The sequence below is a fragment of the Gopherus flavomarginatus genome, chromosome 1, assembly GCF_025201925.1.
Source record: "Gopherus flavomarginatus isolate rGopFla2 chromosome 1, rGopFla2.mat.asm, whole genome shotgun sequence".
Taxonomy (NCBI): domain Eukaryota; kingdom Metazoa; phylum Chordata; order Testudines; family Testudinidae; genus Gopherus; species Gopherus flavomarginatus.
In genome coordinates this window covers 213,510,133-214,086,848 of record NC_066617.1, presented here as the reverse complement: position 1 = coordinate 214,086,848, position 576,716 = coordinate 213,510,133, and the positions used below count along the sequence as shown (strand labels likewise).

Genomic DNA, 576,716 nt, shown 5'->3' with positions numbered 1-576,716 from the left:
TATTCGGGCCTGTCTGCAAAGGCCTATACTTTAAAAATTTAGGTGTATTCTTATCACTTAGCTAGTTACAGAGGTACAAAAGAAAGAATCAAAATCACTGTCTGCCAGTGTAAGGGCCTTCTCTTACTGTGACAGTCTGAGGCCTGGTTCTTAAGCTAAGGCTTTCAGCTAAGCAGCAGAGGCAGCCATAAACTGGGAAGTGTATGGTCACATCCTCACATTCCAAACTAGTCACATTGAAATAAGGTGCTATTGGGCTGTTAGGAATACAATCCTGTCCTGATATTCCTATCACCTCCAGAGAAAGGGAGGAGCCTAGAAGATGTGAAAGGAAACTTAGTTTGATAGCATCCTGTCTGGCAAGAACTCACTTAACAATAGCTGTGATGTGAAATTCTCATTTCTGTATTGTTCTATCCCTGTAGTCTCCACTTCTCTATTGTTTGTCTGTATAATCTGTGTCTGGTTCTGTGATTGTTTCTGTCTGCTGTATAATTAATTTTGTTGGATGTAAACCAATTAAGGTGATGGGATATAATCGGTGAAATAACCATGTTACAGTATGTTAGGTTTGTATCAGAGGGGTAGCCGTGTTAGTCTGGATCTGTAAAAGCAGCAAAGAGTCCTGTGGCTCCTTATAGACTAACAGACATATTGGAGCATGAGCTTTCGTGGGTGAATACCCACTTCATCAGATGCATGTTAGGACTGGTTAGTTAAATTTCAGTAAAATGATTGGTTAAGGTATAGCTAAGCAAAACTCAAGTTTTACTATATAGTTTGTAATCAATCAGGAAGTAAGGGCGGGAATGGGAACAAGGGATGGGAACAGGAACAGGGACACAGGCAAGGCTCTGTGATGCCAAAGCTGGGAAGCGGGACACTAAGGAAGGAAATTGGAATCATGCTTGCTGGAAGCTCACCCCAATAAACATCGAATTGTTTGCACCTTCAGACTTTGGGCATTGTTGCTCTCTGTTCATGCAAAAAGGACCAGGGAAGTAAGAGGGTGAAGGAATAAGCCCCCTAACATAGGACATGACAGCAGAGTCCCTGTGGCGGGAAGACTGATGCTTACCAGCAACCACCAATCAGTTCCTTGTCACAGACCCTACTACTTGCCCACCACTTCGACATGCCACGTCCGTGGTCTCTTCTTAACTGATTCTGAACTGGGCAAGGCCTATGTGCAGCCATCCAACACCATTGGCGTCTTTGAGACAATCCACGCTGCAGCTGCGGCACAGATCAAACAATAATACATATTGTCGAGGAGTGCCCATTAACCAAATTCTGCAGTGAGAGCTCCACTTTGGCCACTAAGAATGCTATTGCTTGGCTCGGCAAATATGCAAATGCTTAATAAATAAATAAAAGACCCTAAAATAAAAAAAATATTTTTTATTTTTTCTTCATTTTTCAGAGGCAAAATGGAAAAAGGGGAGAAGAGGAGGAGGAAAAGGAACAGGGGGAGAGAAAAGGGGGGAAATGACCCCCAAACAGTTTTTGTTTTGAAATTTAAAAAAACATAAATTGTAGAAAAATTAAAAGTTAAATTAAAAAAAGTTTTGAACAAAAAAATGTGGACCAGCTCTAAGTACAAGAACCATAAAAATCCCTGTTTAAGAATGGTGGGTCTAAAAGGAGCAATAAACCATAGCGGAAAAATTAGTACTTGGGAAACAGATAGTGATTAGAACAGAAATTATCTTATTTTCTTGTTCTACATACTGTATAAAATAAACACAGCTGCACAAAAAACCACCCTCAGGGCTGCTCTATGATTACACAAGAGAGAAAGATCCTGATGTGAAGTTAGATTTAATTCCACCAATCCTACTTCAGAATGTGTGTTCTGTAACTAGCTTCAGGATCAAAACATCTAAGAGCATCAAAGCAGAAGATGCAATTGAAGTTCAGGGCTCTATCCAGCAAGAAGTAGGCTTTGTGGCTGCTGGCCAATAAGAAGTTCTGCATACCAATCTCTACACATAGAGTGCTTTCCCTTTGGCAGTCTTACACAGCAGCCCAAAATTGCTGCCGTTTTTGTGACAGAGTCAAAGCTCTGACAGATGCACTAAAGTTTTGCCGTTGCAGGCAGGACCGGCGCTAGGGTTTCTCCTGCCCTAGGCACACGGCCATTTCGCCGCCCCCCACACTGATCCCGCGGCTCCAGTAGAGCTAACGCAGTCATTCCTGTGGAGGGTCCGCTGGTCCGCGGCTCCGGTGGAGCTGCTGCAGTGGTGCCTTCAGGCGGTCTACCAGAGCCGCGCGAGCAGCTGACTGTCCGCAGGCATGACTGCGGCAGCTCCACCAGAGCCGCACACCAGCAGACCCTCCACAGGCATGCCTGTGGCAGGTCAACCGGAGCCGCCTGCCGCCCCCCCTGGCAAAATGCTGCCCCCCGAATAATCCTGGCGCCCTAGGCGATTGCCTAGGCGCCTAAATGGTAGCGTCAGCCCTGGTTGAAGGGGTGTATAATTGCCAGAGAGCAGATCTTCCTCCAGTCCTGTCCTGGAACACACCCTGCTCCTAGGACTCCTGGGGAGGTGATGCAGAGGCTCCTTGCATGGGGAGAGTGAGTTCTGGTGGTGGGGTGTTGGCAGGGGCGGCTCTAGGCATTTTGCCGCCCCAAGCACAGCAAGCAGGCTGCCTTCGGCATGCCTGCGGGAGGTCTGCTGAAGCCGCAGGACCAGCAGACCCTCTGCAGGCAAGCCTCCAAAGGCAGCCTGCCTTCCACCCTTGTGGCGACCGGCAAAGCGCCCCCAGTGGCTTGCCGCCCCAAGCACTCACTTGGCGTGCTGGTGCCTGGAGCCACCCCTAGGTGTTGGCACACAAGGTTGCATTTTTCCCTTTGGGGCCCTCTGCAACAGGCAAACTTATCTCCTGCATGAATCAGACTGCAGTGGAACTAGCAACTACAGGGTTTGCGCTGCTTGAAGATGTGTTTGTTTTTTCTTTTTTTGACTGGATCAGCTTCATGCCTAGCACCTAAAACAAATAGGAAGGATTGTCCCCTTGAAACCTCCATATGGATCTCTCCCTTCTTGCTCAGAAGGAAGGTCAGTCGTCTCTGTTCTACAATCCATCTCCAGGCGTCCACAGAGATCCATCTTTGGGGCTAGGATCCACATGGGGCTGGGAATGGGCTATGTTTAATGACACACTTCATTCCCCCGCTGGTCCTGAGGCCTTTCCAAGTTAAGAATAATATAACCTGGAGTGGATCCCCTGGGATCTGCATGATTTCTGAGTGGGCCCCTTGGCCTGGTTTGCAGTGGGGCAAATTCACCCCCCTGACAGGGCAATGCAAGGAGAGACGCATGGTGGAATGTTTGTAGAGATTTCCTCCCCCAGCACCCCTCCTATGAGTAGTATCATGACAGGGATGATCTGGCCCAATAGTTTCCTATTTAAACCAATTCAATAGCCACCTTCTTGATAGGGAGATCGTAGAGTTTAGGGCCAGAAGGAACCACCAGATCATCCAGTCTGACCTCCTGCATATCTTAGACCACTAAACACTACTCAGCCATCCGTATACCACCGCCAACAACTGAAATTAGACCACAGTATTACAACCCATGAGAATCTATGATGTTGTGTGCCATAGCGAATAGGAGAGATTGAGGTGCACCAATGCCTGAGGCCCCTGCAATGGCAGGGAACTGATTAAGTGAGACATATCCTGACGATTCTGGCTAGTGACCTGCACCACATGCTGCAGAGGAAGGTGAACCTCCACCCTCTCCCCACCCCAAGGTCACTGCCAATGTGACCTGGGGGGAAATTCCTTCCTGACCCCAATATGGTGATCAGTTAGACTCTGTGCATGTCAGCAAGAACCAGCCAAGCCAAGTCCCCATGGGAGAGAGAATTCTTAGTATCATCTTAGAGCAAAGGCCAGTCCAGTGTTCCATCCGTAGTCATGGCCATTTCTGATGCTTCAAAGGAATGAGACAAAAAAAAAACCCAAAACAACCCAGCACCAGAATACATTAGGGGAGAGAAGGAAGCCCTCCCTCACCCCACAGGTGACTGGCTTAGGCCCTGAAGCATGAGATCTTAGGAACATAAGGCATAAACCAGAAGGGACCTCCGGTACCACTAAGGAGGCAGTCAGGAACACATTTCATAAAAATGTAAGGACTTTGATAAATACTCTTAACGTACATGGCATTTTTTCTTTTTGGAATTCATTACCAGTGTGTACTGAGATCTAAATACACTACATCTCAGATCTAGTAGATTAAAAAATTAACTAACCGTGTAAAATATGATTTAATCTTCTGCATGAAAACTATCCTATCTTGTTTTGACCATTGGTTAAATATATGAAGAATTTGTATTACCTCACAGTCTGGACTATTCTAAGCAGGGCATTTATTTATGTGCTATAGACATACAACTTCAGTATTTCAATATTTTGTTTTTTGTTTATTATTATGCAGCTGACATCCTGAAATAGAATTAATTGTAATTCTACTTTGCACATATGACAGCAGGAGGAGGTTTATTCTTGCTTTTGTTTCTGTTTCTTTAAATATTATAATAAAGCAGCAGGTCTGCTGCAGTTAAGGTTGAGTGCCACTTTGTGTGTAAAGGTGGACTTTTCTAAGTGTTCTAAAATCTCTGTGCTGACTTGGATTGTCATGAAATTGGCTGTGCCTCATAGGGGTACTGGCTAGTGCTAGTGACCAAGTTTGGAGTCATCTGAGCAAAGGATTACCAAGTTACAGCCCCACAAAAACAGCATTTAAAAAATCATCTCCTTTTGTTCACATACCTAGGGGTCAAACTGTGGTTCTAATCTTCCTCAAACTGATCTCAGTCACTTGGGATTTATCTCAGCTAGTGCCTGGCACCCACTGGCCCTTTGGGGAAGCAATATTGAAGAAGTTATGAAGACTAAAATTTGTAATTCCAGGTTGGTGTATGTCAGACTGAAGCTCCTAATAGAAATGCAGATATGTAACAAACCTGGGGCTTTGTCGAAACAAGAATGTTTCCAGGCAGTATATCATCACTGGGTGGTTCCTGATTACACAGTGTGGTCACTGAACCTGAGCTGTATTGTGAGTTTGAGCTCTACCCATGGCAGTTTTCAGAGAATGTGTGTTGTGCATGTTTCCTGCTTTCTGCAGGGGCTCCCCTTGGAAGTTTTGCCCTGAGGCCAAAATTTCTGATAAAGAGTGATATTTTAAAGTTCTCTAAAATCCACATGCAGACTCCAATTTAATTTAGAAGTACTGACAAGGAAATTGGCATTAATTAAGTAGAGGGAATGTGAAAGATTCTAGGAAGCAGTTAGGATAATGTAGGATAATATAGTCATGTTTCCTGAACATTGGGACTGAGTGTGATCAAAGGAAACAAGTTTCTTGGTCATTTGGTCCAGGTGTTCCTAATACACAGCACCCCCTAATGTGAGCTGTTCATAACATTTTCAGATTACTATAACATTTTTGGTACAAACATAGGGAATATGGTGGGGGAGGCGGCTGTCAGAGCAATGAGGGGGAGTGTGTGTGTGTGTGTGTGGGAGTTGGACCAATGCATGACTGTGAGGGAATGGTGCAGGTAAGGGAGGGGAGAGGAAGGGGTGAAGGAGTGGGGAGAATATGGGAAGAGGTGTTTGGGGCTATGGCAAAGGTAGGGAGGTTTCAGAGGAGGGGGGTAAATGGGGATGGGTGGTAGGGGAGGGATTAGTAGAGGGGAGCAGGTTTGGGAGTTGGACCAAGGGGGATAGGAGTAGTAGGATGGACAGTTGGGAGAGGGAGCATTGGGGTGGATGGTGGACAGAATGTGGAAGAGATTAGATGCAAGGGGGGCTGTCAGCCCCATCTTTTCCCCTTCTGTTTGAAGTCATTGCCCCCTCCTCTGCACCCTTTTACCTGGCCAGATCATGCAATGGGGGGGAGGCAATGTCTCCCATTCACAGCCCTGTCTCTCAGAGCAATGATCACTGGCCATTATCTTTGAAAACTCGTTGTGATCAGGGGAGGTCCCAGATGATTGGAAAAAGGCAAATATAGTGTCCATCTTTAAAGAAGGGAAGAAGGAGAATCCAGGGAACTACAGACCAGTCAGCCTCATCTCAGTCCCCAGAAAAATCATGGAGCAGGTCCTCAAGGACTCCATTTTGAAGCACTTGGAGGAGTGGAAGGTGATCTGGAACAGTCAACATGGATTCACCGAGGGCAAGTCATGCCTGACCAACCTGCTTGCCTTCTATGATGAGATAAATGGCTCTGTGAATGAGGGAAGAGCAGTGGACGTGATATACCTTGGCTTTAGCAAAACTTTTGATAAGGTATCCCACAATATTCTTGCCAGAAAGTTAAAGAAGTAAGGATTGGATTAATGGACTATACGGTGGATAGAAAGCATGCTAGATCGTTGGGCTCAACAGGTAGTGATGAATGGCTCAATGTCTAGTTGGCAGTCAATATTAAGTAAGTGAAATGCCCCAGGGGTCGGTCCTGGGGCCAGTTTTATTCAACATCTTCATTAATGATCTGGATGATGGGATGAAGTGCCCCCTCAGCAAGTTCACAGTTGACACTAAGCAGGAGGCAGAGATGGATATACTGGAGGTTAGGGATAGGGTCCAGAGTGACCTAGACAAATTAGAAGATTGAGCCAAAAGAAATCTGGTAAGGTTCAACAAGGACAAGTGCAGAGCCCTTCACTTAGGACAGAAGAATCCCATACACTGCTACAGGCTGGGGCTGACTCAGTTTTGCAGAAAAGGACCTAGGGATTACAGTGGACAAGAAGCTGGGTATGAGTCAACAGTGTGCCTTTGTTGCTAAGAAGACTAAAGGCATATTGGTCTGCATTTGTAGGAGTACTGCAAGCAGATTGAGGGAAGTAATTATTCCCCTCTATTCGGCACTAGAGGCCACATCTGGAATATTGCATCTAGTTTTGGGCCCCCCCACTACAGAAAGGATGTGGATAAATTGGAGAGAGTCCAGTGCAGGGCAATGAAAATTATTAGGGGGCTGGGGCACATGACTTAGGAGGAGAGGTTGAGGGAACTGGGTTTGTTTAGTCTGCAGAAGAGTGAGGGTGGATTTAATAGCAGCCTTCAGCTGCCTAAAGGGGGGTTCCAAAGAAGATGGAACTCGGCTGTTCTCAGTGGTGGCAGATGACAAAACAAGAAGCAATGGTCTCAAGTTGCAATGGGGGAGGTCTAGGTTGGATATTAGGAAACACTATTTCACTATGAGGGTGGTGAAGCACTGGAATGGGTTACCTCGGAAGGTGGTGGAATCTCCTCCCTTAGAGGTTTTTAAGTCCTGGCTTGACAAAGCCCTGGCTGGGATGACTTAGTTGGGGTTGGTCCTGCTTTGAGCAGGGACTTGGACTAAATGACCTCCTGAGGTCTTTTCCAAACCTAATCTATGATTCTATGACCAGGATTTGGAAGGTAATGCACATAAAAAGAGAAGGGACAATGGGGCAGGAGAGAACCCCAGCCAGTCTCTCAGAGGGCAGAAACCCCCCACATGTGAGCCAGGATCTAGGTGCATTGCCCCTCTGATGGGCCCTAACACCCCATATGGTGCCTGGGGACGCCTGCCCCCCTATGGACGCTTTTAAGTACCTCTCCTTGCCCCCATATGCATGCAGAAATCTGAGGAGCTCTGCCACTCTGGAGGGTTCTTTGCCCTTCTTTTCACCCCCATCCCATGTGACCTGGGATCTGAGGGTCCCTGTTTGTCTAGGGGGCTCTGAACCACTCTCCCCCTCATGTGTGAGCCTGGATATTATACACCCAAGGAAGAGGAGATGACCACACGAATGAGTTGGATGGATCTATTTGATTTAAAGTTTAGTCATCTCCAAGGGGTGTGCTCATTTAGCTGAGAACATCTAATTGAGATAATGGTCCACGTCACACCTCTCAGAATCTCCTATGCTGCAGATGGATGTGTAGAGTCCCTTCTCCATACACTAGGCCCAGATCTGGGATGGGGACTGTGTATCTCCATTCTCCTTTCCCTTCCTGCCTCTAACTCGTACATACACTCCTCATAGTCCCACCACCCTTGTGTTCCTTCCCCCAGTGGGTCCCCACCAAGCTTATGAGGGGCATGAACTGGCAAGGAGTATGGTGCTGGTGTGCATGTGTGGTGCTTAGAGCAGGAAAGGCATGGGAGGTGGTCAGAGCATTGGGAATGATGGAGGACTTGGAACAGTAGTGGGAGAGTCTGAGCAGTGAGGTGGAAATGTGTGGGGGGGTATCTGAACAGTGCAGGGAAGTGTGGGCTGGGAAGAAGGGGGTCAGAGATGTATAGTGAGGAATGTTGGCATGGCTTCATCTGGTCCCCCAAAACACCCACATCCATGTCATCCCATGTCTGTCCCTCCATCTTCAAAACTGTCCCGATATAATCCTTCTAGTCTCTAAAGTGTTCCTGCGTCCTCTCCTCAGCTCTTCAGGCTGTGGGCTCTTGGCTTACACCTATCTCTCTGTGAGAGTGAGGGCTAAGAAGGGAGATTCAGGTTGTTCTGGAAAGGCAGAAAGATGGGGGATGAGATGATGGGACACGGTAATCATTGCCAAGGAGCCAGAGGCAGCGGAGGGGAGAATTGGACTGCGGTACATGGAGGTACTGAGAAAAAAAAATTTAAACCAAGGAAATCAAATTACCAAAAATGTTGTTAACACAAAGATAAGGTTACCTAGTGGTGCCTTGTGCCATTCCAGAATGTGTGTGTATCATCAGAGAAATGAGTTGCAGCTCCCTGATTTGGGGGCATGTTCTTTACTGACCATGGTTCACTTAAGTAGCCTGTGGTCTGCTCTATACTACATCAGTTGGATGCAAAGGAGCATCCACCAGTGGAGAACACCTGAAATGCAGACATGCCTCTTCCCATTCCCAATATGCCCCTTATGCCAGAGATTGTGGGGATGGAGGAGTGGCAAGGGAATTGGTTGTGTAGTCTCTATGGCCTTATCTAGACTAGAATAAAAGGTGTGATGTTAACACATGTTCGCTAACATGTTCTAGTTAATACACTTTAAAAGTCTAATATAAACAAGGTACACTGCCTTTAATACATGCTAAACTGGTCTACTTAAAGCTTAGGGGAGAGCCTAGGGATTTAACTCAACCAGCTTGATGTGCTCTACACTGCCTTGTTTACCCTAGCCTTTTCAAATGTGTTCGTCTAACATCAAATATTTTTTTCTGAGTGTAGACAAGGCCTGGGTCAGATGAGTGCTCTACTCCACCAGGGAACCCCTGATCTACAATAGCTCTCCTGCCCCTTTGCACTGCTAGAGCTGAGCTAAGAGACTGCAGCAGGGGAAAGAATCTGGGCTTGAATTTTTGTGCATGTTGTGTAAATACTGTACTGAATGCACTTGCTACTCTGTTTCTCTACCTTGTTTATATATTGTGACATAGTTCCTCCTCTACCTTGGTGGGTCCTGCACTTATTGGCAGATTTGCTCACCTCAGTGATCTTCCCCTCTTGTGGAACCCACAGTCTGGGTCAGCTCCTCCTGTGTCTGATCAGGAGTTGGGAGGTTTGGGGCGGGAACCCGGGTCTGCCTTCTACTCCGGGTTCCAGCCCAGGGCCCTGTGGATCGCAGCTGTCTATAGTGCCTCCTGTAACAGCTGCATGACAGCTACAACTCCCTGGGCTACATCCCCATGGCCTCCTCCAAACACCTGCTTTATCCTCACCACAGGACCTTCCTCCTGGTGTCTGATAATGCTTGTCCTCCTCAATCCTCCAGCAGTACACTCTCTCACTCTCAGCTCCTTGCCCTCTTGCTCCCAGCTCCTCACACACACTCCTTCTCTGGCTCCTCTCTGCCTGACTGGAGTGAGCTCCTTTTTAAACCCAGGTGCTCTGATTAGCCTGCCTTGATTGGCTGCAGGTGTTCTAATTAAAGTAGCTATCTCCACTGCCTTCTAGAAAGATCCAGGTGTCTTGATTAACCTGGAGCAACTGCCATTTGGTTACCAGGGTCCTAGGGATTTGTTTAGCCTGGGGCTAACATACCTGTTTCTCAGTACTTTACTGTAGCCATCTGGCCTTGCTTCATCACAATATATAAAACTATTTGTATCTTTTCATAAATAGGAGTTATTGGCATGCCCCAGAAATTTAGGCCATAGCCTCTAGCTGTGGAGTTACGTTGTGGATTTGGAGATCTTCTTTAGCTAATGAGTTGTCTTTATCCCTGCCAAATATCTAAACGGCCAGATTAACGTCAGTGCTATATCCAGTTTCACCCACACGAGGTTGTTGAGCAGAGTTCAGAAGATTTGTATCCAAGGAGAGCATGAACATTATTTTTACTAATTGTTAATAGTAACCAAGTCTGATTTATTATTATTTAGTGAGTGCTGTCAGAGTGTTTAGTGTTCTACAAACATTCCCTGCTTTGAGTTAATACCACTGGACAGGAACAGGCACTAGATGGAAATACATTACATGAAATATTTCTAGATGAAAAACTTTAAGGCAGAGTTAAGGTTGAGATTACATGGCATAAATTTACAGAAAACTGTTACTGAAACGTCATAGTTAAAAATAACTAAATGATTAAAAGTGAAGTAATTCTCATTTGAGGTTATTCTATTTCTCCACCTATCTTCACCCAACCTCCACGTACTGGCCAGAGAATATTATATTTTGCTATATTAAATTTAACTCTGCTTTTTTGAGTATATGAATGACACCATTATAGTCTTTTGTTGTATGATGCCAACTCACATCCTCCCTGCCAACTTCTACATGGAGTACGACCAGGTCTTCAGATCACATAGGTTGCATGGGATAGTGGTTATCACAGCAAATGTGTTTAAGATTAACAAGTTACATGAAGTTCTCTGGTTTTTATCTGGAAGCTGGGCCTCTGACTCATACTGGAAATAGAAAAGCTACACCTGGATCCCCCGCCCTATTGTGAGTGTGAAGAGAGTACAGTGGGGTCTCCAGCCCATAGTGGGTTTGTGGGGAGTGTTAAAGAAGTGTTAATGCTGCTGTCTTTGGCATGGCTATACTTGTGAATTAGAGCACATTAAAGCAGCTCCAGGTGCCCTAACTCATGACCCGTCCACCCTGGCAAGGCTCTTAGAGTGCCTGGACTCTACAGCTGGAGCGCTCCTGGTAATCCACCTCCATGAGAAGATTAACGCTTGGTGCGCCTTGGCTGAAACACCCCGGCATCAGTGTGAACAAGATGTTGAATTACTGTGCTCTGATCAGCCTCCAGAAATGTCCCATAATCCCATTACGTCAAGTGGCCACTCTTGCCATTGTTTTGGAATCACTGCAGGAATGCGGATATGCCCTTTTAAAGCTCCGTTTCTGACAGCCGGTATCTGCTCCAAGACAAAACAAGCCATTACTGTGGAATGCTGTGTGTGAGAGACAGAGGCGGAGGGTAGGAAGGTCTGAATTTACAAGACAACATGCTGACATGCTCTCAGCCCCCCCAAAACCCACTCTCTCTCCCCCCACATACACACAACACACTCCCTGTCACACTCCACCCCACCTCCCCCATTTGAAAATTATGTTGCAGCCACTTGCTTGCTGGGATAGCTCCACAATGCACTGCTCTCTTTGGCCGCTGCAAGAGCTGCTAATGTGGCCGCGCCAGTGTGCTTGCACGTGTCAGTGTGGACTGACTGCATCACTTTCCCTACTTTGCTCTTCGAAGGCTCGTTTAACTCAAAGCGCTCTACATCTGTAAGTATAGCCATGCCCTTTGGCTCCTACACGTAGAGTACAAACCAAGCTCTTTTGGACCATCTCCACACTAGGAAAATTAGGTGCTTTTTATAACGAAATAGCTAAATCTTGGTTTCAGAGTAGTAGCCGTGTTAGTCTGTATCCGCAAAAAGAACAGGAGTACTTGTGGCACCTTAGAGACTAACATATTTATTGTTGCATAAGCTTTCGTGGGCTACGGCTCACTTCATTGGAAGCATCCGATGAAGTGAGCTGTAGCCCACGAAAGCTTATGCTACAATAAATGTGTTAGTCTCTAAGGTCTCACAAGTACTCCTATTCTTTTTGCTAAATCTTAGTGTAGACAGGGTAAGTTGTAGTTTGTCCTAAATGTAGCTTATTGAAGTAAATCCTAAGGGAGCGAGAATTCTTTAATGAAGATCTTAATGAGTATAAAAATATATGACAGCACAGCTAGGCCAGTGAAGATTATAACTTTTGAGATACATCTTAAAAGTCAGAGATCACACAGAAATTACAATCTCTGCTGCCCTATTAATATATATATTTCATAGCTGTGTTGGTGGAACTCATAATGTTTACAGTACTGTATTAAAAAGAGGCCTACAGAAGTTAAAAGCTCTACTGGCACAGACAACAATCTTCATAGATCTAAACGAAGAGTCTAACAAAAATGGTAACCCCTGCCCGCATTTTATGCAGTCTAGGACTTGCTGGAGAGTCCAATATTAGCTATTTTGTCTTTAAAATGTTTTCCATTTCAAAACAGAAATTTGTCAAACCAGTTCATGCTGTAGTTCTCAGCAAGGATTAGCCCATAGGACTAGTTGGAACTCTTTTATTGTAAGTTATTTTTAGAGGGGCACTGTCAACTTGAAACCCCTCGAATTTTTAAAATGAGTTAGAAGGAGGGAACACACCTGCCCCTTAGTTCCCTGGCCAATGGGTGTAGTTTTGTGATCACCTTTTCCAGTTTTTTTCAGTGCTTTTCTTTCCCCTGTTACTGTGTGAAAGGATACACATAAACAATATGGAAACTGACTGTACTTGGGAAATGCTGAAACTGACTGTTTGAAAAATGCTGCCAAATGCTGAAAATAAACTAATTTAAAAAATCCAGAAAATATTTGTTCTCTAAATTCATTCAGTTCTAGTAATTCTAGGATGTGTTAACAAAAGTAGGTTAAAAAATTCAGACTGAGGAATGATTTTACGGGTGATGTCCCCATAAATTAGTATTTAATTTGAACAAATTCATAACTCACAAAAAGAAATCTTTTCTGAGCTTAAAATAAGAATAAGACATTTAAATCAAAAAGGAATTTTTACATAATTAAAAACAAGGTCAAAGCCAGGATTTAGCATGTTGTAGGAGGGTTGCATGATGTAATCTCTGTCCTCTTTGTGTAGTCATGATTAAGGGCCTGACCCAGTACCCTGAAATCTCTGGAGATAGTCCCATTGACTCCAGTAGGTATTGGATAATGGCTAAATGAGAAAAGGAGTTTTCACACCATTTCATACTAGAGATTATAATACATATTACACATGATGTACTGTTTCACTGCACTTATTAGAGCTGCAATATAAGTCTCTAAGCTTGCATTCATATAATCATTGAAGATTAGGGTTGGAAGAGACCTCAGGAGGTCATCTAGTCCAACCCCCTGCTCAGAGCAGGACCAACTAAATCATCCCAGACAGGGCTTTGTCAAGCCAGACCTTAAAAACATCTAAGGATGGAGATTCCACCACCTCCCTAGGTAACCCATTCCAGTGCTTCACCACCCTCCTAGCAAAAGTGTTTCCTAATATCCAACCTAGATCTCCCTCATTGCAACTTGAGACCATTGCTTCTTGTTCTGTCATCTGCCACCACCGAGAACGGCCTAGCTCCATCCTCTTTGGAACGCCCCTTCAGGTAGTTGAAGGCTGCTATCAAATCCCACCTCACTCTTCTCTTCTGAAGACTAAACAAGCCCAATTCTCTCAGCCTCTCCTCGTAAGTCATGTGACACAGCCCCCTGATCATTTTCGTTGCCCTCCATTGGACTCTCTTCAATTTATCCACATCCCTTCTGTAGTGGGGGGACCAAAACTGGATGCAATACTCCAGATGTGGCCTCACCAGTGCCAAACAGAGGGGAATAAACACTTCCCTCAATCTGCTGGCAATGCTCCTACTAATGCAGCCTAATATACCATTAGCCTTCTTGGCAACAAGGGCACACTGCTGACTCATATCCAGTTTCTCATCCACTGTAACCCCAGGTCCTTTTCTGCAGCACTGCTCCTTAGCCAGTTGATCCCCAGCCTGTAGCACTGCATGGGATTCTTCCGTCCTAAGTGCAGGACTCTGCAGTTGTCCTTGTTGAATCTCATCAGATTTCTTTTGGCCCAATCCTCCAATTTGTCTAGGTCACTCTGAACACTATCCCTACCCTCCAGTGTATCTACCTCGCCCCTCAGCTTAGTGTTATCTGTGAACTTGCTGAGGGTGCAATCCATCCCATCATCCAGATAATGAATAAAGATATTGAACAAAACTATTCCCAGGACCGACCCCTGGGGTACTCCGCTTGATATCAGCTGCCAACTAGACACAGGGCTGTTGATCACTATCCACTGAGCCCAACAATCTAGCCAGTTTAGTCCACCCTCCTGGCTTTCCTATCCCTGTTCTGACCCTTCATGCAGGCGCCCACAACTGGCTGCTGCAGCCTGGTGACTCTTAGACCTGGGCTACACTAGCAGGGGGGGTTCAAACTAAGATCCACAACTTCAGCTACGCTATTGGTGTAGCTGAAGTTGAAGTATCTTAGTTCGACTTACCTGGCCGTCCTCATGGCAGCGAGTCGACTGCTGTGGCTCCCGTCGACTCCACTTACTCCTCCTGACAAGGTGGAGTACGGGCGTCGATTTGGGGATCGATTTATCACGTCCAGATCAGATGCAATAAATCGATCTCCGATACGTCGATCCGAGGGGTAGTATAGATGTTACTCTGCAGGGGATCTCGTAAGTTAAGAGTGAAAATACCTTCAACCTGCCAACCCAATTAGCACAGCACTGAACTGTTAAAGAGCCATTCAAGGGATAATGAAGCCATTCAACAGGCATTTGCCAACCCCCGGATATATACTGTCAGTTTCTGAATTTACTGACAAAAACAGTTGTGCATGACTGTAATATTTACTCAGAACATGTTAGTCTACACAGGACCTTAGTTTAAAATTTGCTTTAAAAATATTTTAGTAGTGAGTTGGTGAAGATTATAAAATCACATCTGTAAAAAATCCCTGCATAGATTTTTAGATGGACAATCATCTTTAGCCTTAAATGCTTGGATCTTCCGACACATAGTTTTTAAAATAAATCCTTCAAAAGACCACCCTTATCTAAAATACACATTTTAATTTTAATTAGTATAGTAGAAAAATCTTGCTTCCAAACAGGGCCAGCTCCAGGCACCAGCATTCCAAGCAGGTGCTTGGGGCAGCAGTCTGCAAGGGGCAGCAGTCTGTGTATTTTTGCCCCCAAGCAGCACGCCGAATTGCCGCCGTGGATGGCTGGGGCAGTCCGTGTGCCGTTAGGGCGGCACGGGCATTTCCACGGTGGCGGCAATTCGGTGACAGCTTCTATGTTCAGCTGTCTGTGGTGGCACACCTTCTGTCTTCTGGCTGAAGACAAGCTGCCACCGAATTGCTGCCGCTGTGGAAATGCGCATGCCTTCTATGTTCAGCTGTCTGCAGTGGCGCAGCTTCTGTCTTCCGGTATCTTAGTAAGATATAAAATCCTTTGTTATGCTTCAAATCTTTAGAAACATATTTTTTAAAGTTGGTGAAATGTCATAAACATGTCTAGTGTTATGGAGATCACACACAGTAAATTAGTGTTCCCTTTTTCTAAAAGCAATGAACATTGTTATGAACATACTAAACCTCTGTGACTGATTAATTTAAAATAATGTCTCTGTTTCAGTGAGGTAAATATGTAGTAATCTGGGATTATTACTTTATGAAGGCTTAAAAGTACATTTAAAATATAAAATCAGCTTAGAAATACTGATTAAGAAAGTGTAAAACAGAGAAGAGCTGCATCATGTATTCCATAATGTTTAATGTTGTATTCAGCAAGACAGCTGACTCGCCCTTACTACAAAGTTTTTGCAAATAAATGTCTGACAAACTTCAGGGCATATATAAAACCCTGTGACTGACATTTTTTATTCCCAAATTTAGTGCTTTTAATTAGGTACCTTCTGAATGTCCATTTTGAGGAAGAGGGTACGGGGGTTTCTGTGGGGAACTGTGACTCTCCGCCACCGTGAGGCAGGCCGGGTGTCTCGCTATCCTTTGCTGCCTCGTCCCTTCCCTCCGCACCCGGGCTGCCCGAGCGTAGGGGCACCAATTTAATATTACTGCGTAGGGCCCCATAAATCCTAAGGATGGCCCTGTGTGGTGTAGTGCCCTCCCTACTTTCTGACAAACTACTGGTTGGAATAGCAGCACCAGTGAGGGGGTGTCTTGAACACCAGATCTGCATGCGCATGGTTCCTCTGTGGTTCTTCACCTGGCTGTCATCTTTCATGGCCTTCTGTGTCTACTGGAGCTGAACCAGCAGAGAGGTCCTCTCTACAGTAAATGGGGGAGTGCAGAAACTCTGCTGCCGGCCCCCTGTACATCCTCTATGCAGGGCTTACACAGTGTGGAGGCCTTGCACTGGCCTCTGCACAATGGGTGAATTTCACAGATAAGGCACATGAGCCCCTGAGCCTGCAGCTCACAACACATGGGTAGGCCCTACTCATGTATTGTAAATTGCAGGGTTGAGACTGAAGTTTTCACAAAAATGGTGTTCTCCACTGACCACTTTAGAAACACCTCCCACCACCTCCAGCTTCCCTGACACATGCTTTATAAATGAGACTGTTTCTTGAAAGGATATCCTAAGATTAAACCTGTGACACTGATCCTCTCCTGTCTCCTCTTTTCCCAGTTCCTCTCACTCTTGTCCAATTTTTGGGGGGTTACTGAATAAAGCATTGACTATAGTGCCTAATGGTTTTTTAAAAAAAGAAATCAAAAAACTTTCCCAGTATTTTGTAGTGGATTTATTTATGCAGAGTGAAGCTTTCCACCATGTATTTTGTAATGAATCTCTGACCCTTAATAGTATACTATTCTGCAGCAATAAAAATCAAATTAACAAACAGAGTTTAGAATGGAAACTATATTTCAGCTTTGATGGTGCACTAGACTTTTTTTGCTTTCACATTTTATTCTTGTATTATGTATAAAGACCATGTAATTAAAAAAGAGACTGAGGGATTCTACTGATTTTTAACCTTAAAAATAGCAGCAATATCAATGACGTCACTGTTTTTTGATGGAGAACTCTCTTGAGGACTAGAGAAAGAGAGTAGGAAAATGACATCACAATAGCCTGAAAACTAATCTGCAGCTTTTCCAGCCCTCTGCTGTGGGAGGGGATATGGACTTCTTCACAGAGACCCTGTCCACACTAAGACTTTCTAAATATCTCCCAGCATTGTTAACAATGCTTCAGCTCCACTGGTGCTAGTAACGTTGAAAGCACTAATGTGATGGGCTCTTGGCTGACACAAGCATTAACACTATGTCAATTAGTTCTGCTTAAAGCAGGACCAGATGGCACAGTGGTGAAAGCACCTAAGCTCTGTCTGTACAAGGTCACACAGCATTGCTTTTATTAGTAGACCTGCATTGGTGGTAGGGCACTAGTGGGAGATATCCTGGAAAAATGCAAGTGCAGGCAAAATCCAAGTGTGGAACTGAAGAGGATTTTCATTCTTGTAGAATTTAAAAGCTCTGCAAGGACTTAGCTTCAGGCTCCAGCCCTCTACAGCTCCTAAGTGAAGCTATAAACATTCCTATTGTCCCTGCTCACAAGGACCAAATCGGTTTCTTGCTATGTAATTCTTGCAGTAGTGCAGACAGGTTCACAGATTGATAGTTGTAATGTGGCAAAAGAAACTCTTGACCTGGTAGTTTTGCAACATCTCTTCCCGCAGGAAGAATCTTTAACAGGGCAGTGTGTAGTATTCTCTATAAAGAAGGTTTTATGGATAACTCCCTGATGACAAGGGTTCCAAATGGTCATATATCAGAGACCTTTAGGCTATTAAAAGACGACAATAGATTATTGTCAAATCTTCCCTTATGAAACCTTAACTATATCTCAAATCTGCAAAGGGACAAACCAACTATTATATCAATACAGATGCCTCCATTCACAGCATAATGGGTCTAAAGAAGTTATAGATGTGCTGTGGTGTCAAAATAAGTCTTTTTTAAGTATCACTGACATCAAATTTTCTTGGAGATGACTAAGCACCTCTTGATAAAAAGATTCAGACTATTAAGAGCGACATTTTCAAAAGATGGAAATTCTGTGAGCTGAAACCCATGGAGCTACAGGATTTCATTATCCTTAACTGTTAAAACAAATGGGTTTGAAATTGAGTTTTTGAAGACTGGTGACTTATGTGTGTCATAAACAGATAGTTAAGGGTTAATGTCTCTTTTACCTGTAAAGGATTAACGAACAGTGAACCTGCAACACCTGACCAGAGGACCAATCAGGAGACAAAATACTTTAAAATCTTGGTGGAGGGAAGCCTTTGTTTGTGTTTTTTGGGTTTTGCTTTGTTCTCTCTGGGTCCTGAAAGGGACCAGACGTGTAACCAGGTTTCTTGCCAGTCTCCCTGCTACAGTCTCTTATATATTCAAAATAGTGAGTATTAAGTAGAAAAGGCGGTTATAGTCTTTTGATTGTTTTCTGTATTTGCAAATGTGTATTTTGCTGGAAGTATTTTAAATTGTAATTTTGCTGGGGGGAGGCTTCTCTCTAGTGTCTATAAGCTGAAAGATCCTGTAACTTTTACCATCTAAATTACAGAGACAACTGTTACTTTTTTTCTTTCTTTTTATTAAAAGTTTTGCTTTTTAAGACCTGTTTGATTTTTTCCCCTTGTTGAGGCTCAAGGGAATTGAGTCTGTACTTACCAGGGAATTGGTGGGAGACAGGGAGAGAGAAGGAAGGGGGGAAAGATGGAATCCCTTTGTTTCAGATTCACGGAGCTTGAATCTGTCTCTCTCTGTCCAGGATAGCCCAGGGAGGGAAAGCCTGGGAGGGGGAGAGAAGGGGGAGAAAAATCCTGATTTCTCTGTGTTGTGATTCAAGGAGTTTGAATCACGGTGATCTCCTAGTGTACCCAGGGCGGGAAAGATCTTGGAGGAAGAAAGGAGGGGGAGGGGAAATGGTTTATTCCCCTTTGTTGTGAGACTCAAGGAATTTGGGTCTTGGGGTCCCCAGGGAAGGTTTTTGGGGGGACCAGAGTGCCCCAAAACACTATATTTTTGGGTGGTGGCAGCTTATCAGATCTAAGCTGGTAATTAAGCTTAGAGGAATCCATGCTGGTACCCCATCTTTTGGACTCTAAGGTTCAGATTGGGGAATTATACCATGACAATGTGAAATAAATTATTTGTCTCAGTTCTGTTGCTACTGCTCAGCTGTTCACATCACAAAACACCATCCCAGCTGCCACCACCTAGAATCCTCCATGCCAGGAGTTCTGTGTGTTCCCCCGATTCCCAGGATTCTATATTGCATCCTTTCCCTTTGTAACAATATGCAAGTGCCAGCAGACACTTTCAGCAGCATGCTGTTTCCTGGGGGAAACTGTTTGGAAGCAACACCTCCTAGGAAACTGTCTGAGAAGCCATGAGGCAGAAGAAGCCATGATGTAAGCAGCCACAATAAAGCTGGAGTTTGTAAATGAACCTTGTGTCAGAGTGAGATCTTAAAATGCAAATGATCGAGCATAACACATGGTGGCAGTGGTAATTAAATCTGAAACAGCAGGAGAGAACATTCAGTGCTTCACTGCAGAGGGCAGAATAGTTCTGTGAGTACACGGTTTGTCTTATGAGAAAAGGCTAATAACAGAAAATGGAGAGTCCGAACACTCCAGGGACATTAAATCTGCAAGCTAAGAATTTAGTTCAGCCAGGGAAGATCTGAAAAGAGGAATTTAACCTCTATGTAGTTATAGCTCTGGCAGATAGAGGATGCTGTGATAATAGAACTGCTTTATCACCGTATTGGAGAAAAAGGAAGAAAGATAAGTGAGACTTTGTGCATGGAAATTCCAGAACCTCAATGCACCTTAGAAGGAAAACAGGCTGTTTTGATATTCACTGAAACCCCAAGAAGCAGTTGCAGAGAGTATAGATGCGTACAGCATTGATTTAGAAGTGCTAGCAGCCAGTTCTAATATTGGAATTCTTAAAGATTCATTGATAAGAGACTGGACAGCATGTTGGATGAAACTTGCAAGTCTGAGAGCAGTTGCTGAGGGAAACTGACTTGATTTTGGGGAGAAGCTTAGAAATATGTAGGGCTGCAGAGCTATACAAAAGAGGATTAGAAGCCTGGAAAGGCAGGCAGCAGAAACTGCCCACACAGTGCATAAGAAAAATAAAAACCAGATACAACATCAGTAGATGACAACAGTACAGACAGATGCAAATGCTGTGGGAGAAAACATGTGAGATAGAACAAAAAGTGTCTGACTTATGAGAAAAAATGTCACATCTATGACAAATTTAATCATTTTGCAGCCATGTGTATGTCCTGAGGGGAAAAAAAACAAATCCAAGGCACGCAGAGTAACTGAAGAGAGCAACATTGAGTATGAAGACTGTAATGGGGCAACTACCCCACTGCAAAGTAAAAGGGATTAAGAGCAGCTGAGGGAGGCTGGCGAGGTAGTTGGCCCCAGTTGTGGCTGGTTTAATCAGGCCACAGCTGGCCTGGATAAAAGGGCTGTGGAGACAGGAGACAGAAGAGTCTCATTCTAGCCCTGGAGTGGGAAGGGTTAGCTACCTGAAAACAAGATATCTGAGGCTATGTCTTCACTACCGGCCGTATCGGTGGGTAGCAATCGATTTCTCGTGGATCAATATATCGCGTCTCATCTAGAAGCGATATATCGATCCTCGAACGAGCTCCTGTCGACTCCGGAAGTCCACCAACGCGAACGGCGGTAGCGGAGTCGACAGGGGGAGCCACGGACGTCGATCCCGCGCCGTGAGGACGGTAGGTAACTCGATCTAAGATACTTTGACTTCAGCTAGGCTATTCACGTAGCTGAAGTTGCGTATCTTAGATCCATTTCCCCCCCCTAGTGTAGACCAGCCCTGAGACAGAGCAGTGTTGGGGATGGGTAAGAGGAGTTGGGGAGCTCCAGCCTGGTAAAAGCCCAGGCTGCAGGCCTTGTTGAAGGCCTACAAAGGTACTGGGGCTGCAGAGATACACCCTGGGAATAGGCAAAGGCAGCAGGTCCTAACCCCCTTGCCGATGATGAGTGGCCATTACAGACTGCAGTCTGCCCCAGTGAGCAGGGGCTAGATAATGACTGGCAGTAGCCACTGAGACAAGATGGGTTTATAGGGTTGAGGGTTCCCCTGGGAGGGGAAACCCAGAATAATGGGGTACTGCTGGGGGCAGAACCCTGAGTAAAGGGGCACCGGGATCCGGGATGGACATGGGGACCTGAGGCTAGTGAGCCACTGGCCTGCAGAGGGTGCTCTGAGCTGCAATCAAGCTAATTCCCAGGACAACCAGCAGGAGGTGCTGCACCAGTGGGTCTCGCTTCGCTACAAGGACATTATGTGGGTGACTGAACAGTGAGTAAACACCGTGAAAGGAGACCCTAGTAAGCACCAGACACAGTTGTATGCTGCCATGTTACTTGGAAAGAAAGTGATATGATTTCAATTAGATTGTAGTGCAAATTGTAACATTATCCCAGTCAATCTGGTGAACGCAGACATATGATTGGAGGAGACTAACCAGCTGTTAACAATGTACAATCATACCACACTAAAGCCCATGGGAAAATGTAAAATTTAATTAGGAAATCCAAGGAACAAAAAGAAATACAGACTGGATTTTGTGGTCATAGATGATGAGACAGCAGTACCACTTCTGGGCTGCAAGGATGCTCAAGCCATGAACCTGATAAAAGTATAGTTCCAGAACATAATGAAAGTGGATAGCAGGGTGACTGAAGATTCCTTGGATGGTATTACCTGGGCCCAGAAGATGATATAGAGGGAGCAGACAAGTGTGTTTCAGGGAGATGGACAGTTAGATGCTTGTTATAAAGTAGAGACTGACACCAGTGTGAAGCCATTTAAATTGCCAAAAAGAAAAAAGTGCCCAGTGCATTACTACAGCCACTAAACGAGGAACTGCTGAGCCTATGAAGTCATACAGCCTGTAGAGAAGAACACAGACTGGATAAGCAGTCTCATGGTGGTAAGAAAACCATTTGGAAAACTGAAAATATGCAGAGACCCAAAGCCTTTAAATGAAGCTTTGAAATGGAACCGTTTTCCTCTGCTGACAATTGAGGATATATTACCAGTTCTGTCTAAAGTGAGACTTTTTACAGTACGCAATATAAAAAAGAGATTCTGGCATGTTGAACTGGATGAAGAATCACATTATTTACAGCCAACTCCATTTGGGAGATACCAATCAATGGTTAAAGATGCTAGTGGGAATCAGTCTGAGAGAGGGGTATTCCAGAACAGACTGACCCAAGCATTGGAGGACTTGATGGGAATCCAGACAATAGCAGACGATGTGCTGATAGTGGGAGAGGGTGACAATCCATAACAAACGCAATGAGTTCATGACTACAAATTACTACAATTTTTCCAGCGAAACATAGAAAAGAATATTAAATTGAACTTAGTAAGCTCAGGTTGATCATAACCAAGATGCCACAGACTGGACATATGTTGACCTCCTAAGGCCTGAAAGTAGACCCAGAGAAAGTGAGGGCATGTAGTGAGGCGGTGTGGCTCCCCTCCTCCTCAGGGAGGGTCGAGCCCCGTCAGACACCTAAGGGGGTGGGGCCACAGAGCAGTGAGCCCGCCCCTCAGAGGGTTAGGAGGCAACCCGGAAGTATAAAAGCCAGCCGTCAGCGCTCAGTTGAAGCCCAGCCGCCGTCGGGAGCAGACCTGCCAGAGGGTGCTCGTGACTTGAAAGCTGCTGAGGCCCAGGGCCATTGCCCTGACTGGCCGGAGCTTCCCTGCGCCTGCTACGACGAGGAGCTGCCGGAGCCGCCCCCGTCCCTGCTGTTACCCCGAGGAACCCCCGGAGCAGGCCTGGCTGGACTTCCCAGAGGTACTGCCGGACATACCGCCCAGCCCTGGCCGGGAGGGGCCCATGCTACTAGACTTCCCAGGGGCTGACGCCACAGATCAGGTAGACCCAGAGGGGGAGACTGGAAGTAGCCCAGGGGCAGCCGACTCCAGTCAGGCTGCAAGTGTACCTGAACCCATGTCAGTGTGTTGCAGTCAGGAACGCCACTGACCGTTAGCGGTGATAGCCGCTACTAGGGCACCGGGCTGGAACGCAGTGGAGTGGGTAGGCCTGCATTCGGTTGGCAAAATCCCCCTCTCCCCGGCCTAAGGAGGCCATCAAGTCCAGCGACTGACTGCTCGACCCTGAGCCACGAGGGTCTCAGCCTTTGTAACTGTGTGTTTGGTGCCCCGCCCGAACCAAGGGCTGGGCCCCCTTTAACTCTGCCGCTGCTCGGTCCTGCCCCAAAGGCCCCGAGCTGCCTGAACTACTGACTGCTCAACCCTGAGCCACGAGGGTCTGAGCCTCTTGTAACTGTGTGTTTGGTGCCCTGCCCGAACCAAGGGCCAGGGCCCCCTTTAACTGTGCCACTGCTCGGTCCTGCCCCAGAGGGCTCGAGCTGCCTGAACTGTTGACTGCTCGACCCTGAGCCACAAGGGTCTGAGCCTTTATAACTTTGTGTTTGTTGCCCCGCCCTATAGCAGAAGGCCGGGGCCCCAAGTGATTGTGCTGCGTCGCTCAGCCCTGAAGAAAGGGGCTGACATAGACGACGTGTATCGAGGCCGGTGTGGCTCCCCTCCTCCTCAGGGAGGGTCGAGCCCCGGCCGTGTGCCTTTACAGGGCCTTAGAGAAATACCAAAACCTAGCAGTGTTAGAAGAGTCAAAAATTTCCTGGCAATGCCAATTATTTAGTAAAGCTTTGCAACTATCTGTCTGAGAGCTGCAAAATCCTGAGACAGCTGACACATGAAGACACCTTATGGGAATGGACAGACCAATACAAGCAAGCATTCCAGAAAGTAAAAGAGATGAATGGGAAGGCTCTCATTTTGAAATATTACAATACAGAGAAACCCCTGATGCTGCAATGTGATACATCTGAGTTGGGTGTCAGGCTACCATGTTATAAGGAGGACAAACTGTTGTGATTACAAGCACAGCATTGTCTGTGACAGAGAAGGGCTATGCTCAAATTGAAAGAGAGTTGTTAGCCATACTCTTTGGAATGGAAAAAAAATCACCAACATACTTACAGTTGCACCATGGATATATGATCTGACCATACACCTCTCAAAAGCATTTGGAGAAAGCCATTACTCAGTGTAGCAAAGTGCTTACAGTAGATGATCTGTATGTTGTACATCTGCAGTTCTATCATCAAGTATTGCTCAGGCAGAGACTTGGTTTTGGTGCACATCTTAGGCCCACGCATACTTGCCAGAACCCAGTAAGAAAGGATCTGTAGAGACTGAGAGGGAGAAAATAAATATGGTACAGTACCTACCTATCTTGGAAGAACGGCTGAGAGATATAGAGAGAGGTACAGAGCAAGAGAGAATGCTGCAGACATTGAAACTCATGATCCCACAAGAATGGCCAGGGACAAAAGACCAAGTACTTAAAGAGGTAACACCATTCTTTCAGTAGAGAGACAAAATGTGTGTACAGATGATGTTATATTTCAGGGGAAAAGAGCAGTTATTTCAGCAGCTCTTAAGAATGAGACTGTGCACAAAGTTCATTCATCACAATCTGGGAATTGAAGGTTGCTTAAAGTGAGCCAGAGAGACTTTATACAGTAACTCCTCACGTAAAGTCGTCCCGGTTACCATTGTTTCGTTGCTGATCAATTAGAGAACATGCTTGTTTAAAATTGTGCAGTGCTCCCTTCTAACGTCGTTTGGCATCCGCATGCTTTGTCCAGTGCTTGCAGGAAGAGCAGCCCATTGCAGCTGCCTGGTCGGGACTTGGAACCAGGGTGGACCAGCAGCCCCCTTATCAGCTCCCTGCTCCCCTAAGTTCCCTGTGCAGCAGCTGCCCAGCAGGCTATCAATTGCAGCTGTCCCTCCCCCAACTGCCATGTGCTGCTCCTGCCCTCTGGCTTGGAGCTGCTCCCCGAGACTCCTGCTTGCTGTGCAGCGGGGGAGGGTAGGATGGGGGGGCTAATGTCAGGGTGTCCCCCCTGCTCCTGCACCCCGCTTACCCCATCTTCCATAGAGCAGGGGGGGACACACGACAGAGACAGCTTCCAGACAGCAGCAGTCTGGTCTCAGCTTCCTGATCTAATTAACAAGTGTACTTCTGACCCCACTCTCTCTCTCTCTCTCTCTCTCTCTCACACACACACACACACACACACACACACACACACACAGTGTGTATCTCTGTCTGCCCTCCCTCCTTTCCTGCTGCCTTATAGAGTGTGAGAGTTAAACCTCGAGGGCTCAGCCAATTGCTAGTTCATCATTTAGCAGTAAGGCATTCCCTGGTAAATATCCCACCCTCTGACTCCTCTACCTCAACCAAAGCAGCAAAGAATCCTGTGGCACCTTATAGACGTTTTGGAGCATGAGCTTTCGTGGGTGAATACCCACTTAGTCAGATGCATACATGTTAGTCTATAAGGTGCCACAGGATTCTTTGCTGCTTTTACAGATCCACACTAACACGGCTACCCCTCTGATACTTGATACCTCAACCAAGAGGGGTGGGGGGTGTGTGTGTGTGTGTGTGTGTGTGTGTGTGTGTGTGTGTGTGTGTGTGTGTGTGTGTGTGTGTGTGTGTGTGTGTGTGTGTGTGTGTGTGTGTGTGTGTGTGTGTGTGTGTGTGTGTGTGTGTGTGTGAGAGATAGTCTTTTGTCCGGTGAAAAAAGTGTCCCTGGAACCTAACCCTCTCATTTACATTAATTCTTATGGGGAAATTGGATTCGCTTAACATCATTTTGCTTAAAGTCGCATTTTTCAGGAACATAACTACAATGTTAAGTGAGGAGTTACTGTACTGGCCAGGAATGAATGAGCAATTACGGATATTCGTGAAAAAGTGTTATGTATACAGATCCTGGAAAGACTGTCAACCAAAAGAGATACTGTGGCAACAAAAAGTTCCAGAAAGACCACTGGTGAAGATGGGAGTGGATTTGTTTTACCTGTGGGAACAAAGAACATGATCATTGTAGACTATTTTTTCCAGTTTCTGGGAGATAGTCTATTTACCAAACACAGGATCCAGAACAGTCATACGGAAAAGAAAAGCACACTTTGCATGGAGTGGGATACCAGGTATTGTGTTTTCTGATAACAGACCACAGTTTATTTCAGAAGAGTTCCAGAAGTTCAGTAAGGACTGGAATTTTGATCACATAACATCTTCACCGGGGTATCCTCAAAGCAACAGCAAAGTAGATTCAGCAGTAAAAACTGCTAAAGTAACTGTTGGGAAAAGCAAAAACTGCAGATGCTGACCCATACTTAGCACTGCTAGATCAAAGGAATACTCCCTCACAAGGCCTAAATTGTAGCCGGCCCAAAGACTGATGAGCCAGAGAATGAAGATATTCTTGCTGACATGCAGAAGGTTGTTAGAGCTTAGGTACTGCGGTGCTTCCCTTGGCGACTATGGAGAAACCAACAGAAAAAAACAAGTGTTTTACTACAACAGATCTGGAGTCAGGTGACAAAGTGCATATACAACCATTAACAAAACAGGATAAGTTCTGGCACAAAGCTACAGTGGTGCAAGTAGGAAAACAGAGATTTCATCAAGTCCACATGGACAATGGAGAGAGAGTGAGGTGAAACTGTAGGCACCTTAAGAAAACAAAAGAAATCTCTAAGGACAATACAGACAACACCATAGTGTTCTACTGCAGGAGAATCCCGAGCCAGAGTTGTAGAAGAGGACAGTGTCAGGGACCTACCAAAGGAAAAACAGGAACTTTTGATAGAGACTCCAGCAACATCAAGTCTAGAGACTGTGGTTGACCAGATAGGAGGAAGGCAGCACCAGGGCAGTACCCGTGAATCACACTGTACTAGAGGAGGGCAGATTGTTAAAAGACCTGCTCATCTGAGGGATTTTGTGTGATGGATTTCTAAGTTGTACAGGTATATAGACAGACAAACTTGTAAGATGATGAATGCAGTAACTGCAAGAACAATCAGCATCAGAAATGAATATATTAGATTAGGTTATCCGTTATTGCTGGGGTGCTAGACGGTTTTCTTTTAAAGAGAAGAGATGTAACAATATGAAACTGCTAGCAGCCCCTTTCAGGCAGCATATTGTTTTCTGTGGGAAAATGTTTGGAAGCGACACCTCCTGGGGAACTGTCTGAGGGCTTGGCTATACTTGCAAGTTAGAGCGCATTAAAACAGCCCTGGGCACCCTAACTCCCGAGGTGTCCACACTAGGGGCACGCAGAGTGCCTGGACACTGCAGCTGGAGCACTCCTGGTAATACACCTCCACAAGAAGTATAAAGCTTGCTGCGCCCCAGCTGAAACACTCAGGCATCAGTGTGGACGAGGTGTTGCATTACTGTGCTGTGACTGGCATCTGGAAATGTCCCATAATCCCTTGAAATCAAGAGGCCACTCTTATTGTTTTGAAACTGGCTGCAGGCATGTGATTATCCCCCTTCAAAGCTCCGTTTCTGACAGCGAGCATGCTTATCTGCTCCAGGACAAAGCAAACCATTAGTGTGGAATGCTGCTTGTGTGGATGTGGGGGGGGACAGGGGTCTGCTGCTGTGTGAACTTATAAAGCATACTGACACACTCTCTGCCCCCCCAAAACACACTGTCTCTCCTCCCACATACACACAACACACTCCCTGTCACACTCCAACCCCTCCCATTTGAAAAGCACATTGCAGTCACTTGCACACTGGGATAACTACCACAATGCACTGCTCTTTGTGGCATTGCAAGAGCTGCTAATGTGGCCATGCCCGTGCGCTTATAGCTGGCAGTGTAAACACACGGCAGCGTTTTCCCTGCTGTGATCTCCGAAGGTTGGTTTAACTCCCAGTGCTCTATGTCTGCAAGTGTAGTGAAGCTATGAGGCTGAAGAAGCCATGTTATAAGCAGCCACAATAAAGCTGGAGTTTGTTAATTAAATTTGTGTCAGAGTGAGATCTCATATGGCAGATGATCCAGACATAACAAAGCATAAAATCACATCAGGAACTCTATATACTCCCTTCCATTGTTCCCCTCCCACTACAGCAGAGGCTTTGTGTGTCCCTGTGAAGGGGTCCACTCACTTCTGGTGCTTCCTTTTGGCCAGGCATGACATAGCAGCTCTCTCTCCACTGCAGATTTCCTGCTAGTTACTGCAGAAGTGAGGCAGCCACATGTCTCTTCCTGTGACCTGGCCCTCTGACCAGGTCACTTAAAAGTCTCTTCCGTTCCAGGGTTGTCTGAATAAAAAGCAGGGGGAATTAATGTAAATAAACCGAATTAATAAGAGACAAAGGGGAATTAATCCTGCTCAGGGTTGAGTCTGACCCTCACTTCCCTAAGGGAGGGCTTCAGGCAGTGGTTGTCTGGGAAGTTCCTGCCTTCAGTCAGTACTTTGCTCAGGGGCTGAGGGTTGACAGTCTGTCCTCTTCCCAGGTATGCCCACAAGTGAGCTGCTCTGCTCCCTTTTTAATCTTCTCCTCCAACCTGTGCATGCCTTGCAGGTCTGGCAGGCTGAGCCCAGAGCAGCTCCTTAACCTCTGGTTGTCGGGAGTTTGTATATCTGATCACACCACACTGTTATTTCTTGTTTCTGGCTCTGAGATAAGTCATTCAGGGTGTCAATATTTGAGATGGGGGTATTGTTACTGTAGAAGGTGGTAATGGCTGCCTCAGCTGGATTCTGTGATCAGCCTAGTTGAGGCTGATAGCTCTAACCAGCTGTCAGGGGCTCTCTGTGCCCCCAGTTCTTCCCATTTTCCTGATTTTCACCTAAATCAATAAAATTCTGCCCAATGATGCCTTGAATATTCCCTGAAATTTTGCAGTTGATTGGACATGGCATTCAAATGTTATCATGATTCAGATAAACAGAGAAATGCCTTTGAATTTAGTTTAAGGCCCCATAAGCTCAACCAATTATTCACACTGGAAGAACTTTAAAAAATAATGTTAATAATTCATGCTATTTATTTACTTTTTACATTGCACTTAAAACTATCAATTAAATCGAGTCAATTAAAAACCAAAATCAAATGTAGCTTCATGAACTACCCCTTCTTCTGACCATCTCTCCCCCCCTCCCCCCGGCTACTTTCTGTGGCTGGAAAATCATATTATCTTATTTTATTTTTTCCCTGTTGCTGTGTGAAAATCCCATAAAAATAACAGAGGAAACTGATGCTTATAATGCTGTGGACAGTTCCACATGGGTAGACCCCACGCACAGAGCAGCTTGCAGGACTGCAGCCTGAGCGACTGGCTATACATAAAGGGCTAGATTCACAAAGGTTCTTAAGTGTTGCAATATCTAACCCCGTAGGTGCTCTGCTGCCTGGTGGAATTCTCAGCCCTGACTGAGGCACCCAGGTTCTCCTTGCATTGTATGGCCACAGTTAGGCATCCAAGAAAGGAAGTCTCAGAAGCCAACAAACTTAGGCTATGTTAACCAGGAATTAAATGCAGAAGACAGGAGCAGGGCATAGGACCAAATCCTCAAAGACATTTAGATTCTTGACCAATAGACTGGAGAGAGGTTCCTTGTTCTGCTTGGGATTCTGAGCTGTGAATGCTCTCCTAGAGTAGAGAACCTAAACCTCCCCTTTCTTGTGAAAAAACAGCAAGACCAACAACAGCCCAGTGGCTAGGGTGCTCACCTGGAATGTGGGAGACACAGATTGAAATCCCAACACTGCTTGTTTGGAGCAGACACTTGAGCCCTGGTCTCTCACAGCTCAGGTGAAATGTCCAAACCAGCAGGCTACTAGGTATTCTGGGTGGGCTTCTCTCACTCGCTCCTATTGGAAATGTTCCATTTTGTATTTAATAAAAAATGATTACCTACCTTTCTGTAACTGTTGCTCTTTGAGTTGTGTTGCATGTGTCCATACCACTGTAGTTGCAAGCCTCATGCTCAGCTGTCAGATAATTCTTTTCCTCAACTGTACCCATCAGCATGGCTCAAGCACCCTCTGTCACCACACCCCTGTGTGTGGGTATAAAAGGGCAGAGCTGACCAGAACCCTTCTCACTTCCTTTGTACTGGATAGACTCCAACAGAGAGAGGAAAGAGGATGGATCATGGAATGGACATGTGCAACACATCTCAAAGAACAACAGTTATAGGAAGGTAGGTAACCAGTTTTTCTTGAGTCTTTGCATATGTCCATTGTACTGTTGGTGATTACAAGCAGACAAACATGGAGGTGGGCTCAGCGCTTACCTGAACACTAGGACAACCTGCCTGAAATTGGCATCGTCCCTAGACTGATGGGAACTGATATAATGAGAAGTAAAAGTGTGGACCGATGATCAAGTTGCTACTTCACAAATGTCTATGAGCAGTACGTGCACTAAGAAAGCTGTTGAAGATACCTGGACACAAGTAGAATTTGCTAGTACTCTAGCTGGCGGGATTATATTAGCCAATTAGTAGCATAAACAAATGCATGAAGAGATCCAGATAATCCAGATGAGATTATCTGAGTGGAAACCGGATGGCCCTTAGCTCTGTCCACAACAAACAACTGCATGGAGGATCTAAGTGACTTAGTATGCTCCAGGCAGAAACGTAAAGCTCTTTTCACATCCAGTGAATGAAGTCTCTCCGCATCTCCATATGCATGGAAGCCCAGTTAACAAGAAAATTAGAGATTACCATCATATGAAATTTTGTGTGAGGGCGAAAATAAACTTTATCCTTATGGAAGACTGTATAAGGAGATGCTAGGGCTCTCAACTCGCCCACCCTTCTGATTGAGGTAATGGCAAATAAAAATGCTACCTTCATAGAGGGGTGGAGCAGAGAACAAGTTGCAAGGGGTTCAAATGTGGTCCCATCAACTTTGCTAGAACCAAGTTCAGATTCCCAAGGAGGTATAGGATCTTGCACATGTGGGTACAATCTGACCAATCTATTTAGGAATCTGGTAATGACAGGTTTGGGGAAAAGGGAGCTATTATCCACTGAGGTATGGCAGGCTGAACTAGCTGCCAGATGTATTCTTAGAGTTAATTGCCAAACTCTGATGTTTCACACATAGGAGATAGTCCAATATGAGGTTCAAGGGTGCAGGGTGTAAGGATACACCTTTCTGACAGGACCAAATGGAGAAGCACTTCCATTTAGCCAGGATAGTGCCCCAGTTGAGGGTTTTCTACTATTCAGAAATACATTCTGAACATCCTTAGAACAGGATTTCTCCAAAGGTGTTAACCATGAAGCATCCATACTGTCAGGTTGAGGGCTCACAAGTTGGGATGGAGCAGGCAGCCGTGATTCTCAGAAATCATGTCTGGCTCCAGTGAGAGAGACAGCGGAGGTTTGACTGAGACGATCAGTAGGGTCAAATGCCAGTGTTCTTGGGGCCATGTCGGTGCTGTAAGGATGAGACGCACATGGTTTTGTTCGACTTTGAACAACACTCTGAGCAGACAGGGAATTGGATGGAAGCCTGGGGTGATACCCCCTGGGAACAAAGATGATGGCATTTTTGTTGGATTTTGTTGAAAACAGGTACACTCGGGAAGTTCCCCAAAGTTGGAAGATGGGTCTGGCAATGTCTGTGAGTAAAGACCACTGGTGGTATTCAGGAAAAGATCCTGGTCAGTTGATCCACCACCATGTTCTGCTTCCTTGGAAGGTAAGCAGCAATGCAAATTGCCTCCTGGTATAACTGGGCCAACTGTGCTCCTCCCTGTCTATGTAAAACATCGTCGCAGAGTTGTCTGTTAGAAATAACAAGTTCTTTCCTACTGTATGTGGGAGGAAAGCTGAATAGGCTAGTCATAAACCATTAGATCCTGAGACGACCAGAGACCTTGAGTCTGCAGGGACCCCATATGAGCCCCCAGTCCATGGCTGATGCATCTGTGACTAGAGTGAGGGTTGGTAGCAGGGGGATAAAGGGGATCCCCACACAGACTTTCAGAGGGTGCATCCACCAATCCATAGATGACAAAATGGACAAGGGAACCTAAACCACTTTGTCCAAATGATGACGACTTGGGACATACACCAACACTAGCCATGCATGCATATTAATAAGATGCAGCCTGGTGTGTTGAACCACATAGGTACAGTGCTGCCATGTGACCCAACAGACTGAAGCAGCTGCATGCCATGTTGAGATGATATGCTTTCAGTCGCAGCACCAAGCCTTGTAGTGTTTTGAATCTGGATTGTGGTAGCAAAGTCTTGGCCTTGGTGTTGGCCTTTGTGGAGGGAGTCTAAGACTGCTCCAATGAACTCTATCCTCTGTACCAGTTTTAGGACTGACTTGCTCCAATTTACTAGAAGATCCAGGATGTTGAATGTGGACAGGATGGTGGGTACACTGGATAACATCTGAACATCAGGCCAGTCTCTCATCAACCAGTAGTCCAGGGACAGGAACACACAAACTCCTGATTTTTGTAGATGTGCTGCCACCACTGCCAGGCACTTTGTGAACACCCGAGGAGCAGCTGAGAGACCGAATGTGAACTGATAGTGGACTAATCTGCCACAAATCTGAGAAACTTCAGAAGGTTGTGTTGTATTGTGACATGGAAGTAAGCATCTTTTAAGTTGAGGGCAGCATACCAGTCCCACTGTCAGGACCGGCGGTAGGGGTTTTAGCGCCCTAGGCGCACGGCAATTTTGCCGCCCCGTGTGCTGGTCCCGCGGCTCCGGTCGAGCTGCCGCAGTCGTGGCTGTGGACGGTCGGCTGCTCCGCGGCTCTGGTGGAGCTGCCGCAGTTGTGCCTGCGGGAGGTCCACCGGAGCCACGTGAGCAACCGACCGTCTGCAGGCATGACTGCGGCAGCTCCACCAGAGCCGCGGACCAGCAGACCCTCCACAGGCACGACTGCGGTAGGTCCACCGGAGCCGCCTGCCGCCCCCTCTGGCAAAACGCAGCCCACCAATAATCCTGGCGCCCTAGGCGATTGCCTAGGCCGCCTAAATAGAAGCGCCGGCCCTGCCCACTGTTCAAGAGTGGCAAAAACGAAAGCTAGGATAATCATGCAGAATTTTATTTTCTTCAGGAATTTGTTCAGCTCTCTTAGATCTAAAATAGGCCTGAGACCTCCTTTTGCTTTGGGGATAAGGAACTAGTGAGAATAGAAGCCTTTCTCCCAAGGCCCAGTGGGACTTCCTCTATGGCTTTATGGAGGAATAAAGCAGAAGAATGGTAAATACGTTGCTTAAAAAACAGAGAATGCTCCTTAAATAGTTGGTTATATGTCTGTGAAAGGGACTATGTACAATTCATTTAGGGGGTTGTTTGCTTGTACCCAAATCTGCTAGTTTAATCCTAGGAGAGGACTTCAAACTGTAGGGTTTCAACTTTAGGGAAAATTGAGGGAAGCCTGTTTATGAATTTGGAGGTAGGAGGTGGTTGCAAATCACATCTGAATAGGAGAGAAAGGATTTTGATGCACAGGTGTTATAGGAGAGTACAAATAACAGTAGTAGTCAACCTATGTTTATGGGTGATGTGGGAATCCTCTCCTGTGTTTGTAGAAGGGCCCCTGTGAAGTGGGTGATGTGGAGCTATGTGCCACGCCCCCTCCCTGCTCCAATGGCATCTGTAGGTAAGGGTGTATCTACATTGTGAAAGAACCTAGGTCAAGTTAGAGCACTTACTTGGGATGGAGGAGACCCAGGTTCATTTTCCCCTCTGCTTACTGGGATGAAAGGATTTGAAGAGGGGATCTCCAGTCCCTCCTCTTCGGAGTGTCCTAACCATAGGGCTATGACATATTCTGATGGGTCTCTGTGTGTGTCTTTCAGTCTCTCCTGTTGAAGCTGTTATGATACTTCTCAAGAGGTCAGAGACCCCAGCTCAAATCCCTTTTGTCCATCAGACAGAGAGGGGCTTTGAACCCAGGTCTCTGAGGCTGAGAGCTATAACCACTACCTAGACAAAAGGTTACAGGGGAGGCATCAACTGTTCTGGAGTCTTATATGGCCTAATGATCCAGTACATGTGCTCAGAGCTCACCTACCAGGTCAAGTCCTGCAGGCAAGATAGGGAGGGTAATACCTATTTTCACCTGGCTTGAGGTGCTTGCTGGGGCTTAAATGTGAGATAGGTGTTGCACACATGCCCAGCAGCAGAAACATAGTTGCCATGGGGACCTCAACACAGGGGTTCTCAAACTTATTTGATCACCCACCCGCGCTTCTTTGTCTGTAGTAGATTATGCCCTCCTCCTCCCCCGGGCACCCAACCAGCAGTTGCCACTCTCTGACCACCCAGCTCTAAAGGCAGAGCAGGGAGTGGTGGCTGCTGGCCAGATGTCTAGCTCCGAAGGTGCCGCCAGCACTGCCAGCAGCAGTGCAGAAATAAGGCTGGCAATCCCGTCCCACCCTTATTTCTCTGCTGCTGTTAGTGAGGGTGCTACCTTCAGAGCTGGGTGCCTGGGCAGCAGCCACTGCTCTCCAGCCACCTAACTCTGAACATGTGCAATTTTCCCTCCATAAAGCTTCTGATGTCCCCTTTCCCCCCATACATTCTGTGCCACCCAGTGTGAGGACCTCTTCTTTACAGCAAAAAGTTAGGGGCCATGGGATGTTACGCAGCAGCTGAGCAGCTTTTGAGGAACTTGGTAGTGCCAAACTTTTGGACTTAAGCGCCTAATTCCTTTTGTGGATCTGAGCCCTAGAGGCCATGATCAGTGCCCAGTTGTGTTAAGTCCTATACAAGTATGTAGTAAAAGTGCAATTCCTGGCCCAGATAACTTATAACTGAGAGCTCTGACCTACACGTGAGTAGTCTAACTGACCTTGATGGGACTACTCAAGTGACTGACATTACTAATATCTACAGGACCAGATCCAAGGTTTGTAATGATACAGCAGGTGGATGAAACATAAGTTTGTTTTACTGTTACTGCACTTTCTGCACACAATCATGCTCTTGCATAATAAACAAGAGGTAGTTGCTTGCCTGCCCAGCCAACAGTGTGTTGCAAACATCACAACACAGCTGAATCTTGAGAATAAGGTGGTAGCATTATGGATTTTGATGGGATCTGTGAGAACACTGCTTATTGCAGAATCTCAGGGTTGGAAGGAACCTCATGAGGTCATCTAGTCTAAACCCCTGTCAAAGCAGGACCAATCCCCTGGCAGATTTTTACCCCTGTTCCCTAAATAGCCCTTCAAAGATTGAACTCACAACCCTGGATTTAGCAGGCTGATGCTCAACCCACTGAGCTCTTCGCCCTTTGTGGCAGAATCAGGTGAGACAAGGCTACCATCACTGCCAAACCAAAATTCATAGCTGATATTGCTGCAAAGCAATAGATCCGACGGGTAGAGTGCTGTCTCAAAAAACAAATGGCGCATTTCAGTGTAGACCGTCAGTCTTGGTACCTGCTGGCACAGACTGGCTGGGGTAGGTGCGCCTGGAGCTGCAGCCGCTCTGGGACGCTAAAGGGGGAAATGGAGGCAACAAGAGCTGCCAGGTTCAGTGCCACGTGCTAGGCAGACGATGGCGGCAGCAGCAAAGAGGCAGGATACACAGCCAAGGCCGGAGCAGAGGCGGCTGCCCGGATCCCGCCGAGCCCAGGTGATTTGGGGACGGGGGGGGGGGGCCCAACGCTGGATCTTCCGGAACGGGAAGGAACAGTGACACTGGGGGCGGGAAGGGCAGGCCAGCCTGCGCCGTGCGGGGAGCGCCCACGAGGCACCAACCCGCGGGGAGGGGTCACCCCCCCGTTGCCTGGGCTCCCGCTCTAGGTCACACTCGGTCCGGGCGGATCACGCCGCGCCCCGGGTACACCAGCAGTTTCTCGCCCGCACCCACCGCTGCTCGCAGCGCTCGAGCCGGGGTCGGGCCGCGCCCCGCTAGACTCTGCGCAGCGCCGGCGGCGAAGCTCATAACATGGCGGCGGCCCGCGCAGGCCGCCCACGTGACCTAGATTCCGGCTCTTTCTGGAGAGAACGTTCCGTACCCGCGCGAAACAAAGACTGACTGATCGTTCTCGCGAGCTCTGAGTCGAGCGGAGGGGAGAGAGCAACAATATCTCGCGAGACTTCGGGAGCTTTTTCTCCTAGAATCCGGAGGTGGCTGGAGGCAACCAGGAGGAGATCTCGCGGTATCCTCCAGGAAAGCCGAGCGGCTTCACTTGCAGTCATAGAAGCCCATGGTAGGAGATCTCGCGCGACGCCTCTGGAGCCTCACCCGTCGAAAACCGAGGGGACGAGCCCACGGAGATCTCGCGATAGTCCTGGATTCCTCCCCTCCCTTAATACACAACTGCCGGTTCTCTCGCGAGATCCTTGCTGCACGGGTGGGGGAAGGGATCGAGCCGGGAGGGGGCGTAGTTTGCGTGCTGAAGTCAGCGCGCTGGCAGGGAGGGGGCGGGGATATATAAGGGCCGGGCCGAGCCGGGGGGGTTTCAGTTAGAGAAGCGAAACGATTCGAGGAGAACAAGCGGCAGCAGCGGCGAGTTCGAGACCCGGCGAATCCGACTCTCTAGACGCGGAGCGCGACCTCCCGAGACGATCTCTCGTTATGAGTCATGTGGCGGTGGAAAATGCCCTCAGTCTAGACCAGCAGGTGAGGGACCGCCGGGGCCGCGAGATAATCGATAGTGGCGGGGGGGGGGCAGCATCGCGTCACGATTGCCGTGAATCCGGCGGGCTGGATCAGTTCTCAATGAGGGTGCCGCGATTTTTTCCCCCGTGTAACCCCCTCGCCCGCCGGCTTTTTGCGCATTTAATTGTTGCGCAGTTTCCGTTGTTTTGCGACTAATCGCCGCGTTGGTCTCGATCGCAGGCCCCGGGCGAGGGGTGGATGTTTCTCCTGGCCGCCGGGCTGCGCGTGTCGCTGCGGCCTGGCGAGCAGGCCCCGAGCCCGGCTTTTGTGCGAGGCCCGGGACCCCTGGCGGCGGCTGCGAGGAACGGCTGCGGGGACAATGGCGGCCATTGTGCGTGTGACGGAGGCAGGCGGCGGGCTGGGCCGGGCCTTTGTCTCGCGCGCTCCGGGACGGGCGGGGGGAGACTCCTTTGTTCTCGCGCTCGCTCCTGCCTGCCCGGGCCGCAGTGACGCAGCTGAGCCGGAACGTAGCTTACACGCTGCCGGCGAGTGTCGCGGGCGGACCCGGCTTCGCGCTGCCTCGTGCCGGGCGGAGCCTCTGGCCGCCGCATCTAACGAGGCGCTAGGGGGAAGCCCGGTGTCCCGTATCCGTGGGGTGCGGTGGGCTGGGGACTCTGGCCACGTGCCTGAGCGGGGCAAGTAGCCTGGGGAGCTGAGTCCTGCCTCTTCGCGCCGCGCGCTCGCCCATTACCCCGAGCCTGGCCCTCGCTGGGCGTCGCTGTGACGGGGAACCCGCTCCCCTCCCCCCGGCATTTACCACTGCGGCAGCCATCTCAGTGCGGCGCTGCAGCAGGCGCTGCGGGCTGAGATTTCAGATGCTGTAGGGAGCAGCCGCTCCGCTAATCCAGCGGCCGGTCACGTGTTTCCTCGGAGCGGGGACCGGCTGTCTGACCTACTTCGATCGAGAGGAAATGCCAGGACAGCGGCTGCAGCGACTCCCCTCTCCCTGTCAATAATTATTAGCCTAAAATGGCAGGCTGTGTTAAGGATACAATTGAAACTTCGAATCGGACAGAAATCTGCGCTTGGTCACCTTCTCCCCCGACCCGTTCCCCAGAATTGGAATGACACTTGCTTGGCACAACAGTGGTGTCAGTAGGCAGCAAGTCTAAACACCATGCCTCTGAAACTAACAGCGCATATGCTGTGTACTTTGTTTTCATAGGAATGCAAAAATTAGCAAATTTTGTTTAAGTTGAGAGTTGAGCATTTGTTACCTAAATAGAAACATCCGCCCACCCCCTTATACAAGTTAGTGTTGACAGCAAGAACAGTGTGCACACGGAAGGTTTCTTCCGCTTAGGTTTTTGTATTTAAGTGTTGATGGCACACTGCCAAAAACCATCATCTTACACAATCATAGTTTCAGAGACCACTTGTAGACATGTTTGTGAGGCACTTCAGCCTTTACAAGAAAATCTTAGTCCTGTAATTCCCTAGAATTTTTTATAAATGGTAGTTGGTTTGTACAACTAGTAGGCTACCTAACCCCACTCCAAGTTGAATCTGGAGTTGTGCCAACTATTGGCAAGTGACAGCCTGCCTTGTAATCATAACAAGGTTTTGTTGTCTCTGTGTTAATATAGGTGAAATTGAAGCTACAAATACTGGCAGATTAATATCTAAATTAACATATGTAATGATGTACCATTATCGAAAGCTGCATACTCACTGAATATATTTGAATCTTTCAATTCAACTTACTGGCTTTTTATCATAAGAAAAACACCTTAAGGCCTAGATTTTTATGCCTTATAGTCACTTAGCAAGTGTTACTAAAGCAGTGGGTTCCTACCCCCATACTGCTTTTTTAGTAAAAGGAAGACAGGCGTCTTATGTGACTATACAAAAATCAAACTTTATTTGTCTGAAGACTGTTCTATACTCTTTCCACTTCTGGAACAATCATGCTTTTTAAAATTGTGTATTGGGAACCTTGATCATACTGCTTATAGGAAGCATCCTTGCACCATTTTTCTAAAGTGTTTCTATGGTCCAAAAGAAGATTTAGTAGCATAAGAGGGAAATGACTAGAGTTCTTGATTTGATTATCTTAACTATTGAAGTGCAAGTGCTGAGAGAGAGGTTCTGGTTACCAAGCAGCCATTGAATGTGGTGCACTTTCATTTGAGCATAAAAGCATTCAAAAATTGAATTGTCACTGGGCTGTGTCTAAGGCCATGCGTAATATGAGTCGATGGCAATGTGTTAATACAAACTACATGAATGCTATATTTTTTTTGTAGTTTGCTGGTCTAGACCTGAATTCCTCAGACTCTCAGAGTGGTGGAAGCACAGCAAGTAAGTGTATAATTTGATATACCTGTTCTCTTTTGGCTATATCCAGATATATAGCTGTTGCTTGTTTTGTACAGCTTTGGAAAAACACCACTCACTTCTGGGCCTTAATTTAAAAATGACTTAATGTAAGGGGGGGAAACTAAAGGGGTTGACTATTGGACGGGGTGGGGGGATGTATTGAATCAATGAGTAGAGTAGTATGGGTTAATACTCCTTCCCTGTTTAAAGGGAAAACTTATTCAGATCCTTCAGGATTTAACCTGATAGAAGCTGGTCTCCAAGTTTGAGACTAGTTCTGGTCTTCCCCACCAGGTAAGTCTTTGAAGCAGGCATTTAGTTAGAAGCTAAGCTGCATGAGGGGGCCCCTTCAACTCAGATTTAGTTGCCTATGCAAGACAAGAAACCGTCCCAGTAGGCATCTTTTCACAGTGGTTGAAGACATGAATTGCTTCTTCCGGCATATGGAAATCACATTTCTGGGAGGCTCTTTACTGCAGCACAGGACTGAGGCCCTCATATAGGTAGTGTCAGTTGGGGAATCTTCCTTTTGATTGTATGAATTTCAAATTTGATTCTTTTGTAAGATTTTCACTTGAAGCAAGGGTATCTTGGTGTAGTCTTCTGCTAGTGCTCTGAAAGGGGATAGTGGATTGTCTTCAGATATTTAGAGAGCTCAGCATCTCCTGAAAGTATCTGTATGGGACTGATGTTGCTCAAGTAGTGTTATAGGCAGTGCCGAAGCTGTGTGGCATCAATTTCTTTGCTCCTTAAAACTAGGAGTGCTATATAGAGAGCATCCTCGGGTGGTAAGTAGAGTATCTTACTATACTATACTGAAGCCCACCAAATAAACAATATTCCCTAAAGAGATGGAACAAGATGTCATTTCTGAAAGGTCACTATTGGGGAGGCCCAGCAAGAAGCATTTCAATGGATTTACTACGGAAAGTCCTCTAAAATGTTATTGTGTAAGGTCAGGACTTCCTGAAGTGTCGACATGCTAAAACTGAGCTCTACCCTTGGACTCAGAAGTTGAAAGTCAGAGGGTTTGGGTCAAATCTAGCTGGCCAAAATGGTGCTAAACTCCACTGATCAAGGAAAACTGGAGAACCAACCAGTTCTCTGCTATGGAGGCATAAAGCACATAGATGACTGAGGCCAAACAGCACTTTTGTGTTGAATAGAAGAGGTGGACAAACACTTTCTTGTGAAACAGTGTACAGCACGCATGTCTGTGTCCTAACTGCACTGTCTTGGGCTGCTCTTGAAGCCTCTAGAATTGAGGCAGGTTCTGTGGGCCTTAATTGGGATGGTGTATTTGCATGAAGAGTCCCTTAAGAGGCAGGTAGTTGAACCAGATCTTGCTCAGAATAAAGACACTTTTGGTGGAGAAGACAGATTTTTAACAGATGTTGCTACTTATACATTTGTATGTGGTTCTGTAACAAAACTAACTAGTGTTTTCTTTTTCTTTTTAGAAGGTCGATACATTCCTCCTCATTTACGAAATAGAGAACCTTCAAAACAGGGTATGTTTTTTGTTTTGTTAATGTGTTGGCATTACTTCATGCTAATATACAGTAAAGGACAACTGCAAGCACCAATCATGCTTGAATTATCTCATAGTAAGAGATGCATTTCAGATTTTTGACATTTTACACTACTTCAGAGTGTAAATGAGACTATACATACTGCTAGATTGTTCTTTACATAGTCATAAAAGTCCTTGGCTTTCATTGGCTGTTTAAGCTAGTGATACACTAAATTTGTCTTTGGCTGTAGTTGAACTGTCACTTGATTATATTGTGCAGGATGTGTCTACCAAGCCTGAGACTGTATCGGCTTCCAGGTTGCATAGGTCATAATCAAATGACAGTGTTGAAGCAAGATGGACTCTTAACCTTAAAAATAAATGATTGTTTTGTTGTGATCTGGGGTCAGCCATATCTGTTCTAATCACTCATTGGTGCTAGTGTGAGGATATCTTGAGTGCAGTGTGATAAACTAATTTTTGGAGATAACTTCACTCCTGTCACTTCTGAGGAAGTATACAGTCTGGATCCATTTTCCTATGGATAGGAGGCATGCCTCAATACCCTATACTGGAGATTGATAACATTCATACTGTTGCTGGCTGGCATTGAGTAGTAAAAATGATTCTGGTACACTTCAGTTAAGATTCTGTGTAATGTCTTTTTTTATAAAAAGAATAATCCATAGGCAGTAGCAGCAGTGCAATATAACCAGTACCCGTGTCCTTTTCCTATGGCCCAAAACTGCAAATGTGTTTCCTGCTGCTGTAGGGAAACATGTAATATATGAGAAACTGTGGTTTATATATGGGTTATGAGGGGGCTGCTTACTTTAGAATAAAATCATGAGTCTTACATCAGATAAAATGGAGCTGTCTGATCTTTACCTGGTCTATGAACAGTTCAGTTTGGGAGGGAGGGTAGAAATTACATCCCTGTCAATGTAATACATAGTAGGGGGAATCCTTAATTCCTTCCTTTTCCCTCTTAGTGAGTCTGAAAGAGGTAAGGCCTTCAGATAGCTCAGTGAGTGGTATTAGCACACTGTTGCAGGAGTGTGCGGACATGATATGCACTGAATGGGTGGAACAAACATGGCACAATCCCTTGTCAAAAATGACAGCCCAATAGTTAGAATTGGGCAGCTAAAACTACAGTACATGGCAATGGGTATTACTGAAAAGTGTCAATCAGCTGTTGCATTAATTAATTAATGCAACTTGCTAGTGGAAAGAAGACTGACTAGCTTGAATCAAATATTTTTCTAAATTTAGCATAACCACCACTGTAATCCAAGAAACTGCTTCTGTGTATTCGGTTACTCTTTAATTTTAAGAGTATGCCTTAAAATAGATTTTATTAAATCTTGACTAGTTAAAGCACATAAAGCATCTTAGAATTAATGTAACTTTAGCAATTTTTATCTACTTAATGAACTCTTAATTGAGATCCCTGTATTAATTCACTTAACATAAGATCTAGTCTAAAACACTAGTATTCCTGGGATAATGGCACCAGTTGATATTTGGAGATACTGAAATGGAAACTAATTTGACCTTTTCAACCTAGTACTTCTGGAGCCATTTAGCACAAACCATAAACTTTTATTCTGCTTGCAGGCACTTCTAAAAATTCAATATTAAAACTGTTGAGCAAAGCACTTGCTCATCTCCAGGTTTGTGGCTGTTGAAGCATACCCCTCCATACTATAACTAGCCTTATCTTAACATGAAAATACACCTTTTTTCCTTAGGTAGGTATTGCCTAAAGCAGCACAATGTCAGCCTGTTTTAGTTGAACATGCTGGAATGTATAGAGCCTTTGCAGCTTAAGAAGGGTCTGGGAAAAAAATTTAGTTCATGTTTAAATTGAAAATGTTGCATACAAATAATGGAATAATAAGTGATAGAATGGGCCAGACCTGTAGAGTGAAGTTCCAAACCTCACTGACTGCTCATCTACAGGAATGTGGAGCCAAAGTGCTGCTGCTATTTCCCCTTTCAATGCATGGTAACTCATTCTAAATCGCATTGGCATTGTTTATGGATGTTTTTCCTTTAGCCCACAACTTTCCAAATTTACCTATGGCATAGCCCTGAGATTATGGGGATGCCACTGCTTTAGCTTATTACAGATGGCGGGAAATGCTCTAGTCTGCCTCCAAGATTATTATAAAAAAAAAGTAGCTTCTATACCATATTTCTTTGGAGGAAGACTCTTCAGGATGCAGTTACTGATGGGAGAAGCCTGGTGCTGTGGATCCAAGGCCATGTTGTGGGGTAGAAGAGAGCTGCTTCTCTATTTCCCTTATTTCTAATGTGGGTATATATTTAATCCTTTTCTGAACTGCCTATGGAGACCATCTTGCTTCACTTGCAGTAGAACCCTTTGATTTACCCATTCCTTGAAAGGTAGAGTAGGCAGAGTGTTCAAGTAATTCTGAAGTGGAAGTGATTCAAATGCTTGCTGGCCCAAGATGATGATACTTAAGGACCAATGGTAAATCTTCCTTTAATAGGGTTTACATTTCACTAACTGGCTAAATCATTGTTCAGTCTTACTGGATGAAATGAGATGCTGTACTGTTCAGCTGACTCATGAATGTGCCAACCATTTTCTATATGGCATGATTGGGAGAAAACAAAATCCTTTAACTTGTAGAATTTTGTCTGTCCTCTAGGGAAATCTTTTTTCCCATTCTTTTGTAGCTATACTAGGCACTTAAATTTCATCTCTGTACATTTAGCTTCTCTATAATGCCTCTTTGATCATCAGGTTGATGGAACTGTGCCTGATTAGAGAGAGCATAGAATACATTTGGTCTTGAACTTTCTTTAAGCCTTTTGGTTTTGACTCTGCTATATCCCTGGAGTTTTCATGGCTCTCTTTATGACAGGAAATATCTGTAGCTACATGAAAAACTACTATTCCAATTCAGGGCCACCATCAAGAAGCTGTAAGTCAATATCAGTGCGCTGATGTATAACTATGCTATTCTATAGCATGAGTTGAAACTGGCTATACAGCAGTGACTCAATGAACTAACAAGCGATGTTTGAGTTTGCAATTTTTTCCGTTTTAAATTGGCAATTATCCTTTCTGACTGCATTTCAGCTGTTCTGGAGATATGTATACTAGCTGCTGCTTGGCTTAAAATGTTTTTATGTAACACTTTAAGGTAGTCAAATATAGCTTAGGTCTGTAGAATCTTATAGTGAGCTTATATTAAGAAAGTACATGTATCTGATATCCAAGCAAGCTTCCAAAACACAGCATTTCAATGCTGGCCATTTGTTCATGGGCTATAGTTAATAGTAAGTAACCTTTTATACCAACTCTAAAGCAGTAGAAAGACATGAGTATGGATGAATTCTTGCTTTTCAGTAGTACCATAGGGCTACACTGGTAAGAAATTGCACCCTTAGACTTATCCTTAGGGTAGTTGTGCTCTTAGCCAAATCAGCTGAGCCAGTAGCATTCTGCATTTAATCACCATGGATGGTGTAATCACCCCAGATGGATGAAGAATTGGTTTGAAAACAAGGTTGGTTGGGGTTTGTTGTCTTCCCCCTGCCCCCGCCTGGCCTGGCCTTTGACCACTATACCCTATTACAACTTCTAGCATAGCTTTCTCTAGAACTTTACTGCCAGACCACATTGCCTCAATAGACATGAGGGGATGAAAGGCTGCCCTTCCGCTTATGGTGAAAGCCTAGTAAAATGACTTTGGCAAAGATTACCAGTAAATGGCTATAAAGCCAAGGTCTTGACAAACACTTGCAGGATAAGTCAACTCGCATCATACTTTTATTTTAACAAACATTGCAGTTCTATTTGCACCATGGTTTAAGAGTTCTCCATATTTGGAAACAGATAAAAATGATCATGCATAATGAGTCTCAGTTAAAATTGACTTCCACTGGCTTATTTGAGTTGCACTTGCTCATGCAGAGGAAAGTGTGTGCAGTCTAACTTGAACACTTGCATGGGTATAAATGACACTTGGTAAAATCTTGTATGTTGCTTGCCATGTTTTATTTCATCAGTAGTGCAGTTCACAGTTAAAAATACTGTCTCCTAGTTGTTGCTAGTTAATGGCACAGTTTGTTCCTTAAGCTTGTAATCTGTTCTGTTTGCCTTCACAAATTTAAGATTACAGTTCACTCAGACTGAAGACTCACTCTAAATACTACTTTCTCTACTATGGTGTTGACTGCCTTGGTATAAATGTTTGTCTTTGAGTGGCTGCGTGCCTCCTTTACTAAGGCCTGGTTGAAACAAAGCTGTGCTACTTTAACTGAAAGCTGGACTGACTTTTAAAACGGGCACAGCTTTGTGTGCTGACACTAGATCTAAACCTTGCTGAAACTAATTCACTGTGCCTGTATCTTGCTGGGTCATTCACTATATGAAATGAGGATATCAATCTTCACCTCTTGGGATCTGTTCCTTTCTGTACCAGTGAAATCTTAACATAGCAATTGAGACCTCTCCAGAAATGCAGCCATTAACTCTCTGGACCCAGTCATTGATTCATTGCTAACCACATCTCTTCTGCTTTCTTAAAACCAGTTCTTACTATGACTTGTCTTCCAATACTGCATTGCTAGTAAGGCTTGCCTGACTAACAGGCTTTGCTTATGTGGCACAGTATACTACACAATAGTCCAAAATTCTTAGTTCATCCTGTGTAACTGTCTTCAAGTGAAAAACATACTAAAATCTGGCTTTCCTGACTCTTAAAGGAAGCCTGATGGCTTGGTTTATTCTAACCTGTTAACTAAGGAGCAGATAAAAGGTTGGAGAGGAGAATCTTAAATCTCCCTCAATTGCTATTTCAGTTACCTTCATATGAAGTACTAGAGCTATTCTCAACTACCCAGAGTTCTTGCAGTAGGCTCCATCAACTTATAGTATGGCAATAACCATAGCGCACAGGATACTCTTGATGTTTCAGTAACACTATCTGACCTATCTAACTAAACTAGCTTTCAGAGGAATCTTTTCAACAAACTCAGATTTGGTTTTGGCTGAGTTTGGAGTCTCTTCTCCATAAGAGTTAACAGTTTGTTCACAATGTTTATTTAGTAAACTAGAGAAACTGTTCTTGCCATGGATCCTTCCCAATAAAGTGGTCTGTAGCTCCAGTTAAGGATAGGGACCTAAAAGGATCCCCTGCCTTTGGAAGGATTCTGTATTGCTGCAGCTTTTTGCATTCTGGCACTAAAGGTTACACCACCTCTGGATTGGTGCTATGGAGCTTGCAAACTGCTCACTGGCATGAGTTACTTTTTTCCTTAATTGTTTCACTTTTTATTCTCTGCCAAAGATTCCCCCAACTGGGACTCTGGTCGCGGAGGTAATGGCTATATGAATGGCTATGACCGAGACAGCCGGATGAATGGCTATGATCGTGATCGCAATGGGTTTGGATCTAGAGGAGGATCTGGACATGACAACAGAGGTGGGCGAGGGGACTGTTAAACTCGTTCCTTTCAGCCAACAGCACTCCAGCAATTTGGTGTGGAGAGAAGACAACTACTCTATTGTAACAACTAGAGAACAGTTTTTCCTCCAGAAAGTTTCAGTTTGGTTTAAATTTGTAGCCTGTGAAACTGAGATAGCACATGAATGCTAGTGGCTTATGAAGTTGGACTTATTAGTGCACATGGTACTGGTTTAGTGCTGAGTTGCCCGTCTTCACCTACCAGGATTCAAGAAATGGGGCTTACAGGCCTTAACTGAAATTGGGGTGCCATTATGTTTGCTGCTATATTATACATGGATAGAAGGTCTGTTTTTGAAGAGTTTACACTGTAAACGGAGAATACGAAAGGTGGGAGTCTGCTACAGTCTAAAACGAGTAATGCAACCAAAGTGACTCGTCCAAGGTCATACAGGAAGTCTATACTTTAAGGAATAAAACGGATTTCCTGGTTCCCAGTCCAGTGCTGTAACTACAAACAAGTCTTCTTGCTCAGTTTGAGTAATCAAAACATCAGATTCTGAACTTTTGCCCTTGGAAAGCACCCACAAAATGAGTACTCTACCACTTTTTTTAGAGTTGCTTGTGTGTAAGGGATGCCTTAAAACAGGCACTCCCTTGCTAATAAAGGATTTTCATGTTAGACTGCAGGTTGGGTTGCCAAAATGCAAATATGGTCCTAAAACTTTTCCCAAATCAAAACCAATTCAAGTGTCAGTAAGTGCTTTTAGTCACTCTAAATTACATATAACTAAGGACAGAGTTAAAGTTTTTGTGATAACGACTCCATACATATGTAAATCTGTCTTTAGCATTTGTGGTCCCATCTTAGGTATCTCATTTTGAACCCTCCTGGTGTGGTTGTAGGAAAGGGGAGTTGTTTGGCTTAGTATTTCATTTCCCATCTCAAAACAGGTAAGCAAAGAAGGATAGGGACAGTCTATATTATGCAACATGTAGGGTCTCTTTTGAATGAGCCTTCGAGAGCAGGATAATCAATTTCAGAACTTCTGGATGCAAAAATACAATCTTACACAGATGTAGTGACCCTTCAGTTTTGGGTGGGAGCTGGGGAGCTTTGCCTGCTTTTCTTGTAGGGGTTGGAGAAACTTGTTCTTCTGTTCAGCAGCCAAAGGAGGCTGGAGCTCAGATTTATGAAGGGGGAGGGGGAGCAGCTTGATTCTCCAGCTTGAAAGTTAGACTTTTCACGGGTAGCAGTTTGCTATAGTTTCAGTTTTTAACCATGTAGGCTAACATAGCAATTGAGCCAGTCATTGGTGTCTTGTCATTATTTGGAGTACTATGAAATTCTAAGAAACAAGATACTATGGCTGGGGTATGGTGAAAAGTGGCTTCATTAAGTGCCCATGGACATTCCTTCCCAGAATATGATTAGACTAGTAAATTAGAGCTCAGTGTGCTTTAGATTGGGTTTTTTAATTGCAGCAGTTTGGGTGCAATTCAGGTTATGAGCACAACATGCTGAGACTATTTTATACTAAGTTGAGGTAGCCACATTTACTGACCCTCCAAGCCGCATATGACAGTCTCAGAAGTTAAAGAGCCAAGGATGCACCTGACAGGGCTCAGGGCTTCAGCCCTGCTCCTGCTACAGCCCCAAGCCTTGGCAGGTGCACCCCACAGGGCTGAAGCTCCAAGACCCACCCCCCCAATGGACAGAAGTCCCAATCCCCCCCACCCTGCTGCAAGGCAGAGGTCCTAAGCTTCCTCTCCCCCAGGTCTGGTAGGTGGAGAATTTGTGGGGGGGCGGGGGGGGGGGAGAAGGGGAAGTGTTCAAAGCTGCACTTTAATGGTAAGAGCCACATGTGGCTCACAAGCCAGTTTGGCTATCCTTGTACGAAGTCCTTGTTTTATGTAGTTAAGTAGTGTAGATTTAAATAACTGCATAGTTGGACTCTAAAATGTGAATCTATTGCTTGACCTGTCATTTCATAGAATATTGGAAAGTTGTACAGTACTAACTGCATGAGTATAGCTAGCCACGTGTCTGAAATCCATCTCCTGTTCTAATCACTCTAATAATAAAGTGTGGGGGTAGGGAGAATGCACTCTGTTGGAGTTTACCTTTTGGCTAGCTCCTAACCCATGTGCACCTTCATGGTGGCTTTAGATTGAACTGAGTCTTTTGCTTGTTAAAATTGGTTTGTTACCCTGAACAGAGACTTACTGACTCTTATGACTAGAAAAGTAACCCTTTTCTTTCCATGTCTAGGATTTGACAGTGGGTGGAATTCTGGTAGAGACAAGGATGCATACAGCAGCTTTGGTGCTCGGAGTGACCGTGGGGGAAAATCGAGCTTCTTTAGTGAACGTGGGAATGGGTCAAGAGGAGGAAGGTTAGTATCTTCTTGCTCCATGCAGTGCAAAACTAACTGTTACATCAGCACTAAAGTTTTATGGTAGAACTATGATCTTGCTTCACTCTAGCGTCAGTTCTCCATATGACGTGGAAACAGGGCTATTTAGTAATTTGGGGCAGCAGAATGAGAACCCTGCTTGGAAAACTAGTCTTTCAGAATAGGCAGTATTGTAAATAACTTAAAGCAGTGTTTCTCAACCTAGGGGTCATAAGCAGGGCTGGTATTAGTGGGTAAGAAGCAGGGCAGTTGCCTAGGGCCCCACAAAACTAAATTATGTGGTTTCAACCCCGTGAGGCATCTGATTCTGGGAGCCCCATGCTGCAGGGCAGCTGAAACACCAAGTTTAAGGTAGGGGGTTGCCGGCACAAAGGTTGAGAAACACTGAGTGAATTGGTTTGAGTCTTTGGACTAGCTAATGACCTTGGAGTTCTGTGGAATGGCAATAGGATGCTTGCATCACAGGTGAACACTTACTAGTTTATTGGGAGCAAGTGATTAATGTAAAATGACAAAATTGAAGATAGAATGCTCTCAACATTTTTTCCTCATCAAAAGTGTACTTGAGAACAAAATCTGAGTGAATTTAATAAAACAATTGGGTAAGACTCTTGCAGGTTCTCTCCCTTTATTTGGTCAGTTCTAAACACCTCATGTTTGTATGCACAAGTGTGGTGAGAATGACCTTTTTCGCCTCGTTAGTCCTGTATCCTGAATTTTCTCAAACATGGTTTACCAGGCCTAAAACTAAACACAACCCAGGTAAGGACTCTTTTCTACCTTTTATCCAAAGCCCATTTTACAAAGGGGGAGCATGCCTGTATAATGCAGTCATTGACATGACAAAGGGCCAAGTGTACTTGTTCAGAAAATTTCCATTTGTATTAACAATAAAATATAGGAGCAAGTAAAACTTGCCAGTTGTGAATTTTTACTATAAAGTAGTCAATGAATTAACATTGCTGCATGTGCCTCCCCTTTGTACAAAACTGTCACCTTTCTAGAATGGGTGTCCACTAAAACCTGTAATTCAAACACATGTAAAAGGGAGAATTCTGAATTGCCATTCTACAGGTAAATGTCAGTTTCTCTCAACTTAAAACTTCCTAAGTAACAGAATTTTTTTAAAATACTGTTAACTCCTATAACTAGTTAGCTTCCTATTTGGATTATTAGGCTTATCCATGCTCTAGTTTACAATTGAGCAGTTAATGTATGAAGCAGCACTGTTTTTCCCCTAAAACATTAGTCACTAACCGAACAAAGTATATGTAATGTACACCAGCTCAATGGGCAGGGCCCTGCTTTGTTGAATTTGATTCCAGATTTGGAATAAACACTTTATATTTTACCTAATGTGTGGAATTAATATGCAGTTAAACATAATGGGCCTCAGTTTGCATGTCAGACAACCACCCTTGTTGAGCTAGATTTTAAAATAGGTTTTTTGTTTAGATTTGAGGATCGTGGAAGAGGCGGTGACTATGATAGTATTGGCAGTCGTGGTGATAGGGGTGGCTTTGGCAGATTTGACCGTGGTGGAAATAGTCGCTGGTCTGAAAAGTCAGATGAAGATGACTGGTCAAAACCACTTCCACCAAGTGATCGTATGGAACAGTGAGTAACTTAACTTCATTTAGATATCTGCATGCTAATCAAATCTAGGTTAACTACTAGAATACGGATGTCTTCTATCATCTTCTTTCAGAGAGCTCTTCTCCGGAGGCAATACAGGCATTAACTTTGAGAAATATGATGACATTCCCGTTGAGGCAACAGGCAGCAACTGTCCTCCACATATTGAAAGTGTAAGCTTATTCATTTTTAATAACGAATCTAGATTTTCAGTTGCTGTATACCAAGTAAACTTACAAGAGAAACCTGATGAATCTGAGATTTGGTGCCTCTAATGCTTAAACTATGTCCAGCAACTTTTTTCTTCCTGATTATATAATGGATCCACCATACTTTAGTGAATCAGAAAGCATGACAGAACAGTTGGTAAGCAAACTATGAATGGTGAGATTCACTTGTTTGACAGCTTCCCTTATGTTACTTCAATAGCTACATCATAGGTGTGCAGCTGAAAAGATTTTACCCAGAGAGAAGCATATGTGTTGAACTGTCTTGTAAATTTTTGGTTTTTTTGTGTTAAACCTTTTGCAATGTGCTTATAGTAGATAAGGTTAAAGAAATGCACCTTGCACTTGGAGTAGAAGGTGGTGAGGTTTATGGCCCTCAGTTCCTCAGACTTCATTCTAATGTCTCTTCACCCATGGAGAAGACCTTGTTTCTTATGCAGACTTTTTTCTCATTGAGAATTCCATTGTGTACTCCTGAAGGAAATCTGCACTCAAATTCTATACACAATATTTTAAAATTATGCAAATTTTATTTGTCAAATAAAATGTGGAGGCTCCAGCAGGGCAGTGGGAGCACTTTGCAACTGTTCCTCCTTCCCCTCCCAACTCAGCGGTGGGGCTGCACCCAAACCTGACACAACACAAGGGCCTGCCCCTCCACACCAGGTATGGGCAAACAAGCTCAGCTCAGCAGGATCCTAGTGTGGGTGAGAGGGTTCTGGGTGTGGGCAGCTCAGTGGGGGATATGGATGCACAGGCTTATTGGGGGAGGTTCTGGATGCAGGGGCAATGGGATGCTGCACAGGGGGTGTCCAGGTGCTGGGGGTTGGTTGGGTGGCGGTATAGGTTCAGCTGTTTTGGGGATCTGGGTGTGGGATGCTTATTGGGGCAGTGCAGGGGGTGGTTTGGTGGGTGTGGAGCAGTGCTTCGTGCTGCTGGGTTGCTTTCTGAGGGCGTCTGACCCAGGGAAGTCTTGTCCTGGCCAACTGGGACAGAGCCTGGTGTAGGGTAGGAGCCACTGGCTGGAGTCTCTCTTCTCCCTCACACACCCACCACCCCCAGTTGATGATTTACCTTTCTGCTGCTGCTCCAGGTGCCCAAACAAATACCTGTGCTGCTTTGGAGGAGCACATGACTGATCTTGGGGCTTCCCTGTGCTTCCCAGTCAGTCTCTTTTCTGTGAGGATGTGAATTCTGTCAGTGAGCAGTGGTGCAGAACTCCACCAGGAGTACATTAACAACTTTGCTCCTCAGGCACAGTCTTAGTTGTAACTTTAGACTGTCTTTAGGTATCCTGGGCCTACACCAGGTGTTCTCAAACTTCATTGCACTGCAGTCTCCTTCTGACAACAGTTACTACATGACTGGGGAGGGGGTCAGAGCCTGAGTCCCAGCCAAGTCTAATGCTGGCCCTGGTTACCCTATTAAAATGCAGTGCAGACATTTTGGGCTCTTGACCCCCACCTTTTGCAAACTGCTGGCCCAGACCAAAGAGTGCTATGAGGATAAGGACAGACCTAGAACTTGATCCAAAATTTTATGGGAAGCCAACTTAGAGTGGACAGGTGTGATGTGCTCATAGTAGCGTGTGTTGCTGAGGTGATGAGCTGCTGTGTTTATACTAGCCAGAGTTTACAAAGTGAAGTGTTTTCATGCCCAGGTATAGTATATTGCTGTAGTCCAGCTGAGAGGTGACAAAGGCATGAATGACTGAGGCCAGGTCTTCACTGTGATGGGATAGTCTCTTGGCCAGCTGGAGATTATAAAAGCATTACTTGTGGCTATTGTGATGTGAAACAGTGTCCAAAGGAATCCAAGTGCACTCCTCAGACTGAACTGACCAGTTGTGAATGTGAACTTGAAATCTGTACCATGGTTGTGAACTCAATAGTTCTCTGCCCACCAGCATCACCTGTTTTACCAAGGTCAGCTTCATCCGAGCACTGGGCCATCTTGGTGGTGCTTGTGTTGTGTGCTGAAGGATAGGTAGTTGAGTCCATGTGATCTTACAGTTAACCTGTTAACTGTTGATACTGAAAACCAGAGAATTCGTCTTTGTGGAGCCCTGCAAGCAAAGGTTCTAGTGGTGCAGGTGCAGTTTCCATCACTTCTCTTTAGCTGGATGCCTCCAGAAAGGACTCAGGCCACTTTAGTGCATTACCCTGGACTCTTGCCACCTCTAGTTAGACAGCTGTATTGAATGCTACAAAGAGACCCATGAGAATGGGTGTCTGTCCTGTATCTGACTGAAAGTGGCACTAATTCTCTAAAGCTGTTTCAGTTCCATGTCCTGGCCTGAATCCAGATTGTGCTGGGTCTAGTGTCTTCAGTTGGATGAGCTTGTAGTTGACCTGTTGCTCATTTCTCTGAGCTTGCTCTGGAATGAGGGTTTTGACAGTAGGCAGTAGCTGGCTAGAATTGAAATATGCAGGTTGGGTTACTTTGTTGGTCAGAATATTGTATGTTTTTTGAAGGAGGAACAGAAGGTTCCTCCTCTGAATCAGCTGTTCATGACCCATTCACAAGCCAGGAAGGGCATGGGTTGGATTCATGAGTCTTTCCTTAGAACTCCTTTAGGGGATGTCCAGAAGTTACTGCTTGGGAGACTACTACAGTGAAGCAGCCATTGCGACACCTCAGGTTACTTATCTCTAGTAGCTCCTGTTACTGTACAGGTGCCATATTGAGCTTTGTGGCTGAGAAGGAATTGAAGTGGTGGCAGATCTGCTCCTCTCTAGATGCCTTTTGCATCAGGGCACAAGTATGTAAAGGTCACAGGTCTGGACCTGTGGGTACTGCTGACTGCACTCTCTGATCAAGAGTGCATGGGTGCAGGCATCCTGTAATGGACCACCCATAGGGACAAAACATCTCTAACTTCAGTTACTGTACAGATAAATTCTGCTCTGAAATAGGGCAGCAACAGGTGAACACTGCTTTCTGGATACTGCTTAAACACAGCTTTCTGGGTTTTTTGTCAGGCAACCTGCAGTGTAAATGCTTTGTCATAACAGATGACTTTGGTTGTTCTCAGCACGTGATGGCCTGCCATATGCCGTGATCAGGAGACCTGCTATGTAGTCAGTCCACAAGTGCTTTGAGACCACTAATACATTTTTTCTGTATCTGATTAGTGACTGTGTTTCTGGCATCTCTCTTTATGATGAACTGATTATGACTTGCAGGTTTCTCAGTTTAACACACTGGTTTATTGTGCAAGATTAAACTGAATTAAGGACCACTGCAGTACTTTAAAGACAGATTTCATGGGAAAGGAGTAGAGAAGGAACCTAGTGATGCTCTTCTGCTACTGGCTAATGGTTTTTTGGCAACTTGAAAGCCTGAAATGTTTTATTGGAGGATATCTTGGTCTATAGAATTGGTGCAAGAGCTTGCTCTTGCTTCAGTTGTAGGGATGAGGGGTGCATGCATGGGTGGGTTTTTTATAGGAGAGAATTTTTAGATGGGATGTCACATACGGAGACCACTAGTTCTGTGGTTTTATGCATAGGTCTCATTTGCTTGGAAGCCTGACTTCTGATATGAGCCTTCTACTTGGTATTAAACTTTTTATGCTGCTTATACATAAACAAAGAAGAACCAAATACATGGGGTTTTTTAATATTCAGGTTTAAAATCTGTTAAATTTTTTTGTGTACATGTACTGAGCAGATTAATCCTATGGATACATGAGTCACTTGAGCTGAGCTATATTTTTTTTTTCAGTGAGAAGGTTCTGAAGTCAATCCCCCACTAACTTCTCCCCTCCACCCCCTAATGTCTGTTACAGTTCAGTGACCTTGACATGGGAGAAATTATCATGGGCAACATTGAGCTCACTCGCTACACCCGTCCTACTCCCGTTCAGAAACATGCTATACCTATCATCAAGGACAAGAGAGATTTGATGGCCTGTGCCCAGACAGGTAGGTTTTTGACCTTGCACCTATAACAATACTGACTTTCCAGTTCAGCTTGAAATGGAGATGGGAATTGATCAAATCCTCAAGCTGCAGATGATAACTAATAGGAAAGGAAGCAACTGCTCATGACAGACAAACTTAGTGCTCCTGCGTTTCCTTCATACTGGGAACTATAGCTTGCTATCCTTAGAGCAAGAACAACACACTAGCACAAAATCTGGATTGACCAGTTATAGAGGTGAGGGTAACTTACTTGTCATGCCTCCTCTGTGGATGCTAGGTGCTTCTTAGGACTTAGAATACAGCATTTTTAGGGCTTTAGTACATACCTTAAGGCAGAATATGGTTGCTTCTGCCATTTCAGACAATTGCTGTATTTTTATAGTGTTCCTTTGGCCCAAGTGAGATCAATATTAACTCAATGTAGGGAAAGATGTGGGGATGGGGGTAAAATTGTCTGCCTTGACTCAGCCTTGAGTTCCTGGTTCTTCAAGTGTTTGCTCATGTTGTCCATTGTAGGTGTATGTGTGCTTGCCACAGGCACTTGTGCAAGAAGTTTTTTTTTCTCCCCCCCCTCAGTGGTATCCATAGGGGACCCGGCTCTGATGCCCGCTGGAGTGGCATGCATATGCATCGGTATAAGGCACATCACCTGCTCCCTCCACCTTCTATTCCTTCTTATTGCCAGTGACCATGCTGGAACATCTCCTTGCCTCTCTAAGCTTACTTGTCACAGCTAGGCACAGCTGAGAACTTCCTGTATATAGTTAGAAATTTTCATTGCCTTACTGTGGATTTAGTGTTTTACTCCCAATGATACTTAGCCTAAGGACAGAGCATGCCCTGGTCCCTGGGCTTCAAATGTGCCTGTTGCAAGAAACCCTTGCTAGTCAGTGATTACCATAGAAGCTGTTTGAAACGCTTAGGGGAAACCAACATTAGTGATGAGTGTCACACATGCAAGAACTTCAGACCACAGAACAAAAAGGAGTGAGATATTTGTCTCAGAGCACTCATTAGAGTCGGCCCTTACTCCAGCCTCAGAGCCAACCAGATTGGGTTCTGCTCCTAGCATTGCAGCTTCGTTGCAGAGCACACTGCTGACACCAGGCTCAGACCAGCACTAAGCCCCATCCCCTGCTACTGGCTAAAAAGCAAAGAGGCTGGGAGGGGATGTTCTCCTGTGTCCCATAAAGGGAAGGAGAAGGCTGGAGAAGAGCAAAGACCCATGAGGGCTGAGTTGTTAAGCCCACTTCAAGATCCGCCTTCCACCCCGGGGAGCCACAGAGGCACTCACACCTGACGCTGGTGTCCACACTGGAGGCCTTTCAGGCCATTAAGGCTATGGATGTGCCCTGTTTGAGCGGTAAACCGGCTTTGGGACCCTTCCAACAGTCCCCATCAGTGCTGCACCACTCCTTGCCACAGGGGCTGTCCCATCAGCGCTTGCTTGAGTGGCACCATCAGCTCACAGACACGAGTTGGCTTGCCTGTCAGAGTTCCTGGTCTGTTCCTGGGCTCAAGGCAATGATCGCCAGTGGTCTGGCATAGACCCACAAAGGCATGATACAATCCCCAGAGCCCTGGTGCCAGGAGCACCCAAGACACTCTCCCAGCACATGGCACCAATCCAGAGGATTGAGACACTGGTCCCCAGAGCTCTGTTGCTGGACCAACAGTACAGTTCATCACCAGCATGTCAGCAGTCTCCAGCAGGTCAGTCTACTCGCTCACATTCCCACTCCTACTCAACAGAAAAGCATCGCTCGCTAAACATCAGGCATCAATTGTCAGGGTACCAGCACCAAGATCACAGCACTGAGAGCCATTGCCCTCGTACAGGTCCTCTGCAGAGGTTTGGGACTAGAACTGTCAGGATTGGGGCAGACAGTTGGCCATGGCACTATCCTGGTCCCCAGACATGTATCCCCCTCCTCAGACTCCAACAGCAAAGAGATCCTGCCCATGGGCTTGGATCACCCATCAAGAGCACCTGCCTTCCCCTCTGGGGGCCATGCTGTCACTGGTGGCCAGGACCAGTGGCAAGCCCCCTGGCAACTCTGGAACCCCTAAGGATTCCATTGCAGGGGCATAGGCCAGCCTTGGGTATCAGACAAACTGTTAGCGATAGCTTGTCACCTGCCTCTGTTTCAGACATGCGAGTCAGAGCAGGCTCCTTGGGCTCAGCAGGGTTGGCAGACCTGTACCTGCCTCCTCCTCTTCACCTGATGAGGCAATAGCAGAGCCCTTTCACCCACTTTCCCCAGGACAATGCCAGGGCTCACTAGGAGCTCTTGAAGAGGGTCACCTTGAACATGGGGCTGGAAGTCAAGGAGTTGGCAGAGCCCTTGGACTCCTTGTTTGATGTACTGAATACAGCAGCTCCTGCCAGGGTGGTATTGCTGGTGCACAAGGGAGTGATGAAAATCACTAGGACCCTGTGGTAGACACCTTCCTTCCTGCCCCCACCTCCAAGTGAGCAGAGTAAAAATACCCTTAACAGGGACATAGTATCTTTATACCCACCCTGCCCCAAACTCACTGATTGTCAGCAGCTCATAGTGCAACAGACAGGGCCAACTGGGATCAGTGCCTAAGAACAAGGAGGTAAAGAGGCTCAATCTCCTTGGTAGAAAAACTTTTATGCTACATAGACTCCAGCTGAGTGGCCAACTACCAGGTCTTGCTTGGCTGCAGTGATCTAATAGCTGGCAATCCATGGCCAAGTTCTGACTCACTGCCAGAAGAACCCAGGAAGGGTTTCCTGGCTATCAGAGATGAGGGCAGTGGCCAGAGCAGCCCTACAAGTGGCCTCGGATGCAACACTCTCTGCCTAAAACATGTCCTCAGCTATTTCAATGAGGTGGTTGTCCTAGTTGCAGTCATTGGGCCTTTTAACACAGGTTCAACAGTTGATCCAGGACTTCCCGTTCAATGGTCTGGCACTGTTTTCAGAACAGACAAACAGTAAATTGCACAGCCTGAAAGACTTGAGGGTTACTTTGTGCACCATGGACCTATACATGCCTGTGCTGGTAAGGAAGTGGCTTAAGCAACAACTGACCGAGGTTGGCTTCCAAGCCTATGGGTCTGAGCCTTTCTGTAAAAAGGTCAAGAGCAATAAGCACCAGCAAGGCCGCCAGTCAGCATCCTATACGCACTTGAGCTCCATCCATGACCAACTGGGTGGTAAGCAGGCATTTTGAGGATGTGCTTCCAAGGTGACCTTCCAGCCTGTGGTGTGGATCCTGCTCCCCTGTTTTTCAACTGTCTCATGGAACTGGCAGTGGTCTTCTGCCCAGCTGCCAGACCTACTGTCACAGGATCATTGTTGGCATGCAGGAGCCAGTCTTATCTCTTTCCACCTCACAGCTTGGATGCCGCATGCACTCTAGTCAGGTACAGCAGGTTCTCTTGGAAAGCAGCCCTCCACCAGAGCAACTTACCTGGCAAAGTGGAAACACTTCTCTTGCTGGGCATCTGAGTGCAACATCTCCCTGACCCAGTCATTTCTACAGTTCATCTTGGATTTCTTGCTCCATTTAAAGCATGTGGGCCTTGCCTTTTCAGTCAAGGTGCACCTGGCAGCCATATTGGCTTTCCATCCTCGTGTCCAGGGTAAATCCTGTATTCTTGCATAAGATGTCAGTCAGGTTCCTGAAGGGCCCTTAATAGCTCTTTCCACCAATCCGTGACCCGGTCCCATCCCTTATGCTGATGCATATGTGCACCACACCAGAGCCAGTCATCTTACAGATACCATAGATGGATTGGTGGGGGACTTCCAGCACCAGTGCATGTGGTAAGCGCACACCTACAATGGAATGGACATGAGCAACACCTCTCAAACACATAACTCTTATCTCTTGCCTTGTTAACATCAGGAGCACAGTCTAGTTCAGCTAGGTTGCTTGGAATACTGTGTAAGGTGTTGCAGCTGATAGCATCAATACTTCCATCAAGTTTTTATTGTCACAATTAACCTTCCTATTTCTTAATAGGATCTGGGAAAACGGCTGCATTTCTTCTACCAATATTGAGTCAGATCTATACAGATGGTCCCGGTGATGCTCTGAGGGCTATGAAGGCAAGTTCTTAGATGTGCAGTCCCAGAAATGTTAAAACTAGCTCAGTCCGCGTGCAGGATTCTTTTCTTGCCTGCAATTCTTCTGTTAATATTTATTCTTTCTAGAGATGTCTGATTATAGTATTCATACTAACACGCAGTCTATTTCAGAGGCCTGTGCCCAATTTCTTACCCCCAGTAATTTAGAGGGCCGTTTCAGAGAGCCGCTCATTTGTTGCTTGTCTGCTCATTTACAGGCATCGTGGTTCTCTTGTGTGTGGTTTTTTTCTTTTGGCTCAGATATTACCATCTAATTAACAAATCCTGTCTTCAGACATTCATAACAAAAGAGGAAGACCTTAAAACAAAACTGCGTGAAGCCAAATTTCAATTCCGTTTAGGCCAGTGGAGGACCACAGAGCTGTTCTTGATGGTCTAGGGACTAAACTCTTCAGGACTAGTCAGATAATAGAAATGTGAAAGGATCTCTTGCAGTGTGGCTTCCAGAATGAAGGCTGAAAAACTATACTGGTAATAAGCATGTCTTGTAGCCACTGAAAAGTGGCTATTTCTAAGTAAAGTTGTTGTTGCACCATGGAGTAAGAAATTTTGTTTTCCTCCAATAAATGTCAGTATTGAATCCCTTCTGTAAGATTTAAAAATAAGTAATGTTTACAGGGAGTCTTGAAAATCTCTGTAGTTCTGTTCCCTAAAGACATATTGGCTTTGTGTTACCTAGCATACCTGATGATAGTGTAGCTGGGACACAAGTCTTCAGAACCAATGCCTAAAGCATGATTGAGACTTTCTGTAGTGGAAGACTTCCTGTACTTTTTAACAACTCATAGCAACAGGTCTTTTGGAATATAAATAGCCTTGATTGCAGGTAGTTGTCCAATTTAGAGCAAAGAAAGCTGTGGATGCTTTACTTGGTCTGTGATCCATGCTCAGCCACGAGTGCTGTGCTGGTGGCAAGAAAGTTTCAGAATTGTGGGAAAAGGATGTGCCCGGGGTTTGAAATGGCTTTAGTTTCAACTCTTCAAATTAGTATGTATGTATTATTCTAAATGTTCTGTCCTTCAGGAAAATGGAAGGTATGGACGCCGTAAGCAATACCCAATCTCTCTAGTCCTGGCTCCAACTAGAGAACTGGCAGTGCAGATCTATGAAGAAGCCAGAAAGGTATCTTTTTGGCAACTTGTCTGTATAATATCCTGAGCTTTTTAAAAAAACAGAAAATTAACTAGTTCTGTTCTTACAGTTTGCATATCGTTCCAAAGTTCGTCCTTGTGTTGTCTATGGTGGTGCTGACATTGGTCAACAGATACGTGACTTGGAACGTGGATGTCACTTGCTTGTGGCAACTCCAGGACGTCTGGTTGACATGATGGAGAGGGGGAAGATTGGATTGGACTTCTGCAAGTACGTGAAATAACTTTGGAATTTGACAATCTAACACGTCTATAGAATTTCTGACAAGATCCTGGGACTTAGCTGTTGGTTTTTAAACTGAAAAAACATATATATAAATGTAAACAGTAGTGATCCATATTATTTTCTCATATTGGACAGTCATTTAGGCAAGGCTTACCAGTTGAAAGTTGAATTTCACAATACAAATTCCATGTGCTTCTCAGGTTCTAAAACATGACAGTATTTGCATAACACCGTTCTCTTCCTTCTTCTCCCCCCCCCCCCCCCCCCCCCCCCCCCCAGTTTTCCTCTGGTCTGACACTCACATAATGGCTCTCAAGCAGCCTGCACCTATTTAGCAGTCTCCTACAAACTTGCTTCTTGTACTAATCTAGCATGCTGTGGATGAGACATTCTAAGCCAGTGTTTCTCAAATGTGGCCACCAGGGCCTTCTCTTGGGTCCACCACCTCCTCGGTAGTGATTGAGGGGATGGTTGCCTGGGGCTGCCAGGAGTTGGGTCCTACCCCTTTCTGCAGCCAGAAATGCTGTCGAAGCAGGCAGCTGGTGAGTTCTCCACCTTCCTGGAGGCTGTGGGGCTTGGGCTTCTGACTCCAGCCACGTGGTGGTGGGCAGCAGGTCCCAGGCTCACCACTCTTTCTTTCCTCTTCACCCTGGCTCCTGCTGCCTCCTTCAGCCACAGGGCAGCAAGCTCTGGCCCCAGCTGTACAGTGGCTGTGGGCACTGGCTCCAGGCTCACCACCTGCTGCCTAGCCCCTGCTGCCACCTCCATCCCTGGGCTCTGACCATGTAGCAGTGGAGACTATCGCTGGGCCCTAGCCACGGGGCTCTGGCCCCAGGCTCACCCATCACCCTTGGCCCCAGCTGCATCTTTTGGCTGTGTGACAGTGGGCTTCAGTCCTTGGCCAGAGGGTTTCAGGGTCTCCCCCACCCCCCTTTCCAAATTACAACTGGTCCCCACTGCCTTCCTACCCGCCTCTATCCACAGCTTAATTTTCCCCTAGCTTGCAAGGGTTGAGTAAATCTGCTGTGATAAATGTAAGTTCAATACTGTTTTTCATTGCTTCCTAGCTAGCTAGCAAGTCTGTTAATATTTCACAGCAGCAAACTTACAAATTTCAATATTTCACAGCAGCAGGCTTACTAGCTAGCAAATTTTTATTAAAAAGAAAAAGCCAGCAAAAGAAACAAAAGGTGAGAACATGCAAAGCACCTTATTCTTGGTTCTCGTCTCTTTAGGTCAGGTTAAAAAAAGACCACTGTACATTTTTATTACTGTTTGCAAAAAAAAAAAAAAACCCAAATCATTGTAATTTATGAAAGGTTTGGACATTTATGTGCATGTTTTTCCTCCTAAATTAGTATTTTTAGGAAAAATTGTCAGCGAGGAAGAGTTAGTTGGTGGCCGCACTCTAAGGCCACCAGAAAATTTGTTGAGAACCCTTGCTCTAAGCTGAAGTTCCTGTGGGAGTGATCATACTGTGTGCTCTGAGAATTTTGTTGTCAAACATTTGTAAAAGCGTGCCTTAATTTGTTAAATCTACTAGTTCTGTCATCTAAAACTACATATAGCTCATAAGTACTTCCCAACTAATGTCAGGTCATACAAGAGGTCATTGACTAATCTTGGCATACTTCATTAAATTGCCAATTTTTTTTAAAAAAGCCTGGTTTGTGTGTGGGGATTAAACTACCATATGTATTTGTTCGTTAGCCTGTTCATTTATAAGCCAACCCCCCCAAAATGAATAGGTAAAAATAGCAAAAACTGCATGATCCTTTCATAAGTGGACCCTGTATTTCAGGGGTTGGAAATCTTTGGCTCCTGGCCTGTTGCTCCTGGCAAGTTGGGACGTTTTGTTCTTTGCAGCATCTTCAGCACAGCCCTTCAGCTCCCAGTGGCTGTGGTTTGCCACTCCAGGCCAATGGGTAGTGGCGGCCAGCACATACCTCGGCCCATGCCACTTCCTGCTGCCCCCATTGACCTAGAGCTGCGAACCGTGGCCAGTGGGAGTTGCAATCAGCCAAACTTGCAGACATGACAGGTAAACAAACTGGCCCTGCCTGCCAGGGTACTTACCTTTGCAGGCTGCATGCCAAGGGTTCCTGATCCCTGTATTAGATATTCAATTCAATGATTCTGTAGAGTTTTTTTTTAAATCATCAAATTTTGGTGTAGACCCATTTATAAGCTGACCCCTGATCTTTGATGCTGTTTTTACCAGTATTATTCAGCCTATGAATGAGTATATATGGTAATTGAAAGGAAAAAATTTCCTCACTGTAAGCAATTTTGATCCTATTAATCTAATCCCAGATACCTGGTACTGGATGAAGCTGATCGCATGCTTGATATGGGGTTTGAGCCTCAAATTCGCCGTATTGTTGAACAAGATACTATGCCACCAAAGGGAGTTCGTCATACCATGATGTTCAGTGCTACTTTTCCCAAGGAAATCCAGGTATTGTCTAGCTTGATGCTTTTTTGACCTACAAGCTTAATGTAAGTACTTTTTGAACTCCCCCAGTCTTTGTGGGGGATAACAGTGGGGAATTTTTTTTGTCTACTGCCTAGATGCTTGCCCGTGACTTCCTGGATGAATATATCTTTCTGGCTGTTGGCAGAGTTGGCTCTACATCTGAGAACATCACACAGAAAGTAGTGTGGGTGGAAGAGTCAGACAAACGGTCATTTCTGCTTGACCTGCTAAATGCCACAGGTAAAGACTGTTTGGGAGAATTTCAACACAGCTCTAATGGCTCAGGTAATGAGAATCTATGTTAGGTGGAGGAAAAGCTGTTAGTCTTTTCCTCCGTTTTTCATATGTTGTGAATGTTTTGGCTTTGACTTAAAACAGTATGCATGCAAATAAACTACTTGGGTAATATAAACATCATGGGAGGGGGAATGGCCTTGGTACTCATCTCTCATTCAATGAAGTAATATAATAAATACACAGTTAAACTGGAGCAGAAGATAAGAAACTGCCTTTTACTGCTGTGGGGGGAGGGGAGGGCGCTAAATATTTTCAGATGTAGCATTGCTGGTGGCAAATCTGTGGTTTAACTTCTTGCATTAGGTAAAGATTCACTGACTCTGGTGTTCGTGGAGACTAAAAAGGGAGCTGACTCTCTGGAGGACTTTCTCTACCACGAAGGGTACGCTTGTACAAGCATTCATGGAGATCGCTCTCAGAGAGACCGAGAGGAAGCTCTACACCAGTTCCGTTCAGGCAGAAGCCCAATTCTGGTTGCCACAGCAGTAAGTCCCTAACTTCTTTTTTTCTTCCTATAAGATGTTTAGTTTATTTCACTTCATTCTTGTGAAGCTTTGCTAAGAGCTGACAGTTGAACTTCTTCACCATTAGGTTGCAGCAAGAGGATTGGACATTTCAAATGTGAAACATGTCATAAACTTTGACTTGCCAAGTGACATAGAAGAATATGTACATCGCATTGGTCGTACAGGCCGTGTGGGAAACCTTGGTAAGACTCTTCAGTGCATTGTCTACTAGAAGATGCTCTTCAAACGTAGTATTCCATTGGGTTATAAGTAACACTATATACCTTCTCTAACAGAGAGGAAACTTGAACTACAAAACAAAGCTAGCTTACTTCTAGTTTTGCAGCAGTAATCTTCATTTCAGTTTAATAAAACTGAGCAAAATTCCATGCAAGTCTTATTGCTTCAGTCTCTCTTCCATTGGTACCTTCACTGCCTATTTGACAAAACAGTGTGTTTAAAATAAACAAGTGCTGGGTCGTCATATATTTGTTATAGCAGTCTCAGATGTGGCAGAATGTGGGTAAAATGGAGTAGGAGACCTAATCTCCCCCAAGGAGTTCAGTCAGAAATTTAATTAACAAATTTTTTAACAAGCATCAGCGTGGAAGCACGTCCTCTGGAATGGTGGCCAAAGCATGAAGGAGCATACAAATGTTTAGCATATCTGGCATGTAAATACCTTGCAATGCTGGCTACAAAAGTGCCATGCAAATGCCTGTTACTTTCTGATGCCATTGTAAATAAGAGGGCAGCATTATCTCCTGTAAACGTAAGCAAACTTGTTCAGCCAATCAAGAGAAACAAGAAGTAGGACTGAGTGGACTTCTAGGCTCTAAAGTTTTACATTGTTTTGTTGGAGTGCAGTTGTGCAACAAAAAAACAATATGTAAATAGCACTTTCACAACAAATTACACTACAATACTTGTCTGTGGTGAATTGAAAAACTTTTGTTTTTACTGTGCAAATGTTTGTTTGTAGTAATATCAAGTGAGCACTGTACACTTATGCAGAATACAAACTGAAATCAATATATTTGTTGAAAAACCAATTTTTTAATTACACATTTAGATTGGTATTGTGTTAAATCAGTTTTAGTCGCACTGTTAACTTCAATTACATTTTAGTTAATTGCATATGTTAACTGATAAATTGACAGCCCTAGAAACCAGTATAGCAGAGTTCCAGTTGGCTTTTTTTTAGGGGAAAAAACGCTGCTAAATTCTTGCATGCAAGTGCTCATGGACCAACTGACATTTATGCATGTTCTGTTAAAACACAAACTAATACAAATGAGAAATAAGTGTCTGGAATGCAGTCAGGTTGTTGCTGCAAGGGCTAGTATAACACCATAATCTGGATTAAAAGTATACCAAATCCTGTAGGCTGGTTACCTAACATCAGGTTAATAAAGCAACTTGCCACAAGAGAAGGCTCACAGAGAGAGAGACACAGACACACCTTCATAGAGAGCAAAGTCCCAGGGAAGGAACAAACATTTGGATGTTTGCTGACTTAAGTCTGAGTAAATTCCGCATCTGCTAGGCATCTTCCTACCTGATAGCTCAATTACATAGTATTCTAAAGTGGTTTTTTGTATTGCCTGAGATGTCAATCCTCAAAGAGAAACTAGTAAGCTGGCATGCACTCTAAGCCTAGTGGTGTCTGAGAGATACTTACTTACTTACTTTTTATTAGGCAACTTCCTGTCCTAAGACTAATTTCAAGTATCTTTAAAGTTCAGTACAGGCCTGGCCTGTTCAATATAAAACCCACCAACTAACTTTCTTTTTGTTCTCCTGTTAAGACCCTTTCTGTGTAGCTCAGATGAACTTGGACTTGAAGCATCATACCAAGTTACCTAATGTTGAGAATCAATTTTTTTTTTAAGGCCTTGCCACCTCATTCTTCAATGAGAGGAACATAAACATCACCAAGGACTTGCTAGATCTCCTTGTTGAAGCTAAACAGGAAGTACCATCATGGTTGGAAAACATGGCTTATGAGCAGATTCATAAGGGTGGCAGCAGTCGTGGGCGTTCAAAGAGGTAACTTGACTAGGACTCTGACTACTTAAGGGCATAATCCTATTTTATGCCAGTTCCATGGTTGCAGATTCAGGTTCCTATTGTCTAAAACTTTGCTTTAATTGCACTTCAGATTAGAGAGTTAGCTAAATCTGTCTTCCATGTTGATATATTTTAGTACTGCTATCTCTGATTGCACTGTGGCACCTCTAAACTGCTCCAAGTTGTTCTTAACACTTGCCTTCCTTCATAGTAGAGTTGGAAATACAAATGAACTTTGAGAATTTGCTTTTCCATTAGAAATATTAAAGTTTTTCTTTAGTTTGCTTCAAACTGAGCCCCTCATAGGAAGCCACATCTTGTCATGTAAGTCCCCTCTATGCTAAAAGGTCCTATTCTGAAAGTCTCCCAAATCCAGTTAAAAGAGGATTGTTCCTAATCAGTTTAAGAGCTGGATGATTTTGGGATGAGGAACAAGTAAGACCAACTAGAAACAGTTGGAAAAGACTTACAAGATTTACTGTAAAGTGGGTTCTGACATTAAGCTGCTAAGCAGCTGAATTTTGTTTAGCAAGCTAGCCCCATTCACTAAATCAAAGTATTGTACTGAATCTTTAGTGTTCACCTATAAATTGCTTTTGCTTTATTTACATGTTAAAGGGAGCAGGATTATTTGTTTTGGAAAGGCAACAAAAGTGTGCTTTTCCACTTTGAATAGAACAGATGTGCTTTTATTTTTTTTTAAGCTGCCGTTATGCAGTATAAAGCAAAGTCTCAATCATATTGCATCAGCTGAGACTTTTTACTGCTGTATGTGATTTATTCTGTCCTATTAACCAATAAATTGCTGCTATGTGGACAAAAATATTTCTCATTGCAGTGCTATACTGTGGTTTCCAAGCCAGTAAACGGGCTGAAGATACTGTAGCCATCTTTGTAGATGGCTATAGATTAAGAGGGAGTGAACTCCTTCTTCATATAGGAAAAACAACTCTAGATGATGCAGCAGAATACATCAGCAGCATAATTAGTTTCTTCATATTACTTTAATACAAAACCAGTGACATTTCATAAGCAATGATATATAGGTATCAGTTTGTGGAGTGAATTATAATGGTATGTGTCACTAGTTCCTTAAATAGCTAGTACTGCTCTTCAGCTGTTTCCTCTACCCCAGTTGTGCAGGGATGGGTTGTACTGCATTGGACCTACAACTGAACTTGAGAAAAGCAACTCTTAATTATTGTAGGATTCTGCATTCTTGCAATTGGTTATGGTTTATTCAACTGAAAAGTAAGCCATGTAGACTGAACAGTAGCACCTCTTTCCTCAGCTTATTTCAAATGGAATGTTAACAGACTTGTGCTGTCCAACTAGCAATGAGGCTTGCAAGGAACAAACACTGGTGCTGAAACTAAGCAATAAGGGTACTGCTATATTCTGCAAATATTCATTTCAAACAGCTTTACAGAACTCTACCCTAGCTTTCAAAGCTGCATCTTAATTGCATTCTACTAGAATGCAGTAAGAACACACTGTGAATAATGCTTTTTTCTGTATAGCCGCTTCAGTGGAGGATTTGGTGCCAGAGATTATCGAACAAGTAGCGGTGGCAGCAGTAGTAGCTTTAGCAGTAGTCGACCAGGCAGCAGCCGCAGTGGTGGTGGCAGTAGCAGCAGCGGCCATGGAGGCAGCAGAGGATTTGGAGGTAATTATCTGTCTTGTAATCAAATACAAAGGAGGGAGCTGGTGGCAGCTTGAAAACAAGCTCTGAATCTTTTTAAGGAAAACTAGGTCTTATCGTAAAACAAATAAAGTAGCCAACTCTTAAATTGGTCTGTAAGGGCTGTGAATTGACTAATAGTCTGTTACACTGAACCAAACCGAACAATGCAAAGGAGGATTTAGCTGGCACAGTATCAGTTGTGGTACCCAAAATTATGGTAAGCAGGACATGCGTGCACACACACACACCAAAGCTTTCCTAATCTTATAATTGTAGCTTTACAATACCATGTATAATCAATGTCTTTTCTCCTCCTCCTCAAGATTTTCTCTCCTCCCCTCACACACACACTCTCTCTCCCTCTCAACAGAAAGAAAGATTCTGTCCAGGGAAGAAGAAAAAAAGGGGGTAGACTAGTGATTCTCAAACTGTTTTATACTGGTGAACCCTTTCACATTGCAAGCCTGAGTGCAACCCCCCCTTATAAATTAAACACTTTTTTTTAATAGCATTACAAATGTTTGATGCAAAGCTGGGTCTGGGTTGGGGGCCAACAGCTTGCAACCCCCAGAGGGGTCCCGAACCCCCTGGCATAGACTGTGGATGTAAGGGTTTTAGTAAGTTGATGTGGTTTTGTTTTTCTCTAATAGGTGGTGGCTATGGAGGCGGCTTCTACAATAGTGATGGATATGGAGGAAACTATAACTCCCAGGGGGTTGACTGGTGGGGCAACTGAATCTGCTTGCAGCAGATATCCTACCAAACAAGCTAATATGGAAACCACATGTAACTTAGCCAGACTATACCTTGTGTAGCTTCAAGAACTCGCAGTACATTACCAGCTGTGATTCTCCACTGAAATTTTTTTTAAGGGAGCTCAAGGTCACAGAAGAAACAAAAGGAACAAGCAGCCCTATTTTGAAGGTGAAGATTCCATTGCTGTAGTCAGGATTAACTCCCCTCCCAGCCATCCCCAACCCCAAACTGCATTTCTAATTTTGTGACTGAGGATCATTTGTTTGTTAATGTACTGTGCCTTTAACTTTAGACAACTTTTATTTTGATGTCCTGTTGGCTCAGTAATGCTCAAGATATCAATTGTTGACAAAATCCAAAATTACTGAACTTGAGCTAAAATCAAACCTTGGCACGCAGGTGTGATACAACTTAAACAGGAATCATCGATTCATCCATAATATTACAAAAACTTATACGGTAGCCTGCATTAGGGCTTTTGATACTTGCAGATTTGGAGAAAAAAAAACAAACAAACATCTTGAAGCATATCAATGGAATTCGTTTCTAATGTGGCAAAACTGTACTAAGTTAAAGTTCTGATTTGCTCACTCTATCCTGGATAGGTACTTAGAACCTGATAGTCTTTAATAAGCCATTCCAGTCATGATGAGATGATGTATGGGTACATGCATACATTAAAAGCACTGTTTTTGAAGTTAATGCAAGTAAATACAGCAATTCCTTTTTCAATGTTTAGGCAGATCATTAATGTGAGCTAGCCAAATGTGGGCAGAATATTACAGGGAACGTTTAAAGGTCTGATAACTTGAAATAGTTTTTAGGAGAATTCATCTATTTAGACTTTTTAAAAATGCCTGCCATATGAAATTGAAATGGTAGAATGGCTGACCACGACAGTGATCGGTCCTCCTCAAGGGCCTGACTGATTTTGGTCTAATAACGCATGCTAGTGTTGATGTTTTTTGGTCAAGAGGGTATGAACAGGAAGAATTATGCAGCAGGCTTTATTTTAATGCAGATTCACATTACTCTGTTCAAGCTGCGTTGAGATGTTAAACTGGCTTACTGTAGACTTTGTAAAATGGCTCCAGAAAAGTAACAAACAAACCTTGAGATCACAGAGGTTGGAAATGTACGTAACTGCACAAGGTTTCAATTCTGCTATTAAAGTGCAGTTTTAGTCAGTTTTAGTTGCATAGGTTTCCATTGTATTTATAGTCTGTTTATGCTAAATCTGGCCAAAGATAAGTATTGTCCACAAGTAAAATGCCTCTGCCACTTGGAATTTCTGTGCTAACTTTTGTGGCCAGAGCCATTATCAACTCTTAATCTACAGTGGCATAGGAAAATGGCAAAAATCTCCTAAAGTGCAATAGATTTTTTCAAGTGTATTGTGCCTTGTTCTAAAACTTTTATTAAGTAGGTGCACTTGACAGTATTGAGGTCATTTGTTATGGTGCTATTTCAATTAGTCTAGGTTTAGGCCCTTGTACATTTTGCCCATAACTTTTTACACAAAATACTTCTTTTATTGCACATTCAGAGAATTTTATATATGTCTTGTGTGCGTGTCCTTAACTTCCAATCTTATTTTGTCTCTTGGAGATTGAACGCAGCTTGTCTAAGGAGAAGGAACTAGATTCTAAAATTTATTTGGGACCATGGGAATGATAGCTGGGAAGAAAACTATTTGCACACGAGATTTCTAGATACTTTTTGCTGCTAGTTTTGTGTAATATTTATTGAACATTTTTGACAAATATTTATTTTTGTAAGCCTAAAAGTGATTCTTTGAAAGTTTAAAGAAACTTGACCAAAAGACAGTACAAAAACACTGGCACTTGAATGTTGAATGTCACCGTATGCGTGAAATTATATATTTCGGGGTAGTGTGAGCTTTTAATGTTTAAGTCATATTAAACTCTTAAGTCAAATTAAGCAGACCCGGCATTGGCAGTGTAGCCATAACTTTCTGATAGTAAAACAAAAATTGGCAACTTAAAATTAAACATGCCAAGGTTTTGATACACTTGTCTTAAGATATTAATGAAACACTTCTAAACACTGATGTGAAGTGTCCAGATTCTCAGATGTTTGTTTGCGTGAGTTTTGTTTAGTTGTGTGTGGTTTTTGTTTTTTATTTTTCAGTGAATGTCTGGCACATTGCAATCCTCAAACATGTGGTTATCTTTGTTGTATTGGCATAATCAGTGACTTGTGCATTTTAGCAAGTTTTATCAGCCAGCAATATTTTCAGTTCAGAAATAAGGATTAAAAATCATATGCGAAGAATGGGTTTAAACTTGCTGAATGTAAAAATTCAACTTCAAGTCACTGTAGGTTTAGTAATTGCTTATTGTATTAGTTTAGATGCTAGCACTGCATGTGCTGTGCATTACTCTTGATTTTATTAAAATAAAAAGTTGAACTGCACGGAGTCCACTCATTTTAAGCATCACTGTTTCATGTATCATGCCTGTAAACTGAATAATTTGGTGCAGTCTCTGATTTTGCAGCTTTGTAGCACATTAGAGGGCTGGCTGAGATCATGAACAGTCTGGCACCTGATGACACATTTATGCCAGTACATAATACAGTGACAGTTGTCCTGTATAGCTTCAGTTGAGATGGGCAGGTGCTGCCTCAGTTGTAATGAGATCTGTATTCTGCAGTAAGTAGCCATAGAAGGTGGGGTGTCGTTTTTGTGTCTCTTCTCCCCCCAATCCCTTACTTCACCCCCTGCATGCCAGGTGAAAGGGCTCTAAAAGTTTCTGATCTGGCCAGGGGACACACCTTGTGGCAATCTTCCTCAGTTTCAGTAAGTTGTCTTTTTTGAGGACCCCATCACAAACGAGTTTATGGTATGCAGTGGGTAGGAGAGGGGGTGGAACAGCAGAGTGGCTGGCTACTGACAGTAGTAGCTATTAAACTTTTAGAGTAGCCTAGAACTCAGAGGTGTGAAGAACGTTAGTCACATTAGGCTTCACCTCCCTGGGATTGCAAATTCCAAGCCTGGAGAGACTAGAGCATAGCAAAAAGTTAGGCTATTTTTCATGGTATTAAAAGTGTTGATTGATAAAAATCCAGGGCCTGAGTGTTCTTGGTAAATTGACTCTCAAATTTTCTGTAGTAAAAGGTACACTATGGAAATAGCCTGAATTTTCATTTTCAGAATGATTACACTAGCCAGATCCTGATGTATGAAAATATAAAGACCTCTTACACATGCAAAACTGGTGGGTTGAAAAGGAGAGAGCCTGAAGTGCACAGCTACTGTTCCTGTAGTAGCAATTACAGTGAAAAGTAAAAATTAAAATTAAAGCAGGAAAGTGAGTCTCATAGTAGAAATGTCTCAATGCATTGTGATAACAGCCACCTTATCCCTGCTCCCAAGAAGTCAGTGTGGCTTTTGCCTCTGACTTGAATGGGAGTAGAATCTGCTGCTGATTAGCCCACTAAGATTTGTAGTCATAATTTCTTAATGAACTTTACGGGGCAAAGCTGGTAAAATAGTGGAAAGTAATCCTAAGAATAAAAATCAAAGCTTACCAAAAGAGGCAAATATCTAAAGGGAATACTGGTGTGATGTAGAAGTTATTTTCAAAAGACCTCTCACAAATGTTTGAAGAATTAAGCACTAATCTCTAAAAATTGGCCATGACAATTGAGTGTCTAAGCTGGATTCATGGCACTCGTGCCAGCAAACCTGGCACTACCACTTCCAACAATGAGTAGAACAAGTACTGACACATTACACCATAAGCATAAGACTGAAAGGAGGGGATGAATGACAGAAAAGATTGATGCAAGAAACCTGGCTGGCAAAGCTCATTAGGCTCCCTCTGGTTCTGTTCTGAAAGCCTTTGTCATAGTCTACCTACATGCTTATGAAAAGCACTGTGAGGTGTTTGGTGCACACACAAACATGTTAGTTAAGTGTGTAGTTAAAAGCAGGTAATACCTCAAGCATGTCTTGAGACCCTCCTCCAGAGAGGGTGAGAGCCACTTACTGCCAGGGGAACCACTGTGTATGTATGTTCTACAATTGGGAGGGGCGCCTGCCAACTGAATGAAAAGCTGGCAGAGACAGAACAGGAACACAAGTGTTAAACACTGGGGCAGGACCCTATCTTGAAGTGCACATCAAGGGTCTGTGCTGGTATATTTAGGAGTGCAAAGAGACTGGCATCCTTCATCTTGGGAAGTGGTCCTCAAACTACCAGACGTCCCCCTTCCCCACCTCAGGGGAACCTGGACAAATGGGCAGCCTCCCCCTGCATGATGGGGGAGTGCTACCCAGTCCCACTCTGCCTACAGCTCTGCTCTTACTGTGGCTCAGCTGCCCAGCCCTGACTCCACTCCTCCCCTGAGGGGGCTATGGCCAGCATCCATTAGTGGGGGTGGGGGTCCAAGGAAAAATTAGTGTGCTGCTTATCTAGGATATTTAACAGCCAGCAGGTTTACTTCATGGAAAAGAAATCGCAGCCATTTCAACTGTTTCGGTTGAAAACAGTAATGAGAACTTTGGAAGAGATTAGACAGGAGCAAAACTAGTTTAGTGTCTAGTTTTTATATGTAACCACTTGCTTCTGATATGCACTAAACTTGAAGCTCTGTTCTTTTATAATAAACTCACTATAAATACAAGCAGTGGGGGGACAAAGGCGGTGTTCAACCAAGCTGTGTTCCAAGGAATAACTAATAAGCTGCAGTTACTCCTGGGGGAACCCAGACATCCAGGACCTGCTTAGCTCTCCATACCCAAACACCATGCTCTTGAGCCTCAACCCCTGCATCTGGAGCCCTCCTTTCCCCCCAAACCTCCTGACTCCATCCCCCCCACATCCCTGTACTCAGACCCCCCCCAACTAGCTGCACCCAGACCCATGCCCCACTGAGACTCCCACACCGAGAGCCCTCTGCTGAGCCCAACCACTTTCACCTAGAACCCCCCTGCAACAACCCTTTGTGCATCCAGATCCCCCCCACTGAGCTGCCTGTACTCAGACTGTCCCACACCTGGATTCCCCCCCGCCCCCCAAGCCCTTCCAGTAAAAAATATCTTCCTTCAAGTGCTTGCTCACTGCCGACCCACCGTGTGTTGCTAGGGTAAAAATTCTCCAAGGATCGTGCACACCTAATTGGAGTGGATATGAGCAACACATCTCGAAGAACAACAGTTACAAAGGTGAGTCACCATCTTTTACCTCACTTGTCCTGTATCTCTCTCATATAACTAACCTGGCCAGAGAGGCAGAGGGCTGGAAGCCAGTGCTTGTGTTGCCACAAGCCAGTGGTTTTGAAGGAGCTGATCCGCAGCTGGAACCAACAAGACTCCCCTCCACACCATCCATACACACTAAGGGCAGGTGGTGGTGAGGTGCCACGGAACCCTGGCTCCCCTGGGAAGTGGCACAGGGCATGTCAACCAGGGCTTGCTCCTGCCAGCCCACTCAGGCTTGGGGGGCTCTGCCTATGAGACTTTTTCATTACTATGTAGACTTCTGGGCTTGGCCTGGAGCCTGAGCTCTGGGACGTGCCTACTTCACAGGGTCCAGCCACTAAGCCTGACCCTCCATGTCTCAGTTTCTGACACCCTTCCAGTGCCACCAAGCTCTTCATTGCCCTTATTAAAACCTGAGGCAAAGTATTCATTTAGGTGTTGGGGCATACCTAGATTGTCTTTAATCACCACTCTGTCCTCAGTATTTAGCAATCCCACTTCTCTCCTTGTTTTCTTTTTATTTTTATGTCTAAAGAACTTTTTACTATTGGTTTTAATTCCATTTGCAAGGTCCAGCTCTGTCTGGCTTTCGGCAGTTATCTTTTTCCCTACAATTTCTGACATCTGGGAGGTAGCTTTCCTTGTTGATCCATCCCTTCTTCCATTCCTTGTAGATTTTCTGCTTTCTGTAATAGCCTGTTTGAAATGCTTGCTCATCTAGTGTGGGCTGCAATCCTTCCCCTTTGCTGGAGGGAGGCTTCCGATAGTGGCTGCCACTTAGACTTAAAGTAATTCCATGCCTCCTCCACATTCAGATCCTTGAGGTCTTCAGTCCAGTCGGTTTCTCTAATTCTCTTAATTTTTTTAAAGTTTGCCTTTTTGAAATCAAGGCAAATTTCAATAATCACAGATCTATTTTTCTTTATCCTTCCATTTAGTTTAAACTGAATTAACTCATGATCACTTGAACCAAAGAGTTTTTCTATAAGGTCCTCGCTACTTACAAATACTAAATACAAAATGGCACCCTCTCTTTGGTTTGGTGACTATTTGGTGAAGAAATCTGTTGGCTATCACATCCAGGAATATCTGGGCCCTACCATTATAAGTAGCATTTGTCCTCCAATCTGGATCTGGGAAAATTAAAGTCTCTCCTAATCACACAATTCCCAGTAGTATTTATTTCATTAAAAATATTAGAGGATCCCAATGGATCCTGGGGGTCTGTATCAGACCCCCAGCATTATCCCAGTGGAGCCTCTGCTGTCATCTTCTCCAAAGTGATTTTGACCCCAAACAGATTCCGTTTTATCCATTCTAATTTCTTTACCATCTACTTCATCATTAATATACAATGCTACTCCACCACCTTCACTATTATTTCTGTCTTTTCTGAACAGCACATACACTTCTTTACTTGTATTTCGGTCATCGCAACTATTCTACCATGTTTCTGTTATCCCTATAATATCCGGTTACACTTTCTGCACTGGTAGTTCTAGTTCCTCCACTTCATTACCCAAACTCCTTGCACTGCTGTATAGACATCATAGTAGTTCCTGCTTGGCATCACCCAGATTCCTTGCCAGATTAGGTAAGGTCATTTTACAGCCAGTATCACCTACCTGGCTGTTACCTTCAGTGGTACTGGCACAATCTTTCCTCTTGTTGTCCTTTCTCCTACCCTCTGTTGTTTCTTTCTCCATTGCTGTATCCTCTTTCATTTGATTTTTCTCCCACTCAGTGTTAGAATCAGGCAAGGAGTTTGCATGAACATCTGCCAACCATCTCCCCTAAATTCCTACTGTAAAGCTCTTTTAAGTAGTTCTGCCAATCTTCATCCCAGAAGTTTATTTCCTTCCCTCCTGAGGTGGAGTCCGTCCCATGAGAACTGTCCTCAAATACCTCCCAGTGATCGAACATCCCCAAACTCTCCTTACAGCACCACTGCATAATCCTCATAATCCTGTCTCTTCTCTCACCTTTGTTCTCCTCTAGGGACAAGCTGAATCCCACTGAAAAGCATATGGACCTCCATTTCTTTAAGCATCGTTCCCAGCCTGGCATAGTTTTCCTTGGTGCATCCCAGCAAGAATCTAGCAATATAATTTGTTCCCCCAAAAGGACAATCAAGTCATTTTATCACATTTGGCTGATGGTTCAGGAACTGCTCCTTCTTTTCAATCCTTTTTAAATAGTTTTACAATAGAATTACATAAGTCTTTTATATGTTTTAAAGTCTTAGGTATAAGATCATCTTCAGTTCTGGGATGGGACATCCTCAAACCAAGCAGCCAGGTTTTAATCACTGTGTCTCCTGCCTTTCGGTCTTCTTGGAGTCCACCAGGACTACAAGGCCGTAACATGTTGAAGGACACAGTCCATCGAGATGCTTGATTAGTTCAACCTTCATGCTGAAAGCTTCCAAAAAGAGCAAACAATATTGTTGTGGGAAACATTGGCAGCCAAGCCAGCAAGGTCTGAGCCTCTTAAAGGAGCTGAAAGAGTGCATAGACTCTCCTCTGCCCCTAATTCATCTAGCAATAAAAGCCAACATAATCTTTGAAAATCATGTCAACCATAGTTCTGGACTCCAAGAAAACCCCAGTTCTGAAGGAAGATCCAAACCCAGCAGATCCCAAACACAGAAGCAGAGGTGTCAATCCATTAGGCAGACATTCAGCTCAAGAGAAAACTGAGGAACCAACCATAGGGCCAGAAAGCATTGCTTAGATATGTCAGATCCCATTACATTGGATCCAAGCCTGCTGGATCAAAAGCAGTGATTTCCCTACACCATCGCCCCTTTGAATTTCCCCAACCCCCTCCCCGCAAGTTTTGTGAACTAGTTACATGCCAAATCTGGTGGCTGAACTTTGCGACTTTGTCCTCAACCACAACTATTTCACATTTGGGGACAATATATACCTTCAAGTCAGCGGTACTGCTATGGGTACCCACATGGCCCCACAGAATGCTAACATTTTTATGGCTGACTTAGAACAATACTTCCTTAGCTCTTGTCCCCTAGCGCCCCTACTCTACTTGCGCTACATTGATGACATCATCACCTGGACCCATGGAAAAGAAGCCCTTGAGGAATTCCACCATGATTTCAACAATTTCTATCCCACCATCAGCCTCAGCCTAGACCAATCCACACAAGCAGTCCATTTCCTTGACACTACTGTGCTAATAAGCAATGGTCACATAAACACCACCCTATACCGGAAACCTAGTGACCACTGTACTTACCTGCATGCCTCCAGCTTCCATCCAGGCCACACCACACGATCCATTGTCTACAGCCAAGCTCTAAGATACAACTGCATTTGCTCCAATCCCTCAGACAGAGAAACACCTACAAGATCTCTATCAAGCATTCTTAAAACTACAATACCCACCTGCTGAAGTGAAGAAACAGATTGACAGAGCCAGAAAAGTACCCAGAAGTCACCTACTACAAGACAGGTCCAACGTAGAAAATAACAGAATGCCACTAACCGTTACCTTCAGCCCCCAACTAAAACCTCTCCAGCGCATCATCAAAGATCTACAACCTATCCTGAAAGATGATCCCTCACTCTTACAGATCTTGGGAGACAGACCTGTCCTAGCTTACAGACAGCCCCTCAACCTCAAGCAAATACTCACCAGCAACCACAGACCAAAAACACTAACCCAGGAACAACAAAGCCTAACACTAACCTTTGCAACAAAGCCCGATGCCAACTCTGTCCACATATCTATTCATGTGACACCATACTAGGACCTAATCACATCAGTCACACCATCAGGGGCTCGTTCACCTGCACATCTACCAATGTGATATATGCCATCATGTGCCAGCAATGCTCCTCTGCCATATACATTGGCCAAACTGGACAGTCTATGCAAAAGAATAAATGGACACAAATCTCACATCAGGAATCATAACATTCAAAAGCCAGTAGGAGAACACTGGCCATTCAGTAAGCAGATTTAATGGTAGCAATTTTGCAACAGAAAAGCTTCAAAAACAGACTCCAACGATAAACTGCTGAACTTAAATTAATATGCAAACTAGATACAATCAATTTAGGCTTAAATAGAGTCTGGGAATGGTTGAGCCATTACACACATTTAATCTATTGCCCCATGTTAAGTATCCTTACACCTTGTTGTCAAACTGTCTGAAATGGGCCATCTTGATTATCACTACAAAAGTTTTTTTCTCCTGCTGACAATAGCTCATTTTAATTAATTAGCCTCTTAGAGTTGGTTGGGCAACTCCCACCTTTTCATGTTCTCTGTATGTGTGTGTGTGTGTGTGTGTGTGTGTGTGTGTGTGTGTGTGTGTGTATATATATATATATATATACACACACATCTTTTCACTGTATGTTCCATTCTATGCATCCCATGAAGTGGGCTGTAGCCCATGAAAGTTTATGCTCAAATAAATTTGTTAGTCTCTAAGATGCCACAAGTACTCCTGTTCTTTTTGTGGCTACAGACTAACATGGCTACTACTCTGAAACATGCCAATTTAGTGACTGTTTGGAAATTTGAATTGAAATTGAAACATTAATACACACTTTAAAAGCATCTATAGTGTATGATAAAATATGTATATCTGAAAAAGTATAATAGATTTGAAAAGTATGAACATAGACTAGCTTCCTTATACAGCTGTTGTTTTTTATGACAATGTCAATCCACTCATTTCAGTGATGTTGGCCAACCTAATAATTTCAAATGATGATTTGTAAGCTAGTGATGAGCTGGGGCTGGGGGGAAAGGCTTTAGGACCAGATTGTATTTACATTCACATCTAAGTTACCTAGGTATCCAGAAAACAGTGGTATTGCCCCAGTGATAGATTTTGGCTGTGGTTGGGTTGCAAATCACTTGAATGTGGGAGTGGGGGAGGGGAATGAAATGTTGTTGTTCTTATTGTATGAGTAAAGGGCAGTAGAACTGTACCTAGCCTGTGCAGATTGAGGGCATCGAGAGAGGGTGGGGACCTGACCCTCTCCACTGTTTAAAGACAGAGCTGATTAGGCTCCATAGACAGTCTTTTGGTCTAAGTGACCACTGCAGCTGAAATCACTGATAATCAGCTCTAAGTGCTTAGTCCTACTGTGGGGACAGTGTCCCTGTGGATACAGCATTTTTGTGTAAGAGACAGCCCAGACTGCACTAGCAGCGAGGTTCTCCCACTGAGAGCTCAGCTGAAATCACTGAGAGCTGGGTGGAACCTCAAGAGATCAACTTGCAGAGGTCACAGTGGCAGGTGGCAGCAGAAGGTGACTGTGCAGGGCCATTGGCAACAGAGTGGTGGAGTGAACGGTGGCACAACGAACAGCAGTGGCCAGAGCGAACAGTGAGCAGCTGGAGGAACGAGCAAGGTGCCTTCTTGCCCCCCACCTGGGAGGTGTACTCACATGAAAGCACCTCTGACCAAGGACAACACCACTGAGTGGTGTGCGGTGGAGGGAAAAGTGAGGGGCATGTTAAATAAACATTTGTTTGTTGGATTATGTTTTAGTGACTTTGCTCCAGAATGCTAGATTTGTGACTGGGAAGGGAAGCTTATATAAATGTTTCCTACTAGGCCAAGATTTTTAAAATGTGTTATTTGCCAAGGTTGTTATCTCACATCATTGCTATCTTGAGAGGTCATTATGTTGGGGAGTTTCTGTACTAAATATTTTTTTATTATTATAATTAATTTTTACATAAGAATGGTCATACTGGGTCAGACCAATGGTCCATATAGCCCAGTATCCTGTCTTCCAACAGTGGTCAAGGCCAGGTGCTTCAGAGGGAATGAACAGAACAGGTAATCATCAAGTGATCCATCCCCTGTTGCCCATTTCCAACTTCTGGCAAACAAGCTAGGGACATTCAGAGCATGGTGTTGCATCCCGCCTCATCCTGGCTCATAGCCACGGATGAACCCATTCTCCAGGAATTTATCTAGTTCTTTTTTTAATACTGTTATAGTTTTGGTCGTCACAGTATCCCCTGGCAAAGAGTTCCATGGGTTGACTTTATGTTGTGTGAAAAAGTACTTATAGACCTCTAGCATATCCTCCCTTAGTCGTCTCTTTTCTAAGCTGAAAATTTCCACTCATTTTAATTTCTCCTGGTTCATACCCCTAATCATTTTAGTTGCCCATCTCTGTACCTTTTCCATTTCCAATTAGCCCAACTTTCATGAGTCTTGTGCTCTTCCCATCCCAAAATTATTTATGATTTGTATTACTATAGCCTCTTGGTGCCCCAGTCATAGACCTTTGTGCTCAGTGCTGTACAGACACAAAATAAAAAGACGGTCCCTGCCCTAAAGAACTCACACCTATGTTGCTATTGCAGCCTGTATCTGGCTAACAGCTGCGCTGGTTCATTTGCCATCCATGGGCCACCATTCTAAATCCTTCCCGAATCACCTTTTAGCTGCCTGTCTTGCCATGGCGCCAGCCAACTGCCACATCCTTTTCTTATGCCAAATGACATTTTCTATCTCCTCACTTTGATGATTCAGCATTTCAGATGTAAACAGTTCACAGCACTCAAATGGAAATAATGCCAGATTTGTGTGGGCTGCACTGCAGGTAAATTTAGGTCCAGAGAGAGGAATGTCCCTTGTAATACGGGCTTCTTGAGAAGGATGCCTAGAAGTGTTATGTTAGTCTGCTATTTCTTTTTATACAATGCCAGCTTCCTCTAAATATCCCCTAAATAACCCTGGTTGACAAGCTGTAGTCTGACACTCTAGCATTCGATTGCTGAATTTCATGGATGGGGAAAAATAAATGAATGTTGCTTCATGATTCTTCTTGGTACTGCAGTATTAAGCTCCCTTAGGGAACCTGCACATTGGAAATTCAGAGATTAATTACATCTCCATTTTAATCCTTCCCTATAAATGGAATCATATCTGTGAGCTCCAGCTGGGACTGGTCTTAGCTCTCTACTCTCTTACCTAATGTGCGCCCAGACGTAAGCTTGCAAGATTGTTCACTGAGGGCACTTTGCCTTGGATCCATCTCCTAGTTTCTGAATGTGTTTGGAATTGGAGAAAGCAACTCTAAAATATTCCAAGTGACAGCTGTGAAATTGCACTCAGTTCTGGGGACCAGGTGAAAGAATACACAACAATTGCTCTTTCTAGGATGCTGGAGTCAACATTGGAAGGAGGAGGGGGCAGAAACTCAAGTCCTGTCACCTCTACTGTAACTGCATCCCTTTGCATATTCATATCAGAGCAAGGAAAGTGCAGCCCTTCCTTAGTCAAAGAACTGTGTGCTGCACATGAAATAAAATGACAGCATGACTGAAAAATGTTACCCTCTATGTACAGTGCTAAAATGGAACATTCTGCGTTTATGTAAAACAGCACAGTGATATTTCTAGGTTGTAAATCTTAGATTGGGTGGGACTCTCAATTCTCAAGAGCCAAACAGGGATAGGCCCCAAATATAACCTCCTTTTTATACCTGTTTGCAAAAAATCTATGCCATTCCCATGTATCTCAAAACAAATGTTTATTCATTCCTCTTAATAAAAATCAGTGCCAACTGACCAAACATACTTATGATAAACCCTACAGCTACTAATGAGTGGCTGTGCATGTTGTAAAGAGAAATGAAAGTTAAGAAGCAGATTCCAAAGAACTTCCAGGCAGTTATAAATAAAGAGATGCTGAGGTCAAAGCTGTGCTAAACTATTTAACCATTTATAGCAAAATAGATTTCATTCTAGGGTAGTTGAGACCTAAAGTTGCATCTAGTCTCCTTTTGAGATCTTTGGTGGTAACTTTCAGTTATTCTATCAGATGGGAACTGTGCACCAATGAGAGTACAAAGTATTCCAGGCTTGCTGAGACATTAAAGATGACAAGGAAGGGGGAACATTTGGTTCTCGCCTTTTTGCTTTGTTTATGATGTATACAGAAGGCACAAAAAGTTTTCTTTCACCCCCACCCTCAAATAAGGCAAGTCAAATCTGCTCTCCCCTGACTTTGCTGAGGTAGCCTTTGGAGACATCGATTTAGCATGGGAGAGGTCTCAGATGTGAGCATAAAATTTCTTGGCATTAATCAAAGAGACAGGAGTGTTGGATTCTTAAAGATGTATTTTCTCCTGTTTTTCTTAGACATTTGCATTAAGTAGGTTTTAACAACAACAAAAGTGTTTTAAATGGCCTGAAGAAAAATAATTTATCTCCATTAAGCAGGTTGCACACTCACAGTATCCTTGATTGCCAGCAGCCTCATGGTTCTCCACAGATGCTTTCAGGAAAAACAGGGTCAAGAGGACCTGAATTTCTCAGGTAAAAATGAACAGGAAAAATGCTTTGAAAAAGGAAATTTTTCCAGACATCATCTCACCTCATAAAGAAGCAAAAAAAGCACACATCCAATTTTTTTTCTTTATGCATCACCTTTAAATTACATTCAGTACAAGTCACCAATGGTAACAGAAAAACCAAGTGCAGATCTGCACTACAGTTTAAGTCAAGCTAATTTGTTTTGCTCTGAGGTGTGAAACAGACACTCCATTTCCCCAAGCAACACAAGCTACAGCGACCTAAGTGCTGTCCACACTGGTGCTATGTCATCATGAGGCGCTTTCTTGCCAACGCAGTTTCTGCCTCTCATGGAAGTGGAGTAATTATGCTAATGGCCGAGCACCCTCCCATTGGCAGAGAGCATCTTCATCAGATGTGCTGCAGCCGAGCAGTGCTTCTAGTGTAGACCTGCCCAGAGACTCACTATGGTGAGAGGAAGGAGCAACAGTAAATGTGTCTGACAGGCATGCTATGAAGGTATCCATGAGTTAGCTGAAGCTGCAATACAAGGAGGTGTGAATTAAAAGAATGGGCCAGGGCCCACCTCATGTGCGCGCGTGCACGCACGCACACACACACAAAGGAGTCCTGTGGCACCTTAAAGACTAAGATTAATTTGGGCATAAGCTTTTGTCAGGAAAAACCCCACTTCTTCAGATGCATGGCTTATATAACGATACATGAAGAGAAGGGAGTACCTCACAAGTGGAGAACCAGTGTTGACAGGGCCAATTCAATCAGGGTGGATCAGACTGGACTCCTTGTCGTTTTTGTGGATACAGACTAACACGGCTACCCCCTGACACTTGACACACACACACTAATCCAGCATAGGACAAGTCTTTGTTTTGTTATGTTAATGGCTCCAGCACCCTTACACTCATCATCAGGCAGTTTCAACATTTCCTTTTTGTTTGTTTGTTCAGTAAACGTGTTACTCATACATGTAACTCGGTGCTGTACACATTGCTGATTCACCTGACGGGGCTTTCCTTTCCAATGCCAGAGCTATTTCATAGGGATCTAGTTTCTGAACAAGGCCACAGGGATATGTTGCTGTTATTAATCAGCAAGGACACAAATAGCTCTTACTTGCTTTGCAGCTAAATCAAGCATATGGTACATTAACATGCACCTACAATCTTCATTTCCAGCATATTCACTTATCCTTGGTGCATTCCTAACTGATTTAGCCTCTGTCAATCAGGAAAAAGAAAAAACCAAGAAAACAAAGTAGCTGCAACAGAAAGCTCATGCAGACTGCGGGTGCAGCTTATTTAGTACATACCATAAAAACGAAACAAGCCCCCCCAACCTAATTAAAAGAACATTATTGAAGTCAAGCACTCAAAAATTATGTGCATGCATTATGATGATGGGTCAGATTCTCAGCTGGTGTAAATTGCCATAGTGCTGTTGATGTAAATGGCACTTCTCCAGTTCACATCCGTCAAAGATCTGGTGCAGACATTTTAATTACATAATCATATACTGTTGTTTCCCTAGACCCTCTAAGTGCACAAGCTGGAGGATACTCAGGGAATGAATGAGGGCTGTGCAATGAAACTAAAAATAAAGGAGTACTGGGCAGTTTTAACATAGAGATCGTTGTGATGTATTGCAGTTATAAGATGCCCATCTCTGCTGTAGCTGGGTGGCAGTGAAACCTCAGTGAAAACAAATGTACACACAGTTTTCTTTTACAGCCTGAGGAGATCTCTGCCAGTTTCCCGAGTAACTAGAGAAAAGATACAGTAAAATTTAAAAAAAAACACACAAAAAAACCCAAACAAACCAATTTTTACTTTGAACCTAGTGCATTCTGGGACCAGACTCAGGCTGTTTACAGAAATGACCCCTTCTAGGTTATGGGACTGAATGATGGGGAATAAAGCGGTTGAAAATTACAGCGAGGTTGGAGGTTTAGTACAGGAAGACAACAATAATAATTCAGTTTAAGAAGCTGGGACTAGGGAACATCATGGGCTGAGCTGTGGCCTTATTTGGCTTTAAAGAATTACGAGTTGATCTTTCTCTGTGATTCGGCATTATTGTTACTGCATGTGTGTCTACTAACAGAATTCTAGCCGCATACGACCCAGTGCATTCCAAGGGAGAAGAGCTTGCTCTGTAACTGGAACTCTACAACTCAAACTGACGTTCAGCTGTTTTTCAGTTACCGCTAAGTATAAGGTGCAGAGTTCCTTGTGGATCATGGGTTTTGATAAAGCTTAGCTGAGCCTTGCCAGGAAAATGATAAGCTCTGAAATAGGTTACAAATGAGCAGCAGTGAGTTTAATTAATTAAAAAATGATTAAAGCTCTGTTTTTTTAGTTTGGTTTCCTTAGCGCCCATCCCAGTTTAAATAGAAGCAGTTTGCTCATTAACTTGGTACAGGTGTGACTGCACCATTCAGCCCCACCCATATCTGACGCACTTTAGTTCACTTTCAGAGCCACACCCAGTACAGGTGCAACAAATTAGTCACTACCCTGAAATGCAAATACTTTTTGTTTGTGGTTTTCCATTCAAGGATCTTGCTTTGGGTGTTCTTTGCACTTGTAATGGCAAAAGAAAACAAACCTGTATCAGAATTGCAGGAGGTCAGCTCAGGCTCCCATTCAGCTCAAATGGAACTGACAAACAGGCTTAAATGGAACTGGAATCCAAAGCTAAATAAGACTGTTGTCTGGTTCCAAAAAACTAAATCCAAAGGCCTAATGTGGAGGGTGGATTAGCCCACATCTACTTACTGTGGGGCCATCTGGTGCTAGCCACTGTCAGAGACTGCAGAGACCCTGGATCTGAGCAAGTATGGCAACTCCTGCGTGCTACTAAACAAGGACAGAAGGAGGGCCTTTTAATTAGGCTGTGACACCATTCGTGCTTAGGAAACTTCTTTACACAGCTTGTTATTTCCTGTTCTACCAGATTTTTGTTGATTACATTTTATTGCAGCTCTTTTTTTTTTTTAATTGTTTTTTTTTTTTGGTCAGGGGTAACAAACATGCGGGAAGAGTGAAGTATGCAGATCTCAGACTACAGCCTCTGGGGAGAGAAACCACCACCATAAGCTACTATTAACTGGCTCTTCCTCTTTTGCTTCCAAAGGAGAAGAAAATAAATCAGCATGTTAATGTGGACAGAAGAAAATGTCTGGGATTTTCTTACTGAGAACACATGTCCCACCATTTCAGTAACAGCCTCTATTGACACCTATCATTCTCCGATAGTTAATTGAACCAAATCCCATTGGAGTCAGTCACTTTTCCAAATTCTTGACAGTTTAATTTATCCCCTCTAATTACTGAAAGCAATTAGTGCACATGAGAGACTAATTGCTCACAATTTTCCATTTTGTAATAACCAATAACCACATTTTAAGTCTCTAGTTAAGCTTTATTGACTTAATCTCACTTTTGTACAAATGTAAAAAACCCTAAGAATACAGCCATGACTGAGGATTTCTTTTTGTATGGATAGCAGAGAGTTTAACGCTGCACTTCATGCACAGAGATCAGAATGGAGTGGCATTCAGGAGAGCTGGGTTTAGTTCCTGGTTCTATCACAGACTTCCTATGTGATCTCAATACCCTCACGCCTTTCAGGGAATTGTGGGAGTTTGGAGCCAAATTCCCATAAATCCCTTGGTTCCTTCTCTATTTTTCATGCCATTTTCAAGCTTACTGCCAAAAACATGGAAGCAGCACAGAGCAGCAATGCTCTCTTGTTTATTTGAAGGACAGGGCAGGTGACTCTTTGAGCCTAGCATTCAGACACAGGGTACCGAGGATCAGAGGCAGATTACCAATTTGTGGGGCCCTGGGCCAGAACAAATGGGGGCCCCTCCCCACTCCTTCCACCTGCAGTCTCTTCCCACCCCTGCTCCTGCTAGGGAAATGGGGTCGGGGCACTGGGACTTGCCCCACTCCACCCGCCTGGCATTCCTGCAAGGGAGCAGGGAAGCCCCCGCACCCTGACCCTACTACCCTCCGGGAACGCCAGGTGGGTGGAGCGGGTTGGGGCCCCTGGACACAGGCTGCATTGGCCCAGTGGCTTATCTGCCGCTGCTGCGGATGGACGGACAGTGAATAAAGTGACCAGGCAGCTACTTCAGGTATTCATTGACTGGTTGCATGTGGTTGTTTTGGGCCTGCACCCAACCAAGCACCAAGTGGTGGGGCTAGATCATGATGCAAAGCTGGGATGGCCTAGCAGTGTCTTCAAAGCCCTCAATGGGAGGGCACGTTCCTCAAGTCTTGTGCTGAGCTGTCCACCCAGCCCTGCAGCACACAGGCCCCAGCATGATGAGAATTGCCCTCCCGGGTGGTGACTGCCATCTGAAAGCTTGCAACCCCAGTTTGCTATTGCATGGCGGGCATTTAGTGTGGTGTGTTGGGAAATCTCCAGTGAGGGCAGTGTCAGCTCGCCCCACTTACCACACACTGGGACGGTCCCGGTTTCCCACAGTGGCTTAAAGTATGCTAAAATCAAACAAGTTGAAACATGCTCGTTGCTAAAGCATAGCTGGTGCTAGTATTTTCCTAACTACTGTAGAGAGGGAGATTTTTCTCTCCAGACCGTGCTAACCAAACTGTGCAATAGAAAACCATGTAACAGATGTTGCAACAGCATGCCCTATCTTTAGGGACCATTGTATTAAATTTATGAATGTTTTACGTAAGACTGTGTTTTACCTCATGGGAGAGGGTTACCATAGCTTCTCCAAGAACTGAAAACAGTAGGGGGGGATCTGATTAAGATGAGTTGCTAAGACTGTAAACAACTCCAGAGATACATCACCCCTGCTGGTTTGCATCTACTCTTTCAAACTAGATTTTCCAGAGACCAAAAGACAAAGAAAGAACTTGGGGTAGATAAAGGCTGCAGTAGTTAATGGTGTCTAGAATTTTAGCTGTGTATCCGTTCCTGAGGTGACATGTACCCAGTCAATATGAGGATAGACCTGACTGGGCACTCCTGGAGTGGACCACAGGTGACAACTCCCACCACATGGACTAAAACATAGTTTATTAATATGGTTATAGCATGGTTTGCAAGGAACCAGACCAGAACCATGCCGCTGATAATGTGGTTTTAATCACTCAAACTAGCTGCTGCTAGGCTTGGAAACCAGTCCAGCTCTTATGCAAGAGGGTAAACATTAACTGTCATCAGATGGAGGTCTTGTTTCTTCTGGAGGTTGTTAAATAAAATGGCACAAACAATTGTTGCTCCTGGACTAATATGGCCTCCCATGTGTGGCAGGAAATGTAAGGTCTTGTCTACATTCAAAAGTTGTACAACTTCAGCTGGACGAGCATAATTAAACCAGTACGCTCCCCACTCATTATGGCAGCAGTTTAAATGGGCTTATGCCAGTATAGGTTATATACCCATATAAAGAGGGGAATAAGCTCGATCAGTGGTTCCCAAACTGGAGTTTGCAAAACGGGGGGTTCTTGAGAAAAAATTCCCTAATGGCAGACAGAGCTGTCCCTAGGGACTCTGGGCAGCACGGGGCCAGCAGCCTGGAGCTAGGGTGACTAGATGTCCCAATTTTATAGGGACAGTCCCAATATTTGGGGCTTTCTCTTATATAGGTGCCTATTACCCCGCACCTCCTGTCCTGATTTTTCACACTTGCTGTCTGGTCAACCTACCTGGAGCCCCTGGACTTCCAAGAACTAAGCAGATCAAAGCAAGCAATCTGTCACACTGAGGAGATTCAAACTTCAAGCCTCCTTATAAGAAATGGAAAGGGAGGTAGATATTTTTTGCTGCTTTTTAAATTAAATAGGCAGCTAGTCTTGTTTTTTAAATTATTATGAAGAACAAATTTAAGCTTTGTTGTAACGTGCATTGTCTGCCTGGACTGCTCAAGACCTGAATTCTTGTGTAGGAGGAACTCTTTGAGTTGGCTTCTTAAACACCTTCCTGCTGTTTCCCATCTGATACTCCTTGATGAAACATAGAAGCCTTGTCTTATAACAGGCTTATTCAAAGTGATACAAGCTATGAAAGTGAGATCTTGGAATAGTGTTGCCATTTTCATAATGTAATAATGTAATGTAATGATAAATAATAATTATTAATAAATAGTGTGTAATAAGCATATCACAAAAACAAATTTTATATTTCCAAGATCACTGCTTTTATAATTTATTACTCAGGTAAAGGAGAAAATCCCTGGAAATCATTTTTAAGAGGGAGTTTGCGAGACTTGATATTTTAGTGAAAGAGGATGAGGCCCTCTTCTAGCAGTTTCTCCTCCCTTGGTGTTCACACCTCAACAGCTAGAAGAGGGCCTCATCCTCTCTGATTGAACTAACCTCGTTATCTCCAGACTGATTCTGGCCTGCATATTTATACCTGCCTCTGGAAATTTCCATTACATGCGTCCGACGAAGTGGGTATTCACCCACGAAAGGTTATGCTCCAATACGTCTGTTAGTCTATAAGGTGCCACAGGACTCTTTGTCGCTTTTTACAGATCCAGACTAACACAGCCACCCCTCTGATACTATTACTTATAGAGCACTGTTTTATACCATGAAATTTTTCCAGTACAGTATTTCTTATTTATTTTTTAATGCTCAATAGCGCACAGAAGCGCCAATCAAGACTGGAGCCCCATGTACAGACATATATGAACACACAGCCCCAAACTGGCTTTACAGAGGTCAGTGGGATAAGAATGGCATGATCCCCATTTTCTGGATATACAGGGCGACACCAAGAAGTTAAGGTCTAGTCTACAAATTAGATCTACCTATCTCCATTGCTCAGGGCTGTGAGAAAGTTTGCAGCCTGAGCGCTGTAGTTAGGTTGAATTAACCCCTATGTAGATGCTACCAGGTTGATAGAACATTTTTTCCATCAACCTAGCTACCCCCTTTTAGAGAGGAGGATTAACTACATCGACAGAACTCCCCCCTACTCCATCTATGTAGGAAGTATCTGTACTCCGGCGCTATGGTACCATAGCTGTGCCACTCTAGTTTAAACGTACCCTTAGTATTTTGCCCACTGCAAAGGAGCAAGAGAATGGCAGTGAAGGGAATAAAGCAAACGTCTCTTGATTACACACGCAGTACAGGTCAGCCAGGAGCAGTGAAAGCTTCCTAAACGTGGGGGGGGCACCAGCGCTTGAACTGTGGCCCTGCCCCAACATCAACCCTTGTCCCCGGGCCCCTGCCCCCATGCCACACCTTTTTCCCAAGCCCCCACCCTCACAGCACCCCATCCCCTGAGCCCCTGTCCCCGGCTCACTCCTCTCTGTCCCCTCTCCCCCCGCCCCAGTCTCAGCACTTTAAAAAGTGGTGGGGCCATGGCCCCGACCCAGGGGTGAAAGAAACTCCAGTCACTTACTGGTACGGGGCTGAGACAGGATCTGGCCCCGGAAGGGGCGGGGCCTCAAGCAGAAGGGGTGGGGCTGGGAGGGGTCAGCACCCCCAGCCAGTCCTTCCAGGCCACCTGGCCCTCGCCGCCCGGGGCTCCAGTGAGGCCCTTTTAAATCACTGGCCCCGGGGCAGCTGTTCCCTTTGCCCCCCTGCTCCCATCAGTGGCTGGGGACAGGGGCAAAAGGGGCAGGGATGTTAAAGTGCTGCAGGATCCTTTGCTGCAGCAGCGTTTTAACGTTGCTTCCCCCTCTGCCAGTATGGACCCTACCAGCAGGGCCACCAATGGGAGAGGCAAAAGGGGCAGGGACATTAAAGCGCTGCCGTGGCAGCTGTGGGCTGCATACGGGCTGGTGTGGGTTCTTACCGGTATGCCGTACCAGCACGTACCAGCTCACTTTCACCCCTACCTCGACCTCTCCTGTTCCAGCACCCTTGAGGACAACTTCTAGCAGAACCATGCCTTGGAACATACACATTTAACATAGCAGGGATTTTTCAACAGAAGCTTCCCAGTGATTTGTCTGATTTCATTATAAATTGCCTGTGTACAATTATTACAGCAGCTTTACAAGGATTAATAGCCTCAGTACCAACTAAGCTAGGAAATGCCTAGTCGTTGTGAAGTGTTGCTGAATGTGTTTGCATATTGCTAGATAATAAATTAAACATAACCATTTTGTCCCAAACAAGAAGGCCTAAGAATGCAGAATATGGAGAGTAATTAGGCAAAAAGCCACTCTGCCTATTACACAGGAATTTAAGAATGTCCCTGAAGACTCCAAAGGAGGCCTGGACAAAGTAACTTTATCCAGCAAGTTGAGTATTGTTTCTAATAAAGCTTTCTTGAACTCATCAGGAATTGGGACCCTCAGCACCAACATTGCCTCTTTCTCAGAAGGCTCCAACATTTCCTCCATCTTGAAGATGGAGCCGTAGTGCTGAAGCACTGTGCTGCAAGCGGCGAGCATTCTAGGCTACTTCTTTCCCAGAATGCTCTCTGCTTTCCTGAAAAGAATAGTTCAGAGAATATTTCAGCCAGGGAACAGCTGTTTTAAAAATATGACATACAGAGTCTACATAGGGTGACCAGGTTGTTGACTGTCGGGTTAGATGCGCCACGCAGCGGGGCTGACAGGCTCCCTACTAGCCTCCACACCATGCGGCTCCTGGGAAGCAGCGGCATGTCCCCCCTCCGGCTCCTATGCATAGGGGTAGTTAGGAGGCTCTGCACGCTAACCCCTCCCCAAGCTCCACCCCTGCAGCTCCCATTGGCTGGGAGTCACGGCCAAAGGGAGCTGCGGGGGTGCCTGCAGACAGGGTAGCGTGCAGAGACGCCTGGCTGTGCCTCCATGTAGGTGCTAGAGTGGGGACATGCCGCTATTTCCCGGGAGCTGCTTGAGGTAAGCATGGCCTGGAGTCTGCACCCCAACCTCCTCCCTGGCCCCAAACCCAGCCCCAATCTCCCTCCCGCCCTCCAAATCCCTTGATTCCAGCCCAGAGCACTCTCCTGCACCCAAACCCCCTCATCCCCAGCCCCACTCTAGAGCCTGCACCCCCAGCCGGAGCCCTCACACCCCCTGCACCTAACCCCCTGTCCTAGCCTGGAGTCCCCTCCTGCACCCCAAACCCTTCATCCCCAGCCTCACCCCAGAGCCTGCACCCCCAGCTGGAGCCCTCGTGCCCCCCCTTCACCCCAACCCCCAGCCCAGTGAAAGTGAGTGAGGGTGGGGGAGAGTGAGCGACAGAGGGAGAGAGGCGGGAGCGAACAGTGGGTGGGGCCTCAGAGAACGGGCAGGGGTGTTTGATTTTGTGCTATTAGAAAGTTGGCGACCCTCAGACTACACTGGCTGGCTATCAAGGGGTTCTGAGGATGGATGGAGATGCTGATTCTTTTAGATCTGTTGGGTGCCTTTGACACAATGGAGGATAAAGAGGTGCTGGCCAACTTGGCCAGCCTAGGGAGGTAGATGGAGTTGTTATGGAGTGAGCCCATTCCTTTCTTTCTCATACATCCTAGAAGACAGCAGCAGCTAATTACTCATCTGCAGGGTGCACCAGGGTTCCATTCTATGACTGTGGATAGTGGGGCTGTTGAAGTCGGGGGTTGCACTGCTTTCATTATACAGATAAACCCATCTCTATGGGTCAGCTCTTCAACTGCATCATAGCAGCTTTAAGCTGCCTATACACCCTCCCTCAACCCTGTTGAGCCAAGTACACAAGCCCTGATCTCTGGCATAAAGTAAAACAGCTGCCCACTGTTCCTCAGGGGCTGGGCTGGCAGTCAAGGGTCACTCAAGCAAAGAGATGCTTTGGCAACATCTGCTTTCCCCAGCCACACACTTCTTTGCTGAGGCCACTGGGGGGGTGTCAGGGGAGCCACTATGGTAATTCTGTGCTCCTGTATGATTTCCTTATATAGAGGGAATCATTCCCTGGCCAGCTGAGTCAGGTTTTAGGCAGCTTTGCATCTAGGGTGACCAGACGTCCTGATTTTAGAGGGACAGTCCTGATTTTTGTGTCTTTTTCTTATATAGGCTGCTATTACCCCCCACCCCCGTCTCGATTTTTCACATTTGCTGTCTGGTCACCCTATTTGCATCACCAGAGTCTTGCAGCTGCCTTTACTGGGCTCAGGGTCTGGCCCTCTATTTCTAGCGCATCCAACACGGCTGGTGCAGGAAATGTTCTCTGACTAGTTACTTTCAATTTTACATTGATACAAAAACAATAGACTAAAGCTTGCCCAGTGTCCAGCAGAGGCTGAGGCCTGAGTGAGAACTAGCCCATGGAGACCCGTTCCGAATAAGACTGAGGTGGGGCTTTGAAGCTGGGGGAGAAGTTTTGAAGAAATGCCAGAGATGAGATCAGTTTCCTTGACGGGGGTTGGCTGAGTAACTTGTTACTCACATGAGGCCTGGTGTGTTCTCCAGCTGCTTCTGCATGTCCTGTTAGCAGCAGCTGCTAAGAGTCTGTTTGTGATTTTCTTTTGGGGGCACCCCAGGCCTTTTCCTCTTGGAGGTTAGATTAGTTGTGTGAACCACAGAGGGATACACCTTAAATCTATTTGGAAATTGCAACTGAATGCACTTACTTTTTGTACCAAGGGCCATTTCAAATTGGGAGCCTATTACCCCTATGCAGCATGCTCTGCATTAGCTACAAATTGATTTCCAGGTGAAATTTAAGGTTAGTTTGGCCTAAATGATTTGAGTCCTTACAACTTTGAGATACCAGGGCAGCTATAATCAGTTGAGCCGCCAAGCTAACAGCTAATGGCTTTTAAATGGGAGGGGCTTGGTGTGACATTTCCCCCTCGCCCCCCTTTCATCTGACAAAATTGGTGACCTTCAATGAAAGATGCAGGCCTCACTTATTTTCCCAGATTTTCCTGGGGGGGAACCGGGTTGGGTGCTAAATTGGAGTTTGGAAGGCAGATGTTTATTTGGAGTGTATGTGTGGTGCATGTGCAGTACTGTACATAATGTCCTGGGTAGGTCATTTCCTGGCTTTAAATAAATAGTTTAATAGCTCAACATGCCAAATAAACTTCATACATGCATTTTTGAAACATCTCCTTTAGGTTTGTAAAAACATTGCCCAAGGTTGCAGCCGCCATCTGTTCTGCTCATTTGAAACTTTGCAGTTCCCAAGCAAGAGCTCCCAAAAAGTGTGTCTTTCTCTCAATCCGAATTGCATACCAGCCTCTGTACCGCAGCGCTATTGTCCACATAAATGCAGGTGTGGACCCAGGCCACGATGCACTGAACCACATCCAGGTGCCCAGATAAGGGTTAGCAAGATGGCTGTGTCATATTTCCTTTGAACAGCACACCACAGGGGTTATATGCACAGCAACAAGTCAGATGAAGTTTACAAAAATACCTCTCCAGATACCTCTGTCTAATAGAAACTAAGAGTCAAAATATATTAGCTCTAGTTGCTGACAGGAAGGGCTATGAAACTGAACACTTTCCAAGTGGGCAGTAAGAGGCTTAGGCCTCATTTACATTTAAAAATTAGATTGACTGAGCTACATTGCTCAGGGCTGTGAAAAAATTCCACACATTGCATGCCGTAATTAGGTCAACCTATCCCTGGTGTGGATGCAGATAGGCTGATGGAAGAATTCTTCCATCCACCTACTGACTGCTTCTTGGAGAGGCGGATTAACTACATCTATGGGAACAAACCTTCTATCAACATTACAGTGCTACATAGGAACAGTTCCACTGCAGTAACTACACTGCTGTAATGTAGATAGACTGTCAGATAATCTTAGTGCACAGCTGCATGGTCTCTGGGTACCACAAACCTTATGAATGCTATTACTTGTAAAGAGACAAGGTGGGTGAGGTAATAGCTTTATTGGACCAACTTCTACACTGCTACAGCAACACTGCATACAGTGCTTGTAAAGGGCAGCAGGGCCAAATTCTGCTCTCAAGAGTCTGGGTGTAAAATTTAAACCAACTGAAGTCAGTGGAGTTACTCTGCATTTTCATGGCTTCAACAGAGAACAGAATTTGGCTGAAGGTGTCTTAGGGTACATCCACACTACCTGCTGGATTGGCAGGTAGCGATCAATCCCTGATAGATCGATCGCTACCCACTGATCCGGCAGATAGCGATCGATCTATCAGGGATCGATATATTGCGTCTCATCTAGACACAATAAATCGATCCCCACCGCACTTCCTGTTGACTCCGGAACTCCACCAGGGCGAGAGGCGGAAGTGGAGTGGACAGGGGAGTCGTGGCCATCGATCCAGCGCCGTGAGTACGGGAGGTAAGTCAAAATAAGATACGTCGACTTCAGCTATGCTATTCTCTTAGGGTATTAAATTCCATTAAAGTAATTCCATTATTTTCAAAGGTAGGTTTAAAATAAATTGAAAGAGGTTTTTAACTGCAGCAATTAGTGCTGTCAAGTGACAACTTAAAATCCATTCTGCCCCTACTGACAGACATAATGATATGCAAAGAAACCCATAACTGTCATGGGACTCATTGCTAATCAGAACACCCACACAAGAAAGAGCCATATTTAGAAGCAATCTTGATGTGGATTCTGGTGGGGCTTGAGCTGGAAGTATCACTTTCCCATCGTCAGCTTTTGAGCAATATCAATAGTTCTTCTTCGAGTGATTGCTCACATCCATTCCAGTTAGGTGTGTGCGCGCCGCGCGTGCACGCTCGTCGGAAACTTTTTACTCTAGCAACTCCAGTGGGCCGGCAGGTCGCCCCTAGAGTGGCGCCGCCATGGCACCCGATATATACCCCTGCCGGCCCACCCGCTCCTCAGTTCCTTCTTACCGCCGTGTCGGTCGTTGGAACTGTGGAGCGCGGCATTGCTGTCCTCCACGTCCCTAGCTCTCCTTGTTCTACCGTTGTTAGTTAGTGGTTAAGTATAGTTAGTTATATAGTTTATAGTGTAAATAATATTGTACATAGTTGTTAGCCGGTTTGGGCCGTAGCCCTTCCCGGCACCCGGCACCGGGCTCATGCCTGGTTCGCCGGGCTTTAAGCAATGTGCGGCCTGTAAGAAGCCTATGCCGACCAGCGACCCTCACGACGCGTGTCTAAAGTGCCTGGGGGAATCGCACAGGTCGGACAAGTGCCGCATTTGCAAGGCTTTTAAGCCCAGAACAAAGAAGGAGAGAGACCAGAGACTTAGGACTCTCCTAATGGAAGCGGCACTTGACCCAGCAGCTTCGCAGACCGTGATCTCTACACTGGAACCGGATCGCACCGGCACCGGAAAGACTCCCCGGCACCGACCTTCCCCGGCACCGGGTGCAGAAACAAGACCATCGAAGTCTGCAACTCCAGCCAGGCAGACTCGAGTGGAGCGCCCGGCATCGACATCTGCCGCGGCGCTACCGGCACCGTCGACTCCGGGCCCGGTGGGTCCGTCGAGTCCGGTCCCACCGAGCTCCCCCATAAGATCTGGGGTTGAGCTATTGGTCCCATCCACTCCAGAGACCTTCGCCTCGGCACGGGACCTCATTGCCCTGACTGAGTCAACTCAGTCGCCACCCCCGGTACCTCCGGTGCGGGTAGCGTCCAGGGGCAAACCCATGATGACGGCGCCGTCTCGGGACTCACGCTCGCGATCGAGGTCCCGACACCACGGTCGCTCGAGATCCCGCCGCCGCTCGCAGTCCCGGCACCGCTCCCCTCGGCGGTACCGGTCGTACTCGCAGCACCGATCGGCCTCCAGACGGTCATGGTCTGGTTCCAGCAGCCGATACCGACACTGGGACTCTAGGAGCCAGTCTCGCCGTCGTTCAGCGCACCGGTCGACCTCCCGGCACCGAGCTGGTGGCAGGTCCCGGTCCCGGTCGACCTCCCGGCACCGCGTCGGTGGCAGGTCCCGGTCCCGATCCCGGCACCGAAACAGCGGCCGGTACCGGTCCAGATCCCGGCACCGAGACAGAACCCGGTCCCGGTGCCGGTATGACTCCCGGTACCGGTCCCCGGCACCGAGAACATCTTCGGTGCCGGACCGCGGAGACTCTTACCAGCCGCGGTCGGCCCCTCTATGGCCTTCCAGACAGCCGTCGGTGTCATCACAGGCGGACAGCGTATATGCGCTGGGCACCGACAGACAAGCGGCTCTCTTCCAGGACTCTCCGCAACAGGACCAGGGTCCGCAGCAGTGGGGGTTCTGGACACTCTGGGCGTACCATCAAGCCCAGGGCCCCCAACAGCTTCCTCCTAGGCCTGCAACGGCAGAGCACAGGGTGCCGGAGGCGTCGTTGTCCCGCCCCCCTCCCTCCCCGGACGGGGAGGAAGGATCGAAGCAACAAGACCCTGGTCTTCCTCCTGAGCCAGAGGCGAGGGCTGAGGCGGACCCCCCGCTGGACACTTTCTTGCCAGGGGTCTCCTCATCCTCCTCTCCTGACGAAGCGGTGGCTGGCACTTCCTCCAATAGCCCTCCTCCGCTAGATCTCAGGGCACATCAGGACCTCCTCAGGCGCGTAGCACAGAATCTGAGCCTGCAAGCCGAGGAGGTCTCTGAGATCGAGGACCCCGTCGTCAGCATCCTCTCCTCCAATGCTCCCACCAGGGTCGCCCTCCCCTTCATTAGGACGATCCAGGCCAACGCCAATACAATCTGGCAGTCACCGGCCTCCATCCCCCCTACGGCGAGGGGCGTCGAAAGGAAGTACATGGCCCCCTCCAAGGGCTATGAGTACCTCCACATTCACCCGACACCATGTTCCCTGGTGGTGCAGTCGGTGAACGAGAGGGAGCGTCACAGACAGGAAGCCCCAGCCCCCAAATCCAAGGAGGCCAGGCGTATGGACCTCCTCGGCCGCAAGGTCTATTCGGCTGGGGCCCTTCAGCTCAGGGTTTCCAATCAGCAAGCCCTTCTTAGCCGCTACGCTTTTAACTCGTGGGTGGCAGCGGACAAGTTTAAAGAGCTGCTGCCACAAGAGGCTCGTCAAGAATTCGCGGCGATTCTTGACGAGGGCAAGAAGGTTGCACGAACCTCGTTGCAGGCCTCCTTGGACGCTGCAGACTCGGCTGCCCGTACCCTCGCCTCGGGGGTAACGATGCGCCTCATCTCCTGGCTTCAGGTTTCTGGCCTTCCACCGGAGCTCCAATACACCATCCAGGACCTCCCGTTCGAAAGCCAGGGCCTGTTCTCAGAAAAGACAGACCCCAGACTGAAAAGTCTTAAGGACAATCGGGTCATTATGCGCTCCCTTGGGATGCACACGCCTGGGACGCAGCGCAGACCCTTCCAGCAGCAACAACAGCAGCAGCGTCGGCCATACCCCCAGTTCCGCCAGCGGCAGGACCTTAATAGGCGCCGCGGCAGGAATGGAAGGCGCAGACAGTCGGGGAACCAAGGGGGGCAGAATCAAAGCTCCTCCAAGCCCCCGCCTGGGCCCAAACCTTCGTTTTGAAGGTGCGCCCGAGGGCGCAGTACCAGTTTCCCCCACGGATCCTTCCCCCCCGTTTTCCAACCGCCTTTCGTTTTTCCTCCAGGCGTGGACCCAAATAACATCCGATCGCTGGGTCTTACGCACGGTGCAGACGGGATACCGCCTGCAGTTTGTATCATTTCCTCCCTCCCGCCCCCCTTCCTCGTCCCTCTTCAGGGACCCCTCTCACGAGCAATTCCTTCGGCAGGAGGTACAGACGCTCCTCAACAAAGGAGCTATAGAGGCGGTTCCGGAAAACGAGAAAGGCAAGGGGTTTTATTCCCGCTACTTTCTGATCCCCAAGGCCAAGGGAGGCCTCAGGCCTATCCTCGACCTGCGAGAGCTCAACAAGTACCTAGCGAAGTTGAAGTTCCGCATGGTATCCCTGGGGACCATTGTTCCATCCCTGGATCCTGGAGACTGGTATGCCGCCCTCGACATGCAGGACGCTTATTTTCATATTGCCATATGGCCACACCACAGACGATTCCTTTGATTCGTGGTGGGCCGCCTTCACTACCAATTTGCAGTCCTCCCATTTGGCCTTTCTACAGCTCCGAGGGTATTCACAAAATGCATGGCCGCCGTTGTGGCACATCTTCGGCACAGTCGTATCCACGTGTTCCCTTACCTAGACGATTGGTTATTTTGGGGCACGTCGGAGCTACAGGTTTGCAGCCACGTCCGCAGGATCACCGGCCTGTTTGCTACCTTGGGCCTCATGATCAACGTGGACAAGTCCACCCTGCTCCCCTCGCAGAGGGTGGAGTTCATTGGGGCTGTCCTGGACTCCACCGTGGCCAGGGCCCTTCTGCCGTTGCCAAGGTTCCAGGCGTTGTCGGCGATCGTTCAGCGCTTGCGGGCAGCCCCCTTGACATCGATATGGACATGTCTAACCCTGTTAGGCCATATGGCAGCATGCACATTTGTGACCGGATACGCTCGGCTCCGCATGAGGCCCCTCCAGTCGTGGCTCATCGCACATTACCGGCCGGCAAGGCAACCACTAGACATGCTGATCACAATCCCCCAGGGGGTGTTGGATTCTCTCAGCTGGTGGCTAGACCAGTCCGTAGTGTGTGCGGGGCTCCCATTCCACCCGCCCCAGCCCTCGGTGTCCCTAACGACGGATGCCTCAGATCTCGGCTGGGGGGCCCACCTGGGAACCCTGAGAACGCAGGGCCTGTGGTCCCCACAGGAGGTGAAGCTGCACATCAACATGCGGGAGTTGAGAGCGGTCCGCCTTGCTTGTCAAACGTTCTGTCACCAGCTTCAGGGTTGTTGTGTCGCGGTATTTACCGACAACACGATGACCATGTACTATATCAACAAGCAGGGCGGCACCAGATCCTCTCCCCTATGTCACGAGGCGATGCGACTCTGGGACTTTTGTATAGCCCACTCCATTGACCTCACGGCTTCCTTCCTCCCCGGAGTACGGAACACGCTGGCGGACCGCCTGAGCAGATCCTTCCTCTCGCACGAGTGGTCCCTTCGCCCGGACGTCGCCCTCTCGATCTTCCAGAGGTGGGGTTGTCCCCGTGTGGACCTCTTCGCGTCCAGGGGGAACAGGAAATGCCAGGCGTTCTGCTCCTTTCAGGGCCGGGAACCCAGGTCTATAGCGGACGCCTTCCTTATTCCGTGGACGACCCACTTGTTCTACGCGTTCCCCCTGTTCCCGCTGGTCCACAGGGTCCTTCTGAAGGTGCGCAGGGACAGGGCCCGCGTGATCATGATAGCCCCGGCGTGGCCCAGACAGCATTGGTACCCCATGTTGCTGGACCTGGCCATAGCCGACCCAGTTCCCCTGCCCCTTCACCCGGACCTGATCACCCAGGACCACGGAACTCTCTGTCACCCGGACCTCCAGTCGCTGCACCTAGCAGCGTGGCTCCTGCGTGGCTGAGCAGTTCTGAGTTGCGCTGCTCCACCCCGGTACGTGAGGTACTCTTGGGCAGCAGGAAGCCTTCCACTAGAGCGACATACTCGGCCAAGTGGAAGTGTTTCTCCTGTTGGTGCGTGGAGAAAGGTCTCCTCCCGATGGAAGTTTCGGTGGCCAATATTTTGGATTATATTTGGTCCCTCAAACAACAGGGCCTGGCGATATCGTCCCTGCGGGTCCACCTGGCGGTTATCTCCACCTTTCACCCAGGTGGGGATGGCCGCTCCGTTTTCTCTCACCCGACGGTGACTAGATTCCTGAAGGGGCTGAAAAGTCTATACCCTAACGTCCGACTCCCTGCCCCGACCTGGGATCTTAACCTGGTGTTGTCTCGGCTCATGGGGCCCCCCTTCGAGCCGTTAGCTACTTGCTCCCTACTCTATCTTTCTTGGAAGACTGCCTTTCTAGTAGCTGTTACCTCAGCTAGACGGGTGTCGGAACTCCGGGCTCTCACGGTAGACCCCCCGTATACAGTCTTCCATAAAGATAAGGTGCAGCTGAGGCCACACCCTGCCTTTCTCCCCAAGGTGGTCTCAGCCTTCCACGTCAACCAAGAGATATTCCTCCCGGTTTTTTTCCCGAAACCTCATTCTTCAGGCAGGGAGCAACAACTCCACTCGCTTGATGTCCGTAGGGCTCTCGCGTTCTATGTGGAGAGGACCAAACCGTTCCGCAAATCCCCCCAGCTTTTCGTGGCAGTAGCGGACCGCATGAAGGGGCTTCCCATTTCCTCGCAGAGGTTATCCTCATTGGTAACATCCTGTATCAGGACCTGCTATGAGCTGGCCCACGTTCCTACGGGCCGTGTGACTGCGCATTCTACCAGGGCGCAGGCGTCGTCGCTGGCTTTCCTCGCCCGTGTGCCCATCCAGGAAATCTGTCGGGCAGCGACCTGGTCATCGGTCCACACCTTTGCTTCCCACTATGCCCTGGTCCAGCAGTCAAGAGAGGACGCGGCCTTCGGATCTGCAGTGCTCCATGCCGCGACTTCTCACTCCGACCCCACCGCCTAGGTATGGCTTGGGATTCACCTAACTGGAATGGATGTGAGCAATCACTCGAAGAAGAAAAGACGGTTACTCACCTTTGTAACTGTTGTTCTTCGAGATGTGTTGCTCACATCCATTCCACACCTGCCCTCCTTCCCCACTGTCGGAGTAGCCGGCAAGAAGGAACTGAGGAGCGGGTGGGCCGGCAGGGGTATATATCGGGTGCCATGGCGGCGCCACTCTAGGGGGCGACCTGCCGGCCCACTGGAGTTGCTAGGGTAAAAAGTTTCCGACGAGCGTGCACGCACGGTGCGCACACACCTAACTGGAATGGATGTGAGCAACACATCTCGAAGAACAACAGTTACAAAGGTGAGTAACCGTCTTTTACTTCACCAATGCTGCACTGAAGGAGTTAAACAGATTCCTCACCCGATTGAGTAACCTACTAAATTCTCTAGATTCTTGCTGAGAGGATCACAAATACTGAAGTAAGCAGATTTTTTTTCAATAGAGAAACCAGGCCAAATTCTGACCTTAGCTGCACCCAGGCATCAGACTTCAGTGGACTTTCAGGAGGTAAAACGAGGCAGCAGGACGATTCCTGGCAAAGGGACCTGGTGGCCAAAAATGCACTCACTCAGCACAGCGATAATTTGTGTAAGGCTAAGCACATGTTCAGCTCAACAGCAGCCACAATGGACCTTCCCACACCTACTCTAGCAATATTGCCAACCCCAAACACTACTAAATCGTGAGTCAGAACCCGCCCCCCCATCATGGGATTGCCTTAAAAATCATGAGCTTATACAAATAATTTTTTTAATTGCTTTCTGGTTTTGAACCTTTAGAGTTCACATTTTCCAGCTTTTCTTTTCTTTGCAGCCATGAGCGCTAGGCACTTCCACTAAAAAATAAAATTAAAAAAATATATATATCTGAGATTCTCACATAGTCCTATGATTCCAGGAGCTGGGACAACCAGAAAACCCCTAAATATCACACAAGTTGGCAACCTGGTATGTGAACCACAAAACTACAGCAATTGGTTTGGCCACAGAGCTTGATGCTCACAAATGGGCAGACTGGCCCAGTAACATCACAGCTAGCTCCAGTGATGAGCTGCTAAAATCTTAACAACTGGTTCCCTATAAAAAGTTCTGATTTAAGGGATGTGCCACAGTATGTATTTTTTGTACCAATAGGGTTACTGTACGTCCGTATTTTCCCGGGAGGAATTTTTAAATTTTAAAAATTCTGCCCAGACAGCAATTTAAGAACCAAAAAGCCTGACATCTCTGGGAAAATACAGATGTATGTTAACCCTACCTAAAGTTCTTTTTTAAAAAGATGGGCCTGAACTAGAAATGAGCTCCATTTCACATGTGTGGGTCCCCGCCACTCCCGTGGGGTGTGCTAGGGTGACCAGATGTCCCAATTTTATAGGGACAGTCTTGATTTTGGGGTCTTTTTTTTATATAGGCTCCTATTACTCCCCCACCCTCTGTCCTGATTTTTCACACTTGCTGTCTGGTCAACCTAGGGTGTGCACATGTGGGTCCCAGCTGCTCCCTGTCCCCCCTCATTGAAGCAAGTGTGCAGGGTTACTGCCCTGGGAACTGCAGGGCACCAGTGGACATGGGACTGGCTGCAGATAGGGGCGTAGGGCAGGGCTAGCTGGAGGCAGGGAGTGTGGCATGGGCTGGCTGCGACAGGGGCTGCCTGTGGGCAGGGGGTGCAGACAGCTGCTGGCTGTGGGCAGGGGGCGTGGGCAGGGGGCGCTGGCAGGGGCTGTGGGAAGGGGGTGCGGGCAGGGGGTGCAGGCGGGGGGGGCGCGGGCAGGGGGCGCGGGCGGGGGTTGAGGAGAGCGGCTGGGAGCAGCCCAGGACCAGCAGAGCAGCCAGGAACCCACCAGGCAGCAGCCGGAGCCCCAGGGCCAGAGGTCCGAGGAGCAGCAGCAACAGGGCCAGGAGGCAGCCCACATGGCTCCCGCAGCGCAGCGCCCCCGGTGGCCGGGAGGAGGAATTACACGCTTCCCAGCCGAAACCCATCAAAGCTTCCCTCGCAGGGAAGCCAGTTAACAAGCGGTTCTAAAACCGCTTCTGAACTGAACAACCGGTTCGTGCGAACTGGTGTGAACGGCTCCAGCTCACCCCTGGCTAGCTCCATGCAGAGGAACGTGGCCTGGTCATTTGGAAGTTGCTCACTTCACAGTCAGTCCAGTGCACGCCACAGGAAGGTACCAAGCCACATGTGTTGTAATAGAGTCAGATGGGCTTCACGGTGTGAACTAATAACTTTGTGCTTAGCCAAACCGTCAAAACCAGGGGTGGCCAACCTGAGCCTGAGAAGGAGCCAGAATTTACCAATGTACATTGCCAAAGAGCCACAGTAATATATCAGCAACCCCATATTAGCCCCCCTACTCCCAGCGCCTGCCACCCACTGGCAGCCTGGCTGATCAGCACCTCCACCTCTCTCCCTGTACCTCCCAATCAGCTGTTTTGTGGCGTGCAGGGGACTCTGGGGGAGCAAGGGCAAAGCAGACTCAGAGGAGGGGGCAGGAAGGAATAGAGCCGGGGCAGGGCCTGTGGCCGAGCCAGGAGTTGGGCAGTGAGCATCCCCCGGCACATTGGAAAGTTGGAGTCTGTAGCTCCAGCCCCGGAGTCAGAGCCACATATTAACTTCTGAAGAACCACATGTGGCTCCGGAGCCACAGGTTGGCCACTCTGATTGAAACAATGTGTTTACTCTGAAGCCTAATGCCCCATTAGAGGTCAGCACTGTTAACTATGTCACTGCTGATTGTTTTAGTAGAAACATGCAGCTTAAATGCTCATCTAGTGTGGTTGGACGCTGGGGTGTATACTAGAATATTCCCTACCAGTTTAAAGAATAACCCTCTGATGCCAGTAGTGATGCTTCCAGTGCCAACCTTTCTCTCTCTGACTCTCACTGCCTGAGCTGACTGAATTACTCACCCCTTGTCTAAGAAAGTGCAGGGAGGGGCAAGAAACCTGTGGCTGTTTGTCTACCCTATTCCTTCTAGAGGAAAAGGGAAGTGGGGCCAAATGTCACCTGAGTGCCTCCTCTAGAAGTGTATTACCAGCTTTCCTGATTTCACTTGAATTTTAGCCCTGAGTCACAGGCCTCACTGATACACCTTTGTCTGGGGGACCCGGAGCCGCTCTTTTGGCTTTTCTGCAGAACACAGAAACTGCCCCTCCTCCTCCCAGCTCTCACTGCCCCGTCCCTGTTCCCTTATCCTGTACTTCCTTACAGCAGCTGCAGCACACAGGGAACAGCAGCAAATGAGACAGGCTGCAGGCCCCTACCATCAACAGCAGTGGGTGCTGCCATGAAAGGAGGAGGGTGCAGGGAAGTCATAGCACAGTGGCTCTCAGACTTTATCACTGGCGACCCCTTTCACATAGCAAGTCTGAATGCGACCCCTTCCCCTTATAAATTAAACCCACTTTTTAATATATTTAATACCATTATAAATGCTGGAGGCAAACCAAGGTTTGGGGTGGAGGCTGACAGTTCGCAACCCCCCATGTAATAACCTCGTGACCCCCTGAGGGACCCCCAGTGTGAGAACCCCTGTCGTAGCATCTGGAAGAGAGAGCAAACTCAAAGGGAGGGCTTGGTGTAGATCAGGGGTCTCAAGCTCAAATGACCATGAGGGCCACATGAGGACTAGTACATTGGCCCGAGGGCCACATCAGTGATACCTCCCCCTGCCGCCCTTGGCCCCATCCCTACTCCACCCCTTCCATGAGGACCCACCCCTGCCCTGCCCCTTCCCACTCCTTCTCCTTCCCCAAATCCCTGCCTCTGCCCCACTCTTCTCTGCCTCCTCCCCTGAGTGTGTGTCTCCTCGCTCCTCCCCCCTCCCTCCTGGAAAGTGCTAAGCACCACCAAACAGCTGTTTGGCAGCGGGGAGCACCTGGAGGTAGGCAGAGGTGCGAGGATGCGGTATGCTGGCAGGAGATGGGGCAGAGGGTGAGGGGAGCTTGGCAGGCCGCAGCAAATAACTCCGCAGGCCGCATGCAGCCCATGGGCCGCATGTTTTGAGACCCCTGGTCTAGAGACAGAGGAAGAAAGTACAGTGCAGTGAGCAAGGAGTTGAGACAGATGGAAGATATGGCGGGGTGGGCACAAAAAGGAGAAAATGGCAGGGAAGTTAGGCCAGGATCTCAGTGTAAGGAGGGTTGAGGAGAGGAGATGCCAACTGAAGATACCAGGGGACATGCTGGCTTTTCTCCTCCACCCCCCAGCCAACAATCGCTCGTGAACCACTGGGCCATTCCCTGTGTTAAAAGGAAGTGGGAGACAGCATGTACAGGAGGAGGACTGATGGGAGCAGTGTTATGCTTAAGTTCAGATGAAACCTCATTGCATCTGGTAGGCGTAACAGCCACCCTTCATTCAGGATAAATGTAACAAGTAATAAGATAGCGGAAACAATAGGAGCCACCGTCCAAAGCCCAGGCCACACGAAAGGCTGGTTAGGACTCTGAGCTATAGGTGCAGAGGGGTTTCAGTGTGGGCTGACGGCAAATGCAAGTGGGTGGCTATTGTCTGATGGAGCTATTGTCTCTGTGTGAGAGAGAGGCAGCAGCAGACAGGGAAGCACTTGAGAGTGTGACCTTGAAAAAGCCAAGAGTAGGGGAGCTTTTGGGTAGAGTGTTGGCTGAAAAGGGGCTTGGATCTGTGAGCAAGCAACCTGTCTGCTGCTGTTTGATTTATCCGGCATTCAGGGGAGCAAGACTTTGTACCTTCTTTGTTAATACACAGTATTGCACCAAAGAGATATCTGACTCTATCGTCACCTCCTCCTCCTAACAGAAACAACCCACAAGTCCCTGAATGTTGGCTAACTGCTCAAGCCAAAAGGGGTCATGGCAGCATAGGTATGTGCTGCTATATTGGGTCAGCAAAAGGATAGCAAGAATATTCTGACCACACGCTCTGTTCAGAGGCCCCTGAGTTTTGTTATTCATATAAATGTAACAATGTTAACCATTGTATACACACAGGCCTGTGGAGTTTGTGGGACTAGCAGCTCCCCAGTCCCAGTAAACCTGGGGATTTGTCCCACAGGGGGAAAAAATCAAACTTGGCAAGTGGGAATTTGTTGCATGGGCTTCTGGGGTGGTGGCTGTGCCAGCTTATCAAATCTCACTGGGGCCGTCCGTCCATATAATGCAAGACCAAGGCAGCTGCGGGACTTTCAGAGGTTCTTTCGGTGCCCCTTTCTGAGTGGCCAGGCCATTGAAACTCCTCTAAACCACCTGAGTATCAGGAGCTCTTGTGACATCACTAACTCAGCTCTTAAGAGACTTCCCAGCCCCAGAAAAGGGAAAAAAACGTTCAAAACCAAGGGTAGAAAATACTTGTACATTTTGTTTTTAATTAAAACTTGAAAATATTGGATTGTCTCTGAAAGTCTTGTAAAAAATTGGTTGGTTTGCTTCAAGACAGCATGTATTATTCTCCTTTGAGGCTGACATTTTCATACCAACCGATTTGCAAACCAAGTCACATCTACAACCTCTGTACACACCCTACACCTGAGTTGAAGACAACCAGAGTTGTATTCCTGTGTGTTCAGACCAAGTTGCAGCTGGACTGTTTCATTCTGTGCCTAATCTCTGGGGAGTAGAAGAACATGGTTATCACTTTTGGTGAAATCCTGGTTGGTTTCCCCAGGACTTGATCCCTTTAATCATCTCACTCCTCTGTCCACACAGCTGGCCAAAGGCTTCAGTAACTCACCCCACACCACAGAAAGTCATATATCAAATTGTAACTGACCCCTCCACCCTCCAGGGATCTCAGTGTCATGAGACACAGCACCCTTATGGATCTCATATATGTCAGCTAGGAGACAAACAGGATAGCTGCTTCAGCTTCAGTGTTAGGCCCAACATACAGTATTGCCAACTCCAAGTGTTCAGACATCATGAGTGAGGCTCAAAATATCATGAGATTGTCTTAGCAACCCCAAGGCTTTAAAAATAATAGAATGTGGGTTCTTTTTACTTGCCTTCTGGTTTGGGGCCGTTAGTGGCCATGTTTTCAAGCTTTTCTCCAGACCCATGGGTGCAAGACCCTTCTCTTTAAAATGAAAGCTGAGAGTCTCCCATATTCATGTGACTTCAGGATTTCAGGCTTTAAGAAAAGCACCAACTATGGGGAGAGCTGGCAACACTGGTAGGCCCTGCCACAATGTGTACAGCAATTGTGGATGCTGAACACCTGAAAATTTAGCTCTGTGCTCTTTTTAAAATCTGAACCCAAAAGGTTTTCACTCACCTAGTCTCACTGGCCAGGAGCGTATGTGGGTGTTTGTCTGCTCCCTGCCAACCCACAATGCTCAGGGTTGCCTCCTGCTCAGCAGATTCATCACAAGATGGATGATCACATCCTTTCCTTCTTCAGCATCACCCACAAGAGAGCTCCCTGCAGTGCCCCGAGTTCAGACCGAGTTAGGCTGAGAACAGTTTGCTAGCTCTGTGTTGTGTGGATTAAAAATATCCAGCAATTTTTAATTAAGTCTTTGACACAGGAATTTCCTACCATGATGTTCAAAATGCTACTGTGGGCTCTTCTAAGCTTGAGGGGGCCATCAAAATGAAAAAAAAAATTACACACTGTTGCTTGAGTATGATTGAGGCAACATGGGACAGGTTACCATTTCAATCTTTCAGTTGCCCTGATATATAAAGGAACCAAACTCAAATTAACTGGCTCCAGTTGCAGTTCATTTATTGAAAAGTGAAATTAACTAACTGGAAAAGAAGGCAAAGGGTTTCCCCTCCCACCCCCCAGGCATTGTTAACAAGTGATTCCAGCCTCTCTCATTTTACTCTAACACACCCTAAAGAAACCATCATTATTCTGTCAAAAGAGGCTTTAAATATTGCCTCACGTCCTGCACAAGACAGTATTGCCACGTACAGATCCTGCCCTGGCAATTCCACACACAAACATCAGCCTGGCAAGCAGAACACATTCTTAGATGAAAGGGGCTGTTTTCTCCCAGGAGTAATATATACTATGCATCTCCGCTGGGTCCTCTTTCCCTCTCCTCCAGGTTTCATTGGAGCCTTTGTTATCAGTGCAAAATATACATGAGGCTTGAATGAGATTCTCATTCATGCCTATGTAATTTAGAGGCAACTTCCATTCAGGTCAGTGGAGCTGTACTTTTGAACAAGTGATGAGAAATCAGAATTGGGCCTGTGGTTTGGACTGGAGCATATCATTGGGAGGCTTTTAAGCTGAGGGTTCTGTGTTGGTCCGGTTAGTTCAGCCATTGCTATTTCGATTAGTTGAAATCATAGGCCTATGCTTGCCCAAAAATATAATTACATTTCCCTCCCTCCCTCTCCCGTTATGTAATAGGCACCAGCATAATGGCTTTGTTCTAGATTCCTAGTAATGCTATTTTGATGGCAGAGAGCCAGTTCTTTTTTTGTGGGATGGTGGTGGTGGGGAGAATGCAGCAGATTGGTTTGTCAGCAATCCGTTTTTTGCTTTGGAGTTTTAAAGGACAGACACATTCTTCCAACTCCACTAATCCTCCTCTGATACAGAGGATTTTCCTACCATTAAATGATAGCTTTGGAGGGGAAAAAATGCCAACTCTTCAGAGATGGACCAGTAGAACTAATGACAGGGTCCAGAGAAGGATGAAGCCATTGCTCCGTTAGGTAAGTGATGTAACTATGAATAAATGAATTCTTTTGTTAGGGGTTCATTATGGCAGTTCATTGCTGGTTCAATAACACTGCTGTGTAAAAGCATCTGTAGATTTGATTAAGTGATCATTCTCTAGCAGCCTAATGCTTTTTCCTTATTCCCATCCATCTAGGCACATTTCAGTCGTTCACCTCATGTTAAAAACTTGGTCAAGCCCTTGCTGAAAAGCCCTGTGAAGAATAGTACAAAACTGAAATGTGCACTGAAAAGGTCAGTGGCAAAAATAAATAAAAGGAAGAAATCAATGTGTTGATTTGAAGCTTAGGGGAAAGAGTCAGTTTAGAAAAACCTTTCCCTATGAATTTCATTCTTCCTTTCTAGACGCAGACACTATAATGGGATGATGATATGTGTAAATGACTGTGGACAGAAACTATCTCGGATCCTTCCATCTACTTTTAGATCACAGAATTTTACTTGCCAGATCTGAAATGCCACAAGTGAATAATCAAGGTGATGTTTGTCATCATTTTAAATGGTGAGTAGTATTTTTATTTTGTGAAAGCCAATTGTAGTTTCTAAGATTAGACCAATCACATTGTATGTTTTAGGCTAACTCTATATCATTTCAAACATTGTCTGCTTGTGCTGCTGAAAATCCAATGCAGATATCTTGTAGGTCTTCTCATTCATTTGTGCAAATATTGAAGTCATTTAAAAAAATGCAGCAGTTGAATTGAGAAAAAAATACCACTTCCCCCCCCCAGTCTCAATCACAGAGCCATTTTGCTGATATTCTGAAACTGGCAATATTTTTTCATTCTTTTATATTACACATATTTAATTAAACCAATATTACCACAAATTCTCTGTCTGAATTGACAGATGGTAAAAGTTCCAGCCAGTATAGCTGCCTGAACTGTACTGAACGTAGCCCAAGAAGCAAATGTGCTTTTTTGGGGAAAAAAATGTTTTGAACAAACAGAGTTTTTTCTGTTTCCAGCTGAGATTTTAAACACATTCATCATTTTTTTAATGATTTGTGTAATGGCAGCATAAATGTGTCAGTGCTTTGAATACGGATCTGCTGTCAAAAGATACTAGAAATGGGATCAAGGTGCAAATTCAGAATGGCAAGTCGGTTTGGATTTTGAACCCTCAGGATTTGGTGGTGTTCAGATGAAGGATTTTAGCAGGACCTTAACGCTAAAAAAAATACTGTAAATATTCTGATACTGAGGGGTTCTGCATTTTTTATTTCTATTTTTTTTGCTTGGAGGACATTGTTTTCTAAGGTGGGATTAATGGATTCAGTATTTTATGCAGACTAGAGAGATTTATTTGTAAATAGACAACCTAGGTGTTTGTGTTGTGAAAATCTGCTAGCGGTAGATCCATATTCAGCAGAGCAACAAAAAAAATTGCTCATTACTAGAATCTCATCAGACTAGGATATGACTTGGCTTGACCTGAACTCAGCTGTTTTCTTCAGCAAGTCAAGGAATTAGAAAGTAAATTGGGAGTCAGGAGAGCTGGGTTCTGCACTGAACTTGGCCGCTGACTTATTGCATGATTTTGGACATGTCACTTAGTCTCTCTCTGCCTAAATTTACACATCTTTGTATGGAAATAATTAATTTAAAATGGCTGCTGTGTAACTGTGACTGAAATTTGTAAATCTTCCATCAGCCTTTACAATGACTTGCATAGGAAAGTTTTCTCTAGGTTTGGACTTTTTTTCCTCTTCATAACTTACAAAGAATCTGAAAAATGTTTTTTTAAACAATATTATGCTTGTTTTTTACCTTGGAATTATCAGAAAAATCAAATCAGGTCTTGTCTTGTTTCACTGGAGGAACTGTAATGGAAGGGATTTGGGTGCTGAATTAGGAAAGGACTTCCTTTATCTAAAATGTTAATTAGTTATTGCAGTTAAATGCATGTTAAGAAAAAAAAACAAATTTTTTTTTAAACAATCTGAATAAAATCCCTCCTCCCTTTCAATTGTTCTACATTCATTGACTTGATTCTTGTAGTGTCACCATTTTGCTAGTTCTCCAGTCACCACACAGCCTCCAGGGTAATTTCTACAGTAAAAAACAATCAGATTTTTTTTGGGGGGAGGGAGATGCACCCTGCTCCCATGTTCAGGCCTTCTTTATACAACATAAGGCTCCAGTCCTCCAGAGACCCATGTGGGCAGACCCCTATGCCTTTATGGAATCCCATTGACTTTAAAGGGTTCTGTCAGACAGTTTGCTTTGCAGGATCGGGCCGGCCTGAAGGAGGATTAAAAAAAGGCACAAACCCAATTTTAAAAAATTTCTGCGCAGGTCACCTTGAAAAGGGATGGAAATGCTCAGAACACTCAGAAAAGCTTCAAACAACAATTTGATTTGTATATGAAAGCCAAAGAGGCTAGTCACGTAGAAGATAGAGAGCTGCTGAAGCTTAACCTTTCACAGCAAAATCACCACAAACAAGTGGTTGCACCATTAGTCCCTGGGGAGAGCAAATCTGGCCAGGCACCATTTAGTCTTGCAGCTTGCCTTTGAGGAACAGGCGGTCTCACCAGTGAATGCCCCTTCTGCTACACAAGGGCCCAGCGTGAAACTCGTGAGGCTGGCAGTGCGGTGAGAGAGTTTGTTAGCAATGAGGAGGACACCTGGTTATTTTTTTTTTAAAGTAGCAGTGATATGAGAACTGATAAACTGCAACAGAAAAATCACTCAGCAGGTGATGCCTTGCCAATGACAATGTCACGGGCTTGTGGATGCTCTTTTTCATTCCCGTTGAACAGGAGGTGGGACACACCTTAGGAGAGCAAGTACAAAATGAGATCTGTTTTCAGTTCTCTCCCTAAAGATTGTATTTCTCAGACCTCCAGCTGTGTAGGCTTTCCCTTCACACACAGCCCCATGTGTCACTGCTTACACTGCCTCAGGTTCCTGTTCCTCTTGTTTGAGTGGAACCAGGAAGTTTTTATCTTCCTCATCACTGTACATCCATTTGCTTGATCCTAACTACACAGCCAGAAAGCCATGGCAGCCACACATTTGCAAGGCAGCCAGGGTGTTAGGAAATAGTAACCAATGGGTAGAGCAAAGCAGGTGCGTTATTGGAGGCTTAGAGCATCACCTTTAATATGAAACATCCAGACTGAGGAAAAAAGTGTTTCAAAGATATTCCTTGAACCTCCCTTTCCCTCATGCTTCTCCACCAAATCCAGAGCAGGAATGGCTTTTTAAATACTACACTTTAGAATAAGGAGAACTATTAGCAGTTAAAAGTAAAGCACCTACCCGGGCCACTAGTGGAATAAATATCAAAACGAATGGGCTTATCACAGGAAAAAGAGGCAAAACCCATAGACACTGCAATGCCTCAGACAACTAAGCACTTTCTCTAGCTGGCAAACCTGCTTGCAATGCTCCCAAACAAACAAGCAGGGGTGGCTCCAGGCCCAGGATGCCATGCGCGTACTTGGGGCGGCAAGCCGCGAGGTGCACTCTGCCGGTCGCTGGTGGAGCCGTGGGACCAGCGGACCCTTCGCAGGCACGCCTGCGGGAGGTCCACCGGAGCCGCGGGACTGGCGACCGGCAGAGCGCCCCCCGCGGCATGCTGCCGTGCTTGGGGTGGCGAAATGTCTAGAGCTGCCCCTGCAAACAAGCCAATCCTCCGCTCAGCTGATAGACCTGCTAACCCCCAGAGCATCCCAGGCTCAGTCCCAGAGGGAGAACCTACACATTAATTATGGTGGGAGAACCTACACATTAATTCACTGAGAAGGAAGTGACAGAAGGTGGAAACATTCCTAAAATAATTTAGTAGAGATAAATTCAACAGGATTATATAGAAACTGACAGAATTTGAGAGAGATTAAATCCATTATAGAATTCCACAGGAATACATTAGAAGCAAGAGGAAGACTAAGGACAGGGTAGGCCCACTGCTCAATGAGGAGAGGGAAACAGTAACGGGAGACTTGGAAATGGCAGAGATGCTTAATGACTTCTTTGTTTCAGTCTTCACTGAGAAGTCTGAAGGAATGTCTAGTATAGTGAACGCTTACGGGAAGAGGGTAGGTTTAGAAGAGAAAATAAGAAAAGAGCAAGTAAAAAATCACTTAGAAAAGTTAGATGCCTGCAAGTCACCAGGGCCTGATGAAATGCATCCTAGAATACTCAAGGAGTTAATAGAAGAGGTATCTGAGCCTCTAGCTATTATCTTTGGGAAATCATGGGAGACGAGGGAGATTCCAGAAGACTGGAAGGGGGCAAATATAGTGCCCATCTATAAAAAGGGAAATAAAAACAACCCAGGAAACTACAGACCAGTTAGTTTAACTTCTGTGCCAGGGAAGATAATGGAGCAGGTAATCAAAGAAATCATCTGCAAACACTTGGAAGGTGGTAAGGTGATAGGGAATAGCCAGCATGGATTTGTAAAGAACAAATCGTGTCAAACTAATCTGATAGCGTTCTTTGATAGGATAACGAGCCTTGTGGATAAGGGAGAAGCGGTGGATGTGATATACCTAGACTTTAGTAAGGCATTTGATACAGTCTTGCATGATATTCTTATAGATAAACTAGGAAAGTACAATTTAGATGGGGCTACTATAAGGTGGGTGCATAACTGGCTGGATAACCGTACTCAGAGAGTAGTTGTTAATGGCTCCCAATCCTGCTGGAAAGGTATAACAAGTGGGGTTCCGCAGGGGTCTGTTTTGGGACCGGTTCTGTTCAATATCTTCATCAACGATTTAGATGTTGGCATAGAAAGTACGCTTATTAAGTTTGCGGACGATACCAAACTGGGAGGGATTGCAACTGCTTTGGAGGACAGGGTCAAAATTCAAAATGATCTGGACAAATTGGAGAAATGGTCTGAGGTAAACAGGATGAAGTTCAATAAAGATAAATGCCAAGTGCTCCACCTAGGAAGGAACAATCAGTTTCACACATACAGAATGGGAAGAGACTGTCTAGGAAGGAGTATGGCAGAAAGAGATCTAGGGGTCATAGTAGACCACAAGCTTAATATGAGTCAACAGTGTGATACTGTTGCAAAAAAAGCAAACGTGATTCTGGGATGCATTAACAGGTGTGTTGTAAACAAGACACGAGAAGTCATTCTTCCGCTTTACTCTGCGCTGGTTAGGCCTCAACTGGAGTAGTGTGTCCAGTTCTGGGCACCGCATTACAAGAAAGATGTGGAGAAATTGGAGAGGGTCCAGAGAAGAGCAACAAGAATGATTAAAGGTCTTGAGAACATGACCTATGAAGGAAGGCTGAAGGAATTGGGTTTGTTTAGTCTGGAAAAAAGAAAACTGAGAGGGGATATGATAGCAGTTTTCAGGTATCTAAAAGGGTGTCATCAGGAGGAGGGAGAAAACTTGTTCACCTTAGCCTCCAATGATAGAACAAGAAGCAATGGGCTTAAACTGCAGCAAGGGAGATTTAGGTTGGACATTAGGAAAAAATTCCTAACTGTCAGGGTAGTTAAACACTGGAATAGATTGCCTAGGGAAGTTGTGGAATCTCCATCTCTGGAGATATTTAAGAGTAGGTTAGATAAATGTCTATTAGGGATGGTCTAGACAGTATTTGGTCCTGCCATGAGGGCAGGGGACTGGACTCGATGACCTCTTGAGGTCCCTTCCAGTCCTAGAGTCTATGAGTCTATGAGGAGGGTTTCAAAACCCAAGGGTAAAATAACCCTTCTCGAGTCAATTCTGGAGGATTCTTCCATGAGAGTTCCTGGCTCTCCTTTAGTGAAACTGTATTTTAATGGGTTATTGTTAGCAATCTGGCTAGATCTGTGGCATAAATAAGTCTTCTGGTCATAACTAACATTTACTAACTGCTCCTGTTTTTCTCTCTCTCCTCCACCTCGTTATCTGTGTGGCAATTGTACTGTTCCCACCACCAGTCATTCTTTGTATCCCCCACATCCATGCTGTGTGGGCCTGCGTACGTTCCTGCCCTGCCAACTGCGTGTGCACGCAGGAGCGGAGCTGTTCCGTCCTGTGTGACCGTGCTGGCCTTCTGCAGATCCCCAGCAACTTCCCCTGTGAAGCCTCTTCTATCAACCTGGATAAAAACAGTATTAAATTCGTTTCAGAGAGGGCCTTTGGGACCCTGCCTTCCCTCAAATCTCTCTCACTCCAGCACAACAACATCTCCTTCATCACTCCCGGGGCTTTCAAAGGGCTACCCAGGTTGACTGAGCTTAAAATGGCTCACAACGAATACATCCGCTACCTGCACACTCGCACTTTTACTGCCCTCAAAAGGCTTGTCAGACTAGACCTAGCTGACTGCAACCTTTTCAATATCCCAGACAGGATTTTCATAGAGCTCCCTGCCCTTCAGGAGCTCTTCTGCTTCCAGAACAATTTCCGAAGGATCCCTGGGGCCATACGAGGTATGGAGAATTTGACCCATGTTTACTTGGAGCGAAACAAGATAGAAGCTGTAGCCTATAATTCTCTGCAGGGCCTGACCAGGCTGAAGTATCTTAACCTCCAAGACAACAGAATAAATGTCATTCATGACCAAGCCTTTCAAGATTGTCAGAAAATGGAGTATCTCTACTTGAATGACAACTTACTCAATGACCTCCCAGAAAACTCCTTTGACGGGCTGAGGCACCTGAAAATGCTCAATCTTGGTGGGAACTTTCTCAGGAACGTGTCCAACACCTGGTTCCGGGACCTAGTTGAATTGGAGGTTCTGTACTTGGACCGAAACAGGGTCAACTACATTGAAGAAGGCGCATTTGAAAACCTAACCAGCCTAGTCTCTTTGCATTTGAACAGTAACAACCTAACCACCCTACCTTTTTCTGTCTTCCAGCCAGTCTATTTCCTGGGAAGGCTCTATCTTTTCCGGAACCCCTGGGAGTGTGACTGCAGGCTCGAATGGCTGAAAGAGTGGATGGAGAATTACAGACTTGTCAGGGATATTCTTTGTGTCTCCCCCTCCTCAGTAGCCGGTATTGACTTGGCGGATGTGCTGTTCGACAGATCACCTGAAGGTTATTGTCTTGACCCAGTGGAGTTAAATGTCACATCCTACAGCCCAACCCTGTCTGAAGAGCCTCACTCCACCACAGAGAGCAAGTTTAGCAGCCTTATCTCCAAGCTCTTGCTCCAAGAGGGCCTTCCCGAGGAGGTGGCAAACACCACTGAAGCATTAACCAACACCACCCTGTTGGACAGGCTAGGTGATGAGGTTTCCTCAGGGGTGGGGGAATATGCTATCTCCTGCTCTTTCCACCTTCTGGCACTCATTACAGCTCAAGCAGTGATGGTTCTGCAGAGTAAATAACCCAAGGGCTGCCTCAAGCACGTTGCTATGTAAGAATTGAGTTTCTGTAGAAATGTAATCATTAGAGAGGAGCTGATATTGCAGAGTTCAGATACTGATCTGGCTCCGAATTTCCCGGCAATACAGGGGGTGTTTGGGTCCAGGAGTTTGGAATGGGCACATCTTTGGAAGTAACTAATCACCCGGAGGCAGGGATTTTATCTTTTTTGTGTTCATGAAACTCCATGTACATTGACAGAGCATTATGAGACAGCAGCAATAATAAGGAGAATGAGCAAACAATTGTCTCTGGGATGGCAGCTTTCCTCTGCTAGATGTGAACTGAAAGGGCTCCTTATTGAAGACAGCGCTGCAGCATTTATTCATTTAGGGCCAATTTTGATTCCCTGGACGTCTCTGGAAAAACTCCCATTGATTTTCATGGGCGCAGAGATTGGGCTCTAAAAGATGAGCCTCACCCATAGATCCTGAGACACATAATGAACCTGAGCTTCTGCTCATGATGTTTTATGCTGATTTAACTCCATTTACTTCAGTGGAGTTACTTCTGATTTACACCAAGGCGGAAGGAGAATCAGATCTATTATATTCAACCTGCACGCCTGCTGCACTATGTAGTGTGCACAATGCCAAGAGGAGCGGGGAAAAGTGAGCAGGTCGGTAGCCCTGTGTTAAGGTCTGTGGCTTATCAGTCACATTGGAAATTGCATTTGGGAAGAGCAAGCCATTTTGACTGTGCCTACATTTTTCTCATTCTCCCACTGCTGCTCTAAATATGACCCGTCTATGGACTGGTGCCAAACCCTGCGATCGCCCTGACACAGTTTAGGAAGGCAGCAAGACGGTTCCTGGTATCAAAAAGGTTGAGAAATTGATCTAGCACCTGTATGGCTTCAGTGGTGCTAGGAAGAGTGAGCACGCTCATGTAGAGAGAGCAGCAATATTTTTACTTGTTATCTAACCCTCCTCAGAGCAGATTTAGATGACACAGTGGCAAACCCACCAGTGGCCTGTCTATATTAGCCCTCCCACCTAGTACCAGTGCAGCTGTGCTGGTGATAGACCAACAGAGGGGCACCTGAAGAAATGTGTGTTTAGAGCAGGCTTCCCTGACTTGGTAATTTCTTTGGGGCCTGTATGTGGGTATACAAACACAAAGCAACCTCCTCACTTGCTGGGAAGGAAAAAACTAAAAGGAAAATAGACAAGAGACTTTGGGGAATAAATGGCTGAATGATGGTGGGTAATACAGGACTTCACCACACAAAGGCTAATTTTAGCAGTTTCTCTGTGCTTAAATCTGTGACTGGCTATTACCGGGAAGAACTGGGGAAACAAAGTTTTAAAAAGGGCTTAAAAATATGACTGATTCTGCATGTAAGTCACACAGGCCAACCACAATAGCTTCCACTAGGCCATTATTTAACATGGCAGGAGTTGTTAGTGGTGGTATCCTCAAGGAATGTGACCAGTCACCATTCTGAGTTAAACAATTCCACTCCTCGTTTCTGCCTAGCCCCTCACAACAGAAAGGAGGCAGCAATGGATGTGGTTTAATTAGACCACAATTTTATTCACTTAAAATATCTGGCAGTAAATTGTACAGTGCAGGTCACCATGCTTTCCTTAATCATTTCAAAATAATCTCCCACCCGGTCCCAGCTATCCCAGTGCTGGACCCTGCTGCCATCTCCTTGTATAAGGTAAAAGAGGACTCAGCAAAGTGGGGTTGGTTCCCTGCTGTTCCAGACACAGGAGCCCAGTACTGTCCTTCCTCAGCTCCCTTAAAGAGAGCTAGAGAAAGGAAGTGTGCGTGTGAGGGGGGACAGGGTGGGTCAGCTCTCTGCTGTACCAGACATAGGAGCTCCAACCCCCAGCCCCTTCCTCAGAATCCTTAAGGGGTCCTTTCTTTCAGATCTTTTTTCAATCTGTTTTAGCAGGTGACTGTACCCTTCCATAACACGTATGCGCACTGGACACCTGCCACAAGTTTTACTTATTAAAGTTTGATATTATGACTTAACCCTCCTACCCCACCATACTGGGTCCCAGACCTGCTGTAGGAAAGGTGGGAAAAAAACCACCCTGCCTTGGCCACTCTGGCAATAAGGGAAAGATTCCTGCCCAGCCCCTGGTGAAGAAAGGGGACTAGCATTATGCCCACAACAGGCCATGAGGAAACCCAGTCCTTTGCAAGTTTCATGGGAGGGGAGATGGGAGAAATCATGGCCATTTAGCTCATGCAAAATGACTGTTCAGCTCATGAACTTCCAGGACAGTTGGTTTCTAAAAGCAGAAGGATCCTCCTCCGTAAAGCATACCAGCCAAAACAGGAGTCTCTCATGGCTTAATCATAAACTCTATTGGTTCTGGTATTACTTATCCCACCTTTTCAAAGAAAAACAACTGCATGACAATTAACAGCTAGCAATTTCTGGGGGAGTGGTAAATATTCCCAAATTAAATCATGTTAGTGGAGGTAAACTCCGGATCTGTCTGTAGTTGTATTAAATTTTTTCCCAGGGAGCATGCCAGATGGTTTCATAAATGCCTGTTTGACCTGTTTGGTGCACTAAATTCAATGACTTTGGCTTTCCAGGCTATTTATGAATGCATTAATCTTCTTAAATGCTAAATTCATCTGTGGATTATAAATGGTTGTTTTTCAAAACAGTACCAGCCAAATGCTGTAGATTAAGTTGAAGATTTCTTTAAGGGAGCATTATTTCACCAAGTCACTGAAGGTTTATCAATAGAAATTTCACACAAGTTGCTAGTGCAGTGGGCACAGTGGTTATTTTTCATTTCCTACAGATAGATATTTGTTGTATGAACTGAATATTTTTATTTTCTGCTCCAAGATACACAAAAACTGAAGGGCATCTTATTGTGCAATTGTTACAGGGAAGCAGAATGTGGATTTCAAGTTAACTCTTGCTTCAAAGGTCTTTCTTTTTAATTCTGAAGAGGCCGGCTCAGCTCTGAAATTGAATCAACTCGAAGTTTATGATTCAGCTGTGACACCTGAAAGACAGTAATGCGGGATGAGGAACAAGCCACCGCATATGACATTTTACTGCTTGATGATAACATCTAGAAATTCAGAGTGCTGGGGCAGTGGTCTTAGTTCCTTACAGATTAAATGTCTCATATAGCCAAATAGTCTTACCATTCCCAGAAAGCTTTTTTTCTGCAATATTATAATAAATCTGTGGCTGCCTAAGAACTTTACAGCTGTCAATATGCCGTACCACATAACCACCCAACTTCACTGCACCACAGGGGCCAGAGCTTATCTTCTCCTGATTGAAAAGCCTACCTAAGCTAAGAGGCAATTGGCATGTTATTACCAGTATAGAGCATATGACAGTTGAGTTGTTCTCATTCTATTGAGAAGAGGCCATCGTATGTATATGTACACACACAGGCAAATTCATTAGCATGAAACAGTTTGATTCACACTGTTAATACACTTCCTTAATTCTGGCTGACTGACTTGGTGACTCCTCCCCAGCAAAGAAGTCTGGAAAACAAAGGGCTATGTTTTAATTAACCAATAGTTGCAACTGAAAGCCTGGAAGGAGATTTCTGTGCACCGTGGGAATTTTAAAGCATGTGTTGCACTATACATGACCTGTCTGTCTGTCTATCTTTCACCAAACTTCTTTCTAAGGCCCTATGATCTTAAATACAGAGTATTACACTGAGGCACCTAGTAACAGTAAGACTGTTTTTCAAATGATAACTTCTGTTGAGTAGGAGGCAAATTAAAAATAGAGTTTTGTCTTTGGTTTGAATAGTTTGACTGTGTTCTAGGGATGGGCTCAAGCTGCAAAATTTGGCTCTAGATGCATAGGTGCTGACGCACCCACTGGCTTGAAGTGGTTTCCATCATAAACAGGGTTTGCAGTTCAGTTCAATGGCTCTCAGCACCCCCGCTATACAAATTGTTCCAGCGTCCCTGGTTAGATGGCAAATGACCCCAGTGTTGGGTGTTGATGAGATCTGGGATGTTGGCTTGGGCCACTATAATGATAGATGCCATTTGCAAAATCTGGTTCTGGATTTCAGACATGTCCAACGTCAATATGGACATTGGGATCAAGCCCAGCTCTACTTTATTCTATACATTTCTGGAGAAAACTTCTCCAAGGAGATCCTTTCAAGGCCTCCACTGAGCCCAGATGTTCCTCTTCCTTGGTGCACATAGTCAAGGTGTACTGCTATCCTTAAAGCTGGCTACAAGAGGTATTTACATTCATGTCAGCTGAAAAGCATCAGACTCTCACAGTGAGGTATGCAGGCTCCTGCAAGATTTTTGGCAGCACAAGTGAGTGGCAAATTCAGTTTAATAAGTGAATAAATACTACTATATATTTTTTTGCTGATGTTCCTCTTTGTCTTTAATAGTAGCAGCCATTAAACTATGTGAGAGAAGGGGCTGAGTAGGGAAGAAAAGAGGAACTATGTTGATTATGGACACGAACCTTTGACCCCAGATTTCTATGGCATCTGGCCATGTCATTGTAACTTCCAGAAGCCTTCAGGAGACTTACACTAGAGAACCAGCTTGGCACATGTCAACCCCAGGATCAAGGGAGCACAAAAGCCACCTTGGCTTTTCACTTCCTAAGCTGTGTGGTGAACCTCTTGTTTATAAATGAGGACCCGTGCTGCAATATGTAGCTAAATCTAATCAGCTAACTAACTGTAGTGAAGTATTTGGATCCAATCTAAATGGCTAACATCATTCAAATTCTCACTGAGGTAAACAATGCAGCAGACCAATGCCTGTTCCTAGCCAGGGTTTTCTTCTTGTCTGTAGCAATTATATTTATTAGGTGCATGTAACTGTATGAAATACAGACTTATTAAAGAGTTGATACTAAGCTCCAACGCCAGCCTTACGTAAAGACTTTGCAATAACACAAACATTCCCATGAAGAAAAGTTTTAAACAAATAACCATGAAATCAGACTTGTGCAAATTTTCAAGCCCCAGTCTGAGAAAGAAGGAAGAGAGACAAAACTTGTATTTACAGTCCAACGTCATATAGAGGAGATGTCAGAGGGCATTACTTAAACCTTTTCCACTGCTTAAAAAATCCTGTTTCAGGAAGAATTCAGCAAGTGCTTTGCACCAGTCAGTGGTGATGGCTGTAATTTGTTTTCATGGCCTATGACTGGGGACTGAAATTTCCCTCCATGTAGCTCTTAAATCCCACTGAAACTTTATCTTGAATGCTTAATGCATATGTCCTGTGCAAGTCCTCTGGCAGACGGGAGAATTTAACTCCAAACACCCTGGCCACAGGGTAAGGACCAAACAGCAAAAATATTCTTTACTAGGCTTTGCCTTACCTTTCAGATTTACAGGGTTTCTCCATGCTTATTATTCTTGGGGTACCTGATAGTTTAAAATACTAGGGTTTTCTTTTCTTTTGGTATTTTATTCATTCATTTCTCCTTTACCTTACACACTTTACTTCTTCTTCTCCTTAATAGCCTAAAAATGACCACTCCATTACGTCTGACCTGTTGGCTTACATCTGACTGGATCACTAGACTGCTGAGAATATGCAGTAGGACACCACAGACACTTGCCCACATAATAGCATGCTGCTCAGTACTGACGGCCATGTTATAGTCTAGATGAGTTGACATTTTCATTATAAACCACAATTTGGGGGGTTTAATAGGTTGGCCTTTTGAAAAAGGGTCTTTCAGAAATTAGGTACTAATCTTACATGCTATAAACTCTTTTGGACAAAGACCACATCTACTATTGTGGCTGAACTGGTCAACATAGCCTTGATCCTGGATCAAGACCTCTGGGCACCATTAAATAAATAGCAATTAAGTGCTCAGTTTGGATATGATGCAACCAAAATGATTTCAGTAGATGCCCCCCCTTCTATTTTTTTTCTGTTTTAAGCAGTAAAAGCAGAGCTGATATAAGGCTTTAGATGCGTTTACACCCCACTAGCACTAGCGCACTAAGCTTTAAAAACAAATGTTGCAAGGATGTGATGTTAGAGCAGCAAGCATTTTCATATTCATGGACAAAAATCAAACAAGAGCCAACGGGATGTTTTCAAGACAGCAAGTGCAGAGCTTTGCTTTTTTGTGATGAAAAAATAATTTTCACAGGCACTAAAATGGGGCCCAGCCTTTGTCAGAAACGTCTCATGAGTAACCAGTTGTGACAGACCCAGACCAGTGAGGTACAGGAATCTGGTAGAGGGCAAATATACTGGCCACTGGATGAATAGTTTTTTGTTCCCTGAGTCTGAGTGACCAGAGCGGGGGCTGCACTAGAGCAATTAGGAACCTGCTAGAACCAATTAAGACAGGCAGGCTAATTAAGACACCTGGAGCCAATTAAGAACATACTAGAATCAATTATGGCAGGCAGACTAATCAGGAGCAGGTACAAGAGGTAATTATAACAGGACCACTTGGAAATAGTGACCATAATATAACAACATTTAACATCCCTGTGGTGGGAAGAACATCTCAACAGCCCAACACTGTGGCATTTAATTTCAAAAAGGAGAATTATGCAAAAATGAGGGAGTTAGTTAAACAGAAATTAAAAGGTACAGTGACTAAATGACTAAAGTGAAATCCCTGTAAGCTGCCTGAACGCTTTTTAAAGACACCATAATGGAGGCCCAACTTAAATGTACACCCCAAATAAAAAACACAGTAAAAGAACTAAAAAAGAGCCACCGTGGCTTAACAACCATGTAAAAGAAGCAGTGAGAGTTAAAAGGGCATCTTTTAAAAAGTTCTGAAAGAACTCAAATGTGAAGTTGCGGAACTATTAACTATGGTTTGTAAACTGTCCTTTAAATTGGCTTCTGTACTCAATGATTGGAAGATAGCTAATGTAACGCCAATATTTAAAAAGGGATCTAGAGGTGATCCCGGCAATTACAGACCAGTAAGTCTAATGTCAGTACCAGATAAATTAGCTGAAACAATAGTAAAGAATAAAATTGTCATACACATAGAAGAACATAAATTGTTGGGCAAAAGTCAAATTGTGTCTTACTAATAATCTATTAGAGCTCTTTGAAGGGGTCAACAAACGTGGACAAGGGGGATCCAGTGGACGTAGTGTACTTAGATTTCCAGAAAGCCTTTGACAAGGTCCCTCACCGAAGGCTCTTATGTAAATTAAGTTGTCATGGGATAAAAGGGAAGATCCTTTCATGGACTGAGAACTGGTTAAAAGACAGTGAACAAAGGATAGGAATAAATGTAAATTCTCCGAATGGAGAGGGTAACTAGTGCTGTTCCCTAAGGGTCAGTCCTAGGACCAATCCTATTCAACTTATTCATACATGATCTGGAGAAAGGGGTAAAAAGTGAGGTGGCAAAGTTTGCAGATGATATTAAACTGCTCAAGATAGTTAAGACCAAAGCAGACTGTGAAGAACTTAAAAAAGATCTCACAAAACTAAGTGATTGGGCAACAAAATGGCAAATTAAATTGAATGTGGATAAATGTAAAGTAATGCACATTGGGAAAAATAACCCCAACTATACATACAGTATGATGGGGGCTAATTTAGTTACAATGAATCAGGAAAGAGATCTTGGAGTCATCATGATAGTTTTCTGAAGACGTCCATGCAGTGTGCAGCGGCGATCAAAAAAGCAAACAGGATGTTAGGAATCATTAAAAAGGGTATAGAGAATAAGACGGAGAGTATCTTATTGCCCTTGTATAAATCCATGGTACGCCCACATCTTGAATACTGCGTACAGATGCGGTCTCCTCATCTCAAAAAAGCTATACTGGCATTAGAAAAGGTTCAGAGAAGGGCAACTAAAATGATTAGGGGTTTGGAACGGGTCCCATATGAGGAGAGATTAAAGAGGCTAGGACTTTTCAGCTTGGACAACAGGAGACTAAGGGGGGATATGATAGAGGTATATAAAATTATGAGTGATGTGGAGCAAGTAAATAAGGAAAAGTGATTTACTTGTTCCCACAATACAAGAACTAGGGGCCACCAAATGAAATTAATGGGCAGCAGGTTTATAACAAATAAAAGGAAGCTCTTCACATAGAGCACAGACAACTTGTGGAACTCCTTGCCTGAGGAGGTTGTGAAGGCTAGGACTATAACAGGGTTTAAAAGAGAACTGGATAAATTCATGGAGGTTAAGTCCATTAATGGCTGTTAGCCAGGATGAGTAAGGAATAGTGTCCCTAGCCTCTGTTTGTCAGAGGGTGGAGATGGATGGCAGGAGAGAGATCACTTGATCATTACCTGTTAGGTTCACTCCCTCTGTGACACCTGGCATTGGCCACTGTCAGAAGACAGGATACTGGGCTAGATGGACCTTTGGTCTGACCCAGTACGGCCGTTCTTATGTTCTTTTGATACCTGGTTTAAAAAGGACCTCTCATCACTTAGCGGAGGGCGAGCAAGGAGCAGAGAGCGAGAAGGCATGCTGCTGGAAGACTGAGGAGTACAAGCATGATCAGGCTTCAGGGGGAAGATCCTGTGGTGAGGATAAAGAAGGTGCTGGGGGGAGGACATGGGGAAGTAGCCCAGGCAGTTGTAGCTGTCACGCAGCTGACACATAGAAAGCTGCTATCCACATGGCCCTGGGCTGGAACTCAGTGTAGAGGGCGGGCCTGGGTTCCTCCCATCCCCCCAACTCCTGATCAGACACAGGAGGAGTTGACCTGGTCTGTGAGAAACACCAGAAGGGAAGGTCTAATTTGTAAATGGATCTGGCCTGTCCTCAACCCACTAGGTGGGACACAGAGACTGTGGGGATTGTTCTCTGTTCCCGCCATGCTGACCAGTGATGAGGTTAGCTGAGTGAACAGCAGGTTTGAGTCTCTAGCAGAAGTGGCCAAACTGAGGGCTGCCGTGAACCTCTGGGGTGAGCAAATTCGCCAAAAAGCGCAGGCCCACCAAGGCAGAGGAGGAACTTTGTCACACAATGTATTGGAAGGAGGATTATGCAGTTAATATGAAGACAAGTCTGAAAAGAGAACACTAGCAATACTAGAAAGAAAAACTCTGAAGTCGTTGTTACAACACGAGGAAGGCAAAATTGTTTTAAAAAACCTCAAAATTTATATCAATTCAAATTGAGACACACACCGATTATTGCAAGCAGACTGGTGTAGTGTTCCACACTTCCTTTAGACTGCTAGCTCTTCCGGGCAGGGACCATGTCTCCCTCTGTGTTTGTGCAGCACCTAATTCAATCCTGATCAGAGCCTCAAGATGTTACTGTTAGAGAAATAATATATAATATTCCCTATATCACCTCCCACCCTTCAGAATTTCACCCGGAGGCCAATCTTCAGGGTCATTCAGCTTAGCGGGCAATTTTAATCAGCAGAAGTATTATTTGTATTCCTGTAGCATCTAGTGGTCCCAATTGTGATCAGGGCCCCATTGTGCTAGGAGATGTACAAACACATAGTGAGGGACAGACCGTGACCCAAAAAGCTTAGATTTAAATAGACAAGACAGACAATAGATGAGAGAGGAAACAGCGGCACAGAAGGGTGATGTGACTTACCCAGGTTCACCACAGCAGGTCAGTGGGAGAGCCAAGTACAGAGCCCAGGTCTCCTGACCAGTGCTTTGTCAGCAGAACCACTGCACACTTTCTGTTCTCCACAGGCAGCCCAAGTTTCTGTTGTTTGGATTAATACCAATATATCAGACACACTTTATCAGTCCAACTCTGGCAGGGAGTGAATGTGAGACATCTCCACCAGACACTGCAGACTGTTTACGTAAGGTTCAGGGACTGTCAAACCATTAAAGGCAAGGAAATTCAGAGTTAAAGCAGGAGCCTAAACACTCCCTGGCTCTCTGGGTTGAGTCACAGAACACAACTATAATCACTAAGGTTGTGCCTTACCTAGGCAGATGCTTAATTTTATTTTAACTAATTTTTTTTTGGTGCAGTAATACCTTTACTTTTTTGCCAGGCCATTACACAATATTTGACAGATTATTACATATTTAGGGCCAGATCCTGAAAATCCTCACCTGCATTAATAGTCTTTACTTATGCAAGTAGTTCCTTCAATAGGGCTGCTCACATGAACCTGGATTTTCAGAAGCAGGCCATAAGATTGTAATTTCCTTGGGATAAGGACTTAATTCTTCTGTGTTTTGAGCAGAGCTAAGCATGATTTTGACATATAACAAATCACAACTAGTACACTTAGCTTCATTTGCTGGGATTGTCAGCAGCAAGAATAGAATGCATGGTGGCATGTGGAATATCTTCATTTATTACCATGTAACACTCTAATAAGTAGTGACGCCATGCACTAAATCCTTCAGGCCTGACTCATATCTGGAGTCCCACTGCAGCTTGTGTGTATCTGGTGAGAAGGATTTGATCCACTTGACAATTCTGAAAGATCCCGCCTGAGGTAAATCTAAGTACGCAAATTCCATGCAATGTCAAGATTTGTAAAGCACTCAAACTATGGCAAAAATGGGATGCACAGCTGGAATAAAAAACTATGAAAGGTGAATTACTGCACTTCCACAGAAGCCATTTTTCAAACTAGCAGCCTGAGCAATCAGAAAAATAAGTAAATAAAAATGTGAATAGGCACCAATACAAACACAGGATTAAGGGCCTGATCCAAAGCCTATTGAAGACAATGGGAGTCTTTCCATTTGCTTCAGTGGGTTAAGACCAGGCTGCCGTAGGTGTCTGCAAAAACAACATTAAAAAAAAAAATCACTGAGTTCACTGTGTAGCATACAATAATGTACAGGAGAGCTGGAACACTGCTGTTGTCCTTCAGAAATCAGCATAATTAAGGCTACATTAGTTTATATATTGTAAAAATAAAATTAACTATTCCAGAACAGAGGAACCCCCAGATTGTCACATCAGGTTGTGATTTGGCAGATGTATTAAAACCCTGCAGAAACGGAACTCAGCACTAAAAGGGTGACAGACACTCTTCTACAGCGGTAATGAACAAGGAACTATGATTTGGCAGCAGGAGAGGTAATGAGGATGATATCTCTCCTTTCTTCCTCCAGGTGAGTCCTAGGAAATACCCAGTGTGCTTGAATTAGACATCAGCTTACATCTGGAGTGGAAAGAGAAAAAAACAAAACAAAACAAAACAAAACAAAAACAAAACCACAACTTATTTACATACCATTTTAAGGATCATCTCATAACTGAATTATCTGTGAGCTAGCCGATTAGACAAACGCCCTTTCCATCTTTTATGCACTGTATTTATGAATTATTTTCTCCAACTCTGAAATGACAAAAGCCCATTTCTAAGGTTTCCAACAGCACAGAATCCTATGTTCAGTCTATAAATAATATAGAGTTTCTCTAATCTCCTCCATGCAAGGATAATTTCACAGAGTGCTTCATCGACTCATTTACTTATGCTTCACACACTTAGTCCTTACATCAGTTTTATACTTATTCTGGCAAGCGGGCAGAGGAACAGCCACAAGCTCAGGTATTCAAAGGCACATAAATAGATACACATTTAGGAGAAAAAGTTTACGAAGAATCTGAAGCTTTCAAAATCCTCCATAGTTCTGGTGGTAAAGGACAACCTCCACACACCAGTGTCATTGCACACTAACACACTGCTCTACTTCTTAAAGTGGATATGGTGCAATTTACAATATCCCCAACTCTCCCTCTTATCATGGAGACAATACTTCCAAAACCCTTTTTTTATAAAAAGGCAGTAATAGAGGGGGAAAAAGGATGGCAGCATTTTATGAAAAACAAATCCCAGAATCAGGTTTGCAACTGTGATGTTTCCACACCACAATTAGACAAACAGGATGTCCTGGTATTAGCATCAGGTAATTGTGCTACTTCAGTATGTCAATTTTTCCCCTCCCACACCCAAAAAACAATCCACACCTGTCTTAGTCACAGGTGAACTTTTAGAAGATAATTTAAAACACAAATCCCTAAAATTGTGTATCTTTTAAAAAAGTGTGGGCACTCCCTGTGGTGGCACCCCTGGCTCTAAGGGTGCATCTTCACTGCAAAAAACAAACAAAAAAAAAGGTGTGTTCTTAACTTGGGTTAAATAGCCTGTGGTGGCTAAAGTATTAAAATAGCAGTGAAGACACAGCAACTCAGCTTTTAGTTTGGGTTAACAGCTCAGGTTCAACCCCAGTCTCCCCTGTAAGCTTTAACTTGATCGGCTAACTAGAGTTAACAGCCGAGTTGCCGCATCTTCACTATTTTAACTTGAGTTAGTAAACATGGTTTAGCTCTCTTAAGAACACACCTTTTTTTTTTTCCAGTGCAGACATACTCAATTAGCTCCTGCCACACAGAGAACATGTCTTCCCCTCCCGCTTAAGAGACTCTCACCTCACTATCCTGGACTATTTAATTAAAAGCAGTACAAGTGAAGGCTACTTCAGTCTGAAGTTAAGTGAGTTAGACTTAAACACAAACCAGCTCCTTCATTTCCTTTGGCTTATCTCCTCTGCACAGGTGAGAAAATGAGTGATGGTTACTTGCCAGGGACATGTTAACTTTGCAACTGCCATACTTTGCTAATACCAAACACAAACCATTATGACAATGTTCCATGAGATGATGCACCTAGATCAATCTCTTGAACAATACTAACCATTGGTTCAAGGTGAATACACCCTCTGGACTCAGCTAGCGTATCTGGTGGATCTCATCTGACAAAGAACTTTTCATTCTATCTCATCTCCAAAAGAAAGACAACTTTAAAGAAAGAGGACATCACATTTAAGGGGTGCTGAGCACCTACACTCCCAGTGACTGCAGTTGGAATTGTGGCAGCTGAGCACTCATGGGGCCTGGAACAGTTTGTATAGTGGGGATGCTGAGACCCACCAAACCAAACTGTAAACCCTGAATATGATGGAAACCACTTCAAGCCAAGGGGTGCGACAGCACCTATATCAGCACTGCCAAAATACAGACCCTTACTGCCATGGCATTGGTTTCCCTATATCAGTGGCCAGTAATAGATATGGACAGGGAACAAAAATCTTATTTCTGTCTGCAACTAGAGGATTAAGAAAACTACATTTCATAAAACCAAGAAAAGGCTATTTGCGATTAATGCTAGTAACTCCCCAGCATGCCTGGCTGAGGTTACTGCTAAAAGAAACATCTTTCCACAGTAAGAACTAAAATTCTCTGTAATGTACAGGCTTGGGAAATGAGCTAGAAAAGCCTTTAACACCAAAGCTAGGTCATCAGAATTTACAAACTTCTTTCCTTGTCTCAGCACTCTACTCCTCTTACAAAGGATTGGAGTAGATGGCTGTATCCAATTCTTGTAAGAACAGAAAGCAAACATTGTTGCCAGGTGTACTAATAGTACTTAACTGAAGGCCAGAAGAAAAAATAGCAAGAATTATGTTTGTAACCTGCTTGGAATATTTCTATATAATATTGGGAAAAATATGCTCTCCCTTAGTTAATCTAATGTGCCCACTATCCTGGGGTCCTGGTGCTATTATGTGAAGCAACCCTCAGGGTATGTCTACACTACATGTCCCCATATCCTGGCTCACGCTCACTCATTAGCCAAGCCCACTACCGATTCCACACTGCAGAACCACACACATACAAGACCCATTATGCCTGCTTGGCTGGACCGAAGAAAATATTTTGTGAGCAGCAGAGTTGCAGTATATTTTACTTCAAATTCATCTTAATTCATTAGAAAGGTTTTGTAAGTTTCCTGCATCCTCTAGAAAAACTTGTATATCAGACATGTTACTACTTAGATCCAGGTTTTAACAGCCTTAAATAAGGGCATCTGGGCCTACTCTTAGTAGAGTAGAACAAGACCACAAAGTACTTGGACTGGATATTTTTATTACATTTTGAAAGGTCAACTTTATGTTCAGCAGCTTTTCCTAATATTCAGCTTCCAGTAAGGTGGTTTTCAGTTTTCTTTGAGCAAACAATGAAAAATAAATAAGTTATAGCCTGCATATTTAAGTATTTTTCCTCTTGTGATTTTTAGTAGCCATATTCAAGGTGAAAGTTGAGGACACGCCTTTCATTTTTAATAATGACAAAATATATCTGAGAAGCATTAAAATGGAGCAAATCTTTAAAATCACCTAGGTTAAAATATACTGCTAAATGTGCAAGGTCGCTACTGATCTCTGAAGTTAAGAGAATATGACAATGAATATTTCTTGACCAAAAAAACCAACCAATGTCCAAGGACTTAATCTAGAAGGAAAGGGAACAGGAGACGTCCTTCTGCTATTAAAAAGCTGCATGCGTATAGTTGCCACAACTTCCTAACTGGCTACTGCTACAATTCAATAATCTTTTCACCTTGAAACATAAAACAACAAGGGTTCTTTTTATGAAGGAAATGGAAATGTTAAAAAAAATTTAATAGAGAATCCTACAATTTCTAAGTCCACAGGCATGAGGCAGATGGAAGTTGCAGCATACTGGAAGGATCAAATTTACTTAACAAACTGTCTAATGCTAAGAACCCCAGTGCACAAGCGACTTAAAAAATTATAAAGACCTGGAGCGAAAGGAAGACTGGTACAACTCTCTTATTCCAGGGCCACGTCTGAGTCAGTCCCAGCATAATTTAGAGCAGCCTAATTTCTGCTTTAAGTTATGGTGCCTGGCTACATCCTCTAAGGGTATGTCTACTTTGCAAAAAAACCTGTGGGGCAGTGAAATTCAGGCTCATGCTACAGCCCTAAAAATAGCCACGTAGACATTCCTGCTAGGGCTGGGGCTCTGAGACTAGGGGGGAAGGGGTGGATTTCTTTCTCTGAATCCACCGCCACCCAGAGTTTTAGAGCTCAAGTGGGAACATTTACTTGGCTATTTTTAGTGTTGTAGCAGGAGCCCAAGTCTGTAAACTTCAGGCTCTGAGACTCACTGCTGCAGTTCCCTCCTGCCAACTGCCAGTGTAGACATAATGTCAGGGGCCATCCTCCAGCTGCGGATAGCTGAAACACAATGAGCTGGATCCCCTCACCATTAGTTCTATACCTGTTAGTCTTCCCCATACCAGGGAAACCCTCAGCTGGGGAGCTATGGCAGCCTTCTGCTCTGTCTGCCATGGGAGTGGCATAAATGGAGTAGACAAGGCATCTAGATCTGGCCCAGAATTCCTTAGAGGCAGGCTGATCTTGGTTAGACATATAGCATCAAGAAACAAATCTATCCAAAAGATCTGTTTACTGAGACAGAGACTACTGTATAGCATTACCTAAATGAGGGACTCCACTTTCCCCCCAAGTCAATTACATTAAATCACTGCTTATTAATAATATGTAAGGTAGCAGACATCTCTGTTTAGGAGGCTGGTTGTTCAGAATCTCCAAGTAATTCAAATTGACAGAATCAGAATGCCCTGCATAGTCAAATTTTCTTTCTGGTGGATTATGGACTAAGTAGCATCCAAGTTACCTTACAAAGACTTGTTTAACTTTACAAAAATTTAAGATTAAGTAGGTGTCAATGAAGTCAGAGATATAGATGCTTACCACAGATGACAGCTGTGTTTCTAAGAACAGGAATTCTTCCTTGCTGCATTTTGTTTAGTCTGCTCATCTTTGTGCTTGATCAGGAAAAGAGGTAGTTTGAGAGTGTACTGACCTAGCACTGAGCTGAGCTGTGGCTAGTGCCCCATATGACGAGCTGGTCTGCAAGAATGCCTGCTCAAATGCAACCATAATTACAATAGTACAGTACTAGTGGATGCTGACAATTGTTTCTGGATTTTCACTTATTACCAGGGTTACAGTCATTTTTTTCAACATTCTGGAAATGCTAAGGCCAGAGTGGATGAACAAGTTCCAACAATTTAATACACTTTTTGCTATCCCGTGTTAAACAATCGATGTCACGCTTTTGTTGGGGCTATACAGGTGAGGGTCCGTAAGAACCTTTTTATTAGCAGATTTCCAACAGCCTGTATACGAACATTACAAATATAACTAAGTCAAAGGACTCAATTACAAGATGTTTGTTTTGTGACCTGGTCATAACACAATTCTAGTGTATATTGTAGATGGGTCCTTTAACTGAGGTAAAGCCTTGGATCAAGTTTCCATCTACATTACAGACTGGAACTGTGTTGTGACTGGTTCACAGAATAGCCATGTTGCAACCTGGCTGATCTGGCTGTATCTCAAGTGTTGGTGGGTCCTAAGATACTCTGTGGCTGTCTAAGGACTTTACAAGGAGAAAAGAGCAGAAAGAGCATGGTCTGTGTTGCAGGGGGCAGGAGGAAGGACAATATCGACCTATGTGCTTTAAAAGCTTTTAGTCTCTTGAGAAGAGGTTTTACAGTCAGAACATACTGTGATTATACCCAGTGTTCCCAAGCAGTTGAAACAATCTGCACGTCAATCACATTTTAACTTTGAGGATAACTCTTTCATTGCCATGTTATAATTTAGCACACAAGCTAAAGTTCATGTTATACAATAAAACAGACAACTGAGTTCTTAAGAGAAATCAGACTCTGGATCATCATACGTCTGTCAGCTGTGACCAGGTAGATTATTATGTCATGAATTGTGGTGATGATGCTCAATTTAGCTCAGCTGCATTAAGAGGAAATGTAAATCACCTGTGCCAAGGGGCATGAGATGAGGAAACAGAAATCAGAGAGCTCTGAAGTGAATACATGGCCAAATTTGCTTTCTTGGGCTTTGCTCTAGTTCAGGAGTTGGCAACCTTTCAGAAGTGGTGTGCCGAGTTTTCATTTATTAACTCTAATTTAAGGTTTCGCATGCCAGCAATACAGTTTAACGTTTTTAGACGGTCTCTATAAGTCTATAAACTATTGTTGTATGTAAACAAGTTTTTTAAAATGTTTAAGAAACTTCATTTAAAATTAAATTAAAATGTAGAACTTATCAGTTTAGTGCTGTGGTTCTTAACCTGGGGTGCACGCACTCCCTGGGGCAGGGCCGGTGCAAGAATATTTTGTGCCCCAGGTGACCCTTCCATCTTGTGCCCCCCCGACACTTGCACATCGGTTCATTGAAGGGAAAATCCCAAAGAGCCTTTATAGATCCCAGGGGCCAGCCTACCCAGAGGCCAGCCGTGCCCAGGGGCTGCTCCTCAGACCAGGTTCCCCCCTCCCTGAACTCCCCTGGAGGGTGCACAGCCCCACTGCGAGTCCTCCCCTCCCCACCCAGGTGGCCCCTGCCCCAAGTCGACTCACTGGCTTTGCTGGGCTTAGGCTGCTGCAGCAGCCTGCCAGGGAGGAGCTGCCTTCCGGAGGCTCCGGAGAGCCGGAGCGTCCCGCTTGCAGTAGCAGTGAGCCCCAGCCATGGAGGAGCCGGTGTGGTGCGGGGGGAAGCAGCCCTGCAAAGGCGGCGGTGCTGCTAGCGGGGAGCAGCCACACCCCCGCGCCCCCCTCCTGCCCAGGCTGTGGCCCGGCGCCCCCCTGGGGGCTCCTGCAGGCTGCAGTGGATGTATGTGGGCACCAGTCCCATGCACCCCCCGGCTCCCCCCTCGCCTAGGATTACCATATTTCAACCATCAAAAAAGAGGGGACAGCTCTGCCCTAGCCCTGCCCCCATCCACTCCTTCCCACTTCCGCCAAACCCCGCGCTCCTTGTCCCGACTACCCCCTCCTGAGACCCCCCCCACCCTAACTGCCCCCCTAGGACCCTACCCCCTACCTGTCCCGACTGCCCCACCCTTATCCACACCCTGCCCCCTGACAGGACCCTGGAACTCCTGACCCATCCAACCCTCCCCCTGCTCCCTGCCTGCCCCCTGGGACTCCCCTTACCAGGCCCAGGCTGGTCAGACGCTGGCTCCACGTGGAAGCAAAACACGCTGCTGGGCTGCTGCGCGCACAGCCCCTCTCCCGCAGACTGCTGAGGCAGCGGGAGTAGGGGAGCTGCGGGAGGGGCAGCAGCGGCGGCTCACACTTCCAGGAGCCGCAGAACCCGAGCAAGGTGAGGGAGGAGCCTCCGGTTTGGGGTCCCAGATGCTGGCCCCGCTCAGCCTTCTGCTGGCCTGGGGTGCTGTTCACTCAGCCGGCAGCAGGCTGAGCGGGGCTGGCAGCTGCGTGCCAGGCAAACTTGGCTCACTTGGCACCTTTGGCACATGTGCCGTAGGTCACCGACCCAGCTTTAGTTCAGAAGTTGGTCAAGCTGTGTTTATGTACTCAGCAAAACCCCATGATAGACTTGTATTCACATCAGAGCCTTTGAGTAACAAACATGGTCACGAAAGGTTTCTTAAAAATCTGAGTGAGCTGACTGTTTTCAGAATAACTTGAAGAAATCTATGATGAAATGAAGGACCCAAAGGCATTTAATTGTTGAACACATAAAAGGAAGTATATTTAAAATAAAAAAAATTGGTCAGACTGTAGAGTCAGTTACCATTTTTAAGGAATTTACAGGGCTGTTGTAGATGAGTCTTTTGGAATAGCCAGTTTATCGCATTGCCTAAACTGGTTTCTTCATTGCACAGTATTTTCTCTTAAAATGTGTGCAGTTTTTAAACAATTACATACATATTAAAAATCAGCATTTCTTTGCTTAAACTTAATTAAAACGTTAATACTCTCAGACAACACAGATCTGAAATGGTGAAACCAGTAATTTCCCCCACCCACCTTACAACAAATTAAATTGAGACAAAATTACAAACACGTTTCACTACATGATTATTATTAATAAAAATCAGGTTTTTTTTATAAAGTTGCCCAAAATGCAAGGGATGTGCATAGGTTTACAACTTAGTCATAATAATATTTTATTTTATCCCCTTGGGTATGTTTTCCCATGAACGGAATGTATTTTGCTGTAGATTACAGGTTTTTTTTCAACACAGATACACCAACGGCATGAACGCTTGCGACTGTCCACATGCATTAAGAGTCAAGACCCAATTTCAAATCTCTAAAAGGTTTACAGAGTTCTTCAAAGAGACAGTATCACATTATCTGGATGTTACATAAAAGTACTTAAAAATACTAGTCTAGGGGAAAAAAAGCAAAGAAAGGCCTTTAAAATTCATGAATTTGTTTTGTAATCACTAGACTAATTATTTAAAATAAATAAAGGAAAGCAAGGTATCCCAATCCATAAAATCAGACTCTAAATAGTATGTAGTGTTCCACCCCCAAGTTAAGGTAACAGAATCATTTATTATTATTATTAAAATAGATTATAGAAAGCAGCATCTATTTTGTGCAGTTTTTAGGGGCCTTTGAAATAATAAGCTATGATTTCCAAAAATATAACATTCCAAAGGATTGAATAATACATATATTGAAACATACATTTTATTAAAGTTTAGGAGAACAGATTAAAAAAAGATACTGTCTCTTTAAATTAGTGTTTAATTTTTTTTCTCCTCCTATCTATTAGGACATGACAATAATTATAAATTTAGGTCACACTACATCTAGGTAGTCTCTAGGGGCCGAGATCTGTTGACACAAGGTCAGTAACAAAGAGGTTTTCCATGTATGATGTGGTTCCCAGTATTGATAAAATTCTTCAGTTATCTGGTGAAAGGTCTAATAGACCCAGGAGACTGGAACCCACTGTGATGCTGTACAAACAAGCTCAATGGCTTCCTCCAGATGCCTGATTGTTTCATCAATCTCATTGTTGATAATTGTTAGATCAAAGTAGTGTGCATATGTTCTCTGTAAGATTTCAGATTCCTTTTGCAGGCGCTGAAGAGATTCATCCTGCACAATGATTGGAAAAGAAAGCAAGAGAGATAAATTGGATTCTTTTGTTCAGTTTTCTGTTTGTTGATTACAGAGAAGGAAACAGCAAAAATAAAACCTAATCTAAGGATTCATGAATGACTTATGCCCCCTACATAATGTCAAATTCCATGCATGTTACAAGGAAGAAACTGTAACTTGCTTCTCCCTTGTAACTTTACACAAAATCACAATTCTCAACAGAGGTTACTCAAGACACATCAGGACACTTATCTAATTTGTGGGAAGGGTTAAACAGACAGGGGATAAGCATGAGGATTAAAAAAATAGAAGAAAGAACCAGTACAAACATGGAAAGAGTGCCAGTTCATGAATGAAAACATACCCAGTTCACAAATACAAGCTGTTTGGCATCTATCCAGACATCGATACTGGAAACACGAGAGGATGTGTTTTCAAGTATCATCTGTTTTCAGGCAATTTCTGTAATATCTATTACTACTCAGCATCAGTCTTCAAGTTTCACTTCCTTTTATTTTAATAAATATTTACTGTGGACAGTCTAAGGAAATTCTCACTCTATTGCTTTCTAATTTCTCTTTTACTATAACCCTCTTCTAACATCTTATGGTGTATCTGAGACTATTCTAATTCCAAACTCTACTGGTGCAATTCAAGCCCACCAAAAATAGCTGCACCAGTTTTACCACCGCCACCTCTTCTGGGAGTTGTGTCGGGAACCTGCCCTAAATTGAGACCAGGTTATCATATATGGCCTTTAGAATCATATTTTGTGGGTGCTCCTGCCATGCTCCTCCAAGGCCAGCACCGCTCACATTCTGGGATTCACTGATTGAGTCTGGGCTTCCAAATGGAGCAGGGTTGCAGGAGGCTTGTAGTATGGACGACTCACGCCCCGCCTCAACCTGGGGGGCCTGTTGCCTCGGTTCTGTGGTGAGAATGAACTATGGGAGTTTAATCTCTCTTCTCACAATCTCCTCAGGATACCAGAAGAACACCTGAAATGTCCCACAAGCCATTGCTTCTAGGAACTGTGGGATAGGTACCCAGGAGGCAGTGCAAATGAAATGTCATTGCACAGTGCAATATGGAAATGGGGCAAAACTACTCCCAAAACACTATGGCCAGTGTGGGCACACTGCATTGTTAATACCTACCCTGGTGTGATCCCACCAGTTCAGTTCTCTAGTGTACCAATAGATGCAGCCCAGCACTCCAGTGCTATAAAGCACAGAGCAGCGTTGAGTGGTTTTATTACTTGAAATTATTTGGGCCGCGATTTGATTTCCATAGTCTTCATATGAAGAGGTCAACTGGGTTCCCTTTCCTCAACTGACCAAGTATCTGGGATTGCACTGAATAAAAAAAAGATGTGGAAGCTGCACCTTTTGGGGCATGTGAAAAATCAGCATTCACTGGCAGGAAACTGGGATGAGGCACTTTTCCTTTCCTATACCATGAAACTAACCATTTCCTTGAGTACAGCTCTAAATCCTGACTGAATCGCTTCAGAAAAGCAGCAGCTTCCAACAACTGTACAATCCCCACTAGTCAACAGAAGGTGACACTCTCTCTCCATATTTGAACACTACATTCAAACATAAATATAGCCAAGTGCTCCACACACAAACGTGTACAGGGAATGTCCTTTTAAGGAGTATTATGCAGCCAAACAAGCACATGTGAAAAACAATATGTGCAGATTTGTCCTATGCTATTCTCAAGTCAATTACTGATAAAGAGAGACTTTAGATTGTGCTAAATACACCACTGGGACATCTACAATAATGCAGCAACCACAGCAAACTCCTCAGCTATCGTAAATTATCATAGCTCAGCTGACTTCAACAGAGCTTCAATGATTTCTACCAGCAGAGGATTTGATCTCTTTGTGTTTAAATTAATCTACAAAGTGAAAAATTATATTTGTATAAGTGCTACATTTTTAGCACTTTCAAGATATCTAATTAAAAAGGTACATTTTATGTCTGTAACCCCAATGTTTTAAAAACACACAGTACTGAACACTGTATATTTCAAATGAGTATAAACCTGAAGCCACTGCATTAATACTGTATGTTATAATATAAAAGGTTTTAGAACTTGGGACGTAAATGTAGGTTTTCACAATCAGTTTCATGCCTGTATCAGTAATACTCAGTAAATGTATGGATACAAACTTTTTAATCTACACTATTTTATAATGGTAAATTAGCAGAGAAAATAGAAATCTGCAGGGAATCTGTAAAACATGTGGGTATTTCCTTTCAAAAAAGGAAGACAGGAAAAGAACGAGAAGAGCAGTTCTCAAATCTTTACTTCTACTTGGCTCTCGTCCTAGATTTTGCAAAAACAAAGAGGGTATTTAGAAAATGTCTTTTAGATTATAGCCTTTAACTGTCACTGTTGCTCCTATATAATATTTTATAGACAACTAAGGAGATTGCATTTTGGGGGACCTACACTATTTACCCCCATGGAAATGCAAAATGTTACTTTTACCTACTACTAGGGGAATTTTGCACCAAAAAAAAAAAATTCTGCAGCAAATAATTAAAAATTTTACACGATATAAAATTCTGTAAAATGCTGCATATTTCATTTGTCAAAATAATGCAATATAATCACTTTGGCTTCAATTATTTTGGTAATTTATTTCAACTACAATATAATGGATGGAGAATTGGAGTGGAGAGCATTGGAGGAAATCCCCAAACCCCCATGCCTAACAGTAATGTAACTAGGTTTGACCCTTTATTTCTAGTTACAAGTCAACAGTTACATCATAGGCAACTGAACAGCAAATGAAGGCTGGGGAATCAAACTCACAATTTATATTGACTACTGACCATCTCCAGAAAGGTCAGTAGCAAACAGTTCATGGAGCACATTCTGATAGGAATTTCTTTCAGTCCAAAAATTTAGACCAGTTTTAATCACTGACGCACCAGAAGCATTTATAAGCCCATACTGTCCTTTACACCACTCTGGCAACGTAAAGGAGCTTTAAAACATTTACACCTGTTTTATACTCCTGAGGGAATTCACAAAGAGAATGGGAACAATTCACTAAGTAGGCAGGCTGCTACATTCTGCTCTGCCTGAGAGGACAGAGCCTGTCCCACACTTATCTCCTCAGAAACACCCCAAAACCCTGCCCCTCCATGCCAAGCGTGCTGCAATAGCAAGTGAGAGGGACAGAGTGTCTCTCTCCCTCTCACATGCACGACTCTACAGCCCCCACCCTCCCTTGGGTGGTGATTTACATCTCTACTGGCTGCTCTGGGTGCCTGAACCAACCTGCCTGCACTGTTGGAGAGGGGTGGATGACTGCTTTTGTGGCTTCCCTTTGCTTCCCCATCAGAAGTAATTTTTCTGTGGGGAAGCAAAGAAATCTGCAGGGAACATGAATTCTGCGCATGTGCACTGATGCAGAATTGCCAGAGTAGTACTTTTACTATTGTCCTTAAGAATGTAAGGTAAGTCTTTTACTTTACTGAATTAAGGATTGGCCTGAGCTGCAAAGTTCTGAAGTGGGTCCAAACTTCCTCAAAGTTTGGAGAGGAGGAGCCAGATCAAGGTTTTTTGTTTGGTCCCACCTCTAATTTGAATATACGACAGAATTATCACCTATCTGCATATTCCAGATTTACAGCATTATTTGTGCACGTCCTTTAAAAAAAACTGAATATCAGAATGCAAGATATATATCTAGCCACACTGGATAACAGCTTTGGCTAAATGTTTCTGATAAGGTGATTAGCAGTTAAAGGATTTATGTCACTTAGCATGTAAGTGACCATAATCAGGCTTCAAAGCTAACATCCCATTAAGACCTCTCTTTACATTGTGAAGATTAGCTTGGCAACCAGAAGGGATATCATTTTTTGTTTTAAAATTAAAATGTTAAAACTAGAGATCTGCTAGGACATTTGAAATCTCTAAATTTTGTATTTTCAATTGTGCCAGGCAGTAAGACATTTCAGGCCATGCATTTCTGGGGATTATTACATGTTTTGTGGTTGAAGATATCAAGCACTTGGTTTTGTGCCTCAAAAAACCAGGAGAACCATGCAATATTTACCCAGAAAGGCACTGTATTTTGTGTCTTTACTCAGTTACAGTGGGATCCCTGTAAACTGGAGATATTGTACATGCATTCTACTGTTGGTTAAAATGGCTCAACTGTGCATTGCAGGATAAGGCTGTTTGAAACGTGTCAGCCACCACGTCATAATGTGCATTTCCTAGAGTAGGAATAAAAGTCTCTGGGTTCACTTGGTTTTGAAGCGATCCTTTTTCTTTTTGCAAGTGAATGAGCTTCCGTTTGAATGAGCTTTAGCATATATGTTTGAGGTCTTTATTACTTCATACTTTTATTCTAATGGCAAAAGTAATGTTGAGTGAGAACAAGGATGTCTACGTTCTAAATCTAATTAAAATAATCAGGATTGCATCTTATCAGGTCCTAGCGGGTACTTACAGGCAATTTTCTGCACCATTTTGGCAGCTATATAAAATGAATACGAGTGCAGGAAAATGAAAAGAAAAGCAAAGATGACAATTCAAGAAAAAACATGAGGAAAAAAGACAGTTATTTACAGATGTTTGTGCATCAGGTGTTTGTAAAAATGAAACAAAGCAGGATAAAAAGGTCAAAAGGGCTATTCTTTATGCAAATAAATCTTTTGTAAAAGAAAAAATGAATGGGAAATATGAAGTATGCACATGAAAACCTAGGCTGCTAAGACACATCATACCACAATTTCTGTATATATTCCCTTCCCTCTCATGCAGCACAATAGATCCAGGTGAGTAGGACCCTACATTGCATTAATGTCCACTGTTATTACTTGTTTTTTAGAGTGAGTGTTAGCAGGACCAGTGCTAGTGTTTTTAGCGCCCTAGGCGCACGGGCATTTCGCCGCCCCGCACGCTGGTCCCGCGGCTCCGGTGGAGCTGCCGCAGCCGTGCCTGCGTGAGGTCCACCGGAGCTGCGGGAGCAGCGGACCGTCCGCAGGAATGCCTGCGGCAGCTCCACTGGAGCCACAGGACCAGGGGGCCCTCCACAGGAATGACTGCGGCAGGTCCACCGGAGCTGCCTGCCGCCCCCCTGACAAAATGCCGCCCCAATAATCCTGGTGCCCTAGGCGATTGCCTAGGCCGCCTAAATGGAAGTGCCAGCGCTGAGTGTTAGTGGCTCACAGACAGTGACAGTTTTAGCAAGTATTCAAAACATTAACGCATGACTCTGACTTTGCAATGGAGTCCACCTGGATGAATTATGCCACACAGATCGAATTGCAGGATCTGGGCCATAAAAAGTAAACAAAACTTAAAAGGAAATACAGCACAAGAGCATAATAATGAGACTAAATATCTGAACCCTAACCTTTCTTGGTTTAACTCCCCTATGTCTTCCATCTCAATGAGGAAAAACAAGCCCAATCTTGCACATGCCCACACTGTTGCTCAGTACATCTCAAACCAGCAATTTGCTTTCTCATATTAACCCTCCCAGTTCTCCCCCATCTCACATTCTGCAACATGAACTTCTGAATGGTCAAAAGAAAAGTACCACTGGTATTTCAGAGTGGGAGATTTGAAACAACACACTAGAGCAATCAGATAATTCTGTAATAACTTTGGATTTTTTTTAAATGCAAAAATAGTACTGAAGATCTTCAGGGGCTTTTGTGCATTTATAATGAGTTGCACGATAGTTCCAGCTAAAATAATCAGAAAAGTTGCATAACAATCCAGGACCGATTCTCACACTCTTGAGCCTTATTTATTTATTTATTTGTTTAAACAATTATGCACTCTGCTGTGCAAAAGAATATCTACCATTACAGGCGATGCAGCATTTTAATATTTGCTCACATAAATTTACAGTAAATGTTAACATCAGCAACATTTCAGAGAAATGATCACTACATCATTTTAACATAGCTAAAATCAGAATGTTCTGAGACATCTTCATCTCTGTGTTTGGGAAACTTAACAGTTAAAACAAAGTATCAGAGGGGTAGCCATGTTAGTCTGTATCCACAAAAACAATGAGGAGTCCAGTGGCACCTTAAAGACTAACATTTATTTGGGCATAAATCTGTTAGTCTTTAAGGTGCCACCAGACTCCTCATTACTTGAAACAAAGCCATTTGTCTTTCACTTTCCCCCCATAATTTTCTTGCCATTTTACTAATTATTTATGGTATTTGTGTTTGAACATCTTTATCCTTTCTGGCCCATCATTTATCTGCAAGAATCTGTAGTGAAGTCCTAATTCTATATTTGTGTTATCACACACATTATGTCTGGGGAAGCAGACTGTTGCTACAAACACAGAATTATCACTTCCCTGCAGGATCAAAGAGATGGAAGAGGGATTTGCTAAGAGAGAAAGTTCTTATTAAGATATAAATACAATTAACACCTTACTAGAAGAAAAAAAGGAAGGAGTTGGTTATAAATGTTTTGTTTGAGCTAAATCCTGAGGTCTTTATTTACATAAGCTCTCTTTGAAGATGAACACTTAACAATTTCTCACAAGCAGGTATCCCTTCCAGTTTCACAATTCCAAGTATCACAATGTTATTTGAATGTAATAGCCAGTTTCTGGTATATTGCTTTGGGATTTCTTTTCTCAAAGATGAAACTTAGCAACTTCCTCCTTCTACTTGGGGAGGAAAGAGTAAAGTAGTTTGAATGACTCAGAAACTGGAAATTCTTGGACAGCTGACCAATTAGCTGGCTCAATGGCCACAGCAAGGATTTTGGAAACAATTCTTTTAGGTAGGGAGGAAATAAAACTGAACAATACATTTTAAAAGGATATCAAATGATCAATACTAATCTATATATCAGCTGATGTTAAAGTTGTCACGTGAAGAGTTAAGAGTACTATGAAGTGCTTCCCTAGTAGTGACAGTGCATGGATCCTTGCAGCTCAAGTTTATATTTAAACGTAGGAAAAATCATCTGTTATTCAGTAAGATCATCTCAATCTTAACTTCAGTGGTGTTCGGACCCCACTATAAAATACAATTGGTCAGTTAAAATGTTGATCTTATTCACATACTGAATCACCCATTTAATTGTCTCCTGATAAAAACATTTACCTGTAATAAGCCTTACCTCATTAATGCCTGGGGTAATCGTAGGTGCAGCAATAAAAACAACAAAAGGGGCAAACTCTGCAGTTCTCAGGACCTTCAGTGCCTATGTAAAAAACATTAAATCCTTGAGAAGAGGAACAAATCAATCAACAGGATACAAGTTTAAATACACAAACAGAGGGAAGAACTAACAAGACTCTAGATCAGTTTTAAAATATAATCAAGAAATATTAAGAATTAAACACCCTGACTTACAGGTGTGCTTAAGTCTACAGTCACATTTACTCCACTAAGTCTTTGCAAGATTGGGGCCCAACCTGTAAGTTTACCATCCTAAAGAACTGCCAGGTTAAGTAGCCAAGATTTCAGATGCAGGGTATTTTTCCAACAGAAAAAACTAAAGATCAGTCTATATTTAAGCTGAAGAATTTGCATTAGCCAGAAAAACTTTTGCTCTGGTTATTCTCAATGGGTCAAAATGTAAATTGTACTTTATAGTAAATGCTGACTAAAATATACGAAAACATTTTCTGGTTGAGAATATTGTTCAACCTACAGATAAACATTTTTATTTTTGCTGAAGCAAAAATGTTCTGTTGTAGAAACTGTGAAGCTTTCAAAGCGTGAGGGTACTGAACATACTAATAATTCAATAACCATAAACTGAGACCAATGGCTCTGCTAGAGAGACCAAAAGCTACCTCTATGCAGAAAGATAATTGTAAAGACAATGGTTATGATTAACCTGACTCAAACAGTAATGATTTATAGGTGACATAGGTAGTTCCACAAATGAGGCCCTACTGCAGGGAGTCCCTCCTCCTGGCCTCTTCCAGACTGAAACTTGAGGTAGGTAGCAAGCAAACATAACCTAACTGATCTCAACTGTCGGGGCAGAATGTAGAGCGAAAGACACTTCTATTCCACTCCACAGCAGTATGAAGAGGCCCTTTGTTTTTTAACAAACAGCCAGCTGAGTTGATGTCCCTCTCTGCTGCTTGAAATCCACCTTCAGATATAATCAGTTGTGCATTGTTTCTACAGAAAAGAGGTCAACCTGCAAACATGGTTACATGAGTCAGGGAAGCTCACAGAACAGAGGATGCCTGAATTTGGAACACAGAAACAGGGTAATTAACTAGAACTGGGCTCATGGACAAGTACTACTATGACGCTAATGAATTAGGTGAGCTGCATTATACAATGTAGTCAGATATAGGGCCGGCTCCAGGCACCAGCGCAGGAAGCAAGTGCTTGGCACAGCCAACAGAAAGGGGCAGCACGTCCGGGTCTTCAGCAGCAATTCGGCGGCGGGTCCCTCCGTCCCTCTCGGAGGGAAGGACTGGCCGCCGAATTGCCACCGAAGAATGAAGCAGAGTGGTAGAGCTGCAGCCGATCACAGCTTTTTTTTTTTGGTTTCTTTTCGCCGCTTGGAGCGGCAAAAAAGCTGGAGCAGACCCTGGTCAGATATCTTATTTTTGTTCTGAAAGTCTCCACTTAGGTGAAACAAAATCCATCAACTGAACTGTCCAGAACCAAATCTATGATCTCCTGAATCCAGTCACAAAAGAAGAGAAGAGCCAACGTAGAGAAAACAGATAATATTGGTCACAACTTGTTAATTTTGCTCACAGGGGGATGAGCCCTGCAAACCAAAGCAGTGACTGGTGAAAAAGAATGCAGACAGTTCATAACCCAGGAAAAATAACTGTCAGGTTTGTTGTCTTCTGGGCTCAACTGCTCATATTTTTAATTGGTTTCTGCAAGTTATTTCAGGACTGGTCTCTTGTTTCCCTGTGTCCTTTAACCTGCTTGAATATGAATTCAAAGGCACCACAGCTAAAAGTAAAACATATAAATTCCTGGCCATCAACCGAAATTCATATCAATGTGGGGAGTTCCAAAGGAAATTAGTCAAAATGTTTCACTTAGGATTTTATATCCAGATTGCAACACTATGAATAAAGTACTCATATTCTTTGAGTTTGTGAATTTACCTACTCACTGATGCTATTATAACACACACAAAGACATTAATAAATATAGCTGTAGCCATTCTATAGGAAACACCTTCCTATGGTATCAGTGATTGACAGAGAATGCTATTTCTGGGATTGCTGACTCAGTAACAGCAGGAAAGTTGGGGGCAGTCAGGACAATGCAGAAAAAAATTCCCTCCTGTGTGTGGTATCAAAATGAAATCTAGGGCTGAGCATATTAATACATTACAGCTGGCCAGCAGACAATCAGCTGCTTCAGCGGACAGCTAAGTGCAGTGAGCAACCATGTAACAATAATTTCTCTTATTATATTAAAGTGTGCAGTAAGCAGATTTTCACAGCAGTACTGGTCCCTTGCGAAGCCAAATGGTGAGCTCATTTCTACTTATTACTTTTACCCTAATAATCAGTAGAAGATGATTTCATACACTGAAGTTCCTGTGTGGAACCATTGCTCCACATACTAAAAACTTTTCACATTAAATGTATGATGAATTATATGTCTTAAATTCTATGGTCAAAAAATGACCAGTGACAGAATGTAACAAAATAAAATTCAGGTGTCTCTGACAAGCTTTGCATTTTTATATATTTCCAATAAGTACCTGAGGCTCTACATCAAGTATTGCAATTAGTCCCTGCTCATGGATCTTCCGTATTGTTTCCAGTTTTGTCCCATACATTGCATCCTCATGGCTGCCATATTCCAAATATTCATTGTTGGATATATCCTGCATCATTTGGTCATGCGATACAAAGTAATAATTCTTTCCATTTTCTTCATCTTTCTTGGGAGGTCTGGTTGTGTCTGAAATGTCAAGGAATGCAAAAGGATACAATTTAAATGTGGATTTTTTGTTGTTCTATTAATAGTTATTCATGTAACAATCCATTCCCAAACTCTTCTAAATCTTGATTATTTCTGCATATTGTCAAAATTTTATTCACTTGCTCGACAAAGGCTTATGTTAACCATCAATTATTATTTTAAATGATTCTTTTAAACTTCAAAGGTGCAGGGAGAAGGGCATAAGGGGTGTGTGTGTGTGTGTGTGTGTGTGTGTGTGTGTGTCCCGTTTCTGTATAATTGCTACACAGAATGGTGTTTAGTTTGGTGGAAGACACTAGTAACTCAATTGACTTTGGAGCTTGTATCATGACTATGCGTAGGCTTCAGCCACAGGAAAGAGAAAGGGGTTTTGAAATCCTCCAAGTCTTCCTTGGTGAACAACCCCTCCTGATAGACACTTGCATATTCAACCCTCAGTGACTCTTGTCTGCCTTTAACTCCCTCCTAAAACCTTGATAAATTCTGCAAGAGGTCTACAGTGCACTCCTTCCTGCCTCTCCTGTCTCAATCTAATCTTGGGCTTCAAGGCATCATTCCGACTCTCCCCTTCTAAGGCCTTGGCCCCATCCTCCCAAAATTCCCTCATCACCTCTCATCCTCCCCCTCTTCCTCTCTCCTCTAATTCCCTTTCCTCAACCTTGTATCCTCTGGTACTATAGGTGGAGCTGATAGTACCAATGATAGTTAAGGCTGCCCAATATTTCCCATTATAACACTGTTTTCAATTGCTTATAACTTGTTGTTGCTGTTGTTGTTTTGTTTTTTTTAAACAAACACAACCATTTAGATCAGAAGCTCTCATATCTCCATGCTCTGGAACAGGGACATGAAATTTGGCGGGGTGGGGTCACCCTAATGTCAAGGATGTGTCTTTTGGTGTATTCAAGACAATTCACCCAAATATGGTTAAGTTAAAAGCATCACAGTTTCTTCCGAGCCTGTGTGAAGAGTTTGGTAGCTAGATTCTCCACTGAGCTTGCTCTAGCACAGGGCTGTAGAGTCTGTGCAGAACTTTCACTGTAATTGCTTCTCCCTGCTGCCAGGGGCTGTTGGGCAAAGGAATGTGGGAAGAGGAGAGTGATGCTGGTAAACTAGGTGCCAGCATTGCAAAGACTGTAGGTGTCAACCGAGCACTGAAATTCACAATTGGAAACCAGATCAGCTCACTCATATTTCAATATTGTTCAAAGTAGGTGTTAGACTTGTAAAGATGTCCGTAAGATGCTAAATACATTAATCTAACTTATAATGGCTGTATCCCATGCTATAAAGTAATATGCAAGTTTTGCTTTATAATTGTAAAAATGCCCGCTCTGAATTTGTGAACCTAGGCAGGAAGAGTGGTTCCTCTGCCCATCAGGAAGGACTATCAAAACTAAATGGGACAATATAGGACAAAAACTTTGTTGATTGCCCAATCCACCCATGAAGTTACATGCAGGAGCGATCACACTAATGGTCTGAGCTCTGGGGGGGAGGGCCTATAAACAACACCCTTACAAGAACTAGCTCTCTTTCTGCTGTTTGGACTTTCACAACGGCTGGAGCTAAGAAGTAAAAGCAGAGATCCCCAGGGTCAACCTGGGTTCACCCTAAAAGACATTCAGTGGAAAGATGAGAACATCTCTGTCACCTTTCAGAACCACAGACTGTAACTCATTTGTGCTTATATGTTGCCTGCCAGTGTTGTCTTTGGTGCGAGATCTAAGGTGCAAATTGATCTGGGGGTAAGTGACTGGTCTCTTGGGACTGGGAACAACCTGAATATGTTGTGATTTTTGATGTAAGTGACCATTTATCACTAACTTCAGTTTGCCTGGGTGGCAAGACAGACTGGAGTGTCCAAGAGTGACCCAATTGTAATACTTTTACAGTGATCCACAAGCTCACATTTGTTACTGGGTTGGTGAAATCTAATTACAGAACATACCACCAGTTGGGGTGCATCCAAGGAAGTGGGCTGTAGCCTAAGAAAGCTTATGCTGAAATAAATGTGTTAGTCTCTAAGACGCCACAAGTACTTCTGTTCTTTTTGCGGATACAGACTAACACGGCTGCTACTCTGAAACTTGTCCCGCTTTTTGACAGTGTGCCCTGAGGATGGCACTCATGGTTGTGAACCACTCGAGACAGCATGACAGAGGGATTTTTAGGAGTCATAAGCATATATATAGTAGTTTAAACCATGACCATGGATCAATTTGCCAGAGAGAGAGAGAGTGTGTGTGTGTATATATAGAAAAGGAAGGGACCTGGGATAGAGTCCTGAATGACATCAGGATGACTGCAGTGCAGAGAAAGAGGAGCTGCCCAGGGAGAGGCTTATTGAATAGTCAGAGAATTACAAGCACAAACAAAATCCCAAAAGCCACAGGTGGAGAGTGAGTGGTGGGAGAAGAATTAATTGACTGCTGAAAACAGCAGGGAGAGAGAGAAGCCCTGTAAAATTGGCAATGAGAGGGTCAGTCATTGGTGACCTTAGTAAAAATGGCTTCAGTGAAAAGGAGAGGGTGGAAGCCACAATGAAGGGGTTCTAAGAGGGAGTTTAGTGGGAAGCTGTTAAAGCAGTGGGAGTAACCAGCACAACCAAGGCGTTTGTGTGCAAGGAAGAACTCTTCTAAAACCCCTATGATTTTTCTGCATCCGCCAGCACAGACTGGTTCTAAAAATTAACACCCAGGGCTACATTAACTGTAAAAACAACGAACTCCCCATAACTACAACTCATCTAACCTTAATTATAAAACAAAAAGCTCACACGCTATAAATCTGTCTAGGTTCTTATGCCATAACCATCACTGTTGTGTCTGAGCACCCATGAAGGGGATCTGCTGGGTTCTGTGAGTGGAACCAGGGACAGTTAGCTGGTGAAAGTGTTTATGCCCCTGGTCTCACAATGCTAATTTGAGGCATAAATGTGTGCTCCCCACTTGTTAACTACACTGCAGAGGGTTCTGTGGCTCCTGCGGCAGGGCATGCAAATCCCATAGTGAGGATCTGTGGCAGCAAGGTCATGAAAGAGAATCAGGGATTTTGGTAACAATTTATTTGCAAACAGTAAAATGAATTGCACTTTGCTCTTATCCTCATCTCTGCATAATTCTACGGGAACTTAAAGTAACAGTCCTCAAGGGTGTACGTAGAGTAATGTGAAACTGAAATAAGGTAAATGTATAAAATCTTTAGTCAAAATCCAATTTACATTTCTTTTCATGGGAATTTTGTGACCTTAAGACCTTCTCCTGTCTTGACTGATCCAGACACATAAAACTAAAATACTTAAAAGATAATATATGTGAATAAAGTGACTGTTAGGTTTAAACCTTAAAATGCCAAACATTTGGGGGAAGGATCCCTCAATAAAATAGTATGAAAATGTTCCAAATGAAAGGGATGCTGTATATATTTAGGTGCAAGAAATGATGGTATTTTTCCATATCACACCCTCCTTCTGCCTCGCAGTATTATGATTCAACCACCCTTAACGTATTCTTAAGCTTTAACAGAGTACAATTACACATGCAATAATGAACTGGGCATATCATCATATAGATAATGCATATAATTTTGTGCCACATTTAACATTGCTACTTACGTGGAATAGGGTATGCAAATCTGTCTGGGTGTTTTGTGATGAGTGTATTTTTTATGTGTCTTCTTCCAACACCATGTGCACCTAATTCACAACACAAAGAGGAAATTTATATTCACCACCATTAAGAGATTCAAAACATACTGTTAAAATTACTGTTCTGTTTAGAATGATAAGGTATACTCAAAATTACCTAGTAAGACTAGTGTTTTCCTTTTGAATGCTGGCAGTTTTACTACTTCTTCATATGTGACGAGATCTAATTGATCAAATACTAAAACATAATATAAAATAGAAAGGTAAGAGAAAAACATGTATTAAGTGAGTTAAGAAATAGATTTTCATTTATGCCAAACTGTAATTTTAGTAACTCTATTAAATGTGCATTCCAAAACCACATTTCTAAAATATGTAAACTGACAATACTGAAATATATTTTAATTAGACATTTTATGGCTGCAAGTTTAATAAAAACATTCATTTTTAAGTCCACAAAAATGGTTAAAACATAACATTCAAAGCTATTGAAAGGCTCAGAACAGCTTACATGTCATTTCATACAGTATTCAGCAAATCATAAAAATTAGCTAAAATGGCATGCGATCACATTTTTTGCATGCCTAGGAAATTAGCAGTAGTAAATAAAGTATACAGACAGTGACCAACATGAATACAATATGAGAACATCTATTTACACTAAAGGTAGAGGCTACTTTTAGTAATCATGTTTTATCAGAGAATTATGAGCAATACACAAGCAAGTAGCTTGAATTCATGTTTTATGGTTTTCTCTTTAAATAACTACCATGTTACTTATAAGTAGAGTTCTCTTCAAACACATGCTACTTGTATTCACATGCTTTTGAAACTTTTGACACTGAATGAAGATTTGCAACAAAAAGTGTTGACATTTCTGCACAAGAAAGAACCTCCTCCATATTGAGGGCATATTTATTAAAAAAAAAATCTCATTTTAGTAAAATCTTAATTTAACTGCAATATATTTTCTGCAGTGCCTATCTGATCATTGTCAATTGCCAAGGTACAGTATGTGCATCAAATCAAGTTTTCCCCATTAAAATAAGCCTGTTCCTCCTTATAGCCAATAACAGAATATTTGTGGTAACACAATCATTTCAGTAAAATTCTAATAAAGGAATGAGGCAGGAGGCTGCTAATTATAAAGAAGAATGCTTTAATTTAGAGATTACTGATTGGCACAATCTTTATTATGAAAAAGAAGGGGGATCCATTCTAACAAGAATTACCATTATTACAATCCTGGGCTAAAAAAGGAAGGAAGGAAAGAAGTCTACTATATTATGGCTTTAATTAATCCCAGTAGTCATTGCAGTAATGTAGTTTGCAATTCAGATCCATTTAATGCACTTAGAAACCTCTGTACAACTACTTCAATACACTGTTGGTCACACTATAAACTGGTCAGTTTAGTTAGTTAAGACTTCTTAATTTAGAAAATATATGGATTTGCAAATTTGTTAGTCTGTCAGAAAACAGTCTGAATTCAATTCAAAGAAAAATATCTCCCTCAACGTTTCTCCAAATATTAAAATGTTCTTTTAGAGAAGGTTCTGACTATATTTTTCTTCACTCCAAGAACCTACAAAGATGGAATATACCTCTGCTGTAACTTGAATTCATTTAAATTAACTAACGAGTTTATTCAAGATTAGAAAGAGCTGTGTGTCTAATTTGTGCTTACCAGCTCTGCCACTTTAACTACCTAACCCTCAAATAACTCATCTCATTGGAAAAAATAATCTAGCCTTTATTCTTCCTGAACTGAAATACATATCAGCGACAAACACCACAAACTAATAACAAAAATGGTGCATATTAATGTTTTAACCACAAACTAGTAGCATGGAGAAGATATGCTTTAGTCTAAATGGGATTACCTAATGACTGTAGGGTTTCCATACACAAGTGGAAAATGATTTTTTGTATACAAGATATGAGGAATACAAGGACACATTTAAAAACAACTTTTCATGTTTCTGTGTAACTAGCTAATAAAGAAAAGGAGTTATTGAAAGGAAACAGTAAGAAGCAAATAAAGAGGCATTGTCACTTGACAGGTTACTTACATGCACAGAGGCCATTGGGAGTAAGACAGCATGAAAAATGTACAGGGGTCATTGAGATATGGCTTGTAATATATTAGTAAAATTAAAAGTATATGCACAAAATAAACTTTCCCATGCAATATTCTAAACACAAGGCAAATAAATAACATTAAGAAATGATAAACGCATTTTATAAAAGCTTGGCAGTATTCTCATAGTCATTATTTTATGCATACTGTGAAGCGTAATTTAAATTTGAGGAATGATATTTTACAAAGTCCTGCAATAGCATTTCTTTAAAAAAAAAAAATTCAAATACATTTAAATATCACTACAACGTATCTTCCAACACACCTGAAAATGGTAAGCGAATCTAAAAGACATACTATCAAGTAATGTTAACTTTGGTTAATTTAAAACAGACTTTTGAAAGATCTGGCATTCTACTGTACACTGTTTGAGGACTTGGCCCAAGACTTAAGAACTGATTAGGGACAAAAGTGAGTTGTGACAGCAATTATCTTTGCTGTGAAGGAGAAAATTCTGTCTTTTTGACTATAATAGGCAATTATACTATTTTCTACATGGCTTCACAAATTGTTTGATCTGCAAAGCAATCTAGTGAAAAGCACCACTGATATCCTGACAAATCACACCAAAATCTAAGCTATTTCTCTAAAATATTTAGCAAACCACACATTTTTAGTTGCATATAAGGCTGTTTTACCAACTACATTCCAGCACCTCCATAAAATAGTAGCACGGGAAAATACTCGGAATGGGTTGTTTAACTATTGATTAAGACTTAAAAAAAGGTGTATGTTAAAAATTTCCTGTGAATGCTCCTATAATAAAGAGGAGCAAATTCTACCTTTGGATGCTCTTGTGTGACTCCCTCTATGGAGTTTGAATTAGATTCCTCAGATTCAAACTAACTCTGCTGTTTTTTGTTCCTTGTAAGATCCAAAACAAGAAAGGGCCTATTTTCCAGTTCTGGGGCAGATGTTGCTAAAATCTTGTGAGAACAGCCAGTTTGTGACATCATGACTCAAAATGGTGGAAATCTCCAAACAACAGATGATCTTGTAAAATTTCTACCTTTTGAGATGAGAAATCTCACAGGATCATGACTGCCATTTGGGGCCCAAATCTTATAAGAACTGCTCATAAGATTCTGGCAACCACACATCCAAACCCTAATTTTTCACACACTATAACCTTATCTTGTTATGAAGATGAACAATGTATCCTTGGCCTATTGATACTAAGAGAATATGAGCTGGAACATAGGTTAAATACAAACTATTATAGCTCTACTCATTTTCACAAGGTTATATAAGCTCAGGAAATCAATCTAATTATGTACAAGAAAAAGAACACTGTAATATTTGAGAATAGCTCTATTCAGTACCACATTTACCAAACTTAATTATGTCTTATAGGTGTAGTATTATTTTAGTTAACCTCTTGCTGCCCTGCTATCTCCTGCATTAGACAATTAATTCCTCTAAATCAAAGACACGAAGATTGAATTAAGATTTTCCAAACAGACCCTAATTAGAACCCCCTAGTCCAATTACCCTGTTGCTTCTGAGCATATGTACCAAATGGTACTATGTCAAGGATACCATTTTTTCCCCTATGTTTGTTATGATGATCTTCTATTTTTATTTATAAATTTTGTGAGAAATATAGTGCTCTTGGAGGTGAGAGGCTAACAGCATTGGCCGTAGGTAGGAGTAATACAGGCAAGCAATATGCACGCCAGCACACCTCAATCGTAACCTGAAATATCCTTGCTATATCAAGTCACCGGGAAAGTCTGGCATGTATTCCTCATTCTCTCTAGTTTTCTTATTAATTTCTGTAAGATGGCTGCAACACTATTTTAATTAAATACAAATATTAAAACAGTAAGAGTAACTCAAACCAATAAGAGATGAAATTAAAAGATTTTCAACCTGTATTCTTCTCGTCTTTTAATGCTTAGATACAGTACAGCAAGAGTTTTGGAGCAAGTGAGCGATTTTATATTTAGTACCATATGTTCTACTGGAGGGCCAGTAGGACATCAGCTGTACTGACATGGCAATTGACATTACACTGTTACTAATCTTTTGAGAAAACTAAAAGCTTCCACTGACACCATAATGGGTTTTTTCTGCTTTGGACACCAGAGGGTCACAACTAGAAAAGCTGCAGTTAATGCAATACATAAAGACACTTCATTATAAAATGTTGGATATATGTATCCTGTGGTTCTGATATAATCCTTATAGCTCAAGTGACAAGAGTATCATAATGTATTACCATCATAGCTTTCAACATAAATAAAAATACAGTAAAAACAGATTAAACATATTGACTATTTTAATTTATTTTTTAATAGCAAAGTACGTCAAATCCACATAAAGAACTATTGGCTCTATCCAACTCCCACTGAAGTTAATGAGAGACTTGCTGGATCAGGCCCTATGAGTCTGCCAAATTTCCAGTTTTCAAAATTTTTCAGAGTCTACCAAAGACTTCATTCTTTTTATCATTCTAGATAGAATACAGTCCTCAGAACTCAGCAAACTGCAGGCATTAGGGGAATAACTTCAAAAGTTTGTCTAATTTCATCCAAATGCAATCATAGAATCATAGGGTGGAAGGGACTTCAGGAGGTCATCTAGTCCAATCCCCTGCTCAAAGCAGGACTAATCCCCAAGGTTATATATGTTTAAAGCTGAATCTACAGTATAACTTGAGAACACAGCAGAAGTTTTATGTTATTCTACTGTGAAACCACACTTTTTAACTTCATAGTGCCATTTATTCTTCTTTCAGCTGTAAAGCTTCAAGAAAACACCCTTTTGCAAACCATGTTTTAATCTACATAATCTATATTGACAAGAATGTCTGGATGCTGCTGCAGAGTCCTCTGTAGGCAGGAAGTATAGTATGGTATAAAACACTTTATACAGACTACTAAAGTTTTATCTTGTTGGCTTCCACAGTTCCTTGAAATAGTGAAACCAGAGCAGTACAATACTACTGTGGGATATGTTATGGTGAATTTATCTTGTTGCAGATTGCTTGGATTCAATCTTATTGGTTGAACTATAAGTTTAAATCCTGGACAGAGAATCAGTACAGAACTGCTGGTATAGCTACAGCTTTACTTAACTTTTCCTATATAACTCACTAGGTTCATGGCAGTGCCAGCTGGCCAACAACAAACGAGGTTTGGCTGGCAAAGCAATTTTTAACCCAGTCTCAAAGACCCTTGCTTCTCATACCTGCATTGTGCTTTGCCAAGTATTTGTCTTTGTACTGCTTCTTTTTCTTTCCAAACCAAGTACAGCTGGCCTGCTGCTCCTGTTTGGTCTTCTCCATGGCAATACAAGCTACTCGCCTGGCATGTGAAGGGGATGAAATAACTAATTAGCTCGTTGTTACGGACAACCTAGTACAGTATCCATTGATCACTGAAGTATTAACTCTGCTATTATAAATATGTATTTAAAAAGACATGTGATACTTCAAAAAGGCGGCTGTTTTAATTTACAGGTGTACAACAAGACTTCTCAAAACTTTCTTTTAATAAATTGAAGATGTTCAGTTGGAGATATTAATATTAATACATGTATTTTACAGGTGCATTGCTATAAGGACTGTTCTTAGAGCTCACAGCCCCTGAGAAAGAGCAGACTAAGATGGCTTTAAACCACATTTGTGTTCCCTGAAGCTAGGCTGCTTTAGGGTCTGGAGAGGCCCCTGGCATAATTCAGACAGGAGTGAAGACCTGGGTAAGTTACAGCAGTGTCCTGAAGCTGCTCTATAGACTCCAAAATCTCCACATTGATGCATGTTGCACCACCACTGATACATACCCCTCCCAACCCAGCATGCCTTCTATACCAGTGGTTCTCAACCAGGGGTACATGTATCCCTGGGGTATGCAAAGGCCTTCCCAGGGGTACATCAATTCAGCTAGATATTTGCCTAGTTTTACACCAGGCTACATAAAAAGCACTAGTGAGGTCAGTACAAACTAAAATTTCATACAGACAATGGATTGTTTACACTGCTCTATGTACCATCCACTGACATGTAAGTACAATATTTATATTTCAACTGATTTATTTTATAAGTATATGGTAAAAATATGAGACTAAGCAATTTGTCAGTAACTGTGTGCTGTGACACTTTTGTGTTTTATGTCTGATTTTGTAAGCACGTAGTTTTTAAGTGAAGTGATACTTGGGGTACGCAAGATAAATCAGACTTCTGAAAGGGGAACAGTAGTCTGGAAAGGTTGAGAACACTGCTCTATACCAAGATAAATATGAAAAGGATAAATTCATTTTTATAGAAAACCAAAAAAAATACCATTCTTGAAGCTCAGGAGAAGGAATGAGACCTGCAGTACCATTTTTGGAGTTCTCTAGTTTACCCTGCCACCAGTTGTGATCATCTTTGCTAATGATCTGGATAATGTCTCCAACTCTAAATCTGATGCCAGCTTCTTTGCAGGGAATGAGGTCGTCCTTTGCTGGATCATATTCAAATTGTGCTCTTACATATATCTATAAAACAGGAGTTCGTAAAAGACATTGCCATATTACCACTCACTGGTATTTAGTAGGTGAAAATTTGATCTGCACATCTAGCTACCACACACTGTATGCTTACAAGCAGAGGAAGAAACAATGATGAAAGCATAAGTGACAGTTGAAAACAATGGAGACAATGTGATGTTACCTGTAATACTTGTGACTTCTACATATTATAAAGTCTAGGAGTAACATCAAATGTTCTCATTCCGTGTGGACTCTTATCTACAAATCTTTAATACAGATGTTGGAATTGCTGAAAATTTAAAACTGAAATCTAAATCTGCATATTATTAGCAGTCATCTAAAATGACAGGTTGAAGGTTAGTACCACATTTCATGGCTTGAACTGTACTTCACCTTCAACAAAAGCTACGTACTACATTTTCAAGTTGGATGATATTTTAATGATTTTGATGGTAAGAAGTATTACTATATAATTATCAGTACTCCTTTAGACTAAACCAAATTCTCACTAGACATAATAAAAAACCCAGTGTAGTACCTATTAAATATATTTGCTTGGGTGGAATCTAGGTAATCTCTGTATAGTTTAAATTAGTGCAAATCCATTCTCAGTTGTATATACACTCATAGGTGCCAATGATAAGCAACTGCAGTTCTTTCAATACCAGTTTCTTATTTTGTGTGTCATCTTAGAACAATGGTACACCTCTACCTTTATATAACGCTGTCCTTGGGAGCCAAAAAATCTTACCGCGTTATAGGTGAAACCGCGTTATATTGAACTTGCTTCGATCCACCGAAGCGTGCAACCCCCACCCCCCCGGAGCACTGCTTTACCGCGTTATATCCGAATTCGTGTTATATCAGGTCGCATTATATCGAGGTAGAGGTATATTAAAATGAATAGTCTGAAAAGGGTATGCTTTCAGGAGCACAAATAGCAGAAATGAAGTTTTTAACTGTTCTGTTTTAAATAATATAATAAGGCTTTGCATTTATTGAGTGCCATGAATCAGAGGATCTCAAAGGTGTTAAATGTCCTGACCAAGGTCACATAAAACATCTGTGACAGAACTGACAATAGAAAACAGATATCCTAACTTCCAGAGTTACGTTAGTGTTAAAAGATCAGATGTGATGGTTTGGGAAATCGGTCAACGTACTTTAGGAATTCTGATTGATTTTATGAACTCTATGTATAACTAACCCTCAACATGTATTGAATCAGCTACTTGTTGACAGGAACCATGTCAAATACCATGCACTCTGACAAGAAGGACAATGAATATGCTAAAGAGACTGGCCAAGCAAAGGAAACTGGTGATCTCACGTTGTCTGCAGTGGGGGGCTGAAGCAATGGAATCCCCAGGAGAAAGGCAGAACAAAAGAAGAGGTATTAGAAGCGGCTGTTAAAAAGACACGTGCTCTCTCAGCTAGGGAGAACCTTTTGACTGTCATGAGTAATTGTCATAAGACAAAGAAAAAAAACCTGAAGGCTGAGCAGGGGGAAAGGAGCATCTTAAGACCCTGAAAGGATTGACCAAAACCCAAAAGAGTTCTTGGAGTAGTGAGGAAACTGGAGAGAGTGCTTTTGCATGCAAGGTTTGCTGTGGTTTGAAAGAAATGGATCCTCATATAACAGCAGTCGCTGCCACATTCCAGGTCTTTTATCAGTGGTCTCTGTGGAGAAGCTGGATATCAAGCTTATTATGAAGCTGTAGATCTACAGGATTATGATTATGCCAATTGTACCATATGGCAGTGAAACATGGGCACTGAGGAAGGCTGAAGAGTGATGATTGATGTTTTCACATCTGGTCGGCTTCAACAGCTGGTCCGTATTAAATGACAGGGCAGTCTTAGCAATGAGGATATTCGTGGCTGAACCCCGCAACCACCTCCATCAGCACTGGTTTAATTTTGGCAGATTTCTTGGTATGGACATATTATTGGGATGGAAGACCAATGAATTATCAAGTGTGTTTACTCAGGAATGCTGCTACATGGCTGACAATTATGTGGTCATTAAACATTTCAATGGCATGACAAGATTGCCAGTGATGGACACAGATGCACCATCAAGCTGGATCATCTTAAGGACCTAGCTAGAGATCAGTCTGGTTGACACTCAATGTGTAAGGAGGCTATGTCCCTTTGGGATTTGTAATGGTGGTGATGATGATTTGTTATGTGTGTATGGATCTGTAAATCTCTATGCTTTCCTTTGGAATAAAACACGTGTTTTTAAGAAGTTGCCCTCAAAAGCCTCTGGGTTGCTTGCTGAAACTGCCACATGTTCCTGAAGGGTTAAACTAAACCAGAGTACCTACGATGGTAGGGCTCTGGAAAAGATAATGGGGGGACCTGGGAAGGAAAGCAAAAGTCAGGTGAATACAGAGTCTTAAAGGGTGTTTCACAGAGCATCTGTACGACTGGACTCAGACTGCCTGGGACCTCTAGAGACAAAAGGAAACTGCAGGACTTCAAAAACAGGAAACAAAAGGAGAGTAACCCATTGCTCGAACAGGTCACCCTGCTGATTGAGCCTGATAAAAAAGACCTTTACATAATCTGTTCATCCTGGAACTCCTTGAATTTCATGGTTGTAATGATATTCCCATACAAATTATTCCCAAGTCTTTGCATCGCTAGAGTGAGGGGCTGAATCTCTAGTTCAGCCTCAGTGGAAGTTTTCCCTTCTTCAGAGGCAGACTGTGGAAAGCTTGGGCCTGCAAGAAGTCACTGATGAAGATGGAACTGGGGCCCCTTGTGCTATATGATTGTACAGCAGCTGAAACAAAGAAAAGTTCCTTGAAACTGCAGAGGAGAATCACTAGGAAGCATCTGCAGAACCCTTAACGGGGTTTCTTTGAATCTTCTAAGGAGGGAAAAGTCCTGCTTTGGCCTGTGAAACTATGCAAGATTGTTTTAGTTCAGGCCAAGATCATAAGGCTAAGAAGGGACTGAAAAATCCCTTGAGCTCCTTATGTTAAAAAAAATAATTAAATAATGGAGAGCCCCCTGGCTCTTCCGACCCAAGATGCACTTCTGAGGGAGAACCTGCACCAACGGGTGAGCGCCTTTTCCCTCTCTCCTGATGGTGAAGGATGGTTTCACATGTCACCTGTCTCCAATGCAGCCAGTGCCCTCTGCTCCCTCTACCTGTGCAAAAGCAAGGGCTGCTCTTAGTAGGCTAGATTCTGCCATACTTACTCACTCAGAGTACTGCCTTGCTCCATAAATAGCCAAGAAAGGTCCTATCCAAAGAGCCCAAAAGCAGAATCTGGCCTAAAGAAGACACCTGTCACTGAGGATAAAGTGCTGCTGGAGCCAAGCAAACATTGCAGTGTGTATTTCAAATAGAGGCATGCACATAATACACAAATTCAGGTATATAATTACCTGTGTTTGGATATTTACACACCGTCAAATATTTAACTAAACCAAGCTGCTTTGTAAGCACTACAGGAAAAATGAAGATGGACTGTAATTCAGTTTACAGAGATATGAGCTAAACATTATAAAAATCTTTGAAAAGAGATCAGAAACAAAAATAATCTCTTTCCCTTAAATTTCTTGTGAAATTTGCTCAACGTTTTCCAGAAGAAATCTGCACTCTGGAATGAAATGTAGTGCATGAAATTTTCAGTGTGCTGATTTTGGTAAAGCTAAAGTATGGGGTTGTAAATTAGCCTTATAAATGGGATGATAACTTCAGATTTAGTGGCTCTTCATAAAAGTAATCCTTAACATGTAGTAAACATTAATAACTAGTTATGAACTAATTAAAATACTAAACTTTTAAAGTTTTCTCAGAATGTTTTAAGTTATTTTAAGCTTCCTTTATTTGCCTTAGTTTGATCTAAATTCCTGGCACAGAATACAGCTGTACTTTATTCCGAAGTGAAAACCTGTGCAGGTTTCAAATTTGAACAGTGCTGTACATGTCTATTAATGTGTTCTTAATAATTAAAACAACCACACAGTCTGAAATTACAATGAACTTCCCAGTCTCTCTCACACATATAAATGGATGGAAAAAACATTACTGTGAATTAGACATAAATAATGAGTTAAAAACAAAACGGGATGCATTCTTCAAGCTTAAATGTTATAGTCCAGCACATACAGAATACAGAACGGAAAAAGGTAAGAAGGGGTTGGCTACTAGCAGCTAAGTTTAGAAAAGCTCCCATGGAGGATATCTATTCACCTGTCGTCCTTTTGGTTGTGTTGTTGATGGCAAGTCCTGCAGAACAAAGCCAACCCAGGAGAAGAAATTTTCATTTTACTTTTTTAGAGTATACAACACAATTTGTTAGTATAATTTGTTACATTACAGCAAAATGTTACATTGTACATAGGTATAAAACATAAACTCATTTCTTAGAAGTTCTTATTTCTTAAGGAATATCAAACCCAGGCTGTTTAGCAGCAAGCTGAAGAAAGCAGGTAAAAGTTTAAGCAGATAGAAAATGTGCTTTTTCTTAAATAAATGATTCAGCATCTTCAACACAAAAGCACCTGCAAGTGAAAGAGGCTTTCTATAAGAATGCCTTTTTCAACTTAATAAATACTTAAATTAGATGTGTTTCTAGAAAATAAGAAATAGTTACAATAAATATTACTAAATTTTATCTTAGAAAGATATTACATGTTAAATGGTGACCAATACTAAATTTATGAGTGTGTCTATTATGTTGCAAGTTCAGTATTTTTCACAGAAATGTATTGAAGTTCTCCAGCCACATAATTATCTTTCATTGTTATAATTAAAATACTTTACTTTTAAGCTAATCATTTCTAAACTGTAATTTACTTTTAATAGTTGATGGAATAGTTGCCCTGCTCTGGATTTTTCAGTTGATACACAATCCCATGAAGTAATGGCATTGTTGAAGTTATCCGAGTGTGCAGAACTGTGAGCGTCAGCAGCACTCTTACAGAAATCTTACATAAGGAACTTGCAGATACAGATGCTTTGTAATGTTTTGCCATATAAATCACAACAACGACAAATAATAAACAATACAAATTTCAACATCTATTTAGAAATATCTGAAATCAAGAAGACCTTTCTACCTGAATACATGCTGAACTGGAAGTACTTTGTGTTAAAGATGTGATGATACCAGCTTGGTTTGTAGTGCAGTTTAAAGCCACTTCCTTTTGCTTTCCATACCCAGGCAAGGCTCATATTTCACAAAGTATGTGCACGTACCACAACAGCAGAGGGCACACCAATTCCTTAACTCAGATAGCGGAAACAAATACACATTCCAGAGGTCTCTCAAAACTCCAAGGTTGGAAAAGCCCTGAAATACCTGCTGTGCAATTCTTCTTCTTTGAAACACTGCTTCAAAAGTTTAGAATGGAAATAATGCTTCCACTTTAAATCCTTGTTTAGTTTTGAGGAAACTAGGACCAGGGGATTGCTAAGAACATTTTAAGGAGGAGGGAACTGCCACGTTACACTTATTAATATTTCATTAATTTAATGTTAATGAGAAGAATATGTTGTTGAAAAAAAAACACCTTAAAAGGAGAAAATGGGGAGTTATATTTGTAGTAGCCTTGATTATATCAGCAGAACACAATTTTTCCACTGAACACATGTAACTAGAACAGTAATGGTAGATGAGCACCAACAAAATTTGTACACTTTCTCTGTCTGGAACTGGAGGTCTTACCGAAACAGAATTGTTAGTGCTGCTATGACCATTAGCTGGGGACTGTCTGGATGTAGAGGGGGAATCTCTCTGAAATAAGACACAAGGTTCATTAACACACAATACTATTAAATATATCTGTGTTCCTGTAAAAGAAGAGTTATAGCCACAGCTTTATAATAATTTCTTCAGCTGTTTCTTTGGAGAAAGTTTCCACACTATAAACTGCACAAATATCCTAAAATACTGAATAGTTTTTTTACAATTTGATATTTGGATTCATTTGCTTATTTATCCTATAAATTAAATATTACTACTACCTCAGGAGTCAGTTTTCTGAATTTCCCAATATTTGGGACCACCTCTTAAGCGTTGTCTCATCTGGCAATCAAAATGATCTGGCGCATCAGTAGCGATTTTTCACAAAAAAAATTTAATTATATGTTGAACAACAGCAGTCTTCAACATATAACTGATTTTGAACAAACTTTCTAGTTATTCAAGTGTGCTGATGTTGGGAATGATTTTTCCTGCTCCATGAAATGTCCTTATGCACACTGCATTCTGGAGGACCCCAGCTGGAGCCCAGAGCTGGCTGGTCCAGTGAGGTAACTGACTTTTTTTGTTTTGTTTTAAACTTTAGCATTTTTTTGTTTTTCTTTTGCATCTTATGCCATAGCTTTGTGAAGTTTCAAGTTATTTTTAATTTTATACTCTAATTGGTATAAAAATAAAAATTTGCCAAAATAAAAACATTTCTAATAAATAAATACATTCAGAATAAAATTCTGCCAAACTGCAGCTTTTAACACAGTCCCATATGACGTTCTCATAAGCAAACTAGGGAAATGTGGTCTAGATGAAATTACTATAAGGTGAGTGCATAACTAGTTGAAAGACCATACTCAAAGAGTAGTTATCAATGGTTTGCTGATAAAATGGGAGGATGCATTCAGAGGAGCCCCACAGGGGTCAGTCACAGGTCCAATACTATTCAATATTTTTATTAATGATTTGGATAATGGAGTGAGAGTATGCTAATAAAATTTTCAAATGACACCACACTGGAAGAGATTGCAAGTATTTTGGAGGGTGGAATTAGAATTCAAAACAACTTTGACAAATTGGAGAATTGGATTGAAATCAACAAGATGAATTTCAATAAAGACAAATGTGAAGTACTACATTTATGAAGAAAAAAACAAATGCACAACTAGAAAATGGGGAATAACTGGCTAGGTGGTAATACTACTGAAAAGGATCTGGAAGTGATAGAGGATCACAAATTAAATATCAGTCAACAATGTGATGCCATTGAGAAAAAAGCTAATATTTTGAGATGCATTAAAAGGTGTGTCATATGTAAGACACAGAGGTAACTGTCCTGTTCTACTCAGCACTGGGGAGGCCTCAGCTGGTGTAATGTGTCCAGTTCTGAGCAGACATATTAAGAAAGATGTGGACAAACTGGAGGGAATCTAGAGGAAAGCAACAACAGTGACAAAAGATTTAGAAAACTTGACCATGGGCATGTTTAGTCTTGGGAAAAAAAAAAAAAAAGACTGAAGGAGAACTGACAATATCTTCAAATATATTAAAGGATGTTATAAAGAGGACAGCTATCAATTGCTCTCCATGTCCACTGAAGGCAGGACAAGAAGTAATGGGCTTAATCTGAAGCAAGGGAGATTTAAGTTAGATACTGGGAAAAACTTTCTAACTATAGGGATAGTTAAGCTCTGGAACAGGATTTCAAGGGATGTTGTGGAACCCCCATCACTGGAGGTTTTTAAAGAACAAGTTAGATAAATACCTGCCAGGGATAGTCTAGGTTTACCTGGTTCTGTCTCAGCACAGGGAGCTGGATTAGATGACCTCTCAAGGTCCCTTCCAGCCCTGCATTTCTATTATTCTGTGATTCTATATAACAACAAAGCCACCACTTGCCTGAGCCTTGCAGGGTGGCTCTATGCTCCAGGGGAGTTCCATAGTGGTTGAGACATTATCTGCAAAGCGCATGTTGGGACATATTATGGAATGGGAAATGGGGATTTGTGATGATTTTGGGTGTTGAATGGGGGAAAAAAAGGGATAATTGCCAAACCTCCTGTTTACCCTTGCTATTTGGAACGCACAGTACTTTACAATATGAGCTCATCATCAAAGAAATCTCAAGTGCTAATTGGATACTTATTCAGTAAACAAAACAATTAATTCACACATTGTATAAAAAGCAAGAGTGCTGAATTGTAATGTTCCATGTCTAAAATTCTTTTAGGTATCTTCAGTTGTTAGCATCGTAATGTTACGGACAACAAAATGAGAAAAAACAGATTAATTTTTTTTTCAAATCCTTTGTGTATAGCTTATCAAATGACAGTGCATTTAACAAGTATATTAGAAGCCAGGACCCCACCTACACTGCTCATGAGACAACATTTTTCTGATTAGACTTCACCATTAACAACGTATTGACATATACAAGAAAGTTATATAACAGCACTCATAACTATCCCAAAATGCCAATGAATAGTTCAAATAACAGGCACTATTTATTGTTGTTGCCTGTACTATTTGATGTGCTGTATAAACTCAACATAGCATTCAGGACTTAGCTTTGACTCATTGGGTATGGTTTAAAATGAAATTCCATGAGTAGCCACCTAGAGGAGCTCCAGATCTGAAATAGCAGAGCCACAAGTTTGCTAGTCTTATCACTTTTAAGATCTTTTTATCTCAATAAAATCCACCATAAAACCCAAACAGCTCTGTATATTTCCATTAGATGGGTTTAGAGAAAATACATAGTCATTTGGCTGCCTTAGTCATTTACAGTACTTAATAGATTGGCAGAAACACGTCTATTGTTTTTTGCAAAAATCTTCAAGCGCAACAATTATCCAAGTGAGGCCAAATAAGCTACTTTGTCGATGTTTCAAGGAATTTTCTTCATTTTGCTTAATTTGGGTTTATTTTATTTATCTGCCTCTAAGTAACATTAGATAGTGCGTAAAAGATGCTTCTCCTTCCAAAAAGTTGCAATTTCCTTCCCCTACATACACAGCTTCCTTCCACTTACAGCAGATTTTTTCAGGTAGCAATAGATTATGACAATCACATGGAGGAGTCATTCATCCCCTCAGATGTGGTCATCTCCTGTTGGCTCTGCCTACCTCTCTGACTGTCTAGAATAGATGGAATATGGCTTAACTTGGGTACCTTTGATTTGGTTTGCTTGTCAAATGACTATTGGGCAAGGGGCAAACTTTTAGGAAGTGCTGGAAGCAGACACAGTCTATTTGTCTAACCTGGGCAAGAAAAAGTTCAGATGGAGGCAGAAGGCACCACATAGCTGCACAGGCTCTTGACGACTACTCCTCCCCAAGGAAGATTTCTTGGCCTACTGCAAAGGCCTGTGGACCTGAGGATATTCTGAGATCAGTCTCAGTGTAATGCTCCACTGACCAGCTTTTACTTCTGAGGAGCTTCAGAAGATCATGTCTTATCCTGACTTTCCTAGTAGCATTAGGCAGTCAACATTTCATGGGCTACGTCTGATTCCACGAAATCTATACAGTGCCCCCATAACAGCTTAATGGTTGGAAACTATCACAAACCCAAGCAAAATTTTAAAAAGAATGCCTTGAGTAAGTTTGGTACCCCTTTGAAAAGTGCCCTGCTCCCTAACATTGGGAACCAAGAATCACAATTAAGAACTAGTGTGATCTGCTTTTAGGCTCCTGATTGACAATTCCACAAATCAGAGAAGCCAAATAACAAAAATGCATCTGTAAACTCAGAGGTCATATCCTATGACTGGAGAATTGGTAATATACTTTCCATTTTTAAAAAAGGGAAAAAAACGTGATCTGGGAAACTACAGACCTGTTAGTTTGAACTCAATTGTAAGCAAGGTCTTGGAACAAACTTTGGAAGATAAATTAGTTAAGGACATAGAAATAAATGGGTAATTGGGATAAAATCCAACATGGTTTTATAAAAGGTAGATTGTGCCAGACCAACCTGATCTCCTTCTTTGAGAAGGAAACCAATTTGTTAACAAAGGAAATACACTAGATCTAATCTACCTGGATTTCAGTAAGGCATTTGATTCAGTTCTACATGAGAAATTACTAGTTAAATTGGAGAAGTTGGGGATTAATATAAGAATTGAAAGATGGATAAGGAATTGGTTAAGGGGGAGCCTGCAATGGGTCGTATTGAAAGGTGAACTGTCAGGCTGGAAGGAGGTTACTAGTGGAGTTCCTCAGGGATCGGTTTTGGGACCAATCTTATTTAATCTTTTTATTACTGACTTCAGCACAAAAAGTAGGAATGTGCTAATAAAGTTTGCGGATGACACAAAGCTGCTAACACAGAGAAGGACTGGGATATCATACAGGAAGATCTGGATGACCTTGTAAATTGGAGTAATAGTCAATAGAATGAAATTTAATAGTGAAAAGTGCAAAGTCATGCATTTAGGGATTAATAACAAGAATTTTGGTTATAAATTGGGGAAACATCAGTTGGAAGTAACAGAGGAGGAGAAGGACCTTGGAGTACTGATTGATCACAGGATGACTATGAGCTGCCAATGTGATAAAAAAAAAAAAAAAAGGCTAATGCGGTTTTAGGATGCACCAGGAAGTTTAGACTTGAAATTAGACGAAGGTTTCTAAACACTAGAGGAGTGAAGTTCTGGAACAGCCTTCCAAGGGGAGTAGTGGGGGCAAAAGACATATCTGGCTTCAAGACTAAGCTTGATAAGTTTATGGAGGGGAGGGTACGATGGGATAGCCTAATTTTGGCAATTAATTGATCTTTGATTATTAGCAGGTAAATAGGCCCAATGGTCTGTGATGGATGTCAAATGGGGTGAGATTTGAGTTACTACAGAGAATTCTTTCCTGGGTGCTGGCTGGTGAGTCTTGCCCACATGCTCAGGGTTTAACTGATCGCCATATTTGCGGTCGGGAAGGAATTTTCCCCCAGGGCAGATTGGCGAGGCCCTGGGGATTTTTCGCCTTCCTCTGTAGCATGGGGCACAGGGTTGCTGGAGGATTCTCTCTGCACCTTGAAGTCTTTAAACCACGATTTGAGGACTTCAATAACTTAGACATGGGTTAGGGGTTTGTTACAGGAGTGGGTGGGTGAGATTCTGTGGCCTGCATTGTGCAGGAGGTCAGACTAGATGACCATAGTGGTCCCTTCTGACCTTAAGTCTATGAATCTATGATTCATCTGGCTGCCATATTTGGGGTCAGGAAGAAATTTCCCCACAATCAGATTGGCAGAGACCCTCGATGTTTTTTGCCTTTCTCTGCTGCATGGGGCACAGGTCACTTGCAGATTTAAACTGGTGTAAATGGTAAAGCCTCTGTAACTTAAATCATGATTTGCGGACTCAGTAATTAAGGGTCTATTGCAGGAGTGGGGGGAGGAGATTCTGTAGCCTGCAACATGCAGGAGATCAGGCTAGATGATCATGTGGTCCCTTCTGGACTTAAAATCTATGAATCTAAGAAAAAGCTAAAGGGAATGATGGAAACTATGAACTTAGGGCTATCTTGATTTGCCCAACTACCAGGGGCATGCATCCAATTTTTAATGTCTAGGAAGTTTCTTCTGAAAGAAAAGATTCCAAACTAGGACAGCAAAATTGTGTATTGCATACAGCCTACTGGAAGCTACCAAACACAATGGACATCATCTTAGAATACCAGGACTGCTTAGAACTAGAAAAATTCAGATTCTGCCTGGTGATTAGCTCAAGGGGAGAATTATTTCTCATAGAAAGTGTTCAAGAATGTCAATCCTCTTGGGGGAGAGGAGGTAAACACAGGATGGAGCAGGTGTTCCAAGGAGGCCAGAATTAATGCATGTTTGGACTAGGTGCTTTCCACAGCCAAAATTAAGGCAGTACTACCTGAACCCGAGGACTTCCCAAACTTGTCCTGCTTAGGCCACCTAAACAAACACTACATTAAAGAGAGAAAGAAGTGAAGTGACACTTCTATGTCACCCCTAAGCCAAGCAAGAACAAACAAAAGGGCACATTGCTCCTGGATTTTGACTGACTCTTCAGCTCTACCTTCATCATTAGCTGAGACAATCCCACCACTTCCAAGTGTTGGCAGAGTTAAGGTGCTGGTTAGTGACTTATAAGCGAAGTGATCCTTCGGCAGCCACTATTAGTGCTATTTAATCAATTTCTTGTCACATCAGACCCTAGCAACAGCAGCCAGGTGATGGTTCTATTTTCACATCTGATAAGGCTAAACCCCACAATGTATGTTGAGATGAGTGTCTGAATCTACAAACATACTTCAATTCCAATCTGGTGCAAGGTGTCCTGTTTTCATGGATAAACCTAGAAAGATTTTTCTGTAACTGTAAAGGAAGGACTCCGGGAAGGCCTAGAGTTGCATGCATTAGAATGGCACCAAAAGGAAACACTTTCCAGAGGGAAGAAATGCTTCCTATTTAGTGTTTCTGAGTCCACTAAAAAGATTACCACACCATTCAATTTTTTTTAACGATTGCTTGTGTCTCACATAGACAGTTTCAAAGACTTAGAAGTTGCTCTTTTCAGAGAACATTTACTTGCAAATATATACTCTGTCAGCACTCTCTTGCATCTTAAACTGAAAATTATTCTTAAGGGTCTTGTATCAATGGAAAGTAAGAGTGTTTGACCAGGATATTGCTACAAATGTATAGTTCAAAGTAGTACTCTAGTCTAGGTGGCAAGTACAAGAAGTCTGACTAATAATTGTTTTCTCAATCCTTGTCCAGGTTGTTGCACTTCTAAAAATAATATTTGTTTGTTGATTTTTCAGGAGAAAATAAGAGATGTCTTTACTGAGGGACGATTTGTGTAATGAAGTGAGTCTTGCACTGTGTCCTGAAAAAGGCATGACTCAAACTCAGACTGATCTTTTGTCTTAAAATTTCCACAACACAAGTACTACTACCAAAAATGTTTCAATCAGCTGTCAGTCAATGTCCTTCCTTGGGGATGTGCGAGTGAAAGACCTCACTGAGAGGCTTAACTATTTGGACCAGGATCTTGAAGTAGATAAAGAATTAGACAGGGAGCCAAGACAGAAATGGAATGCCAATATGATATGCTCTCTTCTTGTCTTATTTTGGATGGGATACTACATACTGCATGAGCTGAAACTTCTGCATGGTATTCACAATCAACCATTGGCAGAGTGTGTTGCAGTAATCACTGTGGCTAGAGTCTGTGACCAAGAGGGAAGGGTGCAATTTCTTGGCTAGTGAAAGGAGGACAAAAAAATGTTTCTGGACACTGCACTAAATGAGTATCTGGGGGAGTCAGACTGTGTACCCACCTTGATAACTGGATGGCAGATGCCCTCAACAGATGATTAATAATTTACACAACAGTGATTATAGGAACAGTATAATATCAGCAAATGCTAAGCCAAGAAATAAAAATTCAATTTTTGAAGTTGTCTCTAATCCTCAAATACATGCCCAGCAAGATGGCAGATTGCCAGCCTACTGTTACTCTTGAAACCAATGTCTTTGCATTGGCTTCTATTTTCCCTGGAGTAATTAGAAGTAGGGAATCTGGCATGTTAGTCAGAGCTGCCTCGCAACCTAATCCAGTAACGTTAAATATGATTTCTCTGTCTTTGATTTTTCTTCAGTGTCTATTACCATAGTGAAAGAATGGAAATATCCCAAAATATCCTTCTGGGATATTAATGTCTCACTAAATAGTTTAGCCTTAATTGGTAACTCCTGTTGTAGGCATCAGGGATTTGACTTGTCTGTTAGTCCTGTTTTGGTCCTTCTAGGGCACCTCAACTAGTTCTTCTAAAAATTAATGAACCTTGGGTGAAGAAAAGTCTGAAGGAGTATGACAGCCTTCTGCCCAAGTAAAATAAAACCCAGATTCCAAACCTACTTCACTTTACCTTACCATGGATGAGCAAGCTTCAGGAGCCTGTGTCCCTCATGCCATGAGAAATGCATGAAGAGAGCTGCTAAGATTGGTGAAGCATATGCACTATGCGACACTCAGAGATCTGAACAAGCTTGGAATAAATCTCAGGTTGAGATTTTCAAAGCTGACCCACTGAAACTAACGTGACTTGTGAAGCTAAATCCCCTACCTACCTTTGAAAATCTCAACCAAATATAACAACATCCTGGATTAAATCTCATTATGAGTAACCACTGATTCAGAAGTGATTAACTATGGAGACTCTACACAATAAGAGGGTCAAACATATCAAAGGGATATGATATCTCTACAGATTGCTGATGGCTTAATGTTCAGGTAACAAGAACTCCATTAAACATTACTAAGGAGCCACAAATTAGGACAGATATAACTGGACAGATGCAAGTCTCAGGTACTCAAAGGTGGTACCTTCCAAATGTAGAAAAATAATGTGCCTTTATATCTAAAGTAATAGTAGCATATTATGTTTGATTTTAAGAACAGTTAATTCTGTTTGAGGATAATTAATGTGTAGAGAAAAATCTCACTCATATAATCAATGGTTTCGAGTTTTAAAAAATTTCAGCAGCACTAATTTTGTATTCCTCTAGCTGTAAAGCTAGACTACAGTACTGTGATGACTTTAATTGTCCATGCCTTGGAAGAAGAAAAACAGCAAATCTTAGAAACCGCCACAAAAATTACTAAAATAGCTTTTCTGTATATGACGTTACTATTTTAAGACCAGATTGTGACCGAACGGACCACTGTATTCACACCCTGTACACCACTGTAATAATCTTTATACAGAATAGGCATTGTGAGGTATTATTTAAAACTAATAGCTTGCTGGTCAATGATATCGTGGTGAAATATATGTAGTAACATTATATGTAAAGCGATGAACATAAATGGAGGTTACCTGCTGTAATTGGAGGTTCTTTGAGATATGTGGTCCCTATCTTTTTCCACATGTGGGTACACATGGTTGCCATGTGCTAGAGTTCAGAAATTCTTCCAAGCAGTGTCCGTTGACTTGCACACCTACAGTATCTTCCTGCATGCTTCTGTCCAGAGGTATAAGGGGCAGTGCAGGTTGACCCTCTTCCAGTTCCCCCTCTTACTGTAATGTAGTAGGGTCTGAAGCAGAGGTGAAGGAGGGCACGTGGTGGAAAACAGATAGGGGACCACGCATCTCGAAGAACCTCCAGCTACAGTAAGGAAACTCCAGGTCTTCTTCATGTGGGTGACTCACAAGCAGTATTCAGTCTGGAGGAGGGTGTGAGGAAGTGGACATCAGCCGTGCTTGCAGTACTACTGTTCCTATTGTTGCATCCACAGCTTCCACTTGAATCAGGGCGTAGTGTGCCATAAACGTGTGGACAGAATCTGATTCCTGATACACCAGTTCCATGGCCCAAATGCCTCCATGAAGAGAGGACGAGATCTCACTTCTCCCTGTTTGGTATGTAGACCACTGTGGTGATATTATCTGATAGTACCTGTACATGAAGTGAGTATATGAGATAGAGGAAGCCCTTGCAGACTAGGCAGACTGATCTGAGCTCCAGCAGGTTTATATGGAGACAGGCCTCCTGTGGGGTCTATGTACCCTGGGCTGTATGGCAGTCTAAATGAACACCTCATCCTGTGAGGAAGGCAGCCATCAAGATGGTGGCCCTTGTGGGAGGGCAGAAAGGAGTCCCCAACATGACTCTGTTTGGATTGGACCACCAAGCAAGGGAGCTGAGAACTGCAGAGGGAACAGTGATTCTGTGGTCAAGTGGAGCCAGGCTTGTAGGCACCGTAAGTGGAGCCTGGTGACGTGTGTCATGCAGGTACATGCAGCCATATGGTCTTAACAGCAAGAGGCACTAATGCACTGTAGTTTGAGGCTTGTGGATAATGCAAGAGAACGGGTGCTCATTGTGTAAAAGCTGTCTTCAGGGAGCAAAGCTCGTGCAGAGACAGAATCCAGCTGTGCCCCTATCAAATTTCTTGTCTTTGTGGGTGACAAAACAGACTAGTCTTCATTTACACACATACCTAAGGTTGCAAGGAGGTGCTGAAGAGATTGTATTGCTGAGATAGCTTCTTGGTGAGACTGTCCTACCAGGAACCAGTTGACCAGGTATGGGAGCACCATAAACCTCTGGCATCTCATCTGGGGTGCTACTGCTGTGAATACTTTTGTAAACACACTGGGTGCCATCACAAGCCTAAAGAGGACGTGGAACTGGTAGTGCTTCTGGCCAACTACGAACCACAAGAACTTCCTTTATGATATGTGAATATCCACATGGAAATACAAGTCCTTCATGCTGAAGGCTGTGAACCACACTCCCTCCTGCAGGGAGGAGATTACAGATGCTAGTGAAATCATCCTGAATTTCAATTTCCTGATAAAGACGTTGAGCTGTTGAAGGTCCAGGACAAGTCTTCACCTTCCCTGCCCTTTTTGGGGATTTGGAAGTATGGGGAGTAGAACCTGCTCCCTTAGAACTGAGATGGAATGCTCTCTATTGCACCCTTGTGTAATACCGAGTCTGCCTCCTGTTGAAGAATCAAGCCTGCCCCATGGAAAGAACAGCATTGCTTACACAGTGCTTATGCCAATCTGTAAGCCCAAATAGGAAGAATATCCTTCCCTAATAGCCATTTTCAATGTTTTAATTCCTTTCAGTTACACATGGAAAATAGCTTTGTGTGCAAAGAAGAGTTATATAAACTTGCAAAACCACAGCATCACCTTGCTAATTCAAAGAGTACTGAATTCCAATCCTGTTCTTCTTGAATAATGATACATTACCAATTCTGCACAGAAACATAATATTTAGCCACATGTTACTGTTACAGACATTTAATTATCACAAATTTACCTGAACAGATTTATACAGAAACAGGATCTTCAATTAACCCTTAACAGCCCAAATCAATCAATCCATACATTTTTCATGTTAAAACAGAGCAGAAATATTTATTCTAGCTCCTTAACTTCGGAACTCAAATAGACTTCCTGGAGAAAGTATTTTAAATCATGAATTTTAAAACAGGAGACCCCGTACTTCCATGTTAACTGAAGAGACACTCAAGAGGTTTTCCTTTTTCTTTTAACATCATAGGCTGTAAAGGGTTAGTTAAGGTGCTGATAAGATGAATATGAAGGCAGGGCTGAGTAGGTGGGTGGGACCTACTCCTGTTCCGTTATCTTTGTTGTAAAATTGGTGTGCGTGATCTAACAGCACAGGCAGAAACAATTTCCCAGAAAGCAATAACATTCAGCCATCAGCAGGCAGTTAGTTACAGGACTGCGAAAGGATGGGAATGGTTCATTAAATTCATTACCTCACAGGATGAAGACTGAGTCCGATAACTTGGCACAATCTTGAACGTGATGCTCCCCCGCATTTCCCTCTGGAGAAAGAAAATCATTTCTTTAAAAAACGAAATGTTGCAGCTAAAACACAAGAAACCACTCTAATATCTATCTGTAGGGAAACCAGCACAACCTTTCTGAGAGCAGCAGCAGTTCTTCCTAAAATAAACATTCAGAAATAAACTGGAAAGCTTTTAAAATATGTGGTTTCACTTAGAAACAAACACATTCAGACTGTCTCTTATTAACATAAAACCAAACATACGCCATTAGTGAATTAGCATGGTAGATCTTCAGAAGGCTAGAGATTACAGTTGTATTTTTAGATGAGAATTGAGTACACATCAGCAAGTTTTTTTTCATTTCCATTTCCCTCATCTTTTTTTTTGTGATTTACATTGTGCCTTTGTTGTAAAACAAATTAATTTTTCTTCCCATTCAATTTACATGTTACATACAGGAAAGGTTACTTACCTTTCAATAACTTGAGTTGTTCAAGACGTTTTGTCCCTATGGGTGCTCTATCGTAGGTGGAACGCATGCCTGTAAGCTCTTGTCCAGAGATTTGAATTATCAGTGTCCAAAGTTCTGCACATGCGCATTACATGACCTCCTGCTTGTAATGAGCAGGTGTAGACCTGTGGACCCACTGCAGCACCAGTCTACGGGGACCATGAAGGGTCCAGACAGAAGGCTAGTGTCCTCCGAATGTCTAAGGTGAGAAGGCTTGCCTCTTCTCGAGGAGTGAGGTTTGGGGAAGAATAGTGGCAGATGAATATTCTGATATGGAAGTCTGACAAATCTGCATGACTCTGTCACAGAAGATAGCGTAAAATGGGTCAGCTGAAAGCACTCCAACTTCTTCAACGTTTCTAGCTAAGGTGATGGCTACCAGGAAGGGGGTCTTACAGGAACAAACATGTGCCCAGAGATTTGAATGCAGAGTTTCTTCAGACATTGAGGACCAAGTTAAGGTTTCACAGAGGTGTGGTGTTCCAGATATGTGGGAACAGATTAGCTAAACCCTTGAGGAATGTAGCTGAGAGGCTCTGGATAGGTGAATTAAAGGCCATAATAGCTGCTAGGTGTCACCTTGACAAATCTCATAGATAGTTCTTGTTTTTTTAATTCAAACAAATAATCAAGGGTCCTTACAGGAAGAGCTTCAGAAATAGATATAGAGTGACAAGAACACCAGAAAAGGAAATGTTTCCAATTCTGCAAGTAAGTTTTACGAGTGAAGGATTTCCTACTATTCAGGAGTACAGATTGTGTATCTGCTGAACAGACTGACTCTAAAGCTGAGAAACACAGAGGAGCCAAGCCATAAGGTTCAGGGACAGAAGGCTGGTGGTGTCTCATGGTGCCAGAGTTCTGCATCAGGTGGTCTGATCTGAGAGGGAGGCATCAGGGTCTCTCTCTAGAAAGGTGATGTAGATTTGAATACCTCACTTGTCTGGACCAAGAAGGTGCAACCAAGATAATTCTCAAGACACTGATCAAACTACAACAGCAGCAGGCAAGAATCAATAGCACTGGAGGTAAGAACAGATGGAGAGAGTGAGGCCCTGGGACTAGTAGGACACCCGTGAAGGACTGTGGGTCTCAAATGTGGGCCCACGGGTCCCCAAGCAGTTCATAGACCATGATAGTCACCGGACAGCTCTGCAGAACCAGCCTGGGAGGGGTTTAGTGGAACTCTGGCCCACCAGCTCTGACCATTAGGCTTGACCACTCCTGTCCCAGTCCCTACAGGATCTACCAAAGAGTCACAGCTGAGTTTCCCCTTGCAAAGAGATCCACTAAGGAAAGGCCCCATACTTTCCAGATGTTCTGAAAGATTACACTGTTGAGCTCCCACCTGTGGTCCTGATGGAAATTTCTACTTAGAGCCTTTGGTACCATGTTCTGGAGGTCTGGTAGGAAAATCACAGAGATCTCTATGTGACAGGCAATGCACCAGTTCCACAATTTTAGGGATTCTGTGCATAAAGACTGGGATCTTGTCAATTTATATAGGACATTGCAGCTCTATTATCTACCATTACTCTGATATGATGACCCTAAATGTGTGGAGAAAGATGTTGCAGGCATAACAAACTGCCCTTAGCTCTAAAGCAACATTGCTTATGGACACCATTTGCCTTGTTTGTGGAACCTTGTAAGTAGCTCCCCAGCCTAGAGGGGAGATATCGATTGTGATGATTCATGTTGGTAGCCCGAACGAGAATGGGGTTCCCACACAGACCTTCATCGGGGGGTCTTTTCACCATCTGTGGGAGTCCAGCACCCAGGGTGGGGGTACAGAAACCCATTAGGTAAGGCTATAGTTGTTTGGTGCATATGAGATTTTGAGCCAGGCCCAAAGGCATCGAAGATGTAGTCCTGCGTGTGGTGTAGCGAATGACAGGACCAACATATGAGCTAGGAGCTGAAGTTGGCCAGGGACTTAGCTGTAGGGTAGTGACCAGATGGGATATAATGGAGATAGGTAGATAGACCCTAGCAATTTGAGAGTCCAGGGAAACTCCAATTAATTCTATCCTCTGGATGGGAGACAGTGCGGATTTTTCTAGGCTGATACAAAGACTCAGGGCATAAAGCAAGGTTAGAACCTTGTTCGTTGCCAATTGGACATCCAGAGTGGAGCACCCCTAGAGAAGCCAATCACCTAAATAGGGAAAGGCTGAAATACTGTCTTGATGTAGGTGAGCTGCACCTACTGAACCTTTGTAAAAATCCGTGAGAGCTGTGGAAAGTCAAAGGGAAAGACATGATATTGACAATGTTCTAAGCTAATGATGAAATGTAGAAAACGTCTGTGGAAAGAGTGCATTACAATGTGAAAAATGTGTGTCTTGAGGTTGAGGGCAGGAAACTAAACCCGTTGACTCAAAGAAGGATTATGATAACCATAGTCACCATCCAGAAGTGTTGTGAGAGAATATGGGTGTTCTTGACCTCAGGAGCCTGAATTGGCCTCCAATGCTATTTCTTTTGGGAACCAGAAAATATTTGGACTAGGATCCTCTTTCCACAAATTCTGGGGGGAGTGGCTCTATCGTTCTCATACTGAGGAGGGATTGGGCCTCCTGTTTTAAGAGATCGTAATGAGAGAGGTCCCTGAAGAGAGAGGAAGAAGGGATAGAGTATCCCATAGCCATAACCTGTAAAGTCAATTTGTCTGTGGTGATAAGTTCCCAGTTAGGTAGAAATTGTGATAGGCGGTCCCCAAAGGGGGGTGGAGTGGAGGACAGGCTTGCACAGTGGCTTCAGGGAAGGGCACTGTTCGTGTCCCATGACGAGGTTGCCATAATGGTCATTTGGAGGGTGTTGCAGGTAGGGAGATGGTCACCCTTTCTTGTGAGGCCCAGGCCTCCTTCTAGGAGATTCAGTAGGTCTGGAACAGGCCTGGTACTGTTGACGTTGGAATAGTTGGGATTGTTGTGCAGTCTGATTTGCTGAAACATCTCTTTGTTCCAGGTACATAGATCCCGAGATACCTCAGGGTTGCTCTCGCATCCTTGGGGGAACGCAATGAAGGGCTAGTATTGTTATTGAACAGCTTCAGCCCTTTGAAAGGGAGGTCTTCCACTTCTATTCTGGACTGGCCAGATGATTGGAGCCAGTATCCTTATCACATAACAACAGCTAAAGATGGTGAAACTGTAACAGCAGCAGCAAAGGCAGCTTGTAAAGAGATCTTGGCTATCAGTTGTCTTTCAGAAGTGAGGGCCTAGAATTGCTTCCTCTTGTCCTGTGGCAAATTGTTAATAAAATTAGTGAATTTCGCATAGAATAGTAAAATCATATTTGCCATCATGGCTTGATAATTTGCTTCTTGGAACTGAAGAGCAGCAGAAGAATAACTCTTCCTACCAAAGAAGCCTCTGTCAGAAGATGTGGATCTTGATCTAGTCTGGCATTTTCTCTCATTAACTGCATCCACCACCAGGGAGTCAGGATGGGAGAAGAAATATTCCAGCCCCTTGGCTGGTATACAATTTTTTTGGTCCATCCACTTACACGTAGGTTCAAAAGCAGCAGGTATATGCCATAAATTGTGGGCTGGAGATAAGAGCGCCTCACGAACAGGCAGTGCTATTGTGTTCTGTCGGGTGGTTTGAAGAATAACCACCATAGTGCTGGGACTCTTGTACCTCCTCTGTCGAGATCTGAAGAGCCCCTGTACATCTCTTCATTATGTCCTGAAATAACCTAATATTATCCACATACAAGAAAGGTGTTGGCACCACTGCCTTGTTAGGGGCAGAGGAGGATTTATGAGAAGAAGGTATCTCCTCCTCTGGAGGTGGCTGCAGTTCCTCCTCCTGATCTTCCTTCCGTACCAGAGAAGCACGCAGTATTGGTGACTGCAGCTGTGGTGTTGGTGGTTGTTGAGGCCTGTGGAACTTCCAGCCGTTCTCTTGTGGGCAGGAACCCTATAGAATTTGTCCACATAGGTAGTCCAGAGATTCCAGTAGATGCACTGGGGTTGTGGGTACGGAAGGGTTATACGTGTTTGGAGGGTTTGGGGTACCTTCTCGACTCTGGTGTGTCCTTGTCTAGGTACACCGCCTGAGGTGTCAAATAGTAAACCGAGTAGCCCTGTACTGAGATTTCAGAGTTGGAGATGTTATCCCAGAATACAAAGGAGGGGCTCTGGGCACTGGTGCTGGAGACATCAAAGGGTGAGGCATTACCAGAGGTGCTGGTGGACAGGTATCGGGTGACCTGCTGGGAGGGGAGGAGAGGAGCCTGGCTGGCATGGTAGTACTGGTATTAATGGGGAACTTCTCTTTGTACTTGCAAGAGGGGGGACTCCAGTCCCTCTGATGCAGATAAGCCCTTTTGTGACAAGAACCTTGAAGGTGACAGAGGGCTGTAGAAATGTACAGGGGTGGTACTGGGGCCCTCGCAGGAGATGCAAAATGATGCATCTATGAGGATGGTGCTGAAGTGGTTGTTGAGGTGATGTCTCTATGCTCTGGGTGCACACTATCTGAAGACGGCACTGGAGAAGATGGTGCTGGTGCCTTGGATTTCCTCAAGTCTTTAGGCTTCTAGCAGTCTTGATGCCTAGACGGTGCTGGAATAATTGGCTCTCTATGGTGCTTATTAGGAGACTTATCTTTCTGAGTTATCTGGTTTTGATGGTATCACAGCTCTGGTGCTGGTGCCTGTAGGATCCTTGGTGGTACTCATCCAGGAACATGGCATCTCCTCAGGTTCAGTTCCAAGAGGTAATTTACCTCTTTTCCTGGAGGTTTTGTTAGGAGAAGGAAGCTTTCTTTTCTTCAATCCTTTGTCTCTGAAGCAACCTCGATCGCCACTAAAGTAATGGGGGAGGAGAGGGGCACTCAGACCCTGGTTTTCAAGAGTGTTCCATAAGGAGAAGCTTCAATCTCATCTCTCCTTTAAATCCTGTGCAAACTTTGCACTTCAATGGGATATGAAAGTCTCTGAGACACTGAAGACAGATAGAAAGCCTGGTGTTCTGAGGGAAATACCTACTGCAGGTCTGGAAGGCTATGAATTCTGGGGCTTTTGTCATACTTCCAGAATAAGGCTGGTGCAAAGCCAAGGTTCTGAAATGGGAAGGGGGTGTTGTCTTGAACCCTTCTAAAATGTAATAAATTTGTGGAAATAAGGGGAAAAATAAACAAAATTTAAACTAAATATTAGAGAAAATAAAGAAGAAAAGAATAAAGTAAACAAGTAAAAGAACCAGTAATATCAGCTATGAAGCAGCAGTCATGCAGTTGCTCCATTTCAAATCGCAGCCAGTTGAGAAGGAACTGTAGTAGCAGCAGGTCCACTCCTTTCTATATGCCTTTGCTCTAAAGCACAAGGCTCTGTAATGTGTAGGCATGGACTCACGAACACTTCTAATTCAAATCTTCTGTCAAAAGGGTACATGGGTGTGTGCATCCTATGGTGAAGTACCCATATGAACATATGCTTGCAAAAGAAGAAATATTCCCAATTATTATAACAGATGCCTTTCACTCTGTTAAAGGTAGAAATAATAAGAAATACATCTTCAACAGGAACAAGATAAACGATATACTGAAAACTATGAAAAGCATAGTGAAAGTGTGTCAATCCCTTTTTTTTTACCTTGCCCAGTAATGAGACCAAAGAGTCACTTGATTAAATCAATGGGCAGGACAGATTAAAATATTATTTTACACTAATTAGCATCAAGCCTGTGAAGTTCACTATTGGAAAAGGTGTTGGGAGGCAAATACTGTGGCGAGATTTTAAAAAGTTTGGACAACTAATTACATCTGTACTTATGAAGACAAAGATAACAATAAAGATAACGAAATCTTATGTTTTACTGTATGCTGCTTACAACAGGGTTTTGAAATGATCATAATATAAATAATAAAGTCACACAAAGGAAGATTGTCATTGTCTTTGGCACTGTATGGAGGTAGACATGATTCCTGCTCCTGAAGAATTTGTAATCTTAGCTGACAGGTAACATATATGTGGTAGGTACTGAAAGAGATGGAGACAATCTAATAGACACAATTTTAAAATATGCCCTTTTCTTTGTGTTATATGGATTGTCTCCAGTAAGTATGTATGGATCTATGTCAAGTGCCTTTCAGCCACCTGCACCAGGGCCTATTTATTCAAACACTTGGGGATTACTTGGAGGCATCACAAAAGAGGATTTGAAGGAGAGGATAGTGGTCTGATGGATTAGTTCAGGGAGGGGGTTCCATGCACAAAGGACAGAGTGGAAGAAACCCTGGAGAAGTCTGTGGTTAATTGCTTAATTGATTAGATGATTTTTTTGGGGGGGGCAAGGGAGTTAGGATGGAGAAAGGGGTTGTGTTGGGGGATCAGGTAAGCTCCCAAGAAAGAAAGGACAAAGAAGAACACTGTGATTTAGAGAGGCTTTGTTAAAAGAAAAAAGGATTAATTTTGCTGTTTATTTAAAAAATATTAAACTAATGTCAACAAACTTTTAGGGACTTACAAGCATTTTTTGTAGTTGTTCCACTGTTTGGTTTGCTACACTGATTCCATTTATTTCTCGGATTTCATCCCCTACATGGAGTGTACCTGCAGAATTAACAAAACAAATAGTTAATGTGTACTTTATAATATAACTGTGAAACAATACCAAAACTCAAACAGAGATTGGCAGTACAAAGACATTAAAATAAAATGCTAAAATAAGAGTTTAGTGTCTAGCTGAAACCCACAAAGCGGTGGAACTCAGAGTGAACAATTCCACACTAGAAACCGTGATTTTTTAAATTGTTATTAAATATATTTTTCCCTTTTTTTACAGAGCATAACTGTACACATTTTTTACCATACAAAGTCTCATTGAAATCAATGGTGTGAATGTGCCGTCCATTCCAATGCAGCTTTGGATGCTAAGAAAAATGTGCATATTGTGAAAGATTATATAGTAAAATAATGTGGTTGCTAGTGGTTCTTATGTAACAAGGCCATCATTCTACCTGGGTAGTTCATTCACTATACATTTACTATATTACTTTTTGTTTTGTGAATTAACTAAATTCATTTGCCAAGTATCCTTTTCCAAATACTTTACCAAACACAATCAATTTTACTTGAAGAACCAACAGCTGGCAATCTATTTTTCAAAAAGAAGCCACTGTGGAAACAGATGTTGGCAATAAATCACCTAAACTACGAATGGTGTTTTTGTGGATTGCTAAATCTAAAATGACCATATTGATTGAAGAAAAAAATACATTCATCCTAATGATCTGAGTTTTAAATTTCATTTCATTTGAAATGGCAGAAATACTGAATTCCAAAACCATACACTTTATAACAGAAAGAGAGCCTGACTTAACTAGAGCTGTCCTAACAGGCACTATCATGAACTACAATGCCTGATTACCCTTTGGACTCTAGTCTGTGACACTGCTACACAGCCCTGTGGACCACTAAAGCTCCCAGAAGGCTACAGAACAGGATTACTCAAACTTTTAATCTGTTCAGGAGAAAGTCCTCCATCCCCCAGAAAATGTTTTAATCAATTCCACAGGAGCTTCCTATTGACAGCCAAAAAGGAGTAGGGACTCCAGTGCAATTCCGCTGTCCTGCCTTGTGGAACGTTAATCAGGATTCATCACAGTTAGCAGTTTACTGTATGTGAATGCAGCAGCTCTGTATTTGAATTTCAAATGAAAACAGCTCACAGTTGGCGTATCGATGACCTAACTCTGTAACAAAAAGTTATACAAGTTCAGCACTGGCAAACTTTCTCAGCCCTTCACACCTTCTACAAAAATATATTTGATTCCAAAATAATTAGAGCTTAGTACCATGCTGGAACTAAACTCTGCTTGCAGAGGCCTTCATTGTTATGGCACAATAATACACAATATCCCCTGGCATGCTATACTTTCTGAAACATCCAAACACAAATTATGATTGAATGAAAAATTGAAATAAATACAATAAATATGCTCATGAGGTTAGTCATTTTGAGAATACAGTTAAATACAATCCCTTCTTTTGAATGTTTTCCATTTATTTTACTCTGTGGCAGAAGCTAGTACTGACAATCCATAACTGGATGGTAGCAGCTGGTGTGTGTAGGAGGTGGGCAGCTGAGAGGGGATTTAAAGACTTCTGTCCTTTTGTCTTGGTGGAGAGTTGGGCTGGCTAATAGCTGGGAGAAAGGGGTCAGACTGGGTCACTGGAGAGAGATGGAGGTTTGAGCCTTTTATCATTTTGGGACAGCCTCTCCCCATTTTTCTGTTGGGAGGTGATATTCTTGGCATCTCCATGCGGTGCCTTCTCCCCAGCCTAATGACTCCCATACCATGGTGTACATCTGATCAACACTCCCTGTTCTGACTCCTCGTCTATTATCTGTATTGTATTTATTCAGACTTTGGAGTGTAGGCTCTTTTGGGTAGGGGCTTTTCTGTATTTTGTATTTTCTACTTTACCAATTGTATTTTATATTTTTCTGTATCTATGGCAATATATAAATAAATCTATGATAATAAAGAACAGGGTGCCCATGGGTTGGCAATCTCCTTCCTCTGCCTTCACCTGGCCCAAATTAGCACAGCATCAGCCAGTATGCGCTCTTGCTATGTATAGAAGTCTGAGACACCCCTCACCCTGCTGGACAGAACAGGGAACAGGTTCCTCTGAGGAAGCAAATTCTGCAGCTGGAGGAGAGTTCTGCAGCTGGCAAAGCTGGAGGCAGTCCATGTACATTACGGTAGTCTCTTTTCACCATGTAATCATATTCATGCTGTTATAACAGCATCATCTTTGCTCACAAAATGCTCTGTTAGTTGTCCTAGGGCATAGGTGTTTACAGATGTATGGTTTAACTATTTGTGGGAGCTCCAAATTAAGTCATTTTCTTACAGATACGAATAGGCAATCTGCAGTGACATGTCTTCTGCAGGAAGTCTGTGTCCTGGGGCAGCAGTAGCATAGGTGCCTAATTCCGATTTAAAATTAATACACCTGTTGACACAAATGTGCCAAAACAAAAACTTTAACGGCAGAAAACCTAGACATTTGGGTTTTGGATGCTTGAAGCTGCCAGGAAGTCTATCTGTAGCACAGCAGATGCAAGAAAAATGCAGTAACACCATTTGGAGTCTAAACATATTCTCCAGATGAGTAAAATCCACAAGTACTCGGCGCTAAAGCACTGATACGAAGGCAAAAGCTCAAACATAAATAAGCCTCTGTGCCAGAATTTAAAATACAATCTGTGCACTTATCCCAAAAGTGAACAATTCTTAAAGATTGAAACTGGGGTATTACCACCAGTTCACATGGAGCAAGGATGAAAGAGTCTTTGCACAGGTTGACCTTGCTTGGGAGAAACTGATTATGAAGGATCAAGAAAAAGGTGAGAGCACAAAAATTAGCTCACCTGCCACATTGCCAACTCATGAAGAAAAGAAAAACAGCATGCAGCCATTGAGTGCTACAGCAGGGAAATTAAGAGTGTATTGAATATATAAATTTTAGCATTTGGATGAATATTGAATATATGGAATGACATCCAGTTGAAGCTAATAAGCCACATAGGGGACAGAACATTAAGTGATACAATGACATGCATTATATTTGATCACTGATTGCAGGAGACTATTAGAAATAAAAACTACTTCGAATGTTTAGTCAGGCTCATAAAACAGAACAAAGAAGTTAGATTTTTTTTTGTTATATTTGGTTAACAATTTGCTATTGCTGTAATGCAAAATGAAAAATCTCCACTTTGAGATTACGTTTACTTTTAATTAAAAGCAGTTCTATGGGAACTACAGAACCAAATACCTAAATATAAGTTGTTCCTGAGAGGACAAAAGACTTTTTGGCAATTAAATTGTTTCTATGAAGAATTACACCTTTTATTTTAGAACCACCCATTAGTAAGCACTTGTATAATTTTTTTTTGTTCAAAGCACTGTAGACATTGCAAATCCCTTTAGAGGTGGGTAAACATTGTTTGTAATCTCTTTGATGTCTAGTAATCTTAAAAGTTTCTTGTAAGAATAGTAGGTAAGTAAAAGTTCAAAGGTGCTGTCCCTTTAAGAGAATACACAAGTCTATACAAATTCATACAGCATTTCAAAGATGCTATTTAACTTTTTTATTCTCCTTGAATTTTTGGGATCTGAATCCAACATATTAATTATTTCAGTGATTAATTTATGATTAATTAAAATGCCTCATACTGAGAAACACGGAGAGTCAGGAAGTCTTGAGTTCTAACTCCAGCTCTGCCACTTACTCATTTTGAGTAAGACACTTCAGCTTCCAACCTCTGCTTCCCCATCTTTAAAATGGGGGTAATTATACTTTGCTATTTTTCCAGTTTGTTTACTCTGACTTTTTGACAGTCCTCCGTATATTGTCAGTTTCCCTGTTTAGTTAGGAAGCTCTCTGTTCTTCCTCACATTAATAGAAGAAAAGAAACAATTTTTAAAAATAAGAAAATGTGATGGTAAACCCACAAAAACTGGTAAGGGGATTCAGGTGCTGGTGTATCATCTGAAACTACTGCCAACTTACATTTTAGTTGCTAAACTGGAAAACTCAAAGAAATTTTGAATAACTTAATAAAAAGTCAGCAGACCCCTGGAATACCAACCGAGGAAGCAACAAATATCTACAGTGGTAATCAGATTAAAACACTAATAGACAATTAAGAAAAATGAACGAGTAATGAAAATGCTAAAGCATTTGCTGCATTTTGCCTAAACTTATATGCAGAAAACTCAGAAAAGAGTAATAACATTTCAAGACTTCTGAATATACTCAGAAGCATTCCAAAGTTAAATAAATCACAAACAGAAAAGCTTAAATACTACCTGCAAATTCTAGATTCTGTACAATAATTTAAAAATATCAAGGCATCATCGTCTGATGGGTAGAGTGGCAAATTCTATAATACGTTAAAAAGAATCTATCCCTCCGATTTTGGAAGCAGCTGTAGCTATTATACAAAGTAATAACCATCTACTACATGGAGGATGACTACCATCTAAGTGATCCCAAAGGAAGTCAATGACAAAACAGCAACTGTGACTCTTATATGCCAAATCTCCTTTTCTACTCATTTTAAAAAGCTGACTAGATTCAAGCTGATGGTGTCCCATTAAGCAAATATACAAGTTCACACAAATTCAAATCTGCCACTTTTAAGAAAAGTTTGATCAGTGTCACAAAATGACAGTTTTCAAATTGCGAACTTCCCTAGAGACACAATTCATATCTGCAGGCTGCCAGAGTTAGTTCACTACTGAGTAGGTAACTCTTGGCTCAGTCATTAATTACTTTTGACATATATCTGGGCACACAGGATGGGAGTGGAACAGAGGAACAGGCACAGGTCTAAAGGTTTGGCAACAGCTCAGAGCAGTGAAAGCCAAACATAAAGGTACAAGCTGCACGGCTGAGAAAAGTTTTGGTTCCAGATTCACATTCCGAGACCTCAGCAGTCAAACTGCCAAGAGTCTCAGAAGCTCTGTGAAAATACATGGAGAAATGTGGAATTTCTGCTGAACAGAGAGAGACTTTTGATATACACCTCTATCTCAATATAACGTGACCTGATGTAACACGAATTTGGACATAATGCAGTAAAGCAGCGCTCGGGGCCGGGGGGGCACACTCTGGTGGCTCAAAGCAAGTTTGCTATAACGCGGTAAGATTTTTTGGCTCCCGAGGACAGTGTTGTATCGGGGTAGAGGTGTATGAAGAAAAAAATATTGTACTTACTCTGAGAATTTTAGAAAAGAATTAGATAAATACACTTTCCAAAATTACATACACTTTAGAACTGATATTCTGTAGAAGCAATTTGAGACGACCTGCATCATTACCTATCAAAGCAAAAATTAAACACTCATGGCCCCTTCCTGAAACTTGTTCCAGGTGAGCAGACCCTTGCACCTGAGTGGTGACCCAGTGAAGTTAATGGGACTCCATGCATATACAGGGATTCACTGGTGTGGAACAGTAAGTTTTAGGATCAGGGTCTCACTTGTTACACAAAATATATTTGATTATGGGAGTAATCCAATTTGAGAATAAAACCATTTACGTCCTAAGATTACCTTGCCTGTGAATCATTCCTCCATGCATAATTCTTGCAACAATGCAATGGTTCAGCTCATTCATTTTTAAAGTGATTCCCTAGTAAAAGAAATTGTTAAATCATTAAGAAAAAACATTCAGCAACCTGCTCCTTCAACTACTAAGAATGGACACTTCTGCTGCAAGCTTGAGATGAAGCTATGTTTTAGAGGGAAATCCTGGCCCTATCGAAATCAATGGGAGTTTTGCCATTGACTTCAAAGAGGCTAGAATTTCACCTTTAGTTTTGAATTTATACACTGTTGCTCTTCTGAGATCAAGTAACCACCATAAAACTTATTATGGAAACACTCCACATGCTGAACATACATACTGTTTCCTCTTTTGCTATTTTTCAAACCCCATCAAAAATCAAAGTATACCATTTGTTTTCCAGAGAGCTAATATTCTTTTTACAGGTCTTTCCATTTACTGTTTGAACTAATTTCAAAAACTGATCAAATTTGGTTATAACACAGATGCATTTTTAGCTATCAGTAAAGACAATGATTCTTTATAAGATGAATACATAGTCATTTAGTATGCAGGCTATTGCATAAAAGAATTGCATGGCCTGCTAAACCCAGGGTTGAGAGTTCAATCCTTGAGGGGGCCATTTAGGGATCTGGGGCAAAAATCTGTCTGGGAATTGGTCCTGCCTTGAGCAGGGGGTTGGACTATATGACCTCCTGAAGTCCCTTCCAACCCTGATATTCTATGATTCTATGATTTCAGTTAGAGGTGTGATTTGTTTTTATCAGAATACATATACCAGTACAGCATCTAACGTTTATGTAACTACACCAATACAGTTTATTTCATTTTCCATACGGGAATAAGCTATACTGGCATAAGCACTTTTCAACTGGTTTTACCGTGTCCACATAATGTTGGTTGTACCACACTTCAACTATACTCAGACAGTTAAAGCAGAACAACTTTTGTGTATAAAGGCTGTGGTTTGAAACTACTAAGATAGTTTGTCACCTCTTTCTCTTTACAGAGTTAAGAGAACAGTACTGTTGCCTACATACCATTGGTTCATCTGTGTTCTTCTGGAACTGTACCAGTCGGACTCTTGTTACGTTCTCCATATCCATGTCACCGTTGGCGCTCTCTGGAGAATCTCCGTTTAAGTATGGAGAGGTGGGTGGAGGCGTAACTCTCAAAGCTTCGTCACTGTAAACTTCATGTGCCACTACATCATGAGTTTGAAGTAAGGCCTACAGGAGGTTACAGAAGTAATCAGATTTCCATAATCTCTGGTGCGTTTTCTCATTCCTGACAGAAGGTTTAATATTTCCCCCAGAAGCTAGAGCATGCCCATGATATTACTTTCTTACATTTATATAAGGCCTTTTACCTTGAAGGATTCCTAAACACAATATTCATTTTATAAAACTACAATATGTGTGTGTAAATTTGGGTGCTTAAATTAGGCTCTTCACTCATCTACCTAAAGGTAAATGACTTCATTTTCAGAAGTCCTCAGCATCCAAAAGTCTCACTGAAATCGGTAGGAAGTGCAGGTGTTCAGCAAATTTTGAAATCAGCCTACTTTTATTTGGGCTTTTAGTTCCATGTGTGGGCACCTTACTTTAGGCACACAGTTCTGAAAAGCTTAGCCATACACATGTACAGGTATCACTTCTTCCAACACTGAAATGAAAGTGAGTTTTGGGATGGAAATAGGCAACTCTTGACTACAAACAGTAACACTATAAGACAATTACAATAGAAAGTGAATATGACCAATATATTCATTTGAAACTGAAAGAGAAAAATGCAAGGTATTTAGGATAATACTTCAAGATAGAATTTGGCCAAGACCCTTGAGTTTAGCACCTTGACTCCAAGTTTTTTCCATCTCTATTTTACATATATTCTGAGAACAACCCCTCCAACGTCTGGCACAGTGTCCTTTAACACTATGCTGAGAAACTAGTTCTATATTGACTCAGAGGGCAAGATGCATGGCCTTACTCAATTGCTAACATGACTACTTTCTTAAACACCATGTTTTTTTATTCCTCTCCCACAGAGAACTGGTGCAGCACAATCCCGTTTGGTTTGTGACATCTGATAAAAATCACCTTCAAGTACTAATTCATCAGTTTTTCTCTACATTTCCTGATATATTGTACAGTATCACATACAGTTGATTAAATTTATCAAAATGTACTTGATAAGCATATCAATTACCCTTCTAGTTATTTATAAAGGCAGCATCAAAGACAGTTAGAATATCTAACTGTGAAAAGTGTAATATGTTACCAGGAGATATAATCTAGATAAAATATAAAAATTTCTCAAGTACTTGAAGAACATTCAGTATCAGGTTTTTACATGCACGACATCCCTCTTCTCTCTCTTTTTCCCGTGGGGATCTCTCAGGGCAGTGGTCCTCAACCTTTTCCGGGTGGTGGGCGCCGGACAACGAGCCACTGAGGATTGTGCCTGGCGGACAAGCATCCGCTGAAATGCCCCGAGAAGCGACAACGTCAAGAGGTGTCGCTGCTGAAATGCCGCTGAAAATCAGCGGCATTTCAGCAGCGACGCCTCTTAGTGACATCACTTTTCAGTGGCATTTCGGCAGCGAAGCCTCTTGATGACGCTGCTCATCGGCGGCATTCAGTGGATGCTTGTCTGCTGGCCAGTATGCGGGCGTACATAGGTGCCCCGGCAGGCGCCATGGCGCCTACGGGCACCACGTTGGGGACCCTGGTTTCAGGGCCTCGAAGAGTCCCTCTATTTCACGTTTGCTTTTTTGACCTTACCAGTCTTTAAGAACCTGTATTATAAACAACCTTCTGTCAAAAGCCTGGACAGGATTTACAACTGAACCAATCAATGCTGCTCCTATATCATCCCAAAGGTTGTCGAAGATTGGAGAGAAGGATTACTTTCCCACAGGGCTTGTGCTGCCGGAATCAGGGTTGAAAAAGCAAGCCTGCTCCTTACAGTGTCTGGTACTCTATAGAACTCTGCATCAGACTGGCCACACTACTCTGTAGGTAAGCATGTAGTGCTACCACTGTAAAAATGTAGAGACCCATGACTTGCATGTTGAAAGACCTATGAATCACACAGCTTGAGTTTAGCATGTCTGATTTATTTTAAACAGATGAATGAGTCCCTGTGGCTGTTTAATTTTTGATTACAAAAGTTCATTTGAATATTCTGTATTTAAATAGGTTTTAGAAAGGGCATCCATGCGAAACTTGTTTCTCAGGAGTGACTCCAAGATTATAGATGGGATTTTATGGTTACCTACAAAATTCTGCACTTGTTTCTGAAAGGCCACACCACTTTTAACATGCACTATATACTATAAAAGAGGATTTATAAACTTTTAAGGCACCTTCCTTAATTTTAAAACTAATTTGGGGAATTTGGCTTTCTATGGAGCTGATGCTGTCCTGTTTAGAGTATCTCGAGAGATGGGGGTATGTAGCTCCTATCGCTCAAGATACTCAAAACAGGAAGATCCTAATTCTCAGATTTTTCTAACATTTCAAACCTACTGCCAGTCCAAACACTATTTTTAATTAAATATTTAATGGCATCTGTTTCTGTTATTAACTTTTTAAACTCTAACAATGGGCTCATACTTCCAGATATTTCGTCAGTGTCCATACCTGACGTGACTGTTCATTTTATCTAGATTTACAGAGATCTTGACTATACACAGAAGTTGAATCAATTTAACTAAAATTGGTTTTTAAATTGATTTAGTTAAACTGGTGCAAAGAGGGGTGTGGTTACTCTTAAGCTGCCTTGTATGTGACATATCTAGTTAGCTTAATTTGGTAACTGACAAGACCAGATTCTCTTTTTCATTTTTATCCCCACAAACTCCTTGACTGTGTGTCACAAGCAGCCCTGAATAGGAGCCAAAACGTATCTTATGTGCAAGTTGGCATTTGTTTTGTCTTTCTAGAGAGTGTTTTTGGGTGTATTCTTGACTTTGTGCATAGATGATCTTTAACAGAACAGTCTGCTATGGTTTCCTGAACCCAATTAGTAAAGGATTGCTTTCTATCCTCTGTTCTAAGGGTGAAATATTTGTTCAGGCATATCAACAAGTAGAGTCATCTCTCATCACATCTGATTGTGTCCGTTATATGCCCTGCCCCTAACAATGCCTTTTCTTAACAAGATTCCCAGTGATATATTTCTGTTTTATAAAGCAACATTAAACCAAAACATCATAACATAATTGTATCTGATTTGAACAATTAGCTTTTAATGACTGGATTAATACAACACTTGTGTGTAGGCAAAATAAATGATGATAAATATTTGCAAGGTTTGTTACTATATTTGATGATTTACATCTGTGCCTCCATAAACATACACAGATAATACAATTGTGAGAACACCTATTTCTGTATTGCACTAAACTGAATTTCACCGAAATATTTAATCTAAAGCATAGTTTCCCTTTAAACTACACAATTTCCTCTGTTATCGTTTATTGTTACAGTATGGTCATGTTTTCCTGGCTCTTTTCCCTTTGTGGACCATATGGGTCCCGAAAGAATTCTAAGTACTGTGGCAGAAGTTATAAATGCTGTTTCCCACTACATTTCTGTATCATTCACTGCAAGGAACAATGAAGGAAGATACATAGGATGCACTATAAATACCTAAATATATAAAATGCAAAACCCCCCTGTGCGAGAAAACATTTCAAATGTTGCCACATGAATAGATGCAAAAGAACAGTCCAGTTTGCAGATATCACCGCTGTTCACATTTACTGTTATAGTGGCACAAAGAAAATAATCTTTTTGAAATGACTCTCCAGCAGAACAGACACTTGCTAATCCCTGAAATGATTCCTAAACTAATCACTTCCTAGAAAGCATACATTTAAAACCAACATTTATCTGGTTATATTTTAAAAAATTTATATCCACATTTTAAGAAAATTCAAACAGGCTCCAATTATGCAGTAGCTGAATTATCTCATTTGTAATCATTGGGCAGGCAATGGTTAAACAAACATTTTAAAAACTCCCAGAATGAGAAATATGAAAGGCTAACTTTGAGCCTGAACTTCCTGCAAGTAATAATGTACCATACTTAAAAACACACTAATGCATATACAGTAAAAAATACAACCAGATAAATGTAAGCATTCTAGGAAGTGATTAGTTTAGGAACCATTTCAGAGATTAGCAAGTGTCTGTCCTGCTGGAGAGCCATTTCAAAGAAATTATTTTTGAGCAGACCCACAAGAGTCCCTTGGCAATGAACGTGGAAATGTATTTGAATGAGTTTTAGACAATTTTTTTGTTAACTTTTGACAAAAGTTGTATAAAGTAGCCATCTACAGCCAGCTGCCTCTGTATTAAGTACATGAAATGATTTTGCTTTCTTAGAAAAACAAAGAGAAAGTGATGTTCTGAAGTGCAGCAACTTCTGCCTGGGGACTTTTACTCTGCAGCAGTGGCTCTTGGTTGAAATAAAAGATTCTTTAAAATGAATGACCCACACAGAATGCTCAGTGTTAATAGTTAAGCATGAACATAAGTCTTTTCAGGATTGGGCCTTATTGAGCATTAAGTAAAAAAACTTTACTGCGTGACTGATTGCCAGAAGTTAGAAAAATATTTGGTTTAACCAGGGGCACTCATGTTCAGCACCATCTATGCTGTTTTCACTTGCCTCTGCTATCTTAGTTTTTGGTCTCTGTTAAAAATTATGGATTCTGGTATCACATTCCTCAGATAATGAAGCTTACAAGCCTAAACCTTACAACCTAAGTACACACTAGCTTAAGACATGTGATCCTACTGACTAAACCATGTGTCCTAACTCTCAGTGCATTAGACTGCAATGATATAGCAACTAGAATATATTTTATTTTACTAAGCTTTCTAACGGCATGCTGAAAATAGGCTGTCAGTATAACACATTGTACTGTTTTTTCTACTTACATTGCTTGCATACAGTGTTAATAATTAATATGTTGGCAAATATTTTGTTCTCTCACTCCACCATTACATAATGGAGTTTTCAAGTGTCAGTGAAGCATGGCAGGGTGTCAATTATACGTCAAATGATTTCCTTTATAAGGTCATTAGCCCCAAAATGATTCACTGGATTGTATTTTTTAGGATTAATAACTTGTCTCTGTTAATGTGTTTTAATATCATTAGTCAGAGAGTATACCATATTTGTTTACAGTAACTCTTTAAAATTCTCAGGAAATAGAGAATTATCTATAAATTAAAACCAAAAGGCAGGTACAAAAGCATAAAGCAGAGACTAAAATTACAGATTCTGGCTATCTAATTAATGAATTACATCTAGTTCAAACAATTTCTGCTCAGTACCCTGTGAGGTCTACTGACTAATGTCCACTGGGACACAGATGAGGTGCCTACGTGTTTAGCTCATTTATCTTGATGTCCTAAACTGCGGGAGAAGGATTCACATTTTTCACAAATAAAGAGTAAGTATTTCATTTTTGCAATGAAGATTTTTTACAGCTTCTTTTTGCTTAGAAATAACCACCCATCAATATAATTTAAACACTTTAAAAGGGAAATCAGTCTTTTATTCCACATCAAAAACATATTAAAAAGAATTGTTGCAAGAGTTTTCTGACAGCTGGTCTTAAAAAATGTCTATGAGCACTTTAGCTTAATTATTTTTTATATAAAAGTAGTTTTCTGATGCATAACACTTTGCCTGTCATTTGACTCAATATGAAAATCTTTAATAGATTATTATTTGGGGATTACTTTGAAAACGGTGTGCACATAAAAGCAGATCAGCTAGCCTTTCAAACTGCCATCTAATCACATACATTATTGACTTCTGTCTGCTTTTACTTCTGATGTCTTTGCAGTAAATCCAAGATACGTATTACATGGGGGAAAAAAAAGTTGAATCAGGATAAGCCACTTAGCAGAGAAGCTGGGCAATAGTCAGTACCATTCTTATTTTTACTGCTTCCTTCCCTTCCCACAATAAGCATGGCAGTCATAATGTCTCATTTTTTCTATTGTAAACAACCGTCTCTACTAAAGCAGAGCTGGTTTTGCTACCATTATCAGAGTGGGTATCGCCATCAGGCAAATGGCACACCAAGCAGCTGAGGTACAGAACTACTCTGATCTTCAAAGAATCCAGCTGGAATGCTACATGCTGTAACCTGTAGCCTTTGCAGGCTTCATCTGCCTATTAAATTAAGGTGGTTGCAATTTGCTTTATTTTATGAAAATCTGGTACTGTTTTCTGGTTGGCTTTGTGGTGGTGGTTTTTTTTGCAAAATGCCAATTCAGCCCTCAGCTGGGCAAAATCTTGGGAATGCCTTATATTCATTCTTTGAGTTAGAGACTTACACAGTGATTTCAGAGAGAGGTTTGGGTGCTCAGACCACTGAACGTAAGGCCATCACTGCCCCCAAAATAAAAACATGTGAAATATACCAGATAGTTTATCTTAGGTACAAAATGCCACATTTAGTGAACTGTACCACCCGTCTGACTCACCTCAATCTAGATTTAAATATAGGAAACATTCTAAAAGTGAATAAACACATTTTTGCCCAACACCGGTTTGGAAGAAAGGAGGATCCTCACCATGTCTTCCTGGGATCCACAGGTTCCTTTCTCCATTTTATATCCCAGTCAGCTCCCAAAACAAGTTCCTGGAACTGGGAATCTAACCTAGATTACTCACGTGGTAGTATGAAGGACAAACCACAGAGCTACTAGGCTGGGTGAAATAGTTTTAACAGGCTATTGAGCCAAAGAAAGTAACTGTTAATAACATTAACTGATTTTGTTTAAAAAAGGATTCCATCCTACCCTATTTTTGTAAGATTTCGTAATGAACAGTTCCATTGCTTTGTGACTGTGTCACAAAAGGTTCACTCAATGCTACTGATGTCTGTTAGATTTGAGTTACCTTTATTGTCAGTCTCTTTAGATTTTTCTTACTAGTTTCTCTTATATTTTCTTTTAAAAAACAAACATTTTAAGGAATAACACCCTTATCTGATGAGCTCAAACCTGCAAAATAGCTCTGTGTGCAAGCTGCAATTCTCATGACAAGCAGCAAACAAACAATGGTCCCTCAGTGTAGCAAGCATTATGCATCAGCCCCATAACAATATCAGCTGCTGTGCTAGCTTAGCATATTAGAAATGCTGATTAAATATATATCTGTGTGCAGTTAACTATACTTTTGTTTTGTTGCTTATAGGCTTTAGGTAGTATATTCTTGGCTGATGTTCCATGAGGAATGTGTTTAAGAACAGCCAAAGCAGTATTTGCTTACCATGAAATGAGGTTGTGTTAAAATACGTTTTAGCTCTTTTGCATCATTGTTCTCTGGGTAACATGAAATTTCTTCCAATACCTGCAAAACAAACAGCACAAATGTCAGTAAAGCTAACTGCTCTCTATTCTGTCACAAAAGTGTAAAAAGCATACTTTACTCAGGTTGGCCATAATCCCTGTAGCACCAACACAATCAATGGGTTATGACAGTAAAGGGTCTTTGAGAATGGGAACTTTTTTAAAAAAGAATAAAATATCACATATTGATGTCTCTCTTTGCTAATGAAAGAACAGATTTCAAGAAAGCAGTGTCTCTTCTCAAACTGAAAATATTCTTTAAAAGGTTATTATTGCAACTGCAAAAGTAAAGTGTTAACCAGCAACTATATAAGTCGCTCGTATCAACCTCTGTTTCCATGCCTGAATAGGGGCTAAGAAATATTAAAATAGAATTAAAAACATGTACAAAATCTTGAATTATCCAGATTAAAACACTGTTTCTGCAAATTAAATGGTTAAAAATATGAACCGTAGATGGTCCATCTGTTATACCACCACAAAACTCATGATTCTATAAAAAGAAAAGAGCATTTCATCTCATGACTAGGGCAAAAAAGGAAATGTATTTTTACTCAGTCCCTTACAGTCTGATATTTTTAATTTTATTCTCAACAGTCAGCTGTTTGGATGGCGGAAACAGAGCACTCTGCTTCTGGCAGCGGCTCCAGAGATTAATTGGTAGGAAATTCTGCAGAGCAATGTGGTTGGCACAAATACTCCCTCCCACCACTCAGGATAGGATCTCCTCCTCAAATCACTCTCTCTCATCTTTCCACAGAAAGGTAAACAGGGTGCATTTTTAAACTCCAGCATTCTGCTAAAGCTGCATTTTAGGTCTCATGGTTGAACGTGCAAGATATACAACTCAATTTTGTCACACGGGCATGAGCCAGTATACTTATTGTGGGCTGAATAAGTTATTCTGACTATTTGCACATTTTTACATGTGCTTTCACTTACTGGTGGATTGTAGGTTGCAGGGCTGTCTGTAGGAAAATGGCGCCCTGAGTGAACTCGTATTTTGGCACCCTTTGTTTCAGTTTGAGACCAGCAGCGTGGGGTGCACGGTGCAGCCCCAGAACCCAGCCGTGTGGGATGCAGCTCCTGGACCCAGAGCCCAGCCGGGCTGCACAGGGAGGAGTTTCTGAGCCTTGGGGCTCCCCTGGCCATGCCCCCACAACTGTCTAACAGGAGGAGAGCCTGAGGAAAGGGGAGACCCAAGGGCTGGCCTACTGGGTCTGCAGGGGCAAGCCCAGCTGCCTGTGCCTCTCCGCCAGGCTGGTGGCAATAGGTAGCCCTGCCCGCTCTCCTGGCCTGGCTGGCCAGGGGTTCCAGTCCCCTGGCTCGTCTGCACTCAAACCAGGCCGGACAGCTTGTGGCACTTGGACAGCAGCCCTGACCAATCGATTGCCCATGTTGCATATCCATAAGGCCGGCCCTGGTAGGTTGTAGTTACATGTATAAACCACACAGGACTTAAAAGGAGAATAGATTCCATACTCTCTAGAACCTTCTGAAATGCACATTTAAGTCTTATTTCCACACTTGAGTTGCTGCCTTAACTCTCTCAGTATGTTTATTTTTCTGTGCTAAAAACAGACGTGCGAACCATCCTGGAATTAACAATATTAAAGGAATTCAGACACTGATAAGCTTCCCATTCTTTTTTCTAAGTAATTGCAAAATGATTAATTTGGTGCCTGCAAAGGTTCTTTTAGTGCCTGATGAGGGATAATTTGCTTGTTTTTAAGGTATATAAGATCAAAATTGGTAAAACATATAATTTGGGAAAGAAATACTGAATTGTTTTCATGTGATATATTTTAAATTGCACAGAAGCCTTCATCCTGTGGTAATTATCTATTTAAAACATTAATATTGGGCTAAACTTTCAGCCTCAACTTTACAGCGTCTGCAAAATTGCAAGCGCAAATAAGTGCATGCAAAAGTTTACTCCTATAGTTATCTGTGTATGCCAGGGTTTCTCAAACAGGGGTCGCCGCTTGCTGGCGAGCCAGGCCAGGCCAAGTGTGTTTACCTGCCCCATCCGCAGGTCCGTCGGATCACAGATCCTACTGGCCATGGATTGCTGCTCCGGGCCAATGGAAGCTGCAGGAAGCTGCAGGCAGTAAGTCCCTTGGCCTGTGCCACTTCCAGAAGCTCCCTTTGGCCCGGAGCAGCGATCCGTGGCCAGTGGGAGCCGCGATCGGCTGGACCTGCGGACGGGGCAGGTAAACACACTGGCTTGGCCCGCCAGGGGCTTTCCCTACACAAGTGGCGACCTCTGTTTGAGAAATCCTGGTGTATGCAATTTAGAATACTTGACCATCTAAGAACTTAATTACACTTGCAGGTCAGTTATTTAAATATCCAGCTGACTGTAATTCTGCGCCAAAAAATAATTCACATAAAACTGCAGCAACAAACTGTACCAGAAAAAGGGAAGCCACCTTTTGAAAGTCTGTCCCTTTACAGTAAAATAGATCTGCCTTAATTCCTCCAATATCAATTATACTAACACTACAAAATCAAAAACCTAACACTTTATCTGGTATGGTATTTTATACGTACAATAATTTTTATAGTACTCATGAGTTATTTGACAGTTTCGATATTTAATATCAGCTATCATTACTACCTACCAGTTGATTCTTTAATCCTCATTCTAATCTAGACCTGGGTCAAAACACTTCTACTTTTTGTGCCTCAATTTCAATAGTGGAAACCTGCTGTATTATCAATCTATCTATACTGAGGTATGTGTTTGGATCCCACCAACATAGAATCTGAGCACCTCACAAACATTAATGGATTCATTCTCACAATACCCTTGTGAGTTAGGGAAATTATTATCCCCATTTTATAGACGGGGAACTGAGGCACAGAAAGATTAATTGGTTTGTCCAAAGTCATACAGGAAGTCTGTGGCAAAGCCAGGAACCGAATGCAGATCTCTTGAATCCCAGTCTAGCACCTTAACCCCAAGACTATTCTTCCTCCCTTAAGAAAGCAAGATGGGACACAGACCCTATGGGGAGTTGTCTGCTTCTTGGTATCTGAGAAAGCAAGAAAAGACCCTCTCTTCTTGCTCACAGAGGGACTGAAAAGGGAAAAGAAAACCATCGTTCTCAGCAACTAGAAGGAAAGAGCACTCTTCCTCCTGGCAGCTGGTGAAAGGAAGAGATTCGGTTTGGTAACAGAGAATGCAAGTAGACATTCTCCTACCCAGCAGATGGTGGATAGGGTGCAGTGGGCTGTAGGGGAGAGGAGATTCTCCTTGTTAGTAATTAGGAAAGATGATGATGGAAGACTTCCTCAGTCAAAAAAGCTAACAGAATGTTGGGAATCTTTACGAAAAGGATAGACAATAAGACAGAAAATATCATACTGTCTTTATATAAATCCATGGTATGCTCACATCTTGAATATTGTATGCAGATGTAGTCGCCCCATCTCAAAAAAAACATATACTAGAATTGGACAAGGTACAGAAAAGGACAACAAAAATGATTAGGGGTATGGAATAGCTTCCATATGAGGAGAGATTAATAAGACTGGGACTTTTCAGCTTGGAAAAGAGATGACTAAGGGGGGATATGATAGAGATTTATAAAATCATGACTGGTGTGGAGAAAATAAATAAGGACGTGTTATTTACTCCTTCTCATAACACACGAACTAAGGGTCATCACATGAAATTAATAAGCAGCAAGTTTAAAACAAACAAAAGGAAGTATTTCTTCACACATCTACCTTTGTGCAACTACTAGTAATTTCCCAACCCAGTCTGATTTTTGCACAGCATACTTTATTGCCCTCATGTATTGTTTGTGTAGGGGCATTTTTGCCAACCTGTATTGGTTTTGTAGGGAAATACTGAGAACCCAAAATGTGATCACTAAAGGTATTTGAAAGCTTTGAGACATGGCTAGAAAGGGCTAAACAGCTTGCAGATTCCACCTTTAAAGACATATTAGAAAAGTATATAAATGGTAATTAGGACTATTCCTTAGAAATAGTTAACCTAGTTATGTTAACTAGACTAGAGTTTTGAAATGCAATCCTGTATTGTTAGAGAATTGGAGGTAATACTAATTATATGCGTTTACTTGTATCTTGTTAGATGTTAACCACGTAAATAGACAGTTCCTGTGTATTATTTTAGCTATTGATTCAGAGGTCAAAAGGAAATATTAACATTTAGATGAAACTTAAGTGTGATAATATCATTGTCTATATTTCATTTTAAGGTTTGTGGTTAACTGTTTATAAACTGCTTAATGGATAATTACCTTATGCTGATGAATGCAACTACACCTCTACCCCAATATAACACTGTCCTTGGGAGCCAAAAAATCATACTGTGTTATAGGTGAAACCATGTTATATCGAACTTGCTTTGATCCGCCGGAATGCGCAACCCCCACACCCCCCGAGCGCTGCTTTATTGCGTTTTATCCGAATTCATGTTATATTGGGTAGCGTTATATCGGAGTAGAGGTGTAGTTACTTGAGTATGCATAAAGACCAGGTAGTTCTACTTCAAAGATGCTATTCTTCACCCAAGGAACACCTGCTGTGAAGAGGCTATCATAACCTAGCAGAAAACTGTATAAAGGACTCTTGGGACCTGATCCTTTCATCTTGGATCTGCCTGAGCTTTATTTCAGGGGAAGTTTGAGTCATAAGACTGAGATCTCCAGTCCCATCTGGATTGCCTTGGATATGAAACACTGGACTGAAACTATGGACTAATTCTAAGATCTCTTTGCAACTTCAAAGCTCACCATCTCTACTATGAAACTGATCTCAGAATTGTACTCATGTCTGTATGTATAATGATCTTTTGACCAATACTCTCACACTCATTTTTTTTAAAATAAATTTTATTTTAGTTAATAAGAATTTGATGTAAGTCTGTATTTGGGTAAGATCTGACATATTTATTACCCTGAGAGATAATGTGTCCGATCCTTTGGGATTGGTAGAACTTTTACATTTGACTTGGCTGTCTGGGAGGAAGCTCAAAGGATGGGTTGCTTTTAAGGGAACTGCGTTTTGGTTTCTCTGTAACCAGTAAGGTACTGCAGAAGCTGTTTAGTGCTGGCTTGGTAAATCTAAGTATTGGAACACTCACCAGTTTTGGGGATTGTCTTTCCCATTCTTTGCAGTTTTCCCTAATTGAGCAACCGCAGTGTGGCCCGCACCCCGGTCACAAAGGCATTCAGGTATAAAATGTGCTACAAGGCTCATAGACATTTGTTAGTGGACCGGTCTGCTCTCTCTAACAAAGGGAGAACCCCTGCGCCTGCACTGTACTGTATGGCCAGCACCCCCTACACAGGTGCACTCTGTCTGAACCCCTGCAGGAAACACGCTCACCACTTCTTCACTGCTGTAGGGAGGTTGAGTAATGCTCTCTACAGAGTTGGTAGGGGTGCCTCTTTGTGGGCCCTCTACCTCCTTTTCTCTACCTGTAGCTGCAAGCACAGTCTCCTCTGAGAGGCTCCTGGCCCGTAGTGGCTCTAGGAGCAGGTAACCTTCCAGACTCGGCTGTGCCACACTGATATTTCTTGGGGCAAGGAACCAGCAGCCTCCAATCTACTCCATAGGGTTCCAGAGAAGCACGAGTGTGGCTGGATAAGAGTGATTTGATGGAAGGTATATAAGACGGATGTGGGGAAGTGGGAGAAGGGATAGATTTAGATGGACAAAGACATAAAAGACCGGGTAAAATTGTGAGGGCTGCTCAGAAGGTTCGCTTGGGCTGTTAAAGTTTGCCAATCTGGTACAAAGACATGTTTCAATAAAAAGTAGTTAGGGAATCAGGAGAGAAACTTTCCGGGGAAATGTCAGTGTGACTTCAGTTATTACATATTGTGAGTCAAAATGTCTTTTCTCATTTGAATTTTAGCATTACTGTAAGCAATGTTTTTCAGCCATCATATGCTAAACAACTAAATGCTTATTTTTGACTGGCACTACAGATCACAATTCTGAATTTAGAATTTGCCCTAAGTTTAACAGGCATAAAAGTGAAGTAACTGTTTTTATTGGTTTTGGCCATTTTGAGTCATATGTCCTACTGCTCTGATCTGACTTCCCTCCTCCCCCCTTTTTGGCATTAAACTAACTTTCTCTTGCAGATGGATGCAGTAAAAAGCAAGCAAATCTGGATTAGATTAATAGACATTTCTAAAGAAAAGTGTTATTTGAGAAATTATAGAAGCTTCAAACTTTTGCTGCATTCAAACCCATCAAATATAAAATATATGCAAATAAGCACACTTGTCCAAGGACAAAGCTCCTCTTTTTTATATCCCTACTGACAAGTCAGAGATTATATGATGAGGCTTCATAATGAAAACATTCCTTACAGTCTGGGAAATGATACATTTACAAAGTATGCCATATAACCAAGGGTAAAAACATTTTCAGTCAGTCAACTTTAGGAGCCAGAGTAGAGCATCGGCACTGTATGATGATGAAAGAATTTTACATTAAACAAACAAAATAAAAGTCTGAAAGTCTAAAATGCATTTCAAAATCACTTACCTCTTTGGCTCTCTGTACAGCATCACTTGGAGGATTCCTGATTTGCGGTGAAGATTTTGTGTTAATTTTGTCATAAAGCTGAAATCAAAAGGAAATAGAATACTGCAATTGTGTGCTACTTTGTTAGTGTTCAACATAATTGAATCCAACAGCCTATATTCAATAACATGGTTAAAATATCTGTGCTAAACTACAAGCCCCTCAGTGTTTTATGTACAAGTTTAGCAAACAAACTATTTAAAAAAAAAAAAAATTTCCTGAAGACAGTGCCATCCATTCAAAATGTACAGGATATCATGGGAAAGTTTAGAGAGGTTGTGGGATTTTCTGTGCTTCTCATGCATTTTCAACAGGAGACTTTGGGAACCACAACACTTGTGCAAATATTTCTGTGAACTTTGAATAAGTGGCACTATAACTCATGATAAATCATACATTCTGTTAAATATTTTAAATTAATCCAGAATTCTCACTTTTTCCAACAAATCAAATGTCAAGTACTCCAAATATTATACAAATTTTAACTAAAGTTCATAGCATGAGACAATGCAACTTCAGACAGAAAAGCTTTTCAAATTAATTGCTACAGAAACCTAAGTCTTGGGAAAAGTGGAAAATTACTCCTTCCAGAAAGGAATGTTCACACAAAGGATTATCCTCTCTTTACCAGGATTTTCTATCAACAGCATCAATACCAGCATGTTTAAATATGAAATCAAAGGCCTTCACTTCTCATCTATTTTAGAAAATATTTTTGAAAAACATAAATAAATAAAATACAAAGACAAGAAAGAGCTGACTACCTATGTTCAGCCCTCCCAAAGTGTGCCTGGTTTAAGGGAATAATCATATATTTCAGAAATGAATAAGCCGTATATTTAATTCCTTCAACCTGAAGCATTCAGTATATTGTATTTGCTTTAAACATAGGTCCAGAGATCTTTTCTGAAAAATCCCCAGATCCATCAGATTACTACTATAGAATGTGACTTTGTAAATAGAAACAATCCAGCATATTTTAAATAGATTTTTAATGAAAGGTACCTTCTTATAAATATAGGAAAGTACTTTAATTTACAAACCTACAAAATACATGAAGTTGTGGTATTAGGCACAGGTGCTGGCTTCCTTCTTGCCCCAGGGGGTGTTCAATCACAGTTTCGCCCCAAGCCCTAACTCCACCCTACCTCTTCCCACCCCTGCTTTGCCCCCACCACCTCTCTTCCTGCCTAGTTCCACCCCCGCCCCCAAGCGTGCCCTGTTCCCACTCCTCTCCCTCCCCCACAGCACCTCCTGCATAGCTGATCTTATAGCCGTGGTATCTGGCTGCTCAAAATTAGCAGCCTCCCTCCTGTGGAAACTTTGCCTCACAGATATTACTGAGCACACAGCAAGGAGCTAGAACCCTGGGGATATTACTTTCAATGAGGTCTAGTGAGCAAATTGTGCCAGCAACTCTTTAAAGGCCAAAGACACATTCAACCACCATTCTGCACTTGTTGAGCCAATTGCTGAGCGATCCTTGCTGCTGTCCAGGTGTCTGACTTCATGAACCATGGGAGTAAGTGGTAGGCAGGGTCTCCCAGGATCACTATTGGCATTTCAACGTCACCAATGGTTATTTTGTGTTCCAGAAAGAAAGTCCCTGCTTGCAGCTTTCTGAACAGACAAGTGTTCTTAAAGATGTGTGTGTGCATGCCCCTTCCCGGACCATCCCACCTTGATGTTGGTAACACACCCCAATGATCCACCAGTGCTTGCAGCACCATTGAAAAGAATCCCTTTTTGTTTATGTATTCTTTGGCAAGGTGGTCTGGTGCCAAGATAGGGATATGTGTGCCATCTATCGCCCCACCGCAGTTAGGGAACCCCATTACGGCCAAACCATCCAGTATTTCCTGCACATTGCTCAGAGTCACTACCCTTCTGAGCAAAAGGCAATTAATGGCCCTGCTTGGATTGACCAGCTCCACATTGATTCCCCCACTGATCAGTAGCAATCTGGCACTGCAAGCTTCTCCACAGAGTTCACCACTCGCTTTTCCAGTGTCAGAGCAGGTCTCCTTTTAGTGCAGAGCCGGGGAGAGCTCCGCATACAGTTTCTGGCAAGCAGCCTTGAACATACAAAAGTTCTGCAGCCACTGGTCGTTGTCCCATAACTGGATAACAATGCGATCGCATCAGTCAGTGCCTGGTTCCTAGGACCAGAAATGGCACTGCACTGCATTCAGCTGCTGCACGACTGCCAACAGCAACTGGGAATTGTTTTGTTCTATGGTTTCCAGCAGGGCTGCTTGAAGGACATTGCCATGTTCCGTGCAGCAATTCCCCTCCTAGCTCTGGAAATACTGCAGGATAAGGCATGTGATATTTGTAATGCTCACAATAGTGCACAGCAGAGCAGGGGTCAACCTTCTTGGGATATGGCATATGTGTGGCTATGCTAGCCTTTCGAAAAAAAGGCGCAAAATATTATGGGTCCCAGCTGAAATCGGGGAGTGAGGGAGAAAACTGCACCATCGGACATTGAAACCATGTTCCCAGCCCCCCCGGGAGGCATTGCACGCCCTTCCCAAAGACTCCTGCGGCGAGTTGCACTGTGGTATAGCTGCTCACAGTGCACTGGTGTGGACAGGCACTACTGACTTAATTACTGTGGCGGCTGGATGTTGACTTAACTGATGTTGACTTAAGTTTGTAGTATAGACATGCCTCTAGTCTTTGCAGCCAAATAACATTCTTTGATCATAGTTTGTGTAATTCTATGCCTGTCACATACTTAACAGAAAATATATTTGAAAAAAGTTTTTAGAGTGTTAAAAAAATGTCTGGGTGCTATTTTGCCCATACTTTTTCCCTTTGTTTTTCAAGTGTGGCTCCCTTAATACCATGAGTTTGCTCTACAGACAGCTGAGTCAGAGAAAAAAGGTAAGCAATTTTTAGAGGTTTTAAAACCTAATATAGCTTTTTTAATGAATAAAAATGTCATGACTTAAAATTCTATTATCGGAAGGTTTTCCAGGTCTAGAACCAAGTGCTGTGCGCTCCACTGAAAAGCTGCAAAAACTCCCTTTGCCAGACTAATTTGATCAATATCTTTCTTTGATAATGTAAATAATTCTCTAGACAAGGGAAATGTTGTAGACTGAATATATCTGGACTTCAGTAAAGCATTTGATATAGTGCTACATGGGAAATTATTAGCAAGACTAGTTTCAGAGTAGCAGCCGTGTTAGTCTGTATCCGCAAAAAGAACAGAAGTACTTGTGGCACCTTAGAGACTAACAAATTTATTTGAGCATAAGCTTTCGTGGGCTGCAGCCCACTTCTATGGATGCATGGAATGGAACATATATTGAGGAGATATATATATACACATACAGAGAGCACGAAAAGGTGGGAGTTGTCTTACCAACTCTGAGAGGCCAATTAAGTAAGGAAAAAAAAACTTTTGAAGTGATAATCAAGATAGCCCAGTACAGACAGTTTGATAAGAAGTGTAAGATTAATTTATTCTCACACTTCTTATCAAACTGTCTGTACTGGGCTATCTTGATTATCACTTCAAAAGTTTTTTTTTCCTTACTTAATTGGCCTCTCAGAGTTAGTAAGACAACTCCCACCTTTTCGTGCTCTCTGTATGTGTATATATATCTCCTCAATATATGTTCCATTCCATGCATCTGAAAAAGTGGGCTGCAGCCCACGAAAGCTTATGCTCAAACAAATTTACTAGTAAGACTGCGAGTCTGTCATGGAGGTCACGGATTCTGTGATTTTCCGTGACCTTCGTGACTTCTGCAGCAGCCGGTGCTGGTTCAGGGGCTGCTCGAGCCCGTTTGGATGTGTGGGAGGGGGCTCAGGGATAGGGGCAGGGAGTGAGCACTTACCTCGGGGGCGGGAGGGAGGAGACTCCCCAGCTCCAATTGGCATAGGTGGAAAAGGGGCCACGGGGCTCGCACCCGCAGGCCCTGCTCCCACAGCTCCCATTGGCTGCGGTTCCCAGCCAATGGGAGCTGCGCCTACCAAGCCTGTGCTTCTGTCAGGAACAGTGGGAGCCTCCCTGGCTGGAACTGTGGGAACACATGGAACCTAGTAGGGAGCCTGTGAGCCCCACCAACTCCCCCCTCACCCCAGCACCAGCAACATGCCCCTTCCTCCTCCAAGCACCAGACAGGGTCCTGGGCCATGCCACCCCATGACTCCTCCCAAGTTTTAGTTAGGGGTATATAGTGAAAGTCATGGACAGGTCACAGAGACTTTTTGCTTACTGCAAGTGACCTGTCCTTGACTTTTACTAAAAATACCCATGACTAAAACATAGCCTTAATTATTAGTTACGATGGAGAATATGGGGATTAGTACAAGAATTGTAAGGTGGGTAAGGAACTGGCCAGATGGGAGAGGACAATGAGTAGTGCTGAAAGGGGAGCCATTGGGCTGGAGGGAGGTTACTAGTGGAGTTCCTCAGGAACTGATCTTATTTACTATTTTCAACAGTGACTCTGACACAAAAGAGTGTGCTAATTAAATTTGCTGATGACTGAAAGTTGGGAAGCACTGTCAACTTGGAGGAGGATCAGAATATCTTACAGGAAGAATTGGATGACCTTGAGTACTAGAGTAATAGAAATGGGATGAAATTTAATACACCTCTACCGCAATATAACACAAATTAAGATATAACGCGGAAAAGCAGCGCTCCGGGGGGGACGGGACTGCGCGCTCCAGTGGATCAAATCAAATTCGATACAACGTGGTTTCACCTAGAATGCGATAAGATTTTTTGGCTCCCGAGAACAGCGTTATATCAGGGTAGAGGTGTAGTACAAAGTGTAAAGTCATGCGTTTAGGGATTAATAAGAATTTCTGCTGTAAGATGGGGGGCTCTTTAGTTGGAAACAACAGCAGAGGAGAAAAACCTTGTGTATTAGCTGATCACAGGGTGAGTGAGTATGAAACACAACAATGCGGTATAGCTGCAAAAAAGACAAATGCAGTGCTAGGATGTATCAGGTATTTCCACTAGAGATAGGGAAGTATTAATGCCATTGTCCAAGACACCGGTAAGACCATTCCTGGATTACTGTGTCTGATTCTGGTCACCCATGTTCAAGAAAGATCAATTCAAATTTGGAACAGAGGCACAGAAGGGCTACTAAGATGATCAAGAGACTGGAGGGCCTAGCTTATGAGAAGAAAGTGAAAGAGATTGGTTTGTTTAGCCTAGCAAAATGAAAGCCGAGAGCAGGTATGACTGCTTTCTATAAATACATCACAGGGGCAAACTTCAGGGAAGGAGAAGAGATAGTTAAGCTAAATGACAATGTTGAAACAAGAACAAATGGGTATACACTGACCAGGAGTAAATTTAGATTAGAAATTAGAAGACTAAGTTTCTAACCATTAGAGGAGTGAGGATCAATAGGAGTAGCGTGGGCAAGAAACTTAACTGGTTTTAAGATGGTGCTTGATAAGTTTATAAGAGATCATATGACCTGGTTGCCTGTGATAGCAAAGAACTGGATTCAGTGAACCAGGAAGTCCCTCTGAGTCTATAAAAGCAGCAAAGAGTCCTGTGGCACCTTATAGGCTAACAGACGTTTTGAAGCATGAGCTTTTGTGGGTTAATATCCACTTCGTCGGATGCACTACATGCACGAAAGCTCATGCTCCAAAAAGTCTGTTAGTTTATAAGGTGCCACAGGACTCTTTGCTGCTTTTACAGATCCAGACTAACACAGCTACCCCTCTGATCTTTGAGTTTATGTTCTTAGTTACAAAGTTATAAAGATTTGCACAACTGTGTATATTTACATTTTGAGGGTAAAATAACTTGATAAGACCTGGTTGTTTTTCAGTTTTATTTAAATATATATTAACATATGTATAACATAATTTATATTTAACAGTGTAAGACAAACACCCACCCATCACCTAACTTCAGCTGTCCTTACTTATACATTTTAGATTTATCTCCAACAAAGATTAAACTAACGATTAGATATTTATGCAAGAGATTAGTAGTGGATGTGTTCCTGTTTTAGATGCACTAAAAGATTTGATGATAAAGCCACCGCTAAAATAAGGGCAAATAATGATATACATCTTTAAAAATATGAAATGAAGCAGCATTGGGAAAGGATGCTATTTTATTCCACAATAACCCTAACAGAAGAAGGCATCTGCTTCCTTTTTCTGCTTTTTAATTAGTAATTTGTTGGGGATGAAATCCACTCCATCTACATAAAGCGTGACCAATGGGATGTTATAAGGGTGGAGTACAAGAGTGTGTGAGATTTCTCAAATTCACAACAAACCATGGCTAGGGTGACAGGCTGCAACAAAGCCACAGCAGCTAATATTCCATCCACCTTATCATCTGGAACAAGATCTGCAGCACCTTCATGATATTTGCATGTGCTGTTGGATCAAGTGGATCAGTATGTACGATTTCATGGCTCTTGCTCTGGCCTACCCCTACCATGACCACTACAGCCTGGCCAATATCGGCTGGTGTGGTGATACATTCCATGGTGTGCAGTGTGCAATGATGCAGATAGCCTAGTGCTTTCACTCTGGATATACACAGACATTTAGATATGCTTCACTGCATTTCATTGTTACAGGTTTATTAATATTATTTTTGAAAATTAAAACTATAATAGTTTAATCAAAATGTAAGCATCACTGCTAGTTATTTTTATTCCTTAATTTTTAAATACCTTAATTTTTTTTAACATACGCTCTTCCCTTTTACATATCATATTACACACACAAAAGCATATACATGTAGACACTTCTACTTTCAGCTGTTATTTTTAGGACATGAAAAAAAGTAAGAGTGGTTCTGAAGGTGGTCTCTAAATTTTCACGTGGCAATGCACACTCAGATATTTGGAGGGTGGAATCAAATCCTTTATTTGTTTCAGATCTCTGACTTTCAACTCTAATAGCCAGACCACTAGATTTGGGCAGAAATTTGTTGCATTTATGAAATTACATGTGGTCAGAAAAACACATTAAGCCCCATCAACAATAACTATTTCATACTGGCCACAGAAATGGCTGAGAAGCTTTCAACCAGATAAGAACACGAGTCTGCAAGAGACAGCAGGGTCTACAGTATGCAGTAAAGCAGCAGGAGCCTGAGCCAGAGAGCATTAAAGTATTGCCCCATCCATATCTGAAAATATTTTCCAAGAAGCTTCCCACTACTGCATAAGGAAATGAGTAGACTAGCTACCCCTTTTATGAAGAGCTAATCAGAGTAATGCATTGCAGTAGCTTCTGCTTTACAGTCCATTATTATCTAGCACTCACAAGTTTAGGAAGTATTTGCCGAAATATCATTAAAAGTTAACCTGCAATAATATTTCAGTAATGGTGAGCACCGAGTATTACAATGCAGATTAACTTCTTATGATACTTTTCAAATATGTTTACTGTGAATCAGTGTGTTCCAGCATCCACTTCAATTGTGGATGTTCCCTAACTAGCTCTTCACAGAAACACTGGCTGGCCACCTACAACCCACCTTATACTTTAGAAATGTATGGTCAAATAATCTGCCTTCAAAAGGTACGTGGGCTAATGGTCATGAACAAGGATATTGCTTCCTTGATTTAAATATAAAGAAATTACCCTTACGTGAAGAGTTTTATAATTTGCAAACTGTACAGGAAAATCTCTGTAGACTACTTTTGTAACACACCTTATAGATGAACATTAATAAACTACTTCTTGACTTACTCACACTGGCACAGAAAAGACTGTTTGCAGCTGTGCTACAGGGGATTCATCCACAGGGGAAGGCAGGTGTTTCCACCACCACCTTCTCTTGGGGGTTCTGCAATGGTTCAAACTGTGCCACAGGCTCCATAGAAATATCACCACTGGAGGCTCCCCAGGGAATGTACTGAACCAGTGCATTCTTAGCTGCCTGATCATGACCCCTTCTTCAGCCAATGCCACCCACGTTTGAGGTGTGCTAATCACAGGTCTGGGCTCCCAGCAAAGGAGGAGTTACGGGTGCCCTTCCAGTGTGCTTTCCATCACTGGAACCTTTTGTTTTGGAATCTGCCAGGGAGCTTTTATATTACGTTTCACTAATTTTGCCTAGCTCTAGGGATGATATTTAACAAAACCCATGTATTCTAAACACTTCAAGACCTAATTGCATACAACATTTCAGCATTAGGCTTTTAAAACACGTTCAAGACTTAAAACCTAATGTTATTTAAAGAAGGTGGGTCCGGCACTGCATTTCTAGATTACTGCCATGTCTCATGGATGACTTCTCAGTTTGTTGAAGCACCTTTTTGGCAATGTTCACTTTAACAAACTCTCTCTAGCCTTGATTCTTCCCTGTTAAGTTTCTGATTTAGATAATTATCAGTTATTGACTAACAAACATTTTCCTTAAGAGTATCTATTCCCACCCCCCTATCTACTATAAAACTCTTTTTCTTCCAAGTTTGTAATAAATGTGATTATATTAACTGTGTCAGATTTTTAAAGAACATTTCTGTATGTACATACATATACACACTTTCAAAACACATCCCACTCATTCAGAATGGTGCACTCATTTTATACACATTACTCAATTCCTGCTACACACTATCTTCTTGCTCCTATTCTATATATCATATGCTGACAACAAAACATCTTGAAGTTGCAAAGAACTCCTTTTTCTCTTGGCAACAGAGTATGAACTCTTCCCACCTCTCAACTCTAGCTAATCTAAGTGGTCATGAATATGCAACTGAACTGGAGGTAGTTCTCTCTTATGGCAGCAACAGAGCTACCTGTCCTTGCGATGACAATCCCATTTACCCAATTTTTAAAACTTAGCCAAAAATATACAGTATCTATTTTGTCTTATTTTTATTTGTCCTTGTATAAAAATCAGGATCACAGAAGATCATAAAACAAATTGCACTAAAAACTGTTAAATTCTGCTAAAGCAGTAGCAAACCCTCTTTCACTGGATCATATTAATGTCAGTTACTTAGTGATCATAGCCACTAATGCAAAGGAATAGTACTGTTCTCTAACAGAGTAAGATCTTAAAGTTAACATTCAAGTAAGTAGAGGGCACAGTAAATTTCAAAGTACAGGGTACCTGTTAATACCTGGAGCATGCTACAAATCCTGAACGCCCCAATTGGGATTAACATTTAATTCTGAGAAATCCTAAGAGAATACAAAGGCATAAATAAATCAAACTATTCTGTATGCAAAATGTGGTTGAAGTGATACTGTCTGATCAAATTTAGCCCCAAATTTAGGTTCCGTAAAAATTATTATTTATTATTTGTATTGTGTGGCTGGCCTAAAGGCTCCACAGGTTGGGGGCTCATTTTGTTCTAGGTCCTTTATAAAACGTAACAGGCTTTCATAAAATTCAACACAACTAGAAAATGTTTCCATGAAATTATTGTTTATTAGAATTTAAACAGAGATATTTGCTTAAAAATGGAATAAATAAATAACTACACTATTTTGATAGTGCACGAGAACCTGACCATAAACAAAAGCCTTATTCATGATTACTGAGGGAAATTCAAAAAGCAAACATTGTAGTTGTATGAAAATTAGTTTAAAATAATATTACAACCAGAGAGGGGAGATACACAGCATCATCCTATTTCTGCCCACATTCCTCTCTCACTCTTGTTCCCCTGGATAGACCCAGACCACAAGGAGAGGCCTCTGCAGAGTGAAGGGGAAGAATGTGCCATGAAGGCATGCAAACCCCCTCCCCTCTGTTTCACACAAAAGTGAGGAGATTCACAGGCAGGTCCTTTTGAGGGTGGATCTTGGGGCATGATCTGGTCCATGATTTTGTTAATGTTCCTGAAACAAAATCCGACTGTGCACTTCCCCAATTTCCTTCAAAGGCTGTTGCAAGAGAAAAATCATATAAACCCAGAAGATTCTGGAAAAATAATAAGATTGACACTTTTTTCTGAAAGGCTGTGTAAAACCCCTTCAGCTGTTTTGGAGTTTACTAAAGATGATTCTTCCCTGCTCACCCCACACATACCAATGCCAATTTTGCTATTTTAAAAACTCAACTGCATGTTTATTTAAACAGGGCTACAGCAAAAATGACTGAAGACTGACATTTCATATAGGCACAGTCCCCACTGAGGAATTTTGCCTTTAATTGGTTGGAAAAAAAATCTGTTTTAATTTAGCAATAGATACTGGTTTGATAATTTGAAAACTGCCTACCGATCACAGGCAGTAGATGTTCTTATCACACAATTTACTAGGGGATGAGGTTTTGCTACTCTTTACATTAGTACTTTACTGCATGTACTACTCAATGTGAGTAAGGGTGATGGACGTGTTCCCTAAATTTATTCTTGGTTCAAAGGACTTACAAGCTCCATCGAAGTCAGTGGAGACTGAAAGGTGCACTAGTTGATTACCTTACTTTTTTCTCCATACAACCTATAATTTAACCTAGAGGTCAGCAACCTTTCAGAATTGGTGTGCCGAGTCTTCATTTATTCACTCTAATTTAAGGTTTCGTGTGCCAGGAATACATTTTAACGTTTTTAGAAGGTCTTTTTCTATAAGTCTATAATATATAATTAAACTATTGTTGTATGTAAAATAAAGAAGGTTTTTTAAAATGTTTAAGAAGCTTAATTTAAAATTAAACTAAAATGCAGAGGCCCCTGGACCGGTGGCCAGGATCCAGGCAGTGAGAGTGCCACTGGAAATTAGCTTGCATGCCGCCTTCGGCACCTGTGCCATAGGTTGCCTACCCCAATTTACCAATAATTAAAAGTCATAGGAAATTAAGTGAAAAAAACCTAGCAATAATGTAATATGACCAAGAATTAGTAAGTCAGGAAATTTTGAAAATAAAGGCAAAGTTAACTCAACCAAGTTGCACTTTTCCTATTCTTTTTTCCCTGGTTAAATGTTAAGAATACATTACTCTGTTATAAAATGTTCTGTCTACAACATATAGTGCACAATGCACAATATGGTTGTTTTAAAATGCCATGACAATTGCAATCTTAGGAATTCCCTAGATTTGAGTTCCTGACCTTACAATCCTAACGTTTAATATTGGGCTTCTGTATTTACCGTACAGAAAATCAAAATTTACAGGATTAATGAGTAGGCTCCCAAAAGGCTAGCAGTTGCAATCCATGCATTAGCAAAAAGCAGATATTTAAGGTAAACACAAAATAGTCATTATAGCAAGTTAACTGAAGGGTTAAGTTTCTTAAAAACGCAAGAATTATTTTAACAAATTGTGCCTCTTGGTGCACACAAATATAGTGAAGAAGGTACCCACAACAAATTAATCTGTCCATGTCTGATGACTAACTCTGTCTCCCAGAAGTTAAAGCTTCTGACGCTTGTCTGCATAAAAGGAGCTTGCTTCTGGGGGACAAGGACACAGTTCACTTTCCACTTTCAAGCTAACAGTCTGAAATGGGAAGTTTGAACCTATCACTTCAAATTTTCAAGGATTCCTTTTAACTAGTAAAAAAATTCCTTGCTCTACATAAAAGTTGTCATGTCATCTGGAGAAAACAAACAAACATTTTAGTATCTTGAAAAAATGAATATATGAATTTAGATTCACTGGCTGATCTAATCTATAATGGAGTCATTAACAAGGGCAGAACCAGCTATCCTATCTCTAATCTGTCCAGTCTGGTTATTGGAGGGATAATTAATGAGAAATATGAAATGAGATTCTGACAGAACTGTGGTGGACAGTTCTCATAGGGGCAGTTTTGGACAATGAAATGCTACCACTTCTAGAACTAGAAGGCTAAAGTTGAAGTGGTAATCTTGGCATTTTTTTTTCCCTTGTGACATTATAAAGCACATAAAACTGCAGAAACATATGACTGCAGAAGAATTACAGATATTGGACAAATTCCATTTTCTGTTATACCTGTGTAACTCTGCAGTTACATAGGTGAAATTAAGAGCATAATTTAACCATATACTCATATAAAATTGGTTATGTTTGTTGTTTGATCCAGACTGGGTGCAGCGTCCCACCCATATCTGTGCATGCTCCAATAAGGTACATATTAACCATAGATAAAAACTAAATGTTTATAAATTATATGTAGCGACAGACTAAATATTAAAACAGTAATACACAATATTACTCGGAAGGCCATTTCACAGTTTAGGACTTGGACAACAAGGCTTCTGCCAATTCGGAAGAATTATTTTAATAAAAAGATATGAAAAGGCCAACTCAAACCGAAACCATTCTTTAGGCCACAAATATCCCTGTGAAAACAGTTTGAAGTAGAAGAAAGACATGAGAAAGTAATCAACTGGAGGAGAACTTCATAGTAAAGCCAATTCTCTAGGCAGCATTTAAATTAAGTAACCAAAATGGAGAACAGGCCATTTTCTTTTAAAATTATTAGGGAACTGAAATTACTTCCACATGAACAACTTGTTTTCTCATGTTTTTTGAGCTTTAAGCTAGTAAGGATAGTTTAATACATTGTTTACAAATTGCTAGAACTTTCACAACTATGCTAGTCCTACAGTACAACAATATTATAAGAATTTTAACTTCATTCATAGAAGCAGAATTTTTAACAGTATTCCTTTACAACTGTCTGTCTTCTTGTAAGTTTTTGTTCTGTATTCATTCTTCAAAATAATATGAAAAAGAAAAAAAAATTAAACAATTTCTTTATGTAGGAATGAGGAAAAACTTTTTTCCCCCCAAGGCCCAGTGAAAGTTTTTAACTCGCAGACTTTGGTGTATCAAGATGACAGCAGACAGTATCTTTTAATTAGCAGCATCACAAACTTCTCTCAAGATGATCCATCCAGGAAGAACAGTGAGAAATCTCTTTAAGATGAACTTGGATCGCATTCTGAAATCAATATTACATTTCTGCAACATCCTAACTTATAAAAATCTTCCAGGACCTATTTCCTGATGCCAAATACCTGAGATCACATGGGGCTACAAAAAATACTTATCTAATTTACGTAGGAAAAAGTAGAAAATGACTGATTCTACTCTCTTCGGTTGGAGAAGAAGTTAATGTAAAAGCAGAAAAAAACACCTAAAGGCACATCTTATATATAACAGTGGGGACTGATTAAAACTACCCGCTACTCCCATACTGTCCCGCCATGCTGGAGGAAAGACAGGAGACAGTGAATGTGGTTTAATTAGGCCACAATTTTATTAACTTAAAAAATGTGGGGAAATCTGCCAATAAATTGTACAATGGAGGTCATGATCATTCTCTTATTTCACATAATCCCCAACCTGATCCCAGCTATCCTGTTGCTGGGATCTTGCTACCCACCCCACCTATAAGGTTTAAGAAGATTTAAAAGGATGGGGGTTGGCTCTCCCTGTACCAGGCGCAGAAGCTCTGAACCCTCTTCCCTTCTGAAACTCCCTTAAGGGATGGTTTCCTTTAAAACCTTTTCCAGTACATTTTATCCAATGACTGTACCCTTCCATAACAAGTAGATACACTTCTTTTTTCATATTGCTGATGTTGAGAAGCAAATACAATTTCACCTGAAGTTGATTGAGCCAGATGGCTACATCAAGAGTAGCAGAATTTATTTTACCGATGCCTCCTCCTTCATATTTATAAATTGGGCAGTAGGTGGTGATATGTTTGATGGCCTGTCGTGGGGATCCACGCTCGAATGCTGGGGAGTCATTGATTTTCTATTTGTGCTTTAGATGTCCATATCTACCATGGTTGGTTTGGATTCGGTTCAGAGTTGACCAAGATGTCCGTGGAAGATTGAACCCAGGAACTTTCTGTGTGGGATCTGGCACAAGGTGCTTATTTTTAAAGTCTTGTTAAGCCCAGTCTGCTTTCCAAGCCTCCTTCTGATCATTTAGCTTCATGCAATCAGGCTATGAATGTTCCCAGAAAGGCACACGGGGCTTACGATGTTGGCGGAGTGTGTGTGTGGGGGAGTGCTGTCGAGGTCTTGGTGGATAGGAAGACATCTGTTTACCTGGATTCGCTGAGCTTCGCAGAGTGTTGTGGCAGTTTGGTGAATCAGCGGGGGAATGATGTTGAACAGGTAACCACGGTGTTGGAGCTGACTTAAGGGGTCCAGTGATGCACTGCATCACTGTATTCAGCTGGGGGAGGGACAGCTCAGTGGCTTGAGCATTGGCCTGCTAAACCCAGGGTTGTGAGTTCAGTGCTTGAGGGCGTAATTTGGGAAACTGGGGTAAAGATCTGTCTGGGGATTGGTCCTGCTTTGAGCAGAGGGTTGGACTAGATGACCTCCTGAGGTGCCTTCCAACCCTGATATTCTATGACTAAGTTGTGTGTGGCTGCATCTGCTCCATACCAGTGCACAATATTCACACAGTAAAAATCTACTACTAATTTTACATACTAAGTTGTGATATTGTAATTTAATCACCCTGTGGGGAAAGTGAAAAAAACCCACATCATTTCAGCCAATCTTCCAGTGAAGGAAAAAGGGGCGACTAGAGTAATGCCCACAGTGGACGATGAAGGAACCCAGTCTTTTTTTCAGATTTCATAGGTGGGCAGGGGGGTGCTGCCAGCTTGATACTGGTTAAAGAGGGCTTCTTCAGGAGTGCATGAGATATAAATACCCCACTCATTCTTCCCATCAGTGGGAGGGGCCAACCTGGTCCAGCTAACCATTTCCTACTCCTACCTGTTTTGTTCGGGTAAACTTATCTCTTCCTCCCCCTCTACTAGTAGTTGCCCAGGGAGCCCTTAGAGAGGAGACAATCTCTCTTCTTCTGGCCAGCTGGACAATGATGAGCAGCATACAGTTGCGGTGAGCACACAGTAATGGAGTATGGTACAGGAGAAGTTTCAGATATAATATGTTTGTGGGTGGATGGTGATTTCCATCAGTTCTCTTTGTTCATCTCCACAACACAACCTGCCAGCTGAAGGCTCCTTATTGTTTTCAGATTTAGCAGAATGCTGATATGATAGTGAGGACTGCTATCACGATATCTGACCCAGTTGCAGTACCTGTTCACTCACTGTAAGAGGATTCTGCCTGGCTGCATTAAAACTACCAAAATTTAAAAAAATAAACGAAAAAGAAAAGGGAAATCTAGAGGGAAGTGCAAAAGATGAATTCTGTATCATGTTTTAATTAACCCAAACAAACTATTATGCTGAACTTAGGTTCTAAGCTATAGAACATGCTTCTGCAGTTTGAGACCTGGAATGAATTACTTATTATTTGACCATTTCCCTCTTTTGGTCAAGAACTCTGATCTTCAGCCCCCTGGCCGCTTCCTTGGAGATTACTTCTGTGAAGGCATCACTTTCCCCTTCTAATCCTGAGGTTGGAGCACTAATTGTGCGTCACAGTAACTGACAGCTGGCTCTTTATTCTCTTTATTTCTGTAAAAAGCAATTACTCCCTTTAAACCAGCCTTTTGTCTCACTGAGCAGTGCTCCTGCTTAGTCTATCATTTCAGCAGCCATGCTCTCATACTCCCATCCTGGTATGACTGTGCTGCATACTATAGCCGCACCATCGATTAGAGTCCCAGGCTTATTTTTTAGAACTCTACCTTCTGCTCCTCTATACAGATGGTAGGGGCCAATGCAGCTGATCAAAGCCTCCCAAGGAGTTTTGCGCTTTTTCGCTATGGTACATGTGTCAATTTGGGAGGGAGAGCATACCTTATATTCACATCTCTTGCACAGTGAAGTACTGTGTTCTTGCTACACCACAAAGCTGGTCATAAGCAAGGGATTTAATAGACAGAAGATACTCTGACTGAAATTTTTTTTTTTAAGTTAAAACATACATTTTACCCAACATAGGTGAAATTTTCTGCAAGAGACTCAACTCACAGTTAAAAAACATTGTTGGCTCTTGAAATAAGCTGAAGGTTATTAAGCCCTGCCCCAAAGCATCACAGTCATCTCCCAGATGATCTATCCAGGACGAGTAGTGAGAAATCTCTTTTAGCTGCACTTGAATTACATTCTGAAATCAGTATTACATTGTAAATTCATATGAAGGCTTTTTCAACTGTGTGAGAGAAGGTAAACAAGTTTTCATTTTGAAAACAGGTGGAAAAAGAATGGTTTAAAACAATTTATCAGAGACCACATACATCAACGGTGGCAGCAGATTTACAAATAATGTGTGCAACTTAAAATGCATACGCTATTTGCAAATGTACTGGAGCTTTTTCTGTACAAGACTTGGGAATATAAATTTGACATACATTTTAAATATAATTAATTGTTAAAGTGTTATACAATATATAAGAGTTGCAAAGAATAAAAACCAACAAATATGACCATCATAACACATTTAAAAAAAACAAGATTTCTACATAATTCCACCACAACATGCCTCTAGTGATTTCACGTAACTGTTTACACATCTACATTATCTTTTATGTAAGAAAAACTCCTCCGCTAGCATACACATTTCCACAAATTCATCATTAATCTTGTAAATTAGATGCTCATATGATGGAATTCTTGTTATTTTAAAGTACTTACATTTTATAGCTGGAGTGCATATACTCTCATACTTTTACAGGATTTTCTCTATGCACAGACAAGACCAGCTACAATTTATTTTTAGAAACCATTTGTACTCCCAAATATTTGAAATGTGTTATTTTTTAAACAGAACAATACAAGTGTTAAATGAATTCTTAGCTCAGAAATAGCAGAGGCAGAAGTACTGTTTATGTATTCAACAACCACTATTTGTGTACGAGAAAATGGCACACTGTTAATTAAATGAACTCTAAGGAGTTTCAACTTCCATTTTATACCTCTCCCTTTTTTCAGTTGTTCATAATCTTTTCACACACATTCCTTTGGAGCTGAAACCTGAAACGTTCCATAGGTTGGTCGCAGTCCAAAGGTGAACTTTTCTGGGGAGAGGAAGTTTAAGCAAACTGACTAAAAATTGATTTTCTTATTACAAACCACCCAAAACCAAACAAACAAAACAGAAACAGCTGCTCTGGCCTCTCTCTCTCGACCAGGTTACACACATGTAGTATTTTCTATTCCTTTCTCTCAAGTTTAATGTATTAATGTGTTGTCAGCGTATATCCTTGAATATATATATAGGATATGCAGTTTAGCCAAGTTTCCAAAACTACCCTAACATTTGAAACTTTCTGACTTGCAGTCTTGCTCTTATATCCTTAACTTGTATTCATGCCACATTTGTACATCAAAACACCCCACAAATACACTTATTTCTCTCAATTTCCTTCTATGTAGGTGTGATGGGGTATCTGAGCCTCACACTGGTGCCCTAAAGGTTAAAAAACAGCTCTGGGCCCAGCTGGCCTCACCTGCTAGGCTATCATAAACAGATTGTTAAGGGTTAATGTCTCTTCTACCTGTAAAGGGTTACAAGCAGGGAACTGGACACCTGACCAGAAGACCAATCAGAAGACAAGATACTTTTAAATTTGAGTGGAGGGAAGCTTTGTGTGTGTTCTTTGTCCGTTGTGTGTTCTTCTCTCGGAAGGTCTGAGAGAGACCAGACATTACTACAGGCTCTCTAAGTTTCTTTTCAAATAGTAAGTAAAAACAGGCGGTTTAGGCTTTTTGATTGTTTTACTCTATTTGCAATTGTGGACCTGGCTGGTTAACGTTTATATGTGTAGTTGCTGGGAATATTTTGATTTGTATTGGTACTGGGGGGAAAGTCTCTTTCTGGTGTCTGTAAGCTATAGGACCTTGTAATATTTACATCTTGACGTTACAGAGATAATTCTTTACTTTTTCCTTTCTTTTATTAAAAGATTTCTTTTTCTTAGAGAACCTGATTGATTTTTTTTTTCTGTTTCCCTTGTTTTATTCCAGGGTATTGGGATAACTCACCAGGGCGGGTGGGGGAGACGGGAGGGGGGAGAGATAGAATCTCTCTCTGTTTTCCTTGAATCGGTTTGCCTCTTTGTGGAAGGGAAGGGAGATGCTTCTCTGTATGGTGATTTAAGAGGTTGGATCAGTATCTCTCAGGATAGCCCAGGGAGGGAAATTCTGGGAGGGGGAAAGGTGGGTGAATGGTTTATTTCTCCTTGTTTTAAGAACCCAAGGGATCTGGGTTCTTGGGGTCCCCAGGGAAGGTTGGGGAGGTCAGAGTGCCCCAAAATACTATATTTTTGGGTGGTGGCAGTGCTATCAGATCTAAGCTGGTAATTAAGCTTAGAGGATTCAGGTGCTAGTATCTCATTTTCCGAACTCTAAGGTTCAGATCTGAGAGGGAATGCTGTGACATAGGCATGCTCACATTGGAGGCTGGGCTCAAAAGGGAGAAGCTCACCTCAGTCTAGGAGAACAGCCTAGGGAAACAGATGCGAGCTGCAAGCTCCTGCAGAGGAACTGACAGGACTCCATAAGGCTAAGACCAGGCCCCACTGGCAAATCACCATACAACCTTCACTCCTCAGATGCTAGGAATAATGGGCTGTGGCTGACAGATAGGGCCCTACCAAATTCATGGTTCATTTTGGTCAATTTCATGGTCAGAGGATTTAAAAAATCATACATTTCATGATTTCAGCTATTTAAATCTGAAATTTCACAGTGTTGTAATTGTAGGAATTCTGACCCAAAAAGGAGCTGTGTGTGTTTGTGTGTGGGGGTTGCAAGATTATCGTAGTGGGGGTTGTGGTACTGCTACCCTTACTTCTGCGCTGCTGACGGTGGTGGCGCTGCCTTCAGAGCTAGGCAGCTAGAGAGCAGCGGCTGCTGGCTGGGAGCCCAGCTCTGAAGGCGGCGCCACTGCCGGCAGCAGCAGCGCAGAAGTAAGGATGGCCTGGTATGGCATTGCCACCCTTACTTCTGCGCTGCTGCCTTCAGTCAACAGCCGCAACTCTCCGGACACCCAACTCTGAAGGCAGCAGCATAGAAGTAGGGATAGCATGGTATGGTATTGCTAACCTTACTTCTGCACTGCTGCTTGTGGGGCGCTCCCTTCAGAGCTGGGCACCTGGCCAACAGCCGCCATTCCCTGGCCGCCTAGCTCTGAAGGCAGCGCAGAAGTAAGGGTGGCAATGCCACAACCCCACTAAAATAACCTTGCAATCCCCCTTTAACTCTCTTTTGGGTCAGGACTCCCAATTTCAGAAACACTAGTCTCCCCCATGAAATATGTATAGCATAGGGTAAAAGCACACAAAAGACCAGATTTCACAGGATTTCATGGTCTGTGATGTGTTTGCCATGGCTGTGAATTTTGTAAGGCCCTACTGACAGAGGAAGACGCTCTGGAGCATGATCAGAAAGGACTCCTGGGGGAATGCAGAAGGAGACCAGTGGTGTGGATGGAGGAATCGAAGCTGGAGTAAGAATTGGCCATGGAACAGGCATAAGGGAACTGGCCCCTAGGCCACATATTTGAACTATTATACAAGGGTTCCTGGGTTGGAACATAGTGGAGCAGAGAGGGCCCAGGTTCCCCTACACCCAACTACTAACTCTCACCACTACATGTTACAGACAAAATCACTGCCACTACGCGATGCTGCCAGATTTGGACTTCAACTTCCCGAAAGTAGGACAAAAGTCATTGGTAGAGAGGAAGAGGTAGCAAGCCAGCTTATAAAATTCATTATTTTCTATTTCCTTTCTACTGTGAACTTACAACTTAATGAAAGGATACCTTAAAGAAGTGTGTGTGTGTGCGTGCGTGCGCACTCCAGATGGGGTTTAGCAAGTGCCATTAATACAAATGCTCTTGTGCCTCCAATTACACAAAAAGAGTGTATTAATGACTCACTTAAAACATGCCCTGTTTATGACATCTAACACAAACAACATTCAAAGTAGTGAAAGCAAATGCTGAACAAATGACTTTGAACCACACAAAGTGATTACATGGAGAATAAGAGTGTGGTTCCAATACAGAACATATAAGTTAATGTCAAGTTAATGAGAACAGATTCAAACATTGCCATTCAAGGTTAATCAGAATATACCAGTTTCTATTTTCTGTATTGTTTAGGAAATCCATTAGTAAAATGGTATTGAGGGATAGTCTCTCTCTGTTTCTTTTAAACTCAGGGATGAACATTAAAAACTCCTCTCTGGAAACAGAACTGATTGCCACCACTGTTTTCTACCAAAATGCACAATTTGGTAATAAGTATGCTCTGTTCAGAAAGTGTAATAATGTTGGTGATAAACGTAAGCAGTGTTAAAAGCATTTTTAAATGCATAAATAGATTATAAAGTAAGAATGATGAACGCTAAATGACTGCTGTTTTTGGAAGAGACTTTCAAATTTATTAGTGCTAACATCAGGCTGTGATTAGGGAAAAATAAACAAACAAAAAAACCTAACAGTAAAAGACCAAACATAGTCTTCAAAAGTATACATTTATCAAAGGAACTCTGTAAATGTGTGGTGTTAGTTTTCCTTTGAAATATTACCATTAACTACATAGAAGAAGAGATACAGGAGCAAGAACCCTTAAAATCAATGTACTTTATATATGTAATATTTATGCATAAAAATGAAAAAACTCTGAAAGCAATAAAATGGCTACAACTTACAGACCAACATCAAGTACACACAGATACTCAGTAACACTACAGTATATACATCAAGGCTATTCAATCTCTCACAAACTAATTTTTTATGTGATATACTAGCAAATAGGTTAATAAAGTTCCATTGAAGTTTATAGCATTTTTTTCTATCACAGATATAAGTACAGAAACATAACAACACTTACCTTAAAGTTTGCAGATATAACACAAACTTCTTAGGTAGGTAAGTAATAAACTTGCCTAGAACTATCTGGCTTAGGACAGACAGAAAGACACACATACACAGACAAAGCTAGCAGCACAGACTGGCCCCAGACACACAAAAGCTGGTATTGTTCTCTTGCTGAGTGAAAATTTCACTTGTAAATCGAACGACATCTGTATTCAGAATCACCCACAAAAGCTGTCCCTGAGAGGTGACCAAACTGCTTGACTCAACAACAGACAGATTTTACTGGTAGCCTTCTGTGCAGGCAGCTGTGTAATGGCAGCTTCTGGTTTTACCTTCTAGCAAACCTGCCTTCCTTTCAGCTAGCCATATAGATGGAACATGTTCTGCTAAGATCCTCCTCTAGGCAAAGCAATCATGCTCAAAGTATTCTTTAAAACAACTAATCATAGGGTAAAATCTGTGTCACACTGACGTAAAAAATAGCCATTCACGGATGTCTCCAAAATCAGTAACTAAATTCATGCTGTGCCAATACTGCTGACATACATAATGCGCAATGCTTTGTGGTATCTACCTCATGAAAGTCAATATAATACTTTAATCAAAGTATTTGATAAGGTATCTAAAATCTGCTGGTAGAAATAAAAACCTGTTCCACTACGTTAAATTGTGCCATGCTTTTTCATTAAATAACTTGTATTCTTTACTTATCTGTGTTATTTTTTTTTTTATTAATAATGCTACATTCATTATGACCTAAACTGGACATCAGAACCAGTCCATAAAGCTTTATATAGGCATAAAAATAGGAATATCTGCTTGAATTGGATGCAGGAATGTGCTGCATGATTCATTAGAATTTTTAACATCACATTTCCAAAAGAGAGGAAAGGACATGTTTCCCCGTGTAATACAAGTGACACTGTCCAATCTAAAACCACTCTTATTCTTTAAAAAAAAAAAATCAAGTATTAAATGTGATTGTATTTTTGTATGTTTCCCAAAATGGTTGTTTCCCTCTCTTTATTATAAACACATCTAATACTTTTGTAATGAATCATTTGGGTTTTTTGGAATTATCAAACTATTTCTGAAGAAATTAGTTTTGATTCTGTATGATTACTGACAACCATAAAAGAGGAACTATTTTGAAAGACCCTTCCAGGAGATGCTCTGCAGAACTGGGCCCAAAATGAGTGCAGGATCCTGATCTTTACATAAAGAGAACTGTTCCCTAGCAGGGACAAAAACTACATTAAAAAATACATCCAGTAGCTTTCCTGTTTTACACTTGTCATTTACTATCTGCAGGAAACAAGAGCTGAATTAGACACTTTGTCACATGCATCTAAATTGGTCACTACCAAGAACATCAATTTAAGAATTTTTTCCCTCTGAACTGTACACAAAAGTTTAGACACAAAAACTTAACTGGAATAGATCTATGTTGCTGTGGCACAGCAAATGTTGCACACACTGTTTAAATTTGTATTTGATATTTTAGCTCACAAATGATATATACATGTCAGAGTTCCACAGATATTTACTTTGCAATGAAAAAAAAGTTGGATTTCCACTCTCCACATTAGTGCTTCTGTTTATATCATAACATACCAGTCTATAGTTTATGTTCTGAACTTATAAAACTATTGGAGAAAAAGTAATAATATTAAAAATACACACAAGTATGCTACCATAATTAGACTTGTTGGTGATCTTTAAAGAGTAGGTGATCCAACAAAGAGTATGTACAGTATACAGTTTAGGTTCTAGGAAAAAATGACCATAATCAAAAGGCTACAGTTACAGTTCAGACATCTCAGTTCTTAGATACATATTTTATGTTGCACAGATTATCCTGTAAATTAAAAGGAATAAAAAGGCATTTTTGTTTTTGAACTCCTTCACCACTGGAATAAGCTGAAACAGATGAGTTTCTCAACACTGCAAGAAAAGCTTTTTCTTAATATAGCTTTTAAAATAGACATATATAAATGAACTCAAAACAGTGAAATAACAGAACATACACTTTTTCGCTGTCCTGCCCATGAGTAACTTTATAAAGAAAGAATCCCGCTTGATGTGTAAACTAAACTAGGAAAACTAAACGGGAAGGGATAATTTTCATCCCTTTGTATAGAGATCCTTCCTCCCTTTTGCCTTTAGAGAAGATTTGGTTTAGAAGTCAGGAAAGAGATTCCAATAGATAAATCACATGCTTAGTCTAAAAATAAGAACAACTCTTGAGAAAGAGGAGGAACATGTGAACAAATTTAACATATGGAAAAAGGCCAAGAAGTGGGAAGCACAGTTTTTCATGCAACTGACATTTTGATTTGACAGTAAAAACTCCAAGATAATGGGTCAGAGAGTTTGTTCTGGTAGTCTCACTGACCCAAACTGTTCCAAGGAGAACAAACTCTTCGTCACAGACTGTCACTGAAACATAGAACATGACGTTCCCAGAGGCAAAATGACATCATATCAATGTGTATAAACTGCCTAACCTGCCTTACTGAAATAAAAATCTTACTTAATTGTTTAAAAAAGATTTTGTTCTGTGTTGCATCAAGATTTTAAACTTTAATTAAAACTTTTGTTTTGTATGACTTGTATCACCATGTCTCCCCAAGATTCAGTAATGGGCGAGGGCATTTTCTCCTGTATTCAACATATTCTAATAAAATATTAAACATCCTTTGGCCCGCGCTGCTTCCCGTAGCCCCCATTGGCCTGGGATGGCAAACCGTGGCCAGTGGGAGCCATGATCAGCCGAATCTGCCGACGCGGCAGGTAAACAAACTGGCCTGGCCCATCAGGGTGCTTATCCTGGCGAGCTGCATGCCAGAGGTTGCCGAGCCCTGTTTTAATGTATCCTTCATACGTCAGAGAAAAGTGGTTCATGAAAAAGCATGTTTTCACCAGAAAAATCAAGAACCAGGGGGAAATGTTGAATGTTTTGTAAGTGCTTTGCATACAATGGCTGAAAACTGTGATTACGGGAATGCAAAACACGAAAATATCAGAGATAGAGTGGTTATTGGGTTAACAGATAAAAGCCTTTCACAGCAACTACTAATGAAAAGAGATGTTACCCTAGCCGCCATAGCTTTACAGGTAGCAAAGCTGTCATAATTAGTCGAACCACAGAACAAAAGACAGGAGCAACTTGAAAAACCTGAAGCTACCCTAGAAGCTATAAACAGACACTTGAGTATTAAAAGTTGGGGACAAACTCCAGCCTACATGCACAAGTTTTGGAAAAAGTCATATCTATAGAGATGATGCACATCCAGCCAGAGGTGCATGGTGTAATAAATGCTTGAAATATGGATGTTTCGTGGCTGTTCACGGCACAAAAACAGTCAGGGAGTTGAATAATACTACAAAGAATCCAGAACCATTGTTTCTCTGATCTATCACTTGCAATGACATAGAGCCTGCCTGGAGAGTGAAACTGAATATTCATGGCAAGACTACTGACTTTAAAATTGACTCAGGAGCTGACATTTCACAGTCATGCCAGAAGAGACTTTCAATCACTTTCAACCCCTCCCAGAGTTAAAGTCACCTGACACAGGTCTGACTAGCCCTGGAGGTATTCTGAACTGCACAGACCAGTTCACCACAGAAATAGCTTACAAAGATTAAAACTATGCATTCAGAGTGCATGTGTTCAAAGGATCAACGACCAACAATCTTTTCAGCCACAGTGTGGCAACCATGATGGGCCTAATGAGAAAGGAGAAAGAACCTGAAGGAGGATTTGATTATACTGAACTTTTGAAAGGAGATCCAGTATAGATCAACTTAAAAGACAATGGCTGATCATGACATGTACAAGCACTTCTATCAGACACACACTGGAAAAGATAGTTGCAAATGTATATGAATACAGAGGACATCACTACCTGGTCATTGTGGACTATTTTTCCAAGTATACAGAAACAACATACTTTAAAGACATAATATGTTGCCCACTTTGATATTCCAGAACAATTAATGATGGACAATGAACCACAATTCACTGCAGCAAAATTTAACTCATTCCGAATGTTACCCATCAGTGAATGGAGAGGCTGAGAGAGCTGTACAGACAGCCAAGGAAATCCTACAGCAGGAAGATGCATTCCTTGCTCTTCTGACGTAAAAATCAACACCAATAGCAGCTACTTGATATAGTTCAGCATAGTCCCTGATGAGAAGACAACTGAGAACTACTGTTTCAACTTTTAAACAGAATCTATCTCCAAAGTGGCCCAATGTGAAGAGAGTAGTCAAATCAGATAAAAAGGCAAAAAGAGCCTATAAACACTATTGCAACAGATAACACTCAATCAGAGAACTGCCAGCTCTTGACACTGGTGACCATGTTCATGTCAAACTGGATGGAGAAAAAGGAGGGACAACTTCAGCTGTTGTAAAGAAAAAGACTTCGCTGCCCAGATCATATGTGATCGAGACCAACAGTGGAGAGTTCAACAGAAACTGCTGACATTTACAATTTGTTCCTCAGAAAAAACAATCAGCAGAAAAAAAATCTACAGATGGTGGTTGCAGAACAAGACAATGACCCAGAGATTCCAAACTGACCACAGCTAGTTGTTGCAACTAATGGATAGCCAGGTGACCCAAGTTGCTACATGTTAGAGTTGTGTAATTAGAAAGCCAGTATGATTCAGAGACCTTTGAGAGACTGATTCATATTGAACCTCAAAGACAGCGTGATAGCATAAATATTGTAAATGGTAGGAATGTAGAGCTTAAAGGAGGAGGTGTAATGGAACGCTAAACTGTATTACCTTGTTCAGCCACTACATGGCACTGTATAAAATATCTTAGTTAAACGAACCTCAGCCATACCAGGCAGAGCATTAAAGGATCTTATGATGAACACACCTGGCATGTATAAGCAAGTCCGTATCTGGTACAGAAGAACATGAGACCTGACATCCAATGACCTGCAGAAGTTTCATTTAAAGTATTGAGGCTACCACCTGGCTTGTGCAAGCAATTCTGATCTTCTTATGCATGAAAAGGTTTTTGCTCCACTTCCTCATCTGTTAGGGAATCATTGTCCTAAGCAAATATTGAGACTCTGGTAAAAAGGTCTCAGAATACATCACTTTAAAAAGGAGTATAAATCTGCATAATTCAAATTTTGAATACAAAACGGAAGTCAGATATCAACAAAAGAGCCACATTCTGTGAATCAGAATATTTGTAACACTATACCCATTTATTCAATGTGTAAACTCACAAACCAAGTCATTAATCACGCATGCAAAAATCGCATTTTTAAAACTCACACTATGCAGTATGATAAACTATATTAGTTGTATTTTAATATCAAGCTTTCCTTGAGTGATTGCTTACATTTACCACTCACTAAATTCATATATTTTCTTATTTGTAACAAAGTCAAAAGTAAGTAGGATACACAAAAAAGCAAATACTACACAGTGAATTTAAAATTCTATAAAAAATGAAGAGAAATATTTAGCTATTAAAGAATAAAACATATTCAAATTTCTACTGTAAAAATACTTACATCTAGTAGTGTGTGAAGATGCTGATCCTGAAAAACACTGTGTAGAAAATCTAAATCTTTTTCACTGCAGTCTGTAAGTGCGTGAATTTCCTCCAGGCTGTCCAGCACCTGTGAGACTGCTCCTGCAGGCAAACAAGCAGAAAATAAACCAATAGAGCAAAGACTCATGGCAAACTGACCTTTGGAACAGGAATCTTTCACTTCATTCACTGTGACTATCTAAAATAGGATTTTAAAAAGGCTAGAACCTTTATTGAAGAACACACTGAATGAACTAAATGTTATTTAACAGTAGAGTATACATCTTCATTTATTCACAAGCAACAGTTTAAGAGAGCTTTAAGAATGTCTTTGTATTTTTAAAAATCAGATAACAATAGGGATGGATGTTTAGGTGAATTACCAGAATGCTCACACTGCATTTGCTTCGTCTTATAATCTACAGTTTGTCTTGAATTTTTCTATAATTAGCTGAAAATATCTTAAGATTTGACACTTTATCCAGCTGTTCATCTAGAAAAAAAGTGTATGAACATAAACTGTGAACCAGGAAATAGGAACAGCTGAATAATCACTGGTAAATTTCTAAATCCCAATCACTTGCATTCTCATTCTATATATGCTGCTTGCTTTTATCGTCTTATTTGCCAACGTACAGTAGTGAACATAGAGAATATGTAAAAAGTCTGAATTTTTAATATGTATATTCAATTAAAAAAGGGTCGTCTTAAAAATTTCTCTTCTTCAGTAATGTTAAAAATAAATTAGTCCAGCTTTTTTTCCCTAAAAATATCCTTGAAAAACTGGGATCATTCATAGTAGTCTTTTGCATGTTCTAATATCAGAATTTCTGGCTCAATGGACAAAGAGTGGCAAAAGTAAAGGTATAAGGAACCTCATATATCACAGTAAGTGCAATTCTTAACATAAGATTTTTCCTTACAGTTTTCCATGCAAGAGAATAGTGAGAGGATTACACTGTTCACTTTTTTAAATAAATGGAAGATATTACTTTGTAGGGTTTCCAGTAATGGCTTATCAACAATCTCTTGGATGTCTGAAAGTTCCAGACCTCCTTACCCTGTCCAACAATACTTGCATCCTCCATCCATCCATCTTTCTGAACAACTGGTTTTTTGCTTCTTTATTTATATTTATTTATTTTGGGGGGAGAAGGGGGAAATCCACAACCCCCAAGGATTTCTCCCCCACAATAAATCTGGAAAGTGAGTGATTAAAGATGTGCAGATGGCTTCTCTGACACCTCGAATCACTGCATGTGTTCTATTCTACTTAGGCTTTTAAACTATGCCATGCTACTGAATATGTGCTCCCCCCACACTTGCCTGCAAAAGAGTTGAGGCAGTAGAGCAGCATGGTTGCAGGCATCAAAAAACTATTTCTGCATCTTCTACATCAGAGAAAATGGTGGGTTTACCACAAAAAGATGTATCTATAAACATGGCTAAATCTCTATATAGTTTGGAAATTGGGGCTCAATCTCTTTATAGTTTGGAAATTGGGTCAGAAGTCTTATGACATTCAAGATCTCTCATTAGAATACCTGGTTTCACAAGAGCCAGAAATACTGTGAAAGCAGCACCTCTCATAATATTTCCACTTTTCCCCAAAACTAGAAAATGGCGAGATGAACAAAAATTAGAAGCATACAAAGTTAACTCGGCTTTATCAGACCCTAAAAAATGATTGAGGTTTGAGAGAGTTATTGAGGAACTGTAACGGGGTCTACAAATCCCATACTGAGCATAGACAGTCTCCTGTTCACAAGCAAGCAGCTTGATCACACCCCTATGCAGCTGCTACAGCTGCCAATCACAGAGCTGCAGCCAACAGAAGAAACAAGGCCTGCTATAAAGGGGAGAGTACAGATAAGGAAAGGGAGACAGAAGGGCCTGGGATAACAAGGTTGTGACAGCCTTATACTATGCTGCCTCCAGGAGACCAAAGGGTGACTACAAGCCCAAAAAGTGAAGGGCTGATAGGGTTAATTAGAGATGAGAGTCCAGGAACTGACTTGACAGAGCAAACTAAGGAGGGCCAGTCAGGAGAAACTGAGGCCCATCAAGAGACCACCCCAAAAGGCGGTGAAAGGAAGGTTCAGATGGATTTTTATTTTATCTGAATTAGTTCACCCATCCTTAGAGTCAGTCTGTCGTTTTACCATATGGAAAGCACCCTTAAACATTTTAAAACAATTGTTATCAAGGTGGTGAAGCAGGACCCAGCACATGTATCCCAAGGCCTATTTACACTAGGAAAATAAGGACTCTTACCACTCCACTAGCGCAGCTCCACCGGTAGTAGAAACAGCACAGGGGTAGTGCAGACAGGGTTCAGGTATTTTCACCATCATTTTATCTAACCAGTTATATCTGGCTTTTTGGAGAAGGTTAAGATTATGTTCCTGGAGATAATGAGTGGAAAGGAACTTTCTGTAGTTGATTCACTGGGAGGCTGAGTTGAGTTAATTTTAGTTTGTGTTTGAATGTTTATTTTTTTTAACCCTGCTGGCTTATTATGCTATTGTAAGATGTAATTATCAGGGGACCTAAATCTTTTTATAGATCTGTTTTTACTATTACTTAAATTTAAAGGAATAAATAAAACAGATAAATATCGCTTGAACCTGAATCCTATTTACAATACAATTTCCATAATTACTACATCCAGTGGAGTTACACTAGTGAAGTACAGGGTCCAGTTTTCCTAGTGTAGATGTAACCTGAGTGCTACAGCTATCCTCCATCAACAACCTTGGATCTACACTGTCACTAGAGCGCTGTAGGAACAGGAATTTCTGTCATGTGGAAAATGTCTCATGTCTGAAATTCTTGTCATTCAGAATAAGAACAAAAGTTGGACATGTGCAATTTTCCATGGAAGGGTCTGTAATGGGGCATACAAGCCTCTACCCAAGGCAGGATGGGGTTAATGGGCTACAGAAGGCCAGTTAGCCCCAATTAAAACACCCGTAGCAGGAAGCAGGCCTCCAGGAAGGAGCTTAAAAAGAAAAGCCCTGCTCATTTGGAAGGGGCAAGCAAAGAGAGCAGATGGAAAGTGCTGTGGAAGAAAAGGCAAGGTAGACCCAGGGACTGGGGAAGACTTATGCTAGCAGAGCTACCAAAGGAATTTAGTTTACGTTGCTTTACACTCATATTGGACTTTGAACGCCCTGGAAAGGGTAGAACTGTCAGAGACCTAGCCTGAAGGCTGAGTCTTTGTAATCCAGAAGGCAGAGGGTAGGCAGAGCAGGACCAGCTGGGAAACTGCAGCAAGTGCTTGCTGTACCACACAATGCCAGAACGGGGTGCTCTGGTAAAGACATGCAGTAACACATGGTGGCGAATGCAAGTAGTTCATCAGCCCCTGAAATTGAGGGGGAATTAAAGCTTGCGAGTACTGACTGACACTCTTCCCAACCTGGGTAACTGGGAAAGATGTAGGAGGTGGTACCACTGGTAACTGCAGCAGCAACAGACAGCCAGGCTACAGTGGCTGCAGGAACAGCACAAAAAGACACAGATGCTGCTCCTGCAACTGATGGAGAGCCTGCAGAAACAACAAGAGGTACAATTTACCACTCAACAGCCGTTGCAGGAGGCCCACTTCCAGCAACAAGAGTGGTTGCAGAAGCAGCTTGGCCAAATTGCTCCGGGGGCTTTGGCTGGTACTGGAGAGAGTAGCTTGGGCAAAGTGGTCCCTCGCCTGTCAACAATGGTGGGGCCAGAGCCTGACCAGGAGGATCTTTCTCTGTACCTTTGAACAAGTGGCCAGGGCAGTGGGCTGGGGAACGTCTACCTGGAAGGCCCCAAGAGCACCATTTTGGATGTGTGAGATGCAAGCAGCCTACTGCATGGTGACTGACAAACAGGCAGGCTCCTATCCTGTGGTAAAGGCTGTTCTCTTGGATAGATGGAGACTGACAATGGAAGTGTACCAACTTGTTTCTGGGTTGAACCATTCCTGCAGAGAGCACAACCAAGGGTGCTGGCTCAGAGGTCATGGGCATAATCATCATGCAGCGAAATCCCAGAGACCTGTTCCACAGGGAAAATTGTGGACCAAGTGGTCCTAGGACAGTTCTTGAAGGTTCTATCCATGGGAACCCAAACTAGGTAAGGAAATTCTAGCTTCCCTCAGCAGGTGTGGCCCCCAAGTGTGAAGAAATCTCTTTTGAGTCTAAAGGAATCAAGTGGCCTGAACAGTATGGAAGACTAGGAGTGGCCCCTGGGGGAAATCAGAAGAGGAGATATCCCAATCTGGGGAATTGCAGGGTAGACCTCAATGGGAGAAGATCCCTGAGTAGCCCAAAATGGGTAGATGCATAGGAGCTACCAAGGCCTCAGTCACTCCTACAATCTAGCAGAAGCACATCTGGGTGTAGTCAAGGAAGTCGAGTGGTGTGCTTCAGATGCTCATGCATAGGAATATCAGACAAGAATGTGATTACCTGGGATGTTTTTACAGGCATGTTTGTGCCCTTAGGTCCTCGCTGAAGGGCAATGGGACTCAGCAATATGTGGTACCAGTTTGGTTGCAGGCATGTCTGTGGAATATCTCATGAACTCAGCCACATTCTTGTTTGCGGAAAATGGAGTTTTGGTAAAGAGGATGGACTAGCATCTGCTCACACATGTTGCTTGTGGCACATTGTGAGACAAATGTCTACTACCACCCATGGCAGAGGTTGAGCTTGCAGTACAGGGCTGGAGAGGTTAGCTATGTATCGGGGTAGAAAAGGATCTTCCCTGGCTTGTGAGCTTTGGAAGTGACTGGCAAGGTTTCCCAACCCTGATGTAGAGAAAAGTAGCACCCAATCTGGCAAAGGGGGAAGGTGACATGAATCTAGAGCAACAGCTTAGAAAATCAGTGGCCCATCGGAAGAGGAGTGGAGGAAGTGGGAAGTACAAGTTGAGACAGCTGATACGGGTAGAGAGAAAACCGTTCATCATCTTAAAAATGTACAGAAACAGGTGAAAGATTATCAACATGAGCTGGTGTACACAAGCACCTCCCAGTAGAAGATCACTACACAGATGACAAAACTGAAACAAGAGTTAGCACAATCTAGAGTCTAGACCGGGGTGGGCAAACTACGGCCCGCAAACTCCCATTGGGGAGCAGGGTTGGGGGTGAGAACATAAGGCTCAGCCCCGCTCCAGCCGGGGCGCTGGGTCGGGGCCGGACCACAAGGCTCATCCCTGCTTCCGCTCTCCAAACCCTTCGATCCCAGCCCAAAGCACCCTCCTGCAGCCCAAACCTCTCATCCCCAGCCCCACCTCAGAGCCCACAACCCCAGCCAGAACCTGCACTCCTTCCCGCACACCTGTCCCAGCCCTGATCCCTCTCCTGCCCTCTGAACCCCTCAGTCCCAGGCTACAGCACCCTCCTACACCCCAAACTCCTCATCCTCAGTCCCACCCCAGATCCCACACCTCCAACTAGAGCCCTCACCCCCTCCTGCATCCCGACCCCAATTTTGTGAGCACTCAGACTCATAGACTTTAAGGTCAAAAGGGACCAATATGGTCATCTAGTCTGACCTCCTGCACAATGTAGGCCACAGAATCTCACCCATCCACTCCTGTAACAAACCCCTAACCTACGTCTGAGTTACTGAAGTCCTCAACTTGTGGTTTGAAGACCTCAAGCTGCAGAAAATCCTCCAGCAAGTGACCCCTGCCCCATGCTGCTTAGGAAGGCAAAAAACCTCCAGGGCCTCTGCCAATCTGCCCTGGAGGAAAATTCCTTCCCAACCCCAAATATGGCAATCAGTTAAATCCTGAGCATGTGGGCAAGACTCACCAGCCAGCACCCAAGAAAGAATTCTTTGTAGTTAACTCAGATCCCATCTAACATTCCATCACAGACTACTGGGCATACTTACCTGCTGATAATCAAAGATCAATTGCCAAATTAATTGCCAAAATTAGGCTATCCCATCATACCCTCCCCTCCATAAATTTATCAAGCTTAGTCTTAAAGCTAGATATGTCTTTTGCCCCCACTACTCCCCTTGGAAGGCTGTTCCAGAACTTCACTCCCCTAATGGTTAGAAACCGTCTTCTAATTTCAAGTCTAAACTTCCTAGTGTCCAGTTTATATCCATTTGTTCTTGTGTCCACATTGGTACTAAGCTTAAATAATTCCTCTCCCTCCCTAATATTTATCCCTCTGATATATTTATAAAGAGCATTCATATCCCCCATCAATCTTCTTTTGGTTAGGCTAAACAAGCCAAGCTCTTTGAGTCTCCTTTCATAAGGCAGGTTTTCCATTCCTTGGATCATCCTAGCAGCCCGTCTCTGAACCTGTTCCAATTTGAATTCATCCTTCTTAAACATAGGAGACCAGAACTGCACACAGTATTCCAGATGAGGTCTCGCCAGTGCCTTGCATAACTGTACTAACACCTCCTTATCTTTGCTGGAAATACCTCGCCTGACGCATCCTAAAACTGCATTAGCTTTTTTAAACGGCCATATCGCATTGGCGGCACATAGTCATCCTGTGATCAACCAATACTCTGAGGTCCTTCTCCTCCTCTGTTACTTCCAGCTGATGTGTCCCCAATCTATGGCCCACCATACAATTTCTATTCCCCAATGTGGCCCTCCAGCCAAAAAGTTTGCCCATCCCTGGTCTAGGCGGAGCATGGGAAACAGTACTGCCTGATGCTGGAGCAAGAATTAGCCAGGCTCCTGGCAGGGAAGAATGCCAAAGAGTGGAATCTTATGACAGAGACTGAACAGTGTACAGTACCTCACGCAGAAGCAGGAGCAATGTGGGTCACTACAGCCCCTCATAACCAGGCAAGAGCCTATGTGGGTGGCCAGGGTGAAAGTAGTGTTCCCTTTTGGAAGGAGAGTCAGCGGACAGACCCTCTGCAAGAACAACTCATGGCCACAGAACACGCTCTACAAGCAACCCTGAGAGAAAAAAAACAGCTGACTGTGGAACATCAGACAACTCACGGAGTGGTCATCTGCCCATGATGGTTAATTAACCTGACGGAGATTTGGAGACTGAGCGTGGAAATCTCAGAACCCCAGGGAAAGAAACCTATACAGCCTGTTAGGTACACTCTTAAGAGGGTGGGTGTGGAACAGGGCACACAAGCCTCCATGGAAGCAAGAAGGGGTTAATGGACTACTGAAGGCCCTATTAGCTCAACTTAAGGTTGGGGAGGAACAGGGAGGAGCTTAAAAAGCAAAGCCCTGCTCAGCTGAAGAAAGCAGCAAGTGAGAGTACACGTGGAGCACTCATTGTGGGAGACACGGTTGGCTAGGGCCAGGTGCTGAGGAAGACTGGTGTCCAGCAGATCTTCCAGAAGATTTTATGTTGCTCGATACTTGTTTTGGACTTTGAATGCCATGGAAGAAGTAGAACTGTAAGAGACCTAGCCCTCAGGCCAAGTCTCTATAACCCAGAAGATGTTGGAGCATGGACAGAGCAGCACAAGACTGTCGCAGCCCTAGGCCTCTATTCTAACATGGTGTCTGTATGGGCAATTGTCGGTCATCCAGAGGTCACACTGGTACCGCGTGCAACACCGTGGTGCTGTGTGCTATCTTAAGGTGCTGCGTGCAACATTATAGTGCCATGTGTATTTTCCTGCTCTTTTTGCCTGGTCACCTAGGGGTCAGACTAGTTCTGTGTGCATAATACCGGCGTGCCGTGAGCAAAGGGATCCAATCTGACCAATCGTAGTTCAGTTCAAACGGTCAGATTAGGGTTGTGTGCAAAATAATGCTAGTGTGCCATGTGCAGATTCTATCTATGTAAAGGGCACCAGCTCGGGACCTGGAAGGTGAAGGAGCTAGGGACCAATCAGATTTTGACAAGTGTAAAAGAGCCTCTGAATAAAACTATGCCTCGTGCCAGAATCTGCAGGAGTATCCACATACTGACTGAAGGACCTGATCAACCCTTCAGCCAGGGGACTCCTCTGGATATAGCCAGCTCGGGACGTGACATTTATTTTTCAAAGTTATCTTCTATGGATTCGATATGCTTCTGGTGTCTGTACTGCTGGTCAGCTGCGCCTGGAATACAGTACTTGCTTTCTAATTTTTCTGTGAATACTCTGTGCTTTGCTTAGTTTCTTCTGCAGAACTGTATATATATTGTTGTTATTTGGTGTAAAATTGTTCATACGCAGTATATGAGAGCTAAATTGTTGTAATAATTGCTATTAGAGTAAGTTGGTATATTTTGTAGTGTTTGGTTAATGTGCACAGTTCATTTAATTTAGTGTATTAATTTTATTTTTTAAAAGAGCAGATAATTTTGAAGTATTTAGTTCCTTGTTAATGAATGTAAATAGATTGCTTCAAGGGGGTGGGATAGCTCAGTGGTTTGAGCATTGGCCTGCTAAACCCAGGGTTGTGAGTTCAATCCTTGAGGGGGTCATTTAGGGATCTGGGGCAAAAACATGTCTGGGGATTGGTCCTGCTTTGAGCAGGGAGTTGGACTAGATGACCTCCTGAGGTCTCTTCCAACCCTGATATTCTGTGGTCAAGCAGACTAGGCAATGCCAATTTGTCTGAGGGTGTCACCCAGATGCACAGCACAAGTTTTAAAAGTTGTGTGAATGTTTTGTTCTAATAGTACTGTTAGTTGCTAAAAGTGCTCCTCCCCAGCCCAAGTTGTGATTTTCTCCCTGTTAATAAACGGCCACGTGGTGTTTTGAAGTTTCAATTTGTCTGGTTTTAATTTTCCTCTCTCAATTAAAAAATTCACCAAACCCGCATTAGGGACGGACAAAGACCTTGTGGAAAATTAATGCAAGTGGTTGCTGCACCAGACAGGGAATGAAGGGGTGCTTTGGTAAGGACATGTAGCAACATGGACCTTTTCAAAAAACATCTGTTGGGAATTTTTTGAAAATTTCTGTCTCAGCTCCCTGGCAGCCTACAGGTGGCTGTCCAGGAGCCTAAGGAGATGGGTGGGCAAGCTGGCAGGAAAGGAGGTAGGCAGGCTAGGAATTAGGTCTCTAATAAGTGAGCAAGTATTCAGAAGGCCCTTGAGGAATCCCAATACTGACTAATGCCATTCTTGCCACAAGGGTGGCAGAGTCATATGGGGAGGGTTGGCAGGCCTTTCAGCCATGTCAACCTTGGTCCCAGGAAGAAAGGTTTTTTGCTTGAAGATGATGAGAACGTACAGCCTGGTGATGGAGAGGCTAGACCTCCCCATAGGCAGTGCTGAGGAACACCATACTCTCGGTAGCAGGATCTGTATCAGTACTGACAGCTGTCTTGTTACCGGTGGTCATGTTTTCCTGGTGGCTTATCTTCAGTTATAGGTATCGATGCCAAGGAGTGCATCGCCGGAGTCAATGAAGGCTCACCAGCCCTCAATGTCATGGGGGGCTTGGTGGCTCGGTCCCCTGTGGCTTTAGGTGGTCTGTCTTTATGGGTAGGGTACTGAAATGTGCCTGGTGTGTCTGCCTCTTTGTTTGGAGCAGGCCATTTGGTGTCAGACTTCAATGTCAGAGGTGTCTGGTGGCATTGGTATGGTCTGATTTGGTGCCGGGGTATCAGTGCTGATGTTCGTGTTTGTGCCAGGTCTTTCCTTGGCATCATCTTCTCTGCACTTGTCTTCAGAATTGCTTGTCTGTGAGATGATGTGCTGGATGAGCCTGGCTTTTCTGCTACCTGGACCATGGAGCTCGTCTCCACAGGATCTGAAGGTATCTTTACAGATTGATCCAAGAAATGAAGATTCCACTATGTGTCTTGCAATTTGTGGGTTCTCATGGAGAATGAAAGGCACACTTAACATCTACTCAGTATGTGGGATTCTCCTAAGTAGAAGAGCTGTGCTGTATCCATCTTTCAATGGAATTAGCCCATTGCAGGACAGGCAGGGCTTGAAACCCAAAGGTTTTGAAGCTGCCATTTTGAGAAATCCCGTGTGTGCGCGCACGCTGTACTGGGGGTCTCAGTGTCAATCTTCAGTACAGATGCATTGATATTGTTCACGGTAGGTGCATGTCCAAGAACCAGAAGACTTCTGAGGGTTTAAAGAAATTTAGCCAAAGCTAAGACCTAGTGCGTCAGACGTGCCAGCTTGTGCCCCCTCTGCCCTTTATGCCCTCGTACAGGAGCATGAGTTGGCACAGAATTCATGAGTGGCCCCAACAGTCATGGCTATTAAAAAAAATTTGATCTCATACACAAGATGCACATGCACCTAAAGTAGGATCCACATTGATGCATACTTGAAGAAAAAATGATTAACATTTATTTGAATTATTTGATTAACATTTATTTTACCAACTTTTCTGTTAAATAGCGAGAGGATAAACATTTTACTATAGAAAAGTGAGTAGTGTTTTCTTCATTAACCCATTTATTTATTTCACCTTTTACATCCAGTTCAGCAATATATTTAAGCACATGCTTAAGTCAATCCCTACTTAGTAAAACACTTAAACACATGCTTAACGTTAAATAAAAAAAAACAAACCATGGGCAGGAGTTGTAGGCCAAGCTGGATGAGCAAGCAACTCAGAGAGGGAATTAGAAAAAAGCAGAAAGCTTACAGGGAGTGGAAGAAAGGCGGGATTAGCAAGGGAAGCTACCTTGATGAGGTCAGAACATGTAGGGATAAAGTGAGGAAGGCTAAAAGCTGCATTGAACTGGACCTTGCAAAGGGAATCAAAACCAATAGTAAAAGGTTCTACAGCCACATAAATAAGAAGAAAACAAAGAAAGAAGAAGTGGGGCCGCTATACACTGAGGATGGAATGGAGGTTAAGGATAACCTACGCATGGCCCAATATCTAAATAAGTACTTTGCCTCAGTTTTTAATAAAACTAGTAAGGAGTTTAGTGATGATGGAGGGATGATAAACGGGAATGTGGATATAGAGGTGGATATCACCGCAACTGAGGTAGAGGCCAGACTTGAACAGCTTAATGGGACAAAATCGGAGGGCCCGGACAATCTCCATCCGAGGATATTAAAGGAACTGGCGTTTGAAATTGCGAGCCCGTTAGCGAGAATTTTTAAGCAATCGATAAACTCGGGGGTTGTGCCGTATGACTGGAGGATTGCTAACATAGTTCCTATTTTTAAGAAAGGGAATAAAAGTGATCCGAGTAATTATAGGCCTGTTAGCTTGACGTCTGTAGTATGTAAGGTCTTGGAAAAAATTTTAAGGGAGAAAGTAGTTAAGGACATAGAGGTCAATGGTAATTGGGACGAATTGCAACATGGATTTACTAAAGGTAGATCGTGCCAAACCAATCTGATCTCCTTCTTTGAGAAGGTGACGGATTACTTAGATAAAGGAAATGCGGTAGATCTAATTTACCTCGATTTCAGTAAGGCGTTTGACACGGTTCCACATGGGGAACTGTTAGTTAAATTGGAAAAGATGGGGATGAATATGAAAGTTGTAAGGTGGATAAGGAACTGGTTAAAGGGGAGACTCCAGCGGGTCGTATTGAAGGGTGAACTGTCAGGCTGGAAGGAGGTCACTAGTGGAGTCCCTCAAGGATCGGTTTTGGGACCGATCTTATTTAACCTTTTTATTACTGACCTTGGCACAAAGAGCGGGAATGTGCTAATAAAGTTTGCGGATGACACAAAGCTGGGGGGTATTGCTAACACGGAGAAGGACAGGGATACTATTCAGGAAGATCTGGACCACCTTGTAAACTGGAGTAATAGTAATAGGATGAAAGACAATAGTGAAAAGTGCAAGGTCATGCACTTAGGGATTAATAATAAGAATTTTAGATATACGTTGGGGACGCATCAGTTGGAAGCGACAGAGGAGGAGAAGGACCTTGGGGTATTGGTTGATAGCAGGATGACTATGAGCCGCCAATGTGATACGGCTGTTAAAAAAGCAAATGCGATTTTAGGATGTATCAGGCGAGGTATTTCCAGCAAGGATAAGGAGGTGTTAGTACCGTTATATAAGGCGCTGGTGAGACCCCATCTGGAATATTGTGTGCAGTTCTGGTGTCCCATGTTCAAGAAGGATGAATTCAAACTGGAACAGATCCAGAGACGGGCTACTAGGATGATCTGAGGAATGGAAAACCTGCCTTATGAAAGGAGACTCAAAGAGCTTGGCTTGTTTAGCCTGGCCAAAAGAAGGCTGCGGGGGGATATGCTTGCTCTATATAAATATATCAGGGGGGTTAATGTTAGGGAGGGAGAGGAATTATTTAAGTTTAGTACTAATGTAGGCACGAGGACGAATGGATATAAACTGGACACTAGGAAGTTTAGACTTGAAATTAGACGAAGGTTTCTAACCATTAGGGGAGTGAAGTTCTGGAACAGCCTTCCGAGGGAAGTAGTGGGGGCAAAAGACTTTTCTGGCTTTAAGACTAAGCTTGATAAGTATATGGAGGGGATGTTATGATAGGATAGTTTAATCTGGGCAATTGATCTTGGATTATCACCAGATAAGTCTGCTCAATGGTCTGTGGGGAGATGTTGGATGGGATGGGAACTGAGTTACTGCAGAGAATTCCTTCTTGGGTGCTGGCTGGTGAGTTTTGCCCACATGCTCAGGGTTTAGCTGATCGCCATATTTGGGGTCGGGAAGGAATTTTCCTCCAGGGCGGATTGGCAGGGGCCCTGGAGGTTTTTCGCCTTCCCCTGCAGCGTGGGGCATGGGTCGCTTGCTGGTGGATTCTCTGCAGCTTGAGGTCTTCAAACCAATTTTGAGGATTTCAATAACTCAGTCCTGGGTTAGGGGTTGTTATAAAAGTGGATGGGTAGGGTTCTGTGGCCTGCCTTGTGCAGGAGGTCAGACTAGATGATCATATTGGTCCCTTCTGACCTATGAGTCTATGAGTCTACTCTATGAGTCTATAAGTTTAATTGAATTCCACATTCTTAAGTGATTTGCTGGATTTGGGCCTGAATGGGGTAGGCAGAGAAGGATATGCCATACTTGTACTTCTGCTGCTAGAAGAGGATATAAATATTTTAATAAAGAGGGTGATAACGAGAACATTGATTTCTATTCATCCAGGTCAGGAACTCTACTTCCAACAATTTTATTTAAAAAAGTAGACCCTTCCAACCATGCACTTGGGTGGTATCCTTATGATAACTGTGACACTCTGCCCCATATTCATCATAGTGGTATGATATGATTATGACATAATTATGATGCATTTTGTGCAAATGTGTCACGTGAAATGTCTATGGAAAAGTTATGATTTGTGAATATGATTATCCTATTTGTATGAATGTATCATTGGTGTATTTGGAGTTATGAATATTGACTAAGTATTTCTATATCTAATGCATTTACTCCCTGGTAACACTCAAAGATTCATTTGCATTCAGGCTAGTTGGCACATCAGGAATGGCCTACTCAAGTAGAATGACCAATCAGCAAAGGCAGTGGGCCATGGAAGACTTGTCCTCACTTGGCAACGCTTCAGCCAGCCTATGAATAATGGCTGCTATGACTCAGCGACGCATGCAAGGGCATGTGAAAAGACCACATGATACTGAACTTCCTTTTGGTACCTGTATTTTTCCACAAACTGGGCTGGGAACCCAGCTTAGAACAAAGGGGTTCCCGCCATATGGAAAAACTATAAAAGAAGGAAGTGATATCACCAAGGGCCTCACTTTCTCCACAACTCAATACCTGAAGATACCTTGGAGGAATAAAGACTTTGAACTGGGGAACTGCTGGTCCCAGGCAGGAAAGAAGGAAACCCTGCCTGTATATGAAACATCAACAAACTGCTTGCACTATCTAACTGGGTGCAACACTGATTCAAATCCTGTGTGGTATATTAGGCTTAGATTGCATTTTTGTTTATTTGCTAAATAATCTACACCTCTACCTCGATATAACGCTGTCCTCGGGAGCCAAAAAATCTGACCGCGTTGTAGGTGAAACCGTCTTATATTGAACTTGCTTTGATCGACTGGAGTGCGCAGCCCTGCCCGCCTGGAGCACTGCTTTACCATGTTATATCCAAATTCATGTTATATCTGGTCGCATTACATTGGGGTAGAGGTGTACTTTGTTCTGTTTACTATCACTTAAAATCATTTAAATCTATCTTTCTGTAGTTAATAAACTTGTTTTATGTTTTATCTTAACCAGTGTGTTTTTGAGTGAAGTGTTAGGAAATCTTATCTCTGTTAACACAGGTGAATTCATACTTCCCCATATCGGGTGGGGGGGAGGGAGGGAGTGGATTAATTGAGCTTGCGTTGTACAGATCCCTGTGCAGTGCAAGACAGTATAATTCTGGGTTTATACTCCAGTCGGGGTGCAAGGCTGGAGAGCTGGGAAATTGGCTGGTGCCTCCATTGTTGGTTCATGAGTAGCTTAAATAAAGCATTCAGATGACTCAGCTGGGTGTGTGGAGCCACCTGCTGTCATACTGGGTGATAATAGGGCCCAGAGGGGCTGGTTATGTGTCATGTGTCACCAGCAGAGCAGAGGGAGAAGCCAATCCACCTGAATAGCTGGGGGCACAGCAGTTCCAACAGCTTCCAGGCTTCACCTCGGGGTACAGCCTGTCACATTAACCTGTAAAGTCTTGATCCTACCAATGGAACTTGATGGGCAAAACCTAGCACCTGTATGGAGCACGACTGACTTCAAAATCTTCAGTGGGGTTGTGAGCGCAGGGGTAAGCCAATACAATTCCCTTGCAGGACTGGAGACACAAAATGTCTTTTGCAGTCAGAATGCTGCACCAATGTTCCACCTTAAAACAGCCTTCTATATTTGTTGGTCATCAAGTTTATTGTTTTACACTGCTCTATTAAAGTACTTTTCTCATTTACTAGTTTACGCACTTAAAAGCATCTAAATTGAGTTGCAATTCTTTACTATTTGAAGAAATCCAAATTTGGTATTAGCAGAGGAAATTTGACATTTTCTATTGTTCAAATAATTCACTTATTTCTGAATATAAGGGGTTTCAAAACCTAATGCTTGCACTAACCCACTGCTAATTGTTACTAGTTGGAATATTTTTTTCTTTGAAAAAGAAAAAAGTACTTTTTGCCTCTTTTGTTATAATTCTATCCTGATTCTACCTATGGATAGTAAGTCTACAAAAACTTAACTTCCTATAAGTTTGATTTTTCAAAAGCTTTCAGCTATTTCTCCCATCACTTTTACAGCTTATTCACATGGTATCGTTTGTCCTTTACCCTACTTGTGAAAAGGAATTTCAATTGTAACTTGGTCATTGATTTCTTCATAGTTGTTTCTGTGTATTTCCTACATATTACATAATTATATACAAAAAGCTAATGGAATGAGAAATATTTAAAGTACAGAAACAATCACACACGGGTAACTTAGGCTCCCACAACCATAACTCTGTCCCCTTGCATTACAATGGGTACTTTCATTATTCATTTATGTAACATATATGAATATAGTGCTACAAAATAATATATATAAAAGCCTCGAATTATGGAAAAGCATGTAGTTTAAATATACACAAATACACATATCCTAGACCCCAGCATGCAGCCCGAGTGCCTGGGCTGTACATCATAGGCAGAAGAAAAAGTCCTTCAAACTTAACAATGAAGTCATAGTGGAAATACTGACCCTAACGCTGCCTCTAAAGAGTCACTTTTCTTAAAGCCAATACTTTTCTGTTGCTCTGGCAAGTCTCAACCCTTGCGTATTTCAGATTTAATGATATTGTGACCAAATACAAGGCCTGAAAGAAGCAATACAAATCCCAGAGGGAAGCTAATCCCAGAGTCCTCAGGTAGGGGAAGCAGGGGAGAAACTTGGTGGTGAACTGGGGTGGGGAGTAAAGAGGGAGGCAGACATAGGAGTCTAACCTAGAGTTCACACCAGAACTGGAGGAGAAGACTGTCCAAGTAACTTTTGGCCTAAGAATCTTTTTGGCCATTTAAAAATACAAGCGCTTCCAGGGGCTTAGAGGACCCTGGACCGCTGCTGAAAGTTGCTCTCACTCCCACACTGAAATCTGAAATAGCACCTGTGTGCTGCTGTGGAGTGAGCCCAGGGCAGGCTTTGCAAAAACCACACAGGGCCTCCCTCCTACCACTGGAAGGCAGGGTCCCGACTTCCCCACCCTTCTGGGTCTATTTACTGGATCACAACATGTCATCAAAGTTTAAAAATTGGTTCTGAGTCAAAAAGGTTTGGGACTTTTGGACTGGACTAAACGATTTATCTAATGGTCCCTTCTGGCCTTAAAATTGACGGAAAAAAATCAGTTCTACTGATGCACAAGCAGGAACAGAATCCAGCTCTTTGTCTCTTACCTATGCTGACTCTGCAGGGCTAACAAATAAAAAGCAGTATCAACATACTCTTCTAATTAAAGGCAGTCGATAGATTGGCAAGTGCTAAGAGGATCCATCCCCAATCCACTTACACTGCTACACCCCTTTGAACTAAGAGAAAGCTAGCTGGGGGACAGCTGAGTCCTCATCTGGATTTTCAGCATCACTATCTTCTCCTCTTCTTCATTGTAAGCCTGGCCCCTGAAATTCACAGGAGTTCAGAAAGACAGTGTGGAGCATCAGCTCACTATGTGGCACTATGAGGGATCTTCATTCTACAGCAGCTGTGTGTGTAAGTGTACAGAGTGACTCTACGGTAGGCACATTGTGGCCAGGGGATGAGGTATCATGAATGTGTATTACACAGCACATAGTTGTGCAGATGCTGTTGAGATGGTGTCACAGAATGAAATGACAAGTTCAGCGTGGGGAGAGACCTAAAGGGGTAGACAGAGGGCGAATGTATGTGAAGAATATTACATGGGGAGTGTAGACAAAAAGTTGAAAAGGTGGAGAGGTGAGAAATAAGGGGTGTTGAGAAGCAGCATGGGGTTGAAATTAAGAAAGGGGATGAAAAATAATGATGACAGGTGGAAACAAGGGGAGCAGCAGGCAGAGAGGGAAAAGTGAATGAGGAAGAGAAAACACATGTTGGGGAAGATGGAGAGAACTCAGGAAGGGAAAGAGAAAGATGAGCATGGACAATTTAAGGAAAGAGATGAGGGAGGAAATGAAGGAAAAGGAGAAGAAAATAGGTAGCAGTAGGAATACAGGAAGAGCTGAGTATAAAAATAGAAAGGAGGAGAAAGAAATTTAATGATCATAGGAACACAGAAATGAGAGAGGAGAAGGGAGAAAAGAAATGGATAAAGAAACATGAAGAAAGTAATTAAAGCAACAAAAAGAAAAAAAATTATCTTAAAGATATAAAAATATATTAATTTAAAAAAATCTTTGGCTCTCCTCCGCTCTGTGAGACCCATGCAGGGCCTCTCCACTAAGTCTTGCTAGCCTTTTTTTTTTTTAAACTTAAATCTGCCCCTAGATGATGACTCACCCACGGATAGCATGAGACACAGAGGAAGTCAATATGTTGGGTAAGAAGGTGCAACATTTTACACAATTACTTTTCACAGCAGAGCCACACATGAACAAGCAGCACAGCCACAAGCAGCAAAGTTATTTATAAAATGTTAATTTAACTATTTTAACCAAGTCCCTCCTACCACATCCCCTGTATGAAGCCATGCCTCTTTCCTCCTGTTGCAACCACAAATGAGCAACCCCATTCTGGCTGCTGGGAGGGCAGCCTTGCTCTCACTCCTGTTAGCTTGCTAGAGGGAAGGCCACTCTCCCAGCTGTTTGGCTGCTGGGGGAGGGATCTCTACCAGCCTTCCCACTCAAAATATGTGGTGATGGTGAGGTACCAAGAGATTTCTTCTCTTCCTTCCTGCATTGTGTGTGGGTGGTGCTTGGAAGCTAACAGAGGTCTGGGAACTCTGAAGTAGTGTGACAGGTCAGTTCAGGGGGAAAAAAATCCACAATGAGAGTGGGCTTCGAGAAACTGGAACATAAGACCATGATCTAAATCTGGTTAGGTGGCAAAAATAATTGATGACCCCAAAATTATAATACTGTGCCAACATTTTTAACTGCAATTTGAGATTTGGAATTGGTTCTCTCTGAATTTGCTGCGGTTTGGGTTGAAACCACTCTCTCAGTGACTCAGAGGAACTAGAACTTCACTCCCTCATCCTTGCTAAACTTATTTGTTCTGACCAGTATCATCTATTTTCAGGTTCTGGAGGCACTTGGGTTTCAGCCTCTCTCAAAGCATGCAGTTAATTCCTAACACAAAAAACCCTCCCTGTTGTTTGATATGATTTTTTAAACATATATGGCATATAGCCAGATTAGTTTTATACATATACACAAATGTATCTACATATACTACATAACACACCAACATAAAACAAAACAAAAAATTCTATCATGCAAAGTTAGTAAAAAATGTCATTTAAAAATATATGTCCAGTACTATAAAAAAATAACTGCTATTCAGGGAAAAATCCAGTATTCCCTGATAATTTGGGAATCAAGCTACAAAAGTTAGTCCTTTTCTTAACAACACTCGCCGGCATTTTTATTTAGGTTGTAAACTAGAGTTTAGATTTTATAATATTATAAATACTAAAAACAAAGAATACTAACAATTTTTAATACTGCCTCTAAATTAGTATATCACATTTTACTGAAATAAATTTTAATATTGATTGCTCAGCTTTGAAAAGTTATGGACAGAGTTACTACCATATGCATGGGCTGTTCTAATTTTCTTCTGCAGGCAGTATTAAAACTGAAGCATGACTAGCTAAGGAGAAAAAACCTGAGTTTTAAACATGCACAGCCACACACAATGTGATAAGAATAAACAGAATGATAAGCCTTAGAGGAAAAAAAAGGGATACCTACTTTCTGCTGCTAGAAGTCCTAGTAGGAAGGCAGCATTTGGACAAACAACAACAGTATGAAGATTTCAGAACAAGCAAGTTATAAAGCTGCAACTAGGCACACTAATTTAGCCACAAATAGTATGAACAAACTCAAGACTTTTTTTTTTTTTTAAACTTTGTATGTGAGACAAATGGCACTTGAAAAAAAAACATTTGGGATTGGGGCAGATAGCACATTTGCACACTGTCAAGCATCTGAAACTCCTATATTCGGATACTGGCTGAAAATGAAAATCCTAACCGACATTTATACTGTATGGGACATCAGAAAAAAGATCAAGTAAAATTCTCAATGAGTGGAGAACTGTTACACTTTCTCCTTCAATTTCTAGGATTTCCTTCCTCTTTCAAAACTTTTTATGGTACACAGAAGCAAGTAACGCAAGAAAAGACAGTCAGACTTTGTAATTGTATTAATATTATATTTACTACTATCACTTGAATTTTTCAAACATTGATGATTAAAAAATTGTTAACTAAAGAATCTGAAGAATTGGTTATGATGATTTAGCATTGCTAACTATATTATACTGTACCTGGTAATGACGGAGACACTAGTATTTGAGCTGCAGACTAAGACCTTAGTCTAGAAACACTTATGCAATGAATAGTTCCATAGAGGTCCATGGGACTACTCAAGTGCATAAAATTACTCACATGCATGTTTGCAGCACTGGAGCCTAAATTTAACCATTTATCCTTCTCTCTCACAGAGACAGGCTGGAAGGTTTGTCTTTCTTTCTTTTTTCCTTTCAGTTTTAATTATCAAGAATTTAATCATTAGGAGTTAATATTGCTAAATTTCTATAATTTACTATGACATAATAGATTCTAAAAGAACAAATATTTACCCACAATAATCTTGAGGCAAAAGTCATTTTCAAATTGCATTTATAAATAGAAGCCTACATGAAGCCATTGTCATGCCATTTACCCGAAGGATCCAAAAACACTGATGTGGTGTTAAAATGTCAGCTTTTATGTTCTGTGAGAAACTGCTGCTTGTATTAAGTTAAACATTTACCACAGACCTCAGAAAGCAAATAGATACTCAGGAAATACTGTGATAAGCTGTACAGTGCAAGCTGAACATGTACACGTGGTCAATCACCCTTTTAGATACATGCTGCTGTACCTTCTTTGTGGTTTAAAAGCAACATTTGTAAATTGTCTTGCAAGAAAATCCAGAACTATTTGAAATGGACAAAAAGCTAATAATGAAATGTGAAGTCATTAGCGTCTCTCTCTCACCAACAGAAGTTAGTTCAATTAAAGATATTACCTCACCTGCCCTGTCTCTCTAATATCCTGGGGCCAACACAACTGCAAACAGAGTATGAAGTCACTGTGAAATGACAAATGACCCTCACAATGCATGAGCACTACAACTGAATAGCTCAAATGTGTATTTATAAATCCTCCACAATAAGAGATAAAGTATGCTTTTCTTTAAAAATCAATTACCTGATTTTCAAAGTTGGTGAGCACCCATTGATTTCAGTGGGTTTTGCAGTTGCTCAACAGTTCTGAAAGTCAGGCTATAAAAAGGTGTTTGGAAGTGAAAAAGTTACAGTTGACAATGTTAATCTTTATGGGTTTTTCTATTTATTGGCTAAGCACATGGGCTTATTGTGGGACATAAACCCTGAAATTTTGAATTCAGGTAAAAAACTTAAGTATCCAGCATCAGCAAAATCTCTTTCCAGTTCAGCTTCCAAAGCTAACAGTTATTCAAGCAATTCCATGACCTTTCTATGGTCTGCCACCTAGTAGATGACTGAGGAAGTTAACTCAGCAGAAATGAACTGCTTCTTTTGACAGCAACATTATGTGAAAAGAAAAACAAGGTTTTAATGTTTGTTAGTGCAAGAGTCTTTTATTTTTGGAACACAGACTCTCACATAACATCTTGTAGGTGCCAAGTATTTGAAATATATGTGATCTTTAACTTTGAATAAGAAATAGTCATAAAATGTCTTATTTTAAAACTTGCTTTATTTCTAGTAGGACTTACCGAATGTAAATATTCACTGTTAAGGAGGCATTTTAATTTAACATGTATCCCAGAAAAATCCATAAAGCCACTATTTTATTATTCGCCTTCAAATTCGTCAAGACTCACTTCTGCAGTTTTATCTACAGAACACTATAAGCTGATAACAGCTAGGCAAGTGGCAAGCTGCAGATAACCTACAAAGCTGCATGACTTTTGTATTGTTGTTTCATGCTCTCTCTTCTGCACCTCCTCCCTGTATGTTTGGTTCATCCACCTGTTGCATCTTGTCATTAGAGGAGACATGCTGATGAAGGAGATAACAAGTCATCCCAAACAGGACAGGACATTAGGGAAATGATTATGTATTGACCAGTGGGCTGGCTGGACCAAGACCCAGTGCAACTTCCAGTAAGCAGGAAAGAAAGGGAGATTTAAAGTGGGGGGAAATAAGCCATATAAAATTATCAGCGTCTCCCTTTTCATTTCTGTTTGATTCACTTACATGTTTTGCCGCTGATCACTGGACAGCACCCAGGATATCTAGCATCTACTGGAGAATTGCCTATTTGCTGAATACAGTGCCCTAAACTCTGAGGCTGTTACTCCATCAGGATAGGCTGGAGGTTCAAAGTGCTCCCCCACCTGTGTAGTAGGGCCCACCTTTCACGGAAGGGAGAGCAGTGTGACAGATTGACGTGGATGAAGAATGGAGCTGAAATAGGGTGATCAATTTTTCAAACAGCAAAAGTGGGACACATGCAGGGGCCCTGCTCCCTGGCTCCACCTCTTCACTCTGAGGCCCTGGCCAGGCCAGAAGCCAGAGCCCCCCAAGGTCACTGTGGGGAGCCCCAGACCCTTCACCTGCTCTGGATGGGGTGCTGGGGTGCCTGAGAGAAGCCCCAAGCCCGTGTCCCCACCCCCGAGGGTACACTGCCCCAGGCAGATGGAGGGACAGGAGCTCCCCATAGTGGCCCAGTCTCCCCAGAGAGCTCTTACTACTGCCCAGCTCCAGTCCCCTGCCCCTTCTGGCAGAACAGGCTGGCACTGCTCCTAAGCCTCGGGAAAGCGTGGAATGGTACCACAGGGAATCCAAGACAAATGCCGTCCCAGAATCATTCAGCCTACTCCATCATTTATTTTTAACGACAAACTTCTCAAATCGTGGGATTTTATCAAAGAGGTAAACAAACAGGCAAATGGCATTTTAAATACTAAATCTTCAACTTGGAGTTTCTTATCTGAAATCCCATTATTGCAAAATGCAAAGGCATAACCATTTAGGCTGGGAATTACAGAGGAGCCCAAGGGAGTTAGATGTTCAGCAGGGCTGGCTTTAGGCACTGTGGGGCCTGATTCGAAAGAGCTGCCTCTGAAGACAGCAGCGGGACTTTGGTGGTAGCTCAACTGGCTGCCGGTGCCTTCGGCAGCACGTTGGCAGAGGGTCCTTAAGGACGTTGTGGGGCCCTCTTAGGGGCATGGGGCCCGATTCGGGGGAATCGGAGGAATCGCCCTAAAGCCAGCCCTGATGTCCACCTCCCACTGAAATTCAGTGGAAGTTGGGTGCTGTCATAGAGAAGCCCTGCTTGGAACACCCTCAGGATACACATGACAGACATGCCTGCTCAGTTTCCTTCCTTCAGAGTGCCCAGAAGTAGTTCAACTAGTTGTGGGGCTCATTTATTGCAAGAGTTCCACACACGGAAAACAAAAGTCCCACAACCATAGTCCAGATTCCCCCCATCATAGTCCAGAGAGTACATGCAACATACCACCCCAGCATCTATCACCAGGTCCTGGCTCTTCAGCACAGTCCTCTCTTGCCTTTGTACCAGGACAGCCTCCCCAGCACTTCCAAGCGGAATGCAGCCTTGCTGTTCCCAGCAGGAACTCCACAGCCTCTCTACTAGGAGCATCCTTGCCAGGGGAGCATCCCTTATTCCCCAAAGGCCCTCTCAGTTCCTGTGGGTCCAGCTCTCGGAACCCGGAGACGTCAGTGGGTAAAAGCTCCTCCACTGCTCCCATGCCTTCAGAACTCTCCAGCCCTCAGCTCTGGCTCTCCAGGTTCGAGCTGGAAGGCAATTTCCCCTGCTTCTCCTGCCTTCAGCCCTGGCTCTCTGGCTTGCGGATGAGAAGTCAGCAAATCGATCTTTGCTGCTCTCCTGCCTTCAAGTCTTCTCCTAGGAACCACTTTCTACTTCTTTCTGGGACTCTTCCAATCCCCTGGTCTCAGGCAACTCTCACCTGCCCCTGACTAACCCAGTCTGCTCATCGGGTTGCTCACACCCTCTTAAAAACAGGAGCACCTGCTTTGGCCTTCGGGAGCTAGACCTACTTCATTTACTGGGGCTAGCCACCCTGTGACAGGTGCTTAATTCCTTTAGGATCTTTTGAAAAATCCCATCTTTAAGAACTGGTGTAGTCTTTACAAGCAGGCTTCAAAGATTTGACAACACAGCAAATATATAATTGAAGCACCTTTTTGAAGGAAGAGAGGGAGATCAAGTTCTTTATCTGGCCGAGTTATTTCAGAAAGCTGAAAGTTGCACTATGGTTCTTTTCCTGAAAGCCTCAGGATTTTTTTCTAAGTTAATTATCTGAGTGAGAAGCTCTCTGAACTAAAGCATTTAAATTAGTCTGTCAGGCATCAATACAAATATCCCCTGGGAGCAGTTTCTCAACCTTTGGGTTGCAACCTCCAAGGAGATCAACAACTGTTGTCTTGGAGCAGGAGCCTGTTCCAGCTTCCTCCCAGAGGAACTCCAACTACTGCACCAGTTACTCCAGAAATTAATAAGAGGTTCCAAAGGATCCAGCACAAAAGGCTGAGCACATATGTAACTATCTGGCTGCATGGTTCCTGGAAGAAAAAAAGTTGAGAACCTGTGCTTATTACATTATTTGCAACCCCAAACCCAAATGAGGAAGACACACATCCTGTTGATGCAAGCCTGAATCTGAAATGAGGAACCTTGCTATTGCTGTAACAGAAAAATTGCAGACGTGTGTGACCTACTTCTGTGACCATGACTGAGGAAGCAAAAAGTATCTTTTAAAACACTCCAAATAATCCTAACTGATGTTCAATCAAACACACTGGAAAGATCTCTCTATAAAATGGTACATCAGATCCCCTTTTGTACAATACATAAAATGTTCAAATCTGAGTACCTAGAGTGCCCACGTCCATATTTAGGCAGCTAAATAAGTGGTGTGAAGTTCCTACTGACTTCACTGAAAGCTGTGAGTGGTAAAAACATCTGACAATCAACCTTTTTATTTGAGCATGTACATCTGAATATTCCAACTCTATGTAAATAAAATTAAATAATATTTAAAAAATTTACTTTTCCACTATTTTTTCTCTGCCATAGTTAACATTTGCAAGCCCCTTCCACCTCCTTCCTTATAGAAATATTAGGACAGAGAGAGAATGAGAACTTACCCTTCCCCAGCAATCCAAAATACATAATTAATTCCCTGAGACATTTTCTAGTATAGTAAGTTTCAGGCTGTCACATTGACACATGCTGCAATGTTTGAATTGCAACCATTATTTATTTCTTAAGAAAACTTGTTCAGATGATAATTTACAAAAAGCAGAAGTAATTCTATTGGTCTCATGTTTTCTACAGCGTATTTATACAAAACCTAAATTCTGGAACATCTTTGACATGTCAATAACCCTGTAACAGGAGATTTAAAAAAAAAATTCAGTTCCAGAAAAGGAGACCAACAAGCTCCTAATATACAAAGATACAATGAAAAACATTCGCAGGGAAGAAGAACCCTAATCCCACTAAGGGTACAGGGCATAATTTGAAAAAACTCTCAGACTCAAGTCATGTAAATAGACAGATATGATGTTATGCCAGCCTTTGTAACGAAACACTGTCAGGTTGAATACAGATCCAGGAAGATCTATATCATTCTGAAGAAGCATTCTCTGGACACTCCCTTGTAGAAGCACTATAAAAGAACAGCACTAAAATGCTCACACAAACTCTAATGTACATGCTGCTCTATGACAGTATGGGAAATCAGCAAACAATATAGGACTAAAGCCCGTAAAGGTTTAAAACTCAATGTGAAAGGTAAATATGCTTTCAGTGAAATTACCTGAGGAGGTAGGGTCTTCAGAGAAGTCTGGCAGCTCTTCAGGGGGATCCCCATAGAAGGAATTGAATTTGTGGCTAGATACTGCTGCTAGTACTGCCCCCTAAATAAACAACACAAAGTCTCAGTCATAAGCAGTAGGTCAACAAAACATGTTTACAAACACTGTGGCTCAGTCAGGCCTGAAGGTCCCAAGCCCTTCCAGACTATTCTTCTTGTTGGAGTTATGAGAGACTTCATGCACTCCATCTATGACCTGACTGCTGCAGTGAAACAAATCTCATAGGACAGCCAGCTATGCACTATTCCAAAGGACTGGATATGGCAACCTGCCTCTCTGTGATGGATATGGCACAAGTGCAGCATTTATTTTTAAATTATTGGGCTGCTGCTGCTTCCCCATAGTCCTCAGATTGAAGAGCAGTGGAGAAAAAGACAAAATGCCCGAAAGCACAGCTTTCACTAGTGCACAAGTAGAGAACAATGAAAACCAAAGCCCCCCGATGTAACAAGAACTGCAAGCCCTAGTTGACAAAGATAATGTCACCCTCCAATGGAGCTGGTTTACATTTTTTTTTTTTTAAAGAGCCTGAATGGACAGATCTAGTCTTGAAGGATCAGAAGAGAAGAAAGGATGTTCAGAAAAACAGTACATTGGATGAGTTGATGAGGAAAGCAGGCAAGCCTGCCGGCAAGGCAATGACAGTCACCCTCAGGAACTCATTCACTTTACATGGGCAAAAAGGAACTGGCAGCTAGAGCATTAAGAGTCAACTATATTCCACCGCAGAAGCAGGTTTAGAACTTTGAGAAGTTTCTGCCTTCATCATAAGCAGGAGAACAAACCTTAAGACTAGGCTCTTCCACAACTGTATCTTTGGAATGTGTTAAATGCTCTCTCTCAGTTTCATCTTATTCACCCCACACAATCAATAGTTATTTGGGTATGCTACTGTCTAGCAATGGAGGACCCTTTTCAGCCAACTCTACTTTTAATCTACAAATTAGCAGGCAAGGAGTATAGTCTAGCATACAGTGGGCTGCATCATTCCTTCTGATACTACATGTGTGTTCTTCACCAGGAAATTTTTTTTACTGACACTGACTAGCCTCCACCCACAAACTTTAAAAAAGCTTATCACTTAAGTATGTCAGAACATTATACAGAAATACTGTACACACTGGCCTTAAAATAACAGTCAGCACCAGAGAGAATGAGCTATGATGATGATAAAATAGCCCTTGTTTATTTTCTACTCCCTAAAATGCCTTGCCGTGTTTAGACTGAAATAAATTAGGCACCTTACTGTCTTATTTGGAAAAAGAAAACATTTAATAGTTTTTGGAGTGTTCCACTCAAATCACATGGTAACCTACTGCTCATGTGTCACTGAGGTTACCAGTATGTTTCTTAATTATGTGAGATCTCTCTCTCTCTCTCTCTCTCACACACACACACACACACACACACTAATTTCAGTAAACAAATTACTTTAATATAATTGTGGTCCAGATATATGTAGTTTACTGCTCAAAGTAGCAGTCATATTTAAATGTATAGGCATTTATTTTTTGGACTCCTTACACTACTTAGAAATGCTGGTACACATGAAATAAAAATCAGGCTTTTAAAATAGGTTGACCTCATTATGTGGACATGTTAACAACTAACAGAATTATTAATATCAAGGGATGACCAATGAAGAATCAACACATAACACATTATTAACACATAACATAGAACTGTGAAGTTGTACACTGCGAGAAAGAGAAAAAGGATGCATTCCTGCTTCTTTTATCTTTTTTGGTTTGCAATTGTGATTCACAGGTATTGCTCAAGAAAGCAAAGCCAGCTGACAGTTTTCTTAAATTGGTGGCATTTTGCATTATGCGTTTAGAAACCTTCCAACAGCTTAAGAAAACATGAGGCCTTTTATGTAGTTATTACTTGAAATATTACTGATAAAAATATTGCTTCATCTAAGACAGTTATAGTGGAAAATTTAAAAACAGTTTAAAGTGAATTAAGCAGGAAACCTGTGGTTTGTAGTTCTGTATGTTTATGAAAGTTAAAGATCTGATCCTTAACTAAATCAAGGAAGCAGGGCAGAGCTTGGCTGTGGAAATGAGAAACATTAGTTTACCCTATTTATTTTTGGAACGCCCACTGTGTCAAAGGAGAATTGCAATATTCTTGGACTTCAGCTCTAAAATGCCAAAAGGTAACATTAAAGATTCACAGACAGCGAAGACTCATTTTTGTTTAAAGTGGATCTCGTGCAGTAACAAGTATGAACATAGCTGTCGTCCCAAAACCACATCGATACCACAGTTTTTTACTTACTGTCAAGTGATACTAATGAAGGACTAATTTTTGTTTTAAGTCATGTTTTTAGTGTCTGATTGGTTTCAGTGGTGCTAAATGACTCTGATCAACTAACCTCTGATATAAAAAAAATCCCAGAAGCTCTCATAGAATGCAGAAGATATTTTAATTTATGCAATGAGGCCTAAAACTGTACAACCTAAACTTGTAAAAAAACTAAAATACAGTCATTGTCCCAGAAGAAGGGCCAGATACTGCCTTTAAAGCACAAGGTGTGCTGAGGAAAGAGCTGAACTCCAGCATCCCAGGTAGCGCTCTCAGTGGCAATGTGCCTCAGGGAGCAACCTGGTATATATGAGGGAATTTGTTGCTGTTTTACCCATTAAGAGACTGTAGTGTACATTCCTCTTTGAGGTTAGTCAGCTGTAGTGATCGCTACTCCCATTTGGAGTGGCTTGGAGGTCATAAAAGGGAGAAGTCTCTGTGCTCAGGAGAGCTTAGGGCCTGCAACTGTGACTGGTGTCTGCATGGGGGAAAGGGAAGGTATTTTTAAGCTTCCATACGTTCTTGCGCACCTGCACATAGGCAGTCATAGAATGACCCTATGTATAAAGCATTAAAAAAAAACCAAAACAAAAAACACCACACCTGGGGGGAATTACGTAGGTGAAGGGAATTTGGCAGATTTTCTATTCAGATAGATGGTTAAGACAGGTAAAGACTTTGGAGTATATACAGATTTGGAACAATATACCAGAACAATTTTATTTGAAATAAGTGCAGAAGAAGAGACAAAGAATAAATTCCTGAGCTCTTTGGTTGGCAAGGTAGTTCTGATAAAAATGATAATTCTAAGATGCAGACATGCTCTATATGTTTGCGAGTCTCGCATAATGTCCCCAATAGTCTGGACAAAAGATCAAATACCATGGTATATAAACCAGTATATAAGGAAAAAATAACCAGGGATAGACAGTGGTATTAAGCCACATCAATGATAGTACGGAAAAGTGCCACCCTAATACACATCTCCCAAATGCATCAAGTTGAGACAAGTACAGTGGCTCTGTGAGCACAGAGTAAACAAAGCAGCTGCTATCATAGCCTCTTTTCTCCTTACTCTGTTTGGGCAGGCAAGCATCTCTAGAGATCGCAGCCTGAAGCATTCTTTACATTGAGCACACGGATTGCTGCTGTGCTGCTCTGAACAGGGGTGCAGGGAGTGGGAAAGAAACCTCTGAATTCTCCCACTTGTGCAGGGTTGGGCACGATCTGGTCCCTAGAGAGAAAATTAACACTTTAATGGATCAATACAGGAAGACAGTACAGCTGTCCCAGTTTTTTTTAACAACTCCTTGAATTCTGAAATAAGCAGTGGTTCCAATTATTGTTTCTGCTTACAAAGGTTACAGTACATTATATAGTAACCAAATAACTGTAAAACTAACATTTTCAGTTAGATGTGCTGAAATTCTGACGAAATTCAGAAAACAACACTCGAATCTCTCTGGTAGTTGACTCAGACATATCGATATGAAGATATGATAATCTCAGACCCCCCCCCCCCCGGTAGTCGTTATGTGAGGAATTTCAAAGTTAGAAAAAATAATGAAATACTAAGAGTATCTGATCCAGTGTTAGAAGGACAATTTTTTGTTTGCTCATTACAGGAAAATAGGGTCCAACATACAAGTTTTACAGTGTTTCAGGTGTGGGGTGCATTGCAATGAACAATTAGTACTTTCAGAACACCACCTGAAGAACAGTAGCATGGATAAAGTAAAGTGGCAGGGAAAAGGTTGGTATAGTATAATATGGTATTGAATGTACATAAACACAAGATGTTAAGAGTGGAGAATTGCTTATAAAGTAAAGATTGAAGTCTTTGTGTAGACCATAAAAATAGATTGTTTTAAAAAATCTTACCTAAATTCTTTAACTAATGCAATTTTAAATAGGACTTTGTACCTCATGTAGGCAAGTTGTATTAAATAATGTGTTATCTGACCATAGTTAAACATAGGGGGAAGCTGCTAACTTGTTCAGAAGCATGAGGATTATTCCAATCCTACATGTTAAACATGGTTAGAATTATGCAAAACTTCCATGAGGCAATCTGATTTTGCATTTTGTTACAAACCCTACAATTGGCAAAGATTTGCCAAAAGCATGCCCGAATCTTTTGATGAACCTAGACCAAGTTTCAGGTAAAATCCCTCCAGAGAGGCCATGAATTTATGATTCTGAGTGGAAACCACACAATGTTTCAGCTGGATCTCAACATTCTTTTCCCTATAGTTGGAAACTGCTCCTATATATATACACATATAACTAAAGGCTGATGGAACATTCTTAAGAATACCCCTTTGCAAAGAGCTATAACCTACTCCACCCCCGAAAAGCAAATAAAATCATAATTGTCCTTTATGAACATCTTACGATGGCCCTTCATATATGATGAGTGGTGAAGCCAGTGGAATGTTTATCCTTTGTTGATATAACTGATTACAATATAGATGATACTAAGCAGTAGGAATTAAATTATGCTGCAGCACAGGAGTGACTCAAAAACGTACAAACTGGCCATTCTTTAAAGAAGCAAAAACAGGCTGCAAGAATATTTTTCACATTTTAGAAATTATATTTAGAACCCGTTAAGAAAAAACCAGTAGTCTCCCTCCCACCAAGTCACACAAAAGACACACTTTCTCCAATTGCGAAGAATAAAGAACAGATAGTTGCAGACTTTGGCTCAGTAAATAAGTGCTCCACTCCAAATGCTTATAGTCAAAACCTCAAAGGATGTATTCTAGAAATGTCTGCAGTATGCTAGTCTGATGCCAAGTGTATGCACCACAGGAACAGCAATTATAGTGGGGATCTAATATAGACAGCAGTATTAGGGGCGATGGAGGGGGAATGTTGCTAGGTTACCATAACCACACAGAGTGGAAACAATGCAATCTTCTAGCAATAAAAAAGACAGTTACCTGTTCCGTAACTGGTGTTCTTCGAGATGCGTTGCTCATGTCTATTCCACAGTAGGTGTGCATACTCGCCACATGCACTGGTGCCAGAAGTTTTTCCATTAGCAGTACCCGTGGGGTGAAGCACCGCTGCAACCCCTGGTGTGGTGCCTCTATATCGTGCTATAAGGGGGAGCCGCACGCTCCCCCCAGCCTTGGTTCCTTCTTGCCAGATAACTCCGAGAGAGGGGAAGAAGGGCAGGATGTGGAATAGACACGAGCAACACATTTCGAAGAACACGAGTTATGGAAAAGGTAACTGTCTTTTCTTCTTGAGTGCTTGCTCGTGTATTCCACAAGTGATTTCAAGCAATATCTGTTGGAGATGGGTAGGAGTTCATGAGTTCCTGGGACGCAGCACCGCTCTGCCGAACCTGGCATCATCCCTACTTTGGGAGATGATCACATAATGCGCAGTAAACGTGTGAACTGAAGACCAAGTGGCAGCCCTACAGATGTCCTGGATAGGGACATGGGCTACATAGGCAGCTGACGAGGCCTGAGCTCTCGTTGAGTGCGCCTCGATGATCGGTGGTGGGGGAACCCCTGCTAGATCATAGCATGTGCGTATGCACGCAGTGATCCAGCAAGAAAGGCACTGGGTGGAAATAGGCTGCCCCTTTATACGACTGGCCAAGGCAATGAAGAGTTGCGAGGATTTCCAGAACGGTTTAGTCTGAATCAGGTAGAAGGCCAGAGCCCTATGCACATCGAGTCTGTGGAGACAGCGTTCCTCATTGGAGGAATGGGGCCTGGGACAGAGAACAGGAAGAAAGATGTCCTGTTCCATATGGAAGGTGGAGACCACCTTCGGGAGGAATGCAGGGTGTCGGCGAAGTTGGACCTTATCCTTGTGGAAGACTGTATATGGAGGTTCCGAGGTCAAGGCGCTGAGCTCGGAGACGTGTCGGGCCCACATGATTGCTACAAGGAAGGCTACCTTCCATGAGAGGTGAGACAAGGAACATGTGGCCAAGGGTTCAAAGGGAGGCCCCGTGAAGCAGGATGACACCAGGTTTAGGTCCCATTGTGGTACAGGGGATCTAGCATACGGGAATGAACGGTCAAGGCCTCTAAGGAAGTGGGAGGTCATAGTATGGGAGAAGACAGAATGCCCTTGCATGGGTGGGTGGAAGACTGATATAGCCGCCAAGTGCACCCTGACAGAGGTGGGTGCCAGCCCTTGGGTCCTAAGGGACAGGAGGTACTCGAGGATAAGTTGGAGCGGTGCGGACGATTCGGAGACTCCCTGCTCACCTGGAAAATCGAGACCACTTTGCCAGGTACGTCCGGCGTGTGGAAGGCTTCCTACTTTCCAGGATGACCTGCCTGACTTCCTCAGAACACTTCCTCATTTAGCCACTGAGCAGCCATGCTGTCAGGTGCAGAGCAGACAGATTGGGACGGAGGAGGTGGCCCCCGTCCTGGGAGAGGAGGTCTGGGTGTAGTGGCAACCTCCTCGGAGGGGCTGCCAGTAGGCCCGGAAGGATCCCGTAACAGTGTTGACGGGGCCAGGCTGGGGCGATAAGGATGATATGTGCTTTGCCTGTTTTCACTTTTTCTAGGACTTTGCCTATAAGGGGAAATGGTGGAAAAGCACAGAATAGCTGGTCCGACCACTACAGGAGGAAGGCATCTGAGATCACGTCCTTCCCCCCCGGAACAAAACCAGGGGCAACGCTGGTTCTGGCAGGTTGCGAACAGGTCCCCCTGGGGAATTCCCCACTCTTGGAAGAACCGTTGAGTGTCCTCCGAGTGACCACTCGTAATGGGGGGAGAAAACCCTGCGGAGGCAATTGGCCTGTGTATTGCGGGCTCACAGTAGGTGGAAAGCCCTTAGGGAGATGTTGTGGGCTATTCAGAATTCCCACAGGCTCAGGGGTCCTGGAAGAGGGCCGAGGATTGTGCCCCACCTTGCCTGTTGATGTACAACATCATGGCGCTGTTGTCCATAAGGACTCTGACCACCTTGCTGCAAAGCTGCATGATGAAATCTACACACGGCAACCGTATCGCCCAGAGCTCCCTGACATTTATATGGAGGTACAGGTCTGAGGCTGACCACATCCCTTGGGTTTGCATGTTCCCTATGTGGGCTCCCCAGCCCAAGTTCGATGCATCGGATACCAGGTCTATTGACGGGACCAGGTCCCGGAAAAGAACCCCTTGGAGCATATTGTCCAGGGAGGACCACCATTGTAGGGAGGCGATTAACGGGGTCGGTACCGTGACGACCTTGTCCAGGCCGTCCCGGGCCTGGGAGAACTGGGAGTCTAGCCATAGCTGGCGGGGCTTCATTTGGAGCCTGGCATGGCGGACCACATACGTGCACGCTGCCATGTGTCCTAGGATCTGAAGGCACACCCTTGCTGTTGTCACTGGAAAAGTGGTGACCAAGGCGATGAGACCTTTGAGGGTTTCGAACCTGCCCATACGGAGAGAGGCTTGGCACCTTAAGGGAGTCCAGTAGTGCCCCTATGAATTCTATGCGCTGCACGGAAACTAGCATTGATTTGGTCTCGTTTACCAACATGTGGAGATTGGCACATGTGGACAGGAACAGGTCCACATGGGCCCTCACCTGAGACTGTGTGTTGCCCTTGATAAGCCAATAGTATAGATTCGGGAACATCTGGACCCCTTCTTGTCTGAGCCAAGCCACCGCCACCACCACCATACACTTTGTGAATACCCTGGGCGCTGTGGATAGGCCAAATGGGAGAACCGTAAACTGGCAGTGGTCGGGCCCCATGAGGAAATGGAGGAAGTGCCATATGTATGTGGAAATACGCATCCTGAAGGTCCAGGGCTGCATACCAGTCCCCAGGATCCAGGGAGGAGATAATAGAAGCCAGGGACATTATGCGGAACTTGGAGCGGACCATAAACCGATTGAGATTCCGCAGATGTAGGATGGGCCTGAAACCCCCTTTTGCTTTTGGGACCAGGAAATATCAGGAGTAGAAGCCCCTGCCCTGGAATTCTACTGGCATTCTCTCCACTGCCCCCAGGTGTAGTAGTCACTCCACCTCCTGATCTAGGAGGTGAACGTGCTCCGGGTCCCCCGAGCCCAACAGAGACAGGAGGTGGTTGGGCAGGGGTGAACTGAACTGCAACATGTAGCCCTTGGAAATGGTGTTGAGGACCCAGCGGTCCGAGGTTATTTGCGACCATTTCCCGCGGAAGGCAGACAAAATGGTTGCCAAACACAAACTTTATTAGCAGGGGGGTTTCCATGGCAATTGCCTTGGTGCCCCTCTGCAAATAGTCAAAACTGCCTCTTTCCCTGCCTCTTGCCCTTAGAGGGCCTAGGCTGTGGGGCAGAGTGGGACAGTCATTGAGGCTGCTGCTTTTGGTCTCTCGGCCTCTTGTAAGGGGGCTCATATCTGCTCTGTGCACGGTGAGCTGACGTCTGTGGTTTGGCCTTGTCTTTGGCTAGAGGGACATAGAGGCCCAAAGTTTGCAGGGTGGTACAAGAGCCTTTCATCCCGTGCAGCCTGGCATCCATCTGCTCGGTGAACAGGGCCTTCCCGTTGAACGGCAGGTCCTGCATGAGGGACTGGACCGCCACCGAAAGCCATGACAGGAGGAGCCACGACGCCTGGCGCATGGAGATCATGGAGGCCATCGACCGAGCCGCTGTATCTGCCACGCCCAATGCTGCCTGCAGGGCTGCTTTGGCTGCCCTCATACACCAATGTCAAAGTCCTTCCTATCTGGCTCTGGGGGGTGACAGACCGAGGGCTGCCCAACATGGGACCAGCCTCTTCCCCCGTCTTCTCTCGGCACCATTGCGAAGTCGAAGTCGTACTCTTCCTTTGCTTCTTGGAAGGGGTGCGGTGCCGACTAGGGGAAGGCGGCTTTGCTGCGCACTGACGATGCGGTGTCTTGCACTGAGTCTGCTCAGCGTACTGAGGTTGGAGCCAATGTCGATTCCATGAGGAGAGTGCAAAGTCTGATATCTCTCTCCTTCTTATTTCACAGCTTAAAAGACCTGTAGATCTTGCAGCGTTCACTCACGTGAGTTTCGCCCAAGCAGCGGAGACACTCAGCATGTGGATCACTCTTGGGCATGGAATGGCGATAGGAGTAGCTCAACTTGAAGCCTGGGGCATGCCCCGGGCCCACTCTAACAACTGAAAAACTACTTCCTATAAGCTACTAACAACTAGCTAAAGGTGCCACTAAGATCAACTGGAAAGGCTGCAGCAGAGCTGGAGCAAGAAGTTCTGACGCACCTTCACTGGCGGCAAGAAGGAACTGAGGGTGTGGGGAGTATGCGGCTCCCCTTATAGCACAATATAGAGGGGCCACTCCAGGGGTCGCAGTGGTGTTCCCCCTCTACGGGTACTGCTAAGGGGAAAACTTCCGGCACCAGTGCATATGGTGCACACGCACGACTACTGTGGAATACACATGAGCAAGCACCTGAAGAAGACGACTTTCATAAAGAAACCTTATTTCTGCGGCTTGAGATATTTGTCTCATATTTCAACTAATTTGAGGCAAACATTTAGTTTGAGTTTGTCCCAAAATCCCATTTAGGTCAATGCATGACAAGACAATCTAAATAAGACATCTCATATTCAAGATAATTAATCAATGATCATTAGATTAATTAAGATTCCTGATCTCATAATTCTAGATATTTCAGAGTATAAACACACAATTTTTAAATGAAACCAAGAGACTAAAATGGAGAGGACTAGTGTCTGCAGCATGACACAGCAGTAAACTAATCCATTCTAAATATCTATTTCAACTTTAAATCTTAAATATTTTAAAAAATACACAGAACTCTTGACTCGTATTAAAAGAAGTCTATACAGCAATGCAGACCAGAAGGGTGTAAACAGTATAGAACTCTATAGTGTGGTGCTCTAACTGCCCTGCGCAGATCCCACTGATGTGCTCTGAAAGGTTCCTAGTGCACATGTTTGGGACTAGGTACCTTGTAGACCATGTCAGCAGAGTCTATAAGTGGCAGTTAGTAGAGTGCTCTAAAGTGTTGCGCTCTATTTACACCTCCTTGGTGTGCCCTGTTGCACCATATAAACAAGCCCTATGACACTTTAATATTAAAGTTCTTTCATATAGAATTAAGTACTAAAGAAAACCATACAAAATTTAAGGTAATGCAATTATATCTGTCTAAATGTCAGATTCCTTTTACCTTTAGTTTCCTTCTTGCATTGAATTTCCTCAGTTGCTCTACTGTTTCTGGAAGATGAATCTTGTATGCATAGCGATCCCTCTCCTACAATTAAAAAAAAACACTCAAACTTCGCTCTGACAAAAAAACATTAAAAATTGGCCAAGATATGCAATAGATACTAAATTATCACACAGCAAGTTAGGATTTGATTACATTCATGTAAACCAGGGGTCGGCAACCTTCGGCACGCGGCCCATCAGGGTAATCTGCTGGTGGGCTGCGAGACATTTTGTTTACGCCTGTGCCGCTTCCCGCAGCTCCCATTGGCCGGGAACGGCGAAGTGCGGCCACTGGGAGCTGCACAGTGCCGTGCCTGCAAATGATCAACGTAAACAAAATGTCTTGCGGCCTGCCTGCGGATTACCCTGATGGGCCATGTGCCAAAGGTTGCGGACCCCTGATATAAACATTAAGGAAATTTCTTATAGAAATCAAGATGGTTGGATTCCAGAATGGGAGAAAGACAGGTGATGTGTTGTCACTTCCTGTGGCTGAAATCTTTTGTCAGTTGGTAGAACATTAATGAAACAGATTCTGTAAATTGCTGGGTAAGAGTTTTTCCTAAATTGGCAAATTACAAAAGAATTCGAGTTAAATAACATGGAACCCCCAATGTGAGCTGCTTCACTTAAGCTGCAACAAAGAGAAAACACACAATATGAAAAAATTATGCAATCTATTCAATACTGGAGATTATAACTCCTAAAAAGCAGTGTCTTAAAAAAACATATCTGATGCAAAGTCAGAAATAATGCAAGTATTGCAGGTATGTTTGCTGCTTCCCATTCTTGTTAACAACATTCTTAAACACATATCACAATTTGAATACTTGAGTATCTAGTCAATTTAAAGCCATTAAATTGTATGTATTACTGATAGGAGTGGAGAGATAATCTTATTGATCTCTTTCAGTTTTAAGATTAATTGGTTAAAATTTTAGTACACTACAGTAGCTTTAAGATGTTGGTCATTTCAACATCTAAATACACAAATAATTAAATCAGTATTAACTGATCATATTTAAAATAGCTTGTGTAACTGCAGACTCTTTTCTTCATTACTATTAAGTTATCAAAGAATATCTGAATATATCACCATATAATATTACACTTCAGCTTTAATATAGGGAAAACAGATGTAGTGGCTCTGTAAAACATTAATTAAAAAATATACTCTGGAGAGCCATATGATAGACAGCATCGTCTACCACAAATGACATTCCCCACCACATTCATATTAATAATCTGCGTATATCGCATGCTGTCAATGACTCATGGCTGTGTGGGGTTAATGAAATTTTGACTCAGGAAAGGAAGGCTGAGTTTAGCTTATTAAGGCAGATATATGAGAAGACCGAATTAGGGAATGTCAATAGCCACTTCAGGATTATGCTGGCAAGTATCGATTACAAACTCAATTTTGCTTCTTCTCGCCTGGCCAACCCTCTCACCCGACTTTAAGAACACAAAATAAAGTTATATCAGCCTCAAAATGCACAGGTTAGCATTCGTTAGGGCCAAGGATACATTTTTCTGCCAAATTTGCAGGGATCTGGACAATAAAGCTCCTCAGTTATGACACCCTAGTGACAGAGGCATTCACTAGAGTTAAAAAAGTCTAGCTTTCCTTTGGCCACATTACAGAAAACAAAACACAAAATAGAAAGCAAGAGAAAAATATAACTTTGTTAACCAGATTCTAAATAATATCAATGCCCAGAACCAGCATTTCTTAACTTCTGAATGTGGAATACCACTATGGACCTCCAGCTCTGGTAGGTTTAACATAGGACATCCTAGGGACTACTGGAGAGCTTTGCTTACATTCTCCCCAAGCTCCCACCTTCCTTTGTAGAAATAGGCTTCAAAATGTAACTCCTATCACTAGCAAGGTTTCTCAGTAGAAAAACATCTATTTTTATATCAGAAGGTTGATAAAAGCAGCTGCTGAGCCTTCTCAGGTCACCTGCAGGGGAAGGAGGAAGAGATGGAAGATAAAGCTTCTAAAATTCACATGGGATTCTATCATCTGGACTCCAGGAGGGCCATAGGAAGTAGTTGGAATGCTCCCCAAATCATCTTCTACACAGCACTACTCTATATTCTACAGTCCTGTTGAGGCACATTTGGGGCTCAATCCTGCAAGGTGTCGAGCACTCAGGCCCCAATCCAGTAAAGCACTTAAGCACATCTAAATATTTTTGTAATTTGATGGCTAATCTAAGGAGCAAAAAACCAACTTCCAGTTTTTAAGGATATGAACTTTTGAGATGTTATGTTGTTGGCCTTATTTACCTTCAGCCAAGGATGATTCAGGGCCTCATAAACGGTTATCCTTTCAGCTGGGTCCAGCATAAGCATGCGGCGTACCAGATCTTTGGCACTTTCAGAGATATGGCTCCATTGCCTGGGATTCATCTGATTGTAGGCGAAGAAAAAAAATTAAAGCAAGTGACAGAGTACAACAATTATAGGATAGTTATTCTGTATAATGAGCAACTAAGGTATAAGGACAGGTGACATTGGCACTACTGTCAATATTTTATTACTATGAATGTACACATAAGACTTGTGCACCATTAAAAAATATAGATATATTTTAGTATGTGAAAACTAAAACAATACGTACAGTGCTTGATGATTATACAACTGGTAATATGGTACCCATTTTTCCACCTACTTTTTTGCATGTAATGTTCCCTACAGATCAAATTCACCGTTCCCTGCACAAAGCAAAAGTAATCAGGCTTTGTCTGTGGAAATGAAATGGATGAAGGGACAAGTTTATGAGCTGCAGTGCAGCCACTCTACACAGTGAAATGTTGAGCTGCTGGATCTGAATAAGAGGGAAAACAATGGAGTTCCATGACTCCTCCCACACTGTGGATCTTAGGAATGCAAAGGACCTTGTGGACAACTGCTTCTTCCACAAGGCCAGTGTAAGGTTTAAAGGTTTCAGGAAACCTTTCTATATTACATTGCAAAGGTAGAATTTCATCCAGAACCACTGAGACAAACAAATGTACACTTCGATGCCAATTTTAGAATCAGTTTCAGAGTAGAACCACACTAAGCAAGCAACAATATACAAGGCGATGTATAGTTTAATCACATATTTCAAGTGTGATCAGTTTTGTGCCTTCAGCTGTTCAAGGAGATGATTACCAATAAAGGCACACTCAATTAAGCATCTTACTGTTGTTCTAAAGCACTTTTTTCCCCTGAGGCTCTCAGCTGCAGAGTAGACATACCCTGGTTAATTAATACAAAGAATACTACATATTATAGGACTATCAAACTTTAGCAAGATTTTGGGCAATATTCTTACCACTTCGCTAATGTACTAAAGGTGTGATTTTGATGTATGCAAAGAAGAAATGAAATGAAAGGGCTTTAGCTCCTTCCTCATAATGACTCCATGATGTCGGAAAGTGTTATGAAACAAGTTTGTCCTCATACACTGTAGTTTATCATCAATTACAAGTAGCTCCTTAGTAAGTAATCACTTATTTTATAAATTACTATACAGTGTAATACAACGAAAGTATGATATCATTTGTATACTAAGATAATCACAAATATTTTTACTAAATTAATGAGATCATTCTTTAGCTATCACATTTAGCATTTAGAACGTGAGAAATTTTATAAAATGGAGGAATACATATAAGAGTTTATGTATATATCACAGTCATACAGATAACACAGAACATCTAGTACATACTGAGGCCCTAATCTCAGAAACATTTTTGCATGGAAATAGTCTCCCTGAACTCATTGTAAGATCAGGATCCAATTTTGATGTTACTTTAGCTGCTTAATCCAGATAAATGATATGGTAATCTAAATGCCAGAGACTGTTAAACACATACACCACAGAAAAATGGATCAATAATGATATAGGTATCTCTATTCGCACATAGAGAGCTGTTTGTCTTGTGGAATTTTGCAAATTTCAGTCAGGCTAATTAGCAGCCAAAATATAGAAAGCAACTTCCAGATTTTTTTACAGCAGCGTTTTACCTCAGTGAAAAAGTAATCATGCACACTGTCATTTACCTTATATTTTCCTTTAATAATGCCTTCAAATAATCTTTCCTTGGTTCCATAAAAAGGCAAACAACCACTTAGTAGAATAAAAAGGATCACTCCACAACCCCAAACATCTACAGGTTTCCCATAGGGTTCTCTTTTTACTACTTCTGGGGCCATAAAATGAGGTGTTCCTACACGTCCTAAATGGAAATACAAACAAAACTGAGTAAAGTGATGTGTTTCAAACATGAAAATAAAAGTGAATAGGAAAGAAATTAATCTGCATTAAACTGAAACAAACAGTTTTAATGGAAAGTTTTATTCACGGATTAAACTTTTTTTTAAGACAATATTTTCATTTTCTATATTCAGTATTTGAGAAATGTGTCAGGATGGAGTAATCACTAATTTCTCCACTCCTTGGTTTACCCATCAATAAATTGGGTAAAATATTTACCTACCTTATTGTCATGTAAATAAAGATTATTTAAAAAAGCTCTGAGATCCTTGAGTGAAATGTGCTGTATAACAAGTATTTGACACCCATTGAGAGCAAGGCTCTTTATTTATCCACAGAACAGGTACGACGTAATACTGTTCCCACCTAAATACTTTACCAAAGTTTCTTAACTTTGAATTGTAGGAGTCACCACTAGAGCTGAGATGGCTGTTCAGGCTCCATGTCCTTGGCCTTTTTGCTGAAGGATATCAAACAGTGCCTACTGTTTTTGTCATGTGAACACTATCCTCAAAGAATTATATTGACAACACAAACTCACATCAGATGCTAATGTTTTGGGGGCAGGTTTTGAACTAGTCATTAAACAGAGGACCATGCAAACAACTATTTTTATGATCAATGACCCTGAACTTTCAAGGGAGTAAAAACAAGCTTTTTTTTAGTATTACTTTTGCTCAATTACTAACTGACAAGTCAAACTGAACAAATATAATAAAATTCATTTTATTGCCCTCTATACATTCATCCCCAAATGGTCCCTGTTGCTAAGAAACTACAGAAGAATTGCAAACGCAAATCTAATTTTCCAGCAATAGGAGCTCTGTCTGTACTACATGAGCAGCCTTAGGACTTCACAGCCACTGATGGTAATATCTGGGGAAAATCATGAGTCTGGCTAACAGCTGATACCACCATCACTAGATCTATCATCATTTATGTGCCCAGACTCGACAATGGTACTGCCCAAAAGCCTGAGTCAGGCCCATAGTGCTGGGTACTGTACAAACTCAGCTGAAAAGATGCTCTCTGCCCTACAGGGGATTACAGCCTAAAGGACTCAACTGCTATCACCATTTAATGCTATCACTATTCAAAGTTGCCTTGCAAAAAGACTTCTGCTGGACTGCTTTTTCCTGGGCACCACAAGACGACAAAATATCTGGAATATGCTTTAACTTGGTTGTACAAGTTTATAAAGTTACAAATCTGACAACTATCTGGCAATAACTTGTTCAGTGCAGGTCATCCTTCCTTTATAATCCGTCTATCTGGTGGTGGAGGGTTGCTCCTGCTCCCTGTAATCTGGTCCCAGCACCACTGGTGGAACTTCGCCACTCTCCTTTTGTATGAGGGCTAAAGGGGTGGGGAAGAGGGGGTTGTTTCTCCACCGTCTCAGATGTTAGGAACCCCAACCCATTCCCCACCTTCTATAAATGTCTTCTTCTAATCTGTTTCCAATTCTGATTCATCAGGGAACTGAATGATTACCTGCACTGGGCATGTGCCAATTTGTAATGAAATTAATTTTACAATCTAACCTATTCACCAGGTCCCCAGGCTGATGAGAGAAAAGTGAAAAAAACTCACCTTGCCCAGGCCAATGTGGTACTGAGGGAAAAATTCAATTATGAACCCCAAAAAGGAGACTAGTGCTCACAACAAAGCCCAGAAATTGAGTCTGACTCTAATCCCAATGGGAGGGAGAAGGGAAGCTTCACTCCCAGAGCAGACTGGTGCTTCAGGGCAGGAGGAAAAGGCTTTTAAACCCTCCCCTGAGGTACCTGGGAGCCAAAAGACTAAACCTGAACCCATCTGCAAAACCAATCAGCAACAGAACCCCCAACCTCTAGACCACAAGGAGGGGAGCCACCCCACCTCTGAGGCGGGGCATGTATGGAGTCAAAGATTACCAAGTTGCTTAGGATCATATGGTTTTCCCCCCCCCGAGTGCCTACAGATCCATGGAGAGGATATCAATGCTAGTAGTAACCTGCTTATAGGAGAGTCTCTTTCAGCTTAATGGCAGAGCTACTTGGATGAGGAGGTTACCTACCTGTAACTGGAGGTTCTTCGAGATTTGTGGTCCCTATCTATAGGCCACTGAGAGCTTTATGCATGCGCACCATGTGTCTGGATCCAGAGAATTTGAAAGTAGTGTTCACTGATCCGTGCATGCTCCCTGACTCATGGTTTCGTTCAAGGTGATGAAGTGTGGGTCAGACTGACTGCACCTCCAATTCCTTCTCCACCACAAATCCAGAGGGAAAGGAGGGCGGGAAGTGGAAAATAGATAGAAGAACCTCTAGTTACATCTCAAAGAACCTCTAGTTACAGTAAGTAACCTCCTCCTCTTCTTCGAGCCTTCGACTTTGGGCCCCCGTTCGTTGATGTAGCCAACAGTCGTGGTGTTGTCTGACATGATGAGAATACGAAGCCCAGGAGGAATAGGCTAGTCCAGGCCATGATTAAAGGATTCTTGGCTATGTGAGTTATAAGTTCTAGTGAAATCGGGAACCTGTCCCTTGGTTGGTAGGCTCGTGATCTGACTGAGTTGATGGTGGCCCCTATAAAGTCTAGGCATTGTCTGGGGTTTTTTGGTCCGTTTTTGACATTGATACTGACTCTGAGGGGAGAAAGGAGGTCGAGCAACATGGAAGTTAAAAGATGCAGCCTGACTTTTTGTCTCATTTTGTTTTAGGTTAAATAAAGTCAATTCATTTGTATAGTCTCAATATGAAACCTCATCTTTTGTGTTTCTTTAATTATAATCTCATAAAAATATTCAACAGTATTTTGCAATTACAAGAAAGTATTAGTATATATTCTTTCAGCATTTTTTCCACTTAATCAAACAATATATTTAAGTTTAAGTTTGTTAGTGGTTAACACCCTAAACAAAGAAATCCCAAAGTTATTTACACATTCTGATCAATACACTTGGCAATACAAAAAAAAAAAAGAAAAAAAAAAAGACCAACACCTGAAATTATTATCTAGAAACATTCTGAGTATGGACTTGAAACTGATGTACTAATCAGCTTCCTCATTTTTTCTAAAGGAAGTGTTACAAGGCTCGGGTAACAGTTTCTAAATGGCTCTCCTTCTCTTCCTAATTATAGTTAGCATGTACAAAAAATACACAGCTACTGCATAACAACAAACAAGAAAAATATAAAACAAATGTAAAACTTTATAGTTGTCAGAACTGCAGCTGCAACCATGGTATGCAAGGGTTTTTTTAAGTGGAGAACCCACCCATTTTGCTAACATTAATTTCAGTATTAACAAGTGACTTCAAATGAAGTTATGAGCTTTCAGCAAAGGTAGTAGTAGTCAAGTAGTAGACAAGTAGTCAAACTTACTGGGTTTTATTCCCTAACCTGTTTTCTCTGACTTGCTATGTGGCCTTGTACAAAGCTCAATGTCTCAGTTTCCTCATCTTCACAATGGGCACATCAGTAATTCCCCATTATACAGGGATATTGAGAACGATTTTGTTCAGCACTTTAAGGTAACTGGATGAAAGATGTTAGGTAAGTACTATGTACTTACATAAAACAGAAAGAAAAAGGTTTTCATTGAAATAGGAGCTACATAAACTAATTTTAGAACTTGACAGAAAAGACTGCATCCTTGAGCAGCTCATAAAATTGGCTATTGTAGCAGCTCATGTCACAGCTGATCTGAAAAGGAACCTGGCAAAGAGCAGCCAGGAGAAAGCCCCCAGTGCAAATAACAAATCTCTTTGTTTCAGCAAACCGTTTTGGTTGAAGAGCCTTCAGGAATCTAGGGACCCTGTTTTAGGATTACCTATTTCACCCTGTACTTAAGAACACACACAAAACAAATGGCAACCTGATTGACTGTGACATTTAAGCAGGAAAAAAATAACATGAATTTTAGCAACTCTATGTAACAGAGTTAAAATTGTATGTGTGGAGCAACTTGCATTTCCCCCGTGAGGCTACAATTGTTCTTGTCCTCATCAGAAAAGGAAATGAAACTAATGAGGTTATGTTTCAAAAGTTAGGTCTTCCACATTGCCTGACAGTATTGCTGCTATGTCAGCAGAGCAGATTTAAAAAACTGTATACCATGCAAAACACCTTTTAAAGTTGAAACTTCAAAGGTTATGTGCTGAATGCCCTAAAAAAGGCAAAGGACACTTCAATACACTTATGATATTTGCTAACTTCTTTTTTTCAAGTCAGCAAGGTGCTACCCTCCCCCCATATTTAATGTGGTAAAATGCTGAAGCTCCTTTTCTGGTGATGTCACACCTATAGTTTACATTTAATAGCTCTGGAGAAAGAAGGTTGCCTAGATAGTAAACAAGTTCCTTTCCAAATATCACATCTTTAAATAAAATAATTTCTGGTTTTATAGACTCCAATATAGAAGGATTTTTTTCCAATAAAACAATCTTCACAGTAGGGTCCCTCCTGTTTCCTCTCTAAATGAAACAGTCTCTTAGGCCCTCAGGATTCCTTGTTCCTTTGTAGACACCAGATAACTCTCTTTCTTCCTTCTGCTGCACAAGGAACTCTTTCATCCAATAACAAGGCTGAGCCCTCCCTCCATTTTTTCCCAATGAATTGATGTAAATGTAAGAAAAACACGGTATTTAATTTATTTTCTATTATTCCTTACATCCAGGAAATAAACATAAGAATTTTTTTTTTTTTTTACATTTTTTAAAACAATTATAAAAAAGAAGAATGTAAGGAGTTCTCAGTGCCTCGATATATAAATAACCTGGTAACCCTAAAGGTTAGTTGTGCTATACATAACTTAGTTGATATTTAATGCAAGCAAGTCTATGGAGACCCCTTTACTCAGACAAAAGGATGAAACTGCAACTTGGACTGCTATTTAAAAGACACTAAACTAGTAAAAACACCACTTTAGAACATTAGTACTGAGATCAAAGTGAGGAAATTCAGAATTATGGCTTCCCTGTAAAGTCCATGATATTAGAGCACAGATGACATAATTTTTAATCAGAGTGTTCCATGACAGTTGTCAGCATTATATATATCTTACCACTAAGAAAATATTTGGGGGCCTGGATGATCTGGAAGACTATAATGGGTAACATAACTTTGTGCTTCTAGGTCACACTCTAATTTGATCTAGATCAAATCAGATCAGTAACTGAAGGTCATTACCATCTGAAGGCTCTTCAGTGGCATGTGCTGAATATGATGGCAGTCTGTCCAATCTCTGTTGACAAATGTCCACATCACAAAATGATCTTATGTTGCCTGTTTCAGCAAAGAATGCGAAGTCTGAATAGATACGGAGACTTATGCCTTCTCACCATTAAAGGGGACTCTTCCAGATCAATCAGTTCTGAGGCACATTACAATGTAGTGTGAGGAAGCTTGCACCATTGATAATTTTGCTTTGTGTTCTATGGATAAACAGAGAGCTTCAGTCTCCACTGTTGCCAATCTTAAAACCATTCACAAGTGCTAAAGATAAATTTTGACTTACCTTTGATCATTTAGTTTCTATGATTCTTCCATATTATTCCAGACAATAGGGTTATGCTTTCCACAAGAAGAGTATATATAGAGACCCAATCAGATTTTGTCATCCCTAAGGCAGGGGACTGATGACCAAGATATCAGTAGGAGATTCTTTCAACACCAGTAGTGTCTGAACGATGTATAAGGGAACAACTGGAACAAATAATTTTTAGGGAAAAAAAATGTGAGGTACTAACAAACATCACCATCCGACCTCTCATAATAGAGTAAAATGTTTTTAAATTAAGGATTTCCAAAAAGAGTGGGATGTCTAGAATAATGTGGACGGAATAAAGGAATCACAAACTAGACCAGATAGGTTAAATTTTACTACCTCTAATTCCTTTCCACATTATTCCAGACAATAGAAACTTTTAAAGCAGGTGTGAGGGAGATGACTAGATAATGAAAAAAAAATACTTTTCAATTTCAGTAAAGACTACTGCTTGAAGAAACCTTATTTTGAAAGATGTATCTCTAGACTAGATATCTAGATTGTAAGGTCCAGAAAATGTATAAAAAGCAAAGACCACATGGTATCCAGATAAGTTACAACAATTGATGCACGGGCCTTCCTTGCCCACAAAACTGCTATAGAGAAAGTAGACTGATCCTTAATTAATTCATGAATAGACTTTTGTTTAGCCACACAGGTCTGCCAAATGCACTCTGAAATCCACCTAGATGCAGAAACGAGTTTCTGGCAACTTGTATCTTTTGAATAAAATGAAGTCTGTCAGAGTCAAAGCACTGTCAAAGTAAATTTTTATTTTCCTCCTAAAATCTAGTTTATGTAGGCTTCTCACCATACAGTGGGTTAACGTACTATCTAATGATAAGAAGAAAATTTTGGGGATAAATGAAGGAATTGTGTGTTTACAATACTAACTTGTCCTTAGAAAATGTAAGGAATAGCGTGCCACATAATTTGAACATTATAATGTAGAGCAAATGGCTACTAAAAATCTAATCTGTATGGAACTAAAATAAAATATTCTGAAATGTCTAGCAAGTTAATGTAGAGCATTTAGCCCCACCAAGAATATAATTACATATGGATGGGAAGCCATCAATATTCAGGACTTCTCAGACTGTCCCAAAAGCCACAGTCTGATCTTCAGCAAACTATATGATAGTCTCTTACTCAGCCATTTTGGTCAGAATTCTAGAATGCTGGCTAGTGAAGCACCAAGAGAACTGACTTTTTGCATATTACCCTATGCAGAGAAAACATCATATTCTCTAGTAAGATGAAGCTGATTTTTTTGATCTATGAGGATATTACATGATCCTGGGGAAAGCTCTCTTAGGTAACTAATATTTAGTAGTCATGCCTTGAACAAGATCAGTACTGGACTGGGATGGCACAACTGGCCTTGAAGATTGTTTCCTAGTAACAAAGTGAATGGAATTGTTATCCAGATGAACATTGAGTTTTAAGACCTCTGTAGCCAGTGCAGAACTACCAATATGTTTATCTTCTTTGCACTTATCTATTTTTGTTAATGGTACTAGCTAAACCTCAGAGAAAATACATAAGCTAAGTGAAAAAAAAAATCACTGGCAGACTCAGTGCTTCTTTTCTGTCATACTTTTACACCATACCCTCCTTGAAAGACCTGGGGACTTGAAAGTCAAGACGTGTTTCTATCTGATCTACAGTTACTGCTTCTGAAAACATACATCATTGAAAGTATTTTGAGAGACAACTCCAAAGAACTGACAATTATAATATTGAACACCTTTCCTAGAAAAGAAGCAGAGATCACAAGGATGTGAGTTTACATCCATGTAACCACTAACCTGCTATGTTCCACCTGCCTCCCCTATCACATTGTAACCATGCAGATATGTTGAACTGTTCCCAACATATTGACAGACATCTTCCTCTATGAAAGTAGCCTGCTATTCACAAAGTATGACAATCCATATGTATTCTCTATACAGAGAAAATTTCATCTTGGTTTAATGTGAATTCAGAACACAATATATCTTGCTTCTTCCTAATGGCACTAACGGGAGCACACTGGTATTTCCACACATTTCTTTTTGGCCCAGTGCGAAATGAACTATGACTTCCATGTCCAAAAGATTTTGTACTGTGTCCTTAATGGTCAGACTCTTAAAAATAATCTCGGGTGACTTGAGAGTTGAATAAATTGCATAGCTGTGTTTCTAAAAATTCTTGAGTGAATTTTTTTGTTAATTATCTCCAGTACGCACTTGTCCAGTGTTAACGTCCTCACAGGCTTTTATGTTAATGATGCTTTGTCAGCTTGAAAGGATGAATTAGCTGGATGAGGCTCCTCCAAACAAAGCAAAAGGGACTCTAACTTAAGAAGTGGAAGAATTTTGAGTGTGAAAGCCTGGCCTGATCTCAAGTACCTGGAAACTGAATTTACTGTCTTGACCAGTAGAATTATAGAATTGTTTTTAAAAAATCCTTTACAGTTGTACAAAGTTTCTTTTTGGTAACAGTATAGATTCAAGGCCTTACTAAAGTAAAAATGATTCCTTCGAAGGCAAGCTTAATAGATTATTGAGGAAGTAACTGCTCTCTCCAACTGTGTTCTTCTGGACTGATTGCAATTTGGGCTTGTCAGATACAGACATGTCACTGTAAAAAATGTAGAGAAAACAGGTACTTTCCCATGAAGAACTCAAATGTATATATTTATATATATATTTTAGAGAAATCACTGCAAAAATACTGATCTACAAGTAAAATGAGGGGTTTTTGAACAACTGCTTGTCTACATGGGAAAATTTACTGGCAGAACTATACCAGTATAATTATACTGCTATACTTATTCTGGTATAGGGTAGTTTACACCACTGCAGTTACAGTGGTTTATCTTATACCACTTTTAAAGTGACAAGGTAAACTGGGGCTGTGTCTACATTGCCACTTTCAGCGCTAAAACTTTTGTCATTCAGAGGTGTGGAAAAAACACCCCCCCGAGCGACAAAAGTTTTAGCGCTGAAAAGTGCCAGGACAAATAGCTTGCTCAGGGTGTTGTTTTTTAAAATCACTGGGGGAGAGCTCTCCTGGTGATAAAACATGTCTATATTGCCTAAGTCACAGCGCTGCCACAGCCGCGCTGTAATGTGGGCAGCGTACACATACCCTGGAAAAAGGCACTCATCGCAGAATACGAATGTCCACCTGGGGAGTTTTACTGGTATAATTATACCAGCATAGTTCCGTCAGTAAATTTCCTCATGTAGACAAGCATGCAGTATATATGGTACTGGTTTCTGCTGCTTCCCTATGGATCTGTGAATGTCAGTGAGCATCTAGCATCTGCAGCAATTCTGCTACTGCACATTTTAAAGATTTACTGAAGACCACTACAGGCCAGAACACACAGAGTTTCTAAAGCCAGCAGAAGCAAGAAAGTGTGGGGACTGTATTGCCTAAGTCAACAATACTTAAAAAAAATTTGGCTGAAAAAAAAAATCAGCACATACATAGCATTCTGCAGCTGAGGAGAAATATAATTTTTAACTGTTTATGTGAAACAGAGTTCGTTTTTGAACTCAAGAAACTACAACTTTCTATTTCAAAATTACATCTGTGACTGCAAAGTTGGAACTGGTGATATGCTGCTGATAAATTCCCTGTTCTTCTATAAAGTCTCTAGCTCCCATAATTCATACAGGAGACTCCTGACAGATGAGGAGTGAAGAAACTTTTTTTTAAAGTTACAAAACAAAACTTATTTACAATACATAAAACTAGAAGAACAAATAGAGCTTATTGATGAGTGCTGACAGCATACTAAACTCTGAACAAATACGCAGGTAGATAATCTGGATGATGTAAGGTTGAAGAGAAGAATTCTTGCAGAAGTCATCCTTCCAAAATTTTGTGAAAAAGTATGCTTTAAGGAAAGATTTCTGGAGGAGGAAGAGGATTGTTTGCCAGACGTGAGGAATGCTGTTCAAATAATAAGGAACACGATGAAAGAGGGCATGAAGATGAGAGGAGAAAGATAAGGAGTCTCTTAAGGAGGGAAACTTGGGAGAAGTAGGACAAGTAAGACTTGATACTATATACATAGGTGTAGTAAAGTTTTGTAGGGTCTTGGAAGGTGAAGAAGAGGAGGAAGAGAAGCAGATTTGAGTTTGAAGCTGGTTGTGAGGGGATGCCAGCAAAAAAGCTAAATGTGGCAAACTACGACCAAGACAGAAGAAGATTTTCACACTGGGAATTAAGGAGGCCAGATTTTAGAGAGGCTTCAAAACAGCCATGAACAGGATTTAAAAACAGTAGCAACACAGGGAGAAGGAATGATAGGGGATGAAGATATCACACGAGGCTGAGTGCCTCAGTCATGGGTGAATAATAGAATTATATATGGTGACAGAAAAGGGAAGGGCAAAAGAACCTTTGGGAGAAATTCAGTTTTTGTCAGGTGGAGCTTGGGATAACGGTTGGACATCCAGGAGTAGATGTCTGAAGGAGCCAGGCACGTAAGACCAGCAGCACTGTAATGATAGCTGAAACAAAAGGAGTGGATAAAGTCACTCAGCGACAGAGGAGGAAAAGGAAAGAATCAAAACTAGAAACTCGAGAAATATCACTGAAAAAGGGGAAGAAGCAGAGATGCAGAAGAAGCTGCTGGAAAAGGTGAAAACCCAGAGAGCACAAAGACATAAAAAGCTCAGGAAAAAAGCAAATGGAGCAGAAGGGAATAATTATCTTATTCAATAACAATGGCTCAGAAGGACAAGTACAGAGAAGAGGATCTCAGACACATCCAGAAGAGACTGATGCTTGTTGGTATCAGTGGTGTGTACAGAAGCCAGATTGCAACAGATCCATTCAAGCATTAGAGGAGAGAAAGTTGAGGCAGCACTTCAAGAAGCTTGGAGGTGAAGTGCAACTGCTCCCCTGTTGTAGAAAGAAAACCTAATGAAATCCTTGGCACCAATCCCCTACCCTGGCAATGAAGTCATCAGAAAACTGATTGGGTCTTCATCTGTGCAGGCTGAATATCGCATAACCCTATTGTCTGGAACAATATGGAAGGTAGCTAGAGGAAATAAAATTCACAGAAAAATGTAAGCATTCTGTCAGTAAATATATATGTATCAAGAAATAGACTCGAATGCAATACCCATACTACAGCATTATAATTTATAAAGATCCACAGGTTATAACTCATGTGACCACAATATGTGAGAGGAAACTGTAGGTGTTATAACACCTAGGCAGAACAGAGCAACATTAAGGTTGCTATAGTAATCCTTAATTCAATTTCCTTGGCCTTAATTTCAATGTTAATGTCAGTTTTGTTTCTTTTTGTGTGTCACCTGTGATGAAAGGACATACTGATATGGAAGAATTTCTGATTTTTTCAGTTGTAACTTGATTAAAGCAATTACACTTGTAATTTTTAAGGGAATTTCTCTTTATATTTACACAATAAATATAGGTATACTATTAATGAATTAATAATTTAGACTGATCAAGTATGTGTTTATAAAGTTCATAAAACCTTTAGCGCATGAGCCTGCAAACATTTTAGTATGCAGAATTTTTAATTTGTAGGGCATGTTCCTCTTGGAAATGTACATTTTTAATGCTATAGCACTATACACACACCACACACACTCAGCATAAGGTTTTGAAGGCTAAACACAAAATAAAATTCTTACCTCCAGCTACTAGTCCAGACTCCCCTAACTGAATAGCTACCCCAAAACCACCAAGCTTTACGGGTGCTGAATTCTCCTTCGAAGCAAGTAGCACGCAGTGTGGCTGAAAAGAGAAAACCCAGCAGACATGATTATACCAAAAAAATACAACCTGCTTGAAGAACTGAAAATATCTTTGTAATATATCAAAAAGAAGCTTAAGTTTGTGTGTGTTGAATGGAGTCCACTTTGGCATCTTTTTACTTCTTCATTTCAAACTTTTATTTTGGTACAGCATAAGCACCTCACCCCTTGCTGGTTTCCCTCTGGTCTTGCCTTAACACAGCAAGGCCTCATCAGGGCTAGTTAGTAGTCAGAGAGAACACAGCCTGAAGTCACGACAATATGAGGAATAAGAACTTCATGAAAGTCTGCCAACTTCTTCAGCAGGATGTGGCTCCAGTTCTCCAGCAGAAACATCCCGTCTCTGTGAGACCTTATGTTTTACATAAACAAAATAACCTTCTTTTGGAGCTCAAGCCCATCCCAACATAACCAGCACAAATTTCAACCTGCAAAAGGGAAGCAAGCTGCCTGTATGAGATAGCTAGCAAATAGTGACCTTGGGGAAAAAATAAAAAAACAACTTGGGTGTTGACACGGATTCCCTGTATGGCATTTGTGCTTCTACTCTTCCACAATTCATACCAACAGTAATATTGAGATGGAAAATACAGGAATTAATACTATTATGCAACTATATTGGGGCAGGAGTTTAGGGAATCTTTGTGTATCAACGCAAAAAAAAATATATATAGGTTGTTGATTAAAAAATTAATCACAATTAATCTGTTTAATGACACTGTTAAACAATAGAATATCAATTGAAATTTATTCGTTTTGGATGTTTTTCTACATTTTCACATATATTATATTCTGTGTTACTGAAATCAAAGTGTGTATTATTTTTATTATAAATATTTGTACTGTAAAAATGATAAACAAAATGGTATTTTTCAATTCACCTCACACAAGTACTGTAGTGCAATGTCTTTGTCATGAAAGTGCAAATTACAAATGTAGATTTTTTTTTGTTACATAACTGCACTCAAAAATAAAACAATGTAAAACTTTAGAGCCTACAAGTCCACTCAATCCTCCTCCATGTTCAGCCAATCGCTAAGACAAACAAGTTTGTTTACATTTACAGGAGATAATGCTGCCCTGTTCTTATTTACAATATCACCAGAAAGTGAGAATAGGCAGTTGCATGGCACTTTTGTAGCTGGCATTGCAAGATATTTACATGTCAGATATGCTGAACATTCGTATGCCCCTTCATGCTTCAGTAATTCTACATTTGTAAGCTCAAGTTTCGTGATAAAAAGACTGCACTACAATACTTGTATTAGGTGAATTGAAAAATACTATTTCTTTTGTTTTTTTTACAGTGCAAATACTTGTAATCAAAAATAAATATAAAGTGAGCATAAGAACTACAAAATTCTTATTTGGAGTCTCTATTTTAATTGAAATTAATATATTTGAAAATGTAGAAAACATCAAAAATATTTAAATAAATGGTATACTATTATTGTTTAACAGTGCGATGAATCACAATTAATTTTTTTAATTGCTTGACAGCCCATACACACACACACATATATAACCTGCTATGAAACAGCAGCCAGGATTTAATACATCTAGCTAAGTTTATCCCTGGGGGAATTCTGTGACATTGAGCAATGCAGAGTTTGCACAGAATTAATGTTCTGTGCAGAATTTTCTCCTCCGCCACAGAAATGGGCTGCAGAGCTGCTGGCCACCACTAGGGAGCCACTGGGTCCATCAGAGCCCAGCTCCCCAACAGAAGAAACAGCTGGTGGGAGGGGGAGGGAGCTAGAGGGTTCCTAGAAACTGCAGTTCCCTGCCCTGCAGAAAGGCGGCAGCATGCAGGAAACTCTATACAAGCCTGGAACCCAGCATTAGGCTGTTTCTCCCTCAGGATCCCTGGGCTTTGAGAGGGTAGTGGATGCGTGTCTGGGCTGGGGGGCAGCCCTGCAGCTGAGCTCTGGAGGGTAGGAGGTGCGGGTGTCTGACCCCCTGCCTGGGCTCTGGGAGGGAGGGGGCAGAGAAACATGAAGTGGTTTATCATGGGGGTTTCTTTAACTCTCTATTTCTGGGGGAACTTTTGTGTGTCTGTATTGTTACAAACATAGTTGCTGACAGGTATTTTGAAATAACTTACCTAAATAATTGTGTATCAGAGGGGTAGCCATGTTAGTGTGGATCTGTAAAAAGCGACAAAGAGTCCTGTGGCACCTTACAGACACAGATGTATTGGAGCATAAGCTTTCGTGGCTGAATACCCACTTTGTCAGATGCATGTAATGGAAAGGAATTTCCATTACATGCGTCTGATGAAGTGGGTATTCACCAATGATAGCTTATGCTCCAATACATCTGTTAGTCTATAAGGTGCCACACAGGGCCGGCTTTAGGAAGTGCGGGGCCCAATTCGAACACTTTCGGCAGGGCTCTGGCAGGCATAACTTAAAAAGAAAAAAGTGTAAAAAAAAGCCTTCCATTTCTTCCATGTATTATTTACTTTCCATAACTATATAAATAATAAAATTGTATATTATGTACATTGCATCATATATGCTGTTGATTGGTTATTAATGACAGCCGTTTCACATGTGTGGGTCCTCGCCACTCCCTGGGGGTGTGCACATGTGTGGGTCCCTGCTGCTTCCTGCCCCCCTCATTGAAGCAGGTGTGCAGGTTACTGGCCTGGGAACTGCAGGGCAGCAGTGGACATGGGGCTGGTTCAAGGCAGGGCAGGGGCTGACTGGAGGTAGGGGCTGGCTGCAGGCAGGGCAAGGGGTGAGGGGCTGGCTGGAGACAGGGGAGTGTGGGACGGGCTGGCTTCAAGCAGGGCCACAGGGGGTGCAGCAGGGGTTGGCAGGGCTGGAGACAGGAGTATGGGACTGGCTGGCTTCAGGCAGAGGGGTGCAGCAGGGGTTGGCTGGAGACAGGGCAGTGCGGGCAGTGCAGGGCTGGTGCAGGCAGGGGTGTGTGGCAGGGGCTGGCTGGAGACAGGGCAGGGGGTTTGGTAGGGGCTGGCTGAGGGCAGGGGGTACAGAGCTGGTTGCAGGCAGCAGGGGGTGGGGCTGGTGCGGGCAGGGCAGTGGGTGCAGCAGAGGCAGCTGGAGCCCCGGCCCTTTAAAAAGCCCCCAAGCCCCCCGCTATCCCAGGGCTCTGGGGGCTATTTAAAGGGCCCAGGGTTCCCCTGCTTCTACCCCGCCCTGGACCTTTTAAATAGCCATGGGAGCCCTGGGGAATGCATGGGGGCGGCGGGGCTCTGGTGGCAATTTAAAGGACCAGGGTGGCAGAGGCAGCTGAAGCCCTGGCCCTTTAAATAGCGCCCAGAGCCCCCTGCTCCCCCAGGGCTCTGGGAGCTATTTAAAGGGCCCGGAGCTCCGGCCAGAGGAGCGGGGCAGCGGGGCTTGTTGCGCTCCAGCCAGGAGAGCGGGGCCGTGGGGCTTGTCGCGCTCCGGCCGGAGCTCTGGCCAGGAGAGCGGGGCCGCAGGGCTTGTCGAGCTCCGGCCGAAGCTCCAGCCGGGCCGCGGGGCTTGTCGCGCTCCGGCCGGAGCTCCAGCTGAGAGAGCGAGGCTGTGGGGCAGCCGCGCTCCCCCTGCGCTTTGGTCAGGGGAGCGGGGCCATAGAAGACCCCGGAGCAGACCGCAGCCAGGGTAAGTAAAAAAATTTAAAAGGCGCCTAAAGCGCAGGGCCTGATTCCCAGGAATCGGGCGAATCAGCCTAAAGCCGGCCCTGGTGCCACAGGACTCTTTGTTGCTAAATAACTGAAACTGACATGATTATATGGTGTTATTTTGACAAATAAAATATGCAGAATTTTAAAATATTGTGCACAGAATTTTTAATTGTTTGTTTCAGAATTCCCCCAGGAGTATAAATTGTTCTTCATGCACAATGAACCCTTGGAGGATTTTTTGCATCTCCTCACAACTGTCAAATCAATCATATTAAGGTTAACATGTTTAACTGGATCAATGTCATAACTACATATTGCTTTTTGAAGAATAATTTACAGTAGAAATTGAAAAACTGAAAGCTACTGATGAACAAGGTCTGTATCCCTCCCCAGCCCCTTGGGTGATTTTGGGGTTTCCAGGAATGTATTGCCATATGTACTAGGACTTGCTCTCTAGTACCAAACTTCTGGAAAAGGTTAGAACTTATAGAATAAATACCTGACTGGCTTAATTAATATTAGTGCCACTGCCATTAACCTGCTTAAACCTCTGGCATACGTGGAACAGATTTGTTGAATAAGAGGACAGTTTGTTACACAGTCATTTCTATTGCTCCAGCTGTATTTTAATAAAAACTAACTACAGAGTATTTATCAGTCATCATATGTGGTTACAAAGAACTTGACCTCCTGCTACACAACCTCCCAATATGCAAGGCTGAACAAACTGTGGATGAGTGCAACTAAGGAAGAATCTACTTTGGCTAGAAACACATAAGGACTAATTATAACAATTTCTACCACAATAAAATAGTCTGTTTAATTCAGGATCATATTAAAAGCAAAACATATGGTAGAAAACACCTTCTTCCATATCCCAGTCAATAATACTTCTCCAAGGAGTATCACCCTACATTTCCCAATCCCTTATCCCTGAGATGTGTTTCTATATCAGTATATGGTAAAGTTCTGTTAAGAAATAGTATAAACTATATTACAGCTTATTCACAACCTTCCTTTGCGACTAAAACACCCATTAAACCAAATGAGGCTCTATGCTACCTTTGTGGTTTCCCAGTTCTGGAATCAGTAAGGCCAGAAAACATCTTAGAGCAGCTTCAGGGATGTTCTAAGTTTTGCCTGGCTGACCATGAGGTCCCAAGAGGGCTGCTTTAGCAGCTGGGGATTGCTGGAGTGCAATGATACTGCAGACATGCCCTCTTATCCCTGGCTACAAAAACCATGTGTTGGAAGAATCTCCAGATAGCTTGTTAAATGACCATTTCAGCTTTTTGGCATTGGAGCACCAAAAAGGAGCCATATTGGCAGAGAACCTGAAGCACTCTCTCATAAAGCCTATGAATTGTTTTATATAAAACAAACTCTTAAGGAAAAAATAGTAGCCCCTGATAAGAAGATATAGCTTCCTAATTAGCCTACTTGAAATCTGAAGATTCCAGAGGCAGCTCGACTCCCACCCAAATCAAATTATGGATGTGGTATTGTAGTTTTTGATTATCAGAATTTTGGAGGCAGATGCATCCAAGCCAACAGCACCTTAATTATTTTTCCAGAAGGAAACCATCAAAAGTTTCTAGACAAACGTCAAAACGTCCAATTACTCTTGTATTGCGCCTTGGACAAAACAATATATACAGAAAAACTGATTAAGATTCAGCAAAAGAACAAAACTACTATTTTAAACCATGACTCAATTATATAAACTCTAAAAACCCTTAATAAACAAAAAAAAAATCTTTGCCAGAAACATCACCACAGCAACACGGGAAGTTTATCTAGCTGACTGGGCTGATTCTTATCATAGAGAAGCTTTTTCTATAGCTTTCTAATAAGACATGCACTTTATCTTCCTCTTTCCTTTCACAGTGTTTTAGAAAACAGTCAGCAGAAGAGGTCCGTAACTAATTAGAATGTGAGTATTTCCCTTTTAATTAAAGATATGCTAAATCAAATTTCAGATTAATATAGATTATAAAGGTACTTGTGACCATTCAGAAACTTAGAACATTTAATTACAAGCTTCAAAATTCAAGTAAATTATGTCTGATTTGATATCTGTGATAGCATTTGCCCTGACAGATGAAAAGATTGCAATACTTATGTAACTTAATATTCGCTTCTCTATTTTCCTTAAAAACTAATTATATAAATCATAGTATCAAGGTTCTCCCCCCCACTAAGAGCGCTTAAATTAGCATAGTGAAAGATCGTCTTGAAAAGTACAATTGCAATAAACATGCTATTAGATCAAACCTACTTCTTTTACAATAGTTTGTGGCGTAAGTAATGCAGTATGACAATACTATAGACATATATTAATAAGATTACAATCTGTATAAGATTATTTACATAGTGTGAAGTCATTTTCAGTATATTACTTACTATTGTCATAAGAACAGCCAACATGGTATACAAAAATATTTTAGATCTTCCATTCAATTATTCTGAATCTTTCAAGTGTACGTCTTTATGTATATTATTAGCTCTTAGCAATATTCAGATTTTTTCTTCTGTATTATATTGTTGCCACCTGCACTGTTAAAATTGTATTCCATATTCAATTATACTCTATATTTTAAAGAGTTAATACATAGATGAAAGTTTACTGTAAGATGCAATTTGGGATACTCTCCCCCCCCCACCGTTATCCCCCAAAATCTGTTGTTCTGTTAGAGTTATAAGAGTACAAACAAGTGTAAAACTGTGAGTTTATCAAAACCAAAGATCTGGCTTAAAAAAACAAACCCTAAACTCAATGAAGCTGTCATTTACTCTGTAACCCAGTATTTTAAATTTCTATATTGACAGATGTTCTTATGCAAAAAAACAAAAACAAAAGAACCCATTAGCAATCAAACAAATTAATGTCAAAAGAGAAACTTAACAGACTAAATAGTGTTATTAGCAAAATATGTAGAATACAAATCAAGTACGAAAGTGAAGAAATCAGTCAATTACTTATTTGATCAAATGTACATCATTCTATTATTTTCATTGCTGTTTTGCCCCTTCAGGAAAACCCTTATTTCAGACATTTCTATTAGAAGTATTTTTTTTAACTCTAATGTGAAGCCAAGGCTGAGCCTCTGTCTTCTGGTGTTACTGTGGCTTCCTGCCCCGGCCCACAAACTCAAAGTTAGAGATAGTGTGAAAATAACTCAGCACTCAGCATTTATTGGAACAAATATAAATATACACCACAAAATAAAACATTGAAAGTATAGTATCAGAGGGTAGCCGTGTTAGTCTGGATCTGTAAAAGCAGCAAAGAATCCTGTGGCACCTTATAGACTAACAGACGTTTTGGAGCATGAGCTTTCGTGGGTGAATACCCACTTCCTCAGATGCTCATTGAAAGTATAATTTGTCTTGCCTCTCCCTCACAGAAAGTGTTTTTCAAACAACATACAAAAGAGTTATATTTTAAAAAGTAATTATAACATAACTATAAACGATCTTTTGCATGAGTTTTGTATCAGCATCTGCTTTTACACACTCAGTGGAAGTGTGAAAAGAAGAGGCTATAACATACAAGTGCCTCAATAATTTTGAAATCTGGTTGAAAGTTCTTCTGCACAACTGATGGTACTTAATAAATTATAGATATTTGTATTTGCTACTATTGTTGCTGCCTTTAAACATCCATAAATAATTTGATTTAAGACCGTGCCTATGATAAATTAACTTAATATACAAAATTAATACCATAGTGAACAACTCTTATGTATTTCCCTTTGCATCCTTATAGGACAGTATAAGAAATCTCGAACAGACGATGGAGGCAACTTCACCTGAGATCCTGAACTCTTCTTCATACAAGGAAGTCTTCTGGAGTTACCAAACTGAGCTAACCAGAAACTTCTCTTTGGAAACCCCAAATGCTACTGTCTGTCTCATAAATGAAGGCGCTTTGCCTCTTGTTTTCATCATTTTTTACTCTATTATTTTTGTTATTGGATTGGTTGGCAATATTATAGCCTTGTTTGCTTTTTTCTACATTAATCACAAAAGAAATTCTATCCAGATTTACCTGCTTAACGTAGCCATTGCAGACCTTCTACTGATCTTCTGCCTCCCCTTCCGTATACTGTATCATATTAACAGAAACACATGGATGCTGGGATTGATTTTCTGCAAGATTGTAGGAACCCTATTTTATATGAACATGTACATTAGCATCATACTGCTGGGATTAATTAGCGTGGATCGTTATGTAAAAATTAACAAGTCTATACGACGTCCAAAAATGTTAACAGCTACACGAAGCAGATATATCTGTTGCATATTGTGGGCAATTGCAGTAATAGGATTCATAATGACAGTTGCTAACTCTGTTAAGAGGGAAGAATACAATTCGACTATGTGCTTCCATTACAGAGATAAACAGAATGCAAAAATGGAGGCAATTTTAAACTATATTCTTGCTACAGTCTTTTGGATAGTTTTCTTTCTACTAATACTTTCGTATATTAAAATTGCGGAGAACCTTCTGAAAATTTCCAAGAAAAGAGCAGATTTTCCCAATGCTGGAAAGTACAGCACCACAGCAAGGAATTCCTTCATTGTACTTATTATTTTCACCCTGTGCTTTGTACCATTTCACATATTCCGATTTGTCTACATTACATCACAATTACAACACACATCTTGTAACTGGAGGGAGATAATTCACAAATGCAATGAGATAATGCTTTTATTTTCAGCTTTCAACAGCTGTTTAGATCCAGTTATGTATTTCCTAATGTCCAGCAGTGTTCGTAAGACTGTATTCCGACTTATTTGTAGAACACTTCATGGGGACTCAAGTGTGAGTGACAGTATTTCAGAAATGAAACTTGGGCAATCTCATCATGATACTGCAACTACCATTACTCCCCATTCAAGCTTTTTAAAGAAAAATTCCCTCATCTAATTGCATAAATATAATGGACAACCACTTCCCAAAAAGACAAGCAGGTAATCTACTAGATAATCTAGATAATTGAAACTGGATGTATGCATACACAGAAATGTACAACAATACAGAGTTGGTAATACTGCCTCAAGAAAAGCCTTTCTGCCCTCCTTTCTTTCCTTTTTTACAAGTATGGGAGGTCATACTTCAACTGCTTAAACATATTAAAAATGATTTTTGGTGAGAAAGAGCTTAACTTTTTTTATTACAAATCAATATGAAGTTTGAAACCTTCAATTAAAGATTCATTTAAGACAGGATTAATCTAGACCACTTTCTTTCAGGGGCAAATTTTCAAATTGTGACCTTGATGTGTGCGCAAGAAGCTTTACATACAAATACTTGGTATACATTTATTAGAACTACTAGCTATGCACATATGATAAAATGAATTTTGCACCTTTATCTGTATCTAATTCAAACCAACTATGAAACTGATGTATTACATATTTTATAAATCCGTCTTTGAAAAAAAATATATTTTAGCAGGCTTCAAAAATAAATCAGCATCTTAACTGCATTTATTAAACTAACCCTTTCAGCAAAATTTATCATAATCTATTATGAATGTGACTTACACAGAAGGTAAAAACCAAGACAATTATTAGTTTATTTATTGGAAAAAATGTGCTTTTTATTTTGTTTATTAAGCAAAATTTGAATATTCAATTACTGATTTTGAAATCCTCTAACAAGCCTTCCAGAACCTTCATTATGTTAAACACCAATCTTAACTCAGGGGGGAAAAAAGTGAAAATACAGGAAAGTAGGCAATTCACATTTTGAGGAGACAGCGGCAGGGGATGAGGGGGATTATCCAAGATTTGTTTCAAAATCCTATTGACAAATCTAATAATTTCAAAACGCACATGTATGCCAAAATCTCTACAAGGATAAGAAATTCATAAAGAAAGAAAGTTACAAAAACTGTAAACACAAAATTAAGCTATTGTGGATGTAGGAGGATTTGAAATGAACAGTATTTTGTCAGTTCTGGTCTCTGTTCAATCCCAATCACCTACATTTTGAGGTTAATATCTACTTGTATATTTCCAAAAACATTTATTTAAAATATAATACATCTATGGCAGAGACCATGTCTTTTTACATGACTAAAGTATCACAATCAATGATGTCATGCAAACAATAATAAAATATTAAATGTGGACGGCATAGCCCAATTCAAAATTAAAACCAAGCAGATTTATGCAGTTAATGCGTGCAGGCTGAGTAAAATTTTTAACAATGTTTAACTAGCCTTGATGACTAGGGAGTGGGTGAGGGAGGGAGCTAGACTAAGAGTGAAGGAACTGGACTAAGAATGGAACTTGAATCTCTAATGTGATAGGCCACAATGCTGGCCAGGCCTGAATTTTGTTTTAAACTCTAAAATAAAAGGGTCTAATCCTGTAAAATTTGAGTAACTTTATTCAAGTGAGTAGTTGATGAAAACACTCATGTGACTGCTCCCTATGTCTTTGAAAGACTGGGTCCTAAGGCATCATTTGCATGTCTAAACTTGCATGTTTTCAATACTGGGGAAAATCCTGGTTCCAGTCAATAGCAAAACTTCTATTGACCTCAATGGAACCAAGATTTCACACACTGTTTCTTTTACATTGTGGACATCATTTTAGTGTAGTTTTTCTGTGAATCTATTATTGTTCAGGTTTGGTGCTGCTGGATATAAATGTGTTCACTAAACCAGTTACTGGTAACCGTATATTATATTTCAAAACTGTGGGTATCTTTTGTATCTTCTTTAGAAATAATGTGATTCTTATAATTTTATTTTAAGTTTTACTTACAGTCTCAACATTTGAATTTTTCTTCAATATGTGTATACAAATAATATTTAAGATTGATTTTTAGCGTAGTTCCTGAGCGATTCTTACTGCAATTTCTAATCTGCTTTTCAGAAATAATGTCAAAGCTGGCAGACAATCACAGCTCACAGTTATGTCTTTGTCCATAAACCAGCAGGTCATATGGTCTCCTTGCTCTGTTTCCACACTCTTGCCTATGAGCCCACAAGAAACTGCATCCTTCTCTCTAGAGCACTCACAAATCAAACTGCTTATACATTTCTATTTCTTTACTGACCAGAACTAGCTAACAGAAACTACGAATGAAATGAAAAGCAAAAATAAAATGTTCAGTTAAGTACAGGTTGCAAGTAGGTTGAATATCCCTACTCACCAAGCATGCAGGGTATTGAACAAGGAAACAAGAAAAGACATTCAATTTCTCTTTTCTTTTTTTTCTTTTAAAGAATACATTAATTTAAATCTAGAAACCTCATTCGAAGGTTACCATCTGTAGAAACAGTGTTATCATAATGGTACGTTCTGGGATATCTTCAGTGAACCAAACAGTACTATGAGAATTCACAGTTTCAAATTTGTTTTGAGTGTCACCTTTGGGGAAAGCCAAAATAGAGTGGAAAAGTGCTCTTGATTATAGAAAAACCTGCTTTACATTTGTTTTTGTAAAGCCATCATCATTAATTTTGTTATTGTAATATTGTTTTGTAAAAAAGCAAGTAATCACTCGGCAATCAGGACAACATGAAAAATATTATTCAGTTTTGAAGCTATCAGAGCAAGATTTGAGCCTATCAGATGTAATGGTGGGCTTTTTTGTTTTAATAATTTGTGTGTGATTTACTTGTGAAACATACTGCTCCAGAGACTGACATTGAGTATATATAGGACAGGTACAGGACAGCTGAAATTAAACTTTTCCATAGTGTTCTACCAAATTTTAACGCTAACCTGGAGTTATCACCTTTGTGAGGCGGAGGTGATTCAATCTTAATACAACCACCATGTTAAGATTGCCAAAAGTTCTAATAAGTGCTATTTTATTTGTGATGTACAAATTTGTATACTGGGATCTGATCTGAGACCATGAATATATTTCAATCAGACCATTAAATATAGAATTATGTGAAAAGCTGATTTTTGGTTCACTGGAAGTTCCAAAAATTATGAAAAAAATTGTTTTAGATTCATCCAAAATCATTTACAATTTTTTTTTCAGTGAATCAAAAGTCTAAAAATAAATTTTTTGGGGGGGAGGGGGTTGAATGCAATTTTTGTTCAACTCCATACTAAGTGTTTTGTTTCTGAACTTTTAAAAATGTTTTTCTATTTTAATTTTTAAAACAAATAAATTTCAAAAACGTATTTTGAATAAAAAAAATCAAAATGTCTAGTTTAAAGAAAATGTCAAAATGATTTTTTTTTTAAAGTTTTGTCCTGACTAAACCAATTTGGCAAAGTAGAGAACTTTGAAATGTTTCCTTAAACCCAAATCTGCATTTTTGATCAAAAAAAGTTTTGGCCAAAAAAGTCACCCTGTTCTAATTAAAAAGCCTTCTGATAATAATGATGTTGGCCGATGTCGACGCTGGTTGGATTTTAACCAGTGATCTTGTTTAAATTTTTTCTACTATGGAGTACTGATAAATCTTGGTAAAAACACAAATCTGTACTTATTTCTTGATGAATAATAGTGTTTGTTGGTATTGCTTTTAAATAAAATTCCAAGTGTTTTGTCTCTTCATTTTAATTGTTAAAAACTTACATTTATATAACTTTTTCATTATAGGGGACCCCAAAGTACTTTACATGCTAGTACATATACACACAGAGTATGAAATGGAAGGTAGCAACTTCTAAACAAAGAGAGACAAGTTGACATTTTTAGGCAGAAGTGTCTACCTTATCCCATTAAATAGAAAGAGAATTTCAGGTAGGCTATAGGCTTCAACTTTTTCTCTTCTGGAACTGAGTTATATCAGCTTAGATGGTACAATATCATGCGCTGCAAATCAACCTTGTGGAATAACAGATCCTGAAATAACATTGGACATCTGTGGAAAGTTACATTATGGTACCAAAATCACATTTCAAAATGTCTTTATATAATGATGTGTTCTGATGCACTTTTATTCTGCTGGACAGATTTCTATACATGACAATCCAAGCAGGCAGACTGTAATTACTCGAACTGAAATTTGGCTAAAACACCAGGATTATTCCCTCTACACCTGTGGAGTGTGTCACATGATAAGAGACTTGAATGACAAGTAGTTTGGACCTCTATTTTACATTTCATCCCAAAGATGGCAACCAATAATATGATTGGGCATTGTACAATACCCACTCCGCTACCCTTAATCATGCTGAGAAGTACATGGATTTCAATACAATTATTCTTGAAGTACTATTCCTCATAACTGCGAGATTGTTACACTCTCACTGATTTCAGTGAGATTCCTGCAGATGTCTCTATATACATTTTATGGGCCTCAGGCTGCTCTTCTATTGAAGTCAGTGGCAAATTTTACATTGACTTCAATGGGTACAACATAATGACTATGTCTCTGTCTTTCTCTAAATTTTATAAATACACATGTACTCTCATACTATATACATTACACACACATGGAAGGTAAGAAAGGAAACATTTTTGTGATTCCACTTTGGACCTGTCAAACTTGACAAATCCTTTAATAGCTTAGCTATTCTAAAACATATTGAAAGACCAATCCTAAGCAAAGTATTTCAAAATTTAAGGAATAAAGACCAGGCTTGAGTTATCAGCATATAAAAATGTTTCTGGCTCTAGTAAACAACTTTTGTTTTCATATCCAATGTAATTACTCCTAGTTTTAACTTGTAAATTGGTATGTTTTCTGGAGGAGAATATGGGAGAAGTGACATGTTAATTATTCTGGCGATTCAATAGTATATTTAAGAGCTGACGTGAATAACTAACTTCCTCTTAACAACAGTGAATTTAGTCTTGATACCCCCAAAAGGAAGAGCAGTCTTGCAGCACTGTTCTAGCAACAAACAGGGGCCAGATAACTCCCTGCACTGGAAAATTCCAGCAGTGACCACCTAGCCTGAGACTACCTTCAAAAATATATATAGAAAGGATAGATGTGTTGCACAGTATGGAGAGGCTCCTCAGAGAAGACACTACAGTCTCACTAGGCCAAAATACATGTATTGCATATTCCCTGCAGCGGTAGTGGGAACAATGTGCATCTGTTACCTGCCAGCCCTATGTCCACCCCTCACACAAATCCCTGGACCAACTGAGGGCTCGCCATAGAGTCTGGGCAAGGGATGAAAGAACCAAAAATATAACAGGGCCCTCGCACCATGTAGACAGGGATAGATCCTAGTTCAGAGGACATGCACAGATATCAGAGCACCGGAACCAGAGCGTCACCATCAGAAAATTAAGTACCTTCTCTGTCTGTCTCTCTCTCTCGGCTGAGTGCAGGGAGCAACTCTGCTTGGAAGCAGGGACCAATACCACTTGAAACTCTGCAATGTTACTGGAAGATGAGAAATAGAGTTGAACTGACCTTTTCTAAAAAAAGTTTTATTAGGGCTGTCAAGAGACTAAAAAAAATAAATCGCAATTAATCGCACTGTTAAATAATAGAATACAATTTATTTAAATATTTTTGGATTGTTTTACATTTTCAAATATATTGATTTCAATTACAACACAGAATACAACATGTACAGTGCTCACTTCATATTTATTAATGATTACAAGTATTTGCATTGTAAAAAAACCAAAAGTAGTATTTTTCAATTCACCTAATACAATTAACGCAGTGCAATCTCTATCATGAAAGCTGAACTTACAAATGTAGAATTATGTACAAAAAAAACTTGCATTAAAAAATAAAATATAGAGCCTGCAAGTCCACTTAGTCCTGCTTCTTGTTCAGGCAATCGCTCAAACAAGTTTGTTTACATTTGCAGGAGATAATGCTGCCCACTTCTTGTTTACAATGTCACCTGAGAGTGAGAAAGGACAGGTTACCTGTTCCGTAACTGGCATTCTTCGAGATGTGTTGCTCAGGGGTATTCTACATCCCGCCCTCCTTCCCTTCTGTCCTTTCCTCTTCGAGCGATTGCTTATGTGTTTCCACAGAAGGTGACTCCAAGCTATATCTGATGGAGGTGGGTAGGAGTTTAAAGGTTAGCGGGATGGAGTTCCGCTCTACCAAACTTGGCATCATCCCTTGCTTGGGAGACGCCTTGCTTCTTAGCGGGTGAGCAGTGCCGGCTGGTGGAGGGAGCCTCATTCTGCACCGAGGACGCGGTGCCCGGTGCCGTGTCTGGTCAGCGCGCCAGTGCTGGGGCCAGCGCAGATTCCTTTAGTAGGGCCCGGAGCTGGATATCTCTCTCTCATTTAGTTCGATGCTTGAACAATTTACAGATTTTACAGCGGTCAGTTACATGGGTCTCACTCAGCAGCGGAGACAGTGAGTGTGCACGTTGCTTCTTGGCATGACTTGAAGCCTGGGGCACGGGGCATGCCCTGAGACAGACAACTAACTAAAGAAGTTATCCAACTATTGGAGAAAACGAGTACTACTAAGGCTACTAGAAGAGCTTCAGCAAAGCTGGAGCACAAAGTTCCGACTACCTTCATTGGCGGCAAGAAGGAACTGAGGGTGGGGGGAGTGTGCAGCTCCCCTTATAGTGCGATATAGAGGCGTCACTCCAGGGGACACAGCAGTACTCCCCTCCTACAGGAAAAACTTCCGGCACTGGTGCATGTGGCGAGCACACACCTACTGTGGAATACACATGAGCAATCACTCAAAGAAGAACAGGCACTGTCATGGTACTTGTAGCCAGCGTTGCAAGATATCTGTGTGCCAGATGTGCTAAAGATTCATATGTCCCTTCATGCTTCAACCACCATTCCAGGAGATATGCGCCCACGCTGATGATGGGTCCTGCTCAAAAACAATCCAAAGCAGTGCAGACTGACACTTGTTCATTTTCATTATCTGAGTCAGATGCCACCAGCAGAAGGCTGAGTTTCTGTTTTGGTGGTTTGAGTTCTGTAGTTTCTGCATCAGAGTGTTGCTCTTTTATGATTTCTGAAAGCATGCTCCATGACTCATCCCTCTAAGATTTTGGATGGCACTTCAGTCTTAAACCTTGGGTCAAGTGCAGTAGCTATCTTTAGAAATTTCACATTGGTAAGTTCTTTGCGTTTTGTCAAATCTGCAGTGAAAGTGTTCTTAAAATGAACAACATGTGCTGGGTCATCATCCGAGACGGCTGTAACTTAAATATATGGCAGAATGCAAGTAAAACAGCAGGGAACATACAATTCTCTCCCAAGGAGTTCAGTCACAAATTTAATTAACACTTTTTTTTTTAAACAAGCGCTCTCTGGAATGGGGCCGAAGCATGAAGGGGCATACAAATGTTTAGCATATCTGGCATGTAAATATCTTGCAATGCTGACTACAAAAGTGCCATGCAAATACCTGTTCTCGCTTTCTGGTGACATTGTAAATAAGAAAAGCGCAGCATTATCTCCTGTTAAATGTAAACAAACGTGTTTGTCTCAGCGATTGGCTGAACAAGAAGTAGGACTGAGTGGACTTGTAAGCTCTGAAGTTTTACATTGTTTTGTTTTTGAGTACAGTTATGTAACAAAAAACATCTACATATGTTACACTTTCACAATAAAGAGATTGCACTAGAGCACTTGTTTATCATTTTTACAGTGGAAATATTTGTAACAAAAATATTCTTTGATTACAATATACATGAAATACAATATATATGAAAATGTAGGAAAACATCCAATGTATTTAATAAATTTCAATTGGTATCCTGTTTAACAGTACTATTAAAACTGCGATTAATCGAGAGCACTAAGTTTTATTTTTAAACAAGAAGTCAAGAGGTGGTTATAATACTGAGCTTTAACAATCTCAATGAGAGTGATGTAAGCAATGCCACAACACATTACTGCCTATGTTGTCTTCTGTAATCATTCTGCGTCCTCTTCAAAATTCTATCGTGATACTGACATACTGACACTTCTGACTCCAGTTAAAAATAAAGCTGGCACTTTATAGCATTATCTGGCAACAGAACTTAAGTTAAAGTCTTCATATTTTAACAAAAGGGGAAAAATACACTGTGGCATGATACTCCATATTCTTCATAATATTTCTATGATGATATGAATATGGCCTAAGATATATTTTATGCAAAGTGGGTCTTGGTCTTGTAAGATATTATTGGAAAGGTTATAATTTACTGAATGAGATTATCCAATTTGTATGGATGCATCATTTCTGTGTCTGGAGTTAGGAATATTAACTATGTAACAATTACAACTGTGTGTATACTTGGGAAATGTCTGCCAGACAATAAGCAATCAGCCTGACGGGTCAATAGAAAAAGACAGTCTTTAAAGGTGTGGATCTCCCATCCTCCTTCAGTTCCTTCCTGTGGACGCTGAAAATACAGTAACTCCTCACTTAAAGTTGTCTCGGTTAATTTTGTTTTGTTGTTATGTTGCTGATCAATTAGGTAACATGCTCATTAAAAGCTGTGCAATGCTCCCTTCTAACATCATTTGGCAGCCGTCTGCTTTGTCCACTGCTTGCAGGAAGAGCAGCCCGTTGCAGCTATCTGGTGGGGGTTTGGAACCAGGGTGGACTGGCAGCCCCCCCTATCAGCTCCCCGCTCCCCTAAGTTCCCTCTGCTGCAGCCATCCAGCAGGCTATCAGTTGCTGACAGTTCAGCTGTCCCTCACCTCACTGCCATGTACTGCTCCTGCCCTCTGCCTTGGAGCTGCTCCCAGAGACTCCTGCTTGCTGTGGAGAGGGGAAGGAGTGGGGCCTATGGCAGGTTGTCCCCCTCTCCTCTGCTCCTGCACGCCGCGTCCACCTTCTCCACACAGAGCATGGAGGGGACACAGACGGAGGGGGAGAGAGAGCTTGGGGCAGCAGATGCTGTCTCAACTTCCTGATCCACTTAAAAAGACAATGCACTTAACAGTGGGTCAGCTTACTTAAAGGGGCAGTGTGCATCTCTCTCCCACACACAAGGTGTGTGTCTGTCTGTCATGCTGTCTCCCCTCCCTCGTGTTCATGCTGTCTTGTGTGAGAGGCTACATTAACAACGTGTTAACCCTTGATGGCTCAGCTGAGTGCTAGTTCATCATTTAGCAGCAAGACATTCCCTGGGAACTATCCCACCCTCTTCCACCCTTTAACTTCACCACCTCAACCAAGCTTCACAATCATCATAGCTGTGAACAGTACTAAACTGTTTAAAATGTATACTGTGTGTATATCTATATAATATATAGTTTTTTGTCTATTGAAAAAAATCTCTCTGGAACCTAACCTCCTTATTTACATTAATTCTTCTGGGAAATTGGATCCGCTTAACATCGTTTCGCTTAAAGTCACATTTTTCAGGAACATAACTACAATGTTAAGCGAGGACTTACTGTAAACTTGGTTTCATGGTTGCTTCAACACTGCAAGGCCAAGTGATAATATCACCTAATGCAAAATACCACCTTGGACACTGCTGATACTTTCCCACTGGAAAAAAAGGCTTCCCGCCTTATGTAAATTCTATTTAAGGCTGGGAAGCAAGGCAATCAGGATTCTCCCTTCACTGGTTCCCACCCAAGAAGAAAGACTGCTAAAAGTACCTGAAGAGAGAAGAAAAGAAATCTAGTCTGTAAGAGAAATAATGGACTCTATGCTACAGAAATTCTGCATCCTACCTAAGTCAACATTTAGGGCGAGAAATTACATTTTGTAACCTGTTTCTTTAGTGAATCAAGCTTAGTTTGCATATTTTATTTGCTTAGCAATCTGCTTTATTCTGTATGCTATCCCTTATAATCACTTAAAATTTGCCTTTTGTCGTTAATAAACTTATTTCTTGATTATAACATAACCCAGCTTGTGCAATTCATATCTGGGGGAGGGGAGGAGAAGCCGTGCATGTCTCTTTCCACAATGAGGGAGAGGGCGATTTTTATGAGCTTGCGCTACGCAGATCTTTCTATACAGTGAAAGACAGTATTATTTTGGGTTTACACCCCAAAAGGGGAGTGCTGAGCAACTTCCTAGCCTTCCCATAGAGAGCAGTTTGCAGCCTCTGTGTGAATCCACAGCTGGGGGTGTGTGTGCGCGCACGTGTGTGTGTGCGTGCGTGCTGCAAGAAGCCTAATTCAGCAAAACAGGCAGAGGGAGTCCAGGTGGTGGAGCAAGAGGGGCTCAGTGAAACCCCAGTACATCAGGCAGCAACCTAGAAGGGGTGGGGAGTCCAAACCCTCACATATACAAACTATTCCTTCCAGTAAAATTTACGGAAGACAAAATCATCATGATATGCAAGATCAGACAATGAAAAGTCTGATAAATTCGGAATACTGTTGCCTGAGATACTTTTCTCCGAGCTCTCCCTGTTACGAATGTGAACACTGCTGATCACTGTGGAATGAGAGTCAGCAGGCAAAGAAAGAAAGAAAGAAAGAAAGCAAGCAAAGGTAAAAAGCTGAAGTCAGCAGAATTTACCCCTTTGATTATTAGCTTCATCTTCACTGTAATACTTACGTTTTATTTTTGAAAATGATTAAAGCTAGTCAAAAACTACATTAATTCTTGTTTTTCCACAAAATCTACAAAAAATTTTATGTGGGAAAAAATTTCTGGCAACTCTACCAAAAATCCTACACAGATGTATATAGATTGAAGAAAACAAATTCTAATTAAATTGTAATGTAACAGAATATAGTGAAAATTCTCTTCTGTGACTACCACTTTCAAATGTAGTTTAAATGTAAAAGCTGAATTTTAAAGTCAACGTTTTCATAATCAATGTAAGCTTTTTTCCCCCTCCTGTTTTGCATGTATGATAAAATGAGACCTCTGGAGGCAGCATGAAGAATTTCACTAGAATAATTTTGAAACTATTTAGTGTTAATGACGTGAATCCTAAACAAGGCCAAGAACAAAATTTTAAAGCTAAGATAGACACAAAAGCATCTTTGAGGCAGATCAAAGTTATTTTACCTGTATTGTGTAACCAGATACATGGACAGCACTGGACAGTGAACAACCTGCTTTATTTTCCTATTTGTAGTAACTAAATAGCAGGTTATGAAGATATGCCTACAATATATATCCCTGCCCATGCACTCCTGTGGACAGTAAAAATGCAACACGTTTTTCTGGGATGTCCTCATCACTTTTGCATACAGTTATATTAATCAATTAATATATTAAGTTTCACTTTTGAATTATACAATTTAGCCAAAGCCACTGGAAATTGCAAAATTATTAATAGGCATCAATAGAACAATGTCTACACATTTCTGGTCCCAAATGAGCAAAATATTTACTCACAGACCTCACTCTATCCTGAGTCAACAAAGCACTTGATTTCAACAGGACTTAAAGAGGTATCTAAGTACTCTGCTGAAATGCCACTTCTAACAGCATTACATACTAGACCTAGTCAGGAATTTTTTGATATAAATTTTTTTTGGTCAGGAAATGAAAGTTTTGTCAAAATGACTGACATTAGGAAGATTTTCTTGGGGGCAGGGAGTGGAGGGGAGGAGATACACACACACAGAGATGTTCAAGGAATATTTTTTTGAAATTTCAGAAATCTTTGTGAGATAGCAAAACTGTTTCCTGCCCAGTTCAGATTCATATACATAACAAAACAAACCTGTAATTTTACTACAGAATTTTTTTTTTTTAAATTAAAGATCAATAGTCACAAGATACTACACTAACTCATATACATGCTATTCAACTGTTCTTTTGGAAGCATAATCAGAGTTGTAGCTCCACAGTAGTTAATCCATATTTGTGAGACAATAATATTAGTGGCCCTATATTTACAAAATATCCTAAACTATAACCAGTTTAAAACGTGTTAAAATTCTTTGCCCATTTTGCATGTTATACCTCAGTGGTTCTCAACCTGGGGTCTGCAAGGGTATTCCAGGATGTTTGCGAGTCATGTTCAGAGCCCCTGGCCCTGCTGATCAACTCCTCCTCTTCCCTCCCAGAGCCTTCTGCACCTCGCAGAACAACTGTTCAGTGGCATGCAGGAGGTGCTGGGAGGGAGAAGGAGCAGGGACAGGGTGCACTCAGGGGTGGAAAGAGGTGGGCAAGAGGAGGGGTACGGATGGAGAGGGGGGAGAAGAGGTGGGTGGGGCCTTGGGGGAAGGGTTGGTGTGGGGGGGGTTGGGGCTGAGTGGGGTTTGAGCACCCCCATGAAAATAAAAAGCCAGATTGGGGGGTCTGCGAAAATTTTTTAATCAAAATGGGGGTTGCTAAAGTTTGAGAATCACCGCTATCCATAATAAATATTGCATAATAGGTAAGAACAGACTATCAAGCCAAAGGCTATCCTTCCACTCTGAATTTCCCTGGTTTTGTGGATTTCGGTGAAGGCATTTACTGTTGGGAGTACTTTTAATTTTTTTTTTAATTCTAATAATAAAATTATCCACAATATATGAACTCAGTTAAGTCAGATCAGTATTACATATAATATAATTTGTGATTGTCTCAAACATATAACTTGTAGTCCAGAGTCCCACTTGACTGCTCGCCATGTGGAGAATCTTCTTTCTATGTCATTCCTGCTGCCATTAATATTTCAGAAAAATCAGTGCGACTGTGCTCTGATTTCAATTTCCATATTCAAAGCAATTCTGTAAATGTTTTGGTTTCTTTTCACATTTTCCTTGTTTGAAAATGGAAGCCATAAATACAAATACTTGTGTTTCTTGTCTACTTTTCCTTTTTCAACACCACTATTCATTTCCCAAATGTTACTGTACCTTGATTTTGGTGGTGGTGATGGTAATAAGGCAGTAATCATTTTAATATAATACTTACAGAAACATCTGTTGGAATGTTATGAGCCAACATGAATAAATCAGACCAACTCCTCTGCAACCTATATAAATGCATATTTTAAAAAATGTAGATGCATATTTTGCACTTGGTAGATAATATCATAACACACAGTAAGGAGCTTTTCTAATTATATACATACCCATCTACAGTATTAATAAATACCACACAGAATATCAATTCAGTTAAATTTTTAAAATATCAACAGCAAGTAAAAAAATATTTGAAGGACTCAATCTGTATTAAGGAATAAATATTTGAAACAAATGGACAAAAAGATTTTTTTCCGTAAAAAAAAAAAAGCCTCTACAGAAAGAAATCTATATGCTACATTTCAGCGCAGAATTCATTTTATTACAGCAGACAAATCATCTAAAAAGATGTCTTGCTATGCTGACAAACCTATAGTGCCACTACTGAGCACAGTTAGAATACATTAATCACAAAATCAAAAGGGTGTAAAGACAGAATATTTGTCACACAATGTTTTTAATGGCTACCCAGCTGCAGAGAAGAAAAACATGATCAAAATTACAATTAACGCATCATTTAACAACTTGGTACCAGGAGAGTTTGGAGTATCTGTGCAAGTAGTACTACACATTAGAAGGTGGTATCACGAAATGGTGATTCTTGGTTTTTGATTCTTAAAGATTTAAAGAACACTCAATTCCACTGCTCCCACTCATTCTCTCACAATGTGATTTCCAGTACTGCGAATTAATGATTGATTCACTAATTCCTTATTTGCTTAATTTGAGCTATCATCACTTTCTGCCAATAAAAAACCAAGAGTATGTTCATAGGCTCATTTACACTATTGAAAGTTGTAGACCTGCCTCTGGCGCATTTGATATTTAATGGTAGCGTGTTTAAACATGGCAAAAAGAAAGTTGAAACTGAAAACTGTTCACTTAAAGAAAAGTGGACTGACACTTACTGTTCTTTTGCCACAACATCTAAAGGCTTGACCAGTACGTTAAAATTGTACAAAGACTGTGGTGGTTGTTAAATGTGGGAACGTCGAACTGCACTATGAAACAAAGCACATGGATTTTAACTGCAAATATCCACTGGGCTCCCATTTAAGATCAGACAAGATCACTTAATTAAAAGACGAATATTTTCAGAGCACAAATATTTCAAAAGCTACTTGCACTCAGGAAAATGCAACTGAAGCTTCACTGAGGTGTGTGCAGCAAAACACAGGAAACCTTTTACGGATGTGGACATTATTAAGCAGTGTATGACTACTACAGCTGAAACCCTTTTTGCAGAGAAGAAAGATGTTGACACCTTCAGACTTCTTTCTATAGAGAGAAATTTATGGAGGATTTGTTGTCCCTTAAACTGCAAAAGAATCCCATGACAGGTGAGGATTTGTTTAATTCTGTTCAAACTTTTTGTCTAATGAAGGTTTAGACATGACTCAGATTGGGTCAATTACAACAGATAGCGCTCCTGCTCAGGAAGGATAGACGAGGGAAAAGAGAGGAGGTGTTGCCTTATATATTAAAAATGTACACACTTGGACTGAGGTGGAGATGGATATAGGAGACGGACGTGTCAAGAGTCTCTGGGTTAGGCTAAAAAGGGTTAAAAACAAGGGTGATGTCCTGTTAGGATCTACTACAGGCCACCTAACCAGGTGGAAGAGGTGGATGAGGCTTTTTTTTAAACTAACAAAATCATCCAAAGCCCAAGATTTGGTGGTGATGGGGGACTTCAACTATCCAGATATATGTTGGGAAAATAACACAGTGGGGCACTGACTATCCAATAAGTTCTTGGATTGCATTGCAGACAACTTTTTACTTCAGATGGTTGAAAAAGCTATTGGGGGGAAGCTGATCTAGATTTGATTTCAACAAATAGGGAGGGACTTGTTGAGAATTTGAAAGTGGAAGGCAGCTTGGGTGAAAGTGATCATGAAATCACGGAGTTAACAATTCTAAGGAAGAGTAGAAGGGAGTACAGCAAAATAGAGACAATGGATTTCAGGAAGGCGGATTCTGGTAAGCTCAGAGAGCTGATAGGTAAGATCCCATGGGAATCAAGACTGAGGAGAAAAACAACTGAGGAGAGTTGGCAGTTTTTCAAAGGAACACTATTAAGGGCCCAAAAGCAAGCTATTCCGCTGGGTAGGAAAGACAGAAAGTGTGGCAAAAGACCACCTTGGCTTAACCATGAGATCTTCCATGATCTAAAAAATAAAAAGAAGTCATATAAAAAATGGAAACTAGGACAGAATACAAAGGATGAATATAGGCAAACAATACAGGAATGCAGGGGCAAGATTAGAAAGGCAAAGGCACAAAATGAGCTCAAATTAGCTACGGGAATAAAGGGAAACAAGACGACTTTTTATCAATACATTAGAAGCAAGAGGAAGACCAAGGACAGGGTAGGCCCACTGCTCAGTGAGAATGGAGAAACAGTAACAGGAAACTTGGAAATGGCAGAGATGCTTAATGACTTCTTTGTTTCGGTCTTCACCGAGAAGTCTGAAGGAGTGCCTAACCTAGTGAATGCTAATGGGAAGGGGGGAGGTTTAGAAGATAAAGTAAAAAACGAACAAGTTAAAAATCACTTAGAAAAGTTAGATGCCTGCAAGTCACCAGGGTCTGATGAAATGAATCCTAGAATATTCAAGGAGCTAATAGATGAGGTATCTGAGCCTCTAGCTATTATCTTTGGAAAATCATGGGAGACGGGAGAGATTCTGGAAGACTGGAAAAGGGCAAATATAGTCCCCGTCTATAAAAAGGGTAATAAAAACAACCCAGGAAACTACAGACCAGTTAGTTTAACTTCTGTGTCAGGGAAGATAATGGAGCAAGTAGTTAAGGAAATCATCTGCAAACACTTGGAAGGTGGTAAGGTGATAGGGAATAGCCAGCATGGATTTGTAAAGAACAAAACGTGTCAAACCAACCTGATAGTTTTCTTTGATAGGATAATGAGTCTTGTGGATAAGGGAGAAGCAGTGGATGTGGTATACCTGGACTTTAGTAAGGCGTTTGATATGGTCTCGCATGATATTCTTATTGATAAACTAGGCAATTACAATTTAGATGGGGCTACTATAAGGTGGGTGCATAACTGGCTGGATAACCGTACTCAGAGAGTAGTTATTAATGGTTCCCAATCCTGCTGGAAAGGTATAATAAGTGAGGTTCCACAGGGATCTGTTTTGGGACCGGCTCTGTTCAATATCTTCATCAACGACTTAGATATTGGCATAAAAGTACGCTCATTAAGTTTGCATATGATACCAAACTGGGAGGGATTGCAACTGCTTTGAAGGACAGAGTCATAATTCAAAAAGATCTGGACAAATTGGAGAAATGGTCGGAGGTAAACAGGATGAAGTTTAACAAAGACAAAGGCAAAGTGCTCCACTTAGGAAGGAACAATCAGTTTCTCACATACAAAATGGGAAGAGATTGTCTAGGAAGGAGCACGGCAGAAAGGGATCTAGGGGTTATAATGGACCACAAGCTAAATATGAGTCAACAGTGTGATGCTGTTGCAAAAAAAGCAAACGTGATTCTGGGATGCATTAACAGGTGTGTTGTGAGCAAGACACGAGAAGTCATTCTTCAGCTCTATTCTGTGGCCTCAACTGGGGTATTGTCCAGTTCTGGGCACCGCATTTCAAGAAAGATGTGGAGAAATTGGAGAGGGTCCAGAGAAAAGCAACAAGAATGATTAAAGGTCTTGAGAACATGACCTATGAAGGAAGGCTGAAAGAATTGGATTTGTTTAGTTTGGAAAAGAACAGACTGAGAGGGGACATAATAGCAGTTTTCAGGTGTCTAAAAGGGTGTCATAAGAAGGAGGGAGAAAACTTGTCCACCTTAGCCTCTAAGAAGAGAACAAGAGGCAATGGGCTTAAACTGCAGCAAGGGAGATTTAGGTTGGACATTAGGAAAAAGTTCCTAACTGTCAGGGTTGTTAAACACTGGAATAAATTGCCTAGGGAGGTTGTGGAATCTCCATCTCTGGAGATATTTAAGAGTAGGTTAAATAAATGTCTATCAGGGATGGTCTAGACAGTATTTGGTCCTGCCATGAGGGCAGTGGACTGGACTCGATGACCTCATGAGGTCCCTTCCAGTCCTAGAATCTATGAATCTATGATTGGTACTGAATCCCAATTTGATTTTCTATCACTGTAATCCACCAAACCGCACTTTGTGCAAAGCTTAGCTATGAGTAAGCTAATGTAATATCAATGGTGATAAAACCTGTCAACTTCCTTTGGTGCAAGTCAGCACTGCAACACCGCTCAAAAGCTTTCTTTCAAAAGTATCTGCCAATTACGATGACCTGTTGGTTCATAATGACATCCACTGTCTGAGCAGAGGGCAAGTACTAAGAAGGCTGTGGGAAATTTGAGTTCATGTGGAAGAACAGGTATACAAAGTCCAGGGAAACAGATAGAAGAGCTACACACATTTTTGAGGGATGCCACAAGCATAAGCATCCTGCCCTCCCTTGCTGATTTGACAGGCCACTTAAATTATTTCAATTTAAAGCTACAAGGGTAAAATGAAAACATAGTGGATCTCTACCACGTCACTGCATTTCAAAACAGTCTCTTAAAAAATTATTTGGAATCTGGGGAGATGCTGCATTTCCTGATGCTGTTAAGTTGCTGAGACACTGCAGATGAATCACATGGTGTACTCTCTGGACAGGCTCTCTCAAAACTTCCAGGAGAGGTTCCAAAAATTTAAAAGTGTTAAAGACACCACCCTATTTGTTAAGAACATATTCATAGTCCACGCAAATGGCACTTGGTGCAATCAAGCAAAAGTGTCCTTTTCAGATGCTAAAAAAGCAAAACCACATTGTGAGCTTACTGATTTAGAAGTGGACGACACAAACTATATTTGAAAAACTTTCTGGACAACCCTTGTGCTGGACTCCAAGTAACCACACTTGAGGAAGGTGGCATTTAACATCTTGACTATGTTTGGCTCAACATGTGTGTGAGAGTCAGCATTCTCAACAATGAACAACAAAAAATGGCGTAATTGTGCCGTTTTACCTGATAATCATCTGTACAATTGCCTCAATCTTGCCTTGACTTAACTCACTACAAACGTCAAGGCCCTTCTCTGGCAGAGGACCTGTCCCTTTTCCTACTGATGGTGAATATTATAATTCTACATTATCCATGTATATTTTATTTATAATTTGTATTGCAGTACAAAATTACATTTTCAGTAGTGATCTGTAAAAACCTGTTAGTTTTAACAGGTATTTCACAGTAATTATTCATATCTATATACATATATGCCTACAATAATTTTATTTGACAAAAAAAACACCAATAAGCTTTGTATTTTAATACTAATATTTGCACGTAATTGACATTTTAGCTAAGTACTTTCTCAAAGTCTCAGATGTAATTTATTACATCTTTCCTGGAAGTTATTTTTAGGTTATACAGTGGTTTGATTTTAATTTTCATTTAATGCACTAAAAATATAAGCAAAGGGGTATATTATTAACGTATAGCTTTGTATGAGTTTGTTGAACAGGAGCACTTGCAGTGTGAAAAACGTTTCTTTGGAATCTGGCTCTTGACCAATCCATCTTATTCTTTCCCCTCCACTCCCTCTAAGCTCCCCACCTCAAACCTGGTCCATCTGATGGTTGGCAGACTACGGTTGAGGGGCAGAGTCTCCCCAGATCCCAACACACATGAAGGTAGGGAGAGGGGTTCAGAACCCCCCAAGAGAGGCAGCCCCCTAGATACTGGTATATATATTATATATATATACACACACACACACACACAGGAGAGAATGTTGGGTTGACAGCTACCATCACACTTATTGTCCCCACAGCTCTCCTGCCACTCACCTCATCTCCTTTCAAGTGTCCCTGTCTTCCCATTCCACCTAGCCCCAACCCCCTTAAACCAGACCTTCTCCCCTCCCCCATCCTCATTTATCCCCTCCCCTTGCTGCAACCCCCAAACCTCTCCCCCATTCTCCCCTTCCCTTCCCAGAACGCATTTGGATGTCTAATCTCTCCCCTTCAAAACATTGATTACATTCTCCCAGGATTAACCCCCACCCCTTGCAGAGACAGATTTTAGTAACATATTTTCAAACATTTTCCAGATTTCTTCCCTAGGTAGGACTTGACACTAGCTATGGTGTGTGGGGGGTCAGGATCAAAAGCTTATTGCTTATCCCCTTGCATTATCCAGATTTTTGAGGCTACAAACACTCTTGGCTCTCTTGTCCATGCACGTTCACAGTTATCAGTTTACCTTGTGATTGTTAGGCATGAGCCTAAAATGACAACTAAACACTTTGGCAAATGTACTGAACCACCCAAAGGAGCAGTGCTTGCCATGCACTCTCTGGGTATAACCCTCAAGTGAGGGAGACTTTTGTGTCAGGATCAAAGCCATAGTTTGATCCGCAAGTCTGGGAAAAAAATATATGGTTAGAATATGCCAACCTTAAGAAAAGTTGCAATATGAGTCAAGCATGACCGTTTCACAACTGCTCACCCCAGCCTTCTTCTTGGTGCATGCTCCCAACATGCCTGTTCTCTGCTCCCCACTGGATGGCGAAAAACAAGGATTATCTCAGGAATCCCTTGGTCAAATGACCACAGATATGGATTACTAACTCTACTCCTTTCCCCTAGAGGCCCACCTAATTTCAAGGCAATCTGAGTAACTATGGATATTTTAAAGCACTTAGAAGTCTCAAGCTTTAAACAGAAAGCTGGTCTTAACCTCAACAAAGCAGACCTCTACAACAAATTCTGAGACCTGACAAGTAAGAACTGCACATATATTCTCTTTTCTGAGTTTAAGAAATATCCCCTTCCCTTCACAAAAAAGTAGAAAGCAGTTTTCAGACAGTGGGTTGGACTGAAAAGGAAATGCTTCAAACAGAAACATCTGGTCTTTGAATTGGAAGGTGCTTGCAGTTTTCATCGGTAAGTTTAATTGTTAATTCCTTATTTTTTTTCATCTGAACATACAAAAAAAATCATAATTAGACATTAGACTGTGGGTTAATGACTTCAATAGTTACTCTGGATTTACTTCACTTTAACAGCAGAATTTAGCTCAGTTTCCTTAAAAATCCAGATAGTAAATGGGAACAGTTACGTAAAAGTTAGTTTCACTTGAGAGTTACCAGGGCTGTAAGGGGTTTTGCACGGCATCATTTTTAAATAAGCCTTTTGAACCTTTTTATTTTTCTGACATAGTATATCTGGCTTTCTCTATCTTCCTTTTGTACCTTTTCATGTTTATACAAAATCTTCTCCACACTGTAGTTAATAACTCTTTTGTATAACAGTTTTAAAATACAAATATTTTATTTTATAACTTTGGAATGTGTATGAAGTTTTTCCATGAATTTATAAATTAAATAAAATCTCATTAGGGATCTAGTTCATTAACAAGTAAGATGTGCATGAAGGAGAACATAGCGATCTCCAACTCTTTCCTCTTCCCTCCACACTAGCAAGCTGAAACACCAATTTAAATGGCAGAAAGACATGCTGTTACTGTTGAGTACTTTAACACTGCTCATATGCATTTGATTCCTTATCTACAGCCTGTAAACACAAAACAAAAACTAAATTAAACTGGCCAAAATTTAAACTTGCAGAATGATTGCTGAAAAATCTGATCAAGTTTGAAAATATTTCACAATCAGACTAGACTGAATGGGATGGCTATAGCTGCAATGACCAGGGCTCAGAACAGAGTGGTAAAGAATACTGGAAGTTTTTCTTTCACCGTAAACGAAATCCTCGTGGCCAGCATTTTAGTGTCATAGTACATCTCCAGTACATATTTGAGTGGAGGCCAGGGAGTGCTACGCTGCATTTCTGCAATCAAAATACTACTTTACGTGTATTTAGCATCTTTGATTTGACAATATCAAAATGCTCTAGAAGCAAAGTATTGTCATGTTATAATTCAGGACATTGAGGTATGGAGAGACTGAAGTGCTAGTCCACAATCATGAATCACTGTCAGAATTTGGATGAATTCTCCAGGTTTCCTGAGTCTCTATGTGCTATGTTATTGGACTCAGGATTTATGATCTAAGACCATAGATATTTAGTCTTATACTACTTTTGTAGCATCCCTGAATCCGTGTGCAAAAATTTCATGTCAACTCAAAAAGAAACTGCAATTCTACCATCATGCTGTGTCAAGATGACAACTTTCAGGAGGCTAACTGCTGGGTATAAATATTCAAGCGCCTGAGGGAAGGAAAAGAAATTGTTAGCAAAATTATGAAATTAGTAAATATGACAGCCATTAAATACAGATTACAGAAGAAAATAACTCCTGCAATTGTTTTTCAGCTCAGTGTGCATTTATTCAAAAAAACTTGAATGGGATTAATGAAAAATTCAACATGTCTTCTTCAACCATCATCGGCTTCTACAGTAGCTCTGCCAATCATCTATTCCTTCCTATTTACTACAGGCAGTTTTGGAAACATTATTTCTGGGTGGATATTTTCAAAGCACATATCTACAAAAAGAACACAGAACATCTACATGACAAATCTTCTTATTGCAAATTTATTTGTATGCATAACAATGCCTTTTCTCGCTGCCTACTTTGCAGATGGCTATCAGTGGGAGAATGATTCCATGCTATGTAGAATAGTAAACTACTCTGGAACTCTGGTTATACACACTAGCATGTATGTCAGCATTACAATTTTATGTTGGACTGCTTTAAGTCAGTATTCAACACTGATGAAAAATAATGACCACAAGCAATATTCTCCAACAGTTACCGAAAACTACCTCTATAAATGCCTGCTGGAAAAGTTTCGTCAGCCAAAATTTGCTAAATACGTGTGCATCAGTATATGGATCATTGTACTGGGCGTAACTGTACCAGTGATAGTGTATGATTTGCATCTACAGCCTGATCAAGAACAAGTTGACCGATGCTACCACTGGAAAGCAGAAAATGGCACACTCACTGCAAAGATCACAGTTCTTATTGCTACTGCATGGTTTTTTTTATTTTTTATAACAGTATTATTTTCATACTATTCCCTTGTCAATCACCTGAGTAAAATGCAGAAAAATACTTGCATTGGAAAGAAACATCTAATTTACAGTACAGTCAAAAGAAACATTTTTGTCATCCTGCTTATATTAACTGTCTGCTATCTTCCATATCATATTTTAAGGCCAGCTTTTTATGCGCTGCTTAGTAGTGAAGACTGCCAGATGATGAACTATTTAGTGGAAGCAAAAAACTTTCTTATTTGTCTTGCAGCTGCCAAAAGCAGTTTAGATCCTGTTGTACATCTTTTATTAGATAAAAGATTTAAGAAGAGTCTGTACAATCTCTTTAGAAAATCCTCATCACAAGATCACAATCATACAGCTGATATTGAAGAGACTACACAAATGTGAAGAAGGAATAAGTAAAAATCTTAACTGGACATACTTTAGGACAAAAACCTTTTTGCCAAACATAGCTACCTATAACAGAAGAATTCTTTTTATCCACACTGAAAATGAAATTTACAGATAAAAGATGAATTTATAGAATTTTAAAAAACCTGCTTATGAACATTTGAACTGTTAGCAAAGTTGGAAACATGAATTGTTGCTTGATGAACGTTTATATTTCTTACAATGAACTGTGCACTATGATTTTGCTTACACAAAATGAAAAAGGGATTACATTGTATGTTTGAACTATACACACTGATTAATTCCAGTCCTTGGAGAAACCAAAGACAAGGAAAGTGAAGAGAGCAGACAATAGATCAAAGGTAATAACTTGGCTCTCCAGTATCGTCACATAAATATGCTAAGGTTTCAGACACAATCTCTCTTAGTTAAATTACAAGAACAAAAATTAAACAAAAGAAAACAAAAACTACACATGGGTGGTTTTTAATGGTACAATTAAATCAAGTGTCTGAGAAATATAGATGTACTTGCAGAAAGGTAGCCAGGAATTTGGAATTAACAGGGTTGGTTTTTTTGCTCAGAGGTACTGCAGGGAAGGTGGTTTCCTTGTCTTTTGGGATGAGTCCATTACATGGATTGAGCAATGAAACTGACAGGAAGTGTGAGGGGAGATTAGTCTGATATTTGAATGTTTAGAATAAAGAAACATTCTTCCTACTCTTTATGTAAACTTTGTCCATCACCCTAGTAATGGTATTGCCTGAACCATATGAGGCCCCATCCTAGCATCAGTGGGAGGAGGCTTATAATAGGGTTCTATAAAAAGGCTGAGAGTCTTATAGGGGTTATCAACTTCTGGTCTTATTCTTGCCTCAGACAGGGACCATGGGATGAAATCACACAGTAACACCTGTCTGTTACAGCTATCCCCCTATTCCATTTTGTTTCATTTTGTCCCCATACTCCATTTTGTTTTTGTTCTCCTGTGGCCGCCCTTCCCTGGCTGTTAAGTTGTTTACCAGGGCCACTACCCTTCTCAAAGGGAGGGCCCCTTAAGTTGTTTAACAAGAGCCATTGCCCTTCTCAAATGGATGGCCACTTGTGCTGCGTGCTAAATGGGACCACTGCCCTGTTCAAAGGGTTAGTCCTGTTATCACCTCGTTGAACCTGGGCTCGGTGTAGGGCAGGCAATGTCCAGAGCTGCAAGACCTATTGTGTTTTTAAGATCCTGGGCATGAGTCATAGGCCTCATGTGCTTTTGAGTCACCTATTGCACAGGACTCTGCCTAGACATGTTTCTGTGCTTAACCTGCAGTTTTTCCCTGTGCCTCCTCCTCTGTGACAGAGGGAGCCTATCAGGATTACTGGTGGGAAACTGCCTGAGTTTGCCTTTAAAAACAGACATTTTTGAAACAAACATCAGAAAGGTTCCTGCATTGCTGCCTGGTCTGATCAGCCAGGGGTTTTGGGGGGGTCCTTTCTCCGCTCTCGTTTTATTTTTTGAGTGTACCCCCGGTTTTTAACCCCCCCGCCCCCCATGAAGAACGAATTGCTACCTTAGAGATCTCCTGATTATTGAGACTGTACCGAGCCCTCCTTGCTTCTTCTGATGTTGCTGCTGCTTCTGCCTTTGCTGCTGCCTTGGGGACAGGTAAGAATCCCTCTGTGAAACTTTCCCTACTTTTATTTTATTATTTTAGCTGCTGGCTCTGTTTCCCCAGCACACAGACTCAAGCTAAACCTTGGTCTGTGTCTTAAAACCTCTCTTAAACTCCACGGGCGCTTTGCTGCTAAAAATAAGCTTGTGCCGCTGCTAAGCTCTGCTCCCTGCTTTCAACTGTATCCTGGGCACATACCACTCTGCCCTCTGTGACTTCCCCATAGCATAAGGTGCACCATAGGTTTTGTTTTTTTAGTTTAATAAGTCATAGTTTGTTAAGATTGTAAAGCTTGTAAGTTCACCTGCCTTGTTATAGTTTACTGTTTTGTTGCTCTGTACAGTTGCTAGTTATAGTTTTGCTTAGAATTGTGATATTTGTTGTTTTGCCTCGTCGTTGGTTAAGACAGATAAGGTTTCTGCTGCTTAAATTCGTCTTCCCGCTGTCCCAATCTCTCCCTGAACTTTCCCGTGTCTGTTTTCCTCCAATCTCCCCCTCTGTGTGCTTCTCTGTGTCTCCCTGTTATAACGTTTTGCTGCTGGTTTTCCCCCCGCATCTGCACTCTCTCCGAACTTCCCAACTCCTTGCTGCTTCTCCCCCCTTCCCCCGCGTCTGCATCACCCTCCGAACTTCCCAAACCCCTTGCTGCTTCTCCCCCTGTATAACTTCCCAAACCTTTTGCTGCTTTTTCCCCTGCATCTGCACTCTCTCCGAACTTCCCAACTCCTTGCTGCTTCCCCACCCCCCGCGTCTGCATCACCCTCCGAACTTCCCAAACTCCTTGCTGCTTCTCCCCCTGTGAAACTTCCCAAACCCTTTGCCGCTTTTTTTCCTTTGTTTTTGGTGTCCGCTTGTTGCTTAAACCTCTCTCTAGCCCTTCTTTACACTTCTCCGCTGCCCCTCCCCTACCGAAGATCACCATCACACTGTCCATTGTCCTTACCCTGCAGGGCTTCAGAGTCTCTCGCTGCTTCCAGCCGCACTCTCCTCTCATCAGTTGCCCCTAATCATTCACTCCCCCCCCCACACTCTTGCAGATTATCTGCTATCCTAGCCTCACAAATTCAGTCATTAATTTTCTTTTATACAGTTACATTCCATAATTTCACTTATCACCCATATTGTATTATTGCACTGTGATTCACATTTTACTTGTAATTATAACACCCCATTGGTTGCTTCCACTTTTCTGATACACTTTGTATTTGCATTGATACCATTGTGTTACATTGTGTATAAGGCCACTAACCACTTAATACGTTCTGTCTAAGATTGTTGACCATTTTATATAGAAGCTACCATTTTATTTTGCACTTCTTTTTGATACGCTTATTGACTGCACTGTATCCCATTGTGCTGAACCCCACTTAGTGTACCCCACTGATAGAACTCCCTACATTGTTCAATAAGAAGACTCCCCCATCATTGTCTATTGTAAACACCCTATACACCCCATCCTATCGTATTTCATTGTTAAATTCCCACCACTTCCTTTTTCCTTTAATAGAGAAATTAATTGGCACTCCACCTGTGTGGTAATTGCTCCCCAAGATCCCATATACCTGCAGGCAGGGACAACACCCACAAGGTTGACAAGGGTTTGATAGTGGTTACTGACCTATGGGGGTAAGAGACCCAGAGAAATAGGAAGAAATCTGTAAGATGGAATGAGGGACATATTGTTTTAGATGTTTTCTATAGTTTGTTCTGGAAATCCTCATGTAGGAGCCCATCCATAGCAGTTGTGTTCGTTGAATGTCCATTTGCAGCCATAGTTCTGTTTTTGAGACAATGGATTTACTGTAAAATGCTGTGCACACCCACCTACTGTTACATAAATAATTAATAATGAATGTTATTTGTCTCACTTCAAAAGCTGGTCTTACACAGATTAATCTAAAATATTTAATTTATACAAGAATGGTCATAACCAAAGAGATGATTTATACAAATATCTAACCAAAAAACTGCATCAAACATACGTACAATATTTTGACACATCCTAATATATATAAAAAACTAAGCTTAAGCAAAACAGAGAACAGTAAAGTGCACACAAAATGTACCTGATCTCAACACTAGCCCACAGATAATCCTCCACTACAGGTCTCCGTTTGTCCAGTCTAGTCTTAAATTACGTAAATTGTGTGGTTACTTAGGATGACACTGACTCTTCATCAAGGCTCATCATTTAAGGATGGACAAAATAAAGGCATTTAACAACATGAATGAACAAGACAATTAATGGATAATCAACTGGTAATCACAGAGTACACTTCTAGCTGGAACACAGCTTGCCTGTGAGGTTTCTCAATGAAGAAGTTTGAGGATCATGGAGAAAAAAACCAATATTAAGTAGCAATTTTAAAGAAATTATAAACAGAGGATCTTTAGATTTCTTGTTGAAATTAAAAGTTTTTCCCCCCCTGCACTTCCTCTTTCTTCCTCCACCACACTAATTCACTGGAGGCAATACAAACCCACTGTAAATATAAAAACATAGCATCTAACATGCTTAGCATTAACTGAATGTATATTCATTGTTAATGTGTAAAAGAGTAGCCACTTAACTGCAATATAATATCATCTCTTTCAAATATAATATCCATGTAATGGACACTTTAGAAACACTTACATGCAAAAATCTATTTTTTTCAAGCATTTTGATTGAAACTCATTTGTGCTCTAGCCCAGGGGTACATAAAAAGCATTAACAAAGTCAGTACAAAATAAAATTTCATACGACTTGTTTATACTACTCTATATACTATACACTGAAATGTAAGAACAATTTTTATATTCCAATTTATTTATTTTATAATATAGTTAAAAATGAGAAAGTAAGCAATTTTTTAGTACTAGTGTGCTGTGACACTTCTGTAATTTTATGTCTGATTTTGTAACCAAGTAGTTTTAAAGGGAGGTGAAACTTGGGGTACACAAGACAAATCAGACTCCTGAAAGGGGGACAGTAGTCTGGAAAGGTTGAGAGCCACTGCTCTAGCCTATTACATAAATTCAATACCAACTTTATACAATGAGGCAGGAGGCCTATGGAAAAAAAATATTACATAATCATGTAATTAAATACTACATCAACAAGCAAATGCACAAGGGGGCAAAATTGCAGTTGCATAGGGAACTTTAATTCTGGCATTTTCTATCTTTTGAGTACTAGACTTTGCAACTTTAACATTCTTTTAACACAGTTTGCCTGCAATTTAATATATATGCACACACACATTTAGTGGACAGATTACATTCTTGATCTGGAAATCTAATAATCTTTGCGAATAAAAGTCTCACATAGTAGCTGGTACCAGAACCACTCATCCCCAGATAAAACAAAAAAGTTCCTTTGAAGTCAGAATATTGGAGATGAGAGCCTGCTGATAGGATTCTCAGGAATTTAGAAGGAAAGACCTTATTAAAGAGTAAAAATGAATAATAACTCTGAGCAGATCACAAGTTCATTTGTACTGAAAAGGATAAGGTTTCTCCAGACCTTCTGCACAGATAAACAAATAAACCAGTATTACTGATACAGACAGGTCATTCAGTTATGAACAAAACTAATACTAAAAGATACTTTAATTTTCCTCTCTTCTTACCAAGAGTAAGAACCCAAAAGGAAACAAATCATCATGCTACATGTTATAAATAAAAATGAATAGGCAAAATAAAAATGAAGATGCAGAAGGAGCGTATGGGATTATTGAAGGTGAAATATGGCTGGCATATCAGTTAGCTTGGACTAACATTTCAGCAGACTCAACATTACTTGTCAAAGTAGTGATGCCATGTTGTTTCAACATATACACACATGCAGAAGTCTAACTATTTTCTTACAAACTTCACACTATTTTCCCTGAACACAACAAATATTCTGTAAAGTAGCAGTAAATCAAATATTCTCCTTTTGATTTTTATATTCATCTTTTTAGTTCAGGGCTGTAATTTTAAATTAAAATTTTGACAAACGATTAGAACATTTTAAAAACAATTATTTGCTGGATTAAATACTTTCCCCATGTAATTTACTTTATAATGCTCACTGTAGAGACTAAGAGAATGGTCTTTCTTTATAGAAACTTCCAAGAGAAACACCACCACACCATTGAAAATCCACAAGCACTATTTCTTTGTGTCTTTTCTCAAAATTGTTCCCTGTGAAGCTCAGAAATTTGTTTGTTCTTTTGTTTTACGTCAGTCAAAAAAAAGGAGTAAAATCAAATCCTCTACAGCAAAATTATTAGTATCCCAGATATATTATGCCAGCATCCATTGCGAGAACATAACAAAATCTTGTCTTTGAGAAGCGTCAAAACCATGGAGTTTAGAGCAAAGCCCCTCATATGTTCATCTTGTTTCAACTCTGGTGATCAGTGAAACATCTAACTTCCTCCAAAGTACAGAAAACAAAAGTAAAATCTGCGAAAGACAATTATTTTTAAACTAAAGAGAGATTTTTATTTCTCTTAAGTATACTGTGTATATATTTACAGTGACCTCTATACTCTATTTAGACACCAAAAAAGCATCAGGACTTGTTCAACATAAAAAAAGTCTGGCTCTCTCGTCTTAAAATACTGTCCTGACAAGTTTAACACAAAAAACAAATACCCACTGCCTCAAATATGGATTTTTGGAGGTGCCATGTAACAGTATAATATGTAGCTGTACTTTTTTGAAAAACATTTTCTGTTCCATCAGTTTCAGAGCTACTGAGATGAATTTTTTGCTATCTGAAGGCAGGAACCTACACATTGTGGATTATACTTTAGCAAATTTATCTGTTTTACTGGCCACTCTTTGGATTTTTGCACCGCTTAAACAAACACAAACCTTCTCAGCTCTAGGTTACATTAAATTTATTTTCATTATCAAAATCAAAACTTCGTATAAAGGCCAAATTCATCTGACAAAACATCAATCGTTTGATGGTTTGGGTGTCACCCAAGACACTCAGATAATCTAACTGCACCCTATTATTTTATTCAACACATGTGCACGCCCCCATATGCACCAGCCCAGCCCCCACACTCTATGTACCCCATTAAATCTGGGCATTAATTGCAAAACAAATGAACAAAAATCTGGAAATTTACTGTTAAGGTTCTTGCTATGACCGTAATCCATTCTTATATTTGAACTATTAAAATGTATTTTCATTATATGAGCTTACAGAATATGCAGAAACACAAAATGTTATATGTTTATATCTTAGTTTGAGAAAAATACATAGGTTAAACAAATAAACAGTAAACTTGCATGTTTTACTGCAGAAATATTTAAAACTCCACCGGAACAAGAAGCATAAGGTATGTCAATGGGAGAGTTTCTCCTCTCGACCCAGAGCAGCGTAGACACCGCAGTAAGCCAACCTAAGCTATGTCGACTCCAGCTACATTATTCATGTAACTGCAGTTGCATAACTAAGGTCAACTTAACCCCACAGCATAGACCTGCCCTTAGTAATATAATTACTATTTTCAACATTGTAAATCCCAGCTGTTAATGAGAAACACAAGACTCTGGAGGCAGATGAAGGAATAGTTATATTTTTTAAAAAATAGCTATATCTCTGACAATTATGAATTGTAAACGAGTCACCCTGGTACTTCCTGCTTTTAGAGGAAGATTCCAGACTTATTTCAATTATGGAGAACATAGTGAAAACATTTTGGGGCTTGCGCCCAACCCTATTGCTAAATCTTGGGGTAAGCCTTAGTGTCTAGCATCCGGGACCTATGCTCAATTGCTTTGTAGACTTCACTGTGAAACATCTGGCAGTTTCAGATGCTGTCAGTGGATGGATTTCCTCCCATCATTCTTTCTGGGAAACCCATCAAAAAAAGGCAATATTTATGGAGAACAAAAACTTGTACTGTATGCAGGCATATGACAGCAGCTGAGTGTTTTATGCATATCAATGGAGGGGGGGGGAGGAGGGATGGCTCAGTGGTTTGAGCATTGGCCTGCTAAACCCAGGGTTGTGAGTTCAATCCTTAAGGGGGCCATTTAGGGATCTGGGGCAAAAATCTGTCTGGGGATTAGTCCTGCTTCGAGCAGGGGGTTGGACTAGATGACCTCCTGAGGTCCCTTCCAACCCTGATATTCTATGATTAATACAACTGATGAAGGCTTAAACTGCTTCTTTATACCTTAAATGCCTGCAGCCTCCAGTGACTGGTTCATGCTCACGGTGATACCCCAGTACATACTCTCTTGATGTCATCTGCATTTGGTGATATCCCCTTACTGCATGAAATGAGGAAGAGAGCCACAGCCTATCCTCTGAGGACCCACTCTTACCTCCTGGAATAAGGGATGTGCCTGGAGGCAGGAGGGATGCGTTGAGGTTGGGGTGTAGCACATAGCAGTGCAGAGATTCTGGGTAGCACTGTTGCTTATAGGAAGTTGGAAACAAGCTGCTATAATGTAGACAGGCCCAGGAACTAAGTTATGGTAGGGGCATTTCAGCCCCCAGAAGAATGCCAGAATCAGGAGGGTACAAAAGTGTCTTGAAGAGACTTTAGCGCCATACTCCCTCTGGGCCACAAGTTCTCTGCTGTATCTGTTAGAGGCACAACCCAGAATCTGACTTGGGATGCATGAGGGGCTTTGCAACCGTTAGGCCCTGTCTACACTAGAAAGCTGTATTGCTTTAACTATACCAATAAACTTAAAGTGGTACCACTCAGTGTGGATACAGTGATAACAGTATAAAGCATGGGAGTAGTTTGGTGGGGCAAGGAAGCATTGTCCCCCCCAAACAGAAGTGAGGCACAAGGGGTGCATGTGAGGCATGTGACTGCCCTTCCTCACCCCCCGATTTCCATGAGCACTAAGCTGTTCTGCTCGCCCCACTGGGGGCTCTGCCCTTCCACGCTGCACCTCCTGTCGGCATGTTTCCGGCTCACTCGGCCTCTCTCCCCAACAGCCAGGGCCGGGTGGGGAGCAGAGAGGGCAGGACAGAGCTGCTTCTCCTGCCGAGGGTGGCCATTCTGGGTCGCTACCTCTGTAGCTAGATACCGCCTCCCGCCAGGTCCTAGTACCCATTGTCTTTGCCTTCTACGGGCATCCTTCATGGCCACTATCTTGTTTTCTGTACAATGGTGAGTGCCTGTGTGTGTGTGTGTATGCAGGGAGAGAGACAGGGCAAGGGGGGCAGGGGGAAGGGGGTTGGGTGGAGGAAGAGGCAGTGGAGAAGGGAGATGGGATAGGGCTGGGGGAAGAGAAGGGGATGGGGCAGGGGGAAGGTAGATAGGGCAGAGACAGTGAGGAGAAGAAGGGAGGTGGGGTGGGATGGGAGGGGGGAGCAGGAGCTCGGCATGCAGTCTCTTCTTGGCAGCAGCAGCAGCCCCAGCAGGAAGATGGCCACAGCAACACCGGAAGGCACCAGTAAGGCAGCACTACTGAAACAGCCGGTGCCGGAGTGGCCGCAACTCCCGCACTCAGGTTGCCACAGCGGACACCAGCAGTTTGGGCTCTCCCATTAAGCTGCCCCGTGCCCTCCCCCAGCACCAGTAGCGCAGGTACCATTCCAGGCAGGGGAAGAGAACCAGTGAGCAAGGGGAACTGGCTTCAGTGAGCGCGCATGCTGCCTGCCCCCTGAAATACAGCAGTCAAACTATGCCTACGGTATAAACTTTATACCAGCACAGTTATTTTCACACAGGAATAGGGAATAACTATACTGGTATAACTGCATCCACTCTAGAGCTTGTACCAGTATGCCTATATGAGTTTGTTTTTTTTAAATCATACCCTACCCAACAGTTATACCAGTATAACTTTCAGGTGTACATCATATTTTATTGAGTGAGTTGTAATGCAATAACTGCAAACTTTAAAAAGTGAAAAGTGGATAGAGCACTGGTAATCCTATATTTAATAATTAATTTACCAAAAATCACTTGTGCTTCATTCCACTTTATAGACAACATTTACACAATCTATTCAGGTAAAATGGACATTGGTCATTTAGACTGCTAGCTTCCTTTTAAAACATTACCTGTATAGTGATAACCTAGAGCTCTATCCTAAGGTATTGCAGTTAACTAAGAACTCAGTATGCAAAATCAGTTTAAATTATTTACTGCAGTTAATTATACCTGTCCATGGTGAACTTTATCAGAAACAGTGTTGCCTAGTCACTCAGTTTATTTGATCATTCTGCAGTTCCTTACTCTCTTCCATAGATTTTACTAATTAGATAATTGTGTGTTGCTGACAAATCTTGCCACTTAACTTTATTTTATAAATGTAGAAGATGGAGAATAGGTAACACACTGTACATGTTAGTAAAAATCCTAGGAACACCTCACTTTTAACTACTCTGCATTGAAGAGAGTGGTTCATTTATTTTTATTTTCTTATATGTTTTAAATCTATGACAGGATTCTATCCCTGAACATGTAATTACTATATTTCCAAAACAGCTTCATGAAGACCTTTTTTTGGGGTAAAGTGTAAATTACATTTACTGGCAGACTGGAACACTAGAAATGTTCAACTAACCATGCAATCTGATTGATATATTGTAACACACAGGACCAGACTCAATAAAAACACTGACTGATTTTGATATTTTTAAAGCTAGATGACATGGAAAATGGTTATTTTACTGAACCTGGCCCTCAGTGCTTCATAATTTTTCATGTCAAGATTTTCCTCTTGAATACTAAAAACTAACAGTTCTGCCATAGAAACAAAGAAAGCAGATTACTATACTCGGGACACCTAAAGGTGAAGTTAATGTTATACACAATGGCTATTCTTTCTTTTCTGACTTTAAACACCACCGCCACCCATTTATATGAATGACTTATTCTGGCTTTAAAAGGATATAGCCAGAGTCCCAGGAATTTCACAATTCTGTGGCAAGAGGCTGCATCTCTGCCCTTTCCTTTGCTGTGGAATATAAGCTTTTTTGTTTCTAGATAACTACAACATGAATGGAGTCAGTGAAAACCGATCCAGTGTTGTTCTTCTGAGTCTGCATACCATATAAACAGTAGCTATGAGAGGTTTAAACTGCCCCATTCATTTCAATTAGGTTTTTTTTTTAACTCTGAAACCAAACAGCTACTATTTAGTTAGCAGTTATTTCAGTGTTCAGCATTTTAGCAAAGACATCCAGTTAACAGGTTTCTCTCACAATTCCAGTCTCCCAACCTAGGCCACTGAACAAATTATAGTGACACAGCTGTGGTGCTGAACTATACTTGCATAATCCTGCAGTAGTGTAGATTCAGTTTACAGCACTGGAAGGGGTTTTTCCAACGCTGCAGGAGCTCCACCTCCCCAACTGACTGAAGCATTCTTCCGTCCATCTATCTGTGTCTACACCCGGAGTTGGGTCAGTATAGCTATCTCAGCCAGGGGTGTGCATTTTTTGCACCCCTACGTAATGTAGTTACGTTAACCTAAATTTTAAATGTAGACCAGGCCTTAGACTTGCAAGAAGTGGGGGTCAATGATCACATCAGATACCAGTCTGCTAGCATGAACTGTTCATCTAGAAAATTAGACCATGCAGGGGGCCTGGTCCAATGAAGAAAGAACTCTACTGGAATTGTAAACTGTCAGGTTTAAAATATTCCATCAGAAAATGTTCAGCCAGCTCTACTAATCAATACTCTGAACAAAAGGCTGTTCATTTTTTTCTAACATTGTCATGGGATTCCATGACTGCTGCAATTAAAAAAAACAATCATAGCTTCACAATTGTCCTCTGCATTGCTCCTTCCTTCCTATTTCTAGCCCCTTATGGTTGAAGATAGTATTCCAATATTAACTAAGGGCTGGTCTACACTAGAAAATTAGGTTAGTATAACTACATTGCTCAGGGGTGTGAAAAATCTACACCCCTGGGTGGCATAGCTAAGCCGACCTAAGTCCCCATGTAGACTTATTTCCATTAAAAAGGTAAAAGCTCTGGTTTACACATCCAGAATGACTATATTCCTTTCTTTTTGCCGAAATCCTACACACCAGAAATAAAATAGGGCACAATTTAGCTTTAAGGAGAATAGCTTTTTAAAAAAATTCTCTCTTCTTTCTTTCAGTGTCACTCCTAGTGTATTTGTGTAAAAATACAAAAATCCTCACTGCCAAAGTAAGATAACCTGGTGCAAAGCATTAAAACCATCCTCACCGGAGAGATGAACTTACTGTTACCAGTGAGACCTAAAAAGAAACAGAGAAACTCCTCCCTAAAGCGCACCCAAGTTCATTCTATCCATTTTATTGCAGCTTCTTTGGCAGAAAGAGGATCAGCATGAAGACATCTGCATAGAATCATAGAATTAATAGAATCCAGTCCCCTGCACTCACAGCAAGACTAAGTATTATAACAAACTATGTTCTAGTTTGCAGACGAATCCTTCAGAAAAAACAGGTGTTCCACATGGGGCTCCTTCAATAAGAAACAAACAGGTTTGGGTGATATTCCTTCACATTTTGCTCATTATTTCCTCTCCTTATCCTCCCTTCTTCCTTCACTCCTCAGTTCTCCTCACCAGTACAGAACAGGGGTGCTGATGAAGTCAAACAGTCAAATATTTCTTATCTGAGATTTTTTTTTTATGACTTACCACCACCACCAAACCAAACCATGCTCAATATCTGAAGAGCTATGTAGTTCTGCAAAGATGCAGCTATTTTTTTTTCTGTGATGACTCTCAAAGTTGCTTGCCTTAACAGTTTGCATGTTACACAAAGGTAAAAAAGTGTACAGTTCCTGAATTGATGCGTTTATCTACATAAGTTCGGAAAGAAGTTTCTGTCAGGAAGCAGAATGTGATGGCTTACAGTTCTATGTTCACATCAAAGTGCTTGAACTGCATCTTGTCTCAGTATGGATGAACACAACCTATTAGGGAAGACTTGTGGAAATATCTTAAAAAGGAAATTGTAAAATCAGTCTTCCAGTCTTTCTCACTAACACAACCTTTTATGTGACTAGCAAGCAATAAGCTATTATTTACCATTAACGACCAGGATCCTTGATCAGAACCAGGGCCCTGTTTGGCTAGGCAATAGGAATTGACCAAAACTCACTCCAGAAGATTAGTTTAATGAACATGGAAAACAGGAATTTTGATTATGTACATAAACTGTTTTTAAAATGAAAATGTCTACTTTTCCAAATATGGTGTGCACATGTAAAGGATCTATTGATACTGAGGAAAAGTTTAGAAGAGTATTTTAAATTAGTTGACTAGCTTAAAAAAACCCATAATATAACAGACATGTCATTTAAGCACAAACATCTCTAGAGATTTAGTTTTTGCTGAACATGGTCACTAAGCTGTCAAAATGATGAAGTAATTAAATCTTCTACCAGTTTCAGTTTCATTTATATAATTTAGTAAATCTCAAATTTTCTTTAAAAGAAAATTCACAAGCAGAAATTATATGAATATTCAGCACTCGAAAGTCATATAATGACTTTCAAATTAAATTACAGTTACATACCTATTTAACATGTGAATAAAGAATTATTAAATATTTTTATGCTGACAAAATCAAGAGATTTTCCTTAAAGTATCAACATTGCTAGCATCAATTATGTTTCTCCTGCATACAAACTCCCATTTTACCCTAAAATGCAGAGACTTTTCAAAGTAGGCAGGATGTTTATTGTGGAAATGAGAAAAGACTTACCTTCACATCCCTGTGAATTATGTTATTATCATGACAGTAACGTAGAGCTTCCAGTATCTGTCTCATGTAATGACTGTAAAAACAAAATATGTCTAAGACTATATAACAAACTTGTGAAAAAATACTATATAAATACGGTGCACTCAGTTTTAAGCCTCTCACCTACAAAATCATCATTACAAAACTTACCTTTAAAGGCCACAATTATAAATTTGCTCAGTGTTAGAGTGGGAATTATGTATTCATAAGAATGAATAATAAAAATAAATTGTGAACACTAATGTTTCTAATAATTTCAAAATTTGAAGGGTATTTTGACCATTAATAAGTTTTTTTTTTTAAAAAAACCCACCTACACAGTTAAAAATGTAACTTATAACAACATAAGCTTATGGTAACAAAAAAGAGTACAATATTACTACTATTAAAGTTCACTTCATTTTTTCCTAATATTCAATTATTTCTACTAATTTAATAAAGAAACAGAATCACTGTTATAGGAATGAACACACTGCATATCAATACATGCAAATCACAAATACACAAAGAAGAGATCAAAATATTTTGTAAAAGATAAACATTTAAGGTACAGAGGAAAACTGAAAATCAGCTAGTTAAGTAAAGGATCATTTAGCCAGTTAAATTACATTGTGAACAATTACATTTTGTGAAGACAATACATATATACACGAATTTGCCAAATCCCTATACACATTTAATAGGCATTATATTTGCTTATTTTACATTTAGTACACACTAAATTATAACCTCAAGCAGGATTCGTTTCAGGCTGTGGGACTGTATTTTTGACTTGTAATCCTGATTCAATGTCATTTTTTTTTAATCCCTATGGAACAGTAATTAGTATTAATAATAGGGACACAGGAATTCTGCAAAAACTTTTATTAAATTCTACAGAATGTCCCTTCCTCAATTCTACAGATCTCTTTGGAAAACGTGCACTGATCTGGGCATCAGAAGACCTGGATTCATTCTGAGCTCTCTCACTGGAATGACTGAGAGCAAATAATAATGTATCAAATTTTCAAATACAGTAAGTTAATTTTTGAATCTCCACTTTGATATCCACAAGGTGCTAAGCGCTCACAAATTCAGCTGATGTCATTAGGTGCTATAGACTGTCAGCATATCTCAGTTTGGAAACCCAAAAATGAAGGAACCTTTCTTTAAATTTTGGCCTGAAACTCTCAACAACTTGCTTTCTCCATCTGTGAAATAAATATTTTGATATTTATTCACTTTTATAATGTGCTTTCAGATCTATCAATGAACAATACTACATAATACTATATAAGCAATGAGAATTATACTGAATTGTATAGTGAATTATTAGTATTTTTAGGTAGTTTTAACTAAATGATCATTTTGCGTCAGACAGTTGTTTCTAACTCATCCCCACCCTTTCCATCCCAAAAGCATTTATACCTGACTCTAGATTTTATGGTCCTAGATTTTCACTCTACCTCTCCCTTCACTCAATTGCTTTGCAACATTATTCTGCAGAATGCCCCTTAAAATTAATGCAACCACAATGGACACAGCATGCTAGTGTGATTTTCTATTAAAATCGTCAATAGTAAAAGTCATATTGATAAACTACTTGGCAGCATTTCTGAGGTAAAAATTCAAGTTCACACAATACATTAACTAAACTCTATCACTAGAGACAACATAGAGCATACAAGGGAAGTTGTGCATAATGAAACAATGAAAGTATATTGTGCTTCTTTTCCCAACTTAGAACATCTCAGATAAAGTCAAAACAGAGGGCTTCACATCACTACCTAACCCAAGGGTGGGCAAACTTTTTGTCCTGAGGGTCACATCTGGGTATGGAAATTGTAAGGTGGGGCATGAATGCTCACAAAATTGGGGCTGGAGTGCAGGTGGTGGTGAGGGCTGAGGCTGGGGCTGCAGGCTCTGGGAAGGGGCTCCAGGCTGGGGGTGAGGGCTGCGGATGAGGAGCTTGGGAGTAGAAGCGTGTTCCAGGCTGGGACCAAGGTGTTCGGAGGAAGGGAGGGGGATCAGGGCTGGGGCACGGGGTGTGTGTGTGTTGGGCTCTGGTTGGGAGTGCCTGGTCTGGGGATGAGGGTTTTCTGGTGCAAGAGGGTGCTCCAGGCTGGGACTGAGGAGTTCAGGCGGAGATCAAGGCTGAGGCAGGGGGTTAGCTCAAGGGGGCAGGCTCAGGGTGGCGCTTAACTCAAGCGGCTCCGGGAAGCAGTGGCACTTCCCCTCTCTGGCTTCTACGCGGAGGCATAGCCAGGTGAATCATAGAATATCAGGGTTGGAAGGGACCTCAAGTGGTAATCTAGTCCAACACCCTGCTCAAAGCAGGACCAATCCCCAGATAGATTTTGGCCCTAGATTCCTAAGTGGCCCCCTCAAGGATTGAACTCACAACCCTGGGTTTAGCAGGCCAATGCTCAAATCACTGAGCTATCTGTCAGCTCCCATGGGAGCTGGCCCCAGCAGGTCCCCACCCTGAGCACTGACTCCACACTCCCATTGGCCAGGAACCATGGCCAATGGGAGCTGGGGGAAGGGCAGTGCCTGTGGGCGAGATCAGCGCCTGGAGACTCCTCCCCTCCAGGAGCCAGATCTGCTGGCCACTTCTGTGGTGCAGTGCGGAGCCAGGATAGGGAGGTGGTCTGCCTTAGTCCCACTGCACCACTGACTGGGAGCCACCCAAGGTAAGCTCACGCCCCAACCCCCTGCCCCAGCCTTGAGCCTCTCCCAAACCCAGAGCCCCCTCCTGCACCCCAAACCCCTCATCCCCGGTCCCACCCCAGAGCCCGCACCCCCAGTCCAGAGCCCATCCCCCTTCCTACACCCCAACCCCCCTCCCATATTTCAAATCCCTTGCCCCTTCCCAGCCTGGAGCACCCTACTATACCTCAAACCCATCATCCCCAGCCCCACCCCAAAGCCTGCAGTCCCAGCTGGAGCCCTCAACCCCCTGCGAACCCCAACTCCTTGCCCCAGCCTGGAGCATCCTGAATCCCTCATTTCTGACCCCAACCTGGAGCCTGCACCCCCAGTTAGAGCCCTAGCCCCCTCCAACACCCCAACCCCCTGCCCCAGCCCAGTGAAACGAGTGAGGGTGGAAGACAGCGAGCCACCGAGGGAGGGGGAATGTAATGAGTGGGGAGCGGGGGTAGGGTGTTCACTTCTATGTGGTTAGAAAGTTGGCAACCTTATCTGCAATTTATCTTAAACTTGTATTTCTAAATTAGAAATTGAGTTAAGTGACTGCATGAAAAGCGCTAAACAAGTGTAGAAACTTTTGGATCTTCCACTGTATTTGAGAGAACAATATGGTAATAGGATCTTCTTGTAGACAAAGTGACAAATTATCAGCTTCCATGCATTTCACATGAGCAGAGATGCCACATATACTGAGGTAATAAATTCTAAAATCTACACCCACTTAGCAATGATCTGTTTTTATTTAAAAGTTTCTCACACTTCTTTGCTAATTGCACATGGTATATGTCTCAAGCAGGACAGATTTATCACATACTTATTTCACCGGAGTCTATACTCAGAGACAAAGTTAGGCAAGCATGCAAGTAAGGACAAATATTTTGACCGTTAGTCTCTGAAACTGAGTCAATTTAAAGTTTAGAGTTGGATAGTTAAAACTATAAAATAAGCTAAGTAAGCTATTATTTGACTGCATGACCATCTCAACACAGAATATGCACTACTGTTAGAATCAATTTTACATAAAATTTGATAACAAGTATTATGATAGAGATGAGGTTATATTAAAATGACTTAGTTGACAGCATTCCTACAAAATAGAGGAAGGGACAGTCACAGCCTCAAGAAGTCTATGTTAAGAAGTAAACTATACTTCTTATTTATAGAGATCCAATGGATGATCACAGGATTCATTACAAGTTCTGATCTTGGTTCCACACATTCTGTGATTATCCCATGTTTAGCACTCTCATCACTCACAGAACGCAATATATCATGCACATTTAAAGGGCATATTAATGAAATGAGACTACGTTATAAAATACTATATTTTAGGGAAACAAGAAGTCTCTCCAATACTTGTCAATCAACATGGTGGGGATTTAGGCCATGGCTACACTGGCGCCTTACAGCGCTGCAACTTTTGCGCTCAGGGTGTGAAAAAAAAACACCCCCCTGAGCGCTGCAAGATACAGCGCTGTAAAGCCTCAGTGTAAACAGTGCCGCAGCGCTGGGAGCGCGGCTCCCAGTGCTACAAGCTACACCCGTAGAGGATGTGGAGTACGTGCAGTGCTGGGAGAGCTCTCTCCCAGCGCTGGCGCTGCGACCACACTCAAAACTTCAAAGCGCTGCCGCAGCAGCGCTTTGAAGTGCAAGTGTAGCCATACCCTCAGAGCCACCTTTTGGCAGACCTTATGTTCACATCAGTTCTCCAAAGGACACTCTTCTAAAGCAGCAACAGCAAATAATTCACTGAGAAGTGTCAGATTACACAAGTACATAAAAGGTTGTTACAAGGAGAAGGGAGAAAAATTGTTCTTCTCAACCTCTTATAGGACAAGAAGCAATGGGCTTAAATTGCAGCAAGGGAGGTTTTGGTTGGACATTAGGAAAAACTTACTAACTGTCAGGATGGTTAAGCACTGGAATAAATTGCCTAGGGAGGTTGAGGAATCTCCATCACTGGAGTTTTTTAAGAGCAGGTTAGACAAACAGCTGTCAGGGATGGTCTAGATAATACTTAGTCCTGCCATGAGTGCAGGGGACTGGACTAGATGACCTCTCAAGGTCCCTTCCAGTCCTATGATTCTATGATTAGACAGAACTATATATAAATTCCAATCAATAGAGATCAGGGAGAATTTCACACACACTTCAGTACACATAATAGAATTTCTTTGGTGTCTACAGTTTGGTGTCTACAGACTCTGCTGTTAGGTATCCTGCTCAATCTACGGAGGCTTTGGCTATTCATTGAACTATGAAGTATGTTTTTTTTTATTTGTGTGTGTAATACTGTGTGTACATTTAAGAATCCAACAGATTGAACAAAGATTTTATGAAGCTACAAGGTCTAGAAAAATGAGCCCAGAACTAGAAGCCCAGAATTCATGAGTTCTGCTCCCAACTCCAACTGACTTACCCTATCACTCAAAAGGATTTACAAAAATCTATGCCCATGGTTTCAGTTACCACCTTTTGCTGATAACTCAGCTGTTCATCTGCCCTCCTGAACTTGGCCCTTCTGGTCCAATATCACTTCCTTTCTCACTTATATTTTTTTGGACATCACACCATTTTCTCAAGTTAAAAGGTCAAACTGAGCATCTTGTCCTCCTTTGAAACATCTCTTGTTTCTATTTTCACTTTCTCTTTTTTACAACTTCATCACCTTCCTGGTCAAACTCTGGTCATTTTCAACTCTACTCACCTCCTTTGTTTCTCATATCTAGACTTGTGCCAAACACAAGTGCAGAAGTTTCTCCTCCTATATCTCCCAAATTGCTACTTTATCAGTCTCACTGCTAAAACTCTTGCATGTTATCATTTCTCACTTAGAAAACTTAACCTTCTCCTTTCCAGCCTCCTTGTCTCTTATTTTACAGCTCAAATACATTCAATTTTAGAAGTTATTTTTCTTTCCCAACACTCTGATCATGTCAGCCTCCTCGGAGCCCCTCTGCTGGCCGCTTCTCTCATTCTACATCAAGTTTAAACTTCACTATAGAGCATTCTATGATTGTAATCAGTTTCTTTCTGTAGCCCCTTCCAGGACATAAACCTTTATAGCCTTTACCTCAAAGCGAAATATCAATTTCTGCATGATTCAAAGGCCTTACTGAAAGAGCTGACTGCAAAAAGAAACTGACTAGAATTATTGCTTTGCCTTTGCAGTTAACTTTCGGTATAAAGAACTTGATATAAATAAAAACTGACTAATACTAGTCAGTGTAAATCTGCCTGAAGTTCTTTTCACAGAAAGTTGAAGATGGAAGCAACCTATATTGCTTGTCATTTTGCCTACTTAGTGCCTCAGGCTAACTTGCCTATGTTACCTATGCTTAAAATAAGCCCTTTTCCCAACAAGTTTGATTCATTAGGTGGCACTCTTGCCCCACACTGAACTAATGCCAAGCAGAGTGTTAAGTGCTGCTGATTTTGGAACAAAAAGTAAAATCAATGTCCTTATCCACTATGGTCCTTAAAGATTCTAAGGGCTCGTCTACAATTAAAACACTGCAGGGGCACAGTTGTGCCACTGTAACACGGGAGGGGTTCTCCCATCTGTGCAGCTAATCCACCTCCTCGAGAGGAGGTGGATTCTTCTGCTGACCTACAGCTGTGTACATGGGGACCTGGGCTGGCTTAATTACACAACTTGGGGGTGTAGATTTTTCATTCCCTGAGCGACGTAGTTATGCCAACCTAATTTTCTAGTGTAGACCAGGCCTAAGCAAGGAATTTAGGCCCAATAGCCTGGCTAAATTATAGTCTGAATAACTGCTTTCTTGTCTTTCAAATGCTATTGTTTCAACTGAATACAATATATTTTAAAATTTATTTCTTGTTCTAAACTGTTGCATCCCAGCAGCTCCATAGTTAAGACTGTATTGTTTTACACAAAGCACAGTTTAAATCCCTTAAAGTACTGTTAAACCTCACACAGATCATTGTCAAACTTGCATAAATGTAAATGAGGATAAACATCAGTATTCTAGATCGTTTTCACAGTATATTCAGTTGTAGTTTGCTTAGAATTCTCAACATGAATAATTTATTTTGGAATTATTTTTTTTCCTACTAGTCTAATGTTCTTGGGTCTGTATGGCTTAGTTTCAACAATTACATATTTCTAATTTTCTGCATTAGTTAATCCTGTAAAACATACCAGCACTGTAGGATTTTGGGGAAAAAAGTGTGAAGTCTAAACAAAGATATGACAGTATCTGACATACTTTTTTCAGATATCAAGGAAGCAGATGGAGAATGTTTCTCTGCTATGGGCCTCCTGGCACAGAAGAAAGGAGCAGGAGTCAATGATCATTGAAGCCGACTAAGCTCAGCATGGGCTACAGGGAGCAGAGCGTGCCAGGATGAGCACATTAGTAAATAAGTAGGCAGGGGACAGGAGCACTTTTCTTTACCTGACAGACCTACTATGGCTTGTTAGAGGGGACTCTTCATGCTGAGAATCACAGCAGATCTACCAAGTGGACAAAGCACTAAAGTGTTCAGTGCTACAGCAGGGAAAGACACTCAATGCTCTTTAGCCATCCCCAGGTGATCCTCTCTACTCTTTGCTGCTGCACATAGCCCTTGTCTGTGACTTGCTCCCTCACAGCTCCATACCGCCTCATTCTTACCTCCACTTCCTCCTCAGCCCTACTCTATCGCTTCTCCATGCATGGAACTGTTATGGTTTTCAAGAGAGGAATCCCGGTGCTGCAAGTTAATGCAGTTTAATTCAGTGGAGAAGCCAAAAAAGCATTAGGCCGAGGCAAGGAGTGAAGAAGCAGTCAGAGGTGTGTCTCATCTCCCTAATAGTGGCAGGAAACCAGGGTTTAAAGTGAAACCTCTGGCAGCTCAGGTTGTTCAGGACTGTTTTTTAAAATACTTGGCCAAAATGGGCCATCTGGCAGATGAGAATTCTACAGGTACCCCAGAGGAGTCCGTGGAATTAGGTAAATTTTAAAAAGAATGTTCAATTGAATATTAGCAATATGGGATTTCTTTGTCCATTAACAGCTTTGAATTCACTTTCATTTTAGCCTACCATGCAACTACAAACGTTAAAAAATTAAATGGGTTAGAAACACAGGTACAGGGATAAGCTTGACACTACTAAAAGCTGCTGAGCATACCAGCAGTAAAATGAAATGTTTAGTCCCACCAGGCCCATTAGCCATCAAATCCCACCCAGTGTGGCACTCATAAAAAGGCAAAGACAAAGACATAAATATTGACTTTGAAATAGCACGTCATCCAACAATCACATCAACCATTGAGAAGCACAGCTCATGTATGAAGGACCACTTTTATACGTAGTATCCTTTAAAACGCTCTACTACAGATCTCCCTATAACAGTGGATCTCAAACTTTTGCACTGGTGACCCCTTTCACACAGCAAGCGTCTGATTGCACCCCTCCCGTATAAATTAAAAAACACAATTTTTATATTTAACACTATTATAAATGTTGGAGGCAAAGTAGGGTTTGAGGGTAGAGGCTGACAACTCGTGACTCTCACATCATAACCTTGCGACCACCTAGGAGGTCATGAGCCCCAGTTTGAGAACCTCTGAGCTATAAGAATCTGTGCAAACAGACTTATTCATAGCATTTCTATTTTAAACCACAAATTAGTGTAACTGAAATTACTTATTCTACCCCCTCCTCTTTACCTCGAGGGATTAGTTAGAAATCAGAGTACATACCTGGCTACAGCTTCACTGTACACAAAACCAGCATCTGCTCTCTTTACAATTTCAAAACACAGATCTGCTCCATCCATACTGTGGGTAGAAAGATATGAAAAATGTTCTTGTAAGAAAACAGATAATAGGCTGCCAAGTCATACTACAGTAAAATATTTCAGAAATATGTTCCATTTGCTCATATCAAAAGTGCTTTAGATGCATGTACAATTCACAATTAAACAAAACTCATTTAGCAACCATATCCAAACTGTCACATCAACTAAAAATTCTCCAACCCAAAACATCTCAGGTGCTCACTCTCACTCCTACCCCAACCGCATTAAAAGTCTCTGAAAGTAGCGAGCCTTTACCGCAGGGGTGCCCAAAGTTTTTGCACAGGAGGACCACACAAACCTAAGTACAAACTTGTGTGGGCCAAACAGATTCTACATATTTTAAAAAGATTTAAAGTCATCTGTGTTGATTTATACTTTAAGTTCAGCTTGTTTTGGATGTACTGTATTTAGATAGGCTGTTTCTATGTACAGTATTGTCTATTTATACATTTGTGTAAACTAAAATGATGTAAACATGATGACAAAACGCTAATGAATCAGCTGTTGGTATACAGTGTTGAAGCAGGCTGTGGGCCTTCTGAAATGCTCTCGTGGGCAGTAGATTGACACCCCCCCCCATGTGCTTTACAACATACCCTAACGTCAACAGATTCAAGTTCAGTCAGACCTAGGGGGGAAACGAATTCTAGAACCAACATCTTGCCAACAAAAGCATCCAGCTGGTCCCTGAGGGCCAAAGGACTTGTCTGCTCAGGCAATCCAACTGATCTCATCTGCCACGGTTAGATGCAGTCTCTCCAACACACAGGCTCCAGACCATAGGAGGACTTTATAGGTTAGAAATAAATAACCTGAATAACACTGAGAAATGAACTAGAAAGCCAGCACTGTTTTGGAGCACTGATGATGTAATATTCAACATGTGGGAAGCTCCTTTAAAAGGGCAGGTGTCCACATTTTGTAGTAGCTTAAGCTAAGTGATCTTCAAAGGGTACCCCAATGTAGGGTGCTTTACACTAATTCAGTTGGAAACAGAGGCATGGATGACTATGGCAAGATCCATGTGCAGGACAAATGGCTGCAATCCCCTTCTTCAGAGCAAATGGAAAAAGGCCTCTTGGCCCCTGATGCTATCTGGAGTTGGATAGATAGGTGGAGGGCCCAAGACTTATAGACTTTAAGATAAGAAGAGACCATCATGATAATCTAAATCCGACCTCCTACACACTGCAGGCCACAGAACCTCACCCATTTACTCCTGAAATAAATGCCTAATCTCTGTCAGAATTACTGAAGTACTCAATACATGGTTTAAAGACTTCAAGTTATAGAAAATCCACCATTTACACTAGCTTAAACTTGCAAGTGACCTGTGGCCCATGCTGCAGAGGGTAGGGTCTCTGCCAACCTGATCCAAGGGAAAATTCCTTTGCGACCCAAATATGGCAATGAATTAGACCCTGAGCATGTGGCAAAACCCACCAGCCAGACACTGGGCAAGAATTATCTGTAGTAACTCAGAGCCCTCCCCATCTAGTGTCCTATCACCAGCCACTGGAAATATTTACTGTTAGCTGTTGCAAAATGCCTACATGCTATTGTAGGCAGTCTCATCATACCATCCCCTCCAAAAACTTATCAAAGCTCAGCCTTGAAGGCAGTTAGGTTTTGTGCCCCCACTGCTAACCTTGGAAGGCTGCTACAGAATTTCACTCCTCTGATGGTTAGAAACCTTCACCTAATTTCAAGCCCAAATTTGTTGATGGTCAGTTTATAGCCATTTTTTCTTGTGTCCTTATTGGCGCTTAACTTAAATCACTTCACCTTCCCTGGTATTTATCCCTCTGATGTATTTATAGAGCAATCATATATCCCTCAGTGTTTTTTTGGTTGGCTAAACAAATCAAGCTCTGAGTATCCTCTCTTAAGGAAGAGTTCTCATTCCTGGGATCATCTAGTAGCTCTTCTCTGAATCTGTTCCAGTTTGAATTAATCTTTCTTAAACATGGCAGACCAGAATTGCACACGGTATTCCAGCTGAGGTCTCAACAGTACCTTGTACAATGGTACTAACACTTCCCTGTCTCTACTGGAAATACCTCTATTCTAGGACTGCATTAGCCCTTTTCACATGTTAAATAAGATTTGTCCCAAGACCGATCCCAGAGGAACTCCACTAGTAACCTGCCTCCAGCCTGACAGTTCACCTTTCAGTATAACCAGTTGTAATCTCCGCTTTAACCAGTTCCTTATCCACCTTTCAATTCTCATATTAATCGTCATCTTCTCCAGTTTAACTGATAATTTCCCATGTGGAACTGTCTCAAATGCCTTACTGAAATCCAGGTAAATTAGATGTACTTCATTTCCTTTGTCTAAAAAAATCAGTTATCTTCTCAAAGAAGGGGATCAGGATGGTCTGGCACGATCTACCTTTTGTAAAACCATGTTGGATTTTATCCCATTCACTACTAATGTCTATGTCCTTAACTACTTTCTTTTTCAAAATTTGTTCCAAGACCTTGCATACAATTGAAGTCAAACTAACAGGCCTGTTTCTGGATCACTTTTTTTTTCTTTCTTAAAAACAGAAACTATATTAGCAATTCTCAAGCCATAGGATATGACCCCAGAGTTTACAGATTCACTAAACACCCTTGCTATTGGGCTGGAATAATTTTCATAGTGGAGGTGCTGACTCCATTCAATCAAACTGTGAACCATTTATATAATGGAAACTATTTCAAGCTAGGGGGTGCAGCAGCACCCGCAGCATTCCTGGTTCTAACACCTTTGCTTGCAATTTCATGTGCTAGTTTCTTTAATATTCTTGGATGGAGATTATCCACGGTCCCCTAGATTAGAAACTTTATTAACAAATTGCAGGCCCACATCCCAACTCTTAGTTGAAGGGGCAGATACCATCTCTGCCAGTACTCCATCTTCTCCCCAAATCATCAGCTTTGTATTATTCAGATTTAGGTCCAGCCATTTGGCTTTCATTCAATCCTCAATCTAGGCCAGACAGGGGAAGCTAAGCAACCAAAGCATGAGTCAAATTAAATGAAGACATACAACAGTGTTCTCAAAATACTACGGGCAGTGCAACCCATACCAAATCTGCATCTCCCTTACTGCTCTTGTATATACGCTGAACAAGAAGTGTGAAAAAGACAGACTCTTATGGTACCATACACAACAGGACCTTCAAAGCAAACATCCAGTTACATATTATTATCCTATAAGTCCTTTCACAGAGGAAAAAAATGAAGCTACACAAGTGTAACGGTATTTACACCAGGGACTGCAGTTGTATGCAAGGCAATCTCATTCAGATACTGTATTTCAAGGAGGGAATTGTATTCAAACTGAATTTTAAATAGAAACTTTCAGCCATATATTCCAAAAAGGCAGCAGCGTCTCCAGCTAGTATTCCATAGGGATGATGTAGAAGTCAAGCAGATAGTTCAGCACCCCTCCAGGCTCCCTCCCTCACAAACAATGGCAGTGCACATTGCATTGTTGACTCTGTTCACTGGTTCCTTGTTTTCTTTCTTACCTAACTGCTCATCGAGAGACAAGGCGGGCTAGGTAACATTTTTTATTGAACCAATTTCTGTTGGAGAGAGAAACAAGTTTTTGAGTCACACACAGCTCTTCTTCAGGTATTCAGATATTCTCTAATATCCTGTGACTGACAGGGCTACAACTAATTGCCTATACTCTTTAGGTCCTGGTATACACTATAAACTTTTGTTGGTATAACTACGGTGCTCGGGGGTGGGGAAAATCCTCACCCCTGAGTGACAGTTATACCGATCTATCCCCTGGTGTAGAAAGAGTTATGCTGATCGGAGGGCTTCTCCTGTGAGGTGGAATACCTATGCTGAAAGGAGATGCTCTCCTGTTGGTCTAGGTAGTGTCTTCATTAAGTGCTACAGCAGCACTGTAACTGTACACAAGCCGTAAGGTAATCTAATTTTCAATGAGAAGTAGTAAGGCACCTGTGGATTCATGGGAAATACTACTTCTATAAACATCAGACTATAAATAAGCTTCCATTTGTCTGCAGTACAATGTTCTCCAGAACTAAGGAGACTGACTGAGATTTATAGCAAAGTGTACATCCATTGCTTAACAGCATGTCTACAAAGTTTACACATCCAAGCTTTAGCAGACCAAGAGAAAGAAGCAAGTATCAGCATAGAAGACCCCGTATGGAAAGTGACCTGTAAGCAGTTTTCTAGAGCGTTGCTGTGATCTGAAAATCTGCCTCTCCCCTGATGAGTGCCTCTGCAGTTGTGATCAGATGATGACTCTTTCTCAGGCCTTTGGAAAGGGAGGCTGAAGTGTTAGTGTCATGCATCTGAGGAAGTGGGTATTCACCCACGAAAGCTCATGCTCCAAAACGTCTGTTAGTCTATAAGGTGCCACAGGATTCTTTGCTGCTTTTACAGATCCAGACTAACACGGCTACCCTCTGATACTTGAAGTGTTAGGGTGTTTGAAAGTGGAGGAGGTATGATTATTCAAGCACTTCCAACTGATCACAACTGCATTGGCACTGCATTACGGGAGAGTCAGACTTTCAGGCATCCAGATTTCAAATAATTTATAGTTTCAAACACCACCTTGCAAGCCAGCCAGAAACTAAAAGGCACCCAGTTCAGATCACAGTACCGTGCTTTCAACACAAAGCTCCATTCAAGTGCACAGATGTAACCTACACCAACTTCAGCTGAACCCATATGTAGAGTGTGCTGTAAGTGGACAAAAGTATAGATAACTGTAAAAAGTCTGCAACCAAAGAAAACTTGCACTCATCTTAACAGGAAAAAATCCTGTTGGCCACAGCTGCTATTTGAGCATCGAGCAGCACTGTCAGATTTAACTAGCCCTACAAATTGCAAAACTATATTAGGGTATTTCTAGTTGTTTCCCCTATATTTGCAATATTACGTCAGTCTTAATATGTCCTTATGCAAATCCCAATCTTTTACACAGAGTGTCACACATGGCACTCTGTACTGCAATTCCATGGCCATATATAATGGAGATGAGGTGAAGCTGGGTGTCAGCTCTCCTGAGACACTTCTACCAGTGTTTCCTTCTAACCCTCCTACAGGTCTATGTTGAGCTACACAAGTGACAAGGTAGAACTCTGAAGGATCTTTGGCATGACATTGTTCAGAATAACTCCGTTCAGACCTCTCATGAAGTAATATAGAAGCCACACAAGAATGACTATCCAGACCTGCTGGGAATTGCAAATGAATCAAAATCCAGTGGTATCAAAGACAGATGTCAAAGAGCAATGGAATCAGAGCTAAAAGAATCACTAAGGACACTTTTCCCTCATGTATGACTAAGATGAGATAATAGACTAGTGCCCATAGTGTAGATAATTGAAAACCACCACCAGTTTCCTTCCTACGGCCATCCTAAAACCTTATTTATTGAGGTCAGGGAAATCTGAAAATTCCCTACACTACCAGAGTTGTCCAGTTACAACTATTTTAAAAACAACGTTTCCCCAAGAAGAGGAATCAGACACAGAGTGACAGCAAAATTGACAGCATCGAGTAATAGCTTCTTTACAATAATATATACATCTATAATACATTGTGTCCTCAAAAGCTCTTTTCCTATACACTCTACCTTTAAGATTGTCCGACTCCAAAAATAAACGTGTTCACTTTAATACCTTTCCTACAGATAAATGGCAGTTTTCAAAAGTGAGAAAATCTCCCTTATTTTTGAAAATTAAAGTCAATTTGAAATTGTCTTGATATTGTTAAAATGAGCTGCAGCATGTGAGCAGCAATGCTTTCTACATTTTATTCAATTAGTTCAACTACATCAATCTCACTATCACGACCATACTGTGTCTGTATTTTTTCCTCACTGAGACTTTAACTGATAAGCTTTCCATGAAAAAAGCTTGCTGTAAGAGTTGAATTTAAAGTTTAAAATTTATGATGAAAGTCTTTATTACTGTGGAGTTTGTGAGATGGAATCTTGGTCTCTTCTATGGCAAACTGCAGAAAATTCAATGTGCTTAAACAATCATGATAGCAACATCTCAACTTGTAATTCAACTAAAACACAATTTTTTGCAGAAACTAGAGAGATTCACTACATGTAAGTTGTATTTTATGAGTATTAAGGACTTGAGATATTGGAACAATAGAGGTACAAGAAGCCTTAACCCCCAGTTTTTTTCAGGTTGGGATAGGCCATGTCAACACCATGACAAAACACCTTGATGGCCAAGCATGCAATACTATCTACAAATTCAGAAAATAACCATCGTATGCTACATTCCATTAAAAGTATATTTTTTGTTTTGGTTAAGACAGAATCTAGCATAAGCCGGAGTCCTCGACACACATTGATGATGTGGAGAGAACGATGTCATTGCAGTTGAAAGGCAACACTTCCTTGTATATCCCCAGCACTCAAATGTTTGGTGGCATGAGATGGTGTTCATACAGGGGGTAGGAAATACTCTGTAGCAGGGTTTTGAGTAACACTATGTTTTATGTAACATTTCAATGTGGGCTGTGTCTTCTTTATACAGTAACTCCTCACTTAATGTTGTAGTTATGTCCCTGAAAAATGCAACTTTAAGCGAAACTATGTTAAGTGAATCCAATTTCCCCATAAGAATTAATGTAAATGGGGGGGTTAGGTTCCAGGGGAAAACATTTTTTTTTTGCCAGACAAAAGACTTTACATACATACACGCACACACACAGTATAAGTTTTAAACAAACAATTTAATACTGTACACAGCAATGATGACAGTGAAGGTTGGTTGAGGTGGTGAGGCCACAGGGTGAAAGAGAATGCAATATTTCCCAGGGAATGTCTTACTGCTAAATGATGAACTAACAATTGGCTGAGCCCTCAAGGGTTAACTCGTTAATACAGCCTCACACTCTACAAGGCAGCACAAATGGAGGGAGGGGAGACAGCATGGCAGACAGAGACAGACACACACACACACCCTTTAATGTCCCTGCCCCTTTTGCCTCCCCTGTCGGCGGCCCGGCTGGTAGTGTCCGTACCTGCAGGGCCACCGACTGTGACGTTATTGATATAAACCAGGACCATACAGAACATGGTTTGCAACCAAGATCCTGCAGTGGCACCAAATCTTATGTAAAAGGGGTCATATAAGGTATCTAAGACCAGGTTATGGGTTGCTGGTTATGTTTATGTATGTCTGTATCATTTTGTAGGTGAAGTTATGAGTATTGGCTGTATACTGTCTGTATTTCAAATTTGTGCTGTGCTTCTGGGAAAAATTCCAGACGAGTTGGTGTTAGCTCTGCCTAGCCTGCTTGATGGCCCATTAAGGACCATCAGCTACACAACTGACCCATTGAGAGGAGGCAGATATGCCTTGTAACTCAGCAGGGTGTGCAGGAACTTGCCCATGTGACTGCAGACTCCATTTTGCTGTAATTTTCCACAGTAAGAACAAAGAAGTGTTCTTACACCTGGAAGAGCCTATGTAAGGCTGATGCCTCATCTCCATCTTGCCTTCAATCCTGCTTCTGACCTCTGGAGGAACTCTGCTACAAACTGAAGCTCTGCACAAAGGACCGATGACCCATCTCAGCGGGGGATGTACTCCAGAGACTTGATTTGAACCTGCAGTTTACTCCATCACTGCTACAAGCCTGAACTAAAAACTTAGATATTATTGAATGTAATTGATTCCATTTAACCCATTCTAGCTCTCATCTCTACCTTTTTCCCTTTATGAATAAACCTTTAGATTCTAAAGGACTGGCAACAGCGTGATTTGCGGGTAAGATCTGATGTGTATATTGACCTGGGTCTGGGGCTTGATTCTTTGGGATCGAGAGAACCTTTTTCTTTTATTGGGATGTTGGTTTTCATAACCATTCTTCCCCAGGACGAGTGGGACTGGTGGTGATACTGGGAGACTGGAGTGTCTAAGGAAATTGCTTGTGTGACTTGTGGTTAGCCAGTGGGGTGAAACCGAAGTCATTTTTGTCTGGCTGGCTTGGTTTGCCTGAGAGGTGGAAAAGCCCCAGCCTAGGGCTGTAACTGCCCTGTTTGAGCAATTGATCCTGAATTGGCACTCTCAGTTGGGTCCTGCCAGAACCACATTGTCACACCAACGCAGGGTGGGATGAAGGGGTAGCAATGTTAAAACACTGCCGTAGATCCTCAAAGAGTTGCCGCAGCAAAGGACTCATCGCTGCCCTTTCCCACTGTTGGCGGCCCTGCTGGTAGAGTCTGTACAGGCAGAGCCACCGACAGGGGAGGCAAAGGGGGCAGGGACATCAAAGTGTTGCCGCGGCAGCGCTTTAAGTGTGGTCCTTTGCCACAGCACTGCTTTAACATTCCTGCGCCCCTGCCAACCGGGGTGGGGGCTGGCGCAGCAACATTAAAGCGCTGCCGCGGCAAAGGACCCTGCAGCGCTTTAACTCTTGCCCCTTTCCCCTGCCCGGCAGTGGCCGGGGAGAGAGAGGGGGCAAAGGGAGCAGCTGCCCTGGGGCCAGTGACTTAAAAGGGCCCAGGGCTCCGGACCCTTTAAATCAACATGGGAGCCACAAGCATCGCGGGACAGGCGGCCTGGAAGGGGAATGCTCACCCCCAGCTCCACCTCTTCCGCCCAAGGCCCCGCCCCTTTTGGGGGCCGGCGCCGCCGCGCCCTGTACAGGTAAGTATCCTCAGTTACTTTCACCCCTGACTGACTGTCGTGCGTTTTATTTGTTCCAATTGTTATTTGACATTTGAACACAGCACAGTTGGTATGAATTTGTAATTTTAAAGTCTACTCTTGTATTTTGTTAAAAGTTTATGTTTTTAAGCATTTTTGTATTTTTTTAAAAAAGTACTTAGATCACATTACTGCAAACATCTCAGCTGACAGAAAAAAAAGATTAGAATGCAGATTTACCATCTCTCAATTTTCATCACAAATATTGCAAAAACTCCCACTTTTCTTTAAGCCCCAGCTTCTACAGTCCTGCAAACACAGGAGAATCTTACCTTTCATTCTTTAAAAGGTGTGTTTCTAGAACCTGGGATTGCAGAGAAAATAAAGAATGGAAACCTGGTGTTCCTTAAGGACACAAAAAGAGGAAGCAAATAAAAAGCCCCAAATTTGTTTCTTACTTTCTCATGATTTTGGGGGTGTATCTTAATTTTTTAACCCCTAAGGTTGACAATATCATGATGAGTGTTTTCCCTCCACTTTAGATTATGAATTATACGGGTGTGTTGGCAATCTGAATAAAAATCACCATCTACAGCTGCATGCCCTCTCCATGTCCTGTCGTTCCCCTCCCCACCCGCAAAGTCCTGTGTCTCATCCCCACCCAATCAAACAAAAATTTTGGTGAGCCCGTTTACTGACTATTCTACTGTGAATTTGTAGCAAGCAACATGAGTTATTAAATCTTTACTGCACGGGTGGTCAAAGGTTCAGACTAGACTAGAAACATCAATGGCAGTGTGTTCACCAGGTCAATCAATGATGGCAGCAAATTCCCTCAACCTACCCAGGTAGGCAAAGTGGCTGCACAGAAACTTTTTTTTCTCTCTTTACTTGTACTTGTGTATTATAATCCTTCCAGACTGCACATCTACGCAAGCAACGAATTTATCTTGTTCTTAAATATCGTTCAGTATTTGGGTCCCCCAAAGATTTAGTGGGTGCCAAGCCCCGCCTTGGGTAACAACTGACCTGCATCACAGCAATAGTTTGATCTCTATCTCTGTCCAACCAAACCTAGGGCTTGTCTACACTTGAAACCCTAGAGGCACAGCTGCAGTGGTGCTTCAGTGCAGACTCTCTCATAAGCAACGGGAGAGAGTCTCCTGTTGGTGTAATTAATCCACCTCCCAACTGTTGGTAGTTGGGGGAATTCTGGCATTGACCTATCAGCCTAGCACTGTTGATACTGGGGGGTGAGGTCAGCCTAACTACTTCACTCAGTACTGTGGATTTTTCACACTCCTGAGCAAGGTAAATGGGTTGACTTAACTTTTGAGTATAGACCTGGCCCTAGAAACTTGTTGAAAAATGACTATTTGGGGGGCAGCTTATATCTCCAGAACCCCTGGCTCAAATGATCCTGAATTTGAGTCACTGTAATGCCACTCTGCACTCCCACAAGGCATTACAAATGTCAAGAAAACCCATGCAAGCATGCAGATTTTGGAGCACTCAGAATCCTTGTCCTCTGAACAGGAAGTAGAGAGGGATGATGAGGGAAAGGCTCCTTTGCATATCCATCTGCAGCATAGGAGGCTCAGAAAGATGCACAGTATCCAATTATCTCTATATGATGTTGTCAGCTGGAGGAGAACACCCCATGGTGAATACAACCTGAAAACAACATCTCAGAGACATGTGAACCACTCCATTCATCTCAGTGGGTGTTCCCATAACCCTCCTAAGTAAGTGCCCTTACAGCCTGTGACATGCATGAAATATACCCAATCTCAGCTCCCCATCCAAAGGGGCAGGACTTCCCCAGAGCCTGGCTTTAACCGGGGGCAAAGAGAGGGCCTCAGACCCTCCCAAAAGGGCAAGAACCCCAGAACTCTGTTCACATGAGTGGGATATGGAAGGTCCAGTCCAACCCCTGTAGATGAGTACTGGCCTCCCAGATCCTGGCATTCACAGGGGAGGCACCAAGAGGGCCTCAGACCCTCAGAGGGGCAAGCCCTCCCCATCCCAGTTCATATGAGTAAAAAAGGAAAGGAAGCTGAGACCCTTCTAGAGTGGCAAGAGCTGCCCAGATCTCAGTACACACACAGAAAGGGAGCATGCAGGGCTGACAGGTGCTCCTGAATCTACTTTCCCTCAGTCCCCCTTCCACTCAGCCCCATGTCCCTTTTCCCAGTGTCCCACCTCTCTTCTTCCCTTAACTCCATGCCTCCTTAACCTGAGCCATCAACCCCTCTACTCTACCTCAATACTCATCCCCATTTATCCCCCTCTCCACAACCCCCCTCCTCTAACTGGAACCTCAAACCTCTTTTCCTCTAGTCCCCCACTCCTCTGCCTCCTCATACCAATTCCCCACCAAGGAAGCATTCACATCTAATTTTTTTTCACTGAAATACTTTACATTTCTCCCACCTCCCTCAAATCAAATTGTCACTCATGACTCACAAATTATAGCAACTTCCAACCACCCAGTCCAAAACTCCTTTTATCTTAAGTGGGGGGATGCGATTAACCTCTACTAATTGACAGCCGAGTTCAAAGCCGTTAATCTCAATGAGGTCTGTGATTCATCCAGTAATTAGTATCTCTCAGTTCAACAGGAAAAGGCAGTTATAGGAAACTGTTTTTTTGAGAGGGCGGGGCCTGTAAGTTGGGAACCCTAGGTCAAAAGTCCCCACCTGGACTGGGGTATCTCACCCAGCAGCCTGGGCTCCCTCTTTCACTGTGCTGCTGTGGCAACCTGCAGACATGCTCCCAGTCTTACATTTCTACCAACATACACACAGGTAGGGACACACCTATCTGCAGTTACATGCATATGGAGAGGAATATGCAACAGCCTTCACCTCTTGAGCTACAATGTCACATGTATTTCACTCAGTCCCTCAGAGCAGATTACCTAGTAAATAAACAAAATGCAAATTAAGTCTAAGATACTAGAAAGATAGGATATAAATTAGCAAATTCTCACCCTGACGGATGATACAAGCAGGCTGCAGATTCTTAAGGGACAAGCTGCACTTGCTTTACAGCTTGGAATCCCCAGGTCTTTCTCTCACAGGCTAGAAATCCCTTTAGCCTGGGTTCAGCACTTCCCCCAGTTCAGTCTTTGTTCCTCAGGTGTTTCCAGGAGTCTTCTTGTGTGGGGAGTGAAGAACGACAGATGATGTCACTCCCTGCCTTATATAGCATTAGCATATGGTGGGAACCCTTTGTTTCACAACGTGGTTCCCAGATCAGTTTGTAGAAAAATACTGACATCCCAAGATGGAGTCCAAAGATAATGGACTGTGGTGTAGCTTAACCTTCCTGTGGGCATTTTGGCCAGGCTGTAAACAATGGCTGCTATTCCACAGTCCATTGTCTTTGCTGATGGGCCATCAGGCCTGTCTGGCTTCTTCACTGTTGTACCTGAAAGGGTGGCTGTGGGTGTTTTCCAGAGTAAGCCTAGTTAAAATACAGATCCCTAGTCAATATTTATAACTTCAGATACAAAAATGATACAGGCATATAAATAGGATAACCATTTGGCAAATGATAACTTTTCAAATGACCTCACATGACCCTCTTGTACAAAATATATCATAATTATGCCATAATTATATCACAATACTATCACTGTGAAGAATATGGGGTGCAGTGTCATACCAAACAGTAAACCCCCTTGTTTCCTCTACCACCGGCACACACCTTATCATTAGCACAACTACCATATACTGCATACCACACACCACAATCCTAACTTGCTATGGATGCCAGCCTTCCATTACCCACTTTTAGCAAACTATCCCCCACCACCGCTCCCCAGCACAACACATTACATCCTAAACATCCATGAAAAATAGTGTTAGGAGTGGGTACTTTAGTAAAGAGTATATGGAAAAGGGAAGCTAGAGAGAAGGGAAGAGTTACAGTTACAGCACATGCAGTGTACAGTAGTTGTGGTGACAGGAAGGAATGTCTGTGGATGAACAACAGAGAATCTACTTTTTGGTGATTTCTCTTTTCATTTCCTTCCATTCTGGATTTGAGTCAGCTATATGATGTGTGTAGCAAACCTAACTATTTCACAGTGAAGATTTTTGTATATTAATATTAAATAGCAATAAGATTATGTAATTAAAAAGCCAATTAAAAGTGTTTGTACCATAATTCTGAGCTACTGGAATGGTAAAAATAGATGTAAACCCTTGTTTCCATTTCCAAATTTTTAAATCCTTATTAATTACCACAATGAGTTTCCCTAAGCCGTACATAATCATTTTATAATAATGTAATTAAGTCCCTTGGCCCATGCTTTGGGACTTTTACAGAATAAGTAAAGCACCACAATCAGTACTGCATGTAATTTATTGCTTAGAACGAAAAAATATTTTGCAGTCAACATACCATAATTTAACAGACATGGCTTTAAAAGAACCAAAATCTCAGTCCCCATCTTTACCTTCCTCCTACCATCTGATTTTCGTCTCCAGTAATAACCCTACCATATATAGAGGTGATTCCATTAGCACATATGTGACATCCAATTCTAGATATTGGTGGGGGTGTCAACACATTTTGAAATTATGTAGCTTGATCTGTTGTAAGCAGGGTAGGCCAGTAGTGGCCTAAACCATAAACGTAGATCAACAGAACGCAAGGAGACAAAGCAAAGCAGCAGATGGCACGAGCATATGTACATGCATGGCATGTGTGTGCCGAGGAGTGGTAAGAGAGAAAATGAAATCCCCATTGTTCTAGGTATGCAGGATGAGGAGAAGAGTTGAACCTGGAAGGATTTAGAGAAGACACAGAGTAAGAGGTAGGGGTGTGTGTGTGTGTGTGTGTGTGTGTGTGTGTGTCTGTGTGTGTGTCTGTGTGTCTGTGTCTGTTTTTCCCCTCTTGAATATCATCCCAAAAGCCTGAAAACCATAACTCCTGTTCTCAGCAGGTCCTTGGTCAGACTAGGAAGGGACACTAACAACTGGAACTGAGGACACCAACTACAGGCTTTGAAAAACTTGTAGAAGATGCTCACTTTAGCATTCTTCAGAGGTGATTTTTCTACCATTTGTAACTGAGTCTCCCCCTCCAAATTAGCTATCAGACTTAACTCATGAGAACTAGTCATAACACAAATGTGTAGGGGAGTTCAGCCATTTTTAAAAAGTTATTGTTGAACAAGGAGATTGTAAAATGCTGAAAAATTTTATTTCTTAGCTCTCTCAGAAGTCAATATGGGCAAACTGATTACCTCCAAACTAAAAGAACCAAATACATCTTTTCATATGAGGTGAAGTGGTAGTAAAATTTAATAGAAGTATCTAACCTGCCTCAGTAAACTTTTATTTCTTTTTAAAAACCAGTAACATAAAAACAAAGAAATGCTCAAAAATGATTTGAAAATTTATAGCTTTAGAGTTATGAAAAATGCCTCAAACTACAGTCAAAAAGTGGTTTCCATATATTTATTTCCCCTTTTGTCATCCCTCCTGCCCTCCCATTACACAAAATGTAGACCCCACCCAATAAACAGATTCCTAATTGGGGTGACGCTTGTTCCCAGGTGCACTCTGCTAGGAACCTCACACACAGCACTGAACAGTATTGCCACCCCTATTATAGGGGATTTAAAGAAATACTTCCATGTTTTTATTTTGTATCCAAGAGCCCCATATAATATTTGTACTTAACAGACATGTATTTGTATATTTAAAAACTGAATACTCCTATACGACTCCAGACTCCTGAGTAACATCTCTTCTAACCAGTAGGTGGTGGTAGACACACATTAACGAATGAAGTGTAATTTTTGTCATCTTCATCTGATCCTGAACTTCCCCAGTTTGAAAAAGTATTTCCCAGCATTAGGTAACAGCATTTTACAAACTTACCTTCATTATGTTAGCAAAACTTTCCCTCACATTTAAAAAAACACAGGCAGAAAAATGAGAGTCTCAAACAGTTACTGAAAGTTTGCAGGAATTCATTTTAGGTAAGTACACATTACAGTTTCTGCTTCATTTTGTTGCTTTTTGGGATTTTATATACATTAGTGACATTACACATTTAAATTAATAGTCTAATACGTGATGACAAACCACAAAACCCAATTATTTTAATAATGGTGAAATTTGTGTGATGCTAATATCATGCCCAACATGTGTGTCTTGTTTCCTGTGGTCACTTGCAAGTTGGAGGCTAAGACCAGTCTTCTCTTCCCATTCAGCTCTACATTGCGAATACAAAGAAATGTAAAGCTACATTTTTATGTGTAGTAACTCCTTGCTTAATGTAGTTATGGTCTTGAAAAACGCGACTTTAAGTGAAACAATGTTAAGCAAATCCAATTTCCGCATAAGAATTAATGCAATAGGGGGGTTTAGGTTTCAGGGAAATTTTTTTCGCCAGACAAAAGTCATTATATACATATACAGTATAAATTTTAAACAAGTTCTAATCAGAGGATTGTCTGGGGCCCTGCTTATGAGCTCCCTGAGCTTCTCCTAAAGAAACTGTGTCGATATCAGGTAGGATATTTCCTAGGGAATGCCTTGCTTCTAAATGATGAACTAGCACTCGGCTGAGCCCTCAAGGGTTAACATGTTAATGTAGCCTCATACTCTACAAGGCAGCACCAAGGGAGGGAGGAGACACAGCACGGCAACGGCTGCAAACACGTCCCTGCGGAAACTGAACATGATGAGGAATCCACGCTATCCCGCTGAAGCACACCACTCCCTTCTCTGGACAGCGCATTCACGGCTGTAGAGGTGCAGACTTTCCAAAGTGCTGGGGGTGGAGGGTATTCAACCCCCAGCTCTTGACCCCAATCCAGCCTCCTCACCCCGAGCGTGCCGCGTTCTCGCTCCTCCCCCGTCCCCCCAGAGGGAAACGTCCGATTGCTGCAGGCGGGCATGGGGAGGGAGGGGGGAGTTGCTGATCTGTGGGGCCTGCCCTGGTTCCAAGTCCCCACCCACTAGCAGGTGGTGGCCAAAAGACATTATAAGCAAACATTGCACAACTTTAAATGAGCATGTTCTCTAATAGATTAGCGATGGAACAATGAAACAACGTTAACCGGGATGACGTTAAGTGAGGAGTTACTGTACGTGTCTGTTTTGCTCTGAAGTCTGTTGATAGAAGTGTGAAGTCCTGAAAGTGTTTGAGCACAACTAATTCAAAGCCTCTAAAAAAAAAAAAAAAGTTAAAATTTGCTATTTATATTGATATGGACTACAGCCATTATTTTGATAAGAAATGGCCCATATTTTTAAACTGGAGTGCCTAAAGTCAAACTCCTACATTCGTACTCTGATACTTGAACACGTGGTCTAATTTTTCAAAGGTGCTGGGAAAGCTGATCTACTTGTGAAATCAATGGGAACTATAGGTACTCAATGTCTTAGAAAATTAGGCCACTTTTTATGCAGGTGCTATCTATGTATTGAAGAAACAAACCTTAGATATTCAGGTTTGAAAAATGTTGTCCAATTGCTTTTTTCCAGGTACAATTTTAAAAATAATTTAGAAACAGCCTGCTGTAAAGTGAATTTGGATCAATTTTTGGATGATCATTCAAGAGAATAATTTTGTTGCATACCTCTCAAGGAAGCGTGGCAAACAAAATTAACTTCTACACTTAAAACATGCTGCTTTTAAAAGAAAGTGTCACCAAAAACTGAAGCACTTTAAACTATTTACTGAATTCTACATGAATTCACAAATAATTCTGGTTGTCCTGTAACTGCAATTTTGGCAAAGAATCTATCCACTTGAAAAATGTTGCCCAGCTCTAGTCATTACTCAAATAACCATAACAAAAACCAAGGAGGAAACTTACAATTCGAAAACCATATAAAGCATTCCATCCGAACTGTACGTCTCCAACAATTCAACAATATGGGGATGCTTCAGCATGTGACAGATACTGGCTTCTCTCTTCAGATCTGTGGAAGATAATGAAAAGTTGTATATTAGTTGCCTTGATCACAAACTGATGGCACACAGCCAAGAAGTTGAAGATCAATTGGTAAAGAAAAAGGGACATATTATTTTGGAAGGCTGACATCTGACATTATTTCCAAAATAGTCTTTAGCCTTAGGAACCAAAATTGCCAAGAGAGCAATGAGTCACTTTCTCTTCTTTGAGGGAGTGTTCTTCTGGTAAGAGAGAATTTTTCTGAAACATTAGTAAAGGCACAAAATCGGATCTCTAAGTGGGAAAGTACAACAGCAGCTGTTATTTCTTTTTCTAAAGTATAGAATTAACTGATTATTTAAAAAGCTATACACCATATTTTGAAAAACTGATTTACTCTACTACATGCTAAGGTTAATTAGTTTTGTAATACCCAGCTATGCATGTGTATCCATGCTTCTGTCACTCTTCCTTTAAATGGTAGTAGTCAGGTTAATTGCCAGAAGAATACAGCAGCTGTCCACTGACTCTAGCCAGTCTGGGCTAATCGGGGGGTAGGATGACCAGACAGCAAGTGTGAAAAATTAGGTGCAGGGGTGGGGGTAAAAGGCACCTGTATAAGACAGAGCCCCACATATCAGGACTGTCCCTATAAAATCAGGACATCTGGCCACCCTAGGTGGGAGTGTGGGACGACATAGGTAGTCAAATCCTTGGAGCATGCTCAGTAGGACATTTCCAAGGGTGGCGGCTAACTCCACTCCCAAGTTTATACCAAAATTAAAAGGGCATCAAACTTCAATTAGTTGAGACAGAGCCATACTTGAGGGGGGAAGGAGATTTCTGCCCTGAGGGCTGATGCTCACAGGCCTGCTTTTACTAATTGCAGCAAGAAGATAACCACAAGGAGAAAGATACCAGCCTATTCAAAGAACTGGGTGTTTGCTGCTTTTTCAGCTCAGGACAGTGTGGTGACATAAATGCTAAAACAGTGGTGCATGTTTTAAATGCTTAGGATTTGTGGCCTATGTACCTTTTGGTCCTGAAGAAATCTGTAAGTTTGATGCTATTTTTTTCTTTGCATATTATTTGCTGTATTGCTGTAATGATAAGATCATGTTTAGATTTATGAGGAGTTAACTCTCAAATTGTCGTTTTATAAACAAAGGTTTTTTTCTTTTAGTCTGTGCAGCTTTACTACATTGTTGTTTTTATTCCAAACTGGGGCAACTCAGGGTACATGCATCCATGATGTCCAACTTTGCATATTTATCTTATGTATTATTATCCATAGGTGGGTGTTCTGCTGTCAAAACAGAGAGACTGCCTATTCCTGCAGTAAAATGGAATTACAGTGGGTACTTATGTAATCAAAGTAGTACAGCAGGCGCCATTCAAAATCAATCTCTCCAATCATTCCCCCACTGTTAGCACAGATATACTCAAAAGATGCTTTGATGAATGATGCATTGGCAAGTGCTGACTTTTAATGGTCAGCATTGTAAGAACACAGTTTTGGCCACGGCAATTACTTTTAATTTAATTTAATTTAAATTTTCATTTAAATTCCCAGTTATGATCATTGAGCACATAGTGCCTCATTTTGATAGGTTTTGGAAATATACCCTGGAACACAAAAGCTATGCACCTTTATTATTCACTCAAATAAGAACAAATAAGACCACTTGGAAGCTTAAACAATAAACACTTCAGTTAGGAGAAAACCAAATTAAGTTTGTAATCATAACTATATCCTCTGGAAGAACAGCTCCATTTTAAAAACAACACAAGAGTGTGGATGAGATCCTCAGCTCTCCACTCTGGCCCATTTAAGACAGGTAAAAGGCTAGCACGGCTTAAAGGGCTCTAAGAATTCCAGATATAGCTAAGGAAGAATTCACCTTGAGCAGGAACAGAAGAAAACAGCAGGCACAAGATGTCCCCTGAGAACCCCCTCACAAGCCCAGATGGGAGGGGTGTATTGGGGCGGAGAATGTCAGGGGCAGTGCCCAGTACTGCAGAGATTCTGAGCAATGCTACAAACAATAGGGCAGCTTGGAGTAACTGTAGTAATTTAGCCCTGGGAGTAGTCCAGGACTGGGAGACACCCCTTCCCTCTGGGAGACAAATTTGTGCTTCACCTCCCAAAGGCACAGCACAGAATCTTACCCACAATTTCTCAGGGTCAGTCAAAGATATTTAATCCAGCAATATCCAGAAACTGCATGCTACTCTGAAAAACTGACAGACATACATACAGATGCTCCAATACCACAATGGTAACTGTAGTATAAAAACCTAGAGACACACCTCCAACTAAGTATGTACTCACTGTCTCTGCAAACAAATACACACATTTTTCAAGTCAACTTTAATGAAGCTGCAGATTGTATGCTAGTCAGAATTCTGTGAACATTTACCTGAGTTTTAATAGCACAATGTTTTAGTTGAAAATAAATGAATTTTGGATTGGGGGAAACATGCTTTTTTCACGCAAGTCATTAATGTCCAGTATCCTTAAGGGACTTTCCCATTACATGCAATCCTATACAGTCCTTACAGAGGAAGGGGGTGGGGGGGTGAGCAGGCAGCAACAGCTGCAAGTGAGAGTAATAGAGTAACAGAGAATGCTGCAGCGGCTGGCTGGCTGTCTCAGCCTAGGAGTACAGATGCCTAGGCCAAGTGGAACTTACCCAAAATTTGCATGGGAAGAACTCAGTTTAAGTAAGATCTATGCGTGTAGGCCTTTTTTGTTACTTTAACCCATTTCTCTGGCTACTGTGTTCCTGTTAATAAAACTTTGTTTTGAAAATGCTGAATGATATCACTGCATATATTTTCTGGTTATAAAGCTCCTAAGAGAGAAGGTTACTGCAAGAAGCCAAACCAAACTGGTCTTCCTAAATGAGCCATGATGAGAAATCAGGGCACTGAAACCTAAGGATCCAGTCTAAGAGTAGCAAAGTCATGGAACTCCTCCTTCAGTGAACTGGAGGCCCAGAGCCTGTCCCTGCAAAGGGTCACTCATGAGAGACTGCAGAGAGGTACAAGAAATAGCACACACCATAATCCATGACAGACACATTCCTAGGATTTTACAAATATGTATGATTTAGATTCTAGAACCTCATACAAAATCAATGAAAAAGGCACCATCTAGTTATGCTATATATGGTATGTGTGAGACACACCACCCTGGAACTAGGTACTTAACTGATGTGCAAGACTAAATTGTAAAACTGTGCTTATTTTAATAAATGAAGCTCCACCCTGCTATTTTGGGTCCTATGAAAATCAGCTTGCACAGGCATCAGCCCAGAAACAGCAACTGAGAAAAGTGACACAAAATAAAATGTTTGACAATTCTGAGGCAGGAGCCCATCAAGATTCTCCAGAAAGCAAAAGTACCCTCAGCACCCCAAAGGTCTGCCTAACCTGTATGCCTGAAAAGCAGCCAGCTGGTGACTGTTAGGCCAGAGAAGAGAAGAAGGAATGACTGGGCTAGGAGCTATACTGGCACACCATACCATAGAATGCACATGGCTAGAACAGTCCTGACATGCATGCTGAGCACAGCACATTGTTTGGGGTAAGGGAGTTGGCTGCATCAGGAGGAGGAAATACAGCCTCTCAAGTTGCTTTTAGTCAGAAAGGTAAAGAAGGAACCCTAATTGTATTATATTCAGTTTGGAGGATTATTATTTGATAGAGGAAGCAATTGATTATTGCTTCGGGAGTTAGTTATTTCTTTGCATACAGCAGATTACTCCCGACTGCCATGCTTTTTTCTTTTATTCCTGACTCTGCCAATATCCAGTCTTTTAATTTCATGCTTTCATTTCCCCTAAAAATGTGTTGTTTCTTCTTCCTTGATTTCTATAAAGGACAATAATTAACTGCCTTAAATAAATAAATATTTATTTATTCACCTAGCCTCTCACAGGAGACACTGTACCTTATCCATAATTTAACACAATCAGCAAGCTTAGAGCTGTTACCTGCACTCAAACCAAGAAGCACAAATAATCCAGGGCCCACTGGTTCTAAAATGGGCCTTAGAGACACTTAGGAACAAATTGACTCTGCTAATCTTGGAGAAATGAGGCCAGAGATTTTGGGGGTAAGGGAGGAAGAGGGGGAAGAGTTGTGGCTACAGAAAATTAGTTTTTAAAATGACCATTTGGGACTGATCTCTCAGCATCAGATTTAAGTACAGCTAAGTTTGCTAGTGTTCGTAAGACCTTAAAAATGTAGGATACTCCAGAGAAGGTTATACTCCTGAGAGTTACTTAGTAGTGCTAAACATGCTAAAGACTTCCTTTACAGAAAAAAAGAAAACAAAACAGGTACATGAACAGTTAGAAAAAGAGTGGCTTGTAAGATCAGAATGAGTCTCTGGGCACAGATGATGTTCTAGGACCAGTTCTAGTTCTTTAAAAAACATTAATGCCATTTTATTTATAAGAGTCTATATTCTGGTTCTGAAATATCCTGGACCTATAGGGAAGTCTTCAGAAAATCTTAAAGGTGTATTAATTAGTCTTAAGGAAGAGATTAAAAGTTGCCTATTGCAGATAATTGCCTTAAACCTTTTGCAGCTACTGTGTTTGTTTGTTTTTAAATAGAGAGTAACAAATCTTAGAGTCAACTTTTTACAATGCATCCACTCAGAACAAAAAGGGATGGGCAAACCACTCAAAAATAAGTACTTTTATTCCATTACTTGAAAATTAGGTAAGTCTCTCTTTCCCCTGTAACTTTCCACCATTCCACTTACTCCTATCAGAAGTATTTATTGGGGAAGGTGGCAGTCACTTTGGGGTCCCAATCCATAGTTTGAGAACTGTTGATCTAAACAATACTCTTGGACTGTCACTGTTAAAATAACTCAAAACACTCACTGTTTTAATGAGCCCGTTTTTCTTTTTGACTCCTTTAGTAGCAATATTCTTAAGACCCTTGAAATTAACATTACTTTCTATAATGGTTTTGTCCTCCTCCATCTTGCGAAAATACTGTCTTAGTAATACAAACATTAATAAAGCTCAACCTTGTTTATTTCATTGACATCAATGGCACAGCAGCTATAGAAATAGCGTTTAAGGTTGTCTACATTGGCTGGTTGCTTGCCTGTGTAATAACCTTAGAATGTTATAATTCTGCATTAGTGGTGATTTTTTTCTGAGTGCATGTGTGCAAGACAGACAAACAAGGATAGATTTAATACCTCCCCACCACAGACAGTGCAATCCACTTAATAGGGATGTCTCCCACAAAAGCAACTTAAACTCTATGAATCTTAGGTGACTTGAAAAGGACTGATTTTTGTTTAATCATACATGTAATTTTTAGTGTTCTTGTGATTTTTAAGTTAGGCTAGAGGGGCCAATTACCCTATTAGGTGGCAACCTGAAGGGGAATTAAGACTGGGAGAGAAGCCTTAATTAGAAGCAGTTCACTTGTGCAGGAACAGGCAGGACCTATATAAACCAGGAGGTTGACAACAGAGGAGGCTGCTGGGAAAGGCTGAAATCACTCCCCCTGGGAAGAGGGAGGAGTGTTTGGAGGCTCCACATATGTATAGACTGCAGTTGCTCCCTCAGAGGAGGGACTGGTGAAGCGGGCAGACCCAAAGATGGAAGGGAGAGCCAGAAGGTTAGGACAGGGCCCGGGGAAATGCAGCAAGGTACAGGGCAGACTGCTAACTAGAGGGTCCCTGAGCTGGAACCCAGCAGAGAGGGTGTACCTGGATTCCCCACTCAGCCACTGGGGAAGTGGTATCGGCAGGGCCGTGAGTAAGAAGACTGCCTGAGCCTACTTCTGACAAAAGAAAGACTTTCCTACCCCCGGAAGGGGGAACCACAATATCGACCTAGATGGAGGGCTGAGACACAAGGAGGCTGCAGCAGCCCCTGGGGTGAGAAAGGGGTTTCAGACACAGATGCAGAGGGACAGTGTGCAACTGCATGAATGGGAGCCATACCTACAGTGAACAGAGCACCACATCACAGGGGGTGGAAGGGGATTTGCTTCTCAAGCTAGTCTGACAAATGTCATTTTGTGCATTTTTAGAGCACTGCACAAAGTCCACTCTTAGGCATTCAAATGTAAGGTGGTGATTGGGGAAGGTAAGGAGGGGAATTGTTTTTTGGGGTATTGTCCTTTTGCTTTTGTCTTTGATATGAAGTCTATGCATAAGCAACATTGTGCACCTGAACTACAATGATTGGGTATATTTTATAAAAGTAAACCAAGTAGCAGCTATTAATTCACACCTTCAGCGCTAAAATACTTACTGCTCTGCAAAACCACAATGCTGAAAAAGAAACATAATTAGCTGACTTCTTGTTTTTGGTTAAAAAGGATCTTAATCTCCTCTCTCCAAGAGCTTAAAAAAAAGATGGGTCTGTCTACGCTAACCATCCTCTCCTAGAGCAAAAGTTCTGACATTTGGCATTTGCCTTGGGGGCAAACAAATCTACGAGGAGGGATCCTCAGTGGCAGAGCGCTGATCCTATGACAGACCTCTACAAGGACCATTTGTGGCTGGTTACTGACTGACTGCCTGCTCAGGAAATCCATAGGGTTGTTGCTGATTCCCATAAGATGAAGGGCCATCGGGGTCACTGCATTCAGTTAGCATCATGACCAGAAGTTGAGGGCTGACAAACAGACTAGGAAGGGTGCCCTCCTATTTATGTAGTATGTGGTTGTCCTGTTGCCTGAAGATTCGCACTACAGAGTTTTAGAGAACAGACAGTAATGCCACATAGGCTAGTCTGATAGCTCTAAGCTCAAGGACATCGTCATCAAGCCATCTGGACACCATATCCCTTGAAGCTGCACGTGGCCCAAATGGGTCTCCTAGTCTGTTCCTAATGCGTTCCTGGACAAAATCTTCAACAGGGAAGAGCCTGAAAAGCATACCTCTTTCCACGCATTTGTGGGATCCAAGCACCAAGCCAGCTCTGTAATTAAGTGCTGGGACACAAACTATTCTGTCTATTCAATGACTCATTGAGCAATAGACCAAACCAAGCCAGAGCCACTTCACTGTGGATGAAGTCTGGCAAACAGCCTCAAGTACATGCATGCCAATGTGACCTAACACCGCAAGACAAGTCTATTAAATTGCAGTCTGACTTTATACAAGCTGGAGAATGAATGATTTAAACAACTGGAACCTATCCTCCAGCAGGTACTCCTTTTCTGATCTGGAGTGAACCATGGTTCCTATGAACTCTATTGTTTATGATGGGGTGATCTAAGTGACTAGGAATAATGAGCATTCCAGCCTCATCACTGTCTACTGCTGTGATTTGCCTTTGATCAGCCAGACTTCCTTACACGGGTGGATGTGAATACCCTGCTTTCTCAGGTGGCCAGTAACACTGTTGGGCATTCTGTAAATATCCTCGGTGCTGTGGAGAGCCCAAAAGGATCCAGAAGAGTCCAACAGTAGTATGCATCTTGCAAGTCAAGCACATTGAACTAATCTTGAGCCTGAAGACATGGAATGATTGAGGAAAAAATTACCAGTGCGAATCTGAGGTGGCATATATATTTTGTCATTTCAAATCAAAAGAACAACAAATATAGAAACCCTCTGTGAACAGAATTATAATTTTCTAGCCAGCTCTACTTATCAGCATAAACTGTATGAGAAACAGAGCATACCCAAACCATCTTACTAAGAGTAGAAAACTGAAAAAAGCAAAAAGAACAAGACACTTTTCAAAAAAACAGCTCAGATACCATAATGATGAGCACAGTCTAAAAATGTAGACAGATACATTACGCAAGTGACCAACAGGAAGCTTCAGAAACATGCAAAATTAACACACACTAATTTACAGCAGCGAGGAGTGAGCCATTTGTATGAAGCACTAATGCAGGGAAGAGAAACGGAAGTTATAAATTATGTTCAGCTCTTTGCAAAGTATACAAAAGCGCCAGAAATGAAAGGAGGTAGAAGGGGAGTGGAAAGTCTAGGAGGTCCCAGTTCCACAGCGAAAGAAGTCTTGAAGAATTGCAAGATCTACAACGTCTTCTCAGCATATCTAAGTGCTGCTTATCCTTCAAAAGCCAGCGGAATGCTATCGCTTAGTCCACATTCAGGTACTGACACCAAAATCAGGTAAAAAAAGTGGGTGAGGTAACAATACCTTTTATTGGATCCATCTGCTGGGTTGGGATTCCTGTCTCTCCAATCTTCCACAAAAGTTGGCCCACTAAATGATATTACCTCATCTACTTTGTCTCTCTAATATCCTGGGACCGACAAGGCTACAACTACACTGCATACTAAAATCTGGTGGTAGCTCTTTGGGAAACTGAATCCTGTTTTCTGCTATGAGCACTCCATACTCACTCTCTCTAGATTGCTTTTTGAAGCAGTTTTTGTTGTTGTTGTTGTTGTTGTTATTGTTTTTAAATTTAGGGTAGCCATCAAATGAAACTGAGTGCAGAATTAACAAGAGACTTAGCTCTCTTCAGTTGTTAACGAAGTATGGTCTCTTATAAGGACGCAAATAAATTCTGAAAAAGAGGATGTGGTGACCTGATGAATCTATATGTAGCTTATGATTTCTGTTTCTGATTAGGAACTCTTTGTGTATATTCACTTTGATCATCTTTGCTTTCCTGCTTTGCACCTCCATCATAAACAAATTCCAGAGATTGGTGACACACGGCTAACAACAAGATCATTAAACTCTGATGATTGCCTATTTAAATGGAGTACCCTGGGGCAAAGAGATGGCTACCACCCAGGGCCAATCAATTTTTCAAATCTGAATTTTCAGAGGGGAGGTAACTAAGCAACAGATTCTCTGGATGGGACTTTGCTCACCAGAGGAGGCTAATCAGGGAGTCAGCTGACAAAGGGTCGGAGGTTATAAGAGACAGGGTCTCACCAGCCATTTTAGAAGAAGAGGGAGAAAAGACCAGTTTTGTAAAGGACAGCTCAGTATGCAAAAAACATACCTGACTTACAGTCCTGCAGACTGGGAATGTGCTGCTTCATTCAACTACATAACTGAGTGCAAGAAAACACACTAAACATGAGAAAGGGAGGAGTGGAGCATGGCTCCAATTCATGATACCCTGAGAAACTTAGTTAACCCCTTGGTGACCACTTTACTACATCTACAGAGACTCCATGTTTCAGAGCAGAAGCCAGGTGTAAGAGAGAGGGAGAGAGGAACGATCCTGGATTCTCTAGATTATGCTGACTTAAGAACAAAGAACACTTAAGAGCAGTGGTGAGCTGGAGCCGGTTCCCAAGAACCGGTTGTTAAATTTAGAAGCCGGTGCAGAACCAGCTGTTAAAGGGGCGGGCGAGTGGGCAAACAACTCTGGTCCACGGGCCACATCCGGCTCGCAGGACCGTCCTGTGTCTGGCCTGCCTGAGCTCCCAGTGGGGGAGGCTCCCCCAGCCCCTCCCTTGCTTCTCCCCCCAACCCCCACCTTGCACAGCTGCAGCGTGCTGAGCTGCCAGCGCCAGCGCTCTGGGCAGCTATGCAGCTCCTGCTGCTTTGAGTGGCAAGGTAAGGGGGGGTGGGGACTGTAAGCTCCAGTGGGCCATGTGGCATCCATACATGCTGCCCTGAGCAGCATGGTAAGGGGGCCGGTCTGGGGCTCAGAAGAGGGGTTAGATAAGGGGCAAGGAGCGGTTGGAGGGGGCAGAGGGAGGTCAGCAGACGAGGGGGTTGGGTAGGCATGGGAGTTCTGGGGGTCTGTCGGGGTGGTGGTGGATGGGCAGTCAGGGGACAGGGAGCAGGACGAGTTGAGTAGGGGATGGGGTCCTGGGGACAGTTAGGGTGAGGAGTCTCAGGAGGGGGTGCTCAGGGGACAAGGAGTAGGGGGGATTGATGGGTTGCGGGTTCTGAGGGGGGCAGTCAGGGGCAGGACGTGGGTGGGGGGACAGGCTGTTTTGGCAGGCACAGCCTTCCCTATCCGGCCCCCGATACAATTTTGCAACCCCAATGTGCAGGACCAGCTTTAGGAAGTGCGGGGTCCGATTACAACGGGGCCCTGGCACGGCTGACTAAGAAAAACATAAAAAAAAAAAAATACAAAAAAACCAATATGTGGGGCTTGTAGTCAGCGGGTGGCACTCCAAGTCTTCAGTGGCACTTCAGCAGCGGGTCCTTCACTCGCTCCGGGTCTTCAGGGGCACTGAAGGATCCACCGCTGAAATGCCGCCGAAGACCCGGAGCGAATGAAGGACCCACCGCTGAAGTGCCGCTGAAGTCCCAGTAGGGAACCAGTTGTTAAGATTTTGGCAGCTCATCACTGCTTAAGAGTGGTGAGGAAACATGCAGGGAAATGCATATGTATATATTTATTATTTTGTATATTTCTTGTGCTAGCTCAAGTAGAGAGTAATTGTGTTGAGAAATCTTTGCAAAAGATGTGTGTCTATCTGCTTTCAACTATAATGTGGTCCTGAAGAGCGGAGATGTAAATCCAGAGCGCTGACAAAGTTGGCACTCTGAAGAAACGTGTGCTTAAACTACTGAGGAGTCTGCAGGTCAGCACTGTTCCTGGGAGCCTAGTGCAGCTGGGTTGCATGGTCTTATTCCCCTGAAAGGGTAATATGCAGCCTGTGCCTAATAAGTGCGCCAGAAAGGCCAAGGGAAGAGACAATGTTACAGGCTAGTCTCATCAATTTACGAGCGCATGGGCCCAGAGTGTAAGGCCCAAATACAACAGCCTGGTAAGCATCCAGCCAGGAAGAGCTTTATCAGGGCTTTGTGTGACAGAGGCCTACATAGAAAAGCAAAGCTAAACCATATGCCCTATTACAGGCAAAAGGAATTACAATCAATGATTTTCTGGATAATAAAAGCAAAAAATACAACCACACATTTCACATAAAAGTTAAGATGGTTATCAATTATTCCGAGAGCTTGCGTCTATATTTGAGAGATGCTGCTTTCTTTGCCCGCTTTCCAAGTTCAACAGATTAACTTTGGGGGGGTGGAATGGTACGGACCCTATCACTGAACACAATATTTAGCATCCCATTTTTTAAAAAAATATTACCATAGATGAATAACCCTTCTCTTTTTGATCACATCCATCTTTTATAAAACCTCATGCTAGAAGCACTCACCATGACCTACAACAGCATTGCAGGCAGCAAAGAGAGAGGCTTTTTGAAGACAAAGGAAAGATGGCAGACTGATAATCATATTTATTTGGGCATCAGAATTTTTCTGGATAGAATCTGTTTATACATATTTTGTTATGGTAGGATTTCTGGACCAAACCCCAAATACAAACACTTCTACCCAGATTTTTGATTCAGTCAATGGCTTCTTCTTGAGTTCCCCCTTTAAAAATTACTGAACAGGATACACTTGTGTGTCAGATTTATATCACAAAATTATGATTTCATACTGACACATCACAATACTACTATTACTACATAAAAACCCAAATGAGAGGATATTTCACAAGCACCTACATTTTTAAAATGGTCACTATATAAGAGAGACATTAAAAATGAAGTTGTGGAATATACAAAAACGTGCTTCAAAGTAGTTGAAGCCATGTAACCCTTTTTAAAAACACAAATGCTCTTCTATGACAAGATGAGGTCAAGAGACTTGGGTCTTCTTATTCTGGCTCTGATAGTGACTTTCTGTGTTGCTTTGGATGCATTACTTAACCTTTCTGAACCACAATTTCAATTTTATAGATGGAGATCATTGTGAAGTTCATTGAATATACAAGTGCTAAGTACTGACAACAAAAGCATTACTCTCCAGTTCAGCACCCAATTGCAACCTGTCTTCTCACTCAGCTCTTTCCTATAAGAGGTTCAACAAATAAAACCAACCTACAACATTCAGCTGTCAAACTTCCACAAAAAAAAAAAAAAAAAAAGTCTTGTCTTCTGACTACTAAGTGATTTTTTAAAAAAATTCCATTAAAACATCCAAACTAGATCTTAAATAGACTAATTATAAATATTTTACTTCTCACACTGACAATCTATTCATTGTCACATATTCATAAGCACAAATTCAGGCATCAGGAACCCAGGTACATGTATTCCACCTCTTACATAGTGCACTCAATGGATTAGAAGCACAGGTCCCAGCTTCCAATTGTTCCAGGGGGTACTCAACCCCTGCTCAGCTCCAGACCCTGCCCCACTCTACCCCTCCCCCCAATGCCCCATCCCACCTCTTTCTGCCCTCTCCCCTGAGTGCATCCCATCCCTGCTTCCCCCGCTCCCCCACGCCTCCTGCATGCCGCAGAACAGCTGATCACAGCAGCCAGGAAATGCTGGGAAGTAGGGAGAGGAGATGATCAACGGGGCCACCAGTGGGCGAGAGGTGCTAGTGGGTGGGAGGGAGCTTGGCTGCTGGTGGGTGCTAAGGACCCGCTAATTTTTTTCCATGGACTGGAAGTCCAGAGTTGGCACCTATGATTGGGAAGCAGTTTTTCATATAAAATTTAAATTTTGGTAATAATTGAGTTGTAAGAAGTCAATTTTCCCTCTTGAAGCGGATTCATTTTGGCACCTAAAATGCTAGTCTACAACCCAGGGGTGGCTAAACTGCGGCTCATGAGCGGCATGCAGCTCTTTTACAGTTAATGTGTGGTTTGCAGACACCCTCACCCCAATTCTCCACTTACCAGACTGTGGTGGAGAGCTTGAGGCTTCTGCCTTGTGGTGGGGTGCAGGGGCTAGGGGATTCTGCCTAGTGGGGATGGGAGCCCTGAGTCGGGCCCGGCTGGCACCTCCCACAGGGAGGGAAGCCCTTAGACCTCCCCCCCTCCAGGGCAGAAGCCCCCAACCTCCCCCTAAACTGCAACAAGCACGCATCAGCTTTTGAACTTCTGAATATTGTCGTCTGCGGCTCAGAGAGTCAGTAAATTTGGTCACCCCTGAAGAAATCCTGACTATACAGTGGTGCTTAGGTGAGATGTAACAATCAAATAACACTTAAATTCTCTGTCTAGCATAGGCTTGTAAGTGAACAATTACCAGCTTGCTCTTTTGTTTGTTATTTTTAACATGTTTTAATATTCCTTTACTTCCTGTAAGGAAACAAAATGTGTCAATTCATTTCCCAACAACACTGATGATTAATCAGAGTGAATATTTTAAATTTTCAGTAAATTCTAGATTAAAAATAATGCTTCAACACTGAGATTAAGACAATTTAAATCTATACCGTATATCATACAAGTCTCATATGATTAAACTCCTTCATTTTCAGTTTAAATCAATTGTTACCGAAAAAATTCCAGGTTTTACAAAAAGTATTAGCTTTTCCCCCCAATTTTCACTATGCTTTGTATCATTCAAATATATTTAAAGAAAAAACTTGTTTTATTAGGAAAATACAATACATTTCATGAGATACCTGTGTTACGATAATACATTAATCTGTGTGCATATGCAAAGCTGCCTGTTGAAGTACAGCTTATGTATTAGCCTAGAAGCTACACAAAAACAAACAGGCAGGCACGCAAGCTTTGAAATGCGTGCATATCTGAACATACTGATGAATCTTATATGCATCATGTACACATTTCAAGCTGATAGCAGATATCGGTTTAAAGATCTGCCACACTAAAATGGGAAGAAAATGAAAATCTGTATCAAATGTATCAAAATACATTTCAGAATACAACAAAGTATTTGAAAGTTTTAAAAAATAAAAACAGGAGAAAAGAATGAAGTTGAGTGTATGTACTGCAAATGGTGTGACTCAATTATTAAATGTAAATATTTATAGCCTAATAATTTTAAATCTACAATAGTAAACTGCTTCTTCAAATGAAAAGTTCTATTTGAGATTTAGTGATGTATTGTTTTCTTAACCTCAGAGGTGGTATTGTGTTTTGAGATTTTTAGTTCTGCAGCAAAGCACACTGAATTCCACTAATCAAAGCATTAATCTGCTGAATACTTTTTTCTGTCTTCCTGTTCACCAAAATAAACGCAATATTTACCCAGAAAAATTATTATTTTTTTCCACTGACATTCATCTCTTTTTGTTGTAGTAAACACTGATAAATTCCTGGGAAGAATTAAATAAAGTAAAAACCGAAAATGAAGGGCCATACATATGATGTTAAAATGGATTTTAAACTTTATATTTAACTGCATAGATCACTTAGTAGGAATTTTTTATAATCCATTCTTTCTTTCTACTGATACTGTATTTTAATTTTCAATGCTGTATTACATGCGCTTGACTGGTGGAGGCCAATTTGAAGAGTTAATATTTTGACAGGATGGTGTATTAGAACAGTGGTTTCAACATGTGCTCCACAGACCACTGGGGGTCCACAGATTATGAAAAATTCCAGAGGGATCTGCACCTCCATTTGAAATTTTTTTAGGGGCCCGCAAACGAAAAAAAGGTTGAAAAATCACTGCATTAGAGAGTTACTGCTAAAGAACAGTGAACAATCTTAAAACAAAGGGACAGAGCCTAGGGCATACAGCTCATTAGGACCCACAGAACCTCAAGGCATATGTCTTAGATTTGTTTATTTAATGCCAAGCCTCTTCCCAGCATCAGGATAAAAATAAGGCCAACATTAATTTGCCCCTGGCATTAGTTTAGTCAAAACTATTTCTTAACCCATCTTGTAGGAATTCAATATGTGTAAACAGTATCTCCTTGTGACAGTCTGTATCTCGGGGGAACACCTTACACCCTAATAATATGATGGTGTAGTATCAATGCAGAGTTTGTCATGTCGGTTGTCTTCGGAAGGCTCATGATGCACTGAATATTGTTGTTATAGTAATGTTATAGGTTGTAATTTCATGTATCTAGTGATGAGGCCGAAAATATGTCCTCATTGGCTTAAAACAAACCCAGGTAAAAACTCTCTAAGAGCAGAGGGGCAGTTCACACCTCATCAGGGTATGTATGGGACAAACCCAGCCCAGCCTCACAGGAACAAAGGACTCAGGCCTAGGCGGCAACACAGGATCTATTGGACTGTTGAGTGAGTCACCCACCTTCCTTTGGTCAGTTTGGAACTACAAGGAGGTAATGCTCACCTGACTCTGAAGGGGGGGAGGGGCAAAGCCAAGAGGGAAGAAAACATGATAAAAGGGAAAGACATTTGCCATGCTCTTCCTCTCTTTTTCACCTCCATCTACAGGCATCATCATCAGTCTGTGATGAAAAGTATCTACGTTTATAAGGACACTGAAAGTGTTAAGATCAGCTTAGAACAAAGGTGGGCAAATTACGGCCCATGGGCCACATCCGGCCCGTGGGACCGTCCTGCCCGCCCCTTGAACTCCCGGCCGGGGAGGCTCACCCACAACCCCTCCCTTGCTACACCCCTCCTCTCCAGCAGCCTCAGCGCAATGCAACGCCAGCACAGGAGGGGGCTGCACTGTGGGGAGCAGGAGAGCAGGGAGGGAGGCTCACCTGCAGCCTCAGGGGAGCAGGCGAGAGATGCGGGGGAGGGGGGTTGGATGGGGAGGTTTCGGGGAGGTGTGGATAGGGGTCAGGGCAGTCAGGGAGCAGGCGGGGTTAGATAGGGGTGGGGTCCCAAGGGGGTGGTTAGGGGCAGGGGGACCCAGGAGGTGGTGGTCAGGGGACAAGGAGTAGGGGCGGGTTGGATTGTTCAGGGAGTCTGAGGGGGGCAGTCAGGGGGCGGGAAGTGGGACGGGGCGGATAGGGTTAGGATTTGGGGAGGCACTGTCTCCCCGACCCGGCCCTCCATACAGTTTTAGAACCCTGATGTGGCCTCGGGCCAAAAAGTTTGACCACCCCTGGCTTAGAATGTGTTTTGCTTTTCTTTCATTTGATCAAATCTGGCTACTTGTGCTTTGACTTATAATCACTTAAATCTGTCTTCGTAGTTAATAAATGTGTTTGTTTATTCTACCTGAAGCAGTGCATTTGGTTTGCAGTGTGTCAGAGATTTCCCTTGGGATAACAAGCCTGGTATATATCAATTTCTTTGTTAAATTGATGAACTCATATGAGCTTGCAGCATCCAGCAGGCATAACTGGACACTGCAAGACGGAGGTTCTTGGGTTGTGTCTAGAACCAGAGATATTGGCTAGTGTCATTCGGTTGCACAATCCAAGGAGCAGCTTACATGTCAGAGGCTGTGCGTGAACAGCTCAGCAGTGGGGGTTCTCACAGCAGAGCTGGCTCCCAGAGTCAAGGAGTGGACTGACCTAGCAGATCACCGGTTCAGATAAAAGCAGGGGAACGTCACACACCTAAATATAATTTTTCCCTTTTGTACAAAGACTGTGCCCAGGTGTTGTTTCAGAAGAGTACACTAATTTGAAATTCATAAATAAAGGATTTCTTAAGTCTTAGAAGGTGCAAGGTGGCAGCTTAAGGAAGTAGTCCTGCATGTCACAACATAAATTGTCGGCAGCCACTCCAAGGTTCAGATAAAAATATTGAGCACTGTATTTATAATACCAAATGAAAGGGGTGAGAAAAATAGAATTGGAGTACAAAGCAGTCATAAGATTATTATTTTTAAATAAACAAAGAAGCAATTGCTGTTTTATATGAGTATGTTAAAGATGGAACAGAGTTATCCCATAAAGCAGTTAAATGAATATGCAAAACCAAACAATTTCCCAGGGCCTGGATTAGTGGAACCTGACATGATGAGGTTGTGCCTGCATTCATTCTTCTGTGTACCTGCAAAAACGTGACATGTCACTCAGTGCAATACATAGTTCTTAAGCAGGTAAAATAGGACAAGTATACTGCCTTTTAAACATGAAATAAGGACTTCCCCACTAGCTAGTTCTTTCAATGGATGAAACACTTAGGAAGAAATACTCATGTGATTTTCAGTTACTTCTTTTCCTGATATTTACCAACAGCTACAAAATGATTATACTATGTGATAAATAAAAACAGATACCTTTGCAAGCTTAACTATAAAATATTACCTGCCACTAAAAAAAATTAGTGGCAAACTGAACAGTTGAAAATATTTTATTTTATTGTCTTTACCATATTTTTAAATTGGCCAGGCTATGTGGAAAGACTTAAAATCCATCTAATAGATTACATGAATGTAATTAAGAGTGTCCCCAAGGTCTGCAGTTAAACAGTTATTAGATTACTATATTTAATTAGATATCTTTACATTAGCTAATTGTGAGAAGCCACCCCAAATATTCTTTACCAAATGTATCAGCTCTCCCCATATTCCCTGACAAAAGTGATGACAAATGAATCTGTGTTTGTGTATTATGCACATTTAACTCATACTAGTGTAAATTTAAAGCTTTAGTTAAATGTGACAAAAAGGAATTTCATCCTCACTATCACAAACAATGAATTTGTTTAGTGAACAAGAGCTGGCGTACTATGCACTGTGTACAGATCTTGACTTTAGAAACAAAAATCAAAGCGGTACTAAAATACACAGTATTTGGTTCTTTTGTTCTATCTATACTGAATCTGAAATGGAATTAAAATATTTTATGGGTTGTAGTCTACACCTTCTAAGACACATCAAATGAAGCTTCATTGACTATTCTACGAGACCTGTTTTGACACAGAGAGAAATGACAAATTCCTTCACCCATTACCTCATAGCACTAGCCATACCAATCATAAGAGGAGCCAGCTGTACTAAAAATGGATTAAACTAAACAATCCTTTTGGTATGGTCTTTTATTGAAGAGGCATGGTAGCATTGCGAAATTAAAGTTGAGTTCTGTTTTTCCACTCAAACCAAGGATTCAATCTTACTTTTGTATGAAGAATACACTGTTTTCTCACCAACTTTACAGCACATAATTTCAGTAAATGTTGAACTTTGTGGGGATTTTCATCTAACCCTGCTGCTTAATTTAGAAGTAAAATTAAAAAATGAGACATGTTAAGAATTCTCCCTCATGCTTCCCTCACAAACATCCAACACAGCGCACTTAACTTGTGCATAAACTGTATATCAACTATGAATATTTACTAATGTTGCTGAGATTGTAGTGAAGGTTTTGCATTATACCGTGATAGAGTTTAATGTTTAGTTTGCTTCCTTATCTGATGAACGCACAAGGAAAAAATTCCTGGTCAAGGCATTCCTGACCATCAATGTTCTCCTTAAAGTTAAAAGGAGGAAGACGTCATAAGCACTAGAAAAGAAACCAGTTTCAATAAGAATATTTTTAGAATTCTTTGTCCGGGTTTAAATTAAGGGGATTCTTTGCCAAGGAGTAGTAAGAGACCCATTTTTATAACTTAAGGTCTATTATGAAAGCTACCTACTAAGTATTACTACTTTTTGGAATTTTCGGAATACAAACACCCCCACATTCTTTTACACAAACCGAGCTCTCTCAAACAAATATCTTACAAATCTGTTATCTTGAAATAAATACACTTATACCAAACTGGTATCTTATAGAAAAGGGATGTTGTCTTAGTCTCTGCTTAGACACACTGACTAATTTGCCTGCCTTTTGGCAAATGGATTCTAGTCTTAAAATTTACCATTTGCAGTGTATTTCCAATTTGCAGTTAAAGACCTCATCACATATTTATACAAAGCACTGCTCAGAAGTCATAAGTGGAGCAGCGATAAGGACAACTTGTTCATTAACTGGAGGTCTTCCAGATGTTTTGTCCTTAGAGTGCTTCACCTGTTTTCCTTCCCCTCTAGTTCTGAAACCTAGCTTCTAGCCCAGATTTTGTGGTTAAGCAGGAACTGGAACAATGGTGAGTCTACCCTATATGCCTTTCCACCAGAGCATGACAATGTAGAAGATGCAGGAGCAGACCCCACAGACAGTGCTACTAAAAGTCTCCAATTAAAAGCACATGAGCATACACACCCCTAAAGTGAAACACCCATAAGGACAAAACATCTTGAACTCCAGTTACTAAACAAGTAACCTCTCCTTTTGTTTTAATATTCTATACTATTGTTTTATACTGTTTTAAGAGATGTTCTCCACTTGTGTGACTTCTGAGCAGTGTCTCAACTATGAGAGGAGGTGCTGAGGAGACAGAACTAGTATTAACTGAAGAACAGCCACACCAAAGGCTGCATCTGCCCTGGAAGCATGAACAATAGCATAATGCTGGGGAAAAGTGTCGCTTTACCAATGTCCATAACAGGTATGCTTTTAAGTAGGCAATAGAGGTGGATTGTGCCCTACTGGAATGGGCAGTCACCCTACCTGAAGGTTGGGGGTGCATTCTAGAGGCTTCATAATATTCAAAATGTACCAGGACAGACCCATTTCAATAGTCTCTGGATAGAGACAAGGGCTCCCTTCATCCTATCTACAAAAGAGACAAAAAATCTAGGAGATGCAGTGAAGGGCTGAGTGCTTTCAAGGCAGAATGAAAGAGCTCTTGTTACGTCCAGAGTGTGAGGACTAGCTTCTTTCCTTGAAGTCAGAGTCTGGGAGAGAAGACAGACAACTGAATTTCTTGACTGATGAGGAAGTCCAATGAGACTTAGGGCAGGAAGCGAAGATTGGAATGTACAGTCACCTTGTTTCAGAAAAATACCATGTAGAGTGTATCTGCCACAAGGGCTCCCAACTCCCCTATGAATGAGGTTTTGAAGGTTAAATGAAAACAAAACGAACTTGCTATTGGTGAAGGGTGATTTTATCAACATACTAAGAATTAGATGGCAGTGGCCAACCTGTGGCTCCAGAGCTATATGTGGTTCTTCAGAAGTTAATATGCAGCTCCTTGTATAGGCACCGACTCCAGGGCTGGAGTTACAGGCACCAACTTTCCATTGTGCCGGGGGGGGGGGTTGTGCTCACTGCTCAACCCCTAGCTCTACCACAGGCCCTGCCCCCACTCCACCCATTCCCACCCCCTCCCCAGAGCTGCCATGCCCGCACTCCTACCCGTCGCCCCTCGAGCCTCCTGCATGCCACAAAACAGCTGATTGGGAGGTGCGGGGAGAGAGGGGGAGGTGCGGGGAGAGAGGGGGAGGCCCTGATCAGTGGGGTTGTAGGTGGGTGGGAGGCGCTGGGAGTGAGAAGAGCTGATGGGGACTTGCTGATGTATTACTATAGCTCATTGGCAATATACATTGGTAAATTCTGGCTCCTTTTCAGACTCAGGTTGGCCACCCCTGAACTAAATTAAGGGCCGAACACACAGGCTCTCTGAGATGAGGCAAAAGTTTGGTCAGACTCTTAATAAACCCTGAAGTTATAGAGAGTGTGATTACTGTTGTGAGTTCAATCATTGAGGGGGCCACTTAGGGATCTGGGGCAAAAATCAGTACTTGGTCCTGCTAGCGAAGGCAGGGGGCTTGACTCAATGATCTTTCGAGGTCCCTTTCAGTTCTAGGAGATTGGTATATCTCCAGTTATTATTTATTACTGAAACCCCCAACAAAAAGCTGTAACAGCAATCAGACAGACTTTGATAAGAGTTCAGTGACAAACCCAGAGTTTTAAAACTCAGCAGGTACTCTAGTACAGGGGTTCTCAACAAATTTTTTGGTGACCAGAGTGTGGCCACCAACTCTTGCTGGTGGCCACTCTGACCATTTTTCCTAAAATACTTAATTAACTTTAGAAAAAACAAATAAACATGCACATATACATGCCCAAATCATTGTAATTTATTTATGTACGACTTTTTTTTTTTCAGACTCAATAATAAAAATAATGTACAATTGTCTCTATTCTTTACTGGACCTAAACAGAATAGAAACACAAATAAGGTGCTTTGCACAGTCTTGTTGTTTTTTTTCTTGTTGTTCCTTTTGGTTGGTTTCTTTCTTTCTTTTTTTTTTTTTAAAGATGTGCTAGATATTTAGTCTGCTATAAAAAGTGATATTAACAAACACATAAATATCACTTTTCACAGCAGACTTACTCAGCCCGGCAATCTCAGGACAAACTGAGCCCTGGATGAGGACGTGGGCACGGAAGCAGAAGAAACCAGGTGCAATGGGGCACAAAGGAAGGCAGCGAGGGGGAGGGGTGATAAGCCTAGGCAACAGAGCCCACTATCTGCCAACCCAAGGCTGAAGCCCAACCCCACTGCGTCTGGGAAAGTGGGAAACTCACTGGCTGTCTTTTTTTTCCTCCAGAGAGGGGCCACCTCTTTGTCTCCCTCCCCCCCCCCCCACCAATAACTACCCAGAAGGCTGTGGCCGCAAGAAAAGCCCCTGGTGGCTGCATTTGAGAAACACTGTTCTAATATGTGAGTGAGGTGTGACTCAGAGGGAGATAATGCCCGCTGCATGCACCAGGAATGGAATCGCTTTCACTTTTGCAGGCAAGTCTTGCTCATGGAGGGTTTCTTATCATTCAATAGCACATTCTGTACTCCAAAAAAACGATCCACTGATACGCTTGAGAGCTATCGAGGAGCCAGGCCTGGAGCTGTAACATGGAAAGACTGGGGTGAGTTATTGTCCTCAATTCTTGGGTTGATAGGTCTGCTGTCAGGGGTAGGTGAAGAGGTGGCCCCAGAAACAGGTGAATCAGGCCCGGGAGCCATGCCAGGCTAGTGTTGAGGATGATTATTGCTTTCTCTTGCTTTACTTTGTTCAGGAACTTGAGGTGCAACGCTGTTGGAGGACAGGCACATAAAAGTTTGGGACCAAAGAGTGAAGAAGGTGTCTTCTGAAGAGTTGCAGGCTGAATCCCTTCCCTCAAGCAGAACCACCAATATTTTGTGTTTGACAGTGTTGCGAAGAGATCTTTTCCCAGGAAGCCCAGGGTGAAAAACATCTTTCGTGGGATAGGATGCTCAGGTGCTCTGTAAATCTGGTAGACATGCTGGTGAAATGTAAATTTGGTGTATTATGCATCAGTTCCAAAGTTCTGTTACTTCTGCACACAAGGATTGGGATATCACTCCTCCTTGATAGTTTATATAATACCTAGTCGCTCTGTTGTCTGTCATGACTATGACTGAGGTAGAAAGTTGTTGCATGTTTACCAAACTTCTCTGAACTTGAGTAGATTGATGTGAAGAGCAGACTCCTTAGGAGTCCATCTGCTTTGTACCACGTAGTCCCGGAGACAAGCTCCACACTTTACTAGGGAGGAATCTATGGCGACAGTCTTTGTGGAGGATGGACGCAAGAACTGGACTTCCATGCAAACCTTGCTGGGATCCTTCCACCAACTGAGAGAGTCAAGAACTCTGAGGGATACACACTCACTGGTACAGTTTGTGGTTGTTGGGAGTGTAAACGATTCTGAAACAGACTTGGACGAATCAGGTATGCAGTCTGGCATGAGGTGTTATGAATATACAGGCTGCCAATGATTCAGAAACTGCAGGCAGGCCTCTGTTGTGGTTTGAAGGCCCAACTGGAGTGTGGAGATGAGGCTGGACATAGCAACAAACTCGCTCATGGGTAAATAAGCCCTGGTGGCTGTGGAGTGCAAGGTGGCCCCTGTGAAGTTGATGGATAGATGTTAAAGTAGATGTTTCTGCATTGAGTTGCAGCTCCAGAGAGTGGAAGAGACTTGGGGGCTTGCTGGTTGCTGACCATATGTCAAAAAAGGAACAACACTTGAGAAGCAAGTCATCCTGAAAGGGGAAGAGGACTATTCCCATCTGCTGCAGATGGGCTAGGATGACTGAGAGGACCTTTGTCAAGACTTCTGGGGCAATCACAAGGCCAAAGGGAAGCACTTAAATACTGATAGAAATCTTTGCCAAAGAGGAATCACAGGAACTCTATGAGCTATGTGCTTTATTAGATGAAAATATTCATCCCAAAGGCCTTAAACCAGTCCCCTGGATCTACTGAAGGTATTAGCTGGGACTAGCCTCCATCTTCCTTTCTTCTTGGGTACAAGGAAGTACATGGAGCAGAACCCTTTACCAATGAAAGGGGTGGGGGCGAGGAAGAAAGAACTAGTTGAATTGTCCCAATGAACAGGATGGATTGTACCTAGTGCATTAGGAGATATACATGAGAAGGGATCCGAAAAGGGAAGGAGAGGAGGGATAAAGGAAGTGAATGGCATAGCCTGATGTAATTGACTTCTAGTATCTGTCTGTCTGATGTGATATGCACCCAAAAAAACCAAAAAGCAGGGACTCCCAAAAGCATAGAGCATGTGCCAGAAAAAAAATGTCCTATCTAAAGTGCATGTGGGGCACGCCCGCTCAAAATGGAGCATCCATAGGGACAACTACTCAAAGAAGTTATAGAGTTGCATTCCATAGTCTGTGTATACACACTAGGAGGTAATAAACATGGTTTTATGACTATCAGGATGCAATCCATAGCCAAATATCACAAACTATTGGATATTTATTATTTCCAAATGACCCTCCTTAGTCTTCCTAGTGCAAACAGTCACACAAAAGGAAATGAAGAAATAATCTCTTTACTGTTAGTAGCTGCTCAGCTACTGATAGCTTCTCACTGGAAAAAGAAAAATAGCCCAGCCATAGAGGAATGGTTCAAAAAGATAAGGAGGGTGGTTGTTATGGAAAAATTAAAACATGGACTAAGTACCCAGCAATACAGACAAAGGACAAATAGATACTTGTATTTTTCATTACCTTTTATTCAATACGCAAAGCACCTTCATCTGCAAAAAACAGAGCACTCTTGTCCAAATTTTTTTTTTTTTAAATAGGCACACTGGATAGACTTGCCTGGTCTGTTAAATGGGTAATTAGAGACTTCACTCAATTTAATAAAATCACTAGAAACGACACGCCATAGATGTTAGAATGATGCTCACTCTGATGTGGGAATATGGTAACATTTCGTTAAACAGAGATCTGATGACTGTATTCCTGTATAATGTCTCTTTAAACAAAAGCTCACTGTCATAAATATCAGAAACAAAACAATAATAATTACATGGCAGGGATTTCTATACCTGTTAATACTTCCTAAAAAATAAATAGTGAGGGGTAGGTGAGAAAGCTAAAAACAATCCCTTGTTTTATAATTAAGGAGATGTTATCTTCCTTGGCACTTGGTGTCTCTCCCTGGTTGATAAAGCAGAAATTTCCTAGGAATTTCCTTAACTGGAATATTTCATATAATTAAATAAGCAACTAAACATCAGCATGTAAGCTATCATCCTCCAAGCATGACCATGAAAATAATTCTAAGTAGCTCATATAATTCAGTAAAGATGCAGGCACATATGTAATACTTTAACATTCTAAGAATAATTTTATTAATGCCCAGTTTTGCATCAATATTGAGGTCTACTCCTTACATCTTTTTCTTTGGAAGAGGACTCTCTAGCTTCCTGAAATGAGGAGAGCTTCTTACGAGTCTGCCTGCTAGAATCCCTTCCATCATAGATGGGGCAATATGGTTTGTGCAAGGTATCAAGTGCTGGAGCTGGAAGGCAAGTTAACAGAGGTAACAAAAGATGCAGTTCCACCTGAAGCATCATATGTAAAAGATTCCTTTAATGGAAAGGACTTCAGCAACCTTCTCAGTCCCAAGGAGCCTCAGAGGGTAAGGTGGTGGATGCTAAGCAGGCTCTGGAAAAGAGACCTTTTAGGAACTTCAGGTAATGTACTCTAAGTACTGCTCAGTTATGTGCTTTTTTCACATAGAAAGCCTTGACTTTACTGGCAACAGTCAAATCAAGAACCAACATCATCAAAGATGACAAGAGCTCAGTGGGTCTGAATCAAGCAGCCAAGGTAAGCAGCAAAAGTTATACCAAGCAAGACAACAGTCTACCATATTAACTCTCCTAAAGAAGAAAGAGTAACAAATGTGGCAGTGGGGGGAGGCGGGGATAAAAGGCAGCAGCAGCAGCAGAAGGATGGATAATCCAATTATTTTAAAAAATAAATAAAATAAAAACATGAGCTTACCAGAAGCAGAAAAAACTGGAACAATTCCTGGCATGTTCCCTTACATGAAATATTTCATGTACAACGGGACATGCCCAAAGCCCAACAGATGGTAAGTTTTCACACAGTTCTGAATTTATCTACGGGGGAGGAAGGGTGTCAGCAGAGGAAATTCTCAAAGGAGAAATATACTGAACGATAAACAAAATGTTAAAGCATTTTTTTCTCACACCAATCTCTCCAGAATAGTAAATACTTGGGCATTGATTCTGCAGTCAAACTCACATTCTGATCTTCTGTAAACTCCCAGGTGAAGGAGAGAAACTAAAACTTTAAGTCCAGCCTCAACTCTTAAATCTGCTCACCAGATAAAAAGGGACACTACACTTTCACTTAAAGAAAAGCCTCCACAAACTGCAATAACTAAGGCCTTGTCTACACTGCCACTTACAGCGCTGAATCTTTCTTCACTCAGGGGGTGTGAAAAAACACCCCCCTGAGCGATGCAAGTTTCAGCGCTGTAAAGTGGCAGTGTAGACAATATGTGGTTCCCAGTGCTGGTTCCCTTCATCAAGGTGGTTTTATTACAGTGCCAGGAGAGCCCTCTCCCAGTGCTGGAGCCGCAACTATACAGCCACGTTAAAGCGCTGCTGTGGCAGCGGTTTAACATCGGCTGTGTAGATGTAGCCTAAGTTCCTTATCCCTCAGGAACATACATCCAGTGAATTTCCTTGCCAAAGCCACGCAGTCTACTCTGTATAACATTATATGGCACTTTTCCATTAATTCACAGGTTTAATGGTACAGGTATTTCGGTAAATTGTTTAGTCACCATTAGAGTTAAGCTGTAATGCAGACCTGCAAAGAATGATGAATTTTTATAGCAAGTCAAACAACAGTAGTGGACTTCATGATTCAATTTGTAAGTTAACAAGTCATTTTTACGACACACGCTTCTTTGCGTAGAACATACCTTCTTGATCTGTGTATCATTATTATGAATGAAGCAATGAATGAGAAGCGTATGACAAATGTTCCTCAGTAATGTTATTTAGCATTTGTGAATTCATTAATGGCTATTTTATCAAGACCAATTGCACATTTAAACCTAAATTGTAACTGCTATTTTTTAAGATAGGAAAATTCTCTGGAGTAGTAACTACATATATTTCATTATAAAGTGTGGTTTAAGGAATACAAGGTATTGAATAGTAATTTTCTACATAGTACTTTACCACATTACTTTCAGAACGCACAATATTCTGGCAATCTCAATTATTAGTTAAAGAAGATTATCATATAATTACATTATGAACTGTAACTTCAGACAGCTGAAGTGTGCCATCTGAAGTTAGGAAACCTGCAAAGAATGCTTTGTTAATATTGCATGATGGAACTCCAGAGGCAGTTTCTCCGATAGTTACACAGTTTCACTACATAGCCAAATTCCTAATTAAACTAGTTATGTGATTTTAGCCACTAAAGCAGATACCCTTATCCCATTCCTGCGCCGATATAGAAACCAACAAGAGGTATGTAAAGTCAAGGGCAGCAATAATCTTCTCAAACATCTTTGCTTCATCTGGACATACAGCTATGGGGATTAACAAAGCCTGGGTTAGTCATGTAGGTTCCCTATACAATGAATGGGGAGTTTTAGGTGCCATGGAATGGGATTCACATGAGCCAGGTTGGTAGGTGCCAGATACAGTAGGTGAGCTCTGATCACACTTTTTGGATTGGGCGCCAAAGTAAGTAAAGCAGAGGAACACCTATCTTCCCCTGGTTCGTGCAGGGACTTAGGCATCTGGAGACCTAGAGTGAGGCAGCAGTGCACAAGCTCAGAGGCTGAAACATATATGCCTAAGGAATTTTTACTGCAAAAACTCAGGTGCTGAGCAAGTTTAGGAGCCTACAGGATTCAGCAGCAAATGAGCAGGGGCTTGGGGAATCCCACTGGGGCCTGATTCTGGGATTTAAGCACCTGAAGGGGCAGCTAGGCACCTAAATCCTTTTGTGAATCTTGCCCATAGCCACTGCTCTAAATTAGCTAGCAACATTTGATGTTCTTTAACAAAGTATCAAAAATAAGTTGCTGTCCATTTTAACTTAATTTTTAATATATATTTAATACTATAAAGAAGAATATTCGCATCATGATGCTTCCTTTCTAGAAACTAAGCGCATAGTCTCCACAACATTATCTCTAACAGAGGGAATGGAATCCTTAAAAAAGCCCCCTAAGGTTTCATGTGCTTCTGTGATGCTACAATAGTTCAAAACATTTAAGATTTAATTTTTTTTTTAAACAGGGATTGTTTGATGTTAAGAGTTAAAAGGTTTTTGTTCCACAAAACAAAATATGGAGAGGAAAAATTACAATGAAAGTACTCCTTGTATAACACGGGTTCTCAAACTGGGGGTCAGGACCTCTCAGGGGGTTGTGAGGTTATTACTTGGCAGGTCGCAAGCTGTCAGCATCCACCCAAAATCCCATTTTGCCTCCAGCATTTATAATGGAGTTAAAATATATAAAAAAGTATTTTCAATTTATAAGGGGGGGGGGTCGCACCCAGAGACTTGCTATTTGAAAGGGGTCACCAGTACAGAAGTTTGAGAACCACTGTTGTATACCATTTTAAATATGTGCTCATCGCTATTTCTTATGCATTGTGAGGAAAGCTGACCTGGGCTACTGACGAGAAAACTGCTCCCACTCCATAATATAGGTACTTTCTTGTTACTTGTTCAAACCAGGACTTAGTGAGAGTTTGTTTCTTTTTAAATAAAACCGCCTTACTAGGCATGAAGAATGAAAGACGGATCCACAATGGTTAGTCAACAAGGCTATTACAATATATGCAGAAAAACCACTGACAGTATGGCTAGGCTAAGAAAAAAGTGCCTTTTTAAATCAAGTTAGTTAATCCAATGGGATAGATCCTCAGTTCCTGATTGCTCCATGGGAGCCAAAGGGGATCTAAAGCTGCCATAATGGGACATCCATAGAAGAAGGGGAAATCCCTGGCTAAAGCAGGTTTTACATCACCCTCCACCACACATATTCACAACAAAGAGAACATGTTAGCATGTGCTGAGGTAGACATGACTGTAGTCCCTCGTGTTCAAACAATCCATAGTCAGCAGAAACGACCCCAGGGGACTGCTGTATATGGCACAGATCAGAACAACTCTCAGCTACTTCTAGGATTGGGGAAGCACAAGTAACCTTATGCTCACTTTGTCACCCTATCCCCACCCTCATATGCAGTGCTAGCCCAATTTAGTTCATCCAGACAAGAGTGATCTAGCTCAATATTCTTATGAAATTACCACCAAAAATGTGTCTAAGTTTTGTTTTGCCAAACATGTTTAGATATAAAGTGTCAAAAGCTCCACTCACCTGAACTCAAAACTGAAGAAACATAGGTATTTGATCATACTAAGTGTGTGTATGTGCTTTAACATCTGTGCAGCACTTTCAAACCTTGCATTCACGAAAGTGTTAGAATTTATACACATACATTCTAACGCTAGCACACATGCAAGTAATAGACTACTGAAAGCATGCACCATGTAAGTATGAGAATTTTTAATATAAGAAGCTGTTAGCACTTCAATTAGGTGCTATACATTTTCTTTAGTTCTGGGAGCAGCACAAACCAACTCAGCAACCACACTGCTACCACCCTATTTTAAGTAATTCTTTTCCAACTCTGTTATGCAAATCATCAGCTTGATATTAATATCTTTACAAAACACAATTTACAGTATTACCAGATAATCTATTCACAATACTACTTAGTACTGAGGTGTGAATGTTTAAAGAGTGGAGCAAGGTCCAGTAAAATTGCTTAAATTTCTACAGTGACAGGTTTAAACGTTATTTAAAGTACTAAAATACCTAAGGGAAACTATTATAGGTGCTATTGCACACAAATGAGGTAAGACATTTCAGATAATGCTGCTGATCTATAGACAAAATCCTTCATATTTATAAACAATTTAGTGTTTTTTATTTTAAAGGTGATGTGCACAGAGTTTTTTAATTAATTATTATTATTATTATTAAATGAGGAAAGAAGTTGTTCAGCTTTCAAAAACTGAAACACCTGATTTTTTTTTCAAGACCATCATCACTTCAAGGTAGTTGATGACTAAGGCCCTACCAAACTCACAGTCCATTTTCAATTTCACAGTAATAAGTTTCTAAAAATCATTAATTTCATTATTTCAGCTATTTAAATCTGGTATTTCATGGGGTCGTAATTGTAAGGGTCTTGACCAAAAAAGGACTTGGTGGAGGTAAGGTTATTGTAGGGGGGGGTTGTGGTACTGCCACCCTTATGTCTGCACTGCTGTTTGCATGGGGACACAAGGTTGTTTTAGGGGGATCACCGTATTGCCACCTTTACTTCTGCACTACCTTCAGAGCTGGGCAGCTGGAGAGTGGCAGCTGCTAGCCAGGAGCCCAGCTCTGAAAGCTGTGCCCCGCCAGCAGCAGCGCATAAGTAAGGATGGCATGGTATGGTATGGTATTGCCACCCTTACTTCTGTGCTGCTGCTTGCAGAGCTAGGCATCAGTCAGCAGCCGCCACTGCACTGTCCAGCCACCCAGCTCTGAAGGCAGCAGTGCAGAAGTAAGGGTAGCATGGAATAGTATTGCCACTCTTACGTCTGTGCTGCTTCTGGTGGGGCGCTGCCTTCAGAGCTGGATGCCTGGCCAATAGCCACCGCTCTCTGGCCACCCAGATCTGAAGGCAGTGCAGAAGCAGAGGGGGGCAATATCGCAACCCCCCTAAAATAACCCTGTGACCCTCCTGCAACTCACTTTTGGGTCAGGACAAGGGTCTGGAATGCCCCTAAACTGTGATTGGCTGATGTGTTGTAGCACTTTATGTGCCCGTCACTGCACACAAAAGTGTAACTAGACCATCAAGAACATATGGGAGGTAGGTAGTCAAATCTACACCCACTCACACTCCCTTGCATGAGTTGGGGTCGTACTAGCTTGTATAGCCTGCTTCCCCCACAGCATGCAGAAAGCAACAGTACAGTGCCCTAGCACAAGGCAATTATCTTACACTCCCTCAACTGTTGTGTGACGGTGCCCAAATGAACACTGTGGAAACAGTTCAACAGAAAGACCACTATTATACCAATTATATAAATAAAAATTGGATAGGTTGGATTATAGTCTACACTTATATACTGCATAGCTATGTGATGTTGGAAGAACAAATGAGTTTTTTTTCTTTTAATTTAAATTTATTCAGAAAAAACTTAACTGGAACAAGACAGGATAATTTCTATGAAAGAATGGAATGAGTTAAAGTTTGGAATAATTTATTCTCTAGAAGCTGATTTCTACAAATCTGATGATCCAACATTTGCTTCCAATTTTGCTGAAACATGAGAAACTGCACATCTAATGTGGGCCATTTTCATTATGACATTGCCATTTAGACTCATCCTTTAAAAATGTTCTCGTTATACTGAATTTGTATCAACAGAACTCCATGATAAAATCTGAATATGATCCACCATTGCTATGGTAGAAACTGTAGGACAAGTTTAGATAAGCGGAATAAATTCATGGAGAATAGGTCCATCAATGGCTATTAGCCAAAATGGTCAGGGATGAACCCTATGCTCTTGGTGTCCCTAAGCAGCTGATTGCCAGATGCTGGAACTGGATGACAGGGGAATAGATCACATGGTGATTGCCCAGTTCTGTTCATTCCCTCCGAAGTATCTGACATTGGACACTGTCATGAGACAGGATACTAGGCTATATGGACCGTTGGTCTGACCCAATATGGGCATTCGTATGACCAGTATAAAACTACTAGCATTTTAAGTTGTATGCTTCAAAATGTTGCATAAATGTGTATTCACATCAACTGCAGTCTGTAAATGGATCACTTATCCTTTCAGTGCCAGACTCATGCACTGACGACATGGTAGCACTGAACAGGTGGCATCAACACTGAGAAATCCTAGAATATCAGGGTTGGAAGGGACCTAGTCCAACCCCCTGCTCAAAGCAGTAATCTTTGAGGGGTGTGTGTGGAATCTGATTGTAGACCCAACCTTAGATTAAGATCCTTTAATCCAGCGATAAGAAAATCAAGAGCATGTAGGCCTTTGTTCCCTACAAATTCCTTATGTATTTCTATTACAAAATGAAAAGAAAACCCTGACTAAGCAGCAGTAAAACTAATATGGCACAAACAGAAGTGATAACTATCGTGTCCAATTCCAGATATGTAGCTGTTCCCGATACAGAGATAAAGGATTATTGTATAAAACTGTTCTGGTGCAATAAAACTTTTTTTTTAATCAAATTCTACGAAAAAAACCACCAGTAAATCTGGCATGACTTTTTAATACAGCTTGTTCTCAAGAAAAGAATTGAATAATATTGTATTATATTATGAAAAATCCTTTCAAAAACAGAAGGAAAAGAATAGAAGAAATCTTTTCATAATTAGGCTTTCTGATACAAAAATACCTCTGCAAAGATAACTTCTGACTCACCACACCATACCAATAACAAAAGGCTAAATTACTAAGTGGTGAATCTTTAAGAACTAATCAACGCCTTTCACATAAGCTATACAGACAATTAAATCACTTGATTTATTCAATTCCAACCAGAAAGGCAGCAAAAAAAGTTACTGTAAGGTAATTTATCTCAGGGAAAACAGAACAACAATAAGGCCATTAAGTAAAGAAAATCAGTTTCTGAATCATTGTCTTTAAATCTGATCAAATGAGAGGAGGGAAATGAGAAATATGGGCGACCTTGGTGGAAAAAAACCCAAACAACTGAGGCCAACCTGTATGTTTTCTTTTAATAAAATGGTTGCTGGACTTTTTTGATCTAAAAATGCAACCATCTCAGTATATTTAGTAAGATATAGCTCTTATTAAAGATTTTGGATACTGAAAGGTCAACACGAGAGCTGGATGGAAAATTCCAGCAAATGTTTTTGAAATGTGCAGATTCATCAAAATCAGAAAGTTTCAGAAACAGTTTGATTTCAACAAAGTTCCAACAGAACCCTGACAATTTTTTTGATTACTGTGTCTTGGGTGCTGACCTTTTAGTATAAGGAACTTCTATCACAAATCATGGTATTTTATTACATATATTCAATTCAAAATGTAAGGTATCTATTTTATTACAATAAAACATATGAGTTAGCCATCAGCCATTCTCCCTTTCACTTTATCTCATCCTTAATAATCAATTTACCTTCAAACCAGAGAACCTGCTGACAGTTCTAATGGCTAAGCTGTGATGGGAGATGTTGAGTATTCAATCTGAAATTACTGGTATTTTAATTATGTGGTTTGGGTCTTCCTGGGCATCCTGCTCCCCCCCACTTCCTTTTCCGGGACATCAGGATTTCAGCTACAATTACGAAGAGTAATAATTTGTACACATCATGCATTTTTGCACCTATTTTGGATTGTCACATGTAAAGGTTACATCACTACTTTATTTTCCTTTGAGAGGAATTGACAAATGAGAACATAAAATTTACACTGAACATTCTAAGAAAAAATTTAAGTGATCTGAGTATAGTTATTGGTACATAAATGTCTGGGAAAGTATGGCAACATTTCCATCGATTGTCCCATTCCGTACATACAAAATAATCCTCTTTCTGCAAGTGCTTTACATTATCTAAATGGACTCAGGAACAGTACAAGAAAATGAGAGACAAGTATCTAAACTGTTTCTAGCCTTCTGATTTAGGCCATATCTACACATGCAGTGCAACTGTACTAATACAGCTGAGCCGCTGCAGTGCATCTGGCAAAGACATTCTATGCCAACAGGAGGGAGCAAGTGGCATAAGCCGTGTGACTAGCAATTATGTTAGTGTAACTTATGTCGCTCAAGGTTGGAATGTTCACACCCCTGAGCGACATCAATTTTGCCAACATATGCAGTATTGTAGGCACAGCTGATTTTAAAAGAATCTGGCCAATGATTGGGGTGGTGTTTCTTACACACAACTCCAAAGCTTACCCGAGGACCATACTCTCTATCTTCTGGGTCATATTTAGCACAAAGACATGATGTGGAAAATTATAACCTTTCCCCCCATTCTTTTTATGTAGACCATTACATGCACAATTCATCAAGAAAATGTTTTGATGCCACTTTAAGCAGCTTAGTTCATTTTACATCCTTTCTCCTTTCACGCAAAATACAGGCACCTTTATAGCAGTTTTTTCCCTTTCATTTCAGCAAGGTTGGTTTCCCACTATTATTTTTTTCAGGGAACCGTTTTTAGATAAAAATTATTTTGATTAAATGGGAAAGCATACTTTAAATGAGGAAAAAAATTGTAGGGATAAGCACAAGGCAAAAAAACCTAAACAAAAAAATTTGAACAAGGAGATAGTGAAGGAAGCAAAAAGAAGCAAATATTTTTCACTGGCTCCTTACTCATCCGAAGCAAGAAAGCAATGAAAGAAAAGTGTAATTAGATTAAAATGGAAAAGAGGAAAAGAATGTTCTGTGAGGAGGTTTCACAGAAGCAGAAGCCCTACACCATATTGTATATCATCATCATCCCCCCATGATGCATTTTACTTCAATATCTCTAACAGTGTCAGTGGATTAATTTTAAACCTAATTACATCTGTATTTGTTTTGCATTTTAATCTATTCATGAAATGGAAGCCGGTGGACACAGAAGTCAGAAAAAATAAGCTGGAAACTAGAGATCTTAAGACTACAGTTTAGTATGAGAACATTACATAAAGTAAGTTAGGCAGTTTCAGTGTAGTCTTTGGAGACGGCACTTCATATTCCAGGGTTACCAAAAGTTCCTCTCCCAAGTCAACTAAGAGTACAAACTATTTACAGCAAGCTATCATCTTCACTGGACTCACCCTCCTAACTAGACTTATAGAACCACAGGGTTAGAAAAGATCATAAGCATTGCTTAATTTGTGCCAGGGCTGAGTCCTGGCGCCGCTAGACTTGGCAGTTCATAGCCCCAGCACCTCTGGGCTTGCTGTGTCAACTATGAAAGTAATAAAATTGCTTGAGCCCAAGCACCTTTTTCATTAAAAATTAAGCATTGACCGCAAGGGTCATGTAGTCCAGTGGCTCTCAACCTTTCCAGACTACAGTACCACTTTCAGGAGTCTGATTTGTCTTGCATACCCCAAGTTTCACACACAAAGACCACTTGCTTACAAAATCAGACATAAAAATGTAAGTGTCACAGCACACTACTAATGAAAAATTGCTTCCTTTCTCATTACCACCATATAATTATAAAATAAATCAACTGGAACATAAATATTGCACTTACATTTCAGTGTATAGTATATAGAGCAGTATAAACAAGTCATTCTCTGTATGACGTTTTAACTTCTACTGACTTTGTTAGTGCATTTTATATAGCCTGTTGTAAAACTAGGCAAATATCTAGATGAGTCGATGTACTCCTGGAAGACCCTCTGCATACCCCTGGTTGAGAACCAACTTTCTAACTGCTGAAAACCAGACACCCTACCCCACCCTGATGAACTGGGTATTCATCCACGAAAGCTCTTGCTCCAAAACATCTCTTAGTCTATAAGGTGCCACAGGACTCTTTGCTACCCCACCCTGTGTCTTGCCCTTTCTCCCAGAAAACACCTCCAGTCCCGCCCCAGCCCCACTTGCTCCTCCCACCCATCACTCACTTCCTCCTGCCCCAGGATTCACCTGCTACCTGCAGAGCCGGGCGGGGAAGAGCTGATACAGAGCCTGCCTGCCCAACTGGGGCAAGGTGGAGCAGAGGGAGGGGATAGTCCCTGGAATGAGGACCGAGGCAGGGGTAATCAGGGCACAGCAGGATGGGGGTGGAGTTGGTCCCCAGAGCAAGAGGCCAGGGCATGGAAATCGGGGCAGAGGCAGGACAGAGATTACAGACACACACACACACACACGTCTGTTGGAGAGGCTAGAGCCAGCCAGCAACTTTCCTGAGGGAGGCTGGCGTCTAAGGCAATCCCAATCAGATCAAATTGCCAACATGGTGCCTGCTTCTTGTACAGCAGAGTTTACTTCTTCAATCCAGCCTGTGATAAAACTGGCCAGAGTGGGCTGACAGGGAGAACCACCCACAACAGTCACAGATCCTTAATGAGATAGTCAGTAAGAGGGGAAAGAGAGAGACTCAAGTCTTTCCTTTTGCCTCTGGCTTTTGTTCATCCCACTCTCTCTCAAGCCTAAATGGGCACCAGCCACTGCAAACACCTCAAAAGGAGAAGAGCTGAGGGGACGATCTTGCCAAAAAAATAAAATATAATCCAGGAACAGGGCTGGGAATTAGCCAGACATATTGGGCCAAACTGTTAGTCAGGCCTGGTCTACACTACACAGGTCAATGTAAGGCAGCTTGCATCGACCTAATTATGTCAGTGTACAAACTACAGCCTTGTCCCACTGATGTAAGTGTCCTACTACACCTTCATAACTCCACCTCCTTGAGAGGCAAAGGGCTTATGTCGGTGTAGTTAGGGTGACAGTGTATGCGTAGACTCTGTGTTGCTTACATTGGCTGTTGGCTGTCTTGTCAATTTCAGTGCTCTATGATGAAGCCGTGAAATTGACAATAAAGCTGTATAGCTAGAGCCCAGCTGCCCTCGGCTATTTGGGGCTGTGGCCATCCAGCTCCCCACTCCGGGTGGGGAAGTGAGAAGGCGGAGAGCTGCATGGAGCTCAGAGCCCTGGCTCTCAGCCTCCCACATTGCCCCTCTTCAATCAGTGGAAGTGCTCTGCTGAGAATGCGCACCACCAATGGTAGTAGGATAGTGTGGACATCAGCCACTGCAATAAACACTGTGGTGGCTGTAAGTCGACCTAACATAGGTCAATCTAGATCTGTAGTGTAGATATGCGCTCAGAAATCTGAAATGGCATTTGGAGTTTTCTCCAGAAAAAGCTCCGCAGCAGAGGGGTCTGATTGACCACCATATGCTGTGGAGATAAAAAATTGGGAATTTCAGAGGAGAGGGCATTCCCTTCCTTCCTGTGACTGACAGGGCTGGTTCTGTCTAACACTGCAAAGCAGGCTGGGGTACCCATTATAATGGAACCCTGAATCTTGGCACAATGAAGAAAGTATAACATAATCCTATTCAGGTTTTGATTTATAGGTCCTTGGTTTGTTAGTGAGGGCCATGTGACCTCCCTGGATCTCTGTGGCATTATTTAGTTGAAGCTTTGGAGTGGTTAAACTAAGACTAGAATAAGGATATTGGCAACCTTGTCTATACTTTGTTACTAATTTATAAAACTTCACTGGTTAGAATGGAAAGAGCAATGTTTATGCTCCACAAATTTCATCTTCTGAGCTGGTATAAATCTATCAACTGAGCTATCTGAAAATAACTTCTGGACTGAAACCGCCATATTAACAGAATCCAAAACCAAAGCAAAATAACATGCTAATAGACAGGTCAGAGACCATAAATATCAAAGTAGCATTACAGTTTTGAAAGATATGCTTCTTGTAGAAAGCCAGAGTTCCTGCCATGAAAAAAAAAAAAAGGCAGAGGAATAGCAGAAGCTTTGTAAAAATAACTGGTATGGTTTAGATTTGCAAGTGAAGTAGAAGCCAAACACAATTTGAAATCCTATGCATAAAATTGTGTCAGCGATTGTGCAATCTCTGCTTTTTTCCCATTTTATGTAAGATGGGAAACTAATACTATTTACAGCATCCAATCAATTGTTGCTTTAAACTTTAAGGAAATTTTAAAAAGCCAGTCTCCACTATAGACAAACTTATCCTTGTTTCCTCATTTTCAGAGACACGTCTATGTCCCTCACTAAAGATGGTAATTTACAAAGCATAAGTCAAATATTTTTGTTATATCTACTGAGATCATCTAAATGCCTGTCTTACCTAAACCAACAATACTTTATTGTAGCAAAGAGGCACTTCTGCTAGAGTTAAGGTTAAGACCAGCTTTCTCTTTAAAGTTCAATTGTTTTAAGCGCACTAAAATGTATTTCAAAACAATCCATGTAACCAAATGTTATGTGCCTCGGGGCTCCGGATAGGGTAAGTGATCCAAATTTTGGGTCACTTAGCCAAGCGAGTTCCCAAGACACAACTGCTAGATAAAAAACAACTTTTTCTTACGTTGACACATTCTGGTAACTTTTTTGCATACAGATGGAACTCAGCCAGGATTCAAAATCCATCGCATCAAGGTCATGATTAAGGGTTACCTCAACAGAATGCATGGCACCTACCAGCCCTTTGCAGAAAATCAAATAAAAACGTTATTTTTAAAAAGAGTTTGCTTCTCTAGCTAGGTGCGTGCCAAGCAGTTATAGGCTCAGACACCTAATCATGAGCCTAATGGATTACATTGCATACGCACAGAGAGAAAACGAACTATCTGGAAAGCTACTTCTACATCAGAGGACCCGTGTGGCTCCCACAAGTGAGCTATGGTCACTGAATCCAAGCACCATCCAGGCACTAAGTCACAATCCAACCCAGGGTGGAAATCTGAATTTAAAGTGGGGAAAAGAGAGACGTCTTGCTCCAACCTGACACAGATGGGTGGGTGGTGTTTTTTTTTCCAGGGGAGGGGGCGGGGGAGGGGTAAGGATATAATCAAATTATTTTTGTAAGAAATTTAAATCATGTGAATGCTTGTTGACAGGGATAGTGAGACGTGAAGAGAGACTGGAAAGAAGGTATGGGCGTGAGTAGCAGGAGAACTAGAGGAAGACAGGGGCAGCGCAGCCTGTTAGCGCCAGTCTCCTGTACTGTATGTGTATGCCAGGATCTGGGGACCCTGTCCCTTTAGGGAGCTCTGAGACCTTCTCCCTGCCCTCTCATGTGAGCTGGGATCTGGGGGGCCTTGCCCCCAATTGGTTTCTGAGTCCTTCTCCCTGTGTGGGTGCCAGGATCTGGGGTGCCACTGGCCATCAATGGTCTGACCTCCCACATTCCACCTTGTCATGTTAGTTGGGTTCGGGGGAGAGGGGTGTCCCTGCCTTTCTGGGATGGACAGGGCCCCCCTCCATAAACCTTTATACGAACTGGGATGTGGGGTGCCTTGTCTTCTCAAAGGAGGTCTGAGCCCAACTCCCCTACCTCACCCTCTCATCCATGTGAGCCAGGATCCTCTGGGTAGGGAACTTCCAGCTGGCATGCTAAGAGCATGCACCAACAATAGACTGCTGAGGCTGAGAACACATAGCCAAAGGAGGTAGTGTTGGCTCATATCAAAAATGTATGTACTTGGACTGAGGCTGAGATGGAAATAGGAGACAGACTTGTTGAAAGTCTATGGGTAAGGCTAAAAAGGGGTAAAAAAGGGTGATGACATGGTAGCGGTCTACTACAAACCACCTAACCAGAAAGAGGAGGAGGCTCTTTATAAACAGCTAACAAAATCATCCAAAGCACTGGACTTGGTGGTGATGGGGCACTTCAACTACCCAGACACACCTCCACCCCAATAGAACACGACCCAATATAACATGAATTTGGATATAACGTGGTAAAGCAGCAGGGAGCCCCGGGCACTTTAAAGCGCCACCCGAGCCCTGCTGCTTTACCGCGTTATATCTGAATTTGTGTGGAACCCCAGCCCTTTAAATCATTGCTGGAGCCACGCTGCCAGAGCTCCAGCGGTGATTTAAAGGGTCTGGGGCTCTGGCCACTGCGGGGAGCCCCAGGCCCTTTAAATCCCCACCCAAGCCCCACTGCCAGAGCTCTGGTGGTGATTTAAAGGGCTCAGGGCTCCCCCAGTCAGTCCAGTCTGGCACAGCGTACCAATACTCACACTGCCCGGGTCCTGGCCACCAATCCAGGAGGCTCTCCATTTTAATTTAATTTTAAATAAAGCTTCTTAAACATTTTTCAAACCTTATTTACTTTATATAGAACAACAATTTAGTTATATATTACAGACTTATAGAAAGAGACCTTCTAAAAACATTAAAATGTGTTATTGGCATGCAAAATCTTAAATCAGAGTGAATAAATGAAGACTTGGCACATCACTTCTGAAAGGTTGCCGATCCCTGACCTAGATGGAGCTACTATAAGGTGGATGCATAACTGGTTGGAAAACCATTCTCAGAGAGTAGTTATTAGTGGTTCACAAAGAAACTTGAAAACAGGTGTTGTTTTCATCGCTCTAACAGTGGCATATGATACGATATGGCACACTGGCCTGCTCGTGAAGGTATCACGTTACCTTGGGTCACAGCCGTCATTGAACTGTTCAGAGTCCATATGGGGAAGAAGACAAGTGCTTGGAGACAACAAAGCAATGAGTTACTCCAGGGCTCTGTGCTTTCTCCAATCCTTAGATCAACGACCTGTCAACAATGGAGTCACAAAAGTTCATTTACGCAGACGACATCTGTTGTGGTATCCAGGCCCAGATGTTTCACGAGCTTAATATCATCTTAAACTGGGACACGGTAAAGTTAGCTGACTACTGAAAGACTTGGTGCCTCCAGCCAAGCATCATGAAAACAGTCTCCAGTTTGTTCCATTTTCATCACACCAGTGCAAACCGAAAACTGAATGCTTATCTGAACGGTCAGGAGGTGAAGCATGAAGTAGAACCGGTCTATCTAGGTGTGACCTTAGACTGCACACTGAGTTACCATGCCCACCTGAAGAAGACAGTAGCTAATTTTAAGACACTTAACAATCTTTAGCAAACTGGCAGGTTTGTGCCTGGCGTGCCTGTGCTCCAACTCTGCAGATGTCGGCTCTTGCCACCTCATATTCGGTGGCGGAGTACTGCGCACCAGTATGGAGTGGATCGTCATACACCAAACTGGTGGATACGCAGTTACATGGCGCCATGTGCATCATCTCCAGCACCCTGTGTCTGACGCCACTTCCAGGGCTTCCAGTTCTGAGCAATATTGCTCCTCCTTATATCAGACAAGAGATTCCCACTGACAAGCTACTGGAGAAAGTATGTGCCAAGCCAAGCCTGCCGCTGCACAATAACCTTTTAAAATACTTTAAATAGTGTGATGGGGTAAGGCCAGATGGCTACAGTAAAGTACTGAGAAACAGGTATGTTAGCCCCAGGCTAAACAAATCCCTAATACCCAGGTAACCAAATGGCAGTTGCTCCAGGTTAATCAAGGCACCTGGGGCCAATTAAGATCTTTCTAGAAGGCAGTAGAGATAGCTACTTTAATTAGAACACCTGCAGCCAATCAAGGCAGGCTAATCAGGGCACCTGGGTTTAAAAAGGAGCTCACTCCAGTCAAGCAGGGAGGAGCCAGAGGAGAAGTCTGTGTGAGAAGCTGGGAGCAAGAAGGCAAAGAGCTGAGAGTGAACTGCTGGAGGACTGAGGAGGACAAGCGTTATCAGACACCAGGAGGAAGGTCCTGTGGTGAGGATAAAGAAGATGTTTGGAGGAGGCCATGGGGAAGTAGCCCAGGGAGTTGTAGCTGTCATGCAGCTGGTACAGGAGGCACTATAGACAGCTGCGATCCACAGGGCCCTGGGCTGGAACCCGGAGTAGAGGGCGGGCCCAGGTTCCCCCCAAACCTCCCAACTCCTGATCAGACACAGGACGAGCTGACCCAGACTGTGGCTTCCACAAGAGGGGAAGATCACCGAGGTGAATAAATCCGCCAATAAGCGCAGGACCCACTAAGGTAGAGGAGGAACTTTGTCACAATAGCTAATACTTAGTCCTGCCATGAGTGAAGGGGCCTGGACTAGATGACCTCTCCCTTCCAGTTCTGTCAGGGATGGGGCAGATCAGAGGTTCTCAACCTTCTTCTTTCTGATGTAGTCCCAGAACTCTCCCCAACATGCTGTGAAACACGAAAGCCCACCGGTGCCATGAAAGTTTCTCTGCATATCAAGTAGATTAAAAGTCAGGGCTGACGTCTGAGAATGAACTGTAAACATTTGGGATAAAATCTGCCTTGTCAAAGTCCTCCCCCTGAAAAAAAATATTTTATTAATTTACTAATATCATCTTAGTACATCAAAATATTCAGAAGGCAGTGTAACTATTTGTGGGGAAAAAAGAATTACACATGCAAAGGCTCACAGGGAGGGGAGAGGTGATTGAGATGAAAGAGCAGGTGGGAATGGAAGGAGATGGGTTTGGATCTGTAGCACGGGATGGGGCATTATGGGAATTGGCAGTAGGTATTAGATGGGAGAGGTTGAAGAATGTGAGGGGTAGCAGAGGAAGTTGGAGTTCTAGTGGTGGCAGGGACCTGCAAGGGACCGAGCCACTCTCCCTGCCCCTCTGTGTGAGCTAGGGAAAAGGGGAATCAGAGACTGAAGGTAATGCAAATTTAAACATCTGAAATCCAGAAAAATAAATAGTTACGATACATATCACACCTGTGCAGGGCGGAGGGGCCAACCAGAGTGTACGGAGGAGGGACTTGGTATAGGGAAGAGACAGATAACTAAATGGACTTGCAGAATAGCGGGGTAACTCTGGCTGAAACAAGCCCAGGCGTCACAGATGGGCATGGGTAATGGGAGTGCGGGCCTAGCTCAAGGTAAATAACCAAGGAAATGAGTACACAGTAGCAGAGGATCTGAGACAGCAAGGAGCAACTTCTTATATGTTAACAGCTTCTAGGTGGCAACTAATAGCTTAATGGGAAGGAGGGGGCTGGAAATGTTGGCGGGGGAGCTACAGGTTGCAAGGAATTGTGCGGCAAGAAGTGGAGAAGACTGACACACATTTTCTCACACACTTAAGGTTACTGTAAACGCCATGTGATGAAACTGTCAAGGTTTTGGGGGGGGACACCGTGGATGAAACTTTTCTCGTCGGTCCTGTTAGCAACTACACATTGCAAACATTTCCAGGCATGACCATTATCCCCATTCCACTATAACAAAACGTACAGGAGGGGGAAGAAGCTCCTAGGAACCACATCGCAACTGTGTGAACTATTGGAAAGATCACTGGACTGATACTATTTCTAGCTCTGCCACTGGCCTGATGGGTGACCTTGGGCAAGTCACTTCACCTCTGCGTACCTCATTTTTTCATCTGTAAAATGAGAATAATGACAAAGTTTGTTGAGATCTACTGATGAAAAGTGCTGTATAAAATCTGGGTCTTTTTGTTATTACTGAGCCACATTATTAACTGCAAAGTTATCTGAGAACTATAAGTGTCTAAATGATCATTAACTCCTCCAACACATTTCTTCCTGTTAAACATCCTCACACACCTCTAGGAAATTTCCTGATAAAAACCATTTATTAATGCAGAATTAAGGTTATCCAGAGATATCTCATGCTCTTTCAGAATGTCACGTTCAGCAAAACTCAAACCTCTAAAAACCAGGAAAGATCGGGTACACATCAATACAATATGTTGGAAACTGAGAGGCACCTGGTGAGCCTTATAGTCATTCCTCCCACTGATCAAAGCACAAGTCCCTACAGACAAGGCCATGACCATTCCTTGAATCAGCTAGTAGCTACTTGATCAGTCTCAACTTCTTTGCAAAGAGACAAAAGCTATATAGCTTCTAAACAGCTCTGCACTGAAGAAGGGAAAACAGTCTTGTCACATCTGTAAAATGAAGAGAGTAAAGTTAAACTTTGAGACCTACTGATATAAGGCACTATATAAAAGCTAGGTCTTTTTGATAATTACCTAGAAACAGTAGTGTTATCAATTGCAAACCTATGTGAAAACTACAACTGCCTACATGACCATTAACCTCTAACAATAAACATTTCTCTATTTAAAAAGAAAAAAATAGGAAATGGCATGGTAAAAATTTTTGTTAACACACAATTAACATTGCCTGTTGATAGCTCGTGCCTTTTCAGACCACGTGGTTTAGCAAAACTCAAACTTCTACAAACCAGGAAATACTAAGTTACGGTAAACATCCACCCAACCTTAACCGTGCCATTTTTGAGTGACACCTCAAGCACCCATACCACACACACTCGCACTCTGCCTTCTCACCATAATAGACAGGTGTTACCTGCACTTACCCAATGTTCAAACACTGAGCCTACTCCCCCAACATACCACATTTGCATAATATAATATAAAAATTCTGTACTGAAATGATGTAGACTGGAACCTCAAGGTAAACATGCATTTCTTTTCTTTGAAAACTACACACATGGGGGGACACAGAGGCAGATAGTCTCACATTACAATCATATCTGTAATACTCCTCAACCTAATCCCCAGATCTTCTCCCAACACAATCACAGTTCTTTCAAACAGTTTCAATTTATTGCTCCACCAGTAAATACAGTACACTAACACAATGAATGCAGCTACAGTGCATGCAGATAATTCCCAGTGGCTTAGGGTGACCCAATGTCCCGATTTTATAGGGACAATCCCAATATTCAGGGCTTTGTCTTATATCAGCACTGATTATCCTCCCCCGCCCCATCCTGATTTTTCATACTTGCTATCTGGTCACCCTACAATGGCTAGTGCAAGTTCCATACAGTCAGAGTTAAGGACACGTGGGCTTACACCTTAACTCTGTATTTCCTAGTCTGCAGAAGTCTGAGTTTTGCCGAACTTGACACTCTGGAAGGACAAGAGCTATCACTAGGTAACCTTAAGTTTGCATTAAAGAAGGTTTTTTCCATTTAATAACATCCTAAATGGTACTTCGCCAATTTCCACTTAAAGCAATGGAGTAAAGCAGTGGATTGAAAATTATTTCACAACATTTTATCTCCCCCAACACACAACTTCTAACGAAGAATAATTAAATCTTACTTTATTTTAACACTATTTTCTGAAATAGTACATGTTCTGACATTTTTTTCCTTTCTAAGCACTTGATCCAACTTCCATTAGAAGATGGAAAATGGAAAAATTCCAATTGATTTCAACATACAATGGATTAGGACTAAATTCCCCGTAAATTGCACAGTGGTGCAGCCATGCAAAAGCCTATTCAGTGCTGCCTAGGCACTTACGGAACCTGCCCAGGGATCTGCCGCAACTGGCTATCCTGCAGCCCCAGCCCCAGCACTCCTGCAGAGGGGACAGGCGCCTCTCCCCCACAGCCCAGGTATTGCTGCGAGGAGAGAGCACTGGGGAGAGTCCTCTTTCCCCACTGTATCTCCAGAGCACCCTCCTGCATCCCAAACCCCTCATCCCCAGTCCCACCCCAAAGCCCACACCCCTCACCTCCTGCACCCAACCCTCCTCCTCAGCCCTGAGCCCCTCATTCCCGGCCCCACCCCAGAGCCCACACCCCCTGCACCCAACCCTCTGCCCCAGTCTTGAGCCCCCTCCCACAAGAATTCCTTAACTCCACCCCCACCACATGAATTTTATTGTGTATACCAGTATGGAGGTGATGTGTCACTCATCACCTCCATAGCGGTACACATGACAAAATTCATTCTGCACATGGGTGGGAAAAATTAGAGGGAACACTGGATTAGGCCCTTGAAAAGAAAAAATAAATCTATGCAAGACACACACCCAGTGTGCAAAACTGCCTTTCAAATGTAGACAAATTTTGTAGACCGTGTGTGTTATGATGGTATCAGTCACCATTCAGGGTAAGGACACAAAATAATGTACATACATTGATTTCTCCTGCCAACTGGCTAAAGAAACTATTAGCATAAGCTTTAAGATCCTTACTTGAATAAAGAAAAGAGAAGGAAGAATGCTACAGAAAGCATGATAAAAGAAAAGAAAAGAAAAGAAAAAAAAAAGAAAAGAAAAGAAAAAGAAAGGCATAGTAAAAGTTTCACATGAGGCATAAAAGTATCAGAAATAAGGACAACACTGTTCGCATTTCTGTTTAACAACAATTTAGAGCATTACTATTAACAATCATCATCTGAAATGACATGGATTATTTTGGTATTCTTAGAATTTTAAAGACTTCACTAGCTTAATAAAGCATCGCTAATTTTTCACGTTTCCATGACAGAATGCCTAGAAAGTACAGGATAACCTCATTTATACTGATATTTAAAAATATTCAAACTGTTCACATCTTCTCATATACGTTTGTATATTGCAAAGGACAAAGAATGCGAAGTGACAGCAATACTGCAGTAGTGTGTTATCATGCACAATAACCAGTGTTAATCCAGTAGATCATGCAGCCACTTGAACAGTGACAAGGTATCAATAGACTGTATTAGAGCTGATGAATTACAACATTACAGAGACTGATAAAACACAATATGCAAGACTGTGAACACTAATGTTTAGCTCCAATAAATATAATATAGATTGAATTCTATTAGGTGTCAGACACCATTACAAGGCATTAAATGAAATTCTTCTATTATAAAACAATTGTAAACATGTGCATAGCCACCAACTAATTTTTTATGTCCATGTATGTAAGTGCCACACATACAGAGTGTACTTTTGGAAAGAACATCGCTGTAAATAGGTTTTTCGTTACAAGCCAAGTCACTCAGATAATATTCCACAGCAATTTATACTAGTAACAACTGCTATTCAGAGACGACAGAATTTTTTCGAAGCTCGATTGTTTTTGTTAGAGCAAAGTCATTTGCACTGCTACAGAGAGAGAGAGGGAGAGAGAAATCTTTATGATTATAATTCTCCTGTAAAAATTCACTCCAGGCTGAAGCCTCTTACAGTAAGTACAACAGTAAGTTCACAATCTGGTTATCTGTACCATACAGGTACACTCATAGCTGAGTACCAGGGGCATTGGCACAGTATACACAAATACTGGTACCAAGAAGTCGGTACTGGGTGAAGTGCAGACCTCTGCCTGAGAAAGTACGACATGTTCAGAAATCAGGTTTTGCGAGGGTGTCAGAGGAACCTGATTTGGGCTCTCGACCTATTCTTTGCCTGAGTAGTCTGAAGAGAACAATGCCTTATTTTACTACATCCTAGGAAGGGTAACCTAGGCCTGTGCTTACTGTGAGCATGATGTTCCTTCCCACTCCTTTCAGAGACTGGGTGGAGGAAGACAGCTACGTTGTCAGTCTCAGTATATGAAGGTTTCTTTGAAGAGTGAGCCCAGGGAACTGAGCTGTAGCTCACAGGAACAATGGACAGAGGAAGCTGGTTCAGGCCTGGTAGGTCCCTTCCGTTGGTCCATAGGAGGCTCTCACTGAGTGCTCCATGAGAAAAAGTTTAACACTGGCCCCTCTCACCTTCTGCATCCTCTTGGAGAAAAAGTGACAGATTGAGCAACTATAAGGGACAGGCCCCTTTCTGAAAGGAAAAAGGCACCTTGAGTGCCCTTTATTGAACAGAACAGCTACATTAAGGAGGGGGATGTTCTGAACTCCAGGTTTCAGCCAAAGCAGCAAAATCCCAGCACCTGGAAATCCCTAAAAATAACATCCCTTTATTAGTGTTATCCTCAAACTAGCGTAAAAAGGAGAACACCACTCTGACTATACAGGGCCGCCCAGAGGATTCAAGGGGCCTGGGGCAAAGCGAGGGAGCTGTGGCGCTTGTACATACCCAGCGGTGGTCCGGGTCTTCGGCAGCATTTCGGTGAAGGGGGGCCCTTCAGTCGCTCTGCGTCTTCGGCAGCACTGAAGGGCCCCCTGCTGCTGAAATGCTGCCGAAGACCTGGAGCGACTGAAGGGCCCCCTGCCGCCAAAGTCCTGGAGCAACTGAAGGGCCCACCGCTGCCAAAATGCCGCCGAAGACCCGGACTGCCGCCAGGCCAGGGCTCGCGGGGCCCAGGGACAATTGTCCCCCCGGCGGCCCTGTGACTATATCACTACATACACACACATACACACAACAATCAGAAAAGTTGCAGAGCGCACAGAGAAGCAGACACTGCAAATGTTCCGTTTTACAGCTATAGGCATTAAGAAGGAACGGAGGGATAGTTGGGCTTACTCCACCCTTTACGTCCTCGAATGTACGTGGAGGGTAGCGTGGTGGTGCACAAGAGCATCCAGGGATGCTGCCGTCCAATAGAATAAGTCTCATGCACATGAGCACCAGAAGTACAATACACATGGGAAACCATTCAAAGAACACTATCATCTTCCTTGGACATGTGAAGAAACTGAACTACTCATCCACCTAAAATAAAGTTATATCATTTTCAAATTTCAGTCAGAAAAGGCTTAGCAGTTTGCCCTAAACCAGTTTGGGTGAGGTAAGAGTTTTGTTTTTAAAAATGTTGTACGGGTTGGTGGCAATCTTTTATGTAGAAACATCAGCTTGGTATAACTTTTGCCCCTTTTATGCTGAGGATTTTTCAGCACAGACAAGTTAAGGGCTCATAAGGAATTACTTCCTAAATCCAGACTGCTGAAAAGAATATACAGATGTACAGAAAGGAAATAAACTAATAAAAACATGTCCATCACCTGCTAACCAAAAGTACTTCCTCTCCAAAAGGATTCTAGGCAGGATTGAAGAGGTCTGAGACAACTTCTTTTCTAGTACATAGTCCTATAACCAGACAACCATGAAAACTATTAAAACTTGAGCAGATTTAGCAGGATGCACTCATTTCCAAGTTTCAGATGCAGGAAGTCTTTGGTTCAGACTTATGTGGAACACTGAACAAACAGGAGCTTCTAAGTTAGCAATTAGGTACTGGAAGTCCGTCACAGAAAAACAACTGCTTTACAAATAAACAGCAAGAATTTACTTAAAAGTCCTCCCTTACCTTCTGTACTTAATCCAGGACTTGAGGTGAATTTTGCTACATCGACAATCTTGACAGCAAACTGTTGCCCAGTTTCTCTGTTGATACATCGCCGCACAACACTGAATGGACCCCTACAAATAAACAAACAATAAAAATAGTCAGTTTTAAAAGAATTACAAACTATTTCGTTCTCCTTTGTGTGTTTAGCTGTACAGTTCCATTATTTCCTAACACATGTAAGGTTACATTTTTGGACCTATAATACCATGCGGAAGGTATGTACCTCTCACCCACACTGTCCACCACAAAATGTAATTTCTACTAGAGTTTAATGTAAACAGAATTTTACAAACTTGATATTTTCATTTTTAAAGTTCATAATTTATTTCATACAGTTTGCTTGTAAAGGACACAACTAATAGAACCCATGCAAAATTATCATACTATTGCTAAAATGAAAATGTAATTTGTTTATTATGATACAAAACAGTATGAAAAACACTGCAAAATACCTTTATATTTCTATTACACAGATTTACTATTACTACATTTAATTCTAGAAAATTTTGTGAAACATATATTCTAATAGGCTCAAATTCTGCTCCCATACTCATTCTATTGATTCCAGCGGGAATTTGCCTGATTAAAAAATAAATAAATAAATTCTGACTGAGGAATCCAGAATATGGCTGACTAAAAGTACGGTTTAATATAAAGAGAAAGAGTAAAAAATGCATTCAATTCTGTTATTTTTTAAATGACTATTAAGAAACACTTAGAAAGGATAGTTTAGAACAGTCAAGTCTACCAAAAATGTAAGTTAATCTTTCCACATACATGACAAGCCAATAAACCAATACAGGAGACATGGGAATTTTAAAACTCCAGTGTAATAGAAATATATCTCAAATTTTCTCTGATCTGTATTTCTTAAAGATTGATCATGGAACCAAAGAAGCTACACATAATAAAAGATTTATTAGATTATCTAGTTTATACACTTAACAATACTAAATTCAATCCTGCAAAAACAGTTTGCAGTTCAAAATAGCTGTATCTGCCTTAATTTTTTCCAAAATCTACATTCAGAATGATTGTATCCCTAAAAAATGCCACAATATAGAGATGAGAGACAAGGTGGATGAGGTAATATCTTTTATTGGACCAACTTCTGTTGGTCAGAGAGACAACCTTTTCAGCTATACAGAGCTCTGTGTGGCTTGAAAAGTTGTCTCTCTCACCAACAGAAGTTGCTCCAATAAAAGATATCACACCTACCTTGTCTGTCTAATATCCTGAAACTGACATGGCTACAAATAAACACAACGATATACGGTTTATAGTTACCTCGCTTCTATACAGATTTCGCTGAAAACTGATCTTTAAGTGTCATAACCCAACACACCCATTTTTGGAAGTCATCTATTAATATTAGGATTTAACTTTAACATGCTTGTTGGGGACGCACTTGGTATAACCCAGGTAATTCGGGAGAATGGAAGGCCATGAGAGCCAATGAAGTTCTCTTGTTCTGAGCCATAGTGCACCAGCTCCTCCATTTTGAGTTTTACTCCTCCATGTTTGACCTCAGGTTGCGCTTGTTGGGAGGGGCTACTCCTACTCCCTCAGTTGCTGGGTAGATTTAACCTTTGGGCGGGAAACTTAACTGTTACTAGGCAGACATGGTCTTGGGTGGGGACTGTGTGAGTGACAGATCATGTTATAATGTGTATCAGTTTTGGTTCCAGTATAAATAGTTATGTTAGCTGTTTGTTTGGCGCGCTTGATCCGAGTCCTATGTGGCTCCAGGCGTCTTATCTGAGCTCAAATAAAGTTTGGTTACTTCTCCACCCTGGTGTGTTTAATTGGTTGCGAAGCACACCGGGCAACGGACCCAACCGTTGCCACCCTCGGGCACTCTGTGCCGGCAACAGTTTTTGGCACTCAATGTGGGGCTCGAGGCAAAATTGTGCCTTGCCCGGACTCCTCCAGTGGCCGGCGGTGGCAGCCGATGCCCAGCACGCACTGGTGAGTTTACCGGGGGCCTCGACAGAGATGCATCAGACCAACCTCGGAGGACACAACGGTGCAACGCGATCGTACAGTGGAGAAGTAAGAGGGAGTTAGGGCAGATCGGTTCCCCTATGAAAGGTAGATGTCAGTAGAGAACCGGTCCCTCCAGATTGCGGGGTGTACAGCGAGATAGGGCCGGTCCCCCTTGGACAAGGTAAGATCAGTCTGGTTTATTCCTGATTCTTTTACCTTCTGGTGTCCTAGGCTATCTGGAGTGGTTGCCCGAGGCTGGGGATGCCCAGTCGTCGTAATTCCCATTAGACGATAGAGCATCATATAATGGGTCAAGGGCATGGTATGGGGCGGCAGGAACAGTGTAGGCTGCTAGAATGCATTCTAAAGTATTGGAAGGTTTTTGGGTCAGACCCACTGAGGAAACAGCAACTAAAAAGGTACTGTACAGTTGACTGGCCTCAATATCGGCTAGAGAATCAGGAAAGGTGGCCACCAGAAGGATCACTTAAGTATAACACGATCCTTCAGTTGCTTTTATTTTGTCAGAAAACCAGTAAATGGATGGAACATATGTATGCACAGCTATTTATGTCGCTGAGAAGCAGGTCAGATATATTGCGTGTTTGTAATTTGTTGCATGATTGTGATTTAGATCCAACTGGATCACTGGCTGAGGTTTCTGCAGTTACTGAAAACTCCCTCAAAACTGTAATGTCAGAACCGGTGTCCCCTTCGGCTACCGCATCCCCACCATCTTATGAGCTGATGCGTGATAGGAATATGTCTGTTACTGAGGCTGCAGGCTTGTATCCCCTTATTACTGAGACTGTGATTTCCCGTCCGGGAGCTGAGGGGCGACGAGCCACTACCATGCAAGTCTACACCCATGTACCTTTTAACCCTGTGGACTTGGCTGCGTTTAAAGCGCAAGCAGAGGAATTTTCTACAAACCCCAGTCGTTTCATTTCGGTCTTTGAAGGATGTTTGGCTAGCCATAAGCCGCACTGGGATGACTGTAATATCCTACTGAGAACTTTGTTATCGGAGGTTGAACGCAATCAGGTGGTGTCAAAGGCTAGGGAGGAGGCACAGCGTAGGCATCAGAGGGATCCACAACATGTCCCCAATCCTGAGGAAGCGGTCCCTAGGGGAGACCCTCATTGGAACCCTAATAACCCCTTGGACTATACTCGTTTGACTGTTTATAAGGAATTACTCCTATATGGTCTCAGACATTCTGCAGTTAGGCATAACAATTGGGCCAAGCCTTATGAGGTATTACAGGAAACAAAAGAGAGCCCTGTTGCCTTTTTACAGCGTATTCGGGATACCATCAGGCAAAATACTAGTGCAAATTCTGATGACCAGGCTACCGAGGCAATAATAAAAGGCATTTTCACCAGCTGTGCAGCCCCTGACATTAAAAAGAAGCTGCAGAAAAAGGAGGACTTAATGGGTCTGTCTATGGCTCAAATCTTGGAGATTGCAAATAAGGCATATACTCTAAGGGATGAAGAAAAGGAGAAAAGGCAGGCCAAACTGATGGTTGCAGCAGTACAGGCAAATACTGAGGAAAGGCCACAAGGAAGGAGAAGGGGTCAAGGTATGAGGGGCCTACAGGAGAGGCGCTTAGGCCGAAACCAGTGTGCCTTATGTTGCAAGGAGGGACACTGGAAGAACGAGTGTCCCACCAGGGGACCCATCCCCTTGATGGGAATGGAGGATAAGGACTAGGGTTGTCAGGGGAAACGGACTATCCCACCCCCGGAACCTCGAGTAAAAATGCGGGTGGGAAAGCTGGAGATGGACTTCTTGGTAGACTCAGGAGCAGCAAGGACAGCTGTCAACCAACCCCTCAAGCTGCCTGTTGAAAATTCCTTAACTGTAATAGGCGCCACGGGAAAGGGAACCAAATGCTCGGTGTATGCCCCTGCTGAATGTGCCTTGGGAGACAGAAATATTTCTCATCGATTAGTCTACCTCCCTGATTGTCCAACCCCTTTGCTGGGGCGAGATTTGCTTTGCTGGTTGGGAGCCACCATGCATTTCGCCCCAGATGAAATAATCCTCACCCTGCCTCCTGAGAATGCCTGGATGATGGCCCTTAAGCTTGAACCTCCAACTATGCAAGCCCCTGAGTGGAAGTAATGGATAGATCAAGTATACCTACTGCTATGGGCAGTGGGGATCCCAGGGAAGGCTACCCATGTGACTCCTATTACTGTCCAGCTCCTACCTGGAAAAAGCCCCGTGCGAATTCGGCAGTATCCGATCAATAGGGAAGCAAAAAGGGGGCTACAGGATATTATAGATAAGTTCTTAAAGTATGGTATACTTAGAGAATGCCAGTCAACCTGGAACACTCCCATTCTGCCAGTAAAGAAGCCCATTGGTACATACCAGTTGGTACAAGATTTGAGAGCGGTCAATGAGCGTGTTAGGACACTGCACCCTCTTGTTCCGAACCCCTATACCTTGTTAGCTTCCATAGGAACAGAATATACCCATTTCTCAGTCCTTGATTTAAAAGATGCCTTTTTCACCATTCTTGTTGACACATCTTCCCAAGAATCTTTTCGTTTGAATGGGAGGGTAGTAACAGAGTAAAAAAAGCAGCTTTGCTGGACAGTTTTGCCACAAGGGTTTAAAAATTCACCCACTCTTTTCGGCCAAGCCCTGGCTAATGATCTAAAGGAGTGGAATAACAAAGAAGAAGTCCTCCTTCTACAATATGTCGATGATCTGTTAATTGCTGCCATAGGAGTAACCCTGTGTTTTAAAGCTACTGTGAGCCTTCTAAATTTTGTTGGACTCCGAGGATACCGGCTAGCTCAAAGTAAAGCTCAAATAGCACTCCCAAAGGTTAGATACTTAGGTTTCCATATAAGACCAGGGGAAAGGCAGCTCTCTAATGAAAGAAAAAAAGCCATCTGTCAGATTCCTCCACCGACTAACCACAAGCAGCTTAGAGCATTCCTTGGTATGGCAGGTTTTTGTAGGATATGGATCCCAGAATTCGGACTGTGGACTAAGCCACTATATGAAGGTCTCAAGGGCACAGAGCAAGATCCATTTCACTGGTCTACAGAGAAGGACAAGGCATTCAAAGTCTTAAAGAGAAAATTGATGGAGGCTCCAAGTCCTAGGTCTACCGGATCTCTTGAAACCTTTTCAGCTTTATATACATGAAAGAAAGGGAGTGGCTTTAGGAGTATTAACTCAACTCTTTGGCACCTGGAAGCGTCCTGTGGCTTATTTCTCAAAGAAACTTGACCAGGTAGCAAAAGGATGGCCAGCATGTCTACAAGCAGTAGCAGCAACAGCCATAGTGCTCGAAGAGGCTGAGAAGTTAATTCTAGGGGGAATGGTGCAGGTATATACTCCTCATATGGTGCATGTCAATTTAGATACCAAAGGAGGACTCTGGCTTACTCAGGCTAGGGTAGCTCGGTACCAAGCCAAGCTCCTGGAAAATCCTGAAGTCACCATACAGACCTGCTCTTCCCTTAACCCAGCTACTCTCTTACCTGGAACAGAAGAACAGGAACATGATTGTCTTGAAACTATAGATACTCAGTATTCCAGCTGTCCTGACCTTAAAGACCAGCCCATCCTGAATGCGGACTGTGAATGGTATACAGATGGAAGTAGCACAGTTGTTAATGGAAAAAGGAGGGCACGATATGCGGTTGTAACCCTTCATGATACCGTGGAGGCAGATTCATTGCCCACTGGAACATCAGCCCAACTTGCAGAGCTGGTAGCTCTAACTCGTGCACTCGAGCTGTCACAAGGAAAACGAATTAACATTTTCACCGATTCCAAGAATGCCTTTGGAGTGTTGCATGCACATGCAGGATTGTGGAAACAGAGGGGGATGCTAACAGCTCAGGGCTCCCAAGTTAAATATGGCCCTCAGATTCTCCGACTCTTGGCTGCAGTACAACTTCCCTCAGAGGTGGCGGTAATGCATTGCAAGGCTCATCAAAAGGAAGACCAGGATGTGGCAAAAGGAAACGCTCGAGCAGATAGAGAAGCCAAACGAGCTGCCACCTTAGAGCCGCCGCAAACTAGGGAAGCCTCCATGCAAGCCCTCATCCTAGTAGTAGACGACCTCCCAACCCCTCAGTATATGCATGAAGAATATAAACTAGCTAATAATCTGGGCTTGAAGCAAAAGGACGGATGGTTTTACACCACTGACAACAAGGTGTTCCTTCCAAAGGCCCTCACCTGGCAGGTGTTAAAAACCCTGCACCAATCCACTCATGCAGAAAGAGAGGCTCTAGCCCAGTTAGCAGAAAAGTATTTCCTGGCCAATGGACTTCGACCTTTGGCATCCCAAATACAAGCAGATTGTCTCGTGTGCCAGAAAAACAATCCTAGATCTGGACGTCAAGAGCAACCAGCCACCTTGCCACCTACTCCAGACCCAGGCTTGGTGTGGCAAATAGACTTTACTGAACTGCCCCGTACCCAAGGATTCCGGTACCTGCTTGTTTTAGTGGACTGGTTTTTCGGGATGGCCAGAGGCATTTCCATGCCGTAACTGTACTGCTAAGACGGTAGCCCTCAAGTTTGTTAAGGAAGTTATTCCTCTCTTTGGATTACCTTTGTGGATGGAATCAGACAATGGACCCCACTTTGTTTCCTCTCTTTGGATTACCTTTGTGGATGGAATCAGACAATGGACCCCACTTTGTTTCACAAGTTGTTCAACATGTGGCTACCGCCCTCTGCATCTCCTGGAAACTTCACACCCCATGGCGACCCCAAGCCAGTGAAGTTGTGGAACGAACAAAGCAAACTCTCAAGAGACATCTTTCAAAAATCTGCCAGGAAGCCAGCTTAAAGTGGACTGAGGCATTACCTCTCTCTTTGCTCCGTCTTCGTGCTCTTCCCTGGGGTAGGCTAGGATTAAGTCCCTTTGAAATTTTGTTTGGGAGACCATGACCAATGAATGGAATACTGGTGCTGGCAGGAGAGTGCGTGATAGGGGATAAAATGTTATCTCAGTATATGTGCTCGTTGTTTGCTGTTCTTCTCTCTCTTCACAGGTTCACTAAGGATTCACAACCTACCCTGCTAGACGTGCCTGTCCACTCCCTGCAGCCTGGCGATTCGGTCCTCATTCGCACCTGGAAGGACGAAACCCTACAGGAACGGTGGAAGGGACCACATATACAGTCCTGCTGACATCCCATACAGCAGCTAAGGTTGAGAGACATAAGAATTGGATACACCATTCCCGACTCAAGGTAGTGAAGGATTCCCCGACGTTGGATCAGTGGACTGTCCAGTCTGCTGGTAACTTGGACAATACTGACCTTGGACTTAGATTATTGTTTAAATGACACAAAGGTCAGAAAAAGGACATTGCACCTATCTGAGAGGTGGTAAATTGTACAAATTTTATTAACTGTGACTTTGAATTCTGAGTTCACCGTGTTTTGTTCCCTACCCTTTACCTCAGGGAAACGTTATGGGTTCGAGCCCTCAGTATGGTGTGGTATCATTTTCCCTTGGTAGGGCATCGTTCATGCTTTTGGTTATGGTCCCTCTAATTAGGACCCAAATGCATGCGGGTTGGGGTTCTAACACTCCTGATTTAGCAACCAACACCTATGAGGCTCTAAAGGTTTCCTTTGCCTGAAAGTTTAATCTATCCAACTGCTGGATATGCTCTCAAATCCCTTACCATGCAGCAGGGTTACCCTGGAGGGCAATCCCTAAGAATTGGTCTGATGATTGCCAATGGTGGTTTGCTTCTGGGGGAAACGAGTCTCGTTACACACAATGTTCCTGGATTAGAACCCGGTTTGCCCAATCTGTTTAATAATTGCTCCCATGAACAACAATATGCTTTAAGTAATGATTCTTGGCATCCTTTTGGCAATGTCTCACATTTCCCACAGCCTATCAGGTTGCGTTTGGTTCCATCAGGGCTCCTCTGTTATCAGCAGTCTGTGACAGCAAATCATACTTGGTTTGCTGGTAATAGTACTTGTCAGTATTATGTGTCCTCTGTGGCCAATGTTTCTATTCCTCTCTTTAATGCCTCAGGTCAGGACACTGGAGAAGGGTTCCTATATTTCTCTGCTAATAGTTCTCTCATGATTCAGCAGGGATTTAATGGTATGGTGGCTAATGGCCAATCCTTTTACATCTGTGGTAAATTTGCCTATAAGTGGTTACCACATCATTGGCATGGAAGTTGCTATGAAGGATTCCTTGCTCCTCCCCTTCGTGTTTTAGACCAACCTCCACCTGGTCGTCCCAGACAGCGTAGATCTCTGTGGGCTACCCCAGAGCCGATTAGAGAAGGAGATAGGTTAGGTATGATCCTCCTTTCATCCTATGGAGTAGCACGAATGGCTCAACTCTACCGTAGACTTTCAGTATTCTTAACCCGGTTTGCTAATGAAACCTTAGCCATAGAGAAAAGCCTCAGTTCTGAGCTCTACCAACTTAGACTTTTAGCTCTGCAGAATCGACAGGCTCTAGACTATGTCTTGGCCTCTCAAGGTGGAGTTTGTGCCCTTATTGGGGATGAATGTTGTACCTATGTCCCAGATAACTCAGTGGACATTAATAGGCACATACTATCTGCTGAACAAGCTTTTAGTCAGTGGAAGGCTCAAGAACAAGCTCCTTCCTTTTTTGAATCTCTCTTCAATTGGTTACCTAACCTTGGTAGGGTAGGTTCAGAATTAATTCGCTTTTTGATAATAGGGGTAGTGTTATGTTTACTTGCTCTACTGTTACTTACCTGTTGTAAGGTTATCATGGGAAAGGTTTGTTCTACAACCTCTGTCACACCGATGCTGATGGCTGGCCACCCTCAGCATTCCCCAGACCCAGATTTAAACCAAGTGCTGTCATCATTTTATGAGAAGACTCAAGCAGGAGCTTTTTGAGTATTCTCAAAGGAGGGATTGTTGGGGATGCACTTGGTATAACCCAGGTAATTCAGGAGAATGGAAGGCCATGAGAGCCGATGAAGTTCTCTTGTTCTGAGCCATAGTGCACCAGCTCCTCCATTTTGAGTTTTACTCCTCCATGTTTGACCTCAGGTTGCGCTTGTTGGGAGGGGCTACTCCTACTCCCTCATTTGCTGGGTAGATTTAACATTTGGGCGGGAAACTTAACTGTTACTAGGCAGACTTGGTCTTGGGTGGGGACTGTGTGAGTGACAGATCATGTTATAATGTGTATCAGTTTTGGTTCCAGTATAAATAGTTATGTTAGCTGTTTGTTTGGCGCGCTTGATCTGAGTCCTGTGTGGCTCCAGGAGTCTTATTTGAGCTCAAATAAAGTTTGGTTACTTCTCCACCCTGGTGTGTTTAATTGGTTACGAAGCACGCCGGGCAACGGACCCAACCGTTGCCACCCTTGGGTACTCTGTGCCGGCAACATTCTTAGCGCTAACATGCAGTGCAACGAAACTCAACTTTAATTTGTAATATTTTCATATAAATTGCATCCCACAATGCTTTAATGTTAGATAATGCAATTACCCACTACTGGGTAAACTACTAGGTACAGATATCGGAGAAAACGTTTTCAGATAAGCTTATGGGAACACAGGAAGGCAGTGGTCAGAAAGAAGGTATATTTTATTTTATTTTGTTGTTGCTGCTTCTTTAATAGTAATAACAAAGGACAACTTTTAAAGTTAAATTGGCAGACACTAGAGAAAATTAGGCTAACGCACCAGTTGACAAGGAAATTCACATTCTAGAAGTTTTTCTGAAAAATAAGCGAAGTAGTTTAAAGAATATGGATGGAAGTTGTGCATGGAAGGTTCATATTTTTCTGTTGACTGGAATAAAAGGCAGTGCTTAGTTTAAAGGATGAGTTTTCCCTTCTAGACAGAAAACTGCAAGTCAGGTTATGGATCTCTGACTCCTGATACTACAAAGTGACAGCCTTTCTAGTTCTCAATAGAGACTTTTTAGGGGCAAGGGTGGAGAAAATAAGAGGAATAAAATTCAGTTTAAATATGTTTATTTACTATCAGTTTTAATTTTAGTTTGATGTTCCTGTACATACAGGGTGATTTTGGGAATTTAATTATTCTTTTAATTCTGATTACTATTGTAAGAGTCTAAAACTTACATTTTACCCGTCCTTATAGTCTTTTATTTAAAATAGTAATAGTACCCTAAAAAAGGAAGAGGAGGGAAAGTATAGAGTCTAACTTGAAGCCTACTAAATATTGTAACAGGAATCAGAGAGGATATTCTCAATCTTCGACAAATTAAACACGTAAAAAGGATAACTAAACCCTAAATTATATTAACCTCTAGTGAAAAACCCCTCCAAATTGCAGTCTGCCAGATGAATAGCTAGAGATAGAGACAGTCACACTGTTTTGTTTTTAAATAAATTACATGGTAAGGTCTCGATCCTGCAAACACATATGCATGCGCTTTACCTTATACATGTAAGGCCAACTGTGTGCAATGTAAAGTTAAGCATGTGCAAAAGTGTTTGCATGATGAAAGATCAAAAAGGTAATTTTTTCTCACTAATATCCAAGCTGTGTGCATAGGTATCCATATTTGGAATATCCTATTACTCTTCAATATTTATTAAGGGAATATTTTAGCCACAATCATCATGTATATTTTAAAAAATTATTAAAAGAAAAAGCCTAAGTATACAGGGATAAAAATATTTCACTCACAGATCTTTAGACATAAATTCTACCAATGCAGTTGACCAGCAAGACATATTCCTTAATTAATACATTATGGAACTTAAATTTAACAGTCCTGTACCCTTTAGTAGTGAAGCCTTCTTTAGTGACTAAATATGCTAGCCTAGAATTGTCTTTTTCTTTTTTTTCCCCCCACACTTGACAACCAGAGCTAATTTATGCATCAGGGTACAGGAACTACTTTTACAGCTGTGGTCAGCATTTTTCTAGAAGGCTAAATACACCCGTAGCATTTATTCCAGAAGGGAAAGCACTTGGAGATTAATAATGTTTTAGTTTCATAATTGAATGGTCTTCAATGAAGAATGGAAATCCAGGTTTTAGAACTAGGGTTCTTTAGGAAAAAAAAGATGTGTTGAGGAATTCCAAAATGGTTATTTATTATTCATACTACAGTAACACCTAGCAGTCCCTATCACAGATCAGGGACCATCAAGTTAAGCATTGTATCAACTAACCTAAAAGACTGTCTCTGCAAAGCTTATGGTTTAATTAAATGGTTACCTAGTTTATTATATTCCAACACTGAAGGATGTACAGGAATTATATAGATTTTCTGTATTTTTCTACAGACGCCTTAGTCCGCATGTGATATTCCACAGGAAGCCATTTCTTTTAGCTACCTAACGCTCCAGCAGCACCAATGGGAAATTAAGGGTAATTACCTTTAGAATACTGCAGGATATATTTTGAATATACCATTTTAAGGCAAATAGGTTGGATGATACTAAACATTCATTAGTTTATTTTGCTTTATTTTAATTCAGTGGATGAAGTTCTACCCAGGAAAATAAGTGTAATGACATGGGCTTTAAAGCAGAGCAGGAAGATATTGAGCGGATGCTTCCCCACAAGAGTTCTTCCAGTAAAGCACTGATACGCAACAGCTACTCTTCCTATTGGAGGGCTCTGCTCTAAAAATATTTGGGGGCCTATTTTCCAAGTCTCATCCTACAATCCAATCAGCCAATTTCTTGCTAATAAATGTCATGCTTCGGGAAATGATGAGACAATTATTAGAAAAGTCAGGAAGTTTTCTATACATGGTATAGTACTGCCCAATTGTGCAGATTATGTAGTTATTCCACTTTCATCTAAAGGCCTGTTAGAGAACACCCAATTAAAGAAGACTTTTAGTTTATTCCACCCTGAGCGTTCATATATGAATTTGATGAGTCCAAACCCACAGCCTTGTGGGTAGCCTGGGAGGCTGTAAGACAGAGAACACCCCCTGACAGAAAAGCCCCTTGTGGGTGAATTTGGGAGAATGTAGGGCTGTGAGAGTAAACAGAGAGAAAATGTGGAGTGGAGCCCAAAAGGCGGTCAGATACTAATATTTTAGTATCTTTCTGGCAACTCCTGCAGCAGATCGGGTACCATATGTATTGGTTCTTCCTCTCCTCTGGATTTTACTGTTGATGCCGAGAGGGGGGATCCTGATGCATGGGCAACTCAGGGCCTACATATCATCTGCCCAGGCTTGTGCCCTGGAGAGGTATTCCAGCTTCGCCTCAAGCATTGACACAATACAGGAGGCAGTCGTCACCAATTCTAAGCTCTTATTCAATTGGCATAGAGTTGAGTGCCAGGGGCTGTCTCCGACAGTGGGAGAGATCATCTTATTTCACTGGACAATCACCGCGGGCCATAAAACTGGGCAGCCCCAGAGAACAAGGTGTTGTCCTGCCACACTCTGCTTGCTTCAATGGGTGCCTGGAGCTTAGAGTTTTATAACCCAACAAGTGGACTACAACCAATGCACCAGACAAATCAAGTAAAAAGAAAGAAAACATCCTTCAAGATAGGGTGCTGTAGCGTTCGCACCATGACAACTGGATTATCTGAGGACCTTCAACAGATCAATGATGCACGTAAAACTGCCATGACCAATGATGAGCTGAAATGACAATATGGATATTGCATCCCTCCAGGAAACACAACTAGCATCAAGCAGATCTCTCAGAGAAAAAGACTACACATTTTTCTGGCAGGGGAAAAGCACAGAAGAAACCTGACAGCACGGAATGGGATTTGCCATCAAGAACTCACTACTGAGGATGACTGAGCCACCTACAAATGGATCAAAGAGAATTTTGGCATGACGCTTGTTCACATCTGAGGGCCCAGTCAATGTTGTGAGTGTGTATGCCCAAACACTCTCCTTGTCTTTTGACATCAAGGACCAGTTCTATGACCAGCTGAACACCACCGTCAGCAAGATTCCAAAACATGAAAATGCTTTCCTGCTAGGAGACTTTAATGCAAAGGTGGGAACTGATCATGAAGCATTGCTCAACTGTCTATTAGTATTACTGTAGCACTTAAGAGCTCCAGTCATGGACCAGCATCACTTTGTGACAGGCACTGTACAAACACAGAACAAGAAGTTCCAGCCCAAAACAGATTCCCATCTAAATATAAGACAAGAGACGACTACTGACAGAGTGACATGGGAGTACAAGAAAACAAAGAATACTGGTAAGAGTGATGTGTTGAGACCACAGCCTATCAAGTCTTGTACACCCTAAAGGAAGCAAACAATTTGTATGCTGACATATTTTGAAAAATCTGGGGCAAAACCAAGACAAATCAAGTTGGAAGAAATTCATGTTGCGAACCATGGAACTATAATAACCAGTACTCTGTAATGAAAGAAATGGAAAGAAGAATGTAAACAAGAGAAGTTCTGAAGCACATTAACCCTAAACTTCTTAGATAATCTTCAAAAAGGGACTTTTGTAAGATAAAAATGGCTTCAATGGAATGAGAAACAAGTGGGTCATAAATGTTCCATCACATCAGTCACACGGTGTTCAGTTCTCATAATGAAAAAGAGTACTGAGAGCATCATTAAAATCTTGATGTTTACTGTACTGCTATTTTTAACACACTTATGGTATTTACAGTATTTCCTATACTTAGGATAGGGAATACTACGGATGGCTCAGTAAATTTAACTACTGCATGAAAGAAATGTCAAGAATCTAATGGTGCCCACTATGCGCTAACCTAATGAAAGAACATTGAGAATGGGAGCATAACATTGTTTGTCTTTAATATATCCTGAGGCTAAAGCTACTATTTAACAACGCAATTCTTTCAGAACTTGATCTTACACATACTGTGTGTGTGTGTGTGTGTGTGTGTCCTCAAACAGCACAACAAATGCAAGTTTAATTTATTATGGAGGTGTTAGTCACGAAGTCTGAATCTGAAGTGTTCAGTTTAAGGGGAGCTTTAAACTTTTATTTTTTATAAAAGTCTAATTAAAATAGCAATAAAAACACAAAGTATTCTTTGAGTACTACTGAATTTTTCATTGTGATCTGATAATTTGACTGCTACAGAAAGGATAAGAATTACAAGATTAACCTTTTTGAAGTTTTCCACTAGAGTCTCTCACTTTTTGGCAGGTGGAGGTGGGGGGGGGCGGAAAAGAGAGAGAGAGAGATATACCATTTGCAAGACAATTAAGCACTCTGGAATCTGTCCTTCACTCCACATTAGCTGAGTTATAAATAGGCAGTACTTGTCTGTGGCTTAATCTTTAACTTCCTCAAGTTGAACTGAAAGGAAATGCATCCATCTGAAGCTGCTGTATTTAGCAGTGACAGTGTAACACAGCCATTCGGGTAACTTCCCCACCAAATACCCCTATAACTCTAGGGAAAGGAAACCATGACTCATGAGTTTAAATTTCACCTCCACTGACTGTGGTTTATACTCCCATGAAGCTTATCAACTTATTACTGACTACTAACATCAATCCCCAACCCTAGAACAGTCAAGTATGAGTTGTTACTTCATTTTACCAACAAGTTAACAAAGAGGTTATACAAAGTCACTGTAGGCAAAGTTAAGAACAGAACCTAGGACTAACATGATGGTAGTGCCTATGAGTCCCAGTAATGGACCAGCACCACTTTGTGGCGGGCACTGTACAAACAAAACAAAGCAAACACTCCCTGCCCCATCTAAGTATAAGATGAGAGACAACAAATGGATAGAGACAGACAGACCCATGAGGGATACAAAGAAAAAATCATAATACTGGTAAGGAGGACAGTCTGTGGTCTCAGCCCATCATTCTATCAAGTTTTGTGTATCTTTATCCCAAATCTTAGCTATTCAACCACACTACCTTTTGGTTTCCTCTGTGGAAGTAACCCTAGAGTTAACCACTAAACAACACTTGTCCTGTCAAGGACAGAATCCCAAATTCCTGGCCTCCAGAATGCCATTGATGTCTAGCAAACAGTTATGTAACACATTCACAAAGTGTGCACTGAATCCTCTTCTGAACTGGGGGTCTGAAAGTCCAAGGTTTAACCCAGGGGTTCTCACACTGGTGGTTAGGTCACTGATACAGAGCGATATGGATTGACTGGTAAACTGGTCACAAGCAAATAATGTGTTTCAGTACAGACTAATGTACATTTCTACATCTGGGAACAAATGATGTAGGTCATACATACAGGATGAGAAACTCCATCCTCCAAAGCATTGACTCTGGAAAAAAACCCAATTTCGGGGTCATGGTGGAGAATCAGCTGAATGTGAGCTCCCAAGTGGCATTATGGCCAAAAGGGCTAATCATGCAATCCTTGGATATATAAACAGGAGAATTTCAAGAAGTAGAAAGGTTACATTAGCTCTGTATTTGGCACTAATACGACCACTGTTGGAATACTGTGTCCAGTTCTCGAGTCCACAATTCAAGGATGACATTGATGATAACTGGAGAGGGTCCAGAGAAGAGTCATGAGAACAATAAAAGAATGGATAACATGCCTTATAGCGAGAGACTCAAAGAGCTCAATGTATTTAGCTTAAAGGAAGATTAAGGGATGACTTAAAAGCAGTCTGTAAATATCTACACGGGGAACAAATATTTGATAATGGGCTCTTTAATCTAGCAGACAAAGTTATAAACACAATCCAGTTTCTGGAAGCTGAAAACTAGACAAATTCAGACTGGAAGTAATGCCTACTTTTTTAACAGCGAGGATAATTAACCACCTTAACAACTTACCAAGAATTGTGGTGGATTCTCTATCACTGGCAATTTTTAACCCAAACTGGATTTGGGGGAAATTTCTATGGCCTGAATGATGCAGAAGGTCAGACTAGATGACCACAGTGGTCCCTTATAATCTATAAACATGAATCTTAAGCATTAGTTATCTTCTCTTCAACAGAATTGTGTTTATACTGGCCCAGCCTCATTTTCTAGGATATTCTTCAATGTGAGTCCCGCGTCTCCCCCCCCCCCCCGCCCCCCCAAAAAAGTTTGTTTCAGCTAATTTTTATACTGTCCTCTCTACTTGTTTTAGCATTTATTAAGATATTTAATATTGGAACCAATTTGGCACTGTTAGAAACCTGCTAACATTGCTCATAAAAAAGAATCCTCTCTCAAAATGAATATATACTAAAATCAACTTCATCTTTGTTAAATCAGTTTCAGTAGCTAACTTGGTAACTTTTGTTTTCTTTTAACAAAGGATTTTTTCTATAAAAAATGGTATAAATTGCGAGAACTAAAAAATAAGCAGATGTTTCAATGGATCAGCCTTCAAAAGAGAGGTCTCATTTATACGGAAAAGTTCCTCCCTTATTTTAGTGGAGACTAAATTATGAAGAAGCTGAATCATCATGATGGAACATACTCTTGTAGTGCTACCTTTTTGTTTTGCATTTAAAATTGAAAATCCAGATTTCTGTTCCAAAACCATTTTTGCAAAGGATATTGTGTCACAGCTCATCAGACCAATATACTGGAAAAATGTGACAGTAAAATCATGGAAGACAAGTTGAATTATGAATTTTTCCAGTTTTTCAATGCCTGCATTTCTCTCCAGTTTGCTCAGCATCAACCATGCATTTTTTAAAAATAATTAAACCACTTTGTACCAGTTTGGTCAAAGCTTTGTAGTAAGCCGGGACTGAAAAAGAAAATATGTTTTTAAAGTACATCTGTATTGAAGGGCAGACAAGTAGAGATTCAGAAGTCTGGGAACTCTATCATAGGTACTGGCAGGTGAGAGTGAGCCTTCTCCCTCTTTTCACTGCTGCCAAGACAGATTGGCACAAGTTATTAGCCTGTTATAGAATAAACAAAGTTACAGCCATGGTTAAAAAATTCCAGATATCTGTATCTGTCCCCAGTGACCTGTCATGTGCAATGTATTCTTGTGCTTTAATTACAGAACTGTTAGGTTTTTAGTTTAGACAACAAGCTCTTTTCTTTGTTTGTTTGTGGATTAAACAAGCTTACAAAATGAATTATAGTGAGTGCCAGGCTTCAATGTAACGAAATCTTTGTGAGGATTTTCTTCTCCCATAAAAACTGTTTCCTCCAGGGGAAAAAGTCCTTTTTTGGGCTAGGGAAAAATCTCAACTACGCTGGCCACACCTTGATTTTCTCTCAAAGATATTCTACTGGAAAGTATAGCTTTGTCATGGTCTTTCTTCCAGTGCCTGCTTTAATGTTCATGAATCTCAGTTTTTTGGAAACAAACTTTATTCCCCTCACTGCACCAGTTTTTAACAACAAGGAAAACAAATGTGTTCTTATGGAAGGGGTCACCTGATGGCGCCATTACACACAGTTTTAAAAGATTTTTTCTTTGAAGGAATGCTGCATTGTTAGTTTTGTGATGGGAACTGCTGCAAGGAAAAGTGCTCGTGACCTTAATCTAACTAAATCAATTCTTGGGGAAGAGTTACTCCCTGGGTACCTGGCACTGGCATTTGGGCTGAGATTCCTGGAAGTATGTTGTCTGCCTGCTGTTTGTGACCACCCCATTCAATGACTGATCAGTGTAAAAGTAAGTTACATGTGGGAAAAAAAACAAAAACAACAAAAACAAAACCCACAGAGTCTGCATCACTGATTTCTCTTCCCAGGGAAAACCAGCTTGCAAGGCCCCAAAATCTACTACCACTTGGCAGAGGCATGACATTTTCTCTTAGAACACAGTCTGTCTGATAAGCACATCCAGAACACTTAGGGTATGTCTTCACTACCGGCTGGATCAGCGAGCAGCGATCAATCCAGTGGGGATTAATTTATCGCATCTAGTCTAGACATGATAAATCGACCCCCGAGCACTCTCCCATCAACTCCTGTACTCCAGCTCAGTGAGAGGCGCAGGCGGAGTCGACGGGGGAGCGTCGGCAGTCGACTCCCCGTGGTGAAGACACCACAGTAAGTCGATCTAAGCATGTCGACTTCATCTACGTTATTCACATAGCTGAAGTTGCAAAACTTAGATCGACACCACCACCACCACCACCCTCTGCCCCCTCCAGTGTAGACCAGGCCTCATTTGAGCTCTCCAGCAGGCACTACAGATTCTTTAGTCTATCTACACTCACAGGGACACTAGCTCATTTAATTATTACAATTCCATACATTTTATTACAATTTTAAAACAGCAGTAATGTCTTGAAGCAATGCTTCTGTAATACTATTGTTATACCAACATATATACACTAGTTGTCCTTTTTACAGCTTCAAACCAATCTCTTTCTAAAGACACAACTCTCTCAAACCACAGCATGTCTGAGGAAATGTGGTGTAAGACACCATCAACTACATGCTTGCGAGGTCCTGTGTGATAATTTACTCCTCTCTGTCCAAAACGGAAATGTATAAAATGAACAGAAATAACAAAAGCTACATCCCTGAAAAGCACTCAGATATAAAAATGAGACAAGTGGATTCCATAATTACAATGCCACTGAACAGCTTCAGCAAAAAAAGCTTTTTATATTAGAAATAACAACTTATGGTGTCACAACAGTTTTTCATTTTACAAGATCACATAACAGTAATGAAATTTACTTTAGTTCCTTTTAACGGGAGCATGTAGTAGGACAGGGACAAAGTTTACCAATAGGCAGAATATCTATGAGAAATGCCAAACAATAAGCATGTCTCAAAGAGGGAATTAACTAGTATTGTTCTATGTGCCTTAGGGAAATTAAATCTCTCAGAAACAAATCCGTCCTTGCTTTCCAATTGCACGCACATAATACATCATACATACTGCTTCCTGCATTTACTGAGAACTCCTGAGGGTATTTATCAAACAGGTTTGACTCTTTTACTTGACAACTATGCGCACCTGAAGGTCAGCCCACTATTAGTTCCCAGTGGGAAACTGAGGAGGAGTGGCAAAACGGTGGGGATCGATAGTGCAGAGATCAAACAGTAGAAAATTGTGCAACTCCTCCCAACGCTAGTTTGAACAAATATTTGGCAGAAGTTTTTGCTTACTTTTGACAGCATTTTGCCTGTAAATATAAATTAAACCTGACAGGGCATTGAAAACTTCTGACTGTTGATATTACTGGCATATATCCTAGCTTCATGACTTGGAATTTCAATTTACCCAAATCATTTTATGTTGATTTTTTTCACATCCGAGCAGTCCTCAACTTGATATGAATTTTATTTGTAGCCAGCCTATGGGATTTCACAATTAGAAGAGCCCTTCTAAAATCAGCAATATTCTTAAGGAAAGGTGCCCTACTCAGTCAGAAATAAAGAAGAGCAAATGCCGTGTTTAACTACGTACCATAAACTAGGACTTCATATTAACCTCAATCCACTGACATCAATGGGAGGTTTGCACAGAAATCAGGAGAATACTGTCTCTATACAAAAACTAAACTTTCATTTATTAAGTACCTTGTCACCAAATTCAGTACTTTAAGAAAATATGGTCCCCCCTTTAGGCCACTGTTACTTCTACCCTTTATTTCTCTCTATTCCATATCTCCTCTCTCTACTTCTCCTGTTTTTGGGTGTTTCCTCTGTCGTTCTTTCTACATTTCCTTCCCTAGAGACACTCCCAATTTCCACCCCAAAGGGCTTCATTCCCCCCACTCACCCTTCTTGTTCCATCTGTTACAATAAACAAGTTAATGTTGAGACTGAAGTGCCATTGTTGGGCTTTAGAGCTGACATTTCAATTATATTAACAATGACAACAACAGCAATAGGGGAATTTATACGTCTGAGTCTCTGTTTCAGGCTGTTTGCAAACTCAGGCAAAAATCATGACATGGTTTACACACAGTTCATACTTTGGAAACACTGAACTACTTATAGATATGAACTACTGCCTCTAAGACTGAAGAGTATGGTATCAGTTCATTAGATCTCTCTGCTCCACATGGCTATAGGAAATATCTTTTCAGACCAATATTAGTACAATAGAAGTAAAGGATATAAAAGACATTTTTCAGGCAGCTTGCAGCTTTGCTCCTAGCTGAGCTAATGAAAAAAAAGAGTAATAGAAAGAATTTAAAATGAGTCCTGGGTGTCCAAATTCCTTAGGCAACTTTAAATCACTCAGATAATATAGAAAAAAGGCAACATCAAAGACTTGTTTTTATAGGCTTGCTTTTAATTTTTAAAAAGATATTCTAGAGGCTACAACCTATGCATGTACTATCTTTGATTTCTCCTAAATCTTAAAGAGAAAAACGGCACTAGTGGCCATTTTGAGAAGGTCATCTTAACAGAGGGCAGCCTGTTGCCTCCGTTCAACTAAGAACAAGAGGGTAGCGATTTTGAAATAAATGTCAGTTTGTAAAAGTATCATAAAAATTCATAAGGCCCAGCTGATGAAGAAACCTTCAATAATAAAAACATTACAAAAAACGACCATTAGTCCTAAAAAAAAATAAAAATAAAAATCTAGTGTAGCACATTCTCAGGATTTCAGTGAGTTTCAACTACATAGGAAGTTTGAAGAGTTTGAATTTTATACTAGGATGGAATAAAAATTTCTGATACAAGATGCTAAAATTAAAAAAAACACCTTTTAAACTAAATTGCCCATAAATTAATAGAAAATTCATTCTATAGTCAAAGAGTAGGTGCTGTAATTTTAAGGAGGATTCCCTGTGTTCTTCATACATAATAAAGAGCATGAATCACAACTTTAAATGCAAAACTCAACTCACCCATAATTATAGAGCCATGATCAGTACCTCCACATTACTTCCTCTGCACCACCATCAATAACCATATTTTGACCAGTTGAGAGAGGAATCATTTGCTCCAAAAGTAATAGAGCCTCATATCAGTATGGCAAGGTCTACATCAACTAGAGGAGAAAGTCACAGGTTGCACTGAGCAGCATCTACTGACTTCACCTTGGTTCCTGCCTTCCTGCAAGTTTTGGATGCCACTTGCAAAGTGTTATTGTTCTTTCCTGTTACATTTCATGGTCTACTCCAAGTTGCCAAGTGGCCTGCACTCCCTTCTACAGCGTCTAGCTGGGGAAAAGATTTTATTCTACCTTTGTGATGATTCCATGACTACTCTGTTACTTGACTTAATGTATTATCCCAACCAGAGTTTAAGAGCTGTGAGCTGAACTGCCTGGGCATGCACTTTCAGCATCTAAAGCACCACACCCAAGAGTTCAGACATGTAGCTCTCGTCTTGCTCTCAAAGGTTATGCCTACACTATGAGCTAGCTGTGTGATTTCCCTGCTCACATACTCGAATTACTGCTCATCAAGCTAGCACAAGTATAAATAGCAGTGTAGCCACAGTAATACAGGTAGCAGCAGGAGAGGCACAGCTGAGTTGCACCAAATAAAAACCCATCTGAAATTAATGGGTATGTACTGAGCATAGCTCAGCCATATCTCCACTGCTACTACCCATGCTACCTCAGCTCCACTATCTGTTTATACTCATGATAGCTCAACGAGCGCTAATGCAAGTATGTGTACACAAGCAGAGGAATCAGACCCCTACTTTGTAGTATAAACATAGCCAAAGATGCCAAACTTACTGTAACCCTGCCGATTTTAGGTCCCATTTCTGGGTCTCTCAAGGAGCAGCACAGAATTTGATAATGGCTTCTCTAAAAGCCTGATGCCCTGGTGTCTGATTCCCCACAACAAGAGATCCCATGGACTGCAGTGTCCATGCTACATACAAGCCCTTCCAGGGGAAGTGAAGACAGATGAAACATAGACATAGTCTTCTTTCCAGAATGCTGTCCTAGCATTGCTCCCTTCCTGGAGATGCCACTGGAGCCAACTTTCTATGCTCCCTGCTTCTTTTTCATCCATGGAGGGCATGATGCCGAGATGCCTGCTGAAGACAAAACCGCATTTTGCCCACAGTGAAGGCCAAGCTCCCCAATGAGATATTTGATGGCAGACCGAAACAACAAATAAAAACAAATATATGCTGTTTTGGTCTTGCTTCATTCAGAGGCTGCAGGGGCACCTGCTACTGTAGTCCTTGTAAATAGGAAACAGCTCAGGGAGAAAACTCCCCAAACGATAAACACATCCCTGGGATATGGCTAAAAGAGACAGCCAACTTACTGAGCCAAATTTTTAGTTACAAATTTGAAACATTTTAGGATTTTCTTCCAACAGCTTTGCAGCAGAAAGGTCTCCTTATACCTTCACATTGCTGCAGAGGTGGAACAAAACACCTGACTCAAGAGGTTGGGACACTCCCTTTCTGCCAGTAATTGACATATCTATTTTTGCCTCAAAGCAGGCTGAAATACCCATTGCAGATATGTGGACCATAGCACAATTTTTTTCAAAGAATAATAAGCTAAAATTGTCAAATATCATAAAAATGAATTAATCGCACAGTTTACATGTATTTACGTGTGGATGCAAGCCTATAAATACACACAAAAATATGTAAAAACATACTCCTTTTATCTGTGGTAATATCAACTGTCATTTTAAATTGTCTGAAAGCAGAAAGAAGAGTTTGTTCAGATGACAGGCTTACCAGGCTTTTTGTTCTACCACCATTGCAATTTAAGACTAAAATACTTCTTATTTCTGACAACAAACATATTGTACCTTTTTAGAGCATGTTTGTGGATTTGAAGGCTCATGCAGGCAATGAGTTAAAATGTATTATCCACAAGTACATTTGTGTGTGATGCCCAGAATGACTTCTCCCGCTACCCTGGATCAACCTCACAGAGAACCTAGAGTGAGACTTTTTCCCTGCAGGAGGTGCCTGTGAGGGTGATTAGGACCAAAACCACAACCTCTGGAAAAGATGGTATCCGCTACTACCTGCTGAGAAGCGAGACCCAGGCTGCTTGGTGCTGGCTGCCATCTTCAACAAATGCAAGCAGTTCTGCGGTGCTCCCCGCTCCGGGAAAAGGTCCATGACCATACTCATCCACAAAAACAGCTAACGAGATGACCCCGGAAACTGGAGGCCATCTCCCTCTGCTCCACCATCCACAAGCTGTATGCCAGCTGCCTTGCAACAAGGATCACGGACTGGTCAGTGTGTGGGGGCACAGTCAGCTCAGTGCAGAAGGGCTTCATGTCCTGTGAGGGACGCTACGTGCACAACTTCCTTCTCCAGACGGCCATCCAGGAGGCCACGAGGTCCAGGAGGCAATGCGCCGTAGCACGGCTTGACCTGACCAACGCCTTCGGGTCCATACCTCACCATCACATCTTTGCCACCCTGGAAGAGTTTGGGATGCTAGAAACCTTCATCCAGATCCTCTACAAGGACTGCACCACCACCATCTGCATCACGGATGTAGAGACAGACGCCATCCCCATCTGCTACGGTGTGAAACAAGGATGCCCCCTCACCCTCATCATCTTCAACCTGGCCATGGAACCGCTCATCCGAGTCATTTCCAGTGGCCCAAACAGCTTCAACCTGCACAGCAAGAAAATCAACATTCTGGCCTATATGAATGATCTGGCCCTCATCGCCGACAGCTCGGAAAGCCTCCAGCAAATGCTCGATATCACCAGCCGAGCCACCGAGTGGATGGGCCTCCGCTTCAACCCCAAAAAGTGCGCCTCCCTCCACCGGCCATCACGGTTCCTGATCCAGGGCAAGCCCATGGCATCCCTCGAAGAGAGACAGGTATACCAACACCTAGTCACGCCAACAGGAGTCTGCATCCGACAGACCCCCCGAAGACACCATCGTGGAGATGCTGCAAGATGCGGCCCAAATTGACTCCTCCCTGCTCAACCCCTGGCAAAAGATCAACGCCCACAGTCCCTTCCTGATCTCCCACATCTCTTTGTCCTCAGAGGATTGGCTGTAGCCAAGGTGCCCCTGAACAAGGCCGATAACACCATCAGGCAGCTGGTGAGGAAATGGCTCTACCTTCCCCAGAGGGCCAGCACCAACGTCATCTACATTTCCCACAGGCAGGGCGGTGCCAACATACCTCGGATGGGGGACCTGTGCAATGTGACAGTGATGACTCATGCCTTCCGTCTCCTGACATGCCCAGACCTGATGGTGAGGAGCATCGCGCAGGAAGCTGTACGGGAAATGGTCAGGAAAAGCATTACGAGGGCCCCCTCCAAGCAGGATGTTGCCACTTATCTCAGCGGCTCCCTGGAGGCTGAGTTCAGGAGAGAAGGGGGAGACCTGTCCTCTCTCTGGTCCCACACCTGCAACGCCTCGAGACACCTGGGAAAGAGGATCGGCTGCCGCTGGAAGTGGTGCAAGGAGCACTGGGAGATGGGAGTACTGGTGCCACGCACCACACCCCGGACCACATCATCACCACCCCAACCGCCCGAACAACGCTGGAAAGGACCCTGAAAGACGCCATCTGCTGCCACTATGCCGAGAACCTCAAGCAGAAGCTGGACCAGTGAAAGGTGTTCGAAGTGTCCAGCAAGTGGGAAACCAGCAACCACTTCCTCCCTGGGGGCAGCTTCACCAGGTTTGCCGACTGGTATTTTGTCCACTAGGACCGGCTCAACTGCGTCCCCCACAAGGGAGCCATTCACCATGGCAACCAGGACAGGCACTGCAGGAAGTGCGGCTACACCAACGAGACCCTGCCCCACATCCTGTCTGGATGCAAACAGCATTCCGGAGCCTGGTGGCACAGCCACAACACCATCCAGAACCAGCTGGTGAAAGCCATCTCGCCGTCCCTGGGGAAGATCACCGTTGACTCCGCTATCCCCGGGACAGACAGCCTACTGCAACCCGACATCATCATGATGGACATAAAAAAAGACGATGGTTCTCCTGGCAGACATCACAGTGACATTTGAAAAGAGGTCACCAGCCTTCCACGAGGCCTGAGCATGGAAGGCGCTGAAGTACACCCCGCTGGCTGACACCCTGAGAGCCCAGGGTTATGAGGGCCAGATACACACCCTGATCGTGGGAGCCCTGGGCTCATGGGACCCCTACAAGCCAGTACTGAGAGTATGTGGAGCTGGACGACACTATGCCGGGCTCATGAGACAGTTCGTGGTGTTCAACACCATCAGGTGGTCCAGAGACATCTATATGGAACACATCATGGGACACCGTCAATACTACATTGAGTAATCAAAACCACCGACCAGGGAAATAACCCACTTCCTTCCCTGACAAACCAAGGGACGCACACAACCCTATACTTATTTGCTTCAATGATACAGACTTGGACTCTTTATACATTCCAAGGGTGGTGTACCTGAGCCCACTTATCCACTGATGCTTTAAAAGCTCCCGCACCCCAGTCTGGGTCTATGCTGGTTATGTGATATGTATGTATCTTGTGATCTTTGTAACAGAGCTGCAATCCCTCATATTTCAAGCTGGACCCCAGATGTATAGTAGCTTCCTTCTTGTGTATATTTGATTTTAAACATTAATTTTAATAAAAATGTTATAACCACAAAGATGTTCTCAAGAGCCAATCAATTTAGGAAATACTGTAATAACCTCATATGCTTTAGTGCTTTCTGTCAACATTCACTAGTTAATGCTTACAGCACCCCTGCAATGTATCTTTATTTTAATGCTGGGGAAACAGAAGGGTTAAGTTACACTCAGCAAGTCGGTGGCAGATCCAGAATTTACAGCACAGGAGTTTCCTCACTCCCAGTCTCAATCTCAGCCCAAACAACTACAAGCTGCCTTTGTTACCTCACATTTTCTAAGATCAAAACTTGCCCAACAGCTTTCCAGGGGGCTTTTTACTAATGTGATATGACCAAATCCAATTCCTGTGCTTTTTCTACTTCTTTCTTCATTGTCCTGTCTATGATCTTTTGAAGTCTGTTCTTGTGCAGGCAGAAAGTGAAAATTTACTAGAATCCTGGGATGAAGTCTGGGCCTCTTCAAGGCAATCACAAAAATCTCTGACTTCAGTGGAGCCAGGATATCACCTCTGGTCTACAAAACATTACCTGCCTGTTCTCCAGAGATCATCATTCTTGTATATTTTACTTTGCAGCATATAAAGTGCACGAAGCCCAAAAGAATGTGTTTTAGGAGAGAACAGCAGAAAGGGGAGGAAAATACAGAAGTACTGGTAATGATAAAACAGTGGGATAATATGATTATCATACACTAACCTGAAGGATAGGAATAAGAGAGTCCACAGGGATTTTTATAAAGACTAAATGAAAAGCACTATTTAATTCCCTCCATAAGAGAAACTTTACTTGCTACTGGTAGCTAACTTAACCTCCACAGTTAGTATTATCAGCTGTCAGTGTCCACATAATATATTATTTAAAAAATTCAAACATTGCCTTAATTTTAGTTACAGTTAACATTTAAATCTGCGATCAGTAGAATAGGAATGGAGAAGCAATCGGTAAGTTGTCTGTGAATATTCCATTTTTAAAACCCTAAGAATTATAGCTTTACAAATTATGATTCAGATCAAATCAAAGCATGCAAGACTCAGTATTATCACAGCAGACTACTTCCTTTTGTTCTGTAACTATAATAAATTATTATACTATATACAGGGCCATTTCATATCCTAGTATGTTAAGTTACATTTCAATATATACACAGATTTCATGAAATTCATTGTTAAACGTATTAATGCTAATCACAATTCACATTTTATAACTAACATAAAAGGTCCAGTGGCTAAGGCATTAACTACGAACACTGGATATCTGGGTTCTATTCAATTCCCTGTTCTAACACAGATTAAGTGACCTTGGGCATGTCAATTAATCCCTCAGTTCCCTATCTATAAAAGGGGATAATTCAACTTCCCTACATCTCAGGAGTTTTATGAGGATACAAGATTGTGAGGCACCTAACCTGTACCTTAGCGTCAGCCTTCGTCAGAGCTGTTAAGCTAAGTTGTCATCTATTTGAATTTTAATATTTACAAAGCTAACAGAATCTTGTCAAGTGAAGTCAAAAGATTTTGGTAGTAGGAAAGCTATACATAAGGTTAGGTTAGACCATGAAACAGCTTTTCCATAGTTAAATTTTTAAGCAAGTTCTGCTGTAAACCCTTTTATTTAGGGCTTACCCTCATCCTTGTAAGTTTAGTTAGCAGAAGGGACTTCGCCTGAAAATTGCCAGGCTTAGCCCAAAGGCTAAAAATACTTTTTTCTGCAAAGCATGAAGAAAACTAATGAAACTGTTTGTAGTATATTACGAGAGGTCACTAATAAGTTAACCAAAAATTTAAATCATACTTCTAATCTCTATTGGGTGGCATTAGTTCATAAATTACTCATTACTACCCATGTAAATTTTTGACAGGTATCCCATTAAAAACTACCTTTGAAGAAAGTAAAACAAAATTAAGTTAAGTTACTAAAGACTTTTTAACATAATGTTTACAGTTGTGAGAGTAAGTAGTTTGTCCTTTGATGGCTGGTTTTAGCTTAGAGAGGGCCCATCTATATTTCACAGTAATATATGTTTTTCCTTAGCTCAAGTGGTAGAAGCCTGTACTTCCAGAGGGTCTACATTATAGATAGAGTGACCAAGTGTCCGGTTTTCGCCCAGAACACCAGATCGAAAAGGGACCCTGGCAGCGCTGGTCAGCACAGCCGACCAGGTCATTAAAAGTCTGGTTAGCAGGTCCGTCTCCTAGGCGGCGGAGGGGTTGGGGAAGGAGGCTCCGCAGCACGTGCTGCCCCCGATCCAAGCACCAGCTCCAGGAACCGGCCAATGGGAGCTGGGGGAGTGGCGCCTGCAGCAGGCAAGAGCAGCGTGTGCCGCAGACCCTTCTTCCTCCTGCCGCCCAGGAGCCGGACCTGCTGGTCGCTTCCAGGGCACAGCACAGTGCCCCTGGACAAGCAGGCAGCCTGCCTTAGTCTCCCACTGCACTGCTGACTGGGAGCCGCTGCAGGTAAGCCCCAACCCTCTCCCCAGCCCTGAGCCCCCCCACAAACCAGAGCCTCCTCCTGCAACCTAAACCCCTCATCCCTGGCCAGAGCCCGCATCTCCAGCCCAGAGCCCTCACCCCCCCACACACCTCAACCCCCTGCCCCATCCCAGAGCCATCCCCCATACTGAACCCCTCATCCCCAGCCCCACCCTGGGGCTCCCTCTTGCACCCCAAACCCCTTATCCCCAGCCCCACCCCAGAGCCAGCACCCTCAGCCCAGAGCCCTCATACACCCACACCTCAACCCTCTACCTCAACCTGCAGCCCCCTCTCACATTCCAAATCCCTCTGCCCCACCTTCAAGCCTGCACCCCAAAACCCTCATTCCCAGCCCCACCCCATAGCCCACACCCTCTCCCAAACCCCAACTTTCAGCCTGGAGCCCCCTCCTTCACCTTGAACCCCTCATATCTGGCCTCACCCCAGAGCCCCGCACCCCCATTTAGAGCCCTCACCCTCTCCCACATCCCAACCCATTCACTAGGCTGGAACAAAGAGAGTGAGAGTGGGGGAGAGCGAGCTATTAGGGGAGGGCGAATGTAGTGAGTGGGGGGCAGGGCCTCGGGGAAGAGGTAGGGCCAGGGCGTTCAGTTTTGTGCCCACAGAAAGTTGGCAACCCTAATTATAGGAGCAGCTTTCCAAATGTGTGGTTTATCTACTAATTATGGTCGATAGCAGTGGATGCATTACAAACTAGCATCCAATGGCTTTTTCTTCTCTGAAAAAATATGAAGAAAATTGGTCAAGCTCTTCAAGTTTCAAGTCATAAAAAGTTTACCCTTGGTATTGAACCATTCAGTTTAAGCCAAACTTGTATATACTCCCCTTATAACATTGCATGGGAATAACTGTTTCAAGGCAATTGGTCAAATAATTTTACAGCTATGAATACTTGAGTGAGTATGTGGTTGCTGGTGAGTATTTGCCTGAAGCAACAAAAACACTAACCCAGGAAAATGACCTTGCAGCAAAGCCCGTTGCCAATTCTGTCCACATATCTGTTCAGGGGGCACCATCACAGGACCTAATCACATCAGCCACACTATCAGAGGCTCATTCACCTGCACATCTACCAATGTGATATATGCCATCCATCATGTGACAGCAACGGCCCTCTGCCATGTACACTGGCCAGACCAGACAGTCTCTACGTAAAAGAATAAATGGACACTAATCAGACGTCAAGAATTATAACATTCAAAAACCAGTCGGAGAACACTTCAATCTCCCTGGTCACTCGATTACAGACCTAAAAGTCACAATATTACAACAAAAAAACTTCAAAAACAGACTCCAACAAGAGATAGCTGAATTCGAATTAATTTGCAAAATGGATACCATTAAATTAGGCTTGAATAAAGACTGGGAGTGGATGGGTCATTACACAAAGTAAAACTATTTCCCCCGCCTACTGTTCCTCGCACCTTCTTGTCAACTGCTGCAAATGGACCATTCTGATTACCGCTACAAAAAGCTTCTCTCTCTCTCCTGCTGGTAATAGCTCACCTTAACAGATCACTCTCATTATAGTGTGTCTGGTAACACCCATTGTTTCATGGTGTGTGTGTGTGTGTGTGTGTGTACGTACACACACAAACTTCCTACTGTATTTTCCACGGCATGCATCTGATGAAGTAGGCTGTAGCCCACGAAACTTATGCTCAAATAAATTTGTTAGTCTCTAAGGTGCCACAAGTACTCCTGTTTAGAAACTAGCTTTTTAATTTGACTATTTCAAAGGCTAATAATGAATGCACAGGCAATTACAAATTAAAACCTTCTATCAGGCAGACTAGATGCTACATTGTATGTACAAATGCTTACAAATGGAGAAACACTACACTAGGAACTCACATACATTTATATCTACAGCTCAAATTACGGACACACAATCCTACCGCTACTGGTGCACACAATCTTCAGTGAGAGACTGGTCAGAAAATTTCAATTAAAAGTATAGAAAACTATTAACTTGTGAGACACTTTGATAATTAAGAATATGCAATGCGAAAACATTTCATGTTAGTATACTGCTGGGATCGGCAAGATTTGGCAAGCAGCCCACCAAGGTAAGCCCCTTAGCGAGCCAGGCTGGTTTGTTTACCTGCCGTGTTCGCGAGTTCGGCCGATCGCGGCTCCCACTGGCTGCGGTTCCCCACTGCAGGCTAATGGGGGCTGCGGGAAGCTGTGGCCAGCACATCCTTCGGCCCACGCTGCATCCCACAGCCCCATTGGCCTGGGGCAGCGAACCGCGGCCAGTGGGAGCCGCAATCAGCCGAATCTGTTAACATGTTGCTGATCTCTGGTATATTGCAAAATGTTCAGGGTTGCCATTTTGCCACATGCTAAACAACATCATTTCTGAAAAAAATACTTGCCCATGCAAACCCAACAAACATCTTTTAATACACAGTCATTTGGAGCAATGACCAATGAACGACATTAAGGTTTTGAAATTATCTTAAACAGTAAAAATAGTCATGGTGCAATGTTTCTGAAACTGTGCAAAAAAATGACACTTTCATTCTGGGTACCTTTGTTTCACCTCACCTACAAGTTTATGGCACCACTTGACAGCTACACAGCATACCATACATAAAGTATGCTTTCAAACGATGTATGATATGCCTGTGTGTAGGGTGGGCTCTTTTTGAGGAAGTGCTGTACAGGCAGTCCTCGACTTTACGGCGTTAAGCTTAAGACAGCGTCACTTACGATATTTCTGAATTGACACCGTTTCGACGTACGACCACTGGTTTCGACTTTACAATACTCAGTCCTGCAATGGAGTGGACTGCGGTTCCAAGTTACGTTTTGACTTACAACGCAATTTTCAGGAACCAATAATATTGTAAGTCTGAGGACTGTCTGTACACCCACACTGTCCAATCTCTGGTCTTTTACCTAATCCATTTAGCACAGTGGGCACAAAATAAAAGGAAATAACCATTTACAAACAATTATCCATTCAGTACCAAAGAAAAGCAAATGAGGTCTTCAGTCACAATTCGGCTCTTCAGATTCATTGCCTTAAAGATACAAAGAAGTTGATCTGTAAAGCTGTGGATCTAGAAGGAATTAAAATCTAAAATGAATGGTTAACATTGACTCTGTTTTGCTAAGCAGTATCATCTTGTAGAACAATTAGGCATTCACTACAGAAAAGCCTTCAGAGAAGAGCCACATGCTATAAAGTATAGAAGTCTGAATGCAGCAAAAGGGTTATGATATATCATTTCATGTTTGCGTTATCAAGCTACTGAAGTATAAGTATCACTGTTTACATATATCTGATAGCTAGTCCAAGGACAGGTATGAAGGGAACTATTCTTTCACATTCTCCTTTATGTACTATTTTTTCAGCACTCTGGAAGTTCATTGTTGGGTGGTACAGTGTGACCTTAAATGAAAGTAACCACCAAATAGCTCTCTGAATTCTCACTATGGGTTCACTTAACATGTGACCTTACTGCACAAGTTCAGGTTGTTAGCTGTTCCAAGGACTTCATCCTCATCAAAAATAAGTGGAAAATGACAGCTTTTTGCTACAAATGCACTAGTTACTTCCTTTATTTACGTTTCACATTCCTAAATGAGTATATCCTGTTCTAACAGTCTCTCTGATACCGTATTGACATAGATGCAGGGTCAGACACTAGAAGTCTATGAGGAAAAATACATACCACTAGCAAGAGGGGAGGCAAGTCCCAACAGCTTTAAAACTAAATCTTTAGGCCTTGTCTGCACAGCCACTTTACAGCACTGCAACTTTCTTGCTCATGGGTGTGAAAACACACACCCCTGAGCAAAAAAAGTTGCAACGCTGTAAAGTGACAGTGTAGACAGTGCACCAGCGCTGGTAGCTACACTCCCAGTGCTGGTTGCTACTCCCCTCATTGGGATGGGGTCTTACAGCGCTGGGAGCTCTCCAATTTCTAAGCAGTCCGAGAGAAGGAGACTGAAAGTTGGTCTGGTGATGCAGGAGGAGTCTTCACCACATAGGCAGAAGCCAGTGAAACTGGAAGGGACAAGTTATATTCTTCTCCAATCCCATTAAGTTAGTTCATGGTGAATGGGGGACCACCCCATACACTGAAAGCGATTAAAGATGTGTGGAGGGACTACCTCAGAGCACAGAATCCAGTTTGGGGGTGAGGAGGAGAGACTTTGCTCACTTGAAGTGAGCTCACTTTAGTGTCCCACTAGTGCCTGACAACGACACATGGCTGGACAGACTTGTTTTTGTGCTACCATGCTCTGAATACGTCAAAGGTTCAGAAGACATTACTGTTGTGATTAATGGAGGAATGACCCTTTACCGGTCCCAGGCACCCTTTAACATTTGCTCAAGTAAGCTGTCCCTTGACCTGAGGAGGCAATGCAAGAAAGTGAGCAAGACAAAGGTGCAGTGGACAAGGACGGGAGAACTAAAACTATCTTATATGCAAATCAGTGTAAAGACAGAACATGAAAGAATAAACCAGGGGTAGGCAACCTATGGCACGCGTGCCAAAAGCAGCAAGCGAGCTGATTTTCAGTGGCACTCACACTATCCAGGTCTTGGCTACCAGGGCTCTGCATTTTAATTTAATTTTAAATGAAGCTTCTTAAACATTTTAAAAACCTTGTTTACTTTACATAGAACAATAGTTTAGTTATATGTTACAGACTTATAGAAAGAGACCTTCTAAAAACATTTAAAAGTATTACTGGCACTCGAAACCTTAAATTAGAGTGAATAAATGAAGACTCGGCACACCACTTCTGAAAGGTTGCCGAGCCCTGGAATAAACAATGTTAGAGGGAAAAGTACTAATTCAATTATTAAAATACTAAGGAAAAAGATACTTTTTTTAAAGTAAATTTTACTCTGCACGAATAAATTAGGTATATAGAAGAACTCCACCACTCTTCTCTCCCCTTGGAGACTGGTGGGGAAATTACTCTTAACCCACTGTTATGTCTTGGTTCCTTCAGAGTGCATTTCATTTCCCCCTGTGCATTTCAGTGCCATATGTATTGATTTTTTGCTACCTGCTTGCTGGAATGCCTACCAACCAAAGCATATTGAGAATATAATGGGGCTTCTCACAGATGGACAGTGACTTGGCAAGTCCTTTAAGGGACAGAAGACTTTCTGGACTGTCCTTGTCTACATATTCTTTAGTTTAGAGCACTTCATTACACTATGTAGTCCCTGCACAAAGCAGTTTGCACGGTCAGGGCCTATGTGAGAGTATTCCTGTAAATAAACAGATCCCCATTACCTTCCATAGGGCTTAATAAAGAAGCAGGGTTCAGTCTGTATCATTCTCATTACAGGAGCAAGCTCTTTAGACTCTCACAGGGGGTGGATTACTGGAGCATTCTGTATTTTCCTAAAAACCTGGCTGTAATGGGATGGGAAATGGCACCAGGTATTAGCTACTTAAAAAATTAAGAGTTTTATTGAAAGTGGAACTTGTCTTACATTGGATTTCTGAAACCAGCTAATGTACATGATGAATTTTCTCTTGTCAAGATGGCAGAGTTGTTTAATACTTCTCAACTGCAATATAAGAGCATTTTTTTAATGATTTACTCTATGTAGTGATTGCAGTTTCTTTATTATACAAATTTTTATTTAGAAAAATCAGTCCAGTGGAAACCCAACATGTCAAGAGAATGGTAATGTATTAGAAGTCACCCTAACCATTAGCTGCTTTCACTTCCTGGAAGACAAAAAAGTTTGGATTTAAAGCATTAACTGATTAGTTCAATTAAGTTATCAATAGTATGGTGTTGCCAAAATAAGTTTCCTATATACTTCTGATGATGGGGAAAGAGTATGCCTGCTTGCTTGGGTCACTACAGAAATGCTGGAGAAAATGAGATGTTTTGAGAGGAATATTGTACAGTGACTCCTCACTTAACATTGTAGTTCTGTTCCTGAAGAATGCGATTTTAAGCGAAACAATGTTAAGCTAATCCAATTTCCCCATAAGAATTAATATAAATGGGGGAAGTTAGGGGGGGTGGTTCCAGGGAATTTTTTTTTCAATCAGACAAAATATTATATTTAATTAGATACATACAGAGAGAGAGAGAGTATAAGTTTTAAATAAACAATTTAATACTATACACAGCAATGATGATTGTGAAGCTTGGTTGAGGTGGTGAAGTCAGAGGGTGGAAGAAAGTGGGATATTTCCCAGGGAATGCCTTCCCGCTAAATGATGAACTAGCACTCGGCTGAGCACTCAAGGATTAACACATTGTTAACGTAGTCTCACATTCCACAAGGCAGCACAAATGGAGGGAAGGGAGACAACACTGCAGACAGAGACAGAGAGAGACACTGTGTGTGTGTGAGAGAGATGTGCATTGCCCCTTTAAGTACGCTAACCCCACTCTAAGCCCATTGCCTTTTTAAGTAGATCAGCAAGTTGAGACAGCAGCTACTGCCAGCAAGCTCCCTCCATCCTGAGCCCTGTCATGCCCCCCGCCCCCAGCTCAACAGAGAAGGGGTAATCGGGGAGGGGGCAGAAGCAGGGGGGAGGGGGACACCCTGACATTAACCCCCTTGTCATCCCCCGCCGTCCACACAGCAAGCAGGAGGATCCCGAGAGAAGTTCCAACACAGTGGGTAGAAGCAGCACATGGCAGTGGGGGAGAGGGACAGCTGAGCTGCCGGCAACTGATCGCTTGCTGAGTGGTTGCTGCACAGGGAACTTAGGGGAGCGGGGAGCTGATGAGGAGCTGCCGGTACACCCTGGTTACAAGCCCAAACCAGCTAGCTGCAACAGGCTGCTCTTTCTGCAAGCAGTGGACAAAGCAGGCAGCTCCAAACAACATTATAAGGAAGCATTGGGCAACTTAAAATGAGCATGTTCTCTGATTGATCAGCAACATAACAAAACAACGTTAACCGGAATGACTTTAAGTGAGGAGTTACTGTACTCAAGCCCAGAATACCAGCAGTATTGTAGTTCTGAGGAAGTTTCACCATTTTATTCCATAATATGACCAAATGAAGTTAAACAAATAATTTTAAACTCCCTCTTCTACAATATTTGATGGGCAACATAACTATCCTCCCCTCCCATTTCTTGTAGGGATGTAGCTTTCCTTTGAAGAAGTCTTGGACCAAAATAGATCATCACTATCCTATATTCGAATATCACACTTCAAAAAAATACAAGCGCAAATCTTAGATTCTCAACCCCTTTATTATTGTGCTTTTACAGTACAAGATCAATGGTCATTGCTGTGCCTTGCCAATGTTTATAACTTGAAAGGGGTTTTAAGGATTTTTATGAATTCACAAGTGGTTTCTCCACTTTGATATTACAATGTTATATCATTAGTGATATCCGTTGTGATAAAAACCACAAAATTCAGTAAATGTGTAAAGACCTCAAGGGTAATGGTCAAACTATGAGCTCTTTTTTGCTTACATACTGGAAACTAGATATTGATGCTCTTTTAAAAGCAATATTAAATTGAGCAACCAATAGAAATATAGTTCAATTGGATTTAAGAAAAGACATCCATGTACAATTTAACATTAAATATTTTTAACTTTATTTTTACAAATCTTAATTAATTTTCACCAGCTATTCAGAACACACTGTCTCGGTGATAGCTTTGTGTGCTTGTTGCTTCAGAAGGATCTTCAGTGCTGATATCAAGAGCTATTCTGGAAACTCGAATGCCAGTTAGAGGAGCATGTCTTCCATACAGGATAGATAACAAGGTTCCTTTGAGAGTCTGGCATCAAAACAGGTAGGTACTTAGAACTCACATGGTAATGGAAGGAGAATATTCTGGAAAGAGCTTGATCTTGTAAGCCTTAAAAACTGGAGTTTTAAGTTTCATAACCCCTTGATATCACATACCAAATGAAGGGAAGATTGAATATTTGAGGTGTTCATGCAGACACAGTGGAAAACTAGCAAGATCTCAGAAACAGAGTCTATTAATGATTCAACAAATACTCGAGTTTTAAGCAATGACCAAGCCTTTCTTTACAATTTTTTCCCCCTATAAAATGTTTTGCTTTGTAAAAAAAAGCATCTTCTCCAGGTATGCCCAAGTGCTGAGAAGGCAGATTTTAGAGATATGCTACTTATGCTACCTGGTTGCACTGGCAAGACTTATAACTTAGAAGGAGAGAATGAGAAATGTCTCTCTTCTTCCATCTCCCCCTACTTCCACATCTTTGTTTCTCTGATACCAGGTCTCTTTGTTCCTTCCAGTAGCAGCTTAGTCTCAGTTGGGCCCCCTCAGATGCAGAAAATTCTGTGGTGTTGCTCTTTGACCAGTAGAAGTCTTCACTCTCATCTCTCCCTCCTCCCTCCAGTGCCACAAAACAAAACAGCTGGGACTCAGCAATGCCTCCCCTCCACTGGCACACTGCCCATATGAAGTGGTAATACTTTTCACTGGGGGAAGAACATGAAGGAAAATCATAGAGCTCAAGGAAAGAGGCAGAAAAATAAAATATGGAATCTGAGTTGCATTAAACAGCAGAGAAGTGATTTGTCCTGAAGCTCACAGAACACCAGGAAGATTTGGGATTTAGAACATGCTCCCACTTCCACAACTGGATAGGGGAAAGATGACAATACATCCATTACTGAAGAACAATGCATACAGATAGGCTCCGACTTCCTTTAAGGATGGTTGGGGCAAGAACGCCTGACTAACATCCTCAGCCTTTGGTCAAGACTACATTAATCGTAACTATTTGATATAAGACGTGGTTCAATTTTAGAACGTAGTTACAAATAAACCATATAAAAACTTAAGTTAGAAACACTGCTCGGAAAGTGTCTACCCAGGCTGCCCTGGGGAAGGGGTGACATTTACTTAATCATACTGAGTCACATACATCTCTACTTCAGTTCTAGATACACTATTTAGTGCAGAGTCAAATAATGGGCCTCACTGTTGGCTCTTATTGGGGGCGCAGACTTCTAAATCATGTGAAAAATGTCTCTAACCCCCTGGATTCTGTCAAAATATGATAGGACCTGCGAGCACTCTATCAGCAAAATTCACAGTTGCCTTGAGCTCCACGGTTTATGCTAGTGAAGCTTATAAATTTTCGTGAGGCTAAAAGGGCAGGACTCAAGGTGGTTGCACTAGCAAGGCTTGCAACTTCCGTTTTACGCTCTACCTCCATGGGAAAGGAGAGGGGAGATGGAGTATGTGTGTGTATTCCTCCTGTCTGGAAGTCTCCTTGCTCTTCAGGCAGTATGTAACTAGCAGATTTCATCTCTCTTCCCTTCCCTCATTTCAAGCACTGAGGGTATGTCTACACTATGGGATTATTCCGATTTTACAGAAATCGATTTTTGGAAACAGATTGTATAAAGTCGAGTGCATGCGGCCACTCTAAGCACATTAATTTGGCGGTGTGCGTCCTTATACCAAGGCTAGCTCTGACTTCCGGAGCATTTGCACTGTGGGTAGCTATCCCATAGTTCCCGCAGTCTCCCTCGCCCATTGGAATTCTGGGTTGAGATCCCAATGCCGGATGGAGCCAAAAATTTGTCACGGGTGGTTATGGGTAAATGTCGTCAGTCAATCCTCCCTCCGTGAAAGCAACGGCAGACAATCATTTCACACCCTTTTCCCTGGATTGCCCAGGCATACGCCATAGCATGGCAACCATGGAGCCCGTTCAGCCTTTTTTCACTGTCACCATATGTCTACAGGATGCTGCTGACAGATGCGGTACTGCAGCGCTACACAGCAGCATCCCCTTGCCTTTGCAAGTTAGCAAAGATGGTTACCAGCCCTACTGTACCGTCTGCTACTTTGCAAGTTGACAAAACTGTTACCAGTCATACTGTACCGTCTGCTGCTGTCATGGGCGCTCCTGGCCGGCCTCGGTGAGGTCGGTCGGGGGCGCCTGGACAAAATGGGAATGACTCCCCAGGTCATTCTCTTCTTTAAGTTCTGTCTAATGGAGAGTCAGTCCTGCCTAGAATATCAGGCAAGCCTATTAAAGAACCAGAGAGGCAAACGGTCACTCCAGGTCAGAGCTCCAGACATCCCGTAGAAATGATGAGCTGCATGCCATTCTAGGGGGTGCCCCTGCAACAACCCCACCCGCTGCTTTCCTCCTCCCCAACACCCCTTCTGGGCTACCAAAGCAGTTATCCCCCATTTGTGTGATGAAATAAAGAATGCAGGAATAAGAAACACTGACTTTATTGCCTCTGCAAACAGAGATCAAAAGGGGGAGAGGAGGGCGGCTGGCTTACAGCAAAGTAGAGTGAACCACCATTCTTCACTTGCTCAGCCTATAGCTGAAAATGGGAATCGGTAATAAACACTAGGCTAGAAGCATAGGCAGGACTGAATCTCCATTTGTGTGTGGGCCTTTGGTTGACACTGGTAAAGTACAAAATGTCCCCCAACATACATATCCTGGGACAGTTCTAAACGGCAGGTTAATTTTTTTATTTGTAGCAAAATATAGAGGTCTAAGTATCTGATTGTGAGCCCTGGTAGCAAGGAGTAGGCTAGGGTAGGTGCGACCGCACAGAGCTGCTGACTGGGAGAGCAGCCTGAGACAGAAGCCTCCAGCTGCCATGATATTCCAGGCAGACTGAATCTCCATTAGACAAAACTTAAAGAAGAGAATGACCTGGAGTCTTTCCCATTTTTGCCCAGGTGCCCCCGGCCGACCTCACCGAGGCCAGCCAGGAGCACCCCGGGACGATGATGATGAATACCAGTCATACTATACCATCTGCCGTCCGCAAGGCAAGGGGATGCTGCTGTGTAGCACTGCAGCACCATGTCTGCCAGCTGCATCCAGTAGACATATGGTGACATTGAAAAAAGGCAAGAAACGATTTTTTCCCCTTTGCTTTCATTGGGGGGGGGCGGAGGGGGGGGCTGACAACACATACCCTGAACCACCCATGAAAATGTTTTTGACCCTTCAGGCTTTGGGAGCTCAGCCCAGAATTCAAATGGTTTTTGGAGAGTGCGAGAACTGTGGGATAGCTACAGTCGTCAGTCGCCCCTCCCTCCATGAGCATCCATTTGACTCTTTGGCTTTCTGGTACGCTTGTCTCAGCTCCTTAAGTTTCACACAGCACTGTGTTGAGTCCCTGTTGTGGCCTCTGTCCATCATGGCCTTGGAGATTTTTTCAAATGTTTTGGCATTTCATCTTTTGGAATGGAGTTCTGATAGAACAAATTCATCTCCCCATACAGAGATCAGATTCAGTATCTCCTGTACGGTTCATGCTGGAGCTCTTTTTTAATTCTGGGACTGCATGGTCACTTGTGCTGATCAGCGCTCCATGCTGGGCAAACAGGAAATGAAACTCAAAAGTTCGGAGCTTTTTCTGTCTACCTGGCCAGTGCACCCGAGTTCAGATTGCTGTCCAGAGCGGTCACAATGGTGCACTGTGGGATAGCTCCCGGAGGCCAATACCTTCGAATTGCAGCCACACTAATCCTAATGAGAAATAGCAATGTCAATTTCTCCTCATCAGAGAGGAGTACAGAAATCAATTTTAAGAGCCCTTTATATCGATGTAAAGGGCTTCGTTGTATGGATGGGTTCAGAGTTAATTCGATTTAATGCTGCTAAATTCGAGATAAACTCATAGTGTAGACCAGGCCTGAGTCAAGTGATAATCTAAGGGAATCTAGATCCACTCAGTGCAATTTCTGCTGCTTTGCCCTTCAAAGTCTGTCCTGTAACCTGCACTACCAGTAGATAATTGTCCATGAACAATCACTTGTTGACAAAACATGCTGGACATGCTGACAAAATTTAGTAGGAGTTTAACTACAGGAGAACTGGTGAGATGAAACTAGGAACAAATTTAGGCTGAATATCAAGAAAAGCTTCCTGCCAGTGACATGTACCAAGATGCTAAATTCCCTCCCTGTGGAAGTAGCAGAAACTCAATACCTTAGGAACTATGTGCAGTCTAAATCTGAAACTTTAGAAAATGTACAGTAATGAACAATCTTATACTAGTGGAAGCTCCAGATGAGAAAATAATAATAAAACTAGAGGAGTCTTGCAACAACACGTCCTAAAAATCATCATATCCAAGCTCTGGTTAACTGAAGTGGGATACTAGTTCCAGAGTGCCACGGCTCCAGATCATTTGCTGAAGACATCCTTCTGCCAGCCAGGGGTGGCTCCAGGACCCAGCACGCCAAGTGCGTGCTTGGGGCGGCAAGCTGCGGGGGGCGCCCTGTCGACGCCATGAGGGCGGCAGGCAGGCTGCCTTCGGCGGCTTGCCTGCAGAGAGTCCGCTGGTCCCGCGGCTTTGGAGGATCTCCCGCAGGTGTGCCTGCGGAGGGTTCGCTGGTCCTGCAGCTTCGGTGGACCCTCTGCAGGCAAGCCTGCGGGAGGTCCGCCGAAGCTGCAGAACCAACGGACCCTCCGCAGGCAAGCCACTGAAGGCAGCCTGCTTGCCGTGCTTGGGGCAGCAAAATGCCTAGAGCCGCCCCTGCTGCCAGCCTACTCACATTTAGTTTAAATTACCTCATCTGCCACAATAGCACATGTACAGAAGAGGCAGCCCTCAAACAGGAACCAAACCATTTAGGATGCTATACATCAAACCCAGAAGTAGTCAGAGCAGTTTGCAGAGCACCAATGTAACTTGCTCCATACACAAACCATCATTTAGCAAACAGACTGCTACTCTCTTCATCAGTTGCACCTTCTGAATGGCTTGAAGGTGTAGCATCGCACACACCACACTGCCATAACGTAACACTGTTGGCTATGCTGGATTATTTTCAATTCATACATAGAACTAATATTTTCAAGCAAATGTACACTGAAACACCAAATAAAAGAAACAAAGGTTCCACTCTTTTGCAGTCACCTTTATGTCTAAGCAGTGACCTTATAAATATAAGAAAAAGTCACCAAATGAAAACTGAATGTGGAGCAAGGATATTGGACTTTGTCATCTGCTGCTCTCTATCCAATCAGCCAACTATGCAAAATGTGGTTCACTTGGTCAGAGAATAAAAATTATTAAGTTTTCATTGCTACCAAATTAACCTTAATAGGATTTAGATCTATCACTGCCCAGTGTGTCATCCCAGAACATTTTAATATTGAGACAGTCACATCAGCCTATTCCTTCTTTTTAGATACTACAGTTGTGAGTTCAAAGAAAAACAGTCACAACCAGACAGGCAGAAAACCAAGAAAAAGATTAAAAAGTATCTAACAGTAGAAGAAAGTTAAACAAAATCATGGCAGGAAATGAACCAGGCTAGTAAGTTACTCACAATAATCAATACAGTACTTTGGTATATTAATTCAAAAACGTCAGAAGAAAATTAAGGTTGAAAAGTTATGCATTCAAGAGTCAGGAAACTCTAAATGTAAGCACACCCACACCCTTCATCTGTGGCCCTTGTACATATACTTAACAATGCAATCTTGTAATAATATGTATTTCCACAAAACCCCTGCCTTATTCTACAGACAGCCTAGACAGTGAAACAATGCATCTGAGTAACATTTATTGTTACACTCGCTGTTTGAAGAGCAGACTGCTGTCTCATTCACTACAAACCAGTAAAATGACAGTGTTCAGTTACTCCAGTGTAAATTCAGACTAAGTACACTAACTTCAACTGAAGCAGTAACTGCCAATGGATTTGACCCTAACAAGGCACATAACCCTAATTCACTGCACAAGTCTGCATCATTCAGTGCACACTGATCAACCTGCACGCTGAGAACATGATTCAAAATTCACTTAAGTCAATGGCAGTCTTTCCATTGATAGCTGTGGGCAATGGTTCTGTGAAAGTAATAGTAGGTGATCATCCAGGAAGAGCTTCAGCACAATGTAAGTGTTCAGGAAGTAGTGGTATGACTGTTCTGGCAAAACTTAATTTTGGCATTTATGCTGAATTATGAGTGCTTCACATTATTTTAAGAGTTTACAATTAGAGTCCTCTGCTTAAAAAACAGAAAGAAAAGGAATTCCATAATGTGAACCCATCTGATAAATCAACACACAGAAGGATGCATTTTATGTGCCCCTTCAAAAGACTGTATAAGAAAGAAAAGGGGGTTAATTTTTTTTTTAAGCATAAGCAGTATTTCAAGTCAGTTATGCTTTCTTCTAAAAACAAACTTCTGAGGTTTTATATTTTGGCCTCTGCTAAGTTAAATTTCATTGCTCTAAAATGTGGAGTGCAAGTGCTCTACCCAACACAGATACTGAAGGCAGCTAACAGCTTAAATTTGCAGATACCCGGTAATTTTTATCCCATTCTAATGGTACTGTGCATGTACATGTAATAAAGTTGTACAGAATTTTGTAGTATCATGTAGAGCAAATTTCATTCCAGAAATGTCTTCACGCAGGACAGCAGACATCTACCTCTAAATCTTAAAGAGTCAAAAGTACATCAGGGAGAACTAAGCAAATAGTACTCTGAGGCCACGTCCAGACTAGGATATTAAAATCGATTTTAGATACGCAACTTCAGCTACGTGAATAACGTAGCTGAAGTCGAATTTCTAAAATCGAGGTACTCACCTGTCTGGACGGCGCGGCATCGATGTCCGCGGCTCTCTGTGTCGATTCCGGAACTCCGTTCGGGTTGATGGAGTTCCGGAATCGATGTAAGCGCGCTCGGGGATCGATACATCGCGTCCAGACTAGACGCGATATATCGATCCCCGAGCAATCGATTTTAACCTGCCGATGCCGCGGGTTAGTCTGGACGTGGGCTAAGATGGAGAGGAATCAAAGGTGGAAGGAAATGATATTTTTATAGTAATGAACCATGAATACAAATAAAAAAAAATTGAGCAAATAACCATCATAGCAAAATTGAAACTTCTAAATTGAAGTTAATCCCTTTCGATTTAGGGAAGTAAACTAGAAAGAAAATCATAGCTTACTTTAAGGAAGTCTGTGTACAAGAACATTTTAACTCCAACAAGCTAGTTCTACAAGTCCAGAATACTAATACAGTGAATTAATTTCTATCCAATCAAGTGACTTATAAATACAATAAAAAAGAAGTATTCCATTCAAGTAAGAAAAATCTATAATAATTAAAATAAGGAAGTGTAAAGAATGCAGCTAATGAAGCAATTCTCAAATTAAGACTGCATCTTGCAAAGTGGTGAAAAATCCAGTCTCCAACCATAATGCTTTCTACTAGCAGGAAATAAATCCAGGACTCATGGTTTCCAAATGATTTTTAGCCAAGTGGACACAAAAGAAACCTCTTACAATCCCCTTTCCATCTTACACAGCTGTTTGTTGAGTATTTTACTGTAACTTGAACTGTGACTACGGTTTTGGATGATAGTAAAATTGGAACTGTAGAGAAAGCTAGAAGACGAAACCAAACTGCAAAGAGACTTACACAGATTAATGTATATGAACTGCTACTTCCAGGGAGAGGAAATAAATACAAAGGGGGGGGGGGGGACAGAACCAAGCAGCCAGAGTGTTTTCCTCTTCTTTCAACATTGTGTTTTACATGCAAAAGAGCATTTCAGTTGGCACAGAGAAGGTATAGGATTGGTAACTGAAACAGTTCAAGAGGACTTCTATTTTAAAAAGTGGTCCACAACGTTATATAAATACTTTAACAGTACAGTTATAGTGGAAAGCAACTGCCTACTGGCAATCTATTTCCAGATAGTGGTCCAACAGTACCGGTAGATAACTAGGATCTTTGTCAAGTATTTGGACAGTTAACATTCTTATGTCTCTTTGGGTGAAAAAGGAACACAAGTGAGAGAAACAAACAGTTGAATTTGCAACAAAAATTAACACAGATACCTATCACTTCCCAATTCCCCAGGGAATTCTGAAGTCATAGCAATTTCACTTCATTCACTTGATGATCGTGGTGCAATATTGGAATTAGAAAAAAACCCTCATCTCAACTCATCCCCATAGTACAAAAATAATTCTCAGTTAACAGGATGACAGCTCACGATTAGATGTTCTAGTCTTTTGAATCATAAGTAAAGCCATTTTCTTCCATTTACGTGTGTTCTTAGAAAGCACTGTGTTCCTGCTGTAGACTCTCAATGTCCTTTCTATAAAATTAGGCATGTTAGTCCAAATGGATTAAACTAGATAGATGTCTTAAGTATATGAGTATCATATTTAGCACGGATTAGAGGGAAAGCAGTCTACTATTTACACAAAAACATTTAAGGGTGAAATCTTGGCCTTACTGAAATCTGTGGAAAAACTCTCAGATTTCATTGGGGACAAAATTTCACCCTAAAACTGGAGCTGTTTTATATAAGCAACTGAAGAAATGCAATTTCAGTTAAAATAACTACACTTGAGACTTGTGGTATCTTAACTGAAATATAGCATTTTCAACATCCATTCACTTATATCTTGGAGACTCCTCAAATACCTTTTGATGGCAATTCAAATCAGGAAAAAAAGTAAATTTATGCCACAAATCATCAATGTCTACTCACCAAAACAAGATCACACAAAAGTATGGTCTTCCAGTACGAGACAATGGAAAGTGAAGAAAAAAATTTACAGGTAAGAACAAAATTGCTTTTCTGCAGCATATTCCTGCACTGATTTAAAAAAGCAATACAATACACCTTTCTAAAAAGAGGGATCTTCACTGCAAATCTCTGAATTCACTCTACTTGTTGAGTCATGAAAACGCTACACTAATATGGAGTTCTACCCTTCACTCAATAACAAGTTACTATCCCTATGAACATCTGCTTTCTCTGCAGAGTTGAAGAGAAATTAATTGCAGTTTCAATAAACCTGAGGTGTTCCATGTCTTATCATTAAGCTATAGCCAACATACAATAATTTCATTTCTTGCTTCAGATGAAAAAGTCAGTTCATGTTGAGCAACAAACTCCACCAAATCCTCAAGAAAACTGCATGGAACTGAAAGAAGAGAAACAGACTACGCTTGCAACTTAAATGGCACATCTTGCTGAGCATAAGGCCAAAGAGACCTCAACTGACAGAAAAAAACAAAGCAGCAAAATGGAAAACTGAAATCAAAGGGCTGGCCTTGTATTTTGCAATACACTAGATACAAAAAGCAGCAAAGAATCCTGTGGCACCTTATAGACTAACAGACGTTTTGGAGCATGAGCTTTCGTGGGTGAATACCCACTTCTTCAGATGCATGTCATGGCATGCATCTGAAGAAGTGGGTATTCACCCACGAAAGCTCATGCTCCAAAACATCTGTTAGTCTATAAGGTGCCACAGGATTCTTTGCTGCTTTTACAGATCCTGACTAACACGGCTACCCTTCTGATACTAGATACAAAAAGGAATTCAACACAGGAGAAATTAATATATATAATTATACAAACTTGTACAAAAAGATTCACTTGGTCCTCAGGTGGTTTTGTCTGAGAATTTTTGCTCATGATGCAGTTTCACTGTTAATTTCCCAATTAGGACAGCCTTTTCCCATAAAAGTCATTGAAATATAAATCAGCATTATTACCTCACTATATTACATGATCAGTGAGGCTGAAATAAGCCTGGTGGGGAAAAGTCCTCATTTTGATCGTATCTCCCAGTAATCAACAAATCTTACAATAAAAATATATAACATGAGTTAAGATTCTGAAATGGAAATACTAGCCTTTAGTTAGATTGTAGAGCCTCTGGGACATGGACTGTTGCCTAGCTCAGTAATCTTAATCCCCGAGACTAGGCTCTACCGTACCAAAATAAAAACTGAAACTTCCATTCCAACTACACAGATCAGCTTTCTTGACACATATCTAGGTGGGACCCGAGTCCTTGCCCATTTATCTCAAATGCAACCAGATGAAAGTGAATGGATGCCAATCCCAAAAAAATAGATAATCTGGCCCACAAATGCACGTTCAAATGCTATGTTCCTGTCAAAATCATCTAGATTTCTGAAATCTTTGTAGATGTGTGTTCTCTAGAAGGAAAGAAAAAAATCTTGATTCAAGAGTTCTACTGAGAATAAGATTATCTGCAAACTAGAATACTGAATTAATTTTTTGTAGTCCAGATCTTCCCTCTAACAGTGAGGGACAATGTTACTATATTGCATGGCCCAAGCAGGCCAGGTAGTTAGTTCTAGGTCACAATGCTATTAGAATCAGGAGATGAAGTTACACCAAACTGAGTTTTTGCAAAATGAGCGACTAATGGATACAGTATGAAGCAGACAACAAACAGAACAAGGCTATCATGGTGAGAGTTTATAGAGATACTTATTATCTAGCCACAGTATGGAGTACAGATGTCTGTGGGACACATTTTCCATATGCAGAAAATTACACATTAGTATCATACAGGCACAAAAAATGGCTAGCCTAAGAGCCTGAACACGAGACAAAGCCAGGAACTCAAATTCTAATCTCAAATTTGCTACTGATTTGGTATGCTGACTTTGAGTAGATTACTAAATCTCAGGTTTACTTGTCTGTTAGAACAAGTTATACTTGGCTACCACCTTTCATTCATAGATCTCAATGTGTTTTAAGTGTAACCATCTTTGTCTCCCAAACAGAACCATGTGGATTTACATCTGTAACGCACTTTGAAGATGTAACGTTACATAAACGCAACGTATGATCGGGCAGCAGCAGCAGAGCACTTACAATTCTGGAATTTTTTTACACTTTCTACTAGTCTGTAATTGACTAAACCTTTGTGGGGCTGCCCTTCTCATTTTTCCCCCTTTTTCTTTCCTCTCCATCTATTAACTAAAGCTTTAGGATCACTGACAACAACAAAAAATAATGCAACTATTTTTTACTTCTTCAAGACAGTAAAAAGGAAAGTTTAAAAATCAAAGCAATACAAAACCTTACAGCATTACTGAACTTGCCTCTGGTTCTTGGTACTATCACTATATACTTCTCAATAATATTCTCTATCACCTCCAGATCACCAGGACACTATGCTCATCTCTCTCAGGTGAGGACCTTCCACTCCTGACATGATCCATTCATTTGGTACTCATGAATTATGAGGTAGGTAAGAATCTGACAAGCAAAATCTTTCTGTCTAGTAGACATCATAGCCCATCCGTTCGTGCCATAGCTGGTTCTTGAACAGAGAGCTTGTCTTCAGAAACATTTTCTATATAAAAACAGCTACATTACAATTTGTCTGAATTAATTTCTAACAAAAGCCTTTACCAATTATCTACTATTTTGAGAGGCTGTTGCCCTTCAAAACAAATACCCATAGCTGTGAATTGTTTTTTAAGTGACCCAGTGATCTCCAGAGGTGGAATCAAAAACTGGTAATCTGATCATCACCTGTGCTGGTCAAAGGGTGACTTCTTATTTCACAATCTTCCCCAATTTCCCACACTGGAGTAGAATAGGGAAAAAGATGTCACAATTCCATTGCTAAGGAGAGAGGAAGCATGAAGGGATGATGTCTAATTCTCTTTGAGAAAGAAGGGGAGGATGCTGACTGGATCATTTACATCCAATATAATCCCATGTCTCTGCATTCGGAGACCACAAAAGGAAAGAGAAAAAGGAGAATGAGCAGAGGAGTAACTCCAGTGTCATATTGCATCATCCTATGATGCGCTTTTCATAGAGAAGGTAAAGGATAAAAGAAAATATAAAGAAAAGAATAAAAATGGGATAAAGGAGGTGGGAGGAGAGGGAGGCGGCACTGACATGCCTATCCTGGGATAGGCTGTCTGCCAGTAACTGCTTAAACATGTAAACAGATCTGGAAGGTGCTAAAATCTACCATTTGACATGTGTACTGCTACTCAGAGTAAATCAGTACAACTCATCAGGCCTCAGGTTAAATGGATCTAAGAACAGAAAATAGACAAATGTATTTTTGATGAGTTGCTTCTCTTTGTTCAGACTGAACTGACTATTGCCAAAACATTATAGAAAGGTTATTTTTCCTTTCAGACACAACAAGGTAATTATTTACTATTCTTAATCCTTAAAAAACACCAGTCATTTTGAACAAATTGGATCACATCTGTCAATTACAAACTTAAGAAAGCTTCATCATGATACATTTCTGTAAGTGAGAGCTGTATTAAGAACTTCAGCTGTTTATTCTGTCAACCATGGTAGCTCATGGAAAATCAATTTGCTTTGGACCTTCCTACTCAAAAAAGTCACCTCTCACCTTATATTGTCACAACTGCAATCAATAAATATACTGGAGCAGAATTCTTCTTCATTTAAATTGGGGATGGGAGGGGGCTGGCAGTATAGTTAGAGGGCTCTCAGCTTTGAACAAACTCTTCCCAACCTCAGTTAAAAACAGCACAGATTCACTGAACTTCATGGCATGCTGCAAGGTGCATCATTCGTGTGGCCTGCTGAGGAAGTGGGCTTTTGGATCGAAACTTAGATTTGTTGGAGGAGATGAGTTATGTTCTGCCGGCTACTTAATTTAATTTGTTTTGTAATTTATGCATAGAGCCCTGGAAAGGTGCCCCCCCGCCCTTTTTTTTTTTTACACAACCTAAATAAACAGGTTAGAAGAGAATATGGATACCCATATGCAAATAAGTCAAAGACCTTGCCCTCATCTGTTAAAGAACTGATTTTATTTAGCATTGTATTCATAAAATACCTCTCCTCAGTATGGTCCCAAGGTTTCTTATAGGTCTGACAATTGTTTCATTTTTTCACATCCTGAACATCCTAAACCACAGACACCCATGCTTCTGTTGAAGGACTGAACAGGGCTCCTTTAGTAAATCATTATGAAACCTTGAGGTGCTTCCTGATAAAAGCAGCTAAAATTGTTTCAAGACACCTTTGCAGTACATTTTACTGTTAGTTTACGATGTTACTGAAGTTCATTGGTCCACTGTTTAGGCTTAATTTTAGTGTACTGCACTACTGGTGAACTGAAAATTGCAGGGTACCAGCTATCGCTCCTGTAAACTTCTCTCTTTGCCGGGAAATATATGTCATGACAGAGATGGTGCAACAATTAGCTTAAAGAAAATTTAGCAATTTTTAAGTGTCTTTTAAAACATGTTGAGACATGCCCAGGTGGCAAAGCATGGTTAAACAGTAAAAGCTCCAGTATTCATAATTCACAGCAGACACAAAATAGTCACATTAGAATGAAATGGAGATGCAATATTTTATATAAGAACGGCTGTACTGGGTCAGAAAAATGGGTCATCTAGCCCAGCATCCTGTCATCTAGCCCAGCATCCTGTCTTCTGACAGCGGCCAATGCCAGGTGTTTCAGAGGGAATGAGCAGAACAGGTAATCATCAAGTCATCCATCCCCTCATGTATGCCGATTCTGGCAAACCGTGATGGATCTATCCTCCATGAACTTATCTAGTTCTTTTTAAAACCCTGTTATAGTCTTGGTCTTCACAACATCCACTGGCAAAGAGTTCCACAGTTTGACTTGTGTACTGCATGAAGAAATACTTCCTTTTATTCATTTTCTGCACATGACTACTAATTAGTATGAAAATGCAGGTAGATTAGTTCTCAATTAGTACGTGGAAGGCAAAACAAGCTTTGCAATTGACTATCAGTGCTGGATTTAAGCCTTATTCGATTTCTAACTAGAGATGTAAATATTAAACCGTTAAATGGTTAAACGATAAGTATTAGTCTTATCATTAATATATTGCAGTTAACATTTAAAATAGATTGTCCAAAATTATTTTATCATTGTAATACCTAATGTGCGCATTAAAAACGCCACAGCAATACCTGGGCGGCACTGGAGCTTGCAGCGCTCTCGCAGCTCAGGGCACAGTTGGATCAGCCTGGCGGAGAGGGCACCACTGGGGGCAGCCCGGCAACCCCACTGGCTCTGCTTCTCTTGCGGCTGGCTGCCGCAGTAGGTCTTCCCAGGAACCACTGGATCTGCCAGAATACTTGGATCTGCCCTGACACCATTGCTCTCCCAACAGCGATCCACCGAACTAGTTGCACTAGGTAGTGCCTAATAATGAAGAGAGTGAGGGGTCGGATCAGAGAAAGGCGCGCAACGCCCAGCCACGCACACCCAAACGATCCCCCTGCCCACTGTACTTCTCTTCTGAGGAGAGACAGCAGGGTACACTCCCTCCCCCAAGCGAGGGGTAGATTGTGAATTTGTTAACGATTAAACGGTTAACCAATATAATTACAATAGTTTAAGTGGGTACTTTTAAAAATGATATTTACACATCCCTATTTCTAACATGAGCCAATACCAACAGTCTGGGAGGAACCCGTAAGTCAGGACTTTCAAATTCAACAGCTCTTTATAAATAGGGCCCTACTAAATTCAGGTCCATTTTGGTCAATTTCATTGTCATAGGCTTTACAAAATCGTAAATTTCATGATTTCAGCTACACCTTTACCCCGATATAATGCTGTCCTCGGGAGCCAAAAAATCTTACCGTGTTATAGGTGAAACCGCGTTACATTGAACTTGCTTTGATCCACTGGAGTGCGCAGCCCCTCCCTCCCCAAATGCAGCTTTTTCACGTGTTATATTGGGTCACATTATATTGGGGTAGACATGTATTTACATCTGAAATTTCACAGTGTTGTAACTGCAGGGGTCCTGATCCAAAAGGGAGTTGTGGGGGGGATTTTCACGAGGTTATTGGGGGGGAGGGCGGGGTATTGCTACCCTTATTTCTGTGCTGCAGCTGGCAGCAGCGCTGCCTTCAGAGCGGGGCAGCTGGAGAGCGACAGCTGCTGGCCAGGAACCCAATTCTGAAGGCAGAGGCGCTGTCAGCAGCAGTGCAGATGTAAGGATAGCATGGTATGATATTGCCACCCTTACTTCTGCACTGCTACTCGTGAGGTGCTGCCTTCAGAGCTGAGCACCTGGCCAACAGCCACTGCTCTCTGGCCACCAAGCTCTGAAGGCAGCGCAGAAGTAAAGGTGGCAATACTGCGACCCTGCCGCAGCTCCCTTTTGGGTCAGGACCTCCAACTGGAGAAACGTTGGTCTCCCTGTGAAATCTAGATAGTATAGGGGAAAAGCACACAAGACCAGATTTCATGGGGAGAGACCAGATTTCACAGTCCATGACGCGTTTTTCCATGGTTGTGGAATTTGGTAGGGCCCTATATATAAACTACTTCATTCTTGCTGAAAATAATGTCTAAACATTGTCTTTGTTAAAGATTTTGTCCCTAACCATTTCCCTAAATATTTTGGGTTAGCATGTGGTACAATTTGATTGTAGAAACCATTACTTAACAAATGTAAAGAGGATTCCATGGCATTCCATGAGAGAATGCCATTAACAGATAATCTGAAAAATTACTGGTAGTTTACATGATAAATTATGTTTTAGTCAATCCTCCCTTTCCTATGAATATATCCATAGTCTGCCTCTGTAGCTCATAGATTCGCAAGCAGCAATCAAGTGAAAAAACTGACATGAATCTTGTCAATATTACTGCTACCCAGAGGCTTCTTTATAGCCACACTTAAATTGAACAATGACTTAACTTCACTCTGCCACAGCTTAGGAAAGCTGTGAACAGCAGCAGAGGCAATGGAGCTAGCTCACTGCAGGCCACAATATTGCATTGGTTACATTAGAAAAGTTTATCTTCACACAGATTAGAAATTTTTTTTAAAAATGAAAACAAATTCTGCCAATGTCAGCAACTTAGGTCATCCTACTTGCCAGGGAAAACTTCCTTCCTACCACTGTTGAGTGGATTTTTCCAGCATCGTTCTACAGTATTATTCAATACAGTCAGTACCATACTACAGTATATTATACTGTGCCATAATGGAACAGTGAGCAACAGTTTTCAGTACCAAAGTAATTTATGCTGGTTACATGTTTAACAGAATGTTTCATTTGGCATAGGAATTATAAACTGAAGTTCTTGAAGCTGCCACTGTCACATTTGTGGAAGAGTTGGTATTAAGATATTTATAATTTTCAGTGCTATATGTATGACAACTCAATACAGAGTACACTATTTCTTATTGCACATGCCAGTGTTTGGACTGCGTCTCAACATCAGAGCACTGACCATTAATTCTTTGTATTTTGAAAAAAAGCACATTTGCTGTCCTTATTGCTTCAGAGAGAATGAACAGAGCATGAACCAACTATCACAATGTGGATTTACCCTTCTGTCAAGAATATTAGGAATAGTCATGTTTATGATAATTCACCCAGCATAACCAAATGCATTAGTTTGGTCCTGATGGAGGTACCAAAAGTAAACTTAGAACCACCAAAAGAACGGTTACTTATCTTACAGTAGCTGTGGTTCGTGATGTTTTGTCCACAAGAATCTCACTCTAGCTGTGTATTTGCCCCATGCATGCAAGAGCTGATTCTTCTGGCAAACAGTAACCATTGGGGCCACACATACACTCTGCATGCCCTTGAGCCCTTCCCCCAGTGATATAAAGGGCAGGTCAGCCCAACACAACTCAGTTCCTTAGTTAATACGGAATCCCCCAGGTTAAAGAACTCCATAATACTGGGGAAGGAGGGTGGACTGTGGCACCCATATGGACAAAACATCTTGAAGAACTAGTTACCATAAAAGCAGCAAAGAGTCCTGTGGCACCTTATGGACTAACAGACGTATTGGAGCATGAGCTTTCGTGGGTGCCACAGGACTCTTTGCTGCTTTTGCAAATCCAGACTAACACGGCTACCGCTTTGATACTAGTTTCCGTAAGTTAGTTACTCAAATATCTGTCCACATAGATCCCACTCTAGGCAATTGGCAAGTCCCTGTCTCGCCAAGGTGATAGGTGCCAGGAGTCCTATTTAAATACGGAATGTAAGAATGCCCTGACAAACTGAGCTTCAGATCTAGAAACTGACACCAGAGAATAATGGCTTGTCTTTAAAGGTATGTATAGAAATTCAAGAAGAATCTCTACAGATTTCATAAGGCTGATGAGGGTGCCTGATCTCTTGTAGATCATGGCTTGCCAAGACTACGGAGCTAGTTTAATTAATTCAAAAGATATTCTATTGTACTCTGTCTCCCTTTTTGAATCTGTGTTGAAACAGCCTGATCCCTGGATTTACTACCAAAAAAAAAAAAAAAATTGCCTTGGTGATTTGTGGAATGTTTTTGCTAAATTGGGGTAATGCACAAAAGCTCTTTACTCGCGCTCTGCTGAGGCTATGCTGCACACACCGGACATTTTAAGTCCCAGAAATAACACTGGTAAGTGAATAAATCAATTCAAGTGGAAGTTCAAGAACACTTTAGGAATATGACAAATAGTAACTCTAGCCTTACAGAGAGTGGTATAAGATAATTTTTGGATTTTGTTTACTCTGAAAACAGAGAAAATAGCCACCAAGAATGCAGTTTTGACAAATGTTACAAAGAACAGGAGGACACAGGTTTAAACAGAGACACCATCAGAGATAGGACTGCATTTAAGGTCACATGGAGGGGAAAAAACCCTACAGTTGAAAAAACATGCTTTAGCCCCTTCAAAAGTTTGATTACCATAGGATGGGGGGAGAGGGAAATTAAGTGACACTTGTGATGTTACACCCCATGTTCTTCATAGAAATATTGTTATGATATGAATATGGCATAAGAGATGTGTTTTATGCAAGATGGGTCATGTGAGATATCTTTTGAAAGGTTATGATTTACTCAGTATGTTTATCCAATTTGTATACATATATAATTTCTATATCTAAAATTAGGAATATTGACTATGTAACAATTACAACTGTGTGTGTATTTGGGAGACACCCACCACACAACAGGCCATCAGCCTTGATGGGCCATTACAAAGAAACAATAAGACTTTAAAGATACTAATCTCTCTCCTTCTTGACAGATGTCCTGGGACATAGCTGTGACACTACAAGGTCAAGTGGTACTAAACACTACCTTGGACTTCTAGTAATTTTCCATTAAAAGAAGGGGGAGGTCAAGACTGGGAAACAAAAGAGTCCCACCTTATGTAAATCTTATTTAAGGCTGGAGAGTAAGGCAAACAGGACTCTTCTCCATTGCCTTCCTGCCCAAGAAGAAAGACTGCTGAAAGTACCTGAAGAGACAAAGAAACTGAGCTCGGGAAAAGGCAAGGGCTGAGTCCAGACTAAGACAGGAGTCTAGTCTGTAAAGAAAAACAACTGGAACTCTAACCTACAGACACTCAGCAACTTGCTTAACACAACATTTAGGGTGAGAAATTATTTCTTGAAACCAGTTTCTTTAAATCTTAAGCTTAATATGCATGTTTTGTTTTATTTGCTTGGTGATCTGTTTTGTTCTGTTTCTATCCCTTATAAATCACTTAAAATCTACCTTTTGTAGTTAATAAACTTATTTCTTGTTTATAACATAACCCAGGTTGCGTAATTCATATTTGTGGGAGTACGGGGATAAGAAGCTGTGCATCTCTCTCTCCCCATTGAAGAAGGCGGCGAATTTTTAGGAGTTTGCCCTGTGCAGATCTTTCTACACAGCGCAAGACATCATCATCTAGGGTTTCTCTCTCCACAGTGGGTGGGCACATGAATGCTCAGTGAATCCTCTCACACAGATCTGATTGCAGTCTGTGTCTGCAGCTGAGTGTGGTCTTACCTGGGTGTGTGCTGGAAAGGGGCTCAAGAGCCTGGCACAGCAACCCAATGCAAGGAAAACCCAGGCTTGCTGGGCCAGAGGACTGGGTGGGACCCCAGCACATCAGGTGGCATCCCAGAAAGGGGGGAGCCAGATATTGGATGACAGATCTTGCTGCTAGGTAAAATTTAACAGAACTGTTCCAGAGCCCTGAATGCTTCAGTGTTAACAAATAATTCAGGGGTTGGATTAGATGACCTCCTGAGATCCCTTCCAACTCTGATATTCTAGTATTAGGTGACAGGAACAGATGACTCCATAGAGTGAAAATTATGGTGAGAAATCCATATTGAAAACCATTTCCATTTGTCCCCATAAGAGGGGTTTACTCACCTTTAACTAGAGTTTCTTCAAGATGCGTGGTCCCTATTTGTATTCTAAACACAAGCATGCGTTCCATGCGCTGGAGATGGAAGTTTTCAGCAGCAGTATTTGTTGACCTGCATGGTCATCCTACGTCACCAGATGCTCCAGGCAAGGTTATAAAAGGCCATGAGGGGTGACGCACCCTCAGTCTCCCTCTTACCACTGTATATAGAGAATCCGCAGCAGAGGGGATGGTGGGCAGGTATTGGAATACAAATAGGGACCACACATCTCAAAGAACTTCCAGTTCTTCGATTAACCTCCTCCCCTTCTTTGAGTTATGGTCCCTATATGTATTCCAAACATGGATGAGTACAGGGTAGTAATCAGCTCGGCGGTGGGTGCAAGGATGCAATAGGTAAGGCCTGCTGAACGATGGCTTGGCCCACAGTCAGAGCTGCAGCTGCCCACTGGTTTATGGCATAGTGTGTTGTGAAGGTGTGGATGGAGTGCCAAGTCGCTGCACAGCAGATCTCGTCCCAGAGATGTCTGCCACATCTGCGGAAGTGGTTGCATGCACCCTAGCGGAGTGGGCCATAATCCTGCCACGCCATGTGGTGGTGGTGTGCAACAGCATTCCATAATGCACTTAGAAATCCATTTGGTTATGCACTGCGAGGAGAGGGCCTGCCTCATTGACCATTCTGCAATGGCCACAAAGAGACATGGGGAGGTACAGAATGCATAGGTCCTGCCCAAGTTGAATGCCAGTGCCCTGCAGACGTCCAGGGATAGGACACTTTTGTGGCAAAGAAGTCCCAATGAGAGGTGTCCCAGGCACAGCAGAAGGAGAAAACAGTGAGGTTGTGGAGTTCCCTCTCGTAGTTGAGGTACCAGGTCCAGCTGGGTGCATCCACTGTGAGTTCTATGCCCTCAAAAGGTACATTGAGTGGAGTACAATGTTGTGGTGGATACACCAGTTCCAGAAGATGGAACTCTGTGCAGAGTGACTGGGATTTCCTGCTATCCTGTCTGTTTATGTATGCCACTGTGGTGGTGGTGTCAGAGAGGATCTGGGCATGTTGATTGTGAAGCAGAGTCAGGAACATGCGGCAAGCCAGGTTGACCATGTGCAGTTCCAGTATATTCATATGCATGTGCATTTCCCCAGATGTCCACTTCCTCTGCGTGGGTCAGCCTCACCAGGGTGGCGTACAAGGTAAGGGTGATTGTGGGGGTGGTGAATGGGGTGCCTCGGAGCACTTTGGTAGGATCAGTCCATCAGGTGAGGGAGGCACAGACTCAACTCAGGACAGTCAAGAGTGAGTCCAGGTGAGCGTTGTGGGACCTACAAACTGAGAGACTCCACAGCTGTGGGCAATGCATATGGAAGTAAGCATGTGGCATCATATAGTTGCAGGTCACCATGTGCCTGAGGAAGCAGAAATAACAGCATACCATCATGTGTGGGTTGCAGTGCAGGGTCATCATGAGAGTCGTGAAGGCAGCAAAGCGGTCTGCTAGGAGGAAAGTTCGCACCGAAACAGACTCCAGATGCACTCCAATGAAGTGGATCGTTTGTATCAGGAGCACGACTCTCTCCTCACTGACACAGATGCCCAGCAAGGCGAGAAGAAAGAGGATTGCAATGGTTGTCGTTGTCTCAGCAAGATACAGCACCATCAGCAGTCAATCGTTCAGGTAAGGGAACACAAGTGTCCCAGCCAGTGAAGGTGGGCTGCTCTGACTGAGAAGACCTTGGTGAAGACCCTAGGGGCCTAGAGAAGAACCCTGAATTAATAGTAGTTGTCCCGAACATGGAAATGTTGGAATTTGCAGTGGGCCAGGTGGCTGCTGATATAAAAGTATGCGTCTTTCTTGTCGAGGTCTGAGAACTTGCCTCCTGGGGGAGGGAAGGAATGATGCATCTTGGCCTTTCTGATGAAGGTGTTGAGTAAGCAGAGATTGAGGATAGGGCAGAGGCCCCCGCCCTTCTCCGTGATAAGAAATTACAGGAAGTAGAAGCCCTTGCCGATGAAGGGGCTGGGCCCAAGTTTGAGTCTTAGGGAGTGGAGAACATCATCCATTTTAGCGGACAACAACTTTTCCTTGTCAAAGGGGAGGGTCCTGGTGGTTGGACTGGACCTCCCTTGGAAAAATCGGATGATTGGAGCCATGCTTCTGGCCTCATCACCACTCCCATGGCCAGGGAGAGCAGGAGGATGTGTCCACCACATCCACTGGGGCTTGGAGGCCAACCTTGGCCATCAGGCAGCCTTCCTCCTGCAGGATCTTGGAACCACTGATGCTCGTCTTTTGGGATGTCCTCCAAGACCTCTGCCAGCTTGGCATAATTATTAAAATCATACTTCACCAGCAAAGCTTGGTAGTTCGACATAAGGAACTGCGGGGCTGCAGAAGAGTATAGTATGCGGACCATGAGATCGAGATGCTTCACCACCTTATCTGGATGAGTGGAAGTAGAGGAGTATGTGGATGCATGCACTACCAGCAAGGCTGGGGAGAGGAGAGGAGAGGGTGGGAAAACAGAAAGTTGCCTCCTTAGCTGGCACAAAGTATCTATATTCCACCCTCTCAGGCACAAGGGCACAGGACGACGGTGTATGCCATATCGCTCAGGTGGGTTGCGTGATGGCCTCATCAATAGACAGAGCAACACGCGCCAGTCCCAGAGACTACAGAATGTCTATCAGCTTGTGAGGTAGGTCATGGGCCTCCTCTAAAAGGATGCCCAAGTCAAGGGCCACCAGGAACTCCTGGTACTGGTAGGGGTCATCAGGAGACAAGACGATCAGAGGGATCAGGACCTCATCCAGAAAGGAGGAAGCTATCATCAGGACCGGTGGTACCAGAGCTGCTGGGTCTAGCTCTGGATCCTCTTCCAGGTCTGAGAAGATAGGTTCCTATGGAGGGGCTGGGATAAGATGGTGTCAGGCTGCCGACAGTGGGTACAGCTGGTGATAAATGGTTCCACACAGGCCTTGGCTGCTAAAAGGCTGGGTCTTGGTGGTACCTCTGTGGGCCCCAAGGGTATCAGTATCACTCTGGCAGAATCAGAATGTAGCTCGTCTGGTGAAGTGGACATGCTCAGAAGTCCAAACTATGGCTCTTCCACTGAGAAGCCCTCTGAGTTGGAAGAGGCCTCCAGAAGTGGCGGAGCCATCAGTGTAGGTGGTGTCACAACCAGCAGAGGAGTGTCGGCTGAGGAGGATTGGCAGATTTGCCAACGTAGGAGGCCATGGAGCCAAGAGAAGTAGGAAGGGTGGGTACAGCAGGTCAAGGTGGGCGGTGGAGACCCGCAGTTCTGTCCATCCCAGTATCCAGGGCATATCCCACTGGCCACAGAACCGATGGTGGGGGGTGGTGGTACTCAGAGCAGAGCTCAGGAAATCCTGCTGTGGCTGAGAGGCACATGCTGGCGGGCTGTTCAGATGCTCGATTGTCGCAGGGAACAGTGGTGCTTGTGCATCACTCTTCCACTTAGCCTCTCCCACTGCCTTAGGAGGTGGCACAGCACAGTCCTTACCCAACTGATCCAAGTTCAGGGAGGGAATGCGATGTGTCGCAGCTACAGTGTTCGTGGGAGCACTTGCGGCCCTCCTTCTTGTGTCTCGGTGGTGCCAGCAGATCTGGGTGGGAGGTAGAGGATAGGGTGCTCACTGCCAGTGAAACACGGTGCACCACCGATACCAACAGTCCAGGATCAGCACCTCCCTTCATGAGGAACTGGTGGAGGTGCAGGAGGTGGGATTCACAGGTCCTCAACAGAAAGGACTTGCAGATGTCACAACATGCTGCAATGGGCACCTCACTCAGGCAGCAGAGACAACGAGCGTGCTTGTCGCTCACAGAGAACGAGCGAGGGTACAACCTGCAGTTTTAAAACCCTGGAACATAGGGTGGCCCCGTACGGGGTTACTATCTACACTATTTACAGGACTAAGAAGAAAGACGCAGAACTAATTATATACAAATGGACTGTCGTTCTCATAGAGACTACAAGCATGCGAAGAGAGGATTCCAACTCCGACCATGCAGTAAGAATGAACTGAGAGTGCGTCACCCCGCATAGCCGCTTATAACCTCACCTGCAGCATCAGGCGAGTTGACGTAGAACAACCATGTGGGTCAATGGACAATGAAATTAAATTTTTATTTATGTGGAATATCCCTTCTGCTTTTTTATAAGGTCTGCTCAACTATCAAAGATAAAATTGCCTTTGCTTAAGATTTGGGTGCAACTAATTACCCAGTTCCTTATGTATTTTTAGTGACTGAAAACAGACTAAAAATGTGAAAATCAGTATAAATAAACAAACAATATCAAAACCTTTTAAACGCTTCTTTACTGTTTCCACAAATAGCTGCAAGAATAGCACATCAATGTAGTGCCGCCTCTTGGCTCCTTGAAAAGCAATTAGACAGTCATAATAAACAGAGCTCTCGGTAATTCTTACCTTCATATTTCATTCTTAACAATTAGCACTATAACAATGATCTCTAGCTCTGAACTGTGAACATAGACTATTTTACACCTACAGACTAAAATCTGGTTAATGATGTTGCCATTATGTCTCTCTTCCTTGACACAAAAGTAGCAGCCTCCCATGCTCCCAACAGCATTCATTTTTCACTTGTTTATGACAGGCAATTTGTAAAGCATTAAAATCATGGAGGGCACAAATATCAACAGCTGGAATGTCACAAATCAATACAGGAGAGAGAATAGATTTTAAACTGCCTAGTAAAGTATGCCCATCCTTGGTACAACTCATTCAGACACATGCCAATGTAGAATAGGGCACTTTTCCTGAAGAATTGGGATAAGCCCACTCAGTTTCTGCAGAGGTTCAGCTGTCATGTACAAAAGTTACTAGCACTTACATATGCAAAGACATTTCAAAATATGATTAAAATGAAAACCAGTGGAGTATTCTCTTTCTAAATGTGCAAACAGACTAACAGTCGAAAGCAGTGAGCTAATTATGGCCCAAATCCTGGACCAAGAAATTCTGGAGTTTGTGAAGGGAGGAGGAAGGAAACATGAAAGAATCCTCCTTCCTTCTAGTCAGCGGAAGCAGAGCAGCTCCATGGTGGCTATTTCAGCCAAAGAACTGGTGTGAACACAAGTGACAGTGGGTAATCTACATTAGGGAGGAAGAGAGGAAGAAAGGAGGCAAATAAAACAGAGAAAATCTGTGTAGTAGTACATCTACTACTCCTGCATAGCTTAGACTGCAGATATGCATCCCCTGAATGATGCCCTAAGATCCTGCCCTACCCTACCCATTGGATCCATTACAGTAGGCTCCTCCACAGCCACAGAAGATGAGGGCAGGATTGGTCTTCAAGCAATGCATAACCTCTCTCGATTTATCTTAATGGGACATTAGTGCTGAAACTTTGGTTCGGTCTATATTACAAACTTATATTGGTATAACTACGATGCTCACAGGTATGAAAAACCCATACCCCTCAGTGATGAAGTCATACCAACCTAGTGCTCTATATAGACAGCGCCACAACGATAGGAGAGCTTCTCCCATCAACATAGGTAGTACCCTTTGGGGAGAAGGATTAACTATGCTGGATGAGAGAACTCTCCCCCATTGGCTTAGAGCGTTTTCATTAAAGCGTGACAGCGGTGCAGCTGTGCCGATGTACTGCAGACCTGCCCTTCATCGCCGTTTTACCTTTCCAAAAACTCAATTAATGACTGAAACTGCTAAGAGGTTTAAATCTCCCCTTCTACCTAACTTAAATCATGTACTCACTGGTGGCAAGTAGATATATCTTATGGCTAGTATCCGCAGAAAACTAGGTTTTCTCCCTTCCTGTCACAGCAGAAGAACATTTTCGAATGGTGGAATTTTGACATCAGAGGTAATTCAGACAATGCTCTCTTCTACTTCCTTTATACACATTTACTGCTATTCTATTAAAGGACCTAAAATGTTTAGCGAGTGACTACTTTTACAGAGAGAGTTTAATGGCAATGTATGTCTACCAAAAAAAAGAGATTTGAGCAACAAGTTATATGATTAATTTCATGTTTTTATTACTCTCAATTCCCAAGCTCCCCAGTAGACTGCTACTGTCAGAGATCCACAAAGCTCTGATGGGTAGCCCAGTCTGCTGAAGAGAAGTCTAAGGGCTTGGAGAAAACAAGCAAGCAGTAGACCACACAGGTTTCTTTTGGAAATCTACTTCATTGCCATCCAAGGTTTCCCACAAACTGTTTCAGTTTTGACAACTCGGCATTTTCTGGCAGAAAAATGTTTCATCAGAAAATTTTCACTGGCTGAACAACTCACCTCAGATACTTTCACTTTTTATACACAATGTATTTTAATATAAGGAAGTTTGATTACTTCAGTTTATAAAGACAAAACCTGCACTGCAAAAGGACAAGGATTTGCAATGCTTTGGGGACAGAATATGTAGAAAATACTGCAGAATTTTTCATACATCTATTCTCAAAGGAGAGGCTATGCATTTTCACTTGCCTCAGATCAGTGAATTTTGAAATGTTTTATAACCTTTCAACAAACCCCAGGACCGCAGGAAAATGGCAGGGCTCATTGCAATAAAACACCACAAAACCGTTGTTATTTCTCTCACCCCCAAGACAGACACCATTAGGAATTGGAAAGCCTTGCTAATACAGACATTATGGACTAGGCATCTTACTAAGAAAATACACAGACAGAAGTAGAATATTTTTATATCAAAGTATTATCCAGCAGGTGGCAATAGAAAGGCACTGATAGTAACATGAGACTGAATTTCCTATAATTGCTTTATCATTGTCCTTTGGTTCTGAATGAAGTGCTGGTGACAAATAAGCTGGACAGGTCTCTGGATATTGCCACTTCTCCACAAGGAACTAATCTTTTCACAAAGCAGACTTGCTCCCTATTTACTAATATGTGCTATAACAAGTTTGCTTAGAATGCTTATTTATTTTGTCATTTGCTTTTCTTGTTGACATAGATTTTATCTTGTAGGCTTAAACAGAGTTAACTTTGTTCCAAAGCTCTTAAATATTCTTACACACAGACCCTGCTGCTGTCCATGGAGGGCTTGTTTACATGATCATTTAGCTTGCAGCAAGCTTGGGTGTGAATCTACCCCATGCTGCAGACCAACTTTCAATGTATGTCAGCAAGGTGCAGCACACAAACAGCTTGTTAGTTTGCTCTGATATAGTCGGCTTTGAAATGGAACTAGATGAAAACAAACTAACAAACTGTAAATGAATTTCAGCAGAGACCCATAGAAACAGTTTGCATTCACACCCTTGCTTGCCCTGAGCTAAATGTCTGTGTAGATATGCCCTAAGACATGTACTATAGCAGGGGTAGGCAATCTATGGCACGCGTGCCGAAGGCAGCACACAAGCTGATTTTCAGTGGTACTCACACTGCCTGGCTCCTGGCCACCAGTCTGGGGGGCTCTGCACTTTAATTTAAATTTTAAATGAAGCTTCTTACATGTTTTAAAAACCTTATTTACTTTACATACAACAATAGTTTAGTTATATATTATAGACTTATAGAAAAAGACCTTCTAAAAAAGTTAAAATGTATTACTGGCACGTGAAACTTTAAATTAGAGTGAATAAACGAAGACTCGGCACACCACTTCTGAAAGGTTGCCAACCCCTGTACTATAGTATTGGCTGAGTTCTCTTTTCTCTTTTTTTCGCTTTTGCTTCTTATTTTTGATTAATTCTCAACTGGCTTTTTCCTTTTTGATCAGATGAATCTGCAGTTGGACAAAAACCCATTTCAAATGTCAGAAAATAGTGAAATGTATTCCAGTTGCAAATATGCCCTTGATTTCCCATTTGTTTTCTCCATCTCAAGCAGACTGAAATGATTCCCAGGATCCAATATAGGGCATACACAGAAACCCAAAAAGCCTGTTTTCACCTACTATCCCCACTTTCTTTCTCTCCAGTCTCAAAAGCTCAAAATTAGTGACTTTCCCTCCAGAGTCACTCACTACTGATACTTGAGGTAGTATCCTTGGAAAGCAATGGGAAGTGCTCCTTTTCTCCTCACACAGAGTAGGAACAGTATTTAACTTGGGCCCTGCACTTCTGCTTCCATTGAATTACAATTTTTTATTTTAATTATCCAGCATTTCCTGACAGACAGGGGAGAAAACCTCACAATAATCTCAACTAATAGCCCTGGTCTACACTACGAGTTTAGGTCAAATTTAGCAGTATTGGATCGATTTAATCCTGCACCTGTCCAAAAAACGAAGCCATTTTTGTCAACTTAAAGGGTTCTTAAAATCGATTTCTGTACTCCGCCCCGACAAGGGGATTAGCGCTGAAATTGACCCTGCTGGGTAGAATTTGGGGTAGTGTGGATGCAATTTGATGGTATTGGCCTCTGGGAGCTATCCCAGAGTGCTCCATTGTGACTGCTCTGGACAGCGCTCTCAACTCAGATGCACTGGACAGGTAGACAGCAAAAGCCCCGCGAACTTTTGAATTTCCATTTTCTGTTTGGACAGCGTAGTGAGCTGATCAGCACAGGTGACCACGCAGAGCTCATCAGCACAGGTGACCATGGAATCCCAGAATCACAAAAGAGCTCCAGCACAGACCGAACAGGAGGTACTGCATCTGATCGCTGTATGGGGAGACGAATCTGTGCTATCCGAACTCTGTTCCAAAAGACGAAATGAAGGAATATTTTAAAAAAATCTCCAAGGGCATGAAGGACATAGGTTATAACAGGGACCCATAGCAGTGCCACGTGAAGCCTACCAAAGAACCAGAGAGGCAAACGGCCGCTCCATGTCAGAGTCCCAGACAGCCCACAGAAATGATGAGCTGCATGCCATTCTAGGGGGTGCCTCTACAACTACCCTACTCCTGTGCTTCCCTCCTCCCCAACCCCTCCTGAGCTACCTTGGCAGTTATCCCTCCATTTGTGTGATGAATTAATAAAGAATGCATGAATTTGAAACGACTTTATTGCCTCTGCAAGCAGAGATCAAAGGGAGGAGAGAAGGGCGGTTGGCTTACAGGGAAAAGACGGTTACTCACCTTTGTAACTGTTGTTCTTCGAGATGTGTTGCTCATATCCATTCCAATTAGGTGTGTGCGCGCCACATGCACATTCGTCGGAGAAACTTTTACCCTAGCAACACTCGGTGGGTCGGCTGGGCGCCCCCTGGAGTGGCACCGCTATAGCGCCTAATATATACCCCAGCCGACCCGGCCACCCTTCAGTTCCTTCTTGCCAGCTATTCCGACAGTGGGGAAGGAGGGTGGGTTTGGAATGGATATGAGCAACACATCTCGAAGAACAACAGTTACAAAGGTGAGTAACCGTCTTTTCTTCTTCAAGTGATTGCTCATATGCATTCCACTTAGGTGATTCCCAAGCCTTACCTAGGCGGAGGGGTCGGAGTGAGATGTGATGGTACGTAGAACCGCTGCGCCAAAGGCTGCATCATCTCTAGATTGCTGGACCAGCACGTACTGCGAGGTGAAGGTGTGGACCGATGACCAGGTCGCTGCACGGCATATCTCCTGGATGGGCACGCGTGCCAGGAAGGCGGTTGATGACGCTTGAGCTCTAGTAGAATGCGCCGTAAGGTGGCCCGAAGGAACATGAGCTAGGTCATAGCATGTGCGAATGCAAGAAGTCACTCAGGAGGAGATCCTCTGGGAAGAGACTGGCAGGCCTTTCATCCGTTCCGCGACCACCACAAACAGTTGGGGAGACTTTCGGAATGGCTTCGTACGCTCAATGTAGAAGGTGAGTGCCCTGCGTACATCTAAGGAGTGTAGCTGCTGCTCCCACCAAGAAGAGTGGGGCTTTGGAAAGAAGACCGGGAGGAAGATGTCCTGGTTGGTGTGGAAGGCAGACACAACCTTAGGGAGGAATGCTGGATGAAGGCGCAGCTGTACCTTGTCTTTATGGAAAACAGTGTATGGGGGGTCCACCATGAGAGCTCTTAGTTCGGAGACCCACCTGGCCGATGTAATGGCCACCAGGAACACTGTTTTCCACAATAGGTACAGGAGCGAGCAAGTCGCTAGCGGCTCAAATGGCGGGAGCATGAGCCTGGTTAGGACCAAGTTAAGATCCCAGGTAGGGGCAGGGCGACATACGGGGGGATAGAGACGCTCAAGGCCCTTAATGAACCGAGACACCAAGGGGTGGGAGAACACGGAGTGGCCGCCCTCGCCTGGCCGGAAAGTGGATATGGCCGCTAAGTGCAACTTCAGAGAGGATGTCGCTAGGCCCTGCTGCTTAAGGTACCATAGGTAGTCTTGGACCGTGGGGATCGAGGCATCCGAAGGAGTAATGCCCTGAGTTGCGCACCAGCAAGAGAAGCGTTTCTACTTTGTCAAGTACGTGAAGCAGGTGGAAGGCTTCCTGCTGCTGAGGAGAACATGCTGAATCGGTGCGGAACAGCTCAACTCTGTCGCGTTTAGCCACGCAGGAGACACGCCATGAGGTGGAGAGCTCGCTGGTCTGGGTGACGAAGCCTGCCGTGGTCTTGAGTGATCAGGTCCGGGAGGAGAGGAAGGGGAACTGGGGTGTCTACAGACAGATCTAGCAGGGTGGTGAACCAGTGCTGTCTAGGCCACGCAGGTGCGATCAGGATCAGATGCGCTTTGTCCCTGCGGAGCTTCAACAGGACCTTGTGAACCAAGGGAAACAGAGGGAAGGCATACAACTGGTGGTGCCTCCACGACAGGAGGAATGCGTCCGTGATCGACTCCGGGGAGAGACCCTGAAAAGAGCAGAACTCCTGGCACTTCCTGTTCAAGCGGGAGGCGAACAGGTCTATGCGGGGAAATCCCCACCTCTGGAAGAGTGAATGGATGACGTCCAGTCTTATTGACCACTCGTGACATAGAAAGGACCGGCTGAGCCGATCCGCCAAAGTGTTCCGGACCCCCGGAAGGAAGGATGCCACTAGATCTATCGACTGGGCTATACAGAAGTCCCAGAGCTGAATGGCCTCCTGACACAGGGGAGACGAGCGAGTCCCTCCTTGCTTGTTGATGTAGTACATGGCCATTGTGTTGTCCGTGAACACCGAAACACAACGGCCGTGCAGATGTTGTTGCAACACCTGGCAGGCAAGTCGGACTGCCCTCAACTCGCGGACATTTATATGGAGTGTCAGCTCCCGGGACGACCAAAGGCCCTGGGTACGCAGGTGACCTAGGTGGGCCCCCCAACCGAGGGATGACGCATCCGTCGTTAAGGTCATCGACAGTGGCTGTGGATGGAACGGCATCCCTGCGCATACCAGGGATGGAGTTAGCCACCAGTCGAGGGAGTAGAGGGGGCTGGGGGGACCTGTCACCAGGAAGTCTATAGGGTCCCTGCCCAGGCGGAAGATCGAATGGAGCCATGTTTGGAAGGGTCTCATGCGGAGCCTGGCATACTTTGTCACATAAGTACATGCGGCCATATGCTCCAGGAGTCCGAGACAGGTGCGAGCTGAGGTGACCGGGGAGGCCTGTAAGCTTCGTATGATCGATACAATCGCTTGGAAGCGGGGCTGAGGCAAGTAGGCCCTGGCTTGAGTGGAGTCCCGTGTTGCCCCTATGAAGCCCAGCCTCTGCGTGGGGACCAGGGTGGACTTCTCAGTGTTGAGGAGTAGTCCCAACCGGGAAAATAGGTCCATAACTACATTGAAGTGCTGCCGTACCTGAGACTGAGAGGACCCCTTGAGGAGCCAGTCGTCCAGATACGGGAACACATGTATCTGTTGCCGGCGGAGGTGGGCGGCGACGACGGCCACGCACTTCGTGAACACCCTCGGGGCCATGGAGAGGCCGAAGGGGAGGACTGTGAATTGGAAGTGCTGGTGGTTGGCCATAAAGCGAAGGTACTTCCTGTGCGGTGGAAAGATGGCAATATGGAAGTACGCATCCTTCATGTCGAGGGTGGCATACCAGTCTCCAGGATCCAGTGAGGGGATAATCGTTCCCAGGGAGATCATGGGGAACTTCAGCTTGAGCATCCATTTGTTGAGTCCGCGCAGGTCTAGGATAGGTCTGAGGCCTCCCTTGGACTTGGGGATCAGAAAATATCGGGAATAAAACCCCTTTCCTCTCTCGTCTAGAGGGACCTCCTCTATAGCCCCTGCAGCGAGGAGAGATTGGACCTCCTGTAGGAGGGCTTGCTCGTGAGAGGGGTCCCTGAAGAGGGACCGGGAAGGGGGGCGGGAGGGTGGTGATGAAGCAAATTGGAGGTGGTATCCCTACTTCACTGTGCGCAGAACCCAAAGGTCTGATGTTAATTGGGACCACGGCGGGAGGAAGTGGGAGAGGCGGCTGGAGAAGGGAGGGAGAGGATCCTGTTCTGAGGCTGGTATGCCGTCCCCGAGCGCACCTTCAAAAGTTGGCCTTGGGGCCCGGTGGTGCCTTAGAGGGTCCCTGGTTTTGGCCTCCTTGGGAACCGGACTGGCGTCTGCGGCCTCCCCGCCCGCGCCTTCTACTGAGGTCCTGCCTCTGGTGAGGTGGAAAATACGGGCGGTGAGTTTGGGGCCTGAAGGGTCTATGCTGGGTTACGGGGGTATGCATCCCCAGCGAGTGCATGACGACTCTGTTATCCTTCAGGCTCTGCAGCCTGGGATCGGTCTTCTCCGAGAACAAATCCTTGCCATCAAAGGGTAAGTCCTGGATGGTGTACTGCAGTTCCGCAGGCAGGTTAGAGACCTGGAGCCAGGAGATGCACCTCATGGTAATCCCCGAGGCCAAGGTTCTGGCTGCCAAGTCGGCCGCGTCCAGGGAGGCCTGGAGAGAGGTCCTGGCTACTTTCTTGCCCTCCTCCAGGAACGCATTGAACTCCTGGCGTGAGTCCGGGGGTAGCAGCTCGGAGAACCTACCCACTTCAGCCCAAGTGTTATAATTATAGCGACTCAGTAGAGCCTGTTGGTTGGCCACACGGAGCTGTAGGGCCCCCGCTGAGTACACCTTATGACCCAGGAGATCCATTCGTCTGGCCTCTTTGGACTTCGGGGCCGGTGCCTGCTGGCCACGTCGTTCCCTTTCGTTGACCGACTGGACAACTAAGGAGGAGGGAGGAGGATGGACGTACAAGTACTCGTACCCCCGAGAGGGGACCACGTATTTTCTCTCAACTTCTTTTGCCGTTGGTGGAATGGAGGCTGGAGACTACTAGAGGGTGTCAGCAGTGGCCTGGATAGTCTTAATGAACGGCAGCGCAACCCGGGTGGGAGCATCAGCGGTGAGGATGCTCACCACGGGGTCCTGGACTTCCAGGACCTCCTCCACTGGGAGGTTGATGTTGAGGGCCACTCTGCGCAGCAGGTCCTGATGGGCTCTGAGGTCTATCGGCGGGGGCCCTGATGATGAGGTCCCTGCCACAGCCTCATCCGGTGAGGAAGAGGAAGATACCCCTGGAATGAGGGGGTCTTGGATGGCCTCCTGCTCCTGGGACGGTTCCTGCTCCAGATGCCCCGGGGAGTCTGGAGGATGTGTGACATGCTCTTCTGACTCAACCGCGGGGGGCGAGAAATGGTGGCCTCTGGTGCCCGATGTTCTGAGGCAGCAGAGCGGGTCTGGACCAGAGGAGCACCCTGGCCTTGGTGGTACGCCCAGGGTGTCCAGAAGGCCCACTGCTGAGGTCCCATGTCCTGAGGCCGAGAGTCCTGGAACACCCCCACCGGTACCTCTGTATCCCGGTCCCGGTCGTAATAGCTGTCCGCCTGGGAGGATGCGGACGTGTGTCTGGACGGCCAAGGTGGAGCAGCAAAACCTGGAGCCCAAGTCCCAACCGATCTTGCACCTCTTGATCGTGGGGACCGGTGCCGGTGCTCATAGCAGTACCGAGAGTGAGACCGGGGCCTGCGACCGGCCCGGTGCCAGGAGGTCGACCGGGATCTTGAGTCTCTACGCCCTGATCTGCTCCAGGAGGTACAGTGCCTGGTACGGTGCCGGGAGCTGGAGCGGTACCGCGAGTAGGGTGTTGGTGATCGAGAGACTGACCGGTGCCGAGAGCCCGACCAGTGCCGTGGCGAGGACCGGTGCCGAGACCGAGAGCGACGTCGAGATCGGGAACGACGTCTCGACTCAGAGCGGCGGCAGGACCGTGATCTTGATTGGTGCCGGTCCCCTACGCTGATCGACGGCGGTTTCGTCAGGGTCGGCTTGCCCAGGGACTGCAATACCCGCACCGGCGGTGCTGGGGGTAGGGGCGGTGCCGCTTCAGTGATGGCAATCAAGTCCCTCGCCGCGGAGAAAGTCTCTGGAGTTGATGGTAAGGTGAGCTCTACCACGGCCGGTGCCGGGGAGCTGTCGGGTGCCGGACTCAACTGCCCTCGTGGAGCTGGAGTTGACGGCACCGGTTTTGGCTGTGCTGCGGCAGTTATCGGTGCCGGGCGGTCAGCCTTAGGTGCAGTCTCTGGCTGCAACACTGGTGTTGTCGTCTGACCCTTCGCCGTCTTCGACCTCGGGGAGAGGGAGCGGCATGGGGTTGATTTCGGTGCCGGCGGTGGCCGGTGCCGGGAATCCTAAGGCTTACCGGCGACGCCCGGTGCCGTAGGGGTGCCTTTGCCCACCAACTGGCTCGTGCTCAGTGCCGAGGGCGACGGTGTCAGGGCCACTTCCATCAGGAGCTGCTTCAATCTAATGTCCTGCTCCTTTTTTGTCCTTGGCTTAAAAGCCTTGCAAATTGGGCACTTAGCCGATAAGTGCGATTCCCCTAGGCACTTCAAACAGGAGTCGTGGGGATCTCCTGTCGGCATCGGCCTATGACAGGCCGAACGCTGCTTGAAACCCGGTGAGCCAGGCACGAGCTCTGGCACCGGGTGCGGGGAAGGGGCTATCCCCTGAACCCCGCAACACTTACTAATTAACAACTATAACTATGAACTACAACTAACTCTAATGAAAAGACGGTTACTCACCTTTGTAACTGTTGTTCTTCGAGATGTGTTGCTCACATCCATTCCAGTTAGGTGTGTGCGCGCCGCGCGTGCACGTTCGTCGGAAACTTTTTACCCTAGCAACTCCAGTGGGCCGGCAGGTCGCCCCCCTGGAGTGGCGCCGCCATGGCGCTCAATATATATCCCTGCCGGCCCACCTGCTCCTCAGTTCCTTCTTGCCGGCTACTCCGACAGTGGGGAAGGAGGGCGGGTGTGGAATGGATGTGAGCAACACATCTCGAAGAACAACAGTTACAAAGGTGAGTAACCGTCTTTTCTTCTTCGAGTGATTGCTCACATCCATTCCAGTTAGGTGAATCCCAAGCCATACCTAGGCGGTGGGGTCGGAGTGAGAAGTCGCGGCATGGAGCACTGCAGATCCGAAGGCCGCGTCCTCTCTTGACTGCTGGACCAGGGCGTAGTGGGAAGCAAAGGTGTGGACCGATGACCAGGTCGCTGCCCGACAGATTTCCTGGATGGGCACACGGGCGAGGAAAGCCAGCGACGACGCCTGCGCCCTGGTAGAATGCGCAGTCACACGGCCCGTAGGGACGTGGGCCAAGTCATAGCAGGTCCTGATACAGGACGTTACCCATGAGGATAACCTCTGGGAGGAGATAGGAAGCCCCTTCATTCGGTCCGCTACCGCCACGAAAAGTTGGGGGGATTTGCGGAAGGGCTTGGTCCTCTCCACGTAGAACGCGAGAGCCCTACGGACATCAAGCGAGTGGAGCTGCTGCTCCCTGCCTGAGGAGTGAGGTTTCGGGAAAAAAACCGGAAGGAATATCTCTTGACTGATGTGGAAGGACGAGACTACCTTGGGGAGAAAGGCAGGGTGTGGCCTCAGCTGCACCTTATCTTTGTGGAAGACTGTATACGGGGGGTCTACCACAAGAGCCCGGAGTTCTGACACCCGCCTAGCTGAGGTGATAGCTACTAAAAAGGCAGTCTTCCAAGAGAGGTAAAGCAGGGAGCAAGTAGCTAACGGCTCAAAGGGGGGTCCCATGAGCCGAGACAACACCAAGTTAAGATCCCAGGTTGGAGCAGGGAGTCGGACGTTAGGGTATAAACGTTCCAGTCCCTTAAGGAATCTAGACACCGTCGGGTGAGCGACCATCCGCACCCGGGTGAAAGGTGGAGATAGCTGCCAGGTGGACTCGCAACGACGATATCGCCAGACCCTGCTGTTTGTGGGACCAAACGTAGTCTAAGATATTGGCCACCGAAACTTCCATAGGGCGGAGATTTCTCTCCACGCACCAACAGGAGAAACGCTTCCACTTGGCCGAATATGTCGCTCTCGTGGAAGGCTTCCTGCTGCCCAGAAGCACCTCCCTCACCGGTGTGGAGCAGCGCAGCTCAGAGCCGGTCAGCCACGCAGGAACCACGCCGCTAGGTGCAGCGACTGCAGGTCCGGGTGACAGAGGGCCCCGTGCTCCTGGGTAATCAGGTCCGGGTGAAGGGGCAGGGGAACCGGGTCGGCTATGGCCAGGTCCAGCAGCATGGGGTACCAATGTTGTCTGGGCCACGCCGGGGCTACCATGATCACGCGAGCCCTGTCCCTGCGCACCTTCAGAAGGACCCTGTGGACCAGTGGGAACGGGGGAAACGCGTAGTACAAGTGGGTCGACCACGGAATAAGGAAGGCATCCGCTATCGACCCGGACTCCCTGCCCTGAAAGGAGCAGAACACCTGGCACTTCTTGTTCCCCCCGGACGCGAAGAGGTCCACACGGGGATAACCCCACCTCTGGAAGATGGAGAGGGCAACGTCCGGGCGAAGGGACCACTCGTGCGACAGGAAGGATCTGCTCAAGCGATCCGCCAGCGTGTTCCGTACTCTGGGGAGAAAGGAAGCCGTGAGGTGAATGGAGTGGGCTACACAAAAGTCCCAGAGTCGCATCGCCTCGTGACACAGGGGAGAGGATCTGGTGCCACCTTGCTTGTTGATATAGTACATGGTCGTCGTGTTCATAGACTATTAGGGTTGGAAGGGACCTCAGGAGGTCATCTAGTCCAACCCCCTGCTCCAAGCAGTACCAATCCCCAGATTTTTACCCCCGTTCCCTTAATGGCCCCCTCAGGGATTGAACTCACAACCCTGGGTTTAGTAGGCCAATGCTCAAACCCCTGAGCTATCCCTCCTCCCCCTGTGTGTTGTCGGTAAACACTGCGACACAACGACCTTGAAGCTGATGGCAGAACGTTTGACAAGCAAGGCGGACCGCTCTCAACTCCCGCATGTTGATGTGCAACCCCACCTCCTTCGGGGACCACAGGCCCTGCGTTCTCAGGGTTCCCAGGTGGGCCCCCCAGCCTAAATCTGAGGCATCCGTTGTCAGGGACACCGAGGGCTGAGGTGGGTGGAAAGGGAGCCCCGCACATAGCACGGACTGGTCTAGCCACCAGTCGAGAGAATCTAACACCCTTTGGGGGATCGTGACCAGCATGTCTAGCGGCTGTCTTGCCGGCCGGTAATGATCCATGAGCCACAACTGGAGGGGCCTCATGCGGAGCCGGGCGTAACCGGTCACAAAGGTGCAAACCGCCATGTGGCCTAACAGGGCTAGACATGTCCGCACTGATGTCAAGGGGGCTGCCCGCAGTCGTTGAACGATCGCCGACAATGCCTGGAACCTCTGCAACGGCAGCAGAGCCCTGGCCACAGTGGCGTCCAGGACGGCCCCGATGAACTCCACCCTCTGCGTGGGGATCAGGGTGGACTTGTCCATGTTTATCAAGAGGCCCAAAGTAGCAAACAGGCCGGTGATCACGCGGACATGGCTGCAAACTTGCCGTTCCGACGTGCCCCGAATTAACCAATCGTCTAGGTAAGGGAACACGTGGATACGACTGCGTCGAAGATGTGCCACAACAACTGCCATGCATTTTGTAAATACCCTCGGGGCCGTAGAAAGGCCAAATGGGAGGACTGCAAATTGGTAATGAAGGGGGCCCACCATGAAACGAAGGAAACGTCTGTGGTGTGGCCAAATGGCAATGTGAAAATACGCGTCCTGCATGTCGAGGGCGGCGTACCAGTCTCCCGGATCCAGGGATGGGATAATGGTCCCCAGGGATACCATGCGGAACTTCAACTTCACCAGGTACTTGTTGAGCTCTCGCAAGTCGAGGATAGGCCTGAGGCCTCCCTTGGCCTTGGGGATCAGAAAGTAGCGGGAATAAAACCCCTTGCCTTTCTCGTTTTCCGGAACCGCCTCTATAGCTCCTTTGCTGAGGAGCGTCTGTACCTCCTGCCGGAGGAATTGCTCGTGAGAGGGGTCCCTGAAGAGGGACGAGGAAGGGGGGCGGGAAGAAGGAAATGATTCAAACTGCAGGCGGTATCCCGTCTGCACCGTGCGTAAGACCCAGCGGTCCGATGTTATTTGGGTCCACGCCGGGAGGAAAAACGAAAGGCGGTTGGAAAACGGGGGGGGGGGAGGATCCGTGGGGGAAACTGTTACTGCGCCCTCGGGCGCACCTTCAAAATGAAGGCTTGGGTCCAGGCGGGGGCTTAGAGGAGCCTTGGTTCTGCCCCCCTTGGTTCCCCGAATGCCTGCGCCTTCCATTCCTACCACGGCGCCTATTAAGGTCCTGCCGTTGGCGGAACTGGGAATATGGCCTGCGCTGCTGTTGTTGCTGTGGCCGGAAGGGTCTGCGTTGCGTTCCCGGTGTGTGCATCCCGAGGGAACGCATAATGACCCGATTGTCCTTCAGACTCTTAAGTCTGGGGTCTGTCTTTTCGGAAAACAGGCCCTGGCCTTCGAATGGGAGGTCCTGGATGGTATGTTGGAGCTCCGGAGGAAGGCCAGAGACCTGCAGCCAGGAGATGCGGCGCATCGTTACCCCCGACGCGAGGGTGCGGGCAGCCGAGTCTGCAGCGTCCAAAGAAGCTTGCAAAGATGTACGTGCAACCTTCTTGCCCTCATCTAAGATGGCTGCAAATTCCTGGCGGGCGTCTTGCGGCAGCAGCTCTTTAAATTTGTCTGCTGCCACCCAGGAGTTGAAAGCGTACCTGCTGAGCAGGGCTTGCTGGTTCGAAACCCTGAGCTGCAGCGCCCCAGCCGAGTATACTTTACGTCCGAGGAGGTCCATTCGCCTGGCCTCCCTGGATTTGGGGGCTGGAGCTTCCTGCCCATGACACTCTCTGTCATTTACCGATTGTACCACCAGGGAACACGGTGTCGGGTGTATATGGAGGTACTCATAGCCTTTAGAGGGGGCCATGTACTTCCTCTCGACGCCCCTCGCCGTAGGGGGGATGGAGGCCGGTGACTGCCAGATGGTATTGGCGTTGGCCTGGATGGTCCTTATGAAGGGTAGGGCGACCCTGGTGGGAGCATCCGATGAGAGGATGGTAACAATCGGATCCTCTATTTCCGAGACCTCCTCGGCTTGTAGGCTCAGATTCTGAGCTACTCGCCTGAGGAGGTCTTGGTGCGCCCTGAGATATAGCGGGGATGGGGGCTACTGGAGGAGGTACCAGCCACCGCTTCATCAGGGGAGGAGGATGAGGAGACCCCCGGCAAGAGAGTGTCTAATGGGGGGTCTCCCTCGGCCCTCGCCTCTGTCTCAGGAGCCAGAGCGGAGTCTTGCTGCTTGGACCCTTCCTCCCCATCCGGGGAGGGAGGGGGGCGAGACAACGAGGCTTCCGGCACCCTGTGCTCCGCCGTCGGAGGCCTAGCAGGAAGCTGTTGGGGCCCCTGGGCTTGATGGTATGCCCAGGGTGTCCAAAACCCCCACTGCTGCGGGCCTTGGTCGTGCTGTGGCGGGTCGTGAAAGAGCGCCGCCTGCCGGTCGGTGCCCAGCGCATACCCGCTGTCCGTTTGGGAGGAGACCGACGGCTGTCTAGAAGGCCACGGCGGGGCCGACCCTGGCTGGTAAGGGTCTGCGCGGGTCGGCAGGGACGATCTTCTCGGTGCCGGGGATTGGTACCGGGAGTCACGGCGGTGCCGGGATCGGGACCGGGTTCTGTCTCGGTGCCGGGATCTGGACCGGTACCGGCCGCCGCTTCGGTGCCGGGATCGGGACCGGGACCTGCCACCAGCTCGGTGCCGGGAGGTCGACCGGGACCGGGACCTGCCACCAGCTCGGTGCCGGGAGGTCGACCGGTGCGGCGAGTGACGGCGGGACTGGCTCCTGGAGTCACGGTGCCGGTATCGGCGGCTGGAGTCCGACCGCGACCGCCTTGAGGTCGACCGGTGCCGCGAGTGCGACCGGTACCGCCGAGGAGAGCGGTGCCGGGACTGCGAGCGGCGATGAGATCTCGACCTGCCGTGACGTCAGGACCTGGACCGCGAGCGCGAGTCCCGAGACGGTGCCGACATCATGGGCTTGCCTCTAGACGCGACCCGCACCGGAGGTACCGGGGGTGGCAGCTGAGTAGGCTCAGTTAAGGCAATGAGGTCCCGTGCCGAGGCGAAGGTCTCCGGCATTGATGGGACCAATATCTCAACCCCAGATCTCATGGGGGAGCTTGGCGGCACCGGACTCGACGGACCCGCCGGGCCCGGAGTCGACGGTGCCGGCGGCGCCGCGGCCGATGTTGAGGCCGGGCGCTCCAGTCGGGTCTGCCTGGCCGGAGTAGCAGACTTCGACGGTCTTGGTTCTGCCCCCGGTGCCGGAGAAGGTCGGTGCCGGGGAGTCTTTTCGGTGCCGGTGCGATCCGGTGCCGGTGCGATCCGGTGCCGGCGCCGAGATCACGGCCTGCGAAGCCGCCGGGTCAAGTGCCGCCTCCATAAGGAGAGTCCGGAGTCTTTGATCTCTCTCCTTCTTTGTCCTTGGCTTAAAAGCCTTGCAGATGCGGCACTTGTCCGATCTGTGCGATTCCCCCAGGCACTTCAGGCACGCGTCGTGGGGGTCGCTGGTGGGCATAGGCTTCTTGCAGGCCGCACACTGCTTGAAGCCCGGCGAACCAGGCATGAGCCCGGTGCCAGGTTCCGGGAAGGGCTAAAGCCCCCGGCGAACAACTATTTACAACCTATTTACACTTAATTACTACTATCTATACTTAACAATCTAACTAACAACTATAACAATAACGAGAGATAACGAGAGATAACAAGGAGAGCTAGGGACGTGGAGGACAGCTATGCCGCGCTCCACAGTTCCAACGACCGACACGGCGGTAAGAAGGAACTGAGGAGCGGGTGGGCCGGCAGGGATATATATTGAGCGCCATGGCGGCGCCACTCTAGGGGGCGACCTGCCGGCCCACTGGAGTTGCTAGGGTAAAAAGTTTCCGACGAACGTGCACGCACGGCGCGCACACACACCTAACTGGAATGGATGTGAGCAATCACTCGAAGAAGAACTATATATATACACACAATAACAGTAAACTATACTACGAATATAACTAGAAGAGACTACGAGTAGCTAGGGAAGGTGGAGGTCAGCGAAGCCGCACTCCACTGTTCCAACGACCGACACGGGCGGTAAGAAGGAACTGAAGGGTGGCTGGGTCGGCCGGGGTATATATTTGGCGCCATAGCGGCGCCACTCCAGGGGGCGCCCAGCCGACCCGCCGAGTGTTGCTAGGGTAAAAGTTTCTCCGACGAACGTGCACACGGCGCGCACACACCTAATTGGAATGCATATGAGCAATCACTCGAAGAAGAAGTAGAGTGAACAAGGAAGCAGATTTTCATCAAGGAGAAACAAACAGAACTTTCACACCACAGACTGGCCAGTCATGAAACTGGTTTTCAAAGCTTCTCTGATGCACAGCGCGTCCGGCTGTGCTCTTCGAACCGCCCTGGTGTCTGGCTGCGCGTAACCAGCAGCCAGGCGATTTGCCTCAACCTCCCACTCCGTTATAAACATTTCCCCCCTTACTCTCACTGGTATTGTGGAGAACACAGCAAGCAGTAATAATGATGGGAATATTGGTTTAGCTGAGGTCTAACTGAGTCAGTGAACTGTGCCAGCGAGCTTTTAAACATCCAAAGGCACATTTTACCACCATTATGCACTTGCTCAGTCTATAGTTGAACTGTTCATTACTACTGTCCAGGCTTCATGAGCCATAGGAGCAAGGGGTAGGCTCAGGTAGGAGGGACCACATGGTGCGGCCGACTAGGAGAGCAGCCTGAGGCAGAAGCCTCCAGCTGGCAGGATATTCCAGGCAGGACTGAATCTCCATTAGATGAAACTTAAAGAAGAGAATGACCTGGCATCATTCCCATTTTTGTCCAGGTGCCCCTGACCCACCTCACCGAGGCAGGCCAGGAGCACCCACGGGACAACAACGATGATGGCTAGCAATCATATTGTACAGTCTGCCGTCCACAAGGCAAGGCAAGGCAAGGCAAGGGGATGCTGCTGTGTAGCACTGCAGTACTGTGTCTGTCAGCAGCATCCAGGAGACATACGGTGACAGTGAGCTGAGCGGGCTCTATGCTTGCCGTGGCATGTCATCTGCACAGGTAACCCAGGAAAAAAGGCAGGAAACATTTTGCCACTGTTTTCAAGGAGAGATTGAGGGAGAGGGGGCCTGATGACATGTACCCAGAACCACCCACAACAAAGTTTTTGCCCCATCAGGCACTGGACGCTGAGCCCAAAATTTCAATGGGCAGTGGAGACTGTGGGGACTGGGATAGCTACCACAGTTCAACGCTCCAAAAGTCGACGCTAGCCTCAGTACAGTGGATGCACTCTGCCAACTTAACGAGCTTAGTGGGGACACACACAATCAACTGTATCAAATCGATTTCTAAAAAAAAATCAACTTCTATTAAATCGACCTAATTTCGTAGTGTAGACACACCCATAGAGGCTTATACTTCATCTTAAATATATTGTCTTCCTCAAACCTAAGGGCTGGAGTTCTCACTACTCCTGGACACAAAGGATGTTAGAAGACATTTCTTGCTATTGTTTCATTTTCAGCTGGCCATGAGATTGCATTCTTTCCTCTCAAAGATCTAGCTACTGCAATCCGTGCATGTGTGACCTCTAGCTTCTAGCTATGTGTTATGCCAAGGAATGAAAGTAACTCCAAAAAAACTCCGACAGGTTCAGAGTGCAGCACCCAACTTCGCCAGCAACATGGCTTATTGGGAAACATATCACTCTTCCTCAGTAAGCCAGAAAGATCATAAACCTCATTCATTTTCAGTACAAAAAATGAAGAACTTGCATCACCTTAGTGTTCTCACCTTAACGAAAATACTATCTAGAGGATGAGAGAGAGGAAGTAAAACAAAAAATCCTTAAGATACATGTTACAATTTATAAGTACCGTATATACTCGATCATAAGCCGGTTTGTATATAAGCCAACTCCCACCAAGACGGATAAGTAGTAATGGAAAATTTGTATAACCTGTTCACAAGTCGACCCTATAATTCAAGGGTTAGCAAACTTTGGCTCCCGGGCCATCAGGATAAGCCGCTGGTGGGGCAAGATGGTTTGTTTACCTCGAGCGTCCGCAGGTAAACCTAAGTAAACAAAGCGTCCCAGCACGCCAGCGCTTACTGGTGGGGAAATTGAGGGGGGGGGGGCTGGGAGTCTGAGGAGTAATCCCTGTAACCACACTCCACATGACCCCACCCCTAGCCTGGGGCCCCCCCACTCTCCCCAGACCATCCCTTCAGGACCCCCACACTCTTCCCATCCCATCCCTTCCCACCTTATCTGGTGAGGGCCAGGGGAGGATGTCTCTGACCTGGCTGGAGCTGCTCTGGCAGGCTCGGCAGCGTGGCTGCAGCCAGCTTTGGTGGGCCAGACTGGGCAGCGTGGCCACAGCATGCTCAGTGGGCTGGGCTGGGTGGCACAGCCGCAGCTTGCTCTGGCAGCATGGCCACAGCCTGCTCTGGGGCATGGGACCAAGCAGCACAGCTGCTTTGGAGGTTAGGAGGAGAGCAGCATGGCCAAAAGCGGAAAGACTCTGGCCCCGCCTCTTCCCTTCTGGCTGTGCTGCCTGTCCTTGCTCCCTCTGTTGGGGGGAGGGGCTGTGTCCCACCTCTACCTCTCTATACCCGTTCATAAGCCGATCCCCTTCTCAGATGCTTCCCTTTTTTACTAAAAACTTCGGCCTCTTATGAACAAGTATATACAGTACTCAGATACCATAGAGACAGATGTAGTATAAATACTTAGATGGTTGAAAGGAAGCAGACCTACGTCTACAAGCAAGAGCTATTAAGGCCTAATTATAAAAGTTAGGTGCAGTTACTGAGACTGCATAAGTGAGTTTTCATTTATGCTTCTACACAATATTCAATGTGGAAAAAAACAGTTTGAAAATGTACTCAATTACTGCACATGTAAATAAAGCATGCAGTTGAACATGCATTTTGTACAAGCCAGTAAAACCCCTTTTTAAAAAAAATAGACAAAACCCACCATTTTAGAGTATCAATCTAATCAGGTGCATCTGACGAAGTGGGTATTCACCCACGAAAGCTCATGCTCCAAAACGTCTGTTAGTCTATAAGGTGCCACAGGATTCTTTGCTGCTTAATCTAATCAGGATCATCAATTGTGCTCAAGACATTGTTTTTAAACAGACACTTGATTTTAGGTCTTGTGTCAATGCCTGAGCGATTTTGCTCAATTTGCTACCAAAATAAATAGATGTAATTGTTTAAAAGTAATATTACAGATTCAGGAAGAAAAGACAACATATAATACTTGTCTCCTGAAGCCCAACAACTCCAAGCGGGAAGCTGGGATTCCATGACAACTCTGAAAATGAAGAATTGGTATATTTATATAGATCATTACAATTTACATAAGAACCTTACATAAATTAAGAGGGTAATCAGCAAAGTATATTTTAAAATTGGGCCTGTGCACTTTGTTTCTTTAAGGTGTACAAAGGCAGCCTACGGGTTCACACAGCTTAACAGAGCAGGTAATAAGTAGTGTTCTGTGTTCTTTTAAAAGACTTCCTTTCTCCAAAAAAGTTAGTCACTGATGTTTAATATGTGTTAATAAAAAAGTTCCTTTTTGTTCATTATGTAAATATATATATATATATATAATGTAATATGTCATATTTCACTGAAAACTTTATGAAGCAAATAAAACAAAGTTAAGTTAGAGAAATACAAAGCTCTGCTTGGTACATGTCTAAAAAGAGGATTATGATAAATACCGGGGAAAAAAACACTTGGAAAATTTCTGCTTATGAACCTGCATGATTCTACATATTGTGATGGGGCAAGGCCAGATGGCTACAGTAAAGTAGTGAGGAACAGGTATGTTAGCCCCAGGATAAACAAATCCCTGGTACCATGGTAACCAAATGGCAGTCGCTCCAGGTTAATAAAGACACCTGGGGCCAATTAAGATGCTTCTAGAAGGCAGTGGAGATAGCTACATTGATTGGGACACCTGAAGCCAAACAAGGGCTGGTTGGAACTAGTTAAAAGCCTCCCACTTAGTCAGTGAGGTGCACACATGAGGAGCTCGGCGCAAGAGATGCAAGGAGCTGAGAGTGAGAGGATGTGCTGCTGGAGGACTGAGGAGTACAAGCATTATCAGACTTCAGGACCTGGTTCTGTGGTGAGGATAAAGAAGGTGTTTGGAGGAGGCCATGAGGAAGTAGCCCACGGAGTTGTAGCTGTCATGCAGCTGTTACTGGAGGCATTCTAGACAGTTGCAATCCACAGGGCCCTGGGCTGGAACCCGGAGTAGAGGGCGGGCCCGGGTTCCCCCCAAACCTCCCAGCTCCTGATCAGACACAGGAGGAGTTGACTCAGACTGTGGGTTCCACCAGAGGGGTAGATCACTGAGGTGAGCACATCCGCCAATAAGCGCAGGACCCACCAAGGTAAAGGAGGAACTTTGTCACAGTATATAATATAGAAAGCAAAATCCTGCCATAACCAAACTGTAAGTCAGAGTCAGTTTATGGCACCAATACAAAGGTCTCAAATCAAGCAAAAGTCCAGAACGTATATTTCTGATTTCTCCAAAAATAATCCAGTAGCTCTTCCAGCAATTGTTTAACACATTGATACCAGACTGGAGTTCTGCCTTTAATCTTCTTACAAGCTGATGCCCGGAAAACAACATGAAATGACATATTTATAGTTTAGTGATGATCAACTGACTTATGGGAGTTCTACAGCAAGCACTCAATTTCTGAGTATGCATTTCCACTATGTAAATTAAACTAGTTTCATCCGCAAAAATTCTTTGGTCTAACGAGCAACAATAGTGCAATCATTAGAAGGCAAAGTTCTGGAAGGGGATATCAAAATATAAGCTGTAGATAAGCATTTACAAATGTAAGCCCAAAAGCAAGCAATACACAGGCATTTCCAATAATTTATAAACCAGGTACCCCTCACAAGAATTATATTTGGAACAAAGGTTAGCACTCATACAATCCATTATATTTTCATTACTAATAAATATTTTGTACCTACAAAGCACTCCTCTGTACTGTTTATTCCCCTGTTACAAAAGAAAAAATTGATGCACAGATGTATATAATGATGTGCCAAACTCACGCAGGAAATCTACAGCATTCCTGAAAACTGAATCCAGCTCTTTTGATGCAGAATTTCTTTAGTCTGAGATTTAAGATATTTTCATTTCTATTGTAATAGATACCATATTTAAAACCAACACAGTACATTAGTAGTCAAGTTATCAAAAAAGGAACAACAAAAGTAAATCATATTAAATAATTAAACTACAGATGTCAATACATGTCCTCTGTGACAGGTTGAGTCACTGAGACCCCTTTGGGACTGTCACCTGATGTCCTGAGACCACCTCTGAGCCTGTTTTCTCCGCCAGTTTGAGCCTCCAGAATTCTGCCTTGTTGAGTCAGCCATGCCAGTCTGCTCCAACACAGACCCAGGGTCTGAACCATGTGCCCCAAAGCTTCAGACTTAACTGAAAACGGTTTAGCAAGTGCTCCTGTCTCTAGCACCCAGATATCCAGCTCCCAATGGGATCCAAATCCTAAATAAATCTGTTTTACTCCCTATAAAGCTTATAAAGGGTAAACTCATAAATTGTCTGCCCTCTATAACACTGATAGAGAGATATGCAGAGCTGTCAGTTTCCCCACATATTAATCACTTACTCTGAGTTAATAAATAAGCAAAAGAGATTTTATTAAGTATAAAAAGTAGGATTTAAGTGGTTCCAAGTAATAACAGACAAAACAAAGCAACTTACCAAGCAAAATCAAACAAAAAACACACAAGTCTAAGCCTAATACATTAAGAAACTGATTACAAATAAAATCTCACCCTCAGAGATGTTCCAATAAGCTTCTTTCACAGACTGGACTCCTTTCTAGTTTGGGCCCAATCCTTTCCCCTGGTACAGTTCTTGTTAGTTCCAGCTCAGGTGATAACTAGGGGATGTCTCATGACTGGAACCTCCTTTGTTCTGTTCCACGTCCATATATAGCTTTGGCAAAAGGCTGGAAACTTTTGTCCCTCTGAATCCCCACCCCTCCTTCTAAATGGAAAAGTACCTGGTTTAAGATGGATTCCAGTACCAGGTGACATGGTCACATGTCCTGTGAGACCCCCAAGCATTCATTCTTCCTGGCTCGACTCACAGGAAGGCTTGCAAGTAAACAGAGCCATTTACAACCAATTGTCCTAGTTGATGGGAGCCATCAAGATTCCAAACCACCATTAATGGCCCAAACTTTGCATAATTGCAGTAGGACCTCAGAGTTATATTTCATATTTCTATTTTCAGATACAAGAATGATACATTTATACAAATAGGATGAACACACTCAGTAGATTATAGGCTTTTATAATGATACTTTACAAGAGACCTTTTGCATGAAGCATATTCCAGTTATACTATATTCACGCTCATTAGCATATTTTCATAAAATCATATGGATTGCAATGTCACACCGTCATCTTGGAAAGAACATACGCTTTGATATTCCCTGAACAGCACAATGAGTGGACCCATCGTTCAACCTCAAATTCTGTAATATTTTAAAAAATTATATGAATCATGATCATATATAAAAGAAGGTGTAACTAATGGGATAAGGTGTAACCTATCTCAGTGGCCTAATAGATAAGGCAATGGTTTTCTAAGTCAGAGACTGTGGGTTCAAGTCCCATCTGGGGTGAAAAACTACTTTCAGGAGGGAGGGATAGCTCAGTGATTTGAGCATTGGCCTGCTAAACCCAGGGTTGAGAGTTCAATCCTTGAGGGGGCCATTTTAGGGATCTGGGGCAAAAATCTGTCTGGGGATTGGTCTCCCTTTGAGCAGGGGATTGGACTAGATGACCTTCTGAGATCCCTTCCAACCCTGACATTCTATGAAAAGAAAAAAGTTACTGTATGATATTCCTATAGAAAATCAATAATGACAAGACTGCCTTCAAAGTATCTTCTTGTGCACTACATAAAAAAAGCTTTAACTTGAGGCCGGCCATGCCCGTAATAGCACTTAAAAGATGTAAACACTGAAGGAGATAGGATAGAAGATTTTGTGAATAAATACTAGAATGTAGGCTTTCACATGTTCAGGGTTTATCTGATGGCCATATTTGGTGTCGGGAAGGAATTTTCCTCCAGGGCAAATTGGCAGAGGCCCGGGAGGTTTTCCGCCTTCCTCTGCAGCCTGGGGCACGGGTCACTTGCTGGAGGATTCTCTGCACCTTGAGGTCTTTGAACCACGATTTAAGTACTTCAATAAATCAGACACAGGTTAGGGGTTTGTTACAGGAGTGGGTGGATGAGATTCTGTGGCCTGCGCTGTGCAGGAGGTCAGACTAGATTACCATAATAGTCCCTTCTGACCTTAAGTCTGTGAATCTGTGAAAGTGCTTATCATCCATACCTAAGGCCTGTTACATTAAATCCATTTTTTTAACTTATAATTAAACTTAATTTATAGGTTAGTTTATAAAAACATACCTTTCTTTATAAGTTAGTCTACAAAGTTACTAAGCATTTTGACTCTGTAGGAACCTACAGCTTAGCAAATTGCAATAGAGGGATTCTCTTTTGACAGGTGAAGGATAGCTCAGTGTTTTGAGCATTGGCCTACTAAACCAAGGGTTGTGCGTTCAGTCCTTGAGGGGTCCACCTTGGGATCTGCAGCAAAATATCTCCATTTTTTTTCTCTCTCTAATTTATACTACTGGGACATGAATTTACTGAAATTGATGCTACTTGACCATTTAACGTATTAGATTTTCTTCTTTTACAGTAAAATTGAGAGCAACTGAGTTGTTACATGAAAATTGTTTCTATTAACATACTATTGACATTAAAGAATTGACAAAATAAGGTCACTACCATGCTTGTACTCTCACTCAATTAGACTTATAAAGTAAATTCCCATGGAGCAGGTGGTCAGAACCTGACAGAGTCATCTGCGGAGATCCCCCTGAGGAAACCTTGATAGAACTGCACATAACGACATTTTAAAATCTGGCAGCAGTAGCTTTGCACTCGAAGTGAATGATGATGCATTTTTGGTAAGAAATACAGCAGTAGTGGAATGAAATTTCCACGGCGCATTGTAACATCAATTGTTAGGGGACTTCACTTAAACAATGCGCCATGGAAATTTAAGACCAGAAATGAAATGTTTACGTAAAGTGGACACTCCAGACACCACCATTCATTTTACAGAACTACCTGCCTCCCTCCCCCCGCAATTCTCAGAAGGCATTGAAAGAAGTTGATTACTATAGATCAGATTCTTTATCTTCTACATAGTTAAAATAAAGGGAGAAAAGTAGCACAGAACTTTTAATGTTTTCAAATATCAGAACAACAAACTGGGAAAGCGAACAAAGGCAATGCACACTTTTCCCCAATTTAAAATGATGTCAGTGAATCCATGTCAAAATCAGCAGTGTACTACTGCTAACAATTCTTAGAACAGGAGAGAAACAAGTCAGTACAAACAAATTTAATGCTGCATAGCATTAAATTTTGTGTAACATGAACTTCAAAACCAACAGTTCTGAAACTGAACAGAGTAATTACTGAAAATGAAATTATAGGGCAGTTATGACATCTTAAGCAGCTTAATCAATCATTAGTTTATTAATAGAACATATCTGAAGTATCTTTAGTAAAACTAAGGTGACTCACATTAAGAGAAGTTTTATACTGAAAACATCAACATTAACTGGACTGAGAAAACCATGAAACATATTCTGTTTTAAAGTGTCTCAGTTAAAATGCGTTTCACCTATTAAGGGCAAAACCAGAAATAAACCACAAACTAAAGCGGTAAAACCCAGTCAAACATTTGTATACCTGTATGATAACCCTATCAGTTCCAGTACTAGAGAAGTGATCAGCACAGATGATGTCTTTAATACAAAAGTACAATTTAATGCAAATCCTAAATCTATAATTATATTAAAATTTACTTTGGTAAAAAGTTATGAACTGTAACTTACTGCATGACTTAACTAAAAACTGATCAATACAGTTTGCATGAATGCACCATTCCGGGGAGTACAGAGCACCATTTAAAGTGGTGGGGGCGGGACGCATAGATTTGTTCCCCTCCCACTTTGACCTGATCCTTCTCTTCTCCTCTTAGGAGCACAGCACCACAACCTCCACTAGCCAGACTCCCTGGTCCATGAGCCCCTATATAACCACCCCCTTCAAATGTGAGTGACATTAAAACATGGCATATGGGGTCACAGCACCACTCATATTTGGTCTGACCATCCTTTTCTCATAATGGAAGGGTGGCCAGGCCAAATCTGATTGAGCGGCACAGCGACTTTGCATCCACCCACCCCCAACCTATGATACGGTTCGTAACACTGTATCCACAGTGCTATTTAATATTTATATGGATTTGTTCTTTGACTTTGGATTTTATGATCCCACACACAATGGATTTGATCTTTGGTGTAGGACTAAGTTATGGAGTATGGTGATCTCATCTGTCATTGTCAGATCTGTACTTCAAAAACATCATACAGACCACACAGAGAACCTATCCTCACTCCCACTGTAGCTGTGGACCTGTTTAAACAGACCACTCTTGGCTACTAACAGACACCGAGCTCTGGAACTCAGACAGAAAATGTGGCCCATATACTGGCCCTGTGTCTCAAATGCCTGTAGACCACTACAGCCTTTTTGTTTGTTTATTTACAATCACCATATCACTGGGTCTACACGCCTCAAACCCATCATCTGTGCAGTATCATGGTATTAGCTTGACAGAGACAATGCAATAGGGCAAGTGGCTAGAATCCTGTTGATTGAAAACAGGCTCTAAATTCTGTGGGATTCAAATTTCTATGCCGTGACAGGTTAAAATAAGAAATTATTTTTTCCACTAGAACAGTATCTGTTAGCTACAGACTAAAAGAATTATTCCAAGTAGTGAACAGAGTGAGAAATCTCAATAGTTGTGTCTTGGAAACAGAATCAAGTATCTGTCTTTGTGAAGATTTTTCATTATCTACAGAACTTCACAGTACAATTGACCAGATCTGAAAGAGTCTACTTGATAACAGAGACAGAGTACCCAAACAAATGGGGTAAAGGTACCCTTACCTTCAGTTGACCAAGAACCTCTGTCAGTGACATAGATATGTTGGGAAGGCTTTGCTCAGTCCCAAGAGATGAATCAGACTTGAGATCAAATTTAGACTTTGGTTATTCAACACAGAAGAATAAACAGTTCTTCACAGCCATGACAAAATAATGCATCTTGTAGATTTTGCATTGTAATTGACTAGTTAATTTTTAGATGCCATTTAATCAATAAAAGCATACAAATCTCTGGACATATTCCTTATGGTCATCATGTCCATTCTATATTATCTCATAATCTCTTGAACTCTTGCAGGACTGGATGCAGTTTGGTCCATTCTTGGAGTAGACACATTCAGGGCAACATTTCGGCATAGTCTACAGATGAAAATCTGTTCAACAAATATTTAGCTCATGTTTAATATAAGCAAGGTAATGTTACAAGGAACGATATAAAATTCCATGCGACTTGAGTGCATGCCAATAAAAAGCATTTCAATTTTATTTTGTGGTGTGAGCATTTTAGATTGGTATTTGAGTAATTATGCATGGGCCACTGAAAGGTACACTTATATTCTAAGACTGCAGCCAGATCACAACAATAAGTACAGCACGTAACAAGAACTATTTTGGTAGCTTTTCACAGCACGTGCACTATGATTATTAGATATTGGGCTGTGTAGTTATAACCACTTAAGTTTTTTAATTGGATTTCTAGATCCATAAGGAATATAAAAATGTCATTTAAAAATTACAGTTATAAACAAGAAAAAAAGGAACTTTAGCATTAAAGTTGTCACTGTGTCTTTAACTTACACCATTGTGCTTGTAACCAAACAGCAGTATTGTTGTTTTGCATTACAGAATTACTGTTCACTGGTGACTGGATGGGAAAACATTTCATTTCTGTTTCCACTTAAGTGAAAATGTTCTGGTCAATCATTAGGAGCATCTGTCCAGGCCACAACATTGGCTTTAGAGATCCTTAAACAAAAGAAATGAAACTGCTAAAGTTACCGTAAATACTATACTATAAAATGTTGATATATTCAGGATAAAGACAGCTTTTCAGAACATTAGCTTGCTAATAAAGCTTTTTTATTTTGTTTACTACCATTTAAAAACAAAGTAACTAGATAACTGTAATGTCTATTTACTTCTGCTAGTAATCTGTATTACTGAAGTATGGTATGTTAGCATAATAAAACCCTAGGCAGCATTGTAGCATCAACATGTGTTACTTGTCCTTCAGATTATTGCAGTGAGGAAAAAGTCAAGCTCTCAAACTAAACCCTTAATGGATTTCTTCCTACACTACCCCTGGTGTAGGTTGGTAAACATATATATTATACTCTATATACATGACTTAAAATGCATTCACCCCATTTAATACATATTATCACAGTTTCAGTCTACTACATTTTAATATACGGTACAATAATTGACAATGGTATACATTTATATTGCAATGAATCTCAGATATTAAAGTGTAGCCAACGTGGCTCACTTAAACACAAACAGTTGAATTTAAAGCTAGTATAAGTAGATGCAATTCCACTGACAACACTGCATCCACTTATATCAACAGTGAATTTTATTAATCTTCTGTGGTGTTCTAGACAAATGCAAAAGTTAAACTTACACGTATTCAATATAACAGCATATTCTCCAAGGGACAAAATGATGCACCCCACAAATTACATTTGTACTCTCAAAGTATGTATTACAAAAACTATAGCTACACTGTCTACATTCACTCCAAATTAGATTTGAGCCTTTATGACTTGCAACTCACAAATATTAGCTGTCAGAATTTCGAATCAATTAAAAAAAAATTAAAGTTAGTGAATGCCCTATTAACAAAATATGTTCTCAATTAAAAAATGTAATTTCTATAAACCTATAATGTATTTAAGTTTGCAAATGCAGTGCTTTCTTAAATTCAGAACTGATTATACATAAGATGCTTTGTAAACAGTCTTCAGAAGTCAATCATCTTCCGGGCATTAAATATAGTCTGTTTCAACAGCACAAATAATAGCTTCTAGTGCAAGCCAAGAACTGGGAGCTGTAACCACTTCCATTCACACCTAATCAAAACAGGTTCAAAACAGAGTCTCACATTTCCTATGCTCACTACAGATAGATAACTGGAATGAAAAGCAGTCATTGCTTCCCAAATTGTCACATGCTGCCATACAAGCAGTAACGTGGTTAAAAACTGATTGCTTCTATTTTCCCACTGAAATCTAGTATTCTTGATTTAAAAAAAAAAAACCCCAAAAAAACCTAGTAATTTGTGTGAAGGGATTTAAGGGAACTAAAATTCTGAAGTAGAAAAGTTGCCTCATTTCTCTGATAGAAAGAGCTTCTAAAATAAAATCCTCAGCCATTAGTAGCTACAACTAATTTCAGTAAAAACTAACTATAGTAAAAGCAACTTGTAGATAATTTTCAATACTACTAACTGTCAGGTATGACACAACACATGAATAATAGTTTAATATTTTTAGGTCAATTTAAGTGATAAAAAGGTCAATTTTCACACAAGTCATTTCGTCTTTTGTAGCTCTTTGCATGGCACAATGGATGAATGAAGCAGAAAACTAGGACCACACTGCTCTGTAAGACAAAGCATGCAAAACAAATATATCTAGACTCAGCTATGCTGTGCAATGTATGAAAAATTATCCTTTAATATATATTGTTCCTTCTACATTTAAAGCATAGCAGTAGAGCAATTGTGCTGGGACTGAACCTCTTTCCCACACAGAGTTCCTTATTTTAATACAGAATAAATCTATCTAAAGCTAAGTATTCCATTGGACTTTTAAACAAAACCAGTCATTTATGAGATGTCCAGAAGATCATTTAACATATTATAGAGGTACAAAAGGGACCACTATGCTGCATCGCATGTTCCTCTGAAACAGTAATTTTAAATTCTGACCTCTTAGAAAGGGAAAATACTTTCCCTTCTTTGGTTAATATATTAATGTTTCTCTATTTAGATATTTAGGAGTAAACTTTCAGTTACGCTGATGCCTGGCTTCCCATTTTATAGTAACAAATTTGAGGACTTGTTCCCCTCCCTACATTGCCTTATTGAGGGCACAGATCGGGGAGTCAAAAGGTACAAGTATTAAAATTTGCATCCACAAATAGATTGCGTAAAACCCAGGCATGAAGAGGGTTAATGTTTTGTTTGCTCTGCCTCAGTGACTAATTTAGGGCATGTTACCCTTTATGCTGCGTAAACATCCCATTTCCCCCCCTCTACATCTCTTTGTATTTTCAAGAAAGTTACAATAAATGTTTAATTACAATGCACAAATGTGTTACAGTTGGTATACGAAAACATGTTCTTGGGACATTTGATGATAGATTTATATAGATAAATCATTAGAAAGAGAAGAGAGAAGCAGCTTTAGTATGTGTTTTTTCTTATGAAGAAATTAGATCTAGGACTGATCTATCCCCTCACCTCCCAACATGACTATTTCTGTTCCTATAAATTTTCACTATTTAAAAATCTCCATTTAAAAAGTGAGCTTACTCACCAAGTGGGGTTCTCCCAGGCACTCTCAGCTCTAGTTATAAAACCACTTAAAAGCCTGTTAAAGCATCCTGTGCCAAGAACCGGCTTTAGATATATTTATAGCAGAAAACATGGCAAGGTCCAGATAAGTCTTATTAGCCTATTTAATAGTTATTTGGGGATTTGTTTATTAAACCTTTAATAACTTAAAAATAACTTAGCTTCAGTTTATCACTGGACCTTTGAAATGCCTCTAACATACTGTTAGTTTGTTGGCAATTTAGCTCTTGAAGGCCTCTGGTGCTTTAATAGAAAATAACTAAAAAGTATTAATTTAAAACAACAACATGCCTCATATAAAAGCCACTCAATCACGGCAAACAAACCATAACCATTTTAAAATAAAAGCCAATATACACATTCCATAGCACTATTACAAATTCAGGAGTTAATAACTTCTGAAATTAGACTTTAATAAACTAAATTTTGGTCTAGATTTCAACTAGGAGATGCTCAAAAGAAGCAGGCTCTCATATGGGTTGTGAAGGAGGATAGTAAAGATTCTTGGTGCACAGAAGTGAAGTATCATTCTAAGCAAAGGAAACAACATGGCAAAAAGGCATGAAAGCAAGAGTGGGAGCAGGAGATGGCAAAGGGAACAGTAGGAAGAATGGACTGAGCTTGGGGACAAGGCGGGAAACAAAGGGAGATAAACTATATTATGTAAGAAACAACTCCGCAGTGCACAGGCAGCTAGTGAATAGTGCTTTGTCAGTTTCAAGGACAGCCTTGGTAATATCCACAGGTAGACAACAGTCTGCTAGGAAACTACTTCCTTTCAGGAACTAGAAAATCTAGATTCACTTACAACTATTTGAGTCCCAGATACCTGCATAAACTTCATAAAGATTAAAAAAGTGACACACTTAATTCACAAGAAAAGCTTACCTTCAGAAAAGGAACAGATTTCAACTAAGTGTCCCAGAGGCTTTTGGAACCTATATAGGAATTTCAATCATATGGTTGTTTTCTCATTTAAAGTGACCCAGCGAATTAAAGTTTCCCACAGCAACATACAGCAAAGTGGAGAACTGAGTATCCCAGGAATGCTAACCTTTACCTGATAAAGAGCAACACCTGTGACTGACATTCATTTTCGCATCCATTTTCAGGGCAGAGGGGGGAGTGGCATGTACAACCACTAGACAGGTATGCACTTAAGTTTACTAGCACATAACTGCTAGTGAGTCATGTGACATCAACTAGCTTTTGCAGGTGTTTAAATGTGCCACAATTCCAATAAAAGATGGTTAACTTTACTCCTGGGGGAATTCTGCTTCAAAAAATTTAAAATTCTGCACAGTATTTTAAAATTCTGCATATTTTGTCAAAATAACACAATATAAATCACACCAGTTTCCGTTATTTCGTTAATTTATTTCAAAATGGCTGTCAGCAAGTATGTCTCTAACAATACAGACAACAAAATTGATTCAAGAAATGTTTTTTGACATTATAATCACTCCAGTTTCAATTATTCTGGTAACTTATTTAAAAATATCTGTCAGCAAGTGTGCCAGTTACAGACCAAAAAAAGCCCCAACAGATTCTGGTAATTTATTTTTTTGACAAATAGATTCCTTACTAGGCATATTATGCAGAAATTCGAGTAATTCGTTTAAATTACAATACAGAATTGTATTTCCTTCACCTGTCAGGAGTAATGCAAAGGCTTGGGGGAGTCAGGGGTAATAGGAGCTGAGGGAGAGGGAAGGAGCTTAGGAGTGAATCAAGAGGTTGTTGAGTGTGAGTGGAAGGTTTTGGTTGTTGTTTTTGTTGTTGTTGTTTTTGGGGGGGAGGGATTGTTAGGGAGTTGGGAAGCCTCTCCCATTCAGTTAGGCACATCTGCCTCTGTCCCCTCACTCTCCATCCCTATTGGTCTCTGCAGCCCCTCACTCCTAGCCCCCAGGTTCAGCATAGTCAGCCCATTAGCTCCTAAGCCCATGCCCCACAGTCTGATCCCCCCAGCCATTCTGAACCCCTGTCTGTGACCCCAAAGCAGCCCTGTGTGCCATACTCTGTCCAAACCTAGCTCCGGGGGCAAGGTACTATGATGAACTTCTACTCCTTGCAGAATTCTACAGCACTGGGCATAGAACTCCCCCCAAAAATACATTCTGCCCCAGAAGTGCTGTATTTCAGCCTTTTGCCCAACAGAGGCCGCTGTGGCACTAGGACAGCCAGCTGCATTCAACTGCATACAACTAGCTATGCATCTGAAGAAGTGAGCTGTAGCTCACAAAAGCTCATGCTGAAATAAATGTGTTAGTCTCTAAGGTGCCACAAGTACTCCTGTTCTTTTTGCGGATACAGACTAACACGGCTGCTACTCTGAAAACTAGCACATAAGATCTCATAACTGAAAAACTGGAGTGTTATATTCAACTCTGATTTTCAGCTGATTTCCGGGCAAAGGAACCCAGTCAACTAGAGCGGAGCATCCCATTTCTAACATTTTAACTAGAGAGAACAACAAGAATTACTTTTTTTTTGATGGATCCTTCCACTCAGAAATAGGAGAAGCCCTACCACCTTACTGAATTGGTTTATCCACTGGAGAAGTTTAAGCTTGGGACATGTGAGAAATCAAGATTATATTTCGGAAGAAACTTGCAGAGTGGCTCTCAAAGACATGCGAAGAAGAACCATTTCTTCTTACAGCTCGTGATTAAGAAAGAGGTAAGTGTGGGAAGGGACCAGCTGCTGGTAGTGACCAAAAGATTCTGGAAGGGAGGTTGGAAAGTTGGAGACCAAGGTCAGCTGCAGCACATTTATACTTTTTTGTTGCTGATGATGAACTAGACGGGTCTCTGAAAAGGAGAGGAGCAATGCTGCATAGGCCCTCCTTGGTGGGATAGCTGTCCCTGGATCGACAGACTCCATGTGGGAAACTGCCAGGGATAGGCCAGGAAGATAGTTTACAGGGATCCAATACAGCAACGTTCAGAAGGAGGACAGAAGGAAGGGTGAAGACTTCAGGAAGGCTTTAAAACTGAAATGACACAGATCTAAAGTCACTATGATAATAAAAAAACACCAGTTTTCCATCTTGACAATGCAAACATCTGAATACATGCTTACCTTTAAGAGCACCAGTAGTTCCAATGAAGTCAATGGAACTACTCATAGGAGTTCAGTTATGTACCTGCTTAAGTATCTTGCTGAATCAGGCTGTTAATTTTCAACCTTTGGGGTTTTCTTAAAAAAAAAATCAAGGGGGGGAAAAGAAAAAATCAAGAAAAATACCCTAATGGCATTTTTTAAAATAATCTAGTTCATCACAACTTTAAGTTGCTATAGCACAAACTTTTAAAAAAAATTATAAAGCATCAACCTAATTAAAATCTATTACTTTTTTTAAAAAATGGGAAACTTGAAACAGTTCTATATGGACTTCAACTATAAGTACAGACGTCCCCCGATTTACGCAATCGTTCCATTCCGAAAAGCCTTGTGTAACTCTAATTCTGCGTAAGTCAATGTATACCCATATGTTACGCAAAAATTTCCTGGCTTATGGACCTTTAAATGTGAATTTGCATAAGTCGCGTAAACCAGGGACCATCTGTACCAATATACAAAGCAGAGGAATAGAAAAATGTAATGGACCACCATTTGAAGCATGATACTCAGAATTATAAAGGGATCGACAGACTCTTTCAGGCCTGGCAAATATTAGCGCACACACAAAAAAAAAGTTCACTTAGGATCACTGGATTGCATGATGTCTCCAAATGTTGCACCAGTTTTGAAACAGAAATGCCTAAGAACTGCAGAAGTTTATACAGATATACCAATCAATGCTGAATTATAAATAATGAGATCCTATAAAAAATTATGGAGTATCGCTTACCTGTATCCCCACCCTCAAGAGCTACATATTATCCCTCTGTCACCTCATTTGTCAAAACCACAGCCTAATCTGCTAAACACACCCTAGGAAGGGCAACTGATTCTTTAAATTAAGACCGAAGCATCTCTCTCATAGCATTCCTTCACTCCTACCCCAGCTCTGGCAACAATACAAACCTTTATTCCCCATTTGTCCATTTTCCTACAATTGTCTCCCTACCTTTTTTATGTTATCCTTACAGACGTGGAAAGCACTTACAAGGCAGCTATCCTCTCTCTCTCCTCATTCAAATCCCTCCAGAGGACACATTTTCAAGAAGAGAATTGAAGATTTTTTTATATATAAGAATTAGGGCTGTCAAGGGTTAAATCGCGATTAAACAAGCGATTAAAAAAATAAATTACGATTAATCACACTGTTAAACATTTAACTATAATTTATTTTAATATTTTTGGATGTTTTCTACATTTTTGAATATATTGATTTCAATTACAACATAGAATACAAAGTGTACAGTGCTCACTTTATACTTATTTTTATTACAAATATTTGCACTATAAAAATAGTATTTTTCAATTCACTTAATACAAGTACTGTAGTGCAATCTCTTTATCATGAAAGTTAATTCTACATTTGTAAGTTCACGTACAAAAAAACTGCATTCAAAAATAAAACAACGTAAAACTTTAGAACCTACAGATCCACTCAGTCCTACTTCAGCCAATCGCTCAGACAAACAAGTTTGGTTAAAATTTGCAGGAGATGCTGCTGCCCGCTTACGTCACCTGAAATTGAGAAGAAGTGTTCATATGGCACTGTTGTAGTCGGCATCGCAAGATATTTACGTGACAGATACGCTAAAGATGTCCCTTCATGCTTCAACCACCATTCCAAGGCACATGTGTCCATGCTGATGATGTGTTCTGCCCAATAACGATCCAAAGCAGAGCGAAACACCACATGTACATTTTCATCATCTAAGTCAGATTCCACCAGCAGAAGGTTGATTTTCTTTTTTGGTGGTTCGGGTTCTGTAGTTTCCACATCGGAATGCTGCTCTTTTAAGACTTCTGAAAGCCTGATCCACATCTCAGCCCTCTCAGATTTGGGACAGCACTTCAGATTCTTAAACCTTGGGTCCAGTGCTGTAGCTATTTTTAGAAATCTCACATTGGTACCTTCTTTGTATTTTGTCAGATCTGCTGTTAAAATGTTCTTAAAATGAACATCATGCTGGGCCATCATCTATAACATGAAATATACGGCAGAATGCAGATAGAACAGGAAACATACGATTCTCCCTCAAGGAGTTAAGTCATAAATTTAATTAATGCATTATTTTTTAAATGAGTATCATAAGCATGGAAGCATGTCCTCTGGAAGGGTTACCAAAGCATGAAGGGGCATACAAATGTTTAGCATATCTGGCATGTAAATATCTTGCAATGCCAGCTACAATGGTGCCATGCAAACGCCTGTTCTCACTTTCAGGTAATACTGTAAATAAGAAATGGGCAACATTATCTCCCATAAATGTAAACAAACTTGTTTCTCTTAGCAACTGGCTGAACAAGGACGATGACAGAGGGGACTTGTAGGCTCTAAAGTTTTATATTGTTTTATTTTTGAGTGCAGTTATGGAACAAAAAAAATCTATATTTGTAAGTTACACTTTCAAGATAAAGATATTGCACTATAGTACGTGTATGAGATGAATTGAAAAATACTATCATTTTTACAGTGCAAATATTTGTAATAAAAAATAAAGTGAGCACTGTACACTTTGTATTCTATGGTTGTAATAATCAATACATTTGAAAATGCAGAAAAAGATCCAAAAATATTTAATAAATTTCAGTTGGTATTGTATTGTTTAACATGCATCCAACGAAGTGGGTATTCACCCACGAAAGCTCATGCTCCAATACGTGTGTTAATCTATAAGGTGCCACAGGACACTCTGCTAATTTTTTTGAGTTAATCACATGAGTTAACTGCAATTAATCAACAGCCCTAATAAAAAAAATTTAAAAACTTGTTCCACCATGCTGTGTATAGATCTTCACTGTATATACATATAATTATATTAACAACACACACTCAATCTTTCTATCTACTGAGCAGACAAGCCTATGACTTTGGTTGCATAATTCATTTAGCGTGGAAAGAGACCAAGGAACTGATTTTTACCCATCAGGAAAAACTCTACTTTGCATCACCAGTTTCCTTGTCAACTGGTATATGGTCAGCATAACAGAACATTCTTTTGCAAATGTTCTCTCACACACACACACAGACTCTCGAAAATAATCTTACTCAAGGGTAGCTTTCTTAGATAGTCATAAAAAGTGCTACTCTGACATCCCTATCAACTGGCACTCCCTATCTTCCTCTCCCCCTTTCACATAAAACAATTTATGGTTCAGAGGCTGGACAATGACCTCAGAAATAATAATAATAATAATAATAAAAAAAAAATCTCTTTCCTCTGTCCTTTCCAGTGAGACTCTGACGGACTTGACACTGCAAACCTCCTCTCTGCCATTTGCATACTGCAACTATGATTCAGGAAGACTTGATTTAATCATAGCTTTCTAAATAAAAGGGCATTCTTGTGAAGAATATGTATTAAATATCAACCAAGAACTCAGAGATAGATGTGTGTACCTTCTAAAAATGAAATTTACAATACATTTTTAAGTGATATATTTTGAAAACTTTTCAGATTAATTTTACAGCTATATCAGAAGATGAATGATTATTTGGTTATTTCATTTACCATACGAAATTGAAGCAGATATTTATGAAGTCATTGGGAGGTGAACTATCTCCAATTCAACAGATTAAACATTAATATTTGGAGGATTTTCCTGCCATGCTGTATCAGGATAACATCATCAGACAGACATTTAAATTGTTTTATTTAACTAAAACAACATTATGTATTCTGGATTTTTTTTTCCTTCAACAGCAAACATATAATATTTTAACAAAACAAGCATATAAATTTTTGAATTTAGTTAAACATTCAGGTTTTTTAAAATCAGGTTTGTTTTTGTTAAAATTGTTTTTTAACTAAAATAGTTAAATGAAATATTTAAAAAAAAAAAACCAATTGTGTCAGCCAGGTCTACATGAGTAACTTAAAATATTGGCTTCTGCAGCTAACAGTCATCTTCACCTTCATTTTCCTGTTTGTTCATGATCTGAAAAAGAAAAACAAGCTTCCTGCTTTTTCAGATCCCAAATGATTTCTCAATTTGGAATGAATTAGTCCAAAGGCAGAAAATATTCTTTCTACACCAGCAGAAGAAGCTACTGCTGTTAAAAGTGAGATTATCACTTCGACAGTCTCTGAATCCAAGTGCTTAAGTGACTTCCACCAGTTCACTGGTGTGACTTTCTTTAAAATGCCATCAGCAAACATATATTTCTTGAATGGTTCTTATTCCCAAACTGGGTCTCTTTTGCGGCCTGCTGCCATCATAGGTTTTCCCTTGTAGTTGGAGAATGCTATGGTAGATCTCAAATCAATGTAGGCTACACTGATAAAGACCTCAAGATTTCTGGAATATGCTGCTCAAACAATTTCACCTTTTGTTTCTACTGCCTGTCCTTCCCTTCTCACATTCATCTCCAGGCTTCTTCTCCTTGTCCAGATCTATTCCGCCCCCAATAATCTTCTATTCATTGAACTTTTTGAAACTTTACACTTTTAGAGAGAGATAAGGGATTGACTGTACACAAATCAATAAGGTTGAGGTCTGTTACTTCTCACCTCTATATATTATTTGTTTATTTATTTATTTAAAATTTTTTTGCTGTTAACAAGCATGTTATCTCTGGAGATAAATCCACAGTTTTGAGAACTGCAAAACTAAGCATCTCTGATGGTATCGTGACTGAGCACTGAGTCTCACTGAGTAGATAGAAAGATTAGCCTAAACTATACAGAAGTCCCTGGAACTCCATAAAACTGGGTCCCTAATCCATTAACTATTGGAACTCATTTACAAAACTTTTCTTAGACATTACATGAATATATTGTCTCATTCTATACAATTAGAATTTATAATTCCTATTCCATGATAAAATATCTTTGAGCTATAATGTATCTTAATTAAAACTATCAAATCCAATTTAATCCTTTTTTTTAAATAATCATTTATTTTTATCCACCCTAACTGCAAGCCAGACTAATAAATATAAATTTCAAGATATTTAAACAAAGTCCAGAAAATCTGAATCAAAGATTTAATAGCATGCATATCTATCTACAGGAATCCTACTGTAGTTGACAGTAGTCCATCTGGATGCTTAGATGGGTCCAATAATGTTACAACTGTAGTGTGGTTGCTATTCTACAACCTATTCTAACACTCACTCTATTCCAGTGGTGAGCTGGAGCCAGTTTGCACCGGTTCATGCGAACCGGTAGTTAAATTTAGAAGCCGGTTTAGAACCGGTTGTTAAAGGAGTGGGCAAACTCTGATCCACAGGACCGTCCTGTCTGGCCCGCCTGAGCTCCCGGTTGGGGAGGCTCCCCTGCCTTCCCCGGTCCCTCCCTCGCCTTCCTCCCTCTCGTAGAGCCTCAGTGTGCCACGTCGCTGGCGCCAGTGCTCTGGACCGCTCCTGGGCAGCTCGGCAGCTCGTGCTGGCATGGTAAGGGCGTGGGGCTGCGAGCCGCGCAAGATCCATACACGCTGCCCTGAGCAGCATGGTAAGGGAGCCAGGCCTGGGAGGAGGGGTTGGATAAGGGGCAGGGAGCAGTTGGAGGGGGCGGAGGTTCTGGAAGGGCAGTCAGGGGACGAGGAGGGGAGGTTGGGTAGGCGTGGGAGTCCCAGGGGTCTGTCAGGATGGTCGTGGATGGGGTTGGGGCAGTTAGGGGACAGGAAATGGAGCGAGTTGGGTAGGGGGTGGGATCCTGGGGGACAGTGGGGGGGGTCTCGGGAGGGGGTGGTCAATGGGCGGCAGGTTCTGAGGGGGGGCAGTCGGGGGCAGGATGTGGGTGAGGGTCGGATGGTGGAGGAATAGGCTGTTTTGGGAAGTACGTAGGGCTTGTACTCACCAGGCGGTTCCCTACCAGGTCTTCGGCGGCACTTCGGCAGTGGGTCCTTCACTTGCTCCGGGTCTTCAGTGGCACTGAAGGCTGTACCGACAACAACCCGGAGCGAGTGAAGGACTCGTCGCCGAAGCACCGGCAGGGAACCAGTTCCTAAGCTTTTGGCAGCTCATCACTGCTCTATTCTACTTTCAGAAGCTACAGTACTACCAGCTGACACTAGGGTCTTCTGGTCCTGCAGCACATACACTACAGACAGAGATCCAAAGACACAAAGAAGGGAACATGGACTTCTGCAAGGCCATTTCCAATTATATGTGCTCTCTTCTGCTTCTGGATTTTCCACACTCAGGAACAAACAAGGAGATTTCTGAACTGAAGGAAGACTTTTGAGCCTGTGGATGGGTTTCCTGAGCTTGAAGGGTTACATGTGCATATACAAGACTGGGATCCTCAAACAGGAAAGATTTCTTTGCTGTGGATACATTAAGTACAGTAAGGAAGGGCTCTGAGCTGGTGAGATTTGAATTGGAGGGAACTGACGGGTTTTTAGAAAAGGGTTCTGGCCTGCAACATGGAATGGGGTCAATGGGTAAATCAAGTAATGGGGTAATTGGTGGGATGAAGTGTGGGGCAGGGGAAATGGTAGGGCAACAGCTAAATATAGGTATGAGTAACATAGCAGGAGAGAATAAAGGAGTCAGGGGGTAAATCCTTGTCTCTCACTATAATGTAAACTGTACCTGTGTGCTAGCATACAAAAAGCAGAGTGGCAGACAGCTGAGTAGTATGTAAGGGCCACTGAGCCATTTGATTACTGTAATCTCCATGAGTTGTTTTGCACACAAAGATACAGGAGAAGACTGCTGACTCATGTTCTGCCCCAGCCCACAAATGCACACAGTGCCCAGTTCCGCCAGAGTTCACCAATGAATAACTTTTTTATGTAGCAAAGGGATGTTTCTTTCCACATTTTAACTAAACAACAAATTAAAACAGGGTACTAAACTCAAAGAAACAAAGTTTGCCAGCTGCACTGGTATGCAATTTGTTTTAAAAAAGTGACATGACTAAACTCTGTAGGAAAGGGATTGTACCACATGTATATCTGAACAGACAGTACTATGCCCACTGCGTATACTGCCAGAAACACGGTAAGTTAGCTTCATTGACCATCTCACTACAAATCGGACATGTCTGCAAAACAAATCCTTTTGAAAACATTTCACAGAAGCAAGAGGAAATAAATTTCAAACACTGTTCTAAAAGGAAGAATGCTAGTAGAGACCCTAACCAACAAACAGGTTGTCAAATCTATCCTTGTTTGCTTGTATGACTTCCAAACAGTAATATCTAAGAACCTCAAAATTTTTAATGGATTCAGCTTTACGGCATGCTTGCGAGACAGGGAAGTAGTATTATTCCAGCATCAGCAGTAGTCATGAAATACCAGCTCCGTTGGGCTGCCTGACACCTGCCTCCTGAAGCAAGTACTCTTCTCTCTGTTAAGTCAGGGAAGAAGGGCTCACAGAGGGCAGAGGAAGCATTTCAAAGACAAGTACATCTTAAAAAGGGAGGCATCAAACTGGGAGGACTTGGCATGGAACAGAACACAGAGGTGCCACACCATACACCAGGGGTCTCAAACTCAAATGACCATGAGGGCCACATGAGGACTAGTACCTTGGCTAGAGGGCCGCATCACTGACACCTCCCCTCTGCCACCCTTGACCCCGCTCCCACTTCACCCCTTCCATGAGGATCCACCCCTGCCCTGCCCCTTCCCACTCCTTCTCTGCCCCTATTCCTATCCCTTCCCCAAAATCCCCACCCCAACTCCACCCCCTCCCTGCCCCCAGGGGGTGCAGGAGGGGTGTGGGGTGCGGCAGGGACTCAGGGCAGGGGATCGCGGTGCAGGAGGGGTGCGGCAGGGGGCTCAGGACAGTGGGTTGGGGTGTGGGATGCAGGAGGGGTGCAGCAGGGGATCAGGGTGCAGGAGGGGTGCGGCAGGGGGCAGGAGGGGTGCGGCAGGGGGCTCAGGACAGTGGGTTGGGGTGTGGGGTGCAGGAGGGGTGAGGTGTGCGGCAGGGGGTCAGGGCAGGGGATTGGGGTGCAGGAGGGGTGCGACAGGGGGCTCAGGGCAGTGGGTTGGGGTTCAGGAGGGGTGCGGGGTGCAGCAGTCGGCTCAGGGAAGGGGGTTGGGGTGCAGGAGGGGGTCAGGGCGCATCAGGGGGGTCAGGGAAGTGGTTTGGAGTACAGGAGGGGTATGGCAGGGGGTCGGGATGCAGGGTGCGGCAAGAGGCTCAGGGCAGGGGGTTCGACTGCAGGAGGGGCTCGGGGGACAGGCTCTGGGCCGGCACGCACCAGGGGCAGAGCAGGGAAACGGCTCCAGGAAGCTGCTCCGGGAAGCGGCCAGAACGCGGGGGAGCAAGGGCACAGGGGTGTGTGTTGCTGATGCTTCAGGTACCGCCCTCAGCACCTCCCATTGGCTGAGAACGGGGAACCACGGCCAATGGGAGCTGCTAGGGGTGGTGTCTGAAGCAACAGCAACACCCGCCCCGCCCCACGCCTCTCTTTTCCCCCACATTCTTTCCACTTTCCGGAGCAGCGTGGGGACAGGGCACGCAGTGTGCACCAGGCCAGAGCCACTCTAGGTAAACGCTGGGGGAGGACGAGGGGGCCGCGAAGAGCTCACAGGCCACAGAAAATAACCTCGCAGGCCGTGTGTTTGAAACCCCTGCCATACACCAAGCCACAGCTCACTTTGAGAACAGATGTGCTCATGAGACAGAGAAGCAACAAAGGAGGAAAGAAAGGGCACAACACTCCCGCCAGCAACTATGTCTCCTCCAAGATTACACCTGTCACTTCTGTGGGAAAATCTGCAGGACAAGAATTGGGCTCCTCAGCCACTTAAAAAGTTACCAATGAACCCCCTTGGCAGACATCATCCCCCTTGGAAGATTATTCCAATTTTACTGACGGGAACTGACGCAGAGAGACTAGAGACAAAACCCCTAAAGGCATACCCCAATATAACACTGTCCTCAGGAGCCAAAAAATCTTACCGCATTATATGTGAAATCGCATTATATTGAACTTGCTTTGAGCTGACGGAGTGCGCAGTCCCTCACCCCACCCCAGCACTGCTTTACCACGTAATATCCGAATTCGTGTTATATCAGGTAGCGTTACATTGGGGTAGAGGTTATGTTAGAGGATCTGGGGTCAAAGTGGCTTATTCAAGGTCACACAGGAATTCAGTGCCAGGGCACGGAACTGAATTCAGGTCTCCCAAGTCCAAGGATAGCACCCTAACAAAATGGACCATCCTTCCTCTCTAGCTGCCTCTAAGATGGCATATGCAACCTTAATTTGGACCACTTGGCATATGCATTATGATACAATTACATGATCACATACTATTCTTCTTCATACAAACCCAGCCTTATTCAGTGCACAGGCTGGACCTGGTCTGGGAGTAAATTAGGGTCATGTAGTCAAGGAGGCTGTTTGTAGGATCCTTGCCTCATTTGTTGCAGAAGTTGGAAGGTGTTGAGTGAATGAGGCAAGGGATGGCAGGAACAGAATAAAGGTTTCATGATTAAGGCAGCTGAATACTGCTCTGGAGAACTGGATTCTATCCCTGCCTATGCGATACTAGTTAAATGACTTAAACCAAGCTTTTGTGCATTCTTCATTTTCTGGGTATGGGGCCTGAGACCCAGGAGTCTGATTTGCAGCAACACTGAGCTCTCACAGCTGCAAAATTGAAGCCAATGGTAACTATGCTTGAATATACTAAGCAGAGCTTTGGAGTGGAGCCCAGAGCCAGAGCACAGACTAGTAGGTTTTTGCCCAGAGCTGGAGCGGAGCAATTCAAAAATTTGATTGCTCCAAATCCCTGATACTAAGTGCTTACTTATTGCTCTGAAAAAGTCAAGTTCTAGACATCTCAAGTTGGTGGAGAAAAAATGAGTGGATACTTTTGACTAAAATTTCTGTCCCTCAGTTCCCCAACTATAAAATGGAAATACCTCCTCCTTTCATAGAGGTGTTTTGAAAATTAATGTTTGTGAAGCTCTCCAAAGATAAGCAGAGAAAACATCAATAAATTAATAATTCTGTCTTCAGAACATGGTTTGAATAGTAGTGCAACAAATAAAGCATGGGGCCACATACTGAGCAACACCCTTCTGTGCACTGAACGAGTTAGGGTTCCTGTGGAGAAAACAAAGTATGTGATCATGAAAAAAAAAAAAAAATAGACTGCCATAATGTATACACACAGACAGACAATCAGTTGACCTGCTTGCCAAGACTATTATTTGACCACAGTCAAATACTCCAGCAAGAATCTCGATATAGACAGTAGTCTACACTTTTGACTGCATCATGGTGCCATCTGTTAGCAGCCTACATAAATGTCTTGATTACTCAGCTTAGCTACATGCTAATGCCACCTGTTGGGATTCAGGCAAAAAGTGAACTGAACCTTGAGCTTATTATTTGGCTGCAATCTTCCAGAACACTGTATATTATATATCATGATGAGATCTTATATATGTTTATTTACATACCACGCCATCAGTAAACATGGCAGTTTACATATCACATTAATAAATTAAAAGACCGCCTCTACCCCAAACTGACAAGACATACAGAGATTAACTCAGAACAGAGTGGAAGATGGAGAGTAGGGTTCACAGCCATTAAGCCTCCTCCCCCAACACAGAGAAAACATGTACAGTCATTAAGCTTCCCCTTAACAGAAGTATCACAGCTTGAATAGGGTTGACATTTAAAAATTAACCTAACATTGCTTAAAAAGCGTAATAATTCCATTTTCAGTACCTTCATCTTGTTGTGTTTTGCATTTTTCTGAGTAAGAACAACTCAGTTAAGTAATTTGTTTTTTGTAGTTAGGCATATGTATCTAAGGCTAAGCCTACTGCCTACACTGTCAAGCTGGGAGCATGCCTCCCAGCCTGCGCTAGCTCTCCTTGAGCAAGCACGCTCGGAATAACTGTGTGGCTGAAGAAGCACAGATGGCGAATTCTAGTTTGAGTACAGGAGACTGTCTCCCTGCTCTCAGTTTAGTGCCTGGACTGAGATCCAGCCCAGAACTGCAATTGCAAGGGAAGTTACACTTCAGCCTGGGGCTGAGCAGAACCAGGGCAGACAGAATTTAGTTACTAAAAATCTAAAGTCTGAGCGTGTACGAATTGAGACATTTCAAAAGTTTACAACTTCGGCAAATTTGGGTGGACTTTTCCGAGGATGGCAAAAGGCACATTCATGATATAAAGGTCACTACTTTGACAAATTTCAAGCCCTGGCTCAAGCCTGGGGTACTAGAGCATTCCAAAGAAAAGGGTGCCAAAACTTAAAATGGGCAAAACAATGTATTTTCCTCTAGGCTCATTCTCAGGGACAGCTGAACAATTTTGGCTGAAATTAAAAAAAAAAAAAACCAAACAACTATGGCTATATACATGGCCAAAAAGTGAAAATTTCAGATGTCCCCATTCTGGAATTATTATTATTATTATGATTTTAAATTTAATGACCAAAATGTTTAATTTGTTAAAGGTTTAAGATTTCAACCACAAATCCTGGAACTTTCAGAGACAGATTATCTTACATAATTAGGCAGGCCAAAAAAAATTGTTTTTTAAAAGCAACTAGCAAAAAGATAAAAATTAACAGCAAAAGGTGGTGGTTGTTTTTTAAATGTATCAGAAGTAGGAAGCCTGCCAAACACAAACAATCAGTAGTGCCACTTGATAACCAAGGTGCTAAAGGAGCACTCAAAGAAGACAAGGCTGTGGCACAGAAGCTAAATGAATGCTTTGCATCAGGCTTCACTGAAGATGATGTGAGGAAGATTCCCATGAGCCACTCTTTTTAAGTGACAAATCTGAGGAACTGTCCCAGACTGAGCAGTCCATAGAAGAGCCTTTTGAACAAACTGATCAATTAAAACAGTAATAAGTCATCAGGACCAGATAGTATTCACCCAAAAGTTTTGAAGGAACTCAAGTATGAAATTGCAGAACTAATAACTGTGGTATGTACCTTAAATCATGTACCAGATGACTGGAGGACTGCTAATGTAATGCCAATTATTAAAAAAGGTTCCAGAAGTAGTCCTGCCAATTACAGGCCAGTAAACCTAACTTCAGTACAAGGCAAACCAGTTAAAACTTTAGAAAATAACAGAATTATCCGACTTAGATTAACACAATATGTTGGAGAAGAGTCAACACAGTGTTTTGCAGAGAACTCATGCCTCACTAATCTATTGGAATTCTTGAAAGTGATCCAACTGACAAGAGTATTGGACTTTTAGAAAGAGTTTGACACGGTCCCACACCAAAGACTCTTAAGCAAACTAAGTAGTCATTGGATAGGAGGGAAGTTCCTCTCATGGATCAGTAACTGGTTAAAAGACAGGAAACAAAGAGTAGGAATAAATGTTCAGATTTCAGAATGGAAAGAGCTAAATGGCAGGGTCCCCCAAGGATCTGACTAGGACCTATACTATTCAGCATATTCATAAATGATCACAAAAAGGGGGGTGAACAGTGAAATGGCAACATTTGCAGATGATACAAATTACTCAAAATTGTAACTAAGTTCAAAGCTGACTACAAAGGGATCTCACAAAACTGGGTGACTGGAAAACAAAATGGCAAATGAAATTCAATGTTGATAAGTGCAAAGTAATGCACATTGGAAAAAATAATTACAATTACACATACAAAATGATGGGAGTCATCGTGGACAGTTCTCTGAAAACATCTGCTCAATGTGCAGTGGCAGTCAAAAAAAAACTAACAATGTTAGGAACCATTAGGAATGGATAACAGAAAATATACTGCTACTATGTAAATCCATGATATGCCCACACCTTGAATACTGCGTGCAGTTCTGGTCATCTCATCTCAAAAAAGATATATTAGAAATGGAAAAGGTACAGAGAAGGGCAACAGAAATGACTGGGAGTAAGGAACAGCTTCCATAGGAGGAGAGATTAAAAAGACTGGGACTGTTCACAGTTTAGAAAACCGGCAATTAAGGAGAAAGTCAATAAGGAAGAGTTATTTACCCTTCACATAACACAAGAACCAGGGATCACTCAATGAAATTAATAGGCAGCTGGTTTAAAACAAACCATCATCAAGTATTTTTTCACCCAGCGCACAGTCAACGTGTGGAACTCATTGCCAGGGAATGTAGTGAACGCAAAGAATAACTGCATTAAAGAAAGAATTAGATAGATACATGGAGGACAAGTCCATCAACAGCTATTAGTCAAGATGGTTAGGGACGCAACTCCATGCCATGGGTGACCCTAAACCTCTGCCTGCCAGAAGCTGAGACTTGATAATTGCCCTGTTCTGTTCATTCCCTCTGAAAAGATACTGGGCTACAAATACCATTGGTCTCAACCAACATGGCCATTCTTCTTATGTTTTTATACACAGAAACAAAAAAATCCCTCAACACCCACGCAGCAAAATTTTTTGTATTTAAAAAGGGGGAAAATATATTGTTGAGGTTGACAGACTTGTGCAGACCACCTGCCGCTTTGTAATTTGTAATCAGAACAATCAGAGCAAAGAGATTCACATTAAGAAGATCCACATAAAATCAATTAAGAAACTAAAGGAGAAAACTAGCAGACTGATCAGGTAGAAACAAAGGAACAGGACAATTGGCTATGAGATTTGATTTGAAGTCAGTGTCCAACAAGAGGGGCACAGCATATAGTCCAGAAAACTAGTAATTCATGCCTAATTGTTTAAAACCTTTGGGTTTAAAAATAGCAAATACATTTTTTTAAAATCCTTTTGTATCATTTAAAGTGGCTTCTTAACCTTTTCCGTACCCTGACGTCACATTACAGCAGAGTTTCAGAACTTTCTACTTGTATCTAGACAAAGAAAAAAAGGGTGGTTACACCCCCAGGATGAGAACCTGAGATTTAAAAGTTACCATACACTTGCTAAAGTTTACAGCTGTGTTTACTAAAATGTATTAGATGCAAAGACTGATGTCAGTCAAGCTTTTCCACTACGACGTTTCCAGGGCACACGCTCTCTAAATTCTTTGTATTCAGGCACTATGAGATACAATCAGATCTTCTGTGGTAGTTCCAATGGAGTGTTATATAGTCCCTTGATTATGCCTTCCACTGGGATGCCTTAGGTGAAAGGATGCCTAGAAGACTACGGCCATCAAACCGAGGAACTGCAGGCAGCTCCTTACTGAGATCTTATAGTTGTAGAACAAGAATTAACTCGGATTTATAGCTTGGTTATCCTCTCTTACATTAGGAAAACTCCAGCTATCCTTCACTGTTGCCAGATACAGTAGATCAGGCAAGAAAGGAAGAAGTCTTTTCTCTATTTATTATTCACACATGCTTTTGAGAACAGGCGCCTTGCTTGACTGCCTCTTTCAAAAGACCTACTGAAAGCAGACAACTAGAATAATAAGATATCTTCCACAGTTGTTTGTAGTGTTGATCCCAGGACATGAGAGAGACAAGGTGGGTGAGGTAATATCTTTTTAATATCTGATCAAGAGCTCTGTAAAGTGCAAAAGCGTGTCTCTTTCATCAACAGAGGTTGGTCCAAAAAAACATATTACACCTCACCCACTTTGTCTCTCAACTAGAATAATAGATGTTTAAAGAATATATCTTCTGTTCTAATTACAATTTTGCCTCAGATATACACACAAGGTGAATTTTTAACATTCCAAACAAAATAAGCCTTTAACCTACAGAAAAGGGTGCAGTTCTCGTTATGGTCAAAATTTATTTTCATGTCAATAGCAATTAAAACTGTGTACTTATTGAAAAACATATATATACTGTTTACTATGGAGTTGCTACCAAATTCTCCATAATACAGTATGTCCAAAGACTATATCTGCCTCTACAACAATAGTGCTGCATTAAGTATTTTCACATATTAATCAATTATTTGAACTGTATAATACTAAATATTTGGGAAAGTTCTCAACTGGTCATTTCATTTTATTTTAATACAGATGCACCTCAGGTTACGCAAACCCAACTTACACAAATTCGCCCTTACGGAAAAAGTTCCGTAAGCTAGAAATAGAAGGGATTTTTGTTTCTCCTTTTGGGAGGGGGAGCGTAATGGTTGGGTATACGTTTCCGACTTATGCAAAATTCAAGTTACGCAAGGCGTTCCGGAAGAAACGCTTACGTAAGTCAGGGAGCATCTGTACTTAAAACTCGTTTATAGTGACGTTGAAGTTATGTACTTTTGATAAGGACTGTATACATTATTTAAGCACTCCTAGTTATGGTTAAGGCTGTGATTTAGTCACAGAGGTCATGGAAGTCAAAGAATCAGTGATTTCCAAAGACCTCAGCAGCAGAGGGGACCCCTGCCTGCTTCCCGCCGCCACAGTGGCAGAGGAGTAGAGTGACCAGATGTCCAGATTTTATAGGGACAGTCCCGATTTTTGGATCTTTTTCTTATATAGGCACCTATTACCTCTCCACTCCATCCCAATTTTTCACATACGCTGTCTGGTCACCCTACAGAGGAGACACACACCCACTCCCCCCGCTCCCCAGCTGGGAGCCACCAATGGAGGTGGACCCTGTAGCTCCCAACCCATGGTAGATGCTCAGGCTCCCCATATTGGCATGGATATTTTTAGTAAAAGTCAGGGACAGGTCACAGCCTTCTGTGAATTTTTCATTATTGCTCATGACCTGTCATTGACTTTTACTAAATAGTATGCGTGACAAAATCTTCGCCTCAATAATGTTCTTTTGGGAAGCTTTTTTTAAAAAAATTATTAAAGATACAATGGACATTTAAAGATTAAATTGGATTGGTGAAGGGAACAAAGTTTTCTGGACACAGTTTTCTATAGATACACAGTATGTCTCCTGCTGAGAGCGTAACTCCAGTTCTCCATATATTGAGATGTGCACCAGTGTGGAAAAAATGCATGACATTCGGGGCTCCTAAGATTTGTGGGAGTAAGGACCCCACTTCTTGCAAAGCTTTGATCTCTACTAACTAGACCAGGGGTAGGCAACCTATGGCATGGGTGCCAAAGGCGGCACACAAGCTGATTTTCAGTGGCACTCACATTGCCGGGTCCTGGCCACCAGTCCGGGGGGGCTCTGAATTTTAATTTAATTTTCAACATTCTGAAATAATTCTTAAATAAACATTCTGAAACCTTATTTACTTTACATGCAACAATAGTTTAGTTATAAGTCTATAATATATATAAAGAGACCTTCTAAAAAGGTTTGAAATGTATTATTGGCACGTGAAACCTTAAAGTGAATAAATAAAGACTCGGCACACCACTTCTGAAAGGTTGCTGACCCCTGAACTAGACCCACTCAAAAGAAATTGTCCAAAATGTTATGAACAAATTTGCCTATAGAATTTTATATCTCACCATTTGACAAATTGCATGAACAAAGTTAAAATATGCTTTTAAAACAAAACCATTTGTTAATTGCAGGGAATCAAAAGGATAGGGACTCCTCCAACACAAATTAAAAAAAAAAAAAAAAGTAATTTTTAATGCTTTGAACATTTTAAAACACAATTAGTTTTAAACATTCCAAACCAAATAAGCCTTTAACCTAGGGAAAATGGTGCCGTTCTGCTTGTGGTCAAAATTTATTTTCATGTCAAAAGCAATTAAAACTGAGTTTATTGAAAAACCTGTACGTACTATTTACTATGGAGTTGCTACCAAGTCCTCCATAATACGGTATATCCAAATACTACATTTGCCTCTACAACAATAGTGCTGCCTTAAGTATTTTTCAGCTGGTATGCTCAGGTCTTTCCACACAAGTATTCAGCCTCTTGTTTGGCATTCACAGCCTCTTGTTTTCCATTCTTTCTTACATTTATTTCCAGTGCAGACTACTCTGAATTTATCTTCATTAAATTTAGCCCTCTGATCATTCCTCAAAATGTATGTCAGGCCAGATTACTTATTAATTTTAGATAATTCAATATTCAGTTACAGTGACTATACTCACTTGAAATAATACCCAGACTGGCAATGTAGGCAATATTTTTAATCATACTGTGCCATCTTGTGTTTTGTTTACCCTGGGAGTTCCTCAGGTTAGAGATATTATGTTCCTCACATAGGCTATACAAATTACATTCTCTAAATTGCATATTTCTATTTCCTTCTCCAGATCATTAATAAGTAGATTAATCATGAATATAGCAGAAAATCTTCATAAACCTTTGTCACCTTTGTAGAGCTTGTCCTCGCCTGTCCCTCTATGAATGCACATCATTCTATTTTGTTGCGAGCACGTTCTTTCCATTTCTGGCCAAAGAGTTTTGTCATGGGATCTGCCTAGCATGTTTTCCGTCTGCCCAGTGGTTGCTTGTGGTATCTGGGGATCCAGTCACTGATGCGGGTTGTCCACCTATTGTCTTGCCTGCAGACTACATGACCCGCCCATTTTCACTTTGTGTCGTACATTGTCTGCACTACATTGGTCAACTCTGTATGCCTTCTGATGTATTCATTCGTATATGATCATGGAGCAATATCTTACACATTCCCCTTTCCATTGCTCTCTGGGTGACAGCTAGTTTTGCTTCCTCTGCTTTCACCGTTGACCAGCTTTCTACTCCGTATATCGTTACTGGCAGAACAGTGGAGTTAAACAGTTCTTTACTTTTCTTCATGGGAAGTTCATCGTCTGTTAGAGATGTCTTTATTTTACTGAAACTTGCCCACTCTATCTTTCTCCTCCTACTGCATTCCCCTTCGAAAGCATTGTCTCTGCCCAGCTGCTGATCCAGGTAAATATATTTGTCGACCTCCTCAATTTCTTTCCCATTTACAGTGATGATTCCTCTGCACAATGCTCATTCTGCATCCACTTCGTCTTCGACGTGTTCACTTCCAATCTGATATCATCCAAAAGTATTTGCAGTTGCTGCAATTTGTTCTCCAGTTTCGCTGTGTCTTTTGCCATTATTACACAGTCGTCAGCAAAGAGAAGATGCATTAACTGTTCTCTGTCAATTCTGACTCCTTTTTCCCAGTTCAATTTCTTGAACAGCAACTCCAGTACTGCTGTAAACAGCTTCGGTGAGATTGTATAGTAATAATGCAGGGGACATCAAATAATATTATCTCTGTCAAACAATTGTGATTAATTTCTTCTAGCAAGTGGATATACCTCGAGTTGATTCTGATTGCACTGAGTGCATTGAGTACAGCGTTAATCTCCACCAAGTCAAATGTCTTTTTGTAGCTGACAAATGCAATACACAATGGTACTTTATATTCCTTGCATTTTTAGATGAGCTACCAAACTGAGTGGATATGATCAATTTTTGAACACTCTGAGTGGAAACCAGCTTGAAATGCATGAAAGCAGAGAACAAGATCCTTCTTTATCCCATTGAGTATGATGCAGATGAAGACTTCATACACTTGTAAAAGGAGTGTGATTGGACGGTAGTTGCTCAGTTCTTCTGGATCACCTTTTTTCATCAATAGTATTGTTTTCAATTCCTTCCATGCATCTGGAACACGCTTGAGATAATCCAGACAAACATCGTCCGCTCCCAGACTCTTCCCTCTCTTTATGTAACAAATTGCCTTTTCAATTTCTTCCCACATAATGTCAGGAATTTCTTCTGTAACCTGCCAGCTTGACAATGTATGCTGGACATTGACATGTGAGGAGTAGAGATCATTGTAGAATTTTGTACATCTTGATCAACATTTTCACTTGGGGTTTGCCTCGAGATGACTGTACAATTTACAGTTACCTATCACTTCCTGTTGCGTAGACCTTTATCCATCTTACAGTTGTCTTCTCTAGACTTCACTTTTTTAGTTTTTAGTTTTAGTTTAGTTTTTTAGTTTAGTTTTAGAGTTTTCCCATGCTCCAATATGTTTGTTAGTCTATACAGTGCCACAGAACTCTTTGCCACTTTTACAGATCCAGACTAGCATAGCTACCCCTCTGATCTTTGAATACTGTGACAATATCAAATGTCATTCCAAAAAAATCAATATCCACTGTATTAAACTAATTATCTCTCTATTAAACTAATTATTCTGTAATAACTTGGCAGTCTGAAAAGTCAATGATGACTTGACACTTTCTTCAAATACTCATTTAGTTTTTCCAAATGTTTAGTTGGAATTGTACTAAACTAATAGATTTATAATTCTTTGCATCATCCTTTGTCACTACTGTTACTCTATTAGCTCTGTACCAAACTTTGGGGACCTTTCTTGTCCTCCAACAGCAACTGAATAGAATTGATAATAGTTCCAATTCTGAAGCCAATTCCTTTAATACTCAAGTGGATTCCATCTGGCTCTGCTGATTTAAATATGTTCCATCTCCTCCAGATATTTCTTCACTTGTTCTTTAACAATTTGATCAGCAACTGCTTCTTATATTTGATACTTTATTGAATTATTTAGTAAAACTCAAAGCAAAGATACATCTGTAAGTCAGCCATTTCCCTGTCCCCTGTAATTTGTTTCCTTCCCCTACTCAAGAGTCACCCTACAATTTTTCCTCCTATAAATTTAAAATTAAATTTTGTAATTTGCCTCCTTTATAATGTATTTGCTTGACTGTTTCCTTCACTCAACCTGATATAGTTTCTTCTCTTTTATTCTAGTACTACTATTCTATTTCTTTATAATCTAGTACTAATTTTTTCAGAATAAGGGTCTAAAATAGGACCATAATCAGCTCTCTACATTGAGGTTTGTAGTTTGTGTGCTTTCAGATGTTCCACCTAGTCTACACCTTCTGCTCTTAAAATAACTCATTCCCTTTTAGCTTCTCAAACTCTGCCTTCTTTAAGTCCATCATTTTTTTATCTTATGTGTACTGCATTATGATGAAGAACATAATAGCAGCTTACATTGCAGAGTCAGCAACACTTTTCAGCTGAGAAGCTCTGAACACTTTACAAACATTACGCAACCCTCCCTAAAAAAATTATCTGTGACCTAAGTGATGCAGATATAGAGGGGTCATACTTCACTGATATGCAGCAAATGTAGACTGCTGTCACATTCTCTGTGGGGCTATATCTTGGGACAATCTGGAGCTGAAACTAGTGCAGAATTCTACAGCCTATTTAAGTTACATCAGGAGTACTTTACACTATTGTCTCAGGAACCATGCTAGCGTCTAATAAGCTTCCAGATTTAAAATAATCACACTGAATTCACTTATAAAATTCTACATGGTTCAGGACCTGGATATCCTCAAACTTCCTCTTCACCCCTGAAACTATGGCAATTTGTTAAATCAGTACAGATGTACAAGCTCCTTCAATATAAAAAAGGGGATTCCTTGCAGGGAATTCTATATAAAGAAGTCCTCTACTTTGGAACTTGCTCTCCCATCTTCACAGTCCCTCAAAACCTAAGTTTATTATCCTTGTGGGCATGCTACAAAGCCTCTTTTCCACCAATCCCCAGTACCCACATCAGGTATTTGGGAAGGGGGAAGGCTGGAAGAGTACCGAGGATATTTATTTATGTATGGACAGTCCATCGCATTAAACAGTGGTTCTCAAACCTTTGTAGTGGTGACCCCTTTCACATAGCAAGCCTCTAAGTGTGATCCACCTTATAAATAAAAAATATTTTGTATATATTTAACACCATTATAAATGCTGGAGGCTGACAGCTCGTTATCCTCCCTGGAATAACCTCGCGAACCCCTGAGGGGTCCCAACCCATAGTTTGAGAACCCCTGAACTATAATGTTTATTTTGATTTATATGATAGGCATCCAGAGCCTATAATATGCCTATTGATATTTTTATTTATTAGAATCACAACACTGTACAGAATATACACTGTACATTAGTTTTTCTCCCTCTTACCCAGGATAGCAATCAGTCTTAGGTTCTTTTTATCTGAAGTAGATGAGAGTCTCTAACTCACCGATTCTGTTTCTCGCATCATCTTAGATAAACTTATCCAGAAAAAAAAAATCTAAATAATGACCAGAGCTGAGCCGGTTTATCTTGAGATCTTACCAGATTGCAGCAATGGAGCCAGACAGCATTGATGCTGAAAATCAGTGGAGAAAGGGGAACAAGAGACACTAATGATATGTCTACACTAGAACTTAAGTCAACCTATGTTAGGTCAACTTACAACCACCCTAGTCCGACTCGGAGCTGGAAGCCCAGGCTGGCCTTCCTCCCCTAAGGACAAGGCCTTTGTGTGTGCACAAACATGTCAGGAGGAGGAGAGATAGAAGAGTCAGCATGTCTATGGCTTGGTCTTTTCTGCTTTATTCTGAAGATGAACAGGGGACACAGCATTGCTTAATCATTTCCCCCTTGGGAATAACCTTGCTTCCAAGGGGGCAGCGAAAATGGGCTCAGATTGCTCTGAAAATATTTCCAGTAGTGAGTATACTCCCTTGTCCCCAAAAAAACTGGACTTCTTTGTCTCTCTTCCCTCACATGGAACCTTTCTAGGCCTCTCAAAGAAGGTACTAGCCTGAGACACAAGGACAGGCTTCACAGAAGCTCTACTACTCTCCACTTCATGGGATTTACATGTGCCAGACAGGTCTATTTTTCTGGGAGCTCTCAGTCTGGGATAAGGATAGTGATCCAAGTGCGCACTACAGAGGTGGCAGCAGGGAGAAGGAGCTGGGGCCTAAAGTCCCTTATTGCACTCAAACATTGGCAGCATCCACGGCGTGGTCAGGGCCCTCCATTCGCAATCTAGGGAAAAGCAGAGGGAGAGGATGCAGCTGAGCTCTGCACTCAAGAGGTGTGGCTGTTAGTGCTGGCTATAAGAACTCAGGTGCGATCTTCCATTTGAGATGAAGGGGGGGCTGTTTGCCCTGGAACCAATTTTTTTCCAATGCTACCAGCCTCCCTTCCTGACTAGGAAGGTGGAAGAGAATGGAGGGGCAGCGAAAAGGAGATTCCCCACCCAGCCCAGGCTGCATCTTGCACAGCAGAGTCAACATCTCCAATCCTACTGGGATACTCCTAATGTGTTCAAGCAGGTTTTCACTGTTCTCAAATTACAATCTCTCTTACAAACTATGTGCACAGATTCACATATGGTACTATATGAACGTTGTATAAGCACTACACATTATATAGGCTGTGACAGAACAATTTAAGTATACTGCAACCGTAAAGTTTTAAAATTTACATTTTTAATTGCCATAATATATGGATACCCCATTGCAAATGAGCAACACAAATTCTTTACATTTTGAAAAATCACTTTAACTTAATTTAATCTAAGAGCATATGTTGCTCATTTGACAATTAAAAGTAGCTTTTAAACTGAGTACACCAAGTAAACACTGAAAAGCAATGTGTAAGAAGTTTAGTCCTCAACCCACTGTGAAAAGAACGGCACAGTCAAATGCACACTGGATTCCCAGTTTTGGACAGTGGACTTTTGCATATCTTCCTACATGCCTGTTCATATGCTTTATATCTGAGATGATAGATCAGTGACTGCTTGCTTGTCAATAGTGCATAATATCTCATGCAACACATCTATAAAAAGGGAGGACATGATATTAATATTAGTACTCCTGATGTAACAAAGGAAAATTTCTCACCAGTAGGATTGACCTGAGTCACTACATTTTCATGAAGTAGTTACAAAAGTTTCTAGTATAGCAGGTGCATCATATTTGTACTCAATAGCCTCTGCTTTTTGAACAGGTAGGGGAGAACAGTAAAAGCCTACTGCTTTTCCACACTGTAAGCAGAACAGGTTGCAAATACCTGTGCAAAGCTGTCGGCTAGCTGGGGACTTTGTTTTCTGATCTCCTCTATGCTAGATACATACAAACCAGCCTGTGAGGGGCTTGGACAGAGGTTAAAAACATGTAGGAGGTAGAGAACACACTCTGTCTACAGCAATAAGAGAGCAGATAGAATGTAATTTTCAGAAAAATCTCTCAAAGAAATAAGTTAAAACTGGCAAAGTAAGGAAACTTTCAAAACAGATCAAAACTGACCCATCTCTTCTCTCCCCTTGAAGGTTTATCTTTATAAAAAAAAAAGTTTAAGCACTTGACAGACACAGACAATCTAATTTAGTGAGGTGTAAAGAATTTTCTAGATATTCTCCAATACAGCCCAGAAGACACTGACATTGGGCTACAATATGGAAATGTACAAAATAAAAAGGTGTAACAATTTGGAATATTTACCTGTGGGGGTGTTCATCACACTACCCAGCTTATCATATTCCTTTGTTGGTGGGCCAGGCAACTGGGAAGAGTAACTTATGCAGGTGATGTGATTAACAGTAGAATGGAAAGGAAAAAAAAGTGTATTTTAGCATTTTTTGGCAACAGCGTTACACTGTTGACTCATCTTTAGCTAGTGGTCAACTATGACCACCAGATCCTTTTCTGCGGTCCTTCTTCCTGGGCAGTCCTTTCCGATTTTGTGTGTGCGCAACTGATTGTTCCTTCCTAAGTGGAGTACTTTGCATTTGTCCTTATTGAATTTCATCCTATTTACTTCAGAACATTTTTCTCCAGTTTGTCCAGATAATTTTTAATTTTAATCCTATCCTCCAAATCACTTGCAACCCTCCCAGCTTGGTATCATTCTCAAACTTTAACAGTGTACTCTCTATAAGATTATCTAAATCAGGGGTCTCAAACTCAAATGACCAGGAGGGGCACAGGAGGACTAGTACATTGGCCCAAGGGCCGCATTACTGACACCTCCCCCCGGCCGCCCTCGGCCCCGCCCCCACTCCACCCCTTCCATGATGCCCCGCCCCTGCCTTGCCTCTTCCCACCCCTGCCCCCATTTCAACCCCTTCCTCGAAATCCCCATCCCAACTCCGCCCCCTCCCTGTCCCCAGGGGGTGCAGGAGGGGTGTGGCAAGGGTTCAGGGCAGGAAGATGGGGTGTGGGGTGCAGGAGGGGTGAGGGATGTGGCAGGGGGTCAGGGCAGGGGATCAGGGTGCAGGAGGGGGCTCAGGGCAGTGGGTTGGGGTGTGGGGTGCAGGAGGTCAGGGCAGGGGATTGGGGTGCAGGAGGGGTTCGGCACGGGGCTCAGGGCAGTGTGCTGGGGTGTAGGAGGGGTGTGGGGTGTGGCAGGCTGCTCAGGAAAGGGGGTTGGGGTGCAGCAGGGGGTCAGGGTGCCGGGTATGGCAAGGGATTGGGGTGTGGCAGGGGGCTCAGGACAGTGGTTTGGGGTACAGGAGGGTTGTGGCAGGGGATCGGGGTGTGGCAAGGGGCTCAGAGCAGGGGGTTCGACTGCAAGAGGGGCTTAGGGGGCGGGCTCTGGCCCGGCGCACACTCGGGGCAGGGCAGGCTCCCTGTCTGCCTGCCCTGCCCCCATGCCACTCCATTCCGGGAAGTGGCTGGAACGTGGGGGAGCAAGGGCACGGAGGGGGGGAGGTGTTGCTGTTGCTTCAGGCACCGTCCCCAGCACCTCCCATTGGCCTGGAATGGGGAACCGCAGCCAGTGGGAGCTGCTGGGGGGTGGTGCCTGAAGAAACAGCAACACACACCCCTGCACCTCTCTTCCCCCACGTTCCTTCCACTTCTCGAGCAGCATGGGGGCCAGAGCCGCTCTAGGTAAACGCTGGGTGAGGGCGAGGGGGCGATAAGGAGCTCGTGGGCCGCATATTTGAGACCCCGATCTAAATTATTGATGAAGATTTGCTATAATACTAATGTACAGGAACTAAAAAAAGTCTACTCCAATGCAATAAAAGTGAACTTGAATCATGCCAGAATCTCGGAAGATCCAACTAAGAGGACCTCCAGGAGCCACCCCAGCAAAAAGTTTTCACAAACCAAGATCATAGTATCATCCAGTGTAGAGCAATAGGTAGGGAGAAGAAGGAAAGGTTTTCCCCAAGACCAAAGGAAGTGTTACAAGGAAGAGATAAAGCAGGACGATATAAGAAACCTGGAGCACTTACCTGTGTGGACTGCCTGCAAGCAGCAGCACATAGGGAGAACAGGCTGAAGCACATTTGCTCTTGGGTCTACAACATGCCACCATGCTGAAAACCCCTTAGAATCATAGAATATCAGAGTTGGAAGAGACCTCAGGAGGTCATCTAGTCCAACCCCCTGCTCAAAGCAGGACCAATCCCCAGACCCCTAAATGGCCCGCTCAAGGATTGAATTTACAACCCTGGGTTCAGCAGGCCAATGCTCAAACCACTGAGCTATTCCCTTAAAAGTAGCAAAGGCACGGAAAGAGCCATACAACGCTAAAAAAAATATTTGTTTTTGTTTAAGTTTCTGGGCATCCTACTGAAAGGATATATTATCAGAAAACTGACTCAAGTTAGCCAATTGCTAACTGAAATTTGATAGCATCATTTAAGCAATTTATCCCAAAACATCTTTATGTTTCTATTTTAAAAAGTTAACTTAAAAAAAATCTAATTACCATCTCCATTTGAAGACATTAATTGCATGCAGCATGTCTTCCAAAAACCAACGTCCAGCAAGGCTTGCATAACTAACTTGGTGGACTTTATGAAAGCAGGTCAATCATGTGGTTACCTTGCAGACCTCTTCAGAGAAAACATGAAATCTTTCTGCTCAGGACAGTGCTTTCATATGAAACGCAGAATAACTATGCCTCTTGCTTTGTATGCCTCCAATGTGCACGATTTCATCCATCATGTCATATGATAAATTTTTCAAACGTGATTTTGATGCCTTTGAAATTTTTTCCCATAGACCGCTGGTTCTCAACCAGGGGTCTGTGGTGCAGGTTCAGGGAGCCTACTACTTCCTTGGGCCTATGAAAAATTAATTCACTTTAGGGATGACAGACAGGCTGCCACCTTATCCATTGTGACCTATTGTGACCAGGGTCCCAGTGAGGAGCCAGCCGAAGTCACTCAATTAGGGTGAACTGCAAAGAATGGGACAGACAAACTTCAAAGTTGGTGGATAATTCAATACTTAGATCTACCAAGCCAGCACTAAACAGCTTCTGTTATACCTTACTGGCTATTCAGAAGTCCAAACAACACAGTCCCCTTGAAGTAACCCAGCCTCAGGCCTCGATCCAGGTACCCAAGTCAAATATGAAGAAGATTTCTGAAAATCTTATTTCATCATATAAAAGAAAAGGTCCTACCAATCTCAAAGAAGCGGACATATTACCTCCCAGGTTAATGAATATTCTAGATCTTACCTGAATACACGCATACAACCAATTCTTATTAACTAAACTAAAATTTATTAAAAAACAAAGAAAAGAGAGTATGGGTAAAAGATCAATATACATACAGACATGAGTTCAATTCTTGAGGTTCAAATACATAGCAGAGATGGTGAGCTTTGTAGTTGCAAAGGAGTTCCTTTAAAATTTAGTTTCTAGGTTATTGTCCAGTGTCCAATATTATTTCAGGATGGGCGAGTCAGAACGGGGATCTCAATTCCTTGTGAGTAAGGCTTCCCCTGCATTAAACCTCAAGCAGATCTGAGATAAACAGGATCAGGACCCAAAGGTCTTTTATACAGTTTTCTAGCTCCCACTTGACCATATATCACTGGGTAAATAGAAAACAGAAGATTATATCAAAAGCCTAAACACCACCAGTAATTAATTTATCCATTAAGCAGTTTATCACAAACTTTAGAGACACAGAGACAATGACATTATTTCACACAAAATTCATCTAAATGTTAATATTCCCTTTTGATCTCTGAATCATTAGCTATGGTGACAGACAGGAACTCTCTTAGGCCTGGTCCACACTATGCAGTTAAATCGATTTTAACAGCATTAAATCGATTTAACGCTGTACCCATCCACACTACAATGCACTTTATATCGACTTAAAGGGCTCTTTAAATCAATTTCTGTACTCCTCCCCAACGAGAGGAGTAACGCTAAAATCGATATTAACATATCGATTTAGGGTTAGTGTGGCCGCAAATCGAAGTTATTGTTACTGTTATTATTGGTTAGCTACCCACAGTGCAACGCTCCGGAAATCGATACTAGCCTCGGACCATGGACGCACACCGCCGAATTAATGTGCCTAGCGCGGCCGCGTGCAATCGATTTTATAATATCTGTTTTATAAAACCGGTTTATGTTAATTCGAAATTACCCTGTAGTGTAGACGCACTCTTAGATGCTACCTATGTAGTATCACTTCTAACAATATAGGTTTGCATTTCAAAGTTCTAGCCTACCTAGCCATAGAATAGCCCTAATTACCATTTCTAACATGTCTTTAAAGGTCTGCTTTGGGTTAGTTAGCCTGCAAGCTGTTTAACCCTTTCTGGCCATGAGTATAAGATTCATTGCAATTATATAACAGTGGTAGCAATAATGATTTGCAAGGTTACATTTTAATTAGACAACGTCACACCTATGATTGAGGGTCTATCAGTAATTTATGTTTATGGTAAGAAATTAAAATGTTTTTAAAAGATCCACATTCAAGCTGCATTCAGACGAGATTGAGACTATGGCTACGTCTAGACTACCCGCTGTATCGGCGGGTTAAAATCGATTGCTCGGGGATCGATACATCGCGTCTCATCTAGACGCGATATATCGATCCCCGAGCGCGCGTATATCGATTCCGGAACTCCACCAACCCCAATGGAGTTGCGGAATCGACAGGGGGAGCTGCGGACATCGATCCCGCACGGTGAGGACGGGTGAGTAATCCGATCTTAGATATTCGACTTCAGCTACGTTATTCACGTAGTGTAGACCAGCCCTGTGACTGATTTACACACAGTTTTTGTACTGCTATATCAATTTAGAACAAACAAATTAAAAGTGGCAAACCCCCAAATATGGGCATTTATATGGGTACAAGCCCGTGAAATAGTCAGCCAGAAGGCTGAGATAGCGCCTACATAAATGAACAAATGGCACAGAGCAAAAAAGTTAATCATTGTACTTATCTCAAGGAAATGGAAGTCACTGGGGCTTTGGGTTTACCAGTCTGGAGAGACAGTAAAACAGAGGGAAACATCCAGGTATAATGGAGAATAGTCATGTGGCCTTCCTCCCAAGCAGTATTCCTAATCAAAAATTTGCTTTGTGCTAATATTAATGAAACCTTACAGCCATATTTTTCCCCTCTCTGTAACTTATCTAAGAATGCCTTATTTAGTTAGCTTATGAGAAGTCTAACTCTAGTTACATCAACCAAACTGTTCCTTTTAATTCCACTTTTTTTTTGTTGTTGTTGTTAAAATTACTGCTTTATGGATAATTTCATGTTGATGTACCCAAAGGATAAAGCCCCATAATTCTACAGGTGCTTAAGAGTAAAGAATTTCTGGAACCTGTGCCACCTGCACTCTCAGTCATGGGCAAAAGTATCCTATCCCAGTGATTTGTATTACCGCCAGACTGTGCAAGTGAGGACAAAATCTGAAAGATCAAGGACCAGACAAGTGGATGAGGGAACTGGTCACATCTGTGTAAAAATGCAATACTGTGGATCAGTGCAGTTGACCTTTAGAAAAAACTTCACAGCACTACCTAGAGTCTCTCATTTTTAACTCTTATTTCTCCTCAATTCCTCTGCCCCTTTGTTTTCTTAGGGATTGTACACTTCAACATTGTGACACAAACACAGGTAAAGCTGTTACACCCTAAAGCAGTGGTTCTCAACCTTTTTTTTAAACCCAGTGATCCCTAAACTTAAACAGACAAACCAGTGGACCCCAACCAATGGTGATGTCGGGGGGTGGGGGGGGCACGTGACCTCACAAAACCTCCACCCCAGATTTCTGCTTTCCCGTTGGCCTTACTCTGTGAAGTGCTGATGTAGCAGAGTAGAACAGTGGTCTCTCTCCTTGGCTAGCTGCTGCCGGCTTATGGAGTCAATGGCAGTGAGGCAACCCCTTCTGATGACAAGGGGAGAACTCTCTTCTGCAGTGATGTTACAATTTTTGGTTGCACCCCGCAACCCAGAGAGGCTAGGTGACCCACTTAATGTGAGTCGGGGGTGGAGGTGGAGCTCCTTCCCCAACCTCCGTCTCCTGGGGCTGAACCCTGAGCTCCGACACGCCGAGTTGAAGCTCTGAAACCTTCTTGCAGACCCCCAGATGGCCGCGGACCTCTGGTTGAGAACCAGTGCCCTAAAAGTCAGTTTGTATAATTTCCTGAAATTTGTAGCATGGTTTGGAAATATAGAAGGTTGTGATAATGATACAGTACTACTACTAGTAAATATATAAAGGTAAGAGTTTTTTTTAAGAAGCTGTTACTGTTAAATGTTGGGATTATATTCAGTACTTGTGAAGATTAAAGAATTTGCTGAGGTAAAAGATTTATTACTAGTAGTAGCAGCATTCTGAGCTCACATCTCATTACTTCATTACCATTAGCCTGTCTGTGGTATTTAGGCACATCTCAAAGTGGAAAACAATTTAGTTTACATGATGGTTCAAGCCAATTACTTTCTGGTTCCACTAACTGCATAAACATGCAATAAGTTTAATACTTTTAGGAGCAACAGAACAAGTGCCTTTAAAATCTGGGAGTGCAATTCTGAACAAAAGATTTCTCTGGGTTAAAACAATGATTTGTGAGCTAATGTAAAATAATGTCTGCAAGTAAAGATGTAAAGGGCTAATAAAACTTCTAAATCATTCTTCCCCCAACTACCTCCACTCTCTCTCACAATATTCATCTTCTCCCTTACTTAGCAATGTTTATTACATGTCATTAACTGTATTGTACACAAGTTTAACAGACACTTACTAGGCAGAGGCAGGTGTAAGAGAAGAAGCCTTCCTTCTCTCCTCCTCTACCCAATCCTGTAAGATCTCACTCAGGTAAGAAGTCAGGCACATCTCATCCCGATGCACTAAAAAGGGCAGAGGAAAGCTTCCTACTTCCACACACAAGCCTAGAACATCATCATTAGGGGAAGAATCCTATCTTTGAATTCTGGGCAGGAGCAATGAAGTTGACCAGTTTCCTGTTAAGTTAACTCTGCTGTAGAAGCAGAATGAGAGAATTTGAGAGAGAAGATAAATGCCACTGTACATTGGTTAGTGGGCAACTGCAGTTTTTAGAGTTATACACAAAGGCATAATACTGTAAAATTATCCTAAAACACCAAAAAAGTTAAACATTGAAACTCTGTTGTTTACCCCCCACTGACCTGTCTGATAGAAAAACTGCACACAGTGTGGCCAATTCCTTGGGAGGGAGCAGTTTGTATCTCAGTGCTGTTTCAGGCTGGCCGCAGACAAAGTTAACACTGTCTATAACGTTGACATTTTCAAGGGGTTTGTTTCCTGCAGCCATGAGGGCTAGCTTTCTTTTTTTAAAATGTATTCGAGTTTTGATTTTGAAGCACAATACTGCAGAAAACCATAGATTCCATGGGAGAACTCCTGTTGCATGGCAATAGGAAGAAAAGATGCTGAATCTGAACATATCTCCTTGAACGGAGAACAGCCTAGAACCTGTCTGAACAGCAGTGAGCAGAAAGCCTAAGCAGAAGAGCTCTCTCAAAATACTCCAGATAATGTTACTGGTATATGTTCACATGAATGAATACACAAAAAGTGATGCTATGAAAAAACAACTGGAGGCCAACCTGAAGAAAGCTAGAGATTGCTGTGACAAAACAGATTCAAGACATCAAGCAACTGCAGACTAAAAAGGAAGCGCCTGAAATGAAAGTTAGCACAGGAACAAATCTATGGCTTTACAAGGGAGAATAAAAAGATATTAAAATACACTGATACCCAGGATGAACGTGAAGTTCTGATGGCAAAGACGAGGAAAATAGAACTGCTGTGGGAGAAACTCTAGATGTGCACTGATAGATTTGTCTTCCTGATTCCGTGTGTTCTCTTTTTGAACTATCTCTTGCTTTCCACTGCAGGAAATTCAAAGACAAGAAAAAAAATGGAAGGTTTTGTTTTTTTTTAAATGGAGGAGACATGCACAAAAATACAATCTTCTTGGGTCACCTTGTATGTAAATTACTATGACCTGGAGACATTTTAGTATGTTTCAAAAATAGTCCTTAAAACCATTGGGAGTAAGTGGACCAGAAGTCTTTAGAATGTGACCACAGCAATACCAACAACCAGTGAAAGTAGTCTGCAAGACTGTAATAGAACAATCTCACCATGACAACAAAGTAATAGGAGTTTATTAGCCCTAGTTAGGTTTGTAAAGTAGTTGGGAAGGAACCCAATGTGTGTCACTTTAAAGCTCCATTCATCTTTTCTGATAGAAGTGGACATAAAGGAACCAGTGTAATACTGTTTACCCACTTCATTTTATGATACATACTCTCTCAAATCCTGCTACCAGAAAATGTCTGGGCAAGGCAAAAGTCGCTTCTCTTTGTACAAGTACAGATGAACAGAACGTGGAGGAAAGCCTCAGTTCAAGCTGCCCTTCCTCTACAGATCTGCTCAAGACTTTTTTGCCACCACTAACCACTGAAGAAGGATAGAAGGAAACAACATTAGGAAATGAAATAAAGTGAAATCTTAAAGATTTGAAGTTCACCTCAAAACCTTTTATTATTACAGATATGCACAAAGAGCTCATTTTTTATTACAGGTGTCAAACATTCCTTCTACTTAAAATGGGTAATACCACTGGAAGTGATAACTATAACCAGAGTGAATTTTTAAAATGCATCCACTGTATGCCTTTTATGGAACATTTTCTTAGGCAGATTAGGAATAAAATGGTTTAAAATAGCCTTCAAAAAAACACATTTAGATATACAACATTCCATCAACCAGCATATGCAGATGTCCCTTGTATCACTGCACATTCCAGCACTACATCTACGTTAATTAAGAGAATCCAAGCACTTTTTGGAGATAGGCATTTCTCTCCCCTCTGCCCCACAGCTGAGTAAAAAAAGGATGCGTAAGTGATTTTCCCAGGGTCACAAAGTAAGTTTATGGCAGAACCAGGAAAACAGGAGTTCTGACTCACAGCTTTCTGATCTAGGGTAAAATTTTCAAAAGCACCTTAGTGATTTAGGAGCCTAAGTCCCATTTTCAAGAGTGACTTTGGAGTTTGACTTAATTGAAGCTTTGGCTCCTGAGTACTTAAGTATCCAGGAGCTTTCGAATGCCTAATTTTTAGGCAACTTCCACATTAAGCCTTAAGATGGTGTACTTCATATGAACTAAGTATGCTAAAGAAAAAACAGGGAAGCAGGTAGTGATCCCTAAGTTGTTGGTTTCTTCACTCTAACCCCAAACAACTGAACTGTGCTCAGTTCTCACACAATAAAATTCAGCAGGGAGACACCAAGCATGGAAAGTTTTTGCTCAGTCATGGGTGCTGACTCTGAGTGCTCTGGGGCTGGAGCACCCATGGGGAAAAATTAGTGAGTACTCTGCACCCACCGGCAGCCAAGCTCCCCTCAACTCCCACCCCAGCTCCTCCTCCTACCCTGAGTGTGCCCACGTCCCCGCTTCTACACCTACCTCCCAGCTTTTCCTGCCCGGCTGCTGCCAAACACTGTCTGGCAGCGTTAACACACTCCAGGAGAGAGGGGAGGAGCAGGAACGTAGCATGCTCAGGGGAAGAGGCGGGCAGGGATTCAGGGAAGGAGTTGGAATAGGGGCAGGGAGGGGGGTGAGTTGAGACAGAGACTTTGGGGAAGGGATTGGAATAGGATGATGGGGGGGGGAAGAGGTGGGGCGGGGCCTCAAGGAAGGATGGGGGGGATCAAGCACCCACGGGAAAGAGGGGAAGTCAGGGACTATGTGCTCAGTGGGAGGAAGTTTAAAAAACTATAACTGAAAATGGAAGGCTAGAATAAAAACCTTATACAATCTTAACTTTCTTCATTAGACAAAAATCCATTCATTTTTTTAAAAGAGCTCTACAGCCAAATTTACTGGGGATAGGAGAAAGACTCAAAGATTGATATTTGGCAGTTTTTTCTCATTGAGGAAAAGGATCTGTGTGTGCTCCAGTGAAACACTGACCTACAGAGAGAATCTGATGTTTAAAGAAAGCGAGAGGAATCTACAGTATTAATAGATCTTTCAGCCTCTGCTGGAGGTGGCAGCTTAGCATTTTAATCAGGATTGGCCAGATCTTCATCCTCAGGAGAAGCAGAGTGGCCTGAAGTTTATCATGTGGAATTTTATATCAGACCTTAAAAACTCAGGTTCTGTGTATGCACTGAGGAACTCACAATACATTTGACATCAGGATGGGCTGTGTCCATGTCACTGTGGCAAACCTCCGTCGTCTCTGTTTGTGTGTACCAAAATTTAAGGTGCCCTGCTGCCATGAAGAGGCTGGTGAAATTCCATGGTATACAAAGGACTGAAGTGTTCTATACATGTAATAAATGCATATACTAGCTCATTGGGACAGCTACTTCCCATGAAAGTAATTTAACCTATTAACATGAATAATAACTGCTGCTTAATAGAAGAACTATTAGCATAAATTTAGCTGGTACCAAATAATTTGAGATTAACTAGATGCTAACTAGGTGTCAAATTCTAAGATGATTTTTTAAATAAACAGAAGGCCAAATAAAGTTAATGGGGTATATTTTACTTAAAGCTTCAGTCAAGGAAGGCAAGGTTCCACAGAGATCTTCCCAAATACTTCCTGATTATGGTATATACACATTCTATTTGCAGTATTTTGTAAGCTAGTTCCAAACAATGGAAACTGTAACTGTAAGCTCCTACTACCCACTTTTAAAAAGATATTACTGGAAAAAAATAGGTATTCAAAACTAATAGTGGACCATATGCAGGAGTGCAAGTAGGATGGCAGCTCCAGTACACAGTACTGACAAGAGATTTTTAGCAGGTGCAGTGTACTGGAAAAACTTGGGGAGGCTAGCCTCTCCACTCCCCCAGCCCACTTTGGAGGAGAGGTGAACCTGCACTCTGCTCTAAAGTAGAACAGGGGTAGGGAGGGCATTCATTTTTATGTGTGTTTAACAGCATAATACATATGCTAACAAACTTTATTTAAGTTTTGTTAGCATATGTATTGTCTGGGTTGGCCTTACCATGAGGCGAACTGAGCTGGCCCTTTCAGGTGCCTGACTGGAGGAGAGGGGCACAAGGACTCAGAGTGTAGAAAATTGTATCTGCTGCTGGTGCATATGTATTCTCTCTGCTCTAGACGCACAGAGATGGTGGAGTGCTGTGCTGGAGGAAGGAGAACACAAGAGACATAACAGGCAGGCAGGAGAAAAGGTGAGAGGGAACAACAGAAAGCAGCAGGAGCTACAGGGAGAAACAGGAGGAGGAGCTCTTATGTACCTTTCTAGCACCTCCAGGAGCATGGACTGATTAACACCAGCTTCTCAGGGAGCTTCCTGTTTCCTGCTGCTTCCCTGAACACACTTGAGGAGAACAGACAGTCAACTGAAGTAGTAGGAGCCAGTTAGGCCCTTAAGACATTGATATACCCTCACTCAGGCCCTGCTACCAGCCTGCATATTTGTCCCCTTCAACTGAGTGTTGAGAGCCAGTATAGCTGGCACAGAACAGCAGTCGTGAGTGAAAGAAGAGAACACCCCTCTACAGCAGCATTCAGAAAAAGAAAGCAAGCAAAGGAAGCTTATTTATCTACGCAGGAAGGAGATCCCCTGAGATACAGAGACAAATGTTCACGGTGAACCTTTCGGCCCCAGTGAGGATGTGAGTGGTGAGGAAAAATGCCCGATCTTCCAGTTAGTCAGAGTGCAGGTGACCTGGCAGCTACTGCAACATCCATATCTCCATCTCAGATGGATGTAACCATGCACATTTCTGAAGTGTAGATCAGAGAAGAGTGTGGTGGAGGCTCAAGAAACAGCTGCAGCTGAGTTTAGTTCCTTAAGTCTAAATGATCCAGGACCGTGGACCCACTTGAGCAGTAGCCTGAGAGACTTCCTTGTACTGCATGGGCCACAGCAAGTGAAAAACTTCATGTTCCCCAAAGACAATGAAAATAGAAGTTTCCATCCAACACATTACTGGTGTGAAATCCCCAATGGTGACAAAGTGAAGAGGCCGTGGCTTATGTACTCAAAAACGCAGAATGCTGCATACTGTTTTTATTGCAAACTCTTCCAGTCTAATGCTCCAGCCACATTGGGTTTTACAGGAACAAAGAACTGGAAAAATCTAGCTAGAAATCTGGCACACCAGGAGAAGGCATCAGAGTAACAAAAACAGAACCTAGTGAAAATGTCCCTGCAATGACGACTGCCAGAGAGCATCTAGAATTTACTGATGTTGATGATACTACAGGAGCTTGTATGACAAATGGGCTTCTTAAAAAGCTGGAAGATACGGGAGTTGCGATAGCTGACATGTGAGGTCAGGGCTACGAAAATGTTGCCAACATGAGAGGAAAGAACAGAGGAGTACAGACACAGATCCAAGAGTTAAACCCTCGAGCCTTTTTTGTCCCATGCAGTTCTCACTCATTGAACTTGGTGGTCAGTGATGCAGCATCAGCTTCTAGTGAGGCTGCTGAATTTTTAATATAATTCAAAGCATCTCTGTATTTTTCTCTGCATCAACTCATCAATGGCAAATTTGGAAGCAACATCTGGGAACATCCTCTCTGACACTGAAACCACTGAGTGCCACATAATGGGAAAGTCGAGTGGAGGTGATAAAACCTGTCAAACACCAAACTGGGAAGATAGATGATGCCATAGTTGCCATTATGAAGGCTAATGCTATGACAGGAACTGTTCGTGGGAGTACAGTGGGAGAGGGAAATGGAATCACCAGAAACATACATAACTTCAAATTTCCGTTTGGCTTAGTGTTGTGGCATGACATACTGTTTGAAATAAATGTTGTAAGCAAGAGACTCCAAGGTATTAACCTTGATATATCTGGAGCAATGGAACAACTGGACAAAGCAAAGTCAGACCTACAGTTTTACCGGTTAGATGAGGGATTTCAAAACGTTCTGAAGAGTGCACAGAAATTGGCAGAGAAACTTCACACTGAAGCTATTTTCCCACTCATTCAAGAACACAAGAATCACTGAAGAAGACGACATTTTGATTACGAGGCAAGGGATAATCCCATAAGAGACCCCAAACAACAATTCAAAGTTGAATTCTTTAACTAGATGCTAGATTGTGCAATACAGTCAGCTGAAGAATGTTTCATGCAACTCAAGGAACACAGCAGTATATTTGGGATGTTGTATGATATTCCAAAACTCCTCACTATACCTGAAGACGACCTACACCAGCAATGCAGGGCACTAGAGGCAGTGTTGACACATGATGACATGCGCGATATTGATGCGAGTGATTTAGGTGATGAACTGAAAGCGCTTTCAAGATACTTTTCAGCAGGATCAACTCCAAAGGCCGTTCTGGAATATTGGTGCACAAATAAGACGACCACTCTCTTTCCAAATGCTTTTGTTGCTCTGCAAATACTTCTACCACTTCCCAGTGAAAAACGCAGCTTCTCCAAGCTGAAATTAATAAAAACACATCTACGCTCCACAATCACAGGAGTGGTCATGAGACAGCATGAGCTGGCCCAGATTGTGGACCTTCAAGAAGCAGTTCCAATCTTTGCAACCATGAAGGCACGGAAAGCACCACTTTGATTATTCAAACAGATAAAAATGCCAGTGTTTACTATGCAGACAAGAAAAGTTACATTTGCTGTTCAGGCGTTTGAAAGTTAAGTGTTACTTAAAATGTTTGAACAAGGCATTTTAAATTGTTAGTTCTCCTTTATTGGGATAGGTAGCAGAGCAGTACCGTGAGAGGAGTAGAACAGAAAGAAGGTAGAATTGAGACCTTTCAAAGTTTTGGCCCAAGCAAGGGGCCACGGTGGCATCATTTGAGCTCCTGCCCTCAGGTGCCAAAATGTTGTGGGCTGGCCATGTATACTGTGCTGTTAAGTTGGTCAGGAGTCCTCAAGAGGGGAGGGACAGAAGGTGTTTAAACAGTGTTTTTGATTCCTGCTCCAGCCTCTGAATTATGAACATAACTGGATGGGAGCATTCTAACCAAGGGACTGAGGACGTTAAGGTAATCTGGAGCCTTCATAGTTCCTTGATCTTTTGCAGATGAACTTATGAGTTGGATATGGCACAAAGACTGTTCGAGCCTTATTGATTGCTGATTTCTCCCTTGCAATGGACAAAGATCAGATGTCTGCTGACTTTCTCACATGAATCAGCAACCTTTGATACTGTTGGTATAAGCACAATAGCCCTTGCCTGAGTGGTTTTGTTCTTTCCTCTCCAAATGTCAAAGCCTGTTCCCATTGAACTCAACAGCAAAACTTCTCTTGATTTCAGTGGGAACAGGATTTAGCCCCAAAAGATCAGAGAATGTGATTTTGATCAATTGCTTATCTGTCCAGAGACAGTTCTCATGCACATTCTATCAGGCTGATTTTGATTGCCCCTCCTGTATGTTATGCTGCAGAAAATAATAAAACAATTCAGGCTGTAGTTCTATCAAGATGCACATGGCACATGCAGTTCTATGCCTCTTTTCTATCAAAACCAGATGGCACAGCAATCTTTGCTTTCTTAGTGTCTGGCGGAAAACCATACTTAGGCCTTGTCTACAATGTTACAGCGCTGAAACTTTCTCACTCGGGTGTGAAAGAAACACACTCCTGAGAGATGCAATTTTCAGCGCTGTGAAGTCACAGTGTAGACCAGGCCTGCACAACATACGACCCGCACGTGGCCTGCGTGGGCTCACTGTGCAGCCCGTGGGGGGGGAGTAGGCACACGGCAGGGTGGGGCAAGCCAACAGCTGGCTGGCTGGCCAGCCAGCCGGTGGGCAGGGTGATGAAGAGACCAGTGGCAGACTGGGGAGTGAGGGTGAGCCAGCGGCAGGGGGCGGGGGCAGCGGCAGAAAGTAAGAGGCTAGCGGCGGGCGAGCAGGTGAGCTGGTGGTGGGGCGAGCAGGCAAGCTGGCAGTGGACAGGCAGGTGAGCTGGTGGGGGGGGTAGGGGGCTGAGGAGATGAGCGAGGGGTGAGTAGGCGAGCTAGGTGGCGGGGGGGAGGGATGACAAACCAAGCCGGCGGGCAGTGGCAGGGGGGCAGGGGCTGAGGAGGCGAGCGGGTGGAGGGAGGTGGGTACGTGAGCTGGGAGAGGGGTGGCGGATAACGAGCCGAGCGGACAGACAATGGTGGCGGGCTTTATACTGGCGGGTTGAAGAGGTGAACAGTGAGTCAGTGGTTGACCTATTCTACTGATCTTTTCGCTCATAAAAATTGGTCCTTTTTGCTGCTTTTCTCTGGGCTGGGGGTTGTCCCAATGATGCGAAGAGTGTTCCCAAAGGAAGGTCCTTGCTTCTAACCCCTGAGGTCGTCAGTATGTCTGCTCTTCTCTAGTCAGCCCACTTGACAAGTTTGATTGTCCTTGGTCTAGCTCTCATCCCCTCTCCAAGGGCTGCAGTTGTCTGGAGGTGCTGCCTTCCACGCCTTCCTCATTCATTCAACAGGGCAATTGATTACAAAGTGGGGGGGGAAGATCTTATTCTACTTCAAGCAAAAAGACATTTTTCTTTTACCTTAACTATACTACCTTAGGGGCCCGCTATATTACCAAGGTTCAATACCACTGTTTCGGCGTGGCAGCACGGGGGGTGGGGTGGGTGGCGGGGGATGCTTTCACAGTGCCGGGCGGCATTGGGGTGTATGTATGTTTCGGGGGGGGGGGGCGGCCCTCAGCTGTTTTCTTTGCAGCAATATGGCCCTCGTTGCTTTATGAGTCATGCAGGCCTGGTATAGACAGTGCGCCAGCTACTTCTCTCTTGGAGGTGGGTTTTTTACAGCGCTGGGAGAGCTCTCGCCCAGCACTGGTGCCAAGACTATACAGCCACGTTAAAGTGCTGCCATGGCAGTGCTTTAACACTAGCAGTGATTACATACCCTTAGATAAAGGTAAGCTGGCAGCAGCTTAGGGTATGTCTACACTACGGGATTATCCTGAATTTACCTAAACCAATTTTGTAAAACAGATTGTATCAAGTCGAGTGCATGCAGTCACACTAAGCACATTAATTCAGTGGTGTGCGTCCATGGTTCAAGGCTAGCATCGATTTCTGGAGCGTTGCACTGTGGGTAGCTATTCCGTAGCTATCCCATAGTTCCCGCAGTTTCCTCCACCCCTTGGAATTCTAGGTTGAGATCCCAGTGCCTGATGGGGCAAAAATCATTGTCGCAGGTGGTTCTGGGTAAATGTCGTCACTCATTCCTTCCTCCGTGAAACCAACGACAGAATCATTTCACGCCCTTTTTCCCTGGATTGCCCTGGCAGATGCCATAGCATGGCAACCGTGGAGCCTGTTTTGCCTTTTGTCACTGTATGTGTACTGGATGCCGCTGACAGAGGTGGTACTGCAGCACTACACAGCAGCATTCATTTGCCTTTGCAAGATAGCAGAGACGGTTATCAGTCTGCTGTGCCATTGTAAATTGGCAATGAGATGACCGTTATCTGTCGTTCTGTACTGTCTGCTGCTATCATGGGTGCCCGCGGCCGAGGTCGGCCGGGGGCGCAAAGACAAAAATGGGAATGACTCCCCGGGTCATTCCCTCCTTTATGTTGTATCTAAAAATAGAGTCAGTCCTGCCTAGAATATGGGGCAAGTGTACTAGAGAACCAGAGAGCACAGCTGCTCCGTGTCAGATCCCGCAGAAATGATGAACTACATGCCATTCTAAGGGGTGCCCCTGCAACAACTGCACCCGTTGCTTCCTTGCTTCCCCAACCCTCCTGGGCTACCGTTGCCATGTCCCCCCATTTGTGTGATGAAGTAATAAAGAATGCAGGAATAAGAAACACTGACTTTTTAGTGAGATAAAATGAGGGGGAGGCAGCCTCCAGTTGCTATGATAGTCCAGGCAGGACATTAAATGGTGGGCGGGAAGAGGAGCCCAGCATCCCGCTGCTATGATAGTCCAGGCAGTACAGAATCTTTTCTTTACACAGGAAAGGGAGGGGGCTGATGGAGCTCAGCCCCCAGTTGCTATGTTGAAGACAGTTACCAGCCGTTCTGTACCATCTACTGGGAATGACCGAGAATCATTCCTATTTTTACCCAGGAGCCACCAGCCAGCCTCACCTGAGGCCAGCCAGGAGAACTCACGGGCTGATGATGATGACGGATAGCAGTCATATTGTACCATCTGCCACCAGGGAGGGGAGGGGAGTGTATACTGCTCTTCACTGCCGCAGCATCACGTCTACCACCAGCATTCAGTAGACATAGGGCGACACTGAAAAAAGTCAAGAAACGATTTTTTTCCCCTTTTCTTTCACGGGGGGAGGGGGTAAATTGACAAGCTATACCCTGAACCACCCCAGACAATGCCCTACAGGCATTGGGAGCTCAGCCAAGAATGCAAATGCTTTTCAGAGACTGCTGGGGACTGTGGGATAGCTGGAGTCCTCAGTACCCCCTCCCTTCCTCCATGAACGTCCATTTGATTCTTTGGCTTTCCGTTACGCTTGTCACACAGCACTGTGCTGTGGCCTCTGTCTATCATAGCCTGGAGATTTTTTTCAAATGCTTTGGCATTTCATCTTCTGTAACAGAGCTCTGATAGAACAGATTCATCTCCCCATACAACAATCAGATCCAGTATCTCCCGTACGGTCCATGCTGGAGCTCTTTTTGGATTTGGGACTGCATCGCCACCCGTGCTGATCACAGCTCCACGCTGGGCAAACAGGAAATGAAATTCAAAAGTTCGCGGGGCTTTTCCTGTCTACCTGGCCACTGCATCCGAGTTCAGATTGCTGTCCAGAGTGGACACAATGGTGCACTGTGGGATACTGCCCAGAGGCCAAAACCGTCGCTTTGCAGCCACACTAACCCTAATCCGATATGGTAATACCGATTTTAGCGCTACTCCTCTCGTTGGGGAGGAGTACAGAAACCAATTTAAAGAGCCCTTTATATCGATATAAAGGGCCTCGTTGTGTGGACGGGTACAGCGTTAAATCAGTTTATCATTGCTAAAATTGGTTTAAATGCGTAGTGTAGACCAGGCCTGAGTTTGGACATAAGGGAAACACTGATAGTGTGTTAAGGGAAAGTGAGGTGATTGTCCTTACTATCCTTTCATTTAAGACGTTTTCAATTTGGGGTGCTGCTGGATCCTCAAAGACACCTGGAAGTACAGGTGGCACTAGGGACCTAAAGTATTATTTTAACGGATGCAGTTGTAAAATTTTAGACAGGTAAGGGGGGTGTCTGAGGGGATGGGGAGAGCGTAGGGACCCCGGGCTGGGGAGCAGTCATATGGAGGGTCATGTGGGGAGGTCACGTCCCCCAACCCCTTTGTGTCCCTCCTATGAGTGCAGTACTGGCAAGAAATTATTTCTACTTCCACCACTGACCACATGGTAGAAGCTATTTCATGAATCACCTTCCCCTTCCCATTTAGGATGATAAAGACCACCTCCCTTCCCATACTACTATGTTGCAACTCTGACTTTATATCACAAACACATCTGGAAAATATTTTTTAGGTTGTCTTTAATACAATTAACATTTTCTTTTCTTCTTTTTGAAAGAAGTCAGTCATACTGGCCAACATATCCACACTTAGTAGCCAAAATTAAGCACCTATTTTCCTAATTAGATTTTTAGAGGTGCTGAAGTCAGCAGAATCTGTGAAAAAGGTTTTCAGGTCTCACACTAAACTGAAAGGCAACTGAAAACACTGAGGAATTATGGCAAATTGTTCGAATCTCATGAGAAAGCACAATGAAAATCTGCAGGAGCACATCCTGCAAACTAACTGAATCAAAGAAATAGTCTGGGCTAAACAGCAGCTACAAAGCATTGACTACTTTCCAATTTGAAGTGCTTGTAAACTGATAAAGGAATTGAGGCACTTAAAATCTAAGATTACAAGTGCACCTCCTGATAGTCTGAGGAACACGAACAGCAAAAGAATAAACTCCTAAATATGGCTAATCCTCTAGAACGGGAGGTCCAAGGAATCCTGCCAACAGGTTCTCCAGAGTCCATATCATGGCTTCACTTTCTCCCAGACAGGAAGTGAAGGGAAGACACGAAACTGACTACTGCAGGTGGCAGAATGAATTCTCAAGAATACTCAGACAAGATGCCTGATAACACACATCCGTTCACTGATTAACGCAACGACAGTCTGCCATTCCCGAAGAACAGAGAAGGGCAGAAGGTACTCTGGCATCAGGAAGAATCTTTGGCTTTGGAAGAACCATTGGTTTATCATCATTGGCATCCTGGTGTAGTGGATTTTCTGGAACCAAGATATGAACTTGGACCCATCAGGGGAAAGATAAAACAACACTCCCTAAATGAGTAGCAAAAAGGCAGATAATGCCTTTGTGACTAAAAAGCTGTTCTTTTCAATAGGGCCGCCCGGGGGGGAGGGGCAATTTTCCCCAGGCCCCAGGCTCCGCAGGGGCCTCCACGAGAATGGCTGAGGCTCCCTCCCCAGCCCCAGCCCAACCCGACCCCGCCTCCACCCCTCTCCCAGAGCCTCAGCACATCCAGGAGCGTCCCTGGACAGCTGCAGTGTGGCTCCAGTGGGGCCTGAGCTCCTCCCCACTCACAGCCGTGTGGTAAGGGGGCAGGGCTGCAAGCTCCAGGCTGAGCAAAGGGAGCTCACACTCCGCTGGAGCTCGCAGCTCCGTCCCCTAACCATGCGGCTCTGAGCAGAGAGGGGCTCAGGCCCCGCCGGAGCCACACTGCGGCTGTCCAGGGACGCTGCTGGATGCACTGAGGCTCTGGGTAAGGGGGAAGCCAAGGGTAAGGGGCCGGGGGGGGGGGGTTGGATAAGGGGCAAGGAGTCCCAGGGACAATCAGGGGACAGGGAGGGGGCAGAGGTTGGGGGGGCGGTCAGCGGACAGGGAACGGGGGGTGGGTTGGATTGTGGGCATTCCGGGGTCTGTCAGGACTCAGAAGGGCAGTCAGGGGACAGGGAACAGGGTGGGGTCAGGTCCTGGGGTGGTGGTGGGGTCTCTGGGGGACCATGAGGGGACAAGGAACAGGATGGGTCGGGGATTCTGATGGGGGCAGGCAGTTGGGGTGGCCAGAAGTGGGTGGGGGTTGGACAGGGGGCAGGGCCAGGCTGTTTGGGAGGCACAGCCTTCCCTATCCTAAAGCTCATTCAGCAGTTTGAGGCTTGCAGAAGAGCCAAGCTGTTAGCTTTTCCATTAGGACTACCATCCCTTTCACTTCTCAAATGCCAAATTACAGTCTATATTTAATTTCAGTGCCATAGGGAGATACATGTCAGGGGAGGGTAGCTTCATTTAAAATTAGCCAATGGGGGGGGGGAAATCACATGAGAAGAGCAATATCCTTCCCAACCCTACCAAGGGAGATCCCCCTCCCCTGCATTCCCTGAGGCTTCAGAAGGGTTAATTCAGTGGTTCTCAAACTTTTGTACTGGTGTCCCCTTTCACATAGCAAACTTCTGAGTGTGATATCACCCCCTCCCTTAAATATATAAAAAAGTGTTTTTAATTTATAACACTATTATAAATGCTGGAGGCAAAGCGGGGTTTGAGGTGGAGGCTGACAGCTCAGGACCCCCAGTAATAACCTCGTGACCCCGTGAGGGGTCCCGACCCCCAGTTTGAGAACCCCTGAGTTAATTTAATTTTAGCACCCTGTGTCCATTCACATAGATGTGCTATTTTGAGAAATTCAGATTTCACAACATAGGCTCATCCCAGATTCTGGAACAAGCTCAAATGCTCAGTTCATGGAGTATGCACATAGTCTATACTAAAGACAGACCCACAGTGACCGTCTCCAGTTTGTGAGGGACCCCATGGAGCCATCTCTAGGAAACAGATACATTCATGGAGGTTAAAGTCCATTAATGGCTATTAGCCAGGGTGGGTAAGGAATGGTGTCCCTAACCTCTGTTTGTCAGAGGGTGGAGATGATGGGAGGAGAGAGATCACTTGATCATTACCTGTTAGGTTCACTCCCTCTGGGGCACCTGGCATTGGCCCAGGGGCGGCTCTAGCTTTTTTGCCGCTCCCAGCACGGCAGTCAGAATGCTTTTGGCGGTGTGCCTGCAAGAGGGCTGCCGAATCCGCGGATTCGGCATACCCGTTGCCAAAATGCCACCAAATCCGCAGGATCGGTGGACCTCCCGCAGGCAAGCCACCAAAGGCAGCCTGACTGCCGCCCTCGCAGGGACTGACAGACCGCCCCCCGTAGCTTGCTGCCCTGGGCACGTGCTTGGTGTGCTGGTGCCTGGAGCCGCTGCTGCATTGGCCATTGTCGGTAGACAGGATACTGGGTTGGATGGACCTTTGGTTTGACCCAGTATGGCCGTTCTTATGTTCTAACCTAAATGAACCCAAAGTTATGGAGACAGATATGAGTCAAGGAAGCCAGCAGAGTATCAGAAACTAGGAAAAATCTCTGACTGGATGGGCTCAGGCGTTTGGTCACAAGCAGAGGTGGAGAGTTTCCGGAGGTCAATCAGTGCGTACTAACGTTACTCTCCGTTTACACTGGAGCAGCAGCATCTCAGACAATACGCAGCAGCTGTTATTTCTCTCAGGGAGGTGGAGTACCAGCAGCGCTGTAGCCGCGAAGACACAGCACTGTACATGCCTTGACAGTGTGGACAAGGAGTGAGGTACAGCGCTCTGGGAAGCTTTATTGCTTGTAACTGGCAAGTGTAGCCTTTGACTAAACTAAGCACAGTTAACTGAGTGCAGATCAGTGCCCTAAGCCTAAAGATCTAGCTCAATGCCTCATTCCTCAAGGAGAAAAGAAAATGACCTTTCTACAGCAGCCCCTTCTCTCATAGAGACAAGAAATACTCTTTCCCCAGCATCAGAAAGATATTCCCAAGAGTGTGAATAGATGCCTTTTATAGGCCTGAGGGACTGTGTGTGTGTGGAGAAGTGAGTGTGAATGGATGTGAGTTTGAGGAAGCAGTGAGTGGGAAAACAAGAAAAAGGAGGAGGATATGATACACCAAAATATACAATCAACTGAAGGGAAAAAAGGAGTGAAGGAAACAGGAAGGAAGTATAAACACAAACAATACATAATAAAATAGCTTTATTTTATTATTGTAATGTATTAATATTGGTTTATTGCTTTGGGTTCTCATTAACAAAAGATTTCAGAACCCATGAGTTTCCTGAACCATCCAGTCCACTATTTTTTTAATACATATATACACACACATACATACACACGCACACATAGTTAATGGAGGAGGAGTAATAAAACTACTAATAATTTGCACCTCTTCCTTCTGAGGCCATCAGATAAGTTCATACATTTGAATTAATTTAGCCACACAATAACTATTTTGAAGCAGGTAAATATCATCAGTTCCTTTCTACAAATGGAGAAAATTTTACCAATACTATTCTCTCTCTAAAAGTAGCTTTATGACAAACTAGTCTGGTCTCCCAGTGCATAGGGTAAGAGCATGGAGGTCAGGTAATTTTTGTCAAAGAAACAATGTATTTCTTTAAATGCTATTTTTAAAAGTTATTTTACATTTCAACTCAATTGTACTAGAGTAAGAAAAACCATGTGTCATTTTCTATTGTCCAGTTGTGAGAGCAGCAGCAGCTTTCAAAGCTGATAAATAATGTAAGCTCCAAGATGAGATCTTAATATAAATTGCAATGTTTAACTAATTGTGTACAGTGATGCTGAGGGAGTCTTCTCTCCCACCACAGCCCTGGGCTGGGGGAGAGGTATCTCTACCCCCCGCAGCCCTGCACACCTCCATCAACCCCCTACTTCACCCCACTGCCCCCACTCCCCTACACATCTCCACGCTCACCTGTGTGAGCACCTGCATGGCTCATGTGTGGCCTTTGATGGCCTCCTGTACAACCACACAGGTGCACACCTTAAGAGGGAATACAGGTTACAGATGCCTGGCTTGACTCTCCCTCCCACCCCACTGGAGGTTGGGGGAGCTCCTGCCCTACGTCAGGCACATGGGAAGGTGGAATACTGGAGTCACATGCTAGGTCAGTGTAACGGAAAGGGCTGTTGGTGGAATCCCAGACTGGCTCTCCTCAATCCCCAGCTACAGGTATTCTAGCATCTTCCAGGCATTCCCAGCACAATGTCTGCTGGTTCTTTGGGCAGTGTCATGGGCCTGGCCTTGGAAATCTTTATGCATGTTTGTTGTTGGGGCAGACTGCCAAAATTTTCCTGAGGAACACAAGTGAAAGAAGGACAATGATTTTTAACACTTTGAACCTGTCTAAGTGGGAACGTCTTCCAGTTATAAACCACTTTAACATTTTATAGCAGTTTAATGATACAGCTATAGTTAGTTATAGTGGTATAACTCCATGTGTGGACACACTTACTCTGGAATAAGAGCAGCTTTTTTTCAGTTTAGTTTACTCCACTTCCAAAGTGACATAAGTTAAATTGGAAAAGTTACATCTTCTACTGCTATAATTAAAGCTGCTATAGTTTTACTGGTTTCAGAGTAGCTGCCGTGTTAGTCTGTATCCGCAAAAAGAACAGGGGTATTTGCAGCACCTTAGAGACTAACACATTTATTTCAGCATAAGCTTTTGTGGTCTACAGTCCACTTCTTCGGATGCATAGAATGTATATAGTTTTACTGTTAGTTTCCGATGTGGATACTCTTACTCTAGTATAACTTTTCATGTAGCCAAGCCTCATAAAACTTTCTTAATCCAAATACCTTAGAAAAATATTACGTGTTAAACGGAACGAATTTATAACAAATGCTAAGATTCAGCAAAGCATTCAACAACCAATTATCTCTGCCATGGAGCCTGCCATGGTAAGCATGCACCGGGCAGCTGGTGGGTCATGCAAATGGGACACACCAGTAGAATTCCTCTGTTGAACACTGAAAAAGAAAACTTATGGGATTTAACAACATAAAGAACATGTAAAGGGCAGCCTAGGACAGAGAGGGATGGCAAAGCCTTGTTCATGCCTTAAGTGATGTCTAACAGCACAGGGAGGATTTTGATTCAGATTAATCCAAATGGAATTTCATGGGACAAATAAGGCACTTCTATAGTTGGAAGGGTTCCTCATTGCTGAATATAAAGGTTTGCTGCAAATAATGGAGATGTTAATGCCTCTCAAAGAAAAGGTCACAGGAACCCTTTTAATAGAAAGCGTTAAACAACCTAAATTAGGAGGACACTACCAGCTCTTCCCAAATCATATATATCCTAAAGTCCAGCCTCTATATAGTACCAAACTAGTTGTACCACTGCAGTCCCTAGTGTGGACAAAATTATACCAGTATAAAGGTGCCTTATTCCAGTATCACTTATTCATCTTCACTTACAAGAATAAGTTGTACTGATCAAAGGCTCTTTTATATCAGCAATCACTGTGTCCACACTGGCTGTACTGCTTTAACGATATCACTTTAGAAACAGCTACTAGTGATATATAGTTATCTTACAACAGCAGCATACCTTAACTGCTATCATAGTAAGGACATCTCTCTCACCTGAGGACATACCAACTCGCCCCTGAAGGCTAAATGAGAAAACAGAGGTCCCCTTCTGCCTTTATTTCTTAGGGCATGTCTACACAAGTTATACCAGTTTAAGATGTAGTGTGAATTTAAACCATTATAGTTATAATGGTATTACTATATGCATTTAACTGCACCAAGTATAGTGCTTACCAGGCCTGCACAACTCGTAAAGCGGCGAGGGCCATATTACTCCAAAGAAAACAGCTGAGGGCCAAAACCCCTCCAGCCTCGCCGAACCCCCCCCCAGCACCGCCCGCCCTATGAAAACAACCCCCTCCCAGCGCCACCCAGCCCCCACTGAAACAACCTCCCTGCCCCCCAGTGCCGCCCGCCCCGCGGAAACAAATCCTCCTTCCCCAGTGCTGTCCCAACAAAACAGCGGTATTGAGCCTTGGTAATATGTTATAGCGAGCCCCTAAGGTAGTATAATTAAGGGAAAAGAAAAATGTCTTTTTGCTAGAAGTAGAATAAGATCTTCCCCTCACTTTGTAATCAATTGCCCTGTTGAATAAATGAGGTGTGAATGAGGAAGGCGTGGAAGGCAGCACCTCCAGACAGCTGCAACCCTTGGAGAGGGGATGAGAGCCAGACCAGATCAGTAGAACAGGTCAGCCACCGGCTTTGTAGCTCATCTCCTCAGCCCCCCAACCCCCGCTGACCTCCTCAGCTCCCCTCCCCTGCTGCTGGCTCGCCCGCCCACTCGCTTCCTCAGCCCATCAGGGCTCACCTGCCCCCCCACCCCTCGCCACTGACCGCCTGCTCGCCTCCTCAGCACTCCTCCCTCACCACCAGCTCACTTGCCCCCCCTGCTCACCTTCTCAGACTCCCACTCCCACAGCTCATCTGACCCCCCGCTCGCCTTCTCAGCGCCCCTTCCCTGGCTCGCATACTCACCCCCCGCCACTGCCCACCCGCTCGCCTCCTCAGCCTCCCACCCGCCTGGCCAGTGTTGAGCTGCCAAAATCTTAACAATCAGTTCCCTCCTCAGGACACAAGAGGGTCGTGGCCCACCCCCACCCCCCGGGACTCCTGCCCCATCCAACCCTCTTCCCTGTCCCTTGACTACCTCCCGCCACCCCATCCAACCCCTCTTCTCATTCCTGATGGCCTCCCTGGAACCCCTGCCCCATCCAAACACCCCTTCTCCCTGTCCCCTGACCGCCCCTGGAACCTCTGCCCCTTGCTGCCCCATCCAACTCCTCCTCCTTCCTGACGGCCCCCCTGGGACCCTTGCCCCCATTCAACCCCCCTGTTCCTGCCCTCTGACCACCCCAACCCCATCTACTCCCCCACCCCCCCTTCCTATCCAATTCCTCCCCACTCCCTGCCCCCTTACCGTGCTGCCTGGAGGCGGCTGGGGGTGCTACAGCTGCACCGCTCAGCTGGAGCCAGGCCACGCCGCTGCCGCGCAGCACCTGGAGCACCGGGTCAGGCCGAGCTCACAATCCCCCTCTTCCGCCCCCAGGCTTCCCATGAATCAGCTGTTTCTTATACAGGTGCCTACTACCCCCACACTCTGTCCCAATTTTTCATACTTATGTGGTCACTCTATTTGCAGATAAGGTAAAAATACCTACTACCACTACCAGACTTCCTTTCTCCTCTGCCCCAACCAACCTCTCCTGTAAACACCTTTACAGTCCACAGGAAATGCACACTAGGAGTTATCCAGGAAGGTATATAAAGGTTAACAGAGGACTTTGTGGGGCAGCAGAGCAAAGTTCAAATCCAGAGAAACAGCTACACAACCAACTCAAAGGAGAGAGAGAGAGAGAGAGAGACTTTCTATTCCAGGTGCCCACAATACAAAATAGTGAAAATCTTGCCATTTATCAAATGGAAATCTTAAGCCTGGGGAAAAGAGAAAGAACCATGCTACATCATTATCTACTACTGAATAAAAAACAGACAATAATGGCAAACTGAAACAGGGGAGCCCAACATGAAGGTCTTACCTGGTCGTTATAACTTCCAGAATTACACCAAGCTCTGGACAAAAGTTCTAGCTTGGGTGGAGGAGTTTTGGTTTTGTTTCTCTCTCTCTTTCACACACACACACACACACGGGTTACACTTTTATAGTTGTCTTACCATCAAAATATTTTGAATTTGAGTTTCAGAGCAGGAAAGCATTCCTTTCTGTCATATGAATAAATCCAAACATCATCGGTAATCCATTCTCAAACTTGCAAAAGAGTTTTAGAAGAATTTTAACTTTGATGACTGTCATTCTTGAAAGCGTGACATGATTTACTGATCAATTTTAAGTTTACATTTAAGATTTTCTGGAATTTCCATTTCCTTTCCTGAGTGACAAGCTTCCTTCAGGATCTGTTCACAGGTGGACATTTATATTTGCAAGGAAAAATATTTTATTTTTATTTATTTTAAACTGTAAGTTTCCAATAATCTTCTGATATCTTAACTTAATGCCTTCAGGGTCTACAAGCCATATTCATGTTACTGTTCTAAAATCAAATCAACTAATTTTTGACCTTGTGGAATAACTCAGGCAGTTGAGTGGAGAAGAGAAGAGAGGTTTTTGCTACAAATTAACAATGTTAGACCACTAACTCTGGCGATTACCTCTATTTTTAGTGTCAAGACTAAGGAAATTCTTTAAAGGAATTGAACATTTGGCACAAAATACCTACTTTCACCTCAATCCTAGCCAATCTTTGAGGATAAAATCAGTTTGTGGATTTTAGATAAGGTACCAAAATTAATCTTAAAATGGAAATTGAGCTGTAATCTTAATTGGATTAACAGTGACCTACACATACAAATGTACATACTGCAACATTAAACAGTTTGAGAATATTAATCAGTAGCAGAGATACAAATTGTAATGCTTGAATATATGGAAGTTGTTAAATGAAAAACATTTCCTTTTTAATGTTGTCTTTCGAGCAAAATTTACACTTGACATGCCTACTGGATATTAAGAACTGACCTTTGCTAACACCTTATTAGGATGAATATGGCTTTATTACTTTTAACTTGTACCTTGATATCTACATGAAATATTACAGGACTATAAAAAGTCATGAACAACTTTGGGGGCTTTTGTTTAAAGGACAAAATGCAATGCACCTTTTTTATAATGCTATCTTGTCTTTTGCTGTAACAAGGAGAAAGTCTGAAAAAGGAATGCTTTATAAGGATTTAAGCCAAATGCAGCATCTTGTTAAAAATGCATTGAAAGGAGCCTGATGACTGAGAAGAGATGCTGACTAATAAGTAACATTTCAAATATGTAGATTCCTAGGTTTCAAGGCCAGAAGGAACTTCTGACCATCTAGTCCAGGGATCGGCAACCTCTGGCACACAGCCCACTAGGGTAAGCACCCTGGTGGGCCAGGCCGTTTTGTTTGCCTGCCACGTCCTCAGACTTGGCCAATCGCGGCTTCCACTGGCCGCGGTTCGCCGCTCCAGGCCAACGGGAAGCGGCATGGGCCGAGGGATGTGCTGGCCGCCGCTTCCCGCTGCCCCTATTGGCCTGGAGCAGCGAACCGCAGCCAGTGGGAGCAGCGATTGGCCAAACCTGTGGACGCAGCAGGTGAACAAACTGGCCCAGCCAGCCAGGGTGCTTACTCAGACAGGCTGTGGGCCAAAGGTTGCCAATTCCTGATCTAGTCTGACCTCCTGCATAACACAGGCCACAGAACTTCCCCAACACAATTTCTATAGCATCTCTTTTTAAAAGCATCTAATTTTGATTGAAGAATTGCCATTGATGGAGAATCCACCAAGATGCTTGGTAAATGGTTCCAATGGTTAATTACTCTCACTTAGGAAATAAGGCCTAAATTGTTTTCTGAATCTGTCTAATTTCAGCTTCTAGCTATTGGATCCTCTTATACTTTTCTCTGCTAGATTGAAGAGCCCATCATCAAATAATCGTTCTCCATGTAAATATTTACAGACTAATCAAGTCACTCCTTAACCTTCTCTTTATCTTTTCTCAGATATAGTGTTAAAAACACCATATACTAAAATGTGGTTCGCTAAACTAAACATTCTCCAATTATAATGGAAATATAGATTTGAATTGTAAGGTGTAAGAAAGTCAAACTAAGTAGAAAAAGGTTTACTGTGAAGTTTTAAATTAAAACCACCATTACGACAACTTAATTGAACGCTTGTATCTGCCAAATGGAATCTTCAGCTAATTGGATTCTGTTGAAGGAAAATATGCTATTATGACCTCATGCTTAAACCAACTATTCATTAAAAACAGTTCACCCACTCATCTTAAACATCTTCTCTGTTGCACAAGATAGATAACACTTTGCAGAAACAAAAGTATAGAAATAATATAAAAATCCTACAATCATGGCAGAACTGTTTTCTCCAAACTATTACAGGACAAAGTGAGAAAGTGATGAAGCCATCCACACTCCCTACAAAAATCCCAACCACCTTATCCAAAGCCTCAAAAACAGACTAGGACCTAGATTTTACCAGATCTGAGACGGCATCTGCCAAGAAAGGACTTAAAGAGATCACTGTAAATGCTTTACCTGATATCAGCCCACAAGGGATGGCACTTGGTAACTGTGCCAAAACATCGACTATCTTGCCATTGATCAGAGCTAGTATTAAGGCAGCACACATGCACACCTTCTTATACCAACCCTTCCATATCAGTGCCAGTCAGTATAATTAAATATCCCCATAGTTCTCAGAATTAGCGCAGTAGTATTTTAGACAGAAAGATACAATTGCTAATTACTTTTTTCACACCTGAAATTTCTTTGGGGGGAGGGAAGTTGAATATCTTTGTTTATCGTTTGTTAAAAAGCGTCATTACAGTTTATTGTTTTCTTTCACATTTCAAACACAAAAGGATGGTAAAGTAAACTAGTATAAGTAGCAAAAAGCATATTGAGAGCCAGTAGTATTCTCAACCTTGTGCAAGTAAAAACAAATGAGAAATTTAAAAAAGGGGTTAAACTGTATTATTTAAAGATTCTCCAATCTGAATAGTTAAAGCCATTAGTAACATGAGGACTTCTTTAAAAATACAATTTTAATCTTGACAATGTCCATTTCAACATGAATTTACTGCAGCGTAAGGCATTAGACTGCAATACTTACAATTAAGACATTCTGATAGATAGCAGTGTAAGTAACTGCAATGAAAGCAACCTGTAGTCTATTTTGTTGGGAACATCACAGACAGTCTCCATATTAGCATTAGATGAATGCCATAAATCATTGTGAATCTTAGAGGCTCAGAAAAGCAAAGCTGAAACAAAATCCTTACACAGCAAGGACTGAAAACAAAACTATACTGAACATAACATACATGTTTTGGTCTTGTATGTTCTGTACCCATGGTCCCTCTTCTGCATTAAAAGGAAACTAGGCATTATTTTCAGCCTAAGGAAAACTGCTGCATATAGTACAGAATGAGCTCAATGATTTTCATGGCAACACCTCGTGTGGTAAACCTCTTCACCCACTTTAAGTTTCATACAGATTACTATATGCTGTGGTCAGAATTAAGGTTTTAAGTTAAAAAAAATGCACTTAGTGTGATTATTTATGAATTATGAATCTAATTCACTGCCTCGCCATTAGAATGAAAAACACTTAAATATTATAGCATATATCCCTCTCATCAGCAAAGGGGAGTTGCTTCCAAGTAAAGCTTTACATATGAAGTCTTAAAGATTTGTCTATAACTCATCTCACTGCCAATTAACTTGAGGTAGACTAACATATTTGTGAAGGCTCATACAGAAATTTCTGAATTCTTTACTCTAAGCCAAGCCCTAATTAGAGTATATCTGGATGCATGAAAGTTTGTCAACAATCCAAGGCTTAACCTAGGACTGGCACAGTAACATGACCAATGCTAGTATCCTAAATCAGTGCTTCTCAAAGTCGGGCCGCTGCTTAGTCTGGGAAAGCCCCTGGCAGTCTGGGTCGGTTTGTTTACCTGACGCATCCACGGGTTTGGCCGATCGCGGCTCCTATGGCAGCAGTTCACCACTCCAGGCCAATGGCGGCTGCGGGAAGCGGCAAGGGCCAAGGGATGTGCTGGCCGCCCTTCCTGCAGCCCCCATTGGCCTGGAGCGGCGAACCGCGGCCAGTGGGAGCCATGATCGGCCAAACCTGCGGATGCGTCAGGTAAACAAACCGGCCCAGACGACCAGGGGCTTTCCCTGAACAAGCGACGGACAGGCTTTGAGAAGCATTGCCCTAAAGGACACCACTGAATTTTAAGTTAAAGACAACAAAGTTTAAACAAGGTACAGTATAAAAAAGTTTCATTGTTCTGAGAGTCTGTGTAATACTTGTTTTATTTTTAGGGATAAAATAGTACATTATATGATGTATACAAGTGAAAATCTCCCCTCAAGTGTTATCTAGAAGATACATTCATAAAAGTGTATTCCTTCACCGTCCTTACACTCCTTTCCTCCAACATCCACCCAACGTGAACAATACCTACTGACAGAATTAAAGCATGGGAAACACTATGTAAACTGTTCTCTGGCTGTTTATTATCACAATCTTAATTTCAACCAATTAATTAGTATGAAATTACAATGAAAACATATTCCAATAGGCTAAAAGCAACTAAAAATATTTGTCTGTTCAGATAAAATAAACTACTCTTACCAGTGTAGTTGTTCATTAAAATTTTAACCCAGAATTTAAAAGAAGTCTAGCAGTAAACTACATTTTTGTGTTAGCTAGGTTTGCAGATCAACAGAACAGAAATATAAACGATATACTTCTAAGATTTGTTCAACCTCTGAGATGTGTAAAACACTATCATTCTGCTTTCCATAGAAAGACATGTTTTCAGGGAAACTATTTAAGATGGCAGTGATAACTATCTATCTGGAAAAAAATTATACACATTTAAATATTTCATGTGTCTAAAATGCAAATCAAAGGCCAGGTGTGCAGTTTTGCAAGAGCTAAATTACTGTATCAATCAGTAATAAGTCACAGGAACATGCAGACACTTAGTTGATGTTTTACCGAGAGATGTTTAGCAAGATGTATATGCAGCAATACAAATCAGTTTTACACTAGCCTTCCTCCTACGGCTCAAAGATTAATAAGCTTCAAAGATCTGAGGTGGTACAAAGTAAGAACTCCAACTATAGCCCCCAACAGATATCTTGGGATACCATTCAAGTGGCAATAATAGCAATTATATAAATAATGGAGCTATTCATTATAACAGTCTTTAAGAGAAATTACATCTTTCTGACCTCTACAAAAGAAGGGAACTAAGGGTATACCTATCTCACAGAACTAGAAGAAACCCCAAAAAGTCATCCAGTCCATCCCCCTGCCTTCACTAGCAGGACCAAGTTCTGATTTTGCCCCAGATCTCACAATCCTGGGTTTAGCAGGCCAATGCTCAAAGCACTGAGCTATCCCTCCCCAACATGTCTACACTGTGTAGGGTGTGTCTACACTGCTCATGTTACAGCATGGGAATGCTGTAACGTGGGCAGTGTAGCCAAGCTTTATTGCCGGCAGAGAGCTCTCCCGGAGATAAAAAATACCCCCCTCAAACAAGGGGTGGTAACTTTATCCAGCGATAAAGCGCTGTTTTTAGCACTGAAAAGCGCCAGTATAGACTTTTGTCGCTCCGGGGGAATGTTTTTTCACACCCTTGAATACTAAAGTTTTTGCACTGAAAGTGGCAGTGTAGATACAGCCTAAGCAAGCATAACTAGTTAGCAGCACTAAGACCCAACCTATTTCTTGCTACAGTGCTGTGTCACCTTAACACTACTCTGACACCATTAACCTATTTACATCACAAAGAACAGTTTAACAGACCACGTGATTCTGAAACATTGAATGGTTCACTTTAAAGTCCTATAAATAATTTACAGCTTATTGTGCTATCTTTTCAGAAGCATTTGCACACAAAATAAGAGAGTCATTTTATACTTCAAAATATTTACAACAATCCCCTTTGAAAAGATGTTCATAAACATAGGCACATATATTATGCCCTTTTTACTAACCATAACCACATCTGAGTAAAATACACTAGGCACTATAATTCACACACAATACTATCACCTGAAGAAATCACACAAACATCAGAAATTGTTCTTCCTACTGGTAGTGCCAGTTTTGTCCAATTTCTTAACCACAGAAGCTTTTCTCCATTTGACAAGCATTAAGTAACATCAGTTAAACCATTTCTTGTGCTAACCAACAAGCCTCTTTAAAGCTTTATAGCTGACAAGGTGCTTTATAAAAGCTATAGGTGTTAAGACAGTTGTGCCCTATGATAAACAATAAAATGAAAAGTGCCCCAATATTGTATTTAATTAAGAACAAAGCAATCTGATCTTAAGAATGACATGTTGGTGTAATTCTGAGGAAACACAGTCAGTCATTGAAGAAAGATGACTATTTTATCCCTGGTTTTCAAGTCAAACAATTACTGATACTTAAGCTAAACAGTCGTGTTGTGCAAAATAAGTTAAAAAAATAAAATTCCACTCTGCTTAAAATCAAGAGAATATTGTAACTAGTCATCCTTACACCAGGCTTCCACAAGTCAGTGTCAGCAACAAACTGAAAAACAGTTTCACTGCTGAAACACCTACATCAATTTTTGAAGGAGAAATATGCATAAAATAAGGAAGTTATAGGTCTCTTCAAATATGGTGCATCTCCCTTTCATGTCCATTTTGCAGCCAAAACATCTAAGCCCCAAAGATATGAAATGTAAGAGAAGGCTAATAAAATGGGTTTCAATACTGGACAGTCACAGAAGAGGGGGAACTTCAGCTTCAATTTCCCATCAACGTACTGATCAGACTGATTCTCCGCATTTTTCCTAATATAACTGAACACCACAGATGAAGAAGGTGGGGGACGCGGACTGTCAGTTTCATACACCCTACCACACTGGTGAGCCAAAACAGCGGTGCCACGTTAACAGCTATCCCAACTTGGGTGTGATGCAAGCCTTGAACATCGGTGTAACAGCAGTTGCATAATAAGCCTCAAAAAGGCCAAGTTCTCCTCCTGCGTGGTTATTCCGAGCGGATGGTGGGCAACGCCAGGGATTCACGCGGGAACTGGGCATTACCTGAGACGGAGGATCACCGGCATTGCCACTAACGAGCTGGTTACTATGCAGCAGAACACAGGAAGACACCTGGCGACCCCAGGCGCAGATACCCCCACGGAGAGGCGGCTCTACAGAGGAGACTTTCCCTGCCCCTGGCCAGCCGGCAGCCACAGACCCGGGCTGAGCAAAGCAGCAGCGGCGGCGCCGGCTGTTGCAGCCGGGTTGGGTGCAGGGCAGCTGGCGGAGCACGGGGGCCGGAGGAGATCCCGGGTAGCTTCTCCCCTCCGCGCCCATGCTCCGGGAGGCGGGCGCCGCCGTGGAGTCACCGCGGCCGCCGCACGCAGCGGAGGGCGCGGGTGACACACGGGCACGGCGGCTCAGGTGGGCGCCGAGCGGAGCATCCCTGTCCCCGCGCGCAGGGGCCGGGCCGCCGCCGCCCCCCCGCGGAACTTACTTGCCGATCACCTCGCAGAGCTCGTACACGTCCTCGAACAGCACGTCGTCGTCGGCCATGGTCCAGGCCGGGGGGGCCCCGCTGGAGAGGCGGCCCGGGGGAGGGGGGCCCGCGGGCACGATCCCCTCCGCGCTCCCCGCCGGGCACCACCTTCAATCCCAGCCTCCGCCGCCGCCCGGGGGCTCCCGCGGCCACGCCGGGAATCCCCGCTGCTCCTGCGGGCCGCGGCCGCCCCGCGCGGCTCACGCTGGCTTCGGGCTCCGCGACCCCGCCCGCCTCGCTCGCTCGCTCCCTCCCTCCGGCCGCGGCTCCGGCTAGCGGGGCAAAGCGGGCACCATGCAGGGGCCGCTGTCACGGTAGGAGGCAGCGCCGCCTCGTTCTTCGCGGTGCACGCGCGCGGGGGGAGGCAGGCGCGACCCCGAGCCGCACTCCGGGGGTAACGCGGCGATAAGCGCTTCACCGGCGCCGGGCGGGCGCGTGCACCGCCACCAATACTTTCCCAGCCCGTCACGCTAGCGAGCAAGCGCGCGCCCCCCACCAAGCACGCACGCGGGCTCCTCTCGCCACCGCCCCCACCCACACCCTCGCCACAACCGCGCGCAGAGCCACGCCCACTACTCCTCCGGGAGACAGAGCTCGGCCCCTGTGCGCAGGCGCGCCGCGGTCCCACATAACGTCATGGGAAGCGAAGGGCCTGGTGAAGGGAGCAGGCTCCACGTGAAGCTCGGGAGGGGCGGGGTTGTTCCCTGCCCGGGTTCAGAGGCAGCACGCGCTGTGCGTGGCCCATTGAGAAGCTGCGCCCCGCTCCCTGCCCAGCGCGAAGGCGATTGTCCGGGGCCAGCGGCCGCGTGCGGTCAGTGTCCCGGGCAGCGCAGCGGTGCGGAGAGTGGCTGCTCCCTCGGCCCGGCGCTGGGCTTTGACAGGTGCCTCCAGGAAGCTGGCAGGGAAGCCTTTCAGACGGACCGTGCAGCAGCGGCCCGAGGGGGCAAACGGGGGAAAGAGGAAACCCTCCTGATCTCTCTCTAGCCGGGACCGCTGCAGGTGGCAAGGCAAAGGCTGTTCGGAGAGCCGTGGGGTCGCTATTAAGGTGGCAGCCCCACCCTGGATTATCAACTGCTTTTCTGTTAGTCCAGGGAAATGACCATTTAAAGTGCCATTTATTGCCCACTCCACAGGATGTTCAAAATCGTTTCCTGTAACAGTCACGCAAGCAGTTTCAGAAGGAATGTAATAGAGCCTCCTTCCCCTAAAACGGCACAGTTGAGCTGCTCCAGTTATAAAAGGAGGAAAGATAACCACCTTACTAGTCCTCAGTCAGAGCCTTGATTTTTCTTTTTAAATCGTGCACTGAAGATGATCATTCTTGATGGGGGAGCCTAAATGCTATTTCTTGCTGTACCATTTCACTTAGGAGGCATTATAAGGTAGTAAGGTGTTGGATATCTAGTGAGTTTCAAACTTAAAAAAGCAAATGGCTAGTAGGTTCTGTTCCATAAACCTTTTGGAATTATACAGAACCCTATGCAGAAGCATATTCTTAATTGCTTAACAAGTATTTTTTAGCCAGAGTTTGGAAAGGTAGTTTTCAGAAGGGAACTAAAGCATTTATCAGGGAGTTCTGAAATTTTTCCCTAGGGAAAATATTATTGTTTATAAAAAAAGTTTATTAAAAAAGCTCTTGGCACATGTGCAGTTATTAAAACTTATTAACATTAAGTAAGATGAACTTCAAACAGTCATCCCACATGGTATTCTAAAAATCAGATTTGGCAGCTGCTGTAGGTTGCAGGACTGAGGACCTTTCACCAAGAACACCCAGTTTGCTGTCCCCAGACAGTTAAAAGAAAAGAAACTGAAAGCAACTACACTGTATCGCCAGCATTGTGGTAATACACAAGGTGAGACACCTCCATGTATTTAGGGCCCAAACTATAGATAATCAGCATCTTGGCTTATCTCTGGAAGCAAAGACAAAGCCAGTAAAGCCTTTAATGAACAGGTGTTATGTTCCCTAAAGTTCACACTACTAAGCACATGAGCCTCCAAATTCTGCCCTAGTTGAAGCAGCTGCGTGGTCTGCAAAAATGACCTAAAGCAGAGCTTATTGCAAAATATGATCAAGAGGTTGTAAATGTTGAATTACTAGTTATGTACACACTGAGCAGAATTTGTCAGTCATTCTAGATAAGTAGATGAAGTAATAATGAAAAGTGACTCAAAACAATTGATAATCTAGAAGTACCTCAGACAGAAAATCTTTACAAAAAGTGGATATGTTCCTTAACATATTCTACAAATGATTCCCCAAGCTACCAGCATCACCTCAGTCTTGTATGGCTTGAGCTTCAATCATCTCATATTCATCAGAGTGCCAGTCTCTACCATGCACTAGAAGAGACCACATCACCTGGGTTTAACCAAAGAAAATTATGTGAAAGAGAGAAAGCATGCACTGTGCATAATCTTCATACTGGTGAAATTGTAGATCTAAGGTATCCATCTCCACTAGTAGCCTAAACATGCATGTTCAACACAGGAGATGGCAAAACAAGCCACTCCCTTTGGGATTATCTCAAAAGAAAGAATCTATTCTAAGCAGGGCCCATGCATCTAGGGTATCAAAAGCTGAAGACAGAGCTAACAGAGAATCAGTATGGACATTTGTCCTCTGTCACTAGGGTGACCAGACAGCAAATGTGAAAAATCAAGACAAAGGGCGAGGGGTAATAGGTGCCTACATAAGAAAAAGACCCAAAAGTGAGTACTGTCCCTATAAAATTGGGACATCTGGTCACCCTACTAGGTCACCTACTACCATGTGATATGTGTTATACTTAAACCTAAAGTCTGATTGCAAGCAGTTAAAAAAAAAAAATTCCCACAACTTTGTCAATAATAGTTACACAGACTGTGAGAATGATAATTAGACAGCATTAAAAAGATAAGGAGTACTTGTGGCACCTTAGAGACTACAAATTTATTTGGGCATAAGCTTTCGTGGGCTAAAACCCTCTTCATCGGATGCATGGAGTGGAAAATACAGTGGGAAGATATATGTACAGAGTACATGCAACCCCCATCTTTTAATGTACTCTGTACATATATCTTCCCACTGTATTTTCCACTCCATGCATCCGATGAAGTGGGTTTTAGCCCACGAAAGCTTATGCCCAAATAAATTTGTTAGTCTCTAAGGTGCCACAAGTACTCCTCATTGTTTTTGCTGATACAGACTAACACTCTGAAACTATTAAAAAGATGTTTTCCTTGGTAATGGACTTCATCCCTGCCTGAGGGAAGCCATTTTCTTGACTTTTTAGAGACAGACATTGATAATCCTTGCCAAAGCAACCAGCGCTTCCCTACTAGCTTTTACCAGCGAAGAAAGGCCTGGTCTAACTTAAAAGTTGCTGGTTGAATCCTGACAGCAGAACCCAGTAAAAGTTTGTTTAATAAAAGTGGTTGAAATACAAGCAGAGAAGAGTTTATATTTGTCCCCTTCTGGAATGGCTTACCTACAATGAAGGGGGCCAATCTGATCTGAATCCCACTGACCTTATAGTAGAAAATGTCTCACAGCATGAAATAGCCAACTGTTTTTGGGCAAAAGATGCTTGGATTACTAGGTGATCCACTTCCCCGAGCATTTCTGCTGATTGCAGATGCTAGGGTGGAGAACCAACATCCCCAGAATTTTTTTCTCTCCAGTGTATGTATGGTATGCAGACTCAGTCTGAACACAACAGTGCCACTGATACTTTGCTCTCCAACTCAGACATTTCATCTATATATGAACTGTTGATAAGAAATAACCTTAATGTCCTATTAGGTCACTGATAGGGAGCCATAAACTGCACAGTATAGTGTCAGGGTGCAAATTCCATGAGCAGACAAAATTTATTGGTCCCTGTACACTCATGGCATCAGAAGTGTGTCCTGACTAAAATGCAAAGGGGAGGCAGAGGTCAGAATGTGGCAGAGGTGTACATCAGAAAGTAATTAGGGCTATTAGCACATAGACTGGCTGGAACAGCATATTCCCAGCTTCTATCATCAGTTAAAGGAGGAGTTTTCAGTCCCAGATGAGATTTTGTTTAAAGGCATCAGGATGATGATTCCTAAGATGTCAAAGAAAAATATGTTAAAAAAGATACATGGAGGTCATTTGAGAAACAAAAAATCTATAAGAAGGGCCCAAGACATAATATATGGGCCTCAAATAAACAGTGATATATTGAGAATGCTGTTAAGACTTGTCACATATGCCAAAAATATAGGCCAAGTCAAGCAAAAGAGCGCATGTCGATGGCATAGGAAATATTGACACCCAGGAACAAAGTAGGCAGACATTTGTTTACGTTGGGTGAAAAAAAGCTATGTTCTTGTCCTCTGCTTTTTTTCTCACTTCCCTGAGGTAACCTTACTAGACGAAACTACAGTTAGGGGATTTTGTACATATAAAATCTATTTTTACTAGACTCGGTATACCTGACATGGTAATGTTTGACAATGGGCCACAGTTTAGTGGGCATGAATTTAAGCATATTTCAGAGACGTATAGGTTTAGACAGGTAATGACCCAGTCCCTATTTCCAATTCAATGCATTGGTATAAAACTGTCAAAATAATAAAGCCTACTGAAAAGGGCTGTGGAGTTGGACTCTGATCTTTATTTAGCACTGTTAAATTACAGAATGGCACCAGGGAAACATGGGTTGTCACCTGCTGACATTTTGTTCAACAGAAAACTTAAAACAAGAATGCCTGCAGTGTTAGAAACTGATATCAGAGTCACAGGGGATTTGCAGATGTATAAAGAGACAGATGAGGCAAAAGAAACTCAATATGATTTGGGGTTCTTGGAGCTGCTTAATGAAAATTACACTTTGCATATCTATGATGGGAAATAATTATTGCAAATAGCAGCGGTGTCACAAGAGGTTGAAGTTGTCTGCTACTACATACTGCAGATGAATAGGTGACATCTACAAATTGCAGAAGAGATGGAGATAACAGGCACTGAGTTGGCCATCTCGCCTAAGAAGGACTCAGAGAGACAATAACCATATCAGGTTGAGGGGGCTGTGTCCCATCATATGACAAAAGCACAACTAACAGACTTCCCACCTCCTGCCAACAGTGATACTGATGTCTCAGGAGAGATCTGCAAGTTCATGCAAAAGTGCAGGATACCTCAGAGACCAATTGTTTAGTTAGTAGGTTGGTAGTACATAATTTCAAATACAAATGTAACCCTTCTGCCCCTCTGAGTTAGCAGCAACAAGGGCCCGGTTCAGTATCCAGGGGTTCCGTTTCAATAACACAATGCATAACTGGCTCAAGCCCCCAGCCAGTGACCTGGGACACTTACATATCACGCTCCCCCCCCCCCCGGGCGCCTCTAGGAGGCAATACTTCCCCTCTCGCAAGCACGGAGTCTGAGTGTAGCAAAATCCTTTTAATAAAGGAGGGAAACAATGCGGCATCACATTGGAGAAACACAACAAACAGGATTATAACACAAACCATAAGCAAAAAACCCACCTCCAAGTACGTTTGGCAATGTACTTTCCCCCTTAGGGTCTTAAGTCCAATGACCCATAAGTCCAACAACCCAAAAGTCTCTGGTCAGTGCCACCCCAGAGTTCAAAAGTTTATCTGCAGAGTTTTACCCCCCTCAGCCTGGGTGGAAATGAGGGGCGGGGGCCCACACAGGGTGGTGGGGGCCCACACAGAGTGGTAAGGGGCACCTTACGTGGGCCAAGGCCAACTGTTCCACCTCTCTGTGGAGTTCTGCTGCAGCCTTCACCATGACCTGCTCCACTTCACCAGCTCTGCTGCTCCTCCAGCCAACCCACAAGCCATTCCAGCCATCCCCACAAACCACTCCACTCCACTCCGCTCACTGTTCCATGGGCTGCTCCAACATGCTGCAAACTGCTCTGCTCTGCCAGCCGCTTAGCAATAGGTCTTCAGGCTCCCCCACTAGTTAGCACAGCACTTAGTGCTCTCAGCTCAGTAATTCCAGCTCTTTAATTATTTCAACTCTTAGCGATTTCAGCTCATAGTAGGGGAGCCCCAGTGCTGGTGCACCATTGGCCCATCATTAATTCAGGTCAGCAGCCTTTAGATGGACTCCTAATGGAATCAAAATTAGCTCTACTCTTTAACAGTGGAGAGAGGAGGATGTGCAATTGGTGTTCCAGGCCCTCAAAAGAGGTCCGGTCCGGTCCGGTCCATACCATACCATACCATACCATACCTCTCTCTCTCTCTCTCTCTCTCTCTCTCTCTCTCTCACACACACACACACACACACACACACACACACACACACACACACACACACACACACACACACACACACACACACACACACACACACACACACACACACACACACACACTTCTCTCTCTCTCTCTCAATTCACTGGGTTTTGGAACCCATGTCCCTTGTCTAGAGTGCTACTTAATTGAGGTTGAGTCATTTCTGTCATAAAGCAGTCTCATAGTTCCTCATTCACATAGTCAGGGTAACACCACTTTGTTCTTCCTGCCCCAATAACAAAGAAATTGGGGATCCTAGAGCTGCCAAAATAACCATCCCAGGCTGCCGTGGGCTATGCTAGGTGAGGTGGGTGTGCCAATGCAAATACTTGAAATTCCTTTCCACACTCCCTGAAATTCTTTCCACATTCCCCATAATTCACCACCAGATGTCAGGGTAGAGCTCATCCTGACTCTGCTTACCCATATAATGTTAATATTGATTGTTAATTGTTATACTGGGCTAGGGAAGAAAGGTGTGGAGAACTGTACCTTTAAGAGGCTTTTGACAGCATTATTTGGAATCAGTTATGTTATGCAGAGTCTTGTGTTGCACAATGCTGATGAGTTGGAAATCAGACACTGAGTGAAGCAAACAGGTGTGGTGATGTAGGGTTGGAATTACTGAGGCTAGAGTTACTATCCTGAGCCTGCACAGGTGACTGAAGATGTTCAGTTATCCAGAACAGAGCACAAGCCCCCTTTTTGGAGGAGGGAGGATTAGAAAGTAAAGAGAGTAGAAACCCTTCCCCATGTTCTTGAGTAACTACTTCCACTGCTCCAATATTTAGAAGTGATTGGAACTCCTGATGTAATGTGTTTTTGTCAGAGGGGTCCCTGAAAAGGAATGGGGAAGGTGGGTAGGTATTAGGGAGGGTGTGGATTTGGATGGAATAGCTCACCTCTGTGATTTCCAACATATCCATAGTGGTGGTGTTCCAAATCCCATATAAATGAAATAAATGATTCCCTAATGGAAGGGATATAACAGGAAGATCAACAGAATGTGTATGTTGCTTTTGACCAAGGTGTCGAATCTTCTACCTGCTGCCTTGATGATGAGGCTGCTGTGAAGACATGGTGTAAAGCCAAATTATTTCCTCCTCTGAGATTTCTGGTGCTTCCTGAGTGGTTCTGGTTGTTTACACAGGTATAGAATGACTGCCTCTTCTGTGGTTGAGGCATAAAGAGTTTCTGCTTTTTGTGTAGGGGCAAAGATTACTATGGACCTCTGGCTTGTCCAAGAGTCTTTCAGAGAGTGTAAAGCCTCCTTCTGTTTTTACAATAAAAAGTTCAGATCTTTCAGATGGAAAACCTCAACTGTAACTAGTAGCTCCTGATCGCTGGAGCCACGAGGGTCTCCTTATGGCAACTGAGGTTGCTGTGGATCTAGAAACTGTGTCAACAGTATCCAGGGCCACATGGAGGGATATATGCACCTCAAGATAACCTTTGAAAATCAAGGCCTTAAGCTCCTCTCTGATATATTGAGGAAGACTTTCAGTGAATTTACAGGTGAAGTTCCAATTTAAACTGTACTTCATCAATAAGGCCTAGTATTTGGTGACTTGATGTAGATATTTTCCCAGTCATATAAATCTAGCTTCTTGAGCTCCTTGCCTTGAGGTGTAGCTTTCTATTGACTATGTGTACACCTCTTGTTAGCCACTGTGACAACCAGTGACTCAGTTATGTGAAAAAATTGCTCAAAGTCCTGGAAAAGCACTTTGTAGCAATGATCTCCAATTTCTGATGTTTGTGTCAGAGAAGCAGACATCTGCCAGAGCAACTTAGGTGATCTAAAACCCCCTCATTGATAGGCACTGCAAGATATACAGGCACAGAGGTGTGAAAGATGTCCAGAAGCTTTTGCAATTTTTCCTGGTCCACTTCCACTGGAATTGCCAGTGGATCAGTCTTCCTATGCAGCAAGTCCAGAATGTCTCATACTCCGCTGGATTGAGATAGATGACATGGGTTCCACAGCCTCCTCAGGAAATAAAGAGATAGGTACTGGGTCAGGATAATTCTCTGCCTAGGACAACTCATCAGAGCCATGACTAGTCTGTTCAGTTGGCAGTGGAGCAGATTCTCTGGCTATAATGCCCTTTTGTGAACTGATAGAGAAGTGGATCTAGCCCTGGTGGGAAGCAGATGTTCGCTTTCTAGTCTGACTTTCATAGGACTGGATATGACCACCTGGGTCATCAAATCCAGTCCTCTGGTATTCCAGGCAACCCAATCATATAATTCCTTTCATAAATGGATCAATTTATCATTAATTTTCATTTAAAATAAAACTTTTCATGGGAAAGTGTTGTTTTTTTTGAAGTTGTCAACACTTTTAATTTCAACGTTTTTTAAACAAAAAATTTGGTTTCTCCTGTGCAAAAAGACTTTTTGTTTAAGAATTTACGATAACTGTAGTTGGGAATAAATGGTTAAAATAAGTGGTCATAACCAAAAATGAAAAGTTTCAATTGACCCAAACCAAAATCCCTCATCCCCTCAGATTTTTGATTCATGAAAACTTGAGATAGACTAGTTGTATCAGTTCAGGATGGGAAAGTTTTTCAATATAGTGAAAATTTTCATGGGATGGAAAAACCATTTCCCACCTAGCTCTACTCTACACTTTCACTGGTGTGTAATGCCCTGAATGTCTAGACCCCAAGGAATGAATCATTGAAGCTGAAGAAAGAGAAGGAGTACTCATCTTGGAGAGGAGGAGCAGTTCCATCTGGAGTATTGGGAGAACCAATAGACTGTGCTCTGATTGGCATTGCTGATATGCTTGGTACTAGTGTATGAACAGCAGTCCATACCAGAGGTAACTTCACTACTGCCAATGATGGGGAGCCCACTACTGAAGAAACTATAGGATAGGTCCTTTGAAGCCATGTAGGAGTTTGATATCAAATAAGTCAAGTGATTAGATAGTGTTAATACTGGGGTAGTCTCCACCACTTATATCTGGTACTACAGCTATTGGTACCAGGGGATTTCCACCATCCTCACCATGGGTTGGAGGCATGAGGACAGTCTAGGCACAGGCACAGATCCTAAACAGACACTGTTGGCCAAAAGAATCCAAACCCAAGTGTCTGGGGCACATGTGCACAAACAGTGGCATATTATATATATGGACAAGCACTCAGAGAAGAACACAATTCTATTCTGTCACAGACTTCTATGTGATGCTCAACAAGCCATTTAAATCCAGATTTTGACAGGTGGCTAGTAATTCTGTGTTCCTCATTCTGAGTGCCTAATTTGCCCAAGTGCTATAATTAAAGTCAATGGGATGAATGGATGTTTAGCCCCTCTGGCACTAATGTAGTTTGGTTTAGTGGAATAAGCACAGATTTGGGAGTCAGGAGTCAGGCTAAATTCTAATCCTGGGTCTGCCCATAATTCATTTCATAGCCTCAGCCAAGTTTCTCAGTTTTCCCGTTAGTAAAACAGGGAGAATAACACTCTGATGTCATAGGGGAGATGCGGAAACACCACCCAACATTTGAGGCCCTCATGCTGCGGTGTTGAGCATCCTAGAAGAGATCATGAGAAAATAATAATTTATTATTTGGTACAGTACGTGGATGATGTGCAGTGAATAAGGCACAGACGCACACACTGAATGATGAAGATAAAGAGAAATATTGAAACAGCTGCCTTGTTCCCTGAGTTCCACTCATCCTGTGAAGAGTAAGGCAGAGGAAAAAAACAAATATGTGATCATGTAATGAAAGGCATAGATTCATTTGCATGTTATTAAACATACAGTATTCAAGAGAATGGTCTTCCTGTTAAGTCATATTAGATTTTGTCACTTAAGAAAAAGTTTCTGTTTTTCCTAGACTTGCTTCCACCTCTTGTTTGCACCTCTCCTGCAAGTAGGAAGGGCGTATCCAGAATGGCCAGCTTCACTCTTTGAGACTGTTGTCTTAAGGACATATTAGGGAAAAGAAAGTGGCCTCAAACCTTTTACCTACAAGTCTGAAATCTATGAATAATTACAATCACATAGCTACTATTAATATTCAGAGCTGAAGCTCATTCTCCAAAATGAATTTTTAAACAAATAATTTGTTGCAGGTGTAATGGGTAAATAACTAGTATTGCCATTTACATTCTGACTTAAAAAGGATAAAAATATTTGCCTCATAAGTTTAACACTCAGGGGGTTCCAGACCTAAATGTGAAAATGTAACTCATTTCACTAGAGAACTTATACTCTTGTTCTAATAGAGTGAAACTGAGCCTTTTTATATTTAACGCCTCGGGTCTAATTTGCTAAAATATTGTAGCAAGTCCAGAATTTTCTCTATGATAAGGACTGTATCAAAAGACCTTCTGCCTTTTTTTCTTCAGGTTTAACCTCAAGTTACAAATAATAGAAGACTGGTAGCTTCTTTTGCTCTGCTTACTAGAGATGATGCTACAACTTAGTCTGATTTTTCCCTCACCTTTTTCTCTTTGCGCGTTGATTTTTCTTGTCACAATTGACACAGTAGCCCTAAATACAGCATAAGATTAATTTAAGAAATAGTCCCATGAGCAATCATATGAAAAAGAAGGATTTAAATTAGTTCTTGACTAAAAATTAAATATTCCCCTTTGGTCTTTATTTGATGCAAGGTCAATTTAAAGCACTTTTACTATTCTTTGAGAGGTAAGGAACATTTCTGGGAAGTGGCTGTAAAAGAGCCAAGTAACAAGTGGGGTCCCAATCCTCCATACATTTAAATACATATGGTTCAATCCTGAAACATGCTAAGCATGCTGGCCCCAGTCCACCAAAGTGCTTAACTTGAAGCACGTGAGTAGTCATTGGGACTATTCATGTACTTAAAGTATGTGCTTTGTTGGCTTGGGGCCAACATACTCACCACCTTGAAGGATCAAGCCCATAAGTAGCCCTGTAGAACTCATTGTAACTATGCTCATATGTAAAATTAAGCATGTGCTTAAGTGTCTGCAGGACTGAGGCCTTCATCTGGTGTATCCAACTGAATCTACATTTTTATGATGCTGCCTAATTTCTACTACTCCATGCCAGCATGACCTGCACCTATTGGGCTCATCTTCTGGCCACATAATACTATGGCCCCTCTCCTAATGGAGGCACAGGTAGAAGCAACATTAAATCTTGCACTAATAGCCACTATGTTCTGTGGTGAGTATGCCAAGGACAGTTGTAGCTTCCCCTCCTTCTCCATGCTACAGAGTCCCAAACCTTAAAATGGGATGAGAGAGGCTGCTGCAAGGTCCCACAAACAGCATAGGAACATGCAAAGGAGGTGCCACTCTCCATCTTCTTGGTTCCCTGATCCACTTTCATCTGCTTTTGCTCCCCTCTATGCCATGTTTATGGAAGAGTTGCTAAGTGAACTTGTGAAATGGGACCCAAAAGGGATGCATTTTATACTACCAAGGCCTTTTGCCACTGGTTCTGCATGCGGGACCAAGCCTTTTAATTCTTCAATCTTTGGCACAGTATATTGGACTTGTGAGAAAAGGATAAGTGCTGGCAGTGGCCCATAAAGTGAGATTGAACAAAAAAGCATACCATTCTTATCTTTTCTGACTTGAGTCTCAGTCTGTGGAAACAGAGATTTTCACCCTTAAATCATTTACTGTGTCTCTTCTGGGAGGCAGGAAATATAAATGGCTCTGCTAATACATGGGAGTCAAGAAATATGGTGTTGGACCATTCCAGGTTGGAAGAGGACTGATGGGTATTAACTGGCATAGGCTGATGTCTGTATTAAGCAGCCACAAGCTTGCATTTCTACAGTTATTTACTTCTCTTTATTTTGCATACTGCTCTTGTTGGAGTAACTCTGATTGATTCAAAAGGGAGTAAATTGCTCTATTAATGTTGATGTTAGCTGCTAGTTGTAGTAAGTGAAGGCCCTGATAAAGGCCCAGTATGAGGCCTGAGGCCTGAACTAAAGTAATGGTCAAGACTTTGCTAACATAAAGCAAAGTGAAGCTGTGAGCCAGAGGCAGGCCCTGCTCACAGAAGCTGGCAAGGAAAGGGCTGATGCAAGAAGATACGTACCTAAAAGGTAGTGAACACTAGAGATCAGAACATTCACATACTTGCACATTCCACACAGATAACAAGGAACAGACTGACCCATCCCAATGACAAGGGCAAAAGGGTAATATGATGGATAGAGTTGTTTTGATCTAACCAACATGTACAAGGTGAGAGGCGGCACCTTACTACGTATAGGGGTTGTACCTTGCTACGTAGAAGGGTTGTACCTCAATACATCAGAAGTGATGTGTAACTTGTTTGTACCTGTGTATAAAAATGTATCCTTGGGGCGATGTCTTTGTCCGGCCTAGGGGGCAGTGGAAAGTCCCACCACTGACTGAGCCGGGTCCATTGCCAAGAGGCACTTTCTCGTAGTATGCCCTGAATTAGGCTAAGAAACCTACAGGGAACTGCAATTGTGTCCGAGATCGCAATAAACCTGGCCGACGTGCCTTTGTACCTTACTAGACTCTGTGGTCATTGGGGGTTCTCTTCGAGTCTGCTGTGTCAGCTATCTGCGCAGAGCTGGGGCAGCACACAGAGGGAACACACGCACGCAGCCGAGTGATACCAACAAGGAGAGAGCAGAGCAGAGCACCACACCGGTAACCTCTGACAAAACACCTCTGACAACACTAGTGTTTTAAGAAAAGCTATTAAAAGTTTTAAAAAACTGTTTCACACTACAGTATTACACCTTTGAACTCTGCAACAGCAGTGACTACAGACTGCTGATTGAAAAATTGAGTTCAGAGTGGTAGAACTGTATGATGGCATGCCCCAGTCCTAAAGACTTTCCTCTGGTAAAGCTTCCATTTGCTTCAGATCGAAGTTTTGCTTGAGTAAGGACTTCAGTCCTTGTCTATGCTTATTTGTTTATTACAGTAGCACCTAGGTGCCCCATGGTGGTAGGTTCTGTATATACACACAGTAGAGTCTGTCCTAGAGAGCTTACAATCTAAAAAGATAAGATGGACAAAGGAAGTATTGTTATACAGTCCTATAACATGAGTAACAGAAGCAGAGAGAGAACATGGCCAAGATCTTCAGAAATGATTTGTCATTTTATGGATCTACTTTTTGGATGCCCAACTTGGAAGCTGGAGGGAGCCTGATCGTCAGAAAGTGACGAGTATTCATCCTATGAAAAATCTGGCCCCTTTAAGACATCTCAAGTTGCTCATTCGAAAACTGAGCAACGCCCCAGCCCCCAATTATGTCACCTTTGAAAATCATAACCTTAAGTTACTTGTTGGGAGGTCACAAAGAAAGTTTGTGGCAGTGGCTGGAACTGACTCCAGGTCTCCTAAGTATCATTGCAATAAGAACACTTGTGTTCTGTCTACCCTAGAGCTTCCACTGATGGCAGCACTGATGCAGAAAAGCAATTCCCTTCACTGAGCAGAAGGGATGGCCTTAATGCCAAGTCACTGAAATCTGGGGCATAATTTGCCATGGGCTGTTGCCCCCTCCCCACCACTTTTCACAGACGTATGTGCTCCATTATGTCTTCTATGTCCCTGACGCCAACTTTGTACGCAGTCATTAGGAAAACAATAATTTCCTAGATTTTTATTACTCATGATGCTATTCGGGACAGAGAATGTTCTACGTGTGACACAACTTTGCCCCACTCATAATTTTTCTGAAATGGTGCCCCTGCTTACCACCTTCTTGGGAGCTCCACTAGACTAAGATCCTCAGCCTCTTACAGATTGGAGCCCATAGCTTGTAAAGTCCTATTGCTGTGAAAGATGTTTCATAGGCATTATAAGACTTGGGTCTTGGGTTCACTGATAGTAAACAGATCATGGTTAACAACTACAAAATGTGCAAGATAACTGTGGTTCAAAAGGGTAAGCATAAACAATTCCACTCGGCTTTGCTAACTTCTCCCTGCAAAAGGAGAATTATGTGGAAGCTATTTTCTTGGCATGTGGCGCCTTTAGCATCTTTACAAATGGTCACACATCTCATGTTGTATTTCTAAGGTTATTTCTTGTAAAAATATTCACTTGCGTTTTCCTGTGCAGTAAGCTTCAATGTGAAGATTTGTAATGTTGATGAAGACATAGGGCATATTCAATGATGCTTGTGTGGGGAGGTACCAATAATTTCTGTTCCACAGGTTAAATTCACCCCTAACAAAGTTAGCCTGTTTTCCCACTGCCTTCTTTTCTTGGGAGAACAGCTTTAGTTTCCATCCAGGATTTCACTGGAGTTCAATCAGAGGAGGCTCCAGAGTCAGTGCACCAATTAAACAAATCCACTGGCTGCTCTGCCCACACCCTTTCTTTAGATAAGGTCACACTTTTGGGCTGTTCTTCCCCCAGATGAGGGAACCGCTGTTAACCCATTGGGGGCCCTAAGCATAAATATTCCCCGCCCCCAACAGATACTAATAATTTATAGGGGATCCCCTCAAGCTGCTGCCGGGCCTAACCAATTGCTTAGTCTGCTTATGCCGGCTCAAGAAGGCTGAACTTTCCTTGTACGATTTAAACCTCCTTTAACAGACTTTCTGCCTCCAGGGCTGTGTGCACTGGTTTATGCCTGTGGAAGCCCAAAACCAATATAAAAAAAGTCTGGGCCAAAGCCTAGAGAGAAAAAAAAGTGTTCAAGTGACACAACATCTTTCAACAAGTTATTCAGATTCTTCTGAATAGTCTATAAATAAGTTGTCTGCAGTTTTGTTGTAGCCAGGACATTGGAGAAGCAAAGTGCATGATGCAAGATCTTTTATTCGACCAAGTTCTGTTGGTGAGAAAGCTTGACTCTCTCACCCATAGGTGCTGGAACTAGGAGCCCTGTGGGTGCTGTTGCACTCCCTCGCTTGAAGTGATTTCCATTATATGCAGGGTTTACAGTTTGAGTCAGTGGCTCTCAGCAACCCTTCTATAAAAATTGTTCCAGCGCACCTGCTCTCACCAACAGAAGTTGGTCCAATAAAAGATGTTACCTCACCTACCTTGTCTCTCTATAAATATGCTGAAAATTTAAACTGTTAACACACCAGGGTATTCATGCTAGGACTAGCGCTCTGGATTTGACAAGTGGATAAGTTCCTAACAAAACAGATGCATGTTTGACAAACCTTTTTGTACCTGTGTTTATAAAGCCCTTACAGAGGAACAGATCAGAGCAAGAAAAGATGAAGGCAGTTGAGGCAGAAAGCAGTAATGTGATAAATATGAGGGATTCTTTGACAAAATTAATTCTACATGGGAATTTCCCCCCAGAATTAGGACAGTCCAACTGAAACTGAGAAACTATGCTATTAATGGAAATATTTATAAAAACTGACATTTGGCATTTGTGGCATTTTCTCAGTGAGGAGCTCAAGACATTTTATAAAACATTAATAAATTAAGCTTCACAATACCCTTATCAGGTAATTAAGTATTATTCACATTTTACAGGTGGGGAGGTGCAGAAAAGCTAAATGATTTACTCCAGGTTACACTGCAAGTAAATGGTGGAACTGGGACTAGAATCCAGTACTGACTCCAAATTCTGTGCTTTAGTCACTAGACCCTGCCCATCCTAGCAAAGGTTAATGCAAATGTAAAATGAGAGACATTGCAAAGGTATTAGACAGCCAAGCAGATGCAAGTGCTCAGGGCAATCTTGTGATTACAGACCTCTAAGCCTTACTTCACAATGAGGTAAACTGGATGAAACAATCAGAAAGATAAAAGACACCATGACACAGGGGAATATGATTGATAAGGACAAAGAAGTGCAGTTTCTGTAAAAGAAAACTTGAGTCTTTCCAAATAGGAGATAAAAATCCAACTAACTTTGATTCTCCTTTAGAACCTTGAAAGGTTTTGAACGGCTATGAAAGAATCTCAGGGCTTGTCTACATCAGAAAGTTGCAGCGCTGGTGAGGGAGTTACAGCGCTGCAACTTAGGAGGTGTACACATCTGCAGGGCACCACCAGCGCTGCAACTCCCTGTTTGCAGCGCTGGCCGTACTCCCGTTTTGTCTCGGGTGTAGAGGATCCAGCGCTGGTGATCCAGCGCTGGTAATCAAGTATAGTCACTTACCAGCGCTTTTCTTGACCTCCGTGGAATAAGCAGGTATCCCAGCATACCTGAGGAAGCCTCCGGTAATCAAGCTGGTCTCCTTCCCCGGCTTGCTCTCGCGTTCCCCGAACCCCGAGCAAGCAGGTCTCCGTCCCTGCGGTTTGCAGGGTGGTTCCGGGAACGCGAGAGCAAAGCGGGGAAGGAGACCAGCTTCGCCGCGGTTTGCTCTCGCGTTCCCCGAACAAGCAGGTCTCCTTCCCTGCGGTTTGCACGGTGGTTCGCGGAACGCGAGAGCAAACCGCGGCGAAGCTGGTCTCCTTTCCCGGTTTGCTCTCGCGTTCCCCGAAACCCCTTGAAGCCGCCCAACAGCGCTGCAGTGTGGCCACATCTAACACCACTTGCAGCGCTGGTTGCTGTAAGTGTGGCCACTCTGCAGCGCTGGCCCTATACAGCTGTACAAATACAGCTGTAACAACCAGCGCTGCAAAATTTTAGATGTAGACATGGCCTCAGTAGTCGAGGGGCAAGAGGTAAAGTTTTGTTATGGATCAGAAATTAAATAAGAAAAATGAAATGTAGAAATGTGACCAGTTTTTAACTGGGCAAAAGATCAGTAGTGGGATGGCCCAAGGTTGAGTACTAGGACAAGTGATTAATATAATTAAGAAGCTGGAGAAGGGGATGAGCAGGGAAGTATCAAGGTTTACAGATGAGAAAATTATTTAGGATAATTAAGACTAGAAGACTGAGGAGATCCAGAGGGATAACAAAGCTAGGTGATTGCGCAGTACAGTGGCAGATGAAATTCCATGTATTGCATATTGGACAGAATTGTTTGAACTACTCATGCACCTCTCTGGGCTCAAAGTTGACTGTAATCACTGATAAAAAAAACTTGAGTATAAACTTCTGTTCAATGTGCAGGAATGGTAAAATGAAACCATGTTAGAATGTACAAAGAATGAGACAGAAAGACTAAAAGTATAAAGTTATTAAATAAAGCAATGATATGGTCTCATCTGGAATAGTGTATTTCTTTTGGGTTACCATATCTGAAGAAAGATAAGAGCAGAGAAAGGAGATCAGAGACAGGTGATGAAAATGACATAGAAAGGCTCCCATTTGAGGTGGAAGATTAGGATTGTTTACAGAGGAGATGAATAAAAAAGGACATAAGGGCATATAAAACAATAAATAATATAGAGAAGGTGTATCAAGTGCTTCAATTTATCCTGTTTATTAAATAAAACAACAAGGTGACATTCATTGAAACTGAAAGGCAAAAAATTTAAAATTGATAGATTTTTTTTTTAAATCCACAATGCATAATTTACCTTTGGGATACATTGTTACAATACAATGTTGAGGCTAAACATAGCCAAATACAGGCAGGGATCGTAATTTTATGTTTTTAATGAGAATATGTGCAGTTACATATTAAAAGAAGAGAGATATACAAATCCTTATGTTTCAGGCATAAACCAAAAACATTAACAGTAATTAGGAAGAAGTTTCTCCAATTTCAGAACTGCACAGTTCTGAAGATTCTATTTTATTACTTTGAAGCATTTGGTCCTGGCTACTCTTGGTGCCAGCTAGGGTGACCAGATGTCCCGATTTTATAGGGACAGTCCCCGATATTCTGGGCTTTGTCTTATATAGACGCCTTTTACTCCCCAACACTATCCCGATTTTTCACACTTGCTATCTGGTCACCCCCTAGTGCCAGGATCCTGGACTAGATGGTCTAATCCTGTATAATAGTTTGGAAGGCAATCATGCTGATTACAGGAGTCAAGATTCTGAGCATAAGAATAAACAAACCCTATGTCAGTTTTTCACTGCTTCATATTTTGTTTAATCAAGTTAATATTGGATGTTAACTTGATTAAACAAAATGTTTCTTCTACAGAGTTTTATAAAACTGAACTTGCTAATTAGCTTTGTTTTAAAATTTAAACAATACTCCCCCCCCACTTCGAGTGTTTTAGTTAATAATAAGCACTTCTGAAGCCATTTTCAAAGTAGAGATGAAAAGTAGGTAAGCATTATCATCTTTATTTTATCAAGAGCCAGAGAGCCCAAAGTGAATCAATAGTAGAGCCAGCGTCAGAACAAAGGCTGCTGACACCCTATCAATGCTCTATCTACTGGGTAAACCAGTGACAAGAAATCTTTATGTTAAAAATCCCAATAAAACTTTACAAATTTACAAGTTACCCAGTGGAAACACTCAGGCTCCTGTCTCCAACTTTTTATGTTTTCCTGTACTCATTTGCCTCAATGAATTGCTGCTCCATCCTGAGGGAAGGGCAAGGGGGAGAGAGGGAAGTGCCCTGGGATCTGTGCGAGCTCATGCCACGTGACTTGCTCCCTTTTGTGCTGCCAAGAGTATATTTTTCCATTTCCCTAAGAGCGTGAAGGTCCACATTCAGAGAAGACTCGTGATGTTTATGGTCTATTCATTCTACATTCTGATGAATTCAGAGCAATGTCAGATAGGGAGCATAAGTCTCTTAGGAGAAGACATTCACTTTCTGATGTTATTGGAGTAAAGGCAGTGATTATTTAGAAGTTCAGACAGGAAATTCAAGTTGCATGCTTATTTTAGAAACTTTATACCCTATACTGGACCAAACATCCTCAAGACTGCAAGGATGTTGCAGGCCTAAGGAAGAGGCTAGGAGTGCTTCTACTGGAGGGCTGGGATTGTACCCAGACATCATAACTAGACACAGATGACCTACTGTTTCCTATTCTAGTTTTTGCAGTTGTAATTCCGAATCCCCATGTTACCCAAATATCTCAGTATAAATAGAGGCATTGCCCCCTATGAAACTATTAACACCAGTGCTTCTCAAAGCCTGTCCACCGCTTGCTCAGGGAAAGCCCCTGGTGGTTGTTCAGGGAAAGCCCCTGGTGGTCCGGGCCAGTTTGTTTACCTGCTGCATCCACAGGTTCGGCCAATTGCAGCTCCCACTGGCTGTGGTTCGCTGCTCCAGGACAATGGGGGCTGCGGGAAGGGCAGCCAGCACATCCCTTGGCCTGCGCTGCTTCCCGCAACCCCCATTGGCCTGGAGCAGCAAACCGTGGCCTGTGGGAGCCGCAGTCGGCTGAACCTGCGGATGCAGCAGGTAAACAAACTGGCCTGGACCACCAGGGGCTTTCCCTGAACAACCAGTGGCCTGACTTTGAGAAGCACTGATTTACACCTCAGCAGCACTGTCTTAGACCTTGATCCTTCAGTCTGATCCATGCAGGCATATCCCTGAGCTCATGCAGAACTTCACTGAGTTTACAAGAGCCCACGTGGTTGACAGGGATTTGCCTGCATGGATCAGGTTGCATGATCAGGGCTTTAGATGATTTTCTCTAGTGAGAAAAAGTCTTGATTTTGATGTTTAAACAAGGAGGATGGGTCAGGCAGCATTTCAAGCCCTTGCATCCGCTCAAATCAGGAAGACAGAATCTTTCTGATCTTTCCAAGAGGATTTCACGGTCTGTTTCTTTAGGTCTCTCTCCCCCTGCCCCACACCCCGGTTCTGTTATTTTTTCTTTTGTCCTTGCTCTTTTTTCCTTCTGCCTTCGCTTTTTCTTCCCTAACACAGCTCTGTTTATACCTCCCCTCCAACTTCCCCTCACTTGCTGTCTCCTCCCACCTCCTCATCACTGCTGTTATCATTGCTCTAATTTCAGTTTCCTCCTCCTCTCCACCATCTTTGTCCTGCCAATGGGACATGACTTTTGGTAGCTAAGCCCTGACAGCTTATAAGATCCAGACTTCAAAGAAACTTTTTGCCGACTATTTAACAGTAGAGAGAAAAAGAATATCACTCCATCTGAATCCTGTTACATTCGGCAGGATGATCCCTATACCTTTTAAGAGGGGATATTTTGTCCTGCTAGCATCTCAGCTTGGATAGTTCTACCTATGAGATACAAAGTGCAAGAGAAAGCTGCAAACATGGTTTTATGAAGGTAGGAAAAAGTAGGGGGAAGGTTAAAAATATTTTCTCCTTGTTGGTATGTTAAAAATAAAATTATTACCCCCGACAAATGAGCTCCTCAGTTATCCAACTCTTACCAAGCAAAATAAAACAAAACATGCAAGGCTAACTTAATACACTAAGGATCTAGTTACAAATACTAACTTCTCACCCTAGATGTTATCTCAGGTACAATCCTTTTCAGATCAACACTGTAGTTTATGGCCTGGGTCCAGCAGTCACTCACACCTCTGTAGTTACAGTTCTTTGTTCCAGTTTCTTTCAGGCATCTCTTGTGGGAGGAGAGGCTTCCAGGACCATTTATATTCTCTTTCTTGTGGGCGGAAACCCCTTTGTTCTTCTGTGCAAAATCACAGCTACAAGGTGGAGTGTGTAGCCACCTGGGCAAGTCACATGTCCATGAATGATTCAGCTTTTTGCAGGCCGACGCCATTGTTTACGTGTTAGTTTGAACGTTCCCAGGAAAGCTCAGATGTGGATTGGCATCTCCCAAAGTCCATTGTTAGTTAAGTACTCCCAGTTACTTGACTAGTTCCTTCACAATATGTTAGCCAAACCTTCCTTATGTGTTTCCTACAGCAAACACTTCAAATACAAGCATAGAGCCAACGCTCATAACTTCAGATATAAAAATGATGCATGCATACAAATAGGATGAATATATTCAGTAGATCATAACCTTTGCAAAGATATGTTACATGGCATATCTAGCATAAAGCATATTCCAGTTATCTTTTATTTACACGTATAAGCATATTTTCATAAACATACAGAGTGTGACATCACATATGGTAATAAGAATTCTTGTTGAGAAAAACTAATGTTCCAGCTACTTGAATATGAAGGGATACTGGATTTGAGTAGTCAGTATTCCTTTGTGAGACAACTCTTACATTCCTGTGTCTTTTCTTTGTTTTACTTTTAAATATACAAACACCCTCAATTGTTATTTGCAGTTTTATGGTGTCCCTAAGACCAACCCTTAAGCTGGTCTAAAGATTTGCATCCTCTTTTTACTCACACCTATAAATGAGAACATTCCACCCTTATCCACAAGTTGTAACTGGCTTTTTGTCTATTTTAGAGGCCAGTTCAAGAGTCTCCCTCTAAACTTTAATACTCTTCATGCATTTCCCTGTATTTTCCAGTCTGTCTTTTTCTGACCTGCAGTCCATTCCTCACACTCCTTTATTATAAGTTTTCTGTCCGCCCTTCGTATGTTTCCAGATTAGGTAACATACATGCCTCCTGTGCTGCCTCTCTGTCTATATCCAATTGACTCTTCAAATTCTAACTTCTTTATACAAGCCTCCAAGTATAAACCCTCTCTTTAATAAAGAATTTATTTTTCCGGAATCAAATGGGGTATGTCTATACAGCGCACTAAGTTTGGGTCTAGGTGGCCTTGCAGAATCGGTGTTTTCAAGTCTGTGCTTGAGAGTCCACAGTTTTTGGAAACCCTGCACCTTGCACCTGAACTGACACATCCATATGGCAGACTCAAGTCAGAACTTCAGTTTCTGCTGGTGTATACTATCATATCACATGCCCATGTACTTCTGCTCACAATTCATGGATTATAGTGATGGCACTTTTAAAATTTTTATTATCAAATGTATTCAGAATGGGCATGTGATGACATGTATTAATGTTTGTGCCACTTTTAACATTAAATATAATAAAACTTGCTAGTATTGCTTTGGGTTTACCCTGTAGAGGTGGAAGAGGCTTGAAAGGAAAAAAAGCAACAGCACATTGTCTGGCCATGATAAAACAAATTACACTTTCCACTCTCTCAAAGGGGCTTTTTTAATTCAAGGTCAAAAGAAGCTAAAAAGTATCTATAGGCTTTATTTTATTCATACAGAAACCACTGTCCACTTCAGACATCCTTTGGAGCAGCATTGAAGGCCATGACACATCATGGTAAGAAACATACAAAATTCAACTGAAATGACTTCTATGTCTCTTTCATTTTTGGGAGGAGGGGGGGCGAGGTGAGGGTTATGAGGGGTCTAGTCACTAGCTATGGTTTTTCAATCCTTTCAGGCAGGGCAGCCTCTGGAGAACACTGATATTCTGGAGGTCCCCAAGTAGAAGCATGAACTTCTGTTCCAGGCCAGTGAAGGACAGCCATCCATCTATGCTAAGGAGATATTTAGTTGCTTGTGACTGACCAGCATATCTTATACTGGAGGGGGCTCATTAGTGAGAGAGGTGACCTAAGAAGTATGCATTGTCCAAAAATATAACAGACTGTCTGGAGCTGCTACTCTGTAAGTCGTTTTTTTTCATCATGACTGAGCAATGGGTAAAAATTCATGATAAAAAAAAATCGACAAGATGCTGATTTATATGGAGACACAGTACAGCAGGGGTTGGCAACCTACGGCATGTGTGCCAAAGGTGGCACACAAGCTGATTTTTCTTGGCGCGCGGGGCAGGCTGAGCTGCTCAGGCTGCTGCTGCACTGGGGTTCCCACTGCTGGCCTCTTACCAGCAGGGTACCCCACCACAGCACCACTGAGCACTACTGCTGGCCTGAGGGAAGGAACCCCAGGCTCGTGGCAGGCTGAGACCCCAGCTGGCAAGGAGCCGGTGGTGGAAACCCCAGAAGAGTGATGGTCAGCCCACCACTGCTCTGGGGTTCTGGCTGCTGGCCCCTTGCCAGCTGGGGTCCCCGCAGCCCCACTCACCTTGCTTCCAGTTGGAGTTTCAGCACAGGCCCCCTGCCGGACAGGGTCCAGGCTTCCGGCCCTGCTCAGCCCTACCAACCACCAGCTACACTCACCTCAGCTGCCGATCTGGGGTTCTAGCTGCTGACCTCCTGCCAGCCAGTTATTAACTGATCACTCAGAAGCCTGTGTGCAGCTTAAAGTATCTAAATAGGTGCCCCCAGATATTGGAAAACTCAGCAAGGAAAAGCAAGGGCAAGGATCAAACTAAACTAATAAGATCTGCATTTTAATTTAATTTAAAATAAAGCTTCTGAAACATTTTGAAAACCTTATTTACTTTACATATAACAGTAGTTTGGTTATATATTATAGACTTATAGAGAGATCTTCTAAAAAAAGTTCAAATGTATTACCGGCACGCGAAGCCTTAAATTAGAGTGTATACATGAAGACTCGGCACACCATTTCCGAAAGGCTGCCAACTCCTGCAGTACAGCCTTCTAACACAGACAGACAACCACCCTCTGCTGTAATTTGGACTCATATTTAAGCCAAATACACAAAACAATTTTGTTTGGACTTGTAACAACTAGGTTTGTTTGGGACTCTTTTTACATGTGGTCTGGCACAGTGCAGGCATGGCCGATTTATAAGATGTACTCTATTAGATGGTTCGGATACACGAGCCTGTTAATTGTGGCGCCTGGACCCATACTTATAACGATCAATGAGTAACTAGTAAAAATTTCATGACAGTTGCTTGTGTAACTTTTTTCCTCATTTCATGGTGTCCATTTTGAATCTTACATGGTATTAAGTGGGTATGTGGGGAAGAACAGGGGGTGAGGGAGTGACACTGGGAAATGGCATGGGCTTTGCCCTCAATAGAAGTCCACCAAAACCCCAGCTTATATTAAGAACTTACTAGGGCCATAAGATGTAAATCTCTCCCGTCCATATATTAACAACAAACATGGTGGCAGAAGTTTCCCAGGGTTCAGCTCTGGCTCCAGTGCTTGCTCTGATACTGGTTCTGCAGTGGGTTGCTCCCCAGGGCCATTCCCAAACAGCTTCTCCAAGTACAGACCCAGGATGAGTTGTACCTGCTCCAGCAGCATAGACTTTTTGGTTACTTGCCTCAGCACCAGGGTCTCTTCTTGCCCTTCATCAAGCAGCTTGCTCTCCCCTGGTGACATCTGTGACTGGGGAGTTATAAGGGTGCCATTGTTGCCCAGCAAATTGTCATTCATCACTATGGGCATAGTCTCATTACAATGCCCATTCCTTGTGAAAAAGGCAGGAAGATGGGCAGTTCCATGGATCAGCCGCTTGGTTCGCTCTCTCCGTTGTTCAGCTGTCTGGTCACTCCCCAACATCACCTGCTGCTTGGATGTAGCTTTGTAGACACATTTACTTCTTATACTCTTGCTGAAGTGGAATGTCTTCCTAGCCTCAAACCAGAGCTTAACCAGAATCCTGTTGTGTTCCTCTGGCCAGAGAGCAGTGTGCTCGAGGCAGGGCAACTTCTTAGTGAGTGTTGACTGTTTTTCCAGTTTAACTCTTCATTTCCACATGAACAGCTTAATGCCCAGCAGCTGTTCTGGAACCAGGATATTTTTTCCAGTTCCTGGGAAGTGAATGGAAAGATTTGGGATGGAAGTGCTGGGAAACACAACCCCAGTGGATTCTGGGATAGCATTGGTGTACTCTCCAGACCAGTGGTTCTCAACCTATTTACCATTGTGGGCCACATATGCCGCTCTCTATGTGAATACTACCTGCATGGCCCTGAGGATGTCACATGCACTGCAGCTGTGTGCTGATAGGGCCACAAGCGGCCTATGGGCCGAGAACCACTGCTCCAGATCCAAGTCTGCTTCCACACTGCAGAATGCTTTGGCTTGGAGCTGCATCTTAGCAGGACTTGGGCTCTGATACACCCTCTAGTAGGATTTGTTGTCCTGAATCCAGAGGGGTTCCTGGCCCGAATCAGACAACTTTCTGTGTGGATGGAAGTGGGACTTGGCCTTAAGCATGACACAGAGCCCAGGTTTAGTGTGCCATGTAGCCAAAGCCCTAGTTTCCCTGTGAGCAGTCATTTCTAAGAACCATTATACCCCCTTTACCTCTACCATATTTACATACTATGGTAGGAGTTTTAAAAAACAAATTCAACTCCACTACAGCATTTATGTACATCTATAGGTTTTAACAGCTGAAGTAATACAAAATACAAATACATATTATGAAAACTATAACAGTAGTATATCATTTTTTCCCTTAAGCTGATTGATTTCTAAACATAAGAACTATCTTGGGTTACAAGATGCCTACAGCCCTGGAAACTATCCAGCATACTGCGTAAGAGATTTTGTCAAGGTGGTAGCAGGGGGTGGCACAGGGTGGGGCATATCTATCTGTAATTAATCTTATGTATTTGTTGCAGTTCAACTCAGATGGTTAGCAAGGCCTCACAAAGATACTACAAACAAAAAGGCTTATATAATTCTCTGGCCTAGGGATTTACCAGGAACATACCAACCTCTTTTGAGCCACAGAGATTTTCTTCTTGAAGGCTCTTCATAATGAGGGTTTCTGCCTACAGAAACCTTTTTTTTATGAGCGCCTGATTAGGTAGTATGAGTTTCACTTGTCCTGATTAAATCAGGTTTAGCAAGGTACTTACCTGCTTTTCCCACAGTGTCATAAACAGATAAGAAAAGTTAATAGCACAGAAGTACTTTATATCTCTTTGACTGTAAAGGGTTAACAAGTTCAGTAAGCCTGGCTGTCACCTGACCAGAGGACCAATCAGAGGACAGGATACTTTCAAATCTTGAGGGAGGGAAGTTTTTGTGCTGTGCTGTTAGTTTTGTTGTTGTTCACTCTGGGGGCTCAGAGGGATCAGACGTGCAACCAGGTTTCTCTCCAATCTCCCTGATACAGTTTCTTATAGATCCAAAATAGTGAGTACTAGATAGATAAAGTGAGTTAGGCTTATGTTTGTTTTCTTTATTTGAAATGTGTATTTAGTTGAAAGGAGTTCAAATTTGTATTTGACTGGGAGGAGTTTAAATTGGTATTTTGCTGAAAAGATTTTAATTTGTACTTGTATACTTAGGCTGGGAGAGTGTTCCCAATGTCTATAGCTGAAAGACCCGGTACCTATTCCATCTTAAATTTACAAAGATAATTTCACTGTTTTTTCTCTCTTTAATTAAAAGCTTTTCTTGTTTAAGAACCTAATTGTTTTTTTATTCTAGTGAGACCCCAGGGGACTGGGTCTGGATTCACCAGGGAACTGGTGGGGAGAAAGGAGGGAAGAGGGAGAGAGAGGCTGATTTCTCTCTGTGCCAGGATTACTTTCTCTCAGGAAGAGTCTGGGAGGGGGAAAGAGAAGGAGGGAGGAAGGTGAATTGTCCTCTCTGTTTTGTGATTCAAGGAGTTTGAATCACAGTGATCTTCCAGGGTAACCCAGGGAGGGGAAGCCTGGGAGAGGCAACGGTGAGGGAAAGGGTTTTCTTTCCTTGTGTTAAGATCCAGAGGGACTGGGTCTTGGGGGTCCCCGGGCAAGGTTTTGTGGGGACCAGAGTGTACCAGGCACTGGAATTCCTGGTTGGTGGCAGCGCTACAGGTCCTAAGCTGGTAATTGGGCTTAGAGGAATTCATGCTGGTACCCCATCTTGTGGACGCTAAGGTTCAGAGTGGGGAATTGTACCATGACACACAGCTTGGAGGGCTCCTATTTGTCTGCCCACCCCCACTAAGGAGCTTCACTCCCATGAGCCCACCTGGCTTGATAAGGACATGAAATTTGGAAATTTAACTCTTAATTCTATAGGTTCTGCTGGATTGGCAGTTGGTTTGCTAGCCCCGTTTTAGTGACCTGAATCTGATGGACACCACCAACTCTGATTGTTGGGGTCCATCTGTGTGGGAAAACTTTGGGCCCCAAAGGACCTGGAGACCCTGTCAGTGTTACTATATGTTCTAATCTGAAAAGTGACTGTAAAAATGTCACTGGGGTTTCATGTTAATTGTCCCTCAGAGGTTTCCAGATCCAATGTGTTCAATTTATCAGATGTCACCCCTGCAAGACCAACTTGAGATCTGAAAGTCAGGCTGTTTTTCTGGCTTTTGTATAAGCAATAGAGCTGGGTAAAAAAATTTTGGTGAATAATAAATTTGTCAAAAAATATATTTCTAGGGCACTGAAACTATTTGGGAATTTGGGTTTAATTCAATTAACAGTTTTGGCTGAAAAAAATGAAAACAAAAATGCTGGAAATGACAAAATGATTTGTTTTGAAAAAAATCAATCTTTTCTAAACAAAATGTCATTTCAAATTGACATTTTAAATAAAAAATGTCAAGAATATCATTAAAAACAATGAGGAGTCCTTGTGGCACCTTAGAGACTACACATTTATTTGGGCATAAGCTTTCATGGGCTAGAACCCACTTAATCAGATGCATGGAGTGAAAAATATAGGAGCAGGTAAAAATACATGAAAGGATGGGGGTTGCTTTACCAAGTGTGAGGTCAGTCTAACAAGATAAATCAATTAACAGCAGGATACCAAGGGAGGAAAAATAACTTCTGAAGTGGTAAGAGAGTGGCTCATTAAAGACAGTTGACAAGAAGGTGTGAGTAACAGTAGAGAGAAATTAGTATTGGGGAAATTAAATTTAGGTTTTGTAAGGACCCAACAATCCCAGTCTTTATTCAGGCCTAATCTGATGGTATCCAGTTTGCAAATTAATGCCAGTTCTGCAGCTTCACATTGGAGCCTGTTTTTGAAGTTTTTTTTTGTTGAAGAATTGCCACTTTTAGGTCTGTTATTGAGTGACCAGAGAGATTGAAGTGTTCTCTTACTGGTTTTTAAATGTTATGATTCCTGAGGTCAGATTTGTATCCATTTATTCTTTTGAGTAGTGACCGTCCAGTTTGGCCAATGTACATGACAGAGGGGCATTGCTGGCACATGATGGCATATATCACATTGGTAGATGTGCAGGTGAACGAGTCCCAGATGGTATGGCTGATGTGATGGTGTCCGTTGAATAGATATGTGGACGGAGCTGGCACCAGGGTTTGTAGCAGGGTTTGGTTCCTGGGTTGGTGTTTTTGTTGTGTGGTGTGTAGTTGCTGGTGAGTATTTGCTTCAGGTCTGTAGGCGAGGATTGGCCTGTCTCAATATCATTGTGATTCAACATTCGGTTTTGATAAAATTATTTCAATTCAACATTTAATTTTGAAATGTCAATTCAAATTGACATTTGGAATGTTTAGTTTTGACTCATAGAACATTTTTTTGTTTTTGTTTTGTTTTGGTTAAAAAATTCAATTTTGGTTCAGAATTAGCCCACTCTTTTTTCCAGGTTCTTCAGTTCACTTATTTGCTCAGCTCTAATAATCAGTAATAAGGATTCTGCAACTGGAATTCAATTGTTAATACTTATGATTCATGAAGAGAAACAGACCTTCACTCACTCTCCCAAAACTGTGTGGGCTATGTAGTAGGAGTAAAAAATAGTCAGTATTCACATTTGTTAGTACAGTTAGACTATACGACCAAATACATAAAACAATCAGATCTCTTGAGTAAGGAGTTGCCATTTTTACAGTCATTTCTTTTCATAACTGCACTTTAAGTAAAGGGAGTGGTGTTCCGATTTACTTTAGTGGGAAATCCTGTTTACATAACAATAAAAACATTTCATTTAAAATTTAGTATCAGAATATCCCCTATGCATTTCTTACTTAAAAATATAAGTTACTAAATATGTAAAACAACCTTTTAAATTAAAGTGTGCTGATTAGTGTACATGCATTTAATTGCCAAATACCAAAACTGACAAAAGTCTATAAAAATCCTTATGGGCCAAATCATGTGTTTAAAAAAATGTGGATATTTATTCATGAGCATGGGAAAAATTCTACTCCTTCCCCCAGCTAAAAATACAGACAGATATATGTTTATCTCTGCTTGCTAGGAAGACTACCCACAGGCCTCAGTAGCCCAAATAATGGGAGGTATATACATTCCCACCATGTTACTTCCTGTACCAGTTACCAGCTCCATTTCTGTCAAAATAGGCATGCCAACCCTACCAGATTGGCCAGGAGTCGTCTGGAATCAGAATCGATCTCCTAATGGCTACTGAAACCAATCCAAGAGATTTTAATAGGCCGCTAAAAGTCCAGTCAGTGGTGCAGCGGAGCTAAGGCAGGCTCCCTACCTGCCTTGATTCCGCATGGCTCCCGGAAGCGACCGTCACGTCCCTCTGGCTCCTAGGCGCAGGGGTGGCCACGGGGTCTCTGTGCGCTGCCCCCACTCTTAGCGTTGACTCTGCAGCTCCCATTGGCCAGGAACCATAGTCAATGGGAGGCGTGGGGGTGGTACCTGCAGGAAGGGGCAGTGTGCAGAGCCACCTGGCTGTCCCTGAGCCTCGGAGCCGGACATACCGTTTGCTTTCTGGGAGCTGCCCAAGGTAAGCACCGCCTGCCTGGAGCCTGCACATTTCATCCCCTCCCATACCCCAACCCTTTACTCCAGCCCTGAGCCCCCTCCTATATCCAAACTCCCTCCCAGAGTCCTCACCCCGCACACCCTCCCACACTCTGAACCCCTCAGTCTCACCCCCCAGCCCAGAGCCCACACTTCCTCCCACACCCCAACCCCCTGCCCCAGACTGGTGAAAGTGAGTGAGGGTAGGGAAGAACAAGTGACAGAGGGAGGGGGGATGGAGTGAGCAGGGGGTGAGGCCTCAGAGAATGGGCAGGGCAGAGGGTGGGGTAAGGATGTTTGGGTTTGTGCAATTAGACAGTTGGCAACCTTATTTCTGTGGCCATCAGGAAGAGGCTGATGCACAAGTAGAGGGGTTTGTGTTCATATTACTTTTTAAAATCTATTTACCTACTAAATTTGGAGAGTTTCCTGTCTAGCACCAGTAGGGAATTATTACCAACTGCCAGAATGACAACTTTACAACTTAGCAGGTAAACCAATAAATCTTAAAGTAATAGGAACAGTTAAAAAATTCCCGCTGCTTGAAGCAGACTTTTCCTGCATCACGAGGTACCCTTTGGCAGCAGACTTGATAGCCTGTCCCAACCTGCTATTAGAGCTCATTCTAGTGGATATGTGTATTCAGGAGCTGTACATTCTCTGACTTTGGACTCCCACCAGAAGTAATTATGTACAGAAGTTTTCTGTATGTCTTTACCTCCTGTATGCCCCCTTTTCTCTCTTTGCAGATAGTGGCAGGTTAGAGAGTTATGAAGGGATTTGGCAGGGAATATGCAGGCTCTGTGTAATTCAGTACAACACAGAGTAGCCTGGTTGGTGGTGGTGTACATGCAGGCTGCTACAGGGGATATGCAAGGAATATCCCTGCACGTCCCCATGTGGGACTGAATCCTGTATGTATACATGTGCTTAAAAATAAGCTACTTTTTTATGAAATACTATAGTACTTTCAAAAATGCATGAGCCATGCTCTTAAACAATGTTAATTTCTTTTGGGAACGGAAATTGCAATTGGGGCAAAAGAATTATTTACAGAGTTGCAATTATAAATCTGAGATATAAATTTCTACAAAGGAATATTTATTATTACTATAAAATAGTAATGGTACATCTTAGGTCTTATACAATATAGCAACACCTATTTCAATATATATTCAATATAAGCCTGACCTTAAAAATCTCTAAGGATGGAGATTCCACCATCTCCCTAGGTAACCCATTCCAATGCTTCACCACCCTCCTAGTGAAACAGTGTTTCCTAATATCCCCCCTAGACCTCCCCCACTGCAACTTGAGACCATTACTCCTTGTTCTGTCATCTGCCACCACTGAGAACAGGTGAGCTCCATCCTCTTTGGAACCCTCCCTTCAGGTAGTTGAAGGCTGCTATCAAATCCCACCTCACTCTTCTATTCTGCAGACTAAACAAGCCCAGTTCCCTCAGCCTTTCCTTGTAAATCATGTGCTCCAGCCCCCTAATCATTTTCATTGCTCTCCGCTGTACTCTCTCCAATTTGTTCACATCCTTTCTGTAGTGGGGGCCCCAAAACTGAACTCAATACTCCAGATGTGGCCTCACCAGTGCTGAACAGAGGGGAATAATCACTTCCCTCAATCTGCTGGCAATGATTCTACTAATGCAGCCCAATATAGCATTAGCCTTCTTGGCAACGAGGGCACTCCAGCCTCCTGGACTAGAGCTCAGTGCAGCTCTGCTGAAGCAGGGCCCTGGGTGTGGAGCGTGGCTGGGCCACACCTGGCTGTTTGGGGAGGCACTGCTTCCCCCAGCCTCCCCTACCCACCACCCAATGTTCTTATTTGAGTCCCTAGGGACAGCCCAACAGAGAATTAGGCTCTTCAGGTCTAGTGCCTGGGTGCTCTCTGCTATCCAGTCTTCTATTAAAGCAAATAGAAGCTTGCAGGCTTCTAGGGCAGATTAAGTTAGAGCTGTGGCTTTGTTCCTGCCCAGTCTCTACTGCTTCCCCACAAATTCCACACAGACCTGAACCTGCCTACAATGCCCAACAGTCATACCCTGTTCAGGCAGGGTTCCCTGGGTTCTGCTGCAGCCTGCTTGGTGCACAGATCCTTGGCAGTTCCCCCCCTACATCCAGCTTCTCTGCTGCTTCTAGCTTGCCATGCTGCCACAGTTTCCTCAAAGTCCAGATTTCTTCCTGGGCAGGAGCGCTGCCAGCTTTTTTGCCACCCTAGGCGGTGGAAGGTCCCGCCCCCAAAATGCTGCCTGCAACAGAGGCAGCGGTTGGTCCCGCCCCTGAAATGCCGACCCCGACAGAGGTGACGGAAGGTCTGGCCGCCGTGGTCACCTCCCCCCGCAAAATGTTAGCGCCGTAGGCGACCACCTAGGTTGCCTAATGGGTTGCACCAGCCCTGTTCCTGGGACAAGGTCTTTCCATGGCATTTCTGCCCCCTCCCTCTGCTTGGCCAGTGGAAGAGGATGTGCCTGCATGCTACAGAATAGTGAAGAGAGATTGATGGGGAATGGTAGTTTCCTGCTTAGCAGATTCATCACATAATAAAAATATTAGTTAGAAAATAGAGCTCCTAAATATTTATGGCCAGGTTTTGGCTGCGCTTACAGATTTGTGCAGGGCTGAGGAGACAGGGCACAGGCACAGACTGGATCTTTCTACTTGCTCTTTGTGAATATGTGCAGGGGTGTTTTGGCGCCACTATAGCCTTACATTTCCTTTGCACTGGCTGGTGGTATTGGAGCTGGCGCATACTCTGCAACTTTACAAGAGATGTAGCAGTTGGTGCTCCTGCATGTTTTACTCACCTGTGACCCCAGAAGCATTCTAGCAGTTTGGGTCCTCAGGCAAAATTGACTCCAGGAATTGCTGCTGGAGCTGTCCTCTTATCCCTTATATCAGGAGTGCTGGAACAATTTTATAGTGGGGATGCTGAGAGCTATTGAACCAAACTGTAATGTCTCTGACTAACAGATGTTTTGGAGCATGAGCTTTCGTGGGTGAAAACCCACTTCGTCGGATGCATGTCCTATGCATCCGACGAAGTGGGTATTCACCCACGAAAGCTCATGCTCCAAAACGTCTGTTAGTCTATAAGGTGCCACAGGATTCTTTGCTGCTTTTACAGATCCAGACTAACAGAGCTACCCCTCTGATATTTGTAATCTCTCTATGATGGAAATCTCTTCAAACCAGGGGGTCCGGCAGCACTCCCAGCACCTGTAGGTCCAGCACCTTTTCATTGTATCCTACTAATGTGACAATGGATTTAAATCAAAAGCTACCACATACCCTCTTACTTTAAAAAAAACCAAAAACCCCAACCTTTCAGAGCTATAGAGCCCATTCACCATTATCCTACATCTAGGTAGTTATTTACACCAACAGGAAGTGGGTATAAAATGCTACTGCTTTGATAGCCTTTTGCACTCACTTTGCAGTGGTATATATGACCATCCCAAGCGTGGGACATAAAGGACCAGCTGAAAACATTTTGCTAGCCCCACTCCAGAAGATTACCACAAGGTTCCTTGAAATGCATATAAACTACTGTTGGAGCAATCTTATTTTTCTCCTCTGAAAACATTCTCTTTAATTTCTAATTAAGTTAAATGTATTCCACATTGTATTGTGTGGTATTCAAAGTTTAAGTTAAAGATTGAGCTCTACTCCAACTTTGTAAATGTCAGTTTATTTGGAGACCATACAGTTATAGCTAAGCTGGATAGAAATAGTCTTCTTACTGTTTAATTCATTTTCTTTTTCATTGCTCTAGGTTGTGTATCTTTAATGCTGTCTCCCTATTTGGTGCAGATAATTATTCATTCTAATGAAGATGTGCAAGGATATAGATTTTTCTAAGAAGGCAGACTATTGTTCCCAGCTGTAGCTAACAGCAGTGGTAGCCACAAGCACAAAATTACGAAGCCGAAGTGCATGTAGGAGTTTAATCTGAATGTTTCTGAGGGGTACAAAGCCCATCTCATCCATCAGTAACAAGTAAATGAGAGACAAAATGGATAGATCTTACAATGATTTGCAACAGTGATATGTTTGGTAACCATAATATTAGGAAACTATGATAATCTTTTTAGGTTTCCATAAAAACTAAAGTTTCTCGATTATTATGTGTGTGTATATGTGTAGTCTGAGCAAGAAAAAGAATACTGTGATTATTACTTTCAATTAACCTAGCTACATATTAAAGGAACAGGATATTAAGCAGAGACAAATTTAAATGTTTTAAAAACTGATTTAGCATTTTTGGACTGTATCAGTTCACTGGAAACTAGTTAAAATTTGAGAAAACAACTTTACAAAGCAAATTCCTGTGTCTTACTAAGGCAGATAAAGATATCCAGTATGGCTAAGGTT

At 42.6% G+C, this 576,716-nt stretch overlaps 5 protein-coding genes and 1 long non-coding RNA gene across 27 annotated transcripts; 4 read left to right on the top strand and 2 right to left on the bottom strand.

Moving 5' to 3' along the window:
* Window positions 1-12,962: 12,962 nt before the first annotated feature.
* Window positions 12,963-36,391, bottom strand: LOC127043059 (uncharacterized). The gene is made up of 3 exons (XR_007772128.1): window positions 35,907-36,391; window positions 28,198-28,353; window positions 12,963-13,218 (listed from the first exon to the last, which is right to left on the bottom strand). It is a non-coding gene; the product is annotated as an uncharacterized LOC127043059 (long non-coding RNA).
* A 126-nt stretch (window positions 36,392-36,517) lies between these two features.
* Window positions 36,518-69,910, top strand: DDX3X (DEAD-box helicase 3 X-linked). Of its 6 annotated transcripts, none has more exons than XM_050936536.1 (19): window positions 36,518-36,662; window positions 38,948-39,002; window positions 40,481-40,531; window positions 43,431-43,490; window positions 45,864-45,998; window positions 48,253-48,376; window positions 49,853-50,014; window positions 50,106-50,205; window positions 54,050-54,185; window positions 58,184-58,269; window positions 59,332-59,430; window positions 59,510-59,670; window positions 61,999-62,143; window positions 62,257-62,446; window positions 62,762-62,943; window positions 63,050-63,167; window positions 64,857-65,013; window positions 66,555-66,700; window positions 67,369-69,910. In XM_050936536.1, exons 1-19 carry the CDS (start codon window positions 36,618-36,620, stop codon window positions 67,452-67,454), a joined length of 2,238 nt encoding a protein of 745 aa, XP_050792493.1. In that variant the 5' UTR covers window positions 36,518-36,617; the 3' UTR covers window positions 67,455-69,910. The 6 variants fall into 6 exon arrangements, with proteins under 6 accessions (XP_050792493.1, XP_050792495.1, XP_050792497.1 ...); XM_050936537.1 differs by having other exon boundaries at window positions 36,520-36,662; window positions 62,257-62,401; XM_050936538.1 differs by lacking the exon at window positions 43,431-43,490 and having other exon boundaries at window positions 36,519-36,662.
* Window positions 69,911-106,866: 36,956 nt separating this feature from the next.
* NYX (nyctalopin) lies at window positions 106,867-117,320 on the top strand. 2 transcript variants are annotated; one of them, XM_050936637.1, is made up of 4 exons: window positions 106,867-107,030; window positions 107,192-107,289; window positions 107,401-107,557; window positions 112,954-117,320. In XM_050936637.1, the coding sequence occupies exons 3-4, from the start codon at window positions 107,536-107,538 to the stop codon at window positions 114,351-114,353; spliced, it is 1,422 nt and encodes a 473-aa protein (XP_050792594.1). In that variant the 5' UTR covers window positions 106,867-107,030; window positions 107,192-107,289; window positions 107,401-107,535; the 3' UTR covers window positions 114,354-117,320. The 2 variants fall into 2 exon arrangements, with proteins under 2 accessions (XP_050792594.1, XP_050792595.1); XM_050936638.1 differs by lacking the exon at window positions 107,192-107,289 and having other exon boundaries at window positions 107,482-107,557.
* A 15,339-nt stretch (window positions 117,321-132,659) lies between these two features.
* CASK (calcium/calmodulin dependent serine protein kinase) lies at window positions 132,660-543,186 on the bottom strand. 16 transcript variants are annotated; one of them, XM_050936496.1, is made up of 27 exons: window positions 542,733-543,186; window positions 392,931-393,043; window positions 345,416-345,521; window positions 328,810-328,887; window positions 320,371-320,443; window positions 276,098-276,200; window positions 264,686-264,861; window positions 262,922-263,044; window positions 260,586-260,669; window positions 250,064-250,163; window positions 243,911-243,928; window positions 225,128-225,249; window positions 198,853-198,930; window positions 192,236-192,316; window positions 184,972-185,160; window positions 183,919-183,997; window positions 178,311-178,396; window positions 171,286-171,354; window positions 159,981-160,049; window positions 158,504-158,539; window positions 154,100-154,296; window positions 153,007-153,122; window positions 147,832-147,897; window positions 147,642-147,722; window positions 143,802-144,004; window positions 141,216-141,299; window positions 132,660-134,075 (listed from the first exon to the last, which is right to left on the bottom strand). In XM_050936496.1, exons 1-27 carry the CDS (start codon window positions 542,789-542,791, stop codon window positions 133,899-133,901), a joined length of 2,766 nt encoding a protein of 921 aa, XP_050792453.1. In that variant the 5' UTR covers window positions 542,792-543,186; the 3' UTR covers window positions 132,660-133,898. The 16 variants fall into 16 exon arrangements, with proteins under 16 accessions (XP_050792453.1, XP_050792452.1, XP_050792456.1 ...); XM_050936495.1 differs by having other exon boundaries at window positions 147,832-147,912; window positions 542,733-543,185; XM_050936499.1 differs by lacking the exon at window positions 542,733-543,186 and adding an exon at window positions 542,297-542,438 and having other exon boundaries at window positions 147,832-147,912.
* GPR34 (G protein-coupled receptor 34) lies at window positions 281,730-287,861 on the top strand. Its single transcript, XM_050936671.1, has 2 exons — window positions 281,730-281,787; window positions 283,624-287,861. The coding sequence occupies exon 2, from the start codon at window positions 283,651-283,653 to the stop codon at window positions 284,785-284,787; it is 1,137 nt and encodes a 378-aa protein (XP_050792628.1). The 5' UTR covers window positions 281,730-281,787; window positions 283,624-283,650; the 3' UTR covers window positions 284,788-287,861.
* On the top strand, window positions 305,987-307,311 carry GPR82 (G protein-coupled receptor 82). The gene has a single exon (XM_050936698.1). The coding sequence runs from the start codon at window positions 305,987-305,989 to the stop codon at window positions 307,031-307,033; it is 1,047 nt and encodes a 348-aa protein (XP_050792655.1). The 3' UTR covers window positions 307,034-307,311.
* Window positions 543,187-576,716: the final 33,530 nt, after the last annotated feature.

Excerpts from the sequence above, each read along its gene's own strand:
- DDX3X (XM_050936536.1), top strand. The coding sequence starts at position 36,618 with ATGAGTCATGTGGCGGTGGAAAATGCCCTCAGTCTAGACCAGCAG. Across the intron at positions 62,144-62,256 it reads CTTTTCCCAAGGAAATCCAG|ATGCTTGCCCGTGACTTCCT; the intron begins GTATTGTCTAGC and ends TCTACTGCCTAG. Across the intron at positions 63,168-64,856 it reads AGGCCGTGTGGGAAACCTTG|GCCTTGCCACCTCATTCTTC; the intron begins GTAAGACTCTTC and ends TTTTTTTTTAAG.
- GPR34 (XM_050936671.1), top strand. The coding sequence starts at position 283,651 with ATGGAGGCAACTTCACCTGAGATCCTGAACTCTTCTTCATACAAGGAA.
- CASK (XM_050936495.1), bottom strand. The coding sequence starts at position 542,791 with ATGGCCGACGACGACGTGCTGTTCGAGGACGTGTACGAGCTCTGCGAG. Across the intron at positions 320,444-328,809 it reads TACAGTGAAGCTGTAGCCAG|TCATTACATGAGACAGATAC; the intron begins GTATGTACTCTG and ends TTGTTTTTACAG. Across the intron at positions 178,397-183,918 it reads AGGAATGATTCACAGGCAAG|GTACACTCCATGTAGGGGAT; the intron begins GTAATCTTAGGA and ends TTAATTCTGCAG.
- NYX (XM_050936638.1), top strand. The coding sequence starts at position 107,536 with ATGTTTGTCATCATTTTAAATG. Across the intron at positions 107,558-112,953 it reads GTTTGTCATCATTTTAAATG|TCATTCTTTGTATCCCCCAC; the intron begins GTGAGTAGTATT and ends TCCCACCACCAG.
- GPR82 (XM_050936698.1), top strand. The coding sequence starts at position 305,987 with ATGGGATTAATGAAAAATTCAACATGTCTTCTTCAACCATCATCGGCT.